The sequence below is a fragment of the Schistocerca nitens genome, chromosome 4 (assembly GCF_023898315.1).
Source record: "Schistocerca nitens isolate TAMUIC-IGC-003100 chromosome 4, iqSchNite1.1, whole genome shotgun sequence".
In the NCBI taxonomy this organism is placed as follows: domain Eukaryota; kingdom Metazoa; phylum Arthropoda; class Insecta; order Orthoptera; family Acrididae; genus Schistocerca; species Schistocerca nitens.
Window position 1 is genome coordinate 257,997,782 of NC_064617.1, and position 576,716 is coordinate 258,574,497.

A 576,716-nucleotide genomic window follows, 5' to 3' on the forward strand; every position below is an offset into this window, starting at 1 on the left:
TGTCCACCGAAGACAATGACACAACACAAAGTAGCACTTCTTTTACATGTTCTTTGCAATGTTTATCCACCTCAAACAATAACACATCCACTTTACCAAAGTGACATTCAGACTCCGCTCCCGACCCTTCTTGCTGCTTGTATTTATAGCCTTGTCAAAGAACTACTAAAAAGATATATAGTTTGTAAGGCACATGTACATCTGTTATCGTAATTCGTGCAGAAAAGTTATTAATTTATATCGAGTGACATAATTTAACAGGTTATTAAAATGACAGACAGATTTGTTGACTTGACAGAACAATTCTTTGTTACAAAAAGGCCGTTTTTTAGAAGTTTGTCAATTGATTTCTCTAATTTGCATAAATAAGTAAATAACATGAATTATTAAGAATTACATTGGTTTTCGTCTAAAACAGGAGTGTTTACGTGAATACTGAGTGAAAACGGTCCTAGTGAACAAATAGGTTTCACTGGGTGATTTTTATTTAAGGAGATCCAAATTACTTAAGTTGGCCACTATTTTTCGTACCTCATACTAATTATTTAAGATGAACTTAGTGTTTTTACATGATGACATTTGCTGTATCAGTGATCAAGTGATATTAACTTTTGTGTGGGTCAGTTATTCAGTATAATTTAATGTGTTGACTGTTTATGGAGACATGCTATGCAATCATTGTTAACATACACAATAACTTTTCTATAATCATAAATACTCGTTAAACTGGTTGAATTTGGAGGGTATCACATACTTCGGTAAAGATAAGCCTTTAATAGGTTCCGTTACAAAGTGCTATAGTCATGAGCATCTACGAAAACAGGTAGAACGACAGTGAAACTATCACTAGGCGCAAATTGGTTGGATGTCTACGACTCATCACAGAACGTGGGATCCGCAGTCTTGTCTGCTCTGTAACGTACGACAGATGGTGATCTGTGGCATCTCCGCCTAAAGACCACAGTGCTGGTGCACGCAAGAGTGTTTTGGAGCACACCGTTCATTTTACATTGTTGAACATGAAGCTTCGCAGCAGACCACCCCTACGTGTTCACATGTCGACCCGACGATATCGTCAACTACGACTGCGGTGCGCACGGGACCATCGGGATTCGAGAGTCGATCAATGGAAACGTGTCGGCTCTTCTGGTGAATCACATTTTTGCTACAATAGGTCGATGGTCGTTTCCACAAACGCAGTAATAGAGGTGAACGGCGGATCGAAACATACAGCGCGCCACGGACGCAGGCTGGTGGGAGCAGTATTATGCTATGGGAGACACTCTCCTGTGCTTGCATGGGACACGCTGACAGCTGCGAACCACCTGCATCCCTTCATTCTTGATGTCCTCTCCGACGGCGATGTCACTTTTCAGCAGTATAATTGTCCTTTCTCGGAGCCAGAACCATGCTACAGTGATTTGAGGAGCATTATAGTGAACTCATGTTGATGTCTCGGCTACCAAATTCGCCAGATGTAAATTCTACGGAAACCATCTGGGTCGCTACCGGGCACCATCATCGCATATTCAGATCAGTGGCCCGTTATTTACGTGCGTAAACATCTAACGCCACATCCCACCACAAACCTATCAACAAACTGTAGGATCTCTGATACGCAGAATCAGTGATATATTTCGTTCCAAAGACGGAGAACCAAGCTATTAAACAAGTGGTGATAACGTTTTGGTTCTTCGGTGTATATATATTGCCATGGTCCCGAGGCAAAAGAGATGGTAAGGTGACGATGAATGAATTTGGAGACTGCCATAGCGTGGTACTCGTGTGGGGCAAACCGTCACATGAGTACTCTACCGCATTGCTGTGACAATTTTGGGGATACTGACAAGGCAAAGTGTCGCGGAAACCTATACAACGGGGACGGGGGTGCTTCACGAGAACGGCCCAGTTCATTTTGCACAGGTCACAGTCAGACATGCTGCATCTTTGATCAATATAGTATTGTCTCAGACCCATCCCCCACCTCTCGCTCCTTACATTTTCTTGATTTGGTGAAAAGGGGTATATTTTACGTCTGTTTCTGCTTTATATTCCCGTTTCCAAACGCAAGCCGACTCGCTACCCAGGAAGGGGGGAGTGCTTCGCCGGCGGAAAAGACGTTCACTTCATGTGCAACTGTCGTCCTGGATCATGATTTACTAAAGAGTCGCATCTAGGCCCTATACTTACTAATTGATTAACCAAAATTTAAATAAATGCAAAAGTTAAGATCCGATCAGACTTGTAGCGAAAAACCATTTACTTACATTCACTGTCTATTATCTTTGATAGTTTCTGGCACCATGACTCAGAACTCTCTGAGGGGAGGATATAGGACAATCTTATATGTCAAAGTGGCTGCGTTCAGTAAACTCGTCATTTATTACAAAGTGTACTAGCGAATAAGACATAGACAAAAACAAAGACAAAATTCATTTCACGACCGTCTCTTACGTACAAACTAAAGATATGAAACTTCCTGGCAGATTATAAGTGTGTGCCCGACCGAGACTCGAACTCGGGACCCTTGCCTTTCGCGGGCAAGTGCTCTACCATCTGAGCTACCGAAGCACGACTCACGCCCGGTACTCAGAGCTTTACTTCTGCCAGTATCTCGTCTCCTACCTTCCAAACTTTACAGAAGCTCTCCTGCGAACCATGCAGAACTAGCACTCCTGAAAGAAAGGATATTGCGGAAACATGGTTTTGCCACAGCCTGGGGGATGTTTCCAGAATGAGATTTTCACTCTGCAGCGGAGTGTGCGCTGATATGAAACTTCCTGCAGATTAAAAGTGTGTGCCCGACCGAGACTCGAACTCGGGATCTTTGCCTTTCGCGGGCAAGTGCTCTACCATCTGAGCTACCGAAGCACGACCCACGGCCGGTACTCACAGCTTTACTTCTGCCAGTATCTCGTCTCCTACCTTCCAAACTTTACAGAAGCTCTCCTGCGAGTACCAGGCGTGAGTCGTGCTTGGGTAGCTCAGATGGTAGAGCACTTGCCCGCGAAAGGCAAAGGTCCCGAGTTCGAGTCTCGGTCGGGCACACAGTTTTAATCTGCCAGGAAGTTTCATATCAGCGCACACTCCGCTGCAGAGTGAAAATCTCATTCTGGAAACTGAAGATAGATGGATGACATTAATTTAGCATCGGAATTTTGCACAAAAAGCCCCTTCATACATACGTTTCGGAGAATGAAGTTCTAGGATGAAACAACGTTCATGCACTGGAAAGACAGAAATTAGAAGGAGGGAATAGCCCATCATCCAAAACTACATTAAATTCCAGGGGACCACGGATAAGTACCTTTACCCATGAATATTGGTGCTCAGTAGACTCGTAGGCCTGAAATATTTCCAACAAAGTAGGTTACAGTCGAAATTAGAGTGGCCAAAAACCAGTTGCGTCGGATACCATGGCAAGAACAATCACAAAACTTGCTTAACATTGACTGTAGGGGTAACGGAATGGGCAATACGGCCACCTTGCTGCATCTGATGATTATAAGGCAGAATATCTACAAATTTCAACGAGAACAATTCGAATTCTATGTTACACTAGAAAGAAATTAATCTTCACAGGCGAAACAAAACAAGTCCCTACACTGAGGATGTTGATACCATCAGGTATCAACCGCGACCTAACTTATAAAATCTCAACTCGTCTTATACTCCAATTAAAATTACTTTGTGACTGACATTTCAGCTACTCGAGTAGTAGGTGCCAGTTGCCAACCAATCACAGTTCTTTTCTAGCGTCACGTGCTAGCTGTCTTGTCTGTTTTGTAGGCATGTGCAGCGTCTTCTGAAGCTTTATTCGCTGCCTCTACCAATAAAAAAGTAATTTTAATCGAAATATGATAGCTGCTCACTACTCCGGATCACTTCTCTATGGAGGGGCCGCAACTGTCAATCCCTGGTGTCTATTAAAAAGCGTTGGTCGCTGAGCCAACCATATTGGCTGTAGAAACGTGGGTGGCAGTTCCTGCTAGGCTTGCTATGGACAAGTTCCAGAAAGTTCTAGAAAGCTCTGCATGGGATTCTACACGGCCAGTCAAAGGAGGCTTCTGCAGTTGAGACATGTTCCCTCCAGCCAGGCATAAAGAAAAGTCAGCGAACTTTCCCTGGCTCCCAGAGAAAGGAAAGGAAATTCTTCCAACATGTGGCCATGTCACCACGTACTCATCTCATGCAGGTGACTCGACTGGCAGCTGGTGTATGAAAAAGAACTAAGGCTGTGATTCAGACAAGTGAACAGCAAATAAAACAAAATCAACGAGCCAGCAGAAAATTCTCCTTCAATCATCGGCACGTGATAGGATAAAAATGTAGCTAAGAGTAATGTGTCAAGGGAAGATAAAATTAGGAAAATAGATGCGGAAATAACAGACTCCATTCAGTGGGGCCTACTGACTTCTTCTTCTTTCTTCAGATGAAGGCATTTTGAGAATAATGAAGACATGATATTCGGGATCTAACGTTTTCTGAATTCGCCAAGTGCCGAATTCTGCAACAGGGTAGCCACTAACTCATCCTCTATTGGGAAAAAACGGACTGTAGAGTGAACTTATAAAGAAGAACAATCACAATGACCTACTTTCAGGGTCGCAGCTCGATTTTTTCGAGGTGGCTATTACAATTTTACAACAGTCTGGAAGTGACCTTTATTCGGCAGTGGGCAACAAATCGCAGGAGACGTTATGAGGAACATAGCCACACTGTAGCATTAGGCAGCGTGGCGTTCGTTTCGACCCTGTCGAGTGGCCACATCTTCAGGCCGGCACAGCCTCCGCACCATTAGTGGCGCAACCGGCCGCGTGACCCAGAGCCTCTTGCGCGGCCGTTGCGTCTCAATTGCCAGATTGCCTGACGGCGCCGCCGTAATTAAGTCTCACTATTAATTAACCTCGGCGAAGCCTTTTATTTTCGTCGCTGCACGCTCTCTGCCGCCGGGTTAGGAAGGGCTCCCCAGAGGTAATTACGTGATGGATTTATAAGTAACACAGTTATTTATTATCGGTGGGACTCCATCTCGGACACGCGACTCGACCGACGAAACCAGTCATTTTCTGGCGGCATTCGATGAGGTCATCAGCAGAGCAATCGTCTCCGCCACGCGGCAGCAAGTGGTCTTACGTGGAAAATATCGATGGATGGATCAGTCATTCTCGCCGTGCATTAATTGACAGATACTGTATTTGGCAGTGTAGTGAATTGCAAATATGTCTTTATTTTCTACAGTATGATTTTGCTTGTTATCTGGAAGACAAATAGACATTCTTAACTGTGAGTGGCAGACAGCTCGACAAGAGATGTGTGTGTGTTAGAACTTCGGAACAGCCTGCCGTCAAGGATTTCCCTCCCCTCCCGCCGGAGATTCGAGTCCTCCCTCGGGCATGGGTGTGTGTGTTGTTCTTAGCATTAGTTAGTTTAAGTAGAAAACGAAACATCCCCTTAGAAAAATTTATGAATTACTGTGCTTGGATACCACTTACGTTATTTGGTTTTCAAACAGCTGAGCAAAACTGAACATACTCAGACATTTCGCTCTTTACTTATCCTGATCAACACTAAACTGACACACAATATTTTTAGCGCAACGCAATCTTACTTTCAATAATCTCTACAAAAGAACGGCCCTGACTAACATGAATCACTTACTTCACAAAAATCTTCGTTACTTGAACTACTGCAATACAGCGAGCGCCAATACTGCGAGCTAAATAAACGATTCTACACTCCTGGAAATGGAAAAAAGAACACATTGACACCGGTGTGTCAGACCCACCATACTTGCTCCGGACACTGCGAGAGGGCTGTACAAGCAATGATCACACGCACGGCACAGCGGACACACCAGGAACCGCGGTGTTGGCCGTCGAATGGCGCTAGCTGCGCAGCATTTGTGCACCGCCGCAGTCAGTGTCAGCCAGTTTGCCGTGGCATACGGAGCTCCATCGCAGTCTTTAACACTGGTAGCATGCCGCGACAGCGTGGACGTGAACCGTATGTGCAGTTGACGGACTTTGAGCGAGGGCGTATAGTGGGCATGCGGGAGGCCGGGTGGACGTACCGCCGAATTGCTCAACACGTGGGGCGTGAGGTCTCCACAGTACATCGATGTTGTCGCCAGTGGTCGGCGGAAGGTGCACGTGCCCGTCGACCTGGGACCGGACCGCAGCGACGCACGGATGCACGCCAAGACCGTAGGATCCTACGCAGTGCCGTAGGGGACCGCACCGCCACTTCCCAGCAAATTAGGGACACTGTTGCTCCTGGGGTATCGGCGAGGACCATTCGCAACCGTCTCCATGAAGCTGGGCTACGGTCCCGCACACCGTTAGGCCGTCTTCCGCTCACGCCCCAACATCGTGCAGCCCGCCTCCAGTGGTGTCGCGACAGGCGTGAATGGAGGGACGAATGGAGACGTGTCGTCTTCAGCGATGAGAGTCGCTTCTGCCTTGGTGCCAATGATGGTCGTATGCGTGTTTGGCGCCGTGCAGGTGAGCGCCACAATCAGGACTGCATACGACCGAGGCACACAGGGCCAACACCCGGCATCATGGTGTGGGGAGCGATCTCCTACACTGGCCGTACACCACTGGTGATCGTCGAGGGGACACTGAATAGTGCACGGTACATCCAAACCGTCATCGAACCCATCGTTCTACCATTCCTAGGCCGGCAAGGGAACTTGCTGTTCCATCAGGACAATGCACGTCCACATGTATCCCGTGCCACCCAACGTGCTCTAGAAAGTGTAAGTCAACTACCCTGGCCAGCAAGATATCCGGATCTGTCCCCCATTGAGCATGTTTGGGACTGGATGAAGCGTCGTCTCACGCGGTCTGCACGTCCAGCATGAACGCTGGTCCAACTGAGGCGCCAGGTGGAAATGGCATGGCAAGCCGTTCCACAGGACTACATCCAGCATCTCTACGATCGTCTCCATGGGAGAATAGCAGCCTGCATTGCTGCGAAAGGTGTAAGTATATACACTGTACTAGTGCCGACATTGTGCATGGTCTGTTGCCTGTGTCTATGTGCCTGTGGTTCTGTCAGTGTGATCATGTGATGTATCTGACCCCAGGAATGTGTCAATAAAGTTTCCCCTTCCTGGGACAATGAATTCACGGTGTTCTTATTTCAATATATATATATCAGTTCATGACATAGAGTCGTACAAATTTATTGTCTCTGATGGACACACGTCCAAATCATCCGCTCTCAAAACTCCGCCATCTCGCTACATCCACCACTGCTGGCGGCTCACCTCCAACTGCCCAACACTACGCGCTGTTCACACCCAACTGCCCGACACTACAATAGCGAATATTGGTTCAAATGGCTCTGAGCACTATGGGACTAACTGCTGAGGTCATTAGTCCCCTAGAACTTAGAACTAGTTAAACCTAACTAACCTAAGGACATCACAAACATCCATGACCGAGGCAGGATTCGAACCTGCGACCGTAGCGGTCTTGCGGTTCCAGACTGCAGCGCCTTTAACCGCACTTCCACTTCGGCCGGCACAATAGCGAATATTCCAGCAATGCAAACCAGCCACAGACTGCACACAGCACAGCCAGTGATTTTCATACAGAGCGCTACGTGGCGTTACCAACATAAAAACCTAAACAGCCTACTTACATGTGTAAATCTAGGGACCGATAACGTCAGCAGTTTAGCCTGCTGGGAATTTACACAAATTTGAACATTTTTGAATTTACCTTGGTGAGAAGGCCAGAACGCAGTTCTGTCAGCCACGTAAAGACGTCAATTTGAAGGAATAAAAGCGGTTTCTGCTTCTAAAGCCGACATTACAGGTCTATAGGTCTGCAACTGCCTATACACTAAGACAAAGAAAACGACGCACCACGAAGGAATTAATCTAACTGGAGGAAATCGGTAACTATGATGTACATTTACAGAAAAATAAATCTTTACAATTTCAGAATAGAAAACGACGCAACGACGCACTACGAAAGAATTAACCCGGCTTAAGTAAATTGGTTGCTGTGATGTAGATTTACAGAAAAATAAATCGTTTCAGTTTCAGAATAGTATGATTTCTTCAAGAGAAAGAGCTTCACAAATAACGCAACGGTCCACCTCTGGCCCTTATGCAAGCAGTTGTCCGGCTTGGCAATAATTGATGAAGTTCTTGGATGTCCTCCTGATGGATATCGAGCCAAGCTATGACCAGCTGTCGCGTTAGAAATTCCGATCTTGCTGGAGGGCGCTGCCCATAATGCTGCACACGTTCTGAATTGCACGGAGATCCGGCAAGCTTGCTGCCCAAGATAGTGTTCGCCAAGCACCGAGACAAGCAGTACAAACTTCGGCATGTGCGCACGGGCATTGTCTTACTGCAGTCTGAACGTAGGATATCTTGTCATTGATGGAAACAAAACGAGGCGTACAATATCGTCGACGTACCGCTGTGCTGTAAGGGTGTTGCAGATGACAACCAAAGGGGTCCTACTATAAAATGGAATGCCATCGTAGACCATTACTCCTGGCTGTCGGGCCGTATGGCGGGCCACAATCAGTTTGGTATCTACATCTACATCTACATTTATACTCCGCAAGCCACCCAACGGTGTGTGGCGCAGGGCACTTTACGTGCCACTGTCATTACCTCCCTTTCCTGTTCCTGTCGCGTATGGTTCGCGGGAAGAACGACTGCCGGAAAGCCTCCGTGCGCCCTCGAATCACTCTAATTTTACATTCGTGATCTCCTCGGGAGGTATAAGTAGGGGGAAGCAATATATTCGATACCTCATCCAGAAACGCACCCTCTCGAAACCTGGACAGTAAGCTACACCGCGATGCACAGAGCCTCTCTTGCAGAGTCTGCCACTTGAGTTTGCTAAACATCTCCGTAACGCTATCACGGTTACCAAATAACCCTGCGACGAAACGCGCCGCTCTTCTTTGGATCTTCTCTATCTCCTCCGTCAACCCGATCTGGTACGGATCCCACACTGTTCAGCAATACTCAAGTATAGGTCGAACGAGTGTTTTGTAAGCCACCTCCTTTGTTGATGTACTACATTTTCTAAGGACTCTCCCAATGAATCTCAACCTGGTACCCGCCTCACCAACAACTAATTTTATGTGATCATTCCACTTCAAATCGTTCCGCACGCATACTCCCAGATATTTTACAGAAGTAACTGCTACCAGTGTTTGTTACGCTATCATATAATCATACAATAAAGGATCCTTCTTTCTATGTATTCGCAGTACATTACATTTGTCTATGTTAATGGTCAGTTGCCACTCCCTGCACCAAGTGCCTATTCGCTGCAGATCTTCCTGCATTTCGGTGCAATTTTCTAGCCGGCCGAAGTGGCCGTGCGGTTAAAGGCGCTGCAGTCTGGAACCGCAAGACCGCTACGGTCGCAGTTTCGAATCCTGCCTCGGGCATGGATGTTTGTGATGTCCTTAGGTTAGTTAGGTTTAACTAGTTCTAAGTTCTAGGGGACTAATGACCTCAGCAGTTGAGTCCCATAGTGCTCAGAGCCATTTTTTTGCAATTTTCTAATGTCCAGGGCGTCTCCAGACACGTCTTCGCTGGTCATTCTGGCTTAGTTCGAAGTGGGACTCATCACTGAAGACCATTTTACTCGGTGAATGAGATTTCAGGCTGGATGTGCCCGACGTCACTGCAGTTGGGCTCGTGGGGCCAGCTATCCCTTCACAACGCCTCAGCGCCTCACTGGCGAGGCGTACCTGCACTTCCTGTGAGTTACTATCCCCCCTGCTGGAAGACGTGTCTTTGTATATCACTACAATAGTTTAAGTTTGTGAGTTCTCCACAGGGTGATTGTTATTAACGTTCAAAAACCCCAGAAGCGACATAGACGTCGTTGAGGCGAGTGATTTGATATAAAATACAAGAGGTTGCAAATATCGGGAAATACTGCTAAAGCGGATGTCAACATGTGACTTCACCAAATGTATCTCGCCGCACGTGCAGCGATTGGGTTTGTCGATCCTACTTTCATGGTAGGGTGCAGTGCTATACATTGCGGCGCTGGGCTACTCTCTTTTCGTAGTTATAAACCGATTCATCGTAGTATTGGATTACTGCTGTGCCACATCGGATAACTAAAACAGAGTAACCTGTCACAGCGACGTATAGCACTGTCCTCGACTGGTGAGAGTAGAATCGACAAGCCCAACGGCTGCACATTCGGGGAGGTAAGTCATCTAATGACGTCACATCTTCAACATGTGCCATGCACATTTGGGCTATTTCCCTACATTTGGAATCCCATGTGTCCTATACCAAATTACTCGTCTCAACGTCATTTGCTTAGCTTTAGGGGTTTTCAGATGTTGGCAAGAATCACGCTGAATATAGAACGGCATCGCTTGCGACCAGTCTCAAGGAGCTTCCAGCATTTTCCAATACCTCAGTTATATACAACATACTTCAACAAGGTGTAGTGTTTATCAAAACTAGAAGAAAAATTTCTATAATAACGGACACCGGTTGATGTGTGGAACAATCTGTTTTCTCATTTCCATCTATCTATTTCGTAGATGTAGACACTACAGGCAGTGTTTGTGTGATTACCATACGTCCTCACATACCTCTAAGTCATTCTTCGCGGTGATCGCGCACTTTTCAAATACATCTGAGTCCATCCGGACTGCGTTGCATGCTTTGGTGACACGGTATTATAACGTCTGCACATTGTCCATGTGTTGGGCATACACCAATTCCTTTTAATGTCCTCATAGCCAGAGAGCTAACGGATTCAGCTGCAGCGAACGTGTATACCATGCTACAGGACCTCCTCGACTACTTCATCGCATATGACAGTTGCGGTCAGGTATTACAGCATGATCCGTGGAAAAAGAGTTCATGTCCCGTTGTGCATACATCACAGCCGTTGTCTTTTTGCAAGTGCAATGTTCTCCAACAGTGCGGTCAACTCATCGCGCATCAGTTGGTGACAAACAGCAGTTGGTAATCCGTTTGGTAAGTGTATTGCCCTAGAACGCTGTCACCCACGATTCCTGAACATACATATCTACCGAAGCGACCCTGGTGCCTCACCTCCACGATTTCTCTAGCAATTCCATCTACCCACACGTGCGTATTGTAGTAGTTTGCCATCTCATGTAAATCCTGCCACCTCTGCCACTGAATACTGTTCATTACTCGTCACAAGTAAAATGGTTACCTTGCGAGATATTACACTCAATAGCCAGAACAATTGGTACACCTGCCTAATATCGTGTTCGCCCCGCGAGCACGCAGAATTGCCGCAACACGACATGGCACGGACTCGATTAATATCTGAAGTAGTGCTGGAGGGAAATGACACAATGAATCCTGCAGGGCTCTCCTTAAATCCGCAAGAGTACGAGGGGGTAGAGATCTCTTCTGAACAATACGTTGCAAGGCATCCCAGATATGCTCAATAATGTGCATGTCTGGGAAGTTCCGTGGCCGTCGGAAGTGTTTAAATCCAGGAGAGTGTTCCTGGAGCCACTCTGCAGCAGTTCAGGACATGTGGGGTGTAGAATTGCCCTGCTGGAATTGTCCTCGTCCGTCGTAATGCATAATGGAGGTAAATGAATGAAGGAAGACCGCACTGCAGTTCCTTCTCTAAATCCTCGCACAAACGAAAAAATGGCTGACATCGAAATAAGTGTCCAAGGAATAGAAAAGCAACTGGAATCACTCAACAGAGGAAAGTCCACTGGACCTGACGGGATACCAATTCGATTCTACACAGAGTACGCGAAAGAACTTGCCCCCCTTCTAACAGCCGTGTACCACAAGTCTCTAGAGGAACGGAAGGTTCCAAATGATTGGAAAAGAGCACAGGTAGTCCCAGTCTTCAAGAAGGGTCGTCGAGCAGATGCGCAAAACTATAGACCTATATCCTTAACGTCGATCTGTTGTAGAACTTTAGAACATGTTTTTTGCTCGAGTATCATGTCGTTTTTGGAAACCCACAATCTACTCTGTAGGAATCACATGGATTCCGGAAACAGCGATCGTGTGAGACCCAACTCGCTTTATTTGTTCATGAGACCCAGAAAATATTAGATACAGGCTCCCAGTTAGATGCTATTTTCCTTGACATCCGGAAGGCGTTCGATACAGTTCCGTACTGTCGCCTGATAAACAAAGTAAGAGCCTACGGAATATCAGACCAGCTGTGTGGCTGGATTGAAGAGTTTTTAGCAAACAGAACACAGCATGTTGTTATCAATGGAGAGGCGTCTACAGACGTTAAAGTAACCTCTGGCGTGCCACAGGGGAGTGTTATGGGACCATTGCTTTTCACAATATATATAAATGACCTAGTAGATAGTGTCGGAAGTTCCATGCGGCTTTTCGCGGATGATGCTGTAGTATACAGAGAAGTTGCAGCATTAGAAAATTGTAGCGAAATGCAGGAAGATCTGCAGTGGATAGGCACGTGGTACAGGGAGTGGCAACTGTCCCTTAACATAGACAAATGTAATGTATTGCGAATACATAGAAAGAAGGATCCTTTATTGTATGATTATATGATAGCGGAACAAACACTGGTAGCAGTTACTTCTGTAAAATATCTGGGAGTATGCGTGCGGAACGATTTGAAGTGGAATGATCATATAAAATTAATTGTTGGTAAGGCGGGTACCAGGAAGAGATTCATTGGGAGAGTGCTTAGCAAATGTAGTCCATCAACAAAGGAGGTGGCTTACAAAACACTCGTTCGACCTATACTTGAGTATTGCTGAACAGTGTGGGATCCGTACCAGATCGGGTTGACGGAGGAGATAGAGAAGATCCAAAGAAGAGCGGCGCGTTTCATCACAGGGTTATTTGGTAACCGTGATAGCGTTACGGAGATGTTTAATAAACTCAAGTGGCAGACTCTGCAAGAGAGGCGCTCTGCATCGCGGTGTAGCTTGCTCGCCAGGTTTCGAGAGGGTGCGTTTCTGGATGAGGTATCGAATATATTGCTTCCCCCTACTTATACCTCCCGAGAAGATCACGAATGTAAAATTAAAGAGATTCGAGGGCGCACGGAGGTTTCCGGCAATCGTTCTTCCCGCGAACCATACGCGACAGGAACAGGAAAGGGAGGTAATGACAGTGGCACGTAAAGTGCCCTGCGCCACACACCGTTGGCTGGCTTGCGGAGTATAAATGTAGCTGTAGATGTAGAAGGTGATCAGACAGGGTGTTTACGTACGTGTCACCTGTCAGGGTCGTGTGTAGACGTATCTGGGTCCCATATCACTCCGAATGCACACGCCCCACACCATTACAGAGCCTCCACCAGCGTGAATGGAATCATGAGGTTGTCTCCATACCCGTACACGTTTAAGCGCTCGACATAATTTGAAAAGAGACTTGTCCGAGCAAGCAACATGTTTCTAGTCATCAACAGCCCATTGTCGGTGTTGACGGGTAGAGCCGAGGCGTAAAGCTTTGTGTCGTGCAGTTATCAAGGGTACACGAGTGGACCTTCGGCTCCGAAAGCCCATATCGATAATGTTTCGTTGAATGGTTCGCACGCCGGCAATTGTTGACGGCTCAGCATTAAAATATGCACCAATTTGCGGAAGGGTTGCACTTCTGTAACGTTGAACGACTCTCTTCAGTCTTCGTTGGCCTCGCTCTTGCAGGATCTTTTTCCAATCACAGCCATGTTGGAGATATGACGTTTTACTGGATTCCGGACATTAGGATACACTCTTGAAATGGTCGTACGGGAAAATCCCCAATTCATCGCTACCTCGGTGACGCTGTGTCCCATTGCTCGTGCGCGGACTACAACACCACGCTGAAACTCGCTTGAATAGTGATAACCTGCCGTTATAGCAGCAGTAAACAATCTAACACTTGCGCCAGACAGTTGTTGTCTTATATAGACGTTGCCGGCCGCAGCTCCGTATTCCGCCTGTTTACATATCTCTGTATTTGAATACGCGTGGTTACGCCAGTTTCTTTGGCACTTCACAGTAGTTTCCAAACATATAATTATAGGACTTTTCTACTGGTTTGGACCAGTACTTCCTCATGTAGAAACGTGTGACACTTTTTTTAAAGCAACTGTATTTTATGAGCAGTAATAGTCCTGTAACACTCCCTCGTGGGAGTTAAAAATCCTACGCTGATAGAGTTGTAACTCTCCCTCAGCTACCGTAGACTACCATAAGTAAACGTAAACTACACTACTTTTCCTTGTAGCTTTGCCCACTCAAGAGTGTGCCCACAGTAATTGTACAGTAGTGTTTTGCTTATACAGGATGGTCCATTAATAGTGGCCGGGCCAAATATCTCACGAAATAAGCATCAAACGAAAAAACTACAAAGAACGAAACTCGTCTAGCTTGAAGGGAGAAACCAGATGGCGCTATGGTTGCCACGCTAGATGGCGCTAGATTGTAGATCAAACGGATATCAACAGCGGTTTTTTTTTAAATAGGTACCCCCATTTTTATTACATATTCGTGTAGTACGTAAAGAAATACGAATGTTTTAGTTGAACCACTTTTTCGCTGTGTGATAGATGGCGTTGTAATAGTCACAAACGTATAAGTACGTGGTATCACGTAACATTCCGCCAGTGTGGACGGTATTTGCTTCGTGATACATTACCCGTGTTAAAACGGACCGTTTACCAATTGCGGAAAAGGTCGGTATCGTGTTGATGTGTGGCTATTGTGATCAAAATGCCCAACGGGCGTGTTCTATGTATGCTGCTCGGTATCCTGGACAAAATCATCCAAGTGTCCGGACCGTTCGCCGGATAGTTACGTTATTTAAGGAAACAGGAAGTGTTCAGCCACATGTGAAACGTCAATCACGACCTGCAACAAATGATGATGCCCAAGTACGTGTTTTAGCTGCTGTCGCGGCTAATCGCACATCAGTAGCAGACAAATTTCGCGAGAAATAAAACGTCGGTGTTGAGAATGCTACATCAATATCGATTGCACCCGTACCATATTTCTATGCACCAGGAATTGCATGGCGGCGACTTTGAATGTCGTGTACAGGTCTCCCACTGGGCAGAAGAGAAATTACGGGACGATGACAGATTTTTTGAACGCGTTCTATTTAGAGACGAAGCGTCATTCACCAACAGCGGTAACGTGAACCGGCATAATATGCACTATTGGGCAACGGTAAATCCACAATGGCTGCGACAAGTGGAACATCAGCGACCCTGGCGGGTTAATGTATGGTGCGGCATTATGGGAGGAAGGATAATTGGCCCCCATTTTATCGATGGCAGTCTAAATGGTGCAATGTATGCTGATTTCCTACGTAATGTTTTACCGGTGTTACTACAAGATGTTTCGCTGCTTGACAGAATGCCGATGTACTTCCAACATGATGGATTTTCGGCATATAGCTCACGGGCGGTTGAAGCGGTACTGAATAGCATATTTGATGACAGGTGGATTGGTCGTCGAAGCACCATACCATGGCCTGCACGTTCGCCGGATCTGACGTCTCCGGATTTCTTTCTGTGGGGAAAATTGAAGGATATTTCCTATCGTGATCCACCGACAACGCCCGACAATATGCGTCAGCGCATTTTCAATCCATGTGTGAACATTACGGAAGGCGAACTACTCGCTGTTCTGAGGAATATCGTTACACGTATTGCCAAATGCATTGTGGTTGACGGACATCATTTTGAGCATTTATTGCATTAATGTGGTATTTACAGGTAATCACTCTGTAACAGCATGCGTTCTCAGAAATGATAAGTCCACATAGGTACATGTATCACATTGGAACAACCGAAATAATATGTTCAAACGTACCTACGTTCTCTGTTTTAATTTAATAAACCTACCTGTTACCCACTGCTCGTCTAAAATTGTGAGCCATATATTTGTAGCGTACTTATACGTTTGTGACTATTACAACGCCATCCATCACAAAGCGAAAAAAGTGGTCCAACAAAAACATTCATATTTATTTACGTACTACACGAATATGTAATAGAAATGGGGGTACCTATTTAAAAAATAAAAACGCTGTCGATATCCGTTTGATCTACAATCTAGCGCCATCTAGCGGGCCAACCATAGCGCCATCTGCCTTCAAGCTAGACGAGTTTCGTTCTTTGTAGTTTTTTCATTTGACGCTTATTTCGTGAGATATTTGGCCCGGTCACGATCAGTGGACGACCCTGTACATCGGGCGTTATCTCATAACGATCTGTTTCTTTACGTATGCGATCAGTGTCTTACTAGATCCCCTAAAACCCCAATGTGGTGAAGCGTCCAGAAACTGAGTGAGGCTACATAAAGGCCGGGTTACCTACGAAACATTTTTGCTCGACATAGTTATCCTCCTGCCTGTTACATACAAATAAACAATGTTTATAGCAACACTGAAACTGTTGATATTTAACGTGAAACAGAGGATGTTGCAGTAAAAGTTTTAAAAAAATACAGGTTTACCATATAACCCTAGAAAACGTAATTGCCTCAACAATAATATAATATAAAAAGGATCTCAAAACAAAAATGTATCACACATTGCTCCAGTACATCATGGAACTTAGATAAATATTGTTTCGGTTATTCATAAACAAATTTCGCGATATTTATCAATAGTAACAGGAAGCTCTTGCTTTCGATTATGAAAAGGAACGTCCTGTTGCCTACAAGTACCAAAAATTATATATATATATATATATATATATATATATATATATATATATATATATAATATACAGGGTGAGTCACCTAACGTTACCGCTGGATATATTTCGTAAACCACATCAAATACTGACGAATCGATTCCACAGACCGAACGTGAGGAGAGGGGCTAGTGTAATTGGTTAATACAAACCATAACAAAATGCACGGAAGTATGTTTTTTAACACAAATCTACGTTTTTTTAAATGGAACCCCGTTAGTTTTGTTAGCACATCTGAACATATAAACAAATACGTAATCAGTGCCGTTTGTTGCATTGTAAAATGTTAATTACAACCGGAGATATTGTAACCTAAAGTTGACGCTTGAGTACCACTCCTCCGCTGTTCGATCGTGTGTATCGGAGAGCACCGAATTACGTAGGGATCCAAAGGGAACGGTGATGGACCTTAGGTACAGAAGAGACTTGAACAGCAAATTACGTCCAGATGCTAACACCTTTTTATTGGTCTTTTTCACTGACGCACATGTACATTACCATGAGGGGTGAGGTACACGTACACACGTGGTTTCCGTTTTCAATTACGGAGTGGAATAGAGTGTGTCCCGACATGTCAGGTTTGTTAGGTTTAATTAGTTCTAAGTTCTAGGGGACTGATGACCTCAGATGTTAAGTCCCATACTGCTCAGAGCCATTTGAACCATTTTTTTGTAAGATCAGGAGAACGGGCTGGCCAATTTATGCGTCCTCCACGCCCTATGAAACGCCCGTCGAACATTCTGTCAAGGGTCAGCCTAGTGTTAATTGCGGAATGTGCAGGTGCACCATCATGCTGATACCACATACGTCGACGCGTTTCCAGTGGGACATTTTCGAGCAACGTTGGCAGATCATTCTGTAGAAACACGATGTATGTTGCAGCTGTTTGGGCCGCTGCATTGAAGTGAGGACAAATGAGGTGGTCGCCATTGATTCCGCACCATACATTTACAGTCCACGGTCGCTGTCGGTCTACCTGTCTGAGCCAGCGAGGATTGTCCACGGACCAGTAATGCATGTTCCGTAGATTCACTGACCCGTGGTTTGTGAAACCCGCTTCATCGGTAAACAGGTAGAACTGCAACGCATTCTCTGTTAATGCCCATTGACAGAATTGCACTCGATGATTAAAGTCATCACCATTTAATAGCTGATGTAGCGACACATGAAACGGGTGAAAGCGGTGACGATGCAGTATGCGCATGACACTACTTTGACTCAGTCCACCGGCTCTCGCAATGTCCCGTGTACTCATATGTGAGTTCGTGGCAACAGCAGCTAACACACCAACTGCACCCACTTCTCCTGTGACGGGCCTGTTACGGACCCGTTTGCGTGCCACGACCATACCTGTTGCATACAGTTGGCGGTAGATGTTTTGCAATGTGCGGCACGTTGGATGCTCTCTGTCCGGGTACCGTTCTGCATACACCCTGCAGGCTTCAGCTGCATTTAGTCGACACTCGCCATAGATGAGTATCATCTCCGACTTTTCAGAGTTCGAATACACCATGGTCACAGTTCCTACAACACTACACTATCACAGACGTCTGGTAACACGGTGTACTACAGTTGGTCTGCGTGCGGAGACGAATGCAGAATAACAATAGCAGCAAGCGCTACATGCGGACACTGCGACAGCTAGACGAAACCACAACAGTGCGCTACAGCCACACTCGTAAACACGGTCGTCATCTTAAACATGTCCCTGCAGATGCTGCTCGCCGACCGTGGCCCGTGTTTGTTACAACACGCAACTGAAAGTCGGAGGTTTCAAGCGTCAACTTTAGGTTACAATATCTCCGGATGTAATTAGCATTTTACAATGCAACAAACGGCACTGATTACGTATTTGTTTATATGTTCAGATGTGCTAACAAAACTAACGTGGTTCCATTTAAAAAAACGTAGGTTTGTGTCAAAAAAAATAGTTCCGTGCATTTTTATGTGGTTTGTATTAAACAATTACACTAGCCCCTCTCCTCACGTTCGGTCTGTGGAATCGGTTCGTCAGTATTTGATGTGGTTTACGAAATACATCCAGCGGTACCGTTAGGTGACTCACCCTGTATGTATTTGAGTATGGAAACCGTATTTGCATCAAAACAAGTTGCTTTGGTTGCATAAAAGTGCGGAAGTTACGTGATCTACTAATTTTTATTGCTTAAAAAATGCAATTTAAATCCGATAAAGCAATAAAATACACAATAGTCCAACAGTCAATGATGTGCAGTTCTTATTAAAGGCAAACAACAAACAAAGAGAAAGCGACGGCCCCTATTTTCTTTCTTACACATTTACTTACGTTTCTTTCCCTACCAATTCTACGAATACTACCACTAATCCTATCATTTACTACGTCATTTACTACCGGACTGTAGTTTTGGTAGAGCGGCAATTCCGCACGCAAAGTTGTAGAGTCACGCTGACATTCGCTCTCGTGTTTAAGCTTCTTCTGATGTCTCTACACTCACTGAGCTTGCTGTAACACTGATCTTTACGTTTACTAGAGAGCGAGTGCTGTTGAGCCACGCGAATACCACCGTCGCTTCGCAGCTTCAATCGCCCGCCTCCGAGTTTGCATTCGTTCAGACAGTTCTTGCTGAGTGTCGCAATTTTTCACGAACGCTTGTACCTGAGTAAAGAGCGCAGTTAACGTCACGATTCCTGAGCGGAACAGACATCGCCACGGACGTCGTACATGCAAAAGCAGTGCCCCTCCATTAATTTCGTTAGCGCGAGGCGGTCGCTCCCCAGTCGCGCCGCGTGGCGGCTGAGAAGAAGAGAGAGATCAATCAAAATTACGCACCTTTCTTCTCGCTCAGAGCATAACACGAGATGTTAATTAATGTTGCCATAAAGAAGCCGCGAACAAGACAACAGAATGGGGGATAAATCAGACGCCCGGCCGGCCGCACCTGTCTGCCGCCGTCTCCCCCCCCCCCCCCCCACTCCTTCCGCCGTGCTTTGCCCCTCTCCCCCCCCCCTTCCCTGCTCTCTAGGTCCAACAGCCTGACGGCAACTCTGGAGAAACGAGGTGACCACCACAACAGCACGTCTGGCTGCCGAGGCCCTAACGCTTCACAATGTCCACGTGGTGTCACAGAGACTCAACAACTCACGTAGCGCATAGTCCGCCGCAGCGCTGCCACGCCCTGTCTCCTGACAATATCCAGTCTCACAGCGGGATCCGCAAGTCGTTAGACAAGCGTCACATTTTACGGAGTGTACAACTAAAAAGTCACCTTCCTCCACGTGGTCGAAGAAGAGTGCTTCCCTGTGTCGACAACGTTGTAAAGACCCACGCGATTTATCTACATTACTGGCCATTAAAATTACTACACCACGAAGATGACTTGCTACAGACGCGAAATTCAACCGACAGGAAGGAGATGCTGTGATATGCAAATGATTAGCTTTTCAGAGCATTCACACAAGGCTGGCGGCGGTGGCGACACCTACAACGTGCTGACATGAGGAAAGTTTCCAACCGAACAGCATTTGACCGGCGTTGACTGATGAAACGTTGTTGTGATGCCTCGTGTAAGGAGGAGAAATGCGTACCATCACGTTTCCGACTTTGATACAGGTCGAATTGTAGCCTATCGCGATTGCGGTTTATCGTATCGCGACATTGCTGCTCGCGTTGCTCGAGATCCAATGACTGTTAGCAGAATATGGAATCGGTGAGTTCAGGAGGGTAATACGGAACGCCGTGCTGGATCCCAACGGCCTCGTACCACTAGCAGACGAGATGATAGGCATCTTATCAGCATGGCTGTAACGGATTGTGCAGCCATGTCTCGATTCCTGAGTCAACAGATGGGGACGTTTGCAAGACAACAACCATCTGCACGAACAGTTCGACGACGTTTGCAGCAGCATGGACTATCAGCTCGGAGACCAAGGCTGCGGTTACCCTTGACGCTGCATCGCAGACAGGAGCGCTTGCGATGGTGTACTCAACGACGAACCTGGGTGCACGAATGGCAAAACGTCATTTTTTCTGATGCATCCGGGTTCTGTTTACAGCATCATGATTGTCGCATCCGTGTTTGGCGACATCGCACTGAACGCACATTGGAAGCGTGTATTCGTCATTGCCATGCTGGCGTATCACCCGGCGTGATGGAATGGGGTGCCATTGGTTATACGTCTCGGTCACCTCTTGTTCGCATTGCCGGCGTTTTCAACAGTGGACGTTACATTTCAGATGTGTTACGACCTGTGGCTCTACCCTTCATTCGATCCCTGCGAAATCCTACATTTCAGCAGGATAATGCACGACCGCATGCTGCAGGTCCTGTACGGGCCTTTCTGGGTTCAGAAAATGTTCGACTGCTGCCCTGGCCAGCACATTCTCCAGATCTCTGACCAACTGAAAACGTCTGGTCAATGGTGACCGAGCAACTGGCTCGTCACAATGCGCCAGTCACCACTCTTGATGAACTGTGGTATCGTGTTGAAGCTGCATGGGCAGCTGTACCTGTACACGCCATCTAAGCTCTGTTGGACTCAATGCCCAGCCGTAACAAGACTGCTATTACGGCCAGAGGTGGTTGTTCTGGGTACCGATTTCGCAGGATCTATGCACCCAAACTGTGTGAAAATGTAATCACATGTCAGTTGTAGTATAATATATTTGTCCAATGAATACCCGTTTATCATCTGCATTTCTTCTTGGTGTAGCAATGTTAATGACCAGTAGCGTACTAGATATTTGGCCTATATAGAGGCAACTCTTCCGAAACTATGTTCACCTTCTGTCTGTTCTTCAGCGTAACACTGGATGGCCACACATCCAGAGGAACCAATGAAACTATTGACTCCACTTAGGGTTGAACGACCTTATTTTCCTTTGAACTGCTACAAATAAGCTGTCAACGGGGAGTCTGTCGCAGTTCAAAATGGTTCAAATGACTGTAAGCACTGTGGTATTTAACATCTGATGTCATCAGTCCCCTAGACTTAAAACTACTTAAACGTAACTAACCTAAGGACATCACACATATCCATGACCGAGGCAGGTTTCGAATCTGCGACCGTAGCAGCCGCGTGGTTCCGGACTGAAGCGCCTAGAACCTTTCGACCACAGCGGCCGGTTGTCGCAGTTCAGCCTTTGTCGATATCAGAACAGTATACTTTGGCGCCTACGTATTCCCGTAACCAAGTTCCATTTGAATATCCTTGGTTATAGTTTTAACTTTCAGACTCAATGCTGCAGAAAGCTGTAAAAATATTATTTTCTATATTTTTATCTTTGTTGCACACTCTGATTCAACGACTTATTTGATGACAAAATCCAAATTTTCCTGGAGTTTATACGAATCATAGTGAATTCGGTAGAAGTTTCATTGCTCTGTCTATCCGTACGATTTCAGAGCACTGCACAGTAGACCGACACCACTTTAAATACGGCAATTTTGACTAACATCTTGTTATCGAACGCAGCTTTGCTAACAGACATACGATTTTGTTTGACGCAACTAAAATCTTGTCCCACGCACCTTTTCACAGGGTTACCGCCGTTAGAGAACCGTTGAGATCGAAATTTGCTACAACCACAATCGAAACTTTTTAAACAGTAACAGTTTTGATATCACTCCTGTAATGGAAATATGACTGCACGTAACAACACTGAATTCCTTGCGCCAGCATCTTATTTAATCTTCCATGTCAGCTAACTCATTAGTCATCTTGTAGAGACGAATACGGAGATGCTACTTTTTCAAATGAATAACGTAAATTACCTTTATATAGAACGTAATTGTTTTCTTGCAGCTCATTCTAGAATGCTGTTATTATCTACTAACTACCGCAGTGATCAATGCAAATTTCTTACTTGTGTCAGCAAGTTAAGAATATTACGTCATGGAATTTCTTTCAAAATCTCTACCCAACGTTACTGTAGTACATGTAGCTGGTTTTATTTGTTGGCTCTCGTGTTTAATCGTGACGTTACGGGTCACCACTGTCCAATTCCACAGTAAATTAAAATATTTGTCAGACTGACAATGCAGTAGTGGGACAGAGAAAATGATTGATAAAATAAAATGGTATGACCCACAATACAGTAATCTTGTTGAATCGTCTCTGTTAGATTCGTTTCATTGTATTTAACTTGTATTCATGCTATCACGCTCAATCAATTGTAATTTAGTTTTTTACTTCGTCCGTTCGTGTCCAGTCCCGCGCCAGAGCTAACCAATGCACACTCATACATTCAGGGTTGGCAATTTCTCCAACCTTGGGAAATGATTCTGAAAATAGTGAGGTTATTCATGAAGTGAAATCTACTCCTGTCTCTAGCACAAGCACGAAGTTTGCATGGATCAACTGAAAAATACTGCAGTTTATTGGAGAATTGTAGTGAGGATAATGTGAACGAAATAATTAACATTTCATTGCTCTCAAAGGTGATTGAGAGTTCAGTACTGTGTAAGGAATGTTGCAAATTGAGTATGTCAGTAAATGTCAAGCGACACATAGGACTTGCAGCAGAAATCGGTCTCCATTGTAGTTGTTGTCATTACAGTGTTTCATTTTGCAACTCAGAATATATCGAAATAGGCCACGGTGAAACTGATAGTGAGTAAAGCAAGTACTGTGGTGTAAATATTAGATGTGTTTATGCTCTAAGGTCAATCGGTAAGGCATACTCTTCTGCTCAAATGTTTTGTGGTGTAATGAATCTACCACCACCACCGACGAAATTCTCAAAATATAACTCGGTTGTTGGATCCTGTGTTGAAGATATTGCCCAGGAATCCATGAAAGAAGCAGTGGAGGAGGCTGTGACGGTGAATGAAGATATTCCAGATGTTCAGAATCTTCGGGACCTGACTGTCGCACTAGATGGTACGTGGCAGAAGCGCGGGCGCACTTCACATAATGGGGTAATAACGGCAACAAGTGCTGATACTACAAAAGTTATAGATGTTGTAATTAAATCCAAGCACTGTAGGTGTCCTAAAAGAGTGAAGGATGAACATGCAGCAGACTGTCGAGGGAATTACAGTGGGTCTAGTGGGGCCATGGAAGTTTCCGGTGTGAAAGATATTTTCAGTCGCTCTCTTCTGTGGTACAAGGTCAGATACCTACAGTTCCTGGGTGATGGTGATTCGAAGTCTTTTGCTGCTGTATCTGAGCTGAAACCTTGTGGAAATGATGTTACCATTACTAAACAGGAGTGCATAGGTCACATTCAGAAACGTATGGGAACAAGGCTGCGTCGACTGACGACCACAATGAAAGGCCAAGTACTCAGTGATGGAAAACCTTTGGGTGGAGCTAAAAGATTGACAGACGAGGTAATCAACAGATTGCAGAGAGACTATGGATGGCAATAAGACAAAATACTCACAGCGTTGATGCAATGGAAAAGACTGTAATGGCACTTTACTACCACAACTTATCGACTGACGAGGAACCACTAAATGGACTATGCCCATAGGGACCCAATTCCTGGTGCAAGTACAACAGATATCAGGGATCTGAACGTGTATACAAGCATCATCACAATCTACGAGAAACTGTCATGAAGGCTATAAAACCAATTTTCAGAGATCTTTCTGCAACTGAACTTTTGAAGGAATGTCTCCATGGACGTACACGAAATCAAAATGAGAGTGTGAATATTGTAATTTGGACCACAATCCCAAAAAATGTGTTTGTGGAAATTCATACTCTTCATTTTGGAGTATATGATGTCATTGCTACGTACAACAAAGGTAACATTAATAAAGTGCGATGTGCTGCAGAAGTTGGATGTGATGCCCGGAAAGTACATGGTGAGTGCAATGATGTCGATAGACAATGAGAGGAAACGGGATGCTGAAAGGAAAGAAAAGGAGTGTGAGAGGCAAGCCAGGCAAAGAATGAAAGGCGTGAAAAGAAGGCTAGATGGGAAGATGTCTAGTGACAGTGAAAACTCCTCTTATGGTGCTGGACTCCTCTAAAATGTTAGTGAAACTTTGAAACTCGTTTTCCACAAATTAACTTTTTTGCCACATAAAGAACATTTTCTGCTAAACTATTAGAGATAAAGACTTAAAATTTTCAAGGAACGTAAACAGTGCCAATATACACCTTGTATGATAGCCTTTTGTGATACATAATTGATAACAGACTTTATTTCATACTATGCCAAAAAAATATGTCAATTATTTTCAGTGGCAAAATAATTAATATCTTCCCAAAAAACACCAATAAATTAAAATCCATATGGTACATGGTATTAAATATATGTAATATTATACTGTAAACGTTTCATCATTCTGGTGTTAATAGTTCATAAGAAAATGTTCCTTACATTTAACATTGGTATAGGATGTTCCAGGTCTCCTTAAGCGTAGAGATTTAGAGTCGATATGGACAATACGTGAGTTTAGAGTTGATACCAGATTAAGTTGGTAAGCAATTTTGTCCTGCACTTAATCAACGCTCAACCTTTGATCAGCCTAGCTCAAAATTGAAGCGAAAGGGGCCATATATGCAAACCGTCGAGATTTTGGACACCTTACATGTTGGGTAACTCAGTTTTACGTGTCATTTATAGCGTTGAAGACGCTGATTTTGCAATATGGGACAGTTTTTGTTTGTATGCTTCACATGTTTGAGATTTAATACACGTGGCATCGAGAGTGATAAGAACAACTTCCTTACGTAAATCTCAATGTTTGAGATAGGTAGAAACAGGGTGGAGGCACCACCGGAGGGGAAGCCAGTTTTAGTTAGCCACACTGTGACACAATGGCCTGCAGAGCCACAGACTAGTCAAGCTCAAGCGCAAGTGACGGGCGCCGCAGAGAAATGGGGGATGAACAGTATATCATGTGAGCGGCGCCAGTTATATGACACTGTACTTGTTAAGACATTTGCTGATTGGGAAGCCATGGCTGCTAGAAATGAAAGAACGACTACCATTGGCTGTTCCATCCAATGTCCAACCCCACTGTACAGGCAAGGGAAGCTATGCTGAGGAGTCGCGCAATTGCCGGGCACGACGGGAACTTTCCCTTGAGACGTCATTGAGTGTGGTCAGAGGTCATCCCTCTCTGACCTGACGACGGGGAAAGGAGATATATTCATGTGAATACATTGTTCAGTTGGCCAAAATTCAGTCAAGAGCTTCTTTTCGTAAATCTCCTGAGCAGAGAACGAAGAGAGCTAATACAGTTAAGTTTTTACGAGAACAGCGAGTGCAAAGTAACACACAGCGCGCGAGCCTTGCGCGTGCGCTCAGCCATTAAAAGCAGTCTATGGTGAATTAACATTTTTCGCTTCAGGAAAACGTAGCACAAGTTTGCTTATATAGAATCAGGGAGGCTAAATATAGGATTTTGATACAGATCTGACGACACAAGGCAGCAGCCAAGCCGACGACGCTGTGCAACACAAGGGAAAGAGTGCAGCACGCCATTAAATGTAAATGTCGTGTAGCAAGCTACGTTTTACTCCAGTGATACAAAGCTCAAAATAGGAAGACTTGTCGTCCCTCTAGTATTTCCCGAAATTAACGTATTTCCTTCGAGTGCTCGATGGCCACGTTTGGTTAAAATTTGTGGGGAAAGATCAAAATTTCTTATACCCCGTAATATACAATCCTGGAAATTGAAATAAGAACACCGTGAATTCATTGTCCCAGGAAGGGGAAACTTTATTGACACATTCCTGGGGTCAGATACATCACATGATCACACTGACAGAACCACAGGCACATAGACACAGGCAACAGAGCATGCACAATGTCGGCACTAGTACAGTGTATATCCACCTTTCGCAGCAATGCAGGCTGCTATTCTCCCATGGACACGATCGTAGAGATGCTGGATGTAGTCCTGTGGAACGGCTTGCCATGCCATTTCCACCTGGCGCCTCAGTTGGACCAGCGTTCGTGCTGGACGTGCAGACCGCGTGAGACGACGCTTCATCCATTCCCAAACATGCTCAATGGGGGACAGATCCGGAGATCTTGCTGGCCAGGGTAGTTGCCTTACACCTTCTAGAGCACGTTGGGTGGCACGGGATACATGCGGACGTGCATTGTCCTGTTGGAACAGCAAGTTCCCTTGCCGGTCTAGGAATGGTATAACGATGGGTTCGATGACGGTTTGGATGTACCGTGCACTATTCAGTGCCCCTCGACGATCACCAGTGGTGTACGGCCAGTGTAGGAGATCGCTCCCCACACCATGATGCCGGGTGTTGGCCCTGTGTGCCTCGGTCGTATGCAGTCCTGATTGTGGCGCTCACCTGCACGGCGCCAAACACGCATACGACCATCATTGGCACCAAGGCAGAAGCGACTCTCATCGCTGAAGACGACACGTCTCCATTCGTCCCTCCATTCACGCCTGTCGCGACACCACTGGAGGCGGGCTGCACGATGTTGGGGCGTGAGCGGAAGACGGCCTAACGGTGTGCGGGACCGTAGCCCAGCTTCATGGAGACGGTTGCGAATGGTCCTCGCCGATACTCCAGGAGCAACAGTGTCCCTAATTTGCTGGGAAGTGGCGGTGCGGTCCCCTACGGCAGTGCGTAGGATCCTACGGTCTTGGCGTGCATCCGTGCGTCGCTGCGGTCCGGTCCCAGGTCGACGGGCACGTGCACCTTCCGCCGACCACTGGCGACAACATCGATGTACTGTGGAGACCTCACGCCCCACGTGTTGAGCAATTCGGCGGTACGTCCACCCGGCCTCCCGCACGCCCACTATACGCCCTCGCTCAAAGTCCGTCAACTGCACATACGGTTCACGTCCACGCTGTCGCGGCATGCTACCAGTGTTAAAGACTGCGATGGAGCTCCGTATGCCACGGCAAACTGGCTGACACTGACGGCGGCGGTGCACAAATGCTGCGCAGCTAGCGCCATTCGACGGCCAACACCGCGGTTCCTGGTGTGTCCGCTGTGCCGTGCGTGTGATCATTGCTTGTACAGCCCTCTCGCAGTGTCCGGAGCAAGTATGGTGGGTCTGACACACCGGTGTCAATGTGTTCTTTTTTCCATTTTCAGCAGTGTAGCTTCTCATAGAGAACTCACAAAACCATTAACTGTCAGTTCATCTGCCTGACCATTGATGAAGAGAACAGGGAACATTTGTGACTGACTGGAATCTGTGCTAAAATTTTTTTCTTCTTTTCATTCGCTGGGGGTATAAACATTTATGATATAGCACAATCATTAATTTCTCGTAGTAGTTACAATACATTTGCAACAACTGAAGTATCGACGGCTTCCCTGGGAGGAAGACAGCCTTCCAGCTGGTCCCGTACCCAGATGAAGTGGGAGGGTTAATCGTTCGACTAACCATTCAACATTGTAAAAAAATGGAGTGGTTCCTACATTATCACACCTAGCCTCAGATTGGAAGAGACCCAAGCTTACAACTGGAGGTCTATGAATAGGAACAAGGAATATAAGAGCACTATACATGCCAGGACAGACAAGGATCCTGGATGAAGAAGTAACAGTGTACACGATAGACATTAAAGTCCTGCAGGAGGTAAGGTGGGTAGGGTAAGCCATACACAGAGAGAAAAACTATACAGTAACACAGAGCAGAAAGAAACATGGTCACCATATATTTGGAACAGGATTTGCGTTACATAATAAAATAATGGTCAATGTGATGACACTAGAAAACGTCAATGAAAGGATATGCTACATCAGAATCAAAGATAAATATCGAAACATCTCATTAGGAAGTGACAGTGCGCCAATCGAGGACAACGAGGGCAATTAGAGGAGTTGAGGTAGGATCAGACCATTCTCTCGTGCCAATAAAGATGAAGCTATCATTACCAAAACAACCCGAAGAGTAGATGCGAGTTGGCTAAAAGAAAAAAAGAAGAGAAGGTGAATAAACTTAATATTAAGCTTAGAAACAGATTCACAGAATTAGAGAACGAAAGGTGTAACAAAGAAAGAACGTGAAGATATCAATATAAAATGAAAGAAGATAACAGCAGTTATAAAGGAAACAGAGCAGGAACTACTATATAAGGCAATGTCCTGAATGACTGACAGACTCACCATCGTCCAGCCCAAATTGCTAATGATTGAAACTTGAAATTTGGAGACAGCGTGAATCATATACTGTAGGTGTCGTTTAGGAAGGGATTTTTCTAAATTGCAACCTTAATGGGATGAAATAGTGAATAAGAACTTTCTTGAAAAATGTCGCCATTAAGGCCATTTTGAAACTAGACGTACAGAACTTGATATTTGGTTTCTTGGTCAGAAATAAAGAAATATGTGTTGCAGCATTTTTGAAAATTTAACCCTATGGGGGTGAAATAGCAGGGAATGCGTTTTTAAAAACAAATCATTACTAAAACTACTATAGTACCTTTAAAAGCAAACTCTATAAACATTGGTATTTGATTTTTCACTTACAAATAAGAAATACGTGTTTCAGTATTTTTGGAAACTGAACCTCTAAGGGGTGAAACAGGGGATGAAGCTTTTTATGAAAATATTTTATATGACAGAATTTTTAAGGCTGAATCTATGAATATTGCCGCAGAAAAAGCTGAGTAGCACAGTAGTGTAGTGGTTATAATACTATACTGTTGCATGGAGGGTCGCGAGTTTAAAACTCAGATGGAATGTAAGATTATAATGTCTGTATTCTGATCGAGTACATTCTAGAAGTATCCACAAATGTCAAGAATCATTATACTGGAATGTATACAGGGTGGTCAATGATCGTGACCGGGCCAAATATCTCACGAAATAAGCACCAAACGAAAAAACTACAAAGAACGAAACTTGTCTAGATGGAAGGGGGGAAGCAGATGGCGCAATGGTTGGCCCGCCAGATGGCGCTGCCATAGGTCAAATGGATATCAACTGTTTTTTTTTTAAATAGGAACCCCCATTTTTAATACAAATTCGTGTAGTACGTAAAGAAATATGAATGTTTCAGTTGGACCAATTTTTTCGCTTTGTGATAGATGGCGCTGTAATAGTCAAAACATATGGCTCACAATTTTAGTCGAACAGTTGGTAACAGGTAGATTTTTAAAATTAAAATACAGAACGTAGGTACGTTTGAACATATTATTTCGGTCGTTCCAATGTGATACCTGCACCTTTGTGAACTTATCATTTCTGAGAACGCATGCTGTTACAGCGTGATTACCTGTAAATACCACATTAATGCAATAAATGCTCGAAATGATGTCCGTCAACCTCAATGCATTTGGCAACACGTGTAACGACATTCCTCTCAACAGCAACTAGTTCGCCTTCCGTAATGTTCGCACATGCATTGACATCGCGCTGACGTATGTTGTCAGGCGTTGTCGGTGGATCAAGATAGCAAAATCCTTCCACTTTCCCCACAGAAAGAAATCCGAGGACGTCAGATACAGTGAACGTGCGGGCCATGGCATGGTATGGTGCTTCGACGACCAATCGACCTGTCATGAAATATGCTATTCAATACCGCTTCAACCGCACGCGAACTATGTGCCGGACATCCATCATGTTGGAAGTACATCGCCATTCTGTCATACAGTGAAACATCTTGTAGTAACTTTGGTTGAACATTACGTAGGAAATCAGCATATATTGCACCATTTAGACTGCCATCGATAAAATGGGGGCCAATTATCCCTCCTCCCATAATGCTGCACCATACATTAACCCGCCAAGGTCGCTGATGTTCCACTTGTCGCAGCAATCGTGGATTTTTCGTTGCCCAATAGTACATATGAAACGTCCCCTTAAAAAAATTAATGAATTACTGTGCTGATAAAACTCTTACATTATTTGATTTTCAAACAGCTGAGCAGAACTGAACATACTCAGACATTTTGCTCTTTACCTATTCTGATCAACACTAAACTGACACACAATATTTTTTAGCGCAACGCAATCTGACTTTCAATAATCCCTACAAAAGAATGGCCCTGACTAACATTAACCTATTATACCTTTCCTGTATCACTTAGCTCACAAAAATCTTCGTTACTCGAACTACTGCAGTACAGCGTGCGCCAATACTGCCAGCTAAATAAAAGATTCAAACTACTGAAGGCACTAACTACTGATAGGCATAGTTAGCAAATGAAAGATTTTGATAGAGAACAAACAATGTATTTACCTTATTAGTGTTCAAAAGTCATTATATATATATATATATATATATATATATATATATATATATATATCAGTTCATGACATCCAGTCTTACAAATTTAGTCTCTGTCCAGATCATCCGCTCTCATAACTCCGCCATCTCACTCCCCACATCCACCACTGCTGGCGGCTCACCTCCAACTGCGCAGCGCTACGCGCTGTTAACAGCCAACTGCCCAACACTGCAATGGCGAGTATTACAACAATGCCACCCAGCCACAGACTGCACACAGCACAGCCAGTGATTTTAATACAGAGCGCTACGTGGCGTTACCAATATAAAAACCTAAACAGTCTACTTACATAGCCCCCATGCTCCCCACAAAAAAATTTACAAATTGTTTTGTGCAGTGGCCAATACAGATTTTAAAAACTTTTTCATAATTACAATAACAAATAAATCAAATGAACACACTTATTGATACAATGTTGGTCAAAGGTAAAATTTTCTCACAATCCATAAAGACAGTCCTGATCATTCATCACAGTAAAATTGCAGTTTTTTTTTCTCAAAGTATGAGCAGTAAAAGAAAATGCACACGGAAGTAGTGGATTTCCATGCAGTCTTGAAGGAGTAGTGTTGTCCTTCCAACGAAAAGACGGGGCTGACTCTTGACATGCAGACAGGTAATGGGCCACAACAGAGCAAACCCATAGCAGAGTCAGTCGAAGTTTTGAAGAGTATTGGTAAGTAGGGCATCACAGAGCAGACCCAATGTAGTCCTGGTAGAGATTATGGTATTGTAACCTCCCCACAGAAATATAAAAATGAAAATGAACCAAGTGTAACCTCACAACAAAATTATTAATTAAATGAATTTTAAATATTGTAACCTCTGAACAAAATTGGCTCCCATTTATAATCTCTGTGCAGAAATGCATTCACATTTAATGTTCCCACAAAATTCTTTTCTCATTTAATGTTAAGTTCGAAACAGAAAAATTCCTAAACACCAAAAATAATAATGGTTCAAATGGCTCTGAGCACTACGGGGCTTAACAGCTATGGTCATCAGTCCCCTAGAACTTAGAACTACTTAAACCTAACTAACCTAAGGACATCACACAACATCCAGCCATCACGAGGCAGAGAAAATCCCTGACCCCGCCGGGAATCGAACCCGGGAACCCGGGCATGGGAAGCGAGAACGCTACCGCACGACCACGAGATGCGGGCACCAAAAACAATAAAAATATTCAGTAACCTGGTAAATTTTATGACGACAGCAGCGATGCGCCTCGGCCCTGTATTCTGAATAAAAAAAAAGCAAAAATTCTTGCCTCAATAAAAACTGCGAATATATCTGCTCGTACATAAAAAATTTTCGGCACAGCTCCGTACAATGCTGGCCTATACTTTGACTCATGGAAGGAATTAATTATTCATTGGATAAATTCTTTAAATTGAAATGAATGCTTTTTTTAAATTACTTTATATTATAAAAATTATTATTGGGGCATTTTTTGAAAGAAATTAAATGACAGTTAACATACATTATTAGATATGTGCAAGGCTGCTTCTTTACCTTCTACAATAATACTCATCCTCCAGAGGCCCGACCAGAGCAGACTGCCGACAAGCGCCGACTACTGTCGGCTCACGCAGACTACTGCAGACTACTCAAGACTACTGACAAGCAACAACTAACTACGTACTGCTCTCTGGTCAGAGACTCTCCTATGCCTTGCCTATTGCAGGCAGCGCATATAGCGCGTACCTGTTACATAACCCTCCACTGGGGGGGGGCAAAAATTTGGAAGTGATGGTTCAGTCAGTAGGACTTGCCATGAGCAACAAATTTTTCTTAATTAACTAAGTTTACAATCACAGAATATATACATATATATAAGTGCAGAACATGAAATAAAATATAGTGCACATGCACTGAGTACAGAACATATCAAGCAATGACAAAATGTATACACAATGAGTTCAAAACATATTAACAAATGGCCAAAGTGCACACGCACTGTAGTACAGAACATATCAGGAGATCACAAAATGTATAGGCAATGAATACAAATCATATTAACAAATGACATAAAGTGCACACTCACTAGAGTTCAGAATATATGAGCAAATCACAAAATGTATACGCAATGAATACAAATCATATTAACAAATGACATAAAGTGCACACGCATTGTAGTTCAGAATATATCAGCAAATCACAAAATGTATACGCAATGAATACAAATCAAAAGTGCACACGCACTGTAGTAGTTTGTTTTTTTTTACTATTTTACAAGAACTAGGATAGGAAAGGGATGGATTGCATCATGGTTGTAGCACATTAGGTTGCACGTAGCTGCACTGAAAGTGTAGCCAAGACACTGAAATGTCGTAGTAATATTCCATGTTATCATTTTGGTAGTACATTAGGTACACCAAACAGTGGAACCATAATAACATCTCCATCGCTCAAGGTGGTGGACAGCATGTCGTGTCAACACCACGTTCTTGTAAGGTACACCAACGTAGAATTAGTGCAAAAACCAAATATAGTGCTCCATGAGCATGAGGATAGACAGGACAAACGGATATTACAGTAATTTCTGGTAATTAGATCAGAAGGTGAAGGACATTAAGTCTTATGCCAGTCATCATTGATAATTACACTAGTCTATCAACTGATTTAAGTAATTCGTAGCACTCATCGCCCAGTTACTGAACATTTCTGTACCATGTATGAAGTATTACAGAATAATGTTCATAAGTTATCTGTTTACAGAGAACATTGACACACATTGACCAGTTACAAATCATCAGAAGTCATCAATCAAAACAGGAGCTAATGAGTGTAGCGCATGCATGCATTATTACAAAATATCATTCACTATTACTCAGAACTCATCATTTAAGTGACATAATACATAATTAAAATGTAACACTCTGTAACTATTACTCAAAGTCTGTGATTAGAAAACATCATTCAGTATTACTCATATCTCTTTTAAATTGGTAGCATTATTTGGGACTGGTAATATATTTTTTTTTTTTTTTTTGCTAGCAATGCATTGCGTTGGGATCGTTAATTAATTGCTGGGGGCATAACAATATTTGCATTTGACTTATTGCTTCAAATGAAGATGTGTAACGTCATTCGTCATGAGTCAGCTGTAGCAAGGTTATGAAACAAATAGAGTATATGGGATCACATTCATGAATGACACAGGTTTAATAACCAACTGTGTGTAGCACATTAATTTCATGAATAGTTTCTCTTGCAAAATATACAAAATGTATTATTAAACTGAAAGAAGAAACGCATATTATGCTGAAAAGTAATGAACTTCGAATTAACAGGTAATGAAATGTGTATTAAATATATATGTTCTCTAGCTGTTCTTTCCAAAACCTTCAGTCATCATACCATGCGACATAAGACATACTGTCAAAATGAACTGCAACAAATACTTAAATAACTACATAGCATTAATACATAAATTTCAACATTATCCTCATCTGCAAAGAAGAACTTCGTTATCATTACTATCATCACCTGCAAAGAAAAACTTCATTATCAAAAATGGTTCAAATGGCTCTGAGCACTATGGGACTCAACTGCTGCGGTTATCAGTCCCCTAGAACTTAGAACTACTTAAATCTAACTAACCTAAGGACATCACACACATCCATGCCCGAGGCAGGATTCGAACCTGCGACAGTAGCATTCGCACGGCTCCGGACTGCGCGCCTAGAACCGCGAGACTACCGCGGCCGGCAAACTTCATTATCCATATCAACATAATTCCATAATTATCATCACCTGTAAAGAAAAACTTCATTATCCATACTAGCATATTCTTCATCACTATTCATCATCATTCATTATCATCTGCAAAAAAGTCACTTCATTATACAACTGTTCATAGTAGAAAGTTCCTTATTTCTAGCTTATTTCATCACTAAAACTAAGATGTGTGGCTTTGTCTGACAGCCTGCATCAATCGCCTCGTATTCAAAAAAAAAAAAAAAATTAGTTAAGACTGCTATCATACGATGTGTATAGTAAATTCTTGTTAACGCTTGTTAATTCTGATCCTTTTACTCTTCGTGACGAGGTATTGCATCTTCTTTCATTCATTCCGAAGGTGAAATTCCCATTTCTGTTTAATTTATTTCTTTTACACGTTATTTCTTTCTGAAAATGATGAACAATGATTAATGTCTTGCATTTAAATCATATACCCATTAAATAAAAGCTGGTTTCTAGTGATATAATTAAGCATACAGCATAGCATGACAGAAAACTTAATATGTCAAAAACATAGACAGTATTCAGATGCAAAAATGTACACAGAGTATCACAATGTAACAGCAAAAAATAAATAAATGTAAAAATAGTCTCGATGTTGAGATATCATAAGGCAAAATGTCAAAGTCAACTAGTGTTTGTTACATCTTAAATATTTCATCGTGCATACAAACAAAACAGGAAAACAATCATACATACATAAAAAATGGAAAATGTGCACGGTCTGATGTGTAACGACAAAAAGAGCGACCTGCTAACCTTACCTTGCCGGGCACTTGCCAAGAAAAAATACGATAATCATCAGTAAGTGTTCATGTGAATATAATTGCATAAATGGTCATAAAAAAATCAGGAAATAGCATTACAGTTTGATAAATCATAAAGTATGTTCATTCAATAAAAGGTTTGATGTTGGAGACGTGGTGATTCCCTTTGGTTGTTTTGGTTCTCAAAGTTTCGACGTGTACTACATTGGGGTGAGGAATGCTGCGAATTCGACATGGACCTGCATATAGAAGCTCAAATTTACTACATCTACTTTTTCCTCCATTAGATAAATAATGTGTGCGTACTAATATCTTCTGTCCAATGTGAAAGTCACGGCGTGTACAAACCTGTTTTTATTGTCTTCTCCGGCGCTCTGCGGCACGTTTGATGTTGTTTAGCGCAATGTCAAGTATTTCACGGTGTCGTAGTCGACGAGATGTAGGAAAGGATACCAATTCTTTAATTTTGCTAGGAGGTTCAACATTTTTCAGTATAACAGACGGAGATAGCATAGTAGATTCATTTGGTATGGAATTAATCACATCCTGGAATGAGAGTATGTGTGTGTCCCAATCAATATGTTTTTTATGGCAGTATATTCTACACAGTTTACCAATTTCTTTCATTAATCGTTCACAAGGGTTCGAAGAAGCATGGTACCTGGATATATAGATCGGAGAAATGTTTCTAGCTCGTAACATACGTGTCCATATAGCAGATCGAAACTGTGGTCCATTGGTGGAAATTACTTACAATACATGCCCTACATGAAATAGAAAATGTTTTACAAATGCTTTCGAAACAGTTTTAGCAGTAGCTTTGCGTAACGGAGTGAAGGTAACAAATTTCGAAGTGAGTTCAACAGCGACAAAGATGTAGCAAAAACCTCTATTAGTTCTGGGAATCGGACCGAAAATGTCTACAGCGGCCATGAGTCTCAATTTAACAGGTACAATGGGATGTAATGGAGGAATATGTGAAGTCGTATCTGATTTAGCTTTCTGGCAGATTTTACATGACGCTAAAACTCGTCGAATACGTTTCTCCATGTTGGTAAAATAACAGTTCTGTCTCAGTATAAGAAACATTTTCTGGCTCCGTAATGTGCGTAACTTAAATGAGTATACCAGATTAATTTGTTAACAAGTTCGTCAGGAATGCATAATAACCAATTGTTGCTGTCAGGGTAAGAGCGGCGAAACAGAATGTCATTGCGTACAGTGTAATGGTTTCTAATGGTAACATTATTCCTATCTTGCCAAAGGTGTTTAATTTCTTTCCATACGTTGTCTTTACTCTGCTCTTGTGCTATGTCTTGTAATGACGACGAAATGAAATTCTCAAATGCAACTTGTTGAATGTACATGACGCTGAAATTTGCTTTGCAGAAGTTGGTTGCGATGTCTTGCTGATTGTTGCTGAGAGAACGGGATAGTGCGTCTGCTACAATATTTTGTGTACCGGGAATATGAACAATTGCAAAATTAAATTCCTGCAAATAAAGTTTCCATCTGCTTAATCTGTCGTGTGTAAATTTAGCGGAAAGTGAAAACTGTATCGCTCTATGATCTGTGTAAACGGTCGTATGTCTTCCATAAAGAAAATGCCTAAATCTCGTAAATGCCCATACAACACATTATGTTTCAAGTTCTGTAACAGAATAATTGCGTTCAGCAGGTGACAGAATGCGACTCGCAAAGGCTATGTTTTTAATTATTGTAGTGCCATCTTCTTCAACTTCCTGAAAAATGTGTACGCCTAAAGCGGTGTTAGAACTATCGGTGGCAATGGAAAAATTTCTAGTAAGATCTGGGTGTGATAAAGGTGGTGCATTCAACAGAGCTTCTTTCAGGTTCATAAATTCAGAATATGCTTGCTTATCCCAGGACCAAATAGTGTTTTTAACTGTCAATTGACATAATCTAGGGGCGTCTAAAGCAGAGTAATGAATAAATTTACGAAAAAAGTTAATTAAACCCAGAAAACTGCGTAGTTGTTTCTTCGTCGTAGGAACAGTAATGTCACGTAAAGCTTGAAGTTTTTCCGGGTCAGGCGCAATGCCTTCTCCTGAAATTACATGTCCAAGAAATTTTATAGAAGTTTTCCCAAAGTGCGATTTACTGAGATTAACTGTGAGTCCTTGTGCACGAAAAGTTCGTAACAGTTGTTCAAGAATTAAATTGTGTTCAGACCAGTGAGCTTCTGCAATAAGAATGTCGTCTACATACGTTGTGATCCTGTCTTTAAGTTCTGTCGCAAGTATTGTATTCAAACCGGAATAAATGCTGCTGAAGAAATAGTTAAACAGAACGGTAATTTACAAAATTGATAACAGTCACAAAAACAGAGAAAAGCCGTGTACTTTCTGCAGTCCGGATGGAGTTGAATTTGCCAAAATCCCGATATCAAATCTAATGTGGAATAAATAGCAGTACTATGAAATTTCTGTAGAAGTTTTTCTAGTGTTTGAGGGCGATCCGTTTCATTAATAATAATGTCATTGATGTGACGCGAATCAAGTACGAGGCGAAGTGAGCCATCCTTTTTCTTAACAATATGGAGCGGGTTTATGTACGGACTAACTGCCGGTTCAATAATTCTGTAGTGGACTGACAAGGCAGCCAGTCCACAGAGACGGGTAGCCGAAAGGGCACACGTACACGCACTCCGACTGGCGCGAAGTCTGGAACAGGATACGTGATGAATGTGATAAAGAAAAGAACGTAGCTACTAGAACACTTAACTTTTATATCGTCCTTTGGTATACAGCATTCTTGATGATACAAGTGAGACTATCTTGAGATACATGCAATGGTACAAATGGCGCCTTGCTAGGTCGTAGCCATTCACTTAGCTGAAGGCTATTCTAACTGTCTCTCGGCAAATGAGAGAAAGGCTTCATCAGTGTAGTCGCTAGCAACGTCGTCGTACCACTGGGGCGAGTGCTAGTCAGTCTCTCGAGACCTGCCTTGTGGTGGCGCTCGGTCTGCGATCCTGACAGTGGCGACACGCGGGTCCGACATGTACTAATGGACCGCGGCCGATTTAAGCTACCACCTAGCAAGTGTGGTGTCTGGCGGTGACACCACAAATTCCTTGGTCAAGGATATCTTGCAATTCTTTCTTAACTTGTTCTCTATGAATATACGGAATGGGATAATGCTTGGCTTTAAATGTATCGTGCTGTTTAACTTGAAATTCGTACATAAAACCGGACATAGTACCAGGAACGTTATCAAAAACTGGAGCTTGCTGTAAAAGATTTTTGCGTAGTTGAGTGCGTTCGTCGTCTGTATTTGCACTGCTCTGTTTAACTTTATCATAAATCATCTGTAAAACGTCATAGTCGACTTCGTCTGGAATATTATAGTTGTGTACGTACGTATTTGTGAACAATGTGGAATGACAGTCTATGTTACGTGATGCGGAAATGACCTCTGTACGATTAATTGTTTGTTCTTCTGCAGATAAAGAGTGCTGAAATTCTAAAGCCAGTTGTACATTTTCATCCTTTAACATTAAATAGGGGTTTTGAAAGTCAATAATTGCGTCGTGTTGTACCAGAAAATTCGTACCTAAAATAACGTCTGTCGTCAATAAGGGAACAATCCAAAAATTTGAGTGAAATGTATGACCTGCAATACAAAATGATAAATGTGTCTGTAATTTTACATCTACTCCTTTACTAGATACTGCTCCTTTTACTTTAGTTTTGCCTAATGGTAACGTAGGATAGCTATTCTCTTTGTTACATTCGTTGAAAGTTTCCTCATTTATGACTGACATAGGAGATCCAGAATCGATTACTGCTGAAAATTTGGATGATCCAATTTTTATTTCAATGACAGGGTGTGAAATGGTTTTCTGAACAACTGGTCTTTCCTGCAAAAGATTGTCTCGGATGTCGTCAAAAGTAATAACATTTTCGTGAACAAGATTCTCTGTGTCGAAAGTATTGCTTGCGTTACTGGAAGATGCAACCTGTACTGTATTTAGTCAAATTCTATCTGACGTGCTATTATTTTCGGGAGGATGCTGTGGCATTTCCACTATTTGAACTGTTCTGTTATTTCTTCCTGACGTATTACGTTCGGGATGATATCTACTGTCTGGTTCATTCATGATAATCTGTTGTTGCGGATGATTTTGCTGCTGGTAAGACCGACTGTTATTAAATGTACGCTGAAAATTGTGCTCATTACTTTTACGTTTCTCATGATAGTCATTTCTATACGGCGCATTGCGATAGGAATCGAAATAGTGTGTCTTCTGTAGGTACTGATTCCTTTGTTGCTGTGCGTTACTATTTTTTGGAGCTGATGCTATACGTGCACGCGGCGAAACATTAAAGCTTGGTTGACCTTATACATTACATTGTTGGTTAGGTATGCTAACCGGCTGGTTTTGTTGCTGTTGTTGGGAAAAACCTCTATTGTTACCAAAATGCATTCGCTGTTGCTGATAATTTTGACGATTGCTGAAAATGCTGTACATACTCATTATTACAATTTTATCTGTTATTAAAATTAAGGGGGTAGTTGTCATTTCGGGAGTGTCTAAAGAGAACTGTCACTTTCGGTAAAATTTGTCATATCAGGTTTTCTTTACACGTTCATAATTATAGATAGATCGATAGTTGAAGAGCTGTTTTGATAGATATAAAGGATAGTAGAAGAGAAGGCAGCAGTGCAGAAAACTAAAGATGAAACAGCACTACTATGGCTCGGGGCCCTGTGCACGCTACGACACATATTCATTAAAGCGTAATGAATCCCCTGAGGTCATTACGCGCTACAAATAAATTTTACTTTCTGCGTTACAGGCAATGGCGGTGAAAATTCAAAAGCAAATTGCTGTATCCGTGCTAATTCTACTTTCTGCATTACAGGCCAAACTGGAGAAAGTACAAAAATAAATAGATGTATCCAGTTCAAAGCGTGTCCCTGTGCTCTGTCATTTTTAAATACTTTAAATTTTCTTACGGATAAAAATTGCTCGTAATCAACGTTATCGTCTCTGAATGTGTGAACAGGTTCAGGATTGCATAAGAATCTGTTTGTCTGTGTCACTTCGGATTCTACGTCGCGTGGTCTCTGTAAATTATCTAAGTTACACTGGCTGTGTGAGTGTGTCAAATGTTCGGAATGTGACGTATGCTGTGCCGTGTTAGAGGCTAAAACATTTTTCATTTCTGTTACTTTAATACTTTCGTCAATTTGACTGATCTGTTGTTCAAATTTCTTATCGACTTCCGTATCCAGAGTGTGTGAAAGTTCTGGTGACTTTAAATTAAACTCGTCGCGTTTATGTGTTGCGTTTTCTGAACATTGTTCAGTGACTGCATTAATTTCATCTCTACGTGATTCTGTTGTGCCTGCATGTCTATTACCTAATTCTTTTGCAACAGATCTAATTTCTTCACTACTGTTACTAGCACAAGCCTCAATTTCGTCACGTAATCGTTCTTTAGTAGCATTACGTTGCACGGTAACGGCTGTAATCTGTTCACTAAGTTGTTTGTTCTGTTCGTTAAGGTTGTCGTGTTTTTCGTTCGATTGTTTGAAATGGTTATCTAGTATTTCATCCCGCTGTTTGAAACTTTCATTCAACTGTTTGGAATTGTTGTCTAGTTTTCCAATCCACTGTTCGAGATTTTTATTACGTCGTTTACACGATTCAAATTTGTAGCAATAATGCCATAACTTGATCCCAGCCAAAATTAGCGGCTCTATTCTGTGTACTGTGTGATGGTGTATCTGCAGTTGTCACGTTTTGTGTATCCATTTGGATATTCTGTGATTCTTGAAAAGGTTTGCCAATCGGATGTGCACTGTTGGTCACTACACCGGAATTAAATAAATCTGACGTATTCTGATTACACTGTTCATTTTCGTTAGAAAAATTTGTCTGTTCGTTACGTAAATTTTGCAAACCGGGTGTGTAAAGCTGGGCAGCGTTCATTGTAACAGAACATCCCGCGTCATCAATTGTCGTTAAATTACCAGAGGACACAATTGAATTTATTTGTTCATCATTAGGATCAAAATCATTACTAGCGGTCAGTACGCACTGATTGTCTGTAAATGGAGGATTGTCATCATTACACTGAGTGTCGCAAATATTATCGGTCAAGTTATTAGAGTCGGCTATTTCACTCATTACACATCGCGATGTACTGTTAACAGTTTTCGCGGCATTTTTCACAAATAAAAATTAATCACAATTGAAACAAAGACAATGCAAAAATGCAACAAACACAATTACAACAAAGAGCAACAAATTGCCGATGATCTGTGAAGGAAAGAGTGACAAATTAGTAAATGCGTTGCGCCAGATGCAAACTACATTTAAGTAAATAAGAGCAGATATATGACTACTTCTCAGAAGATTCACAAAGAAATACGATCCTGGCCGGATGTCACCAAGTGTAACCTCCCCACAGAAATAAAAAAATGAAAATGAACCAAGTGTAACCTCCCAACAAAATTATTAATTAAATGAATTTTAAATATTGTAACCTCTGAACAAAATTGGCTCCCATTTATAATCTCTGTGCAGAGATGCATTCACATTTAATGTTCCCACAAAATTCTTTTCTCATTTAATGTTAAGTTCGAAACAGAAATATTCCTAAACACCAAAAATAATAAAAATATTCAATAACCTGGTAAATTTTATGACGACAGCAGCGCTGCGCCTCGGACCTGTATTCTGAATAATAAAAAAAAAACGCAAGAATTCTTACCTCAATAGAAACTGCGAATATATCTGCTCGTACATAAAAAATTTTCGGCACAGCTCCGTGAAATGCTGGCCTATACTTTGTGACTCGTGAAAGGAATTAATTATTCATTGGATAAATTCTCTAAATTGAAATGAATGCTTTTTTTTAAAAAAAGTTACTTTATATTATAAAAATTATTATTGGAGCATTTTTTTGAAAGAAATTAAATGACAGTTAACATACATTACTAGCTATGCGCAAGGCTGCTTCTTTACCTTCTACAATAATACTCATCCTCCAGAGTCCCGACCAGAGCAGACTGCCGACAAGTGCCAACTACTGCCGGCTCACGCAGACTACTGCAGACTACTCAAGGCTACTGACAAGCAACAACTAACTACATACTGCTCTCTGGTCAGAGACTCTCCTATGCCTTGCCTATTGCAGGCAGCGCATATAGGGCATACCTCTTACAGTATAGTGGGCAACCAGAGGTGCAGACCCACTGCAGTCCTTGTAGAAATGATGGTGTTGGTGGGCCCTCAAAGGTGCAGACCCACTTCAGTCCTTGTAGAGACGGCCAGCAGCTATCTGTTGCGACTGTGCAGGTGCACAATCACCATCGAAGAGTCTTGCGGAGAATATAACAAGTCCATAAACCACCACTTGTGCACTCACAAAGTTTTTGGAATTGTCCATAGAACCAGCAATGCTGTTAACCAGTCCCTTGCTGAATTATCAACACACATGCAAGCACTAACAGTCCTTTTTTTTCACATATTGTGCATATACTATGAGCAAAGAATTGTGTGCAGTGAAATGAAACTTAATTTGAAGAACTGGCATCTATACAATTATAGATTTACAACGTAAGAATACAATTACAAAGCTACAAAATACATCATTAAAGATCATAACAATACAGATAACATTTGTGGTAATGTAGGCTTTACAAAAGAATCGAAATAACACATACATCAGTGTTACAGGAATTATGACATAAGTACATACATAAAAGATCAGAATAACGTTCGAAACATTAACTTCGCACATGAGCATTAAAACAAAACAGAATAAATAATGTCTAAACATCTTTACAAAGTAGATAACATAGTATTATAAAAATTCTACAACATAACTCTCATCAGGTAAACACATAAAGACAAGAAGAACACAAATACACATGGGTATACAAACACATAGCGGAATAATACAAAAGGAAAGACAGGGTTGGTTTTCAGTGTCACATTTGGTACTGCAGTCCAACCCAAAACTTCATTCCATAGATCTTTCCTCTTATTTCAACATTTGCTCCAAGAAAAAAAAATCCTATCTAACCCTGTTAAATAAATATTTCTCATTGTACAATACTCATTTTTTGCCCAAATCTTTTTCATGTAACTTCGCAATGCATTTCTTCCCTATTCTTCATAGTTAGTTTCTTATACAGTCTACCCCCTCTTAAGCTAACTTAAATCTACTGAGCTCAGATATATATACTAAGGGACAAGGCAATGCAGCAGCCCAAAACAATTAACACAAACAGCAATGACAAAAAAATGCAAATTGGCAAAGTTAGCACCAATAAATATAAATTAGCAAAGCAAATGCAACATTATAACTAATATGAGCCAATATGCAGCAACAAGAAAAATAAATCAAGCAGTAAAACTAGCTTAACAGAGTAATACAAAGAGAATTTCAGTAGCACTATGCCTGGCAAACAGCAGCAGCAATTCCAATAACTTATATCTAAACATTACAAAGCTCAAGCAGATAAAATATTACACTAAAGATGGCCATGTCTAATACCTATGTCACATCTAACACTAGAGTGATGCATCACCTTGACTGACTCTAGCAGACAAGTTATCAAACGGTTAAAAAATTATTTTTGCAATTCCTGTGAAGGGAAATGTCTATTTGTGCTCTCTTTTCTACGAAAGCACATCATAAAATTATTCTTTACTAGGTCTGTAGACAGCAAATAGTGATATTAGTACATGTATTAAATTTTATTTTAACCAATGCTGCAGTGCAGCTAGAAACTAGATATTAAACAAAATGAGCAAATATGTACAAAGGAAGGCATGAAACATCATTCACTAGCCATATGGCATTTCATAAGGTAGTAAAAAAATCTCTCAACTACAAAGACAGTAATCATAATCAGGTGTATAGAAATAAAATATTTCTCATCATTTCATTAGGCATTTCAGCAAATATCAGAAATTAAGAGCTCCACAGTGTAATCATATGTTTTCAAGTTTGAGCATATCGTATTTGCGATGCTTTCTACAAAGAAATGTCAATAGCGAGGATAATGGCCTTTTTTTACCTAATGGCTTTTTCTCCAGGCGACTGGCACACCTGGGCGCCACCTGGCTCACTTAGCTTCCTTACCGAAATATTTACGACAGCAGTTTGCGCCACAGTGACAGTCTCATATAAAAAATTGCACAGGTCGAGAATTTGCGTTACAAATGTGTAGAAACAAAATCCTATAAATATAAGAGTGTCCAAAAAATTTTCGCCAGCATTGTGATACAGTCACACATGTACATACATTTCATAACTCTTAAAGTACGATTCTTGGTTTCCAACAACCTTTTTCACAAACCAGAGTCCATACTTTAAAAATCGTGATCCCATACCAAGTATATCATTCAAAGCTCTCATAGTATCACAATGGTTCCGAAAAAAATATGAACAGTTCACAATGTACAGACAAAATACAATTTCATAAGTGTGAAGATATCCAACTGTGTAATTGCGTAAACATGTGTCACTGACATAGTAAAAAAAATGTTTGTTTCTCTGTTAAATAATCAGATAGCTGTGTAATTCCGTGTTAGAGAAATATGGTACCGATGTGTAAAGTTGTATAAGCAAATACCATATCAGCTAGGGCTTCTTGTGCTTGCCAAACACATGGTACACAAAGTAAGCGTGTACCCCCCTGAGGATTAATGTAATTATACCCTCAGGTGTTACAGATTACAGCAATGGAATGAAATGTATCACAGAAAACCTTTGTATCATTGTAATTCAAAAATCTTTAAACATAAATGTTTTAAGTACAAAATCAATCACTCAAATACGTGGACGGTAGCGCTAAACTGTGCGTCTTGTTGTAAGATAATCTCTGTCATTACTTAAGGGTAAAAAATGTGCCAAGTGTCGTAATTATCGTCGTCCGTAAGCAAAGTTCTGTAGAAGTCAATGTACTTACCTCGTAATAAACAAAGTGAACTGCTATGCGTATAGATATCGTAGTTGTTACGCTTATTGCCGTGATGAAGTAAGTACTGTACTGTAACGTATTGTTGTGCTACAGAAAAGGCTGTCTCTTTGTAGCTATACCACAAAAGTTACTACTAAAACATGTTTTCCTTTCCAGAAGAATTCAGAAAAACTGTGCAGATATAAAACAGATACAGCACAAAAGCAACCATGTAAATTGTGTCATACTTTAGTAGCGTCGTGATATAGTCGTGTAGCTGTCAAATAAACTAACCACTGTGTCATCTGGTATCTCTCAGAAAGCACTTTAAATCCATAATGTATTTTCAAGTAAACCAAAATGTTGCAGTAATATCTCATTAGCAGTACTGGTATATGTTCGAAGTATGTAAGCCTTATAGTCGTTACGTAATCGTGCAACTAACAAGCAAGAATGTACACACACAATAACACTATGTCGTCTGTTCGCTATAACAGTGCACTCGGAAATACTGTCTAAAAATGTTCCCTAGGTTCTAGATTGGATAGTTAACTTCAAAACATTGTTGCATGTTAACAGTTTCTAAGTGTGAAAAAGATTACTAGTGACGTGAAGTGAAAAATTTTATAGCAAAGACTTAGTTAAAAATCAAATTATCTCTCAAGAAACGGTCTTACATGGAAATGTGTGCAAGCCTTTACTCTTCCTACAATGCAGAGCTCCAGATTCAACGGAATTATCATATGGTGTATGGTACATCGGTAAAGAATGCTCAAATTATTCTCAAGGTTAGCGTCTATGTCAGGCTCGACCAAACTGCGCCCCTGGGGCGCTAGCGCCCGCGATCGCCCGCCGCCAGCGCCCCGGGCAAATTCGTATGTTGCTGCAGTGGCCGAACCGTGCCGCTTAGTTGGCCGTGCGGACCGCCCGAACACCAGCCGATAGATATATTTGTTCGCCCGTTTTCCCTTCGGGCAGTGGACGTCTCACAAGTGCTTCAACTAGAGCTGATTGACCTACAGTGCCATATCCGCCTGAAGGACCGCTTTCTTATGTGTAAAACTTTGGATCACTTTTACAACTGTCTTCCATGATAGAAATATCCTATTTTGCACAAGCATGCAGATGAAGTTCTCTCAATGTTTGGTTCCACATATATTTGTGAGCGCTTTTTCTCTCTTTTAAAGCTTGCTAAGACTAAGAACCGTTCATTCCTTAGCGATAAAAATATTGTACAAAGCCTAGACAAAATCGTTTCCTCGAAAAAGAAAAATGTGTAAAATGTTAATTGTCGTCTTTAACAATGTTGACTGTAACAATTAAAGAGCTTTATAACATTAATTCTATTTTAATAAGTTTCCAAACAAGGTCAGTTAAAATTATTACGTACTAAACAGCAAACTAAGGATCCGATTTCTAAACTCTGAAAAGGGATACAAAAAATTGTAGCATGAAGTATAACAAAAAATACTTACTTGTAACTACTAATAGTAAGAATGAGACTCTATACCCCTTACATAAAATTAATTCTAAAATAGAATATTTTGTTTACGTTAGATGTGACCGCGCAGAGCAGTGCTGTGCGATGTCTCTCTCTCTCGCTCGCTCGCTCCTATGGCGACACTAGCGACACACGGTCGCGGACGGGGCGCTGAACTACACTGTCTTGCACCAGCGGGGCGCGGGCGCGTCCGCCGGCCGCAATTCTTGGATGAGTCTGGTCTATCTTATTTTTCTCTGAGCCAGCCGGCGCACGCGGCTGCCTACGGTGCGAGTCATTGTCTGCTATCTCTTTGTTGGCGTGCGTCGTTATTGGGATTAGGAGACATAACTTCTACAAATTCACCTTGCCGAGAGGGCCCAGTCCTGTTTGAATCCCCCCAGTTCTGATGAAATTCAGGTCTGGCGTTATGATTATATCATATGTCGTCATGTCGGTAGTTCCTGTAGTTTCTTTCTTGTTGGTTAAGTGGTGGAGAATTTCTCCCTGAATTATCACTGCACGGTGGACCGTTGCATCTGAAGTTATTCTGTCTCCCGTGATAATAATAATTCTGGTTCCCATATTGTCTGTTTCTCTGATTGTCTCTGTGATAATCATTACCGTGGAGAGATGATCTTTTCCTGTAATTATTACTACTCTGACAACGGTTGTCATATGGGTAGTGTCTGTTTTGGTCACGATTTGTGTTGTGATAATAGCCTTGTCGTGTCCAGTTATTATTTCTTTCATCGCGGAATTGTGACGGATGTGACCTGTAATTGTCGTGGTCCTGTCTTCGAGTCGCGCGATTGTCAGTGTCAATTTTCAATTCTTGTAACAGTCCCTGAAAAGCTTCAATGTCGTCTTTGCAACGTCCTGCCAAAATAATATGTCGTAAATGTTCAGGCAATTTGATTAAGCAAATGCGGATGAGTTCTGAGAGGCTGTATGGGTTTGAAAGATACTGATTCTTATGTAACACGTCTTCGAAATATTTCACAAGACTGGAAAATTCAGATTGTTCGAAATGTTCCATCATTATGATGCTATGATTTACTTAGTCTTGAGTAGCTTGAGACCAATATGCTGAGAAGAAGGCATGACAAAATTCTCCTTCACTGTGACAATCGTGAATGACAGATCGCATTCTTACAGCTGGTTCATTCTCTAAGTAGCCACACACAAATTCTAACCTGTGCTCTAATGACCAGTTAGGAGGAAAACAATGAGAGAATTGATGAAGCCACACTTGTGGATGAATGTCGTTGCCAGAATTCTTAAATGTTTTGAATTTACATGTAGTAATAAACAGCTTGTAGTCAAAATCATCATGTCGGCGAGTCACATGTCTGTCATTGTTACGTCGTGTCGGAGGTTCCATCTCAAAATTCGGTGTACCTTTCCAATTTCTTTCATAATTTCCGAACTGCATCGTGTTATTATTTTGTGGCTGTTCCGTATTTCTATGTCCTTCTTCCAGTATTGGAGCACGAGTGTCCTCTGAAATACATAATTCTTGTATTACCTGTGTCAGCTGATCTTGTACTTCCCGGATTTCTCTTTGGTGTTGCGTATTAATTTGATTCTGATTTTGTTTGAATTTCATAATTTGTTCGCACTCTTCTGTGTCATTAAAGACTACCGGTTTTGTGTCATTCAGATTAACATCTACCTTCGTAGATAAATTATTTAGCTGGTCCGAAAGTTCAACTACTTTCTCTGATAATGAACTAATTTCCTCCATGTGTCTTTCTGAACCAATTTTCAGAGTATCTTCTGTGTCCTTTAAGTTTTCCTGAGTTTTTGCAAGTAGCATAACCGAATCGGTAGATGCAACTGAGTGAATTTTAGCCCACAAGGTCTCGTGATTTTCATGAACAACAGTTTGCAGTTCTTTTATGGCTGCTTCGTGATTCTGTAATGCATTTTCATGCCGCCAAAAAATAGGTTGAAAATGCTCACAAATTTGTGTTTTTACCTCATTACAGACTTTTTGACATTTCAATTCAATGTTATGTAACTCAGTAGTTAAATCTTCACGTGTTTGTTCAAGCATGGTGTCTAACATTCGAAGATTTTGTTCCATTGTGTCTAACTTTTGAAGCTTTTGCTGTGTTTGTCTCTGATTTAGTTCCATTGTGTCTAACTTTTGAAGATTTTGTCCCATTTTTTTCTGATTTTGTTCAAGCGTTGTGTCTAACTTTTGTAGCCTTTGTCCCATTTGTTGCATTAACTGTAATAACAATGCACCGGTGTCTGAAACATGTTCCTCAGTGCTATTCGGCAATGCATTTGAACCGGCAATATTCGCATTTTGAAAAGCAGAAAATGTGTCTTGACTTATTTGAGAAAATGGTGAGGACCCAAAACCTTAATCTACAGTATCTGCGAGATTGTGTTCTGTCATTTCGGATTCCTGAGGCGAGCTGTTGCCGACCGATCGACTGATAATGCTTCCCTGTTCACTAATTATTTCACTGTCCACAACATTATTTGCAGCCCGCTCTATTTCCCTTTGCAAAATTGCCAAATTACTACTTTGAACAATAGTTAATTCATTACACGGTGGCGCTGACGCACTGCTTTCGTCTTCACTGTCATTTCTCAGTTTACTTTGGAGCCTAGTATTACGTTTTTCACACGCCATTATTGTCACAATATATTACACGATAACACAGAAAAGCACAATTTGAAGAGCAAAATAAGAAAACACATTAATATAGCATTGAAAATAATATCTAGTTAATTGCAAGCGCAGATGCGAAATACTTGGTGCAAATCTACATGCATGCCACAACTGTTTTACTGTACAACAATGAAAAACTACAACTACAAAGGAAATTCTCTGTGTAATTACGCGCTCGCAATAAACAATAGCTATACTAATTACAGAAACTACAAGAAAAAATCAGAAGATTCCAGTGAGGTATCCTCAGCTAAGGGTCGACATATGAAACATCCCCTTAGAAAAATTAATGAATTACTGTGCTGATAAACCTCTTAGATTATTTGATTTTCAAACAGCTGAGCAGAGCTGAACGTACGCTTACATTTCGCTCTTTACCTATTGTGATCAACACTAAACTGACACAAATATTTTTTAGCGCAACGCAATCTGACTTTCAATAATCCTTACAAAAGAATGGCCCTGACTAACATTAACCTATTATACCTTTCATGTACCACTTACCTCACATAAGTCTTCGTTACTCGAACTACTGCAATACAGCGAGCGCCAATACTGTCAGCTAAATAAAAGATTCTAACTACTGAAGGCACTAACTACTGATAGGTATAGTTAGCAAATGAAAGATTTTGATAGAGAACAAACAATATACTTACCTTAATAATGTTCAAAGTTCATGACATCCAGTGTTACAAATTTACTGACTCTTTCCAGGTCATCCGCTCTCAAAACTCCGCCATTTCACTCCCCACATCCACCACTGCTGGCGGCTCACCTCCAACTGCGCAACGCTACGCGCTGTTAACAGCCAACTGACCAACACTACAATGGCGAGTATTACAACAATGCCACCCAGCCACAGACTGCACACAGCACAGCCGGTGATTTTCATACAGAGCGCTACGTGGCGTTACCAATATAAAAACATAAACAGCCTACTTACACATATTATGCCGGTTTACGCTACCGCTGTTGGTGAATGACGCTTCGTAGCTAAATAGAACGCGTCCAAAAAATATGTCATCGTCCCGTAATTTCTCTTGTGGCCAGTGGCAGAACTGTACACGACGTTCAACGACGTTGCGATGCAATTTCTGATGCATAAAAATGTGGTACGGGTGAGCATTCTCAACGCCGACGTATTTGAGATTCCCGATTCTAGAGCAATTTGTCTGCTACTGATGTGCGGATTAGCCGCGACAGCAGCTAAAACACCTACTTGCGCATCATTTGTTGCAGGTCGTGCTTGACGTTTCTCATGTGGCTGAACCCATCCTGTTTCCTTAAATAACGTAACTATCCGGCGAACGACCCGGTCACTTGGATGATGTCGTCCAGGATACCGTGCAGCATACATAGCACACGCCCGTTGGGCATTTTGATCACAATAGCCATACGATATCGACCCTTCCCCCAATTGGTAAACGGTTTCAACACGGGTAATGTATCACGAAGCAAATACCGTCAGCACTGGCAGAATGTTACGTGATACCACTTATTTATACGTTTGTGACTATTACAGTACCATCTATCATAAAGCGAAAAAAGTGGTCCAGCTAAAACATTCGTATTTATTTACACACTTCACGAATATGTAATAAAAATGGGGGTTCCGATTTAAAAAAAAAACGCGGTTAATATCCGTTTGACCTATGGCAGCGCCATCTAGTGGGCCAACCATAGCGCCATCTGGTTTCCCCCTTCAACATAGATAAGTTTCGTTCTTTGCAGTTTTTTCGTTTGATGCTTATTTCGTGAGATATTTGGCCCGGTCACTATCAATGGACAACCCTGTACATACTGTATGTGTTCGGGCCGGAGGCAGTTCGCTCCGCAGCCGGCCGGTGTGGCCGAACGGTTCTAGGCGTTTCAGTCTGGAACCGCGCGACCGCTACGGTCGCAGGTTCGAATCCTGCCTCGGGCATGGATGTGTGTGATGTCCTTAGGTTAGTTAGGTAGAAGAAGTTCTAAGTTCTAGGGGACTGATGACCCCCGATGTCGAGTCCCATAGTGCTCAGAGCCATTTGAACCACTTTGAGCAGTTAGCTCCGCGCTCTTGTATGTGCAAGTGCTGAATAAACCTTCGCTAAGTGAAGTTAGTGCTCGTCTAGTTACACCTCATTCAACGTCACACTATTCTGGGCGACACGCTGGGTACTGAAACGCACATTGTCGGCGACACAGTGGCTCCCATCAGACCAAGGCAAAGCCGAGTTCGAGCCATATTCAACAGATCGCAATCTACCGGAGACAGAAGAAGAAGAGGATGTTACTATGACAGCAACTGTGTGCCACCACCCGAGACATCCTTCCGGGTTCTCTGGTGACGATGGCGAAGATCCGAACAACTGGCTGAAGGTATATGAGCGTATAGCCAAATTTAACAAATGAGATGACACAGTGTGTTTGGCTAACGTATTTTTCTACTTGGAGGGCACTGCCAAGCCATGGTACGAGAACAACGAGGAAAGTTCACAAGCTGGGAAGGATTCCAAGCGGGTATTTCGGCGATACACAGCGACAGAAGTGCATGGCTGAAGATAAATTAAAGTGCAGGGCACAGCGTCCAGGAGAAACTACAGCATGCTACATTCAAGACATCTTGGAGCTGTGTAAAATAGTAGATCGTAGAATGAAGGAGAAAGATAAGGTTGCACATCTCATGAAAAGTGTTGCTGAGGACATGTATCAAGCACTACTCCTGAAGGAGGTTTCGACAGCAGACGACTTCATAAAATGGTGCCAGTATATCGAGACATTGCATCAAAAAAGAATTACACCCAAGAAGTTTCAACGGCTTCCAAACGTCGTATCGATGTCAGTGATGGAGGAAGAAACTGATTTCGCTAATGTTCTTCGTCTGATATTGAGAGAGGAAGTTCAGAAGGCACTTGGATTGTACGGCGAGCAAAAAACCTTGACGCTTCAAGGGGCCACAAGGGAGGAAGTAGACCAGACACTGAACCCAATCTCTCGTCCTTCATTTCCCTTTACATTTCCCTTTAAAACGGTGGAAAAGTTGAGACCCAGGCGAAGCAACGTTCCTACAGCGCCACATGAGGAACCTGTTTGGGCGCCAGGGAAGACTGACGTTTGGAAGACCTAGGATGACCAACCAGTATGTTTCCACTGCGGACGACCGGGACATGTGGTGTGCTATTGTCGAGAAAGGCAGCAGATATTTGATGACGCCCGCGCCAGAAGACAGCAGACCAATCTTAGCCGACGCCAACTCCGGGACGACGAAAATGAACCAGAAGATGTAAGTGCAGGACGACGACGATCACCATCACCGCAAGCTAGCCGCTGGAGAGGACGTACCCAACACGCCGATCAAGGTCTCCATAGCCGTTTAGAAGCTCCAGCCGATCACCTAGCCGCCGCAACCTGGAAAACTAAAGTGTGCGACCTTCCTTGGAGGTGAGGCCGCCAAGAGAAAAATCCTCCACCGTCGATCACTACAAAAATGATAGGAAACTAAGTCGATATGCTCATAGATGGCTGACTTGCCCAAGCTCTTGTTGACTCTGGAGCATCATATTCTGTCATTTCGGAGACGTACCGTTGCCAGTTGCAGAAAACCGTATTCGTCAACAGCAAAACATCTCTGCTGAAGGTGCCTAATGGGAAATATGTAAAACCTACAGGAAGATGTATCATTTGTGTGGGTATAAGTGGCCATACACAGCCCTCAGAATTCATCGTCTTACAAGAGTGTAATCATGACGTCATTCTCGGATGGGACTTTTTGAAAGCTTCTCAGGCAATTATAGATTGTGGTCTCTCGAAGATTATGCTAGACGAGATGAGATACTGTAGACAGGTAGATGCGCAAGTGAGTGTGTGGGGACTATGTGTGCTGGATGAAGTGATCATCCCTGCAGTCAGCTCTCGAAAGGTAACTGTCATGTGTCATGCAATGCATCAACCCATGGATCTTGTAGTGGAATGTAAGAGAAGCATACCACTGACGAATAACTTGGTCATCTCAACCTCTGTCGTCTCGTTTAAGAACGGATTCGGTGGACTGTGGATAGTTAACTGTCCTCGAGAATCGCAGATCCAAGACGCATGTGCGTAGGAAACGCTGAGCCGTTAACTGAAGAACAGCTGAGCGCCATAGAAACCTCTCATGCCGAGTCTGTGGGCGAAACTAGCGCTACCACTATGAGACAGGATCTTCTAGCTCGACTATCACCAGATCTCACGAAGGTACAACAGAAGAAGCTATTTGCCATTCTTCAAGAGTTCTCTGAATGCTTCAACCAACAGTTGAAGAGCAAATTAGGCAAATCGACGGTGAAGCACCGGATTAAAACTGGAGACCACCAACCAATAAGCCAGAGAGGATACCGTGTCTCAGCAACGGAACGTCGGATAATTCGCGATGATTTGTGTCCCTACACGACTCCAGTGGCTATCAGTTTGTATCAAACGCAAGACTATTCAGAGAGTGAGTGTGAGAGCAGAATCGCATATTGGTGCGGTTATTTTTGTGGTGTCACCGCCAGACACCACACGTGCTAGGTGGTAGCCTTTAAATCGGCCGCGGTCCATTAGTATATGTCGGACCCGCGTGTCGCCACTGTCAGTAATTGCAGACCGAGCGCCACCACACGGCAGGTCTAGAGAGACGTACTGGCACTCGCCCCAGTTGTACAGCCGACTTTGCCTGAGATGGATTACTGACGAATACGCTCTCATTTGCCGAGACGATAGTTAGCATAGCCTTCAGCTACATTTGCTACGACCTAGCAAGGCGCCGTATTCAATTGATATTGATATTCTATTAATGTATTATCAAGAGCGATGTTCTACAAATGTGGATTAAAGTTAAGTATTCCAGAAGCTACGTACTTTTCTTTATAGCATTCATTACGTATCCTGTTTCAGACCTCACGCCAGTCTGCGTGAGTTTAAGCGCGTGCCTTTCGGCTTCCTCTCATTGTGTCTAGGCTGTCTTGCATAGACACAACAATTTTAGTGATGACGTCAATCGTGTGTAATAAACTGAAATTCAATAATACTTAAGCAACTATTGGCCCTGGTACAACAACATATTTGGCCCCTGTATTTATACTGGGAAGACCAATGTCCGATGTGTTTGAGTACACTTCCATTGCACACCCGATCTCATCAGCACCGTTATCCACTCCCACACTTGTTCAGACTGTAAGATACCGCTGGTGTAGTCGTAGCGCACCTACAATTCCTGTAATTGTGCCAGTTCTACGCTTTGGTTCTGGGTCCGGTTTTGGTGTCATCTTCGATCCAATTTCGTACTCCCTAATTCCCATTGCACTTTGACTAAAGGTTCCTAAAAGTTTAAGAAACTGGATTTTTAAAATGTTTTGAACTTCTTCGTTTCATTTGGAATTTTTGGCATATGCACTTGGAATTCGACGTAAGATTCAAATGGCTCTAAGCACTATGGGACTTAACATCTGAGGAGGTCATCAGTCCTCTAGAGTTAGAACTACGTAAACCTGGCTAACCTAAGGACATCACACACATCCATGCCCGATGCAGGATTCGAACCTGCGACCGTAGCAGCCTCGTGGTAAGACACAGCACTTTTTCCCCAACGACGCTTATTTCTCTAGCGATGAGACAATTAGCCTCTGAGATGTCATCGCGTCTCTGGACACATGCCGACTCCGTACACTAGAACTTACTAGGTTCACGTTGCACGAGTGCAGTTCGTAACATCCGACAACCGCAAACGTCGCTACTGCGACAAGTATGCAAGTTTCGTCTTCAAACTGACATCAGTAAAGCAGCTTTATGGCCTTTTTTGACCGGTTTGACGAAGTATGAAAGTTGTTACACCTAAATCGTCGGCCAATCTGACGCATGTTAACTTCCCTCGTACGCACCTACTTCAAAGAAATGTTCGCGTCAGAAGCCGTTACAAGATTCAAGATGGCAAACAGCCAAGTTGCGTAACAGGATTTCCCGCTGTTTAGTAGAAATATAGCAGATGTGTCGATCCACCGCCGTAGTTTGCAACATCGTACCTGGCTCGGAACGCTTGTTGGAGCTGCAGCCTAGTTTTTACGAGCATGTCCGGCTGACGACGTACCACGTGGAGTTGTAGCGCGCGTCCCCTGGGACAGGACGGTAGCCCCGGCAGATAGGGACGCGGCTAACGAGGCCCCAGTGCAGCGAGATCGCTCACCGTGCCGGCAATTTGTTTGCGTCCTAATGAATCTGCCGCCGCAAACACGTGTGTCGTGACCGGCCGCTAACAGCCGGATGGGACGAGCAGCAGATGCAGTCTGCGCAGATCCGCAGATAACGAGTAATGGCGCTCCCACCCCAAGTGCAAATCACCGTGACTGCCTACATTTGGTTTTATCTCGTTTTGTAAGTTTGAAGCTTCCGTGCGGGCGTTAACAGGGCCGTTCTGGAGCATGGGAACCCAGCCGAAGTTCTACTGAATGACAGCACTGCAAACTGCAATTTTGGTGTGTATCGTTCTCGAAATCCTTGTTTACAGCTGTTCTAAATGTGAACGTAACCGCGAAATGGCATGTTTCCTGAGCACGATGCTGCTAAGTCAAAGGACATGGTAAATATTAATCGCAAGGTTTCGGGCTATCAAGAATATCCAAAACATGAACAGGTGATATAAAAAATTATGACCGCTTCCTTGATATCTCGTACATCCGTCTTTGAAACGAAATGCGTAAGTGACTCTAAGTATCAGGATTCCTAAAGTTTGTTGGTATGTTTGTGGAGGTATGTGGGCTCAGATGTCTAGCACAGGTCATGTAACTCGCGTAATGGGCCACTGATATGCGTACGCGGTGATGGCGCCCGATAGCGACCCAGATGAGTTCGATAGGATTTACGTGAGCCGAATTTGGTCTCCGAGACATCAACGTGAGTTCAGTATAATGTTCCACAAACCACTGTGGCACGGTTCTGGCTCCGAGACACGGACAACAATACTGCTGAAAGATGACATCGCCGTAGGGGAAGACAAGTATGAGCGGATGCAGGTGGTTCGCAGCTGTCGGGGTGTCTTCGATAACTACCACAGGTCCCACGCAAGCGCAGGAGAAAGTCTCCCACAGCATAATACTGCTCCCACCAGCCTGCGTCCGTGGCGCGCTGCACGTTTCCAGCCGCCGTTCACCACGACGATCGCCTTTATGGAGACGACAGTCGACCTAGTGCAGCAAGAATGTAATTCACACGAAGACCTGACACTTTTTCATTGATCGACGGTCGAATCCCGAAGGTCCCGTGACTACTGAAGTCGTAATGTGAAGACGTCAGGGTGGTCTGTTGCTGAGCTCCTTGTTAACAATGTGCGGTAAATGGTGAGCTCCAAAATATTTGTGCGTGCACCAGCAGTGTGCTCTTTCTGAAGAGATGACCCAGATCACCGTCTACCTTATTTTACTGAGCAGACAAGCCTCCGAACCTGACGTTCTGTGAAAGTTGTGGACGTCTAACCATTTGGCGCCTAATGGTAGTTTCACTGTCGTTCTACCTCCTTCCGTAGATGCTCACGACAGTAGCACGTGAACATTCGACTATTATTTATTTCTAATTTCTGGTACCAGTCACTTTTTTATTTTATGTTTAATCTAACACAATACAACCCGTTTCGGGCATGTTCTGTTCATCCTCAGGTGTTTATTCATACATACATACAGAGAAATGTTACTTAAAAATAAACAATCTTACACTAGATTAATCTAGAACTCGTTATTCCCTTACCTTTATATGGCATTTTAACATATTTGACTGCTGGGGCACTGTCAGTTGTGAGTGTAGTTTGATGTTGTTTGTTCAGTTTATTTTTTATCTGTTGTGACATGGTATTAGAGAAGAATCATATCCATTGTTTATTGCAGTATATGTTATGGTTTCTATTTCTTGTTGGAGTTCTGTATGTTGAAGTGGAAATTTGGGTGCTCTGTACAGCATTGATCTATAAGCAGCTTTTTTGTGGTTGGAGGGATGTGTAGAGGTGTTTGGTATAGTGGTGTCAGTGCCAGTAGGTTTTCTGTAAACATTGAAATCTACATTTTGGTTCTGTTTTGATATTTTTTTGTCAAGAAAATGTATGGTGCTGTTTTCTTCCTGTTCGAGGGTGAATTGGATATTTTTATGCAGGTTATTGGATTTGTTAAAAAGATTTGTCACTTCATCCTTTGTGCCACCAAATAGACTGAGGGTGTCATCTACATATATATCTCATAGAATTTAACTTTGCTCGTGATGTTATCATTTAGTGTTAGAATTTTATTTTCTATATGGTTGATAAATATTTCAGCTATTAGGTCACTGAGAGAGCTTCCCATTGCTAGTCCTTGATCCTAATTGTAAATTTTATTGTTAAAAGAGAAGTAATTATGTGAGAGCACTAGATTAAGTACATCTACAAGCTCTATGATTTCTGGTTTGCTCATTGTCTTGTTTCCCAATAGGTTCTTTCTTATTACCTCAACTGTTTCATCTACAGGCACACTGCTGTAAAGGTTTACAAAGTCTAGGGATAGAAGCTTGGCTTGAGATGGCACTGCCAAATCTTTCAAACTGTTAGTAAGTTCATAGCTGTTCTTTATGGAATATGATTTTTCAAATGTGTATTTTTCTACAAGTATATCATTTAGTTCTCTCATTAATTTGTAGGCTGGGTTATTAACTGAGTTCACAATAGGCCTGATGGATGTGTTGGTTTTATGGACTTCAAGTTGTGCTCTGAGTTTGGGGGCTGTTGCATTCATCACAATAACGTGTGGTACTTCATTCTTAGTGAAAAGGAAGTTACTGTTGTTGAGGCATTTTCTTATTTTAGCTTGAAACTTTGGTGTGGGGTCAACTTGGACTTCAAGTATGTGGTTGTTTGCAAAGAATTCGAGTATTTTATGTATATAATCATCCTTAAATATAACAGTAGTTGTGGAACCTTCATCAGATTTTACTACCAGGGCATTATGGTTTAGTAGTTTCTTATTGATTGATTGGAGTACATTTATTTCAAAGCTGTTTGTTTTTGTATAATTTTACTAGCCTTGAGGCCTAGTACTGTTAGTTCAGTGTCGTTAAGTTTTGCAAAGTCACTGGCTATGTTTAGTGAGCATACGGTGTCTTTTATGTTGTTGTGATTAATGCTTGGATTTATATTAAGCTTCTAACCCTTATTTAGTAGTGTCATTTCTGTCTGACTGAATTCAATGTTATTGGAATTTACAACTCTTGGGAGTTCGATTTTTAGCCATCCACTGCCCCCCTCTTCCACCCCCACCCCCCTCCAAATGCTGCCACACCAGCCACTACAGTAACAAACAATGGACAAAGAGTTCTAGATTAATCTAGTTTAAGCCTTTATTTTTAAGTAACATTTCTCTATATGTGTGTATGTATGTATAAACGCCTGAAGATGAACAAAACATGTTCGAAATGCGTTGTATTATGTTAGATTAAACATAAAATAAAAAAGTGACTGGTAGCAGAAATTAGAAATAAATAATTATTCCACACAGTCACGGTTCACACACATAGCCGTTATGGTCAAGAATAACATTCAACCAGCTTCGTCGTTTCAGAGATATTCGTTCACACGCCCTGCGTAATAATAATCTGCCCTTTGTCTCAATGGATTTCCCCATTTGTAGCCCATATCTGCGCTAAGGTGACCTACCGTTCGTGTCTGCTCCGTTTACATACTTTTGTTACCAATATTAAACCAGTTCATACAGTAGCCCTGAACTCTCGTACCCAGTTAATTTCTTTTCCACAAAAACAGTAACAAAAATGACTAGTATATAATGAAATGATATTAATAAGGTGACAGCTAATCGTAGTGATCAGTTAAAACATCCATAGAATGAGGAATGATATTCAGTATTTAACAGTAGCACATGGAAACCAGTTTAACGAGGTCCTCCATTCGAGAGGCAACTTCACTGTCACCTTCAACTGGTCACAGTTCTGCATCCACATTTTCTTCTTCTGCAGCCTCAGGTTCCTCTTCATCAATACCCAGACCGTACTTAATCATTCAGTAAATCCTTAATGTATGCTCCTTAGTCTCCTCAAGGGTAATTTATGGGGAGATAAATGCAGTCCCGAACAGCAGCGTCGCCAAGTCCTTCAGTGCTTTCTCATTTTTGTCAGTTTCAGCCTTTCAACAGCATCCTAACGGACTTCAAGAACTTGTTTCGTAAGAGACGCCATAAGAAATTTGCTAAGGTGGGCATGATCGTCTTGGCCACCAGTGACGGGCTGGGGGGAATCTGTGCTACATAGCAGGCCTTGGTTAAAATACTCTGATAAGACAAAACATTATGACCACTGACCACCGTGACGTTGGATGTCACATGGTGGTGCTACGGGCACGTCACGCTGTAACAAAAATATGCAAGCGGAGGAGAAACGGACTGGCAACCAACCCAACGAAGATATGGGCGGCAAATGGGGAAATCCTTTGAGATTAGCGACTTTGGAAAAGGGCAGATTTTTATTACGCAGAGCCTGTAAACGAGTATCTCGGAAACGGCGAAGGTGGTGGACTGTTCACGTGGCACTGTCGTGAGCATCTACAGAAAGAGTTAGAAGGAAAGTGAAACTACCACTAGGTGCTAAAAGGTTGGACGTCCACGACTCTTCACAGGACGTGGGATTCTGAGGCTTGTCTTCTCTGTAAAGTAGGACAGATGGTGATCTGAGGCATTGTAACCTCCCCACAAAATTCTTTCTCATTTTTAGTGTAACCTCAAAACAGAAAAATTATTAAACTTCTCAACAGTAAAAATTATAATTATGTCGTTCACATTCAGTGTAACGTCCCAACAAAAAATAAATTCAGTAACCTGGTAAAAATACAATGTAACTAACCTCTCAATTAAATTGTCGCTCACTCACAATTTTTGAATAATTGACTGTGAATTTAACCTGGTAAATTTTGGACGTCAGCAGTGATGCGTCATGGCCCTGAAAGATCATTCTGAATAAAAAAAAGAAAAATTCTTACCTCAATGAAGTCGCCGGATAACGCATATATATCAGCTCTTACAATAAATTTTTCTGGCACAGCCCTGTGCAATGCTGGCCGATAGACTTGTCATTTATGGAAGGAAACAACTGATTTTTCTTTTGCAATAATCGGGATGATCATGCATTGGAGAAATTAGTAAATTCTTTAAATTGAAATTAATGGTTGTTAAAAGTTACTTTTTTTATGAGAAAGATTATTATTAGGACATTTTTAAAACATTTACATGCGACTTGAGATAACAATACTACATATGCGCGAGGCTGCTTTTTACCTTATACAATAATGCACCACGACCGGCCCAGCCAACACGATACACCAGACTGCTCGCTAGCAACAACTTACTGCTACAGCTACACAGTTCCTACTCCAGTCAACACTGCTCTCTAGTCTGAGATTCTCTTATACATTGCATATCGCAGGCAGCGCGTGAGCAATACATCGAAATTACATCTTCTCGGACCTCTAACAGCATCTCTGCCAAAAGAGCACAATACTGGTGCATGCACAAGCGTTTTGGAGCACACCGTTCATCGTAAATTGTTGAACGTGGAGCTCCGTAGCAGACTACCCCTACGTGTTCACGGGTTGACGCAACGACGTCGTCCATTATGATTGCAATGTGCACGGGACCATCGGGATTCGACCGTCGGTCAATGGAAACGTGTTGGCTCTTCGAGTGAATCACGTCTTTTGCTATACTAGGTCGACGGTCATCGTCATCGAGGTCATCGAGATACAGGGCACCTCTAAACGTATAGCGCTCCACAGACACATTATGTTGGGATCAGTTATTATACCATGGGAGACATTTTCCTACGCTTGCTTTGGACCTGCGGTAGTAATAGAAGACATTCTGACAGCTGCGAAACTCCCGCATTCCCTCATACTTGATGTCTTTCCCAAAGGCGCTATCATCTTTCAGCAGATTAATTGTCCGTGTCTCGGAGCCAGAACCGTGGTACGGTGGTTTCAGGTGCGTTATAGTGAATTCACGTTGATGTCTCTGCGACTAAATTCGCCTGATGTAAATCCTGTGGAAACCATCTGGGCCACTATCGAGCGCGTACGCAGATCACCGGCCCGTTATTTACGCGAATTACCAGCGCGCAGACGTCTAATGCTTCATGCCTCCACAGACCTACCAAAAAACTATCGGATTCCTGAAACGCACAATCAGTCTCGTATTTCGTTCCAAAGACGGACAAACAAGCCATTAACCTTGTGGTCGTAATGTTTTCGCACGTCAGTGTTGATAAACCGTATTCACAGGAAATGTTCTACGCTACGTTGACAGTTTTCAATCAAAACTCCTTTGATTTTCCTTGCCACCTCTAGCCAATTTGTTACTATCATTTTTAAAATGAGAGTTGTCGATCCTGTTCCATGATCCGTGCTTCACTAACTTGATTCGCCCACTCAAATGGTTCAAATGGCTCTGAGCACTATGGGACTTAACATCTATGGTCATCTGTCCCCTAGAACTTAGAACTACTTAAACCTAACTAACCTAAGGACATCACACAACACCCAGTCATCACGAGGCAGAGAAAATCCCTGACCCCGCCGGGAATCGAACCCGGGAACCCGGGAACCCGGGCGCGGGAAGCGAAAACGCTACCGCATGACCACGAGCTGTGGACAATTCGCCCACTCAGTGCGCAAGTTAGCAACCCCTTGATATTCAGAAATTTTTGTTTTCATTTACCCTCGCACCTGATACGGAACAATATTTTGCAAGTGTTATCTCTAGTAATACCACATCTGTGTGGTCTCTGACGATTACACCCATATCGTCCGCATAGGCACCTACCACAGTCTTTGTTCCTTGAACGGTGGTGCCTGTCAGTTTGTGCTGTAGTGTTTTCAGCAATTATTCCAGCGATGTAACAAACAGAAGTATTGATAAGGGCCTTCCTTGGGTAACGCCTCTTTTTATTTCAGTAACTTTTGTCGGTTGACAATTAAAGGAGGTTTGTGCAGAAACATCCACTGCCACGTTCCCGTGGATGTCGATGGCTTTTGGCGAGAAGTCCATTTGGTGCATTGTCTCTATCAGATATTTGTGATTAATGTAGTCAAATGCGTTATAGAAGTCTGTGAAAAGCGGTCCACATTATATGTGAAACGTCCCCTTTTTAACAATTATACACGACTGTGCTTAAACTGACACACAATATTTTTAGCGCAACGCAATCTGACTTTCAAAAATCCCTACAAAAGAATGGCCCTGACTAATATTAACCTATACCTTTCACAAATCACTTACCTCACAAAAAATCTTCGCTACTCAAGCTACTGTAATACAGCGAGCGCCACTACTGCCAGCTAAATAAAAGATTCAAACTACTGAAGGCACTAACTACTGATAGGCATAGTTAGCAAATGAAAGATTTTAATAGAGAACAAACAATGTATTTACCTTAATAGTCATAATATTTATAGCAGTTAATGACATGCAGTGTTACAAATTTCAAAACTCCGCCATCTCTCTCCCCACATCCACCACTGCTGGCGGCTCACCTCCAACTGCGCAACGCTACGTGCTGTTCACATCCAGCTGCCGCTGCCCAACACTACAATGGCACACAACAATGCAAACTAGCCACCGACTGCACACAGCACAGCCAGTGATTTTCATACAGTGCGCTACGTAACGTTGCCAATAAGAAAACATAAACAGCCTACTTACATAGCCCCCATGCTCCCCACAAAAAATTTTACAAATTGTTTTGGGCACTGGCCAATACAGATTTGATAAAATTTTTCATAATCACAATAACAAAGAAATCAAAGGCACACACTTATTGATACAATGTTGGTCAAAAGCTAAAATTTTCTGACAGTCCATAAAGACAGTCCTGATCGTTCGTCATAATAGTAATTACAGTTTTTTTCACAAAGTCTCATTAGTAAAAGAAATTGCACACAGAAGTAGTGGATTTCCATGCAGTCTTGTAGAAGTAGTGTTGTCCTTCCAACGGAAAGACAGTGCTGACTCTTGACATGCAGACAGGTATTGGTCCACAACAGATCAAACCCACAGCAGAGTCAATCAAAATTTTGAAGAGTATTGGTAGGTAGGTCATCACAGAGCAGACCCACTGTAGTCCTGGTAGAGATTGCGGTATTGGTGGGCCACCAGAGGCGCAGACCCACTGCAGTCCTTGTAGAAATAATGGTACTGGTGAGTCAGCAAAGACGCAGACCCACTGTAGTCCTTGTAGAAATAATGGTACTGGTGGGTCATCAAAGGTGCAGACCCACTGTAGTCCTTGTAGAGACGGCCAGCAGCCATCTGTTGCGAATGTGCAGGTGCACAATCACCATCGAAGAGTCTTGCAGACAATATAGCAAGTCCATAAACCATCACTTGTGCACTCACAAAGTTTTTTTTTTTAATTGTCCTTAGAACCAGCAATGCTGTTATCCAGACCCTTGCTGAATTATTAACACACGTGCAAACACTAACAGTCCCTACTTCTCACATATTGTCCATATACTACGACCAACAGAAATGTGTGCAGTGAAATGGAACTTACAAGTTACTTAATTTGATGACCTGGTGTCAATTACAATTTTATAACATAAGAATACAATTACAAAGGTACAAAATACATCATTAAAGAACATAACAATACAGAGAACATTTGTAGTACAGGCTTTACAAAAGAATCGAAATAACATATACGTCAGTGTTACAGGAATTATGACATTACATACATAAAAGATCAGAATAACTTTTGAAACATCAACTTCACACATGAGCATTAAAACAAAACAGAATAAATAATGTCTAACCATATTTACAAAGTAAATAACACATTATCAGAAAAATTCTACGACGTGTATCTTATTAGCTAAACACATAAAGACAAGAAAAACACAAATTCACAAAGTGTAATAACACAAGGGGAAAGGACAAGGATTGTTTTACTGCAGTATTTTGCAAAAAAAACATTCTTTACTTCTTGGAGATCTCCCTTCGTTCTTCATTATTCCCAAAAAGTCCTACATATACCTCCTTTCTGTATTCTATTCATATTTCTTTCAAAATAATTATTTCTCATTGTACAATACTCATTCTGGCCCAAATCTTTGTCATATAACTTCTCAATGCATTTCTTCCAATTCATCACAACTCGTTCTCTTATATAGCCTACCCCATCTTAAGCTAACTTAAATCTACTAAGCTCAGATGCTAAACTAAGGGACGAGGCAATGCAGCAGCACAAAACAATTAACACAAACAGCAATGACAAAAAAATGGAAATTTGCAAAGCAAGCTACAGTAAATCTAAATTACCAAGCAATGCAACTTTACAACTAATATGAGCCAATGTGCAGCAACAAGAAAAATAAGTCAGTAGTAAAACTAGATTAACAGAGTAATACAAAGTGAAATTTAGTAGCACTATGCCTGGCAAACAGCAGATGCAAAGGTAATAAATTATATCTAAACATGACAAAGCCCAAGCAGAAAAATATTACAGTAAAGACAACAATGCAGACAAGGGAAATGTATATTCACATCTTAACACTAGGGTGATGCATCACGAGAACTTACACTAGCAGATAAGTTACCAAATCGTAAAGAAATTATTTATGCAATTCCTGTGAAGGGAAATGTCTATTTATGTGCCCTCGTTTTCTTGGAAGTAGATCATAAATTTCTTATTGACTGGATCTGTAGGCATAAAATAACTATATTAGTACATATATTAAATTTTATTTTAACCAATGCTGCAGTGCAGCTAGAAACTAGATATTAAACAAAATGAGCAATCTCTCAACTAGAAAGACAATGGACGTAAAATGTTTCTCATCATTTCATTAGGCATTTTAGTAAATATCATAAATTAAGAGCTCCACAGGGTAATCATATGTTTTCAAGTTCGAGCATGTCGTATTTGCGATGCTTTCTACAAAGGAATGTCAATAGCGAGGATAATGGCCTCTCCATTTTTTTGCACCTAATGGCTTTCTTTTGTCAGACGTCTACCTCTCAGCTGGGCGCCCAAAACGCATTATGCCAAGGTAACTTACCTTTCTTGCTGAAATATTTATGACTGCAGTTTCTGCTACAGTGGCAGTCTCATATAAAAAATTTCAAAGGTCGAGAATTTGTGTTACAAATATGTAGAAAATAAAATCCTTTAAAGATAACAGTGTCCAAAAAATTTTCGCCGGCATTGTCGTACATTCACGCATTTACACACATTTCATAACTCTTAAAGTACGACTCTTGGTTTCCAACATCCTTTTTCACAAGTCAGAGTCCCTAACCACTATTCATTACTCCTTACCTTATTACACACATATATATTCGTCGACACGTCAATCTTGCGACGACACTTCAATATTTCATCATAATAAATACATAGCATTATCAAATTCCTCATATAGCATCAGCTTATTGATCATAAACATACCTCAACAGAATAATACACATCGTCGTCGTAAAAATAACATCATAACGCCTCAGTCAAATCTCAAAAACGTTGTAGCTTTCTGCAATTATTTCAAAACCTAAAAAAAATTCTCTGCTCATTTCAGTAGTGTCATCTACCTCAAACGTACTTTACAATCATGCTCCCTTACCAAATACATCATTCAAAGCTCTCATAGCATCACAATGGTTCTGAAAAAATATGAACAGTTCACAAAGTACTGATTAAATATGATTTCATAAGTATGAAATTATCCAACTGTGTAATTGCGTAAACATGTGTCACTGATGTAGTAAAAAAAATGTTTATCTCTCAGTTCAATGATCAGATAGCTGTGTAATTTGTGTGTTTGAGAAATATGGTACCGATGTGTAAAGTTGTATAAGCAAATACCATATTACCTAGGGCTCCTTGTGCTTGCCAAACACATGATACACAAAGTAAGCATGTACCCCCCTGAGGATTAATGTAATTATACCCTCAGGTGTTACAGATTACAGCAATGGAATGAAATGTATCACGGAAAACCCTTGTATCATTGCACTTCAAATATCTTAAAAAAAATTAATGTTTTAAGTGCGAAATTAATCACTCAAATACGTGTACTGTAGCGCTAAACTGTGCATCATGTTGTAAGATAATCTCTGTGGAAGTCTCGTAGTTATCGTCCTCTGAAAGCTAAGTTCTGCAGAAGTCAATGTACTTACCTCATGATAAACAAAAGTGAAATGCTTTGTGTATAGATATCGTAGTTATTACGCTTATTGTTGTGCTGAAGAAAGTACTGTACTTTAATGTATTGTTGTGCTACAGAAAAGGCTGTCTCATTATAGCTATACCACAAAAGTTACTACTAAAACATGTTTTACTTTCCAGAATAAAACAGAAAACTGTGCAGATATAAAACAGAAACACTGCAAAAGCAACATTGTAAATTGTCACTCATTAGTAGTGTCGTGATAAAAATCGTGTAGCTGTCACATAAACTAACCACTGTGTCATCTGGTATCTCACAGAAAGTACTTTAAATCCAGAATGTATTTTCAAGTAAACCAAAATGTTGCATTAAAATCTCATTAGCAGTACCAGTATGTGTCCTAAGTATGTAAGCCTGATAGTCGTTATGTAATCGTGCAACTAACAAGCAAGAATGTACAAATACAACACTGAGTAGTCTGTCCACTATAACAATGCATTCGTAATTTCTGTTGAAAGAAGTTCTCTTGGTTCTTGACTGGATATTTAACCTCAAACATTGTTGCATGTTAACAGATTATAAGTCTGACAAAGCATACTAGTAATGTAAAGTGAAAAATTTTATGGTAAAGACCAAGTTAAAAAGCAGATTATCTCTCAATAAGCGGTTTTATATGTGAAGTGTGGTGAAATCCTTTACTCTTCATAGTACTCAGAGTTTGAACTTGAATGCAATTGTCATATGGTATACGTCGGTAAAGAATACTGGAATTTTTCACAAGGTTAACGTCTATGTTATTTTTCTCTGAGCCAGCCGGCGCACGCGGCTCCCTGCGGTGCGAGTCATTGTCTGTCCCTTTGTTGGCGCGCGTCGTTATTGGGATTAGGAGACCTAGCTTCTACAAATTCACCTTGCCGAGAAGGCCCTGCCCTGTTTAAATCCCGCCAGTTCTGATGCAATTCAGGTCTGTCGTTACGAATATATCGTCTGTCGTCATGTCGGTAGGTTCCGTAGCATCTTCCTTGTCCGTCATGTGGTGGAGAATTTCTCCCTGAATCGTAACTGTGGGCCGAACTGTTGCGTCTGAAGTTATTCTGTCTCCCTTGATAATAATTGTTTTGGTTCCCATATTGTCTGTTTCTAAGGTAATCTCTGTCATATTCGTTACTACGGAAATGCGATCTTTCTCTGTAACTACTATTCTGCCAACGGTTGGCATACGGGTGGTGTCTGTTTTGGTCACGATTTACGTTGTAAGAATAGCCTTGTCGTGTCCAGTTATTATTTCTTTCATCGCGGAATTGTGACGGATGTGACCTGTAGTGATTGTTTTCCTGTTTTCGCATCCCGCGACTGTCTGTGTCATTTTCTAATTCTTGTAACAGTCCCTCAAAAGCTTCAATGTCGTCTTTGTAACGTCCTGCTAAAATAATATGTCGTAAATGTTCAGGCAATTTGATTAAGCAAATGCGGATGAGTTCTGAGGGGCTGTATGGGTTTGAAAGATACTGATTCTTATGCAACATGTCTTCAAAATATCTGACAAGACTGGAAAATTCAGATTGCTCAAAGTGTTTCATCTTCATGATGCTATGTTTTACTCGGTCTTGTGTGGCTTGAGACCAATATGCTGAGAGGAAGGCATGGTAAAACTCTCCTTCACTGCGGCAATCGTGAATGACCGACCGCATTCTTACTGCTGGTTCATTCTCTAAGTAGCCACACATAAATTCTAATCTGTGCTCTAATGACCAGTTGGGAGGAAAACAATGAGAGAATTGATGAAGCCACGCTTGTGGATGAATGTCGTTGCCGGAATTCTTAAATGTTTTGAATTTACGTGTAGTAATGAACAGCTTATAGTCAAAATCATCATGTCGGCGAGTCGCATGTCGGTCATTATTACGTCGTTTCGGCGGTTCCATCTCAAAATTCGGTGTGCCTTGCCAATTTCTTTCATAATTTCCGAAGTGTCCTGTGTTATTATTTTGTGGTTGTTCCGTATTTCTAAGTCCCTCTTCCCGTGTTGGAGCGCGAGTGGCCTCTGAAATCCGTAATTCTTGTATTACCTGAGTCAGCTGATCTTGTACTTCCCGGATTTCTCTTTGGTGTTGCGTATTTGATTCTGATTTTGTTTGAATTTCCTAATTTGTTCGCACTCTTCTGTGTCGTTCAGACTATAATCTACCTTCGTAGATAAGTTAGTGAACTGATCCGAAAGTTCGGCTACTTTCTCCGATAGTGAACACATTTCCTCAGTGTGTTTTTCTGAACCAAGTTTCAGAGTGTCTATTTGTGTTGAAATCGAATCTACTGTGTCCTTTAAGTTTTCTTGAGTTTTTGCAAGTTGCGTAACCGAATCGGTAGATGCAACTGAGTCAATTTTAGCCGACAAGGTCTCATGATTTTCATGAACAATGGTTTGCAGTTCTTTTATGGGTGCTTCGTGATTCTGTAATGCATTTTCATGCCGCGAAAAAATAGGTTGAAAATGCTCACAAATTTGAGTTTTTACGTCATTACAGACTTTTTGACATTTCGATTCAATGTTATGTAACTCATTAGTTAAATCTTCACGTGTTTGTTCAAGTGTGGTGTCTAACTTCCGATGATTTTGTTCCATTGTGTCTAACTTTTGAAGCTTTTGTTGTGTTTGTCTCTGATTTTGTTCCATTGTGTCTACCTTTTGAAGCTTTTTCTGTGTTTGTCTCTGATTTTGTTCCATTTTGTCTAACTTTTGAAGCTTTTGCTGTGTTTGTCTCTGATTTTGTTCCATTTGCTGCATTAATTGCAATAATAATGTGTTAGTGTCTGGAATCGGTTCCTCTATGCTTTTCGGCACTGCATTTGCACCGGCAACATTTACATTTTGACGAGCAGAAAATGTGTCTTGACTTATTTGAGAGAACGGTGAGGACCCAAAACCTGAATCTGCAGTATTTGCAAGATTGTGTCCTGTCATTTCGTATTCCTGAGGCGAGCTGTTGCCGACCGATCGATCGATAATGCTTCCCTGTTCACTACTTGTTTCACTGTCTACACCATTATTTGCCACCCGCTCCATTTCCCTATGCACAATTACCAAATTACTACTTTGAATATTAGTTAATTCATTACACGGTGGCGCTAACACACTGCTTTCGTCTTCGCTGTCATTTCTCAATTTACTTTGGAGCCTAGTGTTACGTTTTTCACACGCCATTATTGTCACAACATTTCACACGACAACACAGAAAAACACAATTTGAAAAGCAAAACTAGGGGAACACATTAATATAGCACTGAAAATAATATCTAGTTAATTGCAAGCGCAGCTGCGAAATACTTGCTGCGAATCTACATGCATGCCACAACTGTTTTACTGTACAACAATGAAAAACTACAACTACAAAGGAAATTCTCTCTATAATTACGCGCTAGTAATAAACAAAAGCTACACTAATTACACAAACTACAAGGAAAAATCAGAAGATTCCAGTGAGGTATCCTCGGCTAAGGGTCGACATATGTAACGTCCCCTTTGAACAATTATACATAACTGTGCTTAAACTGACACACAATATTTTTAGCGCAACGCAATCTGACTTTCAAAAATCCCTACAAAAGAATGGCCCTGACTAACATTAACCTATACCTTTCACAAATCACTTACCTCACAAAAAATCTTCGCTACTCAAGCTACTGCAATACAGCGAGCGCCACTACTGCCAGCTAAATAAAAGATTCTAACTACTGAAGGCACTAACTACTGATAGGCATAGTTAGCAAATGAAAGATTTTAATAGAGAACAAACAATGTATTTACCTTAATAGTCATAATATTTATAGCAGTTCATGACATGCAGTGTTACAAATTTCAAAACTCCGCCATCTCTCTCCCCACATCCACCACTGCTGGCGGCTCACCTCCAACTGCGCAACGCTACGCGCTGTTCACATCCAGCTGCCGCTGCCCAACACTACAATGGCACACAACAATGCAATCTAGCCACCGACTGCACACAGCACAGCCAGTAATTTTCATACAGTGCGCTACGTAACGTTGCCAATAAGAAAACATAAACAGCCTACTTACATATATTAGTTATTCGCGTTAGCCAATGACATCGCGGTACAGAGCCGCAGTTTCTAAAATCTTTCTTCGAAAAACACAGATCAGCTGTAGGCCTCTGATGTTAGAGGTGCATGGTATAGAGCGCTTGTTAAGTATTCGAATTATTTGCAACCTCTCTTCTTCGAGATCAACACAATTTTGCATTGTTTGAACTCTGCAGGTAATTGCTTTTCCTGTATGACTTCACTGACAGTTTTGGTGAACTTCTGTCCTATTGGGGACCAAAATTGTTTATAGAATTCAACGTGCAGTCCGTCAGGTCCTGGAGATTTCCTAGCAGGAGAGCTCTGTATGATTTCCAAAACAGAAACATTGGAGATGTGCGAAAAATGTTCTCATCGTCATCTCGCGATATTCGTGGAAAATGTGTACCAAATAGCTCATAAAATTGTTCTTCGTTGTTGTCCCCGATGCATATATGCGTTCTAAGTATTTGGAGACTTCTTTAATTATTCCCTTGTGGGTGGTTATTGTGGTTATATCATCAAACTGAAGTTCATTCATGGAAATTCTTCCTTTGTTCACCGTGTGTCTGACAAGATGGTACAATACAGCAGTCTCATCTCCAGTGACTGATTTTGGTTTGGATTTTGTCTTAAGACTCTCCAGTTCCTTACGTTTCACATTTATTAATTTTGCTTTTGCATGATATCTTTTAATCTTATAGGTACTGCATCTGTCAGAACGTAGAGATCTCTCAACACACTATAGTAAAATCTTACAGTCTGCTTCCTTTCTATGGCCTTACCTACACTGAAAGATATTAAAATTTTTCTAAGCTCCGGTTTCGCCTATCGGGTCCACGATTCTAGCACACTTCGAGAATTGTTCTCTGAACGGAGGCAATTTCCCAAGCTCTGGTTAGGTCATCTAAATTCCTTCTCATAATAAAGATGTGATTAGACTCCACTGACGTCTTAGTCTTCGGGTAGACTGCTTTGTTAAATTAATGCATGTTAACAACGCACTGTGGTCAGAAAAAATAAAGGGAAGAGTTTCTGCTTTCAACACTTTGTGTGCTAAGTTTTCCGATAAGAAAATTGTGTTAATTCTACTGCAGGAATTCGCAACAATATGCGGGAAGTTCGACATTGTTGGGTATTTTATTTGCCATGCATCTTCCAGTTTTAAATCTACAACAAGACCACTTAAGTCAGTTGAGCAACTAAAGTTGGGAATTTGATCCTTACGATTCAATACACAATTAAAATCTCCCCAGAGTATGAGTTGCAGGGGTTGTTCGTCGGTAGGTAGATTACGCTTTGTTTAAAAACGTGGCTATTGAAGCTCTTCCAGCAGGAGAACAATCTCCTTCCCTGATTCATATGGAAACTGTTTCAAAGCAGCTGATTTTACATCCGATTGTATCCTGTTAATATTTAAAGTGATAATCGTATATAACTGTGAGAATGGAGAGTGACTTATTTTTCCAGTCTGTCATTTCATGGCGGATCCTTCCCGAAAATCCGACGGAAGACTTCTGTCGCGATTTGCATTTGAACCTTTCTTCTTACTCTTCTTAAGTTTGCCTTGACAATGGCCTCCGCCCACACCCTGAGAAGTTCTCCGTGGATTGCGTTCCCGGTGAATCTGAGAGGCTGTCGCGTGCCGAACACGGCGCTTGCGCAGTTTGCAAACATTCTTCCGATATCCGGTCACCTCTGCCATCACTGTCATTTGCTCGTTTGCTTATGAATGCTGTAAGCCTCTGCTTGTTCGTTGTTGGATTTGGGTGGTGACGTCATTTGTTGTTGGCAGTCACTCGCTACCTCGCCATGTTTGCTTTCAATTGCAGCCGTGGGTGTGTCTGTTTGAATTGATTGACTTGCACGTACTGCAGTTCCGACCTGTTCGGTTTACGGTAGTGTACTTGACTTGTCTTACACTTGACTCTGAGTTTGAATCTGCGCTTACAATATTTTCTGAATTTATAATCTCCAATAATGTTTTCTGAATGTCGCCTACGGCATTGAGCTGCAGGTTGATCTCTCTTCATCTGTACTACTGCCGTCACAAGTTCCACAGCTCTTGTTAGTGAATGTACTACGAGGCTGGAACTTAAATAGAGGCAACTATTTATTCAAAACCGATACAAAAGAGTTACATGTTGGCACCTGTTCAGAATGGCTCTGAGCACTATGGGACTTAACTGCTATGGTCATCAGTCCCCTAGAACTTAGAACTACTTAAACCTAACTAACCTAAGGACATCACACAACACCCAGCCATCACGAGGCAGAGAAAATCCCTGACCCCGCCGGGAATCGAACCCGGGAACCCGGGCGTGGGAACCGAGAACGCTACCGCACGACCACGAGTGGCACCTGTTACTTGTCCTTCGAAGTAGTCACGAGCGTTGTGTACAACCCTTTGCCAGCGATGTGGAAGGCGTAGTATACCGTTAGCGAAACCTGCTCTAATGATTATAAAGAATCCGCCTCGAACGCAAATAGAAACGGGATGTTGACCTAGGTTTCGGCGCGGATAACCACGTCTTCTTCGGAACACCTGAGAGCCCGCGGCCCACCGAACGTTGGCTGGAGTGAGGAAGCACGCTTCTGACATTTGAACTAAGTACAGCTATTGACATGGTTCACACGTACCGTTTATTTTACATTTTATGCAAGTCTTTTGCCCTTCTGGGCGTTCTGTATTAATGTTGGACCATGCCTCTTTAGGCCGCTTGTACTTTTAGTGTGTTCCGAAGAAGGTTCAAATGGTTCAAATGGCTCTGAGCACTATGGGACTCAACTGCTGAGGTCATTAGTCCCCTAGAACTTAGAACTAGTTAAACCTAACTAACCTGAGGACATCACAAACATCCATGCCCGAGGCAGGATTCGAACCTGCGACCGTAGCGGTCTTGCGGTTCCAGACTGCAGCGCCTTTAACCGCCCGAAGAAGGTGGTTATCCGCGCCGAAACCTAGGCGGATTCTTTATAATCATTAAATTATTCACGATTGCTGACGCGCTACAATGTTAAAAGTTCTCAAAGCCTGCTATGTTGATGGTGCTAATGGAGTGGTCTACTGCCTCTCGAATCTCTGGAACAGTTCTTGAGTGAATGCCACGAAATGGTTCCTTCGTCTTCGGAATCAAAACAAAGCCACAAGGACTTAAGTCCAGGAGTATGGTGGATGGAATAGTACTTCCCAGTCACATCGACCGAACAGAGAAGCCATAGCTTGCGCTGTATGCGACCGCGCATTGTCGTGCAAAATGATGGGTGTGTTGCGCTTAAAGTGTCGCCGCTTCTTTCAAAAAGCTGATCGCAGCTGATACTCCAAAAACGAAAAGTAATACTGTGCATTGACGGTCAGCCGTGGAGGAACGTAATACCATCACAGTCGTACACGAGGATCACCATAACTTTAGACCGCTCCAGCCGGCCTTGGTGGCCGTGCGGTTCTAGGCACTGCAGTCCGGAACCGCGTGACTGCTACGGTCGCAGGTTCGAATCCTGCCTCGGGCATGGATGTGTGTGATGTCCTTAGGTTAGTTAGGTTCAAGTAGTTCTAGGTTCTGGGGGACTGATGACCTCAGATGTTGAGTCCCATAGTACTCAGAGCCACTTGAACCATCTGAGACCGCTCCATTCGCACCATCGACAGAACAGTCTCTGCTAACGGTATACTACGCCTTCCACATCAGTGGCAACGGGTTCCACACAACGGTGGTGTCTACTTTGAAGGATCCAAATCGTTCAAATGGCTCTAAGCACTATGGAACTTAACATCCGAGGTTATCAGTCCCCTAGACTGAGCACTATGAGACTCAACTGCTGAGGTCATAAGTCCCCTAGAACTTAGAACTACTTAAACCTAGCGAACCTAAGGACATCACACACATCCATGCCCGAGGCAGGATTCTAACCTGCGACTGTAGAAACAGCGCGGTTTCGGACTGAAGCCCCTAGAACCTCTCGGCCAACTTTGAAGGGCAGTAATAAGTGCAAACATGTAACTCTTTTGAATCGGCTGTGAATAAATAGTTATCATTATTTAAGTTTCAACCCTCGCACTTTTAACAACCGCATTGTCTACCGGTTTGTAGGACATGCTCTGAGGCATCAAGGGATCACAAATTTAGCATTGGAAGGCAGCGTGGAGGGTAAAAATCGTTGAGGGAGACCAAGAGATGACTACACTAAGCAGATTCAGAAGGATGTAGGTTGCAGTAATTACAGGGAGATGAAGAAGCTTGCACGGGATAGAGTAGCATGCAGAGCTGCATCAAAACAGTCTCAGGACTGAAGACCACAACAACAACAACAACCCGAAGGGGCGAAATTTGGTAACGGCTAAATAATGAATGCCAACGGCCTTGCCGCGGTGGAAAGACCGGCTCCCATCAGATCGCAGAAGTTAAGAACTGTTTGGTTGGGAGAGCGGTGTGCTGACCACATGCCCCTCCATATCCGCATCCGGTGACGTCTTAGGGTTGAGGATGACACGGCGGCCGGTCGGTACCGTTGGGTCTTCAAGGCCTCTCCGGACTTTTTTTTTTTTAAATGATATACAATGTTTGTTTCAAAACAGCAGATCACCCTACGCAAGAACTAACAAATTTACAGCAGCTGCTGACTCATAAACAAGAAAGACTATCGAAGAAATTTAAGTTACAGCCAATCGTTCATAAATCTATAGAGTGCTGCTGTCTATCTTTGAATGCTGAGGCCGGCCGAAGTGGCCGCGCGGTTCTAGGCGCTACAGTCTGGAACCGCGCGAGCGCTACGGTCGCAGGTTCGAATCCTGCCTCGGGCATGGATGTGTGTGATGTCCTTAGGTTAGTTAGGTTTTTAAGTAGTTCTAAGTTCTGGGGACTGATGACCTCAGAAGTTAAGTCCCATAGTGCTCAGAGCCATTTTTTTCGAATGCTGACAGCAGGAAATCGGCGATGCCTGTGTCACATCGAACCCTCTACCAAGGCAACGACTAACTTTAGTAGGAAGAGTTCGGCAAACTGCAACAGAGAACCATATCGGCAGTAGGACGGAGCAGGGCGCCTTGTAAGGAGAGAGGGTAGCGGAGAGAGGATAAGGCCTCTCCCTGAGAGTGACGAGGCGCCACAATTAGTCACTGCCAATTACAGCGCGGCAGGCTCTAATTGGCTGCCCGGTCGCGTCGGGTCAGCCAGGCACCACAGCACCACGACCGTGTCGCGATAAGGTGGCGTGGCGTGGCGTCGAGGGGGTGAGCTGCAGCTACTAGCCTGGCCGCCGCGTCCGGTCTACTCTGTCCGAGCCTCGAGGCCAGGCTTCCAATTCACTGCGCACTGCGAACGGGCAGGAAAAGCCTGACGCTGGCTTGTCACTCTGTGCATAGGCTACTGATGACGTAAGGGGAGAATGTAGGTAAGGAGAAAGGACGATTGCGAGAATACGTGGTGTCTGGTTTTCCAGTCATGTCCGAAAGAACAGCCACCAGGCATTCGTATAATTGATACGCCTCGATGTGGTATGAATCCACAAACGTCAGTGCAGTTGCACATTTACTTTCGGTGTATGCTGATGCATTAGCTCCATACCTAACAATCGTATACAACCGTTCGCTAGACGAAAGATCTGTACCGACAGACTGGAAAGTTGCACAGGTCACACCAATATTCAAGAAAGGTAGTACGAGTACTCCACTACATTATAGGCCCATATTGTTAACTTCGATAAGCAGCAGGATTTTGGAACATATATTCGAACATTATGAATTACCTCAAGAAAACGGTCTATGGTCGGCCGCGGTGGCCGAGCGGTTCTAGGTGCATCAGTCCGGAACCGCGCGACTGCTACGTTCTCAGATTCGAATCCTGCCTCGGGCATGGATGTGTGAGATGTCCTTAGGTTAGTTAGGTAAAAGTAGTTCTAAATTCTAGGGGACTGATGACGTCATATGTTAAGTCCTATAGTGCTCAGAGCCATTTGAACCATTTTTTGTGATTTCCTGTCAGAGAGGTCACAGTTCGTAGTAATTGACGGAATGTCATCGAGTAAAACAGAAGTGATTTCTGGCGTTCCCCAAGGTAGTGTTATAGGCCCTTTGCTGTTCCTTATCTATATAAACGGTTTGGGAGACAATCTGAGCAGCCGTCTTCGGTTGTTTGCAGATGACGCTGTCGTGTATCGACTAATAAAGTCATCAGAAGATCAAAACTAACTGACAAACGATTTAGAAAAAAATATCTGAATTGTGTGAAAAGTGGCAGTTGACCCTAAATAACGAAAAGTGTGAGGTCTTCTACATGAGTGCTAAAAGGAACTCGTTAAACTTCGGTTACACGATAAATCAGTCTAATCTAAAAGCCGTAAATTCAACTGAATACCTAGGTATTAGAATAACGAACAATTTAAATTGGAAAGAACACACAGAACATGTTGTGGGGAAGGCTAACCAAAGGCTGCGTTTTATTGGCAGGACACTTAGAAAATGTAACATACCTACTAAGGAGGCTGCCTACACTACGATTGTCCGTCCTCTTTTAAGACTACTGCTGCGCGGTGTGGGATCCTTACCAGATAGGACTGACGGAGTACATTGAAAAAGTTCAAAGAAGGGCAGCACGGTTTGTATTATCGCGAAATATGGGAGAGAGTGACACATAAATGATAGAGGATTTGTGATGGACACCATTAAAAGAAAGGCGTTTTTCGTTGCGACGGAATCTTCTCACGAAATTCCAATGACCAACTTTCTCCTCCAAATGGGAAAATATTTTGCTGACACCGATCTACATAGGGAGGAACGATCACCACGATAAAATAAGGGAAATCGTAGCTCGTACGGAAAGATATAGGTGCCCATTCTGTCCGCGCGCTATACGAGATTGGAATAATAGAGAATTGTAAAGGATGTTCGATGAACCCTCTACCAGCCACTTAAATGTGATTTCCAGAGTATCCATGTAGATGTAGACCTCCAGCGGGAATCTAAAGCAATCAACCACGGAGAACATGGGTGGTGACTGCGGATAAGTGGTGGCGTTTGGTGGATGTGTGGGTCGGACGGGGAGCGTGATTAGATTGTCCGCGCTTTGGCGCTTAACACTATTTCCGGTTAGCGCAGTGGTTTACGTAATTGCTTACTAAGTAGAAAATCCCGGCTTTGAGACCTGGTCCAGCAAGTCTCGATGCTGCTTGTATCATCAATTCCCTTCCTTTACTTTCCTTCCTTCTTCCTCCACCTTCAATTTACATAACAGAAAGGACGATGTTCAAAAGTTCTAACCTCAGAAGCCGAGACAGAATAATAATTAAACGTTCCTGTTGTTCATATAAATCAAATGTAGTCTACATTGTGCCAAGAAGAGGTCCAAAATCTGATAGTTACTTACATTCTACAGTCGACTGAGTGAAATGCAGAGCGGGGTGGCGCAGTGGTTTGCCCACTCGACTCGCATCCGCAAGGACAACGGTTCAAACCCGCGCCTCGCCTCCCTGATATAGATTTTCCGTGATTTCCCTAAATGGGTTCAGGCAAATACCGGCATGGTTCCTTCGAAAGGACACGGCCGACTTTCTTCTCTTAGCCAATGGGAACAATGACCTCGCTGTTTGGTTCTCTCCCCCTAATCAGCCAACCAACTACTGAAATGTAACTGTCTTAGATATAAAGTTTCAATACACGACACCTTTGATTACTAAAGCACATGATACACTAACAGTTTTCGATTTATACACTGTCATTATGGCATTCTGAAATTGTCATGTTATCTTTGTAAGTAGGCTGTTTAGATTTTTTTATTGGTAACGCCACGTAGCGCTCTGTATGAAAATCACTGGCTGTGCTGTGTGCAGTCTGTGGCTGGTTTGCGTTGTTGTTTGCTATTGTAGTGTTGGCAGCTGGATGTTAACAGTGCATAGCGTTGCGCAGTTGGAGGTGAGCCGCCAGCGGTGGTGGATGTGGGGAGAGAGATGGCGGAGCTTTGAGAGCGGATGATCTGGACGTGTGTCCATCAGAAACAGTAAATTTGTAAGACTGGATGTCATGAACTGATATATATATATATATATATATATATATATATATATATATATATATATATATATATATATATATATATAATGACTTTTGAACACTATTGAGGTAAATACATTGTTTGTTCTTTATCAAAATCTTTCATTTGCTAACTATGCCTATCAGTAGTTAGTCGCTTCAGTAGTTAGAATCTTTTATTTAGCTGGCTGTAGTGGCGCTCGCTGTATTGCAGTAGTTCGAGTAACGAAGATATTTGTGAGGTAAGTGATTCATGAAAGGTATAGGTTATTGTTAGTCAGGGCCATTCTTTTGTAGGGATTTTTGAAAGTCAGATTGCGTTGCGCTAAAAGAAATTGTGTGTCAGTTTAGTGGTGATCAGAATAGGTAAAGAGCGGAATGTCTGAGTACGTTCAGCTCTGCTCAGCTGTTTGAAAATCAAATAATGCAAGAGGTTTATCAGCACAGTAATTTATTAATTTTTCTAAGGGGATGTTTCATATGTCGACTCTTAGCCGAGGATACCTCACTGGAATCTTCTGATTTTTTCTTGTAGTTTGTGTAATTAGTGTAGGTTTTGTTTATTGCTAGCTCGTAATTGTAGAGAGAATCTCCTTTGTAGTTGCAGTCTTTCGTTGTTGTACAGTAAAACAGTTGTGGCATGCATGTAGATTTGCACCAAGTATTGCGCAGCTGCACTAGCAATTAACGAGATATTATTTTCAGTGCTATTTTAATGCGTTTTCTTATTTTTGCTCTTCAAATTGTGTTTTTCTGTGTTATCGTGTGAAATATTGTGACAATTATGGCGTGTGAAAAACGTAATACTAGGCTCCAAAGTAAGCTGAGAAATGACAGTGAAGACTAAAGCAGTGTGTTAGCGCCACCGTGTAATGAATTAACTAACGTTCAACATAGTAATTTGGTAATTGTGCATAGGGAAATGGAGCGGGCGGCAAACAATGGTGTAGACAGCGAATCAAGTAGTGAACAAGGAAGCATTATCGATCGATCGGTCGGCAACAGCTCGCCTCAGGAATCTGAAATGACAGGACACAATATTGCAAATACTGTAGACTCAGGTTTTGGGTCCTCACCGTTTTCTCAAATGAGTCAAGATACATTTTCTGCTTGTCAAAATGTGAATGTTGCCGGTGAAAATGCACTGCCAAAAAGCATAGAGAAACAGATTCCAGACACTAATACATTATTATTGCAATTAATACAACAAATGGAACAAAATCAGAGACAAACACTGCAAAAGCTTCAAAAGTTAGACACAATGGAACAAAATCTTCAAAAGTTAGACACCACGCGTGAACAATCACTTGAAGATTTAACTGCAGAGTTACTTAAATCGAATATAAATGTCGAAAAAGTCTGTAATGACGTAAAAAACAAATTTGTGAGCATTTTCAACCTATTTTTTCGCGGCATGGAAGTGCATTACAGAATCACGAAGCAGCCATAAAAGAACTGCAAACTATTGTTCATGAAAATCACGACACCTTGCAAGCTAAAATTGACTCAGTTGCATCTACCGATTCGGTTACGCAACTTGCAAAAACTCAGGAAAACTTAAAGGACACAGTAGATACGATTTCAACACAAATGGACACTCTGAAACTTGGTTCAGAAAAACACACTGAGGAAATAAGTTCACTATCGGAGAAAGTAGCCGAACTTTCGGATCTGTTCACTAACTTATCTACAAAGGTAGATGATGATCTGAATGACACAAGACCTGTAGCCTTCACTGACACAGAAGAGTATGAACAAATTAAGAAATTCAAACAAAATCAAAATCAAATCAATACGCAACACCAAAGAGAAATCTGGGAAGTACAAGATCAATTGACACAGGTAATACAAGAATTACATATTTCAGAGGACACTCGCGCTCCAATACGGGAAGAGGGACATAGAAATACAGAACAGCCACCAAATAATAACATAGGACACTTCGGAAATTATGAAAGAAATTGGCAAGGTACACCGAATTTTGAGATGGAACCGCCGACACGACGTAACAATGACCGATATCCGACTTGCCGACATGATGATTTTGACTGTAAGCTGTTTATTACTACACGTAAATTCAAAACATTTAAGAATTCCGGCAACGACATTCATCCACAAGCATGGTTTCATCAATTCTATCATTGTTTTCCTCCCAACTGGTCATTAGCGTACAGGTTAGAATTTATGTGTGTCTACTTAGAGAATGAACCAGCTGTAAGAATGCGATCGGTCATTCACGATTGCCACAGTGAAGGAGAATTTTATCATACCTTCTTCTCAGCATATTGGTCTCGAGCTACTCAAGGCCGAGTAAAACATAGCATCATAATGATGAAACATTTCGAACAATCTGAATTTTCCAGTCTTGTGAAATATTTTGAAGACATGTTGCACAAGAATCAGTACCTGTCAAACCCTTACAGCCCCTCAGAACTCATCCGCATTTGCTTGATCAAATTGCCTGAACATTTACGACATATTATTTTGGCAGGACGTTGCAAAGACGGCATTGAAGCTTTTCAGGGACTGTTACAAGAATTGGAAATTGATACTGACAATCACGGAACGCGAAAACAGGAGCACAACAATTACAGGTCACACCGTCACAATTCCGCGATGACAGAAATAATAACTCGACACGACTAGGCTATTCTTGCAACGCAAATCGTGACCAAAACAGACACTACCCATATGACAACCGTTGGCAGAGTAGTAACAATTACAGGGAAAGGTCATCTCTCCGCGGTAATGACTATCACATAGACAATCAGAGAAACAGACAATATGGGAACCGAAATAAATATTATCAAGGGAGACAGAATAACGTCAGATGCAACGGTCCACCGTGGAGTTACGATTCCCGGAGAAATTCTCGACCACATGACCGACAAAAAAGAAACTATGTAAACTACCGACAAAACGACAGACCTGAAATCCACCAGAACTGGCGAGATTCAAACAGGGCAGGGCCCTCTCGACAAGGTGAATTTGTAGAAGCTAGATCTCCAAATCCCAATAACGACGCGCGCCAACAGAGAGACAATGGGCAATGACTCACACCGCTGGCAGCCACAAAACGTACTTACGAAGCTGACGACGTAGCTGCCGTGGCTAGTAATTACGTAAAAATGGAAGACACTACGGACATCTTACTCCAGGAACATGACGTAAAACATATCCTGTAATTCACATTACAGTAAATGACATAAAATTTACGGTAGTACTTGACTCTGGCAGTCCCATTTCAGTAACTAGTGAAACAGCCTTTAGCAAATGCAACAAATCGAACGATTTCCCCACACTTCCGTTACGTAAGATTAACTTACAAGGTGCAATCGGTTGGAAAAAGTGTAGATGTACGCCAACAAACCAACTTAGAATTCTTTTGTCAAAGCCACAGCTTCTCTACGAACTTTCTGATTGTTCCATTATTGTCGACGGATATTATATTGGGAGTAGACTTTTTGAATGAATACAAAGCAATCTTAAACTGTCACAGTGCTGAAATATGTTTAGAGAAAAAATGTAACACAATAGGTTTGAAATTTGAAGATTGGCTCTCAAACCATGACGCGGAAATTAATCGGCATTACCTCTTGTTAGACAACAGTTCGGAATTTTCGACGGAACTAGATACTAACAATCACTCTCCAAGTACTGACAGGGAAGATATCGACGGCGCATTTGATAGTAATGAGTTAATTCAGAATAAAATTCAAACAATTGAGAACTGTAATGACACTGATAGGCAGGACCTTTTTGAGATTTTACAAGCACATTCCACAGTTTTTACTCACAAAACAGGAACAATCAATGGATTTCAATACCAATTTCGTGTTCGTGAGCACACCAAACTTTGTGTTAGATCATACGTAATTCCGGCAAATTATAGGGACCGTGTTAGAACAGAAATACAATCTATGCTTGACGAGGGCATTATTGAGCCTGCAGTAAGCTCATACAACAATCCATTACATGTTGTTGAGAAGAAAAATGGATCGATCAGACTTGTCTTAGATTCGAGACAAATCAATACTATCATCATTCCTGAAACAGACAGGCCGCAAACGTTAGAAGAACTTCTTCAAAATTTTAATGGTGTAAAGGTGTTGTCTTCTATTGATCTCAGATCCAGCTTTCATTAGATCGAACTTCATCCAGAATGTAGAAAATACACAGCTTTTCTTTGTTTCGGCGTTTGTTATCAATTTAGGATACTTCCTTTTGGTTTGAACATTTCTTCGGCAGCATACATTTGCGGGCTAAATTCCATATTATCTGATTTCTTAAAACTTCACATCACCTTACATGTGGATGATATTCTAATAGCAGAAACTTCATGGGAACAACATAATCGCATCCTCAAGAGTTTGTTACGTATTTTTGCAGAATCTGGAATTACAGTTAACTTGGAAAAGTCTGAATTCGGTAAGTCAAAGGTGAGGTTTTTGGGACATATTATTCCTTCTGAAGGCATTCAGCCGGATCCTGAAAAGTTAGAAGCAATCAGAGCCATTCCAGTTCCATCCACAAAAAAAACAAGTCCGTAGTTTTCTAGGTCTCGTAAATTTTTACCGTCGTTTTCTGAATACGCAAATTCTAGTTACACCAAAACTTGTTCTCTCACTGGAAAAAATACTATTTTGAACTGGGACGAACAAGCACAGTTGGAATTCAATTCTTTGAAAGAAGCGCTACTTAACGCGCCAATACTAGCTCATCCAGATCTGTCACAAGATTTCTGCCTTAGCACGGATTCTTCTAAAGTCGATCTTGGTGCCCATTTATTTCAAGAATCCGTAGAAAATGACACTACTGTTCAGAAAACCATTGCTTTTGCTAGCCGAGTACTAACAAAATCTGAAAAAAATATTCCGTTACTGAATTAGAAGCTTTAGCTATCGTTTGGGCATTTAACAAATTCCGTTTCTTTCTTTCTGGTAAGCACGTAAAAGTATACAGTGATCATCGTGCATTGCAATTTCTTAAGTCTTCAGAATTAAATCATGACAGGTTAAAACGTTGGGCATTGTTTCTGCAAGAATTCCACTTCACAATAGTCTATATTCCCGGCAAGGAGAATATTGTTGCTGACGCACTGTCACGCGCACTGACTGGGCTTGAGAAAACTAACACAGAAGCAACCTCGAGAAAAGTTTCAGTATTCTTTACATTCAGAAAGTCGCCTTTGAAAACTACATCATCACATCTTTAAAGGACATGGCTCATGAACAAGATAAAGATCCGATTTGGAAAGACATCAAAAGCAAATGGCATGAAAAGACACACACTCAGATTCGGCATTATTATCTGGTTAGAAACTACATACTATTCAAACGCTGCACTTTTGATGACAAGCTATGGGTACTTTGCATTCCAGCCGATTTTGTTAATAAGCTCATTTGGTACATTCATTTCAGCTACGCACATTTTGGTCCTCGAAAATGTTATCATACCCGGGTTCCCGGGTTCGATTCCCGGCGGGGTCAGGGATTGTCTCTGCCTCGTGATGACTGGGTGTTGTGTGATGTCCTTAGGTTAGTTAGGTTTAAGTAGTTCTAAGTTCTAGGGGACTGATGACCATAGATGTTAAGTCCCATAGTGCTCAGAGCCATTTGAACCATTTTGTTATCATATTCTTCGAACGACTTGTTATTTTAACAATATGAAAAAGAGAATTCGAAGAGTCTTGTCTATTTGTAAACTTTGTCAAAAGGCTAAACCATCTACTATCTCACATCGTGCGCCGTTGTTTCCTATCATTCCTTCTAAATTAACAGAATTCGCTGCTATTGATCTCTTGGGACCCCTTTTCAGAACATCGAATGGATTTTCGTACTTTCTAGTCACTGTTGAACTTACTTCAAAATTTGTTTCTTTCACTCCGTTACGTAAAGCCACTGGACGGTCTGTATCCAACGCCTTTGTTACAAATTTCTTACGTGAAGTTGGACATGTTAATAAAGTCATTTCAGATAACAGACCGCAATTCACGTCTGCTGTTTGGTCAAGCATGCTTCGGAATCATAAAATCAAACCTGTTTTTATTTCATTGTACTCACCACATTGTAACCCGTCTGAACGGATTATGAAAGAAATCAATAAGCTTTGCAGACTTTATTCTCACAGAAAGCATCAGCATTGGGACAGATATTTACACTTATTTCAAAACGTGCTGAATGAAATGCCTCATGACTCCACAGCTTTACCACCTATTCTTGTACTGAGGAATGAAGAACCACCGAACAGAATCAGAGAGCTTGTACCTTTTCCGAATACACGTAAACTTCGACACAAAGACATAATTGATTTCGCTATTAAAAATATAAATTCTGCAGCAGACAAAAGGAGAAAAAGTACACGGTCAAGCAAATGCAAAGAAATTATATATTGGTCAGAAATTTCAGATTAATGCTCATACATTGTCACATAAGAAGAAACACTTGAGTCACAAATTCTTTCTTATTTACAATGGACCTTACAGAATTCGACGTATACCACATGATAATTGCGTTGAGGTCTACACTCTGCGTAATTGGAAGAGTAAAGGATTGCACCACATTTCATATGTAAAACCGTTTATTGAGAGATAATCTGCTTTTTAACTTAGTCTTTGCTACAAAACTTTTCACTTCACGTTACTAGTATGCTTTGTCAGACTTAGAAACTGTTAACATGCAACAATGTTTAAAATTAACTATCCAGTCTAGGACCTAGGGAACATATTCAGATAATAATTACGAATGCATTGTTATAGTGAACAGACGACACAGTGTTATTGTGTGTGTACATTCTTACTTGTTAGTTGCACGATTACGTAACGACTATAAGGCTTAATACCAGTACTGCTAATGAGATTTTACTGCAACATTTTGGTTTACTTGAAAATACATTATGGATTTAAAGTGCTTTCTGAGAGATGCCAGATGACACAGTGGTTAGTTTATTCGACAGCTACACGACTATATCCCGACGCTACTAATGTGTGACACAATTTACATTGTTGCTTTTGCGGTGTATCTGTTTTATAACTGCACAGTTTTTCTGAATTCTTCTGGAAAGGAAAACATGTTTCAGTAGTAACTTTTGTGATATAGCTATGAAGAGACAGCCTTTTCTGTAGCACAACAATACGTTACAGTACAGTACTTACTTCATCACGGCAATAAGCGTAACAACTACGATATCTATACACATAGCAGTTCACTTTGTTCATTACGAGGTAACTACATTGACTTCTACAGAACTTTGCTTACGGACGACGATAATTACGACACTTGGCACATTTTTTACCCTTAAGTAAAGACAGAGATTATCTTACAACAAGACGCACAGTTTAGCGCTACAGTACACGTATTTGTGTGATTGATTCTGTACTTAAAACATTTATGTTTAAAGATTTTTGAATTACAATGATACAAAGGTTTTCTGTGATACATTTCATTCCATTGCTGTAATCTGTAACACCTGAGGGTATAATTACATTTATTGTCACTGGGGTACGCGCTTACTTTTTGTACCATGTGTTTGGCAAGCACAAGGAGCCCTAGCTGATATGGTATTTGCTTATACAACTTTACACATCGGTACCATATTTCTCTAACACAGAATTACACAGCTATCTGATTATTTAACAGTGAAACAAAAATTTTTTTTACTATGTCAGTGACACGTGTTTACGCAATTACACAGTTGGATAACTTCACACTTATGAAATTGTATTTTGTCTGTACATTGTGAACTCTTCATATTTTTTCAGAACCGTTGTGATACTATGAGAGCTTTGAATGATGTGTCTGGTATGGTATCAGGATGTTAAAATATGTTTGAGGTAGATGACACTATTGAAATGTGCAGAGACTTTTTTTTAGGTTTTGAAATTATTGCTGAAAGCTACGACGTTTTTGAGATTTGGCTGAGGTGTTATGATGTTATTATTACGACGACGATGTGTATTATGCTGTTGAGGTATGTTTATGATCAATAAGCTGATGCTACCGTATATCAGGAATTTGATTATGCTACGTCTTTATTATGATGAAATATTGAAGAAGTGTCAACGAATGTGTATATGTGTAATAAGGTAAGGAATAATGAGTAGTGGTTAGGGACTATGATTTGTGAAAAAGGATGGTGGAAACCAATAATCGTACTTTCAGAGTTATGAAGTGTGTGTAAATGCGTGAATGTATCACAATGCCGGTGAAAATTTTTTGCACACTGTTATATTTATAGGATTTTGTGTCTACGCATTTGTAACGTAAATTCTCGACCTGTGAAATTTTTTTTTATGAAACTGTCACTGTGGCGCAAACTGCTGTCGTAAATAATTCTGTAGGAAAGCTAAGTGACCTTGACGTAATGCGTTGTGGACGCCCAGCTGTGCCAATCGCCTGAAAAAAAGAAAGCCATTGGGTGGAGAAAAGAAAAGAGGCCATTATCCTCGCTATTGACATTTCTTCGTAGAAAGCATCGCAAATACGACACTCTCAAACCTGAAAACATATGAGTACACTGTGGAGCTCTTAATTTATGATATTTACTAAAATGCCTAATGAAATGATGAGAAACATTTTACATCTATTGTCTTTCTGTGGGATGAATGTGTGGTGATTACTTCTGAATGGAACCATTCCATGGTTGATCAGTTTTAATTTGACTGCCCCCTATTCTTAACGTTTTGGGGTGTTGAAAAGAGGTCCTAGCATTTCTGGAATTATTTTTCGAAAATATACAAGTTTATGACGTCAGGAAAACTACACATTAGCATGAGCTATTTAATGTTAATACCATAGATGCGTGATTTCTGTATCAAGTGAAATTTACTTTTAGGAAACAAATGTTACACAACACTCTTTGTAATTAAAAAGTGGATGTAACTACACAGACAACAGTTAAATTTCTTTTAAAAATGTAAAATTTACTTTATTAAACACGTTGAATGGCAGAAAATAATAATAAATATGTTATAAAAAATCGATAGTGTATGATACGGTAACATATAAATGACAAGTGGTAATTGTTGGGAAAGTTTAAATGCATCAGTGGCGGAGGTTACGTGTGTCTTCTTAGATGCTGGGGAGTTGAATTGTTGGGAAAGTTCAAATACATCGGTGGCGGAGGTTACGTGTGTCATCTTAGATGTTGCCAATTTGTTACTCTAACGACGAACTAAGTCTATTTTTAAAGCTTCTGACAGTACAATAGTGGGAAGTTTTAAACATATAGTGTCGACTTGCTAGAATTATATTAATGTGAAGTATGTTTTAACGGTGTGGGGATGTTAAAAGCCTGAGAATTTAGTCAAAGACAGGAAACTGTCTGAAGTCTGATCGAAACAATGCTGTTCTTTTAATAGTACAACCAACTACAAATTCTGTCTATTAGGAAGGCATGAAAACTACAGTTTATCCCCACTATAACTAGCAGAGAGTCCTAATATACCAGGTGATCAAAAAGTCAGTATAAATTTGAAAACTTAATAAACCACGGGATAATGTACATAGAGAGGTAAAAATTGATACACATGCTTGGAATGACATGGGGCTTTATTACAACCAAAAAAACGAAGTTCACAAAATTTCCGACACATGGCGCTGGACAGCAAAACGTCAGTGACTGCGCATGACAATCGTGTACAAAAGGAGCTGTAATGAGAGAGAGAATCAGATGTGTCAGCAATCGCAGCATGTTGACGTTACCTGAAAAGGCGCTTTTAGTGAATCTGTATTATCAGAATGGGGAATGTGCTAGTTCAGCTTTACGATCCTATCGCCATAGGAAGGGGATTCGAACGGGTAAAGGTCCGTTGACAAATGCAGCTGTGGCGAGAATGATTTCAAAGTTAGAAGCCACGGGTTGTTTAGACGATAGACCCCGTAGTGGCCGACCGAGCACAAGGCGTAATGCTGCTGAGACAGTTTAGGAAGGAATTGAGACTGTAGCGGGTTCGTCTACCGTATGCACAGGGACGTCAGCGCTCGTGCAGTCGCACGTCGCACCGGAATTCCATACACTACTGTTTGGTTGGCACTGAGGCGTACCCTCCGATGCTATCCGTACAAAATCCGTCCGCATCATGAACTGTTACCTGGCGATTTAGTGAAGCGGTGTGGGCGTTTCAAAAGATGGCGGAAGATGACGATTGGTTGAATAACGTGTTGTGGACCGCTGAAGCTCATTTCACGCTCCGAGGGTCTGTCAACGCCCACAACTGCAGAATTTGGGCTACCGAAAATCCTAGAACTGTCGTCGAAACTCCATTGCACGACGAGAAAGTCACGGTATGGGCTGGATTTACAACATCTACCGTTATCGGGCCTTTTTTCTTCGAGGAAATGCGTGATTCAGGTTTTTTAACTGCTACCATGACGGGTGAGAGGTACGCTGATATGTTATAGAATCGCATCATCCCCAGCCTGGCTGATAAACACCTGCTGGAACGTACGATGTTTATGCAGGATGGTGCTCCACCCCATATTGCTAGACGCGTGAAAGATCTCTTGCGTGCGTCGTTCGGTGATGATCGTGTGCTCAGCCGCCACTTTCTTCATGCTTGGCCTCCCGGGTCCCTAGATCTCAGTCCGTGCGATTATTGGCTTTGGGGTTACCTAAAGTCGCAAGTGTATCGTGATCGACTGACATCTCTAGGGATGCTGAAAGACAACATCCGACGCCAATGCCTCACCACAACTACGGACATGCTTTACTATGCTGTCCACAACATTATTCCTCGACTACAGCTATTGTTGACGAATGATGGTGGACATATTGAGCATTTCCTGTAAAGAACGTCATCTTTGCTTTGTCTTACTTTGTTATGCTAATTATTGCTGTTCTCATAAGATGAAGCGCCATCTGTCGGACATTTTTGAACTTTTGTGTTTTTTTGGTTCTAATAAAACCCCATGTCATTCCAAGCATTTGTGTTAATTTGTACCGCTCTATCTACATTATTCCATGATTTATTCAGATTTCAAATTTATACTGACTTTTTGATCACCCGGTATTCAACGTTTATGCGCTTTATTCAGATTAAGACATCCAAAACTGCCGTCAGTATACAACAAATTGTTTGTATGAACAAAATCCGTATTCTAAAGGTTTGGTCTCCGGTATATGGAGGCCATTTCTGATTTTTTAAATTCTTGTCTGTGCACGTGCTGTTACCTGCTGAATAGCTGTACATCGCAGGTGATCTCACACGAAGCTGGTCCGTCTGGCGTTAAAAGGAAACTCTTAGAACGGTCAGAAATTGCATGAGTAATTTCCATTTTCTTAAATCTACCACAGCCAAAACAAGGATGATTTTGGCGTGCCTTTTCCACCTGATCTTCAATATGTTGACTGAATTAGCTTTGCTCACGACTTGCCAAAGAGATTATGGATCACTTCACACCTCTTTCCGAGGTCACAATCCTCTGCGTCTGTCAAACCAGTTGATCACAACCGAATCCCCGACTTCCAAGGCATTTTTCTCCCAAGTTGACTGCAAGGCTTCAGCTGTTAGAAAGCGACCGTACATTTCATTGACTGAAAAAATTTGGATAACATTTGGATAAAATTACTTGACACTTTGCCATGCAGAATAAAAGTTCAGAACTTTCAGTTCTTAAGACTTGCCGTACACCTAACATAATTCAGTGATGTTTAGAAACCGTTTTTATTTACCTAGACACAAGTTAACTTGTCTGTAGAATGTGTATTATAAGCAAGCTCTATCAGATGGTTACATTTATACAATCTGCAGATCAGACTTTCCCTTAGCTATCGTCAAATTGTGTGATTGCTCTGCAAATGATTATTTTCCTTTCCTTATTGTTATTTCTTGCTGTCACGCATTCTGGGTTGAACGGAAGCGCAGTGGCTTGCTGCTTTGCTCTTCAACGATTACAAACCACAACAAGAGGTTTATAATAAGTCTGAAGCTAACGTAAACGCTCTTCTGCAAAGAGTAATAACAGTAATAATAGATGTTACTGCATCACATGAGACTGAGCTGTTCCCGAATTTCTGCTCCCTGTGGGTGCTATAGGATGAAATGTGGTTCATAATGTTGACGTCATGTGACGTATGTTGCAAGGTTCTAGTGTAACGGGGATACAACATGGGACGAATTTCGTAGTTAAAATTTGGGTGGTTATTCAAGCTGCATTCTGGAAGTACATGGAATATGTCGTATCCTGCCCACTCGTCTAATATAGGGTGCCTAGAAAGTTGTTTTCCCGGATACCTAGGCAACAATTCAAGCAAATCTTATTAATGGAGTTTATTACAGTAAGTTAAATTGACAATACTTAACTTCGTGTATTTACAAAGAGATGTCACAAGCAATTGGCGACATGCAAATAATCAACGTCCTTTGGTATATACAAGTTCATTGCAAGCAAAACATAACAGTCCATAGGTCACAGCTAAAGCGTTTGGATGTCGCCTCGTCTTCTAGTGCGGCAGCGGCTAGTTTTTTTTTTTCTTTCTTTCTTTATTGTGATGTAAATTCCCCATCCAGGGCGGGCTGGCAGCAAAGTAGGGGCTTCTCTTCAGCCAAGAGATGTTCCAAGTGTATAGCAGCACGTTTAAAACAATAAAAAGGATGAACATGGGTGAACATAGACATAAACAAAGGGGAACACAATAGGAGAAAGTATACAAAAATGAGTTATTGTAAAATGAAGATTAAAAAAAATATTTTACACAAAAAACACACACTTTGAGTATTGAAAGACACAAGTACGGCAGGAGCACAACAAACTGCAGAACGATTAAAACACCCACACAATGGGCGGTGCAGCACGGAAAAACCACAGACATCTACACTATATACAAATTGAGCACGCAATTAAAAACCACACCCTTTGACGATGCTGTAGAACTGCACCAAAACAAATGCTGACACAGCACACTTGCCGATGAATAATAAACTTGGAGCATCTGCCAGGGGTGGGGTGAGGAGGGAGACTGGAATAGGGGGGGAGAGGTGGTGTGAGAAATGGGGTAGAGCAAGAGGATGGACAATGGGGTGGGGGGCATACCAAAGGGTGTCCCAGAGGGAAGGATGGGAGAGGAAAACAGTCGAGGAGGGAGTGCAGAGACTCAGGGGTGGGGGAAGGGGGAAAACCACTAATGGGTAACGATGGGATGGGATGGGAAAAGGAGGCCCTGGTGAGGAGGAGGAAGAAGGCCAGGCTACAGTCGGTAAGAATGGTAGATGTCACAGTAAAGTTTATCATCTGGGAGGGGGAGGTTCTGGAAATTGCCCTGATGAAGGATATGAAGGGTGTGGAGGTGTAGAGAGGGTGGGATACAACGGCAGAGGCGCGGAAATGGGTGGGGGTTGGAGAGGAACGAGGATGCAAGGGGGTGGGGGGATCAAGCCTGCAGACAGTGTAAAGGATGGAGATATGTTGGAGGAAAAGTAGAAGGGGGGGAAGGGGATGAGTTCGTACAGGATCCGTGTGGGGGATTGAAGGCAGATACAGAAGGCAAGGCAGAGCATGTCGTGTTCAAGGATTTGGATGGCCTTATAAAGGTGGAGGAAGGGGGAGGTAATCCTGGCATAACAAAGATGGATTAGGGATTTGTAGGTGTGAAGGATGGTGGAAGGATGCAATAACCATGTCTGGCTAGACAGGAGTTTCAGGTGGCAGAGACAGGTACTGGCTTTCTGCTGGATGATCAGGAGATGAGGGTTCCAAGTGAGGTGATGGTCGAGGGCGGGGCCAAAGTATCACAGGGCAGGGGTGAGCTGGATGGGACGACCTTAAATGGTGATGTAGAAATGATAGAGATGGAAGGAGTGGGTGGTGCAGTTATGATGATTGCCTGGGTTTTGGAAGGGTTGATATGAAGGAACAACTGGTTGTACCAAGTGGTGAACTGATCAAGGTGGGTTTGGAGGGTTTGTTGGGACCGTTTGAGGGTAGGATAGGGAGCCGGAAGACGGTGCCATCAGCACATTGGAGGAGGTCTACAGGTGGGGCAGCTTGGGCATATCGGCAGTGTACATGAGATAGAGGAGAGGGGAGAGCGTGGAGCCTTGGGGAACGCCAGCAGTGGGATAAAAGGTACAGGAGGTGGTATTGTGGAGGGTGACATAGGAAGGACAGCGTGATAGGAAGGAAGCGACCAGACAGACAAAATTGATAGGCATGGCGTAGGTTTGGAGTTGAAAGATGAGACTGGGATGCCACAAAGGGTCGTAAGCATTTTGGAGGTCAAGGGAAACAAAAATGGCGGAGCGACTAGAATTAAATTGAGGGGAATAAGGTTAAGGAGTTGGTCTTTGGGGAAGAAGGAGGGTCGAAAGCCACAATGGGTAAGGGGGAGGAGGTAGTGCTGATTAAGGTGGTGGTGGATACGACGGGAGAGGATGGATTCGAAGACCTTACTGAAAACAGAGGTGAGGTAGATGGGGTGATAGGAAGAGGCAGTGGAAGGGAGTTTGTTGGAAGTTTTCCACAGCTCAGAGCAAAATCAGGGGAGTCACTGACGTTGTATAAAGGGGCAAAGGACAGTCAGGAAGGAGAAGGGGCATTCTATGAGGTGACGGTTGGTGAAACAGTCAAGACTAGGAGCCGTGTAACGTTTGCCGCGGCTAGGCGGAGCGGTGCTTATATTCACTTCGTATAGAAGCTGCTCCCGTCGTGGTGTTGTCCTGGTCAGCGTACTGTTGGCTGACGTCGTCTCACAGCCCTCTCTGCGGTAACGTTCCAAACCGACGTGCCAGCACTTGATGTTACACTGGAACAGAAACAGAATACTCAGGGGAAAGGGCGTAATTGTGTAAAAAGTTCAGAGTTTGCGGAAATTCCGTGCTTCTTGCAAAAAAATGGTTCAAATGGCTCTGAGCAGTATGGGACTCAACTGCTGTGGTCATAAGTCCCCTAGAACTTAGAACTACTTAAACCTAACTAACCTAAGGACAGCACACAACACCCAGCCATCACGAGGCAGAGAAAATCCCTGACCCCGCCGGGAATCGAACCCGGGAACCCGGGCGTAGGAAGCGAGAACGCTACCGCACGACCACGAGATGCGGGCGTGCTTCTTGCCATTGAGATTTTATGTAATGTAAAACATAAACATTACTGTGATGTTAAGGGAAGTAGTCGGTATGAATAGGTGGTAGGGTGACCAAATCATTTTCGGTGAAAATCGAGACAAAGCTAACCAGTATCAAATGGCCTCCTGCCCTCCCCCCTCCCCCCATCTATCTACGTTTTTTAACTTTTAATATCAATATTTCATTGTAATTTCAAAAATATCTGCCCTATTCATGTGAATCAGTATCGGAGCGCTCTTTCACCGTTACCTCGAGCACAATATAAAAGCTTCGGCCTCCCACAGCTATGAACACCTACAAATAAAGGTCTGAGGGTTATACGAAATAAGGTCTATTATTAATGAAAAGAGAATCTGTAAACATTAAAGCGTAATATTGAGAAATTTACCACAAGCATTGGAATTATTTTAAAAAGTGACAATTTGAATAGGGGGCCTGCTGAAAAGTAATGCATCTGACATTTATATGTGTAAGCTCTTACAGATTTTAAATGAAATAAACATTATTAACATTCTACATCTTTATTCTTCATAGATACATATTTTCAGCCTTCTGCCGCTAGGGAGATTCGAACTGTAGCGTGTAACATGGTGTAGTATAACGTAACTACACTGACGGAGAAAAAACCCAACACCAAAAAATAATTAATGTAGACTAATGAAATTTCGGGAATACACTTGTGTAGGTAACATATTTAAGTGATTAACATTGCAAGATCACAGGTTAACGTAAGCGCCAGATAAGCATTTCAAATGTGGAATGCTGGTACATTAATAAGTGGTGTAACCGCCAGAATACTGAATGCGAACATGTAACAGTGTATGCACTGTGTTGTACAGGTGCCGGATACCGATTTGTGAGATGGAGCCCCATGCCTGTTGCCTTTGGTCGCTCAATACCGGAGCAGTTAATGGTGTTTGTCGATGACCTGAAGTCATCAGACGACTATGTCGGACATGTGCTCGACTGGAGACACGTGTGGTGATCGAGCAGGCCCAGGCAACATGTCGATCTCTGTAGAGCACGTTGGGCTGCAATTGCGGCATGTGAGTAAGCGTTATCCTGTTGGAAAACATCCCCTGAGTGCTATTGAAGAATGGTAGCACAACAGGTCGAAACACCAGACTAAAGCAAAAAATTGCGGTCACTGTGTGCGGGATAACCACGAGAATGCCCCTGTTATCAAACGGAATCGCACCCCAGACCATAACTCCAGGTACAGGTCGGCTTTAATGAGAAAACACAACCTCCCCCCCCCCTCACCCCTCCCATCAATGAGCTCTCACTTGACACCGCTGAAGTCGGAAATGGCAGTGGTTTTGGGTCAGTGGAATGCACGCTACAGGGCGTCTGGCACTGAGCCGTGGTTGGGGTAACGGATTTGTAACAGTTCGTTGTGTCACTGTGGTGCCAACTGCTGCTCAATTTGCTGCTGCAGATGCCGTACGGCGCGTTACAGCCATTATCTCTCGGTAGTGCTACCATGGCTGTCCGAAACCGTCTTGTGGCCGTATATTCTAGTGATCAGCTCAACAAGCAGTCATTTATAGTGGCTACATCCCCGCCAGCAACGAACAGGGGCAGATGGAGAGCTGTAATATGCGCCCTATGCTCCACATCGGTGTGAAAGGAATTAAGTCAAGTCAGACATTCCTGTCAAGTCTTTCTGAAGTATCGCAGAAGGAACATCCAACTTCTCTTAGCCCTATTACACGACCTCGTTCAAACTCAGTGAGGTGTTGAGAATGGCGTCTTTGTCAGTTTAAAGGCAGTCTTGGCTAACATCAGCTCACCACGTCCAATCTCAAAGGTAACTAAAGCTCACGACCGTCACAGTGTGTATTGAAAACGAACCAAATTTGCACTCTTACAGTGGCGCTACTAGAGTCATTCTAATACGACTGGCGCGAAATTTAAATAGACATTGTCTTTCAGATGTCAAAACATGTCAAAAAACTTTTGTTTATGTAGCACAACTCGTTCTTGGTGTTGCGACTTTTTTGACCAGTGTATCTTTATAGATTAGCTGTTTTAAAACATCATTTTCAGTACTGAGCGAAACCAAAACGTTGAGCTTGTCGTCTAAAATGGCGGTTCAAAGCCTGGTTTTTGATCACTGAGATGCCCTGCTAAACTCGCAGGACACAACAGGTAGTTTAAGATGTGAAAAGGGGCCAAAATAAGCGGCTGTTAATTGCACTCGAACATACAACCTTTTATTTGATCAAACATTACAAGAGGCAAGAAAATTTTTCTTTTTCTAAAAGACACAAATTTAGTTTTGGAACTTAAGTAGCGGCTCAATGAGCAATACAATCTCATCCCTTAAGGGCAAGACCACTTTAATTTAAAAACGGCTCAAAGCCAATAACTTAAAGCTCAACCAAAACCAGCAATTTAAAAGGCAAATTCTTATCTGAAAACAGTTCCTTAAATAGGCTGAAGCCCCAAAGAATCTGACACTTTAAGAGCAAATAACTTATATTCAAGATCGGCTGAAGGCCCAACACTTAAGACACAATAACATTAATTTTTAAAAAAATGCCAAAGGCTTTACGTAAAACAGTTCTTAAATTAGGCTGAAGGCTCAAACCATCTGACGCCTTAAGTGCAAAACAACCTTAATCTAAAAATCGGCTAGAAGCCATACAAATACAAACAACAAGAACAAACAAGAAAAGGCAGTACACCCAAGGGCGCTCTGAAGTACTGAGCGTCGGCCTGGACTTGAAACACTAACGCTCGCTAAGACAGGAAGTCGGCCCAACCATTGTCGATCCGATGACAACCCAACCGACAGACAGACAGTCGACGGAATCACCGACATCCGCTTCACCCGACAAGCACACAACAGGGAGTTCAATGGAACAACATAGAAGGTATTGCTGCCCACAGCCAATTATGCTTTGAGCTGTCAAACTAGATGCCGTGCTGGACAACAACACGACGAGGAAAATACACTGCTTGAATTTACGCCAACAGCCAGGGCAGGTAATCGGAACGTTAATGGCCACAAGGCAGAAGATTCCGCTGGTGCACTTCAATTCAAATAACCAAGTACAGTTGAACTCCACCAAAGGGTGTCTAAAATTTGCCAACTTGAAAACAAACGTTGTTGCTCACGGGAGTACCCCAACAACTGACAACAAACTCCAAACGGCTCAATGTGAACAGTTATGACTTGCTGGTAGATTAAGTCAAAACTCGACTTTCATGTCCAGCATCGGTGAGCCACGAACCTCTTAGCAATGGGAACAGCACCACACACTCCGACACCGCATAGAGGCCTCCAGCGGGCCCAGCCAAACTACGCGCCGTGGAGGATTCCTCACTGCTCCATGCCAACTGACCAACTCCCAGCCCTGGAAACGGTGAAAGAACCAAATTTACGTCGGCCGATGAGACGACCAACGGACCAACCAACGGTCGTCCCGCTCCAGTCTCCCTCCGTCGGACAGTTCATGTGTGCCGCCAGCGGTCAGCGAGCACTGGCTGTCGGCGCCTCAGCGGCGCTCCATCCCCGACTTCACTGCTGCTGCATCCCAACGACACTGCAGGTCCGTCTCCAACTCACTGCCAGACACACGATGACCAGGAAATACTATCGGTCGCTCCAGAGATGGTACGACAGTGCCCTTATCGATACGCTCTGCTGCTGCTCACGGGCAGGTAAGGCAGAAAGTTAGTGACCCCAGTAAATGGAATAAGAAAACGAATAGTAGTACCGTAATAGAGGATGACGAACAATGGAACAATGGAATAAACGCGAGCCGTGCAAGGCTCAATGATCTTCAACACTGAAAATGTTACCGGGAACGGGACTAGGTAGCCTCATTCCCCATAGTGTCCACTGTCCATGATTTCAAGCCTTCTACGCTATATCTTGCACCCTATTAGCGTGTCGCAACAAGGACTCTCTAACATACGTAGCAGGAACACAAGTGAAGGTGTGACACTAGACAGAAAAATCGAAGTAAACAATGCTCCGCGACTACAAGGAAGTTAACGCCCCGGAGCCTCAGTGCAGAATGCAGTGGAGTTCAACGCTAGCAATGGCCATTTGCTGGCTGGTCTGATTCCAGCGTGTCTAGTGCGAGCTGCATTTTCTCAGCGACGCTGCGCCGTATTTCCCTTCACACCTGTCAGATATTAATTTCATACCAATAAATACGTTCCTATCAGCCTAATATGTGATATATCCCGCAATTCAGGACATACAGGAAGTCGGCGGTAGCTCGGGCCGGGATCCCATTAGTAGTAGCTCAGGCCGACATAGCGCTGCAGCTGGACGCTGGTTGGAGGGTCCTGTCCACAATGCTCCAAATGTTCTCAATTGGGGAGAGATCCAGCGACCTCGCAGCCCAGGGTAAAGTTTCGCTAGCACGAAGAGAAGCAGTAGAAAAACTTCTGTGTGCGGGTGGGCATTATCTTGCTGGAATGTAAGCTCAGGATGGCTTACCGTGAAGGGCAACAAAACGGGGCGTGGAATATCGTCAGCGTTCTGCTGTGCTGCAAGGGCGCCGCAGATGACAAGAAATGAAAAGAAATGGCACTCCAAACCATCAGTCCTCGTTGTCGGGCCGTAAAAGCAGGACCACAATCAGGTTGGCATCCCACCGCTGTCTGGGGCGTCTCCAGACACGTTTTCGGCCTGGAATCTCTTTTAATGGAGTAGAATTGTCTTCAGTGATGAGACCCGCTTCGATCTGAGCCCCTATGACCAGTGAAGACGTGTCTGGAGACCCACTGGAGAGCAGTGGGATACCAATGTGACTGTTGCCCGCCTTGCGGCCCAGTAGCCAGGAGTGATGATCTGGAGTGCCCTTTCTTTTCATAGCAAGACCCCTTTGGTTTTCATCAGCGGCACCCTTCCAGCGCAGCGGCGTATCGACGATATTCTGGGTCGCCCTTCGTCGGAAGCCGTCCTGGACTTACATTTCAGGAACATAATGCCCGTTCGCCACACGACGAGAGAATCTACTTCTCGTCTTCGTACTTGCCAAGCCCTAGCTTCACTTGCAAGGTGGCCAGATGTCTCCCTTATTCAGAACGTTGAGAGCATTATGGATAAGACCCTCCAACCAGTCGGAATTTTTACGATCTAACGCACCAGTTGGACAGAACTTCTCACTATACCCCTAAGGAGGAAGTCCAACAACTCTATCAGTCAATGCCAGCCGATTAACTGCTTGCATTAGGGCCCCAGGTGGAGCAACAAGCCGGCCGCGGTGGTCTAGCGGTTCTAGGCGCGCAGTCCGGAACCGCGCGACTGCTACGGTCGCAGATTCGAATCCTGCCTCGAGCATGGATGTATGTGATGTCCTTAGGTTAGTTAGGTTTAAGTAGTTCTAAGTTCTAGGGGGCTGATGACCACAGATGTTAAGTCCCATAGTGCTCAGAACCATTTGAACCATTTTTTTTTCGAGCAACAAGTTATAACAAGTTATTGGCTTGCTCAATGTATGAATCTCTTTCTCTTGAATAAATCATCCAGTTTTTCGGAAATTATCGTCATTAGTTTGTCTGTACACGTACATCTATCGATTTCCGTCCCATTCGGATAATTCCTTCGTGGTGCGCCGGTCCTTTTTAATTGGGTCATTTTCTCTGTTGTGAATATTTGCTGAATTCCTTAGAGGACACTGAAGTGTCAGAGCAGATGGGAAGACTGAAATTACCATTCATTACATCTTTTCTGATCCAGTGCCATCAGGATCGAAAACAGTTCTGCGCTGTAAACTCTGACTTCATTTGGTACCAGATCCTGAAACTATACTCAAGGAGTCCACCTGCCCAGAGTCATCAGTACACACTGTGACGGAATTGCGCTGATTGTCTATAACAGTACCAAAATATATTTCACAAACTTAGAGATTGTAGTATTTTTCCTTTGAAAGTTGTTAAATATAAAGTAACTCAGGATCTTGTAAGAGACCAAGGTGATGACTTGATCCTACCTTGACACAAAACACGAAGATGGCTGCAGTACCAATATCTAATAAAAAGTCCTTAGCACGAAGCCCAAAGCCCATCGTTGTGCGCAAGTGTTAAATAAAATGCCGTTTCGTGAGCGGGCAAGCAACAGAGCGAAGAGCAGGTATCTGGGACCATTTCCCTTCCCTGTCACAATCCTTACATGCTCGCTCCATTTCATGTCACCTTGGACGGTTGCGCCCAGACATTTAAACTACGTGACTGTGTCAAGCAGTACATTACTATTCCTATGCGATTGCAGGCTTTCTCGGCGTATTTCAGCTATGAAATCTTCACGGGTTATCAGCCGAGTGGCGTTGTCTTCTAGTCGCAACGTTTCAATGGATCGCGTATCCATCATCTTCAGGCGTTTTAGATGATGGATACGCAATCCATCGAAACGTTGCGAATAGAAGACGGCGCCACTCGGCTGATGACCCGTGAAGATTTCAGTACTAATCATGTGTCAGAAAGTTACGGGTTTGTTTTTCCTGCTCATCCGCATCAACCTAAATTTTTCTACATTTGTAGCCAGCTGCCATTCATCGCATCCTATAGAAATTTTGTTTAAGTAATCGTGTATCATCATGTAGGCACTCGTACTCGACGCCTTCCGGTACACCGCAGCACATCAGGAAACAATCGCAGATTGCTCCCCACACTGTCCGCTAGATCGTTTATTAATACAGAAAATAGTAGCGGTCCTAACACACTTCCCTGTGGCATTCTTGACGATACACTTCTTTCCGACGAACACTCGCCGTCGAGTACAACAAACTAGGTTCTATTATTTATGTAGTCTTCGAGCCACTCAGGTGTCTGGGAGCCTATTCCGCATCCCCGCGCCTTCGTTAACAGTCTGTTGTCGACTGTCGAGTAGGAGATATGATAAAAAAAAAGAGTTGTCGGTACGTTTAATCTTGCTTCTTAAAATTTAGTCTCATTGCTACCATAAAAAACTGTCGAGACTGAAGTTTGACAGTATCTTTAGTATTAATTATGACATTAACATACTACTTGAAGCAGGTAGTATGCATAACAAAATAGGTTAATGTGTTAATAGATTACAATTAACTACAATGCTTCTGACATAAGTACAAAAAGTGACAGAGCGGATCAAACAGGGATTTAAGAATATGGTGTGGTGACGTTGAGCTGAGTGAAACTTGTGATGACAGCGGAAGAAAAGTCAGGGGGGGGGGGGGGAGGGGGGAGGGGACGGCTCTGGCGCGAGATCATCCAGGCTACGTTCCCGCGCCCGTAGGAACCAGAGATCGACCTTCGACCCCTCGACCCTGCTCGTCGGCGCTTATCGACGCCGATAAGCAGCAGCCTGACGGGAGATTCGAGTTACAGAGGGTCTCTTGTGCCACGGGACACGGTCGGTTTCACCGGCAGCCGAGAGAGAAGAAAAGGAAAGCCCTGTTATTTCGCCTTTGACAAAACGCACATGGACGTGTGTGCCTGTTTTAGAATCGGGGTGCCGTTATCGGGCACCCAAACAGCGGAGATGAAAGAGGTTGGAAAATTATTACGGCAGCTGCGCAGCCGTAATTGGCTCCAGATTGCTGACGGCTGACGTCACAGCTCGCAGACTGCTGCCAGCCCGAGACGGCTCATTGCAAAGTGGATTCCTCGGAATGTAAACAAGAGATAACTGTGCCCACTGCCAGAGCACTTCTCATTAAAACAGTGTCGCTCTTCCGGTACTTGTGATACCTAGGGTAAAATTTAGCAGCAGGACGACATCGGCCGCACACGCTTGGTCACAATTTAGTTTCTTTGAACAGATAATTGATTTCGGCTTCACGGCCGTCATCAGATCTTAAAGAAGCAGAAGTCGTAAACTGATTAAGGCGTAGTTTCTGACTACGCACGCTCTGTGTCACTTACTTTTTTAATAATTTGATGACCGTAAAACCCAGAGAAATTAATACGTGACTAAGATTTCTAATTACACATTTTCTTTAGATATCAAGATCACCTGTCTCCTAAAAAGATCGAAGAGATCGGTATCATGACACTCTGTCAGAAAGAATCTCCTGATATTGTGCCAGAATACACTGACGAAAAAAAAATCACACACCAAGAAGGACATGTGCGACTTAAAGGAAAGTTGGCAGACGTGTTTCTACATCTGTAAGATGATGTCTGTTCAAATTTCGTGCCAGTCGCATTGAGTGGTGCCAGTAGTGCCACTGGGAGGATGCCAATCAGCTTTGTTTTAAATACACACTGTAACTGTCGTCAGCGTTAGTTACGTTTGAGAATGGACGTGGTGAGTTGATGTTGGTCAAGAATACCATTAAGGCGACAAAGACTCATCAACACCTCACTGAGTTTGAACAAGTCGTGTAACAGGGCTAGGAAAAGCTCTGTGTTTCTTCTGCGATATTGCAGAAGGACTTGGCAGGAATGTAGCCACCTACTGTACTTGAGTGATGGCAGCGGTGGTCACGAGAATGTTTGGTGGCAAGAAGATTGGGCTCCAGACGGCCACGCCTACCGGGAGAGAAAAGCATCGTGTTCTGCGTATGGCTCTGGCACATCGTAGTGCACATCTGCAACCGCAATTTAAGCAGCAGCTGGCACCACAGTGACGCAACAAATTGCGACAAAACGGTTATTTCAAGGGCAGCTCCCAGATAGACGCCCTATGTCATGCATTCCACTGACCCAAAACCACTGCCACCTTCGACTTCAAGTAAAAGCTCATTGGAGGGCAGGGCGGGGGACTGTTTTATTTTTCGATGAAACCTGTTTCTGCCTTGGTGGCAATGATGACCGTATGTTGGTTAGAAGGACGCTAGTGGAGGGCCTATAGCCGACTTGTCTGCGTGCTGGGCAACACTGGACCTACACCTGGAGTTATGGTCCGGTGTGCCATTTCGTATGACAACAGGAGCACAGTCGTGGTTATCCAGCGTACCTTGACTGCAAATACACTACTGGCCATTAAAATTGCTATACCACGAAGATGACGAGCTACAGACGCGAAATTTAACCGACAGGAAGAAGATGCAGTGATATGCAAATGATTAGCTTCTCCGAGCATTCACACAAGGTTGGCACCGGTGGCGACACCTACAACGTGCTGACATGAGGAAAGTTTCCAATCGATTTCTCATACAGTTGACCGGAGTTACCTGGTGAAACGTTGTTCTGATGCCTCGTGTAAGGAGGATAAATGCGTACCATCACGTTTCCGGCTTTAATAAACGTCGGATTGTAGCCTATCGCGATTGCGGTTTATCGTATCGTGACATTGCTGCTCGCGTTGGTCGAGATGCAATAACTGTTAGCAGAATATGGAATCGGTGTGATCAGGAGGGTAATACGGAACGCCGTGCTGGATCCCTACAGCCTTGTATCACTAGCAGTCGAGATGACAGGCATCTTATTTGTATGGCTGTAACGGATCGTGCAGCCACGTCTCGATCCCTGAGACAACAGATGGGGACGTTTGCAAGACAACAACCATCTGCACGAACAGTTCGACGACGTTTGCAGCAGCATGGACTATCAGCTCGGAGACCATGGCTGCGGTTACCCTTGACTCTACATCATAGACAGGAGCGCCTGCGATGGTGTACTCAACGACGAACCTGGGTCAAAACGTCATTTTTTAAGACGAATCCAGGTTCTGTTTACAGCATCATGATGGTCGCATCCGTGTTTGGCGACATCGCGGTAAACGCACACCAGAAGCGTGTATTCGTCATACCTGGCGTGATGGTATGGGGCGCCATTGGTTACACGTCTCGGTCACCTCTTGTTCGCATTGACGGCACTTTGAACAGTGGCCGTTACATTTCAGATGTGTTACGACCCGTGGCTCTACCCTTCATTCGATCCCTGCGAAACCCTACATTTCAACCAGCAGGATAATGCACGACCGCATGTTGCAGGTCCTGTGCGTGCCTTTCTGGATACAGAAAATGTTCGACTGCTGCCCTGGCCAGCACATTCTCCAGATCTCTCACCATTTGAAAACGTCTGGTCAATGGTGGACGAGCAACTGGCTCGTCACAATTCGCCAGTCACTACTCTTCATGAATTGTGGTATCGTGGAGAAGCTGCATGGGCAGCTGTGCCTGTACACGCCATCCAGGCTCTGTTTGACTCAATGACCAGGCGTATCAAGGCCGTTATTACCGCCAGAGGTGGTTGTTCCGGGTACTAATTTCTCAGGATCTATGCACCCAAATTGCGTGAAAATGTAATCACATGTCAGTTCTAGTATGATATATTTGTCCAATGAATACCCGTTTATCATCTGCATTTCTTCTTGGTGTAGCAATTTTAATGGCCAGTGGTATGTACGTCAACGTGGTGATTCAATCTGTGGTGCTGCCATTCATGAACCACATTCCAGGGAATGTCTTCCAACAGGATAACGCTCGCTCACTTACCACTGTTGGAACCCAACTTGGTCTACCAAGCGCCGAAACGTTGCCTTAGCCTTCTCGATCATCTAATCTGTTTCCAATCAAGCACATATGGGACATCATCGGACGACAACTCCTGCATCATCCACAATCAACATTGACCGTCCCTGTACCGGCGATCAAGTGCGACAGGCATGGAACTCCATCACACAGACTGACACCTGGCTTTCGCACGAGAGTATGCACGCACGTTTAATGCTTGCATGCAATATTCTCTCGCCTGCACAGGTTATTTGTATACCAGCATGTCGCATTTGCAATGTCTTATCTCGCGTTTACATTGTCTTGTGATCTTGCAATGACAATAACTTAAATATGTTACTTAGAAAAATGTAGTCCCTAATTTCATTGCACTAGATTAATTATTATTTGGTGTTCTCCTCGCCACACTGCCCAAAACTTGATAATTTTTTCCATCACCGCGATTCGAAGCAACTATCTCCGGGAAATCGTCAGGACTCTCCTGTGGGTTTGTGTATGATAGCAACGGTGGCGTGGATTCTAAGGATGACCACAACCAACGGCTAACAGTGCACTCTCTCTGCCGTATGATGGAAACCGAAACCATATCCACTGATTCTGATTCTTGTTTAGTTCTCGAGAGCGAAGTTAAACGGACCTCTTGCAGATCTTCCGCCTGACAGACTTGTTAACTTCTCCCACTAAGGTCACTTCATTCGCCGATGTAAGATGGTGAAAAGTTTTGACGCACAGCGATTCTTCTACATGCAAAATCTTAGCCCCACACTAAAACTGATGCTGTTGTTGTTGTGATCATCATTCCGAAGACTGGTTTAAAGCATCTCTCCGTGACAGTGTATTATATGTAAGTACTGCAACCTAATCCATTTGGACCTGCCTTACACTAGCCAAACAGATCTCTTCCATCCTCCCTTCTCCCCGTGTCTCCTTTACCAAACTGACTATTCCTTGATGCCTCAAAATGTGTCGCATCAACTCAAACAGTGCAATAAAGTTCTTTCCTCCGAAATTCGATTCAGTGCCATTTCATTAGTTACGCGATCTACTTATCGAATCTTCAACGTTTTTCTGCAGCAACACATTTCTAAAGGCTCTATTCTCTACTTGTCTATACTGTTTATTGTCCGAATTTCACTGCTTTACAAAAATACACCCCAGACAAATAAATCTAGAAAAATCTCCCTGCTCGATATTAATAAATTTCTCTTGTCCAGAATCTCTTTTCTTCTTGTTTGTATTTTGTCCCCTCTATTTGGGCTATCGTACACCATTTTGCTATCCAAACGGTAAAACTTGTCCATTAGTTTTAATGTCTCATTTCTTAATCTAACTGTCTCAGTATCACCTGATTTAATCTGAGTACATTCTGTTACTCTTTGTTTACATTTTTATATTAATTTTATAAGCCGTTTTAAGATACTATTCATTCTGTCCAACTATTCTTCCGGGTCTTTTGCCATCTTTGAAAGAATAACTGCAACATCGGCAAGTCACAAAGTTTTCTATGTCTTCTCCCTGAACTTTAATTCCCTTTCGAAATTATGCTTTGTTCCGTTGCTGAGTATACAGATTGAATAGCATCGGAGGTAGGCTACAACGCCATCTCACTGCCTTCTCATATACTGCACCCCTTCCATTTCTTTTGACACTCACAACTGCAATATGGCGTCGGTACAAACTGTAGACAACCTTTCGCTACCTGTATTTTATCCCTTATACCTTTAAAATTTCAAAGGATGTACGGAATTCAGTATTGTCAAAAATCTTTCTCTAAATCAAAATCATAAAACCGTAGGTTTACCTTTCATTGGTCTGCTTCTAAGCTATGTCTTACATTTAATATTGTCTCGCTTGTCATTCCTTCCGTATCCGAAATTGATCCTCCTAGAAGTCAGATTCTACCGCTGTTTGCATTGTTTGTAATTAATTCATAATAGTATTTTGGAATCTTGGCTTGGTGGTTGTTATTTCTCTGCATTGGACAGTCGTCCCACAAACACGCCACAAACTTTATGACCAGATGTTTTCTGCACAGTCGTAACTGCTGCACGAAGTGGAATACGCTTCTCAGCATAGAGTAACCGTTTTCCGTACACACCTCCACACTCCCACACCTGACCTGCTGCCCAGGAGAGAATAGCCAGCAAATTGCTTGCTCTTGCCACATGTATTTGGAGGTAGTACACAACCTCAAAATTTACTACTCCTGATAGTTAGAATTATTAGTCTGAAAATGAAGTAAATATATTGTATTGCTGTTCAGTACACCGTCCTCGTCACCAATAAAAATATCTGCTCTTATATCCTTACACTCAGTATGTTGTATACTAGGTGAAATAGTTTTGGCAGGTCAGGTTACCACATGGTTCTCACTGTGTCCAAGTTGTCCAGTTTCTACTTAACTCCATTAACAATTCGTCAAACTCTCCTCGCAGCATTGTATTTCCCATCTCATAATAGCAGAGGGTACAGTGTACATGTCAAGCAAGTCATCAACTTTGCTTCATATCAATATACACATAAACAAACACACATAAACTAGGCTTGTATATTTTTTGCCTAAGAATTAAATTAAAAATAGTTTTCATGCCCCAGCTCTCTCCAAGATTTTCCGAAAAAGTACCACTTGTGTATAAGTGTAACGATCTACCAAATACTTTCCGCTGGACCCAGTATTCCCACTGCATCTACATATAAGTTTAGCTGTTATTTTTCTGAAAAGTCTCTGTCTCTACAGTGAGTCATTACTCGGACAGCCTGCTACATGTACTGAAAAAAACTTTCCATAGTGACATCTTCAGTTTCGGTTTCCTTGCGTATATTTTTAAATACTTCTTCCAGTTTCGGTCTTCCCTTGTTTTGCTATATTCGTACAGTTGATTGTGTTTCCTCCAAATTTTCTTTAATTTTCCCATAGCTGACATCTATCGCTCCCATAAAATTTAATGTGAAACAACTAAAAGAGACTAGATACTTTTACATTACCATAGTACCATTTGCAGTGGAGTATAAGTAAGTCACTCTTTTTCAAACTGGAACAGTATGCTTAAACTGTAACACGTTATACAGAGTATCCCAGAAATGTTGCGACAGACTTCGAGGGATTGTAGAGGGGTCGGGAGAAACTAATCGAGGATAGGAACCCGTGTCTACAAATGTCATCCAAGGACGCTACAGAGCGTCGAAGCAACAGACGCCGGTGCCTGCTACCACCAGTCCTCCCCTTTGGCAGCAACTATCAACTTGTACGCTGACGAACCGTAGGCGGAACGTCGCGCAATGTTGTTAGTTATTCAGTAATCGCAAGTGATTGACACGGTCACCAGCGGTGACCTGCTGCTTAGAAAGTCCTCGTCGCCTGTGAATGCAATGCTCTGTTCCTTCGGTGGATGACGCTTTCGGACGCACGTTTCCATCCGCAATTTATTTTTCTTCTGGAATCTTCTAGAATAACAAGTGTTTTTTGGTATATAGCAGAAAGAAAACTGCAAATGGAGCCCGTGTCCGAAACCATTACCCACGAAGCCAACAGAGCATCGCTTTCATAAGAAACAATGCCTGTCTACGTAGCGGCTAGCTTCATTTTCCCGACTTGCCATCGTGGCAGTCAGTCGCTATCACTGAATAACAAGCAACATTGCGAGACGTCCCGCCTACGGCGTTTTTTTTTTTTTTTTTCTTTGGTCTTCAGTCTACTGACTGGTTTGATGCGGCCCGCCGCGAATTCCTTTCCTGTGCCAACCTCTTCATCTCAGAGTAGCACTTGCAACCTACGTCCTCAATTATTTGTTTGACGTATTCCAATCTCTGTCTTCCTCTACAGTTTTTGCCCTCTACAGCTCCCTCTAGTACCATGGAAGTCATTCCCTCATGTCTTAGCAGATGTCCTATCATCCTGTCCCTTCTTATCAGTGTTTTCCCATTGTGCGTAGAACCTCCTCATTCCTTACCTTATCAGTCCACCTAATTTTCAACATTCGTCTATAGCACCACATCTCAAATGCTTCGATTCTCTTCTGTTCCGGTTTTCCCACAGTCCATGTTTCACTACCATACAATGCTGTACTCCAGACGTACATCCTCAGAAATTTATTCCTCAAATTAAGGCCGGTATTTGATATTAGTAGACTTCTCTTGGCCAGAAATGCCTTTTTGCCATAGCGAGTCTGCTTTTGATGTCCTCCTTGCTCCGTCCGTCATTGGTTATTTTACTGCCTAGGAAGCAGAATTCCTTAACTTCATTGACTCGTGACCATCAATCCTGATGTTAAGTTTCTCGCTGTTCTCATTTCTACTACTTCTCATTACCTTCGTCTTTCTCCGATTTACTCTCAAACCATACTGTGTACTCATTAGACTGTTCATTTCGTTAAGCAGACCATTTAATTCTTCTTCACTTTCACCCAGGATAGCAATGTCATCAGCGAATCGTATCATTGATATCCTTTCACCTTGTATTTTAATTCCACTCCGGAACCTTTCTTTTATTTCCATCATTGCTTCCTCGATGTACAGATTGAAGAGTAGGGGCGAAAGGCTACAGCCTTGTCTTACACCCTTCTTAATACGAGCACTTCGTTCTTGATCGTCCACTCTTATTATTCCCTCTTGGTTGTTGTACATATTGTATATGACCCGTCTCTCCCTGTAGCTTACCCCTACTTTTTTCAGAATCTCGAACAGCATGCACCATTTTATATTGTCGAACGCTTTTTCCAGGTCCACAAATCCTATGAAAGTGTCTTGATTTTTCTTTAGCCTTGCTTCCATTATTAGCCGTAACGGCAGAATTGCCTCTCTCGTCCCTTTACTTTTCCTAAAGCCAAACTGATCGTCACCTAGCACACTCTCAATTTTCTTTTCCATTCTTCTGTATATTATTCTTGTAAGCAGCTTCGATGCATGAGCTGTTAAGCTGATTGTGCGATAATTCTCGCACTTGTCAGCTCTTGCCGTCTTCGGAATTGTGTGGATGATGCTTTTCCGAAAGTCAGATGGTATGTCGCCAGACTCATATATTCTACACACCAACGTGAATAGTCGTTTTGTTGGCACTTCCCCCAATGATTTCAGAAATTCTGATGGAATGTTATCTATCCCTTCAGCCTTATTTGACCGTAAGTCCTCCAAAGCTCTTTTAAATTCCGATTCTAATACTGGATCCCCTATCTCTTCTAACTCGGCTCCTGTTTCTTCTTCTATCACATCAGACAAATCTTCACCCTCATAGGGGCTTTCAATGTATTCTTTCCACCTATCTGCTCTCTCCTCTGCATTTAACAGTGGAATTCCCGTTGCACACTTAATGGTACCACCGTTGCTTTTAATGTCACCAAAGGTTGTTTTGACTTTCCTGTATGCTGAGTCTGTCCTTCAGACTATCATATCTTTTTCAATGTCTTCACATTTTTCCTGCAGCCATTTCTTCTTAGCTTCCGTGCACTTCCAATTTATTTCATTCCTCAGCGACTTGTATTTCTGTATTCCTGAAGCCGGCCGAAGTGGCCGTGCGGTTAAAGGCGCTGCAGTCTGGAACCGCAAGACCGCTACGGTCGCAGGTTCGAATCCTGCCTCGGGCATGGATGTTTGTGATGTCCTTAGGTTAGTTAGGTTTAACTAGTTCTAAGTTCTAGGGGACTAATGACCTCAGCAGTTGAGTCCCATAGTGCTCCGAGCCATTTGAACCATTTTTGTATTCCTGATTTTCCCGGAACATGTTTGTACTTCCTCTTTTCATCAATCAACTGAAGTATTTCTTCTGTTACCCATGGTTTCTTCGCAGCTACCTTCTTTGTACCTATGTTTTCCTTCCCAACTTCTGTGATGGCCCTTTTTAGAGATGTCCATTCCTCTTCAACTGTACTGCCTACTGCGCTATTCCTTATTGTTGTATCTATAGCGTTAGAGAACTTCAAACGTATCTCGTCATTCCTTAGTACTTCCGTATCTCACTTCTTTGCCTATTGATTCTTCCTTACTAATGTCTTGAACTTCAGTCTACTCTTCATCACTACTATATTGTGATCTGAGTCTATATCTGCTCCTGGGTACGCCTTACAATCCAGTATCTGGTTTCGGAATCTCTGTCTGACCATGATGTAATCTAATTGAAATCCTCCCGTATCTTCCGGCCTTTTCCAAGTATACCTCCTCCTCTTGTGATTCATGAACAGGGTATTCGCTATTACTAGCTGACACTTGTTACAGAACTCAATTAGTCATTCTCCTCTTTCATTCCTTGTCCCAAGCCCATATTCTCCTGTAACCTTTTCTTCTACTCCTTCCCCTACAACTGCATTCCAGTCGCCCATGACTATTAGATTTTCGTCCCCCTTTACATACTGCATTACCCTTTCAATATCCTCATACACATTCTCTATCTGTTCATCTTCAGCTTGCGACGTCGGCATGTATACCTGAACTATCGTTGTCGGTGTTGGTCTGCTGTCGATTCTGATTAGAACAATCCGGTCACTGAACTGTTCACAGTAACACACCCTCTGCCCTACCTTCCTATTCATAACGAATCCTACACCTGTTATACCATTTTCTGCTGCTGTTGATATTACCCGATACTCATCTGACCAGAAATCCTTGTCTTCCTTCCACTTCACTTCCCTGACCCCTACTATATCTACATTGAGCATTTGCATTTCTCTTTTCAGATTTTCTAGTTTCCCTACCACGTTCAAGCTTCTGACATTCCACGCCCCGACTCGTAGAACGTTATCCTTTCGTTGATTATTCAATCTTTTTCTCGTGGTAACCTCCCCCTTGGCAGTCCCCTCTCGGAGATCCGAATGGGAGACTATTCCGGAATCTTTTGCCAATGGAGAGATCATCACGATACTTCTTCAATTACAGGCCACATGTCCTATGGATACACGTTACGTGTCTTTAATGCAGTGGTTTCCATTGCCTTCTGCATCCTCATGTCGTTGATCATTGTTGATTCTTCCGCCTTTAGGGCCAATTTCCCACCCCTAGCACAAGAGAGTGCCCTGAACCTCTATCCGCTCCTCCGCCCTCTTTGACAAGGCCGTTGGCAGAATGAGGCTAACTTCTTATGCCGGAAGTCTTCGGCCGCCAATGCTGATTATTTATCAAAATTTTGGCAGTGGCGGGGATCGAACCCGGGACCGAAAACGTTTTTGATTAGGAGTCAAAGACGCTACCCCTTTTTTTTTGTGTAATCTCATTTTTGTTCGTTATTGTTCGTTTCAAATGTTCGTGGCGGACGTCACCTGACGCCCATTGAAGTTCGTTTTTGATCCATTCACTCAGTTTTTTTTATTACAGAGGGCAGCTAACCCTCTGACCGAACACGCTGAGCTACCGTGGCGGCTTCCCTAGACCTACGGCGTAACAGCGTAAAAAAAACCACATTTGCTGTCAAAGGAATGGCCTAATAGCTGAGGCCGGCGCCTGTAACTTCGACGTTCTGTAGCGTCCTGACGTGGCATTTGCAGACAAGGGTCCCTATCCTTGACTTGTTCAAGACACCTTTTAAACCCCTCACACTTTGTCGCAACATTTCTTGAGCACCCTGAACAAAAAGCTATGTACACGGGTGCAGAGTACGAACAGGTGCTTTTGCTGTCTGAACAGGCAGGTATCAACCACTTTATAGAAACAGGTCAAATGGTTCAAATGGCTCTGAGCACTATGGGACTTAACTTCTGAGGTCATCAGCCCCTAGAACTTAGAACTACTTAAACCTAACTAACCTAAGGACATCACACACATCGATGCCCGAGGCAGGATTCGAACCTGCGACCGTAGCGGTCGCGCGGTTCCAGACCTTAGCCCCTAGAACCGCTCGGCCACTCCGGCCGGCAGAAACAGGTCAACCTGATTGTCGTGGAATGAAGTGGGTCGATGCCGCAGGACAAACTAAACTGAGGAAAGTTCACACATCCTCAGTACCAAGTACATAAAAGCGCGATTATGTGAGTACGCTGCAAATGTTCCATTTTCCAGAAGTCGATTGAAGTTTTATCCTTGGAAATTCCGAACAACATTATCATTTGTGATTCCTGACCCTCTAAATAATAACTGTGAGCCAACGTAGATAGTGGGCTCCTCGTATGAACGAATTTAGAACGTCTGGGACAAAATTCTACGTTATGACGTAGCTTTGTTCCATGCTCGTTGACTTCAAAATTATTTCACGAAACATTACGTGACTATAGTTCACTTGGATCCTTCATTAAATATCGAAGACCAGACTATAATCAAAACAATGACTGGGCAAATTTGGAAGTTCCTCGTGAAAAGCGAACAATGTTTTCGCGGCAGGAGTTGTAAGACGACCGCTATTTTGTTCTAGTAAAATATCTTCACGATTGAACATTGATAAATGACTAAAAGGCAACAGTACCTAGTTGAACAACTTTTCTAGATAATTTAATGGTGTGTCGATTAGCAAGCGGTATGGCCGTGCGGTTCTAGGCGCTTCAGTCTGGAACCGCGTGACCGTTACGATCGCAGGTTCGAATCTTGCCTCGGGCATGGATGCGTGTGATGTCCTTAGGTTAGTTAGGTTTAAGTATTTCTAAGTTCTAGGGGACTAATGACCACAGATGTTAAGTCCCATAGTACTCAGAGCCACTTGAGCCATTTTGATTAGGAAGCTTACACCTAACTGAGCTTTCACACCAGGAAAAGTCGAGCACTTCCTGTAAACAGTTTCCCCACTCACCTAACTCCATGTCTTCGGCTTCACGTGCACTATTTTTGATTCCTAACCTCGATAAACTGTGTTGGAGAGATGAAATTTTCTTCAACTCAGAAGGATATTCGTCTGCAAATGGGTAAAATACAAGGATAGAAATAGATTTGAGGAGGACAGAAACCTATGAAAATCAATTTTTTCTGTCCACCCTTTCAGTCCATCCTCCCTGGCTAGTTTCGCTTTCAACATTAGAAAATGATAAGTGTCATGTGTAATTTTGATATCTGAATCGACTGTGAGCGAGCAGCGAAGTTGTAAAGCTGTATCGCAGAAGTTAAGTTAGTATCTCTGATGTGCGCGAGTGCGCAGTGGAGCAGACAATGTTAAGCTGTGTTAGAGTGAGGAAGCAATGGCAATATTATGTTTCACATCTAATGTCTCAGTTTGTCAAATTGTTCAGTCAACATGATTATATCAAGATTGTAACAGAAACTGATTTGTGAAGGAAGAGGTCTAATGGAATATCAAAGGTAAATATTAAAATGATGTTACACCTTTTTATTATTGCTGCGTCATCGGACTAACTTAGCTATTGTACTGAGACTTGTTAGATTTGAGAGATAGGAAAGTGTATGGTTTGGATGTTAATTAGTTCATTAAATTTAAAATCTGTCTTGAGTTCTTTTTCACAGTATAAAAAAAGTGTTGTCATTCATGCGGATATTTCATTTTTTACTCTTACAATTTTTAATGGATCATGGGACAACGTGTATTCAAAAAACAGTTACATTATCAATTAACAGAGAACTCATTGCACCTCTTGAGTGTCTCTATGTAGGTACAGTAATTGGCAGCTTTAACATAGCTGTGCGCAAGACAGAGCAGTACTACAACGCATTATCCAGATTTGCGCAGGATAGAGGTAAGGACTAAATATTTTTATTTTTTTATTTATTCACTCAGGGCCAACTTATTCACAGACAGTTTTTGTGATCAATTTTGCACAACCAGTTACTCTAGCTTTCATATCAAAGTTCGTTATTCAGGCAGTTTATAGTGTTCAAAATTCTTGCAGTCAGATTGATAAGTTTTACAGAATGAAATGCTTCCATTTTAATTACGACAGTGCAGCTTTGCTTTCATTACGGCTGTTCAGCCGGCCGCGGTGGCCAAGCGTTTCTAGGCGCTTCAGTCCGGAACCGCGCGACTGCTACGGTCGCAGGTTCGAATCCTGCCTCGGGCATGGATGTGTGTGATGTCCTTAGGTTAGTTAGGTTTAAGTAGTTCTAAGTTCTAGGGGACTGATGCCCTCAGATGTTAAGTCCCATACTGCTCAGAGCCATTTGAACCATTTTTTGAACGGCTGTTCATATATAATTAAAGTTCAGAGCTTACTATCATAAACAGTACTTCAGTTATATTATTTTTAATTATTTTGAAAAGAAGTTTAACTCTTAATTATTATTAATAATCAAAGAGAACTTTCAAGGATCTTGCGCTTTCTCTGACTGTTATTTTTCCCTTTGAGCTCTTTCTTTGGAACTAATTGAACGACATTTCTTAGTTCTTGGAAACGGCAAGTGAAGAGGATATTTTCGGTTTTTTGGGAACTATTAACTCCCTGTTAAAATTAAATTCTATCCCCATGAAATGCTAAATTTTTTCCGTCTTGAGAATTGAATATTCTTTGTTTTTTAAAACTCAGATTTTTCAGGCCTCTGTTAAACAATGCTGACTGCGCTGAATTGCTTTTCTTTATTTTTATTTTTTTATTTTCAACAAACATTTTTTGCACTTATCAGTCTAGCCTCAGACTCTGTTTCACCTAATTTCGTATTGTGAATACACTTTTTAAGTTCCAATACAGTTTGCCTTAACTTAGATAATCTTGCTGTTGAGGCATAAAACTTTCCATGTACCCAGTGTTCTGCGCAGTACCTCAGAGCAGGCAGACGACAAGAACATTTCGAATTCTGGAAAGAACAACACGATACGCGGAGAACAATAGTCGGCCACAATACAAGCTAAAGTAAACAGGGGAAGCGGAGAATTACAGGCTCTATTTAAAAATAAATAATTATTTCTGGACTGCAGGAGGGAGGAGAGAGAGAGAGAGAGAGCGAGGCGAAACGGAGCGTTTAGAGTAAAGACGCCAGTAATGAAACAAGACCTTAACGGCGGAGGCGGACAAGAAGAATAAGACAGATTTAATTATTTGGGCAAGTAATTAGGTGAGATTGGGAGCGAGGCCCGCGTGAAATGAGGACCGTAAATATCGGCGGCGGCTCTCCTGACAAATGGGAGGGGGCGGCGGGGGAGGCAGGGGCATAGAGCAGGGGGGGGGGGAGAGGGGAGGGAGAGAGGCCTTTATCGGCCGCCTGCTCCGCTCTGCTCGCAGCGCCGCCGTTTGATTACGGCTAACAATACGGCAGGCCAATTAACGGCGCCGCCGACTAACCAGCTGTGAAATGAAGAAATTAAAAAGTTTCGCCCGCTTGGCTCGCCGTTTCCTTTGTTGTGACAGCCACTCTTTACCCGCTCCATTTCCGCTGGCGTACCGCTCCTCAGATACTTACTCACAGCCTCCACAACACGCAGCCGCGCTCTTTCTCTCCGTCCACCAATCTCACGTGTATGCTGTTATTTTTACTGCGCACGAAACCACTTTCTGTGAATCATATGGAAGCAGTGATCCGTCAGTTCTAGACGAGTGGTTATTTTATTAAAATCCGTCATGTTTATCTATAGCAACATCTGCATCTACATAAACAGGGTGGACCATTGATCGTGACCGGTCCAAATATCCCTCGAAATAAGCGTCAAACGAAACAACTACAAAGAATGAAACTTGTCTAGCTTGAAGGGGGAAACCAGATGGCGCTGTGGTTGACCCGCTAGATGGCGCTGCCATAGGTCAAACGGATATTAACTGCGTCTTTTTAAACAGGAACCCCCATCTTTTATTATATATTCGTGTAGTACGTAAAGAAATATGAAAGTTTTAGTTGGACCACTTTTTTCGCTTTGTGATAGATGGCGCTGTAACAGTCACGAACATATGGCTCACAATTGTAGACGAACAGTTGCTAACAGGTAGGTTTTTTAAATTGAAATACAGAACGTAGGTACGTTTGAACATTTTATTTCGGTTGTTCCAATGTGATACATGTACCTGTGTGAACTTATCATTTCTGAGAACGCATGCCGTTACAGCGTGATTACCCGTAAATACCACATTAATACAATAAATGCTCAAAATGACGTCCGTCAACCTCAATGCATTTGGCAATACGTGTAACGACATTCCTCTCAACTGCGAGTAGTGCGCCTTCTGTAATGTTCGCAGATGCATTGACAATGCGCTAACGCATGTTGTCAGGCGTTGTCGGTGGATCACCATAGCAAATATCTTTCAACTTTCCCCACAGAAAGAAATCCTGGGACGTCAGATCCGGTGAACTTGCGGGCCATGGTATGGTGCTTCGACGACCAATCCACCTGTCATGAAATATGCTATTCAATACCGCTTCAACTGCACGCGAGCTATGTGCCGGACATCCATCATGTTGGAAGAACATCGTCATTCTGTCATGCAGTGAAATATCTTGTAGTAACATCGGTAGAACATTACGTAGGAAATCAGTATACATTGCACCATATAGATTGCCATCGATAAAATGGGGGTCAATCATCCTTCCTCCCATAATGCCGCACCATATATTAACCCGCCATGGTCGCTGATGTTCCACTTGTCGCAGCCATCGTGGATTTTCCGTTGCCCAATATTGCATATTATGCCGGTTTAAGTTACCGCTGTTGGTGAATGACGCTTCGTCGCTAAATAGAACGCGTGCAGGAAATCTGTCATCGCCCAGTATTTTCTCTTGTACCCAGTGGCAGAACTGTACACGACGTTCAAAGTCGTCGCCATGCAATTTCTGGTGCATAGAAATATGGTACGGGTGCAGTCGATGTTGATGTAGCATTCTCAACACCGACGTTTTTTAGATTTCCGATTCTCGTGCAATTTGTCTGCTACTGATGTGCGGATTAGCCGCGACAGCAGCTAAAACACGTACTTGGGCATCATCATTTGTTGCAGGTCGTGGTTGACGTTTCACATGTGGCTGAACACTTCCTGTTTCCTTAAATAACGTAACTATCCGGCGAACGGTCCGGACACTTGGATGATGTCGTCCAGGATGCCGAACAGCATGCATAACACACGCCCGTTGGGCATTTTGATCACAATAGCCATACATCAACACGATATCGACCTTTTCCGCAATTGGTAAACGGTCCATTTTAACACGGGTAATGTATCACGAAGCAAATACCGTCAGCAGTGGAGGAATGTTACGTGATACCATGTAGTTACGCGTCTGTGACAATTACAGCGCCATCTATTACAAAGCTAAAAATGTGCTCCAAATAAAACTTTCATATTTCTTTACGCACTACACGAATATGTAATAAAAAATAGGGGTTCCTATTTTAAAAAACGCAGTTGATATCCGTTTTCCATCTAGCGGGACAACAGTAGCGCCATCTGGTTTCCCCCTTCAAGTTTCGTTCTTTGTAGTTTTTTCGTTTGATGCTTATTTCGTGGGATATTTGGCCCGGTCACTATCTGTATACTCCTTAAGTGGGACCCAGGAGAAACACGGGATGTGCAACGAACTTGTGACGTCACACTAGTCGCCCTACCCGCCATACATCGTGAACTCTGGGCACAGTGCAGAGCCCACGGGAAGTCAATAAATTAGTGAAAAGGTAAACACTAAAAGTCTTCTCTTTATCATGTGTTATCGAGAACTTATATGTATTTAAATGTGCAGTTAAGAATTATTAAATTTGTCTGAAATAGTAACTCGGTCATCACCAGAGACGACCACTGGCACTCGTAAGACCTTTTGTATCACCTGCTGTGATGTACATCACAGGACCTGTATATTTCGTTGGCCCCCTCCACAAGCCACCATGCGGTTCATGATGGAGGTTACATTGTATCACTACTAGCCGTTTCCTATGCTGTTCCACTTACGAACAGAACGGTACCTGTTTCCTCTTATCTTCGTGAACTTTCCGCTAGATGTGTGTTGGTGGCAGAGGAATCGTTCTGCAGTCAGCATCAAATACCAGTTCTCCAAGTTTTCTCAATAGTGTTTCGCGAAAACATCGTCCTCTTCCAAATGACTCTAAGCACTATGGGACTTAACATCTGAGGTCATCAGTCCCCTAGGCTTAGAAATACTTAAACCTAACTAGCCTAAGGACATGACACACATCGATGACCGAGGCAGGAATCGACCCTCCGACTGTAGCTGCAGCGCGGTTCCCTCCAGGGATTCCCATTAGAGTTCACGAAGCATTTCCGTTATACTCGGGTGTTGATCGAACCTATCGGTAGCAAATCGAGAGACTCGCCTCTGACTTGTTTTGATGTCTTCCTTTAATCTGACCTGGTGGTGATGCCAAAGAGTCGAGCAGTATTACGGAGCGTGGTGGCACAATGATCAACACGTCGGACTCGCATTCGGGAAGACGAAGTTTCGCATCCGGTCGTCGTCTTTTGATCATCAACCTAACCATCGTCATCTACTTCACTGTTTAGACTACCCGCCATGTTTCGGTCAACATTCCTCCCAGTACTGCGTTGTGCGTTGAAATCTTCTCACTAACTTTGGCTGATAGCACCACAAATTAACTAAATTACTTTCGGTACCAGCACAGCATTTACATGCGATGTTACAGCCGAAGTAATTCGCGTTCAATGTTTCTTAGGGACGCGAAGCTCCTTGAGCACAATATTGACTTATGTTATTTTTCCCAGAGTCCTAAACATAGATGAAGAGTAATATACTCATTACTGTATGGCGTTGGGTTTGAATACGTACTGGGCGCAGTGATTTCCATTATTACATAGTGTCGTCTGATTGCAAATGTATTAGGACAAATGACATACAGTACAGTAGCCTCGTCTACCCTGGCGCTGCTGTTACGTCACTCGAAATGCCGATTGTAGGGAAGCAGCCTACTCACATTGTAGTAAATTCACATCAGTCTTTCCATTTTGTGCCAGCCAGTCCGCTGTTAACTAGCTCTGACGTCGTAAATGTTGCGCAATACTTTTAAAATCAAATAAATAACCTGAAACGATTCTAGCATGTCAGGAGTAACACTAAATTAATATGTGTTGAATATCAGTTCGATAACTTTAACCATTTTCGAAATTTGGACGTTTTTCTGTAAAACTCATTGGCGCAACAGAAAAGAGCTAGAGACTTAAAAATTTATATTTAGATTCCTTTCTCATAATTATTTAATGGAAACAGTACTTTGGATCTCACAAATTAAAATTTTAGTGGAAATTCACGATTTTCTGGTTTTTGTCTTAAAAATTAAGGAAGCAAGATAGATTAGGTAGGCTAATAAATAAGGCTAGGATGTTTATATTTAAGTAGAATGGAGATCCGCTATAACCATAAAGATGTGAGAAGTTTCATTTGAATAACTATAAAACTATAGTAAAGCGTATCTCCAAAGGGCAAGTTCAGAGCTCGTCTACTGCGTGCGGTGTAATTAAATTAATTCTCTCGCCCAAAATATTTAACTTAGCCACGTCAAACTTTTATTATGATTACTTACCTGTGTGTTGAATGCACATTTAAATTGAGAGTTTCATCGGCCATCAGCCAAAGAAGCTATGATTTATTCGGTAACTTAAAGTGGTGCATTACTAGCCCAGCGGCTAGTCGGGAAAGCCGATTTGATCAGGCGTTCCCTTAGCCGTCCTCACCGCGGCTTTATATATAAGAACGCTGCGAGAGGACGCAAGGCATCAGTTCTCTCCAGACGCTGATTAGCACACCACCTGTGTCGGGAGTCGCGTCGCGTCGGTATCATTGCTATAAACAGCCTCGGATGCCATATTAAGTTACTCGGGATACGCGTAACCATGAAATCATTTTCGAGAGAAGTGTTAATTCTGGGATGACTTTAATGATTTATCTTCAGTTTGCGTATGTCGTATTTTCACGTGCCGCCGCGGGACAGACATTCTACCATTATTTAGCGTGGCGTTTGATGAACATTATCATCAAATTATGGCGAGCATTCATTTAAATATTTAATTTGGACAGTTATAGTGGCATCAGCGCATTAGACTCTGAACTGCTCTGTTAGTTAGATTGTGTAGATTCTTTTTTTTTTTTTTTCATCTGTGACTTTCAGAATATAGAGAAAGTTTTTTTTTTCACGATCGTTTTTGATTATAAATCCCAGACAATCTCCTAATTCCTCAGAGCTATAAGCTGTAGCTATAAGTGCATATCTCAGATGAAGTGGGCACTAGGAATTCTAATTACAGGCTTCACGTTTTGCTAATCACTTTCTGGTTGCCAATATTGTAGTTAGAGAGCCAGTGTTGAGAACGGCAAACAACAGCATAAATAATAGGAACATTTTAAACAACAATTATTCCATCTGCCGCCCCACATATGGTTAATCGGCCGGGAAATGCAGTGTTTCTACAATCAAACATTTTATATAACAACATTATTCCTACCAGTCACCCCACATATGGTGCATCGGCCGGGAAGTGTTTCAAGATTCAAACATTTATATAACAATTAATTCCACTCGCCGCCCCACATATGGTTAAAACGGCAAGGAATGCATCTTTTCTACAAACCAAACATTTTTATTGAATAACAACGAATAAATTTCCACCAGCCGCCCCACAATTGGTGCATCGGCTGGGAAAGAAACAATCTGAGTAGAAGTGAAAGTGATTTTTAAATATTCGAAGTCGGGAGTGAAATGCGACACGCAACTGAGTAATAGAACAGTGAAAGTGTTACGTGTGCATGTGGACGACGCAATTGGATTAATAACGCATCTGGATTGATGGAGCTGGCACCGAGCCTAGCTGCGCTGCCAGCATCGAGAGAAGCCAGTTTCGCCTCCACGCAGTCGTCCGCCGGAGCAGCCGGAGCCGCGCCTGCAGTTGCGGGCCACGCAAACACACAACGGCCGTCGGAGTGCAGTCTGCAGTTCAACACGCTGCGCCGCATCAGTAATCCTGGTACGCCGCGCAGGCAACGCCATATGTCATGCAGAAGGAACTAAGTTAAGTGAAAAGCTGTTAAAAATTTTAGTAAACTGCACTAAAAGACTGTCAGGAATGGAACTTCCAGAAGAAACTGAGGTTAAACTTAAATCAGAACCTATGTCTGTTGAAGGAACTGTAAATCCAGACAACGGTTCAAGTGTAAATATGCATGAAAGTAGTAATGTTAAAGTGAAATATGAAGTATTGTCTCCTGACAGTAGTGTGGGAAGGGGCAATGATTCAATAATAGAGACCCATGTAGTAAAGCAGAAAGCAGAAATTGTTAATTTATTGGATGATAGTTTATCTGATGAGTTAAAAACGAAACAGTCATCAGAGGTGGTAGAGTTTAAACAGGAGAAGATAGGTATGACTGATCAATCAGAAGTTTCACTTAGTTTTGATGATTCTGGTGTTGGAGCTAGTTTTTCATCACCTGAGTGTGATAAAAAGCCAGCTAGTGAGCAACCCAAAGATACTGGGGCTATTGATTTAAATGTTATATTACAAGCAATAGCTACCAATAATGCTGAATTAAAATCTAACATAATTGAGGTAAATAACAGGATTGTGGCCAGTCAAACCAATTTTAATAAACGGTTTGAGGTAATGGACAATAAATTAGAAACCAATAATGCTGAATTAAAATATGAGATTGTGGCCAGCCAAACTAATTTTAATAAACTATTGGAGGTAATGGACGATACCTTCAAGGCTGGTTGCAATAAGTTGAAAGAGGATGTGGACAGTTTGAATTATAAAATTGATTACAACCATGAGGATATTAAGAAAAAAGTTGCTCAACAATTTTCTGAAATGTATAAAACAGTACAATCCGAAGTTGCTGACGTTCGCAAAGACTTCCAAATGGAAGATGCGAAGCTGGAGCACAAGTTAACAGAAAAGATCGAGGCGGAATCTGAACTGTGCTCAGATAGATTTAAAGACGTTAATATAAAAGTAAACATATGTCAAGCAGAAGTAGATTCAATCAAAACTGATACTACTCATATTGTGCAAAGAGTAGATAATGTTGAAATGAGAGTAGAAAATATTAGTACTAACATTGCTAACACTGAGAGTAAAGTAGCTTCAGTAAATTCTCGTAATGGTAGTATGCAACAAATTGTAGCTGCAAACGCCGCTTTTATCGGGTGTCGGCAGTTCTTGCGGTTCGATCCAGATAAAAATATCCACCCGCTAGATTTCTGGAACGATTTTGAAGATGTGATTCCACCAGCTTGGTCTGAACGAGAGAAAATCTTATTTATTAGAAGCCATTTAGCAGGTGACGCCATGCGTTGGTCAGCTGATGTTATGTTGAAGTGTAAAACATTAGCGGAGTTTAAAACAGCTTTCATTGATGAGTATTGGTCTAGCAATAAGCAAAATGAAGTGTTGAGAGAATTTTGGAGTGGAAAACGCTTCAATGCAGGCAAGGAATATATTAAAGAGTTTGCTAGGTCATGGATCTCACGTTTGTCACATTTTGCCGAAAAATTAAAACCTGAAATGATAATACTAGGTTTTGAAGCCAAACTGCCATGGTATTGGCAAACTAGAATTATATCTGCCCCTAGAGACAATCTGGATCGTTTCATTGAATATTTGGAACGTGTAGAACGTGTTGCTGCCAATGAGGAGCAAGCACGTAATAACAGAAATGCTAATAACAATAGTAGTAATTTTAAGAACGAGCAGAATGGCAATGTAAACATCAGAACAGTAGGTTTTCGCCATCCTAAGAGAGGTAGGAATTGGAGAAATAATTATCAGAACCAACAATGGCATCCAAATGATAGTAATTTTGTTCCAAACAAAATTATGCAGGTAAACAACAGTGCGGAAAGCAATGCTGTGACAGTTAACTATAATGGAAATAAAGAGAACAGTAGTAGGCCGAGGCAGGAAAACTAGTTCCCGTCTATGAGGACACTGGCGCTCAACAGGCGGTTACTTTTCCTAAGCCAGTAGTTACGGTAATTGGTAAGAAAGATCAGAATACTCAAACTGAACATGTGGATGAAGGGTCGGTAGCATCTAAGGATACAGCAGAAATATTAGATCACTCACAGTATTTCATAGATACCGTGTTAGAGACGCTTTCTAAGTGGGAAGAGAAAGAGAAGGCGCAGCAGTGTAATGATAGGGAGGAGCTACAAAATACTGAATTGTCAGACGAAGAAGCAGAAGAAATTCATGCTTATATTTACGATGAGGATGATGTGCTCTTATCTAAAGTGCCTGTGCAGGAGGTTGATACTGTACTAATAGATTTAGGACAAAAGGTAAGTGAGAATGTGGAGGGTAGCCTGTTGGGGGTCGATGAACCCAGTAGCTGTGACCAGTTATCACTTGAGAAGGAACCCAACGATAATAGTAAAAGTGGTTTAGCTGTAACTAGTGTTATACCTGGTCTGGAGGCGCAGAATCGCTCAGACTACAGTAATTTGGGTCATGTTCAGCAAACTAAATGTAATGAAGTCGTGCGGTGTTTCGATTTGAAATTAATAGACCGACTGGAAAAGGCAGCTGAAAATATAATTCAGGAAACCCCTACACACTTTGACCTAAATGTAATGAAAATGTCGATCACTTTAGTTGGAGACAAATCCAAAAGGAACTATTGGATGAGTTTGAGGAACCACCTGTACAACCTAGAATAAGCCACCCTATAATAATAGTGAATATGTTGGGTATCAATGTACGTTGTCTCTTAGACAGTGGAAGTGAGGTGAGTGCGATATCTCAGTCCTTCTTTGATGCATTACCTGGTAAAGACAAGCTTACAGTAATGAGGGTATCAGGACTAAGAATAATTGGTGCTACTGGCAAGGTGACAAAAATGGTAAAGCAAGAAGCTTTGCTGCCCTTTAACATTAATGATAATTTAATTGATCATCCATTCTAAATTGTAAATAATCTCAGTATTGAGGTTTTAATTGGCATAGATTTCTTGTCGAAATATCAGAGTGTTGTTGACTTTGAAAGAAGCCAGTTAAAAATGGTCTTGCCGATAACTGGAGTAATTACAGTACCTTTTAGTGATAAACATGTAGTAACTAATGATGAAACTTGGAAGCTGCCTATACGAGTTCTGAAAAATAGGAGGTATTGGGATGGAGGTGTTAATCTTAGTAAAAGTAAGCTAAACATAGAAGAAGAAGAAGAAGAATCCATTATTTTGGACAAGATAGAAGCTAAATTGCAGGAAATCGATAAAATTTCAGCTAATGAGAAGGAAGAACTGAGACAGGTTTTAAAAAGGCATCATAAGGTATTTTCAGATCGACGTGGCGTGGTCAAAGGTTATGAATGAATGCTGTAGGGAGGAGGTTGTTCTGTAACCTCTACACAGTGTGGCAGCTGTGCAGTCCCAGCTGTGTGAGATCTTCTTTCCTTTTCAGGTCTCACTCATTCTCCATCTTTCCTATCCACCAAACTTTAGGCTCTTTCTCTCAAATACTAAAATCTTCCGGTATGACTATCAAGCCAGCATTAAGCTAATGAATTCTGTAGGGAGGAGGTTGTTCTGTAACCTCTACACAGTGTGGCAGCTGTGCAGTCCCAGCTGTGTGAGATCTTCTTTCTATTTCACGTCTCACTCATTCTTCATCTTTCCTATCCACCTGAAATTTCGACCTCTTCATTCCAACACATTAAATCTTCCGGTATGACTATCAAGCAAATAAGAAACTAATGAATTCTGTAGGGAGGAGGTTGTTCTGTGACCTCTACACAGTGTGGCAGCTGTGCAGTCCCAGCTGTGTGAGATCTTCTTTCCTTTTCAGGTCTCACTCATTCTTCATCTTTCCTATCCAGCAAAATTTCGGCTCTTTCTCTCAAATACTAAAATTTTCCGAAAATAATGAATGCTGTAGGGAGGAGGTGGTTCTGTAACCTCTACACAGTGTGGCAGCTGTGCAGTCCCAGCTGTGTGAGATCTTCTTTCCATCTTAGGTCTCATTCATTCTTCATCTTTCCTATCTACAAAAATTTTGACCCCTTCTTTCCATTATGGAAATTTTCCGTCATGGCTATCAAGCCATGAGTTCTGTAACCATTCTATCCACCGATTAGTGAAAAAAAACCTAATGTGACAAACCTAACAGTGACATAAACAACAGAGAAGTATGATGTAATTAAGATACAAATGCATTTGAGTAACAAGTATGTATAGAACCCTGGTAATATTATAAGTACAAAGTTGTTGTTTTATTGGAAATGGTCCCATAATAATATTTTAAAAAGATGTAAAAATTCGTGTACAAGCAGGATCTGAAGTGGTAGTGAAACCTAGTGTATGCATTAGAGCTAACTAATAAATAGTAAGAGAGAGTGCTTAGTGTTATGAAAAATATGCAGATAAGTTGTAAAAATGAACTCACCTTGTGTAGCAAGGAATAACAGTGTAATAGAATTGAACAGTGTTTGTGGTTGAGACGGGAAGGACACGTCTTTGAAATATTTGTAAGGTTGGAGCTGGCCGTTATTTGGTGTAGTGTGTGACAGGACACACCTACACGTATTGAGGTTAAGAGTTGGAGGCGTGAATGCGACCATAGGTACCCTTATGTTAGATGAGACAGAGCAGCTCATGGTGTCCTATAGGTTTAAGGAATTTAGCATTACGCTCGTCCATAATTACTTAATGCGTTTTAGTGGTAGGTCGAGAGAGACTACCTGTGGTTTCAGCGTCCGATCGAGTGGAAATGGATTGCCACGTGAGCAAACTGATCAGCTGTAATACACTATAGATATGAAATAAATGTGCTGTCCTATGCTTTAAATGTTAATAGAGTGAGTGTTAAATAAGTACATACACTAGCAACATAATTGAGTAACATAATGGCAGACGTGAAACATTATTTATAGCTCAGCATAAATACACTTCGATGAAGTAAGTACATAACTGCAGACGTGGAACTGACACAGCAGCAGAGGACCAATAAGTGGATTTTGTAGTCAACTAAACATAGTGTGTTTTGAACACTCAGAACTGTACTATTACCACAAGTTACTCACACGTACAAAGAAGCTGAGAAAACAACTACTAATCAAATATACTCATACTATCTCTAAGAATAAGGTAATCAAAGATGAGTCAACTAAGTGAATAAAATATAGATTTATCAGGAATGTACCGAGCATTGGTTCAGTGTTCCGGCCCAGAAATAATAAATTGAAATTAAATAGAATTCATGATTGTATGCCTTGAGCATAAATTTTCTCTAGTACGTGACTAACGGCGTTTTGAGCCATTTGTTTACCGATTTTATGACAATTAAGTAACCACGAGAGTAAAATTGAAAAAGTTCTGTTAACTTTGTTCCAGCAAAATATTGAAGGATAAAATGTATATATCCCCATTTTATTGTGACCCACCCTTAGATATTAAGTGAATAGAGTCTGAGGCACTCTTTTTGTTTATTCTACAGGACAAACCAGATAATGGCAGCCTGGTAGTTGCGTGAAAGCGTGGAGTGACTTGGACACGACTCACAGTGACCCCTCCCCTTTCCCCATGTAATTTAGAGTGAAAGTGAAGGACGCACACCATAGCAACTTGCCCTCCTCTACCCTTGTGAATGGAAGTGTAGAACGCCAGCCAAAGCGGCTACAACCACGTGTGTAAAAATGATTTGTGAAATTATCTTTCAGGTTTAGAAAAGACTGCTAAGAAATAATCATCTGTTTATGTATCATGAATAACTGTGTTATTTTCTTTGAATTTGTGTATGTAAAAATGTATTTAACGGATTTTAGATTTTCATAATTTTACATATTTTTATGTGTTTGTTTGTCTAAGGCAATAAGTATGCCAAAATGGTTCACTGATATTGCTTAAATTTTGAGGGATAATATTGCTTAAGAGGCAGTGAACATGCCCGCAATTTAAATAATTAAAGTAGGTAATCAGTTTTCTTTTAATATTTTTACATGTTTACATTTCAATTTTAATTTCATAGGAAGTTAAGCTGTACTCTTGCTTCCCTTTTTGTAATTAAATTTTTTTTTCTCGGTCATTAACATTAAAAAAATTAAGTAGAGGGTGATGTAGGGAAGCAGCCTAATCACGCTGTAGTAAATTCACATCAGTCTTTCCATTGTGTGCCAGCCAGTCCGCTGTTAACTAGCTCTGACGTCATAAATGTTGCGCAATACTTTTAAAATCAAATAAATAACCTGAAACGATTCTAGCATGTCAGGAGTAATACCAAATTAATATACGTTGAAAATCAGTTCGATAACTTTAACTATTTTCGAAATTTGGACGTTTTCTGTAAAACTCATTGGCGCAACAGAAAAGAGTTAGAGACTTAAAAATTTATATTTAGATTCCTTTTCGTAATTATTTAATAGAAACAGTACGTTGGATCTCACAAATTAAAATTTTACTGGAAATTCATGATTTTCTGGTTTTTGTCTTAAAAATTAAGGCAGCAAGATAGATTAAGTAGGCTAATAAATAAGGCTAGGATGTTTATATTTAAGTAGAATGGAGATCCGCTATAACCATAAAGATGTGAGAAGTTTCATTTGAATAACTATAAAACTATAGCAAAGCGTATCTCCAAAGTGCAAGTTCAGAGCTCGTCTACTGCGTGCGGTGTAATTAAATTAATTCTCTCGCCCAAAATATTTAACTTAGCCACGTCAAACTTTTATTATGATTACTTACCTGTGTGTTGAATACACTTTTAAATTGAGAGTTTCATCGGCCATCAGCCAAAGAAGCTATGATTTATTCGGTAACTTAAAGTGGTGCATTACTAGCCCAGCGGCTAGTCGGGAAAGCCGATTTGATCAGGCGTTCCCTTAGCCGTCCCCACCGCGGCTTTATATATAAGAACGCTGCGAGAGGACGCAAGGCATCAGTTCTCTCCAGACGCTGAATAGCACACCACCTGTGTCGGGAGTCGCGTCGCGTCGGTATCATTGCTATAAACAGCCTCGGATGCCATATTAAGTTACTCGGGATACGCGTAACCATGAAATCATTTTCGAGAGAAGTGTTAATTCTGGGATGACTTTAATGATTTATCTTCAGTTTGCGTATGTCGTATTTTCACGTGCCGCCGCGGGACAGACATTCTACCATTATTTAGCGTGGCGTTTGATGAACATTATCATCAAATTATGGCGAGCATTCATTTAAATATTTAATTTGGACAGTTATAGTGGCATCAGCGCATTAGACTCTGAACTGCTCTGTTAGTTAGATTGTGTGGATTCTTTTTTTTTTTTTTTTCATCTGTGTCTTTCAGAATATAGAGAAAGTTTTTTTTTCACGATCGTTTTTGATTATAAATCCCAGACAATCTCCTAATTCCTCAGAGCTATAAGCTGTAGCTATAAGTGCATATCTCAGATGAAGTGGGCACTAGGAATTCTAATTACAGGCTTCACGTTTTGCTAATCACTTTCTGGTTGCCAATATTGTAGTTAGAGAGCCAGTGTTGAGAACGGCAAACAACAGCATAAATAATAGGAACATTTTAAACAACAATTATTCCACCCGCCGCCCCACATATGGTTAATCGGCCGGGAAATGCAGTGTTTCTATAGTGAACTAGTCCTGTAAATGTTAAGTACTTAGCTGTTTTTTTTCTATTATCTGTGGGATGGTTAACAACGCGTCAGTGCGTGATGGACTTTTACGAAAGTAATTCAATCACTTCCTGAGAAGTAATCGTGAACTCTTGAGGTAGCGCTTGTTGCAAATATTATAGTCCGAGTATTGCGGAAGCTAATTTTCGGAAGGACTAATCTCCCTTCTTTGTATTATGGAATGTGTATAAAATTTAAGAGTTTAGGCTGCAAGAGCAAGCCACTAAGATTAAACACTTCAAAACTAATTTCAAATGAAATAGCTAGTTTTTTGTTTCTAGTTTACCGACTGTATCACTGAGCTCTTCCCGTATTTTTTCTTTTGTTTCAGTATCGTCTTTCTCTTTCAGTATTGTCTTTATCTGAGATCAGAATTCCAGCTTGTGTAGTCGTGTAAGTATTCAAAGACGTTCACGTTACAAAAAGACCCGACGTCAGAACTTCTGTAGAATTTAGTCAAGAAATTCTACCTATACTTGAGAATTAGCGAAAGTAAATATTATAGACAGATATAAAAGTTGCACTTTTACCACTTAATCCATTCCAAGAAGTTTTTAGAAAGACCTGAGAACTTAATCTGTTACATTATACTTGTTAAATCTTTTGAACTCCACGGCCGTTAATGACAGTTGGTGAATGACGCAGACAGGCACAAATACTGTTTAAATCATTTATTTTAGCGCCGTAACCGATTTCGAGCTATCATGCCCATCTTAAAATGGCTAATGTTCTTTGTTACATAGATGTTTCCATCTACCGCATGATGTCTGCTCCACTCCGCACCAGAATATTTGAATAGTTAGTGTCTCTTTATCAGTTGTTTAATTAATAAAAATACGCTAAAGTGCTTGCATTTTTTGTATACGATGCAAAACAGTTTTGTTCACTTACATAATTTCCCGTAGATATTGATTTGTTTTGTTGTGGTCTACATCGTTTCCTAGCTCGATGAATATGTTCTTGAATTCCACCAAATAACACATTTTTTAAATAAATTACTGTATCACACTTCATAATATTTTATGAACTGCAACACCGAGATGTAGACTTATTTAGGGCTAATAAAAAGCTTCAGACGTTGGTTAACAATTCTGTTGCCTGTAAAGTTAGTCCGGGAACTTTTATGAGAAGGCTGTGGCACCCGTCAACAACAACAGATTTGTTGTTGTTGTTGTTGTTGTGGTCTTCAGTCCTGAGACTGGTTTGATGCAGCTCTCCATGCTACTCTATCATGTGCAAGCTTCTTCATCTCCCAGTACCTACTGCAACCTACATCCTTCTGAATCTGCTTAGTGTATTCATCTCTTGGTCTCCCTCTACGATTTTTACCCTCTACGCTGCCCTCCAATGCTAAATTTGTGATCCCTTGATGCCTCAGGACATGCCCTACCAACCGATCCCTTCTTCTAGTCAAGTTGTGCCACAGACTTCTCCCCAATCCTATTCAGTACCTCCTCATTAGTTACGTGATCTACCCACCTTATCTTCAGCATTCTTCTGTAGCACCACATTTTGAAAGCTTCTATTCTTTTCTTGTCCAAACTAGTTATCGTCCATGTTTCACTTCCATACATGGCTACACTCCATACAAATACTTTCAAAAACGACTTCCTGACACTTAAATCTATACTCGATGTTAACAAATTTCTCTTCTTCAGAAACGATTTCCTTGCCATTGCCAGTCTACATTTTATATCCTCTCTACTTCGACCATCATCAGTTATTTTACTCCCTAAATAGCAAAACTCCTTTACTACTTTAAGTGTCTCATTTCCTAACCTAATTCCCTCAGCATCACCCGATTTAATTTGACTACATTCCATTATCCTCGTTTTGCTTTTGTTGATGTTCATCTGATATCCTCCTTTCAAGACACTGTCCATTCCGTTCAACTGCTCTTCCAAGTCCATTGCCGTCTCTGATAGAATTACAATGTCATCGGCAAACCTCAAAGTTTTTACTTCTTCTCCATGAATTTTAATACCTACTCCGAACTTTTCTATTGTTTCCTTTACTGCTTGCTCAATATACAGATTGAATAACATCGGGGAGAGCCTACAACCCTGTCTCACTCCCTTCCCAACCACTGCTTCCCTTTCATGTCCCTCGACTCTTATAACTACCATCTCGTTTCTGTACAAATTGTAAATAACCTTCCGCTCCCTGTATTTTACCCCTGCCACCTTCAGAATTTGAAAGAGAGTATTCCAGTTAACATTGTCAAAAGCTTTCTCTAAGTCTACAAATGCTAGAAACGTAGGTTTGCCTTTTCTTAATCTAGCTTCTAAGATAAGTCGTAAGGTTAGTATTGCCTCACGTGTTCCAACATTTCTACAGAATCCAAACTGATCTTCCCCGAGGTCCGCTTCTACCAGTTTTTCCATTCGTCTGTAAAGAATTCGCGTTAGTATTTTGCAACTGTGACTTATTAAACTGATAGTTCGGTAATTTTCACATCTGTCAACACCTGCTTTCTTTGGGATTGGAATTATTATATTCTTCTTGAAGTCTGACGGTATTTCGCCTGTCTCATACATCTTGCTCACCAGATGGTATAGTCTTGTCATGACTGGCTCTCCAAGGCCATCAGTAGTTCTAATCGAATTTTGTCTACTCCCGGGGCCTTGTTTCGACTCAGGTCTTTCAGTGCTCTGTCAAACTCTTCACGCAGTATCTTATCTCCCATTTCGTCTTCATCTACATCCTCTTCCATTTCCATAATATTGTCCTCAAGTACATCGCCCTTGTATAAACCCTCTATATACTCATTCCACCTTTCTGCCTTCCCTTCTTTGCTTAGGACTGGGTTGCCATCTGAGCTCTTGATATTCATACAAGTGGTTCTCTTCTCTCCAAAGGTCTCTTTAATTTTCCTGTAGGCAGTATCTATCTGGCCCCTAGTGAGATCGGCCTCTACATCCTTACATTTGTCCTCTAGCCATCCCTGCTTAGCCATTTTGCACTTCCTGTCGATCTCATTTTTGAGACGTTTGTATTCCTTTTTGCCTGCTTCATTTACTGCATTTTTATATTTTCTCCTTTCATCAATTAAATTCAATATTTCTTCTGTTACCCAAGGATTTCTATTAGCCCTCGTCTTTTTACATACTTGATCGTCTGCTTCCTTCACTACTTCATCCCTCAGAGCTACCCATTCTTCTTCTACTGTATTTCTTTCCCCCATTCCTGTCAATTGTTCCCTTATGCTCTCCCTGAAACTCTCTACAACTTCTGGTTCTTTCAGTTTATCCAGGTCCCATCTTCAGCTTCAATCTGCAGTTCATAACCAATAGATTGTGGTCAGAATCCACGTCTGCCCCTGGAAATGTCTTACAATTTAAAACCTGGTTCCTAAATCTCTGTCTTACCATTATATAATCTATCCGATACCTTTTAGTATCTCCAGGATTCTTCCAGGTATACAACCTTCTTTTATGATTCTTGAACCAAGTGTTAGCTATGATTAAGTTATGCTCTGTGCAAAATTCTACAAGGCGGCTTCCTCTTTCATTTCTTCCCCCCAATCCATATTCACCTACTATGTTTCCTTCTCTCCCTTTTCCTACTGACGAATTCCAGTCACCCATGACTATTAAATTTTCGTCTCCCTTCACTACCTGAATAATTTCTTTTATCTCGTCATACATTTCATCAATTTCTTCATCATCTGCAGAGCTAGTTGGCATATAGACTTGTACTACTGTAGTAGGCATGGGCTTTGTGTCTATCTTGGCCACAATAATGCGTTCACTATGCTGTTTGTAGTAGCTAACCCGCACTCCTATTTTTTTTTTATTCATTATTAAACCTACTCCTGCATTACCCCTATTTGAATTTGTATTTATAACCCTGTAATCACCTGACCAAAAGTCTTGTTCCTCCTGCCACCGAACTTCACTAATTCCCACTATATCTAACTTTAACCTATCCATTTCCCTTTTTAGATTTTCTAATCTACCTGCCCGATTAAGGGATCTGACATTCCACGCTTCGACCCGTAGAACGCCAGTTTTCTTTCTCCTGATAACGACGTCCTCTTGAGTAGTCCCCGCCCGGAGATCCGAATGGGGGACTATTTTACCTCCGGAATATTTTACCCAAGAGGACGCCATCAACATTTAATCATACAGTAAAGCTGCATGTCCTCGGGAAAAATTACGGCTGTAGTTTCCCCTTGCTTTCAGCCGTTCGCAGTACCAGCACAGCAAGGCCGTTTTGGTTAATGTTACAAGGCCAGATCAGTCAATCATCCAGACTGTTGCCCCTGCAACTACTGAAAAGGCTGCTGCCCTTCTTCAGGAACCACATGTTTATCTGGCCTCTCAACAGATACCCCTCCTTTGTGGTTGCACCTACGGTACGGCCATCTGTATCGCTGAGGCACGCAAGCCTCCCCACCAACGGCAAGGTGCATGGTTCATGGGGGGATTTATTGGAATCAAAGTTATGAAAAAAACTGGAGAACTGACCAGTAATCATGTTGACTTTTGTGACAGCCTCTCATAACCGACTGCAATACTGAGTGGTGAAGATACAGCTTTGGTCAATTGAGCCCGTTACAGCTGACACAAGCAAGTGGCCCAAAAGACGTTAAAGACAACACTTTTAGGCAAAAAGAGATTAAATCACCTGTAGTTCGCTACCAGATGATCAAACGAGATGCAATTAAAGCGTTTTGTATTCTTTTGATAATTGTGAGAACTTTGGTGGAAATTGTGAGAACAAAACAAAGTATCCCACAAATCTGGTTTCTCTGACAATTGCCTTCTAGTGGATGCGAGAGAGGATTTTCTCAAATGAATCTGATCGTTACCGACGGTAGAACCTCTCTGATAACGAAACCTAGCTCCTCATTTCTTTTGCTGAAGTTGAATGGCCCACCACTGACTCGTTTTGACCCTTCAGAGTACATGGAATGTTGGCTGTTTCGTGGATGGCATTCCGCCATAGATTCCAGCAGGAAGGATGGAGAGAGAGAAAGAACGTACAACGAAAATCTTTCAAAGCTTTCGACAGTTTTATAAATTGTAAGGTGAAACATTTATGACGTCTCCCTTTTTCAGTATCTTATCGATCTAATTTCAGTGTTTTCACCTTACTGAAGTTTTATTTTTGTAACGAATCATAAACCGAGAAATAATAAATAACTTAATTAAAAAAATTTAGCTACTGATTGTTGGTGCACAATGGAGTTTAATTTTTTACCAGTGCAAATGTTGTATCCACACTTTTAAAAATGTTCGTCTCTCAAACCTACACATTCATCTCCTGTTGTATACGTTCGCACCTTTTAGTCAATCATTTCCCAATGCTGCCTTTCATACATTCAACAACCACTGTTGCTTTCCATTTATCCAGGTCCCATCTTCTTATTTTTCCATCTCTCTGCAATTTCTTTACATTTAATCTATAGTTCATAACCAATAAATTATGGTGAAAATCCACATCTGCCATTGGAAATGTTTTCTTGTGTAAATCTAGTTCCGGCACCCGATTCTAAATCTTCATATGTCTTTGATCTACCTGCGTCTCGAGGTCTTTTTCACGTAAGGTAAAGGCGCGACAGACACCGCACATTTTTTCAAATTAATTTTTATCGATAGATATAAACTTGAATCATAATAAAATTAGGCAAGATTGAAGGTTTGAACATTGTACTTTATTATAGATACCATCGCATTACAGAAACCTTTATAACAAAGGAACATTCTTATGATGTACAAAGGCTTGTAAATTTCACTTAATTAGTAAGTGGCTGGCAAGATGGTGCAGAAGGGAAGAACAGATGGCCAATGGCAAAAGACATTGAAAATGACATTCACTTCGATTTTTGTTTTTCAAGTTTATTTTTAAGTCGTCCACACAAACGACACATGTTCTCATAGGGAGTGCATGATTCATGAGGCCACCTAGAACATCCTACACATTGAATCCAGTCACAGGTAGACGTTGTTTCTCGATAAAGTTCAAGGCACTCTACACATTCGTTTTCTTCGTAATTTAATTCATCGGAGAAACCACCGTGTGGGGAAATATCGTCATCATCTTCTTCTGAAACTGAGTCTTAAAACACACGCCTCTTTGGCGGTTTTTTCCCTCTGGTTTTGAGGATTTGATTTCTTTAAGCTGCTACATTTTTGTGGGCAAGAGCTTTTCCTTTCTTGTTTTTTCAATGATTTTCTTTCTTTTCTTTGCTATAAAATCGTCTGATGTTATATTTGTTGCTGATTGCTTTCTTTTGGATTGATTTCTCTGAGGCAGTATAGGAACAGGTGAAATCTTTTCCAGAAATTTTGATGAAGTCTCTCCATGAGGTGTCACTGAGTTGTCATTTACACGGCAGCTGCTTTAATCAGTTGGTAGATGAGTAGCCAAATTTGTGCAAGGTTTGCAGGTAGGAGGGTGTTCTCTTAACACATTTGTTTCAGACCTTGATGTTGATGGCTCATCTGGAGTCAGATCATTAGAGACTTCTGCACTAGTTGGGAGTTCAGTATTATTAATGTCTGAAACAAAGGCACGGTTTGGAATTACTACTCTTCCAGTACCTCTAAATCTGAATACACCAATCTGGACAGTGGCAGCACGAGTCCATGCTTTGAAGAGCAACTCTCCAAATTGCTGTCTTCTAATTCTTTACTTGCATTACCTACAATCCATGAATGACAAGCCTCCTTAAAGTAGGATTTCAGCGGCTTGAAAAATGATCGGTCTAGTGGCTGTAAAGAGTGTGTCGTGTGGCTAGGCAAACAAATTATCGACACTTCATTTTCAACAGCTATACCCAAAAGGGTGACACAATTCATATGAGAGCCATGACCATCTAACAGAGGCAGAGCAGGGCCAGGCGCCTTTCTCGGAAGAAAATGTTTTTTGAACCAATCCATGAAAATTTCACTGTTGACATAAGCAGATTCCGTCCTCCTAACAACATCTGATCCTGGAGGCATGTTGTCTTCAGCGTCTTGTTTTTAATTCACTCCATTGCAAATACAGTAAGATGGTAAGAAATTTCCCTCGCCATTACAGCATGTAATAACTGTTATTGTCTCTCCTCTTTCAGCAGAAGTAATCACATGGACATCTCTGCTTCCTTTTGCCGCAGCAACCTTCCCATGCTCATTGTTTAACTGTAGACCAGTATCGTTTACGTTGTAGATACTACCTGGTTTATCCAAAAGCCCATTTTCGGTCAACGTTTGTGTTAACAGATCATAGAAAGAATAGACGTCGTCTCTGTTCATTGCAATCGCTCTGGCTACAGAAAGCCCTTGCGCTTTTCTGATGTTTAAGCCCTCATTGCGTTCTAAAAATGAGAGAAACTAACCTTTCCCTGTAAGTTTCTTTTCTTTGTTGAATTTTTTTTTTTCAGTCCCATCTGATCAGCTAAATTGAAAGCTATTTGCCTGACGTCTGACGGTTTGGGAGGAAAGCCACATGATAGCAATTTTTTTATATGGGCAACACCCAAGTATGATGATGGTCCACACCCTGCTTCCTTGAAACTGTGCGTAGCAAGTCTTCTCCTTTATGTTCGCTCTGGCATATTTTTCATTCGAGCTGCTTTGCTTTTAGCGTAACCTTCCTCTTCGACTGAGTTCACTCCCTCTAATAGATCTTCTGCAGTCCATTTTCCCCTGTCTGTTGTCCAAATGCGTTTTCTTGGCATTTTTCTGTAAAACAGAAACATATGGACTCCTGTTAGCATTGCAAGCATTGCGGTATCTGTCCCGCAGTAATGGTGCGTCATCTGCCCGTTTTCGTAGGGACAGATGCCGCACCCACATTGTCACCAAAGATGTTATCGGGAGAAGCCATGACTCGACCAACATAAACTACAATGATTCTACTTCACAATCTAAATACAAGTTAAAAGCTACTAGGCGCGTATCTACTAGTACATACTATTAAAAAGGAAACGTGAAAAATTTCCTTGATTTACCTTGGTCTCGAAATGCTATTTTCTTAAATTTCTCCTCTATTCTCCGCTCCTGAAGTACTAATACTTGGGAGTAAACTGTCCTCACCAGCGGTTACAACAACAATGAGCGTCGCGCCCACAACAATGTCTGCTGACGAATTTCTTGGAAGTGCGGCGTCCGTCCTCCCGCGTCATCTGTCCAGCTTTTACCTTATACAGCCCTGTTTCATGAATCCCAAACTAAGAATTAGCAATGAATAACGTATGCTCTGTGCAATATTCTCCAGGCGGCTGGTCCTCTCGTTGTTTTGCCCAAGTCCATGTGACCCTGCTACTTTTCCTTTTTTTTCTTTTTTTCGATTTCCAGTTTCCATACATAATACTAAAATCAAACATTTGTTTTGACTTATTGAACATTGTCTCAATATCTTCCATCCATAATACTAAATCAAACATTTGTTTTGACGTATTGAACATTGTTTCAATACCTTCACCATCTGCAGAGCTGTTACGTACATAGACTTTTACTACTGTGGTATGTGTTGTCACTGTGTGATCTCGGCTACAGTAAAAAAAATAGGCTGTTCATAGTGTCTTACCCACATTCCCAGTTTCTTATTCATTCATAGACGTACTCCTCCAATGCCCCTTGAAAGTAGCCTGTTAGTTGGCTCTTTCATTTCCTCAGAGCATATTTTAGCTTCTTTGTGAATTTAAATTTTTATTTTACTGTCTTCGAGATGTTGTATTAACCACTTTCAGTGTTTTTTCGCAAACTCTTTGCTAAGTCGCTATGTTAGTATTAGTCTTTGGCGAGTCAGTTTGCTATCAGTCAATAGCATGTGTGGGTTCCTTGTTCGAAAGGAGTTTGCCATTTGAATTGTTATGTCTCGTGCGGTTCCGGTTGCAAGCTGGAGAGCTACTTTCGAAGTAACATGCTGTTCTGAAGAAATCACCTTCATTGACGGAGAGCAATGTTGTTCAACAATTTTTGCTACGTACAAGATATCTGGTAAAATCAATCCAATTTATACTCAGTCCTGAAGTAAAGTCTTCTGTGTGAGATTATCTGGTTTTCTTTACCAGTATCGTTCTGCGCGCAAGTTCTCGGTCGCATGTCTGCGTGCAGTCGAATAGGTGCGGAGAGGCTGTGAGTTCATAATTACTTGCAGGCTGGTTAGCGTGACACTTTACTTTATTCTGTACTACCTTAAATTCTTTGATGATAACTATTGAAAGAGTGTAAGATTACTATTTGTAATGATGATTCTGGATACATATCCCATAAGGCTGATTTGAGGGCGGTTATAAACTATGCGAACTGTGTCGTTCATTGTCTTTACAGATCACTATGTTCAGCACAGAAATCACGTGTTATGATGTTTCGAAGAAACATATATTTTGCTTTATTTAAATGTGCTACAATAGTGAGCCGCCAACTGGTCGTGCTACTGAAGTCAATCATGCTATTCGGTCACTTTAGTAAAGCCCCACTCATCTGCAGAGTAGGCTACGATAATTGTAAATAATAACTGGTAGAATCTCTAATCATGCTAGTGATCTTTCACGAACTGCGCATGGTAATATAACATGTCCAATAGTAAATTAATCGTTTTTTAAATGATCTTTTAACAAATTAACTATTTTTTTTTCTGGACTGATACACAAACGAGGCCGCCTCATAGCACAGCTGGACACTAGCAGCGGAAAGCTAACACATCTTCAAAGTAATCTGTTGTTTTCATGACACTTCATTCATGTACTACATAAGATATTTAGATATATAGACTCCATTCTTTCCGTTCCGTTGAATTTAAATGTGTTGCGTGTGATTATTTTCCATGTGTACTCGAGGGGTCGCGTTTACCTACAAGCAAAGCGGGCTTATGCAGAGAGATACTAAGATAGGTTACGCCATTCATGAAGTGTTTGTTGGCGACTATAGACAGGGATTCTCCACAACGGCCTCCTGAAACCATCCAACAATCGTAAGGAACAAGTGAGAAGAGGTTTCAGAGACGATAGATGTGCAGATATTGAAGAAATCGTTCACGTGTGAACGGCTGGATATCAGTGTCCAACGGCCACAAGGTTTCAGCAAGAGAAAACTTTGCCAACGTCATGTGGCTGATATTCTGACTGCCTAGAAATTTGACGAGGTATTTATAAACTCTTCCCACCCCGTCTCCTACCTGACACTGCATTACAGTAACACACTGTAATACTGTGCTGATTGAGAACACACATAACTTCAATTCCATTTCCAAAAGTGGAGTGTAAATAACGCAAATTCAGCATAAGGAAAATTGTGGAGAGGCAAAAACTGCCAAGTGTATATGTGAAACGAAGTCTTTTCGACATCTGTCTCTGCTGACAAAGAGGGAAGAAGCAGTGGTTTGAAGAATATGTAAACAAGAGGCAGAAACGCCAGTGACCACAGAAGATGCTTTATAAATGATAGCGAAACGCGTCTGGTGTAAAGTTCTCTTTAATTAACTGCAGTAAGCTTAAGGCAGAGAAACCAGTTATGGCTGAGAGTCGATTTATTTTCCATTGTAGAGCAAAACTAACCTTTCCCGAATTCCTGTTCCAGTCTATAATTTAATGTACTAGATCCCTTCTATAAATTTTGCAAGAGCGAGGTTCTTACATGTTGTTCATCAGAAGCTTCTTTTACTACGATTCGGTCTTCTTTATATGCACGTTACCCTTGGCGCCACGTATTGTATACAGTTGATACCAAGCGAGGGGATGCAGCGGTTAAGTCGCTGGATTTTCTTGCAGGAGTACGGCATTCCAAATCCCATCCCGGTCATGCATATACAAGTTTTCCTCGTTTTCTGTAAATCACTTAAGACAAATGTCAGCGCTTATCTTTTGACTCACACGGCGAATAACTTTTCTCAGCCAGGACCAATCCGAACCTACGCTCCGTATCTGTCACCATGCAGTCGACATGACGTTAAACTCTTAATTCTCCATTAAATTGTCGATAACTTAAGTTTTCCGCCACCTTGTTACGTTGCGAGCCCCTTGCACCTCTGCGCAATGGTTGCTCGTAGACTGTGCAGGACGAGGGAGTTTTTCACATGTTTCCAATCACGTGTAGCGAACGCATTCGCTGAATGAAGAACAGTACCCACTAACGCACTGTCAGTGCGTCAGATCACGTGGCATGTTGACAGAGTGGTTGCAAGACAGGCAGGCTTTTAAATTGGACACGCAGTCTCTTTCGGTTCGTTAGTCCGAAGAATGTCGGCACTAAACTGTTTACTAATAGGAGTCACCACGTAATAGTTCCCCGGGTAAAGAGGCCACAGCGTCTGTACCAGGAACTAGCGGTAAAAACGAAACTACGAAATGCGGGCGATTTGTTAAGCCATATTAGTACGCAATGCTCCATACGGAGCTCAACTACATAAGCTCGCTTTTATACAGCGTCTGCCGAAATGAAATGCGGGCGATTGTTAAGCCATATTAGTACGCAATGCTCCATACGGAGCTCAACTACATAAGCTCGCTTTTATACAGCGTATTCCGAAAGATTTGAAAGAAATTCCAGCGGAGGCCGAAATGATTCCTAGGATCAAAAGAAGAAAAACTGTGCCTATCAACACATTTTTTCTTTCTTACTTGGTTAAGTACAGACATTGTCCAAAATCCTGTAGATACACCGCCTTATAGAGAAAGAAAAACTTCAGATGAAGAGGAGGAAACGAAATGAAACTTGACGGTTTGACAGGGTAAGCGATGTCATTCCAGTGATTTTATTTATGTAATGGTATGGCTAGGCCCCCCCTTCGGGCAGACCGTTCGCCGGGTGCCGGTCTTTCAATTTGACGCCACTTCGGCGGCCTGCAGTCGATGAAGATTATAGGATGATGATGAGGGCAGCACAACACCTAGTCCCTGGGCGGAGAAAATTCCCCGACCCAGCCGAGAATTGAACCCGGGCCCAGAGGATTTACAATCCGTCAAGCTGACCATTCAGCTATCGGGGGCGGATATATCAGCGATTAGACAGCCCAATAAAATTTACAAAGAAACTGGCAGTATAAACCCATTTATCGGCATGAAGTTGCACGTCCTCTGACGTGATGCATGCACTGATTCGGTTGGGAAGGGCGTCATAAAGCCGTTGTATCTTCTCCTGAAGCAAGTTCCCCCAGAACTGTTGTAACTGGTCCTTGATTTTTTTAAATAAAAAACTGTTATTTGAGTTGCGATGTTAACGAGAACTGCGCATGGGACTATATTTTCTTAATCGACTTCTGCTTGTCTCTGACCAGTTGTACGGAATGGCACAGAGCGTTGTAGACGGACTATTATTTGTTCTCGGATGGTGTTCGCAAATGAGAAAGGGACATGCATGCAAGTTCGAAGGAACTTTGAATCATAATTCACAATAACACAGGCACTGCCATATCGTATTTATACATCGACGCCGGGCAAGAGACTATCAAGTTAAACATCTCCCCTGTACGGGAGTACGAGTACAGGTTGTGGACGCATGGTTGACGACATGTGGAAGTTTGGGTCTAGCCTGAATCGTGCTCTGATAGCTAAATGGTACGGCGGCCGCTCGCGATGTGGAAAATCTGGGTTCGAGTCACGATCCGGCACAAATTTTCATTGTCGTCATTTCATTGTACAGCTGATGGTAGTCATTAGTTGTCGCAATTATGGCTTCATTTCATGCTTGGTGCGCAATTCCAATACCCGCCTTGCGTTGGTCAGAGGTCGTCAGTCGGAACCTTGACGTATGTGCCTGCCCTAAAGTTCCCATGCAGTCCAACTTCGGAACATCTGGATATTGCACGATTCGACCAATGAGCCAAATGGAGACCCACAATGAGACCACTTTCAAACTGATGACTGTGTCTCACCCGAAGATGCGGCATCTCCGGGGGCTTCACAGAGACCACTGAAATCTGACGCTGTCCACGTCTCTTATATACACTACCAGGGCTCGTACTAGCACTAAATACAAGCAATACTAATGCACCATAGTGGCCATTCTACGTGTCACAGATAGTTGCATCTCTAACCGTTAACATAGACACCGATGGTGTGTACGTGTTTGAAACTACGTTGACATCCGACCATCCGATCTGGGAGTATCACTTTTTTTATCAAGCATTGTATGTCCCTTTCATGACGAACCTCAGGGATATATTTCTTGTGGAGACGGCAGTCCACCCACATGCAGAGGTAAACAAATATTTCTTGGTCGGTCCGAGGTTGCTCCTGATGCTTTTTACGGCTGTACCCTTTATCTGCCCATCAGCTCTTCTGACAGATGGAACCTAATAAAGGACGTTACATCCCATGTAGCTTCAGAAGCAATTTGTGCGAACTTTCTTATCTTTGTGTCAAGCATAAAGAGCGAGTTTGTTGTATTGGATGAGTGATGGTTAAAGATGTATTAATACAGTATCTGCCTCCACAGTCATTTTCGAAGAAAGAATACACCTCATATTAGTGTAAAATTTAGGGTGACGAAGCTTTGCGCAAGGTGGGTATTGCATTTGTTGAACGCCGGTAAAAGATAAGCCTAAAAAAAGAAAAAAATATCACAACACTATTACCACCCTTTTAAGAGAACCCAACCGATTTGGTACGGAAATGTTTTGCTAAGTATGACACGAGGGCGCGACATTTTACGCCGAAATAAGAAGCAGTGGATGGAAACTGGCAGCCTTACACCAAAAACGTAAAGTCTATTTCGTGTACAAGACAGACCATGACCTGTATTTCCTGGCATACAAAATGGATTCTTTGTACACATTATCTGAAAATGGTCACACAACACCAGTTGAATAGTTCATATTTTTGGAATAACTTCAGAAAAAATAATAGGTATCAGATACGAGCCGGCCGCTGTGGCCGAGCGGTTCTAGGCGCTTCGGTCCGGAACCGCGCTACTACTACGGTTGCAGGTTCGAATCCTACCTCGGGTATGGATGTGTGTGATGTCCTTAGGTTAGTTAGGTTTAAGTAGTTCTAAGTCTAGGGGACTGATGACCTCAGATGTTAAGTCCCATAGAGCCAGAGTTTCAATTACGAAAATAGGAGCATATTTCATCAGAAAAATATATTCACTCACAAATTTGTTTTCTGAGGGAGGAAGTTAGGGGAACTAATGGATTTAAGTACGAATAATTCGAATGTATGCCGGCCGAAGTGGCCGCGCGGTTCTGGCGCTGCAGTCTGGAACCGCGAGACCGCTATGGTCGCAGGTTCGAATCCTGCCTCGGGCATGGATGTGTGTGATGTCCTTAGGTTAGTTAGGTTTAACTAGGTCTAAGTTCTAGGGGACTAATGACCTCAGCAGTTAAGTCCCATAGTGCTCAGAGCCATTTGAACCAATTCGAATATATAAGTCAGTCACCAAGTCTGACACTGTCTATGAAAAGCTCCATAAGTATTCAGTCATATCTTGATAAGATTTGAAACTGGTACACACATTCGCAATATGTTTCAAGTATATAGAAATGAGCACTTCACAAAATTTAGAGAAGTATTACCTTGCGATTACAGTATTAATGATGAGTCAGTTCTTACAAGAATGTAGCTTTAACGATTCGTGGGGAAATGAAGTGGAACTATCACATGGGCTCAGTAGAAAGTAAGCAGACGAGTGACTTCGATAGAATACTAGGGAAATGTAATCAGTCCGCTGAGGAGATTGCTTACAGAACACTCGTGTGACGCATGTCCGAATATTACTGCACCAAACAGGATGAACAGAGGTACTGAACGTATGCAGAGAACGGCAGCATGAACGGTAACATTTGTTTGACTCGCGGGAGAGCGTCATGGAGATACTGAAGAAACAGAGCTGTCAGAAGCTTGAAGAAGACGCAAACTATTTTGGGAAAAAAAATGGCTCTGAGCACTATGGGACTTAACATCTATGGTCATCAGTCCTCTAGAACTTAGAACTACTTAAACCTAACTAACCTAAGGACAACACCCAGTCATCATGAGGCAGAGAAAACCCCTGACCCCGCCGGGAATCTAACCCGGGAACCCGGGCGCGGGAAGCGTGAACGCTACCGCACGACCACGAGCTGCGGACTATTTTGGGAAAGACAACTTACAAAAATTAAGAGCCAAATTTAAATGCTGAACACAGTAATATACTATACGCCCCTATGAATCGCTCCCTCAGTTATCGCTAATACAAGATTATAATAATTACAGCGCGCACAGTAGTTTTTAAAGAATCAGTTTGAGAGATTGCAGGGCACTCCCACTTCTGATTCCCCTTTCATAGGTGAGTCGAAAACTAAGATCTACTGACAAGTACGACAAAAGGTGCATCATGTTTATTGTGACAGCTGTAAGAATTTTGTACAGAAGTTATGCAGAAATTTCGAAACAGTTGGATAAACTGTTAACGAATAACGCCATACTCTGTGAAGCTTATTCAATATCAGAATCGATAGTTTAACTCTTCCCTGCATGCACCCTTTGCAACCATATCACAGTCTTTTCGAAATGTCTTTCACTTCCAGTACGGATGTGACGCAAACGAACAACGAAATTTGCTAACACATCATGTGGTGTCTCAACGGAAATGGATTAAAATGCACACCAATCGGTGATTCAACCTTGTCCATTGTGATTATATTGTTCAGGTAGACCGTATCTTACAATGTGCCACACAAAAAGTAGACCAAGAAGTCAGCTCGGGCAAATATGCAGACCAAGCCGTCTCTGCGCCAGTAAATTTGCAATAATCCGGCGCAATGAGTCTGTTCCCGAAGTATTCATCAGGAAAGCGGAACACTTGGTCAGTGCAATGTGGTATGAACCCATCTACTTGGACGATCCTCCAACGCGTCTTATAGCGTCAAATTGTTCCAAAATTCAGTTTTGTCATATGATGACATGGTTGGAGACCGTGGCTGTTATTTGAAGACAGATGTTGATGGTGTTGGGACAGCGACCAGCCACAAATTTACACTACCGGACATTAAAATTGCTACACCACGAAGATGGCGTGCTACAGGCGCGAAATTTAACCGACAGGAAGAAGATGCTACTATATGCAAATGATTAGCTTTTCAGAGCATTCATACAAGGTTGGCGCCGGTGGCGACACCTACAACGTGCTGACGTGAACAAAGTTTCCAACCGATTTCTCATACACAAACAGCAGTTGACCGGCGTTGCCTGTTGAAACGTTGTTGTTCAAATGGCTCTGATCACTATGGGACTCAGCTGCTGAGGTCATTAGTCCCCTAGAACTTAGAACTAGTTAAACCTAACTAACCTAAGGACATCACAAACATCCATGCCCGAGGCAGGATTCGAACCTGCGACCGTAGCGGTCTTGCAGTTCCAGACTGCAGCGCCTTTAACCGCACGGCCACTTTGGCCGGCGAAACGTTGTTGTGATGCCTCGTGTAATGAGGAGAAATGCGGACCATCACGTTCCCGACTTTGAAAAAGGCCGGATTGTAACCTATCGCGATTGCCGTTTATCGTATTGCGACACTGCTGCTCGCCTTGTTCGAGATCGAATGACTGTTAGCAGAATATGGAATCGGTGGGTTCAGGAGACTAATACGGAACGCCGTGCTGGATCCCAAGGGCCTCGTATCACTAGCAGTCGAGATGGTAGGCATCTTATCCGCATGGCTGTAACGGATCGCGCAGCCACGTCTCGATCCCTGAGTCAACAGATGGAGACGATTGCAAGACAACAACCATCTGCACGAACAGTTCGACGACTTTTGCAGCAACATGGACTATCAGCTCGGAGACTATGGCTGCGGTTACCCTTGACGCTGCATCACAGACAGGAGCGCCTGCGATGGTGTAATCAACGACGAACCTGGGTGCACGAATGGCAAAACGTCATTTTCTCGGATGAATCCAGATTCTGTTTACAGCATCATGATGGTTGCATTCGTGTTTGGCGACATCTCGGTGAACGCACATTGGAAGCATGTATTCGTCATGGGCATACTGGCGTATCACCCGGCGTGATAGTATGGGGTGCCATTGGTTACTCGTCTCGGTCACCTCTTGTTCGCATTGACGGCACTTTGAACAGTGGACGTTACATTTCAGATGTATTACGACCCGTGGCTCTACCCTTCATTCGATCCCTGCGAAACCCTCCAATTCAGCAGGATAATGCACGACCGCATGTTGCAGGTCCTGTACGGACTTTTCTGGGCACAGAAAATGTTCGACTGCTGCCCTGGCCAGCACATTCTCCAGATCTCTCACCAATTGAAAACGTCTGGTCAATGGTGGCCGAGCAACTGGCTCGTCACAATACGCCAGTCACTACTCTTGCTGAACTGTGGTATCGTGTTGAAGCTGCATGGGAAGCTTTACCTGTACACGCCATCCAAGCTGTTTGACTCAATGTCCAGGCGTATCAAGGCCGTTATTACGGCGAGAGGTGGTTGTTCTGGGCACTGATTTCTCAGGATCTATGCACCCAAATTGCGTGAATATGTAATCACACGTCAATTCTAGTATAATATATTTGTTCAATTAACACCCGTTTATCATCTGCATTTCTTCTTGGTGTAGCAATTTTAATGACCAGTAGCTTACTTTCAGTTCCTTTATTCAGAGGGTACCGTTACCGGTTTCGAATCGTTATGACTCATCTTCAGGCGATTTAAATTCTTTTCGTACAACATGTGGTGCGTTTTTTTTTACAGATTAATCGTCCTAAAATATAAATAATACATAATTGTAAGCACACTAGACAGATGGTTGCGTTACAGATTTTTCATTGGACGTGACTTACGTAAAGTGTCGGTTTAGAGTGTTTGTTTTCATAACATTCGTCCAACAGATGTGAATACATTCCCATTGCATTCTTATCGTTGCACATGTAAATTTATGTCGCTAACACTTTAGATTTGCCACAGAAAAAATTTCTACCACGCACCACATGTTTTGATACATACACAGTGCTTACAACCATATGAGTATCAAAGATGCTGTGATACATCGTAAGATTTGAAGATGTCCTATGTTTGGATAAAAGATCATATATTGGCTTATGCAACTGAAACGCCTTTTACACTAGTACCCAGAGACATTGATTTTGTTAGTTTTTGAGTGGATACTGTTATATTAATTATGAAGTTGTTCCATTTTTTCAGTACTGTATAGGTAAGACAGTACATTATTTATTTACATTTAGCATCATGAGAATTATAGTAACATATAAATTTGCTACTTGATTTGCAGATAGGCGTAGAAATATTATTTGCTTTGGAGGGTGGAAAATGATTTTTTGAAATTTTTCAGGAAAGGGGTGTTAGTTAAATCGGTTTGTTCATTAAGAAGATAGTCTGGGGCGCTGTTTTCGTGTGTGCGTAACGCAACCATCTGTGTGGTGGGCTTGTAATTATGTATTATTTATATTTTAGGACAATTAATCTTTAAAAAAACGCACCACATGTTGTAAGAAAAGCATTTAAACCGGCTGAAGATGAATCATAACGATTCGAAAACGGTAACGGTACGCTCTGAATAAAGGAACTGAAAGTAAATTTGTGGCTGGTTGCTGTCCCAACACCATCAACGTCTGCTCCAAAATTGCAATGTCACTTTCACAAGTGATCTTTTCTCGCCCGAAAAGAGGCCAATAATGCCTCTGCTGGATACAGCCATGCAAATAGTAACTTTCGGAGAAAACAATGGTTGCGCTTCCCACAAATGTGGATATTCGGAACACCAAAATCGCCAGTAATGTTCATTCACGACTACATTCAAATGAAAGGTGCTTTATCTGTGAAGGATGCAGCCAACATAAAATCGTTCATTGTAATTCGTTGTGAGAATCTGGTTCGCAAGGTCGCTCTCGCACAGCTCTTACAGCTATGGGCTGGTGGCTTTGGATTTTGAATGGAAATACACTCCTGGAAATTGAAATAAGAACACCGTGAATTCATTGTCCCAGGAAGGGGAAACTTTATTGACACATTCCTGGGGTCAGATACATCACATGATCACACTGACAGAACCACAGGCACATAGACACAGGCAACAGAGCATGCACAATGTCAGCACTAGTACAGTGTATATCCACCTTTCGCAGCAATGCAGGCTGCTATTCTCCCATGGAGACGATCGTAGAGATGCTGGATGTAGTCCTGTGGAACGGCTTGCCATGCCATTTCCACCTGGCGCCTCAGTTGGACCAGCGTTCGTGCTCGACGTGCAGACCGCGTGAGACGACGCTTCATCCAGTCCCAAACATGCTCAATGGGGGACAGATCCGGAGATCTTGCTGGCCAGGGTAGTTGACTTACACCTTCTAGAGCACGTTCGGTGGCAAGGGATACGTGCGGACGTGCATTGTCCTGTTGGAACAGCAAGTTCCCTTGCCGGTCTAGGAATGGTAGAACGATGGGTTCGATGACGGTTTGGATGTACCGTGCACTATTCAGTGTCCCCTCGACGATCACCAGTGGTGTACGGCCAGTGTAGGAGATCGCTCCCCACACCATGATGCCGGGTGTTGGCCCTGTGTGCCTCGGTCGTATGCAGTCCTGATTGTGGCGCTCACCTGCACGGCGCCAAACACGCATACGACCATCATTGGCACCAAGGCAGAAGCGACTCTCATCGCTGAAGACGACACGTCTCCATTCGTCCCTCCATTCACGCCTGTCGCGACACCACAGGAGGCGGGCTGCACGATGTTGGGGCGTGAGCGGAAGACGGCCTAACGGTGTGCGGGACCGTAGCCCAGCTTCATGGAGACGGTTGCGAATGGTCCTCGCCGATACCCCAGGAGCAACAGTGTCCCTAATTTGCTGGGAAGTGGCGGTGCGGTCCCCTACGGCACTGCGTAGGATCCTACGGTCTTGGCGTGCATCCGTGCGTCGCTGCGGTCCGGTCCCAGGTCGACGGGCACGTGCACCTTCCGCCGACCACTGGCGACAACATCGATGTACTGTGGAGACCTCACGCCCCACGTGTTGAGCAATTCGGCGGTACGTCCACCCGGCCTCCCGCATGCCCACTATACGCCCTCGCTCAAAGTCCGTCAAGTGCACATACGGTTCACGTCCACGCTGTCGCGGCATGCTACCAGTGTTAAAGACTGCGATGGAGCTCCGTATGCCACGGCAAACTGGCTGACATTGACGGCGGCGGTGCACAAATGCTGCGCAGCTAGTGCCATTCGACGGCCAACACCGCGGTTCCTGGTGTTTCCGCTGTGCCGTGCGTGTGATCATTGCTTGTACAGCCCTCTCGCAGTGTCCGGAGCAAGTATGGTGGGTCTGACACACCGGTGTCAATGTGTTCTTTTTTCCATTTCCAGGAGTGTATATGTAGACTCTGTCCCAGTATTTTCAGCGTACCGGAATGCTTGAAACCAGTCTCTTATGCAGTACTTTGGACAGATTTCCTTGAATTTTACTGAGTAATTTCAGAAAGAAACAGTGCAGACATATTCAGGAGTTTCCTTGGGGCCAAACATTCCCCAATAGATTATCAGCCATGCTGCCTTTCCGTTAGAATTTGGCGAAGAACTTGCAAATTGTTTTCCCATCGGGTCCTTTTGGAACATTACATCGTGTTCGAATATTGCACCTTCTTGTTGTAGAACTGCATTCTAACCTGTGATATTCCAGTACCAGAAAAACACGTCGTTCAGTGGAATGTATAATTTCAAAGTCTTTCTTCGGTGTCCTAACCACCTTTTACTTTTCAGTGGCGGAACTAATCGCTGTCACCTGCGGCGTGCTACTTATAGGCACAACGTACTGAGATTACTGTGCCATCTGTTAGCATCTTTTCGAATTATTTCGAAACATGTATGAAAGTCTTACACCCATCACAATAAATATCCTGTTTGTTGTACTCATCCGTAGATGTTAGTTTTCGACATATTTAATACTGAAATCAGGGGCTCTTCGATTGACATTCTGTAAATGCTACAATGTAAAGTACTCTCTACAATGAACGGCAAGGGTTTGCAGTAGGTTTAGATGCATAGGTAGAAATTTGTTTCAGAAAACTTGTTGTGAACAAAGAAAAGGGCACGACAACTGTAGATGAGCACTTTGCAATATTTCAGGACGGAGTTTCAGTAAACGAAACTGCTCACTGGAAAACTTCGAGATTAATTTATTGACATTAAATGTGACTACGTCCAAATGGTATGTACGAGGGGCGTTCAATAATTAATGCAACATTTTTTTCTGAAAGCAGGTTGGTTTCCTCACTTTTTTGACTATTAACTGCTTCCATTGGGTCAGACATCTGAAACTCGGAAGGTGGGCTGTAGAGTGGTTGAGGAAGAGTGTTCAGTCATGTTTTTCGAGCTCTTCTCGGGTGCGTAGACTTCTGCGAGGCCTTGAGTTGTCGTTGATAAGGACAAATTCTTAGTAGTTTTGTGACGACGAACACGCTAAAGTCGTTTCTTCAGTTTCATCAGGGTAGCACAATACACTGCAGAGAAAGTTGTTGCATCACGAGGGAGTATATCAAGCAGAACAACCCCTTCAGAGACCCACAATGCCGTCGCCATGACTTTACCAGCTGGGAGCGCCGCTTTGAACGTTTTCCGGTTCGAAGTGATGAACCCGTTTTTCAAATGGTTCAAATGGCTCTGAGCACTATGGGACTTAACATCTGAGGTCATCAGTCCCCTACAACTTAGAAATACTTAATCCTAACTAACCTAAGGACACCACACACATCCATGCCCGAGGCAGGATTCGAACCTGCGACCGTAGCGGTCGCGCTGTTCCAGACTCTAGCGCCTAGAACCGCTCGGCCACACAAGCCGGCGAACCCGTTTTTCATCCTTGAGACAATCTTCGACAAAATATTGCCACGACCAGCCTCGTAACGCGAAAGCAATTCCGCACAGGTGGTCCTTCGTTGTTTTTTATGGTCTTAGGTTAGGCGGCGAGCAAGCCAACGGGTACACACCTTTGAGTAACCCATCTCGTGGTCGTGTGTCAGGACTACCAGCAGAGACGTCCAGTTGTGCAGCGAGGTGTTTGACTGTTTACCGTAGACCTTCTCGAAAGAGTGTCTCCGCATATTCCTTCACTGCAGAGTTTACAGATGTGTGCTGCTGGCCGACATACAAGAGTAAGAACAGGTCTGCGATACCTTGTTGTGATGATGACAGACACCTAGCCCAACTACTCACCTTGCTTTTGTTCACTGCCAGGTCTCAGTAGACATTCTGCAAGCGCCTGAGAATATCTACGATGCTCTGGATTTCCGTCGAAAGAAACAACGAGAGCACTATGTTTGGAACGTACTTACCATTTTGAAGATTAGGCATAGGGCCATACCTATCGGTACTTCATGGAACTACACTGAAGCGCCAAAGAAACTTGTATAGCCATGTTTATTCAAATACAGATATATGTAAACAGACATAATACGGCGCTGCGGTCGGTAACGCTTACGTAAGACAACAAGTGTCTGGCGCAGTTGTCAGATCGGTCACTGATGCTAAAATGGCAGGTTATCAAGATTTAAGTGAGTTTGAACATGGTGTTACAGACTACCCACGAGTGATGGGACACAGCATCTCCGAAGTAGCGGTGAAGTGGAATTTTCCCGTTACGACCATTTCACGAGTGTTTCGTGACTATCAGGAATCCGGTAAAACATCAACTCTACGACTGCGACCTGAAAAAGATCCTACATGTGCCACTCTTCCGCAAATTGCTGCAGATTTCAGTGCTGGCCCATCAACAAGTGTCAGCGTGCGAACCAGTCAACGAAATGTCATCAACATGGATTTTTAGAGCCGAAGGCCCACGCGTCTACTGTTGATGATTGCACAACACAAAGCCTTACACCTGGCCTGGCTCCGTCAACACCGACATTTGACAGTTGATGACTAGAAACATGTTGCCTGGTCGGACGAGTCTCGTTTAACATTGTATCGAGCGGATGGACGTGTACCGGTTGGAGACAACGTCATGAATCGATAGACCCTGCATGTCAGCAGGGAACTGTTCAAGCTGGTGGAGACTCTGTAATGGTGTGCGGCGTGTGCAGTTGGAGTGATATGTAACCCCCGTTACGTCTAGATATGACTCTGACAGGTGACGGCCCGCATCTCGTGGTCGTGCGGTAGCGTTCTCGCTTCCCACGCCCGGGTTCCCGGGTTCGATTCCCGGCGGGGTCAGGGATTTTCTCTGCCTCGTGATGGCTGGGTGTTGTGTGCTGTCCTTAGGTTAGTTAGGTTTAAGTAGTTCTAAGTTATAGGGGACTGATGACCATAGATGTTAAGTCCCATAGTGCTCAGAGCCATTTGAACCATTTGAACAGGTGACACGCACGTAAGCATCCTGTCTCTTCACCTGCATCCATTCGTGTCCATAGTGCGTTCAGATGGTTCAAATGGCTCTAAGCACTATGGGACTTAACATCTGTGGTCATCAGTCCCCAAGACTTAGAACTACTTAAACCTAACTAACCTAAGGACATCACACACGTCCATTCCCGAGGCAGGATTCGAACCTGCGACCGTAGCAGCAACGCGGTTCCGGACTGAAGCGCCTAAAACCGCTCGGCCACAACGACCGGCCATAGTGCATTCCGACGGTCTTGCAATTCCAGCAGAGTTGCTACAGAATGGCTCCACGAGCACCCTTCTGCGTTTAAACACTTCCGCTGGCCACCAAACTCCCCAGACATGAACATATCTGGGACGCCTTGCAACATGCTGTTCAGAAGAGATCTCCACCCCCGTCGTACTCTTGCGGATTCATGGTGTCAGTTCCCTCCAGCACTACTTCAGACGTAAGTCGAGTCCATGCCACGTCGTGTTGCGGCACTTCTACGTGTTCGCGGGGGCCCTACACGATATTAAGCAGGTGCACTAGTTTCTTTGGCTTTTCAGTGTATATTGGCTGAAATGGGAATACCCCGCGATGTCCCACAACAAATTTTGAGTTTTTTCAATCATAACTTGCCGAGTAAAGTAGTAAAGGAGTTTTGCTATTTGGGCAGAAAAATAACTGATAATGGTCGAAGTATAGAGGATATAAAATGTAGACTGGCAATGGCAAGGAAAGAGTTTCTGAAGAAGAGAAATTTGTTAACATCGAGTAAAGATTTAACTGTGAGGAAGTCGTTTCTGAAAGTATTTGTATGGAGTGTAGCCATGTATGGAAGTGAAACATGGACGATAAATAGTTTGGACAAGAAGAGAATAGAAGATTTCGAAATGTGGTGCTACAGAAGAATGCTGAAGATTAGATGGATAGATCACATAACTAATGTGGAGGTATTGAACAGAATTGGGGAGAAGAGGAGTTGGTGGCACAACTTGACTAGAAGAAGGGACCGGTTGGTAGGACATGTTCTGAGGCATCAAGGGATCACCAGTTTAGTACTGGAGGGCAGCGTGGAGGGTAAAAATCGTAGAGAGAGACCAAGAGATGAATACACTGTGGCGTGCGTACTCTAAGACCTTCGGTACACACACCATCAGATTATTTGACTTGTCGCTCTAACGAAGTAAGCTAGTGTCAGCAATATGTCTCGTGGTCTTATCGTGGCGTGTTTATCTTCCGCCGTTAGGTCAGACGATAGAAATGCCACTTGCACGCTTAGAGTAGCAGAGTGACGGTGACCAACTTTAAACAGAACTTGATTAATTTTCACACACACTTATTAAAATAATAACAATCATAAAATTACTTAACTTGATTGTGAATGCTATTTACAATTGACAATCTGAAGTTCCTTTGGTCTTGGTATGTTAATCTTATTCTCACATATCTCTGATACTTGACAAAGTGTCTATAAATTTCTCTTCATGGCTATGTACAGGAATATAATAATCTTATTAGGTGCAGACTGAAACTTGACTATAGACTGGTACAGACAAATGTAGACTGGTACAGACTAATGCAGTCTAATGCAGACTGGTACAGACTGGTGCAGACAAATGCAGACTGACTAATCTGAGGTCTGTACACTCGTTATAATACCTCGCCTGTTCTACGTTAGCAGCAATCTCATTGGCTGCGTTGCATATTAATACGCGGATCGGCGGAAGCAGAATTTGGTCGGTCTTTATGGCAGCGCCATCTCGTAGAGCGGAGACGTACGAGCGCTGCGCCTGCGCTGTTGTGCTTAGCGGGGCGCGCTCTAGTGGGAAAGTTGTGTACGCGCTGTCTACGCGGAACTATGTACACACTATACACTGAGCAGATTCAGAAGGATGTAGGTTGCAGTAAGGGAGATCAAGAAGCGTGAACAGTATAGAGTGGCATGGAGAGCTGCATCAAACCAGTCTCAGGACTGAAGACCACAACAACAACAACTTGCCGAGAAAAAAAAATGTGTTGCATTACTTATGGAACACCCCTTGTATATTTGACGTAAAAGACAGTCTTTGATTGTCAAGACAAGTTTTAAACATCCTTGTATGTTCAGCGGGCACAAAGCTACTCTTAACTCCACCTCCGCTCTAATTGAAAAGGAAGAGAAAATAATGTTAGTGGTACAGGTATTTAGTATCCTCGACGACGCGTGTGGAGTGCGGTGGTAGCTGTGCGAGTGTAAATCTTTGACTACAGAGGCCGCAAGCGGAGGCTCTAAGAGCCCCTGCTGATTGCTTGCGATGTCCGCGGGGAACACGGCCGCTGCGCGACTTTGTGTTCGGCGGGACGAGCTGGCGTCTTCAAATCACCACATTTGTCTCGCCGTGTTCTTGCCGGTGGCGTCCCGCAACGACCGGAACGGACAGCGGGCAGTCAGCGGCCGCCGGCAGCCACTTGCGGGGACGCGCCGAGAATGCCCGATGGCGCAGCTCCTCAGCTGTCCGTCAGCGCCGAGGGCCGCAGTGACAGACGCGCGCGGAGCCGACTTCCCCCGGGCAACCGCCCCCGACAGCGGCCGAGGGCCCGTCCCGTCGCCAATTAGCCGGGAAATCGCGTCCGCGGCGACCGTAAAGTAGAAAAACAGCGCCGCGGCGGCTGCCCCCCTGCGCAGAACAGAGGGCCCCGTGTGTGCGGCCGGCGCGGCGGCCTGGCGCCAGCTCCGCCCCCGCACCTACGACCCCCACCCCCACACACAAATCCCGGGGCCCCTCATTTAGCGCCGGAATGAGCTCGGGACCCGCGGCTCCTTTGATCCCGCACCGCCGGACTCGACATGTTTCGATTATCGACTTTCCAAATTGAGGGGCGTGTCCGAGGGTCGCCGGGCAGACCTGTTGGAAAAACATGAGGGGGCGGCGAAGAGGGGCGACCGCCGGGAAATGTCGGCTGCGAGATGGTCTGTTTCCTCGTCGGCGGTCGCTGCGAAACTGTGTTATTCCAGGCGTAAAGCTGTCGGCACACGGACCATGCTGTCGAACATTAACGTTGAGTGTGCCAAGTTCAACGTGCTGCTGAACGCTCAGAAACGATGCTACTTGTGCATAAGGTACGTGGGCCCCAACGTGGTATATGCGGTCGCAGCGCACTGCTGCGGCAGTTTGAGGGAAGTTTCTAGTTCGTAAACCATACTGTTTTCTCAACGGGCGCGCGTAAAATTCCCACGTTAGCTCTATTAAAACACACATTTCCTCCATCGTCCACGAAAAGGAAAGTCCCATGTCCAATCAATAAGGATACAGGCTTATAAAAGTTCCATTACAAACAGTGCGGTACAAATTTGGAACACTTCTCCGCCTAAGATAAACATTATTTCATCATTCCCACATTTTAGTAAAACCCCAAGGTCACTCATACTTGATCACTGTTCCTACCCAGTAGCAGAATCTTTGCAACATGTGAATTGCGAAGCGTAAAAGAAAAAGGAGCAAAATGTCTTTATACAAGTAGCGTAAGCTGTCCTGTAGATTAAGCCAATCGAACAAAGACACCCTTCAAAAAAAGGTGAACTTATATTTACATAACATCAAATATTATAGCATATACTTACAGGGTGTTTCAAAAATGACCGGTATATTTGAAACGGCAATAAAACCTAAACGAGCAGCGATAGAAATACACCGTTTGTTGCAATATGCTTGGGACAACAGTACATTTTCAGGCAGACAAACTTTCGAAATTACAGTAGTTACAATTTTCAACAACAGATGGCGCTGCAAGTGATGTGAAAGATATAGAAGACAACGCAGTCTGTGGGTGCGCCATTCTGTACGTCGTCTTTCTGCTGTAAGCGTGTGCTGTTCACAACGTGCACGTGTGCTGTAGACAACATGGTTTATTCCTTAGAACAGAGGATTTTTCTGGTGTTGGAATTCCACCGCCTAGAACACAGTGTTGTTGCAACAAGACGAAGTTTTCAACGGAGGTTTAATGTAACCAAAGGACCAAAAAGCGATACAATAAAGGATGTGTTTGAAAAATTTCAACGGACTGGGAACGTGACGGATGAACGTGCTGGAAAGGTAGGGCGACCGCGTACGGCAACCACAGAGGGCAACGCGCAGCTAGTGCAGCAGGTGATCCAACAGCGGCCTCGGGTTTCCGTTCGCCGTGTTGCAGCTGCGGTCCAAATGACGCCAACGTCCACGTATCGTCTCATGCGCCATAGTTTACACCTCTATCCATACAAAATTCAAATGCGGCAACCCCTCAGCGACGCTACCATTGCTGCACGAGAGACATTCGCTAACGATATAGTGCACAGGATTGATGACGGCGATATGCATGTGGGCAGCATTTGGTTTACTGACGAAGCTTATTTTTACCGGGACGGCTTCGTCAATAAACAAAACTGGCGCATATGGGGAACCGAAAAGCCCCATGTTGCAGTCCCATCGTCCCTGCATCCTCAAAAAGTACTGGTCTGGGCCGCCATTTCTTCCAAAGGAATCATTGGCCCATTTTTCAGATCCGAAACGATTACTGCATCACGCTATCTGGACATTCTTCGTGAATTTGTGGCGGTACAAACTGCCTTAGACGACACTGCGAACACCTCGTGGTTTATGCAAGATGGTGCCCGGCCACATCGCACGGCCGACGTCTTTAATTTCCTGAATGAATATTTCGATGATCGTGTGATTGCTTTGGGCTATCCGAAACATACAGGAGGCGGCGTGGATTAGCCTCCCTATTCGCCAGACATGAACCCCTGTGACTTCTTTCTGTGGGGACACTTGAAAGACCAGGTGTACCGCCAGAATCCAGAAACAATTGAACAGCTGAAGCAGTACATCTCATCTGCATGTGAAGCCATTCCGCCAGACACGTTGTCAAAGGTTTCGGGTAATTTCATTCAGAGACTACGCCATATTATTGCTACGCATGGTGGATATGTGGAAAATATCGTACTATAGAGTTTCCCAGACCGCAGCGCCATCTGTTGTTGAAAATTGTAACTACTGTAATTTCGATAGTTTGTCTGCCTGAAAATGTACTGTTGTCCCAAGCATATTGCAACAAACGGTGTATTTCTATCGCTGCTCGTTTAGTTTTTATTGCCGTTTCAAATATACCGGTCATTTTTGAAACACCCTGTATATTAAACTAATAATAAAGTACCAGAACCTAATAAAAACGCGAATGTTAGGAAAAAAAAATTTGGAAGTGTTACGACGCGAACCACTGCCTCAATAAAAACTCGGTAGTGGACAGTGACGCTACTCAAAACGCTTTTTTTTTAATTTTTTTTTATCTAATTTTGTTCGTTGTCGTTTATTGTATCTGCTCTGGGCGGAGTCGAAAGACACCCATTTCAGTTCGTTGTTGATCTATTAACCCAGTTTTTTTTATTACAGAGGGTAGCTAGCCCACTGACCGAACACGCTCAGCTACCGTGCCGGCACGCTAAACCAGCAACATGCTACTTGTACGTAATCATATTACGGTACCCTTTACTGAAAACGTTAATCGTAGATAATTATGTTACTAATTGAAATTTAATTATAAGAAACTCTACCAAGAACAATGCGTTTTCGATGTATCTTCAGTCACTGCCTTCAAATAGCCTACTCTTATAATACGCAATCTACAATAATTCTTTTGCCACGAATATTGGAACGAATCACACAACTAACAACGGGTTTTCCAGTGATTCTCAATTTGCTGGTGCTCAGAAACGGCATATATACATATACGCTTGAAATGAACGCCAATATGGGCGCCTCACTACTCTGTACTGAAGGGAGACGGCGTACGTGTGACGTAGGTGGCGTTGTGACATCTCGTTCGTCAACGCTCAGACGCAGGCTCAGAATATCTGACATGCCAGATATCGCTCTGCACATTCGGAAAGATACCCCAAACGTGCTACTCAACGCTATGACGTCAGAAACTCGGCACGCTCAACGTTCGGATGCACGGTCCGTGTGCCGACGGCTTAAGGGAGGAGAACAATACCGCTAATACAGGTTGTATCAAAAAGAATCGTCCGATTTGGCACGTCTGTATTTCTGAAACTAGTAAATACGAGGATGAGTCAAATGAAAACCTTAAATATTTCTTAAAATATTATTTATTGCGCAGAAGTGGTACAAAGCTGTATCACTTTTCAACATAATCTCCCCCACGCTCAATGCAAGTCCTCCAGCGCTTACAAAGTGCATAAGTTCCTTTAGAAAAAAATTCTTTTGGTAGTCCGCGCAATCACTTACGCACCGCGTGGCGTACCTCTTCGTCAGAACGGAGCTTCTTTCCTCCCATTGCGTCTTTGCGTGGTCCAAACATGGAAATCACTTGGGGCAAGGTCTGGTATAATAATAATGTCGTGTGACGAGGGCCTCCCGTCGGGTAGACCGCTCGCCTAGTGCAAGTGTTTCGATTTGACGCCATGTCGGCGACTTGCGCGTCGATGGGGATGAAATGATGATTAGGACCCAGCCGGAAATCGAACCCGGGCTGTTAGGATTGACAATCTGTCGCGCTGATCACTCAGCTACCGGGGGCGGACAAGGCCTGGTGAGTATGGTGGATGAAGAAGACACTCAAAATGCAGGTCTGTCATTGTAGCAACTGTTGTACGGGCAGTGTGGGGCCTTGCATTGCCGTGTTGCAAAAGGACACCTGCTAACAGCAATCCACGTCGCTTTGATTTGATTTCACACCGCAGATGATTTTTTAGGAGATCTGTGCATGATGCACTGGTGACAGTGGACCTTCTAGGCATGTAATACTCCAAAATGACGCCTTTTTCGTCCCAAAAGAGAGTCAGCATAACCTTCCCTGCTGATGGTTCTGTTCGAAACTTCTTTCGTTTTGGTGATGAGGAATGGCACCATTCTTTGCTCGTTCTCTTCGTTTCCGGTTGGTGGAAGTGAACTCAGGTTTCGTCCCCAGTAACGATTCTTGCAAGGAAGACATCACGTTCTCGTTTCAAAGCGCCGAAGAAGTTCTTCACAAGCATCAACACGTCGTTCTCTCATTTCAGGAGGCAGCTGCCGTGGCACGCATCTTACAGACACTTTGTGAAACTGGAGCACATCATGCACAATGTGGTGTGCTGACCCATGACTAATCTGTAAATATGCTGCAATGTCATTCAGTGTCACTCGGCGGTTTTCCTTCACTATGACTTCAAGTGCTGCAATGTTCTAAGGAGTCACAACTCGTTGTGCCTGACCTGGACGAGGAGCATCTTCCATTGAAGTCATACCATTTGCGAACTTCCTGCTCCATTCGTAGACTTGCTGCTGTGACAAACATACACCACCGTACTGAACCGTCGATGAATTTCAATAGGTTTCTCACCTTCACTACGCAAAAACCGAATAACAACGCTGTTCTTCCTTGGTGCAAGCAAGTGGGGCGGCCTTCATTATACTGATACTGCGACGATATGTGTGCATCTGCACTATGCTGCCACCTACAGGCCATTCTGCACGCTTTTTGTAGCATTCTTACCAATTTACAGTATAACGACACGAAATTTCGATTTGTTATTACAAATTTAAGGTTTTCATTTGACTCACCCTCGTAGATACAATAATTTTTTTGATGAACGGGAAACTCAAAAGTCTCTTTTTTAATACAATTTCATAGTTATTCAATATGCCCCCCTTGAGATGCACTGCGTACGTCAATGTGGTATAAAGATTGTTCCCACGCTGCAGCGAGCATGTCTTGATTTACGGCTTCCACAGCTGCTATTATGCTATGTCTCAGTTCATGCATTGTTGTTGTGACGGAGACACATAGGCAGAGTCTTTTATGAAGTCCCATAACAAATAATCACATAGAGTCAGGTCCGGTGACCTTGGAGGCCAGTAATGTAGGGCTGAATCATTTGGTCCAGTGCGATCGATCCATCATTCAGTAATACTTTAATTTAAAAATTCCCGCACTTCTTGATGCCAGTGTGGCGGTGCCTCATCGTGTTGATAAATGAGGTCGTTCGAATTAGTCTCCAACTATGGTAAAAAAAAATGGTTCAAATGGCTCTGAGCACTATGGGACTCAACTGCTGAGGTCTTTATTCCCCTAGAACTTAGAACTAGTTAAACCTAACTAACCTAAGGACATCACAAACATCCATGCCGGAGGCAGGATTCGAACCTGCGACCGTAGCGGTCTCGCGATTCCAGACTGCAGCGCCTTTAACCGCACGGCCACTTCGGCCGGCACTATGGTAAAAGAAAGTTCTCGAGCGTATCGAGATATGAGCTTCCTATAACAGTTTTCTCGGCAAAGAAAAATGAACCATAGATCTTTTCTCGTGAAACGGCTCAAAACACATTAAATTTTGGAATGTCTAATGTTCTGTGCTGTAGGAGGATCACACGGTACCCGGTAGGAAAGTCACGCTCAACAGTTATTACTGACTCTCACTACGCAAAACGTAGAACACAAAACGCTTTATGTTGTCACGACACCATTTTCACTGGAACTGAAGTGGGAGCACACCGCTGCTACCTAGCGAGAACTATGTAAAACTTGAGAGTTTGCTCTTTCCAACAGGACTTTGTGTCATGCACATATCTCAAATAATGTAACAGTTATGTTTTTTTTTTTTTTTAATCGGATGATTCTGTTTGATACACTCTGTATTATTTACGAGGGGAACCGCTCGAAATTTTCGCACTTACATGGTTTTAAATAATGACAGTATTTGGAATAAGTGTAGTCGTTGGAATAAGGGTAGTTGTGGGAATGATGAGAAAAATCTTTAAAAGTAAACCGAACATCGTGAAATAATAATGATGAATTATTTATGACACATCCTTGTATATACATTTACATCTGTCGAAAAATGTGTTTTGCATTCGGAAGGTTTGTCCCGGCTTGTACTACGGGCAGAGATAAAGGACAGTCAGTAGGGCCACATAACCTACAACTTGAACTCGACAAAGACTTTCAATTACAGTAAACACAGAAAAGTCAGCTTTTATGAGATAGTGAACTACCGCAGTGGTCACGGATATTATCAGTGATAGTGCTGTATATAAAATTTGTGAGTAATATGTATTTTAAAACAAAAAATTGTATTTTAATAACTAAATCTGGAAAGGGAGCCTCTTATTTGTGATTAATGAGTTAGCTTCGTAAAATATAGGTATGAAGTTGGTCATCCATGATTCTCTTTTGCCTCTGACAGTGAAAAATCTCTATTACGTTAAAATTTTGCACACTTAGTAAGTTGTAGCACAAAATCGGTACGCAATGTCAGAAACAGGTTAAAACTCTTTCTAACGATACCTCATTCGCCCCTTTTAGTTTAGTATGCGTTGAGAAAAAGGTATGTTGATTTGAAAAATAATATATGTGATCCTATAGATAACTGAGTAGTTATTTCTGATTTTCACCGAACGTATCTCACCTAATTTTTAGGCATCTTCAGTTGCCTCAAATAGAAATAAAAATATTTTTTTTATAGAATAATATCATGTGGTCTAACACCGTAATCTGCTGTTTAAAGGTATTCCTTATTAACCGTCTGGTTTCGGTGAAACACGATTTTCGAAGACAGCTTAGGGTAACTGCAAGAGTTAGGGAAACTTAGGGCGGAACGGGATACTTAATGTTTAACAATTTGTATAAAGTAGGGGAGCACAAGGAAACACTTCTTAAAAAGATAAAAAAACACCTTCTAGTGTAACCTAATGTACCTTATTTTAAAATCACTTAAAACAAAACATTTTGCATATTTTGCAATTTTTCAAAGAAAGTCTTGCATATTTCCCGTTCCGCCCCACCCAGGCGGCAGAGTGGGATAAGGGTATTTTTTGTTAAATTATTGCATAAACGTTGAATTTGAATTACGAATATCGTATTAAACTATGACAAAATGTTGTATAACAAGCAATTCAGACTAAGGAATGTGTAATTTAAACAATTAAAAAGTCATTCTTCAAAATGAGAAAATATTATAATGTCATTCTGAAAAATGTACAATGCTCTATAACCACCAAACCACTAACTACTAGCCCTTTCGACAATAGTCACAAATCAGTATTTCTTCTTCATCTTCACTGTCTATGCCAGCACATGAATTGTGTGCCCACTCTGGCTTGCTACCCAGCCCTCATTAGAAACGGAGTACAAGTCCCCACAGTAGAGACACTGAGCATCCTCTCTCTCTGATTCTATCTTCTCCAGCATCTTCTTCCTTTTATTTTTCTTAAGGTCTTTGATGTCCTCTGTTTTGGTTTTTTGGGGTGTACAGTTTAATATTTTTGCCTTAAGTTTCACTGCACCTGACGTCTCTGTCCTGACATTGTTTATATTTGTGCACCCTCCTCCTTTCTGTAGGTCTACCTTACGTGCGACCGCATTCTGCAGTTCCTTCTTACAAGGAGAATTTGTTAATACGACGGTTTTTCCTTTTCGTCTTGTAGTCCGCCGAGTATTTTGACAGATTAGTGGGATTGGAATGACAGCCTCGGGCGATAGCTGGAAAGCTGAGTTGTTCGGCGAACATAGCTGGTTGGGAGAGTCTGGCATCCATGAACATCCAGGCTGGGTTTGCTTTCTACTTGCATCAAAATATGACGGGGCGGAACGGGACACTATCCCATTCTGCCCCGTCCCGTTCCGCCCCAAGAGCACTTTTGAGGTTAACAACTTTTATGGAGTATAATAACTGACGTATTTAAGCGCATCAAATAACTAAAGTATAACAAATGCTATGCACTTTAAGGGAATGTGTCATTTTAGGGTATACAATTAACAATTAACAGCTTACCTGGCGTTGAAATTCACCAAACGCTAGAACAACGTAAGTGGTAACGTGCTGACAACAATTCACTTAGATCTCGCACTTCAAACTAAATCAGAATGGCTGCCCTCACTTCCCTTCCATTCGGAAAAATAGTTACGTGCCCATACAACAGGTTGCAACACTGTCCAGTCTAGACAAGAACAATTTCCCATTGTGCCCCGCCATCCCGTTCTGCCCCGAGTTCCCCTACATGGAAGGCCATGATTTTTTTAAGGGGAGGAACGACAATCGCAAAATGTCGACTAATAACGCGTAAAGTTGCTGATACGGCATGGAATAAATAAGTAATAACATAATCGAAACGTATTCCATGGCTGTTAAGTGTGGACTCTATATATTTCTACTCAATATTCTGATGTGGTCGCTTTTTTGATTTAACTGTATTTCTGGTTAACCTAAGCTGTACCGAAAAATGGTAGTTGATCAAAACTGGCGGCTTATTAAAGAATACTCCACCATTAGCTTACAGTACTAAGCGACACCATTTCTAAAGTTTACTAAAACTCACGAACACAACCAGTAGAAGAGATTTTAAAGTTATTGTTTTCTTAACGATCAATATTTTTTTAGATACATGTTGCTTCGTAGCAACACATTTAGGTTAATTTAATATTCACAAAATAATCTAAAAATGCTTTTATGAAATAGTGCTTATGTCCAAGCAAAATATTAATACAAGCAAACACTTACCTTTTTTCCTTTGTACACACTGAAGATGCCTAAAGCAGTTACGTGAAACATGCTTACCTGAAAACAAAAGAAACGTTCCACTCCAAAAGACGTGTAATACATATTATTATCTACAAGAATAACAACCTTGAAGTAGTAACTAAGGAATAATATTTGTAAATATTAAACATTGTGTTAACACACTCTCGTATTCACGCAGCGATTGAAGAAAACAGTAGCTGTGGTGGAAGCAACAGCTGTTACTTCTTGTTTGCAGAGTCTCATTTCCAAAATAATGGTTTACAGTACGTCTTCAGAATCCTGATACAGTATATTTTAATTTGCAATTCAACTGCTACTACTCAGAGATCGTTTGACTTCACTATTGTATGTCGTACTAACTGGTCTGTTAGGTCACCTTGAAGCGCTCCACACGGAGTTTAGAAGAGTTAACTGAAGATAAAACTACTGCCGACGCAAATAGTCGTACGGTTTGTCTAGTGGTAGTCGCTGTATTCTTAGAAAACAACACGTATTTGGAACCTGAGCAGTTTCTTCTATACAATTTTAACACATTTTAAAATTATTCGAGTATTCCTCCGTCACTTCTTGCAAGGACAATTTTATATTGAGGTAGAAAATCAAACAAACTGTGTTGTCTTCCAGTAGTGTATCTCTACCGCGAATCTTTTTCAGTTTATTGAGGCGTCATCAATTGACAATTGTCAAGTGTTCAGATCAGACACTGATGTCTAATAAACTGAATTTTAGCGCCAATTACATTAACAACGCAGAGAATCTCTGGTCATAAGACTCGGTAATGTCAAATACACTCCTGGAAATGGAAAAAAGAACACATTGACACCGGTGTGTCAGACCCACCATACTTGCTCCGGACACTGCGAGAGGGCTGTACAAGCAATGATCACACGCACGGCACAGCGGACACACCAGAAACCGCGGTGTTAGCCGTCGAATGGCGCTAGCTGCGCAGCATTTGTGCACCGCCGCCGTCAGTGTCAGCCAGTTTGCCGTGGCATACGGAGCTCCATCGCAGTCTTTAACACTGGTAGCATGCCGCGACAGCGTGGACGTGAACCGTATGTGCAGTTGACGGACTTTGAGCGAGGGCGTATAGTGGGCATGCGGGAGGCCGGGTGGACGTACCGCCGAATTGCTCAACACGTGGGGCGTGAGGTCTCCACAGTACATCGATGTTGTCGCCAGTGGTCGGCGGAAGGTGCACGTGCCCGTCGACCTGGGACCGGACCGCAGCGACGCACGGATGCACGCCAAGACCGTAGGATCCTACGCAGTGCCGTAGGGGACCGCACCGCCACTTCCCAGCAAATTAGGGACACTGTTGCTCCTGCGGTATCGGCGAGGACCATTCGCAACCGTCTCCATGAAGCTGGGCTACGGTCCCGCACACCGTTAGGCCGTCTTCCGCTCACGCCCCAACATCGTGCAGCCCGCCTCCAGTGGTGTCGCGACAGGCGTGAATGGAGGGACGAATGGAGACGTGTCGTCTTCAGCGATGGGAGTCGCTTCTGCCTTGGTGCCAATGATGGTCGTATGCGTGTTTGGCGCCGTGCAGGTGTGCGCCACAATCAGGACTGCATACGACCGAGGCACACAGGGCCAACACCCGGCCTCATGGTGTGGGGAGCGATCTCCTACACTGGCCGTACACCACTGGTGATCGTCGAGGGGACACTGAATAGTGCACGGTACATCCAAACCGTCATCGAACCCATCGTTCTACCATTCCTAGACCGGCAAGGGAACTTGCTGTTCCAACAGGACAATGCACGTCCGCATGCATCCCGTGCCACCGAACGTGCTCTAGAAGGTGTAAGTCAACTACCCTGGCCAGCAAGATCTCCGGATCTGTCCCCCATTGAGCATGTTTGGGACTGGATGAAGCGTCGTCTCAGGCGGTCTGCACGTCCAGCACGAACGCTGGTCCAACTGAGGCGCCAGGTGGAAATGGCATGGCAAGCCGTTCCACAGGACTACATCCAGCATCTCTACGATCGTCTCCATGGGAGAATAGCAGCCTGCATTGCTGCGAAAGGTGGATATACACTGTACTAGTGCCGACATTGTGCATGCTCTGTTGCCTGTGTCTATGTGCCTGTGGTTCTGTCAGTGTGATCATGTGATGTATCTGACCCCAGAAATGTGTCAATAAAGTTTCCCCTTCCTGGGACAATGAATTCACGGTGTTCTTATTTCAATTTCCAGGAGTGTAGAATGCTCATCAATCATGTTATGCATTAAATATTTTAGAATAGTTAGTGACATGCCTCTGTCTATCTCTATCTTTCGTTATTTTGTGCTAACCTCTACATTTCTCTGTACTTATACATCTATATCCGTACTCCGTAAGCCACCTCACGGTATGTGGCGGAGGGAAGTTTGTGTACCACTGTCACTGTTCGTATTCCACCCACGAATGGCTCGCAGGAAGGAGGACAGCTGGTCAGCCTACATCTGAGCTCGAACCACTTTTTACCACCATCGTCTTTTCGCGAGATATACGTAAGAGGAAGCAGCTCATTGGTTGACTGTTCTAGGAACGCACCCTCCCTAAAATTTAACAGCAAAACACACCGTGTTGCAGAATGCTTCTCTTTGTGTATCTACCACTAGAGTTGGCAGAGCATCACAGTGACAATTCCGCTCTTACTAAATAAATCTGTAACGAAACGCGTTGCTCTTCTTTGGATCATCTCTGTTTCCTCTATCAGTCTTATTTGAAACGAATCCCAGACTGATAACCAATATTCATGTATTGGTCGAACGATTTAATAGGATATCTCCTTTGCAGATGGACTACATTTTCTGAGTATTCTTCTGGAATATGCCTTACCTATGATTAATTTTATGTGCTCGTTCGCGTTTAAATCCTTCCGTACTAATACATTTGATATCTTCTACAGCCTGCTTTGAGTACAATGATGAGTTGACTGGAGGGACAGACGGCTAATTAGAAATTTATATTTGAACCAGAGAGCAAGAGTAAGAATAGGATGTGTGAGGTGTGAAGAAACTGAACTGGGAAGAGGTGTAAGACAAGGTTGTTGTTCATCACCAACACTGTTCAATATATATCTGGAGGAAATTATTAGTGAAAGTTTTGATGGAAGGAGAGGAATTTGCATAGGGGGCCGGAGAGTGGAGTGTATAAGATTTGCAGACGACATGGTTGTGATGGCAGAGAGTGCAAGAGAGATGGAACAAATGTTAGATGATCTAAACACAAAATCAGAAGAAAATGGAATGAAGATTAACAAGAAGAAAACGAAAAGCATGGTAATTGGAGGAAAAGGGAGAAAATGCCGTATGAAAATAGGGGGAGAGGAAATAAAGCAAGTGAATAACTTCAATTACTTGGGAAGTGTAACAATGGATGATACGTATTGCTCAACAGAAATTAGAAAAAGAATTGCAATGGCAAAAGAAGGATTCAAGAAGAAACAGATATTACTTTGTGGACCACTAAACAAAGATCTGAGGAAAAGACTTGCCAAATGTTACATCTGGAGCGGAGACCTGGACATTGAGGAAGGAAGATGAATGAAGATTGGAGGCTTTAGAGATGTGGATATGTAGAAGAATGGAGAAAGTGAAATGGGAAGACCGAGTAAGGAATGAAGAAGTATTAAGAAGAGTTGGAGAAGAAAGAAACATGCTGAAAGTCATCAGAAAGAGAAAACGGAACTGGAGTGGACATTGTTTGAGGAGGGACTGTTTACTGAAGGAAGGAATAGAAGGAATGGTAGAGGGAAAAAGGGGAGGAGGAGAAAGAAGATATCAAAAGTGGAAGAGGCTTAACCCATGACAAGACCTGCCGTACGGCAGAACACCATACTACTTCTTCTTCCGATGAGTCAAAACATTTTGACCAGCTTTTTAATAGTCTATTTGTCTGCCTTCGGAAAGAAACGCATTACTGATTCTGCGTATCAGGGATCCGACAGTTCGTTAGTAGGTTTGTGGAGGTACGTGGCACTACATGTCTACGCACACGTCATGCAATTCGAGTAAATAACGGGCCGATGATCGCGTACGTGATGATGGCACCCGATAGCGACGCAGATGGACTCCATAGGATTTTCATCAGTCGAATTTGGTCGCCAAGACATCTACGTGAGTTCACTATAATGCTCCTCATACCACTGTGGCACGATTCTGGCTCCGGAATACGGACAATTATATTGATGAAAAATTATTTCGCTGTCGGGGAAGACACCAAGCATGAAGGGACGCTGGTGGTTCGCAGTAGTCGGCATGTCTTCGATTTCTACCACAGGTCCCATGCTAACGCAGGAGAAAGTCTTCCATGGCATAATACTGCCTCTACCACGCTGCATCCGTGGCACGCTGTAAGTTTCGCGCCGCCGTTACCCACAATGACGGCGTTTGTGGAGATGACTATCGATGTAGTATAGCAAAAATGTGATTCACCCCAAGAGCAGACACGTTTCCATTGATCGACGGTCGAATCCCGATGATCCCGTACCCACCGCATTCGTAATGGACAATGTCGTTGGTTCAGCATGTGAACACGTAGGGGTGGCCGGCTGTGGAGTTCCATGTTCAACAATGTCCGATGAATGGTGTGCTGCGAAACACTTCTGCGTGCACCAGCACTGTGCTCTTTCGGCAGAGACACCACGGATGACCATCTCTCCTACTTTGGAGAACAGACAAGCCTCCGAACCCTTGTTCTGTGAAGAGTCGTGGACACCCAACCATTTGGAGCCTAGTGGTAGTTTCACTGTTTCTTTTGTTTCCGTAGATGCTCACGACAGTAGCACGTGAACATTCGACCAGATTCGCCGTTTCCGAGATACTCCTTCACAGGCGCTGCTTATCACTAATCTGCCCTTTGCCAAAGTAACTTATCTCAGTGGATTTGCCCTTTCGCAGCCCATATCTTCGCTGGAGTGATCCTCCGTCCGCGTCTTCTCCGCCACGTCACCAGCCGGCAACCCAACGTCGCTGTGGGCAGTGGTCACAATATTTTGACTCATCGGTATGCTATATCTTTGTCTGCCACTTATGTTTCCATTCCACTGCTCATCCTATCCCGTAGCCAGCTGCTCCTGGATGCCACAGATGACGTTCTTCTATCCTGTTACCTCTTCTGGTAAGTGTTTCTGTTCTTTATGGTACTTCTCCACATCGCACTTCATTTTAAACACTTTTATTTTTTAACAGTTTTGAAATGCTGACAGTTTCTTCTTCGCTGACTTTTTGATGATTCTCTTCGAAGTAGTGCTGTTTTCCGATGTACTCCTTCAAAAACTTGTTTCTCATTTTAATAACAACGTATGATATTGGCACTGTACTTTTGTTCAAGTAAGCTTCTGCCACTCAGTTTCTGGCATCTTTCTTGATCCGGCCACCCTATGTATCCTGATCTCCTAGGCAGGCGAATTCGTTCATTTCGGTTACGTTCACAATCGCATGAGCAAGGTGAAGCCACGATTTTAGATTTTACGAATTAGACACATGCACATAAACGGGATCACACCTCAGAGATTAATTTTCTGTTTCTAGTAAATCTAAAATTTCTGCGAAAAGTATATTTCTACAATTAACATTGGAATACAAGCATATGTTTCAGAAACTTATAAATGACACGAAACCGTCAATTTAGAAACATCGCAGATTGTTAGGGCTTAGTAAAACAAGGGCTACAAAAGTCAAAAATGAATTTACAGTGAACATAATTCGAAAGAAAAATGCTATGAAGTCGAAGAGCGCATCTTCAAAGTTTTAAGGACACTCAAAATCTTGTTGACAATCAAACATTAAAGGAAGGAAATGCGATTAATTAAACCAATACGAAACGCGTTCAGGGAATTCAGAAGTATGCTTTTACTTACCGATCCATCGTAGAGGCACCAAGTAATTCGAAATACTGCCGGCCGGGGTGGCCGATCGGTTCTAGGCGCAACAGTCTGGAACCGCGCGACCGCTACGGTCGCAGGTTCGAATCCTGCCTCGGGCATGGATCTGTGTGATGTCCTTAGGTTAGTTTAAGAAGTTCTAAGTTCTACGGGACTGATGACCTCAGAAGTTAAGTCCCATACCGCTCCGAGCCATTTAATTCGAAATACTCCATTCAGTCGGTCAGTGATCATACTGGTACGAAAACGGAAGAGAACAGACAGAAGGCCGAACACTAAAGTCGATTTTTCTAAGTTCTTTCACTGCGCAAGATCGTAATACTGATCCTTGTTTCAGTCATGGCACAAATGAAGAAATGAAGTATCTTACATGTTAACGACTAGCGAAATATTTTCAAAAAATCGTTCTACGCTCGAAAGACATTTGCATCTGATAAAAGAACTAGCAGCTGTTTATTATATAAAACTGGAGAAACGAAGTTTTTCACGCGAATGTGAATTTCTTTTTTTCATTCGCCCGTATGGGAGCGGCCTGCAGCAGCAATGTAGCCATTTTCAGCCTACAGTTCTAAACAGAATAATGGAATTTTGTAAAGCATAGAAACGTGAGCAAATTATGAGTACTGAACACTTCTGGATGAGACTGATACGGCAGAATTGACGTTTCATGGCGCGCTGCTCGGAGGCGACGAGATGCAGGAGATGATACCGAGCCGGTCTTTGTGGCCGAGCGCTTCTAGGCGCTTCAGTCCGGAACCGTGCTGCTGCTGCTACTGTCGCAGGTTCGAATCCTGCCTCGGGCATGGATGTGTGTGATGTCCTTAGGTTAGTTAGGTTTAAGTAGTTCTAAGTTCTAGGGGACTGATGTTCTCAGATGTTAAGTCCTATAGTGCTCAGAGCCATTTTAACTATTTTTTTTTTTTTAGATGATACTGATGTGGCGTCTAGCAGATGACCAGTTCAAGGTAAGGTATAGATGGAAGAGATTGTGGTACCACAGTGGAGAGTGAAACAAAATATGAGGATAAAGAGGCGAAATGAAGTCGTGGAGAACGAGAAAGGTAGTTGGAGTGCTTGTGAAAGGGGTGGTGATGGAAGGGCTCGAGGATGCTGTGGGGTTGGAGGGTTCTGCTCAAGGGTGGTTCAAATGGCCCTGAGCACTAGTGGACTTAACATCTGAGGTCATCAGCCCCCTAGAACTTAGAACTACTTAAACCTAACTAACCTAAGGACAACACAAACATCCATGCCCGAGGCAGATACGAACCTGCGACCGTAGCAGTCGCGCGGTTCCGGACTGAAGCGCCTAGAACCGCTCGGCCACACCGACCGGCCTGCTCAAGGGTGGGAGGGAATGTAATACATGAGGGTGTCTACTAGGGAAAAGAAGAAGTGGGAGTGTTTTTGAAACTATGTGGGAGTGGCTTTTAAATGAAATACGGAACGAGCAGCCAGGGTGAGTTGATAGAGTATTTATGAACGCTGGACTGAGTGAATGTTTTGAAAGGCAATGGCGATGAATCGGATGATGTCTTCAGAAGTAGGAGTAGGACGTAGGGAATCCTTTAGGTGGCGTGGAGTGCCAGTAGGGCCTATTGGGGCGGTCACTTCAGGTTTGGTGGGTGGTGGTTTGACTGTACACTTATAGGCGCAAGTGTTGTTGGTGGGTGGGGACTGGAGGTTGGGACAGTGTTGGTACAGGTGGTTGGCCTTGCAGTGAGGGCAAGTAGGAGGATTTTTGCAGTCAGAATTTAAATTATTAAAAATGAGGCATTTATGGCAACAGCTGGCTTGGGCTTGCTATCAGAAAGGCTCGACATTGTGTTTGGAGTGAAAGATGAAGTCTTCATTCTGAAAGAGATGGTCTACTCTTGAGGCATCTTCGGAAAAGCCGCGAATGAGGAATGGACTTTTCCGAGTTTGGAATCAGGATTGGAATTTAGCTCCTGCTCAGCTTTCCCCACTGTAATCTCAGGGTCCGCCATCTTGATCACAGCAATGAGAGTCGGCAGGCGTCGTGGTGGTTGGAGTTGTCTGGGTTGTGGTGGACTGAATGGGAGCAGGGAGGCATGTGGACCAAAGGTGATGGAAAGGACTCGTTACTGTAGGTGGATCTGAAACTCAGGGTTAGAGCCTTTGTTGTTTACGGAGTTATTGTGGGGTACAATCTGTGAAATGTTGAGGTTTGGGAGGTACTTTTTAATTTCGAGCGAAAGTGTTTTAGGATTAAGAAGTCGGACATCAGGACGTGATAGGATGAAACAATGTGTTGGAGGAGATGTGTTGGGTGAGATGGGAGTGGACTCCATTGGTTCTGGTGTGATGGGCCGATGGGGCAACAGTTGGGTACTAGATGTAGGTGGTATCTGTACTAGGTGGATTTCAGGGATCGTTGGAGGATGGGGTATCAGAGGATGTTGACTGCAGAGTGGGTTGAGATTTTGTACGACTTTTCTTAGTCTTCTTATCTGGAGTTGGTGGGGTTAAAGCTGATGCAGATGTGGCTGATGGGGCCACAGCTACTGCATACGTCGTTGGTAGTCATCTGGTTGTTGTATGGTGTGGCTGGTGCTACTGCTTCTGGATCCAGATGCAATGATCACAGCGGTGGAAATGGAGCAGCAGTAGGAGCTGATGGCACAACTGGCTGATACAGTTCTGACATTGGCGACGAGGGTGGCGGTGGGGGCGGCAGCAGCAGTGGCAGTGAAGCTGCAGTATATGTTCGAGTGATGACACCTGCAAATGAGGGGTGAATGAGTTTGTTGAAACTCCTAAAAATGTCGCCACTGTTTCTGAAAAAACCTAAGGATATCCGTCCAAAGAACTGCAACAGAGACTGGTTTGAAACGTTCCAGAACGGCAAGCCATACCTGTACGAGCTGTGTAACACAGGGCTGACTTTACGAAACATATTCTGACGATGACTGATAATGAAGGATTTGATGTTGGATGCATATGGTTCACAGAGAAATCACACACGCATTTGAATAGAAAGAAATAAAACGCAATTCTGGGGTCCCTAGTGAACGTTACGTTGCAATTTTGAAGCAATCTGTCGTCACCCAGCTACCGTCGGTGGATCGACGGGGCAGAGAGTGGTTCCTGCAAGATGGGGTCAGTCCACAGCACACCGAATAGCTGTTTCGCTTTCTTGACGAATACTTCTGGAATAGTGACATTGCTTCGGATTATTGCAAATTTACTGGCGCAGGGATGGACTGGCCTCCGTATTCTCCCAATACGACTTCTTGTGATTAATTTTTGTGGGGCACAATGGAAGACACTGTCTATCAAAATCATCCCACCACGTTGGACGAGTTTGAATCGGCGACATGTGTGGCATTCCTTTACGTTGACTCACAATAGGAATTGGAAAATTTCATTGTTCGTTTGCGACACCTCCTTACTGCGGAGCCAGCCGGTGTGGCCGTGCGGTTCTAGGCGCTTCAGTCTGGAACCACGTGACCGCTACGGTCGCAGGTTCGAATCCTGCCTAGGGCATGGATGTGTGTGATGTCCTTAGGTTGGTTAGGTTTAAGTAGTTCTAAGTTCTAGGGGACTGATGACCTCAGATGTTAAGTCCCATAGTGTTCAGAGATATTTGAACCATTTTTAACCTTACTGCGGGTGCTGGACATTTACAAAAGATGATGATGTGACTGCAAAACTGCCTGCACCTCTGCAATTATGCAAGCTAATACTGTACAAGCTGCACAGCGTACAGAACCATCTATTAGCAACTTTTCGAAATATCTGGAAACTTCTGTATAAAATTTTACAGTTTTCATTATAAACATACGATGAACTTATTCATATTCAATAAAATGAGTCAAATAGAAATTAATAAAGTGGATGACCTTATTGACTTATTTCTGTCACGGAACTAATCAGTGGCCAACTATATGAACAAGAAATGGTTCAAATGGCTCTGAGCGCTATGGGACTCAACTGCTGTGGTCATCAGTCCCCTAGAGCTTAGAACTACTTAAACCTAACTAACCTAAGGACATCACACACACCCATGCCCGAGGCAGGATTCGAACCTGCGACCGTAGCAACAGCGCGGCTCCGGACTGGAGCGCCTAGAACCGCACGGCCACCGCGGCCGGCCAACTATATGAACAAAAAGAAGGCCTAACTATGGGGAACACGTACAAATATGTTTTTAGAGCACTTAAAAATATAATTTTAGATCATATCGAAAACAAATGACCTAACTAAGAAAGCCATATACTATCGTCGTTATGTACATTATACTTCAGTCTTGTTCGATTGCTCTCTTGATGAAGGGAATACATGTTACCAACAATTTAGTCAGTTGCATAAGAACATAACGATTACCACAGAACGTGAAGAAAATGGGAGTAATAACTTCTTGGACATGACAGTCGAAAGAGAAGGAAATATCCACCTTTTCAACATATTCCGGAAATCCACTACATTCGACTGCATAATTCACAGCGGTTCCTGCCATCCACGGCTCTATAAAGAAGCATATTTCCGCTCAGATATTGAAAGATTAATCAAATACCTTTTAAACGAGGCTAGTATTAATGCTGAGAAGGTAGCATCTCACAATGGCTGTGATCCAAAACTAGTTATGAAATTATACACAAATAACAGACTACATTAGAAAAGAGCAAGCAAGTAGAAACATATATGGTTGTAACCGTACTTTCCTGTGGTCACATTTCTGACAAAATAAGTTATTTGTTTAGAGAAACTAGACTGCAAATCGGCTTCAGAGCAGAGAACAATGTAAGACCACGTCTTATACACAGTATTGATAAGAGACATATATATATATATATATATATATATATATATATATATATATATATATATATATATATATATATATATATATATATATATAACATGTCAGAGGTGTGTAAAGTTACATCTAGTGATTGTGATAAATTTTATGTTGCGCTGACAGGATGTAACTTCAAAACGAGATTTAAAGAACAAGCAAATGTTAATGAATTCAGTCCGCCAGCGTTCAGTGCTAATTGAGAATATAAGCATTCTGCTAATGAGGTTAACAATAACATCACCATTCTCCACAAAGTGAAAAAAAAAACAGATTATTAAATGCTCTAGAAGAAACTGAAATGTACACACACATATGACAAAACAACCAGATTACATACCTAATAAACAAGCAGAGTTACAAAATAAGATATACAAACAAGGTTCCAACATAATTTAAACCGAATAATTTTAGTTTGGAGTCTACGTCCTGCACGAAAAAATTGTATCATTTGACATGATATGTTGGATTCTTTTGCAGTCTTATACCTTCACATGACAATAACCATAAAATTGTAATTACGTAACCATATGAATGCATACCACTGACACATATAAATATGATCTTAGAAATAACAAAAGACAGGTAATGTAGACTCCTTGACCTGTCAGTTCCCGTTTAGTCTCTATTAAAGTTACGCCAAACATGATCAACTGTCACTGCCTAAAATCTGACAGCTGTAACGTATACGACTTCAGGTTGCTATAGAAGTGCATAATGTAATAGACTTATATTACTGCTATATATGTACAGTTATGATTTTGTAATAACTAATGCACGTACAGTTACTGTTCCTTTGTATCAGATGCCACTGATGATGCGTTACGAATCCTAAAACCGGTTTGGCAAATAAAACATGTCTAGTGCAGTTCATGGTGTACAGAAGAAGTCTTTTAAAAACATACATTTGTTGCACTCGTCTATCGATTTTACTTTTCGAGATGTTTTATTTTGAAATCGTGGATTACTTCGCTGGACACTTTGTATCTAATGCTTATAGTATTCGACACAAAACGCTCCTCACAAAGAAAAGTGCATTTGTGAAACTCAACGTTATAATATACTGCATTGACGATATTTGTGATAAACTAAAGGATAAAATCATTTTTTATTTTCCAGATATGATTCAAGTTAGCACGTTTTATTCATTCCGCGTGACGTGTTGCACTATTTGGATCCATCATATTTAACACATAAAATTTTATCTTGTATTTGTATTTCTAATGCTTCAACTTCAAAAAGAAAAAAAAAGAAACATTGTCTCATAGGATCAGTCGAAAGTTTTACATATCAGTAAAACTATAGAGTTTCTGGTGTGTGCTGTCATTCGGAAGAGTTGCCGCACACTTGCCATCTAAAAGGCTATCATGACCCCCATCAAAGGAGTTCGTCGGAAACCTAGAGAAAGAGTAGAACCGAAGACCTAAAAGTCACCAACATACAAGTCCTTAGAGTTCACTCAGACAATACAAGTGACAATTTAGCAGGGAAGTTATGGGCAAAACTCGAATGAAAGACGAATATTTGGAGTCTAATATCCCGTCAAAACCTAGATCACTATAAACGAATCATAAATTTGGACTTGACCTAAGTTTTACAAGAATCCATTTCGACATTTGCCCAAAGTGATTTTCTGGAATCCGAGGGCGAATTAACCTTACCTTTACCAGCCCCAACATGCAGCATTTCACTAAAAGCTACATATATCAGTTTCGAAGTTTCTTCGATAATTCTCGTGAAATAAAGTATCTAGCAAACAGTCTAACATAGGCAATGGATTCTAGGAAATTACAAGCTACTCGTTAGACAGGATATTTTTCATTTGCTCTATTGAGTACTGGCACACATGGCTGGGCTAGTGGCCCGACTTGCTGCAGAAAAGGTCCAGCCAGGTACATTAGGCCAGTCGCTGACCGGACGTACCTGCTGACAACAAATGGGAGCCCTCAGGTAGAACTGGCAAACCACAGGGAGCTGAGTAAGGCAAAACTGAAAGATGGTGATGTCCCATACTCCGAGGAGCGTAGGGGAAGATGCGGGAGACCCGCACCCCTGTACTAGGCAAGGTCCTAGTGGAGGTGGTTTGCCATTGTCTTCCGCCGACCGTAATGGGGATGAACAATGATGATGATGAAGACGACACAACAACACCCAGTCATCTCCTGGCAGGAAAAATCCCTGACCCCGCCGGGAATCGAACCCGGGACCCCGTGCGCAGGAAGTGAGAACGCTACCGCAGGACCACGAGCGGTGGACAAAAACTAATAAAAAGAATCACAGAAACGCTGCCTTTCCTGTCTGTAGAGGGAGACAACTGAAACAAACAGCTGTCATCTCAATTACACACTCACACAGCTATAGTCTGCAGGCCTGTGTTCACAACTTAGTGCAAAGTGAAATACTGGCAATGGTGAGTGCGCACTTCGGTTTCATATCGTGTAAGTTGTAAATAATTATCCTTGTGGTAACTTGTGCTGAAGCTGATTACCAAGCATTAAGGTAGCCAAATTATTATCACTATTATTATTGCAACAATTATTCGGTTAGTGCCCTGCTGGAGCAATGTGCAACATGGGGCATTTTCCGAGTTTTGTTTCAGCTTTCATTTGCATCAACACCACTTTCATCCTCTCCTCCCTTTGTCACACCAAGTTGTTCTAGTAGTCGTGAGTTATTACTTCTCTACGGTATTACTGTGGCTGTGTTACTGCGAACTGTATTTCCGGAGGAACTTTGCATCGTACTTCTGAACAACACAGGCACTGCAATATCATAGCCGGCCGCTGTGGCCTAGCGGTTCTTGGCGCTACAGTCTGGAACCGCGCGGCCGCCACGGTCGCAGGTTCGAATCCTGCCTCGGGCATGGATCTGTGTGATGTCCTTAGGTTAGTTAGATTTAAGTAGTTCTAAGTTCTAGGTGACTGATGACCTCAGATGTTAAGTCCCGTAGTGCTCAGAGCCATTTGAACCATTTTCTGCAATATCATACTTATCCGCCGCCATCGGGCAAGCGATTTTCAGCTAAATATTTCCACCTTAGGGGAATATACATAATGAACGCACGACTACAGGTTGTAGAAACATGGTTGAATACATATTTAAGTCTGGGTTTGGCTGTGAGTCGCGCTCGGATAACTTAACAGTTTGACCCTTCGATCCTAGAACACGTTGCGCGGTCATGGCGACTGGACGGCGAGGTCTCGGATGTTGACCCCTGCTCTATCCGTCGTCCTGCTCCTGCAGCGGGTCCTTGGCTCGCGATAAGCAGGAAATCCGGGTTCGAGTCCCGATTTGGTACAAATTTTCATGGCCTCATTCTATTGTACAGCTGATGGTTAACCATATTCGCAGCTGCGAATACATTTCATGTACAGGGTGTCCCACTCAAACCTCTCTGATTCCAAAGACCCAGGAGAGAAAAACCACAGTAAATACAATGAAAAACGCACATAACTGTAGAGCATCTCAAATAATTTATATTCCCGCGTCCGGAAGTGCCAAGCATCGTCGTCAGATTGTAGCATGGTCGCATAAAACGAAAATGGCGACTCCACAGCAGCGTGCGCAAGCAGTAGTGTCGTTTGTAGAAACAAAATCGCAGATTAATGTGCAAAGAAGTTATCGTCGTGTGTATGAATGTGATCTACCTAATGTGAAAACAGTTAAGGAATGGTATAGGAAGTTTCTGGAAACAGGAAGTGTTCTGAAACATTCTGGTGGTGCACGTTACGGAGTTTCAGAAGAGACAGTGGAGAACATCATACAAACGTTTGTCAGAAGCCCACCTAACTCAATTCGTCAAGCATCTAGGCAACTTGATGTACCTTGATCAACACTGCATCGTCTAGTTCACCAGCGTCTTCGTATCTGTGCTTACAAAGTGCAAATTCAGCAACATTTGGCGCCGAACGACAAACCACGCCGACAACAATTTGCTGCGGATATACTGCAACGTATTGATAAGGATGCCAGCTTCCTGGAAAGATGTTTATTCTCAGATTAGGCAACCTTTCATCTATCAGGAAGGGTTAATAGGCATAATGTTCGGATTTTGGGGTTCGTAAAATCCGCACGTTGTCATTGAACATGTTTGTGACAGACCTAAACTAAACGTCTGGTGCGGCATATTGTACGACAGGATTGTTGGACCGTTCTTCTTTAAGGAACAAACAGTGAATGGGTCGTTGTATCTGGACATGTTGGAGCAGTCTGTATACCCTCATATACAAGACTTAGAACCCAACACCATTTTTCAACAAGATGAAGCTCCGCCGCATTGATCAACGGGGTTCCTGGATAGGAAATTTACCAGTCGTTGGATCGGACGCGGAGGACCCATTGCCTGGCCACCAAGTTCACCCGACTCTACACCGCTTGATTTCTTCATGTGGGGATTCGTGTATGGGACGAAAGTGGACGATATTCCTACGTTGCGACATCTTATCACTAATGCAATTGCAACAATAACAGAGGAAATCTTACAAAGAAATTGGCAAGAAATTGAATATAGACTCGATATCCTTCGTGCTAGAAATGGTTCGCATGTAGAGGTGTATTGATGATAAGTAAAGAAATTCTTTGAATTGCTCTACAATGTGGTGCGTTTTTCATTGTCGTATGACAAAATGAAAATATTTATTTACTGTTCAACTTTTTTAAATGGAGTACATAAGAGTTTATGTTAATGAACAAAACCAATAAAATAAACTGATATTAGTACTTGAGAATGCTACTTCTGGAAGTATAAAACATGGAGAGTGATAACAAATATCAGTAAGTTAAACAGAAATAAATGAATGCAGGAAAATGGAGGAGTGTGAGGGAACATACAGTAAATGCCATCCTTGAGAGTGTGGTAGTTCTGCATTTTAAAAAGCAAAAAGTTGAACAGTACTCAAAACTGTGCCTATGTAACAGTTTGCGTTAAATAAATGAACACAGTCAAAGAAAACAGCTGTTTTCATGTTTAACCAGTTGTCTACCGAGATACATTTGTATTGTTGCGTGTCGTGTGTCTATGGAACTGTTGTTCCTATGACTGTGAAGTGACTGTCAAAATAATAATAAACATTGAGAGGCACCCACATGCCTTGCTCATACTGTGGCATCAAGCAGTCAGGCCTTCAAGATGAGTGGTCTGCCAAGCGAGTGGATTCATTCTTATTTATCGAGTAACATGAACTCTAGTACCCACACTTAAGTTACAAGTTATACTCCTATATGATTAATACGCAATGGAAACACGCATCTGACTAACAGTAATTTACAGAACTCTGACGGTACTCTACGCACTGGCAATACCACATTTTCTTTCTTTTTTATTTAACGGCTTTTGTCAACATGTGGCCACCGCACTGAATATGAATGGCGCACACATTATAAATTCGGGACATTATGACAACATACAATTCGAAGGAAAAGTCCACCAATCTTTTTCTTTTCACCATCTTATTTATTCCGATAAATTCTCTAACCTAAACACACAAATTCTATAACCTACAACAATAACACATGAGAAATTCCGCCCAGTGGGCATGGCTTTACATTGGTGAATCTCTATATTATGGTCTCGTAATTATTTAACGCTACAGTGCACTTTCTGGACAGGATGGTGGATCTTTTATTATTTCTCACACTTCAACTCTCACAATCATCATCACGAAACTTTCTTCCAGACCGAGCGGTACAGAAGGAACAAGCATAACCCACTAATCTTTTGAAACTACCTTGCTACTCTCCCATGCAAACCACACATACCCAAATTACATGACATGCATCACACTACAACATGGAATACAATACACTAAATAGTCACAACACTATCACTTTCAGCTTTCCCACTTCAATTAGTATTTATCCCAGTTTCACACGACACTGCCCCACTTTGTAATTCTACTTTCCTACTATGAACTCTGGAGATATTTGCACGTCTTCCTGTGCAATGCAAGCCAAGTGGCGTTGCTGGATAGACGGCCGACTCACCTTGCTTCTCTCTCAGAGTTTGAATCTAGCGTCACACGGAATCATATCACGCAAAGTAATATTAAGAACATATTCATCACACACGCGAGTCCTCAACTGATACCATGGACGAGTACTTCTCTTTATCCTTTGTCTCATACACAGATTGAGACTCACACAGTACTCACCACGTGGAAGTACTCGTCTCTAATTTCAAGTCCTGCAAACGCCATTTCTTAAATATTTCAACTTATGGTACACACGCTATTTCTTAAATATTTCAACTTATTGTACACACGCTAGTAATTCAGCTTAACTTAAGCACACAGAAGTATTTCAACTTATTGCTACACGTGGTTTCATTGTGACCGTTGGTCACGTCCGAAGATTACTACAATCCCATCAATATTACCTGCCTGACACTTAATTCTCCCCACAAAAGTTCCTGAAATAGATAAATTATTATTTCAAACTACTCTTAAATATTCCACATGCATACCATGTCTCCACTCTTTTGTCATTACGGAGCACAACTAAAACAGGTCTTAACAGCACAAGATCCAGCGGCAGAGTGCTGAAACATGGCCGTTCTCGAGGTCCTCTCGCACCTCTGCTGAAGTGGGGGAGCACCTTGCTACCGTATTGGTCAGCCACATTTCAGGTGCTCAAAGCTCAGGTAAATTTCATCTCTTTGGTCCCACCAAAGGTGGCCAAAGGATCGTCTAAAAGATGATCATATATTCACATTCACTATCTGCGGTTAGCAGACGACCATATATTCATTCATTTCACAGATCTCACCAAACTGGATGTAGGGATTTACTTTGTGGGAGTGCACATGTGATCAATTAAATAAATAAATTGTCATTCTTTCCCACACTGGTATCCAGCTTCGCTGTATTAATTGAAATTGAGTTATTTTACAAAAAAAAAATGTGTTGCTCTGACAAAAATAATGAAGTATGTTGTACCTATTTTCAATGTCGGGCGGTACTGTACCCATTCAACATATTATAATACACGTGCAACATATAATCATAGGACAATTTTACAGAAAAATATTACATCCAACAACTACAGACAGCAGTAACAGTGTATTCAAAGTTAACATATGTCTGTCTATAACGTGAGGATGAATACAATATCCATTGTAATAAACCTTTATAAATTACATATATGTAAAATATAAATTACTGCGATTGTTTGCAGATGTACTGACGCAGGCAATAAGGAGGAAATGAGCTTATATATAAAAACAAAATATCAAGTCTACTAATTCTTTACGTAATGTCCTGCTTGAGCCGTGCATGGCTCGCCGTCCCACCGCTTGGTATTTTACACTCTGTTTTAACGTATTTCCATCTCACCACGTTGATTTAAGTTACTAGCGTTACTGAGTTGCTGTTTCGCCTGACCGTCATCGGAGCTAGTAGCGTGTATCGATATATTCCCTCTGATAGGATCTTTGTTCGGCTGCTATGACGGAGGAGAGTTCACGGCGGCAGCTCGGGTCTTGAGTTGGGGCCCTGGCAGTCAGTTGAAACGCGTGTGGAGCGCAGCCCGGGCCAGCCAGTCGCCGACTTGCAGCAGCAGTGAGCCCTGCGTGGACATCGCCCGCCCGACCGTTGCCGCCACGCATCACTTCAGCCGGGCCTGACTTTGGGTGGATTGTTGGTCGGCTGGTCCGAGGACATCTCCGTGCGGCGTAGTCGACTGGGCCGCTGGCGGTCTCTGCGCATTGTGGGAGTCTGTCTGGAGCTGTCCGATAGGTACGAGCATCGTCCCTTGCCGACCCAGAACGTTTTGAGCATTACGTTCTTGGCTCCGACGTTGCTGTTGTGGAGGTTTTCCTGCGAGCAACAACGAGTGAAGTATTCGAGATAGCCGCCGTCAGGTGGAAATTGATCAAATTAATTTACCCATACTCAAGGGCACCAGCGGAATTTTCTGCCTTGTGGCCGTTAGTGTTCTGGTTACCTGCCCTGGCCGCTAACGTAGTTTTTTAGGCAGTGTCTTTTCCTAACCTGTTGTTCTGCCCAACATGGAGTATAGTTTTGGCAGCTCAGTTCACATACGCGTTTGTTTGGGGATAGTGATACTTGTAATTGTTTTGGGGCCTTGAATTCTCGTGTACTCCGCCGTGGCAAACTAGTGCTTCGTTGGTCGGTCCGTGACTGTCCCTTGGTTGGGTTCGCTCAAATTTAAGTGTAGTTGGACTCACCACCTGTCTCGCCCAAGTGAACGAGGGCAGAGCGATACACTGGAGACTCATGAGTGCCGTTCTCTTAATTATCCTTTTGGCAGTGTTAATGTTGTTGTAATTTAACTGTATTTTATATTTTTAATTTGACAAGGTTAGTTGTGGGCCTTCAGTCCTGGAAAGATTTTCTCAGAGTTTCCTTCAAGTCAAAACACTATCCCCTTCTGCTCTTGAAAGGTTGTTGTAATTTCCTCTGAATGATTTTACAAGTTATTGTGGGAGTTCCGCCGTTGGTGTTGCAAAAGGCAATTTTTAAGCTTAATGTATTGTTTTACTGATTGTTGCAATATATATTTACTTAATTTGCAGAATTTAATTTTGGGGCCTTCAGTCATCTGATTGCGTTTGTTTCTCTCTTTCTGTGCACCTTGTGGGCCAACAGCCCTGTTAGCATCTTAAAACATTGTGGCCTTCTGCCTTCAGAAATCATCATAGTACATTTGGAATTTTGAAGATTTAACCCGGCGGCCCTCAACCGCTCCGCATGCTGATCTCATATATGTATACGATTTATCTTATTCGTAAATTTAACTGTGTGTCATGTCTTTTCAAAATTGAACTTATTCCAAAGCATCTGCTTGGAAGCCATCAGCCGCGAAGCAAATTTAATTCTTTCAAAAGTGTATTTGTGAACTACATCATAATAAATTACAATTGTGAAATGAATCCGACCTTAACTCCCTTGGACTTTTCCACAATCCTAAAATTTTGTAGAACATTAGTCAAGTCTTTTTGTTTAATACTTGAATAGAAACTGACTTAATGCTACTAATAAGTAACTATGAGGAAGATGATTGCAATAATAGTGATTAAAGTGGCGATAGTGTTGACAAAGATGGTAACAATGATGATATGACGATGACGATGTCAATGAAGATGGTGTCATTGACGATGACGAGAGTGATTGGACTATAAAAATTATGACGAAAACGGCGACGACGGTGACTCCAAAAATGGTGAAAAAACTCTCTCGGGTTTCCAGCCGTGTCAAGTGGTTTAAAATCTACCAGCTTTTGGTCGAGTGCTCCTTGCCATTGTCAGGTGGTAAGAGTATTTGTAGGGGACAGTGGCCGAAGAGCACTCGGCCGAAAGCTCGTAGATTTTAAACCACTTGACGCGGCTGGAAACTTGGAAGCTTGTATTCCTACTTCGATAATCAATTTAGATGAAAATCTAGGACAGGTAGGAATACTAATTGTAACAGACGACTCTCTTACTTCCCCTGAGAACTGGTTTGTACTACCTCTTAATGTTTCCCCTTAAAGCACCACGAATTAGTCATGACATTAACTACGGCGCGAACCATAACCCGACACCATGTCACCTCGCTTCGCAGCGATAACTGTCATCGAGCGGATGCCCATTTTCCCGCTGGGAGCGGCGCGAATCACCCCCGCCGACAGATGCAGCGGACACCACACCATGCTGGCAACGGCTCAGAACGAATGCGCTCCACAGCCACCGCCACATCTCGCGTCACGCAACGCCGGCCACATACTTTTCAGTGCGCACGCGCGACGCCCAACGCGGCCATTGCCGTCGCCGATCCTTTGTCCGACGCCGGCATTTAAAATCAAATTAGTTCATAGCTCATTGCGCTCTTAAAGAGCCCTGACACACGGCGACCTAAAAGGGCGCCGGGGGGGGGGGGAGGGGGGGATGATGCTAAACGGGAGAGGTGGGCCAATTGTGCAGACGGGAGAATCGAAAAGTCTGTGTGAACCAATGGAGAGCGCCGCGGTGCCAGAGTGTGTAGCCTTAATGCTCTCCGCTGTGAGGTGAGGGGGTGGGGAGGGGGACGGGGGTTGCAGTACCGCGGGTGTCGGCCCGTAATTTATTTACTCGGCCTTTGTGAGAGAGCGGCCGACACGGGTGGTTGCCGGCGGGCCGCGCTGTCAGCCGCGACGGGGAAACTGCCTGCGTTGCGTCGAGTCACTTGGCCCGCGGACGGTGGGGTCTGGGGGAGGGTGGGAGGGAGGGGACGAGGGAGAAGAAGAGACGCTCAAAAGGCGGATCGCCGACTTTTCTTGACGGCGAGCAGGACTGCGGAATAGGAGAGCCTCTGGCGGGCGCTGACAGCGACGGCCATCAGCCTAATGTCATTATACACGCTGGCGATTTCTAAGGAGCTCCACAAAAAGGGAAAGGTGCCGGTGATCTGACGTACGGGCGAAATCTGGTTCCTCAGAGAAAAGCGTTGGCTGAAGTCGAGGGGGACAGGGAACGATTGTTCGGACCTCGCTGAGTGAACCACCACGCTCTTCACTCGGAAAGATTTTTGAGAAAAGGGCGAGAGCTGAAAAATTCGAATGGCTGGGTGAAGTTTAAGTTCTGACTAGAATTCGAAGGAAAATCTGCATTCGCTGTCTGAAGCTTGTGCCTCAATACATAGCAGCGTGTTGGCAAGCATAGCACACGGTCACAGACAGTTGTTGCCAATTACAGTACTAGTTTTGGTTATTCGTGGCAAAGCATCAGTATGAAGAAGCTCAAAAAAGAAATTGTATAAAACATTAAACACGCTGGCGTAAGCACGTCCTCGTATATATGAATGGAAGATTACATCAGAGTTGAGCAAAAGTGGGCAATCCCAAGAGCATATGGAGCTGCTAGAATGACAAAGAAAACTGATTGTGACTGAGGAAGTCGGGATGAGGGGCACACTTACCACGGAATGTGAAGGCCCCTATAATGTCACTAAATTAACTACTAAATCAATAAATTAATAATTTATTCAAAGACAATATAAATTGTATAAATTGTATAAAACATTAAACACGCTGGCGTAAGCACGTCCTCGTATATATGAATGGAAGATTACATCAGAGTTGAGCAAAAGTGGGCAATCCCAAGAGCATATGGAGCTGCTAGAATGACAAAGAAAACTGATTGTGACTGAGGAAGTCGGGATGAGGGGCACACTTACCACGGAATGTGAAGGCCCCTATAATGTCACTAAATCAACTACTAAATCAATAAATTAATAATTTATTCAAAGACAATATTTATAAAACAGCTAAGACACAACCAACACGTGGCCATCTTTAAGACAATACGAAAATATCACAGATGGCTTGCTTCTCAAGCAAGGCAGCAAATTACAGTTACGAAAACTGACTTAAGGAGATGAGCCACAGAGATTTCAATGCTTAAAGGAACAATAAATTACAATCATAAAGTGATTTAAAGAAATGTGGCACAGATAATTTATTTAAAAGAGCAATAATTTGTAATATGAAAGTGATTTATGAAACGCACACCAGTTCGTTAAGAACCCAAATAACACGAGCAGCAGAACCATTTACAGTTTAATACAATTCATTCCCAAACAAATAATAAGCTACATATTTTTTTAATATACATGAAACACGTTAAATTTTTACCAAACGGGCAGTGACGCCAGGCTGCCCTGGGCAAAAGGTGACTTAACTTAAATGCCGGAAGCAGCAGACCAGCCATCCAAAACTAACACCTAAACCCCGGGGCCCAACCGGGAGTCACTTCCCATTAGACGACACGTCATAGCTTCTGTGCACCGAAGCGGAACATGGCGCCGCTCCCACACACAGCCCAACTCGCAGAAAACTGGAACACAAACAGACCGCAGAACACACGGCAAACATCAATTAATAAAAGTTAAGAGATCAACAAACAAGAAATGAATGAAGCACCAATTGCCCTTTTACTAATAATGAGTGAGTGCATTCAAATGAATGCACGCGTATAAAATTCTACTACATATGATTGCCTTTTACAGAATACGTGCCTTTACTAGTAACTGAGTGAGTGCTTTCAAATAAATGCACGTGTATAGAGAAACTACGTACAAATGACTAGCTTTACGGAATACGAATCTTTACTAATAACTGAGTAAGTGCTTTCAATAGAAGTGACCCAAATTTTACAGCAATATATATATATATATATATATATATATATATATATATATATATATATATATATATATATATATATATATATATATATACACTCACCGCCAATCTAATCAGCTTCCTAAAATACTAATCCAACCAGCGGATTTTTAAACAGAAATAGTAACTGCTGGTCTCCATGCAGGTACACACACTGCCGGCTGCTCTTACTTCAACAACACGTACATTACGGCAACACTCGCTGCAACGCAAATCGTTCAACGAAACGAAGGCACCAAAATCACTTACACCTTCGATGGAGAGCGGTCTCCAGGGATGGGTCTCTCCGAGAAAACAGGCACCAAAGCAATACGACGAACAGCGCCCGGAGTTGACATCAGGCAGGTCCATCACAAACCCGCTACCGCCTTACGAGGTAGTCCCGCCGTGCCGCTGCTGGCCGAGTACGCGTGTTTTCCTGTTTCGTGCCGCCTCGTAGCGAGTCCAATACCAACTGCCATGAGCCACCCGCGAGATCACAACAGGGGCAAAGATCCTAGTACAGCCGGGTAATCGATAGAGTCGTGCCATAGAGCTGGTGTGCCAGAAAAGGCCCACCACGGCTCATTGATAATGTGTTAGATGACGATCAGCTTGGATTTAGGTAAGAAAGAGGCAGCACAGAGGCAGTTCTGATGATCAGATGGATAGTGGAAGCAAGACTAAAGAAAATTCAAGACAGGTTCATAGGATTTGCCGACCTGGAAAACCCTTTCGACAAGGTCACATGGTGCAAGATATTCGAAATTTTGAGGAAAATAGGGATAAGCTATACGGAAAAACGGGTATTATAAAAACAGGTACAAGGGCCAAGAGGGAACTATAAGAGTGGGGGACCACAAACGAAGTGTTCGAATTAAAAAGTGGGTAAGACAGGGATGTAGTCTTTCGTCCCTACTGTTCAAACTATACCCTGAAGAAGCAATGACGGAAATAAAAGAAAGGTTCAAGAGTGGACTTATGATTCAAGATGAATAAATTCGCAGATGACTTTTCTATTCTCAGTGAGAGTTAAGGGGCTCCGGAAAGGCTCAAAATCATGAAAAGTTCAATTTTTACTTTTTTGCGTTTTCTGAATCTGCAGACTATTACCTTTTAATAGATATATAATTTATTCAATTCCGAAGACTACAACTATTTTTAATTTTTTTTTGAAATGTGTTTTACATGGGCGTGACCCACTGTGGCGCTGTTAAACAGCTGTCAAATGGTGTTATTATTAACGTCCGTGTTCATCAGGTACATTTTAGTGATGTGAGATAAAGTATGTGTGGTGGCTAACCTGTGATGGTTCAATATATATCGCTGGTGTGATTGTCGATTGTTTCATGTTTATTTACTCTGTCGTTATCTCGAAAATATTCGTAATTAATTCTGTTTCTTGAGTCTCTGTTTTGTTGAAGTATAATAATGAGTAAAAGTAAAGTTATTAGAAATCATATGAAGGCTTTTAAGAAAAGGAGAAATGTTGGAAAGCCAAAGGTATTTAGAAATATGGGAATGAAGATAGGTTCTAACATGGTACGAGCGATGCTTGCTTTAGACAAAGAACGCCTTCGGGCTGCAGACAGGGCTGTAAAGAGTCTAGAAATACAAGCAAGAGTAAACAGGAGGAGGAACAAGAGGAAGCTGGAGGAGGAGTTTGCAGAGGATGAAGATAATCCATCCTATGGACCTGGAATGCACTAAAAAGTTAATCCAATCTTTGTCGCTCGATTCCCAAAATTTTTATTTTCTCATACTAATTACATGTTTTCTAAGGATCTTCCAAACATATTTGTTTCAAACTTTCAGTAAATGTTACACAGTACCTTCTGCATAATTTAACACAGCCTTTTTCCAAAAAACTGTATATTTTTGAATATATAAATAAAAAATTGCAAAAAAATGTTGTGAATTTTCATTACAATTGAAAAAAAATCATCTTTAATAACTGAACTAAAATTTTGTAAAATCCCTGTGTTAAGTTGTAGCCCATATTCCAATAAATAATCTGTAAAATGTTCAACTTCCTACCTCAAATACTTTATGAGGAAAGATGTAATTTATAAGCGTTATTTTAACATTGCAAGATAGGGCGTTCCGGAGCCCCTTAAGAAGAATTACAGGACCTGCTGAATGAAATGAATAGCTTAATGAGTACCGAATATTAACTGAGTATAAAACGAAGGGTGAGGAAAGTAATCAGAAGTAGCAGAAAAGAGAACAGCGAGAAACTTAACATCAGGATTGGTGATCAAGAAGTAGATGGAGCTAAGGAATTCTGGTACCTAGGCAGTATAATAACCAATGACGGACGGAGCAAGGAGGACATTAAAAGCAGACTAGCACTGGTGAAAAGGGCATTCCTGGCCAAGAGGAGTCTACTAATATCAAACATAGGCCTTAATTTGAGGAAGAAATTTCTGAGAATGTACGTTTGGAGCACAGTGGTAGTGAAACACGGACTGTGGGAAAACCGGAACAGAAGATAATCGAAGCATGTGGTGTGGAACACTGAAAAGAATAAGGGACAGGAAGGTAGGACATCTGTTAAGACATCACGGAATAACTTCTATGGTGCTAGAGCGAGCTATAAAGGGTAAAATCTATAGGGGAAGAAAGAGACTGGAATACATCTAGCAAATAATTGAGGACGTGAGTTGCAAGTGCTACTCTGTGATCATGAAGAAATTGTCACAGGAGAGGAATTAGGGGCGGGAAAAAAAATCCTAAATCTGTATCATCCCAGGTGGAGGCGGTTTAGAGCACATCCCTTAGTGGTCAGTAGGGAAATTTTCAGATGGGTAAGACCAATGATAATTGTTTTCATCTTCTGTTTCCCACATTATTATCCATTGTTGTTATGAACGGGGTTTGCAAGATGTTACTAGTTTTCATGAAGCTTCTTACGGACGTAAAGCTATGCACGTTTAGTCAATAATTATGTAATGGATGGCTAGGCTTGTTAAGCAGGTATGTTCTCCCCACATTGGCAATAATCTCACTATTGACAGCTGGGAAAACACTTGTTAGATGAAACGTTGACTTTTAGACCGCAAACGTCAAGCAACAAGCCTGCAAGACCCAGTCTGTGCTTTGATAACCTCTCTGGCATGCGCGGACGTGTAAGAGAGTGGGCGTGCATATTCTACCATGGAACACCACACTGATAACGCCGTTGTTCTTGAAGTTCGTGACTGAGAGCCTCCTGTACTACCGACTGTCTTCCTTAGGGGGTTATTTCTGGCTTCCACTTCCAGTTATCTGTTACTGCGATGCTGCTTGTAAATCAATGTACGTTCAAGTGTGACGCCCAGATGTTTTGGATGTGGAGTAGCATCCAGTTGTACTTCTTACCATGAGACTCTGAGTTTACGATATGCCTGTCTCTTTTCAAGATGGAAAGCACCCAGCGGAGCTAGTTTGGGTGAAATTTATTGTTACTATTATAAATGCTAATAATATATAAATAAAATAGGCAGAGGCCAACAGGCTCCCTTTTGGTGAAAGGTTTCTCAGACATCACCATCGACTTTGTTGTCCCTGTAGTCCTACTCTGCGTTGCTTTCTTATTCTGAGTGATTCTTCAATGAATTTCTTGAAATTGTAGTCATTGCTAAGCCCATTGATCTTTTTTTTATCAGTATGCAAAGACTCAAACTATCATAAACTGCTGCCAGTCAAATGAAAGTTATATCTGCAATAGGAGGGTATACTGGAAAGTAATTCCTCGTAATTTTTATATGAAAACTCTGAAGGCTTTTTAGAAACTAACTTTATTAACATTCTGCATCTTTATGCAGAATGTTATCTATTTCTGAAGATAGTCTCCCTGGCGATGAACATGTTTCTCGTAACACGAGACCAGTTTGTTGATACAGTCACTGTAGAATGTTTGACTTTCTTGAGAGAGCCACCTCACCTTTACTTGCACCGCTTCGTCGCTATCAAAGTATTACAAAGTATTCCTTATGGCAGGGCCGGTCAGAAATTCTGCACGCGTGCGGTGCTCCTGCACGCGTGCAACTTCCGGGTCATAGTGTGCACGCCGCAGCCGTCAGCGTTCATGTAGTGCATGTTTCTACGCACAGATGTCGCTTTATCCACTTGCTGGGATACTCTGTACCGGCGCATTCTAGTGCTCTTTCCACAGCTTTCAAGTCAACCATGAGAAGGTATTTCGCGTATTAAAGATTTAAAATACTGTCACAGTCTACTCATTGAGACGTCTACTTTTATGGTAACAGTTTAACCCAGTAAGACAAGTAATACAGTTAACAACCGTGGGTTTTTATTAAGGCTGCTTGACTGACGGCACGTAAATACGCGTAATGTTTTTGATCTAGTATTTAAGAAAGAGAGCACTTAGCGACTTCCAACGAACCTTAGTCATGATTTCAAATAAGATTAAACTAATGCAAGGTTTCCTATAACTAATTCTCGGTGCCCTCAGTTACACCCACATAATTTCTGTCTCACTGACCTCTAAACAGAACCATAACCGCAGACCTCTCGATGATCACCTGTTATTTCAATATTATTGCTATATCTTTCATCAGTTACGTCTGAAATCTGCATAATAACCGACAATTAGATGAATGTTATGTTTTATCGACTTCAGCTAAGCGTAGCCCTTCACACATAAAAAAAAACCCTAAATGTAAGTATACATTGGAACAATCGGTTTAATGACCACCTTTCCTGATAATAATATAACATCGAGCAGAATGAGGCAATAATGCACAGTTAGTAAACAATAATTTTTAATTATGAAAGGAATAAATCCAAACATGTTTATCACTCGTCATGAGAAATGATAATCGAGTTGATGTTTCTCATCCATTTTCTTAAGGACATTTAATTTTGCTTGCCGTTCTTCACTGTTGAGTACCCTTCACTCGTCTTTGTGATATGTATTGTAGTGTCTTTCAATTGAAAACTTACGCTGGACGCCTATTATTCGGCGGCACAGCGAACACTGTGAGTTTTCACCAACGGCTACAAAAAAGAATTGCAGTTCCCAGTCATTCTTAAACAACTGAGAACATACATCTCCCGTCCTTTGCTTTTTCACAGTACCTGCCATTTCTCAGTACTTCTCCGTTAAGGTTACGGTTACCAGGGGTAAACGAGACTGGGTATGTTACGCTCTTGCTTGTACCACATAAACAGGGAAGTGGAGCCGCCGCCGTTCATTTAGGACGCATCTCTAATAACAGATGTCGCTGTCGCTCGCTGTCGCACTCGTGCGCACATGTGCAGCACTTCCGCACGTCTGCACACTGTGCAGCGTTTGGCCGGCCCTGCCTTAAGGTTTGGGAACAGATGACAATCAGATGGAGCCAAGTCGGGACTGTATGGAGGATGATCGATGACGGTGAAAATGGCGTCGAACTGTTGCAGATGTCGCAGAGCTCGTATGTGGTCAAGCACAGTCGTCATCAAGGACAGAATGCCAGTTGTCCGGATGAAGTCTTCTGCGGTTGGAAACACGATTACAGCACACTGTTTCTCACGCACCAGGCTGTTAGACGTTACAATTCAATTCTCTGCACTCTAATAGCAGATGCTTGCACGTCAGCGAAGCGGGAAAGTCCACCGAGCAATATGGTTTAAATGGCTCTGAGTACTACGGGACTTAACATCTGAGGTTATCAGTCCCCTAGGACTTAGAACTACTTAAACCTAACTAACCTAAGGACATCACAGACATCCATGCCCGAGGCAGGATTCGAACCTGCGACCGCAGTGGTCGCGCGGTTCCAGACTGAAGCGCCTAGAACCCCTCGGCCACACCGGCCGGCCCACCGAGCAATATTCATGATATGTAATACCTCAACCGCTGTTGAGAAAAGAGTAAAAACTCGGAGGCGTTCCTTTTCAGTACGCCCTCGTATAATGTATTTCGAACCCATCTTCTTTACAAAAACTGCATTCTCATTTCAATCGATGGTCATCCATCGAGTGAGGTGGCGCACGAACTAAGGCACTGCATAGGCACTGAATGCAAGAAACCGCCGTCACACAAACTGATTTACAAATGGTTCAAATGACTCTGAGCACTATGGGACTTAACATCTGTGGTCATCAGTCCCCTAGAACTTAGAACTACTTAAACCTAACTAACCTAAGGACGTCACATACATCCATGCCCGAGGCAGGATTCGAACCTGCGACCGTAGCAGTCGCGCGGTTCCGGACTGAGCGCCTAGAACCGCTAGACCACCGCGGCCGGCAAACTGATTTACAGTCCTACAATTAAATTACAGCGTTTTCAGTTACCAGATAGATTACCATGCCTTATCTTAAAGCCCAGCTTACCCATAGAGAGGTCATACTACGATCCCATTTTCACTGTGCGAATTATCTGGGAAGCCTGGTAACATTCGCACAGTGGGCTCTACCAATGAGACACGCAGGGGCCTGTAGTATTCCCCAGCCGACGTTTTTCTGGCGGTTATAGGGATCTATCCAGCGGACACCACAGTAACGTGCCGTTCAATCTCTTATTGAATCAAAAAACGGGGTGTAACAGAAGGAAGGAGATTACATATTAACCGACCTATTTTCAGCTGTCGTACAGGAAGAATTTAGAAGCTTAATTAGGGAAATCTGAAAGAGAATATCTGTAATTGGGGCATATCTCAACCATCTTGGTTTTGCTGATGACGCTATAATCTTTACAGAGAAACTTCGATAACGAATGGAAGAGGTAGAAAGGGCAAATATCATGGCAGCTTGATATCAGTCAGGGTCTACCTTAACAAGGGGAGGCCGCCAATTGTGAAATTCAGATTCGATTCATACTGCGCATAATAAAAGCTCATGGCCAGAGGTGTAATGTGGCAAAGCACCAAGATGCACTTCTCAGTCGTTGTCGAGAAAATCGACAGTTAATAGACACCGTTGCGGTGAAATACTCTCTACGAGGTATAACTTCCTATAGCGTCGTGGCGCAGCGGTAAGTGCTTGGGTTCGCAAGTCACAGGTCGCCGGATCGAATTTCGCGCCATGCAATTTTTTTAGTATTTGTTTTTTGTAATTCAAATATATATATATATATATATATATATATATATATATATATATATATATACAGGGTGTTTAAAAAATGACCGGTATATTTGAAACGGCAATAAAAACTAAACGAGCAGCGATAGAAATACACCGTTTGTTGCAATATGCTTGGGACAACAGTACATTTTCAGGCGGACAAACTTTCGAAATTACAGTAGTTACAATTTTCAACAACAGATGGCGCTGCAAGTGATGTGAAAGATATAGAAGACAACGCAGTCTGTGGGTGCGCCATTCTGTACGTCGTCTTTCTGCTGTAAGCGTGTGCTGTTCACAACGTGCAAGTGTGCTGTAGACAACATGGTTTATTCCTTAGAACAGAGGATTTTTCTGGTGTTGGAATTCCACCGCCTAGAACACAGTGTTGTTGCAACAAGACGAAGTTTTCAACGGAGGTTTAATGTAACCAAAGGACCGAAAAGCGATACAATAAAGGATCTCTTTGAAAAATTTCAACGGACTGGGAACGTGACGGATGAATGTGCTGGAAAGGTAGGGCGACCGCGTACGGCAACCACAGAGGGCAACGCGCAACTAGTGCAGCAGGTGATCCAACAGCGGCCTCGGGTTTCCGTTCGCCGTGTTGCAGCTGCGGTCCAAATGACGCCAACGTCCACGTATCGTCTCATGCGCCAGAGTTTACACCTCTATCCATACAAAATTCAAACGCGGCAACCCCTCAGCGCCGCTACCATTGCTGCACGAGAGACATTCGCTAACGATATAGTGCACAGGATTGATGACGGCGATATGCATGTGGGCAGCATTTGGTTTACTGACGAAGCTTATTTTTACCTGGACGGCTTCGTCAATAAACAGAACTGGTGCATATGGGGAACCGAAAAGCCCCATGTTGCAGTCCCACCGTCCCTGCATCCTCAAAAAGTACTGGTCTGGGCCGCCATGTCTTCCAAAGGAATCATTGGCCCATTTATCAGATCCGAAACGATTACTGCATCACGCTATCTGGACATTCTTCGTGAATTTGTGGCGGTACAAACTGCCTTAGACGACACTGCGAACACCTCGTGGTTTATGCGAGATGGTGCCCGGCCACATCGCACGGCCGACGTCTTTAATTTCCTGAATGAATATTTCGATGATCGTGTGATTGCTTTGGGCTATCCGAAACATACAGGAGGCGGCGTGGATTGGCTTCCCTATTCGCCAGACATGAACCCCTGTGACTTCTTTCTGTGGGGACACTTGAAAGACCAGGTGTACCGCCAGAATCCAGAAAAAATTGGACAGCTGAAGCAGTACATCTCATCTGCATGTGAAGCCATTCCGCCAGACACGTTGTCAAAGGTTTCCGGTAATTTCATTCAGAGACTACGCCATATTATTGCTACGCATGGTGGATATGTGGAAAATATCGTACTATAGAGTTTCCCAGACCGCAGCGCCATCTGTTGTTGAAAATTGTAACTACTGTAATTTCGAAAGTTTGTCTGCCTGAAAATGTACTGTTGTCCCAAGCATATTGCAACAAACGGTGTATTTCTATCGCTGCTCGTTTAGTTTGTATTGCCGTTTCAAATATACCGGTAATTTTTGAAACACCCTGTATATATATATCATGGGGTCTCTAATTCGAACGTTTGACTTACACTATACGTATTCGTTTCGGAATATCGTTTCTACGTCTTCCGTTAACTGCACGTGTAAACATTATGAAGACAATTAATAACATTTGTGAAATACAACTTTGTTTGCAGAAAACATAATCATGTTCGAAGTCGCCAGTTTTTCCACGACAAACGACTTTCAACAACTTATTATATGCATAATTGTTGCAACTGATTGCCGGGAATTATATATATATATATATATATATATATATATATATATTACAAATAACAAATACTAAAAAAAAAGTTGCATGGCGCGAGATTCGATCCGGCGACCTTCGGATTACGAACCTGAGCGCTTACCGCTGCGCCACGACGCTGTGGGAATTTACAAATAGTAGAGAGTATTTCACCTCAACGGTTTCTTTTAACTGTCGATTTTCTCGACAACGGCTGAGAAGTGCATCTTGGTGCTTTGCCACATTACACCTCTGGTTATGAGCTTTTATTATGCGCAATATGAATCGAATCTGAATTTTACAATTGGCGGCCTCCCCTTGTAAGATTAAAATAATATACAATGCAGCGTCAAAGAAACTCGTAAAGGTGTGCGTATTCAAATACGGATATGAGTAAACAGGCAGAATATCGCGCTGCAGTAGGCAACGCCTGTATAAGAGAACAAGTATTTGGCGCAGTTCTTAGATCGGTTACTGCAGCTACAATGGCAAGTTATCCAGATTTAAGTGACTTCGAACGTGGTGTTATATTCGGTGCACGAGCGATGGGACACAGAATCTCTGAGGTGGCGATGAAGTGGGGCTTTCTAGTACGACCATCCCACGAGTATACCGTGAATATCCGGAATCCGGTGAAACATCAAATCTCCGACATCACTGCGGATGGAGAAAGATCCCCCAAGAACGGGACGAACGACGACTGAAGAGAATCGTTCAACGTGACGGAAGTGCAACCCTTCCGCAAATTGCTGCAGGTTTCAGAACCGGGCCATCAACAAGAGTCAGCGTGTGAACCATTCAACGAAACATCATCTATACCGGATTTCGGAGCCGAAGGTCCATTCGTACACCCTTATTCACTGCACGACACAAAGCTTTACGCCTTGCTTGGGCCCTTCAACACCGACATTGGACTGTTGATGACTGGAAATATGTTGTCTCGTCGGACGAGTCTCCCCATGGGCCCTGCGTGTCAGCAGGGGACTGTTCAAGCTAGTCAGGACTTTGGCTCTTCAATGTAAATCAGGATAGCCGGACGCGGGATTGAACCGCTGTCCTCCCGAATGCGAGTCAAGAGTGCTAATCACGTGTGCCACCTCGCTCGGTGGTACATTAGGTCTGCCTGGTTTTTGTGAGTCTCACGTTCTACCATTTCTGGAGGCTACATGACCTCCGAACTGTTGATCTGCTGATCACAGTAAAAATGCTGTAAAATGTGTTTTTATCATTCTGCATTTGCGACTACAGTCTAACCACGAAAAACACCCCCATACCGTAACACTACTTCCTCTGTACTTCACTCTGGACACTACACATGATGGCAGGTAACATTTTCTAGTCATTCGCCAAACGAAAATACTTCCATTCGTTTGACATAGACTATAGAGTGATTCATTACCCCAAATTACTCGTTTCCAGTCACTCCTGACCAATAGGGTTGCTCTTACAGCACCTTCATCGACACGTAGCATCGCCTACAGAAATTATGACGAGTTTTTCGACGATTATATCCCATTTCTTTTTAACTCGCTTCGCACAGTCATTGTTCCAGCTGATATGCGATTTTCTTACAGATACCCTCTGCAACGATCGGCATCCCCAACCCGTCAGTATTCGAGGTCCGCCTTGATTTAGCTGTGGCTGTTCCTTAGCTTTTCCACTTCCCAATCACATCACCAACAGTCGACTTGAACAACTTCAGAAGGGCTGAAATGTCTCTGATGGATTTGTTACTCAGGTGACACCCAGCGACTAATCCACGTACGGGACCAGTGAGCTCTCCTAGCAGATCCGCTCTGCTGTCACTGCTTCTCTACTGACAACACAATACGCCCCGCCTCCTTTTACATCGGCGAGTGCACATCTCGTGACGTCTAGTGGTCAATTCTGTATAACTTAGCGACGTCCGGATACTTTTAATCAGATAGTCTATGTGGCTTTCAGAGTCAGAGCCTCAGGTACTTTTATTCTTGAGACTTCTCGTAGAGCAAAAAACGTATGAAGCAATGTTGTCTCGCCCACAGTGCAGCGAAACACTTGCAGATGGAACTGCCTCCAACGTCGACCTATAAGTAAAGCCGGCCTCTGAACTGAGTTACTGGCGGCGACACGTGCCCGTTCGGCCGCCGCTCCTTCGTGTTGCCTGCTCACCGCTTTGATGTGAGCAGCCTCGCCCGTGAGACGAACAAAATGTTCGCGCGCCGACGGGCTGTCTCTGCTTGGGGCGTTCGGTGGCTGGTACCGCGAAGGCTGCCCGTCAACCTAAGGCCAGGCTGCTGGCAGTGGAAGGGAGAGGAGCGGAGAGAGCCGCTCAGCGGTCGCCGGTCTCTCCGGAATACCCCAGCGACCTGATATGTCTGTTGACCGAACAAAAGTAGAAGTACGAGAGATACTCATAAATTTTTAAGTACCACTTACGAGGAGAACACGGCAAGTGCCTTATCCCGATTTTTCTGAAACTTCGCTCAGTGGAAAATGAGTCAAAATAAGCGAACAGGCGTCTCGTCTTATCCATATATACTCGACCATTTCTGTACTCGACAGAACGCCGACTACTACGCAGCGTAGCAAAACTACCATGCCGCACCTCTAGCGACGAAGTATACGAGACGACAGAAATAACCCCACTTCAAACAAGACTGACAAAACTCAGGGCCAGATACGGCTCACACATCCTACACAAACGACCCGATATGGAAGACATTCTGACGACCAAGCCACGCACAGCAAGACGCCCGAAAAAGAAATACATTTACCCGGCGCGTACAGTAGCACAAAATACATCAACTGAGTTCCCCGACTTAGCACCCACAATGACACAACTGACAGGAGGCGAAACCACCCCACCCCACCTAGACGAAAGACAATAGCACAACAACAAATGACCTACTGCACCACGACAGCCCCTCACACTCAACCCACAACACACCCCATAACACAAAGCACAATAACATTAAGGAAATCATAGACAAGATAAAAACTTTTGTTAACAAAAACCAGCTCCAAGTACCACCAAAGGGAAAGGAGAATATGTAAAACTAGATATAAGGCAAAAAACATTGTAGCAACCAGCTCCAAGTACTGCAAAGCAGGAAAGGAGAACTTGTAAACATTAGTATTAAGATTAGTCTAAGCTAGAATATATCATCCAAAACAACACTGCCCCACAACATATTCCATCACGTAGAAGTATTACAGAGGAAAAAATAAGTGTAAACGCTGTAAAAAATCCCCCATTAGGTTAATGTGTCACTTCCAGTTACAAACTAGATTCAATTAAGTAAACAATTAGTTTTGTTAAGTTAGTTATATTGTTAAACATGTTCAGTTAATGCATAACAAAATCAATCAGTATTCTCCCACACTATATACACCAAAAAGAAACGTAAAATTAAAGATACCCAACATAAAATAATAGCATGTAATCATATATATAAGAAAAATGGAAATAAATAAAATAAAAATTGTACCCTATGGCTGATAAAGGGCAAACAGACAAGCCCTAAGACTGCCCGCCTTCTCCCCTCAGGAGAAGGAATGAAAAGTGCTAAAAAAAAAAAAAAGAGAGAGAGAAAGACGGTCAAATCCCAATATATTTTAGATGCTTTTTTGGTGCGCCAGTCTCAGCTGAAGTGGAGGCACAGTGACTAGCGTCGCGACCTGTCACTTTTGTGCCCCGCGTTCGAAACCCGATTATTGGTCGTAGGTATTTTATTATTATTATTATCGATTATTCCCATTTAAGAGAGCGTTTGAACTTGAATTCCTTTATGATGATTGTTTATGCTTTTTCTGAGCCCAAATTTTCTTCATGTGTTCACTGTCTTGTTTCTTTCGCTCCGCTGTCCATTTGCATCCTGGTCTCTTCTGTGTTGTGGTGTCAAATTTATGTTTTTTGATGATGTTCCTGAATTCAGTTCTATTTTCTGCATCGTTTACTGTTATGTGTGCTTGTCTGAGGTCCTCTTAAACTTCTTTTATCCATTTTGTTTTTCCCCTGCCTGAGTTGATGACTTTAAGAAATCGCTTTGAAATTCTGTTTTCATTCATCCTGTGGATATGTCCGTAGAACTGCATTCTTCTTTTCCTTATTGTATCCGTAATCTTGTCTGCGTATTTATATAATTTTGATGTTGGTCTCTTCTTCCAGATTCCTTGCTCTTGTATCGGGCCAAAAATTTTCCTGAGAATTTTCCTTTCTTGTTTCTCTATTTCTTTGATTTTAGTTTGCCCACCTATTTGTGTTGTTTCAGATGCATACAGTGCCTCCGGAAGTACGACAGTATTGTAGTGCCTCAATTTTGCGTTAATGGATATGGACTTTTTGTTATAATAGTTCCACGTGAGTTTATATGCTTTCTGTAGTTTTTTTATTCTTTCCTCATTGGCCTTTAGGTTGATCCCTGATGGCTGGATGATTTCTCCCAGGTACTTAAAACGTGGTACTTGTACGATTTTCCCATGGGTTGTCACAATAGGCAATTTGTCTTGTGGCACTCTTTCTATGTACTGGGTTTTCTCATATGAGATTTGCAGGCCAGTTCTTTGTGCAATTTCGTGTAACTTCTCTATGGCGTTAGTGGCTTCTTTTCTATTATTTGTGAGGATTGCAAGGTCATCTGCAAAAGCTAAACACTTCACATTGAATCTATTATCTTTTCTAATGCCAATTTGGATTCCTTTGACTTCTCTTTCCAATGTCCTGATGATTTTTTCAAGAATGATATTAAAGAGTAATGGTGAAAGTCCGTCACCCTGTCGCACTCCAGTTTGGATTACAAATGGTTCCGAGATATCCCCCATAAATTTAACCTTGGAGATTGTGTCAGTTAATGTTTCCTGAATGACTGTTCTTGTCTTTCTGTCAATGCTGAATTCTTCTAGCATCTTGCAGAGCACTACTCTGTCTATTGAGTCGTAGGCCTTTTTAAAATCTACAAAAGTAACCACTGTGTTTCGGGTGTTTCTCATCTGGAGAATCATTTTCAGATTCCAGATCTGCTCTATGCATGATCGTCCCTTGCGAAAACCAGCCTGGTATTCTCCTATTTGTGGGTCAGCTTGTTCTTCTAATCTATTCATCAGAACTTTATATGTGACCGGTACGAGTGAGATACCCCTATAATTATTTGGTTCAGTTTTGTCCCCTGTTTTGTGGAGTGGATGGATGAATGGTTCAAATGGCTCTGAGCACTATGGGACTCAACTGCTGAGGTCATTAGTCCCCTAGAATTTAGAACTAGTTAAACCTAACTAACCTAAGGACATCACACACATCCATGCCCGAGGCAGGATTCGAACCTGCGACCGTAGCGGTCCCGCGGTTTCAGACTGCAGCGCCAGAACCGCGCGGCCACTTCGGCCGGCTAGTGGATGGATGAGTGCGCATTTCCATTCAGATGGGATCTGTTCTGTTTCCCAAATGTTTAATTTGATTTTGTGAATTTTTCCTGTTAATCTTTCATCATTTAGTTTCCATAGTTCTGCAATAATTCCATCTTCTCCTGGGGCTCTGTTGTTTTCCAGTGTCTTGATAATTTCTACTATTTCGTTGATGGTTGGCGGTTCAGCGTCAGGATTTGGTGTAGACGTCTCGTAGTGAATATCCTCTGTAGGTCTTTCGCAGTTGAGAAGTTTGTTGAAATAGTCTGCGAGGATTTGGCAGTTATTCTTCGTGTTAGTTTCTAGTGAACCATCCGGTTTCTTGAAGCAAAGATTGGGTGGCTGGTATCCTGCAATATGTTCTTTAAACGTCTTATAAAAATTCCTGGTGTTGTTCTTCTTAAAGTCTTGTTGTATCTCATCTAGTCGCCGTTTGTCATAATTTCTTTTTTCCCTCCGAATAGTTTTCGATGTTTGTTTTCGGATTACTAGAAATTGTTGCCATTTTTCTGATGTTTTGTGACTATTGAAGTTTTTCCAGGCATTGGTCCTTTCTTCTATTGCTTGGTCACATATTATATTCCACGACCTGTGTTTTCTCCTTCTCGGGGGTTGACCCAATTTCATTGTGGATTTGAGGACGTCCACAAGTTCTGTCCAGTTTGTGGTGTTTGTCTGACTAATTTCCTGTAAGATGTTTTCCTTGTTGAGTTTTATGTATTCGGGGTCTGGTCTCAGCCCTTTGTTTAGTTTTGGCTTTCTTCTATTGGGTTGTAATCTGGTCTTTAGAAGATGGTGGTCTGAGTCAAAAAATCCTCTTCTCGTTTTCACATTCAGAATTTCTGCTGTGTTACTCTTGGAGATGGCCACATGGTCTATCTGGAATTCACCCAACATTGTGTTGGGCGACTTCCAAGTATACAGTTTCTTGTTGGGTTTTTTGAATTGTGTTGACATAATTACGAGGCCGAAATTTTCGCAAAAGCTTATCAATCTTTCCCCATTCTTGTTAGTTCTCTTGTGAGCTGTATGGATTCCGGTGATTTTCCTGTATTTTTCCTCTTTACCTAATTGTGCGTTAAAGTCGCCTAACAAGATTATTAAATGGTGTTTGGCAATTTTGTTTGTCGTCTCTTCAAGGTCATTCCAGAAGTCGTCCACTTTCTGGCGGTTCTTCTTGTTATAGTTATTTGTGGGTGTGTGTGCGTTGATCAAGGTATATGCTTTGTTGGCCGATTGGACGGAGAGCGTTGATATACGTTCTGAGGCAGACTGGAAGTCAATGACAGAGTCACTGATAGATTTGTGGACTGCAAATGCTGTGCCAAACTGTTTGAGTCCTTTCTCATTAGTTTTAACTGCTGGTTTTCCTTAGTAGATCCTGTAGTTGTCTGTATCAAAATGGTTTTCGTCCGTAAATCGTGTTTCCTGGATTGCAAGGATTTTGATCTGGAATTTTTGCAGCACGTCTGTAAGTTGTTTGATCTTGCCCAGTTTGAAAAGAGTATTAGTATTAAGTGTACCGATGAAGTGTCTTTGTTTTGTGTGTAATAATTTGGACGCCGTCTGGTTCTCAACCTTAGGCGTAACATGATGCTCCTGGTCCCCTGGAATCCGATGACCAGGTAAAGCCAGCCTTGCTACTGGTGCCCGGGGTAGTGGATTCATTCCTTGTGTTATCATCATGTTTGGTTTTCAAGTTGAAAACTAACTTGGTGGTGGTCCTTCCGAGGAAAGATCACGAGGAATACGACTTGATTGTTGAGATCAAGAAGGTTGCTGCAGCCGCACCATCTAGGCGAACAGACGCTGACCCCTAACCGCTGGATACCAGGCAGACGTTAGTGGATTTCGGTTGATAGTTTTGGTCCACCCCGGGTATTTTATTTCCCCGGTACCCTCCATATCTGGAGAGCATTCCCCTATCCGCCACCTGGGGAGGCGCCCGATGGGAGACTATCAACTCCACACGGGCGTAGGTATTTTATTTATTTATTTATTTTTCATTATGTACCCATGTCCATAGAAGGTTATTACAGCAACGTTTCTTATCAAGAATGAGATTTTCACTCTGCAGCGGAGTGTGCGCTGATATGAAACTTCCTGGCAGATTAAAACTGTGTGCCCGACCGAGACTCGAACTTGGTCCCGAGTTCGAGTCTCGGTCGGGCACACAGTTTAATCTGCTAGGAAGTTTCGTTTCTTATCAAGTTAGGGTATACAGGGGCGTTATACTAATAGTAAAATTACAACTGGGTTTCACAAGAAGTGTATATTAACTATGTAATACGGTGCATATGGTATTTTCAGGGGCTACGATCGTTTTAAATTCCTATGTTCTTGTATTTAATTCTTACATCATTTCTTTTATTAATTCTTATATTTTATTCTTGTTTATTCTTGACGAAGATTTGGTGCATTCCTTTGGATTGTAGCTATGGTATTTTCAGGGGTTACAATCGTTTTAAATTCTTATATTCTTGAATTTAATTCTTATATATCATTTCTTACATTAATTGTTATATTTTTTTTCTTGTTTATTCTTCACGAAGATTTGGTGCATTGCTTTGGATTATAGCTATAGTAGAAACATTCGAGACATAGAAATTCCGAACAGCATGAGCATCGGGCGAAAGGTAGTTTTGGCACAGCGACATTTCTTCGAATGAAGCTCACTCGGTAAAGAATCGTCTTTAACACTGCTGAAGAATTAACGTGTTCGTAATAAGTTTAAGGCAAACTTCACATAGCTGATCAGTTTCTCGAAAATTGGTGCTTGCAGCTGATTATGAATCAAGATACACTACAGGAATTTCACAGAAAAAATTTCAAATATCTTTCTGGTTGACATTTCTTTTTCTTTTTTAATTCACTCACCAGACATACAGCTAATAGACGAACAAGGAGAAAGTTATTTCAGTATACATTGGAAAACATTCATGTAGTAACCTTTTAGACACATGGATGATACACGAAAACCATAAATAAAAACAACAATCATGTTTCAAACCCGGCGCGCAAAAGTGTGGGACAACGACCGTAATCACTGCATCTCATTTCGGCTGAACGGTTCACCCGCTAAAAGCAACGTAAAGGACGTCGAAAATTTTGAGTGTCTTTCTCAGAAAAAGCCGAGTGCCTATGCATAAGCCAAGACACGTGCTCGCTGATTTTGACTACTCTTCCACAGAGTGAAAAATCTGGGAAAGCGGGTAATGGCAATTACCGTGTTTTCCTTGTTAGTAAAGTTACGTAATCAGTCCCCCACGCCACACACACACACACACATACATATTCACACATTCCAGTAACCAGTGTGATTCAGAATACTTTTGTCTTTGAGTAGCATGTACGTATATATTCGTTTATTGAATTTTATGGATGATATATGATTACTTTTATATGTATTCATCACTTAATGTTAGAAAATTATATGATTACGTAAGACATCATGAGCTGCTAAACTTTCAAATTTTATGTACAGCGCATTAGTGCACGTGAGTAGAGTGTACCAGTTTGCTATGACTGGTGAAAGTGTAAGACATATGTGATTATACATCCAGATTAGTCGTTTTATATAATTGCGTGCGATATATCCTAATTTGCCACTGTTTATTCTAACCTTGCATTGAAATTTTCTTTCCCCTCCCCTCCTCCTTCGCCTCACTCTCTCCACAGTTTCCAGCAGGTAAGACCTTTTTCAATTCCGTTTATATTCAGACATTTTAGACAACGTAGAGTTCAATACGGTTATGTTTTTCTGACAGCTTGTTGGACAGCGGATAGAACCTTATGACTTTGGATTAGAAACGATAAATCTTTTTCTACTCAGATGATAGTTCAGCAATTGCTGACCGAAAATTTTCTGTTAAGTTTGTGGCTGGTGTCGGAATTGTCAGCCCTTTCTTGATGATATTTGAGTCGACATCAAAATGCTTGTTATTATTATGGCTATTTTTTTTTTTCAAACTGCAGTCGGTCGAGAAATTAAAACTGCAGTGAAAATCCAGTGAAGTTTTGTGCAGGTGTGTCGCGCTGTGTTCTACTATGTTCATCTACCACCTCACTCTGCACTTTTAAATTCTGAATGAACAGTGAGCAGAATGAGAAGCCTAAAAAGTAGCGTCTCCCACGGAGTGTGGAGTCCCACTGATTCGCCTGATTTCATGCAGCCCACATAACATAACTGTCACACATTTCCTTATTCAAGACAATTCTTGGCTCCACATTGCAGTTGCATCTAAGATGCTCCTGCAGTGTTTTCGATAGTGCGACGGTACCTGACGGTTACTGCTGAGTTGTTGCTCTTCGCAAACAGCAAACCAGTTGTGTATTTATCTGCAGCTGCTTGTACTTTAGGTACTTGACCTATGCACAGCTCTGTTTTAAAGAATAGTTCGATGTACTATAGGACTGAGTCAGGCATACTTGCTTTCATGCCCTGCAGCTGATTCACTGCAAATAATAACCTGTAGCTGTGGTCCTGTAGTCAAACAGTCTATGCATTGGCGATAATTTCGAGTTAATAAAACACTAATAATACAAAATGAAGTTAAATGAATAATTTAATAAAAACGGTTCTATTCTAACATCTGTAATTGCAGTAGACGGCAGAGAATTATGTTCAATAATGTTTATTCAAGAAAGGACATCTCAAGTTAACGAGAAGTGGTTCTACAATATTCATTTAAAATAGACAGAAAATACCCTTATCAAATGCAGTAAAGTTATGTTGAAAGCATTATGAGAATGGTAGCAAATTCCCCAGACTATAGTCATCAAAGAAACGCGAAAAATGTCCATTTTGCAATCACAACACACGAAATATTCACCGGCTAAAAACAGTTCAGTGTTCAGCATGATGATTCACGAATTACCACATGAGGTACAAAGAATAGTAACTCACACTTCACCTATCCTCAGTTTCTTAATGCAAGCGGAAAAAAGTTGAATCTTACTCTGGAGCACAGTCAGACCTCCAGAAATATACAGTCACTTCAGAAGTATTGCAGCTGCTGTTCACCACCTGAGATCGGTCACCTACATAACGGAATTACGCACATTACCATCGGCAGGTCTGCCTTCTTCCAGCACTCTGCATGAAATGTCCAGAATCGCTCCCTTGAGCTCTTAACTTGAAAGGTCCCAGTCTCGACTTGATTCCCACAGCGTTCCTCTACTGTCTGCTTTTAAATTGACTGCAGGCCATCCCTAACAAAAACATATCCTTCTTACATGCTACAGACATGATCTGATTCATCTTGACCATTTTCCGCACTTAACTACTACAACAACATTTGAATAAAGAAATGTCATAAACATTTGGTTGCACTCAGATCCTTTACAATAAATATAAGTAGTAGTTAGTTAATAAATAAATAATCCAGCATTCTTGCAGAGGTGTGCTCACGATAAATGACAACAGATTGTCCTTAAATATTATTGAAACAATTATTTATACCTTCTTGACACAAGCGTCTTTTGGTTTTCTTTTCAATTCTAGTGTCAGCTAAGAAATGCGACTGACTACTTTTATATTAGTGCAGATTTTAATAGCAGTTGCAGTCAACATTTAAAAAAAGTTACTGTCTATTAAAAAAAACGTGAATATCACAAAATATGAGATACTGATGCTTAATTCATTTGCTGTGTGAATGCGGAGAACACAATATTCTGACAAACATTTGCGTAATAAAAAAGATGTAAAAGATGTAATAAAGCAAGAAATAAAATACAAACATCAAAAAAAGTTTTGTATCACCCCAGTTTCCAGAACTCCTGAAGATAGACGTTGACTGTGGATACTGTATCACAGACATAGTCCCTTTGACTGTTTAGAAATGTCACTAAACCCACCCAAAGATGTAAATAACCATGTATGAGCAGCGCCTGTTAGACGGAGGCGGTCCGATATCCGATCAGTTCCAGTCATTCCACCAGGTAGCTCAACCACGCGTAGACGGTCAATAGCGCGGTTCGATCGCGTCCGCATTGTTACTTTGTGTCAGGAAGGGCTCTCAACAAGGGAAGTGTCCAGGGGTCTCGGAGTGAACCAAAGCGACGTTTTTCGGACATGGGGGAGATACAGAGAGACAGGAACTATCGATGACGTGCCTCGCTCAGACCGCCCAAGGCCTACTACTGCAGGGATGACCGCTACCTACAGATTATAGCTCGCAGAAACCCTGACAGCAACGCCACCGTGTTGAATAATGTTTTCCGTGCAGCCACAGGACGTCGTGTTACGACTCAAACTGTGCGCAATAGGGTGCATGATGCGCAACTTCACTCCCGACGTCCATGGCGAGGTCCATCTTTGCAACTACGACACCATGCAGCGCGGTAGCGATGAGCCCAACAACATTCCGAATCGACCGCACAGGATTGGCATCATGTTCTCTTCACCGATGAGTGTCGCATATTCCTTCAACCAGACAATCGTCGGAGACGTGTTTGGAGGCAACCCAGTCAGGCTGATCGCCTTAGACACACTGTCCAGCGAGTGCAGCAAGGTGGAGGTTCCGTGCTCCTTTGGTGTGACGTTATGTGGGGCTGACGTACACCGCTGGAGGTCATGGAAGGCGCCGTAACGGCTGAACGATACGTGGATGCCATCCTTCGACCGATAGTGCAAGTATATCGGCAGCGTACTGGCGAGGCATTTGTCTTCACGGACGACAATTCGTGCCCCCATCGTGCACATCTTGTGAATGACTTCCTTCAGGATAAAGACAACGCTCGACTAAAGTGGCCAGCATGTTCTCCACACATGAACCCTATCTAACATGCCTGGGATAGACTGAAAAGGGGCTGATTATGGATGACGTGACCCACCAACCACTTCGAGGGATCTAACCCGAATTGCCATTGAGCAGTGGGACCATCTGGACAAAGAGTGCCTTGATGAACTTGTGGATAGAATGCACGACGAATACATTCATGCATCAATGCAAGAGGACGTGCTACTGGGTATTAGAGGTACCGGTATGTACAGCAATCTTTACTACCACCTGTGAAGGTCTTGCTGTATGGTGGAACAAAATGCAATGTATCGTTTTCATAAGCAATAAAAAGGGCGGAAATGATGTTTTTGTTGATCTGTACTCCAATGTTCTGTACAGGTTCCGGAACTTTCTGAACCTAGGTGATGCAAAACTTCTTTTGATGTGTGTGGATGTAGATAGGTAGTTTTGAGGGATGATGCCTACAGGACAATGCTACCATATGAGATATCGTATGTTGAACTTACATGAAGCGTTAAAAGTTTTTAATTCATTGTGAAAATGTTTATTCGCTACAAAATATTAACTTTCGTAGTTTCAAGGATACTGAAATATTGTTGTGTCGTTGGATGAGCCGTATTTTTATGGAGTCACCAACCTACTTCAATTTGTGTCCCTCTTAGCCAAATTACAGATTCAGGTATATCTTCTGAAGAAGGCTCAATTATTTGGGCTGAAACCTAGGTAAATGTTGTTTTCATTACCCCAATCGAGGCTGATAATTTCTTATATATTCTTATATGTTATTTTAATTTGCTTTAATACGTGACTGTAAACTGAAAGGAGTCTTCTGGGGCACACTTGTATGTGGCACTCGAATACATTAATGGTATTAATGTAAAATAAAGTGAAACTAGTATATTATAAACGATGTATGAGAGTACTGGGACACACTTATATGTGGCATCCGAATACGATGATAGAATTAGTGTAAACTCAAATGAAACTAGTATATGATATTGTAAGAGAGCGCTGGGCGTACAGTTGTATGTAGCTGTCTGCGAGAGAAAGAGGATGGTGTTGGCAGTTTTTGTGGTGTGCTCTGTGAAACCATCAAGTGTTAGTTTACTGTGGGAATTACGAGAACATGGAAGCAGAAGTCTTCTTGCAAGCAAGGTAAATAATTACGATTTTCGTTTTACCAGCGCGTTACTGTAGATGAGTTGGCTGATAATTTGTAGTTGTTGAGTAACCCCCAAAAAATGGCTCTGAGCACTATGGGACTTAACTTCTGAGGTCATCAGTCCCCTAGAACTTAGAACTACTTAAACCTCACTAACCTAAGGACATCAAACACATCCATACCCGAGGCAGGATTCTTACCTGCGACCGTGGCGGTCGCACGGTTCCAGACTGTAGCGCCTAGAACCGCTTGGCCATCCTGGCCGGCTGAGTAACCCCAGAATGTACGTAAAGATTTGTAATGCTTCTAATATTTGTTAACGGATATATGTAATTTTATAATTTGCATTTATGCTGGATTAGGGAGGTTAGATAATACTTTCTGTAAAGATCTCATTGTTTATGGGTCATTTGGTAAATATGATATACTCTTCTTTTGACCAGTCTAACTTCAGTTGTCAAATGTTTTTGGAAAGCCAAACAGCTTGCAATATAATTCCAAAAAAAAAAAAAAGTAACAGTGTTAGTAATTCACCACAATCAGTACTGCCTCCCTGTCCAGGTCATATATTTTTCAAAGAAGTTGAATTTGCTTAAATGTTCTCGTTTATCTTCAAAAGAATTTCAGATGTCTTTCGAGTATTATGGGCAGCGTTGCACACTGCTGAGCCTGTAGCTAGCATTCTTTTTTTTTTTTTTATTTGTGAGAAACCAGAATATATCGCTCTCCACCGTTGCTGTTTCAGAGGTAAGACAATTTAATTTATTGTTATGTGCACAGGGACCAAAGTTACCAGTTTTGTGCAGGGCTAGAGGATTCAATGCCCAAGGGGCTGAATGTATTTTGCAGTGACTGTATTTCTTTATTGGTATTTGGAGTTGCATTGCCCAATCAGTTCGTGTAAAGTTTTGATAACAATAACACAGAGTAAGCATACCAGTTACAGTTACAACACGCTACACGATAATTCGTGTTTAGTATCCTTTCCACGGATCAGACATTCATTCAACTTAATCGTAAAGTTTTCTTTTTAAAAGAACGTTACAAAATTATTATAGACTCTCAAAGAGCAGTAAGAAGCCATCTTTCAGTTTGTCTCAAAGCCTACCATGGCTGGGAGCATAGCTGGCCAAGCGATAGACAGATCGTCCAAATTCCCCATAGAGCGAATTGCTGACGCCATTGCATCTTGCTCGCCTGGATCGACTGCCTGACGTCCTCATCCCACCGACTCGTACTCTGCCCAGTTAAGTTAATGCAGCTCTCCTTAGCTCGCTTAAATGAGCGTAGCGTTACAATTGGAAGTGTTTGATGACGCACCATACAGCCTTGCCTCGCCTTCCACTGATTTTCATCTCTTCCTTTTATGAACCGCTGGCTTTGAGAACAACAGTTTCGAACGGGCACCGAGCTGCATAGCAGCATGCAGAATTGGTGGTAATCACAGGCGGCTGCCTTCTGGGACGAGGATAATTTAAAAGTTCGTACCCAGTCTCTCAGTTCGGAGCGGTGACTGTGTACAGCAGTAGCTGAAAGATGTAGCTAATTGTTGTAAATTAAAAAAAAAAAATTCGCTGTGATTTCCATTTCGTGACCCTTCGTAGGTCGAAAAAAATAGTCCTCTTAAATAAATTAATCAAAAAATCGTACCTTTTTTATAGCGATGAAAAGAAATAATTTTAAAGAGTTTCAGCATTTTTGACTCTTGAAATCTTTTAGGAACACTCACATTTATTTCTAACTGAGTAATCGGTTTCGGCCAACATCGGCCTTCATCGGATCACAAAACGCAGGTCGTGATTCTGTCTCACAATGTCAATGTTGTCTGCCGAAACTTTGTTAGAAACAAACGTGTCTGGGTCGTATAGTTACATTATTCTACAGACAAGCAATTTATGTGAACTCTAACTCGACACAAATGGCGTTCTTTCCTGTAATGTTTTACTTTTCGTCCATTAGTTATCTCGGAGGAAAGATGTGCTGCTCTATATGATGTTAAACACTCACAAGGGTACGATAATGAATTCATTACTGTAGTATGATGAGTTTTTGTCTTCACCATGCCACTAGATGGAGTATCAACACAGTGGTCAAAATAAATATTGCATATTGCCAAAATTTTAATATTGAACGTAGTGGTTCAGAAATATTAGGGTTGGAACTTTAATAGTGGCAACTATTTATTTACAGCTCGTAGAAAATAGATACGTGTTTCAAAGTTTTACTGACCTTCAAAGTAGTCACCAGCATTGTGTATAACCCGTTGTCAGCGATGTCGAAGATGCAGCATATATCTTAGCAGTGCCAGTTGTGTTGACAGTTGAAGTGGCGCGGTCTATTACCCGACGAATTTGTAGCAGTTTTGGAGCGAATGTGGTGAAGTGTTTCCTTCAGTTTAGAAATCGAGTTGAACTCACGACGGCTTAAGTCAGGGGAATGCAGTAGGTGTTACAGCATTTAGCAGCCCCGTCAGACAAACAAATCAGTAACGGCTTGCACTGTACGTGATTGAGCATTGTCCTGCAAAATGATGGTCAGGTCCTGCAGAAAGTGTCATCACTTCTGTACGTCACGTCGCGGACCGCGCGTCCACTCCCGCCGGAGGTTCGAGTCCTCCCTTGGGCATTGTTGTGTGTGTTGTTCGTAGCATAGATTAGTTCAAGTTAGTTTAAAGTAGTGTGTAAGTCTAGGAACGGATGACCTAAGCAGTCTGGTCCCTTAGGAATTCACACACATTTGAAAAGTTTTGACCCCTCTGTGTCATACTGTTATGTACCAACTGGACGGAATGAGTTGAGTTTTATTCAACATATTACTGATGCCAGTTGTTGTTCGCAAACGATCAGAATGACTCAGTACAAACATAAATATTCTTCATCGAGAAGGGTCATCTTCCCATTACTTCTCAACCAGATTGCAAAAAAGCAGTCCTTGTTCCATTTACTCCCAGAATTTGGTAAACATTATTGTGTAAGCGACGTTCGTATGACGTCCTGTTATAAATGACATTGCATTAGCGCTCGAGCGTGGTACAGTGCCGTATAAATGATGCTAGCGAGCCGTTTGGGGCGTAATAATGGACCCCCACAAAATCCCTCTCACCCTTCTCCTCTTTCTCGCTCTCCCCACCCCCTCCCCACTTCTCCTAAACTGCCGGACGCGGCCAACGAGTTTGCCCGGAGCGCGTCGCTGCCCCCGGTAATTCGCTACAGGCGGGCCACTTACAGAGATGACGCCTTTCATTGCCGGGGGCTGCCGTCCGCTTTTGGCGAGGACCCATTACGCGCGGAGATATATGAGCGCCGCTGTCACTGCCGTTTAACCATTTCCAAGGTACGAATTACTTAGGGGCCGCCGGCCGGGTAGTTTGCCTGCATCCGATCTCGCAGCCAGCGAGGTGGAGGGAGCTCGATCAGAATGGGAGGGAAGCGCAGGAGCGCGCGCGGAATGATAATTAATAACAGGTTTGTCGCCGCCATGTTTGTGCTTGCGTCGCGGACCGTGACGTCGGCGCAGCTGTGCCGATCCTGGCACGGTCGCCAGCCACAATACGGCCCTCGCCCTGCGGCCCTCTTGCCAGGCAGCTCTTTAGGCGGGTCAGTCGCACCATGCAGCGCGACGTGCAGTCTACGTCTTCTTTCTGTTTATTTAAGTATTTAACAAGACGACCTTACGGACTGGCACTCTTCCATCTTCTTCTTGCTTTTAGGATCTGAACCTGAATGCCTGGAGATGAATTTCCTAAAGCAGTACGAAAAAGAAAATAAATGCCGATTTGAGAAACACATCGAAGAAACAACGTACAGAAAATGCAGTCGTTTATTACAAGTACCAAACACAGAGCAGTAAATTACACTACTGGCCATTAAAATTGCTACACCACGAAGATAACGTGCTACAGACGCGAAATTTAAGCGACAGGAAGAAGATGCTGTGATATGCAAATTATTAGCTTTTCAGAGCATTCACACAAGGTTGGCGCCGGTGGCGACACCTACAACGTGATCACACGAGGAAAGTTTCCAACCGGTTTCTCATACACAAACAGCAGTTGACCGGCGTTGCCTGGTGAAACGTTGTTGTGATGCCTCGTGTAAGGAGGAGAAATGCGTACCATCACGTTCCCGACTTTGATAAAGATCGGATTGTAGCCTATCGTGATTGCTGTCTATGGTATCGCGACATTGCTGCTCGCGTTGCTCGAGATCCAATGACTGTTAGCAGAATATGGAATCGCTGGGTTCAGGAGGGTAATACGGAACGCCGTGCTAGATCCAAACGGTCTCGTATTACTATCAGTCGAGATAACAGGCATCTTATCCACATGGCTGTAGCGGATCTTTCTCTGCCTCGTGATGGCTGGGTGTTGTGTGCTGTCCTTAGGTTAGTTAGGTTTAAGTAGTTCTAAGTTCTACGGGCTTATGACCACAGCAGTTGAGTCCCATAGTGCTTAGAGCCATTTGAACCATTTGTAGCGGATCGTGCAGACACGTCTCGATCCCTGAGTCAACAGATGGGAACGTTTGCAAGACAACAACCATCTGCACGAACAGTTCGAGGACGTTTGCAGCAGCATGGACTATCAGCTCGGATACCATGGCTGCGGTTACCCTTGTCGCTGCATAACACGCAGGGGCGCCTGCGATGGTGTACTGAATGACGAACCTGGGGGCACGAATGAAAAAAAAACGTAATTTTTTCGGATGAATCCAGGTTCTGTTTACAGCATCGTGATGGTCGCATCCGTGTTTGGCGACATCGCGGTGAACGCACATTGGAAGCGTGTATTCGTCATCGCCATACTGGCGTATCACCCGGCGTGATGGTATGGGGTGCCATTGGTTACACGTCTCGGTCACCTCTTGTTGGCATTGACGGCACTTTGAACAGTAGACGTTACATTTCAGATGTGTTACGGCCCGTGGCTCTACCCTTCATTCGATCCCTGCGAAACCCTGCATTTCAGCAGGATAATGCACGACCACATGTTGCAGGTCCCGTACGTGTCTTTCTGCATGCAGAAAATGTTCGACTGCTGCCCTGGCCAGCACATTCTCCAGATCTCTCACCAATTTAAGACGTCTGGTCAATGGTGGCCGAGCAACTGGCACGTCACAATACGCCAGTCATTACTCTTTATGAACTGTGGTATCGTGTTGAAGCTGCATGGGCAGCTGTACCTGTACACGCCATCCAAGCTCTGTTTGACTCAATGCCCAGTCGTATCAAGGCCGTTATTACCACCACAGGGGGTTGTTCTGGTTTCTGATTTCTCAGGATCTATGCACCCAAATTGCGTGAAAATGTAATCACATGTCGGCTCTAGTATAATATATTTGTCTTATGAATACCCGTTTATCATTTGCATTTCTTCTTGATATAGCAATTTTAATGGCCAGTAGTGTATTATTATTATGAAAAACAACGTACTGAACATTCAATAGGTCAATAGTTCACAGGAGATACGGAAAAAGTTCACCATAAACTACGATACCCAACAGTTGTATGCAGCTTTTTACTGCAGACTTTACCCTTTAAATTACCCCACAGTTAAAATTCACAGGTAGATAGATAGGGCGATCCGGGAGGCCATAAAGCTGCGACAACTGTACATTCTTCTCCGAAAGCTTCGAGGACGTATGACGTAGAAGACGATAAAGTAGGCGCCCGGCGCCATTTTGCTGCATAAACGGATACTCTCGTTATTCCTCCGTTAGCTGCGCTATAAATGGTTGCAACTATTCCGTTACATACACTTGGGAATTGACGGAGTTGTTAAAGAATATCGGGCCTACAATCCGTTGGTCTGAAATTGCACACCAAACGGCTACTTTCAAATCATGCGGAGGCACTTCAAAGCCTTCCCTGGGATTGGCTCTTAACCCATAGCGCTTTTTTTTTAAGAGTTCCCATATCCACTAAGGTGAAACCAGGCTTCGTCTGAATTGAAGTAAAGATTTGGATCCAGGTAACAATCAGCGACATGCGTGAGTATCAATTCGAAGTAGTGTTTTCGTTGTGCGTAATCTGTAGGTTACTCTGTCTGATCGCCTATATAACGGCTTCGACATCTTCTGGCACTACTTTCGTTTGATGTTTAGCTGCGAGAATAGACGTATTGTTGATTTCCGTGGACTTCTTACCACAGTCTCATGAACATGTTCAATATTTTCCGGGGAACACACTTTCTTTAGACGGATACTTTTGGCGCTAGCGACTGAATCTGTTGCTCCAAATTTAGTGATAAATTTCTGCACAGCACTTCTTGCAGGAGCATCTGTTTCTGGATACTTTAACGTGAACCTTTCATTTAACGTTTTAAACTATTTACATCCAGAAAAAGTTTCAACATTAAACACTCTTTCTTCGCGAACTTCCAGAGTGCTGTAGTAGCTGAGGGTCAGCAAATTCTTTTAACCAAAGCAACGAAAAACCAGTCGAAAGTCGCTAATTTTATTGTTTTATTTACTCGGTAACTGGTTTCGGGCAGAGACCCATTTTCAGATCATCGTAAAACAGTCATAAATGGTATTTCCGAAAATGTGAAAACCATGTCTGTTACAGCGCACGCAGATATCTATGCTCTGTAACTGTTCGTTCCACCTTTTTGACATGGTTTTCACATCTTCGAAAATACCATTTATGACTATGTTACGATGAAAATGGGTCTCGGCCAGAAATTAGACATCGAGCGAATAAAGAAAGTAAAATTTGCAACTTTCGACTGGTTCTTCGTTGTACTCTTTGTTCCTCTGAAAAAGGCATTCTGCAGAACTGTATTTACGACAGACTTCAAACTAACTACTGATAACGCAGCACTGATCATTATATCGCCGCTGGACTACACATGGCCGGCCGCGGTGGCCGTGCGGTTCTAGGCGCTTCAGTCCGGAACCGCGTGACTGCTACGGTCGTAGGTTCGAATCCTGCCTCGGGCATGGATGTGTGTGGTGTCCTTAGGTTAGTTAGGTTTAAGTAGTTCTAAGTTCTAGGGGACTGATGACCTCAGATGTTGAGTCCCATAGTGCTCAGAGCCATTTGAACCATTTGAACCAGACTTCGCGTGACATAACTTGACCCCGCTCCAGAGATGTCCTAGCGTTAAGAAATAACAACACTCAGATAGCTTCAAATGTCAAATTCAGTATAATACAGGGCCTCTTTTATTTTGAACATCCAGTAGAAAAAGGTTACTACAGGCAGAGAATAGATACGGCAAGTTATGAACAGACTGGATATGTCAGAAAAAATGTAGTTCATAGTCAGGAATATCTGTAATAAATACGTCAATAATATTATAATAGATGGCAAGACAATGAGAATTTTTAGACCAGATAGAGGAGCTCGTCAATAAAATGTAGACTCACCAGTGCTCCTGAGTGTAGACATAAACAACATCATAAGGAAAAATTCCCCAGTGGTCAGCAGTAGATGATAAGAAAATGATAGAAAGTGCAATCTATGTGATGGGCGGAAATTGTAAGGACATTTAAATACCTGGCAGAAACTATCTAAAGAAGCAGGTACGGAAATGAGATAAGAGGTAATAAAACAGGTGGGGAAAATGAAAACATGAAAGATATAAGATGTAACGGAAAAAGTATTAAGAAGTAAATGCTTTCAAATGTGTAGGAAGTAAGCTAGCCAGAAAAGAAAACATGAAGGAATAAATTTAGGAGGAGATAAAAGATCAGTCAATATTTTATTATTGTGTATCGGACATAATTAAGAACTGGAAAATGACTGCCAATGCAAAGATCGTGATACACAAATCGTAATATTTACTAGTTCTGACCTATGGATCAGAATGCTGGACCTTGGCAAAGAAATATCTGAGATAACACAAGCCAGAGAGATGCAGTTTTTTACGAGAAGACGAGAAGGAACAAGATAAGCAATTAAACAATAGAAAACAAGTTTCAGATCATCCGTTAAAAGAAACTTTTTGAGAGAAATAGGCAGAAGTGGTTCGGCCATGGTAAAAGAATGAAGAAAGAAAGACTACCAAGAAGAGCTCTCGAATGGACGGAATCTAGATGAAGATATATTGGAAGACCACGAACAAAATCGAGGTACCAGGTCAACGACGATGTGAAGCTGAGAGAGATTTAAGAATCATGACCCGTCTTTCGTTTTGCCTAATGGACCGTCATGAATCGCCTGACCTAAGTGCAACTATTGTCTTTGAAGAAAAGTGCAGTTTCGTGCAACTATTGTCTTTGAAGAAACTGTTCGTCCCTTTATGTATTTCTTTCAGTAACCTTCTGTACCACTGTATAAGTTCTTTGTATGCATGGTTCAAGTTTCATCGAACATTGTTAACTGGCAGAGATACATCATGCGAAAGTTAATTTCGTCCGTAAGTTTTACACATCAGCGTGTGCTGTTTATGTAAAGCTTATTCTCCTTGTACGATCATCTACTCAGGGCAGGATGTTAAACGCTTGTCCACGTTTCTCATTCCCTTTTGCTTTTCCCATCGCTTAAGAGCTGCAGTATGTTGGTCACTATCGGTAAGTCCGGCATACAAGTCGTTCAGTCAGCTGTCTGCGGTGGCTCGTCAGTGATGTAGCTTCTTTAAACAAAGAATCACGTTACTTACGAAGGGCCTAACATGTAAAATCGCTGATGAATAATCGTCTTAGATACCGGCATCGTAGGGAAGTTTCCTTTGTTGTTCCGTCGCATAGCGACAGCACGAAGAAGTCTGTGCGGCGAATGACGCTTCGTCCATGTTATAGAATAAAAACTGTGGTACAAATGACATGGAGTGTATTATCTTAACTAATTCAAGTCTGCATAACATAGTAGCGTAGACTCGTAGTTCTACGGTTCCGCGTGGCCTTTTTAAGAGTGGAAGGAAGTCAACGAATGCCGACGGCAGGTCAGGCGTAATCATTCATCTCTGGCTTATGGAAGACCAAAAGCGAATTACTATGAAGTACACAATAATTCAAGTAAGTGACTTTCAAGCTGGTAAGTCGGAACTCGCTTTCACATGTTACTGGAGAATCTTATTTCATATGTTGCTTGTTAGCGGATTTGTTTCGGTTGGCTAGAATGTAGAAGTATTAGCCTTCGTATCTTCTCGAGCATGCGCGGCATAGCTGAGATTTTTTGATTTAGCATATCGACTAAAGTCTGACTTCGGTTGTCTTCACTCTATCAGTCTCGTTCCTTACGTTTATATGGGTTAACGAAAATATCAGAAGCAAAACGCAGACTTAAGTTACATATTGCTGGAAGTAAAATCTAGGTAACAAATAGATAAGAATATATCTATTAAGATTGTTTGACATCAGTTGTGATTATTAGCTGAGTAATACACAATTCCCTTCGAAAAATATTTTAAATTTCTTATAAGGCACAGAGGAAAGATCCACTTCCTTACACAAGGTGCGTCAGAAATATTTTAATAATCCATGGGAGCTGATACCTCACAGTGAAAGAAAGAAACATCTTCAAGTTGTTGTTGGTAAAATATTTTTATGTGATGTTATCGGTATGAGTCTAAAGATTATAAATTCTTTCAACTTTCTCCAAAAATTAGCAACAACCAGTATAATGCGATTTGTACATTATTACATTTCGGGTAGGGCTTTTTCAACTGCACAGATGTCAATCCATAACAGATATGTACGAGATAGGAGAGAAACAGCTGCTTCTCGCTGGCGTTCCCTATCCTCAGCTCTTCAGCTTTTCTCCTTATGAACACAGGTAAAACAATTTCGTTTATGCAACGACATAACAAATGCAAAGATCTTTCCAGCATGTTAGGAAAGCTGCCAAACTTTGCCTTGTCCATTTATTTGACAAGTTTAGGCGTATGTGCTTGCAGTGTGAACGTAGTTCTGATATATTTCATTATATTTTATGAGTTGGTGGTATTCTGAAGAATCGTTATGAGGCGATACATGTAAACAGGTAGCAGACAATGTACATTTAAGAAAAAAAAAGTCATTAACGAAGCAGTTTCGCACGTACGTTTAGGTCACATCGTGTCCTCATTCTAGTGTAAGAAAACAAAGTTAAATTTACTGCATGTATTTTCGCTTTATCCAGAATATGTAGCCACGCTTTCAACTTGTTTATTTGAGTAATTAGTGCGATTGTCATTCGCCCTTAATATAACTGAGACTTCATCCACGACAACAGTGTTGAGTACGCAACTGAAGAGTGTAATTTAACAAATATAGATGTCCGTGTCAGTGATTTGGCTGTGATGACGAAGAAACAGTTGAGGTTAGCAACGGTTGTACACTATTGTATTATAATAAAGGAAGAATACGTATGGAAAGGAGGAAGGCAATGGCAAACCACCTCCACTAGGACCTTGCCTAGTCGGCGGTGCGGGTCTCCCGCAACGTCCCTTTCGCTCCTCGGAGTATGGGACCTCATCACCATCTTCATCATCATGTATGGGAAACGAACCATAGCCAAACAATACCTGCAGCTTACTGCTTAAACTCTCAGGGACAAAAAATTATGCCCCATGGATGCATTAATGAAATGTATGAAGAAACCTCTTAATTTTTCGAAACTTTATAGCTGCTTGTCATGATTGCTAAGGAGAAAGATGCTCTTGCTCTTGCAGAGGAAGCTCGGATCATACTAAAAGGTTAGAACTGTCTGGACATCAAAAGTACGGAACAAATAAAGTCTCGTCACTTTGTAGTGATCACTGAAGAAATCTAGGAACTGCATCGGGGCATACATTTAGTGTTTCAAGCCGCACTTAATACCAGAGCAAATACAAAATCATATCTGTTCATACAAAGCATAAGCGAGTAATATAGAGATTTCTGTAACTAAGCTTGTATTGTAAGTTTTAAAACTGTACATGCAGCGCTCACTGACCAACGAAATTTTGGGAACATCATCGATTTTTAGCTCTGACATATCGACTGAGAATGATATAACCAATACCGACACATCCTCTGGTCTTCGGCTGATACAACAGCCTACAATTTTCTTTTAAATTTTCTTATAATTTGAAATATGCACGGTTTGCTATGGGAAATACGTAAAGGCTGTTGGGGTGAATTGTGAACCTGACGGGACTTCAAGAAAACCTGTAAATGGGAAAGAGGATTGATGCATGGAAGAAAGAATATCGAAGATGAAGAAAGAATATCTAACATAAATGTGACGGTACAGGATTAATATCGAGGAAGAAGCTGAGATAACTTTGGGTTTAGCTTGCTTTGGTGAAGAAAGATAAACATTGGGGAAAGATAGGTCGACAGTGGGTTTAAAGTAGTCATGCTCTAAACACCGTAAAAGCGGTAATCGAAGGTCAAAAACTCCTACTAAAGAGTAAAAAACTACGTTCATCAATTTACTCCATATTAAACAAAATTTAATATAAGCGCTATATCAATTACCAATAATAGAACACAAAATGCTCGTATCATGATACAGTAAATCCATTACATGCACCCTTCCCCCGCATAAAAAGATAATCAATGGCATTTGGATAGCATATCCGTTAACGTAACTGTGTATTTAACTAACTGGATCAAACAGTTATGTTTTTAGTTGTTGCTACATCTCGTCAAGTAGACGCCTGACCTTGAAGCAAAAGCGTCATGTTTTCAAACCCCCATCCGCTCATCACGATTTACGTTTCGCGTGGTTTCCCTAAATTGCTTGACGAGAGTAAGCCGATGATGTCTTACAGAAGATGCGGCAGCTTCCTCTCCATATCATCCTCTCACTGAGCTAGTGTCCTGTTTGTAATGACATCGATATCAACTACATGTTAAACTCTTAATCTTCGTTCTATTTTATTTATTAGGAAAAGGCAAAAATTATTTCAGGGCACACACAGAATTAATGACATACCGAACAGTTTAATCGCACCACAACATCAGAAAAGCGGATATACGAAAAATTACTTTACACCCTTTTATGAGAGGAAGAGACCTGGAAACACCCGAGGATTTAAGATGTATAGATATAAAAACGGACATATGTATATATGTAGGTGTGTATGTATGTATGTTCTGCACCTCTTCCTAAACCATTGGACCAATTTCACCCAAATGTGGTACACATATCCCTCACTGTCAAACCTGTGATAGTTCAGGATGTATGCCGTCATAAACACTGAGATGAGAGAAAAACTGCCGCATCGTGCTTGACATTTAAATTTATTACTCCTTTTCTACCAATTTTATTGGCGACATACTTCGCCGACACTATAGGCCCTACATAAAAGCAGCTGAATGTACCTACACATATCATTGTATGACACACAGTTCAAGAAATATAATGTCATAATCACTGAGATACGTAACAAAATGCCGCATCATGCATGAAGTTTTAATACATTCTGTATTTACTAGCAAGATACCCCTACAGTCGAGTCAAGATAAGGAAATCTCTGATACTGGCAGCGCTATTGACAGCTTTCAACAGCTGAGCTATGAGGAGGCGTTGCCACAGGGAAGTTTTACATTATGCATATTTCTTTGTGCGACTGTTTTATAATTTCAGAGGCGTTTTCACGAGTACATGTAAATTTAATTTTTTTAATGTACCCTACAAACACGGTTAATTTTTTTGTTTCCATTTCCAGTAGAAGATTTGTGAAATGAATGCGCGGGTACTGCTTGGTTAGTCAGCTAGTAGGTTATCTAATTGTAAGACAGAGACTTAGAAGTCAGATTTTAAAATGCAAAACATTTTCAGTGGGAGAAGTGAAAGCTCGCCACAAGTTATTAACTGCAGAGTAAAACTGGAAAAACTGCCGAGATATAGGACATTAAGCAGACAAGACCAGCATTAACTGAAAGGACCAGAAGTTCCACAGGGGGTTTTCCCTAATGGCTGATGGAGATAAAAGAAAGAAGAGGAATCGGAACGTTTGAGAGACGAAACCAGCAACCTCTATGCTACTTGGATGTAGATCTCTGATCCCAGAGCATGGAACTCTGGCGTGTCTGCAGCTTCTTGTCACCTGTATAGTCCGCCATGTTATAATTAGGCAAAAATATTTCCGGCGGTCTGTACGAGATGAAGAATTCTTAACTTATTACTAGCTTTGAACTATACATCCATGTGCGATTTGAAAGGCTGATGTGGCAGCAGTATCGGAAGGTATTTTCATTTTGCGTTCTCGTGATATTTCGTGGTAGCATTCTATAGTTAGGCAGGAAACGAAATACGAGCATCTTTGGCGGGCCGTTCAGACAACTGGAGCTTTAAATCCGGATAGTAAAGAGGTCACAGGACAAATTAGTTAAGGAATCAGGGAATCAAACAGGAAAACAGACAAGGCCCAGTAAAATTCCTTAGATAACACGCGAGACTTTGAGTTTACTTAGAGGAGAAAATTTAAATATGTAGCAAATGCAGGAAACTAAAGGGATTGATTACAGACGTCTAAAATTTGATACTGACAGAAAGCGCAGAATTGCTAAGCAAGTATGGCTAGACTAGCGATGTAAAGCTACAGAGGCCTTTAGGACTAAGGGAAAGATCGATCGCCGGCCGCGGTGGTCTCGCGGTTCTAGGCGCGCAGTCCGGAATCGCGCGACTGCTACGGTCGCAGGTTCGAATCCTGCCTCGGGCATGGATGTGCGTGATGTCCTTAGGTTAGTTAGGTTTAAGTAGTTCTAAGTTCTAGGGGACTGATGACCACAGCTGTTAAGTCCCATAGTGCTCAGAGCCATTTTTGAAAGATCGATCCTGCCTGTAGAAACATTAAAGAGACGTTTGAAGAAAATATAAGTAGCTGTATGAATATTAAGAGCTCAGATGGCAAGCCAATACTAAACAAAGAAGGAAAAAGCCACAAGGTATAAGGAATACTACAAGGCCTACACAGAAGAAATAAACTCGAATGATGTTATAGAAACAGAAAAGGAAGTAAATGAAGATGAGGTGGGAGATATGATACTGCGAGGAGAATATGACAGGATACAGACCTAAGACGGAACAAGCCTTCTCGGGTATTCAGAATTATTAAGATCACTGGAAGGGCCAGCATAACAAAAATATTCCACCCGATCTGCAACACATGTGAGACAATCCAAACATTTTGGGTTCCGGAAAAATACAGTAAAGTGCGAGACAGTACTGACCCTATGACTTATCTTGGAAAGTAGGTTAAAGAAAGGCAAACCAACGTTTATATCACTTGTAGTTTTAGAGAAAGATTTTGACAAGGTTGTATAGAATATACTCTTCTGAAGGTAGCAGGTGTAAAATACAGGGAGCTATAGGTTATCTACAACTTTTACAGGCATTAACTTGCGGTTATAAGAGTCGAAGGACATGAAAGGGAAGCAGTAGTTGAAAAGGGAAAGAGGCATGGTTGTAACCTGTCCCCGATGCCATTGAATATGTACAAGGAGTCCACAATCAATGTTTCAGTTTCAGCGCTGTAGAAGAGAACCCCCCCCCCCCAAAAAAAAAAGGTTCAAATGGCTCTGAGCACTATGGGACTTAACATCTGAGGTCATCTTGGTACTGAAGTTTTTCTTTGCCTTGGTAGAGGTTTCGATGTGACACAGGCATCACCGATTTCCTGCTGTCAGCATTCAAAAAAATGGCTCTGAGCACTATGGGACTTCTGAGGTCATCAGTCCCCCAGAACTTAGAACGTCTTAAACCTAACTCACCTAAGGACATCACACACGTCCATGTCCGAGGCAGGATTCAAAACTGCGACCGTAGCAGCAGCGCGGTTCCGGACTGAAGCGCCTAGAACCGCTCGGCCACGACGGCCGGCACAGAAAGGAGTGTCTCGGGGGTCGCGTTCAGAATGCGTTGGGCAACGCGTGCCTTTACTTCAGCTACGTTCGTAATTAGAGCACTGAACACAACGTCTTTCAGATAACCCCAGAGCAAGAACTCACACGGATTAAGTTCAGGTCAACACGACGGCCAAGCTGTAGGGAAATGACGGTAGATAATTATAGTATTTCCGAAATGACTCACCATCAACAGCTTCACTGGCTGTGCAATGTGCATAGATGCACCAAATCGTATGAAAATTATCCTACCCACACATCCGCGCTGTTCAAGGATTGGAATGACACTAATGCGCAAAAGACAATCACAGTGTTTACCAATGACGGTACACGTAACAGGACCCGCAGCACTCATCTCCTAGAAAAAAAATAATAATAACCATACGACAAATGATGCCGCCTTCTCGCGCCATACAGTCACGTTTGCAGAATGAGAGTGGTACCGGATGATGTGCAATTCCGCGTATTGATGTATCCTTGGAGATTGAAATGGCTTTCGTCTGTCCAGAGAATGTTCCATGGCCACTGATTGTCCACTTCCATGCCAGCAAAAATTCGACAACGAACGTCTGCCTTGCTGGTATTTCAGCAGATGCAACTCTTACACATGGGTGATATTGTAAAGATAACAATGGATAACAATGCAGGACGTTTCGTAGGATTTTATGCACCGTGCACGCAGACATGCAAAACGTTCGGGCATGTCCCCTGTGTATTGCAAGTTTGCACAGCACTACGCGACTCTTCGCGAATGCCTTGGCCGCATCTTCGACAGGCGTTTCTTTCCTCCCTCTGCCACACTGCACTTCAAAAGAACATGAATTTTCGGATTTTGTAATCATTTCCTCTACGCCTTTAGCAGTCATCGGACCTGTACCTTTTTTCATACCATTTAGTGCACGGAACTTCTGCAGGGTTACTGCCGCACAGTCACCCTTCTTGTAAAAGAGCTTTAACAGCAACGCGAGATCCATCTTAGAAATAATCATGTTGGGCATCTCGGACGAAAAATGAGGAACAGATATGAGCCTCGCGTCTGTTGGTGTGCGTACAGTGCCGTCGATTAGTCAAATTTTCATTTTCTTCCTCATGACGTTTCCCTCTGCGTCAGTATTATTCTATTCAAATTTGACGACATTGTGAGCAGTGCTTCCCTTTCTGAGGCGTTTTGAAACTGTACATTGAGCAAGCTGTGAAGGAACCCAAGAACCAATTTGGGGACGGATCGTAGTTCGGGGAAAACAAATAGAAACTTGACGTTTGCTTATGACATTGCAGTTGTGCCAGAGGCGGTAAAGAACTTGAAAGAGCAGTTCAGCGGAATGGTCAGTGTCTTGAAAAGAGTTTATAAAGAAACATCATCAAAATTAAAACAAGGGTGCTAGAATGAAGTCAAATAAAATCATTAGATGCTTAGGTATCATGTCAGAAAATGGGATATTAAAACAGTAGATGAGTTTTGCTTTTTGGGCTGCAAAACAACTGACGAAGGCCAACGTAGAACAGATAAAAATGCAGATTGGCAAAACATTACTAAAAAAAATTATTAACGTCGGTCATAAATTTATGTGTTAGGAACTCTTTTATGAAGGTAATATTGCCTTATACGAAAGTGAAGCTTAGACGATAAAGAGTTCACACAAGAAAACAACAGAAGATTCTGAAATATGGTGCTACAGAAGAATGCTGAAGAACAGATGGTTAGGGCGAGTAACAAATGAGTAAATACTGTATCGAGTTGTTGAAAGAAGAAGTTTATGGCACAACTTGACTATAAAAATGGATCTCCTCATGAGACACATCCAGAGGCATCAAGGAATTGTCAGTTTCGTAATGTACGAAAGTGTGGGGAGTAACATTCGTACAGTATAGAGAGATCAAGACTTGAATACAGTAAGCAGGTTTAAATGTTTGTAGGTTTCAGTAGGTATGAAGGGATCAAGAGTTTTGTACAGGACAGACTAGCGCCGAGAGCCACAGCAAACCAGTCTTCGGACTGAAGACAACAGCAGTAATAGAAACAATGTTTCTCCATTCTACTAAACAAATAACAAAGAGCAGAGACTAACAGGAATGAGAGAATCACGGGGCCTCTTCAGCAAACTTGTCCTTTTGAAGAGATCAGGAGTAAGACCTCACGACGGATTGCTAAAGCAAATCCTCAGCGACTTAATTGCAGATGGTTATTGGCTACTAGTTTACAGCCCGCAGCTCGTGGTCGTGTGGTAGCGTTCTCGCTTCCCGCGCCCGGGTTCCCGGGTTCGATTCCCGGCGGGGTCAGGGATTTTCTCTGCCTCGTGATGGCTGGGTGTTGTGTGATGTCCTTAGGTTAGTTAGGTTTAAGTAGTTCTAAGTTCTAGGGGACTGATGACCAACGATGTTAAGTCCCATAGTGCTCAGAGCCATTTGAACCATTTTTTTACTAGTTTACAGACAACAGCCTTAGATGGAAAGGGAAATGGAGGAGTCATATACAATCTGAAGCAAACTGTATGGTATGAGATAAAGATGTGCACTGAAATTTTAAAAAATGAAAAGAAATTGGTCAAATGTTTTGTGAAACATTTGATATAAAAGTATGAAATAAAACAGATGTGAGAAACACTGACGGGTGTCATTTGCTGAACACGATATCGAACTTCCAAAGATGCGTCAAATGTTCCTCTTATTTATTTTGTCTCTTACTTTTCGAGAAAACCTTTCACAAAACATTCGACTGACTGATTCTTTTATTTTTAAGTTTCGACCGGAAAGTATGACCTTATTGACATCTCGTTTGCTTTCTTAGCGTCCTCTGTGCACGAAATCTCCTAATTTAGTACTTCATTGAAAGGAAGCCATTTTATAAAGAAAATATCACGCGAATGCATCTTTACGTAAAATAGACAAAATTCGTGACACCTCATTTGTCTTCCTAGCATCCACTGCACTCGAAATGTCCTAAATTTAGTGTTTCATTGAAAGGAAGCCATTTTAAAAAGAAAATATTACGCTAATGCATTTTTTACCTAAAACAGCTACGGCTTAAAGAGACAAAGTTTGTTACATCTGATCTGTCTTCCTAGCGTTTTCTGTTTTTGGAATGCCCTAAATTTAGTACTTGCTTAAAAGGAAACCTTTTTGAAAGTTAAATATCACATCAATGTAACTTTTTATCCGTAGAACAGCTAGGCGTTGAAGAGATAAACTTTTTGACACTTCATTTACGTTGCTAGCAGCAGCTTATATTTCAATTAATACTCCAAATCACTAATTAACTTGTTCTTATTTATTCTGACTACTTTCAAGTAGTTAACCATGTTTTTACAATACTAGAGCTCTGGCTGGTCATTTTGATACCTCGTTTGTCCATTCCCCACTCTTCGTTTGGCTGTAAAATTTCGGACAAGAATTTTTCTTGAAACCACTATTTTGTCTTAGTTACCCTCATTACTTTCAAGGAAATACATCCTTCTTATACAAAATCAGACCTCACGCTATTCGGACTCATATCTCATTAGTCTATTTGTCATTGTTCGTTTAGGTATGAAAATTCAGAGAAAAACTGATTTCCTGGGAGTTTTTTTTTCGCACCGCTCAGATATTTTACCAAAGATCTAAAAAAAAAAATACTGTTGATGGAGAGACTAAGATCTGTATCGAAATGCGTCACTTTGGTTGGCAGCTGCTACGTAGTGTATGGGGTAACGGAAGAACTGGAACGATAGTCCGCTGCGATTGTATTTGGAAGCTCACACACAGCGCCGTCCATGCTACTCGCTCGCCTGTGGATGCCGTCACGCTTCACGATCTCCCATTCAGAGCCTGCACCTGGAGGCCGAAATCCCATCTTGTGTACCGACCTACCTACTGTATGACAGCCCTAACTATGGAAATGAGTTGGCTAAAATGGACGACTTTTTACTGTTGATATTCGTTTATTGCTGCAAGGTACTAGTAGTTCATCGTTTACAGTAACAAATACTTACATCGACAAAAGAGGAACAGGACTGGCAGCATTATTAGGTACCTCTTGGGGGGGGGGGGGGGGGAAATACTAGTGTACGGCTGTTTTCGACCTTAAACTGAGACCAAGTGGATCAACTCTGTGGCAGTGTGATGCAGACGCTTTCTCGTGCTCTGCCACGAGGCAAGAACGGCGGACGCCCTGCGCAGCCTCAGTCGAAGACATCAGGTAAACATGCTTTGAATAGCGGAAGTAATGAATACGGCCATATGTGTTCTTAATTGACTCCTATTTTGAAAGTGAGCACCGCTAAATGAACATACTTGTTGTGTATGAACATTGGCAGTGTCAGAGTCGATTATTTCCTGGTGTCACACTTCGTAAATTGTATATATATACACTCCTGGAAATTGAAATAAGAACACCGTGAATTCATTGTCCCAGGAAGGGGAACCTTTATTGACACATTCCTGGGGTCAGATACATCACATGATCACACTGACAGAACCACAGGCACATAGACACAGGCAACAGAGCATGCACAATGTCGGCACTAGTACAGTGTATATCCACCTTTCGCAGCAATGCAGGCTGCTATTCTCCCATGGACACGATCGTAGAGATGCTGGATGTAGTCCTGTGGAACGGCTTGCCATGCCATTTCCACCTGGCGCCTCAGTTGGACCAGCGTTCGTGCTGGACGTGCAGACCGCGTGAGACGACGCTTCATCCAGTCCCAAACATGCTCAATGGGGGACAGATCCGGAGATCTTGCTGGCCAGGGTAGTTGACTTACACCTTCTAGAGCACGTTGGGTGGCACGGGATACATGCGGACGTGCATTGTCCTGTTGGAACAGCAAGTTCCCTTGCCGGTCTAGGAATGGTAGAACGAAGGGTTCGATGACGGTTTGGATGTACCGTGCACTATTCAGTGTCCCCTCGACGATCACCAGTGGTGTACGGCCAGTGTAGGAGATCGCTCCCCACACCATGATGCCGGGTGTTGGCCCTGTGTGCCTCGGTCGTATGCAGTCCTGATTGTGGCGCTCACCTGCACGGCGCCAAACACGCATACGACCATCATTGGCACCAAGGCAGAAGCGACTCTCATCGCTGAAGACGACACGTCTCCATTCGTCCCTCCATTCACGCCTGTCGCGACACCACTGGAGGCGGGCTGCACGATGTTGGGGCGTGAGCGGAAGACGGCCTAACGGTGTGCGGGACCGTAGCCCAGCTTCATGGAGACGGTTGCGACTGGTCCTCGCCGATACCCCAGGAGCAACAGTGTCCCTAATTTGCTGGGAAGTGGCGGTGCGGTCCCCTAAGGCACTGCGTAGGATCCTACGGTCTTGGCGTGCATCCGTGCGTCGTTGCGGTCCGGTCCCAGGTCGACGGGCACGTGCACCTTCCGCCGACCACTGGCGACAACATAGATGTACTGTGGAGACCTCACGCCCCACGTGTTGAGCAATTCGGCGGTACGTCCACCCGGCCTCCCGCATGCCCACTATACGCCCTCGCTCAAAGTCCGTCAACTGCACATACGGTTCACGTCCACGCTGTCGCGGCATGCTACCAGTGTTAGAGACTGCGATGGAGCTCCGTATGCCACGGCAAACTGGCTGACACTGACGGCGGCGGTGCACAAATGCTGCGCAGCTAGCGCCATTCGACGGCCAACACCGCGGTTCCTGGTGTGTCCGCTGTGCCGTGCGTGTGATCATTGCTTGTACAGCCCTCTCGCAGTGTCCGGAGCAAGTATGGTGGGTCTGACACACCGGTGTCAATGTGTTCTTTTTTCCATTTCCAGGAGTGTGTATTGTACACTACTGGCCATTAAAATTGCTACACCAAGAAGAAATGCAGATGATAAACGGGTATTCATTGGACAAATATATTATACTAGAACTGACATGTGATTACATTTTCATGCAGTTTGGGTGCATAGATCCTGAGAATCAGTACCCAGAACAACCACCTGTGGCCATAATAACGGCCTTGATACGCCTGGGCATTGAGTCAAACAGAGCTTGGATGGCGTGTACAGGTACAGCTGCCCATGCAGCTTCAACACGACACCACAGTTCATCAAGAGTAGTGACTGGAGTATTGTGACGAGCCAGTTGCTCGGCCACCATTGACCAGACGATTTTAGTTGGTGAGAGATCTAGAGAATGTGCTGACCAGGGCAGCAGTCGAACATTTTCTGTATCCACAAAGGTCCGTACAGGACCTGCAACATGCGGTCGTACATTACACTGCTGAAATATAGTGTTTGGCAGGGATCGAATGAAGGTTAGAGCCACGGGTCGTAACACATCTGAAATATAACGTCCACTGTTCAAAGCGCCGTCAATGCGAACAAGAGGTGACCGAGACGTGTAACCAATGGCACCCCATACCATCACGCCGGGTGATACGCCAGTATGGCGATGACGAATACACGCTTCCAATGTGCGTTCACCGCGGTGTCGCCAAACACGGATGCGACCATCATGATGCTGTAAACAGAACCTGGATTCATCCGAAAAAATGACTTTTTTTTTTCATTCGTGCACCCAGGCTCGCCGTTGAGTACTCCATCGCAGGCGCTCCTGCCTGTGATGCAGCGTCAAGGGTACCGCAGCCATGGTCTCCGAGCTGATAGGCCATGCTGCTGCAAACGGCCTCGAACTGTTCGTGCAGATGGTTGTTGTATTGCAAACGTTCCCATCTTTTGACTCAGGGATCGAGACGTGGCTGCACGATCCGTTTACAGCCATGCGGATAAGATGCCTGTCATCTCGACTGCTAGTGATACGAGGCTGTTGGGATCCAGCACGGCGTTCCGTATTACCCTCCTGATCCCACCGATTCCATATTCTGCTAACAGTCATTCGATCTCCACCAACGCGAGCAGCAATGTCGCGAAACGATATACCGCAATTGCGATAGGCTACAATCCGACCTTTATCAAAGACGTAAACGTGATGGTACGCATTTCTCCACCTTACACGAGCCATCACAACAACGTTTCACCAGGCAACGCCGGTCAACTGCTGTCTGTGTATGAGAAATCTGTTGAAAACTTTCCTCATGTCAGCACGTTGTAGATGTCACCACCGGCGCCAGCCTTGTGTGAATGCTCTGAAAAGCTAATCATTTGCGTATCACAGCATATTGTTTCTGTCGTTTAAATTTCGCGTCTGTAGCACGTCATCTTCGTGGTGTAGCAATTTTAATGGCCAGTAGTGTATATCTCTGGTAAATTGGTCATCCAGCGCTACTGAGTTGATCGATGTTGCTAAAATATCATTATCGTCATTGCAATTTACGTACGTGGGTTATGTGCGGTGAACCAATTCGGCAGCACATTCTTAGCTCGGTCGTTATTTCCCTCACTCCTTTGGACATATATTGCAAAGCTTTTTTGTGATATCTGCCTTGTTGCATTCTGCTTACACGTTCATTCCATTTCTGCTTATACAGTGTATCCCAGGAGAATGGTCAATATCAGGGATCTCTAAAAGTAGACCTTAAGAGCCATGAGCACTTGTTGGGTAGCAAAGGTTTGTTTCGCGATAATGGAGATAAACGAGTGCTCATAGCTCTTAATGTGTGCACTTTAGAGGCCATGTTTACTGGACATTTCTGTCTTGTTTCAGTTAATACTACCACCTGTCAATAGATGGGAAGCAAAGACTTTGGAGTAGAAGAGATTTATTTCACGGTATCGAAGATAAAGTGCTCATAGTTCTTAAGGCATGTATTTTAGAGTGCATGGTTAAACGACGTTTTTTGCTTCGAATAATCGTTCCTGGCATGTCCCTGAATATTGACCGTTCCCGTCGATGTCATTCTATTATTGAAAATATTTTACGTTCATTTGTAATATGTGCGTTTCTTAACCCTCCTTCTAGGGTGCATCCTTATTTCATTTCTGACGTCATTATTCGATTTATAGCTTCCTTGTTTTCTATCTAAGTCTCGTATCCATAAAGTAGCAATGAAAGAATTATTTTTTATAGAATTTCAGTTGCGCGTCTCTAGCAGCGTTTTTTTAACGCAATTTTTATTGCTCTGCAGATACCCTGAAATTTTCTGTATTGTTCTTGATGTCTGTGTCATGACCACGGGATATGTCGCAGTTAAAACGGGTTACTTGGTCCAGTATTTTGTTTTATTTCTACTTTTAATCGCAGCTGTTGTTTTCCTGCGAATACCAGAACTTTTTTGTTTTTTTCTGTAGATATTTTGAAATTATAATTTTGAGTAATAAGATTTAATATGAAAACATTTCTTTCTAATTCTTTTTCTGAAGTGGCTATTATAACGTGGTCGTCAGAGAAGTGAAGCCCGTTCTACGTTATCACGTGCATTATCGCGAAATAGGGGACACACTGAAGTGACAAAAGTCAGGGGACACCTCCCAATGCCGTGTCAGACCTCTTTTTTCCTCGGCGTAGTACAGCAACTCGACGTGACATCGACTCAATAATTCATTGGAAGTCCCCTGCAGAAACATTCAGGCATGCTGCCCCTATGACCGTCCATAATTGAAGAAGTGTTGCTGGTGCAAGAGTTTGTGCACGAACTGGCCTCTCGGGTGTGTTTCATAAATGTTCGATGGGATTCATGTCGGGGGATCCAAGTGGCTAGACCATCCCCTCGAATTGTCCAGAATTTTCTTCAAACCATTTTCGAACAATTGTGGCCCGGTGATTAGTGCATTGTCATCCATAAAAATTCAATCGTTGTTTGGGAGCATGAAGTCCATGAATGGCTGCAAATGTCCTCTAAGTAGCCGAACATAACCGTTTCCAGTCAATGACAGGCTCAACTGTACCAGAGAACGCAGTCCATTCCATGTAAACACTGTCCACATCATTACGAGCCACCATCAACTTGCCTTGTTGACAACTTGGGCGCATGCCTTCGTGGGCTCTGTGCCACACTCGAAACCTACCACCAGCTCTTACCAACTGAAAATGGGACTCATCTGACCAGGACACGAGTTTTCCAGTCATCTAGGGTCCAACCAGACGATCACGAGCCCAGGAGAGGCGCTGCAGGCGATGTCGTGTTCTTTCCAAAGACAGTCGTGTCAGTCGACTACAGCCATAGCCAGTTAACGCTATATTTCGCCGGATACGTTCGTTGTACATTCCACACTAATTTCTATTGTTATTTCATTCAGCGTTACTCGCCTGTTAGCACTGACAACTCTACGCAAACGCTGGTGCTCTTTATCGTGAAGTGAATGCCATTGACCACTTGTGCTGTTCATAGTGACAGATAATGCCTCAAATTTGGTATTCTCGGCACGCTCTTGACGCTGTGGATCCCGGTATATTGAATTCCCTAACGGTTTCCAAAATGTAATGTCCCATGCTCGTAGCTACAACTATCAAGCCACATTAAAAACCTGTTAATTCCAGTCGCGTGTCCATATTCACGTGGAAAAAATTTTCACGTACTGGCCGGTGTGACCGAGCGATTCTAGGCGCTTCAGTCTGAAACCGCGGGACCGCTACGGTCGCAGGTTCGAATCCTGCCTGGATGTGTGTGATTTCCTTAGGTTAGTTACGTTTAAGTAGTTCTAAGTTCTAAGGGACTGATGACCTTAGATGTTAAGTCCCATAGTGCTCAGAGCCATTTGAACCATTTGAACCCTCCTCAAATAATGTCCAATCCAGTTCCGTTTTCTGTTTCTGATGATTTTCAGCATGTTTCTTTCTTCTCCAACTCTTCTTAATACGTCTTCATTCCTTACTCGGTCTTCTCATTTCACTTTCTCCATTCTTCTACATATCCACATCTCTAATGCCTCCAATCTTCTTTCATCTTCCTTCCTCAATGTCCAGGTCTCCGCACCATATAGTGCAACGCTCCAGATGTAACATTTGGAAAGTCTTTTCCTCAGATCTTTGTTTAGTGGTCCACAAAGTAATTTCTGTTTCTCACACAAATCTGGCTTTGATCACCTGAAAGAAAGAAAAAAATAATAATTACAGGATGCTGAAGCACACCCCCAGCGCTGCTTTCTCTTGTAGCAACCGAAGCCCTTATCTGCATGTCATTCTGGCGTTGCCATCCTCTCTCGCCACTGCGAAGCACACCAACCGCCCTCCTCCTCTGTTGTGTCCACGATGCTGGCCAAACCCCGCGTCGACCGTTATTTACTTCAGTGCTGCCAACAGCTTGCAGCTGACTTGCTTGGCTGCTGATAATAACCGACTAATTGTCGTCCGCAGCTCGTGATCGTGCGGTAGCGTTCTCGCTTCCCGCGCCCGGGTTCCCGGCTTCGATTCCCGGCGGGGTCAGGGATTTTCTCTGCTTCGTGATGACTGGGTGTTGCGTGCTGTCCTTAGGTTAGTTAGGTTTAAGTAGTTCTAAGTTCTAGGGGACTGATGACCATAGATGTTAAGTCCCATAGTGCTCAGAGCCATTTGAACCGTTTGACTAATTGTCTGCAAGCTCCAACTGCGGCCCACTGCATCAGTTTAGGCCTGCCGAGCCCCGTCTGAACGAGTCAGCCCAGCGCCCTATACCAGCCCGGCAGCGCCCACAGTTCCCGTCCGCTGCTAAAACTGTGACTTCCACCACAGTCTGAAGGCGTCGTTGCTTCACCTGCTGGACTGCTGTTCACACCTTCAGTCTCAGCCCCCTTGCACCACCAGCTTCAGTCTAAGCCATCACGACAGTCTGGGCCACACCCTACGTTGACTACTGGCGATGCGCTGCACACTTTCTGGCCGCTCCACCACTATCTTGGCGCTGTCTTCAGGAGATGCTGCAGGTGCCATGTGGCGGCCTTACGTAGTTCCGTGCTGCCACGGCTTTTCTCAGAATGGCGCTAACAGTGGTTCAAATGCCGTCGGGCATACCCACTGGCCAAAGTTTAGCACGAAAGCAACTGTGCCTCAGCTGGTTCGAGATGGGCGGGAATGGACAGGGGGGGGGGGGGGGGAGGTGGTGGAGGAGGGTGGACTGGGAGGCAGGAAGAACGACGTGCCGTGAAAATAATCCGAAATAATCCAACTGTGTTTCAATTGTGACAACAACCTTCGTCATTACAGTGGACAGATTGATACCTTATACCTACTTTTCTCTACGCATCTACTATGTTTCCACCCATTAAATTAACAACCACGTCATACAGATTGTCAAGCTATTCCCTTATCTTGATACCTACCTCCCCTCAAATGAAACTACTGATACTGCAGTTCAGTCAGTGTTGCTTTTGGGCGTCTACCAGAAACAATCGCCGAAACCTCCGCGCTAGTTCTGAAATCAAATTATTTGCATTTGAGACTAACGTCACAGCTGTTCTCATCTATGGCTGTAAAATGCAAACTTCCTGCGCAAGGTACAAAGTTACGTGAAGCAGTTATAAACTGCCCATACAGAATAGCTTTGCCAAGTATGTTATTGGGTTGGAACGTACTAGGATGAAAAAGCAGTTTCTCGTAGTTGAGCAGGCTTAATAATCTCTGGCACCTAAATACCCATCTGAAAACATATAACACATTAACAGAATCAATGTTCCTGCTTTTATCACAATTACAGAGTAGAAGCTCCACACGAGTGTATTGTTATTATTATTATTATTATACTAAAATGTAAACTTTCACGGCCGGAAATATCATGTCCATTATAATTATCCGGGCTGTTATGCCGTGGTCGGTTGATGAATTCCGTATTGTTTCCCAACGTTTCGTCTCCGACTGCGGGAGACATCTTCAAGGGGGTCCGTAGCTTGATGGAAGGTCCAACACACACACTGGCTCATTACTGACTGCAATGATGTATTGGAACAGCTGGATCGAATTTTTCCTGCCGATATTTTAGAGCTGTTTAAGTGTTGTTTGACAACCACATACTTCAAGTGGAATGAACAGTTTTATGAGCAAACGGATGGCGTGGCTATGGGAAGCCCCCTAAGTCCCGTAATTGCAAACTTCTTTATGGAGAAATTCGAAGAACAGGCCTTAGGTACTGCCAGCAAGAAACCAAATGTATGGTTCCGATACGTGGATGACACGTTTGTATTGTGGAGACATGGTAGGGAGGAACTAAGCCGGTTCCACGAACATCTGAACAGTATAAACTCAAGAATTCAGTTTACAATGGAGGAGGAGGTAGACGGCAAACTACATTTCCTCGATGTGCTTGTGTTTAGAAACGAAAATGGTAGTTTGGGCCACTCAGTGTACCGCAAACCCACGCACACGGACCGTTATTTGCACCGGGATTAGAACCACCACCCACAACAGAAGCGGGGTGTTATCAAGACGTTAGCGGACAGAGCTAGAAATATTTGCGAACCTGAGTTGCTCGACGCTGAGATGGAACATCTCCACAATGCACTAACGAAGAACGGATATTCGTCCGCCGAAATAAAACGTGCGTTGAGGCAGCCACGCAGAAATCATACTGACGTACAGGCTACTGCAAAATCTAAGGTTTTCCTGCCGTTTGTTAAAAAATGTAACGGAAAGAATAGGGAGGATCTTGACGAAGCGGAATATTACCGTAATTTACAAGCCCACCAGGAAGATACAGGAATACCTTAGGCCTGCCAAGGACGCTCGCAAACCATTGGAAAAATCTGGAGTGTATAGGATCCCATGCAGCTGTGGTGATGTTTATGTGGGTACCATCAAAAGAACTGTTTCTAAACGTTTGGAAGAGCACAAGGGAAATTGTAGAAGAGGAGAAACGGAACGATCAGCTGTTGCGGAGCATGCTTTCCAGCCAGGGAACCACAATATTCGTTTCGAGGAGACGCAAGTACTAGCGGCCACGAGCGGATACTACGAAATTCTCTACAGGGAGGCAATCGAAATCGCTAAACACCCAAATAATTTCAACCGAAAGGAGGAGGGCGTCAAATTAAACGGTATATGGATGCCGGTGTTAAAGAAGATGTGTACCACTCGTCCACTACTGGGTGATGGCAACGGCGATCGACGGCGACGGACAGCGGCCAATTGCACTGACGTTTTCAAAACACGTGACGTCACGCCGCGGCGCGGGGGCGCGCGGACACGGAATTTAGCGGCAGTCAGTAGCGAGCCAGTGTGTGTGTTGGACCATCAAGCTACGGACCCCCTTGAAGATGTCTCCCGCAGTCGGAGACGAAACGTTGGGAATCACCTCATAATTCATCAACCGACCACGGCATAACAGCCCGGATAATTATAATGGACATGATTATTATTATTGTTATCTTCACTCTGAAGACTGGAGCTCCCCATGATGATCTATCCTGAGCAAATCACTTCATATCTGCATAACTACTGCAACCTACATCCACTTGGATCTGCTAAGAGTCCGTACTCGAGTCTTAGTCTCCCTCTGTAATTTCCGCCCCCTCACATTTTCATGGCGTCAGTGGTAGCCTGGCCTCAACAGGAACAAGTGATCTTAATCCTACGGCAAGAAGACGGTTGCTAATGGTACTTAGTGTCACAGCAGGTGCAACATGTTCCCAGATTTCGGCTCTGGAGGATGTTTGGTCAGCTACAATTGCTCGCACAATGCGTGAATCTGGGTAAGCATCTGTTCCACTTGAACATCGATAATCTCTTCAGAGGTGTAGGAATGCTACACAGATCACTGTCGAAAGCAGTGACACAACATCAATACTTCGCGCCCAACGTGTGCAGCGATCTGTCGACTTGTCTATGCATCTTTCTGAAGGCCCGAATTGCGACATCGTCCTAGTGGCTGAGGCTGATCTACAGGAGTACGAGTATGTTCTTGTCGGTGGAGGTATGTCGTGCACTAGAATGACTGTTGCAAATACTGTACACCTACAAACTCAGCACACTTACTGCCTGAAGAGTCAAAGCACAGGATGTACAGACAGGCCTCTAGAGCGCCACCTCATCACCAATGACAGTGACGAATCAATCAGTCACACTACAGTCACTACAGTCCCTCAGAATGCACATACGAGGGACGTTAAGTAAATAATGCAGCACAGTTTTCTCGGCCAATTTCGGTTAATAATGGTTCAAATGACTCTGAGCACTATGGGACTCAACTGCTGTGGTCATAAGTCCCCTAGAACTTAGAACTACTTAAACCTAACTAACCTAAGGACATCACACAACACCCAGCCATCAAGAGGCAGAGAAAATCCCTGACCCCGCCGGGAATCGAACCCGGGAACCCGGGCGTGGGAAGCGAGAACGCTACCGCACATTTCGGTTAATAAGATGTGTAATTTGTTAAGGGATATTATAGAATAACCCCACTTCAGTCCCAAAAGTTTCATGAAAATCTGACAGGTGGCGGCACTATACGTATCCCTCAAAATGCCGTATGTAACGGAGATGCATTCGAAACAGAGACTCTCGTTGAGTTTCTGTTGGCGGAAACCGGAGCGTCGCAGATATTCATAGACGGTTGCAGAATGTCTACGGAGACCTGGAAGAGAACAAAAGCACGGTGAATCATTGGGCAAGGCATCATAGCAAAAAGGTTCTTCTGTGTGCTGGCTGACCGCACACAGCAATGACTCCTACAATCGTGAAACGCGCGAACACTCTTAATTCGAGATGATCGACGGATCAGAATCTCGCTGCTCAAATGGACAGGGCAATGTCTCACACAAGTCTGCGCACACGATAGGAGCTCACAAAACTTCTTTGCACTGTTCTTCCTCATCAACCCTACAGCCCGGATCTCGCAGCTTCCGTCTATTTGGCCCAAAGAAAGATGGACTCCGCGGGAAACAGTACGTGGATGACGGGGAGGTTAGCCCGCATCTCGTGGTCGTGCGGTAGCGTTCTCGCTTCCCACGCCCGGGTTCCCGGGTTCGATTCCCGGCGGGGTCAAGGATTTTCTCTGCCTCGTGATGGCTGGGTGTTGTGTGCTGTCCTTAGTTGGGTTGAAGTAGTTCTAAGTTCTAGGGGACTTATGACCACAGCAGTTGAGTCCCATAGTGCTCAGAGCCATTTGGACCATTTGAACGGGGAGGTTATGGATGCAACGAGACGTTGGCTGCCACGTCGACCAGTAGAGTGATACCATGCGGGCATACAGGCCCTCTCAGTAAGATGGTGAAATTCCGTCACACTGAACGGGGATTACGTTGAAAAATAGGGTTTTGTAACCAAAAGAGTGGGGAATAAAATGGTGTATTGGAATCTTGAGCCGGCCGCGGTGGCCAGGCTGTTCTAGGCGCTTAAGTCCGAAACCGCGCGACTACTACGGTCGCAGGTTCGAATCCTGCCTCGGGCATGGATGTGTGTGATGTCCTTAGGCTAGTTACGTTTAACTAGTTCTAAGTTCTAGGGGACTGATGACCTCAGATGTTAAGTCCCATAGTGCTCAGAGCCATTTTTTTGGGATCTTGAATAAAACCAATATTTTTTTAGAAAAAAAGTGTTTCACTACTTACTGAACATCCCTCGTCTTATACCGTTGTCCCACTGAACACAGTCATTGAGGGCATTGAATTTTTTATCTTTTTCTTTTCCTGCAGTGTAGTACAGGAGCTCGGGGACAGTGCGCGGTCTAACACTCCTCTCATCGTTAATGCCCTGTGTATCCCATCACACTTTTCATCTACGTCAGGCGTAGCTGCGCCGTTACAAGTTCTTGCTGAGATATGTAGCTATTCGGTCTCCGCTGTACGTGGAGAGTGCAGAATTGGAGCGGGCCAGAGGCAGCGGTACCCGGACACCTCAGGGGCGGCTGACCGGCGGCGGCAAGGCCGAGGTGACGAGGCGGTAATTGCCGGAGATTATACTGGTCCAGCCTGGGCGACGGTGGGGGGAGGGGGGAGAGAAGGCATTACACGGCTGCCAATTACGACGGCGCCGCCTCGACTGGCGGTGGAGGTGGACCCGGAGGTGGCGGCGTGTTTAGCGGGGGCATCAAGGCGGCCGCAATTAGGTCGCCCGACAAAGGCTGCAACTTAGACGCTAATTACCACGCTTAATTGCTTTCATTCGCAATGCAAATCCGCTGCGGGCGGCGTGTTTATCTAGCGGCGGGCAGGGCCTAGTTAGCCGGTGGCCGGCGGGGCTCGGCCGTTACTTGTAATTGGCGCGGCCAGCACTGGCCACAATGGCGGCGCGGCGCTCGCGGGCTAACGAGGCGCGAGCTGGGACAATGTGAGGCGCCGGACGCCTCGGGGACCGGGGAACCCCCCGCCTGCCGTGGCAGCGCCGCGCGTAAGACGGCCGCGGCCGCTACACGCCGTCTAATTAACCGGCGGGCCGCGCGCGCGCCTCCCATTCTGCGGGCCCACAGGGCTGTCGCTAGTCGCGAAATGTCGACACGGTTAAATGGAATGGTCCACAACACGTCTCTACTGTAAGGGCTCTTGACACAGTCACGTCGATTAAATATTTGGGCGTAACATTGCAGAGCGATATGAAGTGGGACAAGCATGTAATGGCAGTTGTGGGGAAGGCGGACAGTCGTCTTCGGTTCATTGGTAGAATTTTGGTAAGATGTGGTTCATCTGTAAAAGAGACCGCTTATAAAACACTAATACGACCTATTCTTGAGTACTGCTCGAGCGTTTGGGATCGTTATCAGGTCGGATTGAGGGAGGACGTAGAAGCAGTTCAGACGCTGGCTGCTTGATTTGTTACCGGTAGGTTTAACGCGAGTGTTACGGAAATGCTTCAGGAACTCGGGTGGAGTCTCTGGAGGACAGGAGGCGTTCTTTACGTGAATCGCTACTGAGGAAATTTAGAGAACCAGCATTTGAGATTGAATGCAGTACAATTTTACTGCCGCCAACTTATATTTCGCGGAAAGACCGCAAAGAGAGATTAGGGCTCGTACAGAGGCATATAGGCAGTCATTTTTCCCTCGTTCTGTTTGGGAGTGGAACAGAGAGAGAAGATGGTAGTTGTGGTACGAGGTACCCTCCGCCACGCATCGTACTGTGGATTGCGGAGTATGTACGTATATGTAGATGTACATGAAGGGGCGTTCAGAAAAATACAAACCGCTGAAACCATTGTAACAGACTGCCTGCGGAAGAATGGTGCAGTACCTGTGCATTGAGGTAACAAAAGTTGTGGGATAGCGGTATGAACATATAAAGACGGCAGGAGTATCGCGTACACGAGATATAAAGAAGCAGTGCATTGGCGGAACTGTCGTTTGTACTCAGGCGGCACATGTGAAAGGGTTTCCCACGTGATTATCGCCGCACGACGAGAATCAACAGACTTCCAAGTCGGAATGTTAGTTAGAGTTAGACGCATCGGATATTACATGGCAGTCGTTAGGAAATTCAATATTCCGAGATCCACAGTGTCAAGAGTGTGCTGAGTATACCAAATTTCAGGCATTATCTCTCACCACAGTCACTTAACGACCGAGTGCAGCAGTGTTTCCGTGTTGTCAGTGCTAACAGACGAGCAACGGAGAGCGAAATAACCGCAGAAATCAATGTGCGACGTACGACGGAGTTATCTGTTACGAAAGTGCGGCGAAATTTGGCGTTAATGGGCTGCGGTAGTAGACGTCCGGCGCAAGTGCCTTTACTAACAGCACGACATCACCTGCAGCTCCTCTCCTCCGTTCGTACCGAGCGAGGTGGCGCAGTGGTTAGCACACTGGACTCGCATTCGGGAGGACGACGGTTCAATCCCGTCTCCGGCCATCCTGATTTAGGTTTTCCGTGATTTCCCTAAATCGCTTCAGGCACATGCCGGGATGGTTCTTTTGAAAGGGCACGGCCGATTTCCTTCCCCATCCTTCCCTCACCCGAGCTTGCGCTCCGTCTCTAATGACCTCGTTGTCGACGGGACGTTAAACACTAATCTCCGCCTCCTCCTCCGTTCGTAACCATTTAGGTTGGACCTAGACGTCTCGAAAACCATGACCTGTTTAGAAGAGTCTCGATTTCAGTTGATCTACATCTACATCTACATTTATACTCAGCAAGCCACCCAACGGTGTGTGGCGGAGGGCACTTTACGTGCCACTGTCATTAACTCCCTTTCCTGTTCCAGTCGCGTATGGTTCGCGGGAAGTAGGACTGCCGGAAAGCCTCCGTGCGCGCTCGAATCTCTCTAATTTTACATTCCTCGGGAGGTATAAGTAGGAGGAAGCAATATATTCGATACCTCGTCCAGAAACGCACCCTCTCGAAACCTGGACAGCAAGCTACACCGCGATGCAGAGCGCCTCTCTTGCTGAGTCTGCCACTTGAGTTTGCTAAACATCTCCGTAACGCTATCATGCTTACCAAAAAACCCTGTGTCGAAACGCGCCGCTCTTCTCTGGATCTTCTCTGTCTCCTCTGTAAAGCCGACCTGGTACGGATCCCACACTGATGAGCAATACTCAAGTATAGGTCGAACGAGTGTTTTGTAATCCACCTCCTTTGTTGATGGACTACATTTTCTAAGGACTCTCCCAATGAATCTCAACCTGGTACCCGCCTTACCAACAATTAATTTTATATTATAATTCCACTTCAAATCGTTCCGCACGCATAAACCCAGATGTTTTACAGTAGTAACTGCCAGCAGTGTTTGTTCCGCTATCATATAATCATACAATAAGGGATCCTTCTTTCTATGTATTCGCAATACATTAGATTTGTGTATGTTAAGGGTCAGTTGCCACTCCCTGCACCAAGTGCCTATCCGCTGCAGATCTTCCTGCATTTCGCTGCAATTTTCTAATGCTGCAACTTCTCTGTATACTACAGCATCATTCGCGAAAAGCCGCATGGAACATCCGACACTATCTACTATGTCATTTATATATATTGTGAAAAGCAATGGTGCCATAACACTCCCCTGTGGCACGCCAGAGGTTACTTTAACGTCTGTAGACGTCTCTCCATTGAGAAGAACATGCTGTGTTCTGTTTGCTAAAAACTCTTCAATGCAGCCACACAGCTTGTCTGATATTCTGTACACTCTTGTTTTGTTTATCAGGCGACAGCGCGGAACTGTATCGAACGCCTTCCGGAAGTCAAGGAAAATGGCATCTACCTGGGAGCCTGGGTCTCATGAACAAATAAAGCGAGTTAGGTCTCACACGATTGCTGTTTCCGCTAATGTTGATATGAGGTAATGGAGAGGTGTGAATGTGGCGCAGACTTCCCGAAGCCATGATCCTAACTTTTCAACGAGGCACTGTGCAAGCTGGTGGTGGCTCGATAACGGTGTGGACCGTATTTACACGGAATGGGCTGTGTCCTCTGGTCCAACTGAACCTATCATTGACAGGAAATGCCTATATTCGACTACTTCGAGATCTTTCGCAGCCGTTCATGGACTTCATGTTCTGAAACAAAGATGGAATTTTTACGGATGACAGTGCGCCACGTCACCAGGCAGCAGCTGTTCGTGTTTATTTTGAAGAACATTCTGGACAATTTGACAGAATGATCTGGCCATGCAGATCGTCCTACATTAATCTCATCGCACATTTACGGAACATAATCGAGAGGTCAGGTCGTACAAAACATCCTGGACTGACAACACAATCGCAGTTATGGACGGCTATCGAAGCAGCACGGCTCAGTATATCTGCAAGGGCTTTCCAAAGAACTGTTGAGACATGCCGCGTCGAGTTGTTCCACCACACCGGACAAAAGTAGATCCGAAACGATACTGAGAGGTACCCCGTGATTTTTCCCGAACTCGCCGCTAGAGCGACACCTGCTGACAGAGACTCACGCTTGCGTCGACTTTCCATCGCTCTCAGTCGTGCTGAAAACAGTGGAATTTAGGCTTGAAAAGAAGAGCAAAAGGGTGTTGTACGTTTCCTGACTGCACAAGGAATGAAGGGAACGGAAATTCATGGAAAAATGCCGGCCGGGGTGGCCGAGCGGTTCTAGGCGCTAGAGTCTTCAACCGCGCGACCGCTACGGTCGCAGGTTCGAATCCTGCCTCGGGCATGGATGTGTGTGATGTCCTTAGGTTAGTTACGTTTAAGTAGTTCTAAGTTCTAGGGGACTGATGACCTCAGAAGTTAAGTCCCATAGTGCGGAGAGCCATTTGAACCATTTGAATCATGGAAGAATGGCACAAGTGTTCGGGGAGCAATCCATATCCATTTCGAGGGTCATGACGTGGCACAAGCGATTGAGGGACGGGGAGATGCACGGTCTGGAAAGCCACACCGCATTACCCATACCATTGTGCGGCAGGTGGATGCCGTCATTATTCGAAACCAACGAGTTGTCGCAGCAGCCATGGTTGGAGTGTTCGTAGTGAGCGTCGGAGGTGTTCACACCATCATCAAGGGCAGACTGGCATTTCACAAAATGTGCGCCCAGTGGGTGCCTCATTGTCTTCATCCAGCATAGGAAGCATGTCGAATGGGATTTTCTTTTGGATGTGTGCAGCGCTGTGTCGCTAGAGACGAGACATGATGGAACACCCGCGGCAAAACGAGGAAGTCTCTAGCGGAAACATGCATGGTCGCAGCCATCCAAAAATCCATGGTAGGCCACAGAAGGGCGGAATAGATCATGCTCAACGACTTCAACCAATGGGGCCCCTCCCGATTGATTTCCTGCTGTATGATACAATGTGCAGCAGTACTCACTAACCTTGACCGCCCTTCGTAAAACGTGGCAGCTCACCCCTGGGGCCATTGTGCTCCACGACCAATGCATGGCAAGTCATGGGGATTTTTGCAGACATTGAAACGGGAGGTCCTCAGTCACTTTCCATACAGTCCGGACCTGGCCACTTACGAGTCTGCCATTTTTAGTGAGCTGAAGAAGGCTCTAAGAGGCATACCTCTCACCTTAGAAGAGGACGTCAAGTAGTACGTTTGGTACTGTTTCACATCACAGCCCAGGAATTTTACGAGATGGACGATCACCACATTGTCTCGTAATGGGACAAGTGTCTCAACATGCTGGGCAGTACCTCCGACTCGCTTTTTTAATGCCCTTCTTAAATGAAAATGTGGAGGCTACAGGGAGATGCCCACAGTTCGTGGAAAAATCCTTATAAACAACACAGGGTCTAGTGGGCACCTTTCAGTGGCATTCAATGAAAAGGAGAATGACTGAAGTACAAGTTGGAGATAAAGAAATTGGAAATGAGGGTTTGGCGTCATTGGCCTGGAGGCCCCTTACGGGGCAGGTCCGGCCGCCTTGGTACAGATCTTATTACATTCGACGCCACATTGGGTGACCTGCGCGCCGGAAGGGGATGAAATGATGATGAAGACAACACAACACCCAGTCCCTGAGCGGAACACAACACCCAGTCCCTGAGCGGAGAAAATCCCCGACACAGCCGGGAATCGAACCTAGGACTGTAGGACGGCAATCCGTCACGCTCACCACTTTCTTTTCTTTTTGGTTATTGTTCGTTGCGTTTGGTCTGGGCGGACGTCACAAGACATTCGTTCAAGTTCATCGTTGATTCCTTTAGCTACCGTGCCGGCAAACCACTCAGCTATTGGGGCGGACAAGTTCTAGATGTACTCCCAAGAGAAGAACGTACAACTGTCAGTGCACTACCTAGGTGTCGGGAGAGAACACATCTATTATGACAACAGCATTAAATGCCATACTACGACGGTGGCCCAGAGATTAATGTACCGCATTCTTTTCTTCAACAATTCTTTATTGAGCATAATGAGAATTATACACACGTAATAACGACGTTTTATCTACACAACCAATTTTTCCACGCTATCTCTAGCCCGTTCTATGGCCTTCCTCCAGCGCGGATCAAGGGCGTGTATGCCCTGTCCGTACCAATCCTTGTCCTGGTGACGGAGTCAGTGCTTCACTGTGTGAATCACCTCCTCGTCGTCCTCAAAGTGTCTTCCACGAATGGCATCCTCTAATGACGCAAACAAGTGGAAGTCCGAGGGGGCTAGGTCAGGGCTGTAGGGTGGATGGGGTAACACTATCCAACACTGTTTTGCGATGTGTTCAGCAGTCCTCAAACTTGTGTGGGGCCGAGTGTTACCGTGTTGCAACAAAACATCTCCTGGGTTGCTGTGGCGCCGATGTCACCGGCGGCGCGTCTTGAGTTTTGTTTTAATGTGTTGACATATGCTTCTTAATTAATGGTACCGCCTCTTGGCACCACATCAATGAGATTCACACCTTCAGAGTCCCAGAACACGGTGATCATGACCTTACCGGCCGAAGTAGTTGCTTTGAATTTTTTCTACTGTGGAGAGTGGGAATGGCGCCATTCATTCGAATGTAGTTTTGTTTCGGGCTCAAAATTGTGAACCCAGATTTCATCACCTGTCACAATCCGGGACAAGAAGGCCTCCCCCTCAGCTTCAGAACATTGCAACGAATCAAGACAAATGTTTTTTTCTGTGCGATTCGTGATCCACCGTTAGACATCGTAGTACGCATGTTTCACACACTTCTGAATATCCAAGAGTGCGGATTATTGCATCCACACTTCCTTTGCTGATTGACAGGTGCAGCGCCAACTGCTGAGCTGTAATGGGTCCCTCCTCCCATCGCGAATGACATCAGCTCGCTGCAGCATGTGGGGTATGACAGCCGTGGATGGTCTCCCCGACCGCTGCAAATCGTGGAGCTCCGCCGAACCCGCCTTCTGATGACCTCACCCTCTGTGCCCATTACTTTCTGGAGAACCCTCGTGTAGTGCACATCACGCCGGAAAGCGCCTCTCCACATAGGCACAGGGACAGAGAGGGAGAGTGAGAAAGAGAGAGAGAGAAAGAGAGAAAGTAAAGTGATAGGGAAGTCTAGAAGGGATGAGGTTTGTTTATGCTTGGAAACAAAAAGGCGGGCAGACACCTTCCATGCTGCCAAGCATTACGAAGTATTGCTGCAGACAACAAAGAGTAAAATTGTATCGCCACTGAATTATGGTAACATCGGATTCTGGACAAAATCGATTATCGCCATCCGGCACTGTTCACATCAAGGCGGCCCGAGGAAGACTAAATCTCACTAGCTGTTGGGATGACATAACCGATAATATGTCACGTACCTTACACGAATTATACAAACAAAAACAAACACATACACGAATAAGAGCAAACACAGAAACACGGGAACAGGATACCTGGAATGACACAGAAACAGATTCAGATGTTGAAATAGATAGTCAGTGAGATTAATACACAGACATAGATTAGTTTAAAGAACACACAAATGGATCAACTGTGACAAAATATTTTAATACATGTAGAAAATTATTGTGTAATACGTGTAACTTAAATGATATTGGTTTGTTAAGAATAGATGATGTAATACCTGTAATGGAAAGGATGCAGTTGGTTTCTAAGCTTAGATAAGGTTTTACCTTAAAGGCAACACAAAGACCATGTACAAAACAGAGAATCTCTCATACAAATCAATGTAATTTTCTATTACCTTTTATTTTGCCTTGTTAAACGCAAGAATAATATTATTTTAGAAAAAATTTCCGAATTTATACCCTCTTTTCTCTCTTCCTGTATTCCTATTTTTATTCATAAATCGTTTATTTTAAGATTTTTATTTCTTAATCATTTTTCAGTCTGTAAGGTTTTAAAGCTGCAGTATTATTATTTCTTATTACAAATAATAAGTGAATGCGCAGAACGATGCAAATGTGGGCGCCCTTCGACAAGACGTGCAGTGCGGAGCGCAGTAGTATGCCCAGACAAACACTGCGACAATGACGATCGACTATTTAATTCGAAAGCTTCACTGCAAATGGTACAGCACGACCATAGGCATCTCCACGATAACCCACTGGTGTTCCAGATAATTCACTGGCTGGACTTTTTACGATGTAATAACGTCACAATTACATTTATCAGAGTAAAGTAAAGTCGTATGGAACTCTTGCTGGTAAATTTATCTGTGTAAAAGGCTAAGAATCCGGTGTGACAGTGAATGGAAAAATTCTAGTGTCTTTAAAGATGGTAGAATATCCATGCATTCTATTCTCCCTGTGGCTGCTACATGCCTAAACCCTAACCACGGACTCTGCAGAAATATATGAACCAATTCGGAGGCATGGATTCCCCCTAGTGTGAAAGTGGCATAGGTGATATACTTCGGTGTTAACGACGGAAAGAAGCGACGAACACTCAACTCTTGTAGTTGGGGACTGTGGGACATAAGTGGCTCTTTAGTGTGTCAACGTCTCCTTGCGACGGGGAAGGACGATGGTTCAAACCCGCGTCCGGCCATCCAGATTTAGGAATTCTGTGATTTTCCAAAATCACTGCAGGCAAATGCCGGGATGATTCCTTTCAAAGGGCACGGCCGACTTCCTTCCCCATCCCTTACACAATTCGAGTCTGTGTTCCGTCTCTAATGATTTCGACGTCGACGGGACGTTAAACCCAATATTACTTCCTTCCTTCTTCCTACCGACGGCGGAAGTGGAGCTCTGAGAGAGACCATAAAAGTTTAATTTATTACGGTCTTGATTGCGCATGGCCCCTTTTCAATGAGTACCAAAGCGTCGCCTGCAGAAAATACAGGTAATTCTTCCATTATCCTGTTTGGTCAACTGTTTAGTAAACAATTAACGTCAAAGATTTTTCTTTATAGAAACAACCTTCAGAACCGACCTGCAACTGGAAATGGTAGCTGCACGTACGTCACAACAAGCAGCCATGTTGGAGACTACCCACGGATAGGTACAATAAACTGAAAAGTTTGCCATATTCACTCGACGAAATTCGCCAAGTAGCTCGGTGAGACAAGGCAATCCGAAGCGAGAGGCCTAAGAGGTTTCCAGTGTTATGACACTCTTTCGCCTGATAACTACTCAAACATTTCGTGCATCTGCGATCAACATGCTTCGTTTAGGTGAAGCAAGTCCTTGAGATATTGTTATGCGATCATTTTAAGAATGGCTTAATTAATTACACGTTGTTTCAACGTGACATCTGTGAGCGTTCTGTATTACTTTCCATACCTTGTTTGACGTACCTTACACGTTGAAAAATCATCCTACATGCACTATTTTCAATATTTTTTTGCTTTGTATTTGATACAATGATGGCACACGACATCCTTAATCAATGTTGTACAAGTGTGTGATGGTGATCTCACCGTCAGAAGTTACGAATAAAATGATGCATGTGGCAGATTGAGAGTTCGAATAGGTTACATGTGAGTGTGTATTTTTTATGATGTGAATTTTGTTATCTAGTAGGGCCACAAGAAATTTCACTCTACCTTTAATGTAGCCTTCACCTCTCAACTATGAGAGGAGTCGGCAGGAACGACACTCGGTTCGGATTCCACGTTAAACTGTAGGTCCCCTTTCCCTGAGTGGATAACTGTAGCGACACACAAGTCGCCGAAGAGGCGGCCAATTGAAAGACTAGCACTCAACTAGTCAGCCACATGGTATTATGTTGTAGACTAGCTGTTACCCGCAGCTACACTCGGATACCAAAAATTTTGCCATGGTGAATGGTGGTAAGTATGTAAGGTACTGTACTTGGATTATCAGCTGCCCCGACGTACGCCGTCTTCCTGTACGGGTGAGCACAGCCCTCCCTAATATGTGAGACATCGGTCTTCTGACTGGTTTGGTGAGGTCCGCCACGAATTCCTGTGCCAATCTCTTCACATTAGAGTAGCGCTTATCTGCTGGATATATTCCAGTTATTACCCCTACGCTGTATATAGACACGCTCAAACGCCAAGCGAGGTAGAGTTCAAGAGTTTCCGAGAGTTCGAGAGTCCAGTGATCAGAAAAGTTCCATCCTCTGATGACAGACAGCTTGCAGCGGAATCTATATGAGAGACCATTATCTTCCGTTAATCTTGCACACTAAGAAGCACCTGCAACAAGCTTGCCTGTACGTGCCCCTGGACCAGAGTTATTGGCTTCGATAGTGTATTTGTCTACATGTACCAATATCTGTATGTCAATTTCATTGTGACGACTAACTGTACATAAGGTTTCGATTAGCGCAACAGGATCTGGCACTTCTGTGTTTTTTGGTCTGTAGTACTAGTCAGTACTGCGTATTAAGGTAATGTTATAGGCTGGGGTGGCCTTATGTTCTACTAATTTATTGGCGAGTCTACTAAACCTCATTTAAGTTTTTTATAAACCAGTGTCTGTGCTCTTCTGCAAGATCATTGGAAACACGGGAAGAAGCAATAAAAAGCATGCCAGAAACCAACCCCAGAGTCTCGTTTCCCCTACTATCACAAGCTTTTCCTCTTCAGCCTAACATCCTAGTTTTTCTGTACTGTCCCCAACAACAATCTCATCTTGAGCCCGTCACATTTTCACTACTGTACACAACCGCTAGTGAAACAAGAAACGAATGACGGTAAATCCTGTGTCACCTATGGTCTGAGGGTGATCTGCTAAATAAGTATGTCGCGACTCACGTCTGGTTACAACACAATATTTTGTCTCTTATCGACGCGAATAATCGATTCCGTCTCCATATCGCTGCCCACTGGTGAAACATCCTCGTCGTTACTTGGCGGAGATACAAAGGAAATACCGTCCACCACATACCGTAGAGAAAATTGCGTGTTTTTGACGTTCATGTACATGTAGCGTAAAAGTTCATTCCAGTCCTGAAAAATCTGTGGGTCTAGAAGGAAAGAGGAAGAGTTCCTGGCAGGTAGAATCTTTGAGTAGCTCCGTGAGACATTCTCGGATGGTATATTTGGTAGCACACTATCCAGATTCGACTTCCGGCCTATCACACCATTTTGACATACATATAATGAGAACCCATTAAATTTCCACAGGTTCAGTATTTCCTCATACTGTCATACTTTAGAAGAAATTTTTATTAAGTAATGCAGTTATATCGCTAATGGAATATCTGTTATGGTAAACACATCAGTTCCACACCTGTCGTCATCATGTCTCCTTACCGTAAGACGGAAACCATCAACTTACAAAATAAACATTTTGCTAGCATTTTGCGTCGTCTTGTTTGTCGCATTGTACTCGTTTCTCTTATCGTCAATAAATATAACGCTTTTAAATAGCAAGTCGTCGTGCTTGTCTGCGAAAATACACTTAAAAAAAAGACTCACCTCGGAGGAATTGTCCCGGTGGGATGGAAATCGGTAGATGAGAAGTGCATATAAAGGCAAACAAATGATTACAGTTTCAGAGAAAGTTGATGATTCATTCAAAGAAAAGAGCTTCACAAATTGAGCAAGTCAATAACGTGTTGGTCCTCGTCTGGCCTTTAAGAAAGCTTTGGCAATGAGTCCTCGGATGTCCTCCTTAGAGATATCGTGTCAAATTCTGTCCGATTGGTGCTGCATGTCGTCAAAATCCCGAGCTGGTTAGAGTGCCCTGCCCATAATGCTGCAAACGTTGTCACGTGCTGTTCATCGGGACTCAGTTCGAAGCGGGACTTATTACTGAAGACAAATCTACTCCAGACAATGTGATTCCTGGCCGGAGACGTGTCTGCAGACGCCTCAGACTGTGATGTGATAAAATCATGACTGTCGTCCGCCATAGGCCGCACAACTGGGAGTGATTGCCTGAGGTACGATTTCTTTTCATAGCAGGACTTCTTCGGTTGTTATCCCCGGTACCCTTGCAGCACAGCTATGCGTCGATGATTTTCTACTCTCCCTTTTGTTGCCCTTCATAGCAAGCCATATTGGGCTTACGTTTCAGAAAGATAATGCTCGTCCAAACATGGTGACAGCTTCTGCTGCTTATCTTCGCGCTTGCCAAACCCTACCTTGGCCAACAAGGTCGCCAATCTCTCCACAACTGAGAACTCTTGGAGCGTAATGGACAGGGCCCACCATGAATCTTGGGATTTTGACGCCTAACGCGCCAATTGGACAGAATTTATACTATATTCCTCAGGACGACATCCATCAACTCTGTTAATAAATGCCAAGCTGGATAATTGTATATATTAGTACCATAGGTGGACCAACGCTTATTGATTTTATCAACTTGTAAAGCTCACTTTCTTGAAGAAAACTTCAAGTTTTTCTGAAACTGTAATCATTTGTCTGTCTGTTCATGTACATCACATCTACCAAATTCTGCCCCATTCGGATAATTCCTTCATGGTGCGAAGCAATGACGGGGACGACTTTGAACGTAAAAGCAGAAGTTAATTTTTAACGTAAGTGTTAACCATAACGAGCACAAAGGCCCGCGTTACCTGAACGCCAGCACCTGAGCCACTATTATATGGCACTTCAACAGTACCATTCGTAACCGGTACCGTGCAGCATATTTTTGTGTCATACTATACAGATCATACAGATGTAACCAAGTTAGATCCCTTTAAGGCTGGAATATGCATCCGTAGGAGCAGAATGCGATTCACAGTATTGAAAAGTTGAGAATTTTTTCTTTGACTGGAGAACTACAATGAAAAAAGGAAGGAAGGATTATTAAAGTTTAACGTCGAGTCGAACTGGGATGAGTTGCTCTCTGTCTATGAGGTAATCCGAGGAGCTACAAGCTCTGAAGAAAAAAAGTGAAGCACCCAGAAGGCATAGTCGGACGCCATTGTAACTTGTACACATACATACCATCGGTGGCCATGCAAATAACTAGTGATTCAATGCTGTGTGACAGGTAGAACAGGTTTAGCGTATTTTGCGTTTAGTGTTGTATCCAGGCCTGGTAGGGTATACAAAAGGCGTGAACAGCGTCAGATGTTGAGTGATCACCGTGAAGGACATCGAGTCGTCGTACTGGTCTGAGACAGTGTTTTCAACACCTGACATAGGTGTAAAGGGACCATACTGTGGGTCGCCATTTGGCTACTGGTCGAATCGTCCAATATCCAGATTTGTATGGCATTAGGATGTGGTAGTGGTCTTAAGTTGGACTTTATGGGAACACTAGAGTAAGCACACTCGTAGTCAAGGTTCCGGTCGATCATATCTGACCACCTGTGCAGATTTGCTATAGTATGACATACAGGGTGAAAAGTATTTAAACCGACAAACTCTGGGAGGTTGTAGGGGACATAAAAACAAATATTTTTCCCTAATGTCATTTTTTCCTATGAGGGTTATTTAAACCGGTGGAAGCCGTATTACGCTCTTCAGTTGTTGGAGGCCGTATTACGATCTTTAGTTGTTAGAGGGCGTATTACGCTGTTCAGTTGTAGGCAACTGCTGTCCACCAATGTAGTAGTGCATTGTCTCTGTTTACTAATGGAGCGATAAACATGGAGTGAGTTGGTGCATATTACGTAGCGCACCACAACGGACGAGCTGCACAGCAGCTTTATCAACAACAATATCCTAATCGCCGTATCCCACATCATACGACCTTTGCTACTGTGTACCAACGTCTGCGTGAGACTGAGTCATTTAGCAAATTACCTGGACAGGGACGCAGTCACACGGTAAGAACGCTGCAATTTGAGTAAGCTGCCATGCAGCATGTGGAGCGGGATCCTTCAATCAGCACTCTTGCAATTGCACGTAACATGGGGACTAATCAGACGAATGTAAGAACAGTCCTTCGAGAGCAATTGTTACGTCCATTTCACTTACAGCGTGTCCATAACCTGGAACCAGTTGATTATCCACCAAGAGCACAGATTTCGCAGTGGTACCTGGAACAGTGTGAAATGTATCCTACATTTCCATCCTCTGTGTTGTTTACCGATGAAGCAACGTCCGGGCGTGATGGAGTCTTCAACATCCACATTTCGCATGTTTGGAGTGAGGATAACCCACATGGCACAGTTACTAGCGCTCATCAAGTGCAGTTCTTCGTTAATGTATGGATCGATGTTGTTGGGGACTGGTTTAATTGGGCAGTATCTGCTACCTAGGCCATTAAATGGCAAGCACTATTACAATTTTCTCCCCAGAACATTGCCAGAATTGCTGGAAGACGTCCCGCTCCCTACAAGACAACGCATGTGGTTCCAACATGACGGGGCGCCGGCAAATTTCAGTCGTCGTGTGCGTCGATTCTTGGACCGACGATTCCCAGAAATGTGGATTGGCAGAGGTGGTCCTGTACCATGGCCTGCTCGATCCCCAGTTATGTCCCCTCTGGATTTTTTTGTGTAGGGAGAGATACACAACCTTGTTTACGCAACTCCTGTTGCATTAGAAGAGGATCTGGTTGCTCGGATAGTAGCAGCAGCAGGAACAATTCAGGATACTCCTGGGGTTTTTGCCCGTGTCAGACAGAACATGATCCGACGGTGTAACCTTTGTTTACGTGTCAATGGTGGCATTTTTGAAAATCTACTGTAATTGACATTGGGTTGTGTTAATGTGCTGTCTCTTGGTCAAAGAAAAATGGAAAAGTGTTTGTTGGTTTAATTAATTTGCCGCCAGAGAAGTCTTCCTCTACTGGTTTAAATACTCCCCACAGGAAAAAATGACATTAGGAAAAAAATATTTGTTTTGATGTCCCCTACAACCTCCCAGAGTTTGTCGGTTTAAATACTTTTCACCCTGTATAACTGGGAGTACGGTAGTGATTGCGAGTAGTACTGTTTAAGCCTCGTACAGTAATGGCTTATGTGCTGGCTTTCGCGTAATGCGAGCCTGTGCGTTCGCTACGTATAACACGTTAAAAATGAAATGGCAGAGGCCATAATATTAATGGCGCAATCTTGTCAAATACACAAATCAAAAAAGTTTTGCATCGCCTTCATTCCGAGAGTTATGGATCCTGTACAGAAAACTGGAATAGAGATCAACATAAACATCATTTCCGACCTTTTTATTGCTCATGAAAACCATACATTGCATGTTCTACCACCATACAGCGAGACCTTCAGAAGTGGTGGTCCAGATTGCTGTGCACACCAGTACCTCTAATACCCAGTAGCACGTCCTCTTGCATTAATGTATGCCTGTATTCTTTTTGGCATACTATCCACAAGTTCATTAAGGCACTGTTGGTCCAGATTATCCCACTCCTCAACGCCGATTCGGCGTAGATCCGCTGTGGCCGAACGGTTCTAAGCGCTTGAGTTCGTGAACCGCGCTGCTGCCACGGTCGCAGATTCGAATCCTGCCTCGGGCATGGATGTGTACGATGTCCTTAGGTTAGTTAGGTTTAAGTGGTTCTACGTCTAGGGGACTGATGACGTCAGATGTTAAGTCCCATAGTGCTTAGATCCATTTGTATTTGAACCCTCAGTGTGGTAGCTGTCGTCCATAAATAGCTCTTTCCAATCTATCCCAGGCATGTCCGATAGTGTTCTTGCCTGGAGAACACGCTGGCCACTCTAGTCGAGCGATGTCGGTATCCTGAAGGAAGTCATTCACAAGATGGGCACGATGGGGGCCAAATGGTCGTCCATGAAGACGAATGCCTCGTCAACATGCTGCCGATACGGTTGCACTATCTGCCGGAGGATGACACTCACGTATCGCACAGCCGTTACGGCGCCATCTATGACCACCAGCGGCGTACGTCGGCCCCACATAATGTCACACCAAAACAGCAGGGATCCTCCACCTTGCTGCACTCGCTCGACTGTGTGTCTAAGGCGTTCAGCCTGACCGGGTTGCTTCCAAACACGTCTCCAACGATTGTCTGGTTGAAGGCATATGCGACACTCATCGGTGAAGAGCAGATGATGCTAATCCTGAGCGGTCAATTCGGCATGTTGTTGGGCGCATATGTACCGCGCTGCATAGTGTCGCAGTTGCAAAGATGGACCTCGCCATGGACGTCAGGAGTGAAACTGCGCTTCATGCAGCCTATTGCGCACAGTTTGAGTCGTTACACGACGTCCTGTGGCTGCACGAAAAGCATTATTCAACACGGCGGCGTTTCTGTCAGGGTTTCTGCGAGCCATAATCTGTAGTTAGCAGTCATCCCTGCAGTAGTAGGCCTTGGGCGGTCTGAGCGAGGCACGTCATCGATAGTTCCTATCTCTCTGTATCTCCCCCATGTCCGAAAAACGTCGCTTTGGTTCACTCCGAGACCCCTGGACACTTCCCTTGTTGAGAGCCCTTCCTGCCACAAAGTAACAATGAGGACGCGATCGAACCGCTGTATTAACCTGTAGGTATGGTTGAACTACAGACAACACGAGCTGTTTATCTCTTTCCTGATGGAATGACTTGAACTGATCGGCTGTCGGACCCTCTCGGTCTAATAGGCGCTGCTCATGCATGATTGTTTACATCTTTGGGCGAGTTTAGTGACATCTCTGAACAATCAAAGTGACTGTGTCTGCGATACAATATCCACAGTCAACGTCTATCTTTTTCATGTATATATTATATTGCAGTAGTTTGTGACTGAGTGCTATATGTTAATAAATCAGTAGATTTGTGACTTAACATGTTTATGGTTATCAGTGAGAACAACACTCGACGGCGACTGTGACTGGTAGCCAACTTCTAATCTGACGACAATGTTTGTTTCCGATCTGGAACATATGAACTAAATTAAAAGTGTATCTACTGTGACCGTATAAGAGAAGATCAGGTGTGGGAGCTTACACTTTTCAAGGGGATGTCCTCGTGGTTCAAATGGCTCTAAGCACTATGGGACTTAACATCTGAGGTCATCAGTCCCCTAGGCTTAGAACTACTTAAACCTAACTAACCTAAGGACATCACACACATCCATGCCCGAGGCAGTCTTCGAACCTGCGACCGTAGCAGCAACGCGGTTCCGGACTGAAGCGCCTAGAACCGCTCGGCACAGCGGCCGGCTGGAATGTCCCCATATTGTGAACGAAACACATCTGCACTTGCCATTCGAAGACAAGTAATGGAATCCCTGCAACATTCCGTATCATTTCGAGCCATAGGTCGCAGCCAGAATGGGGAATTACCGTACTTTGCGTAGGCTACCGTTAAATCGACAAGGTTTGGAGAGTTTCGTGATCGGCAACCGTAGAATTCTGATGAATGGCATAACACTGTTTAATAAAAGACAACATGGTCCGTAGTAGGCTGTTCTGCTCTACCATGGATGACCATCGCTAGCGTGTATGGGGGCCACGTAGGGAGAGGTTCCATTTTTTGAATGTTTTAGAGACAGCGGTGTTGCTCATGGCGCCACGGTATGGACGACTTAAGGTCGTCATTGTGTGGAGACTGGATGGTTGGTTGGTCGGTTGGTTCAGGGGAGGGGACTAAACAGCGAGGTCATCGATCCCCGTCAGATTAGGAAGGATGGGGAAGGAAGTCGGCCGTGCCTTTTATAAGGTTGGTGTGGAGAGCCGTGGGGTATGACTTCAGGTCACGGCTGCTACTGATTGCGGGGACACTGATGGCACAATGCTAGCTCACGGACATTCTTCACCCACAGGTGTAATATCTCATGCTACAGCATCGTGGCATTTGCCTCTACAAACTGACTGAGTAGTGCTGAGGTACTCTGGCTGTAAGCTAGATCCCCGGATCTGTCAGCGATAGAACATGAGTGAGACCAGCTGGGATGTCAACTCCGTCCCAGTGTCTGGGATATCAAAGACCAGATACAACAGTTATGAAATAGTTTACCTCAGCAGAGATACAATGACTTTATGACACCATTCCCAACGAAATGGGTGGATGCGTTCAAGCCAGAGGAGATGCTACATCATACTGATTGGTAGACTCATACTGACAAGTTCTTTGCAATTTTGGCTAGGTTTAGAAAACACTGAAACAACATCGCATACGCTCTCAGCCTGTGAAGTTTCAATTCGTTTCCTCCTCGCCTGCTGCGTGGTTCAATTTCTTTGCCAGGCTGTGTATCTGAAGGAGAAGTAGCGTCTCCGATTCAATAAAGCCAGCCGGCCGTTGTGGACGAGCGGTTCTAGGGGCTTCAGTCTGGAACCGAGCGACCGCTCCGGTCGCAGGTTCGAATCCTGCCTCCGGCGTGGATGTATGTGATGTCCTTAGGTTAGTTAAGTTTAAGTAGTTCTAAGTTCTAAGGGACTGATGATCTCAGATGCTAAGTCCCATAACGCTCAGAGCCATTTGAACCATTTTTGAACCAATAAACCCAATATTAACGGTCGGTAGAGCTAGGTACTGACCAACTGACACTACTCATTTTTATTTTTTTTATTTTGGAAGTCTAGTTCTGTAGGACCAAATATCCATGGGCATCAGCACATGACATTAACATCAGAAAACCGAGCGAGGTGGCGCAGTGGTTAGCACACTGGACTCGCATTCGGAAGGACGACGGTTCAATCCCGCGTCCGGCCCTCCTGATTTAGGTTTTCCGTGATTTCCCTAAATCGCTCCAGGCAAATGCCGGGATGGCTCCTTTGAAAGGGCACTGCCGATTTCCTTCCTTGTCCTTCCCCAATCCGATGAGAACGATGACCTCGCTGTTTGGTCTCCTCCCCCAAACAACCCAACCAAACATCAAAAAGGTAATAGTAAATAAAATTGCACGAATTGTACACAGACAACAAGCTTCTACGTATGAGTTAGCATAATCGACAATATAACACAGGAGTTAGCTTAATATTTTTCCCAAGAACTCCCTGACTGAATAGAAGGAGTGAACCATGAGGAATTTCTTCAGTTTGGACTGGAACGTACGAGGATTATTGCTAAGATTTTTCAGTTCTTGTAGTAGTTTATTGAAAATGGGTACAGCAGAACCCTGCAAGCTTTTCTGAACTAGAGTCAAGGAAGTATGATCCAAACGCAGATTGCATTAATGCCTAGTATTAAATGACTGAAAACTCTAATTCTTGGGAATAAGCTCACATTAAAGGTGATGTGTATTCGGCGGCCAGCTTTAGATTTCCCAAACTCCTGTCCTCGAATGACGTCGAGGAGAAAGCGTGGCACACTAATCGATCGGCACTGCGTAATCTTCCAGGCGTGAAGATAAACCTTATAACAGACAGATATTAAGACTGTTAACCAAAAAACAGCATGCTTCATAGCCGCGGTTCCACCATCTGTTGGAAACCTTTATCCTGTATCTTGACCGGATCATGGCTTGTTAATGCTGTCTACGTCACTGGACACACGAGTGTAATTGATAGAACTCTGTTACACGCTCTTAGACCTGTTGTCGCTATAATGTGAAAATTTCAATAACGACAAGGTTCCATTTTAGTGCCCTTACTTTTTCTTGTGTAAATCAATAACCTGTCATTTGTAACATTACCAGATGCCAAATTCGTTTTCTTTGCCTATGGTACAAACATCGCAATAAATAGCAAATCAAGTGTAGTCTTAGAAAGATCGGCTAGTAGAATATTTGTGGACATTAATCACTGGTTCCTAGCCAATTCTTTGTCACTATACTTTGAAAAAAACGCACTACATGCAGTTCAGAACTTGTAAGGGGTGTCCCACGAGTATATGCCTAACATACGATGACAAGCAGATATAAGAAGCGGACAGTGTTAAGTTCTTGAGATTACAGCTTGATAAACGGCCGGGGTGACCGAGCGGTTCTAGGCGCTCAGTCTGGAATCGCACGACCGCTACGGCCGCAGGTTCGAATGCTGCCTCGGGCATGGATGTATGTGATGTCCTTAGGTTTGTTAGGTTTTAGTAGTTCTAAGTTCTAGGAGACTGATGACATCAGATGTTAAGTTCCATAGTGCTCAGAGCCATTTACAGCTTGATAATAAATTCAACTGGGAAGAGCACACCACAGAACTGCCGAAGCGTCTCTATTTGCAGTGCGAATTGTTTCAGACATAGGGGATATAAAAGTGAAAAAGCTGGCATACTGTGCTTACTTTCACTCCATAATGTCATATGGGATTATTTTTTGGGCAATTCATCAAGCCAAGCTAAAGTTTTCCGGGCATAAAAACGTGCAGTAAGAGTTATATGTGGTGTGAACTCAAGAACATCCTGCAGAAGCCTGTTGAGGGAACTAGGGATACTAACTACTGCTTTCTAATATATATATTACTTAATGAAATTTGTCATTAAAAATATATCACTTTTTCAAACCAACAGCTCAATTCATGGAATCAGTACTTGATATAAGAATAATCTTCACAAAGATTTAAAGTCACTTGTTCTTGTACAAAAAGGTGTGCATCATTGAGGAACACATATTTTCAATAACTTGCCAGCAGACATAAAAAGCTTAACAACCAAATTCAGTTTAAGAGAAGCCTACAGGATTTATTGGTGGCCAACTCCTTCTACTCCAATATATATATATATATATATATATATATATATATATATATATATATATATATATATATATATATATATACAGGGTGGTCCATTGATACTGACCAGGCCAAATATCTCACGAAATAAGCATCAAACGAATAAACTACAAAGATCGAAACTTGTCTAGCATGAAGGGGGAAACCAGATGGCGCTATGGCTGGCCCGCTAGATGGCACTGCCATAGGTCAAACGGATATCAACTACGTTTTTTTTTAAATAGGAACCTCCATTTTTATTACATATTCGTGTAGTACGTAAAGAAATATGAATGTTTTAGTTGGCCACTGTTTTCGCTTCGTGATAGATGGCGCTGTAATAGTCACAAATGTATAAGTACGTGGTATCACGTAACATTCCTCCAGTGTGGACGGTATTTGCTTCGTGATACATTACCCGTGTTAAAAAGAACCATTTACCAACTGCGGAAAAGGTCGGTATCGTGTTGATGTATGGCTATTGTGATCAAAATGCCCAACGAGCGTGTTCTATGTATGCTGCTCGGTATCCTGGACATCATCCAAGTATCCGGACCGTTCGCCGGATAGTTACGTTATTTAAGGATACAGGAAGTGTTCAGCCACATGTGAAATGTCAACCACGATCTGCAACAAATGATGATGCCCAAGTAGGTGTTTTAGCTGCTGTCGCGCCTAATGCGCAGATCCGTAGCAGACAAATGGCGCTAGAATCTGGAATCTCCAAATTGTCGGTGTTGAGAGGAATGTCGTTACACGTATTGCCAAATGCATTGAGGTTGACGGACATCATTGTGAGCATTTATTGCATTAATGTGGTATTTACAGGTAATCACGCTGTAACGGCATGCGTTCTCAGAAATGATAAGATCACAAAGGTACATGTATCACTTTCGAAGAACCGAAACAAAATGTTCAAATGTACCTTCGTTCTGTGTTTTAATTTAAAAAACCTACCTGTTACCAACTGTTCGTCAAAAATTGTGAGCCATATGTTTGTGACTATAACAGCGTCATCTATCACAAAGCGAAAAAAGTGGTCCAACTAAAACATTCATATTTCTTTACGTACTACACGAATATTTAATAAAAAATGGGGGTTCCTATTTTAAAAAACGCAGTTGATATCCGTTTGACCTATGGCAGTGCTATCCAGCGGACCAACCATAGCGCCATCTGGTTTCCCCCTTCAAGCTAGACAAGTTTCGTTCTTTGTAGTTTGTTCGTTTGACGCTTATTTCGTGAGATATTTGGCCCGGTCACGATCAATGGACCACCCTGTATATATATATATATATATATATATATATATATATATATATATATATATATATATATAAGTACAATATAACTTTTACGCAATTTCAGTGCAGTAATGTGTTCATTGTAAATAAGCGTGTGTTTGTGTAAGTACAATGTAACTTCCGCACCATTTCAGTGCAATAATGTGTTCATTGTAAATAAGTATTATATTAGTTCTATTACATGTTTACTACCTCATAAATAAAACAAACATTTTTTATTTTAAATTCAGTGCATTAGTGTTTGTAAAATGATTCTTTCATATAATGTTCATTAAAAAATGACGATCATTCGACTTGGGACCTGTGGAAGGCACATTAGGTTATCTGTTTCAGTTGTAAATATTAGTCATGTATTATTGTTTTTCTGACCTCCTCACTACGGATCAATTGGAATGAAAGTAAATCTAATGTAATCCCATACTAGTAAACTGAGTCCGGTACGTTAGAGCCCTAGCACGTAGTCTCTCTGTACGCACAGTGTATTGCAGAACTGCGTTAACACGTGCGGCCGAGTAGTGCGCATTTGCAAGTCAAGTTAACGTCGCCCTCCCGCGTCCCACGGCCGCTATCGGGCTCTCGCTAAGGGATTCCCAGGACACGGAAAGCAGGAGACGCGATGCCGGATGCCAACTGTGCCGCTAACGTCGTTCGCCGCCGGGCGTCAACTCGCGCGCAGAAGGTGCTGTTATAACGAGACAAGGGCCGCCGCGGCGTGACGCGACCCGACACGCCTCGTCCCCGATTACCGGCGCTCTCTTAACACCGGTGTTAGAGCAAGCCTAACGACGGCCGTGTGCTCACCTGGTTAGACGGCCGTAGCGACGACGGGGCGCGTGCTCGCCGACAGCGTGCAGAGCGTGGGAAAGCGGTACGTCTTTCCTGCCGGAAGACAGACAAAGGAGCGCGTCCGCCCGGAAACTTAGCGACAACTTAAACCTATTTCGTATATAGGGACTCGAACCCGGAATTTTCTTCTTTCCGTGACTAGACAACGCTATTAGGTGTTCCAGAAGGAAAAAAACTGGGTATGATCAAAGAGACATTAAGATAGTGATGCCTAAGAAATTAATATGCGAAGCTGAAACTTCCTGGTAGAACTGTGGGCCGGACCGAGACTCGAACTCAGGACCTTTGCCTTCCACGGGCACGCGGGTAAGTGCTCTACCTTTTTTTTTTTTTGCGAGGTGGGCGGGGGTCGCAACCCGAGGCCTAGCCACGATGTCTCCTCCCTCCCATCCTGGGGATGTGGTACAAAGGATGCAGTTGGTTTATTATTGTGAATGTTTTTTTTATTTTATTTATTTATTGTTAAACTTTTTTTTATTTTTCTTGTATTTTTCTTAACAGTAAGTAACTGAAAACTAGTAAGTACACTCGTTGCGTCGTGTTGGGGACGCACATAACTGAAAACATGCCTATAGTTGTAACAAAAGGCATAAAGAAAGAGAGGAAAGTGCGGGGTTAAGGAAATCATGAAACAAAACCTACCACCATTAACGGGTGCCGGCCAGAGTGGCCGAGTGGTTCTAGGCGCTACAGCCTGGAACCGCGCGACCGCTGCGGTCGCAGGTTCGACTCCTGCCTCGGGCATGGATGTGTGTGATGTCCTTAGGTTAGTTAGGTTTAAGTAGTTCTACGTTCTAGGGGACTGATGACCACAGCAGTTAAGTCCCATAGTGCTCAGAGCCATTAACCGGTACTACATTTAGCACCGGATGGGAAACATAAACTGCGAAATTTTTTCGCTCCGGGGACCAAAAGAGGAAATGGGCCAAATATTGCTATAAGCTATAGAGTGCGACGGTTCACGACGAAACTCTCCATCTGCTGTATCGTCCAGGTATAACTTGTCGTAATGACCAAGGTAGATGCCACGTTGTACCGTGTAGTGTTCTATCATCGTCTTGTAATTTTAGCTTCTCTTACCTGTGATGTTCCAGCTACGTGGAGGGCCGTGGAACGCACTCCACAAATAATTGGAAAAATATTGTCGATACTTTGGGTTACGGAGGATCTTGCAATGTCGTTCCTGTAGATAGCCGGCCGCGGTGGTCTCGCGGTTCTAGGCGCGCAGTCCGGAACCATGCGACTGCTACGGTCGCAGGTTCGAATCCTGCCTCGGGCATGAATGTGTGTGATGTCTTTAGGTTAGTTAGCTTTAAGTAGTTCTAAGTTCTAGGGGACTGATGACCACAGATGTTAAGTCCCATAGCGCTCAGAGCCATTTGAACCATTTGAACCATTTGAACCAATACGTCTCATCCGGGAATAAGATAGTCTTAGGGTCGATATGATTCGGTGTTACTCGAAGGAAGTATTTTGACATTTGCCTCACTAAGTGCCACACTGCCGTAGACTCGCCACAGCTAAGAAGGTGTTCATCGTTGTCTTGAACGCCATAGCTCGTGCACGTGGGTGAGTCAACCATATGGATCGCATGTAGCCTTGATCTGGTCACCTACTTACCGTTGATAGTGATATATTATCTAAACTACCCAAGCACGACTCAGGCCCCGGACTCACAGCTTTACTTCTGCCAGTACCTCGTCTCATACCTTCCAAACTTAATAGAAGCTCTCCTGCGAACCTTGTAGAACTAACTCTCCTGAAAGAAAGGATATTGGGGAGACATGGCTTAGCCACAGCTTAAGAGATGTTTCCAGAATGAGATTTTCTCTCTGCAGCGGAGTGTGCTCCGATATGAAACTTCCTGGCAGATTAAAACTGTGTGCCGGACCGAGAGTCGAACTCGGGACCTTTGCCTTTCGCTGGCAAGTGCTCTACATCACCCAGGCTGTGGCTAAGCCATGTCTCCGCAATATCCTTTCTTTCAGTACTGCTAGTTCTGCAAGGTTCGCAGGAGAGCTTCTGTAAAGTTTGAAAGGTGGGAGACGAGGTACTGGCAGAAGTAAAGCTGTGAGTACCGGGCGTGAGTCGTGCTTGGGTAGCTCAGATAGTAGAGCACTTGTTCGCGAAAGGCAAAGGTCCTGAGTTCGAGTCTCGGTCCGGCACACAGTTTTAATCTGCCAGGAAGTTCCATATCAGCGCATACTCCACTGCAGAGTGAAAATCTCATTCTGGAATGTGTGAAGTCGTCCAGCCGTTACAAGACGAATGTTCTTTAGCGCCCCTTCCTTTCCGGAAGGCCTAAAACATTAATGTCACACAACTGAACTTCTTTAGGATGAAGAATACTGCCAGTCTAAAACATACAAAAACCTGTTATAGCAATTCTCCATATTTCTCAAAGATCAGAAAGGAATTCCGTCTTCATTGTATCATAATGTAGCGCACGACTCTCCCCAAAGAAAAAGAAAAAAATAAGTAGTGTAGTAAAGAGAGTAATTAGATACGACTCCAATTGGGACAACCAAAAACGGTGACTGGTATGAACTCATAGGTGCAAATTACGAACGTGCCAGACAGAACTTTAGGATAGGCCAGGAATGGAAAGAAGGCGAAGTGGAGTGAGGAGTGTGTAGAAGTATTCGAACAACGATCTCAAAAATGGAGAAAATCGAGAAGTTAAAAAAAAATAACAGCTAGTACAGTGCTGACAAGAAATAAAAGCAGTTTCAAAAATAATCCATAAAATAAAAAACCTGTAAAAACGCTTATAGAAGTACAAGAAATTTTCACAATTAATAATTGAGGAAAATTTTACCAAAATTTCAAAAACATACGTGTGGAGTGCCAAGGACAAAGTATTGGTTCCATTGGCAAAAATTCCAAGTTGGAATGAAATAACAAGGAAAATTGGGAAATATTAGCAAAATGGTTTGCCAGGATAGCAAGCTGTCAGGTTCCAACAGTTAAAGTAGTACTTCCAGCAGTACTATAAAATCTTGACGAAGATCAACAGATCTAGAAATTCACGAATCCAACAAAACACCCAAAAATAACAAAACACGTGCTGAAGACTCCAATACAGCAGAATCTGTGAATTGGTCAGAACCAAATTTAAACTTTATGATCGTATATATTGTTTTTTTCAGAATATCTGAAAAACTGTAAAGATTGTATAAGAGTGGAAAATAACATTAATATTCCCTCTATATCAAAAGGGAGACAAACAAATCGTCAAAAATTATAGAGGAGTCTCGCTACTTCCATAGGGATACATCCGCATTTCTGATAATATTAATTACCACGATGTCCCCTCAACAGAGTTGAAGAAAATTTCAGTGTGTTTTTCGAAAGGAATTTTTCGCCTAATTTTAACCAGGAAATTTGTAATAGTTTCATTTTTTATTTGAAGAAAGGATTCTAGACAGAGAAATAATAGATAAAATCAGTCGCGAATTTGGTTTTACAGCAAAATTAGCAACCATATTTCGTGAAACTGTAACAAATAAGATATCTGAAGCTAAATTTGTGGGAGAAATATCTCAGCTACTTGAAATAAAATTGATATTAGACAAGCAGGTGGGTTATCATTTTTACTGTTTAACTGCGTTTTAGGAAAAAAATGAAAGGATCTGGAATTTGAACCTAAAATTCATAAAACTGAAGCAATGGTTCTGGAAACGATATGGTAGATATCGAAATAGATGACAGAGGGATAGAAAAACAATTAAAATCACTCAAAAGAGTAAAGGCCGCAGGACTTGATGGGATACCAGTTCGATTTTACACGGTGTACGCCAAGGAACTTGCCCCCTTCTTGCAGCGGTGTACCGTAGGTCTCTAGAAGAGCGTAGCGTTCCAAAAGATTGGAAAAGGGCACAGGTCATCCCCGTTTTCAAGAAGGGACGTCGAACAGATGTGCGGAACTATAGACCTATATCTCTAACGTCGATCAGTTGTAGAATTTTGGAACACGTATTACGTTCGAGTATAATCACTTTTCTGGAGACTAGAAATCTACTCTGAAGGAATCAGCATGGGTTTCGAAAAAGACGATCGTGTGAAACCCAGCTCGCGCTATTCGTCCACGAGACTCAGAGGGCCATCGGCACGGGGTCCCAGGTAGATGCCGTGTTTCTTGACTTGCGCAAGGCGTTTGGTGCAGTTCCCCACAGTCGTTTAATGAACAAAGTAAGGGCATATGGAGTATCAGACGAATTGTGTGACTGGATTGAAGAGTTCCTAGATAACGGAACGCCGCATGTCATTCTCGACGGAGAGAAGTCTACCGAAGTAAGTGATTTCAGGTGTGCTGCAGGGGAGTGTCGTAGGACCGTTGTTATTCACATTATATATAAATGACCTTGTGGATAACATCGGAAGTTCACTGAGACTTTTTGCAGATGATGCTTTAGTATATCGAGAGGTTGTAACAATGGAAAATTGTACTGAAATGCAGGAGGATCTGCAATGAATTGACGCATGGTGCAGGGAATGGCAATTGAATCTCAATGTAGACAAGTGTAATGTGCTGCGAATGCACAGAAAGACAGATCCTTATCATTTAGCGACAATATAGCAGGTCAGCAACTGGAAGCAGTTAATTTTAAAATCGAATGACCATATAAAATTAATCGTCGATAAAGCAGATGCCAGACTGAGATTCGTTGGAAGAATCCTAAGGAAATGCAGTCCGAAAACAAAGGAAGTAGGTTACAGTACACTTGTTCGCCCACTGGTTGAATACTGCTCACCGCTGTGGGATCCGTACCAGATATGGTAGACAGAAGAGATAGAGAAGATACAAAGGAGAGCAGCGCGCTTCGTTACAGGATCATTTAGTAATCGCGAAAGCGTTACGGAGATGATAAACTCCAGTGGAAGATTCAGTATCTCGGTACGGGCTTTTGTTGAAGTTTCGAGAACATACCTTCACCGAGGAGTCAAGCAGTATATTGGTCCCTCCTACGTATTTCTCGCGAAGAGACCATGAGGATAAAATCAGAAAGATTAGAGTCCACGCAGAGGCATACCGACAATCTTTCTTTCCTCGAACAATACGAGACTGGAATAGAAGGGAGAACCGATAGAGGTACTCAAGGTACCCTCGGCCACACACCGTCAGGTGGCTTGCGGAGTATGGATGTAGATGTAGATGAAATGGAAGTAAGGCAAACTGCCTGGCTTTTGCATAGAATTTTGCAATATATTCAACAAATCTGATAGAAGTAGGAACTCAAATAAATCTTCTGGATAAAATAGGGAATAGAACTGACCTCAGAATTTTCAGGTATATTCATTGATATATGTAAATACTGTGCGCAAAATGTGTTACTAGCAGTTAGTAGTAAGAAAGTAATAATTTAAAACGTCGTGCCTTATGCTGAAAACTGGCTGCGTAAACGACGAAAATGTAATAAGCGACAAACATTTCGCCTTTCATGATTTTGTGCGGGTCGGGCGGGAGGTGGATGTGTCAATGAGAAAAAGTTTCATAAAGATTTGAAATTATATGTAACTTTTGTTGGAAGCCGATAAGTTCTCTCATTCTCACAAACTGGACGAATGAAGCCCGCTTATTTGCGTGTCTGAGTTACGCTGCCTCAAGAGAAACACATAGTTTCTAATTGTGGTACTTGTCTTACTATGTTACACTTTCAACATAAGATCTTAGTTCCACAGCCTTTTTCAGACTATGTGAAATATTAAAAATCTAATTTATGTTGTCTCTACGCCTCAGCTACTACCGTGTTACGGGTTCCGGGTTCAGATTTTGGGATAGCACTTTCGTAGCATACTAGTTGATGCCATGATCTCCCCTTAAATTTTTCACCTCTGCGTTTCCCGCCATTACCAGATTAACCTTTACTTGATGCCTTAGGATGTGTCTCTTATTTTGGTAAAGTTCTACCATAAATTGTTCCTTATTTCGATTATTTCGATTCAGTACTTCCTCATTAGTTATTCTATCTACCCATCTAATCTTCCGCATTTTTCTGAAGCACCACACTGAAATGTGGGACTTCGGGAAAGCAGGAGAAGGTGTGGATGGGACCTAATCAGTAACCGTTGGTTGCACAGTAAACACATACACTTTATTTAAGGAAATTGGGAAAGGAGTGAGACAGGGTTGTAGCCTCTCCCCGATGTTATTCAATCTGTATATTGAGCAAGCAGTAAAGGAAACAAAAGAAAAATTCGGAGTAGGTATTAAAATTCATGGAGAAGAAGTAAAAACTTTGAGGTTCGCCGATGACATTGTAATTCTCTCAGAGACAGCAAAGGACTTGGAAGATCAGTTGAACGGAATGGACAGTGTCTTGAAAGGAGGATATAAGATGAACATCAACAAAAGCAAAACGAGGATAATGGAATGTAGTCAAATTAAATCGGATGATGCTGAGGGGATTAGATTGGGAAATGAGACACTTAAAGTAGTAAAGGAGTTTTGCTATTTAGGGAGTAAAATAACTGATGATGGTCGAAGTAGAGAGGATATAAAATGTAGACTGGGAATGGCAAGGAAATCGTTTCTGAAGAAGAGAAATTTGTTATCATCGAGTATAGATTTAAGTGTCAGGAAGTCGTTTCTGAAAGTATTTGTATGGAGTGTAGCCATGTATGGAAGTGAAACATGGACGATAACCAGTTTGGACAAGAAGAGAATAGAAGCTTTCGAAATGTGGTGCTACAGAAGAATGCTGAAGATAAGGTGGGTAGATCACGTAACTAATGAGGAGGTATTGAATAGTATTGGGGAGAAGAGAAGTTTGTGGCACAACTTGACTAGAAGGGATCGATTGGTAGGACATGTTTTGAGGCATCAAGGGATCACAAATTTAGCATTGGAGGGCAGCGTGGAGGGTAAAAATCTTAGTGGGAGACCAAGAGATCAATACACTAAGCAGATTCAGAAGGATGTTGGTTGCAGTAGGTACTGGGAGATGAAGAAGCTTGCACAGGATAGAGTAGCATGGAGAGCTGCATCAAACCAGTCTCAGGATTGAAGACCACAACAACAACAACAAGGCTTCTATTATTTGGAAAAGAACCACCCAGATTTCTTTACGTAATCGGTATGAAATATATAATCACCTAAGGGACCTTTAACAATGAACAATAAAAAAAATTGCATTTGCAAATGAAATAATGAATAAATGAGACAGCTGTGAGTTGTATAGAAGACAAGGAGCGGCCTTCTGTCTACGACTTGGATGCCGCAGTATTCTCTGCTGTAGTAAAGGCTGTTTGATATTGACAGTCCGCAGCTCGTGGTCGTGCGGTAGCGTTCTCGCTTCCCATGCCCGGGTTCCCGGGTTCGATTCCCGGCGGGGTCAGGAATTTTCTCTGCCTCGTGATGACTGGGTGTTGTGTGCTGTCCTTAGGTTAGTTAGGTTTAAGTAGTTCTAAGTTCTAGGGGACTGATGACCATAGCTGTTAATTCCCATAGTGCTCAGAGCCATTTGAGCCATTTGATATTTACAAAAATAATATGACATGGAGGTAAAAAAAATATAAAGGAAAAGAATAGAAAAAGAAATCTGGTAAACACTAAAAATATTCAAACGATTCTCACAAGCAATTAGGGCTTATTTATAAACAGTATAACTTACATAAGTACTTTTCTAACTGTAAGGTGCGATCAGATTTCAGCCTGTCCTCTACTAGCTTCTTGGTTCACGTTTTTGTCACAAATTAGTCATTACTTTTCTCCTTCCTTCAAGACAATTCTTGCACCGTTCAACACCTTCATAACAATAACTCACCGGTTTACAGTATCGAACATAAATTACTCGACTTTTATTAATTAATAATGTTGTCTGCACGCTGGCAAAACCGCTCACTTTTATGGCTTAAAGACGACCTTGTTTATTCTTTGAAATTTCTTAGGTCTCATCTCATAAGTTGATCACATAATATACAGATAGGTGAATGCCTTTAGAAGGGTACTCACAGCTTTCATACTACGGAAATCCCAATAATATTACACCCCTTAGTGCTATTCGCGAACAGTACACTGAGTGCAGACGCCTGGTTTCAGCCACTGCTTCTCTCGTCATAAAACAGAAACATTACACCAAACTCCATACACGCAGATACAATAATACGTGTAGCATTACAAATTTTGTAATGGAGCACGTTGTAAACAAACAAAAAAAAAACACCTTGTATTGTGGTATTGAGTCTTTTATCTCCTGGATGGGGAAAAATGCCGTCCTCCCGAGTTCTGTGTCTTTTACCTGTGCGAATAAACCAGGCTAGTCCTAATCAGACAATTTTATTAATTTCGGCGCGATGAGAAAGAGGAAGGGAGAGAGGTAGAGGCATTTACCCCTTTCAGAAGCGGGCAGTAGCATTACGTTTTAGCGCCACCCCCACTGAACGTGCAGACGGGAAGACGGCGAGGTCCTAACGAGGCGTAGGCTAATGCCTGCTTGAAAGAGCGCGGCAGCCAGGTTTTTAATTGCTTCTGAGGCCCCGGAGGGGCTGTAACAATTAAACAGTTAGCCCCGTGCCTGCAGCGACGCCCTCGCATTTATTAGCACCTATCTTTTCTAATTGCGAAAGAATTCACAAGCTCCAGGAAATTACGTCTTATCTGCCTCCTTTCTGCCTTCTTACACACTATCTTTACTTTTTTTTTTTTTTTTTGGCCCCTCCAACTCCCTCCTTCTATCTCACCCCGACGCCTTTCGCTACCTTACCCCTCACAACTTCCCCAAGCACTTCCCTCAACCTTCTCCCCCCCACACCCAACCTACCCCTCCTCTTCCTTTTGGCCGCCCTCATCTCCGCCATTTCTCGGCTGCGTCCTTCCCGGAATTATCTTGAAGAGATGAAAGAAACGGCGCCATAAAAATGGGCGATATAGCACTTTTAATGGATACCTTCCAACAATTCGTCTTTTCCTTTATTACTCTTAAATGGCTCTCGTGGGCGGAGGTTTGCATAGGTTCGGTAGGGCGGAGAGCGGCCCCACTACTTTTATCTTCTTCTTTTCTCATTATTATTATTACTCATTCTCTTTCCACCCTCCCTGTCTTACCAGCTTCTTTTTTTAAATCTCATTTTCCCTCGCGCCAACAATGACCGCTAGGTATCCGTCGTCTTAAAAAAAAAGAAGCTTGCCGAAGAAGTGTTCTCCTTCCCTGCTGGCTTATTCTCGCCCATCAGTTCTCACTTCACTCTCGCTATGCCTGCCCCTCCCGCACAGCCATGCGAATCTGCCGCAGCGCCACGAGATGAGGCAATTATCGGGTCGTCGGGGGAAAATTAAATCGCGTCGTTACCGAGCCGAATTTATCCTTATTTTGGCCGTTCCTCCAGCAGCAGCAGCGGGGGTGGTGGCTCAGCTTATACTGCCGAAAATCTGTGCGTGGAAATATAAGCCTTTAAAGAGGCCGACGCCCAGGACTGCGGGGGTTGCAGCTACGACGCTGCTAATAAAACGGTTATGAAGATAAGCGCTGTATGGGGCGACGCCGGAGGAGGCCACTGATGGCGATATTAACGCCCCCGCAGACTGGCGGAGGGAGGGAGTGTGGGGGTGGAGGAACGGGGGCCGTGTGCTAAGCTGCGCAGATATCGCCGCACTCATAAGCGGGCCTACTTAGTGCGCCCTCAATGGCTTATAATAGCCGGGAGATTTAGTGCAATAGCCTACGCGGCAGCCAGTACACATTCCTGACGATGTTGCAAAAGAGAAACCGCCCCCGGCGCAGCTTGGCCGCCCCCTCCACGCGCAGGCTTCGCCCGTTTTCGTTAATATCGGCTTTCGTTTCGCGCTAACGGCGCCGCAGCTTCTGCCCGTTGCGAGCTCGTCCGCTGTCGGCGATTAACTGCAGCGGCAGCGCCGACGGAATAAGTGTGTGGTGGACGGCTGGATCCAGGCAGCGGCGCTGGAGAGAGACTCTCTCTTAATTAACTGATGGCCGCGCGACTGCGCATTATGTCGGCAGTAAACGGAGAGCGGATAGCGGGCGATAAAAAGGCGGCGGCAGATCACGCGACGGGAGTGTCGGCCGCGAGGGCGCGTCGCAGTCCGGTGTCTGGTAGTCGGTGGACGGTCAACGCGCCGCCCGCAGATAAGGGCCATTATCGTGTGAAAAGAGGGCCCCGCAGAGGATGGATATGGCACCGTAAAGGGCGCCAGCCATCGACCGGGTGTTCGTCTCGCGCGAGCGACACTCTGTGTCGCAGTCACTAATGTGTTTCGGGTGCAGCAGCACGAACGGCGGCGTTCCCGCGGAAGTTCCAGCTGTGACTCTACCTGCTCGGGACGCAATCGGGAAGTCGATTTCATTAGAGAGAGATTAGATACCTCTTACTCTCCGAACGCATACACTATCTGATGAAATGTGTCGCACACCCCTAAGTAATACTGAACCTACCACTAGCAGTCACGAGAGCGGACCCACCCCCGTAAAGGAAGCGGGGCATAGCTTACACAGTGGAGAGGCCTTCAAAAACTGAACACAGATCAATCGAGAAAACAGGAAGAAGTTGTGGGGAACTATGAAAAAATAAGCGAAATATACAAACTGAGTAGTCTATGCGCAAGATATGCAACATTAAGCACAATGTGAGCTCAGGGGCGCCGTGATCCCGTGGTTAGCGTGAGCAGCTGCAGAACGAGAGGTCCTTGGTTCAAGTCTTCTCTCGGGTGAAAAGTTCAGTTTTTTATTTTCAGACAATTATCAAAGTTCAGGCACTCACACATAATCAACTTCGTTCTCCGAAATTCCAGAACATGTTCAGATTTTCTTGGATATATGCAGGATTTGACAGTCTACACACGGAAAAATTTGAAAACGTTAAAAACATGTGTTTTGACAGAGCACAGGAAAAACTGTGCGACTGTGAATTTGTTGTATTCATTTGTTGCAGTTTATGTGACAAACTCTTATGCTTTCATCACTTTTTTGGGAGTGATTATCACATCCACAAGAAAACCTAAATCGGACAAGGTAGAAGAATCTTGTTAGCCATTCGCCAAGTGTGCAAGTTAGGTTGGTCGATAACATATTCCTGTCATGTGACGCACATGCTGTCACCAGTGTCGTATAGAATATATCAGACGTGTTTTCCTGTGGAGGAATCGGTTGACCTACGATCTTGCGATCAAATGTTTTCGGTTCCCATTGGAGAGGCACGTCCTTTCGTCTACTAATCGCACGGTTTTGCGGTGCGGTCGCAAAACACAGACACTAACTCATTACAGTGAACAGAGACGTCAATGAACGGACGGACAGATCATAGTTTTGCGAAAATTAAGAAAGTAAACTTTTCACTCGAGGGAATGCTTGAACCAAGGACCTCTGGTTCCGCAGCTGCTCACGCTAACCACGGGACCACGGCGCTCATGACGCCAGAGTATCCTTGGTGTTGGCTATCTTGCGCATGGACTACTCAGTTTGTATGTTTTGCTTATTTTTTTCATAGTTCCACACAACTTCTTCCTGTTTTCTCGATTGATCTGTGTTCAGTTTTTCAAGGTCTATCCACTGTGCCAACTTATAACTAAATCTGAGGGGGGTGCGATGGGGAGGTTCCCTTGTTAGTAGTAATGCCGGAAAAGGTCGGCCAGGGGAGCTCAGTTACTTCGATAGTGCACTAACCATTGGATGTGACCTGAGAAACAAATGCACCAGTGACATTTCAGACGTTCTAAAGCTATCCACGTCGGCTGCTGATGATGTGACAGTGAAGTTGAAACGCGAAGGAACAGCCACAACTAAACCGAGTCCGGACAGACCCCATGTACTGACGGACAGGGAGTGTCCATTATCTCGGTGGGTGGTTGTCAAAAACCTCATCCAATCAGTGGAAGGAATAACGCGTGGCTTCTAGAACGCTACCAGCACTCCAGCTACTACACTCTAAGACAAAAAAAGAAAAAAATAATACGATGCATCATGTGTGTGGAATGGGACGTAAATCGGTAGATGTGATGTACAAGTACAGATAAACATATGTTCACAGTTTCAGAAAAATTGAGTGATTTATTCAAAAGAAAGAGCTTCACAGAAAGAGCTAGTCTATAACGCGTTGTTTACACCTCTGGCCCTCATGCAAGCATTCATTCGACTTGGAATTGATTGATAAGGTTGTTGAGTCTCCACCTGAAGTGTATCGTGCCAAAGTCTGTCCAATTGGCGCTTTAGATCGTCTAAATCCCAAACTGGTTGGCGAGCCCTGCCCATAATGCTCTAGACATTCTCAATTGGGGACAGATGCTGCGACCTTCGCGCTACTGTAAAGTCAGATTGGTGTCCCACCACCGGACAAAGATAGAATGAGCTGCCACTCCCACACATAGATTAAGAGTCCTCATTGAAAGTTTTCCCTGTAGGTGTTCGGATTTTTTCCATCAGATTTCAAGCTTAAGGTACACTACTGGCCATTAAAATTGCTACACCAAGAAGAAATGCAGATGATAAACGGGTACTCATTGGACAAATATATTATACTAGAATTGACATGTCATTACATTTTCACGCACTTTGGGTGCACAGATCCTGAGAAATCAGTACCCAGAACCACCACCTCTGGCCGTAATAACGGCCTTGATACACCTGGGCATTGGGTCAAACAGAGCTTGGAGGGCTTGTACAGGTACAGCTGCCCATGCAGCTTCAACACGATACCACAGTTCATCAAGAGTAGTGACTGGTGTATTGTGACGAGTCAGTTGCTCGGGCACCATTGACAAGATTTTTTCAGTTGGTGAGAGATCTGGAGAATGTGCTGGCCAGGGAAGCAGTCGAACATTTTCTGTATCCAGAAAGGTCCGTACAGGACCTGCAACATGCGGTCGTGCATTATCCTGCTGAAATGTAGTGTTTCGCAGGGATCGAATGAAGGGTAGAGTCACGGGTCGTAACACACCTGAAATGTAACATCCACTGTTCAAAGTGCCGTCACTGCGAACAATATGTGACCGAGACGTGTTACCAATGGCACCCCATACCATCACGCCGGGTGATACGCCAGTATGGCGATGACGAATACACGCTTCCAATGTGCGTTCACCGCTATGTCGCCAAACACGGATGCGACCATCATGATGCTGTAAACAGAACCTGGATTCATCCGGAAAAAATGACGTTTTGCCATTCGTGCACCCAGGTTCGTCGTTGACTACACCATCGCAGCTGCTCCTGTCTGCGATGCAGCGTCAAGGGTAACCGCAGCCATGGTCTCCGAGCTGATAGTCCATGCTGCTGCAAACGTCGTCGAACTGTTCGTGCAGATGGTTGTTGTCTTGCAAACTTCCTCATCTTTTGACTCAGAGATCGAGGCGTGGCTGCACCAACCGTTACAGCCATGCGGATAAGATGCCTGTCATCTCGACTGCTAGTGATACGAGGCCTTTGGGATCCAGCACGGCGTTCCGTATAACCCTCCTGAACCCACCGATTCCGTATTCTGTTAACAGGCATTGGATCTCGACCATCGCGAACAGCAACGTCGAGATACGATAAACCGCAATCGCGATAGGCTACAATCCGACATTTATCAAAGTCGGAAACGTGATGGTACGCATTTCTCCTCCTTACACGAGGTATCACCACAATGTTTCACCAGGCAATGCCGGTCAACTGCTGTTTGTGTATGAGAAATCGGTCGGAAAGTTTCCTCATGTCAGCGCGTTGTAGGTGTCGCCACCGGCGCCAAACTTGTATGAATGCTCTGAAAAGCTAATCATTTGCATATCACAGCATCTTCTTCCTGTCGGTTAAATTTCGCGTTTGTAGCACGTCATCTTCGTGGTGTAGCAATTTTAATGGCCAGTAGTGTAGTACGATGCATGATGTATGTTGAATGGGACGGAAATCTGTAGATGTGATGTACAAGTACAGATAAACATATGTTCACAATTTCAGAAAAATTGACTAATTTATTCAAGAGAAAGAGCTTCACAAAATGAGTAACTCTATAACGCGTTGTTTGCACCTCTGTCCCTCATGCAAGTATTCGTTTGAATTGTAATTGATTGATAAAGTTGTTGGGTGTCCTCCTGAAGTCTATCGTGCCGAATTCTGTCCAATTCGCTCTTTACATCGTCTAAATCCCGAACTGGTTGGACGGCCCTGCCCATAATGCTCCAGACGTTCTCAATTGGGGACAAATGCTGCGACCTTCTGGCTAATGTATAGTCAGGTTGGTATCACACCATTGAACAAAGACAGAATGAGCTGCCACTCCCACGTACAGATTCAGAGTCTTCGTTGAAAGTTTTCCCTGTAGGTGTTCGGATATTTTCCATCAGATTTCTAGCTAAAGGTTAATCTGAGATCAATCAGAAGCGTGGTTTGGATACCAAAATGCGTTCTTAGGCATATCCACTTGGGTAGTTTTTATGCCCTTACCTTCCACCTATCTTCCGACTGACTTACCCAGCCAGTTATTACACACTCAAATCATTGCTAGACGTGAAAGGAAACATAAAAATCAGAAAAAATATCTTGGGACTAACAGCGGATCTTTGGATTGGTAGGCTAGCACTTAACTGCTAAGCTACCGGGCCGCACCTTTGTGCCATCCACGTTTTAATAATTGAGTCATTACGCCAAGGGACAAATTTCTACCACATTGAGATATGATGACAGTTCTTTGTCTTACCGCAATTTTAAGTTTTTAAAAATGAAAACTTCGAACAGGTTGCAGTTATCAATCGTGTCATGTCACAGTTGTGCACCTGAGTGGAACGTTACATTAGGGATTTCGTCTGGCTAAGTGGTCGTGTGTATGTCTTTCAACTAAACGCAGCTTCGGGGACTTGAGGGTCCCAGATGTACTCCAGTTATCTAACTGGGAAAAGGGAACCTACAGTTTAACGCGGAATCTGAACCACATGTCGTTTCTAGCGACCCCTCCCATCTTTGAGAAGAGGATTCTAGGTTAAGAGCACACTGAAAATTTTCGTGGTCCGATCGGGGTTAAAATCCACGACCTCCTGCTTCTAGGTACTCGCCTTACAGATTCTCCTTTTTCTATTTTTTTCATCGTGTTTCCGACAGGGATTGAACCAGGACCCTCGGCGTGTAAAGCAGGTGTGATTACCGCTATATTCATTTTCTTCTTACTTTCCCTCTGAGTCGAAGAAGCCACGCTGCTCCATGTATTTCTCGACGTCCTCTTCTTAGTCCTTGGGCAGACTGATGTAAGAAAAAAATATCTGAATACCAAAATACACTCCTGGAAATGGAAAAAAAGAACACATTGACACCGGTGTGTCAGACCCACCATTCTTGCTCCGGACACTGCGAGAGGGCTGTACAAGCAATGATCACACGCACGGCACAGCGGACACACCAGGACCCGCGGTGTTGGCCGTCGAATGGCGCTAGCTGCGCAGCATTTGTGCACCGCCGCCGTCAGTGTCAGCCAGTTTGCCGTGGCATACGGAGCTCCATCGCAGTCTTTAACACTGGTAGCATGCCGCGACAGCGTGGACGTGAACCGTATGTGCAGTTGACGGACTTTGAGCGAGGGCGTATAGTGGGCATGCGGGAGGCCGGGTGGACGTACCGCCGAATTGCTCAACACGTGGGGCGCGAGGTCTCCACAGTACATCGATGTTGTCGCCAGTGGTCGGCGGAAGGTGCACGTGCCCGTCGACCTGGGACCGGACCGCAGCGACGCACGGATGCACGCCAAGACCGTAGGATCCTACGCAGTGCCGTAGGGGACCGCACCGCCACTTCCCAGCAAATTAGGGACACTGTTGCTCCTGGGGTATCGGCGAGGACCATTCGCAACCGTCTCCATGAAGCTGGGCTACGGTCCCGCACACCGTTAGGCCGTCTTCCGCTCACGCCCCAACATCGTGCAGCCCGCCTCCAGTGGTGTCGCGACAGGCATGAATGGAGGGACGAATGGAGACGTGTCGTCTTCAGCGATGAGAGTCGCTTCTGCCTTGGTGCCAATGATGGTCGTATGCGTGTTTGGCGCCGTGCAGGTGAGCGCCACAATCAGGACTGCATACGACCGAGGCACACAGGGCCAACACCCGGCATCATGGTGCGGGGAGCGATCTCCTACACTAGCCGTACACCACTGGTGATCGTCGAGGGGACACTGAATAGTGCACGGTACATCCAAACCGTCATCGAACCCATCGTTCTACCATTCCTAGACCGGCAAGGGAACTTGCTGTTCCAACAGGACAATGCACGTCCGCATGTATCCCGTGCCACCCAACGTGCTCTAGAAGGTGTAAGTCAACTACCCTGGCCAGCAAGATCCCCGGATCTGTCCCCCATTGAGCATGTTTGGGACTGGATGAAGCGTCGTCTCACGCGGTCTGCACGTCCTGCACGAACGCTGGTCCAACTGAGGCGCCAGGTGGAAATGGCATGGCAAGCCGTTCCACAGGACTACATCCAGCATCTCTAAGATCGTCTCCATGGGAGAATAGCAGCCTGCATTGCTGCGAAAGGTGGATATACACTGTACTAGTGCCGACATTGTGCATGCTCTGTTGCCTGTGTCTATGTGCCTGTGCTTCTGTCAGTGTGATCATGTGATGTATCTGACCCCAGGAATGTGTCAATAAAGTTTCCCCTTCCTGGGACAATGAATTCACGGTGTTCTTATTTCAATTTCCAGGAGTGTAATATTGCTTTAGGGTCGCACACAAGATTTAGATAAGGAATGCTAAGTGACGTTAATGAAATACAGTCCTTATTTACGTGTCTTATCCCATTGCAGGACGTCAAAAAATTAGAAAAACTGGTTCGCCCCCGGGTAGGTTCGAACAGTCAGTCTTTCGGTCAACAGCTGATCGCGCTAGTTGACTGCTCCACTTTTTCTTACAGTCGTAAATTTTTGAACGAAAGTGTTTAGTTTAATAGATTAACTGAACTCAAATGTTTTTTTCTCTTAACGTGATTCTTTAATAGGAACAAAACATCTGAAATAAAAATTGCACTTTCCATTAATTTCATTCATTCAGTGTAGTGGCAATAAGGTAATTTGTCCCCGTATCTTACATTTGCTGTGCGATTTTAATCGCTTGCAGACCACTGATCTCTAGCGCGAAATATCAGGGACATGAACTGTTCCGTAAGTCAAATATGGCCGTTGTTCATCGCTTGAGGACATTGTTTCCAATCTGGTTTTAAAATTTTGTTTAGCTTATTTGCATTTCGCCTATTTCTTTCTAGTCTATTTCCCCACCTCATTCTGGTCGCAAGACGTACACTTGTGTGCCAAGAGATCTACTAAATGGCATTGGTCATAGTGTCGAGTAGATATTAATTTAATTTTACACAAATTTTCACCAATGAGAACGATTGTATTAAATATGCCGTACCACGTAAAACTCACTGTTGAGGTCAGATGGGGTTGAATATGTTCCTCCGTGCATTCTTATAGTGGACGCTCGTACATTTTAGTTCAATTGGGTTTTTCGACTGCCGCATAGATAATTCGCTGTACACTTGATTGCTATCGAGTTCAAGACATGTTACTTGTATATAGCTTATATATAAGTAATAACAGTATAAACAGCTCGGTCTGCCTTTATTGGGCCAACACTGATCGGTGAGAGAGTCCGTGGCAGTACTACATACACCATGTGATCAAAAGTATCTGTATATCTGGATGAAAATGACTTACAAGGTCATGCCGCCCTCCATAGGTAATTCTGGAACTCAGTATGGTGTTGGCCCACCCTTAGCCTTGATGACAGCTTCCACTCTCGCAGACATAAGTTCAATCAAATGCTGAAAGGTTTCCTGGGGAATGGCAGCCCATTCCTCACGGACTGCTGCACTGAGGAGAGGTATCGATGTCGGTCGGTGAGGCCTGGCACGAAGTCGACACGGTAAAACATCCCAAAGGTGTTCTATACGACTCAGGTCAGGGCTCTGTGCAGGCCAGTCCATTACAGGGAGATGTTATTGTCGTGCAACTATTCCGTCACAGGCTGTGCATTATGAACAGGTGCTCAACCGTGTTGAAAGATGCAATCGCTATCCCCGAATTGCTCTTCAACAGTGGGAAGCAGGAAGGTGCTTAACACGTCAGTGCAGGCCTTTCCTGTGATAGTGCCACACGAAACAACAAGGGGTGCAAAGCCCTCCATGAAAAACACGACCGCACCATAACACCACCGCCTCCGAATTTTACTGTTGGCACAACACACTCTGGCATTCGCCATACCCACACCCTGCCATCGGATTGCCACTTTGTGTACCACTCTACACAATGTTTTTCCACTGTTCAATCGTCCGATGTTTACGCTCCTTACTGCTACGGTCGCAGGTTCGAATCCTGCCTCGGGCATGGGTGTGTGTGATGTCCTTAGGTTAGTTAGGTTTCAGTAGTTCTAAGTTCTAGGGGACTTATGACCTAAGATGTTGAGTCCCATAGTGCTCAGAGCCATTTTTTTACGCTCCTTACACCAAGCAAGGCACTTAACGGCGTGATGTGTGGCTTATGAGCAGCCGCCTAACTGTCATAGTAATTGCAGTGGATCCTGATGCAGTTTGGAATTCCTGTGTGAAGGTGTGGATAGATGTCTGAATATTACACCCTCTTCAACTGTCGGCACTCTCTGTCAGTCAATAGACGATGTCGGCCTCTACGCTTTTGTGCTGTACGTGTCCCTTCACGTTTCCACTTCACTGTCACATCGAAAACAGTGGACCTAGGGATGTTTGGGAGTATGGAAATCTCGCGTACAGACGAATGACACCAGTGCCACCCAATCACCTGACCACGTTCGAAGTCCGTGAGTTCCGCGGAGTGCCCCATTCTGCTCTCTCACGATGTCTAATGACTACTGAGGTCGCTGATGTGGAGTACCTGGCAGTAGGTTTCAGCACAATGTACCTAAGATGAAAAACGTATGTTTTTGGAGGTGTCCGGATACTTTTGATTACACAGTGTACTTCCCTCTATATCAGGCCTATCCCAAGTATACCTCCTTCGCTTGTGATTATTGAACAGAATATTTGCTTTCGCTAGCTGAAATTTATTGCAGAACTGTAAGAGTCTTTCTGATACATTCCAAGGTCGTATCTTCCCGTAATTCCCCTAACAAAATATTTTAAACCAAGAGACAAGATAAATTTCTTCGTGTAGTGTAATAGCATGAGCACATAACGAGTTCCAAAAAGCAAATGATTAATTTTTATATTCTTCGTGCTTATTTGCATGTTGTTGTTGTTGTGGGCTTCAGTCCTGAGACTGGTTTGATGCAGCCCTCCAAGCTACCCTATACTGTGCAAGCTTCTTCATCTCCTAGTACCTACTGCAACCTATATCGTTCTGAATCTGCTTAGTGTATTCATCTCTCGGTATCTCTCTACGATTTTTACCCTCTACGCTGCCCTCCAATGCTAAATTTGTGATCCCTTGATGCCTTAGAACATGTCCTACCAACCGGTCACTTCTTCTTGTCAAGTTGTGCCACAAACTCCTCTTCTCCCAATTCTATTCAATACCTCCTCATTAGTTATGTGATCTACCCAGCTAATCTTGAGTATTCTTCTGTAGCACCACATTTCGAAAGCTTCTATTAACTTCTTGTCCAAACTGTTTATCGTCCATGTTTCACTTCCATACATGGCTACACTCCATACAAGTACTGTCAGAAACGATTTCCTGACATTTAAATCTATACTCGATGTTAACAAATTTCTCGTCTTCAGCAACACTTTTCTTGCCATTGCCAGTCTACATTTTATATCTCCTCTACTTCGACCATCATCAGTTAAATCGCTCCCCAAACAGCAAATCTCCTTTACTACTTTAAGTGTCTCGTTTCCTAATCTAATTCCCTCAGCATCACCCTACTTAATTCGACTACATTCCATTATCCTCGTTTTGCTTTTGTTGATGCTCATCTTATACCCACCTTTCAAGACACTGTCCATTCCTTTCAACTGCTCTTCCAAGTACTTTGCTGTCTCTGATAGAATTACAATGTCATCGGTGAACCTTAAAGTTTTTATTTCTTCTGCATGGATTTTAATACCTACTCCGAATTTTTCTTTTGTTTCCTTTACTTCTTGCTCAATATACAGATTGAATAACATCAGGGAGAGGCTACAACCCTGTCTTACTCCCTTCCCAACCACTGCTTCCCTTTCATGCCCCTCGACTATTATAATTGCCATCTGGTTTCTGTACAAATTGTAAATAGCCTTTCGCTCCCTGTATTTTACCCCTGCCACCTTACTTAATTTTTTTGATATGTCGAAAAATAGAGATGATTAAATTTCGAACTCCAGAGGCGTCGTTGTCTGGAAGGTTGTCTTCTTGTTGTCTGTTACCACCTCGACAACAGACATTCCTCAACTGAGTTTGCGGTGGAAGGCGGGAACCATCCACCTTACTTAATTTTTTTGGTATGTCGAAAAATAGAGATGATTAAATTTCGAACTCCAGAGGCGTCGTTGTCTGGAAGGTTGTCTTCTTGTTGTCTGTTACCACCTCGACAACAGACATTCCTCAACTGAGTTTGGCGGTGGAAGGCGGGAACCATGTTTATGAATACGAAAGATTGGCGACAACAAAAGAAGACGAATACTCTTAGAGTCCAGGCCATTTTGTGCAACCTTGACACACTTTCACTTGCGGCAGTGACAGCCAATCAACACGCCTCACAGCCGTTGCTATTTGCCGTTTACGCCCAACCTCGAGATCACCGTTCTCCGAGACAGCTCCCATAACCTGAATGCGGCAGTCGAAATGCTGTCTCGGAAAAGTTAACTGTACCGGGGCCTTACGGTTTATCTCCGTGGCCGAAATTCCTGCGGCCTTCCGGGCCTGTGAGTTTTGCAAGGACGCGTCAAATGGGCCGTGAGGCGGGCGCAGCGGGGGGCAGATTGGACTGCTCGCAGGTAGCGAGCGTGGCCAGAGGAACGCGGTCTCCCAGCCTCTGCAGCTGAGCTGCATAATCTGCCTTCTGCGGCCACACAAGGGGCGCTGCCTGCGACCGTGGCGCGGTCCCGAGGGAGCGACACCTCCAGAATGCGGCAGGCAGCCTCTCCTATTCCAGCGGGCACGCGCGCCATGCGCTGGGGCTTTGTTTACGCCTGACAAGCCCCTTCGGACGGCTGTCAGGCTGGCTCGTGCTCAAGTAATGCGGGGGCGACTCCCTAGCGACCTCCGTGTTCTGCCGGTCAGCCTCATTGTGTCTCTGTTGCCTTCCTCGCTGGTCAACTGATTGACCGCGCTCTCCCGTGGGGAAGGGGGTGGGGAGGGAACGGAGACGGTTGTCAAACAGAAATAATGCGTTCCATCGGGTACGATGCAACTACAGAGTGAAAGTGAGGTCGATACATGAGCTGTTGAATGGAAAGAACAATCAAACCAGCACAGAATATCGACTGCGTGTAACTGAATGACAATCGAAAATGATGAGGAGTAGCGAAAATGAGATTAGCACAAACGTAACATCAAAAACGGTGATCATGTAGTAGATGAAATGGAGGGTTGCATTTAGTATAGGATCACTGCCACACATAATCTTTTAAATTTTTACATATTCCCCTTCAACATTTCTAATTCATTAGAATATACAATATTGCTATTTCGAACTTTGATAATTTTCAAGTTGTACCGAAGGTGAAAACACAGCTGTAGTCCTTTTGTAAGAAATACTGCACCCTGACACTTTTCTATGTATTTTTATTAACGCCAATAGCCTTTTCGGACTTTCACCCATATTCAGTTGGCGTAATACAGATTTCAATCTTAAGTAAGATTGTTTTTTGCATAGGCCAGCTGCCGCATCCAGTTATGCTGTCGATGTTTTAACGATGTACATACTGAAGATACAAATATGTAATCTTCTGGACCTGCAGTGTAAATGGAATTTACGATGGAACTAGAAACGAAAAAGATCAGTAAACTCCCTCGGCTTGACCGTAAGTAATAATAACAGTACCCACATATTCGATATATACCGAAAGGCCGGCCGGTGTGGCCGAGCGGTTCTAGGCGCTTCAATCTGGGACCGCGAGACCGCTACGGTCGCAGGTTCGAATTCTGCCTCGGGCTTGAATGTGTGTGATGTCCTTTAGGTTAGTTAGGTTTAAGTAGTTCTAAGTTCTAGGGGACTGATGACCTCAGATGTTAAGTCCCATAGTGCTCAGAGCCATTTTATACCGAAAGCCAGCAACAACTACCGAGCGAGGTGGCGCAGTGGTTAGACACTGGACTCGCATTCGGGAGGACGACGATTCATTCCCGCGTCCGGCCATCCTGATTTAGGTTTTCCGTGATTTCCCTAAATCGCTCCAGGCAAATGCCGGGATGGTTTCTCTGAAAGGGCACACCCGACTTCCTTCCCAATCCTTCCCTAATCCGATGAGACCGATGACCTCGCTGTCTGGTCTCCTTCTCCAAACAACCCCCCCCCCCAACAACAACTGATAACATTATCAGTGCAAATTCTTGTCATCCGAAATACTTTCGCACCATGATTAACAGAGTGGTAAACTTGCATATAGAATAGGACGCTATACAAAAAGAAGTTAGAACCCTGAAATACACGGCGCAATAGAATGAATAAAATCCATAAATAATCACAGCTACATAAAAAATAGGCAAAAAATTCATTCAAATATTTAGGCGACTGCTTAACCATAAACAACAATGAGAAAGAAAGCCTAGAAATATGAGCAAACAAGATGAACATCGCATTCCAGAAACATATACAAGCAGAAGGCATTAGCATGCGACGCCAAAATTAAACACTGCAATACAGTGCTCAGAACAGTATCTCTGCACGTGGCCGAAACACTAAACATAGTACAAAAAGTTGGGATAAATAAAGTAATGAAAATAGGAAGGAGACTGGTTACAAGCATTCTCGGCCCAAGGACAACAGGAACAGAATACAATAGACTGTGACCCAAACAAGAAATCTGCGACCCTGTAGAGGACAGAATACATGCTATGCGCGAAAGAAGACTGTCAGCCGGCCGCTATGGTCGAGGGGTTCTAGGCGTTTCAGTCCGGAACCAAGCGGATGCTACGGTCGCAGGTTCGAATCCTGCCTCGGGCATGAATGTGTGTTATGTCCTTAGGTTGGTTAGGTTTAAGTAGTTCTCAGTCCAGGGGACTGATGACCTCATAGTGCTCAGAGCCATTTGAACCAGTCATACCATCAAGGAGCTCCAAAGACAGAGATCCGAATGCATAAAATTGATGTGGGCAGATAGGAAGAAGAAAGAATAAAGCAATAATTGATGTACTGATTTAACGCGCTCTTTAAAAGTGCCATTCGACTAAATAAAACAAAGTATACAAAACCCTCGTGATCTACTATACGTAAAAGAATAACACTCATCAGAAAAACACCAATAAAACTATATCAAACAAAATTAACGCACCACTGAAAAACGCCAGTAAACGTTTCGCTTACCAAACACGACATAATACAAAAACAAACATACAGTCATGCAAATGGAAACCATTAACATATTCAGACATTGGGCTACATAAAATTTACTGCAAATACTGCGAAAAAAACAGGCAGAAACATCGCCACTAGATATCGAGAACATGTTGGACCAAGTGACAACAACTCATCCACCTTTCTCCGCCACATAAAAATGAACGACACAGAACAGTCAGATTGGAAAATGCTGTCGATATTTTACACGTAATTAGTGAATTTATTGGAGAAAGTTGAGTTAAACTTACACAGAAGAAATTATCCACGTTTAATCCTCAACGAACAAATTGACCTAAAACACAAAAAAATCGAAAATTTTATTTAACATTATCCACGAAGATCCAGGATGAACCATAATAGAACCAGAGACAAAATTTAACTTAAATAACGCAACACCACAGATATCCACTCAGTATAGCCCAGTAATATGGGTGATAGAATTGACAAAATTTAGATGCAACCATACGATACTGCTGATAATCTGACATAATTCCCGTAGCCAAATTTCAGTTGCAAATTAAGTTTATTTCTGACCATTATTAATGAAATGTGAGAACGTAACATACAACTGATTACCACTATGGTAAAACGAAGTATTTTATCAGTAAACAAATAGACAGCAACAGAAATAACAAAATCGCTGATCATCTGTCACAACTGCTGTCACTAAATGTCAACTGCAAATTAAGATTTATTTCTGACCACTACTTAAAAAACGTCATAACATACAACAAAACTGTTTGCTCAGTTTGTGAAGCTCTTTCTCTTGTAGAAATGGTCGAATTTTTTTGAAGTTGTAATTATTTGTTTTTATGTACATGTGCATCACATCTATCGATTTCCATCCCATTCGGATAATTCCTTTGTGTGCGTTGTTTTTTGTATAGAGATTATAAAAGCAGAGTAGGAAAGACAAAAAGGACATTCCTCGCTAAAAGTCGTTTACTAGTGTCGCCCGTAGACTTAATGCGAATAAAAAATTTCTGATAATGTTGTTCTGGAGCAGTGCGTCGTATGGAAATGAATCATGGACTTTGGTGAAACTGAAAAGAAGGTATGTCGCGTTGTAGAAGGCTGCTGAAAATTATGTGGACTAATAAGAAATGAAGAGGTCATCCAGAGAATCAACGAGGAAATGAATATGTGGAAAACACTGACTAAAAGGAAGGACAAGACAACAGGACAACCTCTCTCCTCCCCTCTCTCAACAGACAATGTGCCTTGTTGCGCCGTGGGATGAGTTACACGCATCAAAGATTCAAACAAGTGTAAGCGTAGACACAGCGAAGAGATATCTGTGCAGGGGCCACAATAACCTGTATTTAATGAAGAGGGGCGGCAACCTTTCCAGTAGATGCTGACACGATATCCTCGCCGACTGATTGACATGGCCTTGTAACGTTGCCATACATGGCCGTGCTATGTAGGTACTGTGAACAGTTGTAAGCAAGGGAAAATTTTCCCGGGCGTATGCTAGTCCACTTTGTGATGACAAGTGCGTTGGAAAAATATTCCCTCATTCCAAACTCTACGGGGATGTTATCAGCAAAAACATAACTAGCATTCCACGGGTCGGAATGCGGAATGCTAGATCCCTTAATAAGGTAAGTAGGTTAGGGAATCCAAAAAGGAATGGGTTAGTTTGAAGTTATTATTTCGGGAACTGGTGAAGTGCGGTAGTAGGAAGGACAGGATTCTGAGCAGGTGAGTACAGAATTATAAATACACTCCTGGAAATTGAAATAAGAACACCGTGAATTCATTGTCCCAGGAAGGGGAAACTTTATTGACACATTCCTGGGGTCAGATACATCACATGATCACACTGACAGAACCACAGGCACATAGACACAGGCAACAGAGCATGCACAATGTCGGCACTAGTACAGTGTATATCCACCTTTCGCAGCAATGCAGGCTGCTATTCTCCCATGGAGACGATCGTAGAGATGCTGGATGTAGTCCTGTGGAACGGCTTGCCATGCCATTTCCACCTTGCGCCTCAGTTGACCAGCGTTCGTGCTGGACGTGCAGACCGCGTGAGACGACGCTTCATCCAGTCCCAAACATGCTCAATGGGGGACAGATCCGGAGATCTTGCTGGCCAGGGTAGTTGACTTACACCTCCTAGAGCACGTTGGGTGGCACGGGATACATGCGGACGTGCATTGTCCTGTTGGAACAGCAAGTTCCCTTGCCGTTCTAGGAATGGTAGAACGATGGGTTCGATGACGGTTTGGATGTACCGTGCACTATTCAGTGTCCCCTCGACGTTCACCAGTGGTGTACGGCCAGTGTAGGAGATCACTCCCCACACCATGATGCCGGGTATTGGCCCTGTGTGCCTCGGTCGTATGCAGTCCTGATTGTGGCGCTCACCTGCACGGCGCCAAACACGCATACGACCATCATTGGCACCAAGGCAGAAGCGACTCTCATCGCTGAAGACGACACGTCTCCATTCGTCCCTCCATTCACGCCTGTCGCGACACCACTGGAGGCGGGCTGCACGATGTTGGGGCGTGAGCGGAAGACGGCCTAACTGTGTGTGGGACCGTAGCCCAGCTTCATGGAGACGGTTGCGAATGGTCCTCGCCGATACCCCAGGAGCAACAGTGTCCCTAATTTGCTGGGAAGTGGCGGTGCGGTCCCCTACGGCACTGCGTAGGATCCTACGGTCTTGGCGTGCATCCGTGCGTCGCTGCGGTCCGGTCCCAGGTCGACGGGCACGTGTACCTTCCGCCGACCACTGGCGACAACATCGATGTACTGTGGAGACCTGACGCCCCACGTGTTGAGCAATTCGGCGGTACGTCCACCCGGCCTCCCGCATGCCCACTATACGCCCTCGCTCAAAGTCCGTCAACTGCACATACGGTTCACGTCCACGCTGTCGCGGCATGCTACCAGTGTTAAAGACTGCGATGGAGCACCGTATGCCACGGCAAACTGGCTGACACTGACGGCGGCGGTGCACAAATGCTGCGCAGCTAGCGCCATTCGACGGCCAACACCGCGGTTCCTGGTGTGTCCGCTGTGCCGTTCGTGTGATCATTGCTTGTACAGCCCTCTCGCAGTGCACAAAGTCAAATAGAGGTAATGTAGGAGCTGATGTGATAATGAATAAGATAAGAGGAACAGAGATAAACTACAATGAACAACTTAGTGAGCGCATTATGTTATCAATGATGGACATGAGACCAACACATACCACACTAGTTCAAGTTTCTATGCCTACTGTTACGCAGATGAAGAGACTCAAAGAATGTCCTACAAGATAAAAAATATTATCAAGATAGTTAAGGCAGAAGAAAGTTTGATTGTGACTGGTGTGGGGGCTAGTATTCGGTAGCAGGAAAAGGAAAAGAAAGAAAAACAGTAAGAGAGCGCTTCAGGGGGAAAGGAATGAAAGGGGAATAAAAATCGTAGAATTTTGCACACAGCTTAGTTTCACCTTAGCTGCTACTTTATTTAGCTACCATAAAGGAACGCTGTACACGTGCAGAAGGCATGGAGACACCGCAAGCCTTCAAAATAGATTATATAATAGTAAGAGAGATAACTTGATCCAGATTTTAAAATTCAAAACATTACCATGGGCAGATGTGGAGTACTATCATAACCGATTGCTTATGAATGCAGAACAAAACATAAGTAGGAAATTAAGGAGTTGTGACTCAGGTAGTATGGAATTATCAGACTGGTGAGAGTTTCAAAGGGAGCATTAGAAAAAAATTGACGGAAACAGTGTAAAAGATCACAACACACGACAAATGGCTTGTTCTGAGAGACGAAACAGTGAATGCAGCAAGGGTCAGATAAGGAAGAAATACAAAGTCTAGTATAAATAACTGAATAATTCAGGAGATATTCATTTTAACAGGCGGAAGAAGGAAATATAAAAATTCCACAAATGAAGTAGGCGTAAAAGAAATACAGCCATCTATAAAATGAGAATGACAGAAAGTGCAAAATTTCTAAGCAGAAATGATTTGAGAACAAATGCAATGCAGTAGAACCATGCATGATAGATGGCTGCCGTCTATAGATAAATTAAAGATACCTTCAGAGAAAAGAGAAGCAGCTGTATGAAACTCAAGAGCTCAGATATCAAGCCAGTGCTAAGCAAAGAAGGGAAAATAAAGTTTTTGACAATCTTATAGAAAGAGAGGAGAACGTACACTGTGTGATCAAAAGTATCCGGACAACTTGCTGAAAATGACTTACAAGTCCGTGGCGCCCTCCGTCGGTAATGCTGAAATTCAGAATGGTGTTGGCCTACCCTTAGCCTTGATGACAGTTTCCACTCTCGCAGGCATACGTTCAATCATGTACTGGAAGGTTTCTTGGGTAATGGCAGCCCATTTTTCACGGAGTGCTGCACTGAGTAGATGTATCGATGTTGATCGGTGAATCCTGGCACGAAGTCGGCTTTCCAAAACATCCCAGAGGTGTTCTATAGGTTTCAGGTCAGGATTCTGTGCAGGCCAGTCCATTACAGGGATTTATTGTCGTGCAGCCATTCCGCCACAGGCCGTGCATTATGAACAATCGCCATCTCCGAATTGCTCTTCAACAGTGGGAAGCAAGAAGGTGCTTAAAACATCAATGTAGGCCTGTGCTGTGGTAGTGCCACGCAAAAGAAGAAAGGGTGCAAGCCCCCCTCATGAAAAACACGACCCCATCATAATATCTCCGCCTCCGAACTTTTCTGTTGGCACTACACGCACTGGCATATCATATTCACCGGGCATTCGTCATATCAACACCCTGCCATCGGATCACCACATTGTGTACCGTGATTAGTTACTCTACAAAACGTTTTTCCACTGTTCAGTCGTCCAATGTTTACGCTCCTTACACCAAGCGAGGCGTCGTTTGGCATTTACTGGTGTGATGTGTGGCTTATGAGGAGCAGCTCGACCATGAAATCCGTTTTCTCACCTTGCAGTGGATCCTGATGCAGTTTGGAATTCCTGTGTGATGGACTGGATAGATGTCTGCCTAGTACAGCAGGCCGGGGTGGCCGAACGGTTCTAGGCGCTACAGTCTGGAACCGCGCGACCGCTACGGTCGCAGGTTCGAATCCTGCCTCGGGCATGGATGTGTGTGATGTCCTTAGGTTAATTAGGTTTAAGTAGCTCTAAGTTCTAGGGGACTGATGACCTCAGTAGTTAAGTCCCATAGTGCTCAGAGCCATTTGAACCATTTGCCTAATACACGTTAGACCCTCTTCAACTGTCGGCGGTGTCTGTCAGTCAACAGACTAGGTCGGCCTGTATGCTTTTGTGCTGTACGTGTCCCTTCACGTTTCCACTTCACTATCACATCGGAAAGAGTGGACCTAGGGATGGTTAGGAGACTGGAAATCTCGCGTACAGACGTATGACAGAAGTGACACCCAATCACCTGACCACGTTCGAAGTCCGTGAGTTCCACGGAGCACCCCATTTTGTTCACTCACGATGTCTAATGACTACTGAGGTCACTGATATGGAGTACCTGGCAGTAGGTAGCAGCACAATCAACTTAATATGAAAAACGTATGCTTTTGAGGGTGTCTGGATACTTTTGAACACATGGTGTAGATGAAGATGAGGTGGATCATATGATACTGCGAAATGTATTTGACGAAGCTTTGACGACCAAAGCTGTCACGGTACTAAGACAGATGATATTTCTAAACAAGTATTGAGATCACTGGAAGAGTCAGTCATGACACACCACCTGGTGTGCAATATACGAGGAGCTTTCAAGAAGTAAGGGCATACATTTTTCTCTGAAAGCCAGTTGGTTTTATTAAGGACTCCAATACACCATATCGCCAGTATTCCACACTCGTTGCCGGCCTCGGTGGTCAAGCGGTTCTAGGCGCTGTAGTCCGGAACCGCGCGACTGCTACGGTCGCAGGTTCGAATCCTGCCTCGGGCATGGATGTGTGTGATGTCCTTATGTTAGTTAGGTTTAATTAGTTCTAAGTTCTAGGGGACTGATGACCTCAGATGTTAAGTCCCATAGTGCTCAGAGCCATTTGAACCATCCACACTCGTTTGGCTACAAAATCCTATTTTTCTACATAATCTCCGTCAGAGCGACGCCATATTTCTGGAAGGGCCTGTATGCCTTCTGGTACCACTCTACTGTTTGACGTCGGAGCCAACGTCTTGCTGCATCATTAACTTAAAAAAATGGCTCTGAGCACTATGGGACTTAACATCTATGGTCATCAGTCCCCTAGAACTTAGAACTACTTAAACCTAACTAACCTAAGGACAGCACACAACACCCAGTCATCACGAGGCAGAGAAAATCCCTGACCCCGCCGGGATCGAACCCGGGAACCCTCATTAACTTCCCCATCATCCACGTAATGCTTCCCGCGCAATTGGTCCAAACCAAAGCAAGTCGGAAAGTGTTGGGCCCGGGCTGTAGGGTGGATGAGGAAGAACATTCCAGTGAAGTTGTGTGACTTCCTTTCTGGTGTGCAGACCTGTGTGTGGCTTTGCGTTGTCATGAAGTCATGAAGGAGAGATTCGTTTGCGTTTTTGAGTCGACGCTCAGGCTGCAGTCGTTCCTTCAATTTCCTGAGGGCCGGCCGACGCGATGGAGATCGGACAGGTTTGCCCGACCTTGTTGCGGTGATGACAGGCGCCTCGCCCAATGGCTCTACGTGCTTTCGTTCACTGACAGGACTTCGCAGACATTCTGCAAGGGCCTATGAATATCTGCGATGCTCTGGTTTTCCGCCAAAAGAAACTCAATGGCAGCTCTCTGCTTGGAACACACCTTCAATACAGACGCCGTTTTGAAGGCTACGTATGGGGCCATTACCTATCTGAATTTCAGGGAACTGTAGGGGCTGAAGTGGGAATATTCTGCGATGTTTCACAGCAAATTACGCATTTTTTCAAGCAAACATGATCGACGGAAAGAAAAGTGTTGCATTACTTATTGAACGACTCTCGTAGATGAGACTAGCAAAATACACTCAGTCTTCAAGAAGATCGTAATAATTCCAGTTGCAAAGCAGCCAGGCGCCAACAGCTGTGAATATTACCGAAGAACCAGTTTAATAAATCATGGTTGCAAAATAATGACAGGTTTTTTTCTTAAGTACTGAAAAATGGTTAGTAGCCATACTTCAAGGAAGATCAGTTTTGGTTCAGGAAAAATTTATGTGCTCGTGAGTCAACACTGACCCAACGAATAATCTTAGAAGATAAACTGAAAAATTTATAGCATTTGTAGATTTAGAGGAAGCATTATACAGTGTCGCCTGAAATATGTTGTTTGAATTTCTAGTGGAAGTAGGGAGTGTGAGGCTATCTACAATATGTATAGAAACCAGATGGCAGTTGTAGGACCCGAAGGACATGCAAGGAAAACAATATCTGAGAAGAGTGTGAGCCAGCGTTGTAGCCCATCCACGATGTTATTCAGTCTGTAAATTGAGCAGGCAAAAAAAGAAACCAAAACGAAATTTGGAAAGAGAATTAAAGTTCAAGGAGAAGAAATAAAAACTTTGAGGTTGGCCGATGACACTGACATTCTGTCAGGAATGGCAAAGGACTTGGAAGAGAACTTAAACGAAAAGGATAGTATCTTGAAAAGAGATTATAAGACGAACAGAAAAAAAAACAAGAATAACGTAGAGTGTTCGAAATAAATTAAGCGATGCTGTCAAACTATATGAGGAAATGAGACTATAAAGATAACAGTTGGGCTTGATTGTTTGAGAAGCAAAACAATTGATGGTCACAGAAGAAGAGATGATATAAAATGCAGACAGGCAAAGCCAAGATAAGTATTTCTGAAAAAAGGGAGGTTTTCTGCATCGAATATATATTTAAATATTAGGAAGTCTTTTGAGAAAGAATTTGCCTGACGGGAAGCCTTGTCCGAAGGTGAAACGTGGGTGGTAAACAGCTCATATACGAAGAGAATAGAAGCTGTTGTAACGTGGTGATATAGACGAAAGATGAAGATTAGACTGATATGTCGAATAAGGAAAGAGGAATTACTGAATCTAGCTGAGGAGACAAGGACATTTATGACGATACTTTATTTAACTAAGGGATCAGTTGACAGCACATATCATGCAGCGTCAAGGAGTCTTCTGTTGATAATACAGAGAAGTGTGGAATGTAAGCATCGTAGAAAGAGACCTAGGCTTGAATACAGTGACAACTTCAGATGGATGTAGGATGCAGCAGTTATTTCGAGATTCAGAGTCTTACATGGGATAGTCTACCTTGGCGAGTTGCATCAAAGCAGTCTTCGGACTGAAGAACCCAAGAACAACGATACATCTTTTGAGTCTTCCAGAGCACTAGAGGGATTCTTACAGGGTAAAAAACGGAGATTCCAAAAAATAATCGAGGAGACGTGTTGTAAGTCGGAAATGCATCAATAATAAGAAGTTGGCACGTCAGAGGAATTTGTGGCGGACTGCATTCAGCAGGTAGGAAGGTTGATGACACCGAAGTAAAGGTGTGGGCTAATATTTACTCACGAAACGTGGACATGGTGGTCCCATGCCTCCTCAGTAAGTTTGAGTCGTTTAGCAACAAACTTCTTCTCATTGGCGAAGTAACGAATAAGAGAATCCCCACATCCATCCTTTGAAACATGCAGTCACCGTCTCTGTCTTTTCTTATACAGGGTGAGTCACCTAACGTTACCGCTGGATATATTTCGTAAACCACATCAAATACTGACGAATCGATTCCACAGACCGAACGTGAGGAGAGGGGCTAGTGTAATTGGTTAATACAAACCATAAAAAAATGCACGGAAGCATGATTTTTAACACAAACCTACGTTTTTTTAAATGGTACTCCGTTAGTTTTGTTAGCACTTCTGAACATATAAACAAATACGTAATCAGTGCCGTTTGTTGCATTGTAAAATGTTAATTACATCCGGAGATATTGTAACCTAAATTTGACGCTTGAGTACCACTCCTCCGCTGTTCGATCGTGTGTATCGGAGAGCATCGAATTACGTAGGGATCCAAAGGGAACGGTTATGGACCTTAGGTACAGAAGAGACTGGAACAGCACATTACGTTCACATGGTAACACCTTTTTATTGGTCTTTTTCACTGACGCACATGTACATTACCATGAGGAGTGAGGTACACGTACACACGTGGTTTCCGTTTTCAATTACGGAGTGGAATAGAGTGTGTCCCGACATGTCAGGCCAATAGATGTTCAATGTGGTGGCCATCATTTGCTGCACACAATTGCAGTCTCTGGCGTAATGAATGTCGTTCACGCCGCAGTACATCTGGTGTAATGTCGCCGCAGGCTGCCACAATACGTTGTTTCATATCCTCTGGGGCTGTAGGCACATCACGGTACATTCTCTTTTAACGTACCCCACAGAAAGACGTCCAGAGGTGTAAGATCAGGAGAACGGGCTGGCCAATTTATGCGTCCACCACGTCCTATGAAACGCCCGTCGAACGTGTACCTCACCCCTCGTGGTAATGTACATGTGCGTCAGTGAAAAAGACCAATAAAAAGGTGTTAGCATGTGGACGTAATGTGCTGTTCCAGTCTCTTCTGTACCTAAGGTCCATCACCGTTCCCTTTGGATCCCTACGTAATTCGGTGCTCTCCGATACACACGATCGAACAGCGGAGGAGTGGTACTCAAGCGTCAAATTTAGGTTACAATATCTCCGGATGTAATTAACATTTTACAATGCAACAAACGGCACTGATTACGTATTTGTTTATATGTTCAGATGTGTTAACAAAACTAACGGGTTTCCATTTAAAAAAAACCTAGGTTTGTGTTAAAAAAAGATACTTCCGTGCATTTTTTTATGGTTTGTATTAACCAATTACACTAGCCCCTCTCCTCACGTTAGGTCTGTGGAATCGATTCGTCAGTATTTGATGTAGTTTACGAAATATATCCAGCGGTAATGTTAGGTGACTCAACCTGTATATCACTCTCTTCTCCTGTGGTGATTAGTGTGCCTCGGTGACAAAGTGTGTAAGTGCCACACAAAAAATTCAACCGTCCGGATTTCAATCCGAGTCGATCTCCGGATTTATCTGTTCTTATACTGCTGTAAATGGTCTGTTAATGTGGAAGAAGGCAAATTGTTCGGAGCGTAGGCTAAACTGTAAGTCCCCCTGTAAGTTGGTTGGTAAGTCAGGTCTAAGTTCGGAGGTGGTCTACATAACCTTAGAGTTGAAAATAGCTGTGCCTAACACAAACACATACCTTTCTTCCCTTCTTCAACATTTGTGTGCGTGTGTGTGTGTGTGTTCAAAATGGTTGAAATGGCTCTGAGCACTATGCGACTTAACTTCTCAGGTCATCAGTCGCCTAGAACTTAGAACTAATTAAACCTAACTAACCTAAGGACTTCACACACATCCATGCGCGAGGCAGGATTCGAACCTGCAACCGTAGCGGTTGCTCGGTTCCAGACTGTAGCGCCTAGAACCGCGCGGCCACTCCGGCCGGTTCTGTGTGTGTGTGTGTGTGTGTGTGTGTGTGTGTGTGTGTGTGTGTGTGTGTGTGTGTGTATGTGTGTGTGTTTGTGTGTGTATGTGTGTTGCAAATGGTTATAATTAAACTGACGGTCTTCCCAGTGCTACAGTACGGTGTGTATACATGGCAGGACGCTGAAACGTCGTAGGTATGATCATTAATCGGTGAGTTCGTGGAGTATGGTGAAAAAAATAATAGATCCCCTATCTACGACCAGGTGGAAACACAGCGCTGTAAACAGAATGTGAAATGTTCCCTGTTCTGACGTCAATATGCTCATTGCCGCTTGGCGACGTGTGTTGAATTCTTTCGTGAAGTGATGCTTTCTGATGTTAATTAATGCAAAATTTTAAGCTGACTGAATAGGATAACGTACGAGTAATAAGCCGGTGAAAATTAGGTGAAGCTGCTGGTCTGGATGATATTCGGGGCGAATAAGGAAAAAAAAAATTCGGATGATCTCCGAATGATTGGTTGCTATAGCTTTTTAATAACTGCCAAAGGACATCCAAGATCCCAAAATTGTGGAGGAAAGCTCATGTAATTGCTGTTCTTAAGCCTGGGAAGGACAGTAGAAACCACAGGATCTACAGATGAATATATCTCCCGTGTCACCTATATAAGATGTTCGAAAGGATGCTATTCAATAGACTCATACAGGCGATTGCCTAACAATTCATTCCACAACAAGCACACTTTAGGCCGGGAAAAAATGCTGTTGTACAAGTTGTCAACCTCATCCAGCACATTGAGGATGGATCTGAAAATGAGTAGCTTCACTTGACCTCAGTGCTGCATAGAACCTAATGAACCACCCCGTACTGTTGCAGGTGTTTGTGCTCGCGAAAGACTCCGAACTCAGATTGCTGTCAGCCTTCATACAGAATCGCCGGTTGTTTATAAGATGAAATATGGATTACCCTTAGAAAGTGTGCTAGCTCCATTACTGTTCAATATCTATACGAACACCCAACCATTCCCCAACAACGCAACAAGTTTTATCTACTAAGCAGAAGATCTTCACCTAGATTGCACGGTGCAGCCTTCAGACTGGTCCAACAACATTGTACAGGTTTGGGGAGAGGAAGAGGTTGTTACGTCCCCGCGCTGACGACAATATACAGGTGATCGAGCGGTCAAGACTTATCAAGTGGGCGTCCGGAGCTGACGTTCAGTGATAAAATAGGAAATTTGATGAAAGAAAGAGAATACGTGTCAGTATACAGGATACACAGGGCGCGCCTTGGGTAGGAAGTTACCAGGTGTAGGCCAGTCTTGGACGTCGAATAACTAAAACAAGTGGGCAATGGGAGAGGCGGCGGTTGATGTTAGTTCGGTAGGTGGCCGGTCATGGAGCGCAGAGGCTCCCAAGAAAGAAGTCTGTTCTACTCAAGGTCTCCATCACAAGGGAGAGAAGCAACTGTGTTTTGCTTTGCAGAACTCTCCAGATTCCACACACGTGATCTGCTTCCCATGCACGTTGTTGGCTAAACTGATAGCGTGAATTTGCTAAAAAATTCAGAAGAGGGCTGAGAGCAGATTTAAGTGGGCCGAACAGCCTAGATTCTGAAAGGCAGGCACAGCTGAAGTTACTAGGAGTGAAAACTTTTACAGATTTGACTGGGTTCTTTGAAATAAAATTTTTGAAACCAATTCTCTAAATATTCCTTGACTGGCTGCCACCTTGTACACCATGAAGCATAAGGTAAGTGCCAGTCCTGAGAAAGTTAAGAGGTGCAAATTGGGGTAAAAAACCAACAAGTTCTTAGAATCACAGCATTGGTTTTGTGCTACTCTGATGGAAAACATGCAACCCCGTTGTGGTACAGGTCAGTCCGTGCCAAGACTGTGGACCCTACCTTGATCGAAGTTTACAGGTTAATCACTTGATGCCTAAAACCCACCAACATTGAAAAGATATACCGTCTTGCTGACACTGCTCCTAGGCGCTCAGTCCGGAGCCGCGCGACTGTTACGGTCGCAGGTTCGAATCCTGCCTCGGGCATGGATGTGTGTGATGTCCTTAGGTTAGTTAGGTTTAAGTAGTTCTAAGTTCTAGGGGACTGATGACCACAGATGTTGAGTCCCATAGTGCTCAGAGCCATTTGAACCATTTTTGACACTGCTTACCCAAGTATTCGTAGAGAAGTTACTGCTTGATCACGAGCGACTGAAGGCTGAGGACGTTGAAGCTAACCAACAGTTTGGCCATTAATCGTCTCAACCTAGGCTGAAATTAAAAAAAAAAAAAAAACTTCCTCCACACATGAAAGCATTTAGAAGTACCTCTGAGAATACAGGACTTCCGTTGTGGAAATCTAAACACCGCAGTTGGATTCTGCCACTTTAACACCTTCCAGCTTGGTACGAGGAGTGGGATGTTTGGGGGCCCCTTAACCGATAAGATCTAGTGTCGGCAGAACTAAGTCATAGCTTAAGTCATGGGGCTTCACATCAGAGGACAGCAAGTGTGACTGTGGCTAAGAACAGGCAACCATATGTGCCAATGCCCTGTCTGCCCATTTTCATGCTCAGTACAAGATATGTTGCTTGCCACTGTCAGTTCCCTAGGTGTGGCTCAGTTTTGGGTAAATGTTATCTAAATGTAGAGTCGGTCAATTCCTTTGTCTTCTAGATCATTACTCCTGGTTGTCGGGTCTAAGGTGAGTGACAATCAGGTTGATAACACCACTGTCTGGGGCGTCTCCAGATCGTTTTCGGCCTGGAATCTCATTGACTGGAGTACGTCTTCAATGACGAGTCTCACTTCGAACGGAGGCCTGACGACCAGCGCAGTCATGTCTGGAGACTCTCTCGACAACGGTGTGATACCATCCTGATTGTCGCCCGCCATACGGCCTGACAGTCAGGACTGATTGCTGAAGCAACATTTCCTTTCATCGCAGGAGGGGCCCTTTGGTTGTCATCCACGGCACCCATACAGTACAGCGATATGTCGAAGATATTCTAAGCACTGTTTTGTTGCCCCTCGTGGTAAGCCTTCTTGAACTTACATTTCACCAAGATAATGTCTTCCCGCACACGGAAAGAGTCTCTACTGCTTGTCCCCGTACTTGGAAAACCCTACATTGGCCAGGAAGGTCGCCGGATCTCTCCGCTATTGAGAGCGTTTGGAGCATAATGGGCAGGCCACTCCACCTAGCTCGGCTTTTGGCTATTTAACGCTCCATTTGGACAGAATTTGGCACGGTATCCCTTACGAGGACATAGAACAGCTCCATCAACCAATGCCTATCCGAATAATTTCCTGCATTAGGACGAGAGGAGGACCAACGAGTTGTTGACTTGCTCAACTTGTGAAGATCTTTCTCGTGAATAAATCATCCCGTTTTTTTTTCAAATTGTAATCATTTGTTTTTCTGTATATGTATATCGCATCTACCAACTTCTGTCCCGTTCCAATAATTAAATAGTTCTGAGTGAATGTTGTCTACTCTGCCTTGTTCAGGGTCAAGTTTTTGAGTAACCTGTCAAATTCTTCCTGCAGTGTCATATCTGCCGTCTCATCTTCACGTATCTGCTTCCATAGCCGAGGTGGCTAGGGAACATCTGAGCAGTGGTACTCAACTTGGAAGTAATCAGTTCGAATTCTGGTGGTGGATGGAGTTTTATCTGTCAGAGTGTAGCTGGCAAGAGAAGGAGTGATAATGAAATAAGATTCCTGATCACTTTTCTTTACACTAATGTTTTGAGTAAATTCCAAACATAACGAATATTTTATTTTATCTCATCATACAGTCTTTGAATTTATTCGTCATCTGCGGAGCTAGTGGGCGTTTATATTTGTTTTTCACTATGTGTCTGTCTTGGCTGCAATAATGCTTTCAGTATGTTGTTCATAGTAGTATACACGCATTCGTATTTACTTATTTATTATTAAGCCTACTCTTGCGTCATCCCGTTTTGATTTTGCGTCGATAAGTCTATTCTCACCAGACCAGAACTCCCGTTTCTCCCACCGTCGCACTTCACTAGTACCCACTATATCTAATTTTAACCTCACCATTATCAAGTTCTCTAACCTACCCACACGATCAGGGATCGAACATTCCTCGGTCGCACTCGGAGATTGTCAAGTTTTTTTTCTGATCCAAAGAGTGTTCTGCTCTAAATGGCATTGACGAAACTGCGGATACCTTACCGGAAGTACATCTGATAAAAAATAAAGGAGGAAACAGTATAATGAAAGTTGACTACTTGTCTCTACGAAATACTTCGCACCAACTATAGGGAACACATTTATCGGGTAAGACTTAACTCGACAGATGCATAAGAGTTGGGAAACACATTGTGTGAACTGGATGGGCTGTCCTAGACTATTCGTTTATAACATGACGTGTAGTTAAAACTACTGTGCATTTATTCAGAAATTGACTTTTTATGTTTCAGAGAGCAGAACAGTCTACAGTTTCTAAATATCAATAAACGAAGATGACTGTAGGGCGAAAAGAAATCCATTTTACCAGAATAATAAATAGTCCATCGTTTTATCAAGACATCAAATTGCTCGTTACTGGTGTATACAATAGTATCGTTAAGCCAGTTTTTTCAATGGAACTCAGGGAAAATCGCTAAAGTAATCTGAGACAATGAAATTATATTCTACTACGTCTTAGTAATTTCTTCAAATTCATTCAGAGTGTAATCCACGGAGAGTTTAAATTTCGAGGAAGACCACTACGTCCCTTAAATTTGACTTGCAATTCGTACACTACTGCATTTCTACTGTGATATCGCAGAGTTTCAAGGTAATGGTATTACACTGCAGAGGTAGAAGAAGAAAATAATGTAGCAGCAGGGAGAAATATTTGTCTCAGAATCACGAATAAAGAATTACGGTTACATTTTCACAGGTATCTGGAACTTAAAGGATAAAAATCTAATTTCTGTGAAGATATACAAGTGTCCTTACTATCAAATGTTGTCATCTCTGCGAACGCACGTGATTGCCCGACATTCATCACACAGTTTCACTCTCCGAGTTGCAGGCAAATATTGATAAGAATTTCTTATATATTATACGTCATGGATTTATCATACACTATAAAAACACTCACAAACCAGAAAGTGCTTGATTCCAGGATGATTTGAGTTTGAAGAGAGTCAACTGATCAACTCGCTGACGTACAAAGCAGGTTACTTCCAGTTATTGCGTCTAAAACGTGCTACTGACGCATTAACGTTCTTGGGGCATAATTGTGTTAGCTAGTGTTAATAAAAATCTTCCGCATGCGCCCTGCTTGGACTTTGGAAAGCGTGCGAGAATTATTAGACACTCCAAAAAGAGTGCGAAGCGTTTCACTGAGTGTGATGGTGCTGTGCTTCCTATTCGCAAGCATCAGTGCACTAATTACTGTTCGACCTTCCACATCAAGAAATGGTTCCTTTCCTCGTCCGATTCAGTCCTGTATCCTTTTCCTACTTAAGGTAGAGCTTTGTCTCCAAAGGCAATGGTATCGACAGAGGTTGTGAATAATTAGCCATGCAAAAGTCACACGAAACTTCGAAGTGTTGATATGCTGCTGGTTGCTGTATTACGATTTATGATACGTGGTTACAAGCAAAAATCATTCTGCGTATGCGTAATATAATATGGCGATTTACACTGATCAGCCAGAACATGATTATCAGCTACCTAAACCCGGTATTTCAGCATTTGGAACGGAAACAGTGGTGTGGCATGGAAGCAATGAAGCCTTGGTAGGTTGCTGGAGGCAGTTGGCACCACATCTGCACATACGAGTCACCTGATTCCCGTAAATTCATGGGAGGGGCCGACGAGCTCTGAGGCTACGTCCAATCACATCTCAGATGTGTTCGATCGGGTTCAGATTTGGCGAATTGAGGGCCAGCACATCAACTGGAACTCGCTGTTATGTTCCTCGAACAACTCCATCACACTCCTAGCCTTGTGAAATGGCGCATTATCTAGTTTAAAAATGCCACCGTCGTCGGGAAACATAATCGTAATGGAGGGGTGCAGGTGAGTGTAATGGAGCCGCCGCTATGTTGCCTCCATCCCAAAGTACAGGTGTCAAGGAGCTGTTCCCCTGGAAGATGACGGATTCGAACCCTCCTAGCCCGCATCTCGTGGTCGTGCCGTAGCGTTCTCGCTTCCCACGCCCGGGTTCCCGGCTTCGATTCCCGGCGGGGTCAGGGATTTTCTCTGCCTCGTGATGGCTGGGTGTTGTGTGCTGTCCTTAGGTTAGTTAGGTTTAAGTAGTTCTAAGTTCTAGGGGACTCATGACCAAAGATGTTAAGTCCCATAGTGCTCGGAGCCATTTGAACCATTTGAACCCTCCTATCGGCATGATGCAGAAAGTATCGGGATTCATCAGACCATGTAACACTCTGGCACTGCGCCAAAGTCCAATGTCGATGGGCACAAGCCCATTGAAGGCGTATTTCCCGATGTTGTGGTGTTAACCTTGGCACATGCATAGGCGCCATCGTTTGTAGTGTTCAGTGCATTGTGTGTGTTCAGGTACAGTTGTACTCTGCCCACAGTTAAAGTCTGATGTATGTTCTGCTAGAGTTCGCCGCCTGTCCTGCTTTGCCAGCCTGCCCAGTCTACAAAGTCCGACGCCGCCCAACACTAGGACGCCTGGACGTGGTTTCACCATGGTTTCGCAGCGTGCTGAAGACGCTCACCACAGCACTCCTCCAACACCAGACAAGTTGTGCAATTTCCGAAACGCTCGTCCGACCCTCTGGGCCAAAACAACCTGCCGTCGATTAAATTCAGATAGGTGGCGCGCCTTCCCCATTCTACACACGGACAGCACTCTCATAGATACTACATGCACCGTGCGTGTTTATGACTAGCAGTCATTTCTCGCCACGTGACGTTGGTATCGCTGGGGCTGGTTTATATCGACAGTAGGTCTGTGGTCATAATGTTCCGGCTGATCAGTGCATATTTAACTGATTTTCCACGGTTTTCTGTATGCTCTTCATTCGCTGAGAAATACGGAACACTGTCATTCTACACCGAAAGCTCAACGTTGTTTTGAACATAGATGTCTTTAGCTTTCATAGTATGAATAAGATTGTGGATGAAGTTCCGTTTTCTGTTATTTAGCCACTAACATTTCGTAAATATTCTACTGTCTCCATTTTATTGTGTAGAGTATCTTTTACTGCTAAGTAAATAGGAATAGCGAGCAAGATATGATGCATTGAAGAAGCTTCAGTTCACTTCGAGAATGGAGGCACAAATTGCTTTACACTATAACACAGTCGGAAATGAGATAACATCCGTCTAGGGAAGTGCAAAAAGTTGTCTTCTGCAGGGTTCCCATTACACAGTCGCTTCTTTTCTTGATACACGTTAGTGACGACTTCAGCTGCAGCCGTTAACTCTTCCACTGGTTGCTGGATAATGCAAGAATTATTCGGGCCACGAAGTGAAGAGTGCAGAAAATCATGTTCTAGAGTGAAGTGCCTCTTGATTCACAGTTGCTTGCAAGGCTTTTAACTGCAACGAAAGCCAATACACAATTATTTTCCTTCAAAGCCTACTGGGAATGACATTAAACTTCGCAACTTTCATGTTCTGGTGGAAAGGTTCCCAAAGCACAAGACAAAACTTTTGGGTCCGAAGACATATGGTAAACGTTTGTGACAGGCTTAATGTTTCGATGCAACTCGGTTTATGGTCAACCAATATTCTAAAAGCAAACACAAGTCATCGAGGCCACACGTAGCCGTATTTCACTAAACTCACGTAGACTTCTTTTTAACGTGATGAGCATCATAATGCGTCTGCACGCTTATGAGATTTGTGGTTCCACAAATTAAGGCTAGTCTAAGAGAATCATCATGATATATTCACCATTCACTGAACAGAAGATAAACGTTCTACAACTGTTCTAAAAAAAACGTACAACTTCCGGCAACATAAATTTTCAAGAGAGTTTCACGAGAGGTGATGTCTTTTAGAGACAAACTGCAAGTTTTCAAACCCAAGTCGAAAGATTTTTTTTCCCGTCGAACTCCTTTAGTTCATTGCGGGACTACTTTAGGTCTGTTTAAAAGCGTTGTTGCTGTCGCCGTCTTCAGTTCGAAGACTGGTTTGATGCAGCTCTCCATGATGCTCTATCCTTTGCAGGCCTCTTCATCTCTGAATAACTCCTGCAATCTATATCCATTTGATTCTGCGTACTGTATTCATCTCTTGATCCCCCTCTACAATTATTACCCACCACATTCCCTACAGTAACAAATTGGTGATCCCTTGAAATCTCAAAATGTGTCCTATCAACCGATCCCCTCCTCTAGTTAGGTTGTGCCACGAATTTCTTTTCTCCCCAGTTACATTCAGAACCTCCTATTTAGTTATGTGATCTATCCGTATATTCTTCAACGTTTTTCTCTAGAACCATGTTTCAAAAGTTTCTATTCTCTTCTTGTCTAAACTGTTTATCGTGCATGTTTCTCTTCCAAACATCTTTACGCTGTACACAAATACCTTCAAAAAAGACTTTCCAACATTTAAGTCCATGATCGATGTTAACAAATTTCTGTTTTTCAGAAACGTTTTCTTGCCATTGCCAGTTTACATTTTATGTCCTTTCAGTTTGTTCATCATCAGTTATTTTTCTGCCCAAACAGCAGAACTCGTGTATTGTTTTAAGTGTCTCGTTCCCTAAACTAATTCCCTCAGCATCACTTGATTTAATTCGACTACATTCCATTACCCTTGTTTTGCTTTTCTCTTCCAAGTCATTTGCTGTCTCTGACAGAATTACAGTGTCATCGACAAACCTCAAAGTTTTTATTTCTTCTCCCTGATCTATATTTCCTACAAATTTTTCTTTGGTTTCCTTACGATTTAAAATAACATTACTGCAGTAGTGGCGTACGTTCGTTAACGTAACTGCTGAGTCCCTTGATATGACCACCTGCTACAATCTTGGATGATTAACTTTTGTGTGCCGGCCGTTGGTGGCCGAGCGGTTATGGGCGCTTCAGTCTGGAACCGCGCAACCGCTACGGTCGCAGGTTCGAATCCTGCCTCGGGCATGGATGTGTGTGATGTCCTTAGGTTAGTTAGGTTTAAGTAGTTCTAAGTTCTAGGGGACTAATGACCTGAGATGTTAAGTCCCATAGTGCTCAGAGCCATTTTGATTAACTTTTGTGGTGCGAACCACTGCGAGACGTGAAGGAAGAGAGTCAGTGAGGTACCAGGTGAGATGTGGAGCCATGCCGACTCCAGTGTCGTGACCAGCTGCGCTATGTTTATCGGCTGAGAATCCATGGCGCGAACAGCCCGATCGAGGTGGTACCACAGATTGTACATTGGTTTTAAATCTGAGATGTCTATTGGTCAGGGGAGCACGCTAAACTCATTCTGGTGCTCTTCGAACGACGCACTTACACTGAGAGCTGCGTGACTCGCTGCATTGTCCTGCTTGTTGATGCCACCGTGCCGAGGGAAAGCAGACTGCACGTAGGGGTGGACATGTTCACCAAGGAGAGATGGTTATTTGCATTGATTCATTGTGCGTTTCAGAATGACGACGTCACCCAGCGAATGCCCCGAAAACATTCCCTAGACCGTAAGGCGCCGTCCTCCGACCTGTACTTAACGACGATTGTTGCAGGCTGTATGCTTGGAGACGATTCACGCCATACAGGACAACGGACATCTATGCAATGGAGCACGAAACGTGATTCATCTGAAAAGGCCATCTGTCGCTACTCAGTAGACGCCTAGTTCCGGTTCTGACGTGCAAATTCCATCCTTCGTCAGCACGGGTGCATGAACCAGACGCCTGCTGCGGAGCCACTTTAGCAGCAGCGTCTGCAAATCGGTCGTTGAGGAGACACTGTTGGTAGACCCTTGGTACATGTGGGCGGTCCGTTGCACAACAGTTACACGTCTATTCGCCTGTACACATCAACGCAGCCGTTGTTCACCCCAGTCACTTATGGCCCGTGGTGCACCAAAGTTGCCTCTGCGCCAGTTTTGGATAGCGACATTTGCTACGCACGGTATACTACCAGGTGTACCGGTATGAAATGAGCGTTTTTTTTGTGAAAATGAAACACTAATTTTGAATTGAAAAGTAAAAACATTTTATTCAAAGTACTGACCATTGCTTTCTATACATTTTGACCACCTTTCTGACAATTTGTGGACACTACGCCAATAGAAATGTTCGTCTTTTGAGGCAAACGAATCAGACACCCAATTTTCGACTTCTTCCTAGGAATCGAAGAGTTCCTCAGCCAATGCGTGTCCCATTGATGAAAACAAATGGTAGCCGGAAGGGGCCAAGTCTGGTGAATACGGCGGTTGGGGTAGCAGCTCCCAGCCAAGTGTTTTGATTGTATCCTGAACCAGTTTTGCTTTGTGTGCAGGTGCATTGTCGTGTAAAAAAGTTACATTGCCATGTCTTCTGGTCCATTCTGGTCTTGTTTCGATTAATGCATAGTTCAAATTGATCATTTGTTGTCTGTAGCGATTAGTATTCACAGTTTCACCGGGTTTTAGAAACTCATGATACACCACACCTATCTGATCCCACCAAACACAGAGCATTGTCTTCTTGCCGAATCAATCTGGTTTTGCAGTCGATGTTGATGGTTGTCCCGGATTAACCCATGATTTTTCCCGTTTAGGATTCTTGAAATAAATCCATTTTTCATCGCCAGTAACAATTCGATGCAAAATTGATTTGCTTTCATGTCTTTGAAGCAAAATTGGACAAATGGTTTTTTGGTTTTCAATCTGTCTTTCATTCAGTTCATGTGGCACCCATTTTCCACACTTTAGGATCTTTCCCATAGCTTTCAAACGGTCAAAAATTGTTTGTTGTGCAACATTTAGCATTACTGCCATTTGCTTCTGACTCAACGTATCATCTTCATCCAATATTGCTTGCAATTCGGCGTCTTCGAACTTATTTGGTGGTCGTCAACGTTCTTTATTCTTAGATCAAAATCATTATTTCTGAACCGTTGAAACCATCTTTTGCAAGTTGCTTCTGATAGAGCATGATCACCATATGCCTCGACAAGCATTGGATGCGACTCTGCGCAACTTTTTCTCAAATGAAATCAAAAAATTAATGCTTTCCGCAAATCATCACTTTCTGGTACAAAATTCGACATTGTTAACACGATGAAAACATATGATGTTGTTTGTTCCATGACTTGATGTATACTAAATGTCTTTCACAGATGTCATACCAACGACACAAAAAAAATTAAGGCTCGTTCACAACAAATGTTCCCTATCGACACATTTGTATCTTAACGCTCGTTTCATACCGGTACACCCGCTACACAACTGGCTATTAAAATTGCTACACCACGAAGATGACGTGCTACAGACGCGAAATTTAACCGACAGGAGGAAGATGCTGTGATATGCAAATGATTAGCTTTTCAGAGCATTCATACAAGGTTGGCGCCGGTGGCGACACCTACAACGTGCTGACATGAGGAAAGTTTCCAGCCGATTGCTCATACACAAACAGCAGTTGAAACGTTGTTGTGATACCTCGTGTAAGGAGGAGAAATGCGTACCATCACGTTTCCGACTTTGATAAAGGTCGGATTGAAGCCTATCGCGATTGCGGTTTATCGTATCGCGACATTGGTCGAGATCCAATGACCGTTAGGCAGAATATGGAATCGGTGGGCTCAGGAGGGTAATACGGAACGCCGTGCTGGATCCCAACGGCCTCGTATCACTAGCAGTCTAAATGACAGGTATCTTATCCGCATCGCTGTAACGGATCGTGCAGCCATGTCTCGATCCCTGAGTCAACAGATGGGGACGTTTGCAAGACAACAACCGTCTGCACCAACAGTTCGACGACGTTCGCAGCAGCATGGACTATCAGCTCGGAGACCATGGCTGCGGTTACCCTTGACGCTGCATCACAGACAAGAGCGCCTGCGATGATGTACTCAACGACGAACCTGGGTGCACGAATGGCAAAACGTCATTTTGGCCGATGAATCCAGGTTCTGTTTACAGCATCATGATGGTCGCATCCGTGTTTGGCGACATCGCGGTGAACGCACATTGGAAGCGTGGATTCGTCATCGCCATACTGGCGTATCACCCGGCGTGATGGTATGGGGTGCCATTGGTTACACGTCTCGGTCACCTCTTGTTCGCATTGACGTCACTTTGAACAGTGGACGTTACATTTCAGATGTGCTACGACCCGTGGCTCTACCCTACATTCGATCCCTGCGAAACCCTACATTTCAGCAGGATAATGCACGACCGCATGTTGTAGGTCCTGTACAGGCCTTTCTGGATACAGAAAATGTGCGACTGCTGCCCTGGCCAGCACATTCTCCAGATCTCTCAGCAAGTTAAAACGTCTGGTCAATGGTGGACGAGCAACTGGCTCGCCACAATACGCCAGCCACTACTCTTGATGAACTGTTGTATCGTGTTGAAGCTGCATGGGCAGCTGTACCTGTACACGCGATCCAAGCTCTGTTTGACTCAATGCCCAGGCGTATCAAGGCCGTTATTACGGACAGAGGTGTTTGTTCTGCGTACTGATTTGTCAGGATCAATGCACCCAAATTGCGTGAAAATGTAATCGCATGTCAGTTCTAGTATAATATATTTGTCCAATGAATACCTGTTTATCATCTGCATTTCTTCTTGGTGTAGCAATTTTAATGGCCAGTAGTGTGTAACCGCGGTTACATACGAACACATTAGTATCTCAGACGTTTCGAAAATGCTTCCACCTGTTTTCCCTACGATTAGTTTCGTTCGGTCGTTCCACTTTAAAACGCTCCGTGTTCACATTCCCAGATATTTAATGGATGTGACTGCATGCAGAGATCGTTTGACATCTGCTTAATCATGCAACTGGTATTTCCGCTTATTTACGCGGAATACGTTACACCTTCTCGTACTGAGGATCAGCTGCCAATTCCTTTATCAACCGTCGATCCACAGCGGCTTGACATTTACACAACTCCAACAACGATTATTGAGAACACTTAGTTAGTGAAGACAGTTTAGAGCAAAAAACCTCTGTCTTGCATTAGGAATTAATTTGGAGAAGAGTGCATTCAGTTTATAACTACAGTTACTTAGACAGCGTTGTCTCCAGGATGATTTCTACTGTCGATGTGGCGTTAAAAATGGTCCCAATTTTTATCAGTTGCTTGAATATAATGCAAGTTCCCCCTTTGTCTCTGTATTTGATCCAAGAGATAAGTCCTCGTTTACTTCTGACAGAGACGATACATTCCATTTTCATAATAATATTAGTTGACTCAAACTCTCTGCTGTATAATCCAAATAAAAACTGTCCACAGACGATAATCGACTAGTCCCAGGATACATGCACGCTACTTCGTTACGTACATGCCGACTAACTCATGCTTCCAAAACCAAAGATATGCAGTGCCAAAGACAGACTTCTAACAAGCTACAGTGGTGTGAAAATATGAACTGGGACTTAAACTTTTATGTATCAAAATGCAGAAATTTATGCATTATTTCAAAATATGATACATTCAATTATTGCTTTCATCCAAATGCGTTTTAAATCAAATGTAAAGTACCTGGACGACTAATCTTCTCGGAGCTACTGCAATAACGTCTTCTGTACATATAAAGAAAATACTAGCATAACCTTTAAATAAGAAGTGAGGCTGCAAATAACCGAAAGCCGAGGATAAATAATGGGCTCCTCTGCCAAATCAGAAAGACGCTTAAGTTCAGAAAAACACGATACCGGAATCTTCGCTTTTGAAATCACGCATCGATAAGTTCAACACTGGTCACAGAGCATCATCCTAGGATCGTTATAAGGTCTTCTTCCTTTTTCCTACAGTTTTCTATCGTTGCAACTTCCGTACGTAGAACAGCATTAGTGGCGTTCGTTTAACCTCAAAGCGAAACCGTGACCAGAGGAGAAGGCTAGGAAGAACATAAAGGAGAGGGAGAAGAAGAAGAAGAAGAAGGAGAGACGGAATATAGAAAATATCTTCGACACTTCAGTCAGTCTATGCAAAAACGAATGCATGTCTAGTGCGACAAGAAGTGAGGCTGTCGAAAGCGTTTCAGTAGTTTCCTGACAGAAGGAATCGAAGTGTGTGTGCGTCTCGCCATAAATAATGCAGGCGGACAGGCACGTCGAACAATGTGTGGGTGGGCAACCGACCGCCTGCGTGTGGCGGAGCGGAAGGGTTGGCTTCTGTCAGCGCGCGGAAGGCCTACCCGGGAGTAGCCTGTTGCGGCCACCGGCAGAGGCGTGCCTGCTCCTCGCCCTTTGCCCCCTCCCCCCCTGCCAACCACCCGAACCTCTCCACCCCATTCCCCGTTCCACAACCCCCCTTACACAAATACACACACACACACACACACACACACACACACACACACACACTACTTCACTGCCACCCTGCTAATCTCTGGGGAAGCTCTAACCGCGAAATGACACCGCCAGCCACCCACGCGACAAGGCGCCTTGTCCGTTACGAGACTGGAGGAGGACATTCTCTAAGCTTAATTCGAGTGAATCTACTGCGACAACGATTTGGTGATTGACGTGGACTCACGAAAGACGTTCAACAACCAGGGCACAAATTTTTGGAGTTAAACCAAACTACTGGCCACTACAACTCGTCAACGATTTCCTAGTAACAGACCGTTTCCAAAATATCTGGAGGAACGCCAAGGTTGTTGCTATCCTAATACCAGGAAACCCTAGAAGAAGACGGTTGCACCCTACTGAACGATAGACAAAGACCTACGTACATATGCCAGAATGGAAAAAAGCACCATTGATATCGCACAAAGAAGAGGAGAAATGAAAGAAGGAAGTATTCAACCAATATGGCATGACTCCATCAGACCTATACGAAAACACTTTCTAATGAAGATAAAAATAAATAACGTCACCTCACCACCAGCAAGAAAAACCCGCCAAATCATACAAGGAAAACTAGATAAAGAAAAAATGACAAACCAACAAGAACAAATAACACAAATAGATACTTTAATAGAGGAAGGAGACCTTGAAAAAGCAACAGACAAAATAGAAGACCTCCTAAAAATTTCAGTGATACAAACAAACCGAAAACAAGGACGGCTAAAAGATGGTTCGATGCTGAATGCTATAGGAAAATGAACACTGTTCTAAGAACGCTCCACAGGTTAATAAACCAGCACGACGAGGAACCATGCAAGCTATCCGCAGAAGAGAGGAAAACCTACAAAAAGCCAATAGAAGAGAAGAAGAAAGAGTACATAGAAAGAGAGGCAAAAAGAGAAGAGGATAAAGCAGCGAAAGCCCCATACATAGCAGTAAGACCAAGAAGACAGACTCATACACCAAATATAGACATGAAGGAATGGGAAGACCACTTCAGTAAGATACTGAACAATCGAGGTATCCAAACACCCCAAAGAAAGAGAAACAGCATGAAACAAAGGAAAGAGACAATGTATAGCAGCCTCTAAATGAAGAAGATGTAAAAGAATAATAAAAACAATGAAGAACAAGAAAGCAACAGGTCCCGATAGTATATATAATGAACATATACATGTTGTCAGATTCAGAAGGATGTAGGTTGCAGTAGGTACTGGGAGATTGTGAGATGAAGAAGCTTGCAAAGGATAGAGTAGCATGGAGAGCTGCATCAAACCAGTCTCAGGACTGAATACCACAACAAACAACAATACATGATGTGAAAGAGACTCTCCAAGACATATGGATCAAACCATTTAAGAAATGCCTGGAACTTGGAAGAATTCCGACCCAGTGGAGGCACTCGATAATGAAAGTTCTCTACAAAGGTATAGGTGACCTAACGGACACAAAACAAGTATAGATGCACAGCCCTAGAAAATACTCAGTTCTAGATGTTTTCAAAGATAATTACACAAAAAAATCAAAGCCTGAGTGGAGAGTCACTTCCCAGAATTACAAATAGGCTTCAGATCTGGAAGATCAACACTTACAGCAGTCAGGCTTCTTCTAAACAACATCGACGAAGAGCTACGAAAGAAACAAATGTTCTACACCGTGTTCATAGACTTTACCAAAGCCTTTGACCTACTAGAAAGAGATCTCATAGTTCGAAATCTGGAAAACACAATGGGAAAAGATAACGTATGGGCAAGAATTATTAAGTCATTCGTCGAATACAACTTAATCACAATATCAGACAACTTGTCTTTTTCGAACCTCATTTAACAATCGAACGGAGTCCTGAAGGATGACCCAATGAGCTCTTTGTTGTACTTTCCTGCCAGTGAAGAAATACTGCGAATCGAAGAAAATGAAGAAGATGTATTCATATGTGCATACGCTGACGACATAATCGTGGGATCAACAGATATACGGAAGCTGCAGAAAATCATTGAGAAAATAGATAAATAGTGCAGTGAACACAAACCACACATAAACATAACAGAGACCGAAATGGTGATTTTCAGAAAAGGAGGCAAAACACCCAAGAAAGCGGAAATCAACGTCAGAGGACAAAAAATAAAAATCTCATCAGATTTTAAATACTTAGGGGTGACATTGCAACCAGCATCCAAATGCTTTACAAAACATACAACAGACGGTGCAGCCCAAGGAATGATAACAACACAGGACATCAGAAATATCCGCCTTATCAGTCTAGAAATGGTCAAGTAAATATTCAACGCAAAAATCATGCCAATCCTGGCCTACCGCCTGACAGAAAAAAACCTAGAAACACTAGGAAAGGTAAAATCAACTTTCCTAAGAGGAGCACTACGTCTCTCAAAGACAATAAGATCTAGACTAGTGTACCTGATAGCGAGAGAGACATTCCTTATTGAAGACATCAAACTTCGATATATGATGCCACATCCAAGGCTTCCAGAAGTCAGCTGAAAATCATGTAGGATAAACGAGAAAAACTATGGTCGGAGTTCTATGGCACCGAAGCAGCGACGAACCACTCACGGACAGCACCAAACTTCGAACTGCGACATGTCATATCTAGATTATGTATTCACGGCTTTCATCGTGTAATTTGCATAAACAAAAATTATCAGGACCCAACCACAACATGTGTGTGTTAACTGCGTAACGAAGCCAGTGAACGATATCACATAGAACTGTGCAGTAAAAGAGTGAAATCTATAAATCAATATGCAAAAATGTAAAATGTAGATGTAAAATGTTAAGCAAAGTAACTGCAAGTGGCTAGTTGGCTGCAATTTTACTAAATAAAATAATAACCGGAAATTCGCCTAAAGATTCTGTAAGCTTTAGCCCTATATTTCTTCTCTCCCACACACGTAAAAATCGATCAGAGAGTTCTATAATATCGCCTTTCATATGCAGTGGAACTCCTTCACATTACTCAGCTGGTCGGTTTCCGCACAGGAAAATACACCACTCCGTAAATAACAAACCTTGCACAGTTCATCGCGAATGGTTTTCAGGAGAGCAAACTCACGATTGTAGCGTTCATAAATCTTCCCGCCACGTACTATACGGATAATACCAGGCTTCTAGTGCAAAAGATGCAGACACCAACGAAAGGTTACAAATTGTCCACGGTTATTACCGACCTCCTCGAAAACGGCAGGTTCTTGGGGGCATTCCTGAATGTAAAAAGGAGGTGGCTGAGACAGGAAAATGGTCCACTTCGAGGTAGCGTATTGGTTTCAACACTTTATGAAATTTATGCTAATGATAAAACCATACAGAATGACCATATGATCATTATGTATGCTGATGACTGATCTGTGACCGTCTAGAACAATGCATTTGAGGAGACTAAAGTGAAGTTTCCTGAAATCGTAGAGAGGTTCCAGCCATACATGTCTAGAACCATCTTAAACCCCACGAACAGGCGTCACCTACGGGGACCCAGTTTACCTGGAAAACAACACTGTTGGACCACTGTCCCTACCTCAAGTGCATAGATGTTAGGACAGATCCCTGACGTGTTAGCAGCACGGTGTCAGTACGAAAATGAAAGTCAGTGGAAGAAACCATATCCTTCGGAAAATCGTAGGCTAAAATTGGGGTAACCCACAAGTGGTAAAAGCAACAGTACTAGTAGTTTGCTATTATATCGACGAATCTGGCTCTTCCGTCTTCCTCCGTCACACTAATCAAGTTGACATCGCACTCAACAAAACGTGCAAACCGATGATCGACTGTCTGTAACCTTCTCTTAGAGTTAAGCTTCACCACCTAGCTGTAATCGCTCCACCAACAATTCTACGGTATACATTTTGAAGGGAAGTGGGTTCGCCTTAAATTAGATCCTATGTATGTAGAAGAGCGCGTGTAATCAAGCTGCTTCTACCGCAGCACATGAAACAGCAATACTATATCGTCTAAACTGGCCGATGTACGCAAAGTACAACACTGATACAGCAAAGCACAATTTGATAGTATACCGGTTTATGCTAACTAACCAGCAAAGCTGTAGGAGAAGTTATCTTGTAATGGATTTTAAGTCTTCTTTTAACAGAGTTTTATTTATTCTAAAGCTGAACAAAGGTAACTCAAAAATTATTTGCCTTTAACAGAATTTCATTTACTCTTAAATGAAACAAAGACTGATCAAATGTAATCTTCCATTAACAGAGTCCTATTTACTCCTAAAAGAAACAAAAGTAAATCACAAGTAATCTACCTTTAACACAATCTCACCTACACAACATATAGAAGTGTCTACAAATGTAATGGCAAAATAATGGCAGCGAAATGAATTGATAGCGATATGTGACAGTAATATTACAATTGGCTTACAAAGAGAGAATGAACTATAGAACCTTTCAACACCCACTATACGCTATGCTGAAATTAAGAAATAGCTTCCTCTTAGCAACCAAGGACAACGAACACCAAAATCACCATAAAGTGGAGATGTGGTCAACTTCAGAAGATCGTTGCAGAACAAAATCGGCAGACGAACTACTCCTGGCCACCACGGAAGCTAGGAAGTCTGGAAATCTTTAACAGATTGCAGACAGTAGAAAATAAATCATCTAAAATGGGTATAGAGAATACAGTGTGTTCTATACAATTTTGATGACAGCTAGGCAACCTAACACATTTATCGTATTACTATCATGATTTCCCCTCCAGTGCTGCCTCAGAGCATTTACGTCAGCATCTCCAAATTCAATTGAGAAAGCCCTCTTCCGAGGCAAAATAGTCCACCTAATACGCTGTGTTTAGAAATACACTCCTGGAAATGGAAAAAAGAACACATTGACACCGGTGTGTCAGACCCACCATACTTGCTCCGGACACTGCGAGAGGGCTGTACAAGCAATGATCACACGCACGGCACAGCGGACACACCAGGAACCGCGGTGTTGGCCGTCGAATGGCGCTAGCTGCGCAGCATTTGTGCACCGCCGCCGTCAGTGTCAGCCAGTTTGCCGTGGCATACGGAGCTCCATCGCAGTCTTTAACACTGGTAGCATGCCGCGACAGCGTGGACGTGAACCGTATGTGCAGTTGACGGACTTTGAGCGAGGGCGTATAGTGGGCATGCGGGAGGCCGGGTGGACGTACCGCCGAATTGCTCAACACGTGGGGCGTGAGGTCTCCACAGTACATCGATGTTGTCGCCAGTGGTCGGCGGAAGGTGCACGTGCCCGTCGACCTGGGACCGGACCGCAGCGACGCACGGATGCACGCCAAGACCGTAGGATCCTACGCAGTGCCGTAGGGGACCGCACCGCCACTTCCCAGCAAATTAGGGACACTGTTGCTCCTGGGGTATCGGCGAGGACCATTCGCAACCGTCTCCATGAAGCTGGGCTACGGTCCCGCACACCGTTAGGCCGTCTTCCGCTCACGCCCCAACATCGTGCAGCCCGCCTCCAGTGGTGTCGCGACAGGCGTGAATGGAGGGACGAATGGAGACGTGTCGTCTTCAGCGATAAGAGTCGCTTCTGCCTTGGTGCCAATGATGGTCGTATGCGTGTTTGGCGCCGTGCAGGTGAGCGCCAAAATCAGAACTGCATACGACCGAGGCACACAGGGCCAACACCCGGCATCATGGTGTGGGGAGCGATCTCCTACACTGGCCGTACACCACTGGTGATCGTCGAGGGGACACTGAATAGTGCACGGTACATCCAAACCGTCATCGAACCCATCGTTCTACCATTCCTAAACCGGCAAGGGAACTTGCTGTTCCAACAGGACAATGCACGTCCGCATGTATCCCGTGCCACCCAACGTGCTCTAGAAGGTGTAAGTCAACTACCCTGGCCAGCAAGATCTCCGGATCTGTCCCCCATTGAGCATGTTTGGGACTGGATGAAGCGTCGTCTCACGCGGTCTGCACGTCCGGCACGAACGCTGGTCCAACTGAGGCGCCAGGTGGAAATGGCATGGCAAGCCGTTCCAGAGGACTACATCCAGCATCTCTACGATCGTCTCCATGGGAGAAAGCAGTCTGCATTGCTGCGAAAGGTGGATATACACTGTACTAGTGCCGACATTGTGCATGCTCTGTTGCCTGTGTCTATGTGCCTGTGGTTCTGTCAGTGTGATCATGTGATGTATCTGACCCCAGGAATGTGTCAATAAAGTTTCCCCTTCCTGGGACAATGAATTCACGGTGTTCTTATTTCAATTTCCAGGAGTGTATATAAATGCAAAATGGCTAAGCGGCAATGGGTAGAGTACAAATTCTAGGATTTAGATGCGTGCATAACTAGGAGAATGACATATATCGCCTACAGCAAAATTAGACAGACTGCTGGAGAAAAAAATCACCAATCTAGAGCTCAAATGGAAAACCCATCTTAAGCTAAGAAAAGTAAGCTGGAAGTCTGAAGGAATATACCGAAGGGCTATACAAGGGAAGCCCGTACTAAGCAACGAAGGATAGGCTCCAAGGCAAGAGGAATGTTGTAAGGGGTATACGGGGGAAATCAACCAGACACCGATACTAAGAGGAAGTAAATAGAGATGAGATGAGAGATATACTGCGACAAGAATCTGACAGAGTACAGAAAGACGTAAGTCGAAACAAAGCCCCTGGAGGAGACGACATTCCCTCTGATTTACAGGGATCGTTGGGAGAGCCGGCGATGACATAACTGTTCTAGCTGGTGTGCAAGAAACTGACAGGCGAAACACCCTCATATCTCTAGGAGAATGTAATATTTTCAGTTCCAAAGAATGCTGGTGCCGATGGGTGTGAATGTTACCGATGGAACACGAATTATTTACGGAAAAATGGTAAAAGTTGACAGAAGCCAACCTCTTGGACGATTAGTCTGGGGTCCCGGAGAAATGCACACAGTGCAATACTGGCACGACGTCCTATCCTTGAAGATAGACTGAAGGAATGTGAAACAGGAGTTACAGCAATTGTAGATTTATAGAAAGCTTCTCATAATTTTGATTGGAATACATTCCTGAAATTCTGAAGGCATCAGGAATAAAATCCAGGGAGCCAAAGGTTATTTAAAACTGCAGACTGCAGTTATTATAGTTAAAGGATACAAAATGGAAGCAGTGGTTGAGAATTGAATGAGACAGACTTGTAGCCTGTCCCCGATGCTACTCAATGTGTAAATTGAGAAGGCTGTAGAGAAAATCGAGAAGAAATTTGGAAACTGAAATAAAGACAGGGGATTCTTTCAGAGGCAGCAAACCACTTGGAACAGCAGTCGAACGGATCGGATAGTCCGTATTCAATAGGCGTTATAAGATGAAAATCAACAAAAGTAAGAGAAAAAAGGGTATTGGAATGTACTCGAATGAAATCAGGTTATACTAAAGGAGTTAGATTATTAAATGGGACACTAAAAGTAGCATCTGACTTTTGCTGTTTGGGCAGCAAAATAACTGTTGATGGCCGAATAGAGAGGATGTAAAATCCGTAGCAAAACTTTTTTGAACCAAAGGAATTTTTTATCATCAATTATAAATTCAGCTATTTGGAACTCCTGTCTTTAGGTATTCGTATGGAGTGTAGTTTCCAATGCAAGTGAAACGTTGACGATGAGCACCTCAGTCAACAAAAGAACAAGATTTTTAAATAGGTGAGCCGTGTGCGGCTCACGTTGTTGCATCGTGTAATAGGGATACTGGCGTCCCGTTTTATTCTTCTGTTTACTGGCGCCACTACATTTGCTAGCATTGTCTGTCCGCGAGTGGCAGCAGCAGCGTTTATCGATATCTAGTACTGGTACTATCTTTGGAAGGACGTGAAGTGTTTTCCGGGTCGGGTGTGTTGGTAGCCCGGCTGGGACAGAGCAGCAGAAAGGTCCGGCAGCGCGAGGACATGCCGGGACCACTGGCAGCACGCAGGTACTGCTGGATCGAGGGGCTGTAGTTGCGAGGGCCACAATCTCGTTGTCCACCGGACCCAGGACAATTGAGTTGAGTGAACATTAATCCAGTAGTGAAACCTCCACTATTCTGAGATCATGCTGTTTGTTCGTGCGTTGCTGCTCGTGGGTCGCCGTGAGACGATGCCTGGAGGTTGGCGTATTTTTGCAGCAGTGTACTTTTCCTTCTGCCTTTCGACTTGTTAAATACCGGATTCTGAAGAGGCAGTGCTGTCCGTCACTTCGCCCTCGCTTTAATTATTCCATCGTTGCACTGGTTGTCACAAATTAGGTGGAGTTGGTAAGAGGATTGATCAGCGTTTAAACTGTCCCTAGTTTGAGTTGCCATCCTGTTAGGTGAGCATAACTCTTGGCTGCCTGTCTCACCGCTTACGCAGCTCTAGGGACTTTTGTCAGGTCGACTCTTGGAGCACTGTCTGTGGATCACTCCCTTTTTTATTTGGTCTGATTGTGTCAGTCGCTTAAAAATAATATTTGTTTAAATTATTCATATTGCTCGTGGCCTTCAGCTGACAAATAATTTAAATTCTTTCTTAATAAGGCCTTCAGCCGTTAGTGTAGCTTGTGTTACAGTCATTTTTTTTAAATGATCGTTTAAAAAAAATTGTTGTTGTTGTTGTTGTTGTGGTCTTCAGTCCTGAGACTGGTTTGATGCAGCTCTCCATGCTACTCTATCCTGTGCAAGCTTCTTCATCTCCCAGTACCTACTGCAACCTACATCCTTCTGAATCTGCTTAGTGTATTCATCTCTTGGTCTCCCTCTACGATTTTTACCCTCCACGCTGCCCTCCAATGCTAAATTTGTGATCCCTTGATGCCTCAAAACATGTCCTACCAACCGATCCCTTCTTCTAGTCAAGTTGTGCCACAAACTTCTCTTCTCCCCAATCCTATTAATAACCTCCTCATTAGTTACGTGATCTACCCACCTTATCTTCAGCATTCTTCTGTAGCACCACATTTCGAAAGCTTCTATTCTCTTCTTGTCCAAACTGGTTATCGTCCATGTTTCACTTCCATACATGGCTACACTCCATACAAATACTTTCAGAAACGACTTCCTGACACTTAAATCTATACTCGATGTTAACAAATTTCTCTTCTTCAGAAACGCTTTCCTTGCCATTGCCAGTCTACATTTTATATCCTCTCTACTTCGACCATCATCAGTTATTTTACTCCCTAAATAGCAAAACTCCTTTACTACTTTAAGTGTCTCATTTCCTAATCTAATCCCCTCAGCATCACCCGATTTAATTTGACTACATTCCATTATCCTCGTTTTGGTTTTGTTGATGTTCATCTTATGTCCTCCTTTCAAGACACTGTCCATTCCGTTCAACTACTCTTCCAAGTCCTTTGCTGTCTCTGAGAGAATTACAATGTCATCGGCGAACCTCAAAGTTTTTACTTCTTCTCCATGAATTTTAATACCTACTCCGAATTTTTCTTTTGTTTCCTTTACTGCTTGCTCAATATACATATTGAATAACATCGGGGAGAGGCTACAACCCTGTCTCACTCCTTTCCCAACCACTGCTTCCCTTTCATGCCCCTCGGCTCTTATAACTGCCATCTGGTTTCTGTACAAATTGTAAATAGCCTTTTGCTCCCTGTATTTTACCCCTGCCACCTTCAGAATTTGAAAGAGAGTATTCCAGTTAACGTTGTCAAAAGCTTTCTCTAAGTCTACAAATGCTAGAAACGTAGGTTTGCCTTTTCTTAATCTTTCTTCTAAGATAAGTCGTAAGGTTAGTATTGCCTCACGTGTTCCAACATTTCTACGGAATCCAAACTGATCTTCCCCGAGGTCCGCTTCTACCAGTTTTTCCATTCGTCTGTAAAGAATTCGCGTCAGTATTTTGCAGCTGTGACTTATTAAACTGATAGTTCGGTAATTTTCACATCTGTCAACACCTGCTTTCTTTGGTATTCGAATTATTATATTCTTCTTGAAGTCTGTGGGTATTTCGCCTGCCTCATACATCTTGCTCACCAGATGGTAGAGTTTTGTCATGACTGTCTCTCCCAAGGCCATCAGTAGTTCTAATGGAATGTTGTGTACTCCCGGGGCCTTGTTTCGACTCAGGTCTTTCAGTGCTCTGTCAAACTCTTCACGCAGTTTCTTATCTCCCATTTCATCTTCATCTACATCCTCTTCCATTTCCATAATACTGTCCTCAAGTACATCGCCCTTGTATAAACCCTCTATATACTCCTTCCACCTTTCTGCCTTCCCTTCTTTGCTTAGAACTGGGTTGCCATCTGAGCTCTTGATATTCATACAAGTGGTTCTCTTCTCTCCAAAGGTCTCTTTAATTTTCCTGTAGGCAGTATCTATCTTACCCCTAGTGAGACAATCCTCTACATCCTTACATTTGTCCTCTAGCCATCCCTGCTTAGCCATTTTGCACTTCCTGTTGATCTCATTTTTGAGACGTTTGTATTCCTTTTTGCCTGCTTCATTTACTGCATTTTTATATTTTCTCCTTTCATCAATTAAATTCAATATTTCTTCTGTTACCCAAGGATTTCTACTAGCCCCCGTCTTTTTACCTACTTGATCCTCTGCTGCCTTCGCTACTTCATCCCTCAAAGCTACCCATTCTTCTTCTACTGTATTTCTTTCCCCCATTCCTGTCAATTGTTCCCTTATGCTCTCCCTGAAACTCTCTACAACCTCTGGTTCTTTCAGTTTATCCAGGTCCCATCTCCTTAAATTCCCACCTTTTTGCAGTTTCTTCAGTTTCAATCTGCAGTTCATAACCAATAGATTGTGGTCAGAATCCACACCTGCCCCTGGAAATGTCCTACAATTTAAAACCTGGTTCCTAAATCTCTGTCTTACCATTGTATAATCTATCTGATACCTATTAGTATCTCCAGGATTCTTCCAGGTATACAACCTTCTTTTATGATTCTTGAACCAAGTGTTAGCTATGATTAAGTTATGCTCTGTGCAAAATTCTACAAGGCGGCTTCCTCTTTCATTTCTTCCCCCCAATCCATATTCACCTACTATGTTTCCTTCTCTCCCTTTTCCTACTGACGAATTCCAGTCACCCATGACTATTAAATTTTCGTCTCCCTTCACTACCTGAATAATTTCTTTTATCTCGTCATACATTTCATCAATTTCTTCATCATCTGCAGAGCTAGTTGGCATATAAACTTGTACTAATGTAGTAGGCATGGGCTTTGTGTCTATCTTGACCACAATAATGCGTTCACTATGCTGTTTGTAGTAGCTAACCCGCACTCCTACTTTTTTTATTCATTATTAAACCTACTCCTGCATTACCCCTATTTGATTTTGTATTTATAACCCTGTAATCACCTGACCAAAAGTCTTGTTTCTCCTGCCACCGAACTTCACTAATTCCCACTATATCTAACTTTAATCTATCCATTTCCCTTTTTAAATTTTCTAACCTACCTGCCCGATTAAGGGATCTGACATTCCACGCTTCGATCCGTAGAATGCCAGTTTTCTTTCTCCTGATAACGACGTCCTCTTGAGTAGTCCCCACCCGGAGATCCGAATGGGGGACTATTTTACCTCCGGAATATTTTACCCAAGAGGACGCCATCATCATTTAATCATACAGTAAAGTTGCATGTCCTCGGGAAAAATTACGGCTGTAGTTTCCCCTTGCTTTCAGCCGTTCGCAGTACCAGCACAGCAAGGCCGTTTTGGTTCATGTTCCAAGGCCAGATCAGTCAATCATCCAGACTGTTGCCCCTGCAACTACTGAAAAGGCTGCTGCCCCTCTTCAGGAACCACATGTTTGTCTGGCCTCTCAACAGATACCCCTCCATTGTGGTTGCACCTACAGTACGGCCATCTGTATCGCTGAGGCACGCAAGCCTCCCCACAAACGGCAAGGTCCATGGTTCATGGGGGAAGAATAGAAGTCTTTGCGTAATCAAAAACTAGTCTCCTTCTGACAACGATCAGGAGCCGACCAGAAGACGAATGTCTTCGACCGCTTTCGTGTTTCCTGTGGCAAAGCTGTGCCAAACTGGGAACACGACATTCTAGTATGAAACACAGATTAAAATTGAAAAAAAATTGAAATATATTTAAAAAAAATTTTTCTTTTCTTTTATCATACTAGAGGGGGCCACTGAACTGAACGTTCCCATCCGAGAGAGAAATCACCGACAACAGTGTCACACGCCCTCACTTCATGAAACACCGTGGAAAAGGTTTGATATCTAAACACGGACATTGGCGTAAGGTCTGGTGACCAGAAATATTACGCCACGAGCTCCCCTTCCTTGCAGGCCAAATGCTGGCAGTGAAAATTTTCCTCCACACTAATAGGAACCTCTGTGCCATCTCCCTCAATGAAAGACTTCGCACTCTTTCTGAAGTATCTAATAATTCTCGCACGCTTTCCGAAGTCGAAGCAGGACACATACGGTAGATTCCTATTAACACCGGCTAACATAATTATGCCCGAAGCACGTTAATGCGTCAGTACCGCATTTTAGACACAATAATTGAACTAGCCTTCTTAGTACGCCAACGAGTTACTCAGATGACTTTTTTCAAACTCAAACTATCCTGTAATCAGCCACTTTCTGGTTTATACCCGTCTTTATAGTGCATGACAAATCCGTGCCACATAACGGATAAGAAATTCTAATCAGCATCCGGCTGCAAGTTCGACAGTGAAACAGTTTGATGAATATCAGGCAACAGAAAGAACGCAAAAAATTAATTACTGTGTACGAAAATTAGCATAGTTGAAACAATCTAGAGAAACTTAAACTACAGCCAGTTTTGTATCCAGCCATTCGTAAAAAGTAACGAAAATGATAACAAACAATAATGGCTCCACAAAATCATCTTTTTTGTGAGAAACCATGCCGTGGAATACAACTTCCAACGTATAGTCTACTATCTAATCAGACAGAACAAAAGTTAATTTCAGGAGCTCTAATAACACTGCCCTAGATCAGTTTGCTTGCTCAGTCTTAACAAGCTTCAACAGACAAATTACAAAAGATAGGAACAGATTGCGCATGCCACTGGAAGGTTCAAAGTTTCATATTCGCTCAGACACTATACCCCACACTCAAGATGAGGGTCATGCGTTGCGCGAGAACATCGAAGCAGTAGCTCATGTAATTCCACACATAAATCTACCCTATTTAGTGAATCGACAGCTTCAAAAATTCAGTTTCTCATCTCATGAAGAGTAGCTGCCGCAGCTGGGGCAGAGTGTCCGTCTATTACGAACACCACAGAGAAAATATCGACAAGTGTGAGGCCAGATGACCTGGGAGACGAAGAACATTGAATAAGATCTTGTTGTCCATCTCTTCAAATCCAACGTCGTGGAAAGGTGTTGTTGAGATAACGACAAACTTCAAGGTGACAGTTACGCGGGACGCTGTCATGCTTAAAAATGAAATAATTGGAATATTCATGAAGTTGAGGAAACAATCAATTTTGCATTATGTCCAGATGTGGCTTTCCTGTCACAGTTTTGTCCGCAAAAAAAGAAAAATCCATAACTTTTTGAAAAGAAACGGCACAAAACACACTCAATTTCGGTGAGTCTTTCACGTTCGACGACGATGACGCGAGGATTTTGTGACTACCAAATTCTTACATTATGGCAGTTTACTTTACCCGCTAGATGAAACGTCAATTCTTCCTAAAAAATGAACCGTTCGGGAAAAAGAGTCCTCTGCCATAGCCTGTAGAATTCAAACGTAAATTTCATACCTTCTGTTACGGTCGCCAGGATACAATTCTGCACTATCTGCCACTTGTAAAGCTTCGTATGCAGGCCCCGTTTGAGAATACGCCACACCGTTGTTTGAGGAAGTTTAAGACCCTGTCCCACCAGTCTAATGGACTTCCGAGGGCTCCGTCTGAACGCATCTCGGATGCGTTCGATATTTCATCTGACGTTCGTGGCCGACCAGTGTTTACCCCTTTACATATGCAACCACCTTCCAAGAATTTGTTACGTCAGTCGTAAATCTGCTTGTTCATAGGCGCCTTAGCCGCGCGGGATTAGCCGAGCGGTCTAAGGCGCTGCAGTCATGGACTGTGCGGCTGGTCCCGGCGGAGGTTCGAGTCCTCCCTCGGGCATGGGTGTGTGTGTCTGTCCTTATGATAATTTAGGTTATCTAGTGTGTAAGATTAGGGACTGATGACCTTAGCAGTTAAGTCCCATAGGATTTCACACACATTTGAACATTTTGAACAGGCGCCTTCCTCGTCAATCGACGCATAAATCCACGTTGCACTTGAATAATGGATTGACTTCACGCAAATTCCAAAACTCCAAATGTGTGATGTAGTCGCCATGTTGCTACAAACAAACGACAGTGCAGCTACACCAAAACTTTGAACCTTCCTCTATCCAGTGACATATGCAATGCCTTTTTTTTTTTTTTGTAGTTTGTAATAAAAAACTGAAATCTGTTCGTTTTTTTAATGAGCATGTCCTAAGTACGCTGATTAGTACTGCAACAATTGACTAGTCATATATGAACGTGAAGTGGGTTCTCCATTCTAATAATGACTGAGAGCGGAAGTGGATACTATTTACCTGTATTGGCTAAAAAAATGGTTCAAATGGCTCTGAGCACTATGGGACTCAACTGCTGAGGTCATTAGTCCCCTAGAACTTAGAACTAGTTAAACTAACCTAAGGACATCACAAACATCCATGCCCGAGGCAGGATTCGAACCTGCGACCGTAGCGGTCTTGCGGTTCCAGACTGCAGCGCCTTTAACCGCACGCCCACTTCGGCCGGCTTTACCTGTATTGGTTCTGCGGCATTTGATACATACAAAAATAACCGAGGAAACCATAAAGGCCGGCCGCTATGCCCGAGCGGTTCTAGGCGCTTCAGTCTGGAACCGCGTGACCGCTACGATCGCAGGTTTGAATCCTGCCTCGGGCATGGATGTGTGTGATGTCCTTAGGTTTAAGTAGTTCCAAGTTCTAGGGGACTGATGACCTTAGATTTTAAGTCCCATAGTGCTCAGAGCCATTTGAACCATTTGAAACCATAAAGCATAAAACACGTTTCTGAGAGAATTGTCAATATTCAGGTTGTATTCAAGGCGTAACTTTTAGAGTCTGGCCAGACTTTCAGGAAACATGTTGCATAGGTAGAGGAAAAAATATGTTATATGACCTAGGTCCGGAAACGTTTTATTATCGTGTTAGATCTCATTTTATGCAACTCTTCAACATATTAATCATGTGAAACGCCCAGGAAAGAACGTATCAGCACGTCATGGAACATTTTCCTAAATGAAATGTTGATAGTTGAATGGAACATTCGATAAAGTATGCCCGTGCAGGAGAATGAGCTGCTGATATTGCCTGCACACGCCGTACATGGTTCGGAAAAAACAGATTCTTTACATCTATATCTACGTACATACTCCGCAATCCACCGTACGGTGCGTGGCGGAGGGAACCTTGTACCACTACTGGTCGTTTCTTTTCTTGTTCCACTCGCAAACAGAGCGAGGAAAAAGCTACTGTCTATATGGCTCCCTAATTTCTCGTAAATTATCGTCGTGATCCTTACGTGAATTGTATGTTGGCGGTAGTAGAAGCGTTCTGCAGTCACCTTCAAATGATGGTTCTCTAAATTTTTCCAGTGGTGTTTCTAGAGTTCCCAAAGCATCTCCGTAACATTCGCGTGTTGTTCGAATCTACCGGTAACAAATATAGCAGCCTTTGAGTTGCTTCTATGTTTTCTTTCATTCCGACTTGGAACGGATCCCAAACACTCTAGCAGTGCTCAAGAATACGCCGGACTAGTGTCCTGTATGCCGTGTCCTTTACAGATGAACCACACTTTCCTAGAATTCTTCCAATAAACCGAACTCTACCACTCGTCTTCCCTGCTACAACCCTTACATGCTTCTTCCATTTCATATCTCTTTGCAACATTACACCTAGATATTTAATTGACATGACTGAGCCAAGCAGGGCGCTTCTAATGCTCTATCTGAACATTACGGATTTGTTTTTCCTACTCATCCGCGTTAACTTAATTTTTTCTACATTCAGAGTCAGCTGCCATTCATCACACGAATTATAAATTCTGTCTAAGCCGTCTTGTATCCTCCTAAAGTCACTCAACCTCGATGCATTACCGTACACGCTGCATAATCAGCAATCAACTGCAGATTGCTGCCCACCCTGTCTGCCAGATCATTTATGCATACAGAAAATAATAGCGTCCCGTCGCGTTTTCTTGGCGCGCTCTTGATGATACCGTTGTCTCTGAGAACACTCGTCATCGAGGACAACATACTGGGCTCTATTACTTCGAGCCACTCATATATCTGGAAACCTACTGCATATTCTCGAACGTTCGTTAACAGCGCAGCACTCTCCAGACAGGAAAGTGGCCAAGATTAGTTGTAGTAATTGTCTTACGCTGCCAGTGGGGTTGTTGTCGACTACACCAAATAGTTACATCTTCTGGTCCTTCTAGGATTCCCCGAGCCGAGGGTAGTAGGCTTAAACGTCCCATCTTCCCTAAGATGACGACCAGTTGCTTGAAACGTCTTCCTGTCGGGGCATTGTCGTTTTGGAAATCTCTGCAGATAAGAACGTTGAGCGCTACGGCCATTACCGTCTTTTAATCCGTAAAATGTAGACTGGCAATGGCAAGGAAATCGTTTCTGAAGAAGAGAAATTTGTTAACATCGAATATAGATTTAAGTGTCAAGGCCCGCATCTCGTGGTCGTGCGGTAGCGTTCTCGCTTCCCACGCCCGGGTTCCCGGGTTCGATTCCCGGCGGGGTCAGGGATTTTCTCTGCCTCGTGATGGCTGGGTGTTGTGTGCTGTCCTTAGGTTAGTTAGGTTTAAGTAGTTTTAAGTTCTAGGGGACTTATGACCACAGCAGTTGAGTCCCATAGTGCTCAGAGCCATTTGAACCATTTTTTAAGTGTCAGGAAGTCGTTTCTGAAAGTATTTGTATGGAGTGTAGCCATGTATGGAAGTGAAACATAGACGATAACCAGTTTGGACAAGAAGAGAATAGAAGCTTTCGAAATGTGGTGCTACAGAAGAATGCTGAAGATAAGGTGGGTAGATCACGTAACTAATGAGGAAGTATTGAATAGAATTGGGGAGAAGAGAAGTTTGTGGCACAACTTGACTAGAAGAAGGGATCGATTGGTAGGACATGTTTTGAGGCATCAAGGGATCACAAATTTAGCATTGGAGGGCAGCGTGGAGGGTAAAAATCGTAGAGGGAGACCAAAAGATCAATACACTAAGCAGATTCAGAAGGATGTAGGTTGCAGTAGGTACTGGGAGATGAAGAAGCTTGCACAGGATAGAGTAGCATGGAGAGCTACATCAAACCAGTCTCAGGACTGAAGACCACGACGACAACAACAACAATCCGTACAACAAATGGGCATCTGTCAAGTCCACATTTTAGTACGCTTCCATTGCACTGAGCCGGAAAACAAGTCCTTGACGAACACCAGACATTTGATGCTACGTTCTTGATGCTGGCAGAGTAATGAAGTTAACTGCATGTCAACACAAGCAATGTAGTGAGTCGCATGTCAGTTTTACCTTCGTTCAATTGCAACAACACTGGCGACGAAACTAAGAGTTATAACTTACTGTGCATTCTACCAAACGTAACCAAGAGGGTGTTCTGAACATTTCATGTAAGAAAAAGTTTCGTACAATGCTGGTACGTTCTGTTTCTGTGTGTTTCCCATGATTTATGTGGCTATAAACAGAAGTAGAAAATGAGCTCTAATATGAAAAGAAAGACCTTCCGGACATGTACGCACAACACATTTCTTTCTTCTATGTGTGAGGAACGTTTCCTAGAAGTCTGGTCATACCATTTTGTTAGACCCTATATGACAGGCGCGGATTCAAAGGAGTGGGGACGTTGATCCGTGTCCCCCTATCAAAAATGTTATAGTAGTAATGTTTACTATTTTTTAATATCTATGATTTCCAAATTTCACAGATAAGTTGCCTGGATTGATCTGACCAGGAAAAACGGATCGACACTGTTCATGAGCCCACAGATCGACCCGGTGAACTACAGTAAGAAGAGTGTGATAAGACAGGTAAAGATCCGTCACTAACAAAAAAGTATAACAGAAAGACAGACGTACCACACGTAAGCAGAAGCAACTGAATCAAACAGCGATCTCCTCATTTACCGAGTCGCAAAGGCGTAATCTCCAGATCTGTGTTCATAGTCGTAGTGTTTCGTGAAATACTAATAATGGTGAGTGTACACCTCGATTTTATAACGTGGAAATTATGACTCTGTCAGACATGTGAGAGACTGTTATTATTAAATTTCTTAAATTAGCTGTATGATTTGTGGGTTTCTCAAATTTTCGCGGGAATGAGTTCAAATATAAAGGTTTTCTGTATTGCGATTACTTGGACGTTATGCTAAAGCTATGCACCAGATACTGAAGCAACCGAAATGCAACTAACATCTTAAAACTTTGACGAAGTCTGCTCGGGATATCAGCTGAGTCGTAGCGTCGTGTTTTCGCAAAGTTCTGACGAATTTCCACCAGTCGTCTTCAAACCTGGTATGAAGATGACGCGTAGGAAACTGTTTGAAACGTTGCGATAACACACCACGATTCGGCTGATAACCCGAGGAGATTTCATCAACTAAATTCGCCGAGAAGGTCTACATTCCCTTTGTATTTAAACAGTTTATATATTTTATGGTATTTAAACAATTTATTATTATATAAGCCACTTTATATGTTTTATTATTGTTATTGTCAAAATTTCGGGCCTCTTTGGTACACAGAAAGTGGGGCAACCCCAAGTAAACGGCTCCCCTCCTTCCCCCTCTTCGAGAACTGAACACGGAGTCGGGGGCCTCATATGTTGACTTCACTTTACTTGTATTTCTTTCTGTCACATCAGTTCTGTATAAAATTGTAGTCTTGGCATCATGTTCACTTTATGCCGTGCCTGTTGAAATACTTACACATAACTATAGCTTTGCTCACAGATGAACATGAGAATATTATTTGTGTAAACAAGCTGTAATTTATGTGCGCGTGATTTCTTCACTCACTGGATTAGCGGACATGGCAACAAACACAAGATTTTATATCGGACTGGTGTGGCACACACCGACGAGCATCAAGTGATCCTAGTATATCAACGGCAAAAGTAGACATAACGCTATTGTTCTATTTGATACATTCAGTACTATTATTTGTAGTTTGTTTGTGCTCATTTTCCGAATGCTTATGTTTTTTAGTCCATCTATGTTCTTTATTTTTGTTGGTTGGTTTTGGGGAAGGAGACCAGACAGCGAGGTCATCGGTCTCATCGGATTAGGGAAGGACGGTGAAGGAAGTCGGCCGTGCCCTTTGAAAGGAACCATCCCGGCATTTGCCTGGAGCGATTTAGGGAAATCACGGAAAACCTAAATCAGGATGGCCGGACGCGGGATTGAACCGTCGTCCTCCCGAATGCGAGTCCAGTGTCTAACCACTGCGCCACCTCGCTCGGTTTTATTTTTGTTCTTCAGTATTATGTTGACAAATAAAACATGACTGTTACTTGTGTTACATCTACAGGCTGTTTAATGTACGACGCTAATTCTGTGTTGCACGGGAAGCGATGACCCCATAGGCAGGTTGAGATCACCACTTAACGCTACGGCTCCTTGCTGCGACAGTGTGGCCTAGGTCGTACAAGTATTAATTGAAAATTAAACTAGGCGAGTTAGGGGCGGCTACGGAAAGAAGTCGGACAAGATCGTTGCGCCTGTTAGCACTTGAAACTGCCGTGTCAGTAGCCTCCGCTGTCATAGCTGTGTTCAGTTTCAGACTGTTGTTTGTTGTGCTCTTCAATCCGAAGACTAATTTCATGTAGCTATCCAAGCTTGTTTGTCCTGTATAAACTTCGTCGCTGCCTGTCTATTGCAACGAAGTCCACTCGAACCGGTTTGCTCTAGTCAAGGCTTGGTTTCCCTCTGCAATTTTTACCCCTCACATGTCCGCCCCCGGTAGCTGAGTGGTCATCGCGACAGAATGCCAATCCAAAGGGCCCGGGTTCGATTCCCGGCTGGGTCGGAGGTTTTCTCCGCTCAGGGACTGGGTGTTGTGTTGTCCTCGTCATCATCATTGCATCTCCATCGACGCGCAAGTCGCCGAAGTGGCGTCAAATCGAAAGACTTGCGCCAGGCGAACGGTCTATCCGACGGGAGGCCCTCGTCACACGTCATAATATAACCCCTCACATGTCCGACAAATCCCTAATTGATTGTTACTTACCGCCTGAGGATGTGTATTATCAACCGAAACGGTCTTTTACTCAACTTCAACCACAAATTTACTTTCTCCTCAATTCGATTCTCTATCTCCTCATTAATTATCCAATCTACTCATCTATTCTTCAGCAGTCTCCTGCAACAGACATATTTGTTAAGCTTATACTCTCTTCTTATCTGAAGTGCTTATCGTTTACTTTTCACTTACGGACAAGGCAATTGTAGAGACAAATATATTCATAAAACACTGCCAAACATTTATATTTTTTATATTCTTCTCATATTTTTGAACCACAGTCATGTAATAATGGTTGAATGATATTTCCACCATTTGACTGTACAAATTTCTTTATTTTATGTTACTATCCTGATTTCGGCCTCAAGCCGTTATCAGGTATAGCAATGACAGAAAGGTTTTTGAACAAATGCATAGAAAGTAAGAAGAATCAAAATCTAACATCGGATGTAATTCCAGTGTCAGATTAAAAATTATCGAAATAATACTCTTTATATGTTGGGTATAATTAGACTACGTTAAATGAAGTCATGATAAATATCTATTCAGCTAGGTGTCTCAGCATGTAGATAAATACAAAATTACTGAAAAGTGTGGCAGACAGATAGAAAACATCTTTTCAAACAACAGAACGAATGAGCCACAGAATGAGCATTAATACAGTCGTTGCACGTGCTGTGACCATGGTTTGAAAATATGGTCTTAAAATATAACTTTCATAGAGTATTTTCAGATCATGTAACGACTGTATTAATGCTCATTCTGTGCCTCAATCTTTCTGTGATTCGAAAATTGCTTGCTACCTGTCTGCCATACATTTTTGTGATTTTGTACTCACTGGGACTCCCAGCTGAATAGATCTTGATGATGACTTCCATTAATAAACTCTTACTATACCCAACATACAAGCAGTACAATTTCGATAATTTCTAATGTGACACTGGAGTGGCATAACGTTGTTAAATTTTGGTCCTTCTCGTTTTCTATGCATTTGTACAAAAAGTTTTTTTTTTCAGTTTTGTACTTGATAATGGCTGAAGGCTGAAATCATGAGAGTAATATAAAATAAAGAAGTTTGTGCAGCCAAATCACGGAAATATCACGCAAACATTTAAGTTTTTATTTGGTGTTACGAAATTACACGTTTCAGAAATGCTTCATTACTTATAAAGGCAAAAATGTAGCTTCCTTGAGCCCCTGATATACTGTAACCATGGCATGGCATGAACATTTCACAAAATTACCTGTTTTGGAAATGCTTCCAACCTTGGCCTAAAGGGCAATGAATATTTAGTACGAAAGGGAAGGCATTATGCAGGCTACGATTTCTTTAGTTTCTGCGTCAGTCACTTGTTTATTTTGCCACTACGCGTTTAGATGGTTCACGCTATCATCTTCAAGAGGAGAAATGCTTATTTACACGGCTGCAACTGATGGGTATAAGCCCATGCTAATAAACAATTCACGTTAAAAAAATAAAAGAGAAAATGAACACAATAACCACTAAGAACCAACAAAATACAGTAACAATGTGCATCCCTTCCTCGGTAATATCTCCCAAAAAGTTACTAATATCTTCAAGTGACACTAAGTAAGAACTGTCTTTCAAACAAACAATAAAATTTGCCGAGGAATTCGTCATAACCCAAAAAAGAGTCAAGATTTTCTTCCATCCTCTGGCATATATAAAAATCATATGTAGTTGTAGATGCCCAGCTCAGCACATACGTCAAACAGGCCGTAACTTCCACACAAGATTCAAAGAACACATCAACGCCTTCCGATACTACAAGAACTAGAAACCTATATACACAGAAGGAAACGGGGGGAACATCTATTCAACAACAATAGTGAAAATGGCTCCGCCAATTTTTTCAAAAGCATTGACAAATTATTTAAAGCAATCTCATGACTTACAGTTTCAATGCACAGCACGTAATGTAACCACACCCATTAATCCCTCAATAAGTTCAGCCGAAAACACACGGGCATGATATGTTTTAATCTTCTTATATGTAAGAAATTAATGTAATAACTGAAGTGTGCACAAATCTATATTCAGGTGCAACTCATTCACATTTTTTAAAGCAAAAGGAAAATATAATAATGTACATAAATCATTTGATCGTTATTTTTGTATCCCATGCTACAGCCTATTCATAAAAAGTTATGTATATACTGTATAACTACCTAATATAATAACTGAATTGTGTACATGTCAATATTCTGATGCACCCCACAGATATCTTTTAAAAAAGGAAAAACAAATGTGTGTAGAAACCATTCAATCTTGTATCTCTGTACCCAATATAAACAAACATATCCGTAAGATGTGCAACGTCTCTGAAGTGAAAGCGTAAACGTAATGTTCAGTGGAGAAGTCATCATACTCTACCGTGCCTGTAAGTACAATTCAATGTCAGAAATTTATGTTTTTTAACCACTAAAGTGCCTTTTCTAAATATAGTTTTTATCGTTAGCAAAGGACGGAAAATAACCTACACTGTCCTTGGTCTTATACTGTGAAAAGACGTGTGTACTCTTGATCAAAACCAGCCATGTAAATAAAGAATTGTCAACCTGAAGAAACGCGTAGTGGCAAAAGAACAAGTGACTGGCACAGAAAATGTTTTATTTGTATTTATCAACAGTCGCAGCGCTCATAATGTCGTCCCTTTCAGACGAAATATTGATTTGTAGGCAAAGCGAGGTAATGACATAGGTTAGGAATAAAGAAAGAATGAAGGTGAAACTTATGAAAATGATCACCTGTATTGATTTTAGCAAAGAATACAGGAGATTTGGTATTATCCCAAAGTACAGCGAAGTGAAAATCCCAAGGAATTCGCGATCTAATAACGTAGTTGGAAAGAAAGTCGATAAAAGTGGCTAGATACCGAAATTAGAGTACTCCTTGGAAAGAAAGACTTGCTAAAGCGATAAATGTACAATAATAATCTAGTACTGGCGAATAAAATGCCAATATATACTTCCAAATACGTGTGGCACAAAATCAATGACAATGTTAATATAGAGTACATCATTATCATAAACAGACACAAAAGAAAGCTATCGAAACTCAAGAAAATGCAGTTGACACAAACAGTATAAATAACACCTCGGGGAACCAACATAAATTCTACAGGAAAGTTAGAAACATCACCGAAATCTAATCCAGTGATGAAGCATTTGACTTACTTAACAGAAGTCTAAAATACGACATAGAGCAACCAATCAATATTATAAATATTAAAGAGATAATAGTAGCTGCTAAGAATGCAGTGGATACTGCTGTGTTAGATAACAACACTAAAATTACTGTAGCAGAACAATTAAAAGTCTGCTTGAGAGAGAAATCACAAGAGAAACACTTAGAAACACCACCACCATTAACTAAAATGAAACACTCCACAAATTAAATAATAAACTGAAAGACAACAAAGCAACTGTCATAAAGCCAGACAAAGAAAACTCACCAATTATTTTATATGAAAATGAATAAATCCAGAAAACTATAAAGTTCTTTGAAAAAAATAATATCATACACCTAGACAAAGATTCTACCTCCAAATACCAAACTGAGCTTAAAGTATTCCTCTAAAATACTAACTTCCTGTTTACTGAAAGGAAGAAGCATCAATTTATAAGCGTGAATCCAACAGCACTACACCTAAAGTCTCAATTAAAGGCTTACAAAAATGATGGGTCTATAAGACTGACCTCATACTTAATAAACTACCGTAGGTGCAAAATTCTATAGAAGCTCAACAAGATCCAACTGGATAGCCTTGTGACTGAAATTAACTATTCAATAAAAAATAGCCTCTTATTTGTCAGTAACCTGAAACATAATCAGTATTAATAAATGCCAAATGATATCTGTAGATGTAACAAACCTGTATACTAACATACCCATTGCCGACGCTTTAGCTATTGTTAAACGAAACCTAGTAAAATATAAGAAGCTCTCCCTGGCAGAAATCACAGAATTCATAACCAAGCGAGTTGGCCCAGTGGTTAGCACACTGGATTCGCATTCGGGAGGGCGACGGTTGAATCCGGCGTCCGGCCATCCTGTTTTAGGTTTTCCGTGATTTCCCTAAATCGCTCCAGGCACACGCTGGGATGGTTCCTTTAAAAGGGCACGGGCGACTTACTCAGATGAGGTCGATGACCTCGCTGTCTGGTCTCCTCCTCCAAAACAACCCCAACCCAACAGAATTCATTAACGTTCTGGAACTGGTATTGAAGTTAATTACTTCTCTTTCAATAGAAAAATCTACAAACAAACAAATGGGCTAGCTATGGCTGCTAGGACTATAGCCGAAATATTCCTCAACCATCAACAGCATAAGCTTTACACAAAAATCCAACGTCCATTCTAGAAGTTCAGTTCTACAGAAGATTTTTAGACTATACATTTCTGATCGTTGATGGGGAAAAGAAAGATGATGTCCAAGGAATCCTCTAAACATCCAACAAATAAAAAATAATATTAAATTCACCAGTGAATAGGAAACAAATAGTACAACTATTCACTTCCTTGAGTTAACTACCTGCAAAAGACGTAACAAATATGTCTTCCAGATTGACAGGAAACCAACGAAACGGACATAAACATACGTGCTTCCTCCTACCTCCCCAACAAACTAGCAGGATACCGCTCAATGATACGTGGAGTACTAAGGAACGCGCTGAGTGGTCAGAGCCTCCATTACGAAGTAAAAATTATAAAACAAATAGCTGCAGCTAGTTGTTACAAGCCCGTACTAACAAACAGTTCACTTAAAAAAATAAAATGAACAACATAACCACCAAGAGCCAAGAAAATAACTTAACAACATGCATCCCCTTCTTCGTCTCCCAAAAAATTGCCAATATCTTCAAGCGACACATTATAAGAATTGCATTCTAAACAAACAACAAAAATTGGCGGAGACTTCCTCATAACCTACAAAGGAGTCAAGATATATTTTTCATCAAATGGTTCAAATGATTCTGAGCACTATGGGACTTAACTTCTAAGGTCATCAATCCCCTAGAACTTAGAACTACTTAAACCTAACTAACCTAAGGACATCACACACATCCATGCCCGAGGCAGGATTCGAACCTGCGATCGTAGCGGTAGCGCGGTTCCAGACTGTAGCGCCTAGAACCGCTCGGCCAACCCGGCCGGCTATTTTTCATCCTCTGGCAATCATAAGTAGTAAATGCCCAACTCAGTACATAAGTCAAACATGCCGTAACTTCCATACCCGATTCAGAGAACACATCATCGCACTCCAATACAAGCAGCCACACAGATCTACAACAGCCTCCCGAGTAAAAGATACAGGACAACCATTTGACAGTGTATAAAGCAACTTTGAAATACTACATACACTGAACAAAGGACACTGAATATCGACGTATGAAGAACTACAAACTGGTAGGTAGGAAAGAGACTTGGGGAACATCTACTCAGCTTCAGCAATGAAACAGGCTCAACCAACTTTTTCAAAAGCACTGACAAAGTATTTAAAGCAATCTCGTAATTTACAGTTTCAATGCACAGCACGTAATGTAATCACACCCATTCATCCCTCAATACGTTCAACCTAATATACATGGGCATGAACTGTTGTAATCCTTTTATATCTAAGAAATTAATATAATAAGTGAAGTGTGCACATATCTATATTCAAGTGCAGATCATTCACATTTTTTCAAACAAGAGGGAAATACATTGTTGTACATAATCATTTAATCGTTTTTTGGTATCCTATGCTGCAGCCCATTCATTAAAAACATATGTATACACAGCTACCAAAATTAATAACTGAACTGTACATAGGCCTATGTCAATATTCTGGTGCAGCCCACTGACATCTTTTAATAAAGAAAAACTAATCTATTTAAAAATCATTTCATCTTTTTTTCTCTGTATCCAATGTAAACAAAAATATTAATAAGATGTGCAATATCTCTGAAGTGAAAGTGTAAACATAATGTTTAATGGAGAGGTCATACATCATGCAGCAGTATGTACTTTCTAGAACTCTACCGTGCCTGTAAGTACAATTCACTGTCAGAAAATAATGTTTTTAATTTCTGAAGTGCCTTTTCTAAATAAACAATTTTTATCATTAGCCAAAGACGGATAATAACCTACACTGCACTTGGTCTGATCACCAACAGAAGTCATGTAAATGAAAAAATCTCCTTCTGAAGATGATGGTGTGAACCATCGTAATGCGTAGTGGCAAAATAAACAAGTGGCTGACGTAGAAACTATTTTATTTGTATCAAAAAGCCAAACATCGTGCCCTTGTAGACGTCAGATACATTGCTCCATTTCCGTCACTACCGAGGCTAATCTATTGCACCGATTGGTATGAACGATACAGAATAGGACCCCAGGGCTGTGGCATTTTCCTAGGGGTGGTGCTACGGATGCCACGAGAGGACACCGTCTTCGCTTCGACTCACTGCAAGGAATGTATTCGTCTGCTCGTCTTTTTAAAACGCCACACGCAGAACGTGTCCCCAGTCTGGGAAAACTTGCAGTGATACAACAACCAGTATGAACTAGCCTGCACTGCTTTCTGCATTCCCCCGACACGTTCTACACTCCTGGAAATTGAAATAAGAACACCGTGAATTCATTGTCCCAGGAAGGGGAAACTTTATTGACACATTCCTGGGGTCAGATACATCACATGATCACACTGACAGAACCACAGGCACATAGACACAGGCAACAGAGCATGCACAATGTCGGCACTAGTACAGTGTATATCCACCTTTCGCAGCAATGCAGGCTGCTATTCTCCCATGGAGACGATCGTAGAGATGCTGGATGTAGTCCTGTGGAACGGCTTGCCATGCCATTTCCACCTTGCGCCTCAGTTGGACCAGCGTTCGTGCTGGACGTGCAGACCGCGTGAGACGACGCCTCATCCAGTCCCAAACATGCTCAATGGGGGACAGATCCGGAGATCTTGCTGGCCAGGGTAGTTGACTTACACCTTCTAGAGCACGTTGGGTGGCACGGGATACATGCGGACGTGCATTGTCCTGTTGGAACAGCAAGTTCCCTTGTCGGTCTAGGAATGGTAGAACGATGGGTTCGATGACGGTTTGGATGTACCGTGCACTATTCAGTGTCCCCTCGACGATCACCAGTGGTGTACGGCCAGTGTAGGAGATCGCTCCCCACACCATGATGCCGGGTGTTGGCCCTGTGTGCCTCGGTCGTATGCAGTCCTGATTGTGGCGCTCACCTGCACGGCGCCAAACACGCATACGACCATCATTGGCACCAAGGCAGAAGCGACTCTCATCGCTGAAGACGACACGTCTCCATTCGTCCCTCCATTCACGCCTGTCGCGACACCGCTGGAGGCGGGCTGCACGATGTTGGGGCGTGAGCGGAAGACGGCCTAACGGTGTGCGGGACCGTAGCCCAGCTTCATGGAGACGGTTGCGAATGGTCCTCGCCGATATCCCAGGAGCAACAGTGTCCCTAATTTGCTGGGAAGTGGCGGTGCGGTCCCCTACGGCACTGCGTAGGATCCTACGGTCTTGGCGTGCATCCGTGCGTCGCTGCGGTCCGGTCCCAGGTCGACGGGCACGTGCACCTTCCGCCGACCACTGGCGACAACATCGATGTACTGTGGAGACCTCACGCCCCACGTGTTGAGCAATTCGGCGGTACGTCCACCCGGCCTCCCGCATGCCCACTATACGCCCTCGCTCAAAGTCCGTCAACTGCACATACGGTTCACGTCCACGCTGTCGCGGCATGCTACCAGTGTTAAAGACTGCGATGGAGCTCCGTATGCCACGGCAAACAGGCTGACACTGACGGCAGCGGTGCACAAATGCTGCGCAGCTAGCGCCATTCGACGGCCAACACCGCGGTTCCTGGAGTGTCCGCTGTGCCGTGCGCGTGATCATTGCTTGTACAGCCCTCTCGCAGTGTCCGGAGCAAGTATGGTGGGTCTGACACACCGGTGTCAATGTGTTCTTTTTTCCATTTCCAGGAGTGTATATGCCCCCCACTGCAAATGCTGTGAGAGATTATTCCATGTTGGTGTCGAATATAGGCGTTGGCCACGTTAATGTGACTGGACTGTGTACATAACTTACAGTCTTTTGCTCTATTATTCATACGACAACAGAATTGTCTGCATAGTAGTATTGATTACTGAATAACTGTTTCTATGGCTGAATGTCAATGGTGTCAGGCTAGTTCATACTGGTTGTTGTATCACTGCAAGTTTTCCCAGACTGGGGACACGTTCTGCGTGTGGCGTTTTAAAAAGTCGAGCAGACGAATACATTCCATGCAGTGAGTCGAAGCGAAGACGGTGTCCTCTCGTGGCATCCGTAGCACTACCCCTAGGAAAATGCCACAGCCCTGGAGTCCTGTTCTGTATCGTTCATACCAATCGGTGCAATTGATTAGCCTCGGTAGTGACGTCATTTTTGGTTCTTTGTCCGAAGTTCCTACTCAGTAATCTTCTAAGACATGTTACCGATCGGTCCTCCTACCGATTTATCGACAACTGTACCGAGAGGTTTTGGATTTCGGTATAACCCTCTCGTTCGGTTCAGTGTAGTTTATTTACACATAGAATTTGTTATTTTAAACATATTGAGCAGTTTTATCTTCGTATTTTGTGATTGTGTTACTGAAGAATCACCAGGACACGTCCGGGTGGAAAGCGAGTTCATAACAGACTATTTTCCTTTGTTAGAAATATGCTTTGTATTGTTGCTACTGTGAATGAATATAACATAAAAAACAGTTTCGGTCAATATTCTCACAAAATACCTGTTATTTTTACGTAATTAAGAGTTTAAAAAATCGTTAAATTTCAAAAGGTCGCCTCTGCTTACGTAAATCACATGAATGTTACATGAAATATTTTCCGCAAATGGTTCATTTACGAAGTATCGAAACGCTTTTAAAACTTTTAAGTAACAACGGAAAGGAATTTTGTGAAGTCTGATAGAGTAAACCTTCCAAATTTCATGCATTTGTGGCTTACATCCTCATCATTCGGCAACAAAGTCAACTAGCATCTCTCTCGACTGGAATTACGTGGAACAAAGCGCTGAAAACATACGATACAGGTAGTAGCAGCCAAGCGCCGGCGCGACTCTTTGTAATAGAAACCTGAGTAAAGGAATCAACGATCAACTTGAATGCATCTCTTGTGACGTCCACCCAGGCCAGACGCAACGAACTATATCGAAGAAAATGAAAAAAAGGAAAAAAAGAGTTGGTAAGGCAACGAACTATCACGGCGAAGGTCATAGGTTTGCATACCCCAGTGTACGAAAACATTCTTTTTTTCCTCTTCGTGTTTATAACACATTCTGAGACTTCGGTAATCGTGAAAGTTAAGCACTGTTCTGAAATATTCGTTGTTATTTACACGTAAGATCACGCTTTCTCAGTAACAAGTATCTTCAGATGGTTCAAATGGCTCTAAGCAGTATCGGACTTAACATCTGAGGTCATCAGTCCCCTAGACTACTTAAACCTAACTAAGCTAAGGACATCACACACATCCATGCCAGAGGCAGGATTCGAACCTGCGACCATAGCAGCAGCGCGGATCCGGAGTGAAGCGCCTAGAACCGCTCGGCCACAGCGGCAGGCAAGTATCTTCGATTTCGTGACTTACATATGTTTAAGAAGTAAAAGGTGAAACTACTGTGCGTGAAACAACTTACAGTGACATTTATACTTTTTCTTCTGATAAATAATTCACCATTTTTTTCTGAATATGTAGCGATTTCCCAGAGCGTGGTCAGACACGAATCTAAGAGCACAACTTAAATTACTGCGAATGAAACTAGCAGCAATCGTCTTTAACTCTAGCTTCTCACAGGTATTTATCTGCTATCGAATCCTTAACAGCAGTAGACAGAGATGAAAGTTTCCCGCCACAATACTTTCAGACTATACCACCATATATGAAACATTTTGATTCATCATATGCATGTTATTAACTACAGTGAACTTCTACAGCTACACTCGCCACACGCACCCGAAAAGGCATTTTTTTTTAACTTTTGTTTTTATGAACCAAATCGTTGATATATCATGTAGGGAAGTAGGCTCCTTTATTATTTGGATCTCTAGGAGCGAGTTACAACCACATTCTATGAATATTCTTAATCTTTGACACTCTCTTCAACAATTTTTTGGGTGTTCCGTCTATGCAACTAATTGAAGGCAGTTTGTTTATTGCCATACACTTTTATCCATTCTGGATTTTTAACACTGCGACTTTCTTGTTAAAGGTTTCAGGAATTACTGCAACCAATCGCTGTTTTTTCTTCAATTTTCATTTATTCATGACCGGTTTCGAATCGACTGGTGATTCATCATCAGAATTTAGTTTGGAGTATTGTGGGGGTCGAGCATCTGTGGCAAATGTAGAGACGAAAAAGTGAGCACTGTATGTGGGAACAATATTAAGATTGTAAGATTAATTTGATGGTATTTCTCATTGCTCAATAAATAATACATCATGCCACCCACATCAGCATAAATTAATATTTTTCAGATCATCACTCAACCGTGTATACAAAATTCATGCTGAACCTTCTGTAAAAACCAAGGAACTTAACTTTTTAGAAACAGTAGCCAACAACAATGCTTATGACCCAACCATAGTTGACAAACTAGATGCAAAAATGAAAACTAAGCAAAAACCATCAACAAACCTTTCCTCAGCACTAGAATAAACTAAATAGGTCTGTATGCCTTTCCTTGGTAATGTATCTTACCTACTTGCAAAACTGTTCAAGCCGCACAAAGTTAAAATCAGTTTCCACACAAACAACAAAATACAATAATTCATAACATTAAAACAACCAGCCCACTATATCACAAATCATGTATATACAAATTAACTTGTGGCAGCTGTTCTTGCTACTACATATGACAGACAGGAAGAAATTTTGAAATCTGATACAAAGAGCACACTGACACACTCCGTTTAAATAATTTAAATAGATCCACTTCTGCAGCCCATCTTGCACAAATAGTCATTCAATCACAGATATAAAAAGCAACCTCCACATTCTACACATTGAAGACAAAGGAATAAAAGTGGACCTCTTGGAACAACTAGAAATTTTCATGCATAACAATAAAACACCCCACACCCTCGTAAATGAACAAATTGATTTAGCAAATAACCCATTCTCACAAAATTTTAAAGAGTCCTTAAATTTGAAAAACTAATACATACTATACTCATCAACTCCCATACCCATTCCCCACCTCACTCATACCACATCTAAACACTGTCCTCCCTACCTCTTTTTTACACACACACACACAATCTGCCTCCCTCCCTCTCTCTCCCTCCCTCCCTTCTCCCCTCCCTCCTCCCCCCTTCTCCCCCCTCCCCACGCCATATGTATGCTTTCTCTCTATTGAGCAATGTGAAACATACCAAACATATCTTCACTACCAGAAATATTGTCCTAAACATTTTGTTGCAGATTTTGTAAATAGCATTAAAAATTGCATTGTAAAAACATACTACTAATTTTTATAAAGAAACTAATATAATAAATATACATTTTATTACGATTGCCACACAAAATGACAAATGAGCAAAGAAAATCTCTGCCTCCACAAAACTCTTTGGAGACGACAACAGCCACTCTCTTTAGTTGTTTATATTTTGTAAAATATGTGGGAGTCGCCATCGGTGGAAAAGTACCTGTTTCACTTGATATTTTACGATACTGGAAAGCATACATTATGTTTTCCAGAGCAGTGCCTACAACAGAAATAAAAACAGTGAGTAGTACCATCAAATTAATCTTTCAATCTTAATATTCTTCCCACATACAGTGCTCACTTTTTTGTCTCTATATTTGCCACAGATGCACGACCCCCACAATACTCCAAACTAAATTGTATCATCTGATGATGAATCACCAGGCGATTCGAAACGGGTCATGAATAAATAAAAATTGAAGAAAATACGGCAATTGGTTGCAGTACTTTCTGAAACCTAAAACTGCTTTCGGTTAATTGCATAGACGGAACGTACCTTCATGAATTTTGGAGCAACTAAGGGAAGTCGTAAAACAGAAAAATGACACATTTTTCGGGTGTTTCTATAGATGTTTTTGTACAATGTGGTACTACACTCCATTCCTCACTCGTATTCCGAAAAGTAAAATCTAAAACAAAAAGTCGTTGTGAATGAGAATAAAATGACATAATGTGACATTTATGACAGTTTCGAGAACATAGTCAATATTCTATCATTATCATGCATTCTTGGAAGCACGTGCTCAGCGAAATTTGAACAGTATTACGTACTCTAACCACACATTTTTCAGTACTGTGAAGAATAGCGTGGCAGTGCGCATGTGCGGATCTTAGGCGGATTGCTTTTGATTGGTTAGCGCGAGGAGAACTGACAACAGCGTTTCGGTTCACTAGGACCGTTCGGGATCGCTTCCGAAATGCTTACAGAATAATGCTGGGGCTCTTCTTCGAAAATAAAACCGTTCAGAGCGCTCGCGTACCGAACCGATCTGCAAAATGGCGAAGACATACAGAATAGGGAACCTGAAATGTGTTTGTCCGCACTGGCGCCCTGTTTAAATGCATCTTTCTCTGCAGAGAAGTAAGCGGCGAGCGGTGCATCATTCGCGGTCGACAAAGACATCGTCGGTACCGCCATTTTAGTTGGTTCAAATGGCTCTGAGCACTATGCGACTTAACATCTGAGGTCATCAGTCGCCTAGAACTTAGAACTAATTAAACCTAACTAACCTAAGGACATCACACACATCCATGCCCGAGGCAGGATTCGAACCTGCGACCGTAGCGGTCGTTCGGTTCCAGACTGTAGCGCCTAGAACCGCACGGCCACCCCGGCCGGCTGCCATTTTAGTCAAACTATTCCATAACACTCTTCTTTTCTCAATTACATTCATCATCTCCTCGGTCTATCCATTTAAAATTAAATATTTTTCTGCATCACTACATTTCAAAACTTCTCTTCTTTTCTAAACTATTCATCGCCCACGTTTCACTTTACTGCAGTTCAGACTGAGATCTTACAAAGTACCGGTCGAAGATCGACTGTTCTGTTCTCGTACTGTTGCTCCTCGTCAGCATTCCACTTGGATGTTCCAGTCTGTGCAGGGTAGGGAGGTGAATCGTGAAAGGTTCTTCTTTTCTGATGAAGCGTATAAGAAAAATAAGGAAGTACAATGTGGAAGAGAATGAATAATCTATGAGGAACAATCCAACTGAGAGTGGTGAGCTTGCACGCAGACCAGACTGCAATGTAGCAGCGATGTAAGTCAACGACCTTTGCCTCACCGACAACAAGCCCAGACTAGTTGAATGTACACATGGCCTCCAATGGGTCGTTATCTGACAGCCGACGTCAAAATAATCTCGCCAATACGATCTCTGTTCTTGTCGTTGATGAAGCTGCTACATCATGTTGGTGTCTCATGACGATGACATTTCTTCGAGTACGAACCGACCTTCCTACTTTCTTATCGAAAGTGATTTGTTATCGAAGCTAGATCACTGTCGATTAGTCTTATTGTACTAACTAGAAACTGTTCACGTTAACTGCATTACCAGATTAATCACACAACGTGGCTAGGAGTTGAACAAAATCTGTTATTAAAAAGAAATCTACACACATGCAGATCAGCGGTTTACCGAAAAATTGTGAGAAACAATGTTAGTCACGTATCACAGACAGTGAAAGGACTGGATACACAGCAGCATGATAAGCACAGTGCTTTGTAAATTGAAATAGTATTACTTGCGAATAAAGTTCCGAAAAAAGTGTATAACGTTTGTGTACGCATTTCACCGACAAATGAGAATACAGATGAGAACAGATACCTCGAAACTAAATATGATAAGCTACCAATATCCATTAAGGTACAGAGTGTCCTATACAACACGATAACGCAGAAAAAATTAAGAACTGAGTAAAGAATAACCGCCGATGATGGCACAAAGGTTGTCAAATATGTTTGGGTTTAAATAAAAAACAGTTGTTTGCCTAACAGGCGGACATGAACTCTAGTAATTTCATCTGCAAACACGGCTGCTACAACAGCTTCAATAATAAATGACGAAAAATCCCACATAGTTTGCCGGCCGCGGTGGTCGAGCGGTCCTAGGCGCTTCAGTCTGGAACCGCGCGACTGCTACGATCGCAGGTTCGAATCCTGCCTCGGGCATGGATGTGTGTGATGTCCTTAGGTTAGTTAGGTTTAAGTTGTTCTAAGTTCTAGGGGACTGATGACCTCAGATGTTAAGTCCCATAGTGCTCAGAGCCATTTTTGAACCACATAGTGTACATCATGTTCAATATATCACATGTATTAAAATATGTCACATGTCTTACATTTAATTAGAAATCTAAAGCTTAGAATTAATACAACATTAATAGTAGAAACAGTAACAGCAAAAGACGAAAAAATACATCATTTATATTCGATCATGAAAAGTGGAACAACAAGGCGAATAACTGGTAAGTGGATTTAAATGGAAGGCAATGGCAGCAACGGACGTGATAGAAGGTCTGGGAGTTGGGAAGAAAAGTGTACTCGACCGAGTATGGAAGAAACTGGCGAATCTAACTGGGAAACGATAGGGGCGGGGGATTGGAGAAACTGGTAAGGCTAACTGAGAAACGATAAGAGAAAGAAGAAGGGTGACTAGAAGACAATGAGAGCACTTGCCGCAGAGACGGAGAGAGTGTCACAGAAATGATACAGGATTTGGGCTGGACATTATTAAAAGAAAGGCGTTTTTCGTTGCGGCGGAAACTTCTAATGAAATTCCAATCACCAACTTTCTCCTCTGAATCCGAAAATGTTTTGTTGACATCGAACTACATAGGGAGGAACGATAAAATAAGGGAAATCAGAGCTCGTACGGAAAGATATAGGTGTTCATTCTTTCCGCTCGTTATACGAGACTGGAATGCCGCGCGGGATTAGCCGAGCGGTTTAAGGCGCTGCAGTCATGGACTGTGCGGCTGGTCCCGGCGGAGGTTCGAGTCCTCCCTCGGGTATGGGTGTGTGTGTTTGTCCTTAGGATAATTTAGGTTAAGTAGTGTGTAAGCTTAGGGACTGATGACCATAGCAGTTAAGTCCCATAAGATTTCACACACATTTGAACATTTTTTGAGACTGGAATAATAGGAAACTGTGAAGGTGGTTCGATGAACCCTCTGCCAGTCACTTAAATGTGATTTTCAGAGTATCCGTGTAGTTGTAGATGTTTCACGGAAAGATATTAACCATCAATTTTAATATTTTAGAGAAAAGTTATTATGTTGACAAAAAGAACTGCTTCAGCATCTACTCAAATCTATGACAGGTCATTGAACATTCAGGTTTCGTATTCCATAGATAGAAGGCAGTAACAGATGGCTGTTCGATTTGTTTTACCCAAAAGTTATAAATAGAGTGAAATTTCAAGTTTATGGAAATCCCTCGTGTTTTAAATTACGCGCATACTCTACACGACGCATTCAGTACGCTCAGACGTTAAAATTATGCTTGGTTGAACCAACACGGTTTGATTGGAAACGAACCTCAAGCTCGAAAACGACTTTCATTGAGGAGGCTGCGTGTAGCGAGCCACATTGTTCCTCTATCTGTCCACAAGAACCGCCTGTGCTGCTGGCCACAACTTGCTTCCCAGCCCCACTACCTCTCTGCTCCTCTCTCCGCTCCCCTCCTAATGTTTTCATGCAACAGAAGACCACTGGGAACAGCGGACTGATTGGGTGGAAGAACGGACGATGTGGTGCTCGTGACCGGTGTTTTCATGTGCCGTACCGCCGAAAAAAGTCTCGACTTCAAAGAAGACAGCAAGGCCGGGTTTGCTGTAATTGCCGAAGAAACAGAGCGCTCCGCTATGAATGTATGTATTTGCTCCGACGACTAAGACAGCGTATTGCTCGAACTGAAGCGCAGAAAAATTGTGATCGCCGCAAGAAATGGCAATGATGGAAATGCCTCTGTGCGCTGAACATACAGTACTGGCTCAATTTAAGTGAATCGGAAAAGAACCACAAAAATTGTGAGTCATATCATTGCATTATAAATGAACGTGTTGGACTCTGGGAAAGTACATTTCTAACCATTAGACCATATACTTCTTTGCTTCGTGCAATAGGAAGGCAGGTACCACTAAGGATGAAATTAAAATTTAACGACCAATATTTTGATTATAAAAGAAGAGAACTAACTTTTGTACCCAGGGCAATGATACTGGTCATTTCTTTACAATAACACTTATCAGCTGAGCAAGTTTTTCACTTTGCCCCAGTTTGTGTGTTTTGCTATTCTCAGAACGATTATTTTATTCCCAGTGTATTGAACGCCGTTTCGTTATAGAATTTCCTGTCCGGCCAGGACTCATAACAAGTTGTATCTCGATTAACGGTGTTATCAGCTAAGTCATCCGAGCAGGCATGAATACGCAAGAGTCATAAAGATTTGTAATCCTAATATGAATGCTGAAACACGTATGTTGTGCGGCAGCGATGCTGAGGCATTGTAGAATCTCTGACCAGAGCAGTTGCGCTCGAAGCGCAGTGCAGTTCTTTAGTCTGTTGGGAGCAGTCGCGTAAAGTTGTGTGTCGCGAGCAGTCGCGTAAGGTAGTCTGTTGGTAGCTGTCGCGGAGAGTAGTATGTCTGTAGCAGTTGCGTCGGCGGGCGTCGGCACAGCGATGGTCAAGATTCAGGACAAGGTATAATTTTATTAAATAAATGTTTATGCAGCTTTGCGCTTATCAGATAATGTAAGGTCCACTCATTGTAATTTAACTTTCAAAAATCGCCCCCAATAATAATTTGGATTTAAAAACAAATTTACAAACAATCATTCAAATTCCCTCCATTTCCCTTTAACAAAATTTTTTTTAAAAAAAAAAAAAAAAAAAAAGGGCAATTGCAATGTTTTTCCTCCAAGCCGCAGCCAACAATAAGAGCAGAATTTTGACATGCAGTTTTAATAAGGTAAGAAATTTATTCTGAATTCGCACAGGGCAAAGACCGACATTTCGGTTAAATTGATTTTTGAGTATCACTGTAGTTTCATTGTCATGGGATTCTCGTTCATTATTTTATGGGAACTTGCACTTGAGTCAGATAGCGAGCTTTTATTTAATTGTCTTTGTCATTAATAGTTTTGTCGGGAACCTACAGTTAGCTCTGGCTCCATTTCCATTAAGTATTGTCATTTCATTTTTCTTGTGGGGAGGTTACACTTGGCGACACCCAGTCCAGGATCGTATTTCGTGAGAATCTTTTGAAAAAAAAGTCAGATATCTGCTCTTATTTGCTTAGATATAATTAGAATTGGCGCAACGCTTTTACTAATTTGTGACTTTCTTTCTTCAGATCATCGGCAATTAGTTGCTCTGTTGAATTTGTGTGTTGTTTTTGCATTGTGATTATTTCTTTTGTGAATATTTTGTCTATTGTTAAAATGCCGCGAAAGACTGTGAATAGTGTATCGCGAGGTATTTTGAATGAAAATTCCGATTTAAACATGACCGATAGCAATTGTGACGCGCAGAGTAGTGACGACAATGCTATGTTCATTAACAGTCAGTGCGTTCCAACCAATAATGATGATTTTCAGCTTAATGATGAACAAATGAACTCAATTGTCTCCTGTGTTAATTTGACGACAATTGATGACGCGGGGCGCTCTATTGTAATGAGCGCTGCCCAGCCTAACACAACCGGTTTACTAAATTCACGTGACGAACACACAAATTTGTCTAATGAAAATGAACAGGATACACAAAGTACGACGGATTTATTTAATTCCGAAATAATGTCTGACAGCGTACATCCGACTGACAAACCTTTTTGTGAATCTCAGAATAACCAAATGGTTAAGGAAAGCGAGACAATTGTAAATACACCGTCAAACAGCACAGAGAATAGAAATGCTAACTTTGTGTCGGATCCAATTAGGGCATTATTACTACAAATTCTTGAATCAAACAAACAACAGAGTGAAGATTTCAGACAACTTAGGGAACAGAACAAACAAGATAACGAAAATCTCAAGCAACACTTAAATGAAAGATTAGATGACAATGACGAAAATCTCAAACAACTTAGTGAACAGGTCAGACAACAGAGCGAAGATAATAAACAGTTTAATGAAAAATTAGATAACAATTCCAGACAGTTAAGTGAACAAATTAGGGCCGTTGCCGCACAATGTCATGACACTAAGGAACAGTTACGCGAGGAAATTGAGGCTTGTTCACGAAAAAGTAGCGAAGAAATTAAGTCTGTTGCTCAGGAATTAAGGGAATTGCAAACAGCTGCAACAGAAACACTCAGAGACGAAATTAGCGGAGTCGCTAAACAATGCTCTGAAAAAGCTACACAATTACGCGACGAGTTTAAAGCAATGACAGCAGAACTTTCGCGCTCAATGGATGAAAAGATTGACGCGAAATTCGAACAACAGAACACACAGATTAACGAACGTCTTAGTCTTCACATACAGAACAGTGATACGCGTTTCCGCAAATTTATTGAAGATCAAAATCAAGTAAAACGTCAAGTCATGGAAACAATCACTGCTCAGAGACAGGAAGACAAACGTAAAATGTTTGCGAAGGCAAAAACGTATGTAGACAACAATATTGCTACAGTGTCCGACAAAATTAATACTCTCGAACAGGCGAACACAGAATTAAGTGACGAAATTTCTGACCTAAAATCAAAAACAGATACACACACAGCAGATATTCAAACAGTGACCGATAGACTCGAACAATTAGAGCTAACACAGGATTCCGATGTCGTCAAAGCCGATGTTAGAAAACTGAACGAAACTACAAGTAAATTGCAAAACCAGATTAAGGCCACTGACACTAAAACCGATGATCAGGTTAAAATACTGACTGAAAAATGTGAAGAATTGGCCAGTCGTATTGACGTCATCGAAAATACTAATGACAATAAATCAGACGATACTACACCGGTTTCATTTAATCAAACACCTGAATTTCAAAATTTACAGCAGACGATTAATGAGATCGATTCATCTAACAACACTTTACGTAGAAAATTGTCTAGTTTACAGCAGGAGGTAACACAGATGAAAAACATTTCAGTTAATAACACATCACAGCAGATGCCACTTTTCGAACATTTGCCAGAGTCACGCAGCGCGTGTAATTTGGGTAATCTACAAAGAGGACACGACTACGATTCCGAACAGTCACAGTTCAACAGATTCTCTTACAACCATGAACCTGTTCCGTCACACAGAGACGATAATTTCGATTACAAGCATTTCCTGTCAGTGAGAAAGTTTAAAGTGTTTAAAAACGACAGAACACAGATTCACCCGCTAGATTGGATCCAACAATTTAGCTTTGCTTTTCCACCCACTTGGCCTGTAACGCACAAACTGGAATTTATTTGCAGCTTTTTGGAAGGCGAACCGGCAACTCGTATGAGGCCGATCGCGAGACAATGTTATTCAGTAGAGGAATTTCAGAATGCTTTTCTGTCAGCGTACTGGTCGAAGACGACACAGCGCGGAATTAAAGATCAGTTAATTAGCTTACCAAATTATGAGAACTCAAATTTTCCGAGTGTGACGCAATTTTTTGAGCACATGGTGCAGCAAAATCAGTACCTAAGTGAACCATACAGTGAATCTGCACTGATACAATTATGCATTTCTAAACTACCAAGGTCATTAAGAGTGTCACTTCTAACGGGTCAGCAAAAAGAAAACATTTCTGCATTCAGAGATCTGCTGCAGCTTTTAGAAGTGCAGCAATCTGATTATTCTTTCGTAAACAAAAATTTTTCGTATAATAACCAAGGTCAACAAACATACAGCAATTATGATCAGACGCGTAATTTCAATAGGAAAAGTAACAGACGCTTTAGGAATGACAACCGACCGAACTTTAATAACGGGCAAAATTCTCATTATCAATATAATCAAAATTTTCAGCAACAGGAACCACCTTTTAGTAACAATAGACGTTTTCCACCACAACAGCATGAAAGTCAACCGGTTAACATACCTAACCAACAATGGAATCCACAAGGTCAACCAGGCTTTAATGTCTCACCGCGTGCACGTGTAGTCCCTGATCCGACAAATAGTAACGCACGGCAGCAAGGAAATAACTACGTACAAAGAAGACAGTATTTTAATTCATATCGCAATGCACCGTATAGGAATGACTATCACGACAGACGTAATAATGACGAGCGCAATTATCAACGTACATATAATAACAGTCGATCTTACCAGCAACAAAATCATCAGCAACAACATATTCTAGTAAATGAACCCGACAGTAGGTACCATCCAGAGCGTAACACGTCTGGAAGAAGTAATAGAACTGTTCAAATAGTAGAAATGCCACAACATCCTCCTAATAATAATAACACGTCAGATAGAATCTGACTAGATACTGTACAGGACGCATCTTCCAATAATACAAGCTCTTCTTTAGACAAGCAAAATGTTGTTCACGAAAATGTTATTACTTTCGACGACATCCGAGACACTCTTTTACAGGAAAGACCAGTTGTTCAGAAAACCATTTCACATCCTGTCATCGAAATTAAAATTGGTTCATCGAAATTTTCAGCAGTAATTGATTCTGGCTCACCTATGTCGGTTATTAATGAAGAAACTTTTAACGAGTGTAACAAAGAGAACACCTATCCTACATTACCTTTAGGCAAAACGAAAGTGAAAGGAGCAGTATCGAGTAAAGGAGTAGATGTTAAATTACAGACGCATTTATCATTTTGTATTGGAGGTCATACTTTTCATTCAAATTTTTGGATTGTTCCCTTATTGACAACAGATGTTATTTTAGGCATGAACTTTCTGGTACAACACGACGCAATGGTTGATTTTCAAAATTCTTATTTAATGCTAAAAGATGAAAATGTGCAATTAGCTTTAGAATTTCAGCATTCACTATCTGCAGAAGAACAAACAATTAACCGCACAGAGGTCATTTCCGCAACACGTAACATAGACTGTAATTCCGCATTGTTCACCGACACGTACGTACATAACTATAACACTCCAGACGAAACTGACTACGACGTAATGCAGATGATTTCCGATAAAGTTGAACAAAGCAGTGCAAATACAGACGACGAACGAACGCAATTACACAAAATTCTTTTACAGCAAGCTCCAGTTTTCGACAACATTCCTGGTACTATGTCCGGCTTTATGTACGAATTTCAAGTCAAACAGCACGATACATTTAAAGCAAAGCATTATCCCATTCCATATATCCACAGAGAACAAGTTAAAAAAGAATTGCAGGATATGCTCAACCAAGGAATTATAGAACCAGCAGTTAGTCCGTACATAAACCCGCTGCATATTGTTAAGAAAAAAGATGGCTCACTTCGCCTCGTACTTGATTCACGTCACATTAATGACATTATTATTAATGAAACAGATCGACCACAGACCTTAGAGGAACTTCTACAAAAATTTCACGGTACAGCTATTTATTCTACACTAGATTTAAAATCGGGATTTTGGCAAATTCAACTTCATCCGAATTGCAGAAAGTACACAGCTTTTCTCTGTTTTGGCGACTGTTATCAGTTTTGCAAATTACCATTCGGCTTAACCATTTCTTCAGCAGCTTTTATTCGCGGTTTGAACACAATACTTCCAACAGAACTTAAAGACAGAATCACGACGTACGTAGATGACATTCTTATTGCAGAAGCTAACTGGACTGAGCACAATCTGATTCTTGAACAACTGTTGCAAACTTTTCGTACACAAGGACTCACAATTAACCTCAGTAAATCGCACTTTGGGAAAACTTCTATAAAATTTCTTGGACACGTAATTTCAGCAGAAGGCATTGCGCCTGATCCGGAAAAACTTCAAGCTCTACGTGACATTATTGTTCCTACAACGAAGAAACAATTACGCAGTTTTTTGGGCTTAATTAACTTTTTTCGTAAATTTATTCATCACTCTGCATTAGACACACCTAGATTATGCCAATTAACAGGTAAAAACACTATTTGGTCATGGGATAAGCAAGCACATTCTGAATTCGTGAACCTGAAACATGCTTTGTTGAATGCTCCACTTTTATCGCACCCAGATCTTACCAAAAATTTTTCCATTGCCACCGACAGTTCCAATACAGCTTTAGGCGTACATATTTTTCAGGAAATTGAAGAAGATGGCTCAACAGTAATTAAGAACATCGCATTTGCAAGCCGCATTTTGTCACCTGCTGAACGAAATTATTCCGTCACAGAATTGGAAACGTTATGTGTTGTTTGGGCTTTTACGAGATTTCGGCACTTTCTTTATGGCAAACATACCACCGTTTACACAGATCACAGAGCTATTCAATTTTTACTTTCAGCTAAATTCACTCACGACAGGTTAAGTAGATGGAAACTTTATTTGCAGGAATTTAATTTTACGATTGTTCACATTCCCGGCACACAAAATGTTATAGCAGACGCACTTTCTCGTTCTCTCAGCAACAATCAGCAAGACGTCGCAACCAACTTCTGCAAAGCAAATTTCAGCGTCATGTACATTCAGCAAGTCGCATTTGAAAATTTTATTTCATCGTCATTACAAGACATAGCACGAGAGCAGAATAAAGACAATGAGTGGAAAGAAATTAAACACCTTTGGGAAGATAAGAATAATGTTACGATTAGGAACCACTACACTGTACGCAATGACATTCTGTTTCGCCGTTCTCATCCAGACAGTAACAATTGGTTATTATGCATTCCTGACGAACTGGTTAACAAATTAATCTGGTACACTCATTTAAGCTACGCACATTATGGAGCTAGAAAATGTTTTCTTATATTGAGACAGAACTGTTATTTTTCAAACATGGAAAAACGTATACGACGAGTTTTAGCGTCATGTAAAATTTGCCAGAAAGCTAAATCAGACACCACTTCACACATTCCTCCATTATATCCCATTGTACCTGTTAAATTAAGACATATGGCCGCAGTAGACATTTTTGGTCCAATTCCGAGAACTAATAGAGGTTTTTGCTACATCTTTGTCGCTGTTGAACTCACTTCAAAATTTGTTACTTTCACTCCGTTACGCAAAGCTACTGCCAAAACTGTTTCGAAAGCATTTGTAAAGCATTTTCTATTTCATATAGGGCATGTGATGAAAGTAATTTCTGACAATGGATCACAATTTCGTTCTGTCATATGGACACGCATGTTACGAGCTAGAAACATTTCTCCGATTTATATATCCAAGTACCACGCCTCTTCGAACCCTTGTGAACGATTAATGAAAGAAATTGGTAAACTGTGTAGAATATACTGCCACAAAAGACATGTTAATTGGGACACACACATACACTCATTCCAAGATGTAATTAATTCCATTCCAAATGAATCCACTATGCTATCTCCGTATGTTATACTGAAAAACGTTGAACCACCAAACAAAATTAAAGAATTAGTAACATTTCCTACATCTCGTCGATTACGACACCACGAAATAATTGACATTGCGCTGAACAACATCAAACGTGCCGCAGAGCGCCGGAGAAGACAGCAAAAACAGGTTTGTAGACGCCGAGACTTTCACGTTGGACAGAAGATATTAGTACGAACACACTATTTATCCAGCAAATTAAAAGGTAAGTGCAGTAAATTTGAACTTCTGTACGCAGGTCCATATCGGATTCGTAGCATTCCTCACCCCAATGTTGTACACGTCGAAACTCTGAGAACTAGAAAATCGAAAGGCAATCACCATATCTCCAATGTTAAAGCGTTTATTGAATGAACATACATAATGAGTTATCACACTGTAATACATTTTCCAGATATTTATGTGAACAATTATTGATGACTATCGTATTTTTTCTTGGCAAGTGCGCGGCAAGGTAAGGTTAGCAGGTCGCTTTTCTTGTCGTTACACATCAGACTGTGCACATTTTTCATTTTTTTGCGTATGATTGTTTTCCTGTTTTGTTTGTATACATTATGAAATAGCTAAGGTATAACACACACAAGTTGACTTTGACATTTTTGCCCTATGATATCTCAACATCGTGACTGTTTTACATTTTCATTTTTTGCTGCTGCATTGTGATATTCTCTGTACACCTTTTGACTTTGAACACTGTCTATGTTTTGACATATTACGTTTTTCTGTCATGTTATGCTGTATGCTTAATTATTCTCTGTACACTTTTTGCCTTTGAACACTGTCTATGCTTTTGACATATTACGTTTTTCTGTCATGTTATGCTGTATGCTTAATTGTGCCACCATTAACCAGTCATTATTTAATGGGTATAGGATTTAAATGCAAGACATTAATCTTTGTTCATCAGTTTCAGAAAGAAATGATGCGTAATGGAAATAAATTAAACAGATGAGAATTTGACCTACGGAATAAACGAAAGAAGATGCAATAACTTTATGAGGAAGAGTAAATGGATCAGAATTAACAAGCATTAACAAGAATATACTATACACATCGTCGAATAGCAGTCTTAACTAATTTTTTCTTTCAGAATACGAAGCGATTGATGCAAGCTGTCAGACAGAACTACACATTTTAGTTTTAAGTGATGAAATATGCTAGAGATAAGGAATAGTTGTGTAATGAGTAATGAAGTGATTTTTTTACAGATGATAATTAATGCTGATGAAGAATAATGATGATGAATATGGTACTATGAATAATGAAGCTTTTCTTTATAGGTGATGATAATGAAGTTATGATAATATGGATAATGAAGTTTTTTCTTTACAGATGAGGATAATGTTGAAGTTATGAATTTATGCTATGTAGTTATTTAAGTATTTGTTGCAGTTTGCTTGACAGCAGGTGTTATATTGCGTAGTAGGATGACTGAAGGTTTTGGAAAGGACAGTTATGGAACACATTTTTTTTAAACACATTACACTACCTGTTAATTCGAAGTTCACTACTTTTCAGCATAGTCTGCGTTTCTTCTTTCAGCTCAATAATCCATTTTGTATTTTTTCCAGGAGAAGCTTTTCATGATACTTACTAAACTTGTTACTTATTATACTTGTTCTAGTAATTGCAATTTTATTTTTTACCCATTTGTGTCTATCGTTACAAATGTGATCACATATACTACCTTGTGTCACAACCTTGGTACAGCTGACTCATGACGAATGACGTTACACATTTTTCATTTATATGGACAACCTAGAAGCAATTTTTTTTCCTCCTTTTTCTTCTTGCTTTCCCGTATAATTAGCTAAAGCAATGTACTGCTAGCACAAAAACAAAATGTATTACCAGTCTCATATAATGTCACTAATTTACGACATAATTCGATAATCGATGGCCACTGAGTGCCAATAATTAGTGTCACTTACTGAAATATGTATTAATTATGCCATTAATTAGCTCTTGTTTTTAATAATGATTTTAGTAAATGGCCACTGAGTGCCAATAATTAGTGTCACTTACTGAAATATGTATTAATTATGCCATTAATTAGCTCTTGTTTTTAATAATGATTTTAGTAAATGGCCACTGAGTGCCAATAATTAGTGTCACTTACTGAAATATGTATTAGTTATGCCATTAATTAGCTCTTGTTTTAAATAATGATTTTCGTAAATGGCCACTGAATGCCAATAATTAGTGTCACATAATGAACTATGTATTAATTGTCATTAATTAGCTACTGTATTCAATTTTGACTTCATGTCTTTAATAATAGGCCACTGAGTGCCAATAATTACTTGTAAATATGTCATTTGAATGAGGAAAGATGTTTTGTAATACTCAATACTTGATGGCCATTGATTGCCACTCTTGTCTGTAAATTAATTAATGAACATTTTTCTGTAATACTACATTCATGGTACAGAAATGTTCAATAACTGAGCTATGTATGCTGCATACTACTTATGTAATCACCTATTAAGGCTTGTCTGTTAGTTAATGTCCTTTAACTTCTGAGCTAACTACCCTGAATTACTGTAATATCCATTTGTCCTATACATCCTCCTAATCATGGAGCACTATATTTGGTTTTTGCACTAATTCTACGTTGGTGTGCCGCTTCTTAAAAGCGTGGTGTTGACACGACATGCTGTCCACCACTGTAGGCGAAGAAACTACTTATGTAATCACTAATCAAGACTTTGTTATGGAGCACTGTGTGCTGCCTCTTAAGAGCGTGGTGTTGACACGACATGCTGTCCACCACCGTAAGCGATGAAGACGTTATTCTGGTCCCACTGTTTGGTGTACCTGGTATACTGCCAAATGATAGTATGGAATACTACTACGACGTTTCACTGTCTTGATACGCTGATAAATACTTCTGGGAACGGAACTGCAGATTGTATCACTTAGTTGTGATTCTGTGGAAAGATATGGACTTTCAGTGCAGCTGTGTGCAAACTAAAGTGCTACAACCATGATGCAATCCTTCCTTTCCTATCCTAATGGTGAAAATCTTTTTTAGCTAACATCATTTATGTTCATGGACTATATGTTTTTCTCTCGATTTGTTGAATTCCAGTGCGAGTACACTTATGTCACCTGTCGACATGATTTTTTGCCATTATGTCTATTTATTGTGAAAATACTAAAGACATTTTTCGATTTGTTCTGAAGTGCAGTATGTGTGCACTCTTGTCATTTATATTGTATATACTTTTGTGATTTGATGATTTTTTTTGTACACTTGCGTTTATTTGTTATGAAAATGTTCAAAAGCTTTTCAGTGCATGTGCACTTATGTGAATATGTTTTCAACTGAACTCCAGTGCCTCTGCACTCTTCTCAATTTTCGATATGATTTGTGTTCATTCTGTATACCTTTTATGATTTATGTCATTTGTTACTCTTGTATATACATTTCGTCTTTTACTGATATGTTCTCCACTGCAGTGCATGTGCACTCATGACACTTGTCAACATGATTTTTTTTTTTTTTGCCTGTTATGAAACTGCTAAAGAATTTTTCAGTGTGTGTACACTTTGTTATCTGTCAAATAATTTGTATATACATTTTTCCTGATTTGTTTTGTACTTATATTTTCTCTTGTCTGTAATGTTTTGTAATCAGTGCATGCGCACAACATTTAATTCATGTATTACACCCAAATAATTTGTAAATGTTAATTAATTAAATGAAAAATTTGTTACGATGGCAAGTCCAAATGACTCACCATCGCTGCCAAATTTTTTGCCCCCCAGTGGAGGGTTATGAAACACGTATGTTGTGCGGCAGCGATGCTGAGGCATTGTAGAATCTCTGACCAGAGCAGTTGCGCTCGAAGCGCAGTGCAGTTCTTTAGTCTGTTGGGAGCAGTCGCGTAAAGTTGTGTGTCGCGAGCAGTCGCGTAAGGTAGTCTGTTGGTAGCTGTCGCGGAGAGTAGTATGTCTGTAGCAGTTGCGTCGGCGGGCGTCGGCACAGCGATGGTCAAGATTCAGGACAAGGTATAATTTTATTAAATAAATGTTTATGCAGCTTTGCGCTTATCAGATAATGTAAGGTCCACTCATTGTAATTTAACTTTCAAAAATCGCCCCCAATAATAATTTGGATTTAAAAACAAATTTACAAACAATCATTCAAATTCCCTCCATTTCCCTTTAACAAAATTTTTTTTAAAAAAAAAAAAAAAAAAAAAAGGGCAATTGCAATGTTTTTCCTCCAAGCCGCAGCCAACAATAAGAGCAGAATTTTGACATGCAGTTTTAATAAGGTAAGAAATTTATTCTGAATTCGCACAGGGCAAAGACCGACATTTCGGTTAAATTGATTTTTGAGTATCACTGTAGTTTCATTGTCATGGGATTCTCGTTCATTATTTTATGGGAACTTGCACTTGAGTCAGATAGCGAGCTTTTATTTAATTGTCTTTGTCATTAATAGTTTTGTCGGGAACCTACAGTTAGCTCTGGCTCCATTTCCATTAAGTATTGTCATTTCATTTTTCTTGTGGGGAGGTTACAATGCCACCAATGTTGCTACCATACAATCATTTAAAACGAAAATACACTGCCAGCTGAAGTGAGACATAAAAATGGTTCAAATGGCTTTGAGCACTATGGGACTTAACATATGAGGTCATCAGTCCCCTAGAACTTAGAACTACTTAAACCTAACTAACCTAAGGACATCACACACATCTATGACCGAGGCAGGATTCGAACCTGCGACCATAGCGATCGCGCGGTTCCAGACTGAAGCGCCTAGAACCGCTCGGCCACATCGGCCGGCGAAGTGAGACATAGCATATGTCAACCTGCCCATGTGCAAAAAGCAACAAGAAATTTCGTGCTGATTCCATATGTTGCTGTTGTAATACGCTGTTGTATTAAGCGACCGATATCCGCCAGACATTTTTCCATCGTCATTGTTTCGGAGTGAAGACAGTTTTCCACCTAGTTCAGCTATTATGCGAAGGTTGGAACTTTAATAGTGACAAATATTTATTTACAGCTCTTACAAAATAGATACATATTTCAAAGTTTTACTAACCTTCAAAGTAGTCAACAGCATTGTGTATAACCCGTTGCCAGCAATATGGAAGTCCTAGGATACTCTTAGCAGTGCCATTTGTGTTGACATCTCGAGCGGCGCGGTCTATTGCCCGACGAATTTGTAGCAGTTCTGAAGCGAATGCCGTGAAGCGTTTCCTTCAGTTTAGAAATCGAGTTGAACTCACGAGGGCATAAGTCGGGGGAGTGCAGTAGGTGGTATAGCACTTAGCGGCCCCATCAGTCAAACAAATCAGTAACAACTTGCACTGAACGTGCTTGATCATTGTCCTGCAAAATGATGGTCAGGTCCTGCAGAAAGTGTCATCACTTTTGTCTCTAAGCTGGTCGTAGGTTGTGTTCCAAAAATGAATAGCATAGAGACAGAAGTGATGACACTTTCTGCACGACCTGCCATCATTTTGCAGGACAATGCTCAATCACGTACAGTGCAAGCTGTTACTGATTTGTTTGACTGACAGGGCTGCTAAGTGCTATACCATCTACTGCACTCCCCTGTCTTAGGCCCTCGTGAGTTCAATTCGATTTCTAAACTGAAGGAAAGACTTCACGGTATTCGCTTCAGAACTACAAATTCGTCGGGCAAGAGACCACACCGCTCGAACTGCCAACACAACCGGCACTGCTAAGAGTATCCTACGACTTCAACGTCGCTGGCAACGGGCTATACACAATGCTGCTGACCACTTTGAAGGTCAGTTAAACTTTGAAACACGTATCTATTTTGTACGAGCTGTAAATAAATAGTTGCCACTATTAAAGTTGCAACCCTCGTAATTTCAGAGTTACATTGCTTCACGCTATTATGGCACTACTTATTCTTTATTCTCTGCAAACATTTGTGTCTTCTTTTATGAGGTCGGTAATTTCGTCATTTCAATCCTGGGTGCATGTGTTCCATCTTCAAGTGTTTCTTTCTGGGTAATTGGCATTGATTTGATTTTATCTCATTCGAGCGTGGAGATAAAAATAATAGTGATCCTAGTCCATATTGTCAGCGTCGCAACAGGTTTTGTTGTGCGGTTACACCCTCTGTGATTCCATCAAAGCCAACCAGTACTGTTAAAGAATACTAGGAGGCCCTTTAACAGCTTTTTATTACACACAATTTTCTTAGGAGTTGATGACCCAAATACTGTGGTTATATTACCCTCATCACACAGCTTACACACAGGGGCTTCCATCTCTATATCCATCGTGTGCTGATGTGTCTTAAAGTTCCCATGACTTGTCATTAGTCATACCACGAGTTTCGTCTGCCTCCTGTTCAAGTCCAGGATTACAGAACTTCTCTTAAAACGTGGCTTTGACATCACCAGCTTCCCATGGTTTTGTTTAGGATCGTAGTCCAAAGTTTTACATACTGTCTTCTGATCCAGTTCGTAGTTTTTAATTTAACCATCGCCTTAGTGATGGTTAGTACATGTTATGATCCAATAGACGGAGTCGTCCAACTTGCCTTGGTCAGCCTATCAGCTTGCTCATTGCCACTGATTGCTGAGTGAGCAGGGGCAAACAGTAGGTATTACCGGTTGTTTTCCCCTTGTATCAGGAGGGCTTTGTAGCATTCTGCAACGATTTTCGATCTCGTTGCAAGACCTGATGGAGACCGCAGGGTTCCCTTGCTGAACGAATGTATGTAGATCCTACGATCTTTCTCGCGCCTACGCAAATTCTCCTTCGTGCACACTCTGATAGCGGATATACTCCCTGGAATAGCGGGGCAACCATCCCCAGCGAGGCAGCACTCTCTAGTCTTGGATGTATCCCATACCACTCGGTCCCACCGCGAGCTGTCAGTAAACCAGATTATGTGTCCTGCAAGATGCTGTGCTTCGTTCACTCACTTCCCTCTACTTCCAATTGCTACACTGAAACTTTTACTGAAGCAGGTGGAAGTCACACAATGTGACAGCAGTCATGGAATATGCACATATACAGACGACGGTACTATCGCTAAAACACGGTATAAAAGGACAATACACTGGCGGAGCTGTCATTTGTACTTAGCTGATTCATGTGACAAGATTTAGGACATGATTATGGCTGCACGACGGGAATTAACAGACATTAAACGCGGAATGGTAGATGGAGCTAGACACGTGAGACATTCAGTTCCCGAAACCGTTAGGGGATTCAATATTCTCAGATCCACAGTGTCAAGTGTGTGGCGAGAATACCGCATTTCAGGCATTACCTCTCATCACGGACAACGCAGTAGCTGACGGTCTTCGTTTAACGACCGAGAGCAGCGGCGTTTGCGTGGAGTTGTCAGTGCTACCAGACAATCAACAGTGCCTTGATTAACCGCAGAAATCAATGTGGAACGTACGACGAACGTATCTGTTCGGACAGCATGACGGAATCTGGCGTTAGTGGGCTAGGGCAGTAGACAACAGACGTGAGTGCCTTTGCTAAACAGAAAACATAGTTTTTAGCGTCTCTCCCGAGCTCGTGACCGTATCAGCTGGGCTCTTGACGAATGGAAAACAGCGGCCTCGCCAGATGAGTCCCTTTTATTCTTAATCCTTCTCTTCGTTGGGTTCGTCATCGGTATGTTTTACCTTAATCTGAGGCTGTTTTGGGTACTAATAGTAATTGGGAAAATTGACCTGGCTGCACCGTGTAGTCGGATTGTAGGGCCGCCACTTTGCTGCCTTCCAATCTGCCTGATTTTCTTTTAATGGTTTAGGCCCATCGGCAAGCTGGCTCCCCTATGCCTGTGAGTTCTCCCTACCCTTTAATTGCAACTGGAGATGTCAGGAAAAGGATCACGGGAAAGACAGGCTTAGGATAGAAGAAAGGGACCAACACGCCGTTGTGGGACACGCTTAGTCTGGCTCCTGCCCCTCGGCCTGTCCGGCTTGGGTGATCATTATTGCAGCTAAGTTACCGCTGGCATAGCCCTCCGGACCCAGAGCACGCAAACTTTCTCCCCCTATGGACGGCGCTACGTTAGGGTTCAAATGGTTCAAATGGCTCTGAGCACTATGGGACTTAACATCTATGGTCATCAGTCCCTTAGAACTTAAAACGACTTAAACCTAACTAACCTAAGGACATCACACAACACCCAGTCATCACGAGGCAGAGAAAATCCCTGACCCCGCCGGGAATCGAACCCGGGAACCCGAGCGCGGAAAGCGAGAACGCTAGCTACGTTAAGGCGTAGTCCCCTGAGGAGGTTACTACTTTCACTAGTAAGTACACGATGAAAAGCAATAAATTCTTGGTGAACTGTTAACTGCTGGCTGAGAATTCCCACAGAAGTTCAGTCGTCTAAATCAAAAGATTTCTTTATGCACAGCCATCACCAACTGTTCATTTGCGAAGCAGTTATGTTACATCCTTAATGCAACTGTTTGCAGTGAACATGTCTACACACTCTCTGTCATAGTACGTATTTAACTAAAACTTCATGGACTACCCAGTCCAGCATCTTTGATCAGTATAATTAATAAAATGGTTCAAATGGCTCTGAGCACTATGGGACTCAACTGCTGTGGTCATTAGTCCCCTAGAACTTAGAACTACTTAAACCTAACTAACCTAAGGACATCACACACATCCATGCCCGAGGCAGGATTCGAACCTGCGACCGTAGCAGTCGCACGGTTCCTGACTGCGCGCCTAGAACCGCGAGACCACCGCGGCCGGCTAATATAATTAATAATCAATACAAGCAACAACTTGTAGTTCGACATCCAAAAATATGGAGATTTGAATGTAATTATATGGCCAGAATTCAAGAACACTTAGCTAAACAGAAGTGTAATATCTTGTTGATCTATTACGTTATTAATTAATAATTGATAAAATTTCCATAACAATTTTCTGTGTGTCCTGGTTTTCGTTATTCATTAGGAGTGAAAGTATGATCTTGATTTTGATTTAATTCCTCTCACTTTATGATTAATTTTCGCCAAGATGTCTGTGACAGTCAGGTAGTTTCCTCTACATGCAGGAAGACGCTATGAGTGTAAAGATAACATTATTGGAAGGTAGTCTGCGATTAGGACCAGTCAGATAATAGCAACGTGACAGATATGCAGAGTTCCTTCACCGCGAAGGTGACCTATTTTTTCGTCGCAAAGTGAATCCTCAGTAAAGTACCTAAGGTGTTTGCCACAAGGTCCATTGTGGTGGATACTGACGACACAACGCTCACGTTACACGTTGACTGTTTCAGGGTATTAACGAAAGTAAAGTTGAGAGACGCTGATGGGTCCTGTTCAAAGCCTACGCCCTAGCGACAAAATAACACAGTATTGTACTTGGTACTACTTCCTATTACTTCCCCAAATTAACGTCTATGACAAAAAGCTACGTTGCTTGTACTTTACACATCTCTTCGGTTATCATCAACTGGATGGTCCTAGCAATAAACTGCGTTCCAGGAAAGGTATCGTTGCTCTCCAGGCGTCCGCGTTCACAATCATTTTAGTAAAAATTTAAAATTGCAAAGGAAGAATTATTGTCGGAGTCGAGCCTTAAATTGATTTCAGACTAGTTTAAACTGTGCCAAACCTAACGAATAACAAGATCTATTTTCTCGTACTCTCGTGTCCCGAACACATATGAAATTTTAAAGGGAATTTCATCCCTTATTAAAGGAATTCCGTCCACAAAATTACACAGAAATCTTCCCTTATTGTATGTCATGTGCCACAGCGACTTATTTATTTTAATTTAACTACTGCCCTAAATGATTTTCACATGTTACCTAGACGGCAGGATAGGTCATACTTTTATGGATACCATGTTATAGAGCACATACTGATCCCTAGTTGGTTTTACAATAATGACAAAACGCTGTTGTTCTGTTTGCAGCTTTTTATGAACTCTGCCGTAGCCCGGTTGATAAAAGAGGGAGGGGAGGAGTAACACCTCTGTAAAAGAATCTTGGTGCAGCTGCCTCAGGTTGATAGCACCTCGTAAGGCCTGCTTGTCAGGGCTACAACGGTCGGTGGGGCGAAGTGGGTCCAAGAGAGACACACCATGTCTCAAAGAACGGAATTAGCAACCCTCTCTGTATGGGTGATGAACGGAGAAGCTGCTGCCTTGCAGTAAGACGTTGGCTCGCCAAAGGCGAGGGAAGAAAGCCTCGAATACAAATTATGCGCTCCTCCACATAGGGGTTGGTAGTGCACTCGTGTAAAAAAAAAGTCTCATTAGTCATCAGCCTCAAAGATAACTCCTGTACAGATTTACTGAATACTGCCTGAGCAATGACAAGGCGAACGGCTTGGAAAAGCAGATATGCGTAATATTGCAACGTGGAATGTCAGAGCTCTTAGAACAAGAGGAAACAAAAAGATCAGGATTAATATTTCTGTCCCGACAGAAACAAAGAAGAAAGTGAGAGGAATTACATACTTGCAGGAATATACGGGATGTTTATATCTAAACTTTCGCTACTTGAGCCAGTGTGAACGGAAAACAATTTACTCTGTTGGTACCTACTTCATACGAACCCAGACTGTGCGCTGTAGAATTGTGTTGTTAGTAGTGTTAGGATCATGACCTGCCGTTAGGCGCCGGCACTGCAACAGTGACGTAGGGTCGAAACAGAAGCATCGGTGTACAGTACAGCTGCCGACAGTCAACATGGGTGTAGACAAGGTGAGCAGGGCTTCACTCGCAAAGCTGTATTATCAAAAGAGATGCTCTTCTCGAACTTCAACACATTAAAGGAATGTGGAGACGTCTTCTTTCTGCAGCGAGGCTCCAGTACATGATTCGACACTGTAACGAATAGCAGAATACAGCAGAGGCTCAAGCTTATAGTTACTAAGAATGAATTTAATAAAAAGGAGTTTGCTTGGATCCTGTTAACTACTAAATAACTTGTGAGAAGGGATTTCTTAAATAAGTCTATTTAAAAACTTCACAATCATCATGAACAAGTATTAATAATGACAATGACAATTACATATGTGTCAATAATGGCTGACTGCCAAATTAAAACATTATTTCAGTTTCAGAGTTACATTAACATTTCATAATCACAGGATATTTATGAATTAGATGTGAAGAATAATTATTATTATTTGAGGTATAAGGAGGCTTCTTTACTTGACAAGCAAAACAGGGATTATTCCAAACTCGGACTGACAATCACGAGCCCAACCCTGCAATTGCGCTTTACACATGCCTCCGAATTTTACCTTGAATTCCATCTTCAGGTCGTAGTTAAGCCATCTAAATCTCTGCTGGCCATATTAACGAAATCAGGCCTTGAATGCGGTAAGATCTGCCATCACCGACGTGAGGGCAGCGTGACACGTCTTCTGTCTCCGAGCTCGCGGCCGACACTACTACTGTACTTCCACTATCGCAGACAGACCTCGTCTCACAACAATGCTTACAAGGGAACCTCCCCATCGCACCCCCCTCAGATTTAGTTATAAGTTGGCACAGTGGATAGGCCTTGAAAAACTGAACACAGATCAATCGAGAAAACAGGATGAAGTTGTGTGGAAGTATGAAAAAAATAAGCAAAATATACAAACTGAGTAGTCCATGTGCAAGATACAACAGCAAGGACAGTGTGAGCTCAGGAGCGCCGTGGTCCCGTGCTTAGCGTGAGCAGCTGCGGCACGAGAGGTCCTTGGTTCAAGTCTTCCCTCGAGTGAAGGGCTTACTTTCTTTTTTTTCGCAAAGTTATTATTTGTCCGTTCGTTCATTGACGTCTCTGTTCACTGTAATAAGTTTAGTGTCTGTGTTTTGCGACCGCACCGCAAACCGTGCGATTAGTAGACGAAAGGACGTGCCTCTCCAGTGGGAACCGAAAACATTTGGTCGCAAGGTCATAGGTCAACCGATTCATCCACAGGAAAACACGTTTGATATATTCTATACGACACTCGTGATGGCATGTGCGTCACACGACAGGAATATGTTGTCGACCCACCTAACTTGTACACTTGGCGAATGGGTAAAAAGATTCTTCTACCTTGCCCGATTTAGGTTTTCTTGCGGATGTGATAATCACCCCCAAAAAAGTGATGAAAACCTAAGAGTTTGTCACATAAACTGAAAATAAAAAATTAAACTTTTCACGCGAAGAAAGATTTGAACTAGCCAGCTCTCGTTCCGCAGTTGCCCACGCTAACCGCGAGACCACGGCGCTCCTGAACGGAGAGTGTCCTTGATATTAATTATCTTGCCATCAACTACTCAGTTTGTACATTTTGCTTATTTTTTCATAGTTCCACACGACTTCTTCCTGTTTTCTCGATTGGTCTGTGTTCAGTTTTTCAAGGCCTATCCACTGTGCCAACTTATAACTAAATCTGAGGTGGGGGGGGGGGGGGTGCGATGGGGAGGTTCCCTTGTTAGAATCGCGCTTCCATGTTTCGCCCTCACAAGGGGAGGCCGCCAATTGTGAAATTAGATTCGATTCATACTGTGCATAATAAAAGCTCATGGCCAGAGGTGTAATGTGGCAAAGTACCAAGATGCACTTCTCAGCCGTTGTTGAGAAAATCGACAGTTAAAAGAAACCATTGCGATGATATACTCTCTACGCTTAACAATTCTCTATAGCGTCGTGGTGCAGCGGTAAGCGCTCGGGTTCATAATGCGAAGGTCGCCGGATCAAATCTAGCGCCATGCAACTTTTTTTTTATTGTATGTTTTTTTTCTAATTCAAATGTATATGCACACACACACACACACACACACACACACACACACACACACATATATATATATATATATATATATATATATATATATATATATATATATATATACACGCGTATCGTATCATATCGGTAAAAATCGGAGAAGACAATTGGTGGTGGACGATGGATTGGATTTATTTCAAGTGTATATATATACAGGGTGAGTCACCTAACGTTACCGCTCGATATATTTCGTAAACCACATCAAATACTGACGAATGGATTCCACAGGTCGAACGTAAGGAGAGGGGCTAGTGTAACTCGTTAATACAAACCATAAAAAAATGCACGGAAGTATGTTTTTTAACACAAACCTACGTTTTTTTAAATGGAACCCCGTTAGTTTTGTTAGCACATCTGAACATATAAACAAATACGTAATCAGTGCCGTTTGTTGCATTGTAAAATGTTAATTATATCCGGAGATATTGTAACCTAAAGTTGACGCTTGAGTACCACTCCTCCGCTGTTCGATCGTGTGTATCGGAGAGCACCGAATTACGTAGGGATCCAAAGGGAACGGTGATGGACCTTAGGTACAGAAGAGACTGGAACAGTACATTACGTCCACATGCTAACACCTTTTTATTGGTCTTTTTCACTGACGCACATGTACATTACCATGAGGGATGAGGTAAACGTACACACGTGGTTTCCGTTTTCAATTACGAAGTGGAATACAGTGTGTCCCACTGGAAATGCGTCGACGTATGTGTTACCAGCATGATGGTGCACCTGCACATTCCACAATTAACACTAGGCTGACCCATGACAGGATGCTCAACGGGCGTTTCATAGGACGTGGAGGACGCATAAATTGGCCAGCCCGTTCTCCTGATCTTACATCTCTGGACTTCTTTCTGTGGGGTACGTTAAAGGAGAATGTGTACCGTGATGTGCCTACAACCCCAGAGGATATGAAACAACGTATTGTGGCAGCCTGCAGCGACATTACACCAGATGTACTGCGGCGTGTACGACGACATTCATTACGCCAGAGATTGCAATTGTGTGCAGCAAATGATGGCCACCACATTGAACATCTATTGGCCTGACATGTCGGGACACACTCTATTCCACTCCGTAATTGAAAACAGAAAGCATGTGTGTACGTTTACCTCATCCCTCATGGTAATGTACATGTGCGTCAGTGAAAAAGACCAATAAAAAGGTGTTAGCATGTGGACGTAATGTGCTGTTCCAGTCTCTTCTGTACCTAAGGTCCATCACCGTTCCCTTTGGATCCCTACGTAATTCGGTGCTCTCCGATACACACGATCGAACAGCGGAGGAGTGGTACTCAAGCGTTAACTTTAGGTTACAATATCTCCGGATGTAATTAACATTTTACAATGCAACAAACGGCACTGATTACGTATTTGTTCATATGTTCAGATGTGCTAACAAAACTAACGGGGTTCTATTTAAAAAAACGTAGGTTTGTGTTAAAAAACATACTTCCGTGCATTTTTTTATGGTTTGTATTAACCAATTACACTAGCCCCTCTCCTCACGTTCGATCTGTGGAATCGACTCGTCAGTATTTGATGTGGTTTACGAAATATATCCAGCGGTAATGTTAGGTGACTATATATCAAACCTGACGAACGATAGAACATTTTTTCAGAATGTCAATCAGGTGTGTTTCCCAACAGATAATTTATAAAACAATTGTTGTTGTAAAAACACATCGTTTATCAAATGTGCTCGATGCCGTGCTGTTTTCTGCTTTCCATGTTTCTATGATAACTATCACTCTGGTTCGTGCGATACTCTAGCTACTTCTGGTCACTAATTGTTAATTATGTGCGAGTGTATACCGAACTTATCAATAAATTGTATCCACTTGAATATTATTTGTGATATTGTGTTTTATTTCAAGTTTTAATTTTCGACGACAAACGACTTTCAACAACTTATTATATGCATAATTGTTGCAACTGATTGCCGGAAATTATATGTGTGTGTGTGTGCATATATATATATATATATATATATATATATATATATATATATATATTTGAATTACAAAAAAAAATAAAAAAAAATTGCATGGGGCGGGATTCGATCCGGCGACCTTCGGATTACTAACCCGAGCGCTAACCGCTGCGCCACGACGCTGTAAGAAATTATAAATCGTAGAGAGTATTTCACCGGAACGGTTGCTTTTAACAGTCGACTTTCTCGACAACGGCTGAGAAGTGCATCTTGGTGCTTTGCCACATTACACCTCTGGCCATGAATTTTTATTATGCGCAGTATGAATCGAATCTGAATTTCACAATTGGCGGCCTCCCCTTGTCAGATTGTTACTATCTATATCTGAGTGCTTACACAATGTAAAAAATAGCTTCAGGTTGGATATATTGTTTTATGTACTGAAGAGTTCTGACACACTCCTTACAACAGTCATAATTAACAAGGTACTTGAAAATTTCTCCTGGGCACGCTGACATCTAATCACGCCACAAGTTGTTGAAGAAGTAACTGTTGCCATGGCTGAGAATGCTGGACGCAGTGCGCGATCCTTAGGCTGTGCACGAGCTGTCTGACGACAGCTGAGCACTCCGTGGTCCACCGTTTGAAAAGTGCTGCGAACAACAGTGAAAAGTATCTCTACTGCGGTTACAGGCTGCGTGTATGCAGACAGCCGTCAAATTGAGCAACATTTGTAACCTGGCACGCAATTAACAAAGTGCCACCCTCTTGAGTGGGAATTAAAATGTGTTTCGTTCAATGGTTTATTCGTTATTTCTCTTCCCCACGTCCTTACAATTTCATTGTCCTAACAGTTTTTAGTGGGGGCTCTCTTTCGCATTGAAAGCTTAGTTACAGCCACCCTGCACAATGTTATGAGGCGATGGTGAAGAACAGATTCGAGCACAGACGGGCGTGGCCATGACGACAGATTCAAAATGGAAGGAAAGAATTACAGCCTACACCTTTCACAATGAGAAATTAATGTCTTTAATGTTCAAAATAGACCGAGGACACCTAACTATGATTGGCATTTACTGTCCTTAAGAAGGACGGGTACAGGACTCAGTAGATCGTTACGAAAAGCCCTGTCTTGCATATGGCGGAGTAAATAAAACAGACCTAATTTATATGCGTGCAGATTGAAACGCCAGAGAGGATAACAGCTCTATTAAAGACGTTGTAGCATGCTTATGAAAATGCCAATGGTAATCAGATAAGAAATTTCTGCACTTGCAATAACCTCAGTATACCAAACACGTTCTTCTGAAAGAAAGATATTCACCAACACACGTAGACTAACAGAGGAACCTGATGAGTTATAGATTACTATAGCGAATAATAAGTCTGTTTCTTTAGTCCAAGATATTCAAAAATTTTCTGAGGATGTGATATTTGTAGTGACCATTTTTTCGTTATGGCCAAAACAGCAGTACCAACTAGTTGGAATAGACTTAAGGACTCATCGTCTACACACAAAGGAAAATCAACCAAGTCTAAAGGAAGTGTTAAAAGAAGCTTCAGCTTCAGATCTCTACCCAACAGAGACTGAATTACTATTTAATAAACACCATTGCCCAAAATGATATGAATTCAGAATAGAAAAACATCAAATAGCACACAAATAAAGCAGGACAGCAGTCTAAACGAGAAACGAAGAAAGACCTTAAAATTTCGAATGAAGAACTTGAAGAAATAAGTATAGAAAAACAAACAGCATACGTTTTCTGCAGTCTTCCGATGAACAAACAGGGAAACTACAGGCTGACGAGAAATAAAGCAGAATTACAGGTACGAGATACTCATCGAAATAGTTGCGATAGATCTGTAGCAGAGACAAAGCATGATTATAGGGTAGATAAGACTCCGCTTTCGAAATATTATATCATGTAAATAAACCTGAGAAAGATGTAGCACAAGTAAACGTAATACGTCAGCAGAATATTTCAAGAATCTGTGGTATAACCTGAAGGCAAGTAGCATTATCGAAATTATATTTTTATTTTTAACATGGATTTTTTTGACATGGGTTATTTTAACATGGGTTTAATTATCTTACAAGAAATGGAAGAGGTAATTAAAAACAAAAATGCAAGGGATGCCCAGGGCTTGACAGGATTAATAAGAAGATACTAAAACATGGTGGATATTGCTTAAGTTGAGAATTGTAAATCTGATAGATACCTGCTGGCTAAACACCAAAATTCAAGAAGTTTGGCTTACGGCAAAAGTGTTGTCACTATTTAAAAAGGGGATCGCAGGAAAACTTCTTGATATGGAGGTATCAGTATGTTCAACAATACCTACAAATATGTTCAAATGGATTGAATATAAGATTAAAGATTATTACAGAACTGCTACTTCTAGAAGAACAAAATAGCTTCATAAGAAGAAGGTCATGTGGCAACAACATATCTACTGTTCGATAAATAATACATGACAGAAGAGAATTTCATTTATTCGAGTACCTGGCTTTCATAAAGCATTTGACAGGAGCGCCATGGGAAAGAATGACAAAACGTGGATACCAGAATCAGTTATTAAACTTCAAAAAGCTGCATAATGGAACATATATTACACTTGACACCCCCAGTCACACAAGAGAAAAGGTTTAAATAAACTAAGATCTGAGACAGGAGTGTACTTTATACCACACTATTTTTAATATTTAAATAGACTGTTGCATCCGAAAACGAAAAGAAATAACGGCAGAAGGGATACATTAAACAGTAATAAATGCGTAAACATATTATTGTATGTTAACTACACCGTATTAATGACGAGTTCTGAAGACAAACTACAGAACATAATCAATTTCCTAAACTTAATCTGAAAAGCCCATTATTTTAACTACACTGTATTAATGACGAGTTCTGAAGACAAACTACAAAACATAATCCATTTCCTAAACCTAATCTGAAAAGCCCATTATTTTAAGATAGAAGTAAATAAAACTTAGACGATCCATGTGAAATACCTCTTACGAAACAAAATTGTAGACGAACACCGGAATTGGGAACTACCTTTGCACTTGGATTACCTAGGAAGCTATATCACTTTTAAAGAAGATAAGGACTTAGATATTACAACAAAGAATTATAAAAACATGAGTGGCGCTATAAGCAGAACATTAAAAAAAAGCCAACATGAAGAGACACAAAAATGAAAATCTATAAAGTGATGGTTGCACCTGTTCCACTATATGGCAGTCAACCCTGGGTAATGAAGAAGGGATGATTCCAGCCACGATCAAGAGGCAGAAATGAAATTTTTTAAGAGCTGTGAAAGGTTACAATATGCTGGACATGACTCCTAATCAAAACACGCGTCAAGGACTGAATATTTTCGTAGTAAATCACAAAACAGAACAACATAAAGGAAACTGGAAGGAACGGGCGAGAACGAATGGCAGAAACAAGGATCTCAAAGATTGCCTTATACACCGAAGCGCCGAAGAAACCGGTATAGGCGTGCGTATTCGAATACAGAGACATGTCAACGCGAAGAATACGGCGCGGCGGTCAGCAACGCCTATATAAGACAACAAGTGTCTGGCGCAGTTTAGTCGGCGCAGAGCGATGGGACGCAGCAGTTCCGAGACAGCGATGAGCTGGGGATTTTCCCGTACGACCACTTCCGGAGTGTACGGACCGAGTGGGGTGGCACAGTGGCTAGCACACTGGACTCGCATTCGAGAGGACGACGATTCAATCCCATGTCTGGCCATCGTCGCTCCAGGCAAATGCCAGATTGGTGCCTTTGAAAGGGCACGGCCGACTTCCCTGTTCTTCCCTAAACCCATGAGATCGATGACCTCGCTCTCTCGTCTCCTCCACCAAACAAACCCCAACCCGAAAGGGCGGTGAATATTAGGAACGCAGTAAAACATCAAATCTCCGACATCGTAGCGACCTGAAAAGGATCCTGCAAGAACGGGTACAATGACGACTGAAGAGAATCGTTCAACGTGAAAGAAGTGCAACCATTCCGCAAATTGCTGCAGATCTCAATGCTGAGCCACAAACAGGTGTCAGCGTGCGAAACATTCAACGAAACATCATCGATATGGGCTTTTGGAGCCGAAGGCCCACTCTTGTACCCTTGATGACTGCATTACACAAAGCTTTATACCTCGCCTCGGCCCGTCAGCACCTACATTGGACTATTGATGACTGGAAACATCTTGCCTGCTCGGACAAGTCTCGTTTCAAATTGTATCCAGGGGTTGGACGTGTACGGGTATAGAGACAAACTCATGAATCCGTGGACCCTGCAAGTCATCAGGGGACTTTTCAAGCTGGTGGAGGCTCTGTAATAATGTGGAACATGTGCAGTTGGAGTGTTATGGAGCCCCTGATACGATGCGACTCTGAGAGGTGAGACGTACGTAAGCAACCTGTCTCTGCATCTATTCATGTCCATTGTGCATTCCGACAGACTTCGCCAATTCCAGCAGGACAATGCGACAACCCACACGTCGGAAAATGCTGCAGAGTGGCTCCAAGAACACTCTACTGAGTGTAAACCCTTCCGCTGGTTCCCAAAGTCCCCAAACGTGAACGTCATTGAGCATATCTGGGATGCTGTTCAGAAGAGACCTCCACACCTTCGTACTCTTACGGATTTATGTACAGCCGTACAGGGTTCATGGTGTCAGTTCTCTCCAGCACTACTTCAGACGTTACTCGAGTCCATACCACAGTGTGTTGTGGCACTTCTGCGTGCTTGCGGGAGTCCTACACGATATTAGGCATGTGTACCAGTTTCTTTGGCTGTTCAGTGTAATTCAAAGATTAAGGAAAGAGGATCATAGGACTGAGGCGATAACATGTCGATACGGCTAATCTGTGAAAGGCAGTAGAAGAAGAAGAAAAAGCATTTTTCTGTCATAGTGTCAGTCATAGACCACAAGTGTTTATCATTCAGGTTATTAACTTCATTCAGCGATGACCTTCATGTATCAGTTGACAGAGTATACACATGCGCGAAGATGGTTATCGTTGATTAAAGTTCGTAACCCGACTAATTAACACTTGTCGTCCTCCCTGGAATTGTAAAAAATAAATATTTTCTGGATCGATGGAAAATTCTACTGTGACTATGTCGCAACTCATGAAGAAGTACAGGGTGATTCAAAAAGAATACCACAACTTTAGGAATTTAAAACTCTGCAACAACAAAAGGCAGAGCTAAGCACTATCTGTCGGCGAATTAAGGGAGCTATAGAGTTTCATTTAGTTGTACATTTGTTCGCTTGAGGCGCTGTTGACTAGGCGTCAGCGTCAGTTGATACTAAGATGGCGACCGCTCAACAGAAAGCTTTTTGTGTTATTGAGTACGGCAGAAGTGAATCGACGACAGTTGTTCAGCCTGCATTTCGAACGAAGTATGGTGTTAAACCTCCTGATAGGTGGTGTATTAAACGTTGGTATAAACAGTTTACAGAGAATGGGTGTTTGTGCAAAGGGAAAAGTTCTGGACGGCCGAGAACGAGTGATGAAAATGTAGCACGCATCCAGCAAGCATTTGTTCGCAGCCCAGGAAAATCGACTCGCAGAGCTAGCAGAGAGCTGCAAATTCCACAATCAATTATTTATTGGCACTTATCTGTCCATAACTACCTGAACGTCAACTACCCGAGGCGATGGATCGGCCGCCAGGCAGCCCGTGACAGAGCACTTCATCACTGGCCTCCAAGAAGCCCTGATCTTACCCCCTGCGATTTTTTGTTATGGGGGTATGTTAAGGATATGGTGTTTCGGCCACCTCTCCCAGCCACCATTGATGATTTGAAACGAGAAATAACAGCAGCTATCCAAACTGTTACGCCTGATATGCTACAGAGAGTGTGGAACGAGTTGGAGTATCGGGTTGATATTGCTCGAGTGTCTGGAGGGGGCCATATTGAACATCTCTGAACTTGTTTTTGAGTGAAAAAAAACCTTTTTAAATACTCTTTGTAATGATGTATAACAGAAGGTTATATTATGTTTCTTTCATTAAATACACATTTTTAAAGTTGTGGTATTCTTTTTGAATGGTCATTGATTATAAGAAGAGGAAGTAAAGAAGACATCAAAGGTAGGAGCTACAGAGCGTCATCTCAGCAACGCAATCCAGGCCCAGAGAGAAGCCCTGTCTCGCTGCACAGTACGTGTTGCCTATGGACTAGAATACATTATTCTATGGCCTCCTGGTTTTCAGGTAAAGAGTCTTCGAAATACTGGACTTCGGGCCGCGCAGCTGAAGCCTACTTCTGTGTCAGTACACATTTTAAGTGTTCCTTAGGTACACAATAGCTAGGTACGATCTAATCCTAATTTATTACTATACTGTACACTTTGCGGGTACAGTACCCGGATACGAGTTTCGTTTCTAATTTAATTTTACACTTGTAAGTAGGCTGTTTAGGTTTTATATTGGTAACGCCACATAGCGATCTGTATGAAAATCACTGGCTATGCTGTGTGCAGTCTGTGGCTGGTTGGCATTGTAGCGTTGGGCAGTAGGCTGTGAACAGCGCTTAGCGTTGCGCAGTTGGAGGTGAGCCGTCAGCAGTGGTGGATGTGGGGAGTGAGATGCCGGAATTTTGAGAGCGGACGATCTGGACGTGTGTCCATCAGAGACAGTAAATTTGTAAGACTGGATGCCATAAACTGCTATATATATTATGACTTTCGAACACTATTAAGGTAAATACATTGTTTGCTCTCTATCAAAATCTTTCATTTGCAAACTATGCCTATCAGTAGTTAGTGACTTCAGTAGATAGAATCTTTTATTTAGATGGCAGTAGTGGCGCTCGCTGTATTGCGGTAGTTCGAGCAATGAAGATTTTTGTGAGGTAAGTGATTTGTGAAACGTATAGGTTAATGTTAGTCAGGGCCATTCTTTTGTAGGGATTATTAAAGGTCAGATTGCGTTGCGCTAAAAATATTGTGTGTCAGTTTAAGCACAGTCATTGATAATTTTTCTAAGGGGATGTTACATATGTCGACCCTTAGCCGAGGATACCTCACTGGAATCTTCTGATTTTTTCTTGTAGTTTGTGTAATTAGTGTAGCTATTGTTTATTGCTAGCGCGTAATTGTAGCGAGAATCTTCTTTGTAGTTGTAGTTTTCATTGTTGTACAGTAAAACAGTTGTGGCATGCATGTAGATTTGCACAAAGTATTTTGCAGCTGCGCTTGCAATTATCTAGATATAATTTTAAGTGCTACATTAATGTGTTTTTTAGTTTGCTCTTCAAATTGTGCTTTTCTGTGTTATCGTGTGAAATATTGTGACAATAATGACGTGTGAAAAACGTAACACTAGGCTACAACGTAAACTGAGAAATAATAGTGACGACGAACGTAGCTTATCAGCACCACTGTGTAATGAATTAACTAATGTTCAAAGTAGTAATTTGGTAATTGTGCATAGGGAAATGGAGCGGACGGCAAACAATGGTGTAGACAGTGAAACAATTAGTGAACAGGGAAGCATTATCGATCGATCGGTCGGCAACAGCCCGCCTCAGGAATCGGGAATGACAGGACACAATTTTGCAACTACTGCAGATTCGGGTTTTGGGTCCTCACCGTTTTCTCAAATAAGTCAAGACACAATTTCTGCTTGTGAAAATGTAAATGTTGCCGGTGCAACTTCATTGTCGAAAAGCACTGGGGAACATGTTTCAGACACCAGTGCATCGTTATTACAGTTAATGCAACAAATGGGACAAAGGCTACAAAAGTGAGACACAATGGAGCAAAATCTTCAAAAGTTAGGCACAATGGAACAACACCAGAGACAAACACAGCAACAGTTAGACGCAATGGAACAAAATGTTCACACCACGCTTGAACAAACACGTGAGATTTAACTACTGAGTTACATAAAATCGAATCGAAATGTCAAAAAGTCTGTAATGACGTAAAAACACAAATTTGTGAGCATTGCCAACCTATTTTTTCGCGGCATGAAAAAACATTACAGAATCACGAAGCAGCCATAAAAGAAAAAAAATGGTTCAAATGGCTCTGAGTACTATGCGACTTAACTCCTGAGGTCATCAGTCGCCTAGAACTTAGAACTAATTAAACCTAACTAACCTAAGGACATCACACACATCCATGCCCGAGGCAGGATTCGAACCTGCGACCGTAGCGGTCACGCGGTTCCAGACTGAAGCGCCTTTAGCCATAAAAGAACTGCAAACTATTGTTCATGAAAATCATGAGACCTTGCAAGCTAAAATCGACTCAGTTGCATCTACCGATTCGGTTACGCAACTTGCAAAAACTCAGGAAAACTTAAAGGACACAGTAAATACGATTTCAACACAAATGGACACTCTGAAACTTGGTTCAGAAAAACACACAGAGGAAATAAGTACACTATCGGAGGAAGTAGCCCGCATCTCGTGGTCGTGCGGTAGCGTTCTCGCTTCCTACGCCCGGGTTCCCGGGTTCGATTCCCGGCGGGGTCAGGGATTTTCTCTGCCTCGTGATGGCTGGGTGTTGTGTGCTGTCCTTAGGTTAGTTAGGTTTAAGTAGTTCTAAGTTCTAGGGGACTTATGACCACAGCAGTTGAGTCCCATAGTGCTCAGAGCCATTTGAACCATTTTGGAGGAAGTAGCCGAACTTTCGGATCAGTTCACTAACTTATCTACAAAGGTAGATGATGATCTGAATGACACAAGACCTGTAGCCATCACTGACACAGAAGAGTATGAACAAATTAAGAAATTGAAACAAAATCAGAATCAAATTAACACGCAACACACAAGAGAAATCCGGGAAGTACAAGATCAGTTGGCACAAGTAATACAAAAATTACATATTTTAGAGGACACTCGCGCTCCAACACGGGAAGAGGGACTTAGAAATACGGAAAAGTCGCAAAATAATAACACAGGGCATTTCGGAAATTATGAAAGAAATTGGCAAGGTGCACCGAATTTTGAGATGGAACCGATGACACGACGTAACAATGACCGATATGCGACTCGCCGACACGATGATTTTGATTATAAGCTGTTCATTACTACACGTAAATTCAAAACATTTAAGAATTCTGGCAACGACATTCATCCACAAGCGTAGCTCCATCAATTCTCTCATTGTTTTCCTCCCAACTGGTCATTAGAGCACAGATTAGAATTTGTGTGTGGCTACTTAGAGAATGAACCAGCTGTAAGAATGCGATCGGTCATTCACGATTGCCACAGTGAAGGAGAGTTTTACCATGCCTTCCTCTCAGCATATTGGTCTCAAGCCACACAAGACCGAGTAAAACATGGCATCATAATGATGAAACATTTCGAACAATCTGAATTTTCCAGTCTTGTGAAATATTTTGAAGACATGTTGCACATGAATCAGTACCTGTCAAACCCTTACAGCCCCTCAGAACTCATCCGCATTTGCTTAATCAAATTGCCTGAACATTTACGACATATTATTTTGGCAGGACGTTGCAAAGACGACATTGAAGCTTTTCAGGGACTGTTACAAGAATTGGAAATTGACACTGACAATCGCGGAACGCGAAAACAGGAACCCAACAATTACAGGTCACATCCTTCACAATTCCGCGATGACAGAAATAATAACTGGACACGACAAGGCTATTCTTACAACGCAAATCGTGACCAAAACAGACACCACCCATATGACAACCGTTGGCAGAATAGTAATAGTTACAGAGAAAGATCGCATTACGTAGTAATGACTATTACAGAGATAACTGGAGAAACAGGCAATATGGGAACCAAAATAATTATTATCAAGGGAGACGGAATAGCGTCAGACGCAACGGTCCACCACGCAGTTACGATTCCGGGAGAAATTCTCCACCACATGACCGACAAAAAAGAAACTATGTAAACTACCGACAAAACGACAGCCCTGAATTTCATCAGAACTGGCGGGATTCAAACAGGTTCAAAAAATGGTTCAAATGGCTCTGAGCACTATGGGACTCAACTTCTGAGGTCATTAGTCCCCTAGAACTTAGAATTAGTTAAACCTAACTAACCTAAGGACATCACAAACATCCATGCCCGAGGCAGGATTCGAACCTGCGACCGTAGCGGTCTTGCGGTTCCAGACTGCAGCGCCTTTAACCGCACGGCCACTTCAAACAGGGCAGGGCCCTCTGGGCAAGGTGAATTTGTAGAAGTTAGATCTCCTAATCCCAATAACGATGCACGCCAGCAAAGAGATAGCAGACAATGACTCGCACCGCAGGTAGCCACGTGCGCCAGCTGGCTTAGAGAAAAATAACATAGACGCTAACCTTGAGAAAAATTTGAGCATTCTTTACCGATGTACCACATACCACATATAATTCCATTGAAGCTGGAGCTCTGCATAGTAGGAAGAGTAAAGGCTTGCACCACATTTCACATGTAAAACCTTTTATTGAAAGATAATCTGCTTTTTAACTTAGTCTTTGCCATAAAAATTTTCACTTCACGCTACTAGTACGCGTTGTCACACTTGGAAACTGTTATCATGCAACAATGTTTTGCAGCTAACTACCCAATCTAAAACCTAGGGAACATATTTAGAGAGTAATTACCACTGCATTGTGATAGTGAACAGAGGACACAGTGTTACTGTGTGTGTACATTCTTGCTTGTTAGTCTCACGATTACATAACGACTATAAGGCTTACATACTTAGAACATATACTGCTAATGAGATTTTAATGCAACATTTTGGTTTACTTGAAAAGACATTCTCCATTTGAAGTACTTTCTGTGAGATTAAAGATGACTTAGCATTTGGCTTCTTTGACAGCTACACGATTATATCACAACGCTACTAATGTGTGACACAATTTACATTGTTGCTTTTGTGCTGTATCTGCTTTATATCTACACAGTTTTTCTGAATTCTTCTGGAGAGTAAAACATGTTTTAGTAGTAACTTTATTATATAGCTACAATAAGACAGCCTTTTTTGTAGCACAACAATACGTTACAGTGTAGTACTTTCTTGATCACGGTACTGTACGTAATAACTATGATATCTATACGCATAGCATTTCGCTTTTGTTTATTACGAGGTAAGTACATTGACTTCCCCAGAACTTTGCTTACAGACGACGATAATTACGACACTTGGCACATTTTTTACCCTTAAGTAATGACAGAGATTATGTTACCACATGACGCACAATTTAGTGCTACAGGACACGCATTTGAGTGATTAATCTTGTACTTAAAACATTAATTTTTAAAGATTTTTGAATTACAAAGGAAGTTTTCCGTGATACATTTCATTCCATTGCTGTAATCTGTAACACCTGAGGGTATAATTACATTAATCCTCAAGGGGGTACATGCTTACTTTGTGTACCATGTGTTTGGCAAGCACAAGGAGCCCTAGCTAATATGGTATTTGCTTATACAACTTTACACATCGGTACCATATTTCTCTAACACAAAATTACACAGCTATCTGATTATTTAACTGAGAGAGACAAACATTTTTTACTACGTCAGTGACAGATGTTTACGCAATTACACAGTTGGATAACTTCACACTTATGAAATTGTATTTCGGCTGTACTGTGTGAATTGTTCATATTTTTGGAACCATTGTGATACTATGAGAGCTTTGAATGATGTATTTGGTATGGGATCATGATTTTTAAAGTACGTTTGAGGTAGATGACACTGTTTAAAGGAGCTGAGGATTTTTTTAGGTTTTGAAACTATTGCAGAAAGCTACGACGTTTTTGAGATTTGACTGAGGTGTTATGATGTTACTATTGCAATGACGATGTTCATTATGCTGTTGAGGAATGTTTATTATGATATGTATTTATTATGATGAAATATTGAAGAAGTGTCGACGAATATGTATATGTGTAACAAGGTAAGGAATAATGAATAGTGGTTAGGGACTCCAGTTTGTGAAAAAGGATGTTGGAAACCAAGAATCGTACTTTAAGAGTTAAAAAATCTGTGTATATGCGTAATGTATCACAATTCCGGCAAAAAATTTTTTGGACACTGTTATATTCATAGGATTTTGTTTCTACACATTCGTAACTCAAATTCTCGATCTGTGAATTTTTTTTTTTATATGAGACTGTCACTGCTGTCGTAAATATATCGGTAAGAAAGTTAAGTGACCTTCACGTAATGCGTCGTGGATGCCCAGCTGTGCCACCTGCCTGGAGAAAATGCCATTAGGTGAAAAAAAAAGAGAGACCATTAACCTCGCTATCGACATTCCTTTGTAGAAAGCATCGCAAATACGACACGCTCATTACTTGGAAACATATGATTATATTGTGGAGTGCGTACTTTGTGCTACTTACTGAAATGCTTATAAACTGATGGGAGATATTCTTACATCTGCACACCTGATTATGACAAGTGTCTTTTTACGAGAGTTGAGAGAATTTCTACTAACTTATGAAATGTCACATGACTATTGAATGATATTTTTATACTTTGCTTTTCATAGTTGCTTATTTCATTTGATATCTGGTTTCCAGTTGTGTTGCAGCATTGGTTTTATAAAATAAAATTAAATGCATTTGCTAATGTGAACACTTTCTGTCAACAGATCTATTAAATAATCATTTTATGATACACATTCTTCGAAAAAGGAGCACTTGGAAAGGAAAGAACAACAAGAAGGGATTAATAACAGTTACTGCATACATAATTTTCTTTTCAACTACTTGGTAATTTTTTTTGGTAGAACAACTTCTTGTGGTGCACCACTTTAATTACATAGATATTAAGATGTGAATAGACATTTCCCTTATCTGCATTATTGTCTTTAGTGTAATATTTATTCTGCTTGAGCTCTACCATGTTTAGGTATAAGTTATTGCTTTTTTTTTTTTTTTTTTTTTTTTTTTGCTGCTGTTTGCCAGGCATAGTTCTACTGAATTATACCTTGTGTTAAGCCAGTTTCACTACTGATTTATTTTTCTTGTTTGCTGTGCATTGCCTTATATTAGTTGTAATATTGCAAGTGCTTTGCTAATTTATATTTATTGCTGCTTGCTTTGCCAATTTGCATTTTTTTGTCATTGCTGTTTGTGTTAATTGTTTTGTACTGCTGCATTGCCTCATCCCTTAGTATATATATGAGCTCAGTAGATTTAAGTTAGCTTAAGAGGGGGTAGACTATATAAGAGAATGAGTTGCGATGAATTGGAAGAAATGCATTGAGAAGTTATACAAAAAAAGTACAGAAAGCAGGTATAGATCGGACTTTTTGGCAATCATGATGAACGAAGGGAGATCTGCAAGAAAAAAAAGTTTTGTTTGCAAAATACTGCAGTACCAAATGTTACACTCAAAACGAACCCTGTCCTTTCCTTTTGTGTTATCCCTCTATGTGTTTGTGTACCCTTGTGTATTTGTGTTCTTCCTGTCTTTATGTGTTTAGTTAATAAGATTTATGTTGGAGAATTTTTCTAGTATTAAGCTACATTCACTATGATGAGGAATACTATTATCCTCAAATATAATTTGCATTTATAATATGTTATTTTCTTTGTAAAGATGTTTAGACGTTATTTATTCTGTTTTGTTTTAATGCTCATGTGTGAAGTTGATGTTTCAAAAGTTATTCTGATCTTTTATGTATGTACTTATGTCATAATTCTTGTAACACTGATGTACATGTTTATTTCTATTCTTTTGTAAAGCCTGTTTTATTACAAATGTTATCTGTACTATTATGTTCTTTAATGGTGTATTTTGTACCTTTGTAATTGTATTTTTATGTTGTAAATTTATAATTGTATAGACACCAGTTCTTCAAATTAAGTAACTTGTAAGCATTCATTTCACTGCACACATCTCTGTTGGTCATAGTATATGTACAATAGATGAGAAGTTGGGACTGTTACTGTTTGCAAGTGTGTTAATAATTCAGCAAGGGACTGGATAACAGCATTGCTGGTTCTAAGGACATTTCAAGAAACTTTTCTGTGAGTGCACAAGTGGTGCTTTATGGACTTGCTATATTGTCCGCAAAACTCTTCGATGGTGATTGTGCACCTGCATAGTCACAGCAGATGGCTGCTGGCCATCTCTACAAGGACTACAGTGGGTCTACATCTTTGATGGCTCACCAATACCATTATATCTACAAGGACTACGGTGGGTCTGCATCTTTGATGGCCCACCAATACCATTATTTCTACAAGGACTACAGTGGGTCTGCATTTTTGATGGCCCACCAATACCATTATTTCTACAAGGACTGCAGTGGGTCTGCACCTCTGGTGGCCCATCAATACTGTAATCTCTAACAAGACTACAGTGGTCTGCTCTGTGATAACCTACCTACCAATATTCTTCAAAACTTCGGCTGACTCTGCTGTGGGTTTGCTCTGTTGTGGCCCATTACCTGTCTGCATGCCAAGAGTCAGCACTGTGTTTCCGTTGGAAGGACAACACTACTTCTTCAAGACTGCATGGAAATCCACTACTTCTGTGTGCAATTTCATTTACTAATGAGACTTTGTGAAAAAAAACTGTAATTACTATTATGATGAATGATCAGGACTGTCTTTATGGACTGTGAGAAAATTTTAGCTTTTGACCAACAGTGTATCAATAACTGTGAGCATTTGATTTCTTTATTATTGTAATTATGAAAATTTTTTTCAAATCTTTACTGGCCAGTGCCCAAAACAATTTGTAAATTTTTTTGTGGGGAGATTGGGGGCTATATAAGTAGGCTGTCTAGGTTTTATATTGGTAACGCCACGTAGCGCTCTGTATGAAAATCACTGACTGTGCTTCGTGCAGTATGTGGCTGGTTGGCATTGTTGCAATATTCGCTATTGTAGTGTTGGGCAGTTGGATGTGAACAGCGCTTAGCGTTGTGCAGTTGGAGGTGAGCCGCCAGCAGTGGTGGATGTGGGGAGTGAGATGCCGGAATTTTGAGAGCGGACGATCTGGACGTGTGTCCATCAGAGACAGTAAATTTGTAAGACTGGATGCCATGAACTGCTATATATATTATGACTTTTGAACACTATTAAGGTAAATACATTGTTTGTTCTCTATCAAAATCATTTGCTAACTATGCCTATCAGTAGTTAGTGCCTTCAGTAGATAGAATCTTTTATTTAGCTGGCAGTAGTGGCGCTCGCTGTATTGCAATAGTTCGAGCAATGAAGATTTTTGTGAGGTAAGTGATTTGTGAAACGTATAGGTTAATGTTAGTCAGGGCCATTCTTTTGTAGGGATTATTAGAAGTCAGATTGCGTTGCGCTAAAAATATTGTGTGTCAGTTTAAGCACAGTAATTGATAATTTTTCTAAGGGGACGTTACACACTGAAGAGCCAAAGAAACTGGTACGCCTGCTGAGGTGCTCAGTTTAATTCCGGATGCAACGGTCAGTGACAACGTAGTTGCCACTGCCAACCGACCGCGTGGTGAAGTGATGCCGGGGCTGGACTTCAGTTAAGTAGTTTTATTTCGACATGGTACCACAGTACTATAGGTTTTAAGTTTTAATGTTGACTGTGCCTTACTCTGGCACGTTACAGTAATTTTATGCTTCTGAGGAAGGCTACATTATTCTAGCCGAAACCTGGGTAAAGACTAGAAAATTTTCGCAACTGAGGGAGATTTTTGAATATATTAGTCCAGATTCGACTCGTTTACTATATGTTCTACATTGAAGATGTGCAAAGAATCAAATAACAAATATTAACCATCGAAATAGTGGATGAAGAGGAGGTCCAAATTAGAGCAGCACGTTTCGTTAGAGGTTCATTTAGTATTTGCTAAACCGTCACGGAGATCCTGATCCGACTCCGGTGGCAGACGTTGCAAGAGAGGCGTTCTGCATCCCGTTATGGTATACAGTTAAAGTTCCGAGAGCGTACAAACCTAAGAAGAGTGTACCACTATGATGCTTCCTCATACGTATACCTGGTGAAAAGGCCATGTAAGATAAAATTCGGAATTCCAAAAATAGGAAACAGTCTCTGTTTCAAGTGTTTTATTAATAAAGATGAACTTCGCGCGGTTAGTGCATCTTCAGATTATATATAATTAGTAACAACGTTCTTGTTACATAACAGTGCTATTTGCGAACCTATCTAGTACTATTCAATAGGATGGCTAAGCTAGAGACGAGAAAGAAATGATTCATTTGCCTGAACAGCGGAGACCACGTTAGTCATATTCAAAAGCCATTGATATGATGGCGTTAAATCGAAAACATAAGAATGCCTGAAAACATAAGAACGGCTGAAATGGCAAATGAAAACCTTTTAAGTTAAACGCGATAGCAGTATTTCTTTACCACTGTGCATATTGCCATGGTTTCTTGAATTTCTATTTTTGTTTCTAATTCTCACTTATACGGATTTAATTTCATGCTTTTAAGTTATAGGTTTTCAATTGCCATTTCAGACTTTCGTATATCCATACTTAACGATTCCGGTTTTCGCTTTAACGCCATCATATCAACGGCTTTTGATGTGACTAACGCGGTCTCCGCTGTTCAACGCAACTGAATCACTAACTTGTTACCTTCAGCCTAGCCATCCCATTTATCAGTGCTACACGGGGTCGCGAATAGAACTGTTACGTCACAAGAATGATGTTATTAATTACAGACAAGCTCAAAAAGGGCTAACCGCGCGAAAAGCGTCATTATTAATGAAACTCATGCAACAAACTGTTTTCTATTTTTGGGAACACTGAACCTGGCTGAGATGGAGTGCAGTAATGTTTCAAATTAGAGAGATTCGGACCGACGCCGCGCCTTACCAGTAATCGCTCCCGCGCCAGACAATAAGCGACTTGAACAAAGATGAGATGTAGATGTACTTGTGTTCGGTACAATTTCACGTGTTATTAAGCCTACATTAAAATACACTCCTGGAAATTGAAATAAGAACACCGTGAATTCATTGTCCCAGGAAGGGGAAACTTTATTGACACATTCCTGGGGTCAGATACATCACATGATCACACTGACAGAACCACACGCACATAGACACAGGCAACAGAGCATGCACAATGTCGGCACTAGTACAGTGTATATCCACCTTTCGCAGCAATGCAGGCTGCTATTCTCCCATGGAGACGATCGTAGAGATGCTGGATGTAGTCCTGTGGAACGGCTTGCCATGCCATTTCCACCTGGCGCCTCAGTTGGACCAGCGTTCGTGCTGGACGTGCAGACCGCGTGAGACGACGCTTCATCCAGTCCCAAACATGCTCAATGGGGGACAGATCCGGAGATCTTGCTGGCCAGGGTAGTTGACTTACACCTTCTAGAGCACGTTGGGTGGCACGGGATACATGCGGACGTGCATTGTCCTGTTGGAACAGCAAGTTCCCTTGCCGGTCTAGGAATGGTAGAACGATGGGTTCGATGACGGTTTGGATGTACCGTGCACTATTCAGTGTCCCCTCGACGATCACCAGTGGTGTACGGCCAGTGTAGGAGATCGCTCCGCACACCATGATGCCGGGTGTTGGCCCTGTGTGCCTCGGTCGTATGCAGTCCTGATTGTGGCGCTCACCTGCACGGCGCCAAACACGCATACGACCATCATTGGCACCAAGGCAGAAGCGACTCTCATCGCTGAAGACGACACGTCTCCATTCGTCCCTCCATTCACGCCTGTCGCGACACCACTGGAGGCGGGCTGCACGATGTTGGGGCGTGAGCGGAAGACGGCCTAACGGTGTGCGGGACCATAGCCCAGCTTCATGGAGACGGTTGCGAATGGTCCTCGCCGATACCCCAGGAGCAACAGTGTCCCTAATTTGCTGGGAAGTGGCGGTGTGGTCCCCTACGGCACTGCGTAGGATCCTACGGTCTTGGCGTGCATCCGTGCGTCGCTGCGGTCCGGTCCCAGGTCGACGGGCACGTGCACCTTCCGCCGACCACTGGCGACAACATCGATGTACTGTGGAGACCTCACGCCCCACGTGTTGAGCAATTCGGCGGTACGTCCACCCGGCCTCCCGCATGCCCACTATACGCCCTCGCTCAAAGTCCGTCAACTGCACATACGGTTCACGTCCACGCTGTCGCGGCATGCTACCAGTGTTAAAGACTGCGATGGAGCTCCGTATGCCACGGCAAACTGGCTGACACTGACGGCGGCGGTGCACAAATGCTGCGCAGCTAGCGCCATTCGACGGCCAACACCGCGGTTCCTGGTGTGTCCGCTGTGCCGTGCGTGTGATCATTGCTTGTACAGCCCTTTCGCAGTGTCCGGAGCAAGTATGGTGGGTCTGACACACCGGTGTCAATGTGTTCTTTTTTCCATTTCCAGGAGTGTAGAAGTTGTAGAATGTAATCAACGAAGCCCCTAGAAAGTTGGACGAGGGAGGGAGAGAAATGCCAACCACGAGGAACAAAACAGTGAAGCATTGTGGCACCTTACCTAGCCTGAAGGCCTTCGCAACTCGCCGCGCTGAGCCGACGCGACGCCGGCTAGTAGATGCCTACGACGACCTCTGTGACGGACACACGCGCCACGTGTTGCCTGCTCCAGGACACCCGCAGAAGTGAGGCTGAGTCACCCTCCCGTGCCCTATTTAAAATCTTGGCCCCAGCAAGAAAACAGCAGACTCTCACGGTAGGCACTATTATCTATTCAAAATGGCTCTGAGCACTATGGGACTTAACATCTGAGGTCATCAGTCCCCTAGAACTTAGAACTACTTAAACCTAACTAACCTAAGGACATCACACACATCCATGCCCGAGGCAGGATTCGAACCTGCGACCGTAGCGGTAGCGCGGTTCCAGACTGTAGCGCCTAGAACCGCTCGGCCACAAGGGCCAGCTATTATCTATTGCTACCGTAAACAACGGTTTCTGCAAAAAGTTATGTCTGTCTAACCAGCGAGTTCTGAGTGAACTCTCCCATCCTGTCAGATTGCCATTATGTGGCTCCTCCTACATCTACATGGATACTCTGCAAATCATATTTAAGTGCTTGGCAGAGGGTTCATCGAACCACCTTCACAATTCTCTATTATTCAAATCTTTTATAGCGCGCGGAATGAACGAACACCTATGTCTTTCCGTACGAGCTCTGATTTCCCTTATTTTATCGTGGTGATCGTTTCTCCCTATGTAGGTCGGTGTCAATTGTATTTTATTTTATTGTATTGTATCCAGACCCCGCTCTAGCTACTGCCGGGTCTGGGTACTGACTAGTCCTCTACATTTGGCTCGGTCCTCCCACCACTTTTCTTTCTCCACTTGCTGCCAAATCACACCTCTCCTTTCCACAGATATTCTCACTCCCGTTTTCCACTGTGTTCTTGGGCGCCCTCTAGGTCTTTTCCCATCCATCTTTAGTTCTTACATAATTTTGGGAAGTCTCTGCACACGCATCCTCTTAACTTGCCCATACCATCTTAATCTCTCTTTTTTGATTTGTTCTCTCGTGATGATTAACTGAAGCCCTAAACTGCCGACAGGTGTTGTATATATACCTCTATGGGGACAGCTGAAAACGTGTACCCCGACCGGGACTCGAACCCGGGATCTCCTACTTACATGGCGGAAGCTCTATCCATCTGAGCCACCGAGAACACAGATGAATAGCGCGACTGCAGGGACTTATCGCTTGCACGAATTCCCGTGAGACCCACATTCTCAACTGTCCACAATCTACATACGTAATGTACCTAATAGATATTTGCCCATCCACTCATTACTCGCGCACACTAAGGTGACGATTCCCGTAAGAGTTCGGGCAACCTGTGAGCATTTGCACAGACGAAGGTCAATGGCTGGGTAGCCTTTTAACTATATATATGGAGATAGTAACCGTTCTCGAAAGAACAGATGCCATTGATGATGAGTGTGCTTTACTTTCTTGTTTAAGGTCTTTTCTAATATCTACATTCCTTACTCTCTCCATTCTTGTTTTCCCCTTAAGTGCTCTGAGAAATTTCATTTTCCCTGCTTGCAGTCTGCTCCAGCCCTTTCTGTCATTGTCCATTTTTCTCCTCCATAGGTGACAATAGGGAAATAATAACTCTTATGCATAAGGAGTTTTGCTTTTTATGAAACTTGCTTATTCCAAATCAGGTGTTTGTTTGGTATAAACTGTCTCCCTTCTGTAACCTTCTACTAATTTCATTTGTTATTCTTCCATCACTAGATATTTCACTCACTAAATAAGTGAAACAGTATACCCGTTTGAGGGGTTCTCCATTTAAAGTAATGTTCCCATTGATCCCTTTGTCTCTTCTAGATACCATTACTTCACTCTTGTCTTTATTCATTTTCAGTCCATAATTTTTCATTATTTCCTTCCACGCATCTAATTGTAACTGTATATCTACCTCTTTATCGCCCCATCTTACCATATTATCTGCAAAAATCATCTTTTTGACTTTTTCTTTTACTATATGTTGAAGTGCCCTATTCATTCCCTCCATCACAACATTAAAAAGTACAGGAGATAGAATACTTCCTTGTTTAAGTCCTTGTCATATTTCGAAGTATTCAGAGTCCTTGTAAGTAGGCTGTTTAGGTTTTTATGTTAGTAACGCCACGTAGCGCTCTGTACGAAAATCACTGACTGTGCTTCGTGCAGTATATGGCTGGTTGGCATTGTTGCAATATTCGCTATTGTAGTATTGGGCAGTTGGATGTGAACAGCGTGTAGCGTCGCGCAGTTGGAGGTGAGCCGCCAGCAGTGGTGGATGTGGGAAGAGAGATGGCGGAGTTTTGAGAGCGGATGATCTGGACGTGTGTCCATCAGAGAGAGTAAATTTGTAAGACTGGATGTCATGAACTGACATATATATGATGACTTTTGAATATTATTAAGGTAAATACATTGTTTGTTCTCTATCAAAATCTTCCATTTGCTAACTATGCCTATCAGTAGCTAATACCTTCAGTAGTTAGAATCTTTTATTTAGCTGGCAGTATTGGCACTCGCTGTATTGCAGAAGTTCGAGTAACGAAGATTTTTGTGAGGTAAGTGATTCATGAAAGGTATAGGTTATTGTAAGTCAGGGCGATTCTTTTGTAGAGATTATTGAAAGTCAGATTGCGTTGCGCTAAAAATATTGTGTCAGTTCAGTGTTGATCAGTTATAGGTAAAGAGCGAAATGTCTGAGTACGTTCAGTTGTGCTCAGCTGTTTGAAAATCAAATAATGTAAGAGGTTTATCAGCACAGTAATTCATAATTTTTTCTAAGGGGATGGTTCATATCCTAAACGCCACATGTTTCCTCCCAGGTATCCAGGAATGTATCCCTGCGCTCCTGACGACCTTCTCCATACCAAGGAGCTTCTCTAACTCCTATCGTGATTTTCGTGACAAGCAAAAAAGAACGACGCATTGCGAAGGTGTAATCCGAATGGGACGGAAACGGATAGATGTGATGATTTATTCAAGACAAGTGCTTCATGAAGGACCAAGTCAATTACGCATCGGTCGAACTGCGACCTTATGCAAGCAGTAATTCGGCTTGGCATTAATTGATAGAGTTGTTGGATGGCCTCCTGAGTGGCATCGTGCCAGATTCCGTCCAATTGGCGCATAAGATAGACAAAATCCCGAGCTGGTTGGAGGGCCCCGCCCATAGCGCTGCAACGTTCTCATTGGAGGAGAGATCCGGCGAACTTGCTTGCGAAGCAAATGACGAGTAGTAGAAACTCTCACGATGTGCGAATGAGCGCTATCCTGCTCAAATGGATTTTTATGGAGGGCAACAAAACGGGACGCAGAATATCGACGCCGTAGCGCTGTGCTGTAAGGGTACCACAGATGACAGCCAAAGGGATTCTGATATAAAATGATACGGCCGTCCAGGCCATCACTCCTAGCTGTCGTGCATACCGCAGGTGACAGTCAGGCTGGTACCCGACTGCTGTTCAGTGTGCCTTCAGACACATCTTCGCTGGTCCTCGAGGCGCATTTCGAAACGGAACTTATCTCCGAAGACAGTTCTACTCCAGACAATCAGATTCCCGGCCGAATCTCTCCCTAACTGAGAACGTTTGGAGCACTATTGGCAAGGCTCTCCAGCCAGCTCGGAATTTTGACAATCTAACTGGCCAGTTGGACAGAATTTGGCGCTACATCACTCAGAAGGACATCCGAGAACTCTATCAATCATTTTCAATCCAAATGACTACTTGCATAAGGGCCAGAGGTGGGCCAACACATTACAGATGTGCTCAGTTTGTGCAGCTATTTTTATTGAATAAATTATTCAATTTTTTCTGAAATTGCAACCATTCAGTAAGCATTTCCAACTCACTCTCGTTTCGGCGACACACAAAAAATCAGGAGGCACGGTTTAATTTATTTTAATGTACAGCTTAGTTCCCCACTAAATTAAATGTTCTGTCAGCAGAGATAGTGGATAAGGACAGTGACTGGTTAAATGACTGCTCATATCGAGACCAGCTACAGGAATAGAACAGATTCCCCCCTCCCCCAAAAATACCTCTGCCGCCGAGGTCGAGGAGTCCTCTTCTGTGCTCCTTAATTGGACGAACTAATTTTAATTTGGGTGGCGAATTTGAAATGAAGCGGGGTCCCAGAAAGTAGCCCTCTATCTCGAATTTCGTATAAGACCCTTTTCTCCCCTTAGTTTCTGGCGATTTCCTTTCGGGCTTTCTCTCGTCTCGGCAAAAGGAAGAAGTATTCTGCGGTGTTAGGTTACGGCGGTCGTTTAACGAGCGGCGGTCGTAATGTAATTAACAGGCGATGCGGTCATACGCGCCGAGGGGTGACCAGTGGGCAGCGGCCGCGTATGCACAGTGCGATTGTTGCGTGCGATATGAGCCGCGCTGGCACAATGCGGCGCGCTCTCGCTGATTTATTGTGATACGTTTTCTGGCCTAATCAGCGTGCTTCTCCCTCGTGAATAATTCATACTGGAGACGCGCTCCCGTGAGGAGTGGGCGGCAGCGGGCTTAACTGCCGGGCATGCCCGCGGCCCGGATAGCATCGGCCGCCGGACTAATTAGGCCAGCCCAGGGCAGGCCGCAGCAGCGGCGGGACAACCTAACTACATACGGCGTGTGTGCCCGCGTGTCCCGCCGCTGTAGGACTCCGTGTGCGTGCCGCGATTGGGAACGGGCAGCCCGGGGTTGACCGCGGCGGCGAGGTCCGGGCGAGCTAGCGTGTGGCGAGCAGATAAGTGCGGGCGGTAACGTATGACGAAATAAACACGCCCGTGGTCGACATCTGGTGCAGTGCTTTCCAAGCAGCGCGTGAGTGGGACTGCTTTCCATTGACAGGCACGTAGGAACACAGTCACTCTTTGTATCTTGACATTTTGAACACATCTGCCCGCCGGCGAACAGGATTATTCGGAACCCAGAAATCCACAGGAAACGAAGTGACAGAATTTCAAACGAGTTGGGTTGGGTTGGGTTGTTTGGGGAAGGAGACCAGACAGCGAGGTCATCGGTCTAATCGGATTAGGGAAGGACGGGGAAGGAAGTCGGCCGTGCCCTTTCAAAGGAACCATCCCGGCATTTGCCTGGAGTGATTTAGGGAAATCACGGAAAACCGAAATCAGGATGGCCGCACGCGGGATTAAACCGTCGTCCTCCCGAATGCGAGTCCAGTGTGCTACCCACTGCGCCACGTCGCTCGGTTTCAAACGAGTGATATGTTGCAGAAGTCACTGCACTGGAATCGCACTAGGATGGGGTGTAGTTCAGAAACCCATTCAGCCATCCACACTTATGAGGAACCGTTGTGTGCGACGTCGCAAGTTCAGTCTTTAGTAAGGCTCATTTGTGATCGTTGTGTTAAGAGTTATGACAGGAAAAATATTAACTGCTAATGACTCACCACGTGCTTCCTGAGCGCAACAGAAAATGAGTGTCCAGGAGGTACAGAGAGCAAACTTCTATGCGATGTATGTATTACACTTCACAAAATGAACACCGTCGATGTACAAGAAATGTTCATTGCACACCATTAACTTGTACCACGAACACCGAATGAAAAATGTCGCGCTACCTTAATCACAAAGCTTCACACCATCAAGATCGAAGGCGAACTTCTTGGGAGCTACATACCAAATGGCTTGGTCCAAATGGCTCTGAGCACTATGCGACTTAATTTCTGAGGTCATCAGTCGCCTAGAGCTTAGAACTAATTAAACCTAACTAAACTAAGGAAATCACACACATCCATGCCCGAGGCAGGATTCCAACCTGCGACCGCAGTGGTTGCTAGGTTCCAGACTGTAGCGCCTAGAACCGCACGGCCACTCCCCGGCCGGCGGAGCTACATACCGTGCAGAATGTTAAACCAGGCATCCACTATTAAGGAATGCACATAGAATTATATTATGGGGTGATGAGAACTGATGGAATATGATGGCATGCAACTAAATGCGAAACAGTCTGTTGTGGAACTTATCATGATGTTGTCTATCCTTTAAGGCATAGAAGAAGATAACATGTTTTATAGGCACGGATGAAACAATCAGCCAGAGAATGAATTTGTCCAGTGATTAACGGTCATATAAACTGCAAGGTCACACACTTTTCAGCAGCGATAGTTTGCTCCAAAGGAGTATGATTTTTTTGCGCAGACCAGGAATCAAGCAAAAGCAAGCTATTTAAAATAGGTATTGGCCAATGAGCTCATACCGAAGTTGTAGTTCTCTTATGCCCATTTTCCCTAATGGCCGCGTGGGATTAGCCGAGCGGCCTAAGGCGCTGCAGTCATGGACTGTGCGGCTGGTCCCAGCGGAGGTTCGAGTCCTCCCTCGGGCATGGGTGTGTGTGTTTGTCGTTAGGATAATTTAGGTTAAGTAGTGTGTAAGCTTAGGGACTGATGACCTGATCAGTTAAGTCCCATAAGATTTCACACACATTTGAACATTTTTTTTTCCCTTAATGCCCTTGCAAGATGACGCACACGAGAAGCAATCATAGGGGGCCAGCGCCTGCAGCTTCTCCCAATATAATATATAACTTTCCAGCCAATTTAAATCCAGGTAAACAGACGGTATAATTGTACACGAACGCGTTAAGCAATAGGATGTTAGTTGATCTTGATACAACTGTTGTGTTACCTCTAATTTCCAGTGCCCTTCTTCAAGCTCCGTTTGGTCAGACTTGAAAACAATTTCCTTACTGAATGTCTAAGGTGGCTATAACTTCGCGCCTTACGAGCACTCATCTACATACTTTGCCGTGATTTAAAGCCGGAATTAGGTATCATTTCACAGGTTGTACATAGTATATATGCGTATTTAAAGAAGACTGACCGGCCTCTGTGACCGAGCGGTTCTAGGTTCTTCAGTCCGGAACCGCGCAGCTGCTACGGTTGCAGGTTCGAAACCTGCCTCGGGTATTGATGTGTGTGATGTCTTTAGCCTAGTTAGGTTTAAGTTGTTCTAAGTCTCGGGGACTGATGACCTCAGATGTTAAATCCCATAGTGCTTAGAGCCATTTGAACCATTCTGAAAGTAGACTGACATTGTCACGTACACCTCGTAAATAGCTGTTAACGCTTATTGCATGAAAGGTGACGGAGTGTCTTTATTATCAAAACGGCGTAATGAATGATTGCCTATACTAGTAGAGGTTGGAGCGCCAGTGGGAATGAAACGGCAGGCGTAACTCAAGCCCTGGGTGGTAAAGCCCGCACAAGTGTGTGGGTCCTGCTCGACACAGTAAGTAGCCAAGACGGACGGTCGGGGCACCTGAGCGCTGAAGCACAATACAGCGGCCTTGTGGCTGGGAGTTCGCGTTTCTCTTCTGTGGAACACAGAGAGGAACAGACAGTATCAGATTATACTAGTCAGAGGACCGTCTTCTGCCATCGTAGTGTTTGAATGAGGTTTTTTTATATTTTGTGGCTGGAGTTCTTCCGTCGTCGCAGACGTGTACGAGAACCATCTCTCCGACACACGGGACGCAGTGCATACGGTGATATTACTAATTGCTTCGGCTTATTAGGGCTATAAAACTAAACAGCTGTGAACACGTAGATTTTATTTCCACTGAGGTTGCACACCACTGTAGATCATCTTTGGACGTAGTGTCTTCTACTCTTTGGTACGTAGGTGATGTCAGTCATCTCGCGTTATTTTTATTAGATCGCGTAGCCACAAAAAGGGGCAGATTTGGGCAACTGATCAATCATATTAGTCAGGAAATTCATTTTTATCTCTTTATGTCCATTGGAAATTGATATATAAACATTTGTAATATAGAAAGCGGTTTTAATCCACAATAAACGTATAAGCAGAAACAGCATTTATCATTTGAAGTTACTAGTTCCCTTAATTATCCATTTATGTTGATGTTGTAATTTATATACAAGAAGGAGAAAATAATATCTCCACTAATAGATCCTAAGATCTGCTTCAGGGGATAGTCAGACAGGACCAAATCTTCATTTGCGAGTTCAGTATTTTCGGCTGAGCATATTCATTTTATACCCGCTTGGAGTAGTATCTTCGAAATGGGGTAAATTTTCTTACCTCATCTACAAATCTTCGGATCAAGTCTACAGTTACCGGCCGCGGTGGCCGAGCGGTTCTAGGTTCTTCAGTCCGGAACTGCGCTGCTGCTACGGTTGCAGGTTCGAACCCTGCCTCGGGCATGGATGTATGTGATGTATGTGATGTAGTTAGGTTTAAGTAGTTCTAAGTTCTAGGGGACTGATGACCTCAGATGTTAAGTCTCATAGTGCTCAGAGTCATTTGAACCATTAGATTCTACAGTTTACTTTGCATCGTCAAGTTGACGCTTTGTTTGAAATTTCCTTTCTTAAGTCTTCGTGTTCTGTAGCACTGTTTGCAGTTATGCAACCATACATTGCTTCCCTTGAAATCTTTGTTGCATGCAGTCTGGTGTGCATAATATAGTAGGTTACTATCAAGCATATCCTGTAAATTGTACTGAGCATTCTTGAAACTTGCAAACACCAGTTTTTGTAACACTCGACTTTCCCGCTTCACTGATGCAGGTTGCAATCCCGTGCCGCTAGAGGATCCGAACTGTAATGTGTAACATGGACATGTGTAATGTAACCATGTCGTTACGCGATAAACAGAGCGCTGTTCGAGTTTCAAATGTGAAGAGCTTGTCCACTCATGGAGCACCATTTTTTTCAGCATGACAATGCCGGACCATGTACGAGCACAGTCAGTCCGACTCTTTGGTCTCACTTTCATGTATCATCCTGCATGCTATACCGTCTGGGCCCCAACCGATTTCCATCTGTTTTCAAAACTAACAGAACACCCTCAAGGAATTCACTGTGAGATGATGAAACGATGCAAGCAGAGGTGAGACTGTGGGTCTGTCAACAAAGTCAAAAATTCTACAGTGACGCTATCAACGGATTGGTCTCTCGCTGGGAGAAATGTGTTAGTCCGTAGTGTGACTGCGTTGAGACATAAATGTGTAGACATGAAGAATAAATATCTAGAGTGCTAATAAAGTTTGTTTTATTTAAAGAGCTTTAAGAGTTTTCAATCAAAATTTCTGAAGCAATAGTCTCCAGCGCACCGTCGTCGACAGACTGGTTCACAAGGAAGGTTTGAGTATGTAAGTTATTACCGCAATGACAGACATATTGTCCAGCTGTAGGTTAAGTACGAGGGGCGTTTGGAAAGTCCGTGCAAAGTCCGAGAGATGGCACCACAGGCGCGTATCGAGGTCATGTTTAGTTAGTAGCATCTTTGGAAAGAACGGACACTAAGTTTCAGCCATACTGGTCTAATTCTTTGTGTTTGGCATTGTGTGAATCAAGGAAGTCGAGTGATTGTCAAAAAATGGACAAAAAAGAATTTCGTGTGGTCATTAAACATTGCTTTATGAAAGGCAAGACGCTTAAGGGGACTAAAGGGAAGCTTGATGAACATTACGGTGACTCTGCACCCTCGATTAGAACAAAAAATGGACAAAAAAGAATTTCGTGTGGTCATTAAACATTGCTTTATGAAAGGCAAGACGCTTAAGGGGACTAAAGGGAAGCTTGATGAACATTACGGTGACTCTGCACCCTCGATTAGAACAGTTTATAAGTGGTTTCAAAATTTTCGGAGTGGCCATATGGGAACAAGTGCTGCTGAACGTTCTGGACGCCCTGTGGAGGTTACGACTCCAGAAATCATTGATAAAATCCATGATATGGTGATGGACGACAGAAGAGTTAAGGTGTGTGAGATTGCTAGTGCTGTAGTCATCTCGAATGAACGGGTACATAATATTTTGCATAAACATTTGGACATTAGAAAGCCATCCGCAAGATGGGTTCCGCGATTGCTCTCTCTTGACCAAAAACGAAATCGTGTGAAGTGTTGCTAGGATGGTTTGCAGCTGTTCAGGAAGAATCTGCAGGACTTAAAGTGTCGTTTCGTGACCGGATGAAACATGGATACATTACTATACTCCTGAGATCAAAGAACAATCTAAACAATGGGTTACCAAGGGAGAATCTGCACCAAACAAGGCGAAACCATTCCTTCGGCCAGAAAGGTTATGGCGACTGTCTTTTGGGATTCACAAGGGATAATCCTTATCGAATATCTGGAAAAGGGTAAAATTATTACAGATGCATATTATTCACCGTTATTTGACCGTTTGAAAACCGAGCTGCAAGAAAAACGGCGGCGATTGGACCGCAAAAAAGTCCTTTTCCGTCACGACAATGCACCAGCACACACCTCAGCAGTTGTGGTCACAAAATTAATGGAAATGGGATTCCAACTCGTTTCACATCCCACACTTGTTCTCCAGACTTGGCTCCCTCAGACTAATATTTGTTCTCCAATTTGAAGAAATGGCTGGCGGGACAAAGTTTTTATTCAAACGATGAGGTCATTGCAGCAACTAATAGCTATTTTGCAGACTTGGACAATTCCTATTATTCGTAAGGAATCAACAAATTAGAACAGCGTTGGACGAAGTGTATAAGTCTGAAAAGAGACTATGTCGAAAAATAAAAAAAGGTTTACCCCAAACACGTAAGTAGTTTTTATTTTTGTACGGATTTTTCAAACGCCCCTCGTATTGCTACGCAATAGTAAAGTATGATTCATTTATAAAACTACATGAAAGGCAATGTTATTTAATGGCAACGCATGATCAAGTGAAAGGACTGAGGTACTAGTACTAACGAAAAAGGAGGAATAGCAAGTGAGGGGTTAACGTCTAGTGGAAAAACTGTAATTAGATGTGAAACACGAGCACAACTGGGCGTGGGGAGCTGGGTGTGAAAGAGGAGGGGAGGGGGAGGGAGGTAAAAGGGGAAGTCAGGTACCCTATTTTCAAATAAGTATCTTGGCGTTCAGCTGGAGTGTTGTACGAAAAATCCAACAGCTTTTCCACGTTGGTAACACTGGTTCCCACCCGGTCACCGAAGTTAAGCAACGTTCGACTGAGTTATTATTTGGATGGGTGACCATACAGAGATATCCGGGTGCTGTTGGCTGATGGACACTCTCGTCGCCAAAGTGGCGTCCAGTTGAAAGACTCATCAGGATGGTGTTCTACACGGCATAATCATTATTATTATTATCATGTACGAAAAACACAGCAGAATGGTGGAACCAGAATATGCTACGCACTGTTTCCAAAGAGAGCGCCTCCTTAGCTAAGCAGTCATCGTAGATGGCTGCCATGTGGAGGACACGGATTCGATATCCGGTATTCCCAAGGATTTTACCTAGGTGAGACGACTGGTGTAGGTTGTGCCCAGCCTTGTCATGACAGTTGAGGAGCCGCTTGACCAAACAGTAGCTGCTCCACTGTCTGGAAAGTCTGCAAAAGGGCCAGGAGAGATGTGCGATCATATGTCCCTCCATACCGCGTCCACATGACCCCTTAAGGCAAGAGATGACATGGTGGCCAGTAGACATCTTCGGAACTTCGCTACTTGCATGAGGAGCTCGTTTGTTTCCACGATGACACCATTACTGGCAGTCATCGCAATCTGTTCGCCTTCCAAACAGACGGCACTAGCGCTCAAGCGGCCGTCACGCGAAATACGAATCCTGGGGCAGTGTGGGTAAGGGAGGCTGCTGTTAGGTGTATTCCACACGTACTTTCTTGGTTAAAAAGTGTGGTGGCACCTTTCCCCGAGCTGAAACGCACATTTCACACACAGAAGGGCTTCCTTCGTCCTTTGCAAGAAAGAAGGCTTGCTGTGGATAATACAGAGGGATCCAGAACAATGTAGACACTCTTTGACAGTTAATATCTTTGGAACAAAATAACACGTCGATGCAGTTTTGCGTGGTTTCGTACATAGACTTACTAAATAAAAACTAGACCGCGCATTGGCGCTAGTGTCGCGTCCCCACATTGAACGTAATAGACGCCGCCATTTGCAGGGAAACAGTGCGTAAACATGTTTCGTTCGTGTGTTGCTTTTAATTGTAACAGTAAGAATGGAAGCAAAGACGAAGACGGAAACAATGTTACATTTCACAGGTCAGTCATTTCTGATTGTTTGTTACTTTCTATTACTTGTATATAGTATTTTCATGGAGAAATAATACATCATGAGCGTTTGTTTTTGTTTAGGTTTCTCCTTACAAATGATTTTATAAATCGGAAATAGATAGTTGCTACTCGGAGAGAGAACTTCCAACCGACAGCAAATCATTTGCTGTGCTCTCTTCATTTTGAAGAGAAGTGTTACATGGAAAATTATATAAATAGACGTCAACTGAAGGACGATGCTATACCGACAGTATTTGGATTTCCAACTCATTTGAAAAGGGTATAGTGTCCTGGAAATCGTGCAATATAGGCCTAAGTTAAATAGTGTGGAAATACTGTCAGTGTGTATAATTTTGAACGTTCCTTTTCCAGGCTACCAAGGCAATCAAATATATAGAAAGTATGAATCAGAGGTAGGTCGAATAATTGCGTTTAGATACTTAACATGTGTTGTCAGGTAGTGATTATACTTCGTAAATGGTAAAATATTTGATCAAATGTTGCAAACTCAACCACTTTCAGAGGTGCTATCAATGTCAAAAACTACTGTGCGAATGAAATTCCTACGGTATTTAAAGTGGTATGGGTTATTACAATTAATCATACCAAAATTCGAGTGCAGATAATACTGAGCTAAACAAAAGTAAGCGTGCAAAATGTACACAGTAGTCGGCAAAAAGCAAACAGGACCTGATAGGAAAATTATGTTAATTAAATAATAATCGTACTCTCTGCTACTTTAAAAGTAAGTAATTATGTAATGCAAATAACTCGATGTAAACTCGCTCCACCTTGTCAGGAAAGAACCTAACATTCTTACGTTTCGCCTCTCTACACAGACGTATTTCGGAAATTAGGAAACTTCATTCATTTAAGTATACTTTTAAAATAGACTCGATTTTTTTTAAAACAAACATGTGTTGAATTTGTGCTTCAATTTACTCTTGTTGCGTCTCATATACTTCATATCACAACTCCCTGCAAATGGCGGCGATCAGCTGCTTCAATTGGGGGACAGTTGCCTCGCTTCTCCGCTACGGCGTGGTAGGGGCTTCGTTTCGTAGTCCATTGTTTTCTCAACAAATCATGGCGCGCGTTTTCCAGCAGATGACAGTGCAGCAGTGAATGAACTAACGCAAGGCCGGTTTAGGTGGTGCTGGAAGTACGGAAACAGGATGAAGGTACGACGCAATGGCGTAATGAGTAGGCAACTCAGCCATCAAAACGTAGAATAATTTATCCTATTCGATATAAATTTGAAGCCGACGCTACTGTTCAGGGTGTACATAAAGAAAGTTCTGGCTGACCATAAACATCAACAACCAGCTTTCAGCGCTGCTGTGCTGCAACATTTTAGCAGGTCACCTAGTAAATCTGTCAAACATGGTGCACGTGAAAGCGGGGTAAGCTGATCAACCGTACGACGAATTCTGAAACTGAAAATTGGGAAGTGTACATTCCAAGATCGCTGCACGCTATGAACGAGGACGACCCGATCGAAGGATGGAGTACTGCGAGTGGTTTTAAGGCATGCATCGGGAGGGTGAACGGTCTGCAGTGATGGTTATCTAGTCTGAATGAGGCGCAAGTCAAACTGCACGATACAGTAAACTGCCCCTACTGTGTGTAATGGGATCCTAAAAATCCTCACGTTCATGTAGATAAACATGTTAATGTATCGGGTGTTAATGTGTGGTGTGGTTTGTCATCGCGCGGTTTCTTTGGCCCATTCTTCTTTGAAGGTTCCGTAACCAGTGAGGTGTGTCTTCATATGCAGCAAACATCTATTTTAGAGGCCATTGGAGAGGTTTCTGGAAATGGGAAGATTTTACCTAAACAAGATGGCATTCCGCTTTACTACCACAGAGATGTCAGAACCTACTTGGATGAAAGTCTACCTGGACGATCTATAGGCAGAAGAGGAGCTGTTGAGTACTCACCACGGTCTCCAGACCTACACCTCCTGACTAGTACGTATGGGGAACCTTGCAAATGAAGTTTATTAACAGAAGACAGCTACACTGAACAAGCAACGAGAAACCATCGAGGCGTCCTGTGCGGCTGTCACACCGGCAACACTGACAGTCGTAGTTCGGTCAATAGTTCAGCGGCATGGACGTTGTTTGGCTGCTAATGGGAGTCACTTTGAACACATGAAATTACCTTCACACAGTGCAAACACTGTAACGGTATGTCATTTTGTTCCATTAATATTAGCTATCAAGGAGTGTCTGCATTTTTCTGGACCCTTCTGTGTTGTGAACTTGGCGTGAAGAGCCATAGGACCAACGAGGTCCATATCGAGGAGACTGTTGTCTGCGTATTAACATTCAGAGAGAGCCAGTGACTGTAAATATTACTCTTTTGCATCACCATCTTGGATAAAAGAATGAAAGAAATGAACTTTACTTACTCTGCAGGCTCATGCAAAAGCCATTGTTGGAAGCATCCAGTGGCAGTGATTTCCTATTTGGAAAGGCAGCTCTTACTCTTAATTTATTTATCCTCAGTACGGGTTCACTATAAGTTTAAGAGAAGTGTCTTTAATTGTGTTGCAGGATGGATCAGTTGGAGATGTGCTGACAATAAACAAGTGTAGGACAAGATGAAGGCCTCTACCATGTGAAGATCTGACCCCGCTCTTATCGCTGAATTTCGCCGCTTCCCAAGAACTACTACTGTTTACCGGTGGCGCATCAACGATGATAGTGACGAAATGGCTCAAAGATTTAAGAGTCTTCCCCTCCAAGATGGACCACAGTCAGAGACAACAATATGTTTGATTGGGGTGACAAAGCCCAAGTCTGTCCGCGCAGTGTTCCAGGCGAGACCCTGTCCTAGAAATGTTAGGTTTCATTAGTATGTTGTAAATAATCCTCATCATCTGTAGCACCTTACTTACGTGTAACTGGGGATGTCTCCACTTTCTCGTGACTGCGAACATGTAGACTTTCACATGGCATTCCAGTTTTTTTCAAGGTAAGCTTCTTGGTCCCCGCAAAACAAATTCAAATCAGACACACTCCATGGGAAACATAACCTGCTAGTGGTACAGCAAATGCGACCACAAATGTCATTTTCACACATAGGTAGGTAATCGTCTTTCTTGAATTGTTCGCTGCACACATATTAAGTCAATGTCTTTCTTGTTCTTATAGCTACACTCCATTTCTTTCAGGGCCAAAGGGACATCTGTGTAAGTGAATCGACAGATTATTATACTCCAGACAATGACGAACTCAAAAGTTATGTTTCTCGTGTTTCTTTTCGGGCTTCTGCCGCACACAACAGTAATGATCTATTCCTGTCTCTACTAATTTAACTAAGTTTCGAACGCTTAACTGTAAACAGCACGCGAGATGTCAGTGCCCCGGAGTTTATAGTTCCCGAAGTGGGAGCTCGAGCGCTAGCAGCACCATTTGAAACGCGGGTAGCCCCTACCTGCATCAGTATCCCTCAAGCCACCGTAAGTCGTGTGACGGATGGTACATCGTGTAGCACCATCACGCCCCCATTTTCTGTTCCAGTCGAGGATGGTGAACAGTAAAACCAACTGCTAGTAAGGCACATTGTGGATTCAAATCTCGCTTATTTCACGTCCATGATCGTTTTGCATATATGTGACAGTTGATACCTCCTTAAGATCTTCAGTTCCTAGCAATCGAATGAGTGTCTATCCTCACTTGTTTCAGTAACAGCGCAGGTCATGATCCCAGACATCTGGCTGCATAGCCAAAGACAAAGCAAGCTGAGAAAGTGAAATAGAAAAACAAGCCAATGTTGTAGCAACTGCGCCAACTCGCACGACAGCGCTTGGGAGCATGTGCTTCAAATCCTGAAGAGGAAAATACTGTATCCGAAACTCAGAGATAGGTTTGAGCTACGTTACGCTAACTGTTTTAAAATGTTACAAATATTCTTAATTGTTTTGTTGAATTTCATCGTTAATATCATGTTCCTGTGTATGTGATCCTGTCGTCACCTTGGTTATAAAGTCAACGTTCCGGCCACAGTTACAAGTAGTATTTATATCTGTATACCACAGGTGGAAGGTACTTTTCACGATTAACTGATCCCCCCTTCCCTGTTCCATTCGCGATTGACACGTGACAAGAATGACTGTCGTTAAACCTCCATACGAGCTGTAATTTCTCTGATTTTTTCGCTGTGGTCGTTTTGCGAGAACGAGATGCACGTGGGAGGAAAGAGAATTTATCCCATTAATAATACTTAGTTCTACACTATTATTAAAGATTGAAGCTGCACCATTTCACTTCTAATTCCCAGGAGTTATAGGTGCATACGTTACCCGAGTTTTCTCGAAACGTACGCTCTCGGATTTTCAACAGTAAAGATCTCTGTGGTTCAGAACGGCTCTCTTGTAGCGTCTGCAATCGGAGTTAGTTCAGCAGTTCCGTTACACTCTTGTGTCAACTAAACGATCCCGTGACAAAACGTGCCGCACTTCGTCGGATCTACTCTTTATCTTTAAATGCGAACATTTTTAGGTTAGGCTTTACCGTGACTGTTACTGACATTGTTACTGACAGTGAACTTGTTGTTTCATTTAATTCTACTCTTTATCTTTTCTATTAAATGTAACTGCTAAGTATCCCAGACTGCTGAGCAATACTCAAGAATCGGCCGAACAAGCTTTTCGTAATTCATTTATTTCGTAGATGAATTACATTTTCTTAAAATTCTTCCAATCAACCTCAGTCTGACATCTGATTTTCGTACACTTTGTTTCATGTGGTCATCCCACTGTAGGTCACTTCGGATGATTACTCGTAGGTGCTTAAGGGCAGTCACTGTTTCGATTGATTTGCTTCCACCGGAGTGATCGAACAGCAGTGGCTCCCTTCGCGCATTTATATACAGTACCCTAGATTTATTTACGAACAGAATCAACTGCAAGTCTCGGCAGGGTTTGTGAGTGTGTGTGTGCATGTATGTATGTGTGTGTGTGTGTGCGTGTGTGTGTGTGTGTGTGTTTTACGAGTTTTCCGTTTTTGTACTGCATGAATGGTATCGGTCCATAGAAGTACTACTTATCAAATGTTTCATGCCATGCCCTATGTCTATGGATAATGTCGGTTTTCTTACAAAACATGGTTCTTAAAGTGGAATTTTCTGTGCCCAGAAGATAAGAGCGGTCCCACATTAGTCAACTGCGATATTCGTTTTATCGAAATGTTTTTACATGCGCAGTAAAGCAGGATCAATAACCAGTACTGTCCCTGTTTTTTCTGTACCACCCAATACAAGTCGATAGAACAAATGTCACTCTAGAGAAATCTGAGACAGCTCTATAGAATAGGCACTTAAAAAGCCGCTTAAAAAATTATTTTCTTACTATCGTGAAGAAACTGACGCATTATGTTGCCAACGGGCATCGCATGGAAAGTGATGAAAGGTATATGTTAGGGCTAACGCCATCTGTACATTGGAAAAAGGACTCTTCAAAGTTTTGAAGGACAGAAAGGCAAGTTTTTACATGGAAGCAGTGCAATTTTTTCCTCAGTTCAATCAAATGCAAAATTAGTGAAAACAGTCTAGATCTCTAAGGTTATATTATTTAAAATGACCGGTTAGGGCCTAGTCTTAGGCCATCTTTAGAATAGCACCATCACCTGAAGTTGAAGATGTTCAGAACATTCAATAGACTGCCAGGTACATATAGTCTGCGGCCGCGAGCTCGCCTCCAGTTCACCACCGGCAATGGAGGGTGAAGCTTTGACAACGCCAGCCACTCGTGCTGGCGAAACATCAGAAAAATCATTACATGAACGTCGGCCGAAGAACCCGAGACAGAAGGCAATAGGCAGTTTATTTTATGTAGCTTACAAGATACTTGTCTTCGAAAACGTTACCAAAAATTTTTAATCAAATGCGCCTTTTCGTCTAGCACCTCCACCAACTAAATATATTGCTTGAAAAAAAAATAATAAGAATCGCCCAAAAGTCAGTGTAGCTTCGTACACGTTCACATCGTCGAAGTGTATGTAAATGATCAGAGTTGCAATTCTGTGTGACAGGTAGAACGGCCACCGAATGCCTTAGTGTTGTTCGTGTATAGTATTTTTACCATGCCTGGTAGGCTTCGCAAGGGGCCAGAACACCGTCGGATGTCGAGTGATAACTGTGAAGCACATGGCGATGCTTCATTCCCACGTCTGACAGCGTTAGCGGCACCTGATAAAATCTGACAGGGACCTCACTACGAGTCTTCACTGGGATGACTGGTCGAATCGTGCTATGTCCAAATTTTTGGGCCATTCGGATGTGACGGTGGTGCAGTGTTGAACTGCCTGGCAGCGTGAGGGCAGGGATGCTTGCGTCTACGTGATGTTGACGTACTCCCGTTGCCAGCAAGATCCCCAAACGGCCACCAAGGCAAATTGTGTGGTACCAGCTCGTGCGTTAACTACCCATCCCAGTGGCAATACTCAGGATATCATAGACCAGTGACAACAGTTGCAGGGCAGCTTACCTCAGCATTCGATACAACGGTTGTATGTCTCCCACCCGAATCAGTGTACGCATCCAAGTCATAGAGGTGGCCAAGTACTTTGTTAATTTGACTCTTTTTTTGTAATTACTGCAGTGACGTCATGTACCCCCTCAGCCCCTGAAGTTTCCACGACCTCTTCTGGATGTTTTTCGTCTACTTTTATGAGGCCGTGTCTTTCCTAAGAGACGTCATGTGCATATTTATAAATTAGTTTCTGCATTGTGTAGTTGGAGTCAGCCCAAACAATTACTGTTCGTCATATCTTTCATGCGTCGCCTAGTGTCAATAAAAAACGCCGGTTTGTTCCTCACTAGGAACAAAATTATTTTTAAATCAGAATTTTACGCGTGCAGTTGATAGAGCGCTCCGAAATCGGTCTAGTCTGGCATACGTTTAATCGATATGTATTAACACGAAAAATGAAACGTGAAGAATAAAGAGCAATCCAGCAGTGACTCTTAGCGCTGTTGCATGGCGGTAGCAGTGATCACGGTTCAGGGTGGTGCTGAAATGTTTATGACGACACATAAAAGAGACACCCTCTATTCTTCTTACTTGCTCTATTCTCTGTCACATCTTCATCTGAGCGCTCCTCAAATTTTCCTTAAGATCTAGCAATTTTCTTGTCTTTGTCAGGGTGACGTAATTATTGATCTTCTTCTTCTGTAGTGGTCAATCCAAGGATTGGTTTGCAACAGGTACAATGGCAGCTTGTCTCCATTCTGTGCGTCTTTCAGCTTTTCATTTCTTTATAGGTGTTACATCTCACATCTTTCACTATTTGATCCATGTATCTCAGCCGTGGTCTTCCTCTTGGTCTTTTTCCTTCGACATATCCCTCTATGATTGTGTTCAGGAGTCCTTTATGTCTCAATAGGTGGCCTACAAATTGCACTCTTCTTTTAACAATGAAATTCCAGAAGCTTCTCTTCTCACCTGCTCTTTCCAGAACCACTTCGTTTGTGACCTTGTCGATACATTTTATTTCGAGCATGCGTCTGTAGCACCACATTTCAAAAGAATTTAGCTTCTGGTCTTCCTTTGTCCCGAGAGTCCATGTTTCACACCCATAGCATGCCACACGCCACACATACGATTTCAAAAATCTTTTCCTGATTTGAAGGCTGATGCTCTTAGATGTTAACATGTTTCTGTTCTTGTTAAAAGCAACCTTTGCTTGAGCAATTCTACTTCTGATTTCTGCCTTGCTCCTTCCATCCCTGGTAATATTACTGCCCAGATAAGTAAATTTATCACCTTGTTCAAGCAGTTCATTGCCTACATGAACTTGGACTTTCACTTAATCTTTCTCTGTCGCATGCCATTACTTTTGTTTTTGCTTTATTAATTCTCGTATTATATTCTTCCCCCATAACTTTATCAATTCTATTCAGTAGGACTACAAGATCTTCTTCACTTTCAGCTAGGAAAGCTACATCATCGGCATATCTTATCATATCTATTCGTTGGCCATGAATTACTACACCTGTCTGTGAATTTTTCCTTACTTTTTTCAGCGCCTCTTCAATGTATAGGTTAAATATAACAGGGGATAGTGCGCAACCTTGTCGGACACCTTCCCGTATCTGCACCTCTTCTTGTTTTGTCCGTCCACGGATAACTGCTGTCTCCTTTTTGTACAGGCTCCATATCATTTTTCTATATATTCCTGCTTTTTTGAGTACATCAAACATCTTATCCCATATTTATTGATACAGTAAGTAAATCAGCCTGATGAGGACCACTTGCAGCGTTGGTCGAAAGATGATTTCATGAACGACATAACCACGTGGTCACGTACCCGGGCGCGTTTTAGTGAAGATGAGAACGGTTTGCGGAAGCCTACGTTCGCGCACGATTTCTTGTACTCTCGACTCTACCAATACATTTCATTCACTCAGGTGCATGTACGCCGCGTGCAATGTCCTGTATGTTGTGTGTTATGCTTCTGAGGGAGAGCGAGAGAGAGGGAGAGGAAGAGAGGTAGAGAGAGAAACAGACGCACAAATGAGGGAACGAAGAGATAGAGAGAGGAAGAAAAGGCTCTGTCTGCTGTTTAATTATTGGACGCGTAAGGGGTTGGCTGCTTATACCAAACGACCAATACTTTAACAATGGCCAGCCGGTTTTCGCGCCGCCCATACATTAAACATGTGAGTATCATTACCGAGCGGAACACGAAATGCAAAAAAGACGGAGAGAAAGAGAGAGACAGAGAGAGAGAGAAAGAGAGAGAGAGAGGTATTGAGGCATAGAGCAAAACGACGAGTCGCATATGCAAGATGGCTGCCGCCGATAGAACACGTGTTCCCCGCGAGTATCAGCGCGCGCTGTCTCCTTCGCTCCGCTAGTTGCTGTCTCACTCGGCAGAGGGCAGCGCAGTCGCGCCGCGCGCGCTCGCGGATTAAGACATCTCAATACTTCTCCCTCGCTGTCGAGCGTTATGGACGGCCGGCGACTCCATAAATATATATTAGGGCTCGTTGCACAATACGGTGTGGCACGGCCGGCCCTTTGTTTTCATTATTCATAGCCGGCGCGGCCGCGTGCGCGATATATTCGCGCCGGCAGACACTAGCGCTGCCGCGGCTACGACTGTCGCAGTGCCCGTTTTATAACGCGCCTCTGCGGATATATTTATTCGCGATCCCTCGACTTTTACTTTTCCGCAGCAGCGGAGAGTTTCTTCGCTTTCCTCTGCGTTGTGCTCCACGGGCAGCTTTCCTTTCCTCGTTTACTTATTCCCTCACGACCAGCGTGTCCGCAGTCGGCATAACGCCCCTCTCCACCCGCAGCTGTCCACTTTATTATAAGCTTTATGACAGGAGGTCACTTATGCCATGGTGGAACACCGAGATGTTTCTCGCTCGATGTTGCCTCAGGAATTTACGAAAAGAAAATAACAACAGCTATGCCTTATGAGTTACAGTCAGTGGTCTGTGCGGATAAGGTAAGTGCTGTTCATATTCGCAAGTCCCTTGTCCTCAACTCTTTTATGCGCATCTGCCTCCGTGGATATTAAAACTTAGTAAATTGCTTTAATCCATTCGGTACGTCAGAGCTCTGAAGGCAGGGTTGGGCTTGGACTGAATTTCTGACTGCTGAAATGTGACACCGCAGTTTTTGTTCCATCGACCAACAACTAGAGATGGGTAGTTCGCGAACCAACGGGTGCGAAGGAACGGTTCACCAAGATGAACGAAAGGACCGAGGAACGAATTCCAAGGAACGATCGATTCATAGTTCACTTCGGTCGCGGCGGTCTACTTATAGTTCCCGGGAACGAGGAACGATCGGTTCATAGTTCACTAGTTCACTTCGGTCGCGGCGGTCACTTCGGCAGTTGTCGTTCCAGCCTCGGTCGCGTGCTCGTCTCAGTCTCGGTCTCCCTCGGCCGCACTCGTCGTTCTTCGCATGACCAGTTACACTGCCGACTGCTCCTAGTTAGTTCAGTATCCAGTTGTTCGTTTCGTTCACTACGCTCGCCCATTTTACACGTGTTTCAAACTGTTCTTGCACTTGGTTCTGGCTATTCAGCGTTCACGACCGGTAATCAAAAAGTATTTTATAGTTACGTAAATTACACAAAAATTACGTTGTATCTAATAGGTACGTCTTTTCAGGTAACAAAAGGGCATATCAGCTCGCTTCATTATGTCGATGATCAGCAGAAGACATACTTATAACAACGCAAGGTTTTTTTTTTTTTGTTGTTCATATATTTTTTGGTTTCATCGACTTGATTTAGCAACTAACTTTCAATAATTAGCTTAATTTTTAGTGTAAGAAAATTCACATAAAACGATTTTCGTGTATCTTTCATATACAAAACATTACATTTAGGAAGGCTCTAATTATTGTTAAGTTTGGTTGTTTCCAATTTGAATTACCTGTTAGTTAGGTTTCTTTGAAAAAAAAGTGGGTTGTGGGTCATTTTGGCTCACTAGAAAAAGCGGTGCCTCTCCATTTGAAAAGACATAGATTGTCATTAAATCGTATATACTTATTATCTCAAAAACATTTGTTCAGAAGGAGCTTCCAAACCAAAAACTTTACTACTGCGAACTTAATTATTATTATTATTACTGCATTAACTTTAATATTGCAACATAAAAACCTAATTTTTACGAAGCGTGTGACGCTAGTATGATGAGAAAACCACGTTTTATTTTATGCTTCCATAGTCTCTACTTCGCCTACGAACTCAGAGATAACGTGAAGTATATATAGGGTGAAAACGATTATTGTTTAAAACGTAGCATAGCTATGTAGTGGAAGTCGAAACGAAGAATTTTATACAAGACACTTATGGTCTATTAAGTTGGGAAAGAGCCACCAACAGATTTACAAGACAACATGAGCTATAGCCCATGCGCGTCGCGTGAGAATTTCATGTTCTCTTCTCCAGCTCTCTACACATCGTCATCGATTGTTTCGCAATTGTTGCTTGCATTAGCTTGTTATTTCTTCACTGCCTAATTATTACATGTTTGTTTGTTGAATCTGCTCGTAACGGGCAACACATCGTCCGTAACTGGCGAGAAGTCTGTACTCGGGGCCGGTTTTCCGTGCGCCACCCTATATTATTTCCCTGCGATCAGCCACACAACGTTACAGTTGGCTAAACGAGATGTTCTGTAGAATCACGTAAATTACTTCTATAAATGTGTAAGAATTCTGTAATGAATAAAAACTCTGTACTCTAGGGGGGGAGGCAAGTGCCCTCTCTTGGTGCCCTCCATCCTTCAGTCACCTACACTACTAGTTTTCAGTTTTTCATAAGAACCATATACCAAGCTCAAACGAACGGAGAACGAGTAAAAATGAACGGTTCCCAAAAAAGAACGATCAGCAGTGAACTAGTTCCCAAGGATGAACGAGTTTGCCCATCTCTACTAACAACGTAAGTGTTGATCAAACCACATTTTAATGCGACAATAAGAACGTGAACTCTATCCACAGACCCTCGCCGGTTACGGTAAGAAAGGGAGAATGAATTGATTGTTGGTGTAAATAACGATAATCCTCCTTTACCTCTTCTGCATTACTGCAGATGACGTGTCACTGAGCACATTTGTTCTGTGCATGCAGTACACGTGAGTCGCCTAGTTGTTTCCACTACACTGTGTGGAATACGAAGGTTCTGTTATAGTTCACTAACCTTCTGTCTTCAAGTTGATGTCCCCAGCGCAGAAAACAGCACACAGGTCGTAGGTTCTGTATCTAGGTTGAAACTGACATTTAGCGAGGTTCTGTTCTGAAATAATGTATCACTTCTTTGGGATGCCACTCGCGTATTTTAATATAACCACACGAGAAGACTACATGATCTTAACACAACACCTTCTGATACAGCAAAGTACATGATCAAACATAATGTTTACGAAAATGTATCTTTACACTATTTGTGGTACGTGTCTGTGCCTCATGACTACCGGAGTGAATCTTTTAATACTGAATACTGGCAAACACATCCTGCCACAGACAACATGACTGAACATCTCGACTGCCTAATCCAGAGTGACGAACAGGAACTTAAATAAAAATTGGAAACACATCCTACGACAGGCAATATGTCTGTTCTTGTCGACTGTCTAATCCAGAGTGACGAACAGGAACTTAAATAAAATTGGAAACACATACTACGACAGACAACATATCTGTTCTTCTCGACTGTCTAATCCAGAGTGACGAACAGCCCGAAACACTTCGCGCGCCATAGCAGAAAAGGCGTGACCCGAACGCTTCCGAAGTGCTTCGTCTGCAATTTCGTCAGTCTTTCGTTTTTGATATAAATTGTTTTTAATAATTCTAAAATGACTGATTGACAGTCAGCTGTTGAGATATATTTATATTAAAAAGTGAAGTCATTCCAATGAGTAGTTTAATAATAATAACTATACTTAAACGTTTTGGCGCCCTTGCTCCGAACACAGCAGCCAGTCACAAGCAGTAGCGTTATACAGGCGGTCTTTCTCACTGGAATGGTGCCGTATCTAACATCTGTCACAGGTACCTCACACCACATTTCGTCATCTATATGCTTCATGCATTTCCACTGCTCTGGGAACAGCTTCTTGGAGCCTAATGTTATGGCTGACTAAGCCAGAAATATTACACGGTCCATTGTTACCAGCCTACCCCAGTGTCATTCTCTGCCAATGGCGTCATTGGATGTGCTATCCACGGGCGTGGGGTCTGCATATCGCTCTCTTGCCGTTGACAGTTTTTGTGACCTGGAGCCACTACTCGGTCACGTAGCTCCTCAATTCTGACCATTCAGCTATGGAGGCCGACATTTAACGCAACGTAGCCTGTCAAATTCTTCAGAAGTTCTCATAAATGAAGGTTTTTTTGTCTTAATTGCTGAAAGAGATTTTTTGAATTTTCCTATGAAACAATATTCCCCAATACAGTGAAGTCGCATAAGCTCTTATAAGTATCCGTCGAACTTCCTTAAAAATTTTATGTGTGAGGTTTCTGCTCTGACAGGGGTAAAATACAGGGAGCGAAAGGCTATTTACAATTTGTACAGCAACCAGATGGCAGTTGTAAGAGTCGAGGGACATGAAAGGGAAGCAGTGGTTGGGAGGGGAGTGAGACAGGGTTGTAGCCTCTCCCCGATGTTATTCAATCTGTATATTGAGCAAGCAGTAAAGGAAATAAAAGAAAAATTTGGAGTAGGAATTAAAATCCATGGAGAAGAAATAAAAACTTTGAAGTTCGCCGATGACATTGTAATTCTGTCAGAGACAGAAGAGAACCTGGAAGAGCAAAATGGTTCAAATGGCTCTGAGCACTATGGGACTCAACTGCTGAGGTCATAAGTCCCCTAGAACTTAGAACTACTTAAACCTAACTAACCTAAGGACATCACACACATCCATGCCCGAGGCAGGATTCGAACCTGCGACCGTAGCAGTCGCACGGCTCCGGACTGAGCGCCTAGAACCGCCAGACCACCGCGGCCGGCCTGGAAGAGCAGCTGAATGGAATGGACAGTGTCTTGAAAGGAGGGTATAAGATGAACATCAACAAAAGCAAAACGAGAATAATGGAATGTAGTCGAATTAAGTCGGGTGAAGCTGAGGAAATTAGATTAGGAAATGAGACACTCAAAATAGTAAAGGAGTTTTGCTATTTGTGGAGCTAAATAACTGATGATGGTCAAAGTAGAGAGGATGTAAAATGTAGACTGGCAATGGCAAGGAAAGCATTTCTGAAGAAGTGAAATTTGATAACATCGAGTTCAGATTTAAAAGTCAGGAAGTCGTTTCTGAAAGTACTTGTGTGAAGTGTAGCCATATATGGAAGTGAAACATGGACGATAAATAGTTTAGACAAGAAGAGAATAGAAGCTTTCGAAATGTGGAGCTTCAGAAGAATGCTGAAGATTAGATGGGTAGATCACATAACTAATGAGGAGGTATCAAGGGATCACCAATTTGGTATTGTAGGGCAGCGTTGAGGGTAAAAATCGTAGAGAGAGAAATGGCTCTGAGCACTATAGGACTTAACTTCTAAGGTCATCAGTCCCCTAGAACTTAGAACTACTTAAACCTAACTAACCTAAGAACATCACACACATCCATGCCCGAGGCAGGATTCGAACCAGCGACCGCAGCGGTCGCGCGGTTCCAGACTGAAGCGCCTAGAACCGCTCGGCGACCCCGGCCGGCCCGAATGGTTAGTGATAGCACCTTAAAGCAGCAATAATTATTGTTATCGATAGTACGCGATCAATGCCAGAGAAATAGTAACACTGACAACATAGTTTAACCTCTAACCACACAGTAATTATTACTTCGGATATTCTCAGATATACCTGAGGATACCCGCATCGGTGGGGCCCGTTGTAGGGAAGTCAGTATTACTGCGAATATCCGCAGCCACGCAGACCTCTGATTATCTCTTGTGTAAATACTAAATAATTAATAAGGTACAGTCATACTCAAAAGTATCTGAACGACCTGAATTGCATTTCGCCTGATTCGCCTGCAACCGGCATAACGCAGCTGTCTAGCAGGTCCTCTAATAACTCCTTGCTACAGTCGTTTGACTATTGAAAATGGTTCCAACAAGTCACCACTAGAAAACACTGCTCTGTATCGCAGTAACTCAAGATGTGAAGTAATACCACGATGTTACAAATATCAGGGAACACCTTATCACAGATAAGACTGTCCTTAAGGCTTGTAATCTCACGTTTATTACAATAAATGACATACCTGAAATGTTACCACTCTCATTATTACGTCAGGTAGGTAATGCACTTAGTAAGTTCGCCGTATTCATGATTTCCTCTTCAAAGTAACATACAGTACTTATTATTTAACACAAAATGACATTAAACATTTAAGTTATCCACGAGCAGCTAGTTGAGAATATGTATGAACTTCAAGTGACACGACGAACCGTCTCGTTCTGCATATGGATTCAAACCCAGGTCAGGCAAACTAAGCAAACATTTCGAGACTGACGCAAACTAACAGTCATTCCTGATTAGGCATACAGAGAGTGATATACCTCGATTTTAGACAGTATCAGTTAGCAAATATCAACTTTAAATTACATAACGCAAACATTTTTAACGGACGCGAATTCCTACCCAGCATCTACTGTCCCTGTTAACGATCTACGAGAGATGTTAAATATTGACACTTCCTGGCAGATTAAAACTGTGTGACCGACCGAGACTCGAACTCGGGACCTTTGCCTTTCGCGGGCAAGTGCTCTACCATCTTTTTATTTTTTTTTTTATTTTTTTTATTATTGAACAAACGGAGAGTACATATATATATACACAAAGCAAAAGTTCTTCAAGGTACCAGTTAAACATATACAAATGAGTGTTAGGTAAACAAATTATTAGAAGAACATTAAATACAACAAAATAGAACATATCCTGTTTTCCTTTTTTTTTGTTCTTTTTGTTTTGCTTTGGTTTTTGTTTAAAAATTTGTATTGAACAAACTAAAAGTACATATATATTCACCATGCAAGAGTTCTTCAAGGTACCATTTAAAAATATACAAATGACTGTTAGGTAAACAAAAAGAAATATATATATATATATATATATATATATATATATATATATATATTAAAAAAGAAAAACATTAAATACAACAAAATATAACATATTCTGTCTTCTTCCTTTTTGAAAAAAAAAATTTTGGTGTTTGTTTTTGGTCGATGCATGAGAACGTGGATAAGGGTGTTGCATCATGTGACAGGTAGGCACGGTACACCCCAACTTTGAGGGGGGTCAAGGAAGACGCTGCGGAGATAACCGGCAAAAGTTTGTCGGTAAGATGGTTTTCGGGTGAGGGTGTTATGCGCGGTCACAACTTTGTACCAGAAGTCAAGGACTGTATGTGGACCACTCTGAAAGAGATATTCTAAAGCTTGTCCTCGAAACCAGATTAGGGTATGGTGCTTAGCAAGAGGGTAGTGAAATGTCTGGGGCAACAGCAGGAAATCCGGGGTTACCGTCGTTGGCGGGGCACGGAGGTAAAAGCCCACGATTCGTTGGATGAGGAGCCATACGTTTTGTTTCAGGGGGCACGTAAGACGGTGCTCGTCGGTGTCTTCGAGCTGACAGTCAGGGCAGAGTGGGGAGGTGGCCAGTGCTATGCGATAAAGTCGACTGTTAGTCGGGAATTTTCCATAGACTAAAACATACCAGAGTGCAGACACAGACGACGGTAAAAAGGGTGCATGCACACACCCCCAAACCGTGCGCCAGTTAATGTCAGGATGCTGTAGCACCATGGGGTCGCAAGGGTTGGACAGCATAAACAAACGATAATAATCTTTTGTATGGGGAGGACGGGTGACTGGAAGATCGGCCCGAACGTAACTGAGTTCCATGAAACAATTGGCGACGTAGTACAATAATGGAGAAATAGGTGCCACATTGATCGGTGGATCGAGAGAAGCTGGTCGGAGGATATCTAAGAGACTGCGTGTTAAGGACGGGACCGGCCCCTGCCAGTGCCGCAACAGAGTGTGGACAAAGAGTGCAGAAGAGCGTGCCCGCACGTTGATGAGTCCGAGGCCACCTTTTGCAGGAGGCAGTGTTAGAGTGTTGTAGCGGACTTTGAAAAGTGCCCCTGCTGACACGAAATATCCAATGGCTGATTGGATGTGGCGGCCAAGGAGTAACGGCATTGGGAGGATCTGGGCGACGTGTACCAGTTTAGGGGCGACATAGATGTTGACATAGGACACACGTTGGAGTTGGTTTAAGTTACGGTGCACTTGACCGCGGACATGGTGCCGAATCGACTGCAAAAGCCGCCGGTAAGCCAGGGCCACTGTGCGGTGTGTGGAGCTCGTAAATTCGATACCCAAGTAACGAAGGGTGGCACTGACTGGGAGTGGGGTCGGCACCATAGCCGGGAGGCCGCGCCCAATGGGCATCATAGTCGATTTACGGACATTAAGAATGCTACCAGAAAGACGTCCATACTGGTGGATCCATTGGATGGCGTCATTGAGTTCCGTGGAGGAGCAGGTGAGAAAGAGGAGATCGTCCGCATAAGCCCTACAGTGAAAGGTGTGGTCACGCAAAGTGAGGCCCTGCAGTCTAGAGGTAAGTCCAGTGATGAGGGGCTCAAGTGCAATGGCATATAGTAAAGTAGACATAGGGCATCCTTGACGCACAGAGCGGCGTATAGGAATCGGTCCTACAAGCCTCCCATTGACTTGTACCATCGAGACCGCGGGAAGTAGTAACCGGCGAATGGCATCGACAAAAAGCAATGGGAACCCCATACGTGTCGCCACCATGAGGAGGAATGGGTGTCGAACGCGATCAAAGGCACTCGTGAAATCGACGGATACCAGTGCTGCACGAAGGCGACAAACCGACGCCAGTGCAATGAGGTCACGGCATTCTCCTAGGGCTGTTTGTAAGGTGGCCCCACAACCACGTGCAGTCTGCTCAGGTGAAAGGCCCGTAGGTAAGACGGTGCGTATGCGCGCTGCTAAGAGGCGTGCATAGATTTTATAGTCTGCATTCAAGAGTGTAAGGGGGCGATAGGCAGAGACATGAGACCCTCCCTTCGGTTTAGGCACAGGTAGAAGAATGCCAGTGACGAATTCAGGTGGAATTGGGAAGGACGGAGTAAAGAGTTCCTGAATCATTTCCGTCCAGCGAGGAAGCATTAACGTGGTGAACACCCGGTAAAACTCCACTGGGAGACCATCTGGTCCGGGTGATTTGTTCTTGGCCCCTTTGTTGATCGCATCGACCACCTCTTCTGCGGTGATTGCAGACATCATGGACGTTGACTCCGCTACGGTGAGGGTCCGATCAGGGGAAGGACGGAGATCATCAGGAATGGGCGTCGCCATCGGTTCATCATCATAAAATTGGCAATATTGTTCAGCAAAGGCAGACACGACTGCCGCCTGTGTTGTGTGGTGAACACCATCGGAGGTCGTGATGTTGGGGACGAAAAGCCGACGTCGACGACTATGGTCGGATGCGGCATGGATTGTGGATGGGGTTTCGTCGTGGAGGAGGTCTTGTCGTCGGGAACGCACCACGACACCATGCAGTCGTGCACGTTGAAGAGAGAGGAGACGAGCTTTAGTACGTTGTCGTTCCCTGTGGGTGTCTGGTGATGGAGGGAGCGCATCGAGCTCACGGAGGACGGCGTAGTGAAAATTTGTGGTGTCTCGACGCCATGCTGCTGCTTCCTTGCCACATTGTGTGAAGGCCTTTCTGATCGCAGGTTTGGCACATTTGAGCCACCAATGGAACGTGGATGTGTACTGCGGAAGGCGTCTTTCGCAAGACGCCCATGTAGTGGCAATACATTGTCGGCAGTGTGGATCATTAAGGAGGGAGGTATTAAGCTTCCAGTAACCTTTGCTGCGCCACACTGACTGAGGTGGCAGAGCCAGGGAGCAAATGACGGCGCAATGGTCCGAAAATGCAAGGGGCCATCGTTCAGCTTGGGCGACTTCATTGCCGAGACCATCTGAGCTACCGAAGCACGACTCACGCCCGGTACTCACAGCTTTACTTCTGCCAGTATCTCGTCTCCTACCTTCCAAACTTTACAGAAGCTCTCCTGCAGGTTCGCAGGTCCGCCAAAATTTGTACTTGGATAGCTTCGAATGAAAATCTTTGTTTCAAAGGAAAACAATTGATTTTCTGAAACATTGTCTGTCATACACAACTTGAAACAGGTCATGTCGACCAAATCGTATGGAAGAACAGACAGCGACGTATATCGGAAGGCAGTAAGACCTCTTGCCTTTTGGTTTGGCAGTACTCGATAGCCATTTCTAGGCGCAAGTAAATGAAGAAAGGTAGCGCGTTTTTTTTATCAAGTAACGTCTTCATCAATTAATTTAGTTTTAGTGCAATCTACGAGTAATTGTTGATGTTTGATATTAACATGAAAAGGATTCCGTAGTCAGGGAAAGAACCTGTTCTTGGGAAACTGCTTCTATATTGACCAAAAGGCATTAAATGATCGTCAAGCACGTGTGTTCCAGCAGCGGTATGAATAAAATGATAGTAATAAAGACGGTAATAATCGAATTATCCGGTAACTTCACACTTCACAGTGGATTTTCTCGAACTAAGAAATTTGCTCAATTTGTGAAAATTCAAAATGGCTTTACTTCGAGCCTATGATGCCTAGAAGAGTCTTTACATCCTGCTGACATGAGAATAGCATAATCTCCGCGTCAGAAGCTTGCTTCTACTTAACCATTTAATAGGCTCGCATTTTTTCCACCGTGACTAATTTTGTAAGCTAAGCACATCATCCGTTTCAGCACACTCTTGAGGCTGGGAAATGTGGCCACAATGGTCCGGTGGAACGAATTATCACAGGTGCACTGCGTGGGCTCAGGAATTTACTTTTAAGAGGCAGAAACAGATTTATTTTACCTCTGGTAACCTCAAGAGAAAGACGTTATAATCCATAATCCACATTAAACATCACGTTCCTTCATTACCAACTGGGCAGAGCCGGTTTACGTTGGGAAATTACATAGCGCAAGTCATGGCAAACAGAAATACAGTCGCCAGTAAACATCCTTACATTAGAAAACTTTATTTTATTTGATGAAAAAGTAGCCATTTAAAGGAAGAGGTCTCTTATTTTACTTGTACTTGTTCGAACAAGAGTCGTTGAAAAATTTGGTGCTGGACTGTGATTCGAATTCGTATCTCCTCTTTCGAGGATCTGAATCTCTCAGAACAGTATAGTTCAATCATTTCGTTCCTTTTCCCAAGACTGCAATCTTCTCTAGGTCTCCTCCAAAGGATCCAGTAGAAAAATGTTCATAATTTCATTTCAAGCCCTATCAAGTGCACACCCACCTGCTAGTGAAAATTAACGTGCATATTCAGTCTGTTGATGTGTTGCCAACAATCGCAATAGCTGTCGTTATTTCTGGTCAACCACGCACACATCTTACTGTTGGTGGCTAAGCAACTGATACTTAAGCTATATTCATGGATGCACGGTAGGTGTGCTGTTCGACTGTCGCTTAGGCACAAAAGTTTGTATCCTTATTTTAGATTCAAACACCTAGCAGCTAGTAAGAAAAACTGATTCGTAACATTTGATTTTTCTTAGTTAACAAGTCTATTACGTGTTGGGTTCGTATCTCCGTCACAGAACCTCACATCATGCACTTCATCTATAATTGCATGCACCCTTTGTTACTTCAGAATGGAGATATATCAGACATCTTTCGTGGTTAGCTAACAGGGACGAAAGGGTCTTGGTAGGAGCCCCGGTTTATTACATAAATTGTCGTCTTTTATTTTCAAGTTTAGATTTGATTACCGGTATTGGCAAAAAATTTCGGTAATTCATGACTCTTAATGGCTAGTCATCAATATGATGTAAATAGATTAGATTAGATTAGATTAATTCTTGTTCCATAGATCATGAATACGACACTTCGTAATGATGTGGAACGTGTCATTTTAAATGAAAGATTTCTTTACATACCATGAGTCAATTTCGTTACAACAATTTTTTACACACTCTCTCATTCTTTTTTATTTCTCTCTCTCGCCCTCTCTCTCTCTCTCTCTCTCTCTCTCTCTCTCTCTGTCTGTCTCTCTGCCACACACACACACACACACACACACACACACACACACACACATTCCTTTTTTATTTTTATTTATTTGTTGTGCTCGACTATCGGTGAGGCACGAAAACGCCTGTGAATGAGTTTCTTAGTTTTGAGTACACTTACGAAAGAAATATAGAACAACTATGAGAGTTAATGATTTATGATGCTTAGTTTGCAGTCAATTCTGAGTATTTTTAGTAAGTACGCTCCAGACCCTAAACCCAGTTACAGCAATGCGAATCAGACGCATTACGTATTCCAGGCCGTAGGAGCTGCGACTTGGAGACACCAGCTATGGTCACTTCCCAGCCCGGCGTACGATCACATTGGTTCGTCTTCTTCCTGCTGGTACTGTAACTGAGATTTGGCAGCAAGGCAATGTATGTTTGACAACTCTGTGATCGATGACTTACTTCTTTGTGTGCACGGAATTAAGCCTCAAAGTTCACTTGATTTTACTTGTCATTTACATTGAATAATCTCAGTTATTATCGCTTGAGGTGTAACAAAAGATTGTAAACTTACGGTTTTCAGCCCAGGAAAGTCGTTGCAGGTGGAAATCGCAACTAATCTCGTCCTTTAAATAGCGGTTTATGAGTTATAGCCACTGTTGGCCTTGTAATAGGAAGCTAAAACACATACCTGCTCGCCAGCTCTGTGGTAACGTTCTGACATGTGAAAAAGCGTCTGTTGTGGTTCGCAATTCCAGTCTCACTGACTTCAACGTTTTTACCCCTTCTGTGAAAGAGCTACAAGCAGTCAGATCAAACATCAATAAAGAAATTGCAAGAAAATACTATTGGCTCATAGTGCAATGGTGAAAAACTTACAATGCTGCACAACACGTAACGCCTCTTTCCGCTGCTGACAAGCAAATTTTGGGTTTCTAGAAATACGTAACTATATTTATGAAATACTACATTTTCATACCTCTTGAGTATGACACAGCATACCAATTAAACACAGACCCAATCAAAATGTAAGTTAGTAGTATTTTACTAATTCGTGTCGATAGAGGCATGCTTGTGTACAGATACTCAGTTTTATTAAAACAGACTATCGTCGTAAGCTTATCGTGGGTAGTTTTATTTCATTTCTTACAATACAGTGCACAATTTTCCTAGGGTTTCCTTTAGTGTTGTTGAAACAATATTAAACATGAGAGCGAAATTAGTCATCAACGATATATGCGAATTCTCTGATGTTATCTATAACAGTCTGACGATGCACATGCAGTTTATCAATTACATGCATGTAGAAAACTTGTTCTGAGTTAAAGCTGACGAACAATGTTTGAAGAAGAATAAAATGCCACTACCACACGATAGCTAATGTAGAAAATACTTTTCTGACGTATTTGGGCACGATGCGCTCTCCCCATACATAACACAAAAGCTTCGAGATGCATCTGCTGCCTGGCTGTCTATTAAACCTGAAAAGAACAAGATGTCACAGAAGGTAGCCCTTTCTCACATGCGACTATTTTGGGAAGTGAAAGGAATTATGTTCAAAGTTCCATTAGTTTGGTAGCTTGAGCAGACAGCAGAATTGCGTTTTAAAATAATGTATTAGTAAATGTATTCGAAGCCGCGACATCTTATCTATGGTGCACAACGCTTACCATTACGCTACTAGCTGACACATAGCTGCAACATCTCCAGAGCTGAACAACAATTCCTCCAGAACTTCTGCATACCGCAGCGCTGCGAGATAATGCAAATGGCCAGGTCTAGACTTATGAGAGAAACAGTTATAGCTTTTCTGTTGTGCTGCTTGACCTATTTTTACAAACAGATAGCGCAATAGAATAGCTCAAGTGGAAAGGAACGCTTCCTATTTAAATTTCTGCATCCTACACTGTTGGCAGTTCTGTGTAGGTGGCAGTTACGTGATTTTATTTCGGTGATTACATAATAGAGCTGAATGTATGCACTGGGTAGCCGAGGTAGCTAGTTCATGGTGATTCGCTCAACCAAGTAAATGAATTTACTGAACATGCTGTAATTTACTACAGGGAGCCTGTGTGTGTCAGAATTCTCATCCAGTGTGGCGCAACGGCGTTACGATAAAAAAATCAATCACAGAAAAGAGGGTTTGGTGGTCTGTTGGACTGATGGTAATGTCTTATACCTATGGTCTGTGTTCGATTCCAACTTCTGTCAATGATTTTAGATAGGGAGAGAAAAATTCCATTCTCTTCTGACTACACCAAGTGCAGAAGATATAATGGCAGTGTGGTCTGAAATTCACATTAAAGATGATATTCCTTCTCTGCCAAGTAGACGTTAGCTGGAAACACAATAAAGTCTGGAGTGGCGACATGTAGAAATTCTATCACCAGTAACCTTTCTCATACAAGTTACTTATTTCTAGTGACGAAACAAACGCTATGTAGGGTCACAGGACACTTATTCCATCTTTTATCTGAGCTTCTGTATGTCGATAAAATTGGTTCTGAACTGAGAATGCAACTCAGACCGCCCTTAACGCGGAATTTGATCCCTTCCTGACAATACAGCCCAGCTACAATTTGTTGTTCGTTCAAAACTCCACATATTAGGCGTTAATGGGTTCGAATCCTGGCCCGGCACTGAAGATTTCATTATGTATTATCAAGCTCTAGCATGAGAACACCTATCTGCTGGTGGATAATAATTTTCATTTTTAATGTTTTGTCATTCGTTGTCAACACTAACGATATCTGACGTTTTTGACTCCCACTAGGACACAGAACTATTTGCGAGATATCTGTATGTTGAAGATGTTATTCCGAGCTGCTGGTGGAGAAAAATTCGATAGCTGACGTGTCTTTGTGTGTACTCAACAACGATATGTGCGGGGCTCTATTCCCAGTGAGCCCCGAACTCTTCGACATGATATTTCTAGTTCAAACATGCTCACATGTCGCTGCTGGTGCAACAAACTCATATTTAACGTTCGTTTTCTCAAGAATATGACAGCGATAATTGCTGGGTTGTAGTCCTGGGAAGGAAAAAATTAATGTTTCGTCTCGTCATTTCAGTTAAAACACCTGGCTACTGCCAAGGAAATCCGATATGTCACAGTTGGTTGTGTTTCGATATCAATCCGATTAGGTTCTGGGTTCGAATCCCCGTCCAACACAAAGCTTTATCTCACGGCATTTCAAGTAAGTTACTTGTCAAGAAGCAATATTTAACATCTCTCGTAGATCGTTAACAGGGACAATAGATGCTGGGTAGGAATTCGCGTCCGTTAAAAATGTTTGCGTTGTGTAATTTAAAGTTGATATTTGCTAACTGATACTGTCTAAAATCGAGGTATATCACTCTCTGTATGCCTAATCAGGAATGACTGTTAGTTTGCGTCAGTCTCGAAATGTTTGCTTAGTTTGCCTGACCTGGGTTTGAATCCATATGCAGAACGAGACGGTTCGTCGTGTCACTTGAAGTTCATACATATTCTCAACTAGCTGCTCGTGGATAACTTAAATATTTAATGTCATTTTGTGTTAAATAATAAGTACTGTATGTTACTTTGAAGAGGAAATCATGAATACGACGAACTTACTACGTGCATTACCTACCTGACGTAATAATGAGAGTGGTAACATTTCAGGTATGTCATTTATTGTAACAAACGTGAGCTTACAAGCCTTAAGGACAGTCTTATCTGTGATAAGGTGTTCCCTGATATTTGTAGCATCGTGGTATTACTTTATATCTTGAGTCACTGCGATACAGAGCAGTGTTTTCTAGTGGTGACATGTTGGAACCATTTTCAACAGTCAAACGACTGTACCAAGGAGCGATTAGAGGACCTTCTAGACAGCCGCGTTATGCCGGTTGCATGCGAATCAAGCGAAATGCAGTTCAGGTCGTTCGGATACTTTTGAGCACGACTGCACATCTCAAAATTATTTGTAGACGCAACTTAAAACTGTAGGCTGCTCCGGCAGTCGAAGTAGAAACAGTCCACCACCAATTGTCCCATCTGAAACTGCTGTTAGAGTCGGCTCCAATCTTTGAGTTACCACTACTTGTTCCCACACGCTCCAGAGTCCAGCAGCGCTACTTGGAAAATGGTTCCAATGGCTCTGAGCACTATGGGACTTAACATCTGAGGTCATCAGTCCCCTAGAACTTAGAACTACTTAAACCTAACTGACCTAAGGACATCACCCACATCCATGCCCGAGGCAGGATTCGTACCTGCGACCGAAGCAGACGCGTGGTTCCGGACTGAAGCGCCTAGAACCTCTCGGCCAACATGGCCGGCGGCTACTTGCAGCTTAAGTAACTGAGCGCGAGTCCAGGTTCGCAATGCAGTTTTATTTTTTCATAAACTTACTGATGTTGTTGTAGTCTTCAGTCGGAAGGCTATTTTCAACATGGACTCCGCTGAAGAAATAGAAAGTTACCATCCTAGTAACATTCCTTATCGTGCGTGCAATATCACACCGGTCCCATCTGAGCCTGAATCCGTTTGGCGTAAGTTAATAATAATTTAATGGTCTATGTTTCATTTTGTCCTTTTCTTTGCAGAGTGTATTAAGGGACACACCTTACGCTGGTGTCCATATTTTGTCGTATAATTTGTAGAAAGGAGCAAAGAAAAGCAAGTAATTTAAACTGACCTACTCTAACTTGAAATTATAAAGAAACAGGGCGTGTTATCCTGGAATGCTCGATTCTAAACATAAGACTTTTGTTCATGAACGTAGAAGTGAAACAAAGCCAAAAATACATGCTGAGTTCCTGTCACATGTGTTGAACGCATTAATTAAAGTAACATAAGGCGGTCACTATACGCTCTCAAGTAAATGCCTCCGATACATGCTTTCTCCTGGGGACACTAGCCATGCAGCATCGTGGTAACTACATCCCATTTCATACTCCATAGATGACCTTACATGGCGTGCAACAACAGGTATTTCTGATACGATTGCCACCTTGCCACTTTTCCTGCACCACTCGTAAAATTGGAATGGGAAGAATAACTGTCGGTCATCCTCGGTACAATCCGCACTTCCTTCGACTTTCCCGTCACAGTGAGGCCCACCGGTCTACATCCGTACCTTGGCGCACGTTTCAAGCAGCCGTTTGCCCGTATGACGGACACGGCCATCCACCTGGTGGAAAAGGAAACGCGACTCACCTGGCTACGTCATATGTTTCCATAGATCCGCCATCTATTCTCGATGATCACGTGACAACTACGAGCATACCGGCAATGTCGTTAGGCCAAGAGGGGAACACGTAGGGATCGTCTGTATCGGAACTCGATGTTCAAGAATTTGGCTGAATCGAGTGAACCAGAATATTTGTGCACGTAGCAGCACTGAACCCCAACGTCAGATCTGGCACAGATCATCACCTATCCTGTTTTACAGAAGCGACAACGCTGCGAACTCCGCGTTGTGAGATGAGGCGTCGACGACCATTCTTTCATCGTGCTGCTGGCACTTTCCGTAGATGTTCGTGACTGTCGTACCCTAAAAGCTAACCGGCTCTATCGTTTCCGAGATGCTAATTGCCAGGCGCTGAACCCTAACAATCTGGTCTTTATCAACGCCTCTTATGTCATCGAATTTCCCAATTCACTGTCCGCACTGCCGCTGCAGGAGTTTACCAATTCGTCTTGGCTCCAGTTATAAATCCTTTCCGCATCACGCGCCCTCAGCACTAAAAGACGGCATCTAGTCTTGCACTGGGCGCTAGTCATAATGTTTTCGCTCATCAGTGTACACCGGGGTTGAGCCGATCTGGTAACCCGTGTTGACACTCACCTTCCGGAAAGCTGGCAGGAGCGTCGGCCTCTAATCGAATTCGCCTGACTGAGTAACGACGAGGGCAAGAGTGCCGGCCATTCTGGATGCGGTTTATAGGCGGTTTCTCGCATCTGACTAACAAGGGGAGGCCGCCAATTGTGAAATTCAGATTCAATTCATACTGCGCATAATAAAAGCTCATGGCCAGAAGTGTAATGTGGCAAAGCACAAAGATGCACTTCTCAGTCGTTGTCGAGAAAATCGACAGTTAAAAGAAACCGTTCCGGTGAAATACTCTCTACGATTAATAGTTTTCTACAGCGTCGTGGCGCAGTGGTAAGCTCTCGGGTTCGTAATCCAAAAGTCGCCGGATCGAATCTCGCGCCATGCAACTTTTTTTTTTGTACTTGTTTTTTGTAATTCAAATGTGTGTGTATACACACACACACACACACACACACACACATATATATATATATATATATATATATATATATATATATATATATATATATATATATATATATATATAATTCCCGGTAACCAGTTGCAACAATTATGCATATAATAAGTTGTTGAAAGTCGTTTGTCGTGGAAAAACTGGCGACTTCGAACATCATTATGTTTTCCGCAAACAAAGTTGTATTTCACAAATGTTATTAATTGTCTTCATAATGTTAACCACGTATAGTTAACGGAAGACGTAGAAACGATATTCCGAAACGAATACGTATAGCGTAAGTCAAACGTTCGAATTAGAATAGAAACCCCACGAACACAAATTCGCTGTGGCAGGTATGAAATATAAACTCCGTTACTGGCTCGTTACACTTGAAGGACAGATGGCGACCTTCGGATTACGAACCCGAGCGCTTACCGCTGCGCCACGACGCTGTAGAAAACTATTAATCGTAGAGAGTATTTCACCGCAACGGTTTCTTTTAACTGTCAATTTTCTCGACAACGGCTGAGAAGTGCATCTTGGTGCTTTGCCACATTACACCTCTGGCCATGAGCTTTTATTATGCGCAGTATGAATCGAATCTGAATTTCACAATTGGCGGCCTCCCCTTGTAAGTGAATAACGGGCTTATACCCACTTCCCGCCTCAATTACACTATTCGTGAAGATTAAGAGAAGTTGGCACGCTTTCCTGTGAATGGAAATAACGCAGACAGTTGGGGTGCAAAGGATTGAGACAGGAAGGGCATCCGGCTAACCTCTAACATTAACAGTGCCAGATATGATAACCACCATGCCGACCCCAAGTAATTAAGGTATGCAAACAAAAGAAAAAATACGGAGAAGAAGAAAGTGCATTCATGTTCAGAAAGAAAGAAAACCTTGAACGACTAGATAAAAGACGTTCATGTTCACAAGAAATTACATTAGTATGTTCTGCAGAAATGATTAGCATTTCAGTCACCTCGGTGCAGCATGTGTCCTGTAGCCTAGAAGGTGCAGGGTCCGCCATGGGGCCTGATAAGTTGTCCCATGCGTGATGATATCGACGCGCATATGGCGCGAATGTTGTCCTGTCGTATAGCCATCCATCCTGCATTCACCTGGTGGCAAAGTTCATCAAAGAGGTTGGCATTAGGTAACAGCGCTCCATCGATCGTTGACCCATATCCATTTTCGAAGTGCGACAAGTCTGTTGGGCCAGGCATTTGTTCGTGCACCAACATGTGGTCGTGCATTGTCTTGCTGAAAAATGGAGCCTGAGGTGGTGTGCAAAAAGGGTACGGCTGCGGGTCGCAGGATTTCATACACGTAGACATAATGGTCACAGTGTCCTCGACACGAACCAACTGTGATTTGTGGTTGTACCCAGTAACACCCCGCACTATAAGGCTTTGAGTTGGCGGTGCACGTCTTGTGTGAATACAGTCACTGTGATGCCGTTCCCCCTGTGTGCGGGGAACCAAAATGCGGCAGTTACTTATACTGGGTTCGTCTGAAAACACTATCTGATGCCATTGCTGCCCCCAGTGATGTCGTTCCATACACCATTGCCGCCTAGCATGTTTCTGCACATTCCTCGAAGGCAGGCCGAGAAGTGGACCACACACACATATCCCATGTCGTAACAAACGGTGATGGACTCTCACCTCTGATAGTGTACGATGTGTCACACTGTTCTAACGTTGCGTCAGAGCCGAGGAGGACGCAGATCTATCTGCAATGCCATTCGAATGAAGTGTCGATTTTCTCAGAGTGTGGACTGGGTGGTGTGACCTGACCCATCTCGTCGTGTTTTACGGCCTTCCGTGGACCATTCTGCACATACCCGTTGCACTGCCGGAACACTTCGTCCCACACGAGCAACAATTTCCAGGATGGATGCATCACATTCTCTCACGCCAATAATGCGCCCTCTTTCAAACTCACTCATTTGACGGTACGATTCGCGCTTACATCTGCATGTCTAACCAAATCACAAGCATCAGGCACGTCTGCTCAAGTGACACTGATCCATTACCTTCGGTTTACAGCGAAAACGAGAGCCACAGGCACATTTTACGGTTAGATGGTGTTGCGCCGCTATATCGATGTCGACCTTGGAGTCAAGGGTCGACATGGTTGAAATGCTAATCATTTCTGCATTACATACTAACGAACGTGTCCAGTGAATATGAACGTCCTATCTCTAGTCTTTAGCGGTGTCCCGTTTTTTTCTGAACATCAGGGTGTATACAGAGGTTGGACAAAAATATGGAAAAACAGCGAGAAATTCAGAAAAAAATTCAAATAAATGCAGATACTAGCCAAACCAGCAGGTGGCGCTGTTTTATTTGACTGTGAACGGCACCTGTTGAATGTCTTCAATACATTGCAAGTGTCTGTCGTGGTCAGAACAATGGACGAATAGGTGTTCGTATGCAGGGTTCTTCGGCAACCAAGGCAGCCGAAATGTTTGTTGTTTCAATAGGCACCACGTTGAAGATTTATACCGTGTACAGTGAGCCGTAGTTGTGTCCGGCTCTTCGTAAAGCGCGCCAGACGGAGTGCTTCAGCTTCGCGTCTAGCGTTTTCGGTGGCGCTTTCGGTTTGGCGCACTGCTTGGATCGCTACCGTCATCTGGCGGGAGGTGCAGCAAGTGTACGGTCGCGTAACGATCGGGTAGTACGTACTGGGCGGTGACAGAGAGAGGTGGTGGCGCGAGCGGGGCCCTGCAGTTGGGGGTCGTCAACTGCTCGCCACGTGCTTTGGCCGACCTCGTGGCTGTCAGGGGCTAAGTCTGCCTTACCCGCATGTACGTGGCTTATGAAGCTTAGAAGCCGTGGTGCAGGAGATCAGCGAAACCACTGGCAGCGGTTGGCTCTGACGAGCATTTGGAAGTGCGACGTGTTCCCGGCGCTGTGGTGGAGTGTGAGGAGTTGAGTACTGTTTTTATGTAACAGAGTTATATAAGGCTTTTTCAAATTCTCGTGAAGTGAGGAAGTTTCTTCACCAGTGGCTCTGTTGGGGTCTTCCCACCACAGCTTTCGTTTGCCTGTCTGCGGGAATGTGGTGATTGCTTCTTGGTCGGGCCGTTTCATTCACACCTCGATTGGGTGATTTAGGGCCGGTGTCGCGTGTCTCTGTGGTTCGGAGTCTGTGCAGGCACCGCCCTTGCTATATCTTCTGGTTTTGGGTAACTCGGGGAGGGGGTGGCTTGTAATGGAAGTTTAGGAGCTGGTCTGCTGTGGCCCTGTAGACCACCAACAACTACTCCGACAATTGTGATCTGGGCCCCTTAGACGTGACACTCCCTTACCGAGCTAAGGAAAATTTTTTTGGGAATTGTCTGTAATGTGAAGGTTTGTATGCTGACTTATTCACATGTATCCTGTAACAACTGACGGGTGTAATATAAGTTATTTAATTGGCAAGAGACAACTATTTTAACTTTAGTACAAACTAGCTACTTAAAGGTTTTTGTGAGGAATTGTTCTCTTATATACACTCCTGGAAATTGAAATAAGAACACCGTGAATTCATTGTCCCAGGAAGGGGAAACTTTATTGACACATTCCTGGGGTCAGATACATCACAGATCACACTGACAGAACCACAGGCACATAGACACAGGCAACAGAGCATGCACAATGTCGGCACTAGTACAGTGTATATCCACCTTTCGCAGCAATGCAGGCTGCTATTCTCCCATGGAGACGATCGTAGAGTGCTGGATGTAGTCCTGTGGAACGGCTTGCCATGCCATTTCCACCTGGCGCCTCAGTTGGACCAGCGTTCGTGCTGGACGTGCAGACCGCGTGAGACGACGCTTCATCCAGTCCCAAACATGCTCAATGGCGGACAGATCCGGAGATCTTGCTGGCCAGGGTAGTTGACTTACACCTTCTGGAGTACGTTGGGTGGCACGGGATACATGCGGACGTGCATTGTCCTGTTGGAACAGCAAGTTCCCTTGCCGGTCTAGGAATGGTAGAACGATGGGTTCGATGACGGTTTGGATGTACCGTGCACTATTCAGTGTCCCCTCGACGATCACCAGTGGTGTACGGCCAGTGTAGGAGATCGCTCCCCACACCATGATGCCGGGTGTTGGCCCTGTGTGCCTCGGTCGTATGCAGTCCTGATTGTGGCGCTCACCTGCACGGCGCCAAACACGCATACGACCATCATTGGCACCAAGGCAGAAGCGACTCTCATCGCTGAAGACGACACGTCTCCATTCGTCCCTCCATTCACGCCTGTCGCGACACCACTGGAGGCGGGCTGCACGATGTTGGGGCGTGAGCGGAAGACGGCCTAACGGTGTGCGGGACCGTAGCCCAGCTTCATGGAGACGGTTGCGAATGGTCCTCGCCGATATCCCAGGAGCAACAGTGTCCCTAATTTGCTGGGAAGTGGCGGTGCGGTCCCCTACGGCACTGCGTAGGATCCTACGGTCTTGGCGTGCATCCGTGCGTCGCTGCGGTCCGGTCCCAGGTCGACGGGCACGTGCACCTTCCACCGACCACTGGCGACAACATCGATGTACTGTGGAGACCTCACGCCCCACGTGTTGAGCAATTCGGCGGTACGTCCACCCGGCCTCCCGCATGCCCACTATACACCCTCGCTCAAAGTCCGTCAACTGCACATACGGTTCACCTCCACGCTGTCGCGGCATGCTACCAGTGTTAAAGACTGCGATGGAGCTCCGTATGCCACGGCAAACTGGCTGACACTGACGGCGGCGGTGCACAAATGCTGCGCAGCTAGCGCCATTCGACGGCCAACACCGCGGTTCCTGGTGTGTCCGCTGTGCCGTGCGTGTGATCATTGCTTGTACAGCCCTCTCGCAGTGTCCGGAGGAAGTATGGTGGGTCTGACACACCGGTGTCAATGTGTTCTTTTTTCCATTTCCAGGAGTGTACATATATCATAAAATTAAAATCTTATTATTGGGAAGTTGTTAATGTCATACCTTGCAATCTCCTTTTCATAAAGAAAATTTGTCAGCTATTGGAAATTGTTTTTGAAATTGTTTTTAAAAAAATGTCAGACTTAAAAATTTATTATTGAGAAAGTCTTTAAAATAAAAAGGTATCTTTAGCAGTTTGTGTTATTTCAACAGCACCTCCTGGCCCCTACTTAGACGATAACGTTTTGAAATAACATGAGTACTTGAGTTATTGTTTGTGAAACGCCACAACTGACGGTTCTTACAGGAAAGGCGGAAGAATTTCTTCCTCTATGTCACAACCTGGACGAAAGTGTATGTTGAGTGGACGTGACAGACAGTCACTTAAGAGAATTATGACCAAAAGTAAAAGGGTGACAGCTGCAAAAGTCAGTGCCGAAATGAATGTCGCACTCTCGACCTCTGTCAACACTAAAATATCACGACGGGAGCTCCATAATCTGGAAAATGCAGGGTGAGCTGGAATTCTAAAACCACTCGTCAGTGATGCGAATTACCGTAACAGGAAAACATGCTGAAGAAGACATAAAAACTGTACAGTGGAGCAATGGAAGAAAGGCACTTCGTCAAAAGAGTCCTACTGACACTGATTCCACTGTCTGGCCGAGTTTACGTCCGAAGAGAGAAAATATGGTGGGGATTCGGTGATGGTTTGGGCAGCCATGTAATGGTATTCCCTGAGCCCCATGGGTACTCTGCGTGGCTGCATTGCTGTCAAGGATAATGTGACCATTTTGGCTTATCAGGCCGCTCCCATGTTATAATATTTGTTCCCCAATGGTGATGCTGTGTTCCTAGACGATAGCGGCCCCATTCACACACTTCACGAAGTCCAGGATTGGTTTTGTGTGCGCCAGATTGAATTTTCGCATCTCACCTGGGCACCTCAGCCAGACCTCAAAATTACTTTCTGTGGTCTACTTTCGAGAGAAGAGTGTGTGATAGATATCCAGTTTCATCATCGTTACCTGAAATAACCATTATTTTGCAGGAAGAATTTTACAACGTCCCTTCCGAGAATCGATTCCGAGACAACTGGAAGCTGTTTCAATGCTGACTGTTACCCTATGCTGCATTAGGCATGATAATGTGTAGTGTTTTCGGTGTTTCCATATTTCTGTTCAAATACTGTATACGCTGCAGTATCGAATAAATCAAAAGTAGAATTGTTAGACGACATTTTACTTGTTTACATTGACCGATAGTCCCAGTTCAAAATGGTTCAAATGGCTCTGGGACTTAACATCTGTGGTGGCTCAAATGGCTCTGAGCACTATGGGACTTAACATCTGTGGTCATCAGTCCCCTAGAACTTAGAACTACTTAAACCTAACCAATCCAAGGACATCACACACATCCATGCCCGAGGCAAGATTCGAACCTGTGACCGTAGCAGTCGCGCGGTTCCAGACTGAAGCGCGTAGAACCGCTCGGCCACAGCTGCCGGCGATAGTCCAGGTTTTTGTGTTCCTGTGTCTAATATAACTGCCGGCCGGAGTGGCCGAGCGGTTCTAGACGCTTCACCCTGGAACCGCGCGACCGCTACGGTCGCAGGTTCGAATCCTGCCTCGGGCATGGATGTGTGTGTTGTCCTTAGGTTAGTGAGGCTTAAGTAGTTCTCAGTTCCATAGTGCTCAGAGGCCTTTGAACCATCTAATATAACTGGCAACCTGACAACAGCAGTTATAACATTAACTTTTTTTCACGGTTCCTACCGTCATTCTTTCGTTAATATGGTGTTAGTTAGATGCAGACCTATGTTAGACCCAGCACACATTTTCGTGGCTGTAGTTTTCTTTATTCTGTTACTGAATTTGACAACGTATTCCTATGAATTCTGGATGCTCTCACGATCCTTCATACAAGACCTCTAGACAGTACAGTCGATTTGCGATTGAAGTCACGGGTGCGCCAACGAAGAGGACACTGACTCACACTACTGCCAGAGATATTACACTACAACTGAACAACAAACCACAATGTCACTGTCTTACGCTGCAACTCTAGGAGCGAACCACAACTACGAGAGCAGCAGGGTGATCAGCAAAGAACAGTCCAGAGGGAACAAACCAGTGCCGTTTCGTGTGTGAAATTTTAATGGTGCGAAAATCTGAGGGACAGGGGAGTGAGTGACTCAGAGCAGCACCCTTTGTACAAAAATTGAATAACTGCCTAATAGAATCCCGTGTATGATACTGGACAGTGAATATTCCATAGAACCGAAAGTAGTATCGGGTGTGCCCCAAAGAAGCTCATAGAACGAGTAAGGCACTCGTATCCACACATATTACAAAAACTGGATGTACATATATATGTACATATGTACACTCACGTCCAGAAAAAAAAACAGAACACCTGGAACGCCTAGGTATAGGACGTTCAAATTCATGGGACACGTATATTAGTATGATCTGCAGAGATGATTAGTATTTCAGTTACTTCGATTCAGCGTGTGTCCTGTTGCCTAGTAGGTACAGGGTCCGCCATGGGCCCTGATAACTTGTTCCAAGTGTGATGGCATTGATGCGTATCAGGCGCGACTGGAGCCCTGTGGTATAGCCATTCACGCTGCATTCAAATCGCTCCAAAGTTCATCTTTAGTTGTTGGCATTGGGTCACAGTGCTGCACCCTTCGTTTCAACATATCCCACGCATTTTCGATTCGCGACAAGTCTGGTGATTTGGTGGGCCAGGGCGAAAGGCTGACATCCTGTGACACAAAGGAGGCACGTGTTCGTGCAGCAACATGTGGTCGTGCATTGTCTTGCTAAAAAATTGATTCTGGGATGATGTGCAGGAAGGGTATGGCTATGGGATGTCATTCACGTAGATCACAATGGTCACAGTGCCCTCGATAACCACCATCTGTAATTTGTGGTTGATCCCAATAGCACCCCACACCATAAGGTCTTGAGTTGGCTCAGCATCTCTTGTGTGAATGCAATCACTGTGATGCCGTTTCCCCTGTCTGTGGCGGACCAAAATGTCGTCATCACTTTCGAACAAACAGAACCAGGATTCCTCCGAAAACACTATCTGATGCCATTCCTGTCCCCAGTGAAGTCATTCAGTACACCATTGCCATCAAGCATGTTTCTGTACATTCGTCAAAAGAAGACGGAGAGGTGGACGACGCGCACGTAACCCATGCCATAATAAACGACGACGGACTGTCACCTCTGATAGTGTATGATATGTTACACTGTTCCACCGCTGAGCCAGAGCGAAGGAGGATGCAGATCTGTCCTGCATTGCCATTCGGATGAGGTGCCTATCTTCTCAGAGGGTAGTCTGGGTAGTACGACCTGACCAATCTCGTCGTATTGTACGGCCTTCCGTGGTCCATTCTGCGCACACCCGTTGCATTGCCGAAATACTTCGTCCAAGACGAGCAGCCACTTCCCTCATGGATGCATCACTTTTTCTCATGTCTATAATGCCCTCTTTCAAACTCACTGATTTGACGGTACGACTCACGCATACGTGTTGGAGGCATCCTGCACGTCTCCTCAATTCACACTGATCCATTATCTATGGTTTATAGGTACAACGAGACCTGCAGGCTCATTCAACCGTTAGGTGGTGTTGCGCCGTGATGTCGATGTTCACCTCGTACCCGCGGGCCGACATGTTTCAAATGCTCATCATTTCCGCAGAACATACACACATCAAAAAAGTTTTCATCACCCCGGTTCTCAGAACTCATGAAGATAGACATTGGCTGTGGATGTGTATCACAGACACAGTCCCTTTGACTGTTCAGAGATGTCACTAATTCCGCCCAAAGAAGCAAATAACCATGCATGAGCAGCGCCTGTTAGACGGAGGGAGTCCGAGAGCCGATCAGTTCCAGTCATTCCACCAGGAAGGACCTACACAGCCCGTGTTGTCTGTAGTTCAACAATGCCTAGACGGTCAATACTGCGGTTCGATCGCGTCCGCATTGTTACTTTGTTCCAGTAAGTTCTGTCAACAAGGGAAGTGTCCTGGCGTCTCGGAGTAAACCAAAGCGATGTTGTTCACACGCGGAGGAGATACAGAGAGACAGGAACTGTCGATGACATGCCTTGCTCAGACCGCCCAAGGGCTACTACTGCAGTGAATGACGACTACCTACGGACCATGGTTCGGAGGAACCACGACAGCAACGCCACCATGTTGAATAATACTTTTCGTGCAGCTACAGGACGTCGTGCTACGACTCAAACTACGCGCAATAGGCTGCATGATGCGCAACTTCACTCCCGACGTCCACGGCGAGGTCCATCGTTGCAACCACGACACCATGCATCGCGGTACAGATGAGCCCAACAACATGCCGAATCGACCGCTCAGGATTGGCATCATGTTCTCTTCACCGATGAGTGTCGCATATGCATTCAACCAGACAACTGCCGAAGACGTGTTTGGAGGCAACACGGTCAGGCTGAACGCCTTAGACACACTGTCTAGCGAGTGCAGCAAGTGGAGGTTCCCTGCTGTTTTGCGGTCGCATTATGTGGGGCCGACGTACGGCTCTGATGGTCGTGGAAGGCGCCGTAACGGCTGTACGATATGTGAATGCCGTCCTCCGATAGATAGTGCAACCTTATCGGCAGCATATTTTCGAGGCATTCGTCTTCATGGACGTAAATTTGCGCTCCCGTCGTAAATATTGTGAATGACTTTGTGAGACGGCGGGTGGAATTAATTGTTGTTATAATGTTCCTATTATTTATTTAATGCTGTTGTTTGCCGTTCTCAACACTGGCTCTCTAAATACAATATTGGCAACCAGAAAGTGATTAGCATAACGTGAAGCCTGTAATTAGAATTCCTAGTGCCCACTTCATCTGAGAAATACACTTATAGCTACAGCTTATAGCTCTGAGGAATTAGGAGATTGTCTGGGATTCATAATCAAAAACGATTCTAAAATGTTCACTATATTCTGAAAGTCACAGACCAAAAAGAATCCACACAATCCAACTAACAGAGCAGTTCAGAGTCTAATGCGCTGATGCAACTATAACTGTTCAAATTAACTGTTTAAGTGAATGCTCGCCATAATTTGATGATAATGTTCATCAAACGCCACGCTAAATAATGGTAGAATGTTTGTCCCGCGGCGGCACGTGAAAATACGACATATGCAAACTGAAGATAGATCATTAAAGTCATCCCAGAATTAACACTTCACTCGAAAACGATTTCATGGTTACGCGTATCCCGAGTAACTTATTACGGCATCCAAGGCTGTTTATAGCAATGATACCGACGCGACGCGACTCCCGACACAGATGGTGCGCTAATCAGCGCCTGGAGAGAACTGGGGCCTTACTTCCTCGCGCAGCGTTCTTATATATAAAGCCGCGGTGCGGACGGCTAAGGGAACGCCTGATCAAATCGGCTCTCCCGACTAGCCGCTGGGCTAGTAATGCACCACTTTAAGTTATTGAATAAATCATCGCTTCCTTTGCTGATGGCCGATGAAGCTCTCAATTTAAATGTGCAATCAGCACACAGGTAAGTAATAATAATAAAAGTCTGACGTGGCTATGTCAATTATTTTGGGCGAGAGAGTTAATTTAATTACACTACACGCAGTAGACGAGCTCTGAACTTGCCCTATAGTTTTATCGTTATTCAGTTGAAGCTTCTCACATCCTTATGATTATAGCGGATCTCCCTTCTACTTAAATTTAAACATCCTAGCCTTATTTATTCGCCTACTTAATCCATCTTGCTTCCTTAATTTCTAAGACAAAAACCAGAAAATTATTAATTTCTACTAAAATTTTACTGTTTCTACTAAATTATTACGAAAAAGGAATCTAAATATAAATTTTTAAGTTTCTATCTCTTTTCTGTTGCGCCAATGATTTTTACAGAAAAACGTCCAAATTTCGAAAATGGTTGAAGTTATTGAACTGATATTCAGCACATATTGATTTAGTATTACTCCTGACATGATAGAAACGTTTCAGGTTCTTTACTTGATTTTTAAAGTATTGCGCAATATTTATGACGTCAGAGCTAGTTACAGCGAACTAGTCTGGCACACAATGGAAAGACTGATGAGAATTTTATAAGGCGTGAGTAGGCTGCTTCCCTACAACTTCCTTCAGGATAACGACATCGCTCGAATAGAGTAGCCAATATGATCTCCAGACATGAATCCTATTGAACATGCCTGGATAGATTGAAAAGAGCTGTTTACGGACGACGTGACCCACCGACCTGCCGGACGTTGTGGCAGAGCGGTTCTAGGGCCTTCAGTCCGGAAACGCCCTGCTGCTACGGTCGCAGGTTCGAATCCTGCCTCGGGCACGGATGTGTGTGATGTCCTTAGGTTAGTTAGGTTTAAGTAGTTCTAAGTTCTAGGGGTCAGATGACCACAGAAGTTAAGTCCCATAGTGTTCAGAGCCATTTCACAAGACCGTCCAAGACGATTCTGTTGTGCTCTGTCGTGAGAGACGGAACGTTCACTTCCCGCCCGATAAGGTGGGCGTGCCACGCGGTCCGTTGTCGCTGGTCGCCCGGCGGTCGACCGAACCGCGGCGGTCTGCCGACCCTGCCGCCATGGTCTGGCTGTGAGGAGCCTTGGTCGGAGACGATAGTGTGTCCGTGGAGAGCTGCCGAGGAATGACAGCAACAAAGCAAAGTGGGAGGTTGTGATCAGTGCGGAGAAAGCTGCAAATTCACGTGGGCAGCCTGGTGGAATTTGGGCCTGAGCTAGCAGCTAAAAGAGCTTGTTGTAAGTGTGCGAACATCACTCCCTGTTCCAGATGGGCGGACGGTGGCTGACGCCGTGGCTCCAGGACAGGCATGCTGTCGGCACACAAGAGGCTGCTTGTCATGGTTGTTTGTTTTGGGGGAGGAAACCAAACAGCGAGGTCATCGGTGTCATCGGGTTAGGGAACGATGGGGAAGGAAGTCGGGCGTGCCCTTTCAAAGGATCCCGGCATTTGCCTGAAGCATCTAGGGAAAGCACGGAAAACCTAAATCAGGATGGCCGGACGTGGGTTTGAAGCGTCGTCCTCCCAAATGCGAGTCCACTGTGCTGACCATTGCTCCACATAACTCGGTGCTACCCATGGCGTGTGCTCCTGAGCAGTGGTGCCCAAGAAGAGTGTCGTACCTTTCTGTACTCAGTTACATTCTAGATGTCATTCGCCTTCATGCTGGGCTAGCAGATGGGGTTCATTGTTTTCCTGTTCACTGTTGTCCAAACGCTGGGGTCGCTGCAAGGCCTAATTGTATTCGGCTTAAATAAGTTTTTGTTGAAAATGTAAGCGTATTAGATCCTGTGGTGTGTTCTTATATTAGTGTTAAGTTGCCTTTAAATGGGAAATCTTCTCATACCTAACTGGTCAGCTTAGTGCGATTTTACTTGACCTACCTGTCTTCTCTATATTCCAATATAGTGTAGGCCTTTCTCCTGCATTATTTAATTTGTCTCTTTCGTGCTGCATTTAGCTGATTGGCTGAATTAATATTAATTTTATGGAGTTTTGGTTCAGTTCTCACTTTTATATTATTTATGAATGGTACCCTGAGCGAGCGCTCAGCTACCCTATTCCGTTATTGTTCCTTCCAGCTTGAATAGTTAACTAGATGTAGACTTGTTGATAACGTTGTTTTGTCCTGGTCTTGTAAAGTTAAATATATTTTAACTACCAGGAATTTTCAGAGTTGGCATTTTATGTTAGATATCAAATTTATGGATATAGATATAGATATCAAATATATAGATATATAATATATAGATATAGATATCAAATTTATGGATCTGAGCACAAGTAGTACTTGCTTATGTCTTTTATTATGCCTGTGCCCTCCAATTTGCTGGATTGTCTTGTTAATGAACATGTTTTTGAAACTGATAAGCCACCGCAAGCCTCAGGCACTAAACACTACCAATGTTTCATGCGCCACAGTGTAAAGAAAAGTGTCGTCTTTGGAAGGCCGAGCGGAACAGCAGAAAGACTTGGACAAAGTTTCCACTCAATATGTCAAATCAAAAACACCGTCAGCCGTCTGTATTTCGTATTTTACTTTATTTTATTTTTATTTTTGTGTCCAATTTCGACGTTTAACTATGCCATTTTCGGGCCCCTGTGCAGAGATAACAATAATGAAGGTGCACACCACATAACAAAAGGGACACTGTAAAATTTAAGAATTCAGTTACATACATTGGTATTATGTAGTAAAAATATAGCAAAAACCGAGCTGTACAGGGAGTGACATCAAAGATAAATAAGGAATAAAACGAGAGAACAGTTGCACACTGTATCAGTATAAACTAGGGAACAAAATATATATATATGTCATAGACTATTAAAATGAACCTTCTAATAGCAGATGAGTATTACATATTACACACAGGTAACTACAGTGTCACACGTCGACAACCTATCAGTAGGTAATGTTAATGTCATTGCCCATGAATCAATTGAAGCAAAACGATCACATTTGTATACTAATGAGTACAAGATAAAATATTTTTTTCTGTGTAGTGATATAACAGTAAAATATAAAATCATTTGTTGGAGGTCAACCTCGCGTTAACTACCTGTATTATCATCTACCATACACCAATAAAAGCTAATAAAACCAGAACATAATGTTACATCAACATAATCTATCAAGCAGAGATTCATAAGGTGCCTCCTATTTAATAAAAACATCTTCAATGAACGGACCTGAGAAGATAATGTAATACACTGTAACGAATTCCCTCTAAGTAAGAAGTGTTAAAATATCATATGGGAAAGATCATATGAACATTATCATGAAGTGGGAAGTCTGCTGACAGGCAGGCGTGTAGCTAGGTGACTTAAGAAACAATAAAACTATGAAGTAAGCCTAAAGAAAAGTACTGCAGTATAAACATACTATATGAGAAATATATTCATTTCAACCAGAAAACCAAAGACACGTGTCTCTTATAACACGTATTTCTTATACAGGGTAACACAAAGGATAGTGTAACCTATGACCAGAAAACACAAACCAGCAAGATGGACCTAAAATAAAAACGTATCTACTTGTGTAGAAAATACAGGATTATGGCGAGGAGGGTAATAGTTATGACCCGAGTACTCACAGATGCGTTACAGAACTGCGTATGTGTAATTATCTATGTCGTAATTTTCCCCAAATATGCAAGAAACTCTTAAAAGGCAATGTCATTGAAGATGGACAAGAGAATGTGTCTAATAGATGTAAAAATGCTTAACCCACTTACACGAAACAAGAAGGAAGGGTTAGAAAAGAAACTGTGTGCATATCAGACTGCGAACAGTCCATATAAACAGGATACCCGTATTAGAAAACACTAATAATAAATAAACCGTTGAATGTATACAGGTTTAACATGAGTCATGGAACTCATCTCATCAACATGCAAAACGATTGAAACATCACAGCGTTGTCTAGACAAAAACTGCTATTTAAGAAAGTCCTGTGGAAACCTGGATGACGAACTAATGAATTTCTGGATATGAACACACTTAATACGCCGACATCGCAATGCAGACAATTTTATTGTTCCAAGAAGACCGGTTTCAACAGTTTGGCGCTGCTATCATCTGATATTATGGAGCTTGTCATAAAACTGCCACATTACATTACATGAAATCAAAGCTTAAAAGACACTACCAAAGTAAACGTATGTTGATAGAAATCCAACTGATAAGGTGCGGCCGGCCGCGGTGGTCTAGCGGTTCTAGGCGCTCAGTCCGGAACCGCGCGACCGCTACGGTCGCAGGTTCGAATCCTGCTTCGGGCATGGATGTGTGTGATGTCCTTAGGTTAGTTAGGTTTAAGTAGTTCTAAGTTCTAGGGGACTGATGACCACAGATGTTAAGTCCCATAGTGCTCAGAGCCATTTGAACCATTTTTCTTATAAGGTGCATACACTTGATAAAATGCACACAGTGGATAAAATGAATACACTGGAAAAAATCCTCGTACCATCGACGCATGTTGGCAACAAACAGCACTACGCTGCCGGCTGCAGGTGGGCATTTTCTTGCGGAAGTGTATGCCCAGGATGGCTTGTCTTGAAGGGAATCAAATCGGAGCGTGAAATAGCGTTGACATACCTCTGTGCTGTAAGGGTCTGAGGATGACAACCAAACATGGCTTGCTACGAAATGAAATAGCACCACAGACCATCACCCCTGGTTATCACGCTGCATGGTGGACACCACGGACAGCGGTGGCCATACGGCTCGGCAGCCGGAAGGTCTGGGGTGCCAATTCTTTTCATACCAGGACCCGTTTGGTTGTCATCAGCGGCACCCTTACAACACAGCGGTACGTCGACGATATTCTACGCCCCGTTTTGTTGTCCTTCCTGGCCATTCATCCTGGGATTACATTCCAGCAACGTAACCACCGCCCACCATGACCAGAGTTTCTGTTGCTCGTCTTCGTGGTTGCCAAACACTGCCTTGGCCAGCATGGTCTCCGGATCTCTCCCCAACTGAAAAAGTTCGGAGTTTTATGGGCTGAGCCCTCCAACCATCTTGGGATTTTGACGATCTACGCGCCAGCTAAACAGAATTTGACACGGTTATACCTGAAGAAGACATCCGACAACTGTGTCAATCTCTACCAAGCCGAGTAACTGCCTGCATAACGACCAGAGTTGGAGCGGCGCGTTATTGACTCGCTCGATTTATGAAGACCTTTCTCCCGAATCCGTCACCAAATTTTTTCTGAAATTTTAATCATTTATTTGCCTGTACATGTACATCAAATCTACGGATTTCCGTCTCATTCGTATAATTCCTTCACAGTGTGTCGTTTTCTTTTTTTGTCTTAGAGTGTATTCGACAATGGCCCATCTCCTTTTCGAACGTCTTCATACATAGTCACCGTTATGTATTTTTCATACATAGTCACCGTTATGTATTTTGTGACGTGCTTTTCCTCTAAAGTCATAAACATGCACGGCTGTGCGAAAGCGCACACAGCAACGACGACCAGCCACAAACTACTACTCCGTGCTATTACAATAAATAAAGACTCTGCCTAACCAGTGGAGCTCGCTTATAGGCATAGTACAACATTTTACGTACTTTAGTTTCCTTTTATTACACATTATATTGTATTAGTTGAAAACGACCTTGGTTGCAATTTCAGTTTTTTTATTTAGTTATTTATTTATTTATAAGTAGTTAACTACTTATGCCCCATCTTGTTCTATTATTTGCTCCTGTGAACGTGAATTCGTAGTGCAGGTCTTGGAGTCACTCACGTCAATCTAGAAAGTATTTACTGAGGTTAACGAAGGCGATGTTCGCCTGATGTACTCGACGATGCCCTTTCGCTACACTAATGGATCCTCCTAAGAAATACCAAATTAAGCCTTAAGATGCTTAAATAAGGTGAAACGCGTAGTTGATAAACAAAAAACCAAAATTACAACCAAGACTGTTTTTAACTAATACTATTAAACACTGGTTTGCTGAGTCCTGCCACAGATGGATTGTAAAACATTGTATTGATTTTCTCTTGTCTAACTTTTTACAAAATGGAACACATAAATAATAACATATACAATTACTAGTTTTCTCACACAGAGGAATGACAACACTTATGCAAACAGTTACCTATGCTACCAGTAGGTGGCTTCATTTCTTACTTTTACAGAACACAGGCGCATACTGCAAAATTCCGAAACTGAATTATCAACTGAAATTAACAAATATACGAACAAAAATTATGATGTGCCTTTATGTTTGGAAGCTGAAACAATGTCTCTTAATCGTATGTTGACGCCAGTAACTAACAGGATCGTTACAGTCCGACCACATACAGACTCACAGCACCCCCCGCTTCCGCTGGTTGTTCGCCCCAGCCCAAGAGTTACGTCCACTTATAACACTACAACAGCATTTACGTATCTTATACTATGAAATACCAAGTTTGGCTTAGTACATACGATGTCGCAACAGAACAATTAGTCCTGTCACGAAAAAGCCACGTATAACACTTCACTCTGCTACTGCTACACCATAACCTTAAAGTAGGAGTCAGTTTGCAAAATAGAATTATTTTGTTATAGTAATTATGGTATAACGCATCAGAACAGTGTTACCCTCTGAGAGGAATTTTGTTGTTTGACCGTGTTGTACCTAACGGAGGTGGCTTATCGGAAGTGAAAGTCAGAATTACGTAAATATTCGAAAAGTAACAAACAAAATTTTGTTTATCTGCACTGTTTAACTGATAATGGAAAACGGTCGCCAGCCTAACTAGGCAAAAGAATGATTAACATTCTCGTTGAAGAAAATACACTCCTGGAAATTGAAATAAGAACACCGTGAATTCATTGTCCCAGGAAGGGGAAACTTTATTGACACATTCCTGGGGTCAGATACATCACATGATCACACTGACAGAACCACAGGCACATAGACACAGGCAACACAGCATGCACAATGTCGGCACTAGTACAGTGTATATCCACCTTTCGCAGCAATGCAGGCTGCTATTCTCCCATGGAGACGATCGTAGAGATGCTGGATGTAGTCCTGTGGAACGGCTTGCCATGCCATTTCCACCTGGCGCCTCAGTTGGACCAGCGTTCGTGCCGGACGTGCAGACCGCGTGAGACGACGCTTCATCCAGTCCCAAACATGCTCAATGGGGGACAGATCAGGAGATCTTGCTGGCCAGGGTAGTTGACTTACACCTTCTAGAGCACGTTGGGTGGCACGGGATACATGCGGACGTGCATTGTCCTGTTGGAACAGCAAGTTCCCTTGCCGATCTAGGAATGGTAGAACGATGGGTTCGATGACGGTTTGGATGTACCGTGCACTATTCAGTGTCCCCTCGACGATCACCAGTGGTGTACGGCCAGTGTAGGAGATCGCTCCCCACACCATGATGCCTGGTGTTGGCCCTGTGTGCCTCGGTCGTATGCAGTCCTGATTGTGGCGCTCACCTGCACGGCGCCAAACACGCATACGACCATCATTGGCACCAAGGCAGAAGCGACTCTCATCGCTGAAGACGACACATCTCCATTCGTCCCTCCATTCACGCCTGTCGCGACACCACTGGAGGCGGGCTGCACGATGTTGGGGCGTGAGCGGAAGACGGCCTAACGGTGTGCGGGACCGTAGCCCAGCTTCATGGAGACGGTTGCGAATGGTCCTCGCCGATACGCCAGGAGCAACAGTGTCCCTAATTTGCTGGGAAGTGGCGGTGCGGTCCCCTTCGGCACTGCGTAGGATCCTACGGTCTTGGCGTGCATCCGTGCGTCGCTGCGGTCCGGTCCCAGGTCGACGGGCACGTGCACCCTCCGCCGACCACTGGCGACAACATCGATGTACTGTGGAGACCTCACGCCCCACGTGTTGAGCAATTCGGCGGTACGTCCACCCGGCCTCCCGCATGCCCACTATACGCCCTCGCTCAAAGTCCGTCAACTGCACATACGGTTCACGTCCACGCTGTCGCGGCATGCTACCAGTGTTAAAGACTGCGATGGAGCTCCGTATGCCACGGCAAACTGGCTGACACTGACGGCGGCGGTGCACAAATGCTGCGCAGCTAGCGCCATTCGACGGCCAACACCGCGGTTCCTGGTGTGTCCGCTGTGCCGTGCGTGTGATCATTGCTTGTACAGCCCTCTCGCAGTGTCCGGAGGAAGTATGGTGGGTCTGACACACCGGTGTCAATGTGTTCTTTTTTCCATTTCCAGGAGTGTAGTTATTAGTAATTTTAACGGATAAACACAACCTATACTTGGCCATACGCAAGTGCAATGATCTCTGACACACTCATATGTTTACGGTAAGATTGAAACTAACAGTTGGAACAGCACAAACTATTTGCAAAATTATAACAGCTACCGAGACACACTATTACTTTCAGGGCTTACACAAAGTGAGTGGTCTTTATACTGTTAATATGCACACAAGAGAGACAAACACTTAGTAATCATGAACATATAATTTCCTACTATGCAATTTCCACTTTTACTACCATGAGACATAAAATTAACATTTATGTAAGATACTGACCCACTTTCTGAGATTAACAACAGGCAGTAATGTGATCATTTACTAAGCAAAACTTTATAAGCCTCAGTGCTTAAGAACTTTAAATTTGAAGTTGGCAACAACACATTAATAAGCATTTTTAATAAGAAAATTATTTTCAGCAAGCATCATTAACTCTAACTCACTCTCTAGACACATTAACTTTAACTTTCTCTTTACTATGTTCAAGAGGTATTAAATAGAAAACTGGGTTTTAACGTACTTTCAGTAAGGACACTCGGTAATCACTTTAGTTCAAACGGAAAGGAACCTGAGAGGTGTTATGATGAGGAGAAAATTCAAGGTTGGTACATAAATTCAGATATAAATTACCTTATATTTGAGCACAATAACACATCCATTAAGCTGATCCTTCACTGTACATCATTATAGTATTACGTTACAGTGATTGCGCAACGTGGTGGCAACTGCATGTTGGTAGGTGGATTCGCAGACTGAATTGCTGGACTCTGTCATTTCTTGGTGGCGACGACAGATACAAATTCCAGGATAGTTCCAGCTATTTATCCATCCATCCGAGGCCTTGGAAAGAAGCAGGAAAAGCCTCTCTTGGAATCAGCACAATATTCACACTTTGCATAGCAGTGCACAGTTTGGTAGCTCACCTCCGACCGGTGGCTCGTCCCCGACTGCTGACTCGTCCCTAACTGACTATCAGTTCCACCTTTTCCACCTAGGCCAACCACAATTTGCGCGCGCTACACAGTTCCGTTCCCGAGGGGAACCACAACACCTTTTATACACAAAATTACTAAGATTCCTAAGTGAGGATCAGCAATTTACATAACAGTAAACAACCATTTTAAACAAAACAGAACATTTGCACATATTGACATTTCTACCAAAAATTATTCACACAAAATTACAACCATATACAGTAAGCTTTGTTCCCTCCAAATGGGTCAAAGCATTTAAACGAGAGATATGCTACACAGCATACAATCAAATCATGACATCAAAGTTTTAACAAAGAAAGGAGTATACAATTTTGTGTTATCTTTCAACCAAACAATATTTACAGAAGCTCAATGATGTAATATTAAATGAAACAAAGGCAAAATAAATCAGTAGGGCATTAGAGCCATAGTGTTACACACTGTTAAGTTTTTGTTGCTCTGGCCAGAACAATACTTCCTCAAGGAACACGCAGGACCCTCTCCCCAGCTCGCAAGCCCCACCAGACGGTGGGATTTGCAAATCGGTTGTTTAAAGTCAGAGGTCGGCGACTCATGGTGAGTGCACAATATTGCCGGCTGCTGTGGCCGAGCGGTTCTAGGCGCTTCAGTCCGGAACCGCGCTGCTGCTACGGTCGCAGGTTCAAATCCTGCCTCGGGCATGGATGTGTGTGATGTCCTTAGTTTAGTTAAGTTTTAGTTCTACGTTCAGGGGACTGATGACCGCAGATGTTAAGTCCCATAGGACAGAGAGCCATTTGAACCATTTTTTGGACACTATTTACACCACATTTCATTTCATAAATTCTTCTTTTTCATGCATCAGAAGAAAAGCCTGATTAAGTTGATTTCAAATCTTTCAAGCTTCAGTTTTCACAGTTACCATAAGATGTGCTTTCAGTAGTTTTCGCTCGCACAGAGGAAAAATCGAAAACTTAATGTCGAAGAGGAGAGGTGGTGACCGAGCAGTCTTCATTCCTCTTCCACTCGATAATTCCGTCAGCAGGGAGACTGGATAGCTGCACTTCCTTCACCTCTGATTTATTGCATTTACACATGTGAGTCCCACCTGCTGACGTGACAATACGCCACAACTTTAGAAGCTCGCAGTGATGGTTCAAATGGCTCTTAGCACTATGGGACTTACCATCTGTGGTCATCAGTCCCCTACAACTTAGAACTACTTAAACCTAACTAACCTAAGGACATCACACACACCCATGCCCGAGGCAGGATTTGAACCTGCGACCGTAGCAGTCGCGCGGTTCCGGACAGAATCGCCTAGAACCGCCCGGCCACCGCGGCCGGCAGCTCGCAGTGATCCCGGTAGTCATTCCTCTCCTGACTGTGGAAACTGTGCAATCTTTGAAAGCTCGAATTCTCTCCAAAAGCTGAGCGGCTGCAACACCAAGAGAGGTCGAAGAAGCCAGCTCAAGGAAATAATAGGAATAAAATCACATTACTCTGCACTTTTTTATTTATATTATTTACAGCTAATTCTATTTTTGACACAATGAACGTACGATTTGTACTGTATCTTACAAAAGTGCTGAAACTGACGGTCAACTTCAATGCAAGTACGAAATCGGCAACAAGATTCTGACGCACCCTTACAAACATCCCTGGTGTGTTTCGAACCACATTACAGGCTGCTACAATTCTGGCAACCAATTTCATCTCCGTGTCCACTGGAGTCTCATACACAAGTGACCTTAGATATCCCCATAGGAAAAAATCAAGGGGATTCAGGTCAGGTGATCTCGCAGGCCATGGAATAGCACCTCCCCTTCGAATCCAGCGACCAGGAAATACAGGAATGAGATGCCTGCGGACATTGACACTGAGGTGAGGCGGTGCACCATCATGTTGCATCCTCATCCTCTCACGAACAGCCATGGGCACGTTCTCCAGCAACTCAGGCAGAGCTGTTTGCACGAACCTCAAGTACAGGTGTCAGACAGCCAGATAGAAGATATGGCCCAATTAGATTGTCGCCCACTGTGCCGGCCCAGATATTAACTGTAAAACGTACCTGATGGTGTGACACTACTACAGTGTGAGGGATTTCCTCATCCCAAACAAGACTATTCCTGCTGTTCGAAAAACCATCACGATCAAATGACTCCTCGTCAGTATACAGCACGATTTGGAGGAAATCCGGTCGATCAGTCCACTGTTGAGGCAGCAACCACTGACACAATGCAACCCTTGGTGCAAAGTCAGTCACAAGCACTGCATGGACTCGTTGTGAGTGATAATGGTGTAACTGCTGTTCGTGGGGTACTCGCCACACGCTAATATGCACAGCGTCCATTTCACACCCAGTACGACGAGAACTTGGAGTGGGGTCCGCTGCAGCACGTTCTAGCACCTCCTCTTCAAAATCGGGTGTGCGAGTGGTCCTCATGTTGTCAAGTTCCTTGTTTTTCTTTCCAATGAACCAGTCCCCACCGGCAATCGTCGATCGAGAGAAATAAACACTCATCGTGAAGGATGATACCAGTACGGAAATCGTTCCCAGTACAGCCTTTCAGCACCGAGAACACTGCAACGGACTTCCCCATACACGAGGTGCACGTCAGTGTGTTCGGCGACACTGTACTGGTACTGCTCCATCGTTTTGTACTGTACCTCTCTGAACAGCACTGAGTAATGAATGGGTCTATCGTTGATTCACGGCACGTTCCATCATGGGACAATGTAAATACGGTACAAAAGAGCCACCTTATGGACAAGTAAAGTAAACAATGCCTGCATCATGACTTCCTAGTAATCAGGCTCGTCCTCCTTGTTTCCTTGCAGGAAATAAAGAACAGTAATGCTAGACAAAGCGATAGACAAGTTTACTTCCTTAAGCTCGCTTCTCCGACCCCATGTTCTGCACCTCAAATTATTCATTCGAGCATTCTATATGTTCTTTAAATTTTTGCAGGCTCTTACGGAAACACTCTGTTGTTGTTGTGGTCTTCAGTCCAGAGACTGGTTTGATGCAGCTCTCCATGCTACTCTATCCTGTGCGAGCTTCTTCATCTCCCAGTACCTACTGCCATCTACATCCTCCTGAATCTGTTTAGTGTATTCATCTCTTGGTTTCCGTCTACGATTTTTACCCTCCACGTTCTCCTCCAATACTAAACCGGTGATCCATTGATGCCTCAGAACATGTCCTACCAACCGATCCCTTCTTCTAGTTAAGTTGTGCCACAAATTTCTCTTCTCTTCAGTACCTCCTCATTAGTTATGTGATTTACCCATCCAACCATCAGCATTCTTCTGTAGCACCACATTTCAAAAACTTCTATTCTCTTCTTCTCTAAACTATTAATCGTCAATGTTTCACTTCCATACATGGCTACACTCCATACAAATATTTTCAGAAACGACTTCTTGACACTTAAATCTATACTCGATGTTAACAAATCTTTCTTCTTTAGAAACGCTTTCTTTTCCAATGGCAACTACATTTTATATCCTCTCTACACCGACAATCATCAGTTATTTTGCTCCTAAAATAGCAAAACTCATCTACTACTTTAACTTTCTCATTTCCTAATCCAATTCCCTCAGCATCACCCGATTTAATTCCACAACATTCCATTATCCTCGTTTTACTTTTGTTGATGCTCATCTTATATCCTCCTTTCAAGACACTGTCCATTCCGTACAACTGCTCTTCCAGGTCCTTTGCTGTCTCTGACAGAATTACCATGTCATCGGCAAACCTCAAAGTTTTTATTTCTTCTCCATGGATTTTAATTCCTACTCTGAATTTTTCTTTTGTTTCCTTTACTGCTTGTTCAGTATACAGACTGAATAACATCGGGGATAGACTACAAACTTGTTTCACTCCCTTCCCAACCACAGCTTCCCTTTCGTCCCACTCGATTTGTAACTGTCATCTGGTTTCTGTACAAATTGTAAATAGCGTTTCGCTCCCTGTATTTTACCCCTGCCACCTTCAGAATTAGAAAGAGAGTATTCCAGTCAACATTGTCAAAAGCTTTCTCTAAGTCTACAAATGCTAAAAACGTAGGTTTGCCTTTCCTTAATCTATCTTCTAAGATAAGTCGTAGGGTCAGTATTGCCTCACGTGTTCCAAAATTTTTAAGGAATCCAAATTGATCTTCCCCGAGGTCGGATTCTACGAGTTCTTCGATTCGTCTGTAAAGAATTCGTGTAAGTATTTTGCAGCTGTGAATTATTGAACTGGTAGTTGAGATTGGAATTTCTGTCAGACTCTTCCCGTAGTATCACTGTTCCAACTTCATCTTCATCTACGTCTTCTTCCACTTCCATAATATTGTCGTCAAGTACATCGCCCTTGTATAGACCCTCTATATACTCCTTCCACCTTTTGTGCTTTCCCTTCTTTGTTTAGAACTAGGTTTTCATCTGAGCTCTTGATATTCATGCAAGTGATACTCTTTTCTCCAAAGGTCCCTTTAATTTTCCTGTAGGCAGTATCTATTTTAGTCCTAGTGATATATGCCTCTACATCCTTACATTTGTCCTCTAGCCATCCCTACTTAGCCATTTTGCACTTCCTGCACATCTCATTTGTGAGACGTTTGTATTCCTTTTTGCCTGCTTCATATACTGCACTTTTATATTTTCTACTTACATCAATTAAATTGAATATTTCTTCTGTTATCCAAGGATTTCCACTAGCCCTCGTGTTTTTACCTACTTGATCCTCTGTTGCCTTCATTACTTCTTCTCTCAAAGCTATCCAGTCTTCTTCTACTGTATTTCTTTCCCCTGTCCTTGTCAGTAGTTCCCTGATGCTCTCTTCGAAACTCTCTACAACCTCCGGTTGTTTCAGTTTATTCATGTCCCATCTCATTAAATTACCACCTTTTTGTAGTTTTTTCAGTTTTAATCTACAGTTCATAAACAATAGATTGTGGTCAGAGTCCACATCTACCTCTGGACATGTCTTACAATTTAAAACCTGGTTCCTAAATCTCTGTCTTAACGTTATGTAATCTGTCTGAAACCAGTTCTCTTCCATGTATACAACCTTCTTTCACGATTCTTGAACCAAGAATCATGAGCCAAGAATCATGAACCAAGCTGTGATTAAGTTATACTCCGTGCAAAATTCTACCAGGCGGCTTCCTCTTTCATTCCTTACCCCCATTCCATATTCACCTACTACTTTTCCTTCTCTTCCTTTTCCTGCTATCGAATTCTAGTCACCCATGACTATTAAATTTTCGTCTCCCTTCACCATCCGAATAATTTCTTTTATCTCATCATACATTTCATCAATCTCTTCGTCATCTGCGGAGCTAGTAGGCATGTAAACTTGCACTACTGTGGTTGGCGTGGGCTTCATGTCTATCTTTGCTACAGCAATGCTTTCACTATGCTGTTTGTAATAGCTTAGCCGCACTCCTTTTTTTATTCATTATTAAACCTACTCCTGCATCACTCCTATTTGAATTTGTACTTATAACCCTGTATTCACCTGACCAGAAGTCTTGTTCCTCCTGGCACCGAACTTCACTAATTTGCACTATATCTAGCTTTAACCTATCCATTTCCCTTCTCAAATTTTCGAACCTACCTCCCCTGTAAAGGGATCTGACATTCCATGCTCCGATCCGTTTCCACGCTCCGATCCGTACAACGCCAGGTTTCTTTCTCCTGGTAACGACGTCCTCTTGAGTAGTCGCCTTAAGGAGATCCTAATGGTGGACTGTTTCACCTACGGAATATTTTACCCAAGAGGACGCCATCATTTACCCATACAGTAAAGCTGCATGCCCTCGGGAAAAATTACGTCTGTAGTTTACGCTTGCTTTCAGCCGTTCGCAGTACCAGCACAGCAAGGCTGTTTTGGTTAGTGTTACAAGGCCAGATCAGTCAATCATCCGAACTGTTGCCTCTGCAACTACTGAAAAGGCTGCTGCCCCTTTTCGGGAACCACACGTTTGTCTAGCCTCTGAACAGATAACCCTCCGTTGTGGTTTCACCTACGGTACGGCTGTCTGTGTCGCTGAGGCACGCAAGCCTCCCCACCAACGACGAGGGCCCTGTACACCGCAAATATGAACAGCCCAAAGATGGAATCCAATTGTGGTGTGCGTACTGTAAGACCTTCGGTACACACACCATCAGATTATTTGACTTGTCTCTCTAACGAAGTAGGCGAGTGTCAGCAATATGTCTCGTGGTCTTATCGTTGGGTGTTTATCTTTTGCTGTTAGGTCAGACGATAGAAATGCCACTTGCACGCTTAGAGTAGCAGATTGACGGTGACCAACATTAAACATTTATTAAAATAATAAAAATCATAGATATTACGTAACTTGATTCTGGATGCTGTTTACAATTGACAATCTGAAGTTCCTTTGGTCTTGGTACGTTAATCTTATTCTCACATATCTATGATACTTGACAAAGTGTCTATACATTTCTCTTCATGGTTATGTACAGGAATATGGTAGTCTTATTAGGCGCAGACTGAAACTTGACTATAGACTAATGCAGACTGACTAATCGGAGGTCTGTACACTCGTTATAATACCTCGCGCGTTCAGGTGTCACTGCGCGAGTGTGATCCACGTTAGCAGCAATCTCATTGGCTGCATTACATATTAATACGCGGATCGGCGGAAGAATTTGGTCCGTCTCTAAGACAGAGCCATCTCATAGTGCGGAGACGGACGAGCGCTGCGCTTGCGCTGTTGTGCTTAGCGGGGCGCGCTCTAGTGGGAAAGTTGTGAACGCGCTGACTACGCGGAACTATGTACACAACACCAATGAAAGCAGGACAACCGTAATCAATATGGCGTAGCAGTAAAATGCAGTGCAAATACGTTGCTACTTTATTGATTATCCAGCCGCTCCCATGGAGCGCTAAAGAGCATTAACGTTCTCGTCTGCTAATACTTGTCTACTGTACAAAATGGAGCTGCGCTGGTTGCTTGAAACAAGCAGCCGGAGAAGCACGTGAGAGCGGACCGTCGGAGGCAAGTTACAGCGTACGAAATGGAATGTCCCATGCTTCTAGTTCCAACTACCATTCTGCGTTCTAAGTCTGTTAATTCCCTCCCTGCGAACACACCTCTACTGATGCCGGAAACTGTTTCACGTGAATCACCTGACAAGGGAACCTCCCCATCGCACCCCCCTCAGATTTAGTTATAGGTTAGCACAGGGATAGGCCTTGAAAAACTGAACACAGATCAATCGAGAAAACAGGAACAAGTTGAGTGGAACTACGAAAAAAATAAGCAAAATATACCATGAGCAAGGTAGGCAACATCAAGGAGAGTGTTAGCTTACGAGCGCCGTGGTCCCGTGGTTAGCGTGAGCAACTGTGGAACGACAGGTCCTTGGTTCAAATCTTCTCTCGAGTGAAAATTTTAATTTTTTATTTTCAGATAATTATCAAAGTTCAGGCACTCACACATAATCAACTTCGCTCTCCAAAATTCCAGGACATGTTCAGATTTGCTTGGGCATATACAGAATTTGACGGTCTACGCACGGAAACATTTGAAAACGTAAAAAACATATGTTTTGACAGAGCACAGGGAAAACTGTGCGACTCTGAAACTGTTGCATTCATTTGATGCAGTTTATGTGACAAACTCTTATGTTTTCATCACTTTTTTTGGAGTGATTATCACATCCACAAGAAAACCTAAATCGGGCAAGGTAGAAGAATCTTTTTACCCGTTCGCCAAGTGTGCAAGTTAGGTGGGTCGACAACATATTCCTGTCATGTGACGCACATGCCGTCACCAGTGTCGTAAAGAATATATCAGACGTGTTTTCCTGTGGAGGAATCGGTTGACCTATGACCTTGCGATCAAATGTTTTCGGTTCCTATTGGAGAGGCACGTCCTTTCGTCTACTAATCGCACGGTTTTGCGGTGCGGTCGCAAAAGACAGACACTAAACTTATTACAGTGAACAGAGACTTCAATGAATGAACGGACAGATCATAACTTTGCGAAAATAAAGAAAGTAAAATCTTCACTCGAGGGAGGAATCGAACCAAGGATCTTTCGTACTGCAGTTGCTCACTCTAACCACGAGACCACGGCGCTCAACTGCTATCATTGTCCTATATGTTGCATATCTTGCACATGGGCTACTCAGTTTGTATATTTTGCTTATTTTTTCATAGTTCCACACAACTTCTTCCTGTTTTCTCGATTGATCTGTGTTCAGTTTTTCAAGGCTATCCACTGTGTCAATTTATAACTAAATCTGATGGGGGTGCGATGGGGAGGTTCCCTTGTGAGTATAAACTACAGGTCTGCCAGTGCACCGCCCTTTTATATCTTGTGCACGCGGTACTACCACCATCTGCAATGTGCACAACGCTGTCTCACGACTTTTATCACCTCAGTGTACAGGGTGGTCAGAAAATGTCTGAAAAGCTTGAAACATTGTTGCAGGGAAGATTGCGCTCAGAAATAACCGTTAAGGAAAACGTTCGATACTCTGCGCCGGTTACAAACTAATAGCACTGAAGTTAGCCAATCGGGTCGTTGCGCGGAAAATTCAAGAAGCTGCACTCGCTAAATTGCGGTAACGCACAGATATCTTTGTGTCCATGAGTTACCACTTGTTCAAGCGGTCGTTAGCAATTAAAATTTGGCTATTTCGGAAGTGGTAAGTTTAAGCCAGGTGAGCAATAGCTACATATGTGAATGCGTGTCCGAAAGACACCACGCATTCATATAATTGATTCGCCTAGGTGGGAAAAGCTGCCACCTTCTTCAGTGCGGACGCATAAAAACGTCCGTCCTTCTGCGGAAATCTCGAAGTAGCGAGCATGGAGGAAATAGACAGGGACTGTGGATAGGTGGCGCTCTGTGGGAATATGCGTGTACAGGTACAGCTGCCCATGCAGCTTCAACACGATACCACAGTTCATCAAGAGTAGTGACTGGCGTATTGTGACGAGACAGTTGCTCGGCCACCACTGACCAGATGTTTTCAGTTGGTGAGAGATCTGGAGAATGAGCTGGCCAGGGCAGCAGTCGAACATTTTCTGTATCCAGAAAGGCCCGTACAGGACCTGCAACATGCGGTCGTCCATTATCCTGCTGGTTGAAATGTAGGGTTTCGCAGGGATCGAACGAAGGGTAGAGCCACGGGTCGTAGCACATCTGAAATGTAACGTCCACTGTTCAAAGTGCCGTCAATGCGAAAAAGAGATGACCGAGACGTGTAACCAATGGCACCCCATACCATCACGCCGGGTGATACGCCAGTATGGCGATGACAAATACACGCTTCCACTGTGCGTTCACCGCGTTGTCGCCAAACACGGATGCGACCATCATGATGCTGTAAAAGAAACCTGGGTTCATCCGAAAAAATGACGTTTTGCCATTCGTGCACCCAGGTTCATCATTGACTACACCACCGCAGGCGCTCCTGTCTGTGATGCAGCGTCAAGGGTAACCGCAGCCATTGTCTCCGAGCTGATAGCCCATGCTGCTGCAAACGTCGTCGAACTGTTCGTGCAAATGGTTGTTGTTTTGCAAACGTCCCCATCTGTTGACTCAGCGATCGAGACGTGACTGCACGACCCGTTACAGCCATGCGGATAAGATGCCTGTCATCTCGACGGCTAGGCCGTTGGGATCCAGCACGGCGTTCTGTATTACTCTCCTGAACCCACCGATTCCATATTCTGCTAACAGTCATTGGATCTCGACCAACGCGTGCAGCAATGTCGCGATACGATAAACCGCAATCGCGATGGGCTACAATCCGGAAACATGATGGTACGCATTTCTCCTCCTTACACGGGGCATCACAACAACGTTTCACCATGCAACGCCGGTCAACTGCTGTTTGTGTATGGGAAATCGGTTGGAAACTTTCCTCATGTCAGCACGTTGTGGGTGTCGCCACCGGCGCCAACCTTGTGTGAATGCTCTGAAAAGCTAATCATTTGCATATCACAGCATCTTCTTCCTGTCGGTTTAATTTCGCGTCTGTAGCACGTCATCTTCGTGGTGTAGCAATTTTAATGGCCAGTAGTGTAGATCGGCAGTGAAGACAGCCAAGATAGTCCGCTTAGCCGCGACAACTTCGAGTAGCGGATGGCGCAGTGTTTAACGCACCTGCCCAGTATGCAGAGATCCAGAGTCTGAATCCCGGTCCGATACACATTTTCGCTCGTCGCCGCTGATTTCGCGATATGTTTCTATGCAGCTGACTTCAGTCTTCCCTCCCCTTTCCTTTCCTTTATCCCCGCTCCACTTTCTATTTACACGTAACAGAGCAAAAGCTACGTTTCTCGGTTAGAGGAAACCAAACTAAGAACACGTTTCGCAACTCTGTGTCAGGTTCTTGAACTTACACCCCAATGACCTGGTTGGCTGATTACAATGCTAATTACAGCGGCAAGGGTGCAAAGTATCACGTTTTTTCCTTAAGACTTATTTCTGAGCACAACCTACCCTGCAACGCCCTTACAAGCTTCTCAGACTGTTTCTGACCACCCTGCATAAATCTGCAACCAAATTCCACTGCCCGGTCGCATTAATGAGACCATCTGTGAAAAGCCCGAATCACCACCTTTTACACCGATGACTACTGCGTGATATGAGACTGTGGAAGAAGCAGGCAGGGATATGAGGCCATGCCGACTTCAGTGCCTTTGCCAGCCTCTACAGTCGTCTCGGTTGAGGATCCACAGTGCGAACAGCCCGACCGAGGTGGTCCCACTGTGAAACCTCCTCTTAAAAAAATTTATGAATTACTGTGCTGATAAACCTCTGCGTTATTTGATTTTTAAACAGCTGAGCAAAACTGAACGTACTCATACATTTCTCTCTTTACTTATTCTGATCATCACTAAACTGACACACAATATTTTTAGCGCAACGCAATCTGACTTACAATAATCCCTACAAAAGAATGGCCCTGACTAACAATAACCGATACTGAAGGCACTAACTACTGACAGGCATAGTTAGGAAATGGAAGATTTTGATAGAGAACAAACAATGTATTTACCTTAATAGTGTTCAAAAGTCATTTATATATATATATATATATATATATATATATATATATATATATATGAGTTCATGACATCCAGTCTTACAAATTTACTATCTCTGATGGACACACGTCCAGATCATCCGCTCTCAAAACTCCGCCATCTCTCTCCCCACATCCACCACTGCTGGCGGCTCACCTCCCAACTGCGCAACGCTACGTGCTGTTAACAGCCAACTGCCCAACACAATAGCGAATATTACAACAACGCTAACCAGCCACAGACTGCAGACAGCACAGCCAGTGATTTTCATACAGAGTGCTACGTGGCGTTACCAACATAAAAACCTAAACAGCCTACTTACACCGGGACACTGTGCGCGGGAAGCGAGAACGCTACCGCAAGAGCACGAGCCGCGGACAACATGTGACTAACAGCGTGATCTGTACCTGACAACAGAACACGAAGAATTCTTAATGTAACATATACAGGGTGTCCCAGGAGGAATGATCAACAGTCAGGGACAGGAGAGGAACGATGATTTGAAGCAAAAGACTTCGCATGGACGTACGGTGTCTTCCAAATACTTTCCAAGATGGAATATATTTGGTGTACTTTTGTTTTTTGGCTAGTGGCAGTGTAGATTCGTCGCTGTAGTACAATTAAGTGAGCACCAAGATCGCCTAAACGTCATTAGATTTTAGTTTATGAGTTGGATGAAGTCTGAGGTGTACAAACGAAAGATGAATACGTGAGACGAACTGCTCGCTCGCACCATGGACGCTGCTACCCTCATCAGAGAATGTTCAGAGACACTCAGATAAGCAACATGACATGTCCTCTCAAGAGAGCGGTCGTTTCACCATCACACAGACTCCGGTGTGACTAACACAGTGAAAGCATCTTTGGTGTAGGGAAACAACTGAAACGTTGAAAGCAAACAAGCCGCCAGGTGCGGATGGAGTACCAGTTCTGTTTTACAAAGATTATTCTACTGCGATGACCCATTACTTAGCATTTATCGCGAATCTCTCGCCCAGCGCAACGTCCCAAGAGACAGGAAAAAGATGCAGGTGACTCCTGTAAATAAGAAGAGTAAAAGAACGGACACGTAAAAATTACTGGCCAATATCCTTAACACGGGTTTGCTGCAGAATTCTTGAACATATTCTAAGTTAGAATATAATTATGAGGCCACAAAGTCTGGGTGACACAAGAGCTTATTCCCCAGATATCTCAGATAGAACTTTACTATCCCAAAGGAGCTCCTCAGCTGCATCTCGGTTGTTGGGAGCGGAAATTCCAATATTTTTCATCTTCAGGATAGATTCCATCTCGAGAAATTACGTGTATCAGAAACGCGTAACTCTAATTATCCTAATTTACAATGAGTCCAGCCAACTGTAGCGTCTGCAGTTTTTGCACACAATCAGTGTGCTCGTCTCAGGTCTGTGGCAAATTTCATCTACATGTTCGGTGATGAGTCTTTCAGTTTCGTCCTCGAGTTCCACGTTCAGGACCCGTGCGAACATGCAGGAAGTTGTTGACCATCCAAAACGCAAATTCTGAAATTGGTAACATCTATCACAGCGTAAAAACATGGCATGTTGCCGGCAGCTAGGTATCGTTCGATCAACCAAACCTTGACCACAAAGCAACCACTGAGAAGAACTTCTCCTACGTAATTTTTGTAACAACTTTCTTAAGTCTGGGGACTTATTTGTCAAGTATCCAGCACCTGTCTGACTGTACCGTCGTCCTTCGGTACTAAAAGCGGGGAACTGTTGTAGTTACTGCTTGCCCTTCCAACAACTGCTTGTTCCAACGTCCCTCTAATTTATACCTCCACCGACTCTTTACAGATCAGTGGAATTCTGTATGGTCTAGAGAAAAACTTATATATTTAATTCTTAAAAGTACCAGTCTTAAGACTAAAACTTTCCAAATGTTCTATTAATATGTTTTTAAATTTCACTCGGCACTCATCCAGGGTGTCTCATACCTCGGAAAGGTTTCGCTCAGTGACATAGAGCATTTCATCAAGATAAATTCCACCTCTAGTACGACTACTGTCATCAACTGTGGAATTATAATGGCATTCGTGATGCTTGTTGTTGTGTCGGCTACTGTGGGAGTCAGCACCGACGCAAACAAGGAAGGAGAGAAGAGGCGATGGACGGTAGCAAGAATCTAAAGTGATCTGTACCAGTCTTGAAAATTGAGAGATCTCTCTCTATGCTAAAAAGAGTGATCTGGAAGCATTTAAGTTAATTCTAACAGATCTCGATGATTACATGCAGGAAGGTGGGAGAACGAGTTTGGCAACGGAAAGGCATCAGTGCGGAACTCAGGGGAGAATGAGCACATAGTTTACTTCTAAAAAGGAAATAAATGTAACTCAACTTGAGGCACTGCTTGTGCCTCCTGCAAGCACTGTCACCACTCGCAGAACGCAGGCTAAGTAACATCATCCTACTACTTAGTACTGATGCTCTCGAAGATGGCTTCAAATGGCTCTAAGCACTATGGGACTTAACATCTAAGGTCATCAGTCCCCTAGACTTAGAACTACTTAAACTTAACTAACCTAAGGACATCACATACATCCATGCCCGAGGTAGGATTCGAACCTACGACCGTAGCAACCGCGTGGTTCCGGACTGAAGCACCTAGAACCACTCGACCACAGCGGCCGGCGTGCTCTCGAAGACTGCGGCTGAAATGGCCGCCCAGCGATGGGCAGCTGGTTAAATTAGCGTTGATTAAATCAGCGTTGACAGAGGGCACTGAACTCTGTCTTCCCGAAGGTGTGGTGCTGCCCGCTCTTTCCACTGGCGCTCGGGTCAGCGCCTTCTCGTTGCCATTTCGCAGAGCTGTGCTGGTGGGTGTACAGTCGATGATTTAGGACTGCACAAATGTCACTCCCCGTCACATGAAAAAAAAAAAAAATCTCACAAGCTCTTTCACTTCAACGCTCTTGCCCTTAGTTGATGCCATCAATTCTGTTCATTGCAGTGGGAAAGTCACCCAATCTTCTGCCTCATCACAAGATAAAAACGTTGTTTCAGAAATCACATTCATGAGACTACCCGTGTCCAGCATAACGGGCATAACGGGAAGTTCTCGATTTCCAGTTTCAATAGCACATCTTCGCCAAAACATCGTCTGTGATCTCGTGAAACTTTTATCATATTCACAGTGTGGACTTCGCCCTCATATGTCATCGTTTCCTGCATATTCTCAATTCACACTTGTTCACTATAGTCTGGAGCTGGATTACACAATTTGACTTTCACTTCTCTGTTTTCCCGCGCCCTTGGCAGATCTTTCGTACCATTTCGCAGGCGAGAATCTCTCCTCATAATGTCTGGGTTTCTGATTTCGCCAATTAACGCTGTGGTTGTCAGACCGGCTATCATTGCTACATTCCTCTACATTACCATTTGTACATGGCTATTACAAATGATTGAAGCGATTTCATAAATTCACTGTAGCTCCATTCATTGACATATGGTCACGACACACTACAGATACGTAGAAAAACTCATAAAGTTTTTTTCGGCTGAAGCCGCACTTCAGGTTTCTGCCCCCAGAGCGCTCGAGAGCGCAGTGAGACAAAATGGCGACAGGAGCCGAGAAAGCGTATGTCGCGCTTGAAATGCACTCACATCAGTCAGTCATAACAGTGCAACAACACTTCAGGACGAAGTTCAACAAAGATCTTCCAACAGCTAACTCCATTCGGCGATGGTATGCGCAGTTTAAAGCTTCTGGATGCCTCTGTAAGGGGAAATCAACGGGTCGGCCTGCAGTGAGCGAAGAAACGGTTGAACACGTGCGGGCAAGTTCCACGCGTAGCCCGCGGAAGTCTACGAATAAAGCAAGCAGGGAGCTAAACGTACCACAGCCGACGGTTTGGAAAATCTTACGGAAAAGGCTAAAGCAGAAGCCTTACCGTTTACAAATGCTACAAGCCCTGACACCCGATGACAAAGTCAAACGCTTTGAATTTTCGGCGCGGTTGCAACAGCTCATGGAAGAGGATGCGTTTAGTGCGAAACTTGTTTTCAGTGATGAAGCAAAATTTTTTCTTAATGGTGAAGTGAACAGACACAATGTGCGAATCTGGGCGGTAGAGAATCCTCACGCATTCGTGCAGCAAATTCGCAATTCACCAAAAGTTAACGTGTTTTGTGCAATCTCACGGTTTAAAGTTTACGGCCCCTTTTTCTTCTGCGAAAAAAACGTTACAGGAGACGTGTATCTGGACATGCTGGAAAATTGGCTCATGCCACAACTGGAGACCGACAGCGCCGACTTCATCTTTCAATAGGATGGTGCTCCACCGCACTTCCATCATGATGTTCGGCATTTCTTAAACAGGAGATTGGAAAACCGATGGATCGGTCGTGGTGGAGATCATGATCAGCAATTCATGTCATGGCCTCCACGCTCTCCCGACTTAACCCCATGCGATTTCTTTCTGTGGGGTTATGTGAAAGATTCAGTATTTAAACCTCTTCTACCAAGAAACGTGCCAGAACTGCGAGCTCGCATCAACGATGCTTTCGAACTCATTGATGGGGACATGCTGCGCCGAGTGTGGGAGGAACTTGATTATCGGCTTGATGTCTGCCGAATCACTAAAGGGGCACATAACGAACATTTGTGAATGCCTAAAAAAACTTTTTGAGTTTTTGTATGTGTGTGCAAAGCATTGTGAAAATATCTCAAATAATAAAGTTATTGTAGAGCTGTGAAATCGCTTCAATCATTTGTAATAACCCTGTATACTCATTCTCCCCTGAGTTCCGCACTGATGCCTTTCCGTTGCCCAACTCGTCCTCCCACCTTCCTGCATGTAATCATCGAGATCTGTTAGAATTAACTTTAATGCTTCCAGATCACTCTTTTTAACACAGAGAGAGATCTCATGTTTTTTGGCATTGTATGTATGAACAGCTGAATCTGTTCACCCCTGTAATGAGTGGTCAAGATGATGATTCCGTTTTAGGATCTCGTCAAAATACGCCGAATAGGTTTTAAATTGTTTTGTTGCCAGGGGTGGTGCTCATATGATGCTTAAACGCATCCTATTTTAAGTAACAAAATCGAGATTGCTACTATAATAGTTTAATGACGTATTTATTGTGATGGATCCTTGCCGTCTTCAGACCATCTGCGAAAGTTACATAAGATTTTTTATTTTATTATACTCTACGTTAACTATAATTTTGGCTATACAAATCAGTACTTACCTCCATATATCATCAGTGGTCACTGTCACTCTGTGTTCTATTACAACGTGGATTTAGGGCTCTTGCGCTATGAGCTGTTACGAGGTTTGCTCGTGTCGTTAATGGTCCTTTCATGTAACTTTTATAACTTGACACTTTATAGTCAGATTTGACAGACTGACAGTCGTCATAGTAGGCTAAAATGCTAAATGGCTGCAATTGCTATGGTGTGCTGCTGTTATCGTTTTGGACTGTTTGTATGACCTTTTTATTCGATGTGTCTGTGGATAGTTTTTTGTGTCTATTCGTTATCTTTGATTATGAAATCAATAAAATTTTCTATGAAATGTATACGCTTCAAATCCGCTTGTTCGTTTAAAATGTCATCGGGGCGTTGTATTGTGTATATGTAGATTTCTATCTCTTCAAGTACGTTCATTGTTAAACCTTTAGATAATATGTGTAAAATTTCCATTGTTGTCGTTCTTCAAAATCTGTAAAGTGTGTTGTTGCAGCGTGATATGTGGACGTAAGTACTAAATTTATATATCTGAAAATGTTATTGGCAAACATTATAGCAATATAAAAGTATTATATAACTTTCGCAGCTAATCTGAAGATGGAATTGGAGCCAAAATGGCTCCATCAAAATAAATACTCCATTCATTGTGCCTTGGACCAGACTAACGTCGTAATTTCCGATTCAAATTAAACGACATTTGTACAGTGTCTTGTGGCCGGTAAAACTCTTTCGATTACTAAGTGGCCGAGCGATTTAAGGCGCAATGTCACGGATTGCGCGGCCCCTCCAGCCGGAGGTTCGAGTCCTCCCTCGGGCAAAGGTGTGTGTGTTGTTTTAGCATAGGTTAGTTTAAGTAGTGTGTAAGACTAGGTACCGATGACCTTAGCAGTTTGGTCCCTTAGGAATTCACACACATTTTAAGATTTGAATTCTAACTCCTTCGAATTTGCCAAGAGTTCAATATATTGTGCTTAAACTGCCCAGTACACGTTTTGACAAGCTGTATACATGGGGCATAAGTGAGGAATTTTCTCAGCGAGAAGAAGTGCTTGTCATAAAATTTCTCCCCGTTGACGGGCACAGACGCCCCTACTCCACACGATTCTCTCGCCGTGGCCCTGTCCTGTGTTGTTGAAAGCATGCTGTTAGTCTCCAAACTCTCACAAACATGGCCCTCATTATCGATTCTCAGTTTACTCTTTGCTAGTAGCGTGTCACGTGTCGCGTTCGTTCAGTCTCTCTCCTCAACATCTCTAGACCCCATCATAGCGAAGTAGACTCGTTTCTGTGGTCTCAGATACAGTTCACTCATCCAGAATCTATATCCTTTGTTACATTGAGGTATTATTTTCCTCTGTAGTCAGCATTCGTTGAGAAAGTGAGGTATTTGTATCCTCTACTGTCATCAAATTTGACTCTGCCTGAGCCAGCCTTGACATGCTGCTTTATACTGTCTTTGTTTATGTAATCTCATCCACCTTTCCGCCAACTGATTTCAAATGGCGATGACTTTTCTGTGTAGCTCTGCCAACTCTATTCTAAACTGCTTTCTGTCCTCCTGCATTCCTTTTCAATTTGCTTCAGGCTTCCTACCTCCTTCCTGCATTAGTTTCCTATCAGCTTGTGCTTTTCTGTCTCTCCCCTGCGCTGCTTTTCTTTCTGCTTCAGCCATCCCTAGGATTGGTTGAATCCAGAATGGAACGTCTCCCGTGATTCCGAAATTCGGACTGGTCCACACCAAGGTCGACTCCATTTCGCAAGCCATTCTAGTTTGACTCTGTTCGGTTCTCATTGTTGTTTCTTGGGTTTACGCAACGCAGTTGTCACTGTCGTCTCCACGACCCCTCTTCCCCCAGAAATTCCCAACACGATTTCCTACAATTGCATTGAATCCTCCTGGCTTTATCTTCCTTTGCTCCTCCCAATCGCTCTCGATTAGACCTATCCATGTTTAATAAAAATGAAATAAAAAGATCTCTCTCACAGCAAATTATCGCTGTCTGAAATCTGATATAAATGAATGACACTAGGCACAAAAAGAACCTCACACATCGAAACAAAATTTTCACGCCAATACAAATTTACCCCAATCAAAGCTCCCAAAACTCAGTCACTATTAGAAAGAAACAAATTAAAATAGCACACACTTAGTACGCGCCGCACTGATATGTGCTGCAGTATAATGCGCAAATAAATACAAATTGGGACAAAAGAAGATCCCTACAACTTTTCGCGCCCCACAACGTGACTCACTATGCCGTCCTAACTGCAGGATATAGCGACGCAACCAGAAATAAGATCCGGGATGCGATTCGACGTGAAAATTGTTGACTGCAAGATTACAGGCCGTAATATCATGAAATAACAAAAAACGGAGTTATAGGACAGGGGAAATAAAAACAACTCCCTCTGGTCATTAAACAAATATATAATCACACATGATGAGTGAGTGCAATGCTCGACGTTGAGTTGGACCACTGTCACATGGAGAATAGCTTACAAACACAACAAGCTATATTTTCTCATCTGTGGATCGCATAACAAGTGACAAATTGCAGATCAATAAGTGATCTTGAAATCTAAGATAAAACTGAGAGTAACTTTTGATTCATCTGAATGGGTGACATAATTCACATAAAATTAACAAAGAACAAAGTTCTAAAAAAACTTTAATTATATAACAAAATATAAGTAACACTGAGGGGAGATTCCAAATTATGTGGAAGACTGGATGTAGAAAACACAACAAGATGTCCCCATCTGGACAAATTGCAAATCAAAGTTAACAAGGCAAAAGGAGGTCACAATTTTCAAGAAATTAAGCAATACAATTTGAACAGCAAAGTGATTAACAAGTTGTTCAGAATATATATCGCGGACCCACAGCAGTGACACATTTCTCCAAAATTAGGTAGCCGACACTAATCAGCACCAGAAAGCAGCTGGGGGACGAATCGCATAGAATCTTAGTTAAAACCCCTTAGTTTCTAACTCTCCTTTGAAACTATCTGCGGGGAGGAGAACTTGAATAACAAACATGGGAAAACTGTTCAACTCCTCGGACATGCTCACCGTTTCTAACAAGATTCACTGCCCGCTTTATGCCGACGAACAAGAACTTGAGAGACAACACCAGGAACACACCTCCCTTCCCCCCCCCCCCTCATGAAAAATAAAAAAAAATTATATGCAAAGCTTTCCATCAAGGCACATGTATCCAGTACTTACAATAAAATAACCCCAAAATAGTGGGAGAAAAGCAAACAATATCTCATTGTAATATGTGACAGTCATGCAACAAATGGTTAAGAGAAATTGTGCCAGTTGTTATTAGTGCAGTTTTGTAGTGCAGATAATTTAAGCTATCACAAGATCACAATTTTTAACTACAGTGAGGCACTTGTAGGCACTAGTGTATTAGAGTTGTACAATTCATTTTAATATTGTTGTGTTGAGTTAAATTTTAATCTCTCCTTGTTGCTGGCGTTCAGTGATTTGGTGTTGTTATTTATTGTGCCCAATAGAGGGTAGTTTGAACTACAGTATTCTACAGCTGATATTCAACCTCTTGTTAACTAATAGTTTAGTGTCAGAGTGTTGCGTTTTGGTTGGGTATATTTTAGGTTTTGGTATTCTGAGCTAAGACTGGTTGTTGTGTTTTTGCTTGTTGTCCTTTTACTGTTGTGTTATTAATTTTGGTAGAATAGTTCTTGCCTTCTCTATTGTAAAGTTGGTGAAATTCAGTTGCTGATTATTTTATTGCACGTTCTATTGTGTAAGATACTAAATTTTGCATTTTCGTGTTGAGTATCATACTTGTGTCATCTTATGTATGTGCTTCAAGTTGTTAAAGTTACTGAATAAATATATTTGAATACTGTTAAGGACTTACACCCAAACACCCCCAGGTACTTTCCACTCCCACCGTTTCCTGCTCCACAAATACTATAAAAAGTAAAATTTATGTTCTCTGTCCTACCATCTGGTGAATGATACGAAGGGAGAAACACTTTAGCCAAACATCCTTGCGTACCAGTTCATTCTTGTTATTACATCCACGTAAAATATGTATGCTATAAGGGAAGCAGAAATAAAAATAGTAACTGAAATAATTTATCTAATTCCTTTTTAAGAGAAGACTGTTTAATTCACTCACCAGTTTTCATTTGAGGATACTGAGCATCCTTGCTATAACTTCGTAATTACTACATAGGATGATTGCATTCATAGCTGCACTCTTTGAATATTTTCAGTGCTAATTCCAGGAAGTTTCGTATGCAGTTATTTATTTATCACATGGACGACATCACAAAAACGGGAAATGTTAATTAAGAGTACAACCTTAGATGGATGTACAGAATTAAAACAGAAGAGTAAAAAAATTTAACTTAGCTCACAACTGATAACAGTAACGAAAATATTAAGTAATTTACGAATTTACATCTTACTTTGTTAATGAAATCTTTGGCAACTGAAGTCACCACTAACCATATGATCCATATGCCCTCCGGTTGCTGTGTTGTGTAATGACACAGGTCATCGGTCTTTCAGCACCACAGTTACACTGTGGGGAGGGGATCATATCACACTTCTGTAGCACTTTACCTCAGGTCCCATGGTTGGTACGGATCCAGTTAATTCAAAGCCGACTATGCACAACTATGCTGTTTGGGTTCATTTCTGGTTCCACTCATTCACTTGGCTGGAATCAGCGGTTGGCAGATTATCAGTTGTCACTGCAGGCGATATTTTAGGACACAGCCTATTACTCCATATTTTTTTATATCCATATGTACTGGTAACTAGCCCTTTCCCTGCAGCTTCACCTGCATATGCATTTGAGCGCTCTATTAAATATATTTTCTCCTCCCCCTTTTTGTGAATGCCTTTTGCTCTCTCTAGTTGTCCACCTCACCCTCCAACCTTTCCAATTTCCTCTCTCCATTCTCTATGTCTCTTCATCTCCTTCTCCCCTCTCTATTTTCTTCATTCCTTCTTTCTTACTATATGTCCCTCACCCTCCATCTAACCATATCCCCCTTCAACTATACCCCCTCCCTCTGTCTCTTTCCATCTCTGCCTCCTCCTCTTCCATCTCCACCTGCCCACCACCACTCTACACCTTCCAATTGTCTCATGCATCTCCCCTCCTCCCCTCTGTCCAATACTCATCCCCCTTACCCTGCACATCCCCTCCCCCATCCATCTCAACCTGTCACCAGCCATACTTATGATCACAGGTAGCCTTTGCAATACAGTTCAACAAAGCATACCAACACTACTTCAACACAACACAATTGTCGTGCAGGGCAGCCAACATGTTGAGGTGCAGAAAACTGTTTCTTGCCCCTCACAGATAGACTGCCCTGTAACCCAGGTAAATTTGTCAGACAGGGCAGCATGTATGCCAGGGGCTGTAAAAAACACAATTTGCCTGTCCCTCCACTCTTATTGGAGCTAGGAAGTTATAAATTCCACAGTGCAGATACTCATGAAGCTTGCTGTTTTTGTACCAGATAGGGCTGTAATCGATCCAGGGGTTTGGGAGCAGATCCTAGACACTATTTTTGTCACATTTTCAATATAAAGTTACCTGCAGTATTTGGAGACTAGGTATTAAGCGATGCAATGCAAGGTGACTTGAATTAACGACACCGAATTTTGTCCAATCAGAGGCCTTGGTAGGTCAATATGTACTAATTTTAACTGATGGTTTTGCTTTTATTATCAAATACTTGGTTCATGTTGAACATTTATGGCTTCTGTGTCTTCTGCAGGCAGATGTAATAGATAATGTTCAAGTTACGCTGAAAATAAAATATTTATTTCAATTTCTGTGGATTTTATTACACATTTTCTTAGGTGGCCCATCGATAGCAACCTTCCCTACATCTGTGTGTACCAACTCTTTAACCATTCTCACTGTAAAGCTGCACATGAAAAGCTACGTTGGATAAATTGCAAGTATCAGTTCTTAAGTCTGGGTTCGGTGGTCCGCTGATTGATGGATGAAAGACCTCATTTCTTCTAAAGACGTTCCCACTGTAATTCCTTTCCGAAGGTCGCGGCTTCTAACGTAGCTATTTCCAAAAGCTGAAAGTGAATGGTTCAAATGGCTCTGAGCACTATGGGACTCAACTGCTGAGGTCATTAGTCCCCTAGAACTTAGAACTAGTTAAACCTAACTAACCTAAGGACATCACAAACACCCATTCCCGAGGCAGGATTCGAACCTGCGACCGTAGCGGTCTTGCGGTTCCAGACTGCAGCGCCTTTAACCGCACGGCCACTTCGGCCGGCTGCTGAAAGTGAGCGTGGTCTTTGGTATAGCTACCATTATTACCACAATCACTTGTCTTTAATTCAAGAAATGCAGCTACCATTTTACTTATTCGTCCAGTTATGTAAAACAAGGAAAAACTTAAATTTGTCGATATGACAAACTCAATGCCGCGTGAGAACTAGCAAAATTCCATAAGATAATGTCAAGATCGCGAAGCCTAGTCACAATATCGAACACGGCAACTATTATACCTAATATCACGGTCTTTTCTCGAGAGACATGTAAGGTATCATCAGAAACTGCCCAATGCTTTTTAAAAACTCATTTTTCTATTAACTAAACTATAACTTAATCGTATCATAACGAATTACATGTTGATATCGTCAGCCACTATCTAGACTGCTTAACGACCACACTTAGCATATTTTCTCACTTGCCTTCGGAGGGTGCATTTTCGTCAGAGGTCGGCCAACTCCGCCGACATTCGACATGTTAATTCGACTCATTTGTCCATAATCCGAATTTTTTTAATAACTAATATTGCAAATATAAAACGTCGACGTGATTAGAGATACCAGTATGGTCAGCTTGGTCCATTGCTAAGTGGTTTATTATTATCACTTGAAGTTAGGCAAAAGGCCACCTATTTTGTACGGGATGTTCTACGGTCTGTAGCAGCTCAGGGACTAAGTCACTTACCGACTGAAGCTCTCCCACACTCCACGTCCAAGATGTCTTGACAAATTATTACCCGCAGTGCGGCAAAAATGCCACAAGGCGAAGTCGAATCAAGCAAATTCTTTTGGATATTAACAAGTCGGAAAAGTAGCACTGCGGAGCTACGGTCGTAAAGCAAAACAGCCAGTCAGTAACAGCGCGCGGATGTGTGTTGCTCCAGCTAACACATGTTATGCTATAGATCCCACTTTTTTTTTTTTTTTTTTTTTTTTTTTTTTTTGCTCATCGGTCTTCTGACTAGCGTGATGCGGCCCGCCACTAATTCCTCTCCTACACCAACGTCTTCATGTCAGAGTAGCACTTCTACTCTACGTCCTCAATTATTTGTTGCATATATTCCAATCTCTGCCTTCCTCTGCAGTTTTTATTCTCTGCAGCTCCCTCTACTATTGTGGAAGTTATTCCCTGATGACTGAACAAATGCCCTATCATTATATCTCTTCTATGAGCCAGTACAGTATTTTACATACGATCTTTCCTTCGCCAATTCTGCGATGAACCCCCCTCATTCCTTATCTCTTCAGGCCACTTCATTTTCAACATTCTTTTGTAGCACCACATCTCAAACGCTTCGATTATTTTCTTGTTCCGGTTTTCACACAGTCCATATAATTCACTGTCATTCGGTGCTCTGCTCCAAACATTCTTTGCTAGAAATTTCTTCCTCATATTAAACCACTACACTTGTCTTGGCCAGGAATGCCCTGTTTCCCTATACTAGTCTGCTTCTTATGTCCTTCTTGCCCCGTTCGTCATAGTTTATATTGCTTGCAAGGTAGCAGAATTCCTTAACTTCGTCTACTTCGTGATCACCAGTTATGACGTTAAGCTTCTCACTAATCTCATTTCTGGTGCTTCTCTTTACTTTCGTCATTCTTCGGTTTACTGTCAATCCATATTTTGTACTCATTGGATTGTTAATTCCATTTAACACGTCTTCTAATTCTATTTCACCTTCGTTGAAGATAGCAATGCCACCAGCCAACTATTTCACTGATATCCTTTTATCCTTAATTTTAATCCTATTGTTGAGCCCTCATATTGTTTCCGTCATTGCTTCTTCCATGTATAGATTGAACAGTATTGGCGAAAGACTGCATTCCTGTGTGACACCCTTTTTAACTTGAGCACTTTATTCTTGCTCTTCTAATCTTATTGTCTTCTATTGGTTTCTGTACGTATCGTATATTATCAATCGTTCCCTACAGCTTACTCCTAGTTTTTTCAGAGTTTCTATTATCTTGCTCCATACTACAATGTCGATTGCTTTTACCAGGTCGAAAAATGTTATGATATTGCAATGATTTTTCGTCAGTCTTGCTTCCATTAACAATAACAAAGTCAGAATTCCTCTCTGATACCTCTACTATCCCTAAGCCAAATTAGTCGCCTTACTACAGGTCTTCAATCTTCTTTCCCATTTTTGTCAGCAATTTGGGCATGAGCTGTTAAGCTGATTCCGCGATAGTTCTCGCACTATCTGCTACTGCTTCGTGTGGATGCTACTTTTCCTAATGTCTGATGATATGTCGCCTGTTCATAGATTCTGCACACCAACTTTGTCGTTTGGTTTCCACTCCCTCCCCACCTCCCCCAATGATTTTCGAAATTTCGGTGGAAGGTTATCTACCCCTTCTGCCTTATTTGATCTCGTGTCTTCCATAGTTCTTTTAAATTATGGCTCTTTCATATCAACTGAAATTTCTTCTTCTATCACATCACTACAAAATTCCTCCTTCTCAAAAACGCTTTCACTGTACTCCTTCCAGCTATCCGCTCTCTCCTTTGCATTTAACTGTAGGATTCCCGTTCCAGTCTTAATGTTGCCAGCCCTGCCTTTCGTTTCAGCGAAGGTTGTTTTGACTTTTCTGTATGCTGAATCAGTCTTTCGGACGATCATTTCTCTTTCGATTTCTTCACATTTTTCCTACAGCCATTTCGCCTTGGCTTCTCTGCAGTTCCTACTCGTTTTATTTCTAAGTGATTTATGTTGCAGTTGAGCTCGTTGATGACCGATTGTCAAAGATTTCTGACGGCTATAGTCCGATTCACGAACGGTGGCCGTTCGCGCATGTCGAGACACAGACAAGAAATGAATTGTTGACGATTCCAAGCGACAGTTGCGGTACGCGCAAGCGCATGCCTTTCGCTTGAAGAAAGCGTATATCCTGCAAATTATGTATCTCCCTCACTTACGCGGAATGTATCATTTATCACCACCATCCGCTACGGCATTCAGAGCAGAGTGCTCACAGCAGTACGCAACGCTCATTGGCTGTCGGAGAAAGCGTGACGTAGGTGCGCAGAACAGGCCTAATCTCGACCACCATCGTTCGTGACTCCAACTGTAGGAGACGACAGAGTCGGGGCTCTGCGGAAGTAAAGGAGCACGCATGGCCCTGCCGTTTCACGGTCCCCACTGCGAACAGTGATCTACGTGACACTGGATGAATAGTGTCTGCACCGCCGACTCTGTTAACTGCCTAATGGGGTGTTCCTTATTGCAATATCCTCATATTTAGTTAACTTCCAACACATCTCACCATTCCTCAGTACTTCAGTATCCCACTTCATTCCACATTGGTTCTTCCCGACAACTCTCCTAAACTTCTATTTGTGATCAAAGTCTATACCTAGTCATGGGTATGCCTTACAATACAGTATCTGATTTCGGAATCTCTGTCTGACCATGATGTTATCCAGCTGGAATCTACCAATGTCTGGACCATTTCCAAGTATATCTCCTTCCCTTGTGATTCTTGAACAGAATATTCGCTGTTGTTAGCTGAAATTTATTGCAGAACTCAATTAGTTTTTCTCCTCTGTCATTCCTGTTATCAAGCCTATATTCTTCCCTAATTCTATATTCCACTCTTTCCCCTACCATCACATTCCAATCCCCATTCCTCATGAATATTACATTGCCATCTCCATTTAAATTCTGAAATACGCGGTCAATATCCTCACATACTTCGTCTCTTCATCTTCTGCTTGTGACCATGAACTGGTTAGCAGGGGGTACTTAGCATGCTATTAAATGTTCATGTTTCATCTCATTCCTTTGCATATAGAGTGCGGAAAGAATGACTGCTTAAACCTCTCTGCATACTGGAATTAGTCTGTACATGCCACAGTATTCCAGCACACAAGAGAATAACATAAACACTTTGTGTAAAATGGACTGGCTAAGGCTAATTAACACAAGAAATCAGTCACTGCTGCCTACTGTAATCTAGCCAGCCAGTCATTACTTCCATAATTCTGAACTGTTGTCGTTGGCCTTGGTTTGGTGTCAAATCTGATAAGAAAAAGCCTATCACTGAACTGTTCGTAGTACCTCACTCTCTGCCTTACCTTTTTATTCGTAACAAACCCTACTGCCACTAAACCATTTTTTTTTACTTATCCTATACTCTTCTGATCAGAAGTTCTTAACTTCTTCCCTTTTCACATCACTGACTCTCACTACGTATAGATTGAGCCTTTACCTTGCTCTTTTCCGATTTTTTAACTTTTCTACTAAGTTAGAACTTCTGAACTTCATACTCTGACTCGTAGGAAGTTGGTCTGAGTCGTAGGAAGTTGGTCTTTCATTGTTTATTCCATTTTTTTCTCAAGGTCATCCATCCTTGGCGATTCCCTTCGGAATGGAGGACTAATCAGAAATCTTTTGTCAATGGAGCGATCGTCATGACACTTTTTCAGTTACAGGCCATATGTCTTGTGGATACTCATCATGTGTCTTTCATGTAGTTTTCTCCACTATCATGTGCATCCTCATGCTGTTGACCATTGTTGATTCTTCCACCTTTTAGGAGCAGTTTCCCATCGCACGGGTAGTAGAGTGCGCTGAACCTCTGTTCGCTCCTCCAACCTCTCTCACAAGCCGCTGGCAGAAGGAAGGTGATTTCTTATGGCGGAAGTTTTCGGCCGCCATTACTGATGATTTTTATTCAAAATTTAAGCAGTAACTACGTTAGCACCCGATATCCAGGATAGTTTGATTATTAATCAGAAACTCTACCCCTAGACCATGGGTTAAATCTAGTTACTGACTGAACTGGATGAGAATAATTATTTGAGCTGAATAGTCAAAGCTAGGTAAATTTTAAATTCCAATGCATGTCAAGCGTTGCCAAACGTTATTTCTTTATGAAGTTTGGTAGGTAAAGCTGGGCAGTTAAGTCGACTACTCTTAGAAGCTATAACTCCAATAATTTGTTCTGCACTGCAGAAACGGCTCCATTCTGCGTGTGGTACTATAAGGACTAATACTGCTAAAAATTAAAGGTATGTGCTTAAGGTTTTACCAGTGCTCTGAGAGAACGAAAGAACTTTTATACTAACAAGTAGATCAGTAAATGAGAGCTAAGTAGAGATGAAAAATAAAATATAAATTAAATTTTAAAAACTCTTTTTTTCTCAAAAACCATTTTTACCGTAAATGCTCGTAATTTCTGTCGCTAACAGCGCTACGAAGTTGACATCTTTGAAGAAACGACCGGCTCGTCCGCTCAAAAGTTCCTGGCGTGCGGCGGACGGCTATCGCGTCTTTAAAACTCTCGCGATCAGTTCTTCACTGACGTTCACGCCAATCCAGCTGTAGCTGATTGGCTGCTTTCCTGCAGCTGTTTCTCCACAACTACACGTTTTCGCTTAATGCTTATCTGGTAGCCTCCATTCGATTCGACATCCGCTACTCTGATCTTACCTTATTGTTTATTTCTGCTGCCGGTATAGTTCCATTATCTCCCATTTTGCGTTGTGATCATATCATAATGTGGTAAGCGCTGTACTCTTCCATCACAGGTGCTGACGTTTAATTAAAATATATCAAATAATCCTTCTGATAATACAAATTACCATGTTTATCGGCGGGACTACATCCCATACGAAAAGTCTTCGTAAATAATTTTATATCTTCTTCTGTCGTAAATATGTTCCACTTTCTGTTAAATGTATGGGTATGAAGTTCGTCTTACCGGCCTAGATGAGAAGGGACTGTTTTTTATAGTTTTAGTAAATTGCCTCCGTCGTGTAAGAACAGCCCTTCGCTGCGCTAAAAGAATGACACATCGACTCGATAAAATAAGGTCGGCCACAGACATTTCGGATGCGCAACGTTAACATATCTCACTTTCCATTACTTTCTTCTTAAATGTCAGTCAATAACTGATTATTACCCTTTAAAATTTCTGAGTTCACTTTTCCGTCAAAAAACTCTTTAGTCTAAAACGATGATTGGCAAGTCCACAGACTTTAATGCAAGGTGAATGTTCGTGTTACCTCAACCAGTCCAAAGAAACTATTTCGTTCACTGTATGGAGTTCGTCACGTTGAAGAAAGTTAATGTTTTGAGCGGTGTAACGCGTCCGAAAATGTGATTCAGCCACTTCTCACCAACCGGAAACCCTTTTGCTATATGTTCCGTCGTGCATTAATTTATAAAATTATTTTTCCGTTAATAACTTTAGAATTGGTTTCAGTAGTCACTACCAGACTACAGCAGAAGATCTATCGTTCCAGTATAGTATCAACTAGATGCTTTTAAAGACTATCTTGCAACAAGTCTAACTTCAGTGAACTTCATTATGGTTCGGCGATACAATTGCTATGCTATTCAGTAGTCGTAATTGACACTTATGTACTTAACATTCAGTTTCGTTTTACGAACGTTGACAACATACAATGCTCATACAAGCTCACCTGATACACTTTTATATATGCATTTCAAAGAATAGTTTTTAACAAAGCGCAGAAGTAATACTGACAATGGTGCCCCGATGTTCACGGCGCTGTCGCAGATCGCCGAAGCTCTCCTGATGTTGACCCCGCACCACCTATTTGCTGCGTCAGTGGAACGCCGATGAATCACTTGTCAGGATCTCCTCCGTGCAACATGAAGCAAACAGAAAACGCCAACATTTCAGGACACATATCACAGAAGTATTGATAAATCTACGTATGTAAAGTGTATACTACCATAGCTAACCTGATGTCGTGTTATCCTCGACGGCGTGCGTTCAGCGGGGACATGGATACGATCAGTTGTGCTCCAGGCAAGTCCGACAGGACAGTTCTTGTTCACTATATACATAAATGATCTGATTGACAGGGTGAGTAGCCATCTACAACTGTTTGCTGGCGACACTATAGAATACAGGGAATTTTCGCCGTTGAGTGTGCGTAGGAGGATAAAGGATGACTTATAAAGCATTTCTCTTTGCTTTATTAAATGGCAGCTTGCTATAGAGATACAAAAATGTAATCTAATGTAGATGAAATGGGAAAACATTCCTGTAATGTTCGAATACATCATTAGTGGTATGCTTCTTGACCCAGTCACATCTCAAAGAGAGATGAAACAGAAATAGCACATAAGGAAGGTAGTAGAGAAGGCGACTGGTCGACTTCAATTTACTGGCATAGTTTTAGCAAAGTGTAGCTCATCTATACAGGGGAGTGCGTATAGAACACTTGTTCGACCCGTTCTCGAGTACTGCTGTAGTGTTTGGGATTCCCACAAGATCGGATTAAAGGAAGAAATTCAGAGGCGTGCTGTTAGATTTGTTACAGGTAGGTTCGATCAACAATTGAGAGTTACGGCGATTCTTCGTGAACTCACATGAGAAACCCTGGAGGACAGACGATGTTCTTTTCGCGAAACACTAGTGAGCGAATTTAGTAATCAGACATTTGAAGCTGACTGCCGCACGATATCACTGCCGCCAAAACAACTCTCGTAAGGCACTCGAAGACAAGATAATAGAAACTTGGGATCAAAAGGTGGCATATAGTTGCTTTTTCCTTGGTCCATTTGCGAATCGAATACGAAAGGAAATGACTACTAGTTGCATATGGTACCCTAGGCCACACACCATTTGGTGGCTTGAGGAGTATGCATGTAGATGTAGATGTAGATTTTTGGGTGATGTGCGTCCTACAATGATGGATCTTTCGATAGCGATAGGGATGGGTGTTGGAAGGGTAATTACTCGATCCCATTTGTAAAAGCACCATCTAAGTTGAGTTGCGTTAGACTGCTGTGGTCGATGAGACAGGTGTGAATTTCAACGGGGTTCTTAGAGGGCATTCTTGAAGTGGACAGGACGTTGAGTACTCCATTTGCCGGCGTCTCAGGGGAACGAGGACAGTTTCCCCAAATACGGGGATAACCGGCACTCTGGAATTCTTCCACTGTAGATCTACAAGGTATTCCAAGTGTTTCTATAGTCGGTAGTTTGTCGTATTTGGTCGTGAGGCTCTCAGCTGTGTGGGTGGCTGCCATAATCAGAAATTCTGTGAGGGAGATGCAGCTCCAGGACTGATTGGCTAAGAAGCCTAAATGTTCAATGAAGGTAAAAGAAAAATTACAGCACCAAAAAGTAATTAAAGCCGAGTCATGAAATTTCGCGAATACATTTGTCTACGTAACATATTTAAGTGATTAACGTTATAAGATCGCAGGTTAATGTAAGCGCGACGTAAGTCATTGCAAAAGGGAAGTGCTGGCACGTTAATAACCTGTGAATGTTAAATGTAAGCATGCAAATGTGCATATACTGTATTTACAGGTGCTGGATGTCTGTGTGCGGGATCGAGTTCCATGCCTGCAGCACTTGGTCGGCCAATACAAGGATGGTCAATGCTGTTTGTGAATCACGCTGGAATTGTCGGATGATATCTCGTATGAGCTCGACTGGAGACAGATCTGGTGATCGAGCAGGTTAGGGTAAATATCGACACTCTGTAGAGCATCTTGGGTTACAAGAGTGGTATCTGGACGAGCGTTATCCTGTTGGAAAATACCCCCTGGAATGCTCTTCATGAATGGCAGTACAACAGAGAGTGCTCCTGCTGGTATGCGAGATCACACCCCAGATCAGAGCTCCAGTTGTTTGTCTAGCAAGCAGGCATATTGGTTGCAAGCCCTCAGCTGGTCTCCTTAGCGACGGGAAAAAAGTTTTCTGGTACCGTCACGGACTTTGATTCCCTTCAACATACACTCCTGGAAATTGAAATAAGAACACCGTGAATTCATTGTCCCAGGAAGGGGAAACTTTATTGACACATTCCTGGGGTCAGATACATCACATGATCACACTGACAGAACCACAGGCACATAGACACAGGCAACAGAGCATGCACAATGTCGGCACTAGTACAGTGTATATCCACCTTTCGCAGCAATGCAGGCTGCTATTCTCCCATGGAGACGATCGTAGAGATGCTGGATGTAGTCCTGTGCAACGGCTTGCCATGCCATTTCCACCTGGCGCCTCAGTTGGACCAGCGTTCGTGCTGGACGTGCAGACCGCGTGAGACGACGCTTCATCCAGTCCCAAACATGCTCAATGGGGGACAGATCCGGAGATCTTGCTGGCCAGGGTAGTTGACTTACACCTTCTAGAGCACGTTGGGTGGCACGGGATACATGCGGACGTGCATTGTCCTGTTGGAACAGCAAGTTCCCTTGCCGGTCTAGGAATGGTAGAACTATGGGTTCGATGACGGTTTGGATGTACCGTGCACTATTCAGTGTCCCCTCGACGATCACCAGTGGTGTACGGCCGGTGTAGGAGATCGCTCCCCACACCATAATGCCGGGTGTTGGCCCTGTGTGCCTCGGTCGTATGCAGTCCTGATTGTGGCGCTCACCTGCACGGCGCCAAAAACGCATACGACCATCATTGGCACCAAGGCAGAAGCGACTCTCCTCGCTGAAGACGACACGTCTCCATTCGTCCCTCCATTCACGCCTGTCGCGACACCGCTGGAGGCGGGCTGCACGATGTTGGGGCGTGAGCGGAAGACGGCCTAACGGTGTGCGGGACCGTAGCCCAGCTTCATGGAGACGGTTGCGAATGGTCCTCGCCGATACCCCAGGAGCAACAGTGTCCCTAATTTGCTGGGAAGTGGCGGTGCGGTCCCCTACGGCACTGCGTAGGATCCTACGGTCTTGGCGTGCATCCGTGCGTCGCTGCGGTCCGGTCCCAGGTCGACGGGCACGTGCACCTTCCGCTGACCACTGGCGACAACATCGATGTACTGTGGAGACCTCACGCCCCACGTGTTGAGCAATTCGGCGGTACGTCCACCCAGCCTCCCGCATGCCCACTATACGCCCTTGCTCAAAGTCCGTCAACTGCACATACGGTTCACGTCCACGCTGTCGCGGCATGATACCAAAGACTGCGATGGAGCTCCGTATGCCACGGCAAACTGGCTGACACTGACGGCGGCGGTGCACAAATGCTGCGCAGCTAGCGCCATTCGACGGCCAACACCGCGGTTCCTGGTGTGTCCGCTGTGCCGTGCGTGTGATCATTGCTTGTACAGCCCTCTCGCAGTGTCCGGAGCAAGTATGGTGGGTCTGACACACCGGTGTCAATGTGTTCTTTTTTCCATTTCCAGGAGTGTATTAACTCAGCGGTCGGCAAGTATTAAATACGTAATGAATGGTTATAAATGTATGAATGTTCTGTAACTAAAGTGTCTATGTGTGAAAATGTAGAAAAGTGTGCTTTCGATGGCGCTTGACAGAACGAGCAAGTTGCGGCAAAAAATCTCCTCGCACCGGCAGCAGCACACACCAGCAGTCCAAGGCAAAGATATCATCACATGAGCTGGCCGCGATTCAACGAGACGAAGGCCGGCGAAGAACTTACATTTCATTGTTAAAAGCAATAGAACTGTGAAGTGATTGTCTAAATTGGTTCCCCTACGTTTTTGGGATTTCAAAGTTCACTTCTGATTTGAGTCTTGCTAGGGAAGCCTACACTAGAATTGGAAGGTGCAAGCTCTAATTAATTGTAATGTCTAACAGTTATCGGGAAAGATGATATAGATCGCGGATCTAGGTGGGATCTCGACTAATAAGCTGTGTGAGACTATCAAGAGGGTTTATTGAATTACAGAGCCGCGCGGGGTAGCCACGCGGTCGAGGGCGTCATGTCACGGTCCGCGCAGCTCTCCTCGTCGGAGGTTCCAGTCCTCCCTCGGGCATGGGTGTGTGTGTCGTGCTTAGCGTAAGTTAGTTTAAATTAGGTTAAGTAGTGTGTAATCTTAGGGATCGATAACCTCAGCAGTATGGTCCCATAAGATCTTACCACAAATTTCCAATTTTGAATTATTGAGTTGGTATTCGGTCGGTATTGTCGATCAGAACGTAGTGTGACCGAGTTGTTAGACGTGTTTAGCAGCGTGTCTGCTTCATTCTATACCGTTCCGCGAGAGAATGCTGGGTACGTTAAATTAACTGTTTTGAGTTTATTTTGGGTGGTAGGGCTGGAGAGATTGTTGCTATGATCAAACATGTGAAAGAACTGGTTAACTGACTCTGCAGTAGCGTGGTTAAAAGTTTATTGGTGTCCGAGGTGTGTAAGGAGAAATGGGTTAGCGTGCTGTTGTAAAGGTACGCCCTAACGTCTGTGAAACTGTGGTCCAGATTTGGAGAAGTTGGTGTTTGAAGGTGTTAGTCAGTCGTTGGACTGGACTTAGAGTGCGATTGGTGGTATTCATGTGCACACAATACTGTAGAAGTCGTGATTCAGTTTGGCTGATGTATTCGCGAACGCTCTAAAGTAAATAATGCATTCTCATCTCCATTCCTGTGTTAGTAGTGTTCTTGTCTGAAGTGTAGAGCTCACTCTAAGGGAGTTGAGTGTTGAGTGGTTTATGTTGGTGTATATATTTGAGCATGCATTCTAGGGTTAGTGGCGTAATAATTGTGATTTTGTGCACCTTTGAGTTTAAATCTCAGTTGGTGTTTTATAAACCCAGGAACCAAGGTCGGCACGACTTATGTAAAAGAGGACACAGCTATTGTTGCCCGAAAAATTTGTGACACTAATCTTTCAAAATAGACTCCGTACCCTAGCGGAAACAATTAATATTATTCGATGATATTAAGTTCCATTACTTGGTAGGGTGACGAGTGGCAAATTTAATTTAGGGGCTGCTAGAGGAAACGCGACTGCCAATACCTTAAGTGGATGAGTCGTGATTGTTGTATTAAAGTTAGTACAAAAGTGGTGGTGACACACAGGATTTTTGTTTGTGTTTTTGTTTTGTCTTTTCTATACCGATTTGTGTGGGGTTTACATTTATTGAATGACACTCGTTCGTATGAAAGATGCATAGGAAAAAATAAGTTGATCCTAATAAAGACAAGTTAAACTGAATTCCGAGTTCGGAGTCTAAGTATACAGTGCAAAGGGTTGAATCCCCAATGAAAGATACGCAAGTCGCGTAAATAATAAAGAGCTACATTGTTGCAAAGTAGTGGTTAATAAGAAACGGTTCATTAAATTTACTTAAACAAGGGTGTGTGAAATTGGGATTCACCGTAAGTAAATGGAACTTTGTTCACGGTAAATATTTATTCCGCTTTTTAGGTGATTCTGTTTTATAGTAGTGACTGAAAGATATTCGCGTAGTAAACTACACCGGTCGTCATCGTAAACAACGTAAATAAATAACTAGCGATAGCTATAGTTATTTCGTGTTACAAATTTGTTTGATGTCAGTAAGAGGTCTAAATAATTAATTAGTAATAACGCCATAATCGGCGCAAGTTATGAATTATAGCGTCCGCAGTTTTACTGAGAGTTGTTGAACTGTTGTTGTCAGTAACAACTCACGTTACGGCTCATTGAACGAGCGTGTTTAGGTTTCAGATAACGTGCAGTGTGCACAAAATTTAATTAAATCCTAATTACTAGAACGATAATTACCGATACTAAAGTGTGTTGATCCTTCGCCACTTTAACGCATTGCAACAACGTTGACGAGTGTGGTATTGGCATTGTGTGTACAATGTAGTAGGGGCATGTAACTTGCGTACTTCTGTTTCAGTCGGATGCGTAGTTTGTGCGCAATTCCTGTTACACTCACTCGTTTAAACATCTTAGACTAAAATTTAACGATTTATATTAGTACTGGGGACGAGGTGCGTCTAGTTTCGAAGGTAGGGCTATTGTCAGTACACAAATTAGAGTCGTGTATCGGCACGCCACTCTCCATAGATGCAAGTGACATAGCGTAGTACATCTAACCAACGGGAGACCATCGTTGGCACCGGACCTTCATCCTGCCCTTCAACGAACTCTCACTTGACACTACTGAAGTTTCAAATGCTGGTGGTTGGGGTCAGTGGAATGCACGCTACAGGGCGTCTAACTCGAATCTGTCCTTGAAGTAAACAATTCGTAACAGTTGTGTCAGTGTGGTGCCAACTGCTGGTCAAATTGCACATGCAGTACGATACGCCAGAGCCATACGCCGAACACGATGGCCTTTTCCATCGGTAGTGCCAGGGGCCGTCTGGAGCCCGGTCTTCTTGCGACCGTATTTGCTCGTCACCACCGCTGCTAGAAATCATGTACAGTGCCTACATTTCTATGAAGTCTTTCTGCAATACTGCAGAAGGGACATCCTGCTTTTCGTATTCCTGTTACCGACGCCATTCAAATTCAGTGAGGTGTTTGAATTATCTCTCGTACTATATTGCCTGTCGTTATGAATACTACACTTAATTTGTAAGATAGTCTATAACGCTCCACAGAATCTCCAGGTGTGTCAGCAGAACCTATTAACAAAGACTAATTTATGGTCGGAAGGTCTCCGCTATGTGCAATGCAGGCCCAAATAGTGAAACTCTCCTAGCAGAGGTGTGAAATAGCGTCGTGCTGCAGGCTCGTCCGCAACATCCAAATCCTTATAGAATCCGTACCATCTGGAAATTGAGTTCGTAATTAATAAAATGAGTACATGATGTAATTGGATTGCAGTCTTACCAACGGTCCCGTAATGACGACATTGAATGTTATTGCTTTTTATCTTCATAATGCAGTATGGAGCACTTTCCACACATTTACAAAGCGGTTCAACATTAAAAGAGTAATTCAAGTGCACGGAGCATCTAGTATAATTACGATAGGCATACAATTGTTGGTCGATTGCTGTCGGCCAATAAACCGCAATTAATTAACCATCACACACACGCTGAGTGGTCATTTTTGACAAGAAAAGTCGATACTGTACGTTGATAACGGCGTCTTTGTCACCTTAAAGGCAATCTTAACTAACACCAACTCACCACGACCAGTCTCAAAGGTAGCTAACGCTCAAGACCATTACAGCGTGGTCCCTTTAATCCCACAAACCAACCAACCGTTACAGCGTGTATTTAAAGCAAACCTGTTTTGCATCCTCATACCGGCGCTTCTGCTGCCACTCTTATGCGATTAGTGCGAAATCTGAATAGACGTCGTCTTTCGGATGTAGAAACACATCTACCATGTTTCGTTTATGGTTCAAATGGCTCTGAGCACTATGGGACTTAACTGCTGAGGTCATCAGTCCCTTCGAACTTAGAACTACTTAAACCTAATTAACCTAAGGACATCACACACATCCATGCCCGAGGCAGGATTCGAACCTGCGACCGTAGCGGTCGCTCCGTTCCAGACTGTAGCGCCTAGAACCACACGGCCACTCCGGCCGGCTTAGATTTTGATGGTGGACGTGCAGGTAGAAAAATGGACTTACCGAGGTTTATTACTCCTGAGAATATGTCGTATTGCTTCTGTGTGAGCCTGAGTGTTTGTTTCTTGTTTGTCTTTCAGATTTTCTCATCCAGAGATTTTCTATTTACTGATACTGACGACGCTGCGACGTTTCGAAGTCCAGACACCGTACTTTGAAAGTCATCTAGATGCAATCGGACTTTTGCTGGGCAGTAATAAGTTGTAATTTTTTAACACCTCGCAGCTAAAACGAAGCCGCTGGCTCTTAACGAAACGCTAATTCACATAGTGGGGCAGAAACTCAGGCCACCGTTTAAAAATTCCTTCTCTCGTAGTGGTGTAATTACTTCACGTTGTGGGATCGCGTGTATCGGATTGATTTGGGACCCCTGGGCCGCGACTTGCCGCTCTGAAGAAGAGAAGTGGAATGTCACATTGAAAATTAAAAGTCGTCACTTATAGCCCACGGTCTTTGACTAGGTGTGTGTCTTGCAGCGAGGCGGTGCAAAGGTTGAGAGACTGCACTTGCATTCAGCAGGCGTGGTCTTCTGATTTAAATGTAACACGGCTTCGGGTCCACTGGGGGCCGAACCGCGCCAAAACGCTGGGTTCGGTGTGGGGCGGCGGTGGGGTGAGTGGACTGCTGTAGCCTGTTGTGGGGTTGTGAACCACTGCGGGCTGCGGCGGGGACGAAGCCTCTCCGTCGTTTCTAGGTCCCCGGTTCAATGCATACATACATATATGTTTTAAATATGTTTTATCAACACAAGAAGAAAAATTGTAATTGTTATTTTATGAATAACTCCCCTACCGTCTAACCCCTCCTCTCATCCCACCACACTCAAAGGTGGGCAGGGGAGCAGTGTGAAATCACAGTTTGAGAACCTCTGGTTCGAATTTAGACTAACTCTCACAACTTACATTCTGAACCAAGAACATGCTGCAATTGGTGCAGAAAATAAATTCATTGAAAGTTTATTTCAATATTTACCCTAATGATCTTCGAATCATTGTGCAAAGAGTATAGTACAACACGTTTCCATTTTACCATTTTATTAAAAATTCTCCGTTCTTGCATAGATGGAGCAGAGTAAGAATGACTCCTTTTCTGCCTCTGTAGCAGTTCTTTTAAAAAATTATCTTAATGATTCTTACACAGTTAATTTTTTAGTTATATAATTTATAAATTTGCCACTGGTGCCTGGTTCCAGAATTTTACAGCTTAGTTTTCACCAGACAGCTGAAAAACAAAGTGGGCCACACATTTTGTGAACTGTTTCTTTGCAACGGAACCTAGTTGTCTTTGTCCCCCACCCCTAGTCAGCGAAAAGGTGAGAACTTACGCCTGCTTAATGCGTGACGGAACATCTGTAATAGACCTATTTCTGAACATCTTGCCTGTTTACTCATTAACCTAATGTGACAATGTAGTAGCCGCTCTGTCACAACGTACTTAGTGGTTTTAGCTAGCCCACGACGCATGTGATCGAATTTGCTATAGGATAAAATATTTCGTGGTTTATGAAGTTCATGGTGTTGTTCTAGGTGGGTAACCAATTTCGAAACCAAACGCTGGAATCTAGCGTGCCTCGGAGAACTTTACTACCATTGCCGTTCGTAATCTCAGTTTCTCGGAGCTGCAGTGTGGATTACGAGGTGAAACTTGAATGAAGAAGTGATGAAACACTGCTTACTCCTATGGACCGATTGTTCCAGCTGTTGGTTGAAAAGTTTGAAATAAATTTAACCTGAGGTCTACGTTGTCGCATATCCGAGCAATTTTAAAGTTTCATATCAGGAAGAGATTGATATCTTTGCGACATTTACGATGCAGATCAAAGAAAAATACATCTGCATTAAATAACAACAGTCTAGTGAAAGTAGCTGTCCACCGGCATGTCCACAAACAAGCAGAATCGTGCCACTGTCAGTATTGCATGCGTTTATTGATCGAGGTTGAATCGATTCCGCCAAGTTTACCGTCCAATTGCGTCATTAGTGAGATCTACAATGAGAATCGAGTCTTTTATTACGAGGCGTGTTGAAAAAGCAAGGGGAATTTTGTAATTATGTATATTCGTCCGAGCTGCGCGATTGTTTGTTTTTGTTTTGCTACATATATCTGAAAACGTATTTGGAGAGCTTTATCCTTATTGTACTTTTAGCCTATTGTCAACTGTCAAAAATATTACATGTGTCTTGGGAGTTCTTTTTCTTCTTCTTTCAAAAGGCTAAGCCTTGTCTCTGCAGCGACAATCTTCTGTCTTCAGCAGTCTTCTTCATCTCCATATATGAAGAATGAAGATCACCCCATCTCACTGCTCACGTTTTTTTTTTTAAAATAGAATGTTCTCGGTCGTCCCCTCCTCTTCTTCTCTACGATCTCGCCTTCGAAAACATCTAACAGAAGAATATCATTTCTGATTCAGTGTCCAACGAGTTTTGCTTTTATAGGCCTATAATTTTGAGTGGTTCTTTCTTCTGTCCTATTTCCTGTAGCACCAGCTCATTCGTTTTTCTGCCAGTCAAGCTGTTTCTTGTAATTCTCTTCCAGAACGAAATTTCTCCAGCTTCAAGACCAGCTTTTTCTTGCTTTGCTAACGTCCGAGCTTCATGTCCATACGTTAGGATACCCCAACGAAGGTCTTTACAAGTATTTTGTTAGTGTGGAAGCTGATGTGCTTGTTCAGTAGAAGCTTCTAATTTTTGTCAGTATTAGTCTTCTCTGATTTCCTTCAGACATTTATAACTTTCCTGTAGAATGCTAAAGGGATAATTAAATTCGGTTACTTCCTCGAGCTGCTCACTGTCTATTTTCACTTCTGTACTACCTCCACCAACTATCTTGTGTATCGCTATGACGTTTGTCTTCTTGGTATTTATTATTATTAGGGACAGTGAAATAAAAACGAGACAGATAGAAAAAATTAAGACAATTGCTTATTATTTCAAAAGTAATCGCCATAACTGTTAATACGTTTATCGCACTATGAGACAAGGAGGTCAGTGCCTTCGCGGAAAAGTATTTGCGGTTGCCTACGGAACCATGGTTGTGTTTAGGCGTTCATCTCTTCGTCCGAAGTAAATCGACGGCCTCGAATATCTGTCTTCAGGGCTCCGAAAAAATGAAAATCGCATGAGGAGAGAGCATGGCTCTATGGGGGACGTGCACCGTAGTCGAAACAGCCTTGACAAAATGTGAGCCCGCCTCGGTACGATCACTGTTCCGCAGGCAACTGCAAACTTTATCTCATGAAAGCATTGACCATCTTGTCTCATAGAGGGATAAATTTATTACAGTTGTAACCATTACTTTTGAAGTAACAACAAAAATTACTTACTTTCTCCCATCTGTCTCGTCGGTATTTTACTGCAGGTTATAGTTTTCGTTTTGTTATCTCTTAATTTAATACCTCAAGAATTTTATATACTTCTTTCGCAATGCCATCGGCAAATGCGATGCAGTGAATATGAATACCATTAATTTCGATTCCAGTTCTCTTTTCTTTCACTGTTATTATTGCCTCGTCGATGAACATATTAGATACGTAAGGTAATAGAGAACACATCTCCCTTACTACACTTCCGTTTTTTTGTGTCTTTCTTACCACTATTAATACCCAGATAAGTACCTTGACTTCCAGTGAAATCCTTCTATTCACGTTGCTTTAAACAACAACCGCATCGAAAGCTTTTTCTGGTTCAGTCAGTAAATTCTGTATGTATTTTTATGTTTACTGCCAATCTTCTTTCCAAAATTTGACATAGAGACAATAATGTTTAACTCGTTTCTTTCCCTGTTCCGAAGCCAAACTGATTATTGACTAAGTTCAAATTTATGCTCTCTGACTGACAGTAATGTATTTGATGCATGTGACAGAAGAGCTTGTTGTTCTATAGTTTGTACAGTCCTTTGCATTTGCTGTCTTGCGTAATGCTATACTTCGACTTTTACTCAAGCCAGGTGGTCCGATACAGTCTTCATAACATTTAGATACCACAGTAGGTAATTTACGTTTGTAGCAGCTCTGCAGGGGTGTCATCTATATCCGTCGTTTTATTTGATTTCAAACTATTTTTAACGTATGTTCTTTTACTGTTGATAGTCTCTTATTGTTTTCATCAGTTAGGTTCTCATCTTCAATATACTCTTCTAAACTTCCAGTTACAGAATCACTGTATTGGGTTTTTGGTATTATCAGCGATTATTTATTTTTTGTGAAAATGAATTAGACATTTTGTATGTATTATATTTTAGCATAAGAGCGGAATATAGTGTAGGAAAGCCGTAGAAATATTAAATATGGTTTTTCCTGAGGCTGCTATGAGTAAAACAAGGGTTGAAGAGTGATATAAACGTTTCGAAGGAGGTCGTGACACGTTCAACATGACCAGCGCCATGAAAACCCAGTGCATCAACGGATTACAACGTGGAGAAAGTGAAAAATTACTCTGAACGATCGGTGAATAAAAATCAGAGAAGTAGCTGATGAGTTTGATACCTCTGTTGGTTCATATAATGAACTTTTTTCGGATGTTTTACGTATGATACGTGTGGACGTCGGAACTAAGGCTCTGTCCTCTCTCTGGTAAAAATCTGAAATACCAAGACCGTAAAGAGCTCGACAGTTGCACTGAAATGTGAAGGTTAAGGAACTGTGTTCTTCGATTTTAACGTTGTTTGTCACACTCACTGAATAGTACTAATTACAAATTCAACACAGTTGGCATGAAGCAGTCTGGAAAAAAGGGACCGTATCTGTAGCGAAACAATTCATGGCTTTTGCATCACAGTGACGGACCTGCTCACACTTTGTTACTTCTTCACGAATCTTTGGGCAAAACCAATACTGTAACGACGTCCCAGCCTCCATATACACGAGTCTAGCTACTTTGACTTTTTTCTGTGCCCAAAAATAAAGAAAACCTCTACAGGTCTTATTTTGACAACCATAGCTGAGATTAATAACGCATCTCTGAAAGAAGTGAACGCTATCCGAAAGACCGAGTTCCAGTCGTGATCCGGTGATTCTATGAGGCGTTAATGTATGTGTATCTTTAGGGTAGGAGGAGAAAAGGTGCGCAAGGGACAAAGATCCGAATCTAGTGTTTTTTTCACTTCTGAGTGTAATGTGGCAGCCTTGCACCATGAATTGAAAGCTGTCATAGTGGATGAGCCAGGTGTGTTGCGAGTGTGATTTGCGATTTTTAAGGTTTCGACACATGTGGTGAGTTAGTTATTTCGAAATTTTCCATTTAAGTATTCACCATATAACTGATAGCTATCTCACTGGTTTACCAATATCCCTAAGAATTACCAATACCTCGTATGTAAGTACATAACGTAACTCATGTTTTAAGCTTAGTTGATACGAGAAGTTCAGAAACCAGCGCCAGGAGGCAAAGATTCTACGGTCTAGCTGGGGCACATGTCTGCAAGCGTATCTTTGTCGCAAAATGTTTGTCCTTTCTTCACTCGCTTTTAGTACTGAACGCGCACGTTTAGTTTACATACGTAATTCACATTAATTTATAGTTCACTGTTTCACATCGACTCAGTAGTAATCAGGCTAGTTCAACATCATGTTAGCCCTACAGAAACTACGAGAGGAAAATGCCTTCCACGTCGTTGTCTTCTGTTAGAGGCTAAGAAGCTAATAGAAAGTGGATCTTCCATTAGAAACCGAGCTAAAAGGCTTGGATGTATTGAACTCACATTTCGTAAAAGACTTAAAGCAAGCTATGGAGTAGCGTCATTGGGAGGGGGGGGGAGGAAGGGGTTTCAAGAAGAGTGTTTTCTGAGACATAGGAAACTGAATAGGCGAAGCACTGCATCAGTCAGGATTCTATGATGTTCTATAGCCTTTCGTTTAAACAGTTCCGACATTTAGCAAATCTGCTTGACCACAGTAATAGCGTAAGCTTCTCTTTAATAAAGAACCGAAAGTGGTAGGGGAAGAATGGTCTCGTTCATTCATCGCTCACCATAATTTAAGTTCGAGGCAACCGGGAAAAATCAGTATCGCGAGGATAATGGGGTGCAGTAAATCACAAATGAAACTTTTTTAAAACTTGGAAACTTTGCAATCCAAGTATAGTTTTCCGCCTCATCGAGTCTATAATGGAAACAAAGCGAGAATACTGACTGTACCGGGAAAATTGCCGAAAATTGTGGCAAGAATGGGCTGAAAATGTGTTAAATAAAGCTGTTGCGGCCGGCAGAGGTGAAACCGTTTCTGTGCTTTGCTGCATCAACGTACAACAGGCCATTTCCTACCGCCAATGTATGTGTTCAAAAGAAAAATGATGAACCCCCGCTAATCAGAGGGACCTTTCCAGGCTCATTAACGCAGGTATCAGAGATGGAGGTACATGAGAATGGCCGTTTTCATTGAGTGACTCCAGCATTTACAGAAATACGTAAATGTTACCTCAGAAAATCCAGCATTGCTAGCTCAGGGTCGGGCAAAGATCCTTTTTCTTCATTTTTAACATTTTGTTAGATATAGCTTTAATACCTCAATCTCGAACTTTTCTTATCGTGTAAAGTATAATCCGAGGTGTATTGTGTTCATTTTATTCATTGCCGTTTAACCAGTAAATCAGAAGGAAAAAATAGAGATGCGTTATGTGCGCACCTTTGACTCCGTTATGTTAATGGGAGCCGGCCGCGGTGGCCGTGCGGTTCTGGCGCTGCAGTCCGGAACCGCGGGACTGCTACGGTCGCAGGTTCGAATCCTGCCTCGGGCATGGGTGTGTGTGATGTCCTTAGGTTAGTTAGGTTTAAGTAGTTCTAAGTTCTAGGGGACTGATGACCACAGCAGTTGAGTCCCATAGTGCTCAGAGCCATTTGAACCATTTTTTGTTAATGGGAAATATTTTTGTGAGCTTAACGTTGATGTGGGCGCTTAAATAAATTATTTCTAGAAAATCAAAAGTTCCCAAAAGTTTATGATCGCACCTCCCTCGTACACTGGTAGATCAGCAGTAATTTAGCACAGGCCAAATATTCAACCAAAACTAAGTTCAATAATCGCTCGGAATTCATTAGTGGTATCATACACTATTGGAGTAGGGAATATATGTGGCTTTTTTCTTTTTTCAGTAGCTTACTGAACGTGGATATAAAAATAAAGAAGAAAAAGATCATGAATGGTGTGTATTTTATAGGTATTTCACCGTGTAGGAACAAAAATATCAGTGCACAGATTAATTGCCGAGGTTCTCGTTTTATGTAATTTAATTGACTACCTTTCGCTCAGCAGACGTGCCTATCCTCAGGTATAGTCTGTTGGTAAACTGTAGGTAAATGAGGAGAGTCTTCAGTCTCTTCCCAACTACGTGACAAGGAGCAAGTGCCGATCGTTTCATAACGTTACAGCGGCCCTTCCACAGAGCGGCTATTGAATGAGTTCAGACGCTCCTGGGAGCATTTATTTTCCACTAAATATGTTAACAATGTACGCGAGCATGCTGAAAAGTAGTGCCGCTGAATTTTTAATGTGAATCTTTCTAAGCTTTTTAAATAAAACAAACGTAACTAACATTCATTGTCTTTATCCTTCATGTCTACACATTTATTGCTCAACATAGTCACCCTGGCGACGAACACATCTCTCCCAACGAGAGACCAGTTTGTTGATAACGTCACTGTAGAAATGCTTGACTTTGTTGACGGAGTCACAGCTACATTTCTGCTTGCACCACTTCATCACCGTCAACTTGAAGTCCTCGAAGGTGTTTCTTTGAGTTCTGGAAACAGTTGATAATCGGATGGGGCCAAGTCAGGGCTGTGTGGCCGATGATCGATGGCAGTGAACCCAAGGTACCGGATTATAGCAGATGTCGTATCACTCTTGTGTGGCCTGGCAGTGATAAACTTGAGGAGAGGGCGCTCCAAGTGTGGACGAACTCCCCGAATTTGAAATTCGATTATAGCAAGCTGTTTCTCGGGCACCGATGTAGTTACGTTACACACCCCCATGTTAAGCGCTTCTTTCGGAGCCCTCCAGCGGATGGGTGCAAATATGTAGACATGAAGAATAAAGATGTAGAGTCTTAATAACGTTCGTTTTATTTTAAAAAGTTTTAAGAGTTTTCACATAAAAATTTCGGATACTTTATTTTTCAGCATGCTCTCGTACTAATAAAACTAAAGCAGGAAAAGCACGTCAACAAAATCTGCGTTAATCGCCCCACGCAAGAATACACATCTAGGCTGCAAACTGGTTCTTGTTCAGCGAGGCAGTTGGGGAATTCGTCCGCGAGAGAGAGCGCTACTCGCTCTTCAGTTTATCGACAGACCAGACAGATATTCATTGCCCTCGTGGCTACAAGTTTGAAGTTTAACACACATCTCGGCATTTCGAAAAGGCAATGAATATCTGAATATTCGCGTCTGATAGAAACTAGTCAGATGAATCAAATAATCAGAAACGTATGGTGGCTTAACTTACATTTAATACAATGGTTGCTGTGTGACCTACAGGCGACGCCTGCTTTTGCCAAAAAAAAAATCTTATGTAGCCATCTTAAAAGCGGATGTTGCCTCGAGAGGCTGCGAGGAGTTTGCCGTGTGGAGAACCGCGCGAGTGGCGTTCCACAGGCATTCGACGGAGTGGCCTGACGTTCAGTCGCTTACTCTACGACGCTCTGCGCTTCACCCACGCACCCTCCCCTAGACGGCGCGACATTGACAGTCCACCCCCACCACCGACTGCGCGCCACGTGACGCGCCAGCGTCTATTGGCCGACAGCGCGCTGCGTGGTGGGGCGCGAGTGGGCGTCTCCTCGCGCCGCGCTGCCCGGCACGGGGCGTGGTGGGGGAAGCCCGCTGGAGTGGTGGGGGGCAACAGTCGCGCAGGCCGCGTGCCCCCCTGCGGTAGGCGTGGCGCCGCACGGCGCTGACGGCGGCCCGGCCGTGTGTGAGATGCGATCTGGCCGGCGCGCGAGCAGCAGCAGCCGTCGCCAGTAGTGCTCCAGAGGCGGACGGCTCCGCGCCACACACAGCACAGTAGGGGCGAGCACGGCGGAGCAGCGACCGGCTGCCGACTTGCTTTTGTTTCCGCCGTCCGGTGACGTCGCGGCCAGGCGCGCGCGTTTCGTTCGCTTCCTTTTTGTGCGGCGCTCCCTCTCCGTCGCTCCTGCCTCTCTGTCTCCCTCGGCTGGCGCGTCTCTCCCGTCCTCTCACAATAAGACGTTACTCCCCCACTCTGCCAGCTGCATCTCGACTCCTTCGCTGTTTTGTCCCGTATCGGTCCCCCTTTTTCCCCTCCCTCTCATCCCAGCACTCGCTGCCACGGTTCTTAATTAATTTGTGGGCGGTCTGGAGCCAGGCGGAACAAATTGTCCGAGAGTGTAACTCGTGACGTGTCAATAACTGATACGGGCGTCATTTCGAAGCCCTCTACTGTCCGGAGTTAGTCCGCTGTGGACATTTCGGCGTCTCGCCTGCAGCCTGTACGTTATGTAAAGAAGACGCGAGCGGGAGAACGCGAGAATGCCCGGACAGAAGAATGGTGGCCAGCAGACTGTGAGCCGCCACTCGCCTCAATGAGCGCCGCGACGAGCGTTCGCTCCGGGGGTTCCCCCGTTGGAGTGCCGGTGACGGCGGCGGCGCCTTCCGGCGATGTCGCCACTTCGACGCCGTCGCTGTTGCACAACCACCACCACCACCACCATCACCACAGCAACAAACATAAGATCTCCTTCAGCGTCGACTCGCTGCTGTCGCGTAGTCCGCCGCCACCGCCGCCCCCTCAGCAGCAGCAGCTGGCGGTGACGACGCAGCCGTCGACGCCACCCGCACCGCCGGATGACTACGACCGCGACGAAGACGCCGTGCCGCACGGCTACGCGCACGACGACGTCGAGATAGAAGACGACGACGATGACGACGTGGATGTGGAGGAAGACGGCGCCGACGTGGACGCGGAGGCCGAGATGGCGGCGTCGCCCGCAGCCGGCCCCGCGACGCCCCCGACGCCGCCCCCGGCGCCGCCGCTGGTGCCGCGGCCGCTGCACCCCCCGCAGCAGGCGCCACCGCCCCCGCCGGGACTCGAATCGCTGCCCTGGGGGCTGCCGCCGCTCGCCTGGCTGCCCGCCTACCGCGCCGCACACACCAGTGAGTACTCTCCTCTTTAAAAAAAGAAAAATAAATAAAAATCTGCCTTGCATGAAACACAATGTTTTTCTTTCTTATGTCGTTCATATCCATGGATAAAACCTGAGGCGTGTTTAGTAATAACTCATTAATCTACAGGGTGACAGGGTGTTCCAAAATGATCTTTACAACATTGATCACATATACTACGGAAATGGGAACAGGTAGAAAGGTGCGGTTTGCAGCATAATGTTCACACACGCCTAAAGTTTTAGTAGCCGCGTAACAGAGTTCAGCGTGCGCGCCTCTATTGCACACGGCGTATTTAAGCGGTATTCCAGTTCCATTTCTAGCCTAACGTGTCATTAACGTGTGCAGCTGCCACTCTTAACGTACGCTCGCACTTCTTGCAGGTCTCGCACGTGATCTGATAGACAGCATTGTTCACAAAACCTGAAACAAAACTATGTAATGGTTCCGCTGGAAATGAATGTCAGATTTGGTCCCTATCAGCCGAGCCAAAGACTGTGCCATCTGCCGGGAGGTGACCATTTTTGTCAATAACTAATTTAAAAAAAAAAGAAGAAAACTTCAAGTGTGTGTGTTTGTGTGTGTGTGTGTGTGTGTGTGTGTGTGTGTGTGTGTGTGTGTATGCAAACATGTGAGCATTATTTCACAAACCGCACTCTTTCGTCTACCCGCATCTCCGAAATATTCGTGATCGAAGTCGTCAAGATCATTTTGGAATACACTGTACTGTTAATTTTCGTTGGCTGGCATAAACTTCGGTTTGATGTGTGTCCGTTCTCGCAAGACCTACTGGGCTGCAATTTGCGCTCACAATATCTACCACTAATTTTCGATTGGTTACGTTTTGCTTCACTTAATATACTTCAGTCTTACGCTTCAGATGAACTGCTACAAGCATATTTGAAGATGATATTGCTTGATTTGGTAATTGATAGTATGAATTAAACGCAATAAAAAACGGAGAGGCGAAGACAATATAAATCTGTATCTCCATCCACACATGTGCCTCATGTCGCGGAGCGGGTAACGTCTCAAAATATTTTTCCTTACGTCATTGACCAACACGTGTTTCGACACTTACGTTTCAACATACGTGAGTCCCTTTTTTATTTCTGATGCTGCATTAATCTGAAGGGTAAGCCGCCCGCAGTTCCCAGCTGTTATGCATTTTGTCGTTTGAGAGCATGTCACATTTGTTGTCATATTCTGCATCGTTGGTGTGTTTTGTGAGTCGTAAAAAAAAAAAAAAAAAAGAAAACTGCTAATTCGCAAACATGGAAATGCGGATACAGGAGCTTCTGACTTCTGAAATGTAGTTGGAGGAAAACTCTTTTGCTTTTGATGAAACTCTGTCTTTGCAAAACATATTTTTCTTTTTCCTTGTGTTTCCTGATACAGGCTATGTTTCGACTCCTGTGTGGGTCTAGGTTTTATTCCTGAAGCTGCTTTATTATTAAGTTTGGGTTCCGCCAGGTTGCCTGCTATTGTGCATCATTATCAGCTGACAGCATATCGGGCTCCTTCTCGTATTCGTGGGATAATTTATACACACTCAATTTAAATACCCGAATTTAAATCGCGAACACGGACAGGGGTTTCTAATCTCAGAAGGTCGGTTCCCAGAGAGCGCTGTTACCGCCACAGTCCAGATGGTTACGTTTCATTTTAATTACACTGTACTAGAGTACAGATATCTTACGCATTAGGCCTAACTGAACCATCAGCACGCCATTCAAATGTTTTAATAGTTGTACTAATATTTTATCTCATGTGTTGTGTACGCCAGACAACACACAAGATTCTGTCCAAAATCCCGAAAATTGCTGCTTTTTTCTAAGCAGTACTGACATGCATGTATCACGTAATACACAACGCAGTTAAAACAAATTATTTCCGTGTCAGTTTAACAATAACGACATAATGTGACCTGACAAGTGACAGCCAGTGTAAATAGTACTTAGCCAATCATCAAACAAAGAGTATGAACAGAATAAATTAGTCACCCTGTATGTTCATGTTTTATTTGTTGCATACGAGCTGAATTGTCCTTCGTCGGTAAAACATTTTCGTGGTAACTGAAGAATCATGACTTCGAATCTCAGTGTCGGCCATAGTACTGGTGAAAAATTTAACATGCGCCTTTTTCATTTGTGCTGTACCGTTATCATCTTCTGACGATGCCCATAACTTACAGAATGCATAAGTGAACGCAAATAAGTTAGCGTGCTCCAAGAAAATGTTATATCAGTACCTAGAAACAAGAAATAAAATACTTCCCTCATAACAGAAATAAGGGATACTAACAGGACAGTGTGTATAATGACATCCGTTTCAATTATGGCGTTGAAAACAACTGCTGCTGACACATGCGTTGTAAGTGCTGAAGAACACGTGGTCTGTACGAACTTATATTTCAAACTTACACAGTGCGAAACAGATACGAGATGAGTTTACAACTGAAGTATTAAGTTATAATTTTATAGACAACTATTTCTTCAGCGTTTCGAAATTTTAAGGCGCTTTTCGTTTAAGAATAGCGAAACATGTTTCAAGAGTGCATGGACGTAGATTAAAAGCGATGGTACTGTGGATTGTTCAGAAGGAAAGACACTACCTTGTCATATGCGCTGAGATTAACGGTCCGTGAGATACAAATATTTGAAACTTTTGCGACGTTTCTCGGTTGAGTGTTTACACTAAACTATTGTTTGTGAGGTTTACTGTTGTTTGTGGCGTTGGTTAAAGATCGAAGTCGACTGTAATTTAATTCAAACAAGAATGAAACTTGATTTCAAGTTTTTACTTTATTTTATTTTATTTATCTTTTTTAAAATTGTTATGTGCAGACTAAATACGCAATTAAGAAACTATCTTTGAATAACAATACAGCATGAACACACACGGCATTTTTGACACTGGTTGTAAAGGAGTCAATAAAACTCTACAAACGACACTATTAATGTGGTAGCACTTGCGTCGTACCCACCGCTGTCGTTTTCGAGCATCTTTGCCCCAGAAATCATAATGAATAGAGCATGAGTTTCAAGATTGATCTCCGTTATCTCTTCTTACTGTTTTACAGGTCCCACTGAAACACAATATTTATTTATTGTTCATTGTTCCGCCAATCTTCTATGAAACGGTGTAATGTCAATAAAGTAGTCACGTTATTTGTCGTGTTTGTTTAACTTGCCAGAGTTGGATTACCTGTGATCATTAAGATAACAGCATGCCCTGATGAATCTCGAGTTCGAATTCCACTGTTACCGTATGTGTCAGTGTGTATACCTTTCACCCGTTTGATATGTTATGACGTCTGACACGGGCGTGAAGGTGACTAGAAGACTTTAGTGGCCGGCAGGTATGACAGTTATCTAAAACAAATAAATCCATATTATAGCGAGCTACAAGGGACTGAGTAAATTATCTTCTCCTACTCTGTCTTAAATATATCTGTCTCATTTCTAACTAAAATACTTTCCGCAAACGACCTTAGGTTATGGTAGATATTGCGAGTTATTTGCCATTGATGCTGTTTGTCTTTGTTTGCAGTTAAGCCTTTCATATAAAATCAACAGGATTGAATAAAATTAAACAATCGAACACAGTACTTAAACAGAGACTGCTTACGTAAGATGTCTATCTACGCTCGGTTGCCATTTCAAACAATTACTGTTGCTGGAATATGCCTCATAAATTACACGAAGGCCGTCCATGTGGTCTGTATACTTTGTTTTACATGCTTTCAAAGTACACAGCGCTAGGTAGTCACGGCATAGGCTTATAATTTAACGTACCGAGCCTGGTGGCGCGGTGGTACGCCACTGGATTCATATTCGAGAGGACAGCGCTTCACATCCTTGTCCAGCCATCCTAATTTAGAATTTCTGTGGTTTCCACAAACTGCTTAAAGCAAATGCTAGGTTGTTTCCTTTGAACAGACTACCTTTTCCATGCTTCTCCAATCTGTTACTCCGTCTGTAATGACCTCGTCGCCGGGGACGTTAATCCCAATATTTTATTACTTCTTTTCTGCAATACTAAGCGATTCGTACATTTATTTTATTTTTCAAATAATAACTTTCATAAACAGATTCAAAGAATTACAGTGCAAAAGTTATGTTTTTTAAAATTTTTTAGTTATATTGCAGGAATATATCAAAGGAAGAATAACTCTTCTGCTTTTATTATACTCACAGCGTCCTAAAACACATCCTGAGAATTCAAAATGAAAACAAAAATTCTGCACACACGAATGCACTCTATCCACTCATCGTGCTCTACAGAGACGCAGCTATATTTTAAAAAATAATGTGCAAATATGACATCAGGTTCGTCTCTTTCTTCTGTTTAAATGCGTCCCTTTTTATTTTAAATTTACTCTCTTCCAAACATACATTACGATATCACTCACGGGGGGGGGGATCATGGCACACTATCCCAACTTCCACTCTTTGACAGAACCAAATGTTAACCTCTGACAAAAACATCCCAGTTGAAGACGAGAAGCATTATTGCGAAACTCATTTTCAGACATTAAATTAAATGTAGATCTTCCGTTTATTGGATCCTGTAATTATTCTGTATGAAACGACTTTTATAATGAAGGTGTTCCATTATGGAAAAAATGTTGATCACATTCAGTAATTTTCGAGAGCGAACGCTTACATTTGTTATACCACTGCCGCCACAATCAATTCTCGTTCATAACGCTATTTTGTCAGTAACAGATTAATGAGCAGTTTCTAAAATGTATTACTTACTTCAGCCATCGCATTTCGGTTGCACTTAAGCGAAGTCAATCACTCGGTTATCGAATCGCCCAGAGATATAATCACAGTTGAAATAAATTACTTAGGCGTGTGTTAATGTATCCTGAAACTTAGGTAGCACTTCACGACGCACGCTAAAATTCGCAGAGTACCTTACAGTTCATGAGCATGACACACACAAACCGCAGAAAACTTATTTGCTTGTGAAAACTTCATGGCCGAGCGATTCTAGTCGCTTGAGTCTGGAACCGCACGACCGCTACGGTCGCAGGTTCGAATCCTGCCTCGGGCATGGATGTGTGTGATGTCCTTAGGTTAGGTAGGTTTAAGTAGTTCTAAGTTCTAGGGGACTGATGACCTCAGATGTTAAGTCCCATAGTGCTCAGAGCCAATTGAACCATTTTTTGTGAACACTTCTGTGAATTACTTGAACATTTTCTTGACCATAAATGCCACGTGTTTATTGGTTACCTAATAAAACACCAATGGTGGCGTGGAGACTCCTGAATGTGTAATCATGCTTCAAATATGTTGGAATTCGAAACAAGTAATTTATTTAGTTCGTCACTCATAAGTACACAACTTACCTACAGTAAATTACTTTCCCACTTGTTCTCAATATCCTTCTACCCTTTTTTATGCGAAGGACATCAATAATGGATTGACATCATTAGGAATAATTTTGGCTTTATAAGTAAACGGAGTTGCTCGTGACAGAAGTTATAAATTAATCTGGTATTTCATAGCTCCTGAGTATACGATCATCGCTTTTACCCACCCGGACATTAATAAACCACAAAAACTGCAACGCAGTCTAAACTCAATAGACCTCCTTGTTTATCTGTCACTCCATATGCGATCGATCCATATGTCATAATACGGAAGTTTTGGAACAGTGTTTTAACAGCAAACTATTTTCGAAAGTATTATGTAAAGAGTGAAGTACGAGGATCAGATTTGAATTTTCATGCAGTGATTAAGATTTTCTCCACGTCGTTCCACGTTGCTGCGACACCAACAATGGACTGTAAAAGGGCAGCAAATTTAAGTGCAATTTCAGATTTTGAAACTCATCCGTATTGTCCATGAAATATAACTGGTACAAAAATTAAACTTGGCGGCTTACCTTCTGTCTTTGGAGGAAAAACTGTCATTGCCAGCTAAAGGTGAAATGTAAAGTTCTGCAAGAAATTTACTTCGGTTTCAGAAAGGGTATACCGCCGATAGCCGATGCTCGCCGCACGCTTGAAATTCAAACGCGTGTCACAGAGTTCGGGAAAAGCTCTCAGCTTCGTCAGTATAGTGAAGTGTTAAATACTCCGCGTAGCAAAAGCAGTTATTTTTAGTCCCACGCTGTACTACACTCATATCTGCTCAGTTTCACCAAACATTTTAAAAAAAGCGGTTGAGACGATCACACGTATCTCATTATTGAAATCAGTATCCAGTTACATTCATGTCTGTTCAAACTTCGAGCCATGTTATAACACATTGCAAATATCATAAGACTCAGTAATTTTTTTTATGGAAACGTTACTGCTGTTTGCAGTTACCGACACAACAGAGTTCACGCAATCAAACGTTTCTTGAATTTTCAAATATTCGTCAAAGCCTAGTAGAAACAAACATTTATTTATAAAAATTTTCAGCAAGTTGGCAGAGGATCTTTAGATATTGGTGAAATCAATATTTATATTTATTTATTGAGGAATGCAAAGTTTACACAATCGCATTGACGTCTCATGCAATAAATCACAACCTCATATTTATTAACGACTGGGCAGAAATCGAGTTTGTATTGTGTAAAAGCTCGCTGCAGTTGTCTCTAGTAATTTATTTTCCGTTATGGCGAACAGTTTTGCAAAAATGCTTATCAGCAAGTACCGGACCATTACCATCCCTTGCAAAGGACAACAGATGCATATAAGATAGAAAAAGTTTCTGGTGCTCACTAAAATACGTACAAAAAACGTTCCTTTGCAAAGGCAATTTGTGGAGGTCACTGGCTTCAGTACTGTACATAATTCCAAAGCCGATTTCTAATAACAGACACTTTAAATAATTTTCTCTTTTACTATAGTAAATTAACAAAAAATTCAATCATAATCATGAGTTCCTACTGATACTTTTATTCATTTCAACACTTCGAAGAACAATATTACCGTAACATATTACACTGGAACAGGGTCACACGCTTTCCCTCCATATGTCATTTTTGGATGAATTCCAATGACACGAACTCGAATGAGATTGTGAAGAGGCAGAACTTATGTGAAACTTCTATGGTACTCAGACGGTTTTTTTTTCTTTGAATGACTAGTGCTTCCTTGTTGTTCTATGTATTTAATCTTTACATAGAAATTGCAAGCATTTATAAAAATAGTTTGCACAGATTTTTCTAGTAATCTTTTAAATTTTAAATTAAACTGACGTGTTTGGGATCTGCTAATGTTAAGTATCATCTGAAGGTGGCATATATTCTCCGAAATGCGTGATCTTAACAACAATTTGAAGAACACTAACCGTTATCGGCGCTTTCTATGAGTGCCGCCTTTACCGCTAACCGAACTGCGAGTACAGTACTTTTATGACGTAATGACGTTGGCCCGCTACGTTGACAGCTTGCTTCATCCTGCCAGATTGATGAACGTTCTGCGAGTGGCTCGAAGCATCCGCGGTGCTGCCTGCATCTAGGGTCTATTCCTGCCTTAAAGCGCGCCCCAAAAAGAACAGGAAGCGGCGAACGAGACGCGGCTTATAAATCTCCGGTAAGACCGCTCGTTGAGCACGGCGCGCGTGTTTGAGGTGTCCGTGTCACAAGGGCCGGCGCAGGAAACGCTAAACGTTCAAACGCCGGCCGGCCCTCTCCGTTTTTGTCCCTCAGCCCTTCGTGAGGCGCCGCGCTCGTATTACTCCGTTTTCTTGAGAGGGCTCAACCGTGTGGAGACAGCGGACTTTGCGTCCGCTGGTTGCTAACGTTACAGGAATTATATTTGGCTCCATCTTACTAATCCATCTTACAAACGCACCTGTGTGCTGCTGTACCTGTAAGTTGGTCTGTGACACGGTGCATATAGGAGATTACTAAGATCGTACTAGAGATGGAAAACAATAACCGGTAAATACCGACACAGGTATTTTAGTTCCGAATAACCGGTATTTTGCGGTATTTATTTGGTCCTCGAAATAACAGCTGTTTTACAATTTTTTACTAACAACTGGGTCAAAACCGAAATATCATTTAGCCACAGCAGCAGTGGTAAAATTTTTGGTTTTTAAATAAACCTCTTTTTATGAAAACCGATAATTTTTCTTTCTAGCCGGCCGCTGTGGTCGAGCGGTTCTAGGCACTTCAGTCCGGAACCGCGCTGCTGCCACGGTCGCAGGTTCGAATCCTGCCTCGGGCATAGATGTGTGTGACGTCCTTAGATTAGTTATGTTTAAGTAATTCTAAGTCTTGGGGGCTGATGTTAAGTCCCATAGTGCTTAGAGCCATTTGAACCATTTTTCTTATTTCTAAAATTTCCACTGCTTTGAAATATTGCGTTACTATAGAAAAGGGGGAAATCCATCTGCGGTATTTTAATGACGATGTCGACAGAAACGAGCAACAAACACATGGCGCAAGAATTGGAACAGCATTGCTGAGACAATAATGTACTTGCAACCACTTGGCGTGGCCTGTTGGATGGTACACGCATACATGCAGTGTGCGGGACTTGTCCCATCTGGTTTATATCGTAGTTTCTCGCTGTTGTCGTTGGACATCAGTTGTATTACAGAATGGCACCATCCCTAATCTGGAAGCTTTTTACAAAAGTCTAGTATCAATGAAGAATAATGCTCCATTTGATTTGAAAGATTAAGAACGGGAGGATCCACAACAAATCTGCGACGTCATATAAGCAGAAAACTTAAAACTTTACAATTCATTCATAGTTTACATTGAAAATAGAGAGTAGCTGATATGTTGTCTGTGTCTACATAATACGCTTTTATCTGCTTGTAGCCCTTGAAAAAGTGCAAATGAACACGAAAAATAGAGTTGTCCTATCTCAGTTTAACCCTTTAGCACTGACTATTCATAACATCCGAACAGCGGTATGATACTCGATTACGAGATGATTTTTATAGCGCCGGCCGTAGTGACCGAGCGGTTCTAGGCGCTTCAGTCCTGAACCGCGAGACTGCTACGGTCGCAGGTTCGAATCCTGCCTCTGGCATGAATGTGTGTGATCTCCTTACGTTAGTTAGGTTTAAGTAGTTCTAAGTTCTACGGGACTGATGACCTCAGATGTTAAGTCTCATAGTGCACAGAGCCATTTGAACCATTTTTGATTTTTGAGCAGAGCTTCAGCAAACTGGTATCAGTAGGAGAATAGTGGTGATTTTCTGTAGTATTAAACCACTTATCACTTTTCTAGAAAAGCAGCCAACAGTGGATGTACTAAGTTTTCTTTTACTCTACTAGTTAATTTAATATTATGATTCTAAGTGTCTTGAAATTCAGGAGGTCAAAACTCTTCAATCTTTGCTCGATTTCTACGTTTATTACAGGAAATAATAGGAATTAATCACCGAAAATGGGTTATTTCAGAAACCCGTTACTTTGAGTCGTTTCGACAGTCAGGTTAAACTGACGTTCAAAAAGACCGATATAATCGTAAACCGATTGTTTCAGCGCACGCAGGAGTGTCATGGGGGGGGGGGGCAATTTCCTCCCCCCCCCAATCCCCCTTCCCCTCTCCAATAGAAGAAAAGTGTTGTTTTTCTCGCGTCATTCCTCACACCACTAACATACGCGTCAACCCAGTGATATATGGAGACATTCAGAACGTGTAATGTAGCCTATATTGATTAGTAGGAGGGACGGTACATAGAATCTCATGCATCCATAACTCCAAACGACACAGAAATAACCTTTTCTCCTTCCGCAAAGAATCTGGTGATAATTCTAGACCGCCTCTTAGACAGGAATGAACACAAAGTTGCAGTTTGTAAGAAAGTGTCATAGTCACGTCATTCACTACAGAAATAAAACTCGTTGAGTGACTGATACTTGATTATGTTCAAATGTGTGTGAGTTCCTAAGGTACCAAACAGCTGAAGTCATCGGTCCCTTACTACTTATACTACTTATAGCCTACTAACTCAACTGACCTAAGCTAAGAGCAGCACACACACCCATGCCCGAGGGAGGACTCGAACCTCCGGCGGGAGGGGTCGCGCAATCCGTGACATGGCCTCTCAAACCCCGCGGCCACTCCGCCCGGCACTTGATTATGGTGACACTGTTCTCCAAGGACGTTTGTATGGGATTTCACGCCAGCTGTAGCATACGATGAATGCTTGTATACGATACATTTGTGAATTACGCTATTGCGACCATATCACTCCTACATGTTAACAGTTACTATCGTTTCGTGCCTATAAGCATAGAGACTATCATGCTCTATATTTGTTGCAGCATCTTCTCAATCATTGCCCTCCCTCTTACTTATCTTCAACTTACACCACTGACTGAACAATACAGTAGAAATTCCCATTCTCAAGAGTTTAAAACCCTTTCTGCATTAAGTAGCAGATGAGTTTTGTTACTTGGGCAACAAAATAACTGATAATGACTGAAGTAGACAGGATATAAAGTTTAGACTGGCAATAGCAAGAAAAGCGGTCCTGAAAAAAATTCGTTATCATCGAATACAGATTTAAGTGACAGGGAGTCTTTTCTAAAAGTATTTTTGTGGAGTGTTGCCATACATGGACGAGAATCTTGATGATAAACAGTTTGGACAAAAAGATGACGGAATCTTCTGAAATGCGATGCCTCAGAAGAATGATGAAGATTAGGTGGGTAGATTACGTAACTAGCGAAGAGGTGCTCAATAGAACTGGGGAGAAAAGAAATTTACGGCACAAACTGGCTAGAAGAAGGAATCGGTAGGTAGAACACATTCTAAGACATCTAGGGGTCACCAATTTAGTACTGGACGGAAGTGTGGGGGTTAAAAATTGTAGATGGAGACCAAAAGGTGAATACAGTAAGCAGTTGTTCACCTTCTAACACAACAGGCATCTCTGCCATATGCTAAACTGCAGCTCACTCTCGTCAATCCACTTTTCCCTCCCACTTGTCGGTAGAGTAATCCGCTCTACACTTTCCTAAGAGCCACCGTCACTGTCATTTCAATCATCTCCTCTTTATTTATCCCTTCCCCTTCTGATAACAGTAAACGTTACTCCAAATGTGCCAAACAGATCTATATAATTCTTAATGCCCCTTACTATTATTATTATTTTCATTATTGCTGTGAATGTATGGTAATATCTTTGGTATGTGATGATCCTGGACAGATGTAACAGAGGGAAAATAGCCAATAAATAATTAAATAAAATAGCTTTTTGATTTACTTTTACGTTACTGACATCTCTTCGGGAATGACTATGAGGGATTGTAATGAATTACTGAACAACATTTACTGTACATATTTTATTAATGAATGAATGCATTTACTTTTACAGTGTTACTAAAAGCTAAATGCATTAAGCTGTTCCGCCTCTTAGCACACCATCTGGCGAGAGCTGCAGAGAGCGCTAAGGCCTACCTGTCCCTACAGCGAGGAGATGGGCGGTCTGCTAATTGTGACACGGCTATTTACAATGTCAGTATCGTAACTTTCTACTTTTCTAATTAGAAGCCAAACTGCAACAACTGAAAACTACTCTTCTAGTCTGCGCTGTGTGTGGCTAAAGCTTATATTTACCTTCTTCTTTTGACTTCACTTTTCGACAGTTAGGCATGATGCCTACCTCACCTTCAACGTCACTATGGATGTCATGCGCCTGCGCGTACCTGATAGCAGCCTCACCGTAGTACCCAAAGCCATTTGTCGTCACAGGAAAACTGTTTTAATAAGTTTCATGGTACGCCGGCTGTCTGAAATTATATCGTCATTCTACGGACGTTTCCGACCGCCGTGTTAGTACTTTCAGTTCTACGCGTTTACGATTGTACTTCATGAAATTCTGATGCACTTGCAGAACTGAAAGATTTACCACCCTGTTGATGATCTGAGATGGAAACCAGCCGTGGAAGAAAAACGTGTCTGTATTTTCATGCAACTTGTATATCATGAAATCTTATAAAATCGTTTGACAAAACTATTCCGCCGTTCAGTGCTATTATTCTTGCAATTGACAATGCCAGATGGCCCTAGGTTCGAGGAGCTTCCAGTAGCGTTGTATCTTCAACCGGCGATTTCCTCATGTTCCTAATTGTGAGCAGGCTTTCACGCCCGGCAACTGAAATATTTCTAAATTTTTTGACCAGAATGACGATTGTAATTTCAGATCGGTTTTGGGAACGGCCCTACAGGGGATGTGGCTTGACTGAATTATTTAAAAATATGTATTCTACCATTGCGATTTGGTAATCGCTCTACGCTGTATGATTGATCTGAAAAACACGGATTTCTTATCTGAATCACTGCAGGTTCCGCGACCACAATACGTAAAATTGAACATTACAGTTTAGTAACGAAAACACGCCACTAACGGACCGGTGCCACATCGAAGTGTTGTGCCTTTCCTGCTAGAAATCCTGAAAGATCGAACTCGTAATACAATAAATATTCATATAAACATGTGATCTGGTGGATTAATGAGAAAGAAACACATAAATAACTCGTATTAAGCTCGTATATTATGAAGTCATGTACAGTTACAGTCGACGATGCTTACACTGCGCCGGCCGCTGTGGCCGAGCGGTTCTAGGCGCTTCAGTCCGGAACCGCGGGACTGCTACGGTCGCAGGTTCGAATCCTGCCTCGGGCATGGATGTGTTGATGTCCTTAGGTTAGTTAGGTTTAAGTAGTTCTAAGTTCTAAGGGGACTGATGACCTAAGATGTTAAGTCCCATAGTGTTCAGAGCCATTTGAACCATTTTGCTTACACTGCGATAGCTGAAAGCAGAAAGACAAGAGCGTACAGCCAGGCTTTTCCTAGACGCTCTGTAAAAAATTTGAAGGCTGCACCTTCTTTTATTACTCAAGCATTTACATACAAAATCGTTGACATTTATATCGATACAAATATTGATACACACACACACACACACACACACACACACACACACACACACACACACACGGAAAATAAATTTTTTAGAAAGGTGTACTACATAGTTAATGTAAAAAAGTCTAGAAATATAAATATAGAGAGTATTCGCATGTTCTTTTAAGTTACTACACCGACAGCAAAATAATATGTAGCGTACTAATCTCATACAAACTATTTCCTCCCAATTTGGTATATTGTAGCTAGTAGCTACATATTAGAAAGTGGAAGAAGTTGTTTGTTCGGTCATTAAACAACCAAGTCTTTGACTAGTTTTGAGTTGTGGTTTGTAATAAATTGTGCTACTTTTCCTTCACCCCTCCCCTTTCCACAAAATCAGTGGGAGTTGCCAGCTCCTAGTTCAAACTCTGCCTGCGTCCATGGAGATAGATGTATGATGATGGATGATTGATGATTGTAAGACTAATCTCGTATTCTGAGCTCCGCTGAAGCCGACCAGTTCTTTATAGCAAAATACATTTTAATCCGGCTGGTTCTTTTTTTCCCCTTGTGAAAGTTTGTAAAACCAGTGTATAGTAGGGAGCGAGGGAGCGTAGCTGTTCACAAACTTGACTTGACTTTTGGGTGTGCAGATTTCAAATCACCATCTGACGATCTTCGCCTAGCTTTCCCTCAGTTGCTCTAAGTCGCTACAAGAGAGTGCCTGGGTGTTTCCTAAGAAAAATGTCCAGCTTCGTTCAGGTTCAGTTAAGCAAGTATTCAGTCTTTAACGGCCTGGGTGTGGCGGGATGTTCTGTAATATTTTCCCTGCCCTATCGTACGAGACTGTAACACCTGCTGTTTTATATTTGGTAAGTGGCAGTTTGTTCTTGAAAAAATACCAGGGCTGCTCGGAAAGTAACGTCCGACGGATCGCGAAATGGAAACTACAGTGAAAATTCGATAAGCTTTGCAGTGGTTTGCTGGGCAGTGTCTCTAGTACCGATGTCGATCGCGTCTCGTCGCCCTTTACACACAAAATGGGCACGTAAAGATGCGAAGAACAATAGTGTCTTCCAGCAAGTATGTTTGACCGCTGCGAGTTTGCGCCTGATCTCATGCAACCCCACATAACGTACCTGTCGTGCATTTCCTTCTTCGTGACAGTTCTCGGCCGCCAGCTGCAGGCATGATGAGAACGCCCCTGCAGCGTTTTCAGTGGGAAGTGTTTGATAAGCCACCATACAGCCCGGACTTGGCTAACACTGAAGTTCATTTCTGCTCACATGAACTGCTGGCTATGCCGACAACATTTTGGCACAACGGACTGCAGACAAGCGTAGAGAAGTGGCGTAAAGCACAGGCGGCAGCCTACTAAGACGATTGTATTGGAAACTTGGTACAACGCTGGGACAAATGTCTAAGTCGGAACTGCGACTGTGTGCAGACGTAGGTGGAAGGTGTAGCAAATTGTTACAAATAACCGATTTTCACCGGTTTCCTTTTCGCGACCGATCGGACCTTACTTCTCGAATAGCCCTCGCACTATTATCCTACAACAGCATACACAATAATATAGTAATGGTAGTTTTACTGGTTATTAATACTGGCCCTTCTTTTGAGAACTTGGCACGCCATGAAACAGTACTGATGCTAATGTTTCTACAGACATTCGGGTGATACAACCATAGTCTATTCACACCACGTCGTGATGGGTTGGTGCGATTTTAATGTCAAGATTTTATTTTTACTGTTTGTTTCCATAGTACCGTAACCAACAAAGATGGGTTATGTGGTGCCACAAATCTCTACCATCCTCATATTATTTGCTGATGTTCTACGTAATCAACGGAGAAAACAGAATATTGCACCAGATGTTCCTTGCCCAAAAAATCTGTTATTTGCACGCTAAGAACATCCACAGCAGAGGTAAACGCACACTATGTTTTCCGTTTTGTTTATGTATCACATTCGGAAACAGATTGTTTCGTAAAATTAAATGCGCGATACGGAGGAGAGAACAATTCCGCAGGAAAATATCCATCAGGATGCATCAGTACACCGACATTCATGCAACAAGTTTGAAATGTTCATTAAGCTGGGTACACCATTTCGCAGCTAATGGCGGAACACGTAAAGAGAGTTCCATTTTAATAAATAAAAATAGGGCACATCAAGATGGGAAAAGCGCAGAAACTCCTCAGATGTCACTGAAATTTTCATAATTGTCACAAATTCAGCAGTGAGATCTTGCTGTTAAAAATTTGATAAATGTAGGCCACGAGTACAGTTTTCCTTTCTGGTATTTTATATGCCAATTTGTGGATGTACAAGGTCGATAAATAAATGTTGTATTCATTACGGAACGAGTAATATTACTTTCATGATTGTTATTTCTGTATGTAAGATTGTTAATCGACCATACTAACTAAAAATGTTAAGAAGCGTTCCGTAATAAGTCTATACAAACATCAGCGTCATTTCTGTTGCTTTCAGTCACAGATGTAGCCAGTGATATATTTATCACGATCTTCGATCTCGATAGGTATTTATATCGTTGGAAGTTCAAGTTTTACACACATGACAAATTAAGTTTTGAGACAATCTTGGCCGACGTACCACTATCTGATACTCACCATTATTCTGTACAGAAATTTTGGTGTTTCCATCACCATGCAATGTCTGAATGGCTAGTTTTCTTATATTCCCCATTCATAAAGGAAATGTGAATATAGTTTAAATGGTTTCGATCATTCCTTGGCGCTCTTGGAGATAATCGGTACAGCAGACCACGTACGTGACAGACATGGGTAATATTGTTTTTGGACCGTAATTTTTTTACTATTGCACTCACCCTCTGTTTTCGTGGCACTGATCTATAATACCAATTCACCATATGAACAGTTATGCACTTCAGCTAGAAATAGTATTCTCATATAAATTTCCTCCTCACTCTGATCTGGGAACAATCTTTCCCAGTCATATTTAGTTGATCTTAAAAATTCAATGGAGAATCGTAATCTCGCTACTACATGACAGTGACATATAGACAGTTAACAGCGCGCATCTTATGCATTAGTTTTAGTACGTTATTAAGTTTTTCACAAGCTGTACCTCATGGCAGTGGTGAAGATCCCATTTAGTGCCAGAAAGAAATTTTTGGACCACTTCTGATTTAAATCCAACGGTCCAGTCTGTAACGTCTTGATTCTTAAATTCTCAATAATTTAATGACAATATTACGGATTTGTTTGTACAACATTGTTACAGCATAAACATGGCAATGACACATGGCCATCGAAGGCGTCAGGTATTTTTTTATTACGTTATAAAAATGCGGTGCTCTGCAAGATGTTCATACATGAAACATTCATGAACTAAACAGCCGTAATTGTTGTAGGATCACAGCCTCCTAGAATTTTTTAAATGACTTTATATTCGCCATCGACTTTACTATTTATTTATATTATCCACTTGCACTACTCCAGTTTCGACCTTAGGCCATTTTCAAGTGATTGTAAGTCCTGAAAACATAGCAGTGGCCAATAGATGCAGTTATAAGGATAGGAGCATCTATGGGTCGTGTCAGCCTTTGTTACGTAGACCATCGGTGTGTAACACGTGGGATAAAAATACATGAAACTAGATTCGTGGTTACCGTATTACTCGGTAACGAAAACCGTGAAACTTCTTTATTTGAGTGAGTGTGTCTGTACTTAAATTGCTGAATGACTGAGAAGATGAAACTTCTGCGTTATTTGATTCTGAAACAGCTGAGTAAAATTGAACGTACTGAGCCTACTTTCTCTTTACTTTTTCTTATCATCTCAACACTGACCCACAATATACTAGCGCAACGCAATCTGACTGCTCAAAAAAAATAAAAAAAAGGATAACCTGACTTCAAATAATTAATTAAAAAGAATGGCCCTGACTAAAAAGAAATCCTAACAATAACCTATACATTTCAATTAAGCACTTACCTCACAAAAATCTGCATTACGCGAACTACTGCAATACAGCGAGCGTCAGTACTGCCAGCTAAATAAAAGGTTCTAACTACTAAAGCCACTAACTACTAATACGCATGTGGTTAGCAAAGGAAAGATTCTGTTGCAAACCAAATAATGTATTTTTTTACCTTAATAATGTGACATCCAGTCAAAACACGAATATAAATCGTCATTGACATCTAGTATAAAGATATATAATAATGAATAATATTCAATCTCCAAGTCGAACATGTACAGGTCGTTAGCCTACGCTAACACTTCAGACCTCTGCCCTCCATCAATGCTGACTTCTCATATCTAAAATCCATCACTGCTGGCTGTTCACATCCAACTGCCCACTAGTACTTCCATCACTGCTGGCGACTAACTTCCAACTGCCCAACACTACTGGCGATTAACTTCCAACAACGAGTCCGACCAGCCACAGAGTCTCTTACAAAGAAAGCGCAGTCAGAGATCCAATGCAAAGCGCTACACAGCGCTGCCAACACAGAAGCAGTCCACTTACAACCGTAGCGATTTCGTTGGACGGCGTTATACAGAGTAGCAATGAAACAACGGTAAAGTAATGGCGTTATTGTCGCAAGCAAAGCAACTTTGGACTGTGTGTCATTCCGTGTTTTGAACTGGGTCACAAAAGAAAAAACTATTCAAAAGAATATAACTGTTAACTCTTCTTGATGTCAGTATATTCTATCATTGACATAATGAATAAGGAGGATCAAACACAAAACGGAGAGATGTCGGCGCTGTGGGTAATTGCGCGAAGTGTAAGTTTGGGATCCTGTTACCCTAGTTACGCTAGTTGTGAGGGTATACAACTACTTCTTTATTTGCTCGGCTATAAATTCAAAAGTATTTAGATCGTTTCGCTGTATCCCCACCGTTAAGGTGCCATCAACCATGACGAAACGACTCCTTAGCTAATCCTACACTGGGTCTGCGTACACAGCAACTTGTTACGACCCCCTTGTGGACACTCGTGATAAGAGGGGCACACACGCTCTGGATCCCCCTGCGACACGCATGGACCACGCCTAACGGCGCGCGGCCTCTTCTGTAAACAAGGAGCTTCCCCGCCCTCCACCTCCCCGCCGTCGCTCCGCCCCGACCACTGCCAAACAGGAGCGGCCGCCGCCAGCGCCTCCGCCGCAGCTGCGACTGCAGCCGCGAAACATTGGCGTCGCCGGGTGTCGACGCCAAATACGGGCACGGCGCGCCAAGTTCATTCGACTACACCATACGAGGGATAGTCATAACGTTTCAGTCATCATCTCGAAAAATCAAGGTGCAAGCGTGAAACTTGGTGTAGCTGCCCACACCGGGCGCGCCTCGCTTGTGTCTAGGTGCCTCGCGACTGGCCAAGGGACTCACCGCGCTAGACAAACGCCTGTGAACTTTGACAGCGGGTGCACTGAGTCCTGGGTGTTCAAGCTAGTTGCAAGGCGCGTCACTAGACGAACGGTCGTATTGTTTCTTCCTGACCTCTCGTCTAGCAGCTTCGAAGATTATACTACTTGATGCGTGCTGCTGATTACGTCATTTCATTTGTTCCCATTCTACCATTGATGACGAAGCAATAATTTCGCCAGTTTTCAAAAGTGTAATGACATCTTGAACCGATCCAAGTTCTGCAAAAATTAAATTTTGAGTTTTGCTTCACAGTGTAAGATTTTGCAAAGTGGAATTTCAGCCATATATGCTAACAAACGCTGAAAGAACAGAAGATTATTATTTTAGCTTCTATCTATGTCCTGTCCCAGTATTTCAATTTTCTTTTCGGTCAAGGTCGAAAACTGTCCCAGTATTTCAATTTTCTTTTCGGTCAAGGTCGAAGACTTATATGCCTTTACTCGTAGACATTCTTCTTTTCCTTTGTGGTTCAGATGTGTTAACTGTCTGAGGAACATCTGGCAATCCCTGTGACTAAACGTCTTGAAACAGAGCAGCACTTCCACCTGGTTTGACAGGCTTTCACTTCCTAAAATACTAGAATTTCCCTGTTCGGGGTTCACTGGAGTATTTTTTAAAAAATTGTAACTATTTAAAGAAAGCACGAAGAGCTTGTGGCATTGTCGCCAGCTCATTTTCCGCTTCGTGGAGATATACTCACAAGGAAAACTTTCCATCGCACCTCCCTCAGATTTAGTGGTAAAATGGCCCAGTGGGTAGCCCACCAAAAACTGTACACAGATCAAGCGTGAAAACAGGAAGAAGCTGTACTGAACTGTGAAAAAAGAAGGAAAATCGAAACAGTGAAAAGTCGAAGCTCAAGATGTGCAATATCTAGCGAATTTTAGTAGCAACCATGTGGTATTCATGTGGTCACGGTGTTAGACTGCGAAGGGATACAATCGTGTTCAAATCTCCCTCGTGTCCCCTATATAGTGTTTCAGAATTAAAGGTCAATATTCAGGGATATGAGAGGAATTGTTATCCGAAACAAAAAAAGTCAAGAAAACATGGGCTCCGAAACGCATACCTTAAGAGCTATGAGCATTTGTTTATCTTCGATATTGTGAAACAACATCTACTGCATGCTCTTTACTTTCCATAGTTTGGGAAGCGGTAGCATGGACCGAAACAAGAAAAAAAGTCTAGTGAACATGCAGTCTAAAATGAATATGCATACCCGAAAAACTATGAGCGCTTGTTCATCTTCGCTAGTTTGTAATACAACTCTTCCAATGTACAAGTGCTCATACCTTTTAGGGTATTCATTTTAGACCACATGTTCACTGGACAATTTTTTTTTGTTTTGGTCCATACTGCCACATCCCAAAATATGGAAACCAAAGAGCTTGCAATAGAAGAGATTTCTTTCACAGTATCGGAGATAAAGAATTGCTCATAGCTCCCATGGTAAGCGTTTTAGACCCGATGTTTGCTTGACTTTTTTGTTTCGAACGATCATTCCTGTCATACCCCTGAATATTGACCATCACTTCTGAAACAACCAGTGGATATATATATATATATATATATATATATATATATATATATATATATATATATATATATATATATATATATATTCCCAGAAAATTGTTAACTATCCATCCGGTCACTGACGCGTCTGTTCGCTGTATTCAAATTTGTGTCTGTGTCGTATTTTAACGCCCGTTTACAACAACGAGTCTTAAGGAAGGGAGCTCCAGATGTACATACCTCCTATTTGTTCTACACAAGCACGACGTATTATGACTCTTGTTTTCCATATTGGAAGTTTTGACTCCTGAGTTCCTATGCTGTAACGTAGTTCACACACGGTTGGATAATTTTTTGTCTTCTGCAACTTTTCCACTATAAAAAAGCAAACTTTCACGATGAAAAACCAACTTGCACATAAATGTGATACATGAATATAGACTACAGAAACTTGTCCCTCTTTTTCAACAGTCCAAACGTGCCTGTCTATTAGACCTACAACCGACTACACCTAACACAGTGATACAACATCTCTTCTCGCCATAGAAGAACAGAGGTACTACAGTTTTTAGCGTAAAGCGTAGACATAGTTGGCGTCAAAAGTATTTAAATTTACTTCACGCAGGTTTTTACGTAAATATTACAAATTTTTGTGAGAACATTATTTTAAATTACTCTCTGACATTACCATATATATATGAATATACATGAATATAGACTACAGAAACTTGTCCCTCTTTTTCAACAGTCCAAACGTGCCTGTCTATTAGACCTACAACCGACTACACCTAACACAGTGATACAACATCTCTTCTCGCCATAGAAGAACAGAGGTACTACAGTCTCTAGCGTAAAGCGTAGACATAGTTGGCGTCAAAAGTATTTAAATTTACTTCACGCAGGTTTTTACGTAAATATTACAAATTTTTGTGAGAACATTATTTTAAATTACTCTCTGACATTACCATATTTTTTGTTTTCGTTAATTAACTACAAAATCGTTTAGCTCTAACCAAAAGAAAACAGTAATTCACAAAGAACACTACTGAAGGGGGGGTAGGACGTCAAACGGGCCGACTTGGAGCAGGAGAGACACCACAGGACATTTTAATTTCTACTGTATATACTTTTACAAATAAATTCTTAAAACTTTGTCAGCATGACGAGGAAGGATTGAGAAAGCACACTCATAGCAGTGGAAGTTCAACAACGAAGCAACATAACTTTTTTTTTACATGTGAAATTTCATCATTTTTTCACTTATTACTGGCTGCGTTTGTTTCTGGAGGTACACTTTTCTTCCTAAGTAAGAGAGATTCTTCAATGAATTTTGCACAGCATACAAGCAGTACTTATAGGTGTGTGAAAGCCTAGAATTTTCCAAATCTATTAAAAACTGTGGTAAAAATGAAGATAGTTAACTATAAAATTTGAGTTTTTTCTAAACATGAAGTTTAAAATATAACAGTTCATTCATTTTTTCATAAATTAAATAAACTCTAGAGTTTCATGCACATGTAACTATAGTTTATATGCTGTGCAAAATTCATCGAAGAATCTCTCTTACTTAGGAAAAAAGTGTACCTACAGCAACAAATGCAGCCAGTAGCAGGTGAAAAAATGATGAAATTTCACATCTAAAAAAATGTATTTTGTTACGTTTTTGAGCTTCCACTGCTATGAATATGAATCCTGAATCCTTCCTTATCATGCTACCAAAGTTTTATGAATTTATTTGTAAAAGTGTAGACAGTGGAAATTAAAATGTCTATGGTGCCTCTCCTGCTCCAAGTCGGCCCGTTTGACATCATACCCCCCTTAAATAGAAATCAATATACACAAAGATTAGTCTGTTTTTTTATGAATGCTGTGATCGATGGTCACTGGTTTCGTAGGTTTCTTAATATTCTATAAACTTGATGACATCACACACAAAAGTGTTTCTTCATTCGGTGAAACAGGTTTAAATTGTTGGGAACTACGGCCAGAGAATAGGGGTAGATGGGGAGGGGGGAGGGCGGGAACGAAGCAAAATTTGATAGCCCATAGAAGAAGTATGTGCGATTGTGTCCTGTGCAGAATGTGCCGGGGCCTTGTCGAAGGGCGGTGGTCTAGCGGTTCTGGCGCTGCAGTCCGGAACCGCGGGACTGCTACGGTCGCAGGTTCGAATCCTGCTTCGGGCATGGGTGTGTGTGATGTCCTTAGGTTAGTTAGGTTTACGTAGTTCTAAGTTCTAGGGGACTTATGACCTAAGATGTTGAGTCCCATAGTGCTCAGAGCCATTTGAACCATTTTTGAACCTTGTCGAAGGGCAAAAACACCGCCTGGGACAGCGTACCACCACCATTCGTCTCGTCAGCCTCCCGCAACCTCATCAGGGTTGTCTGTGGTATGCACCTGTCACTGTTTGCCGTTATTATTAGCGTAGTCTGTTAGCAAAGCACCCCTCTCCCCCCCCCCCCAAAAAAAAGACAATCTGCATCCTTGGGTTGTCAACTTTTTCGGCTATGGCGATTCAGTGTGTTTCCACTGAATACTTTGCTCTGTTCTCTCGGGATCACAGTGGTACACCGATACATCCAGAAATCATCCAGGGTGATCAGGCGGCTAAAGAACTTATGTAGATTTGCCTGACATCTACAACATTTCCGCAGCTGATTCAATTCGGTGGACTTTCTGGATGACTGTGAACAGCCGCGCAATTCAGCTGGAGGAGAACTTTGTCATATTCAAAATTTTGTGCAAGATGTTGAAAACTGATCTATTATTGATTTTCGTTTTTTTCCCTATCGCTTCGCTTGTGATAAGCCGGTCTTAGAGCACCAGAACTTCCCGTTTTCTGGCGATTCCTGCTTCTTCACAGAGTGATGGTCTGACAAATCGTTTGTCGTCATTCAGACCTGTTTTGACAAGCCTGGAAGTGTCCGTCTCATATGACGGTGCACTGTTTTCGTACGCTTACACCAACTCAGCCCGGGTTGTTGCAGCGTTGTCCCATTGAAATATAGAAAACGAATTATCGTACGATAGTCCATGAACCATGGACCTTGCCGTTGGTGGGGAGGCTTGCGTGCCTCAGTGATACAGATGGCCGTACCGTAGGTGCAACCACAACGGAGGGGTATCTGTTGAGAGGCCAGACAAACATGTGGTTCCTGAAGAGGGGCAGCAGCCTTTTCAGTAGTTGCAGGGGCAACAGTCTGGATGATTGACTGATCTGGCCTTGTAACATTAACCAAAATGGCCTTGCTGTGCTGGTACTGCGAACGGCTGAAAGCAAGGGGAAACTACAGCCGTAATTTTTCCCGAGGACATGCAGCTCTACTGTATGATTAAATGATGATGGCGTCCTCTTGGGTAAAATATTCCGGAGGTAAAATAGTCCCCCATTCGGATCTCCGGGCGGGGACTACTCAAGAGGACGTCGTTATCAGGAGAAAGAAAACTGGCGTTCTACGGATCGGAGCGTGGAATGTCAGATCACTTAATCGGGCAGGTAGGTTAGAAAATTTGAAAAGGGAAATGGATAGGTTAAAGTTAGATATAGTGGGAATTAGTGAAGTTCGGTGGCAGGAGGAACAAGACTTTTGGTCAGGTGATTACAGGGTTATAAATACAAAATCAAATAGGGGTAATGCAGGAGTAGGTTTAATAATGAATAAAAAAATAGGAGTGCGGGTTAGCTACTACAAACAGCATAGTGAACGCATTATTGTGGCCAAGATAGACACAAAGCCCATGCCTACTACAGTAGTACAAGTTTATATGCCAACTAGCTCTGCAGATGATGAAGAAATAGATGAAATGTATGACGAGATAAAAGAAATTATTCAGGTAGTGAAGGGAGACGAAAATTTAATAGTCATGGGTGACTGGAATTCATCAGTAGGAAAAGGGAGAGAAGGAAACATAGTAGGTGAATATGGATTGGGGGGAAGGAATGAAAGAGGAAGCCACCTTGTAGAATTTTGCACAGAGCATAGCTTAATCATAGCTAACACTTGGTTCAAGAATCATGAAAGGAGGCTGTATACATGGAAGAAGCCTGGAGATACTGACAGGTTTCAGATAGATTATATAATGGTAAGACAGAGATTTAGGAACCAGGTTTTAAATTGTAAGACATTTCCTGGGGCAGATGTGGATTCTGACCACAATCTATTGGTTATGAACTGCAGATTGAAACTGAAGAAACTGCAAAAAGGTGGGAATTTAAGGAGATGGGACCTGGATAAACTGAAAGAACCAGAGGTGTTAGAGAGTTTCAGGGAGAGCATAAGGGAACAATTGACAGGAATGGGGGAAAGAAATACAGTAGAAGAAGAATGGGTAGCTCTGCGGGATGAAGTGGTGAAGGCAGCAGAGGATCAAGTAGGTAAAAAGACGAGGGCTAATAGAAATCCTTGGGTAACAGAAGAAATATTGAATTTAATTGATGAAAGGAGAAAATATAAAAATGCAGTAAATGAAGCAGGCAAAAAGGAATACAAACGTCTCAAAAATGAAATCGACAGGAAGTGCAAAATGGCTAAGCAGGGATGGCTAGAGGACAAATGTAAGGATGTAGAGGCTTGTCTCACTAGGGGTAAGATAGATACTGCCTACAGGAAAATTAAAGAGACCTTTGGAGAGAAGAGAACCACTTGTATGAATATCAAGAGCTCAGATGGCAACCCAGTTCTAAGCAAAGAAGGGAAGGCAGAAAGGTGGAAGGAGTATATAGAGGGTTTATACAAGGGCGATGTACTTGAGGACAATATTATGGAAATGGAAGAGGATGTAGATGAAGACGAAATTGGAGATAAGATACTGCGTGAAGAGTTTGACAGAGCACTGAAAGACCTGAGTCGAAACAAGGCCCCGGGAGTAGACAACATTCCATTAGAACTACTGATAGCCTCGGGAGAGCCAGTCATGACAAAACTCTACCATCTGGTGAGCACGATGTATGAGACAGGCGAAATACCCTCAGACTTCAAGAAGAATATAATAATTCCAATCCCAAAGAAAGCAGGTGTTGACAGATGTGAAAATTACCGAACTATCAGTTTAATAAGTCACAGCTGCAAAATACTAACGCGAATTCTTTACAGACGAATGGAAAAACTGGTAGAAGCCGACCTAGGGGAAGATCAGTTTGGATTCCGTAGAAATGTTGGAACACGTGAGGCAATACTGACCTTACGACTTATCTTGGAAGAAAGATTAAGAAAAGGCAAACCTACGTTTCTAGCATTTGTAGACTTAGAGAAAGCTTTTGACAACGTTGACTGGAATACTCTCTTTCAAATTCTGAAGGTGGCAGGGGTAAAATACAGGGAGCGAAAGGCTATTTACAATTTGTACAGAAACCAGATGGCAGTTATAAGAGTCGAGGGGCATGAAAGGGAAGCAGTGGTTGGGAAAGGAGTGAGACAGGGTTGTAGCCTCTCCCCGATGTTATTCAATCTGTATATTGAGCAAGCAGTAAAGGAAACAAAAGAAAAATTCGGAGTAGGTATTAAAATTCATGGAGAAGAAGTAAAAACTTTGAGGTTCGCCGATGACATTGTAATTCTGTCAGAGACAGCAAAGGACTTGGAAGAGCAGTTGAACGGAATGGACAGTGTCTTGAAAGGAGGATATAAGATGAACATCAACAAAAGCAAAACAAGGATAATGGAATGTGGTCGAATTAAGTCGGGTGATGCTGAGGGAATTAGATTAGGAAATGAGACACTTAAAGTAGTAAAGGAGTTTTGCAATTTAGGGAGTAAAATAACCGATGATGGTCGAAGTAGAGAGGATATAAAATGTAGACTGGCAATGGCAAGGAAAGCGTTTCTCAAGAAGAGAAATTTGTTAACATTGAGTATAGATTTAGGTGTCAGGAAGTCGTTTCTGAAAGTATTTGTATGGAGTGTAGCCATGTATGGAAGTGAGACATGGACGATAACTAGTTTGGACAAGAAGAGAATAGAAGCTTTCGAAATGTGGTGCTACAGAAGAATGCTGAAGATAAGGTGGGTAGATCACGTAACTAATGAGGAGGTATTGAATAGGATTGGGGAGAAGAGAAGTTTGTGGCACAACTTGACTAGAAGAAGGGATCGGTTGGTAGGACATGTTTTGAGGCATCAAGGGATCACAAATTTAGCATTGGAGGGCAGCGTGGAGGGTAAAAATCGTAGAGGGAGACCAAGAGATGAATACACCAAGCAGATTCAGAAGGATGTAGTTTGCAGTAGGTACTGGGAGATGAAGAAGCTTGCACAGGATAGAGTAGCATGGAGAGCTGCATCAAACCAGTCTCAGGACTGAAGACCACAACAACAACAACAACAACAGTCCACTGTATCAGTGGGCTGCATCATATTGTCTTGGCTCCCCCAACGGCCTGCTACGGTACATGGCGTGAGGATTTGAATGCGTACCAAGACTTCAGACAAGTATCCGCAAACATATAAGAAATGAATTATGTAATTTCAAGTCATCATAAGATCCAAATCATCACTGCTAGAATTTACTCCTCGAGAAAAAAATTCGGCCCGCTAGTCACGGTAACCAACTTCGTCCTATGGACTACGTTTAATCAATTTCAGGAACTAAGACAGTTAAAAACTTGCAACTCTAGAACTGTCTGTTTCGAATGGTTGGGCTGATGTACAAAAAGCCTGCAGCACACTCAGTTCGTTTACTAGCGATTCTTTTTCATTTTTTCATTCCACAAAAACACTGTAATAGTGTCCTATATTTAGATAATGTGGAATTACATTTAGTGAACTCAGAGACGCTGTACAGTAATACGAACAGTAATGTTGTTGTTGTTGTTGTTATTGTGGTCTTCAGTCCTCAGACTGGTTTGATGCAGCTCTCCATGCTACTCTATCCTATGCACGCTTCTTCATCTCTCAGTACCTACTGCAATCTACATCCTTCTGAATCTGCTGAGTGTATTCATCTCTTGGTCTCCCTCTACGATTTTTACCCTCCACGCTGCCTTCCAATACCAAATTGGTGATCACTTCATGCCTCAGAACATGTCCCAACAATCGATCCCTTCTTCTAGTCAAGTTGTGCCACAAACTCCTCTTCTCCCCAATTCTATTCAATACCTCCTCATTAATTATGTGATCTACCCATGTAATCTTCAGCATTCTTCTGTAGCACCACATTTCGAAAGCTTCTATTCTCTTCTTGTCCAAACTATTTATCGTCCATGTTTCACTCCATGCAAATACTTTCAAAAACGACTTCCTGACACTTAAATCTGTACTCGATGTTAACAAATTTCTCTTCTTCAGAAACGATTTCCTTGCCATTGCCAGTCTACATTTTATATCCTCTCAGTTATTTTGCTCCCCAAATAGCAAAACTCCTTTACTAGTTTAAGTGTCTCATTTCCCAATCTAATTCCCTCAGCATCGCCCGACTTAATTCGACTACATTCCATTATCCTCGTTTTGATTTTGTTGATGTTCATATTATATCCTCCCTTCAAGACACTGTCCATTCCGTTCAACTGCTCTTCCATGTCCTTTGCTGTCTCTGACAGAATTACAATGTCATCGGCGAACCTCGAAGTTTTTATTTCTTCTCCATGGATTTTAATACCTACTCAGAACTTTTCTTTTGTTTCCTTTACTGCTTGCGCAATATACAGATTGAATAACATCGGGGAGAGGCTACAACCCTGTCTCACTCCCTTCCCAACCACTGCTTCCCTTTCACATCCCTCGACTCGTATAACTGCCATCTGGTTTATGTACAAATTGTAAATAGCCTTTCGCTCCCTGTATTTTATCCCTGCCACCTTCAGAATTTGAAAGAGAGTTTTCCAGTCAACATTGTCAAAAGCTTTCTCTAAGTCTACAAATGCTAGAAACGTAGGTTTGCCTTTCCTTAATCTAATTTCTAAGATAAGTCGTAGGGTCAGTATTGCCTCACGTGTTCCAATATTTCTGCGGAATCCAAACTGATCTTCCCCGGCTTCTACCAGTTTTTCCACTCGTCTCTAAAGAATTCGCGTTAGTATTTTGCAGCCGTGACAGTAATAATATAGGGAAAAGAAAATTCTTGAGTAGCATATGTGACTCCTGGTGAACTTGAACGTCACTAGAGTCGAGACACACCTGCACCTTAAAAGACTCTGAAGCTCAATATCAGAACTTTAGAATGAAGAACTATGTAGAAGGAATCGTGAAAAATGACTCGAGGCGATACTTGTCGACCTCATGGGATATATGAACTGATGCAATATGTGTGTTGATAGCTTTACTAGCGCATAAGCAGATCCCTTAGAGTGCTAGACCTCCGTAGTGCGTAACTTATTGACTATAAACGGGTACTGTATGTTGTGAGTAGTTGTAACGTATGAACACACACCTACAGTAACCACAACTGTTGGGCTCATCTTGTTCATTCTAGAGGCACTAACTGATGCAAGTGTATCGGCTAATAGTACCGGTATAGTTGCTGATCGTCAAGCCGAAAGGTGGCCACGTATAGTAAACGACTTTGTTACTGAATCATGCGAATGCTAGAAAATAAAACACCTCAGACCAAACTTAAATGCAGCGATCAAAGACAGCATTCGTTTGCGACAGGGGAACGCTGAGATCATATCCGTCACAATCCTACGGTGCTGCGACAGTGTGCGAAAGAAAATACCGTAAAAATACTCTAAAATATCTGGATCGCATTAAAATCCTGCAAGTAACATATACTGACACCCAAAACAAAACAATCATAAGTGCTTAAAATAGTAATGGCAATAACAATATGACTTGAAAGGTATTAACTGCATGTGACGAATGACAAGCAAGGTTGATTGGGCCAGCTGAGGCTTCTGACTCTTGACGTAGAAAACGACGTATCCTAAAATCCACTCGTTTTAGTTACAGTCACAGTTAAATGGGTCTCAAGAACTCTTGTTGTGGAAGGAAAATTTTTCCCAGACAGACACTAGCTTCACTCCTTTCATAAGCAGATTAAAATATCAATTTCAGAAAACTTATCCTTATAAGAGCGATATCTGTCTGGAATTCTCGTCATGTAACAGCTGTTCCTTTCAATCTGTGCTTGTTGACAACAACATTTCTCAAGGAGTCTATGTTTACTAAACGGAGGTCCTCGTGATGTCGCCACAAATGGTCCGAGTGACACGCTGTTGAACTGAAAATATTCTTTGCGCCTGAACTGAATTGTACAAAAATACTAATCCATGTCATCCGAGCCCAAAATTACGCAAAGTAAACCAACTCAAATGCATTACGGGTACGTGTGCTGTCAGTAGGAAATTATTGTGATTGTATAAAAATAGCTAAGTTTAACTTCTATGCGAAGTCATGAATAAGTATCTCCTTAAGCGGTTTCCCTCTGTACTGAATCCCAGAAATCGGCTTTTTGTCTCCCATTTCACTTATCATGCCACTATTGTACACGAACAGAATGTCACTCAATCAAAATTATATTTGAGGATGTGAATATATTCCGTTTTATTTCAAGTGAGAGACGGTCTATTAAGTATGAATGTGTAACTAGTATTTTCCAATACAGCATCCGGTTTATTACTCGCTTTCTTCATTTAAAGCTTTAAATTGGCCTTGTGTGTAGGTCACAAGTAAAATGTAAGCGGGATAGTAGCAAAAGCTATGTTTTTTTTTTTTTTACGTTTATACTATTTGCAGACAATTCATTATCAGAAAAATACTGTGTATATATATCAGTTTTGTAATCTATTGCAAGAGACGTTATGGCGTTGAAATGTTAATTATGGGGAAAACATATTATCTTGCTCCTCTTATGCTTATAAAAAGGACGTGCACTATGTTATGATTCGCGCGTTTTATTTTTAATCTTATTATGTCACAATTCGTTTTCGATCCTCGGCTCACAGAACTGTCCACTTAACAATATTTCTCTAGCACCCGCGTTTGGAAATGCAACTGGACACTGTTTCTATAGATTTAATCGTGGTACATGAAATGAGCAAGTTTTCAGATGTGTTTGTTGTATGCTGTTATTCACTACAGTGTCTTATGCTTCCCGTATGGGTCAGGCTTTTTTATTTGTTACCACTTCGGCGAGTGATGTGTCAGTTTCGTTGCTCGTATTCAAGCAGATTTTCATTTGGCCTCACCAGTCTTAATGAGCCCCGTTCCAGACCTCACACCCCGGTACAATCTAAGATGGTCACCGTGGTATCTGGTGGAAAAATTCCATAACGATTATGAAATAAGATTCAAGAAAGTCCGTGTCGTAAAGATCGTTCGTTATTGGTCCGAATTCCAGCGAAGCTATAACAGTCGGCCATTTTCATAGCCGCCATCAAAATTTATCATTTGAGGTGCTGAGAACCATAAGGACCTAAGGCATACTGTCATCAGTTTTGAGACTATAGTATATATGCATGCTCCTAACATGCTTTGATCTTATGATGAACCAGTTTTATTTATATCTGTAGGCTCACACAGCATCTATGAACATCGACGATAATCTCTATCACCTGTTACTCGGATATTCATTTCCATATAGGCACAGACAAGAAAGGATGATTTTATTGCTCTGCATCACTCAATCGTTACGTAGGGTTAGCAACGTAATTTAGTGCCCACATGATGTACACGGTAGTAGCACTTCGTTATCGGTGGTGTATCGTCGTTTTTACCTGAGCTTGAGGTTGATGAAAATAGTGATAAAGAGGACCATGAACTGTTGAAATAGGTCATAACTGTGTGTTTGGTATATTTAGTATCTGTTTTTTATATTCTGACTCTAGTTTCAGATTAATTGCAAGTTTTAAAACTGTCAAAAGACACTACTATCACGAGCCCATATAGGAAATTTTATAAATTAAAGTTAATAATAAAATTAATGCTAAATTTTAATCAATATTTCATAATATCAAGTGGGTATATTATTTTTTATAGAAAATATGCTTCGCTGAGGCTTGGTTCAAAGACAAGTCAGACCTGTGAGATTGATGATTTCTTAACAAAATTTTAACAAACATGTTTTTTCTCGAAACCTTGTGTCTGTGCTTTGGTTCTTTATGGTTCTCAATATTTCATTTGTTTGGTGAGGATAAATAATAAATTTAGTGAACTGTTTCAGTGATCATTTTGTCATCTCTGCAGTAACGAGACCCGTGTTTACAGTGCATTTGAGTTTGCGTTAATAGCCTCGTTTTCCTGCGTAGATGGCGCCAGAGACTGAGACTATATTTCCAATGTGCTTCTTCAGTCGGATTATTAATCACGTGCCCTGCTTCGGATGGTTCAAATGGTTGAAATGGCTCTGGGCACTATGGGACTTAACATCTGAGGTCATCAGTCACCGAGAACTTAGAACTAGTTAAACCTAACTAACCTAAGAACATCACAAACATCCATGCCCGAGGCAGGATTCGAACCTGCGACCGTAGCAGTCACGCGGTTCCGGACTGAAGCGCCTAGAACCGCTCGGCCACAGAGGCCGGCAAATAAGCACATTTTCTATGGAATGAACACTACGTCTTTGACTGCTGTGTCAACTGTAACGTGTATTTTCTCTGTTGAAAACGATTCAAATAACACGCGAAATATAAAATTTTTAGTGATTACTGCTCTTGTTATTAACTGCAGTACAAAACCTTAAAGATTCTACCAGTTGTTGAAGTCGAATAGGACGCCCCATATCAGGTTATCATATTCCAACTGATGAATGAAGCCGGAGAAAATCAGTGTCGGAAGGATAATGGGGTTCAATAAAGTACAAATGGACCATTTTTAAAATCTTGGAGACCTTGGTATCTAAATATAATTTTACGTCCCATTGAGTCTATAATGAAGACGAAACGAGAATACAGACTGTACCGGGAAAATTGCAGAAAAGTTTGGCAAGAAAAGGCCGAAGATGTATAAGTAAAGTCGTGGCGACTGGCAGAGGTGAAACAGTTTCTGTAGCTTGCTGAATGAGCGCCACAGGATATTACCTACCGCTGATATAAATCTTCGAAAAGGGGGAAAAAAAGGAACGCAGCGCTAATCAATGGTGCCTCCCCAAGTTCAGTAACACAAGTATCAGAGAAGGGCTACCTGAGAAAAGGCCGTTTTTATTGGATTGGTCCAGCAATTCCAGAAATACGTGAACTCTACCTCAGACAATCCAGCGTTACTAGTTCAACCCAATCACAGTTTATATATATCAGTGGAGGAGATAACATTCTCTAAAGAAAATAGCATTCACTTACTCAGTTTGACTCCACACAGTAGCAAAAAGATTCAACCGCTGGACTGCTGTTTCTTCAAGCCTTTGAAGACAGTGTATGACGAATTATGCGATCAATGGTCAGTGAACCACGATGCAGCTGGTATAACAACATATTAAGTGGCCTTTTCAAGAGTAGCAGCTGTGAAAAGAGCCACTGTTGCTTTCAGCACTAGTGGAATTGTTCCAGTAAACAAGTTCGTTTTCACATAGGAAGATGTTTTATCACAGCAGGTAACTAAGCAGCCACAGGCTGATAATCAATAGAATGAAGCAGTTACTCCATCAGAACCGATACCACCTGTTTCTGTTACGAATAGCAGAGTACCGTCCGAATCCATGTCACCTGACACCAAAACGTTCCGAATAGCAGCTGAATCCAGCGATCTACTTCTGGCGTCGACAATACAGTAGCAGTTGAATCTGTGCCATCTAGTTTTACTTATGGGATGAACAACCGAGTACCACGTGACCCATTCCATCGACTTCTGGTATCAAGAACAACTGACAGATCAAAGAACACACAGTGTTAATACAGAAATACCTGCTCATTCTGCAGAGGAAATCAGAATTCCATATGGAGCCATGAGAGACTTCAGTGATTCATTTGTCTATGTTTTTCTTATTTCTTACATTATTTACTTACCTAATTTGTCTTGTGTTTTCTTGTTCTAAAGTAGTTCCATGATGCTTAAATTATTGTTATTTTTCGACTCAGATATTTTTAGTATTTGACTTGGAGGTTTAATTTGTTTGTGCCTTTACACTTGTCACACTTACCTACTTGATTTACAGTGCCTTCTCTAGTGTTAAAATGTTTTCTATTTAAAGTAGTGACATGTTAGTGTCATATTTTGATGTTTAGTACGATCGCGATGATGGAGACAATGATGATCATCATCACTGTGGACGATGACGATGTTTTTGACACAGTAAAACGTCATACAAGTCAGCCTATTGATGGCAGTACCTGTCAAACACTGTAATCTTTTGTAGTCTGCTATAATAATTTCTTTTTGTGTGGTCTTTCGCCCCATAGCAATCGGATCAGATTCATTTTTTTTTTCATTTGCAACAATTAGTTAAATATAATTTCAATACATCATGTAATCAATCTTGAACTTATGCTACCGTGTAAAGTATTATACTAGATTGAAATTTTCACTGAGCAGCGGAGTGTGCATTGATGTGAAACTTCCTGGAAGATTAAAACTGCGTACCGGACCGAGACTCGAACTCGGAACCCTTATCTTTCGCGGCCAAATGCTCTATTTACTGGGGGATAGGGCTAAGCCATGTCTCCACAATATCCTTTCTTCCAAGAGTGCTAGTTTTGCAAGGTTCGGAGGAGAGCTACTGTGAAGTTTGGAAGGCAGCAGAAGAGGTACTGGTGGAAGTAAAACTGTAAGGGTCGGTCGGGAGTCGGATTAGGTAGCTACGTCGGTAGAGCACTTGCCCGCGAAGGGCAACGATCCCGAATTCGAGTCTCGGTCTGGCACACAGTTTTAATCTGCGAGGTAGTTTCGTGATATTAGGTGCATGGCGTACATTTTCATTGTGCTGTAACCAAAGTGCCCACCATTACCCTCGTATGCCTTGTGTACCTCTGAGAATCTCGTTTATTAGATTTGTGACACTTTGCCCTACCTCATTTGATTATTTAATCCATCCCTCGATTACATTTAAAATATTACGTGTTATCCAAGGATTTCTGCAGGGTTTTGACATTTAGACTAATTTTGCTCTTGCGCTTTCACACCTTAGCTATCAAAGCTACATCTTGCGATTCTTGTTATTACTATGCCGGTCCGGCTTGATGACTAGTTAGTGTGTCGGTGAACTTTTTTAGCACAAAAAGCCAAGGCTCACCTTGTCACACAACGATAAGCGTGTAGAAGACCATTGGAATGCCTTTATTGCACTCCCGGTAACATTTAAATTTGAGAAATAGCACCCAGATTGTTACTAGAACCATGGACGCGAATATAAAACTGTGCAAAATTGGCTACTTTACCGTTACATGATGGGTGAGGTTTGATCAATATGTGTACTATCGCAATGTTATTTATGTTAACAATGTTTCTAAGGCCCGTGCCTGAAATAAGTCAGGTAACAGTGACTGTTCTTGTTCACCCACAATTAGGTTATTTTTATTCCCAAGACGAGTTTCATTATTAAATATAATATCTCATTAGTTCATTCATTATTACGTCGCAAAGCCGAAAATTACTTTACTCTTACAGTGGCTGTGGAAAGATCATTCCTAGTCTTCATTATGTGTAGTATTGTTTCTTAATTTTCTATAATTCTGATATTTTGTAAATTTGTTTACTCTCTGACGATATTTTTTTGTAATAAAGTGTCACAATTGTTACTGCACAAATCCCCGATGCCTTCTGGTGGCGCAATGGTTAGCACACTGGACTCGCATTTGGGAGGACGATGGTTCAAACCCGCGTCCGGCCATTCTGATTTAGGTTTTCCGTGTTTTTTCTAAATCGCTTCAGGCAAATGCCGGGATGGTTCCTTTGAAAGGGCACGGCTGACTTCCTTCCCCATCCTTCCCTAATCCGATGGGACCGATGACCTCGCTGTTTGGTCCTCTTCCCAAAATCAACCAATCAACCAACCTTCTGGTTACTGCATTATACACTTGTTGTGCTATTCCGTCCGAAGACTCTAGATGCAGGACTCCACGCTAATCCATCTTGTACAAGCCTTTTCATCTCTGCACATGTACTGCAACCTACACACATTTGAACCTGCTTACTGCAGTCAAATAATCAAGTCATGGTCTCCCTCTATAATACTTAACCCCCGCTCCCCCTCTCCCCGGCACACACATACACACACACACACACACACACACTTCCTTCCATTACCAAAATGATGATTCTTGATGCTTCAGGAATCTGTCCCATCAGCCCAGTTCCTCTTTTTTAGTGAAGTTTTCAAGTTGTGCTCCCTGCATACTACACTTAACCCTTTCACTACCAATTATTTTTCACATTGAAATACATTCACATACATTTATTTTAATTAATATCGTAATCAGAAGTAATAATAAAAAAATTTCCCGCCGTTCCTTTTTCCAAAGTGAGGAGAATTGGGACATATGGAGAAAAACTGCAAGACATACAGAAAACAGTCCCACATCAGTAGATAGAGTTTGCAGTTCACATTATAGGTGCTCAGTACACGTATCCCTTACGATGTGGCAAATGTAGAGACGTTGAATTGCAGCAGACTACCATAAGTAAGAATAGACTACGGTAGTTTTCCCAGTAGCTCTGGACAGTTAAGGTCATACCCTCGTTACCTGTTGGGTGTGTCGCATACTTCTCGGGCATTACCTAGTAACAATCGTTTTATTTACGTGTTCGATCAGTGTCTTACTAAATTCCTCTAAAAACCGGGTGTGGTGAACTGTCTAAAAACTGAGTGAGGATATATAAACGGCGGAATAACGCTCGGAACATTTTTGTTCTGCATAGTTATACTCCTATCTGTTACTTACAAACAAACGGTATTTGGCCGGCCGAAATGGCCGTGCGGTTAAAGGCGCTGCAGTCTGAAACCGCCAGACCGCTACGGTCGCAGGTTCGAATCCTGCCTCGGGCATGGATGTTTGTGATGTCCTTAGGTTAGTTAGGTTTAACTAGTTCTAAGTTCTAGGGGACTAATGACCTCAGCAGTTGAGTCCCATAGTGCTCAGAGCCATTTGAACCATTTGAAACGGTATTTGTAGAAAAACTGAAATTGTCAATGTGTAATTCAGGTTTATTAGAAAATAGTTAGTTTGTAACATGAAATACAGACATGTTATAGTAAAAATAAACAAAGCAATACCTATTTATTCAACAAAAAGCTAAAATTACAAAAAATTCACAAGAAAAATGTATCAAAGATGGCTTCAATACTTTTTGGATCGTATATAAAACAGGTTTCTGTTACTCATAAACAACTTTCGCATTTATCAATAATAACAGGAAACTCTTGCCTCTGGTCAAGATTAATAACGTTTTGTTGAGTACAAAAGTAATTGCCTTGGTTACTTAGAAGCGTAGAAGTTAGGCTATCAGCTAATTTTTATTACTTGTAAAATGCAATTTATATATTGTAAAGATAAAAATACACAATGGACTGACATTGAATGATGTAGGGTTTTAATTCTGTGCAGAAAAAATACAGAAACGAAAAGAAGTGTCGGCTCCCATGTTCTCTCTTACACATTCGTTCATGTTTTTTCCCTGCAAATTCTACGAATACTATCGGTAATCCTACCATTTACTATGTCATTTGTGTAGTGTAACAAAGCTACGAATTGTAGTTTCGGTAGAGCGCAACTCTAGATAAACTCAATAGGTTCGTTTAATTCATTGACACGAAACGTCCGGGAAGGCGAGACAGCAGCCAGCATTGCAGTTCTGTTCATTGGGTTGCCTATCTGCAGGCGCGTACTAATTCGATGCCAAAAACTTGAAAAGAGCACAACTTACAGGTGCAATCTGCAACTACAAGAATTTTGCTAACCCTTAGAACGCTTCCCTTTACCAGTGGGACATTGACACGTAGCAATAACACGCTGCAAACTTTCACTTGTCACTCTGATGACATATTGTGAGACACATACTTGCCAATGGTAGTGAAAGAGCTAAACAATATAATTTTAGAACTTTTCGGTTTCTGTCTTTTTGTGCGCAGGAAGCGAGAATGAGTGACCCTTTAAGAAGGAGTAGGGCGCCAAATATTTGGGGGACCGGAATGTACTGTCGTCTCTGCGCATGTCGATATTTGTTTGTCATTGTCAGCTCACTATATACTTCAAAGTCGTATCAAAGATATTTTAAGGTTAAAATTACTTGTTCATAGTATGTCTTTTATTTTTATTTAATTATTTTGCCATTTATGGTCGAATGGCCAGTCAGATATCAGAAGAGGTACGTATCTAGCAATGTACAGTTTTGAGATCAAGAAGGGTAGTGCCGGCCGTTGTGGTCGAGCGGTTCTAGGAGCTTCAGTCCAGAACCGCGCTGCTGCTACGGTCGCAGGTTCGAATACTGCCTCGGGCATGGATGTGTGTGATGTCCTTAGGTTAGTTAGGTTTAAGTAGTTCAAAGTCTAGGGGACTGATGACCTCAGATGTTCAGTCCCATAGTGTTTAGAGCCATTTGAACCATTTGAACAAGGGTAGTAACGCAGCAATTACCACCAAAAACATTTGCGTTATTTATACAAGTGCGTTAGTCGTTCGTAAATGCCAAAGATGATTTTCTAACTTCAAGTCCGGCAATTTTGGTCTATCCGACTCGTATCAATAAGGAAGACCAACAAGTGATGACATACTAAGAGCGGAAGTGGAAGCAATTCGTCTCAAATTATCGAGGAGCTGTGGAACACACTTAAGCGCCCTTGGTCGACCGTCCAAGAACATTTACCGCAGATTGGTAAAGTAAGAAAAACAGGTGTGCCGGCCCCGCAACTTACTGGTTCAGCGGCACGAAACGGAAGTGTGTTTTGATCGCTTGGTCAGTAGAGATTAACAATGGGTTCTTTATGATAATACAAAACGCAAAGGGCAGTGGCTCTCTGAATCGCCAAGAGGTACAACTAAGCCAAGTCTACACCCCAAAGCCGGCCGGGTGGCCGTGCGGTTCTAGGCGTTACAGTCTGGAACCGCGTGACCGCTACGGTCGCAGGTTCGAATCCTGCCTCGGGCATGGATGTGTGTGATGTCCTTAGGTTAGTTAGGTTTAAGTAGTTCTAAGTTCTAGGGGACTGATGACCTTAGAAGTTAAGTCCCATAGTGTTCAGAGCCATTTTTTTTACACCCAAAAAAAGGCGCTTCTGTGAATTTGGTGGAGTATTCGCCGAGTCGTTCATTTCGAAGTGCTGGAACCTTGACCAGCTGCGAATGCAGAGCTATACTGCGAACAACTGGATCGAGTAAATCAATCTTTCATTGAAAAGTGCCAGCGATCGTCAATCGAAAAGGCTTTATTCTGCAAAAGTTAGTGAATTGGGGTGGGAGGTACTGCCTCACCGACCATAATCGCCCGATATTGCGACAGCAGATTTCCATTCATTTCGATCGCTACAACATTTTCTAAGTCGTGAACGATTGGGAACTTGGAATAATGTCGAAAAAGCTATTTTCAGAATTTTGCTTATAAAACAATTTATCTCTACCGTTCTGGCATTGGAAACGTGTACACTAGACTGCAAAAGGTTGTCGACATGAGGGCGATTACATTATATATTAAAACTAAAAAGTTGTTAAAAATTTGTCTGAATTTAATGTGAGAAAACGATATTACTTTCCCGTCCTGCAAATACGAGTACATTTCTCGCCCATAGTCCCAAAATACATACTGAAAACGCAATCTGACGATCCAGTCCCGGAACACGTTACCCAGTGCTGCGGCGCGTCGCATCGCCCACGTCACTGTCACATTCATTACTAGCGATGGTACTCCCACGGAGCGAAGCAGTCGCTCTGCCTTGTGGCGGGACAGTCATTCGGAGCGGCAGCTGGCGCCGGTTACAGGCAATTAGGGCCCACAAGCAGTGGCGGAGGGCCACACTTCTTTCCTCGTCCTCATTAGTCGAGTCGGAAAATTTTCTGGCTGAAAAGAAAAAAATACAAGGGAAGAACAAATGCTAGAGCACGGGAGAGGCAGAGCGGAAGCTGCCGGATACCGGACATACTTGTTTGTTTTTACGCGGCCGCTTCGCAGCATCTGGCTCGTCCAATCAGAACGGCTCTGAGCGAAGCGAGTGGCGAGCGCTGAGCTGATAACATCATCGCAGAGAGCTCCGAGGCGAGTTGGGAGAGCACCGCGTCCAAGAGCCAGCCAGCGCTCTGCCAACGAGCAGGCGCCACGGGATGCCTCGTGTGAAGACGACGCTGCCCGCAACCACCGGAACAGAAAGAATGAACGGATCTAAGGACACGCCTCTGCTAGTCCATCAAACGATCTCAGGCACTGGAAGACAGGCACGCTGATGAGGTGGACCTAATATCTCCTTCTTCTTCTTCTTCTTCTTCTTCTTTGGTGCACAGATATCGACTTAACATCTACATCTACATCTACTTCTACATTTATACTCCGCAAGCCACCCAACGGTATGTGGCGGAGGGCACTTTACGTGCCACTGTCATTCCTGTTCCACTCGCGTATGATTCGCTGAACGACTGCCGGAAAGCCTCCGTGCGCGCTCGTATCTCTCTTATTTTACATTCGTGATCTCCTCGGGAGGTATAAGTAGGGGGAAGCAATATATTCGATACCTCATCCAGAAACGCACTCTCTCGAAACCTGGACAGCTAGCTACACCGCGATGCAGAGCGCCTCTCTTGAAGAGTCTGCCACTTGAGTTTGCTAAACATTTCCGTAATGCTATCACGCTTACCAAATAACCCTGTGACGAAACGCGCCGCTCTTCTTTGGATCAACCCGACCTGGTAGGGATCCCACACTGATGAGCAATACTCAAGTATAGGCCGAACGAGCGTTTTGTAAGCCACATCTTTTGTTGATGGACTACATTTTCTAAGGACTCTCCCAATGAATCTCAACCTGGCACCCGCCTTACCAACAATTAATTTTATATGATCATTCCACTCAAATCGTTCCGTACGCATACTCCCAGATATTTTACACAAGTAACTGCTACGAGTGTTTGTTCCGCTATCATATAATCATACAATAAAGGATCCTTCTTTCTATGTAATCGCAGTACATTACATTTGTCTATGTTAAGGGTCAGTTGCCATTCCCTGCACCAAGTGCCTATCCGCTGCAGATCTTCCTGCATTTCGCTGCAATTTTCTAATGCTGCAACTTCTCTGTATACAACAGTTTCCTCTGTCCTGTGCTTTTACCTTAACTTGTTGGTATCTTTGTTCCTTTTTAGGGTGCCTTAGCAGGTAAAAACGGAACCGCTAAAGGGTCACTCTGTTGTCTGTCTGCTTGTCTGTATGACTGTTAAGAACACATTTGCTCATGAATGGTTAGACTTTTCAAGTCGAAATTTATTTCACACACTAAGGTCTACGGTACCTTGACCGTGTAAAAAATGGAAGCTTTTAAGTCAAGGCGATCAAAAAATACGCCCATTTACGTCACTTATTTTGATACTCGAAAAACCACTCATCAATACCTATAGATACTTCCCGTTCATCTAGAATCACTAAATTTGGCAAGAAGCAAGGTTTCACAGTATAAATAAAGGAAAAAATCCGAAATTTCTTAATTTGTAATTACATCACACGAAAAATATTTCATTTCTCATTTGTTACCCAGCTTCAGAATTAATCTTGCCAGTATCAGTGTCGGTAACAGGCAAAAATCGACGAGATTCTCAATTCCCGAAATGGATGAACTGTCTATGTTCTGGCGTAACCGCAAGCGCCGGAACCAAGAGGAAGGACGCAAACCAGAGAAGGCAGTGCGGCGACGTCAGCCAACAGCCTGGTGACCAGAACGTCACCACTATAGGAGCGACATCTGCAAGAAGTGAATATAAGAGCCACTCCTGCCAGCCTCGGCCTCACGTTAGTGGACAGTATTCGCAGAGTATTAGCAGAGAGTCCTACGATATCAGTTATTAGTGGTCCATATCCATTGCTTGTTTGGACAGTGTCTGCAGCGAAGAAAATTACTTGTTTGCATGTCGCCCATCGCTTTCGACACTCCTGTAACTCACAAAGTTAAGTATTGTTAATCTGCGTTATTGAAATAAAACTACTAGTGTTATTTGCTTGAATTGTTGTATAGCATTCCGAGAACGCAGCATCCCTTAGGCACCCCATCGCGACGACTGCGCTGTACATGTGTATGTTTGTATGGAACCCTCCGAGCGCGATTCCTAATCGCACCTTTTCAGTTTTTTATAAATGTCATCCAGCATTCCAAGTATTCTCCCTCTCTTCCCTGCAATATTTCCGTAGCGACCAATTTCTTAGCAGTACGTGTTCCAGCCCAGAGGTGTCATTCTTCCAGCCATTTACAATAGTTGTCTTTCTTCTCCAGTTCTCAGAACTATTTTCTGATTCGTCATTCTGCAAGTGAATTTCACTTAATGAAATATTCTTAACTACTTACATCATTCTCTCTGCAACATGACGTAGAGAAACCGCCAAACAAGGGCTTATTGCCCTTAAACACATCAGTTGATTAAGCATTGCCTAAGTTTCTTCTTGTACGTTTGCCCTTGAACTTACAAAAAAAAATTGATGTGAATGTTCCCTCATATTTTACTGTCCGCAGCTAAAAAGAAGGAACACAAAAAAATGTGGCAGTCAATAGCGTGTTGAGTGTGACGTCGGCTATGGCAGAATAGCACGCCCTGCCGCAGAAACATTGTTTTAATATAGCTGTATCAGCACTGTGCGATACGTCGTCAGCGGAGTAGTAGTTGTAGTGGTAGTTTTATTCATCTGTAGATCACGTTTGGAAGGTATTGCACACGACTTGGAATTACAACTTAATAACAAAATAACATAATTCTTATGGACGAGCATTTACATACTTAAAAGTCTAGATGGCACAAGGATGGAACAACTAGCCGGGCATGGCCTTAAAGTAGGATCCGTGGTGGCATTTGCCTGAAGTATATTACGGAAACCATGGAAAATGTGGATCATATAGGTGGAGGCAGGATGAAGATTGGAGCCTCCGACCACTCGAATACAAGACCACTCTTTTCGAAAACAATGATACGTCGTTCAGTTTATACCTTGTGCTCAGTACTGATTGCAGACACACACTCCATCAGCTGATATCAAGACCATGGCGGCCATGTCCGCTTGTTAATTTTTGCATCGATACTTCCCAGTTGCAGTATGGAAAATTGAGTCAACACCTCTCTATAGTGAGTGAGATATGGAGCTCAGTAAGAGGATAAGTTGTTGGTAGGAGGATCGTTCAATACGTAACAAGACACATTTTTTTTCTGAAACCAGTTTAATTTTTTTCAGGATTCCAGAATACCATATTATTTCCCATTCCCGTGGCTACAAAATCCTATTTTCTTAACATAATCTCCGATCAATGCGAGCCGGTACTCCCGCATGGTTTCACTGTACTGGTCGACGTTGAAGCCAACGTTTTGTTGCATCAGTAACCCTGATTGTGATCCGTCGATCAGTTCGGACGAGAGTGTCCGCACGTTCCAACATTTCAGGAGTCACAGCTGTGTGAGGACGGCCGACACGCGGGAATCGAACAGGTTTGTGTAAACTATTTGCGATGATGACGGATGTCCATCGACTCATCGAGCTTTTGTTTACTGCCATGTCTCAAAATGGCTCTGAGCACTATGGGACTTAACTTCTGAGGTTATCAGTCCCCTAGAATTAGACCTACTTAAACCTAACTAACCTAAGGACATCACACATATCCATGCCCGAGGCAGGATTCCAACCTGCGACAGTAGCGGTCGCGCGGTTCCAGACTGTAGCGCCTACAACAGCTCGGCCACCCCGGCCGGCCTGCCAGGTCTCCGTAGACATTCTGCAAGTGCCTATGAGTATGTGCGATGTTCTGGCTTTCCACCAAAAGAAACCCAGTGACTCTCTCTAACTGGAACGCACCTCCGTCACAGACGCCATTTTCAACGCAGTGTGTAGTGCCGCCATTCGTCGGAACTTCATGAAACTATAACGACTGACGCGGAAATATTCACGCTTTTTTTCAGCCTCAACTGACAGAGACAAAAATTTGTCGGATTACTTACTGATCGCCCCTCGTATTATACATCGCATAGCTTTTGGACCGAAGTTTTCCAGAAAGATAAAAGAAAAGAAAACAAGGAGGAGAAAAAACATAATTTGAAAGTTGTGTGAATGGGTAAATATTTGATATCATTATTATTATTTATAAGTGTCGTAGTTTGTACCATACTGAAAGTCTGTGTCGTATAAGTACTGCCACGATAATAACTCTCAAATTCTTCATTTTTGTGGCCATTATATTGGTAACTGCTAGACAAGAAATTCTAGTACTGTGCGTACAACACTTGATAAGTGGTTGTTTTGGTCACAACATACATTTCGTTGTATTCAACTGAAACTATGATTCCTTTGGGAAATGGAGGGAGAGGGGTCAATCGTAACTGTCCCTTCAACTCCATCATAACCAGTTTACCTCCTCGTGCAACAAGTGGCTCTTCTGGATAAACTTTTTCAAGACTCAAGCGATAGGACGGACTGTCCGTAGATTCCGACACTATGACTTCTAAAATTACTGAAAAGGGCGTTTATACATTCAAGAACAATTAACTTCGAACTAACGGATAAATTAACGTATAAACACTACGAAATAACCAAAAAGAAAACGCCAACCGTAGGCTAAAACTACTAAAAGTACCAAGCGATGGAACATGGGGATTGCATCTCTCCAAGATACTTCACGCTCTCAAATCCTTAATCTTATGCCAATGTTACGTAGAATCTGGCCCCTCTCGAACACCATGCATTCCGCCTCACCTTCCGATATCCGACTACCGCCTCACTTGTGACAAACCTTTGTGTAAGACGGTAGACGCATGTGTTGAATGGTGACTAAAAGTAATGAGTGGTATCGACAGGTAACGTGAAATTGATTACATACTCATATTTTTTTAGATTTCCAGAATGCGTTTGACATTGTCCCTAGCAAGTGACATCTTTGTGTGCCCATGAAGTGTCGTCTCAGATGTGTGATTGGATTCTTGATTTCGGCACTTCACAGTCACGTTGTGATATGATACCAGATGTGACAAAGAGGAGTTTCCATTTTGAGGACGAAGGTGTATTGTGACGTTATGAGGCCGTGATACTGAAGTTGTTGGTACATTAGATGTCCTAACTAACTTACTAGTAAACAAATGCAAGTTAGAGATAATTTTTTTAATTATCTTAAGTCCTGACCTCCTGGTGACGTTCTGCCCTCCGTAATGTCTGATACCTTCTGCATATTAATATTGTTCTTTTTCTTTTATTGTAGGTTTAGTTAAACAATAGATGTTGACAAGTTTGAAGAGAGTGCAAGAGTTATAACGTAATATTGCATTTCGTTTGACTGCTTGCCCCCACTATCTCTGTATCTGTAAAATACCACAAAACAAAGACAAATATCGACGGTACCCTCTGTGTTTGTTGTTTGGCAGAAAAACTAGTTCCATCCACTCACTCTACCCTCTGTGGACAACGGTAATGCCCATGCCCTCAATCTTGCATTCATTACAGCTCGGCTTACTTTTTACGGCAGCGATGGTTGTATGTTAACAGTGATAAGAAAGCAGTCTAGATAGGTTTACTATGAAGAGTTAGCCGATATGCACTTCGTGTATGGATTGACTGAACGCAATGGAAGACCGGGACAGTGTCGGCAGACACGTCACAGTACTCGAGTGTTCAAGTTTATCGCTGGTGCGTCGCAGTACACTCTGCCGCTATGGTGGTGCTCGACATGTTGAACAATAACTGTAACAGAGCAATTCTACATTTGTTAGTACTTGTACTGTACACCGACAGAACAGTCTGTGATAAGTGTACCTGTTTCACCTGAAGCGTGTTGCATTACTAAATGTTTTGTGTTGTACGTTTTCGTGATTGCATATTGTGCGCTTGGTGTTCTGGGCGTCTTTTCGCATACTACTTCTGTTCTACCGGTCCTGGAGACTTTCGTAGTATTTGGCAGCTATTGTTTTACCTTTCGCGAGACAATCAGTAAGAAGAATTCCCTTTTGCAACCCCTCTGAGCAGGTGAGGTAGATTTCACTTTGACGGAGCAGGGCAACCAGCTTCCGTACGGGTACCAACTGCCTTGACTCTTTAGTTATTTCTGGTGTGAAGTGGTGGGACAGCTTATTATCCACAGTAAGAAATCGTCCATAAAATCATTCGATTCCCTTCATAAAACTGTCAGAAAATTCTTGAGAAATTCGTATTCGCTTTTCCTTCCATTTATATCTACATCTACATGACTACTGTGCATTTCACTATTAAGTGCCTGGCAGATGATTCCTCGAACCTCCCTCAGGCTACTTCTCTACCGTTCCACTCTCGAACAGCGCGAGGGAAGAACAACACTTAAGTCTTTCCGTGTGAACTCTTTCTCTTGTTTTATTATGATGATCATTTCTTTCTATGTAGCTGCGCGTGAACAAAATATTTTCACACTCTGAGGGGAAGTCTATGACTGAAATTTCATGAGAAGATCCTGCCGCAGAGAAAAACGCTGCCACCCCAATTCGTATATCATGTCCGTGACACGCTCATCCCTATTTCGCGATAATACGAAACGATCTGCTCTTCTAAGAACCTTTTCGATGTCCTCCGTCAATCCTATCTGATGCGAAAACCACGCTGCATAGCAATACTCCAAAAGAGGGTGGACAAGCGTAGTGTAAGCAGTCTGTTATATTTTCTGAGTGCTCTGCAAATAAATCGCAGTCTTGGTTTGTTTTCCCGCAACATTATCTGTCTGATCGTTCCAATTTAATTTATTCGTAATTGTAATCCCTAAGTATTTAGTTGAGTTTACAGTCTTTAGATTTGTGTGATTTATCGTGTAACTGAAATTTAACAGATTGTTTCTAGTGCTCATGTGGATGACTTCACACTTTCCTTGAAGGATAGTCACGAAAACATGTAAACAAGAAGAATGATGTTTACACTGTTTGTGGCAGAGTACTGACAATCGTCGCGTTATAATACAATAGCAACATCGAGGTTTTAAACTACGGCATTCGGTCCCAGAAATACGTGTTGGATAAGCAACATGTAAGATCTCACGAGATTACGACTCTACTGTACGGGTTAGTATCAGGAGGGCGAAAAAGTCAAAAGTCTAGACCTTCTTATTTCGTGCACCATTCCTGTACGAATGACAATGATAACAGACTTCAGCAATGTTTATTGTTTTATGGAAAACGTCAACAAACAACGAAACAGATAAGCGTAACTAATATGTGATTTCTAAAAGGTGTATTGTCTGTTGACCTGCAGGTGACTTCGTTCATTCGTCTGAGAAAACGCTGAACGTTTAGCGTAACTTCGTCTTGTATTGTAAATTCTACAGGAAAATAACAATATTTTATTGAAGTCTGTACTTCACCTTGTACGAGAGTATGTATAAGTTCGTATCTCAATAGAATTGCGCATTTTGTGATTGAATAGGCAAGAAAAGTTATTTATAATTACTGATATCTGTGAAAGTTGTTTTCCTTATAGTTAAAGGGAGCAGCGCTCCTACTCGTAAATTTCCTGGACTTGGGGTCTAAAAACGGTTTATAGTTTCAGCCACTGGATCTATTGATAACTGGGTCTTTACAATTACGATACCCCAGTTTCTGTTACGGTAAAAGATATAACCCGACAAGAATATGGATTTGTGTGTTGGGACGCACGTAATCGCTATAACAGCCATTGACGAGACAATGTTTCCTTTCATTTCTGTTACAAGCGATAGAACTAGATGAACAATTTGTAACAAAGCTATCTTTCCAAGTAGTGATTGTTACCCTAATAGACGATACGATATTGGCTTCATTTCCTTAAACTAGGAATGGAGCTATGCTATTGCCCAATAAAATGTAGGAATCACCATCCTAACAGATTCTACGTCTGCCAAATGTAAAAGAACGCAAAAAACCCAAGACTGATGAAGTTTTACACCAGGTCGAAAGTAAGCACGAAGTTCAGTGCGATATGCCTTTAATAGTTTCCACAACCCGAAGACTGGAAAGTTGCACTAGTCACGACGTTTCCCTAGAAAGGAAATATGACTAATCCGCTGAATTACAGAGCCATATCACGAATGTCGATTTGCCGTAGATTTATGGAACACATACTGGGCTCGAACATTATGAATTACCTCGACGAAAACGATTTATTGACAAATAGCCAACATGAATTCAGAGAATATCGTTTTGGGGAACACATCTAGCCCTTTACTCTCACTAAGTAATGTGTACTATAGGCAGGAGACGTCAAATTCATTTCATATTTTTAGGTTTCCAGAAGGCTTAGACACCGTTCCTCACATGGATTTCTAATCAAACTGCGTGCCAGTTGTGCGACTCATTTCCTGTCAGAAAGTTAGCTGTTGTAATGACTGACGGAAAGTTATCGAGTAAAACAGAAGTAACATCGGTGATTCCCCAAGGGAAAGTTACAGGCCCTCTGCTGTTCCTGATCTACATAAACGATTTAGGAGACAATCTGAGCAGCCCTCTTAGAATGTTTGCAGATGATGCTATTTTTTAACATCTTGTAACGTCATCAAATCATCGAGACCAACTGCAAATTCATTGAGACAAGATACCTGTATGGCGCAAAAAGTGGCAATTACATCTAAATAACGGAAAGTGTTAAGTCATCAACGAAAGTACTAAAAGGAATCCGCTAAATGTCGGTTACCTAAATCTAAAGGCTGTGAAGTCAACTAAATACTTAGGGATTACAATTACGAATAAATTAAATTGGAACCATCAGATAGATGACGTTGCATGGAAAGCAAACCAAAGACAACGATTTATTGGCAGAATAATTAGAAAATGCAACAGGTCTACTACAGAGATTGCTTACACTACGCTTGTCCGCCATCTCTTGGAGTATTTCTGTTTGTCGTGGAATCCGCATAAAACAGGATTTGCGGAGGACACCGAAAAAGTTTGAACAAGAACCGCTCGTTTTTTATTATGGCGAAATAAGAGAGTGCCAACGATATGATACACGAACTGGGATGGCAGTTATAAAAACAAAGGCGTTTCTCGCTGCAACAGGACCTTCTCATGAGATTTCAATCAGAAACTTTGTCCTCAGAGTGTGAAAACATTTTGTTGGCACCTACCTATGTAGGGAGAAATGATCATCATAATAAAACAAGAGAAATCAGAGCTCACGCGGTAAGATTTAAGTATTCGTTTTTACAGGGCACTGTTCGAGAGTGGAACGGTAGAGAAGTAGCTTGAAGGAGGTTCGATGAACCCTCAGCCAAGAATTGAATTGCGAATTACAGAGTAATCGTGTAGCTGTAAATGTAGATGCGTAATGGAAGAATTTCTCCCGCAGACGCAGCTGCCGCCTCCCTTGAAGAGTCTGTGATTGACCGTTATTGCAACGCTTCCCTTGTTAGAGGTTACGAAATAGGGTACGAGGAACAATCTCCACAATGTGATAGCGTGTCAACACTCAACAGTCTGACAATAAAAAAAATTTTGACTTTGAATACATATCTACATCTGTTCGTAGAACAGTCATAACACTGGGTATGTATGTAATGCGCGCGTCCTAATAGAGTCCCTTGAATTTGCTTTCTCTTGTTTACGTAGTTGCAGTTTTATCTACCGTCTCGTGCCAGAAATTGTCATCCTATGAAGTTTCGAAGTGTCTTACTGACGGGCAACAGACATGTCTCCAGCATTTCATCAGGGAGCAACAGGCGCGCCCGTGCTGCGCACAACTTTTTTTCGAGGCAGTTTCTTTGCAAGTTCTCAGGCGCCTTTGGCCGCTGTAAAGTGGCATTCCTCGGCGTCCAGTCAATTACTACGTCGTTCATGTCTGAGTGCATGTTAACCGAGACCAGCTGCACCGAGCTGTTTGGAATTCAGGCGGAGGCCCGCTTTCAATTGGCGACTGGGAAAGGCTGCGAATGTGAAAATCAGCCGGCCGTGCTGTCTGACCGTGTAGCTCTGTCGGCTGTCGCTGCACAGTACTCGATGATCTCTGACGAGCTTCACTTGGGTACTACGTGATGTGTGTGATACTGATGGACATGTAGCATAGCGGAAAAGAGGACTGCTGTGAAACCAAGATGGGTGCGATCATTAAGTGACTGCTCTGATAATGGACATCTGTCGCAAACTGTAGCACGTCGTGAGGACCACGTGCCAATACTGTGTACTACCTCACTAATAACGGCACACCATTGTTACCAGTCAATGCGATACACGTAGTCTGAAAAGAACTTACCTGTGCTAGAACCCATGTGAAGATCCTCTTTATTCTCCGGAATGATACAGCGTTGGAAGACAATAGTGAGATGGTATACAATCAGCACACAGATGTTCGTCTTTACGAAACTGGAGCCATCATTTACATATCTTCGCCTTTGCGAGATTAAGTAGACCCTGTCATGGTAATTCAAACAAAAGAAAATTCATTTCCAACCCTCTAATATATATTTTGCTTTCTGTTGATATCCATTCTGCGTTTTGACGTTAGAATTCTACTCCTCTGACGAAGCGCCTTCTGCAGCTCGTCATAACTGCTGCCTAATAAAGCTATATCATCTGCAAAACGGATCACTCGACGCATTTCGTATGAGCACGTCTGTTCCAGTATCACATAAGTATTTTGTTGACTAGACGATCACGTTGAACTATATTCCTGCCTTCGCACAAGTCAAGAAAATGGAATCAGCCTGGGCTCCACCATCAAGAACTTTCTGAATCTCGAGAAATGAACACGATAGATGCTTGGGGGGTTACATGGATGCTTTGAAAGGAGATGTTCTTTTTATTGCTGACGTTGTTGTTGTTGCAGTCTCTGATAAATACCGCAACCTGCTTCAATTTTAACCTTCAGTCTGTACTCAAGGCTCGGCGCCCATCTGTTTTAGGCTACGTTCTTCCCAAATTATTTCCTGATGTATCAATACGTGTGCAATCAACGGAAACCAAACTTTTCTGTAGCCAGTTTGCGTCATGTGTTATTTTGTCTCCAATTCTAAGTTACGGCTCCAAAAAACTGACCATACGCACTTCTAATACCAGTAGAATCCTGGTAGACATAAACTCTTTTCACTACATCATCTCCCATCCGCAACCGAGCTCGTTAATGCCAGCCTGCGCAATCGCGCTCGACTCGGAGGTAAGCTGGTTCGAATTCTCGTGGTGGATGGAATTTTCACTGCAAGTATTTGACCAGCAAGGAGGGGTAGCGTAAAATTCTCACTAGCCTTTGGATCAGTGACCTGTGTTAAAATACACAACTCACCGCAGAATTTCATGAAGTGATGATGAAAATGTTTGGTTTGTGGGGCGCTCAACTGCGCGGTTATCAGTGTTCCAACAAATTCCAAACCTTTGCTCAGTCCAATCTCGCCACTTTCAAGAATGATGATTTTTGTATCCCACCTGGAAGGCGGCGCGTGTGTCTGCTCCTGTAAACGGAATGGGTAGGTCGAATGTAGGAAATGAGCAGGAGCAGCCGAGGTAAGGTTCTCGGTACAGCTTTTTACGTGAAAATACATTTAATTATTAGTCAATGACATACGTAACTTTACAACTGAAGAGCCCGTAGGTGCAGAACCGTATTCCCGTCGTAAGTAGTACATAGTCTCAACAGCAAGCTGAGGTTGAAGCGATGTTTCCAGGACGTCTGCTCTGGATGAAATGGGCAGAATTTTGAGCGGAGCTAGTAGAGCTCTCCCGCTCCAGCTAGAGCGCGCTGTCGTCGGTGTCTGTCGTAGTGCCAACTTTAGAACGTGTATTTACGCCGTGACATCGTAGTTATCGATACCACAATGATGAAATGGTGAGGACAACACAAACAGCCAGTCATCTCGAGGCAGTCATGAAGTGGCGGAATATGGATATAATAGATGGTGATCAGTTTGTCGAATGGGGACGTTTTAAGCTCTGCGGTCCCTTGGTCTGTTCGAGAAGCCGGCACTAAGTTTCAGCCTCTCCCCATCATGCAACACAAACAAACACAACACTGTGTTGTACATGCATCCACTGTACTCTCCTATATTATGCAAATTCACACACGACAGAGTTCCCACATATTCGCAAGGAAAGGGACGAACAGTGCGCGGAAGGAGAACACCCTTTACGACTCTGTTGGATCCACCCCGTGGGGTATCCCAGCCAACAACACCATTCGACATTTACAGTTTTTTTCCACTGTAATGGTCTCTGGCGGCTATAGTTCTTTCCTATTCACAGTGGCACCTGTTCCTTGACGCTTGCTTTAATTTTATTACCATATTTCATTACGCAATCTTGTGGTATTGCAGACCGCCCGCGACAAATGCCTGAAACCGAAACGGGTAAGCGACGGACTCAGCAGAGCAGCTAACAAGGGGAGGCCGCCAATTGTGAAATTCAGATTCGATTCATACTGCGCATAATAAAAGCTCATGGCCAGAGGTGTAATGTGGCAAAGCACCAAGATGCACTTCTCAGCCGTTGTCGAGAAAATCGACAGTTAAAAGAAACTGTTGCGGTGAAATACTCTCTACGAGTAATAATTTTTTTACAGCGTCGTGGCGCAGCGGTAAGCGCTCGGGTTCGTAATCCGAAGGACGCCGGATCGAATCTCGCACCATGCAATTTTTTATTGGTTTTTTGTAATTCAAATATATATATATATATATATATATATATATATATATATATATATATATGTATTAACTATTAGTGAATTGCTTATGCATGTTGGTGAAGGCGGATCGCTCTCCAATTGTACCGCCTCCATTTTTCCGTTTGTTTAACAGGGTGTACCAAAGCTCTCCCGTCCGCACTGATTTTCGACGATGTTATAAGTTGCGCTAGGTACCGCATCTACCTTCTTTCGAAGTTAGCAGGCAACTACGCTGTTATGCGGCTGCTCGTTTCGGCCCGTTCAACATCTGTCCTTCAAGTGTAACGAGCGAGTAACAGAGTTTATATTTCATACCTGCCATAGCAAATTTGTGTTCGTGGGGTCTCTGTTCTAATTCGAACGTTTGACTTACGCTATACGTATTCGTTTCGGAATATCGTTTCTACGTCTTCCGTTAACTATACGTGGTTAACATTATGAAGACAATTAATAATATTTGTGAAATACAACTTTGTTTGCGGAAAACATAATGATGTCCGAAGTCGCCAGTTTTTCCACGAGAAACGACTTTCAGCAACTTATTATATGCATAATTGTTGCAACTGATTGCCGGGAAGTGTGTGTGTGTGTGTGTGTGTGTGTGTGTATGTGTATACACATTTGAATTACAAAAGACAAATACTAAAAAGAAAAAACGTTTGCATGGCGCGAGATTCGATCCGGCGACCTTCGGAATACGAACCCGAGCGCTTACCGCTGCACCACGACGCTGTAGAAAATTATCAATCGTAGAGAAAATTTCACGGCAACGGTTTCTTTTAACTGTCGATTTTCTCGACAACGGCTGAGAAGTGCATCTTGGTGCTTTGCCACATTACACCTCTGGCCATGAGCTTTTAGTCGGAAAGGCGATGCAGCACTGAAGGCAGCACACTAGCTAAAGGAGGGATGGGATGTGTGTTTGGTAGGGGGAGGGGGGGGTAGTGGGGTAGGGGTAAGGGACAGAAGTAGCACCCGGCCGCACGCTCGTTACGGAGTCTTCTGGCCTGCCACGTACAGCTAATTAGCCAGAGCGCCATGGCCGCCGGAAGCAAAAACCGCGAACGAGCCGCCTTTGCTCTCAATACTCCGCACGCTGGCCACGGCCGCGGCGCCGCTGTTTACATTCCGCACAGTAGCCGCCGCTGCCCGCGCACCAGGGCCGCTCTCGGCTAAGCTGCCGTTCCTACTTCAGCCGCGACACGCCTGCATCACCACCACAGAGCGAGCTGGCATGCACCTGACAAGGGAACCTCCCCATCGCACCCCCCTCAGGTTTAGTTATAAGTTGGCACAGTGGATAGGCCTTGAAAAACAGAACACGGATCAATAGAGAAAACAGGAAGAAGTTGTGTGGAACTATGAAAAAAATAAGCAAAATATACAAACTGAGTAGTTCATGCACAAGATAGGCAACAGCAAGGAGAGATAGTGCTCATGGGCGCCGTGGTCCCATGGTTAGCGTGAGCAGCTGCAGAACGAGAGGTCCTTGGTTCAAGTCTTCCCTCGAGTGAAAAGTTTACTTTCTTTATTTTCGCAAAGTTATGATCTGTACGTTCGTTCATTGACGCCTGTGTTCATTGTAATAAGTTTAGTGTCTGTGTTCTGTGACCACACCGCAAAACCGTGCAATTAGTAGACGAAAGGACGTGCCTCTCCAATGGGAACCGAAAATATTTGATCGCAAGGTCATAGGTTAACTGATTCCTCCACAGGAAAACACGTCTGATATATTCTATACGACACTGGTGACGGCATGTGCGTCACGACAGGAATATGTTGTCGACCCACCTAACTTGTGCACTTGGCGAATGGGTAAAAATATTCTTCTACCTTGCCCGAATTACCTTTTCTTGTGGATGTGATAATCACTCCTAAAAAGTGATGAAAACGTAAGAGTTTGTCACATAAACTGCAACAAATGAATGCAACAGTTTCACAGTCGCACAGTTTTCCCTGTGCTCTGTCAAAACATATGTTTTTAACTTTTTCAAATTTTTCCGTGTGTAGAACGTTAAATCCTGCATATGTCCAAGAAAATTTGAACATGTCCTGGAACTTTGTAGAGAGAAGCTGATTATGTGTGAGTGCCTAAACTTTGATAATCGTCTGAAAATGGAAAATTAAACTTTTCACTCGAGGTAAGACTTGAACCAAGGACCTCTCATTCCGCAGGTGCTCACGCTAACCACGGGACCACGGCGCTCAAGAGCTCGAACTATCCTTGCTGTTGCATATCTTGCGCATGAACTACTCAGTTTGAATATTTTGCTTATTTTTTTCATAGTTCCACACAACTTCTTCCTGTTTTCTAGATTGATCTGTGTTCAGCTTTTCAAGGCCTATCCACTGTGCCAACTTATAACTAAATCTGAGGTGGGTGCGATGGGGAGGTTCCCTTGTGAGGAGGGCTGGCTTCTGCGTCTGCACGTACACCGTCCAGAATCGAGTGTAAGTTTCTGCGAATTTGATGCTACGTGCGGCCTGCGCTTTACGTCAACAAAGCCTCCCATACAGTGTACGTAACCGGTATAACCTCAGTATTAATGCCCTGAAAATGTTCCGCTTGTTATACAAAATTTCCACCCGTGGAAGAACAGTATTGTGATTTACCTTTTTTTTTATGACATATTCGGAAGAAGGAAAGACTTTCGTAGCTCAGCGATGCATATAGAGGGCCTCAAACGAACGTTTAACCGTGGATCATTAAAGGGTGGAAAATGTTACATTGTTACCATTACCCCATAAAAAGGATTCAAATGCCTCTGAGCACTATGGGACTTAACATCTGAGGTCATCAGTCCCCTAGAACTTAGAACTACTTAAACCTAACTAACCTAAGGACATCACACACATCCATGCCCGAGGCAGGATTCGAACCTGCGACCGTAGCAGCAGCGCGGTTCCATACTGAAGCGCCTAGAACCGCTCGGCCACAACGGCCGGCACTACCCCATAATTTATTCAAAGGAAGTCATAATTTATGGTTTATGCACCAGTCAGTTACAATTATAAGTTACCCAATGATAAGTCTCAACCAAAACAATCACAAAATATGCCGTTTTACATGCTATTTTTTTTACTGACACTATCAGACTGGCGGGAACTGCGAACTGCTACCAAGTGCAATCACGAATTTTACCAAGGCTTAGGAAAAATTACATTCATTACTCCTCATTAAGGTTGTCTTTAACAAAAAAAGATATTCACAAATGTGCAACAAAAATTTTTTATCTCAGCTGTATAACATTTTCCTTTTTTTAATATAGAATACTATAAGAATTTAAAAACTTAGAAATGTTCAGAATGCAACTGTATGTACAAATTAATTTGCGATGTGAATTTAAAATGACTCGTTCCACATCATTATGATTCATTCTGCAAAATGATCCGCGGAACGTGTAACTAACTAACTCACTAGTAATCTAGGGTTGAGCTAATACACTGGTGTCCAAAATTAAAGCAAGAAACCGATATTTCGCAAGGCTGCGTTTAGTTTGGCACAAGACAGTATACACAGAGGATAGTAAAGTGGCAACAATGTAAAGAATACAGAACGTAAACAGCTTCAACATGCATAAAAATGGTTCAAATGGCTCTGAGCACTATGCGGCTTAACTTCTGAGGTCATCAGTCGACTAGAACTTAGAACCAATTAAACCTAACTAACCTAAGAACATCACACACATCCATGCCCGAAGCAGGATTCGAACCTGCGACCGTAGCGGTCGCTCGGTTCCAGACTGTAGCGCCTAGAACCGCGCGGCCACTCCGGCCGGCCAACATGCATAATGGTAGACAAAAATGTTCTTTGTTTTTTCCAAGTTAACGGATTTGCACACACTTTCTGACAACTGGTTAATGTGCTCAGTATGGGGTATGACCACCCCTGGCAGTAATACAGGCATGACAACGACGGGGAACGCTGTGAATGATGTCATCAATCTCATATTGAGGCAATAACGCCCGTTCTTCTTGCAGAGCTGCTCGCAAGTCTTGGAGAATGGTTGGTGGAAGCTGAGGTGACGCAACACGTCTCCCCATGCATCCCAGACGTGCTCTATGCGATTCAAATCGGGAGAGCGAATAGGCCACGCCCTGGGTGCAGTAACTTGCGAGGTGCCGGGGCTATTAGTGTATTTATCACTAAATTCTACTAGAATCCACATGTGTAAATCATGCTCTAAGCCCCCCCTATTCTAACTCCGACTTTTGCTGTTGCACAAGGATAAAACAAATACGCGAACTGACTCTAATCAACCCTGCTAGTGGAGTAGAAGAGAGTTTGGCACCTGCAATAATTTAATTTGATAAATAAGTTAAATAAACAAAGGTTTCATTAGCATAGTGAGGAATGATAGGGTTGCTCTATTGATTAACAGAAAGAAAGTTCTGTCCAAAATAACAATATGATTTATTAAGATTAAACGCAGAATAGTAAAAGAGACACAGGAAATATAAAACATCAAATTGGCTAAAATTGGAGATTCATACAAACACAGTAAAGGTGAAGTTGTCCCTAACTTAGATCGTGAGGTTTAAGACGAAGTGGTATGTGGAGCCAATTCCTTTCCACTCAAATCTCAAGAGAGACACACAGCTAACCCAATAGTAATTGCTGCTACTCGAAACTGAACAAAGTTAGAAAAGGATGAACAGGCGCGCTCTGCTGAGCTCTGATTATCACCTAGGAAAATCCCTATCTGCCGGTGCTGCGGACGTACATTACCAACAGTCTTCTTATCTCCCAGAACACGATCTGGCGTACCGCAGGCGAGGGCTGGTTGCTCCGACGTTCTCGACCGAAAGGCGACTGCCGACTACCCAGAGCACCCGTACAGGCCGAACACACAACCTTCCCGCCCCCACGACAGTGGTCGTGGTTACGTTCCAATCAGCAACACGAAAACCGGCGGAAATTCCACTCCATTGCCGGAGCACTACCATTCCACCAATGGAGATTCTTGGCGCCAATTTCTGTGCTGATTTTGCAGAAAGTGCGGGAATTTTCCCGCCACAACTGCGTGGGTACACAAGTCATTCCCACGCCTCGCTGGTAGCCCGCCAGAAAGTGTTTTCGCAAAGTTTCTCTGAAGTAACGGAACCTCTAGCCCAGCCGCTACTTCACACCCCAACGGGCGTGTCTCTTGACAATGTCGGCGTCTGAAAAGCATTCACTCGACTGCCTCACACACGTCAGCTTAACTCTCTCCAGTTCCACAGAGCCCGCCTGTCACCGGCCCACCCGGGTGACGAGAGACGCTGCGTGGGAAGTACGCGTGTTAAGGAAAAGCAACCCTCCACCGCATGCAACTAGAGAGGAGAATCGTAAGATAGAAATATGAGAGGGGGCTCATGCCACCTCTCATTGCCCCTACGCCATTTTAGATTGTAATTGGTGAGCGGTTGGCTCGCTTAGGAGCAAGGTAGTGAGTCAATCGCCCAAGAACAATCTTACAAAGTGACCCCACATACCGCACTCTATAAAAAAGATCATTGCAACTGAAAAATGCAACTCATAGAGGGAGGATTATTTATGATGTAGCCAACTTCACCTTCTTAATATGGAACACTAACACTCACATCACACATCCATACCCAGGGAGCCCCTTCCAAACACCGATTCACGCAGACATTCACGCTCTAAACATGGCCCGGGCATCTGAGCCAAATATGGAGCAGTTTATTCTTTACAATCAGAGTTGGAGTGCTCCGCAATTAAATGCCCAAGATGTTACAACAATTTTAATCATTAAACTAACCTGACCTCACTCACACATGATACTATATAAGTTAACAATCTCTTTGTGAGCTTTCAGAATCTAATTACAACCTCCGATTCATTCTGTCTCCCTGCAGCAAGAATAACCTTTACAAAATGTTCCCTGAACTGATGGTCCATTCACAATGACAGTGGTGGTATCTGCTTCAGTTTATGGGGACTTCAGGCACACTGTTTGCATACACACAACAATAAACACAAAATACAAAAAAAACATGGTGTGGAGAACAATACAGTAATCTGTAATAAGAATTACAGTGTAAAACACAAACGCATACAAGGTATGACATACATTACCAAAACAACATAAGAGAAAGAAATTTAAGAAAAAAAACAAGGTTCATGGGGCATCAAATTGTGCGTGCACATTGCACAAAGTTCACGACTGTGCTGAGAATGAGGCACTAAATCACATTGTTAGAAATATCCGTGGCACTTCACTGATTCCACTGTACTGACATCACATAAGGCTAAACGTCGGTTGTAGTTGCTACGTTGTGGCAACAGCAATAGGGAGTTCTGGAGTGTCTGCAGTACGCTGTTGAGATTGTAGTCAGACCCACGCATATGATCACGGCCGTATGGTAGGAAGACACAGTGATAGGCTCTCCTCACGTCGATTAATTGTCTCTGAGGTCTACTCGTTGGGATACATCACTAGTCTAGGTCTCTTCTCTCGCTGGACAGAACTTTATGTTTCCCAATATTGCAGTTCGACGAGGGATGATGGCACGTGGAGTGACTCCACAAGTGTGTGAGGTCATCCATACAGGATCGAACTAGGAGCGACTATTGTTAAAAACTGCTCTCTAATAGAGAGGAGAAGTAAGACATGAGACCATACATTTGTTAGTGTGGCACGATACTGCTTTGTGTATGCAGATCGGCCAATGCTAGTGAGTTGTAAAAACCCAAACAGGTGAGTATAGAGCGTCCCTTTCTGTCCTGAGGCACATGAGGCGCAGGTTCTGACACGATATGTGATCTTCTTCGTGTACTCACGACAACGTGGTCTGCCGCAGGGAATCCCTCCAAGTGGCTGCCGCGTCCGGAGAGCTAGCAGGCTGTCGCGTGTCAGGGTCAACGGCCAGCCCCACTTTCTCTTGTGGCGGGGCAAGGGTCCCGTGTAATCCCTCAGGTAGGCAGCCGGGTGACTGTCAGCGTGTAGGACGGGACGCTCGCCCTCTAGCAGGTAGCCGAAGACCTCTTGTTTTTGCGCTGGCTGGCCTCTGCATTGCCACGTTCCTCGTCATCTGTACAATTCTTACAAAAGTCTTATGCCTAACTTTTTCCCATGACCTTCTATGTTATAATAAATTTACCTAATGAAACATTGATGGTCTGTCATTTCAGACACTCTTATTTTACTTTTATAGTTATTAATCTATGGCAATCATTATAACATCTAATCTAGACATGGAAATAATTTATTTTGATATACGTGTAGAGACCGATCTCAGTAAGTACATGGTGTGTGATAACTGATGCTTTGTAATGGATGAACAACTAAATGTGCGGGCCCGCACTAATATTACTATTAATTATATAGATCGACAGTAGACATGCTTCAAGAATTAACTACCATATCCCAACGATCTACATTCTACGTCTTTTAATTAAATTATGTTGTTATGCAGGTCTAAGTTATACTGTGCTATAAAGAACATGCAACTACGCTACTTTCGCTCGCCCGTCGTCCCTCCATCTCGGGTCTGTGGTTTGGTGACCTGAAAAATAGCAACTCAACAGGCGCGCGCCACACTTGTGGTAGAAAACCCCACAATATTAATTTAGTTATTGTTAAATCCTACAGTTTAACTTATCCTAGTATCGTACTTTCCCTTTTATTTATTTATTTATTTATTTTATTTTATTTATTTATTTATTTATTTATTTATTTATTTTTTTTATTTACCTTATACAATACCCTTACATAGTTCCTGTTACGCTGAGATGTCTTGCTGCTCGCCGCTATTGACGACAGTGATGTGCGCGCCGTACGACATGACCTCCGAGTTTTCATTACGCCTCACTGAAACTCCAGAGACTGGGTTAGCCATGGCTATACACGACAATAAATTTATAGTTGCAACTTCCTTCTCTATGTGAAGCGGTTTTCGCGATCGAAGTACACCTTTCCAGAAGCAATGTAATATGACCAAGCCAGGACTGGTTCCTGTTGAGGATTCAGACACCCAACACACGCCAGCTACACAGTATGTCACGAATATCCAAGTACAATTCCTTGGTGATTCATCTGTGACAAAAACGAGCAGCACGCTAAATCCCCAACCAGCACATTAGCATGGTAGGCTTTTATGCCCTCATTTCTCTCGTCTAGGGCACCATTAGAGTCAAATGCTCACAGGTTCACCCCGACTTGCAAGACAACGATACCGGCGCAGCTCTGCAAAAACTATACTGCCCATATTCACCCTCGAAATCGCGCAATATACCACAATCGTGCAGTGCACTGACGCGTGCCTGCAAGCATTGGTATGAACGTCTCACGAACTGGTTGTGGCCGCTATGGAGCGTATCACGACCTCTCAGAACGCTTCTAAGAGCACGTTCTTGTATGCGCCCGTTTGTGCGACGTCTCGTCACTCATCCTTATCCCTTAACATGGACACCAGATAGGAAAGGACAAAAACATTGCTCATGAAAAGGTAGTGTCTCCTACTCCATCGACATTGGAGATCGCAAACATAAACAAAAAGAGGATAGCAGCAGTAAATTCTTATGCAAGACAACGCAGCGTGTTAACACTTTAGCAATCTTAATCTATTAATGCAACGGTTATTGTTCCCCGAAAAAAGGTTCATATCTTTGCCTATTCTACTATGTACATTTCTTACACTACTACTATTCTACGAACTCCTTTATGTGAGAGAAGTGGTGGAGTCCTATGGACTAGCGTCAATCCCTTCTTAGACTCCCCCTCCTCTGACGTGCATTAGGATTTGGAGGTCTAATTTCAATCTCCTGGCTCTCCTGTTGTCCTTGATTTCGCTCCCTCCAATTACGGTCGCTTTGCCGTTCGTCATTCCTCCTGTCCCAGATTGCTTGTCTGGATTGACCCTGTTCCCTGACGTTCTGGATTCCGTGTCTCTGGTTTCCATAACCTTGAATAGCGTAACCTTGATCTCGGTAACCCTGGTTTCCTAACTGACCAGTGCGATTATGCGATCTGTTGTCGTCTTCCCTTGCTGGCCCGTGGTATTTGTTATTTTGCGCCTTCTTCCTGAACTTTGCGTCTTGTTTATCGAAGACTACTTCGAGTTCGCGCAGTAGACTCTTGAATGCATCTATGTCAGATCCACACTTCCCGACAAGTGTCTGTTGATACCTAACTGGCAATTTCGAAAAGCAAAATTTAATAATTTCTCCGTTGCTGTATGGACTATCTAAAAACTGATTCTTCTTGAGTAAATCATCAAAAAATTTGGTTGCGCTCTTATGCCCGGACACTTCCAGTTCAGGACAAAATATTATTTCCTCTTTAATCCTGTCTTGCGTTTCCTTTGACCAGTAGGTCCGCAGGAATGCACCAACAAATTCCTGATAAGTCCGACACGTCGCTGCCACGCCCCGCATCTTTTCCGCGGCTTGGCCTTCGATGTGTCCACACATGAATTCTAATTTGGCCTGGGTTGGCCATGACGACGGTAATGAATTAGTAAATTGCATCACCCAGCTCTTCGGATGCATCGACCCTCCATTATCTTTGAACTTCTGGAATTTGAGTATCGACAGGAAGTGATTGTGATCAAAATTCTGTCCGATCCTCGCACTGGTGTTGTCAGACGTTTCCGATACTTGCACGTCTGCGGAGTGTCCTGATCTATCTTGCTGATAACTGTGATGTGCTACGTCTGTATCACAGTGGAAGTGGCATTCAGCATTCACTCTTCTAAGTGGGCTGCAATTATTGGAGCTATTACTCGCTGTTTCTGCGTGTGCATTGTTTGTTCCGCACGCTGTCACTGGGCTAGAGCACGGCGGGCTTTTCCTCGGAGACACAATCCTGTGTGCTCCATCATTGGTATCCGAACGCGCAGTGCTCGTGTGCCCATTTCGCTCTAGTTTTGCTATCCGACTCTCTACTTCTTTCATTCGTTTCGTGATGTTCGTAACCGCAATATTACCTTGAGTCTTTAAGGCCGCTAGGGATTTCGAGTGGACTTGTGTCGCACGTCGCAAGCGCCCTGCGAGTTTAAGAGTTACTCTTGCGATTTTCATTGCCCCTGTTGCTGCAGTTTTGGCTAGGCCTGCTACTTTTTGTGCTACCATTGACATTTGTTTTGCTTCTCCACATTCTTTCTTTATTGTTAATAATTCCCCACGAATTGCCCCTATATGCGAGATTATTGCCTCAGTGTCCCTCTTACGCTGTTCGTCAGCTTCTTCCTTCTCCTTCTTACGTTGTTTCTCCTCTTCTTCCTTCTCCTTCTTACGCTGTTCGTCAGCTTCTTCCTTCTCCTTCTTACGTTGTTTCTCCTCTTCTTCCTTCTCCCTCTTACGCTGTTCGTCAGCTTCTTCCTGCTTCTTACGCTGTTCGTCAGCTTCTTCTTTCATTGATCGTAGGAAGCTCAGTATTGGGTTTACGTCATCTTCTTGATCCTCTTCAAACATGGGCGATGTAACTCTGGACACCTGGGCGCTAGAGCTCTGACGTGACCGAGCTGGCCTCTGTCTGCACTCGTTCGTTTGACTATAAACTTCTGCTACCGTCTCGACCTGTGTGCCTGTCTCTGTTTCATCCTCTACTTCACTATCATAATCACGGCCGCAACGCTGCTCTGAGATCGCGTCCAAATCACCTTCCTCATCAATGCCCCTGGCGTCCTGTCCTGCTAAAAATGTGCCCATCTCATCTCCGAACCTATTCCCGTCAGTAAACTGCCCCTTATCCATTATGCTATCCTCTTTTGTTTTAGTTTCGCCCGATAATAGTCGTGCCTTACTTCTCGTTATCATTCATAAAAACAAATTCATCTAAAATGCACAATGAAATTAATCTACTCCATATATTTTTTTACACATAAACATAAAATTTCAACAACGCTGTTCCAACGCTGTAATCACAAACACAATTTGATGTGGTACAGAAACCGCACACAAATCCGACAAAGTGCGATGCGGTACAGACACCACATCAGCGAAACACAAAAAAAACAATGAACAAAAAAATATATACACTGAAAACAAAAACTGTAGTCATGCGCCGCTACTTAAAACTAAACGCGGAACTACCAAAAAAAACTTGGGTATTAATCATTAAAAAAAATAGAGAGAAAAAAAATTGAATGTTCCTACTAAGAATCCTGTTTGTTTATCAGAGATTCACAGGAAAGATCCGAGGCCAAGGGTCGCCATATTATGCGAGGTGCCGGGGCTATTAGTGTATTTATCACTAAATTCTACTAGAATCCACATGTGTAAATCATGCTCTAAGCCCCCCCTATTCTAACTCCGACTTTTGCTGTTGCACAAGGATAAAACAAATACGCGAACTGACTCTAATCAACCCTGCTAGTGGAGTAGAAGAGAGTTTGGCACCTGCAATAATTTAATTTGATAAATAAGTTAAATAAACAAAGGTTTCATTAGCATAGTGAGGAATGATAGGGTTGCTCTATTGATTAACAGAAAGAAAGTTCTGTCCAAAATAACAATATGATTTATTAAGATTAAACGCAGAATAGTAAAAGAGACACAGGAAATATAAAACATCAAATTGGCTAAAATTGGAGATTCATACAAACACAGTAAAGGTGAAGTTGTCCCTAACTTAGATCGTGAGGTTTAAGACGAAGTGGTATGTGGAGCCAATTCCTTTCCACTCAAATCTCAAGAGAGACACACAGCTAACCCAATAGTAATTGCTGCTACTCGAAACTGAACAAAGTTAGAAAAGGATGAACAGGCGCGCTCTGCTGAGCTCTGATTATCACCTAGGAAAATCCCTATCTGCAAAAACTATACTGCCCATATTCACCCTCGAAATCGCGCAATATACCACAATCGTGCAGTGCACTGACGCGTGCCTGCAAGCATTGGTATGAACGTCTCACGAACTGGTTGTGGCCGCTATGGAGCGTATCACGACCTCTCAGAACGCTTCTAAGAGCACGTTCTTGTATGCGCCCGTTTGTGCGACGTCTCGTCACTCATCCTTATCCCTTAACATGGACACCAGATAGGAAAGGACAAAAACATTGCTCATGAAAAGGTAGTGTCTCCTACTCCATCGACATTGGAGATCGCAAACATAAACAAAAAGAGGATAGCAGCAGTAAATTCTTATGCAAGACAACGCAGCGTGTTAACACTTTAGCAATCTTAATCTATTAATGCAACGGTTATTGTTCCCCGAAAAAAGGTTCATATCTTTGCCTATTCTACTATGTACATTTCTTACACTACTACTATTCTACGAACTCCTTTATGTGAGAGAAGTGGTGGAGTCCTATGGACTAGCGTCAATCCCTTCTTAGACTCCCCCTCCTCTGACGTGCATTAGGATTTGGAGGTCTAATTTCAATCTCCTGGCTCTCCTGTTGTCCTTGATTTCGCTCCCTCCAATTACGGTCGCTTTGCCGTTCGTCATTCCTCCTGTCCCAGATTGCTTGTCTGGATTGACCCTGTTCCCTGACGTTCTGGATTCAGTGTCTCTGGTTTCCATAACCTTGAATAGCGTAACCTTGATCTCGGTAACCCTGGTTTCCTAACTGACCAGTGCGATTATGCGATCTGTTGTCGTCTTCCCTTGCTGGCCCGTGGTATTTGTTATTTTGCGCCTTCTTCCTGAACTTTGCGTCTTGTTTATCGAAGACTACTTCGAGTTCGCGCAGTAGACTCTTGAATGCATCTATGTCAGATCCACACTTCCCGACAAGTGTCTGTTGATACCTAACTGGCAATTTCGAAAAGCAAAATTTAATAATTTCTCCGTTGCTGTATGGACTATCTAAAAACTGATTCTTCTTGAGTAAATCATCAAAAAATTTGGTTGCGCTCTTATGCCCGGACACTTCCAGTTCAGGACAAAATATTATTTCCTCTTTAATCCTGTCTTGCGTTTCCTTTGACCAGTAGGTCCGCAGGAATGCACCAACAAATTCCTGATAAGTCCGACACGTCGCTGCCACGCCCCGCATCTTTTCCGCGGCTTGGCCTTCGATGTGTCCACACATGAATTCTAATTTGGCCTGGGTTGGCCATGACGACGGTAATGAATTAGTAAATTGCATCACCCAGCTCTTCGGATGCATCGACCCTCCATTATCTTTGAACTTCTGGAATTTGAGTATCGACAGGAAGTGATTGTGATCAAAATTCTGTCCGATCCTCGCACTGGTGTTGTCAGACGTTTCCGATACTTGCACGTCTGCGGAGTGTCCTGATCTATCTTGCTGATAACTGTGATGTGCTACGTCTGTATCACAGTGGAAGTGGCATTCAGCATTCACTCTTCTAAGTGGGCTGCAATTATTGGAGCTATTACTCGCTGTTTCTGCGTGTGCATTGTTTGTTCCGCACGCTGTCACTGGGCTAGAGCACGGCGGGCTTTTCCTCGGAGACACAATCCTGTGTGCTCCATCATTGGTATCCGAACGCGCAGTGCTCGTGTGCCCATTTCGCTCTAGTTTTGCTATCCGACTCTCTACTTCTTTCATTCGTTTCGTGATGTTCGTAACCGCAATATTACCTTGAGTCTTTAAGGCCGCTAGGGATTTCGAGTGGACTTGTGTCGCACGTCGCAAGCGCCCTGCGAGTTTAAGAGTTACTCTTGCGATTTTCATTGCCCCTGTTGCTGCAGTTTTGGCTAGGCCTGCTACTTTTTGTGCTACCATTGACATTTGTTTTGCTTCTCCACATTCTTTCTTTATTGTTAATAATTCCCCACGAATTGCCCCTATATGCGAGATTATTGCCTCAGTGTCCCTCTTACGCTGTTCGTCAGCTTCTTCCTTCTCCTTCTTACGTTGTTTCTCCTCTTCTTCCTTCTCCTTCTTACGCTGTTCGTCAGCTTCTTCCTTCTCCTTCTTACGTTGTTTCTCCTCTTCTTCCTTCTCCCTCTTACGCTGTTCGTCAGCTTCTTCCTGCTTCTTACGCTGTTCGTCAGCTTCTTCTTTCATTGATCGTAGGAAGCTCAGTATTGGGTTTACGTCATCTTCTTGATCCTCTTCAAACATGGGCGATGTAACTCTGGACACCTGGGCGCTAGAGCTCTGACGTGACCGAGCTGGCCTCTGTCTGCACTCGTTCGTTTGACTATAAACTTCTGCTACCGTCTCGACCTGTGTGCCTGTCTCTGTTTCATCCTCTACTTCACTATCATAATCACGGCCGCAACGCTGCTCTGAGATCGCGTCCAAATCACCTTCCTCATCAATGCCCCTGGCGTCCTGTCCTGCTAAAAATGTGCCCATCTCATCTCCGAACCTATTCCCGTCAGTAAACTGCCCCTTATCCATTATGCTATCCTCTTTTGTTTTAGTTTCGCCCGATAATAGTCGTGCCTTACTTCTCGTTATCATTCATAAAAACAAATTCATCTAAAATGCACAATGAAATTAATCTACTCCATATATTTTTTTACACATAAACATAAAATTTCAACAACGCTGTTCCAACGCTGTAATCACAAACACAATTTGATGTGGTACAGAAACCGCACACAAATCCGACAAAGTGCGATGCGGTACAGACACCACATCAGCGAAACACAAAAAAAACAATGAACAAAAAAATATATACACTGAAAACAAAAACTGTAGTCATGCGCCGCTACTTAAAACTAAACGCGGAACTACCAAAAAAAACTTGGGTATTAATCATTAAAAAAAATAGAGAGAAAAAAAATTGAATGTTCCTACTAAGAATCCTGTTTGTTTATCAGAGATTCACAGGAAAGATCCGAGGCCAAGGGTCGCCATATTATGCGAGGTGCCGGGGCTATTAGTGTATTTATCACTAAATTCTACTAGAATCCACATGTGTAAATCATGCTCTAAGCCCCCCCTATTCTAACTCCGACTTTTGCTGTTGCACAAGGATAAAACAAATACGCGAACTGACTCTAATCAACCCTGCTAGTGGAGTAGAAGAGAGTTTGGCACCTGCAATAATTTAATTTGATAAATAAGTTAAATAAACAAAGGTTTCATTAGCATAGTGAGGAATGATAGGGTTGCTCTATTGATTAACAGAAAGAAAGTTCTGTCCAAAATAACAATATGATTTATTAAGATTAAACGCAGAATAGTAAAAGAGACACAGGAAATATAAAACATCAAATTGGCTAAAATTGGAGATTCATACAAACACAGTAAAGGTGAAGTTGTCCCTAACTTAGATCGTGAGGTTTAAGACGAAGTGGTATGTGGAGCCAATTCCTTTCCACTCAAATCTCAAGAGAGACACACAGCTAACCCAATAGTAATTGCTGCTACTCGAAACTGAACAAAGTTAGAAAAGGATGAACAGGCGCGCTCTGCTGAGCTCTGATTATCACCTAGGAAAATCCCTATCTGCAAAAACTATACTGCCCATATTCACCCTCGAAATCGCGCAATATACCACAATCGTGCAGTGCACTGACGCGTGCCTGCAAGCATTGGTATGAACGTCTCACGAACTGGTTGTGGCCGCTATGGAGCGTATCACGACCTCTCAGAACGCTTCTAAGAGCACGTTCTTGTATGCGCCCGTTTGTGCGACGTCTCGTCACTCATCCTTATCCCTTAACATGGACACCAGATAGGAAAGGACAAAAACATTGCTCATGAAAAGGTAGTGTCTCCTACTCCATCGACATTGGAGATCGCAAACATAAACAAAAAGAGGATAGCAGCAGTAAATTCTTATGCAAGACAACGCAGCGTGTTAACACTTTAGCAATCTTAATCTATTAATGCAACGGTTATTGTTCCCCGAAAAAAGGTTCATATCTTTGCCTATTCTACTATGTACATTTCTTACACTACTACTATTCTACGAACTCCTTTATGTGAGAGAAGTGGTGGAGTCCTATGGACTAGCGTCAATCCCTTCTTAGACTCCCCCTCCTCTGACGTGCATTAGGATTTGGAGGTCTAATTTCAATCTCCTGGCTCTCCTGTTGTCCTTGATTTCGCTCCCTCCAATTACGGTCGCTTTGCCGTTCGTCATTCCTCCTGTCCCAGATTGCTTGTCTGGATTGACCCTGTTCCCTGACGTTCTGGATTCCGTGTCTCTGGTTTCCATAACCTTGAATAGCGTAACCTTGATCTCGGTAACCCTGGTTTCCTAACTGACCAGTGCGATTATGCGATCTGTTGTCGTCTTCCCTTGCTGGCCCGTGGTATTTGTTATTTTGCGCCTTCTTCCTGAACTTTGCGTCTTGTTTATCGAAGACTACTTCGAGTTCGCGCAGTAGACTCTTGAATGCATCTATGTCAGATCCACACTTCCCGACAAGTGTCTGTTGATACCTAACTGGCAATTTCGAAAAGCAAAATTTAATAATTTCTCCGTTGCTGTATGGACTATCTAAAAACTGATTCTTCTTGAGTAAATCATCAAAAAATTTGGTTGCGCTCTTATGCCCGGACACTTCCAGTTCAGGACAAAATATTATTTCCTCTTTAATCCTGTCTTGCGTTTCCTTTGACCAGTAGGTCCGCAGGAATGCACCAACAAATTCCTGATAAGTCCGACACGTCGCTGCCACGCCCCGCATCTTTTCCGCGGCTTGGCCTTCGATGTGTCCACACATGAATTCTAATTTGGCCTGGGTTGGCCATGACGACGGTAATGAATTAGTAAATTGCATCACCCAGCTCTTCGGATGCATCGACCCTCCATTATCTTTGAACTTCTGGAATTTGAGTATCGACAGGAAGTGATTGTGATCAAAATTCTGTCCGATCCTCGCACTGGTGTTGTCAGACGTTTCCGATACTTGCACGTCTGCGGAGTGTCCTGATCTATCTTGCTGATAACTGTGATGTGCTACGTCTGTATCACAGTGGAAGTGGCATTCAGCATTCACTCTTCTAAGTGGGCTGCAATTATTGGAGCTATTACTCGCTGTTTCTGCGTGTGCATTGTTTGTTCCGCACGCTGTCACTGGGCTAGAGCACGGCGGGCTTTTCCTCGGAGACACAATCCTGTGTGCTCCATCATTGGTATCCGAACGCGCAGTGCTCGTGTGCCCATTTCGCTCTAGTTTTGCTATCCGACTCTCTACTTCTTTCATTCGTTTCGTGATGTTCGTAACCGCAATATTACCTTGAGTCTTTAAGGCCGCTAGGGATTTCGAGTGGACTTGTGTCGCACGTCGCAAGCGCCCTGCGAGTTTAAGAGTTACTCTTGCGATTTTCATTGCCCCTGTTGCTGCAGTTTTGGCTAGGCCTGCTACTTTTTGTGCTACCATTGACATTTGTTTTGCTTCTCCACATTCTTTCTTTATTGTTAATAATTCCCCACGAATTGCCCCTATATGCGAGATTATTGCCTCAGTGTCCCTCTTACGCTGTTCGTCAGCTTCTTCCTTCTCCTTCTTACGTTGTTTCTCCTCTTCTTCCTTCTCCTTCTTACGCTGTTCGTCAGCTTCTTCCTTCTCCTTCTTACGTTGTTTCTCCTCTTCTTCCTTCTCCCTCTTACGCTGTTCGTCAGCTTCTTCCTGCTTCTTACGCTGTTCGTCAGCTTCTTCTTTCATTGATCGTAGGAAGCTCAGTATTGGGTTTACGTCATCTTCTTGATCCTCTTCAAACATGGGCGATGTAACTCTGGACACCTGGGCGCTAGAGCTCTGACGTGACCGAGCTGGCCTCTGTCTGCACTCGTTCGTTTGACTATAAACTTCTGCTACCGTCTCGACCTGTGTGCCTGTCTCTGTTTCATCCTCTACTTCACTATCATAATCACGGCCGCAACGCTGCTCTGAGATCGCGTCCAAATCACCTTCCTCATCAATGCCCCTGGCGTCCTGTCCTGCTAAAAATGTGCCCATCTCATCTCCGAACCTATTCCCGTCAGTAAACTGCCCCTTATCCATTATGCTATCCTCTTTTGTTTTAGTTTCGCCCGATAATAGTCGTGCCTTACTTCTCGTTATCATTCATAAAAACAAATTCATCTAAAATGCACAATGAAATTAATCTACTCCATATATTTTTTTACACATAAACATAAAATTTCAACAACGCTGTTCCAACGCTGTAATCACAAACACAATTTGATGTGGTACAGAAACCGCACACAAATCCGACAAAGTGCGATGCGGTACAGACACCACATCAGCGAAACACAAAAAAAACAATGAACAAAAAAATATATACACTGAAAACAAAAACTGTAGTCATGCGCCGCTACTTAAAACTAAACGCGGAACTACCAAAAAAAACTTGGGTATTAATCATTAAAAAAAATAGAGAGAAAAAAAATTGAATGTTCCTACTAAGAATCCTGTTTGTTTATCAGAGATTCACAGGAAAGATCCGAGGCCAAGGGTCGCCATATTATGCGAGGTGCCGGGGCTATTAGTGTATTTATCACTAAATTCTACTAGAATCCACATGTGTAAATCATGCTCTAAGCCCCCCCTATTCTAACTCCGACTTTTGCTGTTGCACAAGGATAAAACAAATACGCGAACTGACTCTAATCAACCCTGCTAGTGGAGTAGAAGAGAGTTTGGCACCTGCAATAATTTAATTTGATAAATAAGTTAAATAAACAAAGGTTTCATTAGCATAGTGAGGAATGATAGGGTTGCTCTATTGATTAACAGAAAGAAAGTTCTGTCCAAAATAACAATATGATTTATTAAGATTAAACGCAGAATAGTAAAAGAGACACAGGAAATATAAAACATCAAATTGGCTAAAATTGGAGATTCATACAAACACAGTAAAGGTGAAGTTGTTCCTAACTTAGATCGTGAGGTTTAAGACGAAGTGGTATGTGGAGCCAATTCCTTTCCACTCAAATCTCAAGAGAGACACACAGCTAACCCAATAGTAATTGCTGCTACTCGAAACTGAACAAAGTTAGAAAAGGATGAACAGGCGCGCTCTGCTGAGCTCTGATTATCACCTAGGAAAATCCCTATCTGCCGGTGCTGCGGACGTACATTACCAACAGTCTTCTTATCTCCCAGAACACGATCTGGCGTACCGCAGGCGAGGGCTGGTTGCTCCGACGTTCTCGACCGAAAGGCGACTGCCGACTACCCAGAGCACCCGTACAGGCCGAACACACAACCTTCCCGCCCCCACGACAGTGGTCGTGGTTACGTTCCAATCAGCAACACGAAAACCGGCGGAAATTCCACTCCATTGCCGGAGCACTACCATTCCACCAATGGAGATTCTTGGCGCCAATTTCTGTGCTGATTTTGCAGAAAGTGCGGGAATTTTCCCGCCACAACTGCGTGGGTACACAAGTCATTCCCACGCCTCGCTGGTAGCCCGCCAGAAAGTGTTTTCGCAAAGTTTCTCTGAAGTAACGGAACCTCTAGCCCAGCCGCTACTTCACACCCCAGCGGGCGTGTCTCTTGACAATGTCGGCGTCTGAAAAGCATTCACTCGACTGCCTCACACACGTCGGCTTAACTCTCTCCAGTTCCACAGAGCCCGCCTGTCACCGGCCCACCCGGGTGACGAGAGACGCTGCGTGGGAAGTACGCGTGTTAAGGAAAAGCAACCCTCCACCGCATGCAACTAGAGAGGAGAATCGTAAGATAGAAATATGAGAGGGGGCTCATGCCACCTCTCAAACTTCCAAGAAAACATCAACAACCCGTGCTATATAAGGTTGAGAATTGTCGTCCATCAGTACGACGTCTGGCCCACAGCACCTCGCAAGAACCGCACGGGAGGTCCCTAAATGTCATCATGATATCTCGCAGGAGTTAAACCTTGCCGATTCACCCGAAGAGACGTCCACGTGTTCAGCATAATCCCTGTCCACACCCTTACGGATCCTCCTCGATATTAGTCTCTTTGGGTCCCGATATCGAGTGCCACGTTCCATCCAGATGCGAATCCGTCGAGAACCACTCTCCAGACCAAATCTGAACTCATCTGTGGAAAGAACATTAGCACACTGTTCTACCGTCCAGGTGGCATGCTGACGACTCCACTCTAGACGTTCCCTTCTGTGCAGACGCGTCAGAGGTATACATGCAGCAATTCTCCGACAATAAAGGATACGCTGCCGAAGCCTTCTCTACACCGCTTGACTCGATACAGTACGTCCATTGGATACTGCTGGGTCAGATGCTAGTTACCGTGCAGTACAAAGGCGGTACCGTTGTGCCCATACAGGCAAATGAAGGTCCTCTGTTTCTGATGTCGCAAATCGTCGGCCCAACCCTGGTCTTCGGGATACAGTTTCGGTCCCTATAAACCGTCGCCACATCCGAAAAACAACAGAACGATTCACATTAAGCCATCGGCCACGTCAGTTTGCGACCGTCCTGCTTCCATTCTTCCCGTGGCCCTCCACGGCAGAGGGTCCAGAAGGCGTCTTCTCTGTGCCATACTGCTCCGTCTGTGACTGTGTACGCAGGAATTGTGGATGAGGAACCACCTTGCTAACACTATTCCGTTTATAGATGTCTTGACGTCATCGTTGCCGTGGTTGCCCGTTGACCGGAATGCCACCTTCCGTGCAGAACACAATCCTAGGGACATCTGTTGACAGTGTGTATGATTGCGTCGTGAATTGTACACAGGACGGGGAAATAGTGGTTAGTTGCTTTAATTTTGGACACCAGTGTACAGGATTACGCCAATCTGCACATACATCTACATACTTACTCCGCATGCCACCATACTGTGTATGGCGCAGGGTACCCTGTACTACAACTAGTCGTTTCCTTGCCTGTTCCTCTCGCAGGTAGAGCAACAGACAAAAGACAGTCTGTATGCCTCCGCAGGAGCCCTAATTTCTCGTATCTTATTTTCGTGGTCCCTAAGCAAAATCTACAGTATGTTGGCGGCAGAAGGGTCGCTGTGCAGTCAGCTTCAGATGCCGGTTCTCTAAACTTTCTCAGTAGTGTTCTTCGAAATGAATGTCTCCTTTCCCCAGGGATTCCCACTTGAGCTCCGGAAGCATATCAGTAACGCATGCTGATCGAACCAACAGATAACAAAGCTAGCAGCCTTCCTCTGAACTGCTTCGATGACATCTTTGCACATCCCAAACACTAGAGTAGTACTCAAGAATAGGTCGCATTAGCGTCCTATATGCGGTCTCCTTCACAGATGAACTATACTTTCCTAAAAGTCTCCCAATAAACCGAAGTCGGCCATTCGCCCTCCCTGCCACAATCCTGGCATGCTCGTTCCCTTTCATATCGCTTCGCAACGTTACGCCCAGATATTTAAACGACGTGACTGTGTCACGCAGGATACTGCTAATGCTGTACCCGAACATTAATGGTTTGTTTTTTCCTGCTCATCCGCATTAACTTACATTTTTCTGCATTAAGAGCCTGTTAACACGACATAAAAAACATACTGCATCGTCTCACACAGAGAGACCGCATGCAGTGCAGGTCTACAGCCTAGCAGCCACTTGTAAGAAGGCCCTCTCAGCAGATTCAGAAACGACAGGTGTCTCCAAGTTCTCAAGAGATCGGACCTTTCTTAACCTGCTGCAGTGTGCATGTGTAGAAATAAACATATCATCTGCCAATGGCAGCTTGTCTAAAGAACGAAGCCGCTGCAGGCACAACGTATTCACTTAACTCAACCTGCGTCAACTATACGACTTCAGACAAAGAGTTTGTGAGGACTTAGGAGCTGAGAATGGAACCATGATAAATTATAATTAGCTTCAGTTCGAAAAATAATTGAAGATAATTCGATATCACTTTTGATTATCATTCATGAAGTAAACTCGAAATTTTATGTAGTGTAATTAGATGTGTCCTCATGGGACGACGGGGAATACAAAAGAACAAATCATCAAAAATAGAACAAAAGTAACTCCAAACAATCTCTCATCCCCACAGTAATATTAAATAACTGGGATAGTAACACAATACATGACCTCTATTCACAAATGAGTTAATGAAAGAGCGATACTGATCCTTTAACACAGAGGAAAGACTTTCGCTCGTAACGGAGCTAACCGTGCTCATTAACAAAGCACGTCTATTAAAGTGAACCACCAAGCAAATGAAATATTACGCCAAAGGGCGCTAGCAAGCAACGCTGTCACTACAAGTTCCCGTATGATGCAGCGGATAAATGGTCCTCGAAGTAAAATCATGAGACAAACTCGTCGAATAGAAACAAATAGAACCATGAGAAATGCACGCAGCGTCAACGCTATTTGACTGCCCCATCGATCGGCGGAAACGCAAGTTTGCTTTCTCTCTCCGTGAACATAGGCACAATAACTCAAACCAAAGACACCTTTTCCCGGATTGGTCAGTAAGGTATCGCACCGAAGTAACGCTATGCAGGCAAAGATTGTGACTTCCCTAGCAAACGAAAATAATGGTTAGCGAGTCTTTGCACATCGACCGTGACTTACAACTAGCGTTAACATAAATAATATAAAGACGTTATCTAAAGAAAGCTTTCAGTTATATCCCTTAACTCTTGTCCATGTTCATTCTACAGCATACAAAGAATTGCTGTACTGTTCTGAGGCTGCAACATCCCCTCCTTCGTAGGTTTCTAGAAACGTTAATTTATTTATAAAAGAGAATTACATATCTAGAAGATAGTTTATTTCTGATGAGGTAACAATCGAGATAAAGCAATAATGTGACGGTTATTAATTTTTAACCCTGAAAACACAGATTTGGTGGTAGCCTCTTGTCGCTGATTCAGCGTCCCTCGTACTGCCAAACTCTGCCAACGGGACTGTCAGACCAGTATTTGCGGCAATTTTAGTAATAAGGTAGAGTGAGCGTAACGACTGACACAGAAAATCTTCTTCGCTGCTCACCGACCCTGAATGGAGGGCTCATCTCCTTCGTGCCCAAGTGGTCAATGTTAGTGATGTAGAGGTCTAGACTGACCACGTCAGACGACGCCTGACTTGCTGACATCTGTTTCGTAAGAGCGAAGACTCCACCAGTCCTTCCACATTTTCTGAATGGCATGTTGATACAGTTCCGCCGTTTTAACCAATTTCAAGAGTATAGTATAGCTCGTCAAATGGATGTATGTGAGTTGCAGTCAAAAGTTACCTTGCTCTGTCAACTCAGAAGCATCCGAGCACTCCTAAGTGATGCGGAATTGGTTTATTTTTCATTTCTATTTATTTATTTAAAGTGATCTGTTTGGGAACATCAGACCATTTGTTACATATGGCTAGGGTTTCACTCATACAGTACTTTTCTCATATTATAGTTACCTATGTAATAACAATTTTAAGGGGAAGTTTACTATCTTTGGCCGGAAAAAATCATGTTCTTTGAGATTTTTTTCTCGGGATGTGTTACAGATCTCAATGTCAAATTTGGTCAAAATGTTTATTTATGTTTCCTCTACATACTGAAATTTTTTCGACCTGAAATGTCGAAGAGCAAAGGCAGAAGTGCCGTCGGAACGGAATAAAATTTCGATGTAGACCACCACGCGCGTTATGTCACAGGTCGGCCGGCTCGTCTGAAATTAAAATTGAGTTGACGTTAGTCAAATACATAAGATTCTTTAGGAGTTGTACCTCGCTTAGGTTAGTTGGACCATAGGGAACAAAGTGGCGGCCATCTGAAAAAAAAATAGGGTTATTTTCATCGATTTTTCGACTGCGTCGGCCAAGTAAAAATATTTATAGTTGATGGGTCGGAATAAAAATGGTACAACTCCTAGACAATTTAGTTAGCTTCGTAAGAAACAAAGAATCATGCCAATGTGTTCAGTAGATGTGAAATTACCATACCGCGCGATAAAAAAAAGTCATTTCGAGAAAAACGCGTTTGAAGTTTTGACTACATATAAATGAAATATTATGCAACTTACGTTCAATCTGCTATTCCGGGTCCATAAACTAGTCCTGCTCGATCTGGGCCATCCTGCGCTGCTCCAGAGCCGCTCCTACGGCCGGTGACGAGCGGTTTTCGGCCGTTTCAGTCCGGTGGTCGTCCGAATGCTTGGCGAACTGCGTCGAATTGAGTCCCAGGGTGACGTCCATCGTTGTCATGGTGACCTCAATATGTATTCATACAAGATGATCTGTGCAAAGAAGCTCACTGAAGAACACAAGCAGCAGAAACTACTGTTTGCTCAGTGGGCGGAGGATACGGAAGAAACTCTCAACAACGTTTGGTTTTCAGAAGAGGCGCATTTTCATTTAGACGGTGTGGTTAACAAACAAAATGTACACTTTTGGGCCACTGAAAACCCACAAGTGCTTCATGAAGGACAACATTATGCTCCGAGGATTACAGCGTGAGCAGCAATTTCCAGTCACGGACTTATTGGACCCTTTTTCTTAGAAGAAACTGTGAACAGCGAGCGTTATTTGAGCGTGCTTCGCAATAGCTTCATTCCACAGCTTCTTGCTACTGCCTTGCCCCTCAACATGCAGTGGTTCATCCAAGATGCAGCAAGGCCACATACAGCAAACACTGTGTTGGAGTTTTTACACGAGCATTTCGACATGCGAATCATTTCACTAAAGTTTCCAGGTAGCTTCAATGACGGACAAAATTGGCCCCCCGATAGTTCAGACCTCAATCCATGTGACTTTTTTCTTTGGGGGTACCTAAAGCAAAAAATTTTCCCGAAACGCCCACGTGATTTAATGCTCAGAAGACTTATTCTTCAAGCTCGCAGTGAAATTACGGAAGACATGTGCCGTAGGGTAATCACTAACTTCAGTGTTCGTTTGAAGGAAGTTAGGAAACGAAATGGTGGACATATTGAACATGTGCTGAGTTAGAACAAATCTCCATGGACCGCTCTTCATTGTAGTATATGTTCCTTTCAGGTTGTATTGACAATAAAGTTTATATTCAAAAACAAAATGGTAACACATTTCGTGCACCACCCTGTAAATGCGGAAGCATATGATCCAATTTTACAACACTGTGTACTGCATACAGTGAAGGACACCGATTTTTCGAGAAATGAACATCTGTGAGGCAATGGTTTTGGCCAGTAAAACATTCCTGAAATGGACTGGCCTGCCCGGAGTCCCGACGTGCGCCCAGTGCAACACCTTTGCGATGAGTCAGAAAGTCGACTTCGGTCCAGCCTGCAGTGTCCAATATCATTACCTTCTATGGTTGCTACTCTTGAGCCAGAAAGGGCTGTCAGTCCTCACATACATTCAGACACCTCACTGAAAACGTTCCATGCAGAGCTGAAGCAGTCACAAAAGCGAAGGGTGGTGCATATTAATGTCCACTAGTAGATATCCGTATACGTTCGATCTGATGTGTATCTACATCGATATTTACAGCTACACACTTAAAATCACTGTGAAGTGCTTGACAGAGGGTAGTGGGCATCGTAGCACTGAATAATTCTTATTCCCGTTACTTTCGAGTATGGAGAGAGGGAAGAAATGATTGCTTAAATGCCTCAGAGCATGGCATAATTATTCTAACTTCGTCTTGTGGGTCCCTTCGGGAGCAGTACGTCGTTTGCTCTAGCCTGTTCCGAAGTTACCCACATAAAACTCGTCCTTGAATCTTTGTAAGTGGGCTTGACATCTACCTGGAACTTTCTGACAGTTTTATTTTTTTGTGCTGTTTCTGTCACAATTCCGTTCAAAAATTTTAATTTCTGATGACTGGTTTCTAAATGTTGTTGTTGTTGTCGTCGTGGGCTTAAGTCCGAAGACTGATGCATCTCTCTATGCAGTGGTGACTGGTTTATGACTGTGGCTGTTGTTGTAGGCTTCAGTCTGAAGACTGGTTTGATGCCGCTCTCCATGCTACTCAATCCCGTGTAAGCCTCTTCATCTCCGAATAACTACTGCAACCAGCATCCTTTTGAATCTGCTTACTCTATTCATCTCTCGGTCTCTTCATGTCTAAGAATGTGTCCGACAGCCGATTCCGTTTTCTTGTCAGTTAGGGCTGCAGCTTTCTTGTCTCCCCAATTCTATTTAATACGTCCTCATAAGTTACGCGATCTACCCACCTAATCTTCGACATTCTTCTGTAACAGCACATTTCAAAAGGTTCTGTTATCTTCTTGTAAAAACTCCTTATCGCCCATTTTCGCTTCTGCACACATCTACACTCCATACAAATACTTTCAGAAATGACTTCCTAACATTTAAATCTATATTCGATGTTGACAGATTTCTTTTCTTCAGAAACGCTTTTCTTGCCATTCCCACTCTACATTTTATATCCACTCTACTTTCGCAATCAGTTATTTGGATGCCCAAATAACAAAACTCATCTACAATTTTAAGTGTCTCGTTTTCTCATGTAATTCCCTCAGCATCACCTGATTTAATGCGACTACATTCCATTATCCTTGTTTTGCTTTTGTTGAGGTTCATTTTCAATCTTCCTTTCAAGGTATTGTCCATTCCGTTCAACTGCTCTTCCAAGTCCTTTTTTGTTCCTGACAGAATTACAGCGTCATTGTAAAACTTACAATTTTTTATTTCCTGTCCCTGAACTGTAATTCATACTCCCAAGTTTTCTTTGGTTTCCTCCACTGATTTCTCAATGTACAGATTGAGTAACATCGGGTACAGGCTACAACCTCGTCTCACTCACTTCTCAACCACTGCTTCTCTTTCACGTCCCTGGACTCTTGTAACTTCCGTTTTGTTTCTGTACAGGTTGTGAATAGCCTTCTGCCTCCTGTATTTTCTACTACATTTTCCATTCTCAAACGCCTTCATTGTAGATGTTAACGTTAATATCCAATTTGCACCAGTGTACACATTTAAATAATTGTAAGTGGTATGTTTATATATATACAGTTATTCAGGATCCAATAACTTCACGAAGACAAGTAGAGTAAGCTCCCTCCAAAAGCATGTGCCAGTTTAATTTTTCAGATCTCTACGGCGCTCTCCACACTAACAGTTCGTGCCCCTCTTCCTTGTATACATTCTGTTTCCCCTCTCTGACCAACTGGCCTCGAGGTGTCGCTTTATTTAGCCAGGGTTAAACGATAACCCTGAAAAAGGCTACACAGTCAAACTGTGCAGTAGTGAAAAATACAAAAGGGTATTTTAATCCAAGTAACAACAGCTAGTCGTCATTCAGAAAACGTGTTTTCGCTGTGGACCCCGTTGATTTAACTTCCTCTTAAGGGGCTCCGGAAAGGCTCAAAATCATGAAAAGTTCAATTTTTACTTTTTTGCGTTTTCTGAATCTGCAGACTATTACCTTTTAATAGATATATAATTTATTCAATTCCGAAGACAACAACTATTTTTAATTTTTTTTTGAAATGTGTTCTACATGGGCGTGACCCACTGTGGCGCTGTTAAACAGCTGTCAAATGGTGTTATTATTAACGTCCGTGTTCATCAGGTGCATTTTAGTGATGTGAGATAAAGTATGTGTTGTGGATAACCTGCGATGGTTCAATATATATCGCTGGTGTGATTGTCGATTGTTTCATGTTTATTTACTCTGTCGTTGTCACGAAAATATTCGTAATTAATTCTGTTTCTTGAGTCTCTGTTTTGTTGAAGTATAATAATGAGTAAAAGTAAAGTTATTAGAAATCCTCTGAAGGCTTTTAAGAAAAGGAGAAATGTTGGAAAGCCAAAGGTATTTAAAAATATGGGAATGAAGATAGGTTCTAACATGGCACGAGCGATGCTTGCTTTAGACAAGGAACGCCTTCGGGCTGCAGACAGGGCTGTAAAGAGTCTAGAAATACAAGCAAGAGCAAACAGGAGGAGGAACAAGAGGAAGCTGGAGGAGGAGTTTGCAGAGGATGAAGATAATCCATCCTATGGACCTGGAATGCACTAAAAAGTTAATCCAATCTTTGTCGCTCGATTCCCAAAACTTTTATTTTCTCATACTAATTACATGTTTTCTAAGGATCTTCCAAACATATTTGTTTCAAACTTTCAGTAAATGTTACACAGTACCTTCTGCATAATTTAACGCAGCCTTTTTCAAAAAAACTGTATATTTTTGAATATATAAATAAAAAATTGCAAAAAAATGTTGTGAATTTTCATTACAATTGAAAAAAATCATCTTTAATAACTGAACTAAAATTTTGTAAAATCCCTGTGTTAAGTTGTAGCCCATATTCCAATAAATAATCTGTAAAAAGTTCAACTTCCTACCTCAAATACTTTGTGAGGAAAGATGTAATTTATAAGCGTTATTTTAACATTGCAGGTATAGGGCGTTCCGGAGCCCCTTAATCATTCGCGTCCATGAAGTGCAACCATAAATGTTTAATCGAACCTCAATTAGCACGTACGTGTGGCCGAAACGTTCATTTTCGGCAGCAAGTGTCTAGAACTGTAGAAGTTCTATCGTCAGCTGCAGGTGCCGAAGAAACATAACTAGTGGTGCGACGTAGCTATTAGTACTGCAGCGCTTTGCATCCTGCTGCGCGTTCCGCAGCTCCATGACGCCGTAAATTCCACACTTTTTCCTCGCATTCCCGCTCCAGTCACGCTCTTTCCCCAAGACCAGCGAATGTCTTAGTTTCGCGTCCTGACACATCGCATCGTGTCGCTGATCTCGTTTCCAGGTATTTTATCCCCGCCCGTTCGTCAGATATGGCAGTCCCATTTGTTCAGGAACGCAGCACCCGTCGTAGATAGAGAGCAACAACTATTTTCTGCCGGAATATACGAGTAAACTAGTAGTGTAATGTCTAATTATCTACGTAGCCTTATAGGCTAATTATAAGTGGTATTTCTAGAGCTAATACGTCCAGCGCTGTTTACTTTCTAGTTGTTAATGAGCTGCGCCGTTTATCGGCCGTTAGAATAACACTGCTGGCACACAGATCTACTACTTTAATGCCAAACGTCACTGACATTACTGTTAGTATTACTTCTTAGCTGTGTAAACATTCACAACTAACGCCGGTATCAAGATGCCCTCTTCGCAGTCCTCGTGATTGCCTGCTTAATAGGAAGTCCAGAGGTCAATATAAATGCTAAATTATTCATTGATGTTGTTCATGAGTGCTGCTCGGTGGTCGAGTCGGTGCTAGAATACATATCCAGAGGTCCTGACTTCAGTCCTCAGTTGGTCTTAAGATTTTCTCTATTTATCGCTTCTTTCCCCACTAAATGTTTCATTTATTTTTTATGGCCTCAGCCAACCTCCCATACATTGTACCCTACAATTGAAGAGTGTAACCCAAAACTATTTTTATATAAATTAGCCTTTGCATTATAAACCCTCAATGTAACTTTGTCAGTGCACGCAGGAAATGGCTTAGTGGTTAGTTTAGTTCATACAGTCATCACAAGATGGAAGCTTTGCTACGTTGCACACATTTTACCCACAAGTTTGCTAAGTACCAATAACTCGTCTGAATAAAAACAGGATGACGACGTTCCTTTTTGCTTATGTTGTGTCACTTGGAGTCTTTGTCGTCAGTGAACAAAACTTCTCAGTATCCGGCCATAGCTATTTGCCGTGCGATATGGACTTTGAAAGAGGATGGGGCTGTGCAAGGCGTTTGTACCTCAAGACGAACGTGATGCTGTAAGATACTCTACATATGTTAACAAATATGAAGTAGTTAACTGGAAAAAAATTTCATCAATTTTCAGTCCGCTGCCGATTCCTGGATAACAACAAAAAAGCTGCAGATCTCAAAGGTAACTGTGGTACGCTTCTCAGTGAGGAATCCCGGAGCCAAAAAAGCGAAACATGGCTACAGCGAACTGGAAACTTTGAAAAATGTTAATATTCTAAAAATGGAGTGGAGGTTTCTGACATCAGAAATGTAATATTCAACGGAATGATGGCGCAAGACGACTTGCTATCAATGATACCATATCTGCATGAAAACTACAGAATATATTATGAGAACTTGTACTAAAGTGCACTGATTTGTACTTTGAGTTTCCTTCAAATAGTGTACTGATACCAAGACTGAAAATACCTTTGATACTTAAGTGCTTTTTGAATAAAACAGCATTTACACTTGACTACGTTTAATATTTCTGACTTGAGCAATTCATACTACTTATGTGACATGCAGCATCATTAATTAAGTGTAACAATATACCTGTATAGTATAACAATCTGTCTACATTTCATATCAAATTTTAAAATGAGAACAGCTGTGATACGTCAACTTTTGGTTACGCTTTCAATTTGTAGTAGTGAGCAGTACTTATTTTAATAAATAAAACACCTGTATAATGACACATACACACACACACACACACACACACACACACACACACACACACACACAAACAAACAAACAGACACGCACATACGTCCATTCACGTTCCAATCATATGATCGATATCTAAGCTGAAGCTATAGGTACTTTATGTCAGATTGTAATTTATTCCACCGCTAAAAACTTGGAAATGTTTTTAAACATGGACGTATTATTTCTTGCTTGAAGCTTCATTCTGTAGTCTGGTTTTTGTCCACGAAGCACTAAGTACTGTAGTAAACTGGTTGCCGCACGGTTCCGCAGTGGGCAGCCGAACATTATGTGATTGGTTTTCATGGCCGGCCGGAGTGGCCGTGCGGTTCTAGGCGCTACAGTGTGGGGCCGGGCGACCGCTACGATCGCAGGTTCGAATCCTGCCTCGGGCATGGATGTCTATGATGTCCTTAGGTTAGTTAGGTTTAATTAGTTCTAAGTTCTAGGCGACTGATGACCGCAGAAGTTAAGTCGCATAGTGCTCAGAGCCATTTTTGATTGGTTTCCTCCTCCGCGCCACACTAACGCAGCGGTGTGTAACTTCGTTTGAGACGATCGAAGTGCAGTCTGAACCGTTCTTGATTAAGGCGGAAACGAAACACGGTGGCGAGGAAGTTTCTGCAGTACATCCCAAAAGAACATAACGGGATATTAGCTTACTCTCAGGAAACTTCCTCTTAATAGTTCTCATCCACGATATTCTGTACTATTTGCTTAATGATTTTTGTATGTTAAAAATATTAAGTTTTACCGTGTTTCGACGTGCACATTAAACTGTAGGTCATTTAATAGCTGCCTGAGTAAGTCAGATCAAAATTTGAAGGAAAGCAGGAGTATGCCAAGTGCATTAGGACCGTGACTAATAAAACGCCGTGGTTGTCAGATTAACCTTCGGATCGATAACAGCTATATCCTTTGCTCTTGCTAGTTAAAAGTAAAGAATGCTTCCTGAATCTCCCGAGAAACGAAAGCAGAACGTCCTCACCACACGAATTGCCAACGCACTCAGTGTACCTGTAAGAATTAGGTTTTCAGCTCCTAATACATAACCTCTGGGTGACCCCAATACATTAGTCGCTTCCCACCTTACGGTCTACAGTAAGATGTATGGTTTTGTTTTCATGTATCTCTCTCGGCGCGTCATGAAAAACGAACTTCACATCTCTTAAAACAAAATCAGTTTTTGCAATCGTAATTAGGACTTTCTTGCCAATTGAAGGCAGCGATATGAATCAGCTGGTGAAGTACAAATTCTGGGATGTTCTGCACTGTATCTGCATAATGGTTAGTTTATGTTAAAAATGCTAAGTTACACCATCTATCGGAGTCCACATTAAACTGTATCTTTATCTATAACATTTTGTTTACTATTAATTGTCAGGTACTTCTGCTGGCCCAACTTATTACCGAGGAAACTTCACTGCACTGTCAGCGAGATAGAAATGCCTATCTTTGTGATACTAAAGAGAATTTAAAGGCAGGAACGTGCGGGAAGGTTGTTAATATTAAATAGGAAATTCTTACATGCCAGCGTAGAGACGTAAAGAAAGATTGTATCAATGTATTCATTTAATGATGGCAACTAATATCCGCAGTTCTGTCCTTGTTCTCATATTTAATATCTCCTCTAATATCGAATAACATCATTACATCTTACGAAAGGTGAATGTGTCTGTGAAGTAAGGTCATACATAGAAACTTGTATGGGCTGTGAAAAAGCTGACGTCGAGCGTGTACAAGAGCCCGCGTGGTGTGTGTGTGTGTGTGTGTGTGTGTGTGTGTGTGTGTATGTGTGTGGGTGGGTGTGTGAGTGTGTGCCGGCCGTTGTGGCCGAGCGGTTCTAGGCGCTTCAGTCTGGAACCGCCCGACGGCTACGGTCGCAGGTTCAAATCCTGCCTCGGGCATGGATGCGTGTGTTGTCCTTAGGTTGGTTAGGTTTACGTAGTTCTAAGTTCTAGGGGACTGATGACCTTAGATGTTAAGTCCCATAGTGCTCAGAGCCATTTTGTGAGTGTGTTTTGTGTGTGTGTGTGTGTGTGTGTGTGTGTGTGTGTGTGTGTGTAGTCTCTCTCTACCTTTCAAGAGTAGTCTTGTACCCTTCGTTTCCAAGCTGTAATCCATTCTTAATGTTTTACGACAAATGCTTGAATTAAAATCTCCAGAGTCATTGAACTCATTTTCATTCACCTCAGATAGGATGGCATGAAAAAACGGCCCTTGAAAATAGACTTTTATTACTATGTCGAGCTACAAAAGTTAAACTACTGTTAACATTCTTATCAATATGATATACTCCTATTTACCATCTATGACGAATAGAAATAGAATAGGAAGATGAAGACGAATGGAAGGAAACGGAGGATAATTGAGACAAAGGCTCTACACAAGCTTTGACCCGAGCAGTACCAATAGCATCTCCGCCATAGCCGACGCATGCTAAAGTAATCGCATGTACACTAATACATAGGACTAATAGGGTCTTTCCTAACAGTCGTCACGTTCACTTTGATGTTTCGGAAGATTTTCGTAAAATCATTTTTGCATTGTATAGATGGATCGTCCCAAAGAAATTGGTTCAGCGTCGACTTAAAAAGTTGACTTGATTCTTGTTATAAACAAGATGTGTAATTATTTGTGCACAATCAAAACAGCGGGTCCAAATCAGTCTAGCACTCAGTTTAATGAAATGGAACAACAGAGACAGCAAAACATGACAAATAATCAGTATTCTGGTAGCTAAAAGTACCAGGGCGATCTACGTAAACATGTTGAAAATTATGTTGTAGCCGAATGGATTAGTGCTGTGTCTATGACGCTTACTCTCGATCAGTCCATAATACAGTGGATAACATCAAAAGGCACGGTTAATTAACTGTGACTATGCAGACTAAATTTCGAAATCGTGACTGTTTGGAATAATTATTTGTGTTCATTTGCTACCAGTCACATTTATTCATGTTTATTTCAACTCACTGAAGCGCCTTTCGGGTTTGTTTTATTCATCAGCAGGTGTTTATGCATACACGTGTTACTTAAAGATAAACTATCATAGCCTAAATTAACGTAGGAGTGTTCTGCTGCTTGAGTGGCTATTGGAATATTTGAGCGAAGGGTGCGGGCAGTGTGTGGCTGAAACCTGAAGTGCGATGTTGTCCTTCGCTGGTATAGAGCTGTGCCCCGTTATGGTGATTGATACCACAGCTAGTGCTGGATGCTGACAGTTTTGCATCAACTGTTATGGTGTGATCATCGTGTGACATGGT